At 36.0% G+C, this 427,482-nt stretch overlaps 3 protein-coding genes and 2 long non-coding RNA genes across 20 annotated transcripts; 1 reads left to right on the top strand and 4 right to left on the bottom strand.

Annotated features, from left to right (window-relative positions):
• Positions 1 to 7,093: 7,093 nt before the first annotated feature.
• On the bottom strand, positions 7,094 to 8,277 carry LOC137242076 (uncharacterized). 2 transcript variants are annotated; one of them, XR_010950075.1, is made up of 5 exons: positions 8,190 to 8,277; positions 7,781 to 8,120; positions 7,641 to 7,724; positions 7,490 to 7,579; positions 7,094 to 7,435 (listed from the first exon to the last, which is right to left on the bottom strand). XR_010950075.1 is itself a non-coding variant. In XM_067769447.1 (5 exons), the coding sequence occupies exons 2-5, from the start codon at positions 7,843 to 7,845 to the stop codon at positions 7,172 to 7,174; spliced, it is 492 nt and encodes a 163-aa protein (XP_067625548.1). In that variant the 5' UTR covers positions 7,846 to 8,120; positions 8,190 to 8,277; the 3' UTR covers positions 7,094 to 7,171. The 2 variants fall into 2 exon arrangements, 1 of the variants encoding a protein (XP_067625548.1); XM_067769447.1 differs by having other exon boundaries at positions 7,094 to 7,424.
• Positions 8,278 to 9,060: 783 nt separating this feature from the next.
• LOC137239605 (uncharacterized) lies at positions 9,061 to 10,169 on the top strand. The gene is made up of 2 exons (XR_010949431.1): positions 9,061 to 9,593; positions 9,664 to 10,169. It is a non-coding gene; the product is annotated as an uncharacterized lncRNA (long non-coding RNA).
• A 1,584-nt stretch (positions 10,170 to 11,753) lies between these two features.
• On the bottom strand, positions 11,754 to 12,240 carry LOC137242075 (uncharacterized). Its single transcript, XR_010950074.1, has 2 exons — positions 12,142 to 12,240; positions 11,754 to 12,060 (listed from the first exon to the last, which is right to left on the bottom strand). It is a non-coding gene; the product is annotated as an uncharacterized lncRNA (long non-coding RNA).
• A 6,174-nt stretch (positions 12,241 to 18,414) lies between these two features.
• Positions 18,415 to 403,101, bottom strand: LOC137239601 (early estrogen-induced gene 1 protein). Of its 15 annotated transcripts, XM_067765091.1 has the most exons (14): positions 402,548 to 403,101; positions 401,159 to 401,503; positions 159,425 to 159,470; positions 67,871 to 68,599; positions 65,078 to 65,389; positions 64,785 to 65,017; positions 64,275 to 64,702; positions 59,721 to 59,803; positions 50,168 to 51,410; positions 50,040 to 50,101; positions 38,480 to 38,781; positions 38,098 to 38,413; positions 29,426 to 29,631; positions 18,415 to 29,352 (listed from the first exon to the last, which is right to left on the bottom strand). In XM_067765091.1, the coding sequence occupies exons 4-14, from the start codon at positions 68,044 to 68,046 to the stop codon at positions 29,234 to 29,236; spliced, it is 3,480 nt and encodes a 1,159-aa protein (XP_067621192.1). In that variant the 5' UTR covers positions 68,047 to 68,599; positions 159,425 to 159,470; positions 401,159 to 401,503; positions 402,548 to 403,101; the 3' UTR covers positions 18,415 to 29,233. The 15 variants fall into 15 exon arrangements, with proteins under 15 accessions (XP_067621192.1, XP_067621183.1, XP_067621181.1 ...); XM_067765082.1 differs by lacking the exons at positions 38,098 to 38,413; positions 38,480 to 38,781 and having other exon boundaries at positions 50,031 to 51,410; positions 402,548 to 402,651; positions 402,778 to 403,101; XM_067765080.1 differs by lacking the exons at positions 38,098 to 38,413; positions 38,480 to 38,781 and having other exon boundaries at positions 50,031 to 51,410; positions 402,503 to 403,101.
• Positions 264,387 to 266,158, bottom strand: LOC137242074 (micronuclear linker histone polyprotein-like). Its single transcript, XM_067769446.1, has one exon. It carries the CDS (start codon positions 266,067 to 266,069, stop codon positions 264,435 to 264,437), a length of 1,635 nt encoding a protein of 544 aa, XP_067625547.1. The 5' UTR covers positions 266,070 to 266,158; the 3' UTR covers positions 264,387 to 264,434.
• Positions 403,102 to 427,482: the final 24,381 nt, after the last annotated feature.

Here is a 427,482-nt window from a genome sequence, read left to right as displayed (position 1 = left end):
TCCCCAGGGAAACGCGAGTCACTCTAGCTCAACTTCGTTCTGGATACTGTAACAGGTTAAACTCTTACATATCCAGAATCAACCCTGACATACAAAATGTATGCCCCGCTTGCAATGTGTCCCCACATGACACCAACCATCTCTTTAATTGTAATGTGGAACCAACGCCTCGTAACACCCCCTTCATTATGGTACACACCTGTTGAAACAGCAAGTTTCCTTGGACTCCGTTAGAGGATATAGATGACAATTTGTGATCGGTCGCACATGTTAGGTGGGGCGAAGCACTGCTACAACAACAACATTGGAATTGATATCGCACAGCTCGATCACAATGGAGCTAACTCGCGAATATGAATACCTCCAGGCATATCAATTCACTGTCTACCGAACTGCGTGAAATTGCGTTGCGTATAGGGGAGTGACAGTTTTTCGCGTTTTTTAAATAATGAGATCTTTTTAGTTGATCGCTGTTTTGATTTAGGTGTGCTATATAATATAATTTGATATGGTAAGATTTGATATTTGGTATATGAAATGAGATGATATGATACTATATGATTTAATGTGATATGATATTTTATGATAAGATAAGATATGATTTGAAATTCTATGATATGATACGATATAAATCAATATGAAATGATATGGTAAAACAAGATATGATATAACATATGATAAGATATGAAATCATACGATGTGATATAGCCGTCCACTTTCCTGAGGCCTGAAAGTGACAAAATCGCAGTTTAAACCATGTTGTCGGTGAGACAATCCTTCCTCAACGTCTACTGTTGTCGCGAGAGTGGGATGAAAGACAATGTACTTTCGAATTCCGATCTTTGGAATGAAAACTAGCTGTCTTCCATCTACCGCGCAAGATTCTTCCTATGAGTTATTTGTTGTGCATGTGCTACAAAACATCTGGGGGTATATTTGCAATGAGTCTACTTGACTAGGTCGGTATTCCATTAGGCCCTAGGAGCTTCCAAAGCTTCATGAAGCGGTTCCAAAATTTGGTATTTTTGAATTACATGGTCACCCTCTCTAAACAGTTGGGAGACAAACAGGGATGACGTGTGTTTCCAAAAATTAAAGCTCACACTCTTTCAATCTCAGCTGGTAAGATGTATCTCTCGGCATACTCGAAGTATCTTGTTGATTACTGTGTAAACAATTCTTGGCTCGCTGACAGGATTTCCATTGCTTTAGAATGTATACAGTGGTTTTGCATTATTCCTACCGAATGTCATGCTGAGGTGCCGAAGATAAGTTCTGCTTGCTAGATTAGACCCAAAAGGTATCTTCACTGATAGACAATAAATTTTCAATACCAATCTATTCTGGGTCCAGATAAGCTCGTGTACCAAATTTGGTGAAGATAACTCAATATTTACTGAAGTTATCGTGTTAACGGACAGACGGACGGACGGACATGGCTCAATCAAATTTTTTTTCGATACTGGTTATTTTGATATATGGAAGTCTATATCTATCTCGATTCCTTTATACCTGTACAACCAACCGTTTTCCAATCAAAGTTATAATACCCTGTGTACAAGTACAGCTGGGTATAAAAATGGAAAGAAAAACCGAGTCTACTATATGGTGTGATATGGCATGATATGGTATGATGTGATATACGATATGATATGAAAGAGATGACACGGGATGATGCTATAAGAAATGATATACATTATGATAAGATAAGATATGATATAATATGATGATATATTGGATTTGATATCGCACAGATAGATCAAAATGGAGCTAACTCGTGAATATGAGTACATCCAGGCTTATAAATTCTCTGTCTACCGAACTGTGTGAAATTGCGTTGCGCATATGGGAGTGACAGTTTTTCGCGTTTTCTAAATAATGTTTCGATCTAGGTGTGCGATATAATATAATTTGATATAACATGGTAAGATCTGATATTTTGTATATGAAATGAGATGATATGATACTATATGATTTAATGTGATATGATATTTTATGATAAGATAAGATATGATTTGAAATTCTATGATATGATACTATATAAATCAATATTATGGTAAAATAAAATATGATATAACATATGATATGATATGAAGTCACACGATACGATATAGTCGTCCACTTTCCAGAAACCTGAAAGCGACAAAATCGAAGTTTAAGCCATGTTGTCGGCGAGACAATCCTTCCCCAACGTCTACTGTTGTCGCGAGAGTGGGCTGAAAGACAATGTACTGTTGAAGTCTTTGAAATGAAAACTAGCCGTGCTGTCTATCATCTACCGCGCAAGATTTTTCATATGAGTCATTTGTTGTGCATGTGCTACAAAACATTTGGGCATATATTTGTAATGGGTCTACTTGAAGCGGTCTGTATTCCATTAGGCCCTGGGAGCTTCCTAAGCTTCATGTAAGCCTATTTTGACTTTCCCTTCATTGAAGTGGCTCCACAATTTGATATTTTCGAATTACGTGGTCACCCTCTCTAAACAGTTGGGTGACAAACAGGAATGCCGTGTGCTTCGAAAACTTATAGCTCACACTCCTATAAGCTCAGCTGGTAGGATGTATCTCTCGGCATACTCGAAGTATCATGTTGATTACTGTGTAAACAATTCTTGGCTTGCTGGCAGCGTTTCCATTGCTTTAGAATGCAGGCAGTGGTTTTGCATTATTCCTACCGAAAGTCATGCTGATGTGCCGAAGATAAGTTCTGCTTTCTAGATTACACCCAAAAGATATCTTCACTGATGAACAATAAAGTAAAACAAAGCGGTACCAGTCGACTAAACTGCCCGGTTGAAGCAGTGAGGAAGCGCTACCCATGATCTACATATCAGTTATAACCTGGGTAGTCTATGATAGGATGAGGCCTTGTGTGGTGGTAGAGTACCACGAATAGTAGAGGCTTGTCGATCGCGGTCAATAGAATTAGAAGGTTCAGCTTGCCTTAATGTTCTACTTCAATGGTAAAGAGGTAATGAGAGCACTAACTGAACTTGGCAGTCCCACTGTGTGGTTCAAGATCAACTCTGGGACCGATATCCTCGGCTGAATAGGTTCGAACAACAATACGAGTCCAATCAAACATACTCACCGAATGTAATCACCAGCCGGTGATTGTTATGTGATAATTCGCCAATGCTTTACAGCTTTGTAGAGGTTAAGGACTGGAATCGAGTTCTTAAGCTTCGATATGGACTTGGTGGGATTGTGCGAACTGGATCAGGCCTTTTGTTATTAACGCCTTTTTAAATCGTCTCCTATATCGACTACGTTGGGTCCTAGGTTGTTGGGCGTATAACAATGATATGGAGATTGCCATTTAAATGTAAGTTCTACGGTAAGCCCCCTCTTTTCAACAAACCTTTTTATGTCTCCACACTCCACTTAAAACTTTGCACAGTCATCTTTAAGTTTTTGAAAATTTCATACTTTATTTAAAAAAACTCAAAAAAAAAAAACATATTTCACATTCGTCTTTTTTGCTAAATATTTTCGCTTAACAACCCACTGTCCGATTTCAAAGTTTAAAAGGATATACTACAAATTGCAAATATTTCAATTCAGCAACACCGGCGGCGTCCATAGCCGTAACAACAGGAGTAACCACACGGTTGACACGAGCCATACGGTGCGCCGTAAGGTGTGCATGGACCTAGTGCACCGCATGGTCCAATATAGCCCCAAGAACCAAAGGGACCATACGGACCACACGGAGTAGGTCGATAGGACCAGCAAGGGCACTGCATTAGGCGTTTAATTTAGTAATCTGAAAATTCACCAAAAAAAAAAAAGAAATGCAAAGTGTAAGACAACGGGTAAGATTTAAAGAAAAGCACGCTTGCGAATTTTACTCACGTTTTCAAAAAGACGAAGAAATTTCGTTACGAAAAAGTCTGCTTATTGGTGGTAAACGTGTTTACGTTGGAAATTTTTGAACTCAAATAAGCATATTTGACATTTTATTACAGCAAATTTCAAAAATTACAACAAAGATGTACCTACTAGATCACTTCTTTTAGCCTTTTCGAAAATGGAAAGTGGCAGATTTTCGAAAAATTTTGCAAAACTTAATATTTAATTTTATTTTTATCAAATAATCTTCATACAAAATATCAAATGTACAGTTAGGAAACAAGAACAAGATACCATGAATAGAGCCGCTATAAAATATATAGGAAATCCGTTAACTCTCACTCACGCGTATGAGTCATTGAACTCGTCCATAGGTTTCCCGAAGTTGTGCATTTGAAATTCAGGTTTCGCCCCGAAATGTTTTTTTGTTGCTTTTTTCCGCTGCTCCACACAACCGATTCGTCGCAGACAATATTTATATTATTTTTCAAAACTTTTTCGATATCAATCTCACACCATCCATCCAAGAATTTTAATATTTCGGTTTCAGATAACGACACGGATTGGGGCACTTAGAGCATGGGCAACCAAATGGGCAGCAGCATGGATATGGTCGGCAGCAAGGTCCACAAGTGCCGCAGGGAGCGCAGGGTCCCTTCGAAATGCAAGGACCGCATGGTCCACATGGACAAGGTGATGGTCCGCAGGGACCACATGAGCCACAAGGTGGGCAAGATCCACAAGGAGCACAAGGTGATGGGCCGCATGGACCACAAGCTGATGAGCCGCATGGGCCACAAGGACCACACGGTCCAGGACCGCAAGGGCCGCAGGATTGACATGGTCCACCGGGTCGGCATGGGCCGCATGGACCACATGGCCCACAAGGACCAGTCGGACAACCGTAAGAGCCGCAGCAGCCGCAACAGGGATCACACATTTTGAGTTGCTTTGTTGAAATGCGCTGCAAAAGGGAGAGATAAAAGAGAGTAGTTTAGCACCTGGTGCTGGTGTAAAAATTTACAGTTAACGCTTACATACCTGTTAGTTTGAAGAAAATATTTGATATATTGCAATTTTGATGTTTATTGAAGGCCGAAAAGTTTTTGAATGATTTGTTTTGAAAAAGCGTTAAACAATAAATTAAATATTTCTCACTGAGCACTCGAGTGGATTAAAATTTAAAGCAAGTGGCTTTTTTGGCTTAAGAACTAAATGTTAGAACATTGACCATAAACCGATCCCGATTCCCTGTAGCTTATTCCGGATTCAGTTTTAAGTTTGTTGAAGATCGGCCTTTGGTAGTTGTCATAATGACCCCGAGTAAGTTACAGCCAGTTTTATCCCAAGACAATTTTTGTTTGGCTGGCTACTAAGCGCTCTTACCCAAGTTATGCTGAATCTAACCACATAAGTCGTACATCACACCATCGTTTCTATCCTTCAACCTGAGAAGTCCTATTTGCGTATTAAGGTTCTCTATTTCGGAACAGCCGTCCATCCCTAGCAGGCTTCCGAAGAGTTTTCCAAAGCAAGAAGTCAGCTGTAAAGTTAAAAATTTTATATAATTAGATCTCGCTTTTACCCTCTAACCAGAGGAGTCGCCATAGTACATCATACACGATCAAGAATAGGAATAGCGATAGGAATAGGACTCGGCATATTAAAAAGAATATGCATAGGAGTTGGAAAAGAAATATTAAGAGGAATAGGAATAGTAAGAGTAGTAGAAATCGGAATAGCAACAAGAAGACCAATAGGAATAAGAATAGTAAGAGGAATAGGAATAGGAACTAGAAGAGTAATAGAAACAGGGGAGGATTGAGAACAAAAAAAGTGATAGGAATAGGAAAAAGAATTATACTCGGAATATTAAAAAGATTATGCATAGGAATAGGAGTAGGAAAAGTAGTGAGAGGAATAGGAATAGTAAGACTAAAAGCAATTGGAATAGGAACAACAGGAGTTATAGGAATAGGAATAGTAAGAGAAATAGGAACTATAAGAGTAATAGAAATTGGAAAGGAATAGGAAACGGAATATGATTCGGTATAGGAAAAGGAACATACATATAGGAATAGCTACAGGAAAACAGAGTCAACGGAGTTGCTACGAAACCTTGAATTGGTGGAAATCCATTAACACAGATCTAGTCTTGCCTCAGAGAGGGGTGGAAAGGTTGATCAAGTCGCTACATCATCCACTATATTATGGTGGCCGTAAACCGTCTTCACCAGTTTTGATAGGCCTAGCGAAACTATTATTGGGCAGTATAGGCGAATGTTGTTACGGTTATTGAATATGAATGCGTGATACGCTTCGGTACAAGCATTTTCGACGTCCGTGGTCTCTAACAGGATAGGGAACTCGGTATCTCAAATGTATACGCCAAGAAATAATGAGATTTCGTGAGGATCAGAGTTGCGATTTTATTTGTATATAGCTCTGACTCGAGTAGTAGAAGCACATTTGATGATTAGGACTTGTATTCACTTAGTTGCCTGAGCCAAGAATACGCACTGACCCACAGAAGTTTAAAATGCAATATTTAAATTAATCACGGACCAACAGACAAACCTTGAAATCACCTAAGCCGACTTAACCTTTTAAAAAGAAGTGAGTTTCTATGTAAATGTTAAGCTCCATCGTCCAACATGACTTCCGAAGCGCTCAGGATCTTCATTGTATTCCAAGATTTAAGTTTAATGGTGTCCGTGGCTTAGTTTAGCTGCAGTACCGGTGAAGTTCTATATGTAGTTGTTCTCGTTCAACCTCTTCATTCGCTAAGGAACTTTGAGATCAAAGAGTCTGCAGAGTGTATGCAAAGACAGCTTGTGCTCTGAAATAATTTCAGCTTTCCTTGTTGGGAATCTTCTCCCATAATTTGTAAAGAAAACTCGTTTTTACTTGAGTTATTATGAGTCCGTGTAATTTCGACACGCTTGCAAAGTAGTCCATGAAAATAATATGGCTATAAACTCGAAGCTCGTTTACAGCGGACACCCACAGGCGTGGTGTAGTCAGGGAATTCCATAATCCATTATATGCTAACAGACGTCGATTCAGCCATTCGCGTTGCAACGTTGCGACCGTGCCCAGCATAGTGAAGTTACCGAGGCTCGAGTACTAATTTACTCCCTTTTCCTGCTCATAGTTGCGCCACAATACTTCCTAATAAACGCTTGACCCATTCTGTCTCCCTAAAGATCAAAATAACCAAGTTCTTAGCTATCTAAGTTACTCATTTTTATTCAATTTTTTCGTTTTCAGTAAGGTGTTCCGGGCAAATTTGATCATCGAAGGCAGGTCCATACTCTTCACAGGTGTTCAATGTGTAAGTGCTCACAACGGTGTACCTTTTGAGCCTTCCTTCGACAGTCAAGCGCTAGAATTGAAGTGAGATCTGAGCGCCGGGTATTGGTGTGTTGAACGCAGTCGGCAATGGCAAGCTCGCGCGGCACTAGAATTTGAACTTTAAGATGACGCATATCAGATGGAAATTTGCATGCCATTGATTTTCGATGCAACACAACCAACTCCGTATCCTGCAAGTCCTCCACCCTAAGAACCCTAAAAGTATGCTTCACTTGACTTGGAATTTTTATCAGAAAACTCGCATTTTAACAATTTCATACTTTAGTGATTCAGTTGGATCTAAAATTTTCGATGGAATAATCATAAGTTTGGTTGCTTTTTTCAAATCCTCTGTAGAATCCTCTCTGACGCTAACAAAAATATGAAAATGTTAAGTCTTTTGAAGTTTTGAGATATAACAAGCACACTTACGTCACTTTTTGATTTGAAGTAGATGGTATGACTATAACTTTTGGTGGTGTCGCAAACTCCAGCGAACTCGTTGCTTTCGTCACTCTAAAAGAACATTTACGGTAAGGACTTTTTCAATCAAACCATTAGTTCTCACTTACAAACACGGTGCTTTGCATTTAGAGGGTATGCAAACTAATGAGGTTGTTTCTTGCCGTGCTTTCATTTTATAAATTTGTTGACTCTTTCTTAGCTTGGCTGTTAGTCAGGCCCATCTTTTTTGTTGTTGCGCCCAATACGTTTGCGATTTGTTACCATACGATTGATGAGAGCGAGACCACTGAGCTGAGTGTGTGGATGAATTTTGTGGTTGGCATGGGCGACAGCAAGCACCGTTAGCGCAGCATGAAGCACCAGTGCCGTAACAACCAGGCGTGGCACTCGAGCCAGTTCTATTAGAGCAACGATCACACATAGTAATTTTGATTGAGAGGAAAGAGACTGTAAAAGAAGACGTTAGAAATTCGCAAAGGATTAGCATGTCTTCAATTTGAACAAAAATTAACATACGGATTTGAGTTTACGGAGTTCCGGAAAATTGTGATGTTTTTGTTGGCTGAAATTTTGATGAACGAATCGATTTTTTTTATTTTGTGACGTGTAAGGAAGAGCAATTTCAGACACGCAAAAACTTTCTAGCCCTTAAAAACACTTGTGATGTGTAGCAGTAGTTTGCTATTCGCCGATAGCTCGAATATCCGGCAGTTCTCAGCGAAGGTTTTAAGGGCACCATCTGCTTGAAAAGTGGAAAGCTTGGCCTGAAATCCATATACATAAGTGAGTCGAAGCTCATGACCGGTCCCAAGATTTTACGATGACAGACAGTCGATAGCATCTTACGGTCCACTCTAAGGGTGTCTCGTTCGATAATTCTCTCCACTATTAGAGCGTTCCGATCTTTTGAAATGCAAAGTTAGACCGAGAGAGGTTGAAGACGTTCATGAGATGACTTACTTCTCCGAGCTCAAAGTCATCAGATATACCGTCTTGGCTTATCGTTTTGCAGGCTTTGGTTGATGTTATTGCAATCGCAAAAACGTTCCCTGAAGGCTAAAGTTGATACTAGCTCAACTGCATCGGAAAGATCGTTTTTATCCCTTGAACCTTGGGTCTGTAGAGTTTGATCGCGGCCTACCGTAGGTATGTTTTAAGTTCCTTAGCCCGTAGACTTTAGTTTTGTTGATGACTTCTATGATTAATGTGATTTTTTCTCTATATCACAGCTGCCTGTCGGCTGACCTTTTGGCCTTGTCGACCACAGAATGAAACTAGCCAGCTTAAAATACTTACGCATCGTCTCGGGTCAAACAATACACCTTCGTGAGAGTTGCTAAATACTTTGTCGATATCTTTTTTCTTAGATCAGCACAGAAGCTGTGCGTTCTCTGGTACTCCTCACTCTCTCTCTCTCGATTGCGTATTTAAATGACGGAAGCTGATGAAGCTTGGATTCCGTTGAGAGTGTCTGCGTGAATCAAGAGTATAGCGACGGAAAACTATTAGATTGATCCTCCGTGAAATGCATCAAAAAATAACGTTAGACGACAGAGTCCTCTACAATGGTCAGCCCACCTTTACTGATTGAGGAACAGGCGTACGGAAGATTCATTCATGAACAAAACACTTTGGCGTCCTATGTGTGAACGCTGCAGAATCCATCGACGCGGCGTACGTAGCTGAGATCTTCAATGTGATCAAATCCTTCGGCTGTCGAAGCACACAACTACTTTGATCCAAATTTCACCTAACCATCAAGTATCATGGACCTGACCAAACAACTTATATTTTACAAAAAGTCACAAAAACTCTTTACCTTTGGCACGTTCTTCAAAAAACTTTACAAAAATATTTCATTACAAAAAGTTTTCGTTTCGAGAAGGAGCAAATTATTTAACAAAGTCGATAAGGAAAAAGGTAAGCTGCCAACCTGTGTGCAATTATACAGCTTGTAACACTTTTTCATAACTTTTTTCTCAATCTACAGCCCCTAAACAACGAAAGATGTGCGATCCTTGCGGGTTTTCGGTTGCTCCAGTTGGCCCATATGGACCCATCGGCCCTTATGGTCCCATAACTGCTTGTGGTGCGCACGGAATTTACGGACCACCATGTATACCGCCCGGTCCTCCATGCCCAAATTGTTGTCCGGCACCGTGCGAACCATGTTGTGATCCATGCTCCAACCGTTGTCCAAATCCATGCTGTATGCATTGATATTGGTGGAGGATCAGGATGAGTTTCAAAAAGTAGAGCAGAGCTGATAGTTGCATCTTAAGTTGTAGTGGGGCATTGAAAATTTCATAAGAACAGATTACGATTCAAGAAAAACGTATAACGTAAAACAGCAATTTTCATACCATTTTTGAGAAGATCGTGGATGGACTAACGAATCCAGCCTCATATTTTCTAAGCTGTGATACGATCTTATAAGAATGATTTTGACTTTTGTTGATTTGCAAAAATAAATTAAAAAGAAATAGCCATATTACATATCTTATAGACGTTTCCTTGGATCGCTTAGGGTAAGGATTTGATCAAGGAGGATCAATACTGCGGCTAATGTTAAGGAGATGGCCCCCTCCATAGGGTGAATCTTTTGCATCTGTCGCCATTTCAACTTGCATCCCTCGGCTGTTAGGTCCGATTAGTCTAGTTAGTGACACTCCCCTCGTAATGCACCACAGAGATTGTCGGTTGATATACTATGTACCGGAATTACTCGAGTCGAGGTTTACTCTACCGGAGGCTGTTATACCCATCACGACTGTGAAAGTAAGCAAGGCCGAATTTTGTTTCACCAACAACATCCACTGCACTTTGACTCCGTTATAGACTAAGCATAGCACTCGACTGTGCTGTCGTCGCCGAGTGCGATAAGGATACAATCCAGAGAAAAGTGTTCAGATGATACATGGTTCAGAGGATCGCCGCGCGGATGTGTCTATACGTTGCGGTAGTAAACGAACTCGGGCCAAGATTGGTCTTGAATATGCATACATACATACAGCTGGGGAATTTTGCGGTATAAAAGGCTGCGACCCTGTTAAAAAAGATGTAGCATTCCTACCAGCATTGACTTAACTGATTCGTGGATGAATCAAAATTTTAAGGGAAGGTTGAGGGTTCTAAGAGTTTGTAGCTAGAGCTCGATGTAATCTCCAAGTTGGGTGGATGGATAGGATACCATCGCAGTTTACAAAATTAAACGCTTTATTGCATAGGCAAGCGGTAATCAAGGACCTGACCATCTTTAGTCTGCTCGTGTACAGCTGGGCGTTGAGTCAGCTGAGCAAACGCTTATCTGGGTGGTTGTAGCTTTCGTTGAAAAAACAATCGTAAACGTTTAGGAGATTGTTAGGGATATGAACAGTCCTTTGCAGAAAATGAATCTGGTATGTACCGGTACTAACACCTGTTGGCGAACTCTACCCTGTACGCGATAGCCGGATCTTTCTGGCCGAAAGTGATTGTTAGCAAACTGCTGAACAAATCGGGTTCCTAATGTGATTTTCGCCTATAGAAACGGGTCATGATAGAACTCTGCCCTTTTGACGTTTATGCGTTACATCTCAATAAATCGGAAAACCTTTCCATGTAGGAGGATGCGAGGTCAAATCACCCAGCTTAAATGGCCTCAACAACGGTCTAAGTCATGGGCGGATTGTAGTCTTAATATCCCAAACCTTTCCTTCCTTTGGGGAGCCCACCCTGCGGTTAAAATCTGGGCAAAAGTCAAGAATAAAGGTCGACTGATAATACGCGCCCAAAAATATCGTGAAGGGTTTCAGAGCTTAATATCCACATATCCTTATTCGAAGGGTTAGTAATCGTTCCCTATGCAGTCTGGCTTGTACTTGAGCCTACCCTATTCACATCCGGTCAACGACTCGGGAAACTCTTCGAGGTGGTTTCGCCGACCGTACAGAAGAACTTCAAGTAAATATGTATCTAACATATCTCCCAAGAAGTTTGGAAACCATCTAATCATCCTCATCTTTAGCCACCTCTGTTTCATACTCCCTTATCTGATTTCCTCAATCGGATCCATATACATCCTTAATATTTTTACCAAAGTTTTACTTTATTTTTTTCTTATAACTTGAGAACTTTCTTAATTCAAAAGCATCGTTAATCTCAAACGAAATCACAGCAACGAACTCCAGTCCCAATATTTTCCGAAAGTTGTTGCTTAACAACAACACTTTGGCGGTGTATTATAGCAGTGCGCCTTGCACGGACAGGGCCAACGGCAAGGGAAGTCGGTGCGCTTCAAGTAACGGCAAGGGCAGACGCAAGGAGAGCAGCAGCAAGGACTACAGCAGCCGCCACACATTTTATTCGATTCTGTTATGTAGTTTGCTTAAACTATTTAGGTAGTTATCTAGAAGAGTAGAAGAGAAAGATGTTGCTTAGTTAACGGTAAGTATGACAAGCATATGCAAGTACCAGCGGTGCAACTTACTTTTTGTCTGCTTTTGAAGAAAGCTAAACTGTAAATTTAATTTCATGTGTTGAGCCAAAAAGTTTTGAAAGAATAAAAAAATAATAATTTTGAAAAGTGAAATAAGTCAATAAATGAAGGCTCTTACAGAGGAGACACGATTGTAGACGACATGGTAAGTGTGTTGTGACTCAAAGTGCTCTCTCCATACCGAAGACTCAGTTTGCGTAATCAGATCCAGAATCCAAAGTCGCTGATGCTTTTGAGATACACGATATTCCGAAGGAATCGAGCTTTGGAAGGCAAGTCAATGTTGACGGATATGAACTTGATATAGTAATCAGCTTCTTCTATCCGGGGACCGGGGACCGAAATTAACAGCAAAACCAATTCCAGCCTAGAAATCAAAGGAGGACTGACCCTTGCCCACAAGTCCTAATTTCGACACACTAGACAATTGACAAATAAAATGCACTCTCAGCGAAACAAAATCACACACTATACATACGTACATAAGTCTCTCATCATACCTGTCCTGATGTATGTATAACTTGAAATCATGGACTGTGTCGACAGAGGATGGGATTGCTTTGGAGTATTCGGGAGAAAAGCTCTCCGGTAAGCTTTAAGATGCATGAGTTGAACACAGTACAACGATTAAAAGCACAAAGGCCTTGCTGGCTAGGCCATGTTAAACGAATGAAATTAATAAAAATCGATTCGCGTATTCGGCAGCGGAGAATGGAATGACCAGTGAGGAGAGGTAGCTTATTCGTTTTCTCGATAACTGCTGTCGAATTGTGTACCTTGCACCAAGCCAAACGAAAAAGTTTTTGTTTTTGCAATATTATATATATATAGATTAATCCACAATTTGCTATAAAGTTACATAATTAACCCTTCAAGGTAAAAATTTGAATTTATCTGTGAACAAATGACTGAGCAGCTAAATTGCCCCATATTTCTTGAACCAACCCATATTTTCGTAACTCGTGTTTTGCATTATATAGCCACATATTTGTAGATTAACCCACAATTTAATGCACAATCTAAAGCATTGTTAACGGTTCAATTTCTACGTGCGATTTATCGGTTAATCGATCATTGCTGACTCTTACCAGCTTTTTGTGTATACCTTTTGAACAAAGCAAAATCCAAAGTTTTTTTTTGCACTCATATAGCTACCAACTTGTAGATTTATCTACAATTTGTTTCAAGGTTCTATCGTGAACGGTTTAGGCGCCAAGTAGATTTAAAGGTTTTCGATTCGTTTGTGTATATTTCTTGAGCCAAAGCAAATGGTAAAGTTTTAGTTTTTGAAATGTATAGGTACCCACTTTTGGATGTATCCACAATTTGACATTAGTTTCTATAATTAACCCTTAAGGGCAAAATTGGAATTTATCGGTACACAATTGTCCCAGCCCACAAATTGCTCTATATTTCTTGAATCAAAGTAGATTTTTTCAAGTTTTTTGTTGTATTATATAGCTACCCACTTGTAGATTTTTCCACAATTTGATATAAAGTTCCATCATTAACCCTTTAAGGCAAAAATGAGAATTCATTGCTACAGAAATGACCCAGAACCTAAACTACTCCGTATCTCCTAAACCAAACCAGATTTTCTTAACTCTTGTTCCGCATTATATAGCCACATATTTGTAGATTAACCCACAATTTGATCTATTGTTCTATCATTAACGGTTCAATTTCTACGGTTAATCGATCAGTGCCGACTCTTGACGGCTTTTTGTGTATATCTCTTCAACTAAGCAAAATTTCAAACTTTTTTGTTGCATAATGTAGCTCCTACTTGTAGCTTTATCCACGACATGTTTCAAGTTTCTATCATCAACGGTTATGGCGCTAAGTGCATTAATCGGTTTTTCGATTATTAGTGTCCCTATCTTGAACCAAGCCAAAGCCAAGCTTTTGTTTTTGCAGCATATATCTACTCACTAGTAGGTTAATCCACAATTTGACTCAAGGTTCCATCGATAACGGTTAATCCGCTACGTGGGTTAAGCGTTTTATCGATAACTACTGTCAATTCGTGTATCTCGCTTGAAGCAAGCCTAATACAGGTAGGTGTCTATGTATTGCAATAACAAAAGCTTTCTCAATTGGCTTGGTTCAAGAGATATACACAAATCGGCAGTAGTTATCGATAAACAGATTAACGTACGTAGTGACTTAGCCGTGTTCGAAAATTTAGATCAACTGCGAGCACGAAAGAAGATGAAGTTTTTCTCTTGCTGTTCTTCCCAACTCGATGGCGGTCTTCCTCTTTCTATACTGTCAAACAAGTTTTTCTCTGAGTGATTTTTGGTTCGCAGTGCCTTTAGCCATTCGCTTAGGAAGTTGAACTTTGTTTGCCTTAGCGTGAACTGCACTACATAGCTACCTACTTTTAGATTGAGGCACAACTTGATTGAAGGTTCTACCATTAACTGTTAAGGCGCTAAGTTGATTTATCAGTTTTTCGATAACGACTGTTCCTTTGTGTGTATCTCTTGAACCAAAGCATATATCGAAGTTTTGTTCTTGCAGTATAAAGCTACTCACCTGTATATTAACCCACAATTTGACATAAGTTTCTATCATTAACCCTTCAGGGCAAAACGAGAATTTATCGGTACACAAATGACCCAGCACTTAAATTGCCCTATAACTCTTGAACCAACCAAGATTTTCGAAACCCCTTTTCTGCATTATATAACCACCTAACTGTAGATTAATCTACATTTTTATATAAAGTTGCAAGGCGAAAAAGAGAGATGATTGGTATACAAATGGCCCAGCACTTAAATTTCCCTATAACTCTTGAACCAAGTAAGATTTTTTAAATTCTTTATTTGCATTATATAGCCACCTACATGTAGATGAATCCAGACTTTATTTCGAGGTTCTGCCATTAACGGTTCAATTTTTACGTGAGATTTATCGGTTGATCAAAAAGCCATGAGTACTTACTGATTTTTGTGTATATCTCCTGAACAAAGCAAAATGTCAATATTTTTTTTTTATACAATCATAAGCTACCTACTAGTAGATTAATCCACAATTTGATTCAAGGTTCCATCATTAACGGTTAAGGCGCAAAGTGAATTAATCGGTTTTTCGATTATTAGTGTCCATTTCTTGAACCAAGCCAAATAATAAAGCTTTTGTTTTTGCAATACATAGGCACCTACCTGTATTAGGCTTGCTTCAAGCGACTTACACGAATTGACAGTAGTTATCGATAAAACGCTTAACCCACGTATCGGCTTAACCGTTATCGGTGGGACCTTGGTTCAAATTGTGGGTGAACCTACTAGTGAGTAGATATATGCTGCAAAAACAAAAGCTTTGTTGTTTGGCTTGGTTCAAGAAACGGACACTAATAATCGAAAAATCGATTAATGCACTTAACGCCATAACCGTTGATGATAGAAACTTGAAACAGGTTGTGAATAAAGCTACAAGCAGGAGCTACTTTATGCAACAAAAAAGGTTTGAAATTTTGCTTAGTTCAAGAGATATACACAAAAAACAGTTAAGAGTCAGCACTGATCGATCAACCGATAAGTCGCACGTAGAAATTGAACCGTTAACGGTAGAACAATGGATCAAATTGTGGATTAATCTACAAATATGTGGCTATATAATGCAAAACAAGAGTTACGAAAATCTGGTTTGGTTCAAGAGATATGGAGCAATTTGTGGTGCTGGGACATTTCTGTACCGATTATTTAAATTTTTACCTTGAAAGGTTAGTGATGGAAATCTTTATCAAATTGTGGATTAATCTGCAAGTAGGCAGCTATAAATACAAAAAAAAAAGTTAAAAAAATCTTCCCTATTTCAAGAGATATAGAGCAATTTAGGTGCTGGGTCATTTGTGTACCGATAATTCTCATTTTCGCCTTGTAGGGTTAACAATGGAAGTTTATGCGAAACTGTGTATTAAACTACAAGTAGGTACGGACATATTGCAATAACAAAAGCTTTGTCGTTTGGCTTGGTTCAAGGGATATACACAAATCGGCAGTAGTTATCGATAAACAGGTTAACGCACGTAGCGCCTTAACCGTGTTCGAAAATTTAGATCAACTGAGAGCAGGAAAGAAGATGAAGTTTTTCTCTTGCTGTTCTTCCCAACTCGATGGCCGTCTTCCTCTTTCTATACTGTCAAACACGTTTTTCTCTGAGTGATTTTTGGTTCGCAGTGCCTTTAGCCATTCGCTTAGGAAGTTGAACTTTGTTTGCCTTAGCGTGAACTGCGCTACATAGCTACCTACTTTTAGATTGAGGCACAACTTGATTGAAGGTTCTACCATTAACTGTTAGGCGCTAAGTGGATTTATCAGTTTTTCGATAACGACTGTTCCTTTGTGTGAACCTTTGAACCAAAGCAAATATCGAAGTTTTTGTTCTTGCAATATAAAGCCACTCACCTGTATATTAACCCACAATTTGACATAAGTTTCTATCATTAACTCTTCAGGGCAAAATTGGAATTTATCGGTACACAAATGACCCAGCACTTAAATTGCCCTTTAACTCTTGAACCAATCAAGATTTTCGAAACCCCTTTTCTGCATTATATAACCACCTAATTGTAGATTGATCTACATTTTTATATAAAGTTGCATCATTAACCCTTCAAGGCGAAAAAGAGAATTGATTGGTACACAAATGACCCAGCACCTAAATTTCCCTATAAATCTTCAACCAAGCAAGATTTTTAAAATTATTTGTTTGCATTTTACAGCCGCCTACTTGTAGATGAATCCAGACTTTGTTTCAAGGTTCTGCCATTAACGATTCAATTGTTAAGTGAGATTTATCGGTTGATCAATAAGCCGTGAGTACTAACTGATTTTTGTGTATATCTCGTGAACAATGCAAAATGTCAATATTTTTTTTATACAATCCTAAGCTACCTACTAGTAGATTAATCCACAATTTGATTCAAGGTTCCATCATTAACGGTTAAGGCGCAAAATGCATTAATCGGTTTTTCGATTATTAGTGTCCATTTCTTGAACCAAGCCAAATAATAAAGCTTTTGTTTTTGCAATACATAGGCACCTACCTGTATTAGGCTTGCTTCAAGCGATATACACGAATTGACAGTAGTTATCGATAAAACGCTTAACCCACGTAGCGGCTTAACCGTTATCGATGGAACCTTGATTCAAATTGTGGATTAACCTACTAGTGAGTAGATATATGCTGCAAAAAGAAAAGCTTGACTTTGGCTTGGTTCAAGAAAGGGACACTAATAATCGAAAAACCGATTAATGCACTTAGCGCCATAACCGTTGATGATAGAAACTTGAAACATGTTGTGGATAAAGCTACAAGTAGGAGCTACATTATGCAACAAAAAAAGTTTGAAATTTTGCTTAGTTCAAGAGATATACACAAAAAACCGTTAAGAGTCAGCACTGATCGATCAACCGATAAATCGCACGTAGAAATTGAACCGTTAACGGTAGAACAATGCATTAATCTACAAATATGTGGCTATATAATGCAAAACAAGAGTTACGAAAATCTGGTTTGGTTCAAGAGATATGGAGCAATTTGTGGTGCTGGGTCATTTCTGTACCGATTAATTAAATTTTTACCTTGAAAGGTTAGTGATGGAAATCTTTATCAAATTGTAGATTAATCTGCAAGTAGGCAGCTATATAATACAAAAAAAAAAAAGTTAAAAAAATCTCCCCTATTTCAAGAGATATAGAGCAATTTAGGTGCTAGGTCATTTGTGTACCGATAATTCTCGTTTTCGCCTTGTAGGGTTAATGATGGAAGTCTATGCCAAACTGTGTATTAAACTACAAGTAGGTACCGACATATTGCAATAACAAAAGCTTTGTCGTTTGGCTTGGTTCAAGAGATATACACAAATCGGCAGTAGTTATCGTTAAACAGATTAACGCACGTAGTGCCTTAACCGTGGTCGAAAATTTAGATCAATTGAGAGCACTAAAGAAGTGGAAGTATTCCTCGTGCTGTTCTTCCCAACTCGATGGCGGATTTTCGGTTCGCAGTGCCTTTAGCCATTTGCTTAGCATGGTGCTCGATCATCAGAAACTTTCCGTCGATATACTTCAAAGACTCAGTCCAAAGTACCATCAAAGTATCCAAAGTATGCATCAATAGCGCGATTTTCAAAAATTGGCTGTGATAGTGCCCTTTCGAAACACTTCCGCGATAGGGAATCACTGCAAAATTTTTCGAACATCATTTTGGGTTAAGTTGCAGAAGATGACTCCATGGTTGAAAGAAAAAATGGCATTATTTTTAAAAGTTTTTTATTTTAATTTTTAATTATTGACTACAAATGACCACATATTCAGCAACAATTTAAAAATACTGAATTTGATTGATAAATTGATTTGAAATTAAGGTCAATTGAATTGTATATACTATGTACATTAACAAAAAAATCTTTTTTATAAGCCTTAACGCTGAAGGCTGGCGCCCCATTTCGTAGCTCAATTCGAAAGAGGAAAGTGAATGGCTTCAAAGCAGTTACAGATTTCAAGCTTGAAATTATAAAAAGGAAATGGGTTAAAACTTGGTTGTGCTTTAACTAGGCAAAGTAAAAATTTTAATTCAAATTTCGAACTTCGTTATAAACCAGTTAATATTTTTTTGCTATTCGAAAATACAAAGTTAAATGGACAACGTTAAGCCCAAGCGCAAGAAGGCAGAACAACGAAGAATTCAATTTCGAATCGAGCTAGCGTAAAAGGCACACGCATCTTCAAATAGTACACATTTTTTTAATAATAAAATGGTGGCTGTGTAATAGAATTAGAGTATGATGTGGCAAATTCCATAATAAAGTAAATTCAAATTTAAAAATCTAAATAATTTTAAAATACATTTTTTAGGCTTTTTCAACCATTTTGTTTTTAATTATTTTACAAAGCAGTTCCATTTGTATCCTAATTTGTTGTAGTTAATTGAATTGGTTTTAAACTAAATATTTATTTATAATTTTATTTAAATGTATTGTATAGTTTTTTTGTGTTTATTTTATTATTGACATTTTGTTATTTTTTATTATAATATAATTATTAATTTTTTTTAGATGCATATATTTTGTATGTAATTTAAAAGGCTAACTACAGCTAAAAACTAAATATTAATTAATATTGTTATATTAGGCTTGATGTTTTTTTCTTATTTAAATTTTTATTCAACTTAAGCTTGCACGTTCTTGCTTATTTGTTTTTGAAATTATTTATCAATTATGCATTATGTATGTACTACATCCGAGAGCACTAAAATAGCAGCAAAAATAATTAAGAAATTTTAGCGATTCCTTTCCTTTTTTTTTAATGTTCATACTCATAATGGCAAATTAACCCATCCCAAAAAATGTTTCCGAAAATTCTGAAATTCGAAATTTTTTTAAACAACAAAGTTGTAGTTCCTCTTAAAAAAAAGTAAATATTTTCTTCTATGCAAAGTGTGATTAATTTCACTCTTCTTATTAAAAATATCTTAGCCATCCTGTAATTTCGAAATACTCATGCAGATTTTAACAATTTTGAACTACAAAAAGTTTGTGCGAATGCTAAGTATAATTGTCGAAACGTTTATGGGAGTATTTTGCAATTTTTTGTAAGCGTTTAAGACGTAAAAGCTTCATATATTGTGTTAGAACGCTTAGTATAAATTTCGAAAATTTCATATAGATTTTGAACAATATCGATCTTTTGAAAACATTCTTGAACTGTAAAGCGCCATACTTCCTGAGAAAGTTGTATGAGAATTTATAAGTGCGAAATTCTTGAAGTTTTCGAAAATTTTTCGAAAATGTTTTTAGATTAAAAAACTACATAGATTGTTGCTGAGTACAAGTTTGTGAGAACGCGACGTATAAATTTCGAAACTTTCATGAAAATTTTTTTTAAATATCTTAGATTTTCGAACTTTTTTGAAAATGCTTTTGTTTCGCAGAATTCCTTCCTTTTGAGAAAACTTCACGTTTTTAGACTCAAAAACTACATAAATTGTTGTTGAGTACAAATTGGAGAGAACGCTAAGTATAAGTTTCGAACTTTCATAAAGATTTTTAAGAACTTCTCAAAGTGTTTTCAACTAAAAGCTCAAATAGATTGTTGAGTTCGAAGCTGTGAGAGCGCTTGGTATAAGTTTCGAAGCTTTCATTAGGATTTTAAAAAACTTTTTCAGTTTTCGAAATTGTTTTTAGACTAAAAATCTACATAGGATTTTGACTATAACTTTGTGAGAATGATAAGTATAAATTTCGAAACTCTCATGAATATTTTTTAAAATTTCTTTCGATCTTTTTGAAAAATGCTTTTAGATTACAAAATTCCATACTTTCTGAGAAAGCTGCATATTCAAAAACTTTCTGATAACGCCAAGTGTAAACTTGGAGATTTCCATAAGAAACGTTTCAGACGTTTTCTGATTTTTTTATTTTGTAAATTTTTGTTGGTAATAGGCTTTTTTAACAATCGTTTTTTAAATGCAAATGAAGATATTTATTTCATTTTTTCGACCTAACGTTTCGCTAGGCTTCCTAGCATCTTCAGAGGTGATCTAATTTATTAGCAACAACAAAAAATTTGATTGTTGTTGTGTACAAATTTGTCAAAACGCTTACTATTAATTTAGACACTTTTGAGGATTCTTAAAAATTTCACTAACTTTTTCGGAAACGTTCTTAGACTAAAAAACTCCATACCTTTTGATAACGCTTGAAAATTCCTGTGAGCTTTTATAAATTAATAAAATTTTCCGTGTGTTTTAACTAAAAATTTAAGAAGATTCTCAAAAACATGATAGATTTTCGTACTTTTTCGAAAAGGGTTTTACACTGCAGAGCTGTTAAGTACACATTTCGAAATTTTCATGATTTTTAAAAATGTCTAGAATTTTATATTTTTCAAAAAATTTTCAGGCAGAAAAAATGTGTAGACACTCAAAAGCTACTGAGAACTCTTTGTCTGAATTTTAAAATTTTTGTAGTTTTTAAAAAATTTCAAATTTTCGAATTTTTGCGAAAACCTTATAAGACTAAAACATGCTTAGGTAGTCAAAAAGTTTCTTCGAATTCTATAACCTTAGTAATTTTTATGAGAAATTTAAAAAAATTTCTCAGATTTTCGATTTTTTTTGAAAATGATTTAGAAACTAGTTTACGAAGTTTTCTTTATTTTTTAAGTAAATTATTAAAGTATAAACAAAACTTATACCTAATAAAAACAATTTTAACTGCTAGTTTCATGCTCACAGGTGTATGTAGTATTTATGTTTGTATATCGAAGAGCAGAATATGAACTAAACTATCAAAATTTACACAGTGAAACACACATAAATATTTGTTGTTTTTTTGTATCATAATGAATATAGTTTTTTTCTTCTTTTAGTATTTAAGAGCTAGGCATACATATATATATTTTTATAGATAGATACATAACTTTTGTTACCTTATGGGTCAACGTATGAAATACATTTAGCTAAATATTGTTTGTATATACTAGATTTGGACTATAGTAGTTGTTTAAATAAAACGAAAACAGGAAAACGTAATAAAAAAAATTACAAATTTTAAGTCAATAATGTTAAAAAGGAGTAAATATTGTGGAAAAACTGACTGTACGGATTCGAACAATGTACAAGTACTATAACCATATTTTGCGTTGAATTTGTGGAACTAAGTGAATACCCCTATTGTGTAGGTCGAAATTCCATGAGGAAGGTGTTTATAATTTTTAAAATTAGAAGTTCCATAAATTTGGTTTGTAACTCAGTAATCGCAGTTTCTGTATGCTGCCAAGCCGTTGTTTTTTAATAGATTGAGTCATAAGGATAAAAGTAGCTTTCGATTATTCGAAATTCGAGATTATTCTACATATGTAGAAGGGTAGGCGAAGATCGAAATCGGAATTTTATGAATACATATTTTTTCTGTATACATTCTTTCTTTTCAAGTTTTGAATTACAGCTCAGAAAGTTTTGATTAATATGGCGTTGAATTTTTCGAAGATCCGACTTCGACCCAGTATAAAACTTTTTATATAAATTTAATAAGAAAAATGTTTTACCATTCGAATGTGAACGTTTCTTTTTAATGGGTGTTGAACAGCCACTTCCTTTTATAAGGTTCAATTTCAGACAACGAAAGCCTGTGTTTTGAAGAACAACTTCGAAATATGCAGGCATGACATTTTTATCGATATCCTCTACGGAAGCCGAACGAAACTTGCAGTTTCAATTGGGTTGGGCCAAAGAGACATTGGTGCTAGAAGCGTTGGTTATACATTACAATAGAAAAGACGCCAGATGGGGGAACTATTACACTTCCCTCGACAGGCAGTTCTATGTACCGGAGTGACTCTGGTTCTATGGGATTCAATAGGTTGTGAAGCGCAAAGCTTTCAAGTGGTTGCCAGCAAAATTTATAGCTCATCCAATCAAATTATCAACCTCACCTAACCGTGAAGAATCTGCAAGTACAAACTTCGAAATTGTCATGTAAGTTTTTAAAAAGTTATCGTGTTTCCGAATATTCTAGAAAAAGTCTCATTCTCACGAATTGCCGAGGGACGCGAAACCCAACGTCATTAAGTAATTTTCTAACGGTTTCTAAGCGAATATTGGAAAATAACTTAAGCAGGATAGAATGACTTGAACTAGAATTTTAAAAAAGAAAAAACAAAAAAAAAAAAAACAAAATTAATGACGCATGCGCATTTTTCACTAATTGCTATGCCAATTGTTGCGCATTATATATTTTTTTTTTGTGATGAATTTTACATATTTGATGTATGTAAGCATGTTTTACTATTTAAGCAGTAACACAATAGTTTCGTTTATTTTATTGTTTATAAATCTAATTTACATATTTCCTTAAAATCGCTGTAGTTTTGTACATAACGCAAGCCTATGTATGCAATTATTAATGTTTTTATTTGTTTACATCAGCATCTACTACATACATAATGTAAATAATGATCCTAGCGATCATCATTAGCGGAATTAGAATATTTTTAAATTCAAGCAGGAATTGTACTTTTTCTTCAATAGTTTTTGTTGTTTGTTATTATTGCGTGCCTACTACATAAATATATTTTTTAATTTTAGACAAATTTTTTTACAAGTTTTAGCATTTTTGAATTTTGTTTTCAAATGGTTAGTAACATCTTAAGTTGTTGCATAGTTTTAATTGTTTTAAAAATTGTTTAATGTCTTAAACATAGCTTATCAAAAAGCATACTCAGTTCAGTTCAGACAACGTCAATGATTTACTAATTTTTATTTTTCTATAGAACTTTTAAATGCTCCAATCTTTCACTACACTTATGTGAAGTCGGTTCAGCAGTGTTGAAAGCATTTGAGGTACCTACAGTATCGTGTTGTACTCACTTAAATAGGTATGATCTACATGTATTTTATCATCTTGGCCACTCAAAAACTAAAAAAAGAGTTCTTACAAATTTCATTTTCCTTCTTGTAGCGAGAAGGAGTAGGCTTTGGGGGAGTTTTATCGTTACTGGTGATCGTTTGCCGGATATTTATCCAGTACGATCCGTTAAATAGCACCACTAAGAGGTACTAGTCCAATCAACCCGGCAACGATTTGATATGGCCATGTTGAACCTTCTGCGTCATCCAACCCCCTCCTTCCGTGAGGAAACTGGGATCGCCAGTCTGGCCGGCTAAATAAAAAGGATTTCCCACGGGTAGATGTGGTTGGCCTTTGGGTTAGAGAAGCTTTAAGTAGTGTTGCCAACTCCTTGAAATGGTTGCGGTACGCAACCCCTTTTGAGTCTCTTTGTTCTTTATTAAAGCCAAAAAAGTGAAACTATAGGTGCATCTAACAGATTATAAGCAACGACAAAAAGGCTGTAATATCTGTAATTATTTGGAGCTTTTCGGCCGATAAAATAAAGACAAAACACAAGGTTTCTCTTTCCCTCCTACGCGTTTCGATGAAATTTTTTCATCTTCATCAGGGAGACTGTATATTTATCATAAAATATGATATAAAACAAAACAAACATTAACCCATTAGTTAGAATTACACAATTTACATCACTCTGTTGTTAACATAATACTTACATTCAATTTATAACATTGAAACTTTCAACCTCTAACACATAAATAAACAAAACTTTACATTTAATTCACTGCCTCCATTCATGTTTCCTGCTTCGTCCATTGGCTGATAATGCCGTCATATCTACAATTTAAGTGAACAGAAGTTCATGACCACAAATTTTAAAAAAATTAAAAATATTTTATATAAGAATGGCTACCCTAATACATTAATAGACGCATGGATAACAACAACAATTAGTCAAACCAACTGCGCGCAAAGCATCACTGCACAAAATAATGAAAAAGAAAAGCAAATATATGCAGGGGTCAATTACATACCAGGATTAACGGACAACAAAACATTGTATAGCATCACACGCAACAACAATATAAAATTTGCGCATAAACCAAATCGAACTTTGAACACAATCTTTACATAAACAAAAGACAAAATCGACAAAGAACAACAACATAATGTGGTATACGAAATAAAATGTAATGGGATCGCAGGAGAAACTTGCAATCAAATATACATTGGAACGATGAAGCGATCGCTAAGTGTACGAATAAACGAACATAGACTAGACGACAAAAATAGAAAAACAACAACAGCACTATGCGAACATTTGACCAACAAAGGACTTCGAAAACGCGAAAATATTAGACGTTGAGGGGAAAGAACGAACACGAATGACGCTGGAAGCTCTACGAATACAACAAAAAATCAATACTGCAATGAATTTCAAAGAAGACATCAGCAATATAAACTGCGCTTATATGACGGCATTATCAGCCAATGGACGAAGCAGGAAACATGAATGGAGGCAGTGAATTAAATGTAAAGTTTTGTTTATTTATGTGTTAGATGTTGAAAGTTTCAATGTTATAAATTGAATATAAGTATTATGTTAACAACAGAGTGATGTAAATTGTGTAATTCTAACTAATGGGTTAATGTTTGTTTTGTTTTATATCATATTTTATGATAAATATACAGTCTCCCTGATGAAGATGAAAAAATTTCATCGAAACGCGTAGGAGGAAAAGAGAAACCTTGTGTTTTGTCTTTATTTTATCGGCCGAAAAGCTCCAAATAATTACAACTGTGGTATCTGTTGACTTCAACGCAGTCATTAGAAAAGAAGAGATCAAGACAAAAATAAGATATAAATTCTACGGAATCTCATTGTTCTATGCATAAGAATTTTCAATGAACTGGAAGCCACAAAAACAAGGCTTCGATAGGATGTGCTCTCTGGCATGAGAGATTTGAAAGCAGTGAAAAGTAGAATACCTTGCCAAATGATATGCTTTATCAACGTTTTATAGTCTATAGCCTTTCTGGGGGCTCACCAAAGCACATACATATGTATATGGTAAGGTATGAGGAAGTAGGAAACTAGAAAACTCAGGCAACATAGGATTGGTCGGCTAAGCCCAAAGAGAGGCCAAAAGGGTATCAGTCGAAATCATTAATTTATACAAGGAGATTCCATGAACTCTCACTGGGTACCGTATATTATACTGTACTCTGCAACGCCTCCTTAATAAGTTAATCTGATGGATACACATATTTATCCCTTTTATGAACTTGATGCAAAGATAAATAATGCAAAAAAGTAACCTACTTTTAGGGTAATATAAAAAGCTTTTCTGAGTAACGTCACATAGCCTATAGCATGCGAAGACAGTATACCGTCGATTTGAGGCATACTAGTATACGATTAGGAAAACTTTTGATATTTGGGAATTTCTGTGTTCTGAAAAAAGATTTGAGTCGTGGTTCTTTAGAAAATTGTGTCTTTCTACAGACCCAAAAAGTTGTTTGACAAATTTATTTTTCGTAAAATTTTACTTGTATCAATGTTTATCAGAAATGATAGGTTTTGAGTTATTTGCATCGAGTTTGGGTATAAGGAGACTCGACTTAGGCTAAAACTTAGTTGCAACTTAAGTTAGCCCAGATTTGAGGCTACGTTTTTTTTTCGGTTTCACCAACTTAGCTAATAAACTCATTTGACATATAAAAACCCTATCAGCTGTTTTATACATAGTAGTATTTTTGGCTACGTTTTTATTACACGCCACCCACTGAATTTGAAATGTTGTCAGTTACGGTTGTCAGTTGCTTATAATATGGGGGTTGCAATATTTGCATAATTAAATAAATATAAATACTGTCATTTAATTCGACTCAAAATTTGTACTACAGCAACACTGTTGAAAGTCGAGAATAAGCCAGCTGACAGGTAGGCTAGGTGGTGAAACAGAAAAATTTAAAAATATGACTTAACTAAGTTAAGTCGAGTTGCTGAAACCAGTCCTAAGATAAACTCTTATTGCCAGAAATTTTATAGAAACCTTTTTACTTTAGCGAATTAAAAATTCACTTTAATCAGACTTTCGCAAAATAAGTTTAACTCTTAGCATTCTCTAACTAAAATTTCATTGCAAAAGGTTGCAAAACTAAGCCTTCTTCGTTATCTTTAGGGGTCTTAATTCAGGGAAGGATTAAAAGACGTTGCCTTTCGCCTCATATCAAGAAAGCTCATGCTCATGAGTGTTTATGTGTTACTGAGAAGTATCGGGGTAGTAATGTGGGTAAATATCTTCAAATATGACTGTTTAAGTTATTGCAATTGGTAAACGAAGAGAGTGATGAACTTGTAAATTGCATCGAAATATGTGGCCAGAAATTACATGTGAAAAAAAAGATTGCACTATATCGGTTGCCGTTTCAAAAACGCATTATCTTACCATTTTTTCTTTAAACGCCTTATATCGCAAAATTTTTCAAGAGCGTTTCATCTAAACAATAGTTCCATATGTTTTTGTCTGAGCCATTACGATTTTAAAACATTTTTTAACATTTAAGCTATATAAGCTAGAACGTTTTCAAATAAATACTGTGAAAGGCATGTTTTTCAAAAGTATTATGACAGATCGATTTTGAACTTGCAGTCGATATAGCATGATTTTTCACTTAGCTAACGATATTTAAACCTCAACTACTGGCCTTTGTTTTTGTCTACATTGTAAGCAGCTTGTTTGTGACATTTCCTTTTCACGGAAAAAATTACAAAATATTTCGATTAAAGGAAGCACTATTAAATACATTGATAGGCTGTATGTCTTTTAATGAAGGTAATACATTATTTATATGAATAAATGGGCGCTTTCAGCACACACAAGTGTTTATCAATCGTTGAGTGATAATTTTCTGAACGCATCGTTGATTATTTTTGATCCACTCAATGGGTGGGAATTTATGTCAAATTACTGAGCATAATTTTTTTCCCCTACATTCGCTCAAGGTGTTTATTCGGCTATCTGACAGTACCTTGACATTTTAAAGTGTGGGTTATAAATACAATTTTTTTTTTTTAATATTATAGTGAAGTGTTAAATATAATTGAAGAAGTAATTTTCCTTTAAATATAAGGACAGTTATTTCATTTGGCAGTTGGCTCAACTCGCCGTTCAGAAAACAAATTTTCTATCACTCAACTGCTGGAAACATGTTTGCAACGCATCAACAAAAATAGTGTTCGCTGAAAGCGCCCAGTGTCTCTCGTTCATTTATAAGTTGGTAACTAGGTTTACATGTTTTTTAGTTGGTACATCAACGACTTTCCGTACTTTGTTTTGTTGTTCGTACATTTTTTTATATCCCTAAATTTACTCAGCTACACAAGCCGACAAAGTTAGTAGAAAGTGAAGACATACAAATAAAATAAAACTTTCCAAGGTGACATGGTAAACATGCTTAAAACTATGCCTTAGAATTGTAAACTTTTTTTTATAGAAAAAATAAAGCAAACCTAATAATGTTTTAGGCACAATATCGTATGTGCAAAAGATGTGAAACTGTATATCCGGCAAATGACCAACAACATCGATAGTACTCCCCAAAACCTTCGGGGATTGTCGTTAATTCGAAAAAGTTAAATGGCATTTTTAAAGAAAAAAGCTGTGATGCCCAATCGAGATCATACGTTTTTTAATGAAAAATGTTTTCTTGTGAAAACTGTGTAGTGCATTAATCAGAAAATCGTGCTCACTTAGACTTTTTAAACACGCTAATCTCAAAAACTAGCGCTAGTTTCGAAAAACTGGCGCGTGTTGCATGTTCAACATGCCTTGCCTCTTCATAGAAGTATACATTGAACAATAGATATACAAATTTTCGGCCTGCGTTGTATAGCTGACTTGTTTTCTGGCTTATACTTTGCACATATGTATGTGACCTGGAATCATGAAAGGGACCTATTGTGCGAAAACAAGGTTTTCAAGAAAAACGCGTTTAACGTTTTTGTTTAGCTGCACTCTGTGTAGCGGCTGGCCGTTGTGAACGAAGTTTGTAATTAAAATTGAAGCAACTTCCCGATAAGCTACAAGCTTGAAACTTGGAATATAGTTCAGAACCCGATGACAATGCAATAATAAGAAAAAAAAAAACTCCGATAGATGGCGCATGGATCGAAATATTTCAAAAATCGTATTTGTGGTCCGATTTGGCTTTAAATGTGATTTGTGACAAAACTAAGAAAGATGGAAAACTGCGGTTTATTTCATTGGAAAGAGTTTCCTACAAGAATCACTCAAAAAGTGAAGAACGGTATTTTCGCACATAATTTTCATGATTTCAGGTCACACATTATAATATTCTAAGCCTTAGTAGTTATGTATTTAATTTTAGTTTTTGTTTTTTCTATAAATGATTTTATATTAATAATTACTATTAAAATTATTGTATGTAGTTTTCCTTTTTATTTATAAACTATATATTTTCTGCTATTGCTGTAGTTAGCTGGTTTCATTGCTTGCTGTGTTGTTTTATTGGCTGCTTGCTGTGATAGCTTTTCAATATTTCTATGAACGTAACAGACATTTATGTAATTGCTGCGACTGCTGTGTTGAATGCATATATGCATATGAATGTTTGTAAAAGTTTATATAGTTTGTAGTCTTCTTCTTCTTCTTGATGTTTCTATGATTTGCGCTATTGATGTTTCTATGATTTACGCTACTATCTTGGATTTTTCATGACCACCTGCTTAAAAGCGCCTGTCGGAACGCGCGCTTTCACCTCTTGACTACCCAATGATGCGGTGCCATCACGTGCAATATATAATTGCAGACCAGATGCTGTAAAGTGAAAGAAGAAAAAAGTAGAATTTAGCACTATTTCAAACAATTAAGTAACATATTTAAAACTCACTCTCCGCCGACTCTGCCAATTGATCTAATCTCGTATCCTTCAAAATTTCATCAATTAGCGAATTTGGGTTGACGCGCGTCTCTTCTACGCGATCAGAAACGCGCGGACCATCCTCTAGTGGTCCTTTTTTGCGTTTATCAGCCGCATTTTTCATACGATCTAGAGATCCTGTTTCACTTATGACTAACGAACCGGAACTGGGGTTCCTAAAGCAAATTGTGCATACGTAGCGTGTTGAAAATAAAGTTGTACAGCGATGAGTGTTCAGATGATGTTGAATAAGTATAGCGTTGTAGTTGACATCACATTTTCATATACGGATTTTTTGTAGTATCGAAAAAGGTAAAAAAAGTAGTAAAGATTTAATTAGTATGAAATTATAAAAATATGATTTTTCTTTCTAAAAATATTAACTAACATCCATGTATGTTTTAAATGTAAAAACAAACAAAAAAGAGTGGAATACAAAACAAAAAATATAATGCACAATTAAAACAAATTTATTTTTACTGAGTAATTATGTATGCTACTATTTCTACTGCTATGAAAAAAATGTTTGACTACCAAAACCAGTGAAAAATTCCAGGACAAAAGACGTAATGTTTGCGTAAAGTAATATTAAAAATGTGCTAATATTTCGAAAATTGTGTTGATAAACAAATTTAAAATGAGCTAAAATTTAAGTAAGTGCGTAAATGGCAGTGTTGTTGAGTGGTGAATGGTGGTTAGTGACGCTTAAGGTGTTAAAAGGAAAAAAGTAAAAGAAGTTTCAAGATCGTACAACAAAAAGGAGTATACTTAACGTAACTGAAAAAAGTTGGTCATGTGCTCAAAATATAGCAGCGCCTAAAAGCATGCAACAAATCGATATCTGTGTGGCTTATCACCATATCTCGGCTGTCTGTTGTAAAACGATTTAGAGCAAAATTTAGCCTTAGCTCAAAATTTTCGAATTTTTGCTAAGACAGTGAGTTTTAGTAAACAACACAGAGATAGAGCGTTATTCAACCAAATTCTGAAATAAGGCGCTTTAAAAAAAAAATCTGACATAGAGCGTCATTAAAAACAGCTTTTCTTTAGTTTTCAAGGATATATTAATTTCGAAACAGCTACCAATATATGCCAAGATATAGTGATATTCCAGCAGTGTTAAGACACATGCTACTGAATTGTCTGCTTTTAGGGGCATAAGATATTTTCTGCTTGATTTTTTTTTTTTTTTTTTTTTTTTTGGGATTTGATTGCATGGAGGAGGACCTTCTTATATTTGAAAGTCCCAGTTCCAGGTTATTGTCCAATGCATAAAATGATTAATTTCTGGATTAACTTTCCATAGTATGTAAGTAATTTAGGCTCCACTAATACACAATGGTAATACCAACTGGCCAGAACCATGTGTAGTAGCTTGCTATTTGTATTTAATTATGTGCTTTGTTAACTGGTTTTTTCATGGCACCACGCCAGGTTATTTTCAAATTATAGTTATATGTATGTTTGATTATTTATAAAATTTGTGTTTATGTCCAATTTAATTTGGTAAAGGTCTTTAATTTGTTGATATTTTCCAAATCTTCATATCACAATAGTTTCAATTTTTGTTAATTTTCAGTTTGAGTTGGTATTTTTGTCCACTTTCTTTGTTTAAATATCACTTTTTGGTTGTATGATTCAAATCCAATTTGTCTAATCCGGTAAGTTTTATCTCGATTCCACCAGTCCATTCCATTGTTGTTTTTGTCCAATTTTGGTAATTATTTTTCGTTTATTTAATTTGTGTATTTTTTAAGTTTTAATTTAATATATACAGATTCCCCAGTCCATTCCATTGTTGTTTTTGTCCAATTTTGGTAATTTTCGTCTTTTCCGTTATTATATTTTATATTTATTCAGGTTATGTGTACATGACTGTACATTTTAGTTACTCCGTTAAATTGTCCCGTTTATTTCCGAGAATTTTATTTCCATTGTATGTATGTAAAAACATTAATTTTCAGTGGCTTGTTGCCAAGTGTCTTCAATGATTTTCCCGTTACGACAGATTTACGTAAATCGAGTTGGTATTATGTGGCCCACGCCAGGTTATCAATTTCATTTGTTATTTATATGCACAATTTGCATATTTTTACAATACAGCGCACAATTTGTAAGTATTTTTAATTAATATTGTCTTTTCGATTCCCGCACTATCCGCCATTTTATTCTCAAACCGCGTGAGTAAAGCCCCTTGATAGCACGCGGTTGAGTTGTGGGGAAAACCGAACTTGACGCGACGACGTCAGAAAACGAAGTCGCTGCTTGATTTTTAGTAAAAAAGTCTTAAACACTGTAGAAAAATTCAAAGGGCAGCATATTTCTAACTATTACACGCCTCTAAGTATGCAACAGTTTTTTATTGTCTATAATTACACAGCCCAACATACTTATTTTAGACCTAGAAATGAGCCTATCCTTTTTTCAATGCCTTCGGTACATTGAAGCTGAGTCCAGTGTAAACATTTTTTAATTGGTTCTGGCTATTTGTATCTGAAAGTGTTAAAAACCGCTTTTCGGCCATAATCAATACGCTTTTTCGTCACAAATTAACTATTGTTATTAGAAAACAACGTATACATTCGAAAGTACAACTATTTTGCTTGAAAATGTAGATTTATTTTTTGGAAGACTCCCTTTACAATTTATGTATTGTTCCTCAATTATTATGTTTGTTTTATTTTATCCATACTAAAATTGTTAACAAATTTGAAGTCTAATTTTAGGCAGGTTAGTGGCATATTTTCACGCATGTGTCTGAAGTTAATCGTACATATTTTAGATAATGTTATATTCAACTACTAAATGTGATTTTCGTAGCTTTGTGTATTAACGTTTCGAAAAGAAGAAGCAAAATAAAAAAATCTGATACGGTATTCAAATTCAACGAACTAAGTCATTTAGAAAAGTATTAGCTAATTTCGCGGTCTGGACTTTTTCTTTAATTTGGCGGCCTATGTTATGATTTCATGGGCTCGGTGCATTTTTAATAAATAATCTCAGGTTGAACTGGCCGGTGCGTAAGGTCCTCTCATGTCCTGAATGAGTGCAAAGTGGTAATATATATTTCTAAGAAAGAAAATTGCAATACAGAGATGAATCAAAATTATGTTGCATACTTCAAGGGGGCAAATTTCTCTTAAGAGAGTGAATCTTTGTGGCCTTCTGGGCTCTTCTCTACAAACATTTTAAAGGCCTATCATTCGACAAAATTCCATTTCTTTCAGACTAAAAAAAAGGCCAATATAACTCCTTCGTAAAACAACTAATGGCTTAAGTATTCAATATAATATTTCTTAGTGAATAATATGCACTTCGCAAGTTTTACTGTAAAAAGGTTTTAAAAAAAAGCCGGCCGGTAAGATTATATGTAGATGACGGGCTTAGCGTTCTTTGAATCGCTGTTTTATAATGAAGCTATATGAAAAAAAAAAATTGAAATACATACATAAGTACATCTGTTTACATCAAAGACATATCTCTCTTCAATATGAATTTTAGTAATTTTTCTTTCAAAAATGTTCATAGGAAATACATTTTTTATTTTTCCGCCAACTTTGAGTCTCTGAAATCTACGTGCCACAATTCTCTAAAATACAATAAGGTACGCCTAAAAGTATACCATCCTTATTTACATGCCTTTCATGTTGCCGGAACGCACCAGATCATTCTGGTTGCAAGACAGTCTAGTGACCGATGGGTTCTAAATTTAGGCTAAAACTGTGTCAGCTTTATTTAAATGCTTACAATACAGCGGCAAGTAATCAGATGTATTATATGGGCATGTTACCCTCAAGTTTCAAATACTGCATAGTTTTAGGCGCACCTGACAATTTTTCCGAATATTTCTGCAGATTATTTTTGTCGTTAGCTTAGCAAAGCATAATTAAGTGAATTGTGACCCCATTTTAGAATAAGTTACATGCGCATTTAAGTGGTTTATTTAGTTTTGTTAAGTTTACGCCAGGGTGTGGATAGATATGGCACAACGCCGAAACTGGATTGTCGCTAAATAAATTTTTGACAAGGGATGACGGAAAAACGTTCCAATATACATCACATTTCAGTTCTTATGCTTAAAAATTAAAGGTTCTTAAATAAAAAAAGGAATAAATGCAAGACGCGATAACAAACGAAGAGATTTTAGACTGAACTTCTTAAAAGCGTCTGAAACCCCAACAATTTTCAAAATATATTTATAAAATAAATAAAGTTTTCTACACAACATTTCCGAGGAAAATTAAATTACACAATGCAAAAACTTCAAAGATCATACTGAACTCATACAAAAATCAGAAAAGCATTCATAAGAAAGATTTATTAGCATTTAAAGATCAATTCAAAATCACAGATCAAAATTCAAAAAGCATTAGAATTGGGACTACATGCGACTATGCTTTTTATTCATATCAGCTTAAGCGGCCAAAGTGGCAGGGTTAAACTCTAGTCAATTTTAACTGGAGTTTGAACTCGTACTGAAGAATCGGGCATAGATTGGAAAAATACATGTGAAAAAAACCAACTTTATTATACAAAAACGTAAATATTAGCGAAAAAAGTTTCAACATAACATCAAGTTAAAACTACAGTAACCCAAAATGTGCCAGAAAAGTAAAAAAAGACAATACATGCCTACTTTTTATAAATAAAAACAAAAAAATCATAGGACCCCCTTAAGATGCTCTTCAAGGGTGGCTTAGAAACGATACTGAGCATAATACTAGCACATTAATAACAAGTAAGGAAGGCTAAGTTCGGGTGTAACCGAACATAACATACTCAGTTGAGAGCTATGGAGACAAAATAAGGAAAATCAATCTGGGGTAACCCTGGAATGTGGTTGTATAACATGTGTATCAAATGAAAGGTATTAAAGAGTATTTTAAGAGAGAGTAGGCCATAGTTCTATGGATGAACGCCATTTAGGGATATCGCCATAAAGGTGGACCAGGGCTGACTCTAGAATTTGTTTGTACGATATGGGTATCAAATGAAAGGTGTTACTGAGCATTTTAAGAGGGAGTGGGCCTTAGGTCTATCGGTGGACGCCTTTTCGAGATGTCCCCATTAAGGCGGACCAGGGGTGATTCTATAATGTGTTTGTACGATATGGGTATCAAATGAAAGGTGGTAATGAGTATTTTAAAAGGGAATGGGCTTTAGTTCTATAGGTGAACGCCTTTTCGAGAAATCTCCATAAAGGTGGACCAGGGGTGACTCTAGAATATGTTTGTACGATATGGGTATCAAATGAAAGCTGTTAATGAGTATTTTGAAAAGGAGTGATCCTTAGTTCCATAGGTTGACGCCGTTTCGAGATATCGCCATAAAGGTGGACCAGGGGTGTCTCTAGAATGTGTTTGTACGATATGGGAATCAAATGAAAGGTGTTACTGAGCATTTTAAGAGGGAGTGGGCATTAGGTCTATAGGTGGACGCCTTTTCGAGATATCGCCATTAGGGTGGGCCAGGGGTGACTCTAGAATGTTTGTACGGTATGGGTATCAAACGAAAGGTGTTACTGAGCATTTTAAGAGGGAGTGGGCATGATGTCTATAGGTGGACGCCTTTTCGAGATATCGTCATTAGGGTGGGCCAGGGGTGACTCTAGAATGTGTTTGTACGATATGTGCATCAAACGAAAGGTGTTACTGAGCATTTTAAGAGGGAGTGGGCATTAGGTCTATAGGTGGACGCCCTTTCGAGATATCGCCATTAGGGTGGACCAGGGTGACTCTAGAATGTGTTTGTACGATATGGGTATCAAATGAAAGGTGGTAATGAGTATTTTAAAAGGGAGTAATCCTTAGTTCTATAGGTGGACGCCTTTTCGAGATATCGCCATAAAGGTGGACCAAGGGTGACTCTAGAATGTTTGTACGGTATGGGTATAAAACGAAAGGTGTTACTTAGCATTTTAAGAGGGAGTGGGCATTAGGTCTATAGGTGGACGCCTTTTCGAGATATCGCCATTAGGGTGGGCCAGGGTGACTCTAGAATGTGTTTGTACGATATGGGTATCAAATGAAAGGTGGTAATGAGTATTTTATAGGTGGACGCCTTTTCGAGATATCGCCATTAGGGTGGGCCAGGTGTGACTCTAGAATGTTTGTACGATATGGGTATCAAACGAAAGGTGTTACTGAGCATTTTAAGAGGGAGTGGGCATTAGGTCTATAGGTGGACGCCTTTTTGAGTTATCGCCATTAGGGTGGGACAGGGGTGACTCTAGAATGTTTGTACGATATGGGTATCAAACGAAAGGTGTTACTGAGCATTTTAAGAGGGATTGGACATTAGGTCTATATGTGGACGCCTTTTCGAGATATCGCCATTAGGGTGGGCCAGGGGTGACTCTAGAATGTTTGTACGATATGGGTATCAAACGAAAGGTGTTACTGAGAATTTTAAGAGGGAGTGGACATTAGGTCTATAGGTGGACGCCTTTTCGAGATATCGCCATTAGGGTGGGCCAGGGTGACTCTAGAATGTGTTTGTACGATATGGGTATCAAATGAAAGGTGGTAATGAGTATTTTAAAAGGGAGTAATCCTTAGTTCTATAGGTGGACGCCTTTTCGAAATATCGCCATTAGGGTGGGCCAGGTGTGACTCTAGAATGTTTGTACGATATGGGTATCAAACGAAAGGTGTTACTGAGCATTTTAAGAGGGAGTGGGCATTAGGTCTATAGGTGGACGCCTTTTCGAGATATCGCCATTAGGGTGGGCCAGGGGTGACTCTAGAATGTTTGTACGGTATGGGTATCAAACGATAGGTGTTACTGAGCATTTTAAGAGGGAATGGACACTAGGTCTATAGGTGGACGCCTTTTCGAGATATCGCCATTAGGGTGGGCCAGGGGTGACTCTAGAATGTTTGTACGATATGGGTATCAAACGAAAGGTGTTACTGAGCATTTTAAGAGGGAGTGGGCATTAGGTCTATAGGTGGACGCCATTTCGAGATATCGCCATTATGGTGGGACAGGGGTGACTCTGGTATGTGTTTGTACGATATGGATATCAAATTAAAGGTATTAATGAGGGTTTTAAAATCGAGTGGCCCTTAGATGTATATGTGAAGGCGTTCTCGCGATATCGACCAAAATGTGGACCATGTGATCCAGAAAATCATCTGTCGGGTACTGCTAATTTATTTATATATGCAATACCACTAACAGTATTCCTGCCAAGATTCCAAGGGCTGTTGATTTCGCCTTGTAGAACTTTTTCATTTTCTTCTACTTAATATGGAAGGTGTCACACCCATTTTACAAAGTTTTTTCCAAAGTTATATTTTGCGTCAACAAACCAATCCAGTTACCATGTTTCATCCCTTTTTTCGTATTTGGTATAGAATTATGGCATTTTTTTCATTTTTCGTAATTTTCGATATCGATAAAGTGGGCGTGGTTATGGTCAGATTTCGCCCATTTTTTATACCAAGAAAAAGTGAGTTCAGGTAAGTACGTGGGCTAAGTTTAGTAAAGATATATCGGATTTTGCTCAAGTTATTGTGTTAACGGCCGAGCGGAAGGACAGACGGTGGACTGTGTGTAAAAACTGGGCGTGGCTTCCACCGATTTCGCCCATTTTCACAGTTACCGTCATAGAATCTATGCTCCTACCAAATTTGAGAAGGATTGGTAAATTTTTGTTCGACTTATGGCAATAAAAGTATTCTAGACAAACTAAATGAAAATGGGCGGAGCCACGCCCATTTTGAAATTTTCTTTTATTTTTGTATTTTGTTGCATCACATCATTACCGGAGTTGAATTTTGACTTAATTTACTCATATACAGTAAAGATATTAAATTTTTTGTTAAAATTTGAATTTAAAAATTTTTTTTTTTAAAAATTGGGCGTGTTCTTCATCCAATTTTGCTAATTTTTGTTTAGCACATATAGAGTAATAGTAGTAATGTTCCTGCCAAATTTCATCATGATATCTTCAACGACTGCCAAATTACAGCTTGCAAAACTTTTAAATTACCTTCTTGTAAAAGTAGGCGGTGCCACGCCCATTGTCCAAAATCTTACTAATTTTCTATTCTGCGTCATAACGTCAACCCATCTACCAAGTTTCGTCGCTTTATCTGTCTTTTGTAATGAATTATCGCACTTTTTCGGTTTTTCGAAATTTTCGATATCGAAAAAGTGGGCGTGGTTATAGTCCGATATCGTTCATTTTAAATAGCGATCTGAGATGAGTACTCAGGAACCTACATACCAAATTTCATCAAGATACCTCAAAATTTACTCAAGTTATCGTGTTAACGGACGGACGGACGGACGGACATGGCTCAATCAAATTTTTTTTCGATCCTGATTATTTTGATATATGGAAGTCTATATCTATCTCGATTCCTTTATATATGTACAACCAACCGTTATCCAATCAAACTTAATATACTCTGTGAGCTCTGCTCAACTGAGTATAAAAATCGAAAGGGGCACTCCAAACAAAGAGAACAATCAAACTAAATTTGAAAATAAAAGGGCCGTTGCAAAAATATTTCAATATACAGACAAGGTTTACAATAAGGAACTAAACAATTTGTAGCAATTCAAAAGGAAAAACTGAGATGTTTTGAAATAAAGCGGCCACTCATAATCATCATATCATACTGCGAACGCACATTGTAATGCTCGGCCGACGTATGATTTGTGTTGTTGCAAGTGGTGAAAGTGTTGCACCGGACGCGCCCAAATTCGGATTATTCGCTGCCACTTGTGCTGCTGCCGCCTCAGCTGCAGCCATCGTTGCGGTGGTTAACAAAAGTGATGCGGCCGATGGATTTGAACGTATACTACAAGCATCCGTAGGACTGGCCGCCAAAGAGCTCAGAGCATCGCCTGTGGAAGCAGAAGTGGTTGAGAGCGCGCTCGGCGCCAAGCGTGGACTACTTGCACCACTACCACCACCGCCACCAACGCCGGTGCCGTTATTGCAAGCTGAGCCCATAAGCTGATTAGGATTAGAAGCACTGCCGCCGACGCCGCCGCCATTACTTATACTACAAATGCCATCTACAGTGTCGCTGCTACTACCAATGCCGCCCGGTTGAGCGCTGCCGGCGCATTGAAAGGTAATAACGGCGCCACTGCTGCTACTACCGCTGGACGATGATGCTGAATGGGTGGAGTGTATGCTGCTAAGTGTGCCACTGGGTGAAGAGCTGGTGTAGTTGGCCGCCGCTATCGCCGCAGCTGCCACTGCCGTCGCTGAAGGTGATGTGTTGGCGCCCAGTGCTATAGATGAAATTTGTCGATTACTACCGTCGAGTAGGCGACGTGGTACACCGCTAAAACTGCGGCCAGTGCTGCTGTATGTGGTGAAGTACGTAGCCAGGATTTTTTGTGGTTTTTTTTTTAACAAAATCATGACGAAAGCATCCGATCGATACAAATTTTATGGAGCAAAGCGGAAAGCAAAATTGCGACGAAAAGAGAGTAGAAAAGACACACACATGTTTATATAATAATAAGTATGTAGTATAGTACATTAGTTAAATATTTGTTTTGGACATTGATAGGCATTTTTTACATACATACGTTTTTAAAATTAAAAGCTGACTAATTTTTTTGGTTATCGATTACCATTAAATAATAAAAAAAAAACTAAAAATCAATATACATCATCACAATTTTATACAGTATAAAATGCGTTACATGTGTGCTTACTGATTGATCTCAAATGTATGTGAAAGTGTTGATGTATGTAGGTTGTTGGTACTTTTTACTTGGAAAAATTCAATAAAAAAATTAGTTTTGAAATTTCAAAAAAAAAAAAAAAAATAAATAAAATAAAATAACAAAAATTAACCTACCAAATCACAGCGCAGAGAACATGAAGTACTGCATATGTAGAAAGTTCACAAAATCATTAAAAAATAAAATAAAATTTTATTAAAACCAAAAAGTCAACCACTTTAAACTTAGTAAACCGAATTTCAAGAATATTTTCCAGTTTTATATGGTAAAATATAGCTTTTTTCATATAAAAAAAAAAAAAAATATGGTAAACAAAGTTTCATCCTTTAAAGAAGTGTTATAAAAATTCTAAAATTAAAAAAAATTCTTAAAATTTTCAAGACGTTCATCCCAATACTACATAACATTTTCGCAATTGTATCAGGATTAGGAAAATTTGTTATGTATTTCTTTTAATTAATTATTTCTTTTTAGTTTTTCAAAAATAAACAAAAAAATATTTTCTTGAATAGTTAATTTTGTTTCTTAATTTTAAATTTTTATTTTTTTAACATTCAAAAATTCACAAAAAAAATTTAGACTAATGGTTGGAAATAAAAATTTCTTAGAATCAATGTACAATCGAAAGTCAAAATTGAAAGTCTATATAAATTAAAAAATAATGAAGCATTCCAATTCTGGTTTGTATTTCTCAGAATTATCTTTTTTTCAATAACTCTTTTTTAACTTTTCAAATATTTTTTAAAAATTCTAAAATACTAAATTTTAGAAAATTTCAATTACAAAAAATTCTCAAAATTTCCAAGACATTGAACACTTGAACTTGAACTTGTTTTGCATGTCTTTTGAGTAATTTTTATTTAATAATTTTCTTAATTTTGAAATTTTTTGTTTAATTTGTCAAAAAAAAAAAAAACTATTTAGATAAAGAGTTGGAGATAAAAATTCTTCAGAATGTTCATATAGTTGAAAGTCAAGAAGTCTATGAAGATTCGTAAATTAAAAGAAGAAAGCCCGAAGTTTTCGAATTTCTATTCTATTTCTATTCCCTATAATTATTTGTTTTTAAGATATAATTTCCTAATTCTTCAAGAAAGGAATAAAATAAATTGAAGGCTAGAAGTTGAAAATAAAAATTCTCTAGAATCAGGATCATTGCAAAAACTCTTCAAGTCGACGGAGCTTAAATAAATTATAAGAAATTAAAAAAAAAATGTCAAAATCTTTAACACATTCAGTCCTACATACATTAGTTTAAAAGAACCTCTTCTGGAAAAATTATTAAAAAAAAAATTGTGTTAGATTTGCAAAAAAAAAAAAAAAAAATTACGCTAGAAGATCAATAGTTTGGCACCAAAATTTTTCAAAATCATTGCACAGTCAAAAGTCAATTTGAAGAAATCTCGTAAAAACTCTCGCATTAGTTCTAGAAATTTTCAAAAAATAAAAAAAATTATTTAAAATGTCCAAATTTTTCCCAAGGGTGGTTTTCTGAAATGTTTTCTTCCTTAAAATTTATTTAGAACTTGGCTCAATAAATACACAAACAAATTTTAAATTTCAAAAAAAAAAAGGATCGCAATGAGCGATCTATTCATGAATTTGCTTGGCCATCAGAACGTGTGCTGATTGGGTAAGTAATAACATTTGCTATGCATTTATAGGTCGCTATATGAGCGGTAAACTCCACTCACACTTGGTGAGAATCCATATTGAGTACGAATTAGGTCTTTTGAAATGCATATATAGGTCATAAAGTCAGCTACGGGATCTTAACCGTTTTTTTACAACCCTAATGGAATTCATAAAAAAAAATTAAAAAATTTCGAACTTAGACTTACAAAAACTGCGATAAAATCTGTGATAGCAATTTTTTTAACAACAAAGTGATTAATCGGTTAATTTCTGGCTAGTTGCTTCAACTGAAGCATCTTATATACCAAACAGTGGTGTTTTCACGCCGATTTCAGCTCCAGATTTGAAAAAGACAAGCTATACAAAGTGCACAGATCGAATACATTAAAATGGACACTGCGCCTAAAACTAGACTACAGAAATGACATTTTGAAATATATATATTTCAGCGCCACCTAGTTGCACTTTAGAGCTTTTGCAACGATAAGTGAGTTAAAAATTAGGCAATTGAGATCGACATGTAAGATCAATGCCAACATTACGAACTCAACCACCGGGTTTCGATAGGTTTCTACAAGACCAGTAGAGTCTTAAAAATGTGTAAGAGACCGTTTTTCAGGAATTTGCAAATAGTCGCAATTTTACCATTTCCGTGTAAATCATCACCAGACTCAAAATCTTTCACAAAATCACTTTATAATGAACTTGTAACATATAAAAAATTGCAACATAATGGCTAATTGTTATTGAATCTTTGTGTACAATCAGTTTATGTGACACGACAGTAATATAAGATGCGATTATCTAAATATACGTATGTATTTATGACGTTCACTTTATCAAAATCAGAGCGCGTATCTAGAATTGGTTAAAATATTTTAGTATAAATTTACTTGGCTTACGACTCAACAAATCAATTTAACCAAAAATTTAAATTTACCATCGAGCGACGGCAAAAAGCAAGAACGACACATAAAGCAATAAATCAAGTATGATCTAAGATAACCATTACGGCCATAAATGCACGCGATTGCTTTGAGCTATTGTGGTTAGCCCGGAAATGGCGAAGAGACGCATAATACAAAAAATAACGAAAATTAGTGAAAAAGTGGAGAAGGGTATTTTTTTTTTTTTTTGGTATTTAAATATTTCACTCTCAAAACCCTTATGAAACTGTTACTCGCGTAAGTCAGCGATATGCACACGAAATGTCAACAACTTTGGAAAATCGCAAAATACTTGACCTCCTAGGCGAATAAGTTACTTTAGCCAATGTCTGGTGTGCAAATTATAGCATGCATTTAGCCTTAACGTTTTATATAGGGTGCACTGTATGATAGTTTTTCTTTTTTACAGCAAACGGAGTAACTTTAGAAATTTAAACACATTAACTCCCACAGATTCTGGGTTCCATTTCCGGGTAAAGCAACATCAAGAATTTGGAAACAAGTTTTTTCAATTAGAAGAAAAGTGTTTCTAAGTGGGGTCTCACACACTCGGAGTGTATTTCCGACACTCTGGGTTATACTACGTTTCCATCGAACTCAAACTCCGTGTTTGCCGACCTTTTTATGCTAAATATCTCTTGACAGAAATTGAATTTTTCATTTTCGCTTTAGAATTATTGATATCGAGGTTACAACGTGTATTTCGATACCTCTCTCTATATTTTTTGGCATGTTTTAACCGCCGTATGAATTAGGCAAACACGGAGTTTGGGTTTGGTGCAAACGTAATACTAAACTCCCGGGCAAAGTAACATCAAAAATTTAGAAAAAACCTTTCCTAATCAGGGTCGCCACTCGGCAGTGATTTGGCAAACACTCCGAGTGTACTACTGCCATGAAAAACTTCTTAGTGAAAATTCGTCTGCCTTGCCCATGCCGTTCGGAGTCGGCATTAAACATTTAGGAACGGTCCCGCCAATTTGTAGGGAAGATTAAAAGGAGCACTGTGCAAATTGGAAGAGAAGCTCGGCTTATACATCCTTGGAGGTAAACCGTGCCAAGTATTTATTTATTTATTTTACAGGGTGGTGACTGGACTGCATCGATAAATGCGCAGCTTATGTTGAGGGGGTTCAGAAACAATGGCTTTTTTTTTATCTTTTTATCCGATTTAATTCGTCATTGATGTAAAAAGGCTCTATATTTCCTTTCAATGTTCTTTTGAATGCTGACGATTTTTAATCGCATCCGAAGCTGACATTTTAAGGTGGTATTCCCGAAGTGTACCGGATCTATGTTTATACGGCAAAATACTATGTATTAGCATCAAAAACACAGTGTACATAGTATAAAAAAGAAAAGTTTTCTTAACCTAAGTTGATACCATGCGCTGATGGCATAAAAATCTAAAGGAAGTTTTGAAATCCTCTAAATACTATTACTTCGGACCTCAACCAGGAGTTATCCTATATAAACTAAGGCCCAAAGAGGATTTAATTCTCTAAAGAAACAAGAAAGGAGAGAATCTTCTATGCAAAAATATGCAAACCACTGCGAAAATATGTCATCCTAAAAGTATGCAACATTTATAAATTTTTAAACACATTTTTTATGTAATAGTTACATTAGAATGTGTTAGTAAAGCCTTGTGGCTATAAAATCAGTGACTTAATACAAAGCAACTTGCAAGTGTGCATACTTATACGAGCCTCAGTTGTATGCATGTATGCATGATTATGTTAGCCGTTATACTACCACGTCAACGTATTTGTTTGCAATGTAGCTGCCAATTTGCGCCTAATGCTAGACTACTAAAAGTGGCATGTCCTATAACTGTGTTCGACAGAAGCGTAAGTGCAAGTGCACCCAAATGTCGTGCAACAGCGAATAAGTGAGCAAAAGGAATACAAAAACAAAATATCAATTTATTTATGTATGCATTTATATAATATAAATTGCACAATGCATATGAATTTATAAAAATTGCCTTGTTCGAAAGCATATCCTTGCTCCACTTTATTATATTTTAAATGTAAGGTCGTGCCAGGTTTTGTTTTTTTCTTCTCCGCCATTTTAACTTTGACTGCATTTTTTTTTTGTTTTTGTACAACAGAGTTAATTTAGCAAACTTATTTCTATTGTTATTGAAGCTCTTTTTGTCTGACCTCTTGGTTTTGCCAGCGGAAACTGGTGGTGGGCATAAAGACCAAGTTCATTTGCAAACAATTGTTTTTTTTTTTTTTTTAATTCAATAATGTGGAAATGAGCCTCTTATGGCCCCTTATTTAGTTGTTGACACCTGCAGTATATGAGTTTTTGGTTTTCCATGTAATCAATGTTAAGTCAACTGCATGACAAAAACGTATTGTTACATTAGCAGAAGAATTAAAAAAAAAAAAAAAAAAAAAACACTGAAAGTCGAATGTCAAAACAAAAATGTCTAGCTGTCAGGGCAATGCAATTTAAGGATACCTATACGTACATACAAAAATATTTATGCATATTCGCACACACTTATTTATATTATAAAAATATGACCTACACAATTACTGTCACGGCTGCAACAGTCTGATCACTAGCTAAGGATATTTAAATGCGACATAAAATTCATAACCTTATGTACTATATACTGCACATCAGTGAGCTGCAATTTTTATATTTTAAGGTTATTAGTGGACTAATCAAAAAATTAGTATTAGTGCGTATGCAAACAAAGAATATCAAGCACTTATATCCACTAATACACATTTACATAGTTATGCTTCGTAAAATGAATAACCGCTCATAAGCCACGAAGCAGTTCAGTACTCAATTGTCTTATTGAGCAAGAAAGTCAACTGTGTTATACGAAAACAGTAATTGGAATAAGTAAGACTAACAGTGCAATAAAATGAATAAAGTCATATCAGTCTTCTGACGCTAGCAACACAACGATGTACACGAAACTAAACTGAATACAGTGCCAAAGTACAATCGATGATAAACGAAGTATACAGTGTTTTACAAAAGAAATCAACGTGCTACTGAGTTAAAGCGACTATGGCATCAGTTTATACTCAACAATGTCATATATGTATGAGACAGTTGTGTTACGGGGCACTCGTATGTATTTTCTATTTTATGTGCTAATCACTCATAGTATTTGTCTGTACTTGACTAAGTACACATTTAGACATAATTTTGGCTCATGACTAAGTGCACTAATTTTATTAGTACTCAAAGCAGATCTCTGCTACACATACATACAGACGTACAGCGGAAAACAGAAAACTAGCAGTGGCAGTTTTTATCAAACTTCGTCGATTAAATATTTCTTTTTTTAATTTCGACACATTAGCTAAAATCCAGTACGAATTTTGTAACAGAAACATTGTAAAGCAATCTCAAAAAGTGCAAAGAACTATACAAAAATATCGAACTTTTTATTTGGAGTTCTCTGCATCTATGAACCAGTTAGAGGTCTCTCAAAGATCGAATTGATTATTGAATAAATTTTTTTGCCGTAAAGGCAAACAGTTCAGTTTCAACATTTTTTTATTCGTAAGGAATAAATTGGTTATTGGCAATGCGAATTTTGAAAGACCTATAACTTGTATGACGTTAGAATAAAATTGATAGGGCTACAAAACTGCATACTCGAAAAAATATTGGGGGGACTTGAAATAAGAATGTCGAAGTTTTCATACAATTTTTTCGAAAACGATTTGAGATTGATTCGCATAGTTTCAGTTATAATATTGATGGAAGTTTTTTCTTAAAATATCGAAAATCAAAGGAAAAGGGATTTAATTAAAGAAAATAAAAATTGTCACTGCTGTTTTTCTGTTCGCAGCTGTATGTAAGCATATTTCAGCTTGACAAGCTTAGTGCTTCCACTAGTTTGCTCATATCATTTGTAATTGTATTTCGTTCGAAGTTTGCATGTAATTCATACACGTGTGGCTAACACATTCGCGCTATAAACAAATTGTGCAGCATAACTTGCGCGAAAAAAGTATAACGAGAGCAATTGGTAATTTAATTGATTTAGAAAACGAGGATATGAAATTTATCAGCGCAGTGCTTTGCAATAACGAAATGGAGACATATTTTTTTTAACAAAAATTTAAGAAAAAGAAAAAGAGAAAAAACAAATGACTTATATGCGTTCCTAGAGCATTAAAAGGTGTCTGTGTTACATTCGTATGAGGCGTCGCAAAGTACGGGGAGAATCAGAGAACTTTTTACAATAATAATTTAAAATTCCGTAAATAAAACTTTATTAATTGATAAAAGCGTATTTTTTTATTTTGTTTTCTCTGCTTTTTTTCGCGTTTTTTTGTAATTTGTTTCCCTTTTCTATTTATTTTTTTCTTTTTTATTTTTTTCTATTTTTATTTTTGTTTCTTTTTAATTTAAAATTTTTTTTTCTGTTTTTTTCTTTTTTATTTGCATCAATTAATGGCATATGCTGATGACATTGATATCATCGGCCTAAACACCCGTGCTGTTACTTCTGCTTACTCCAAACTGGAAAAAGAAGCGGTAAAGATGGGTTTGATGGTGAATGAGGACAAAACGAAGTACATACTGTCATCGAGCAAAGAGTCAGCGCATATGCGCCTTGGCAACCACGCTACTGTTGGCAGCCATAATTTCGAAATAGTAAAATACTTCGATTATTTGGGAACGAGTATCAACACTAGCAACAACATCAGCACTGAAATCCAGCGAAGAATCAATCTTGCCAATAAATGCTACTTTGGACTAGGGAGGCAATTGAAAAGTAAAGTCCTCTCTCGGCGAACGAAAATCATACTCTACAAGTCACTTATCGTACCCGTTCTGCTATATGGGGCAGAAGCATGGGCCATGACATCAGCAGATGAAGCGGCTTTGGGAGTGTTCGAGAGAAAAGTTCTTCGAAAGATTTATGGACCTCTACGCGTTGGCGATGGCGAGTACCGAAGAAGATTTAATGATGAGCTGTACGAACTATACGCAGACATCAACATAGTCCAGCGAATTAAAACGCAGCGGCTGCGCTATCTAGGCTATGTTATGCGAATTAAAGATGATGCTCCGGCCAAGAAAGTGTTTCTACCGCAACCCGCCTATGGAAGCAGAGGTAGAGGGCGGCCCCCACTCCGTTCGAAGGACCGGAAAACGATTTAAACTCCCTTGGTGTGACCAATTGGCGCCGGTTGGCGGAGCGAAGGAGCGACTGGCGCGCCTTGTTGGACGGCCATAACCATTTAGACGGTTAAGCGCCAATTAAGTAAGTAAGTAAGTATGTGCATGGCCTATTGATCCGAAAATTTTCATTGTATACATATTTGGGATACATAATTTTTTTGTTATTCATCCGAAAACTTTGTTTTAATATTTAACCTATTATTGCTTTTGTTGGTTTTGTTATGTAATTGTTTAAGCATTGCCACTGGATATGCTATTGTTGGGAATATTTTAACAAATCTTCGGAACAAAAAAGAAAAAAAAGACTTAAAAAAGAACAGTTACTTCCTTTAAATTTTTTTCTATTACATTTTAAGTTTTTTCGAATTTTTTGTACTTTTTTAATCTAATTTGTTTTATTTTTTTTTTATTTTTTTTTTTTTACTATACATTTTTTTGGTTTTTGTGTGTACAGAATCTATTTATATATAATTTTATAAAATTTTTTGTTTTAATATTCTATTTATTTTTTTTTTATTTTACATAAATTTTTACTTTTTTAATATTTCTATTTAAACCTTTTTCTTTTTATAGTTTTATTATATTTTTTTTCTTTATTATTTTAATTTATTACTCTCATTTTCGTCTTTTTTTCTTATGACTAATTTCTTTCCCTGTTTTAATTTATTTTTTCATTTAATAATTTTTGTTTTTTGTGTGTTTTTTCGATTTATATTTATATTCAATTTTTTCTTTATATATTTTATAATTGTTAAATTTTATATTATATAACTTCTATTTTTTCGTTTTATATTTTATTATATTTTTTTTTTTTGTTTTTATACTTTATTTATTTTTTCATTATTAATTTTATTTTGTTGTTGTTGTTGTTGTAGTGATAAGGTTACTCCCCGAAGGCTTTGGGGAGTGTTATAGATGTGATGGTCCTTTTCCGGATACAGATCCTGTACGCTCCGGTAACACAGCTCTATTAAGGTGCTAGCCCCACCATCTCGGGGAACGATTTATATGGCCACATTAAACCTTCAGGCCATCCCTCCCTCCCCACCCCCAAGTTCCATGAGGCGCTTGGGGTCGCCAGACCCTCGTCTGTTAGTGAAACTGGACTCGCTGCTCGAAGGTGAGGTTGACAATTGGGTTTGGAGAAGCTATATATTGCGCTGGCAACCTGAAAAGGTTGCGCTACACAACCCCTTGAATATGGTATTTTAGTCGCCTCTTACGACAGGCATACCTACCGCGGGTATATTCTAACCCCCTAACCCGCTGTGGTATTTTATTTTGTTTTTTCTTTCTTTAATTTTTTTATTTATATATATAGTTTTAAAATGTTTCTTTTTTTCTTAGATTGTTTCATTTTATTTTTTTGTTTTCTTGAATAACTGTTATTTGTCGGTCAGGCAATTTTGGGAGAGATTGCGGAATCGCGCAAAAGACTTTTAAAATAATATTTTTGTGATTATTATATTTGATGAATTTTTTCTTAATCGCAATTTTTTGTAATTAAAAGAGAAAGTAATCCGACAACTGCCATGGCTACACTTGCAAATCCATTTCGAGGGTTGCTAACCCCTAACTTATCAGAGTGAAAACTGACATGTTTGAACCATTTACAAAAAACATTTTAAATTCAAGAACTATCTCGTCGAGATATAATTTTAAGGCCGAAACAGCGTCGAAGAAAAGTTATATTCCACTCACCTTCATAAATACCAAGTATAACTAATCAAGCATCGTAACCGTATTAACATAAATAACAAAATATAAAATGTGCAAATGGGCAGGATGCTTAACCTTAAAAAAAAATCGTTAAACAGTTTTGTATAATAACCATAAAGTTAAGCCATAACCAATAACAGCGTTACAAAAGTTAAAAATAATGTAAAACTTAAAACAAGTAAACATAACAAAACGCATTAAGTCTTAAAACTAAACAAACGAATAAATATTAAAAAAGCGAAAAAATTCCAGATGAAAACACATTTAATATAAATATAAAAACCATATTAAAATAAACCGTAAAATAAATAAATAAATCCATACAATCAATAAACATATTTTAAAGTTAATGCGTTTGATGAAAAGAAAGCAAAGCGAATAAATTATACTAAAATAGTAACAAATTGCTTGTTTTCACAAATTTTCCATACTAGAATACAAAAAATGGGTTTTTAAGCGCGTAAACACAAATAAAGGAATTTTTTGGGTATTTGAGATTGTTTCTTTGACAAAGATTTCTATTGGGGTTTTCTGCAGTGTGATTTGAAATGTGTCATTGTCATTTATAATGTATGAAATTAGGTGATACTAGTTCGAACAATGTCTGAATATATATTTGATGGGCTGCAAGTTTACAGAATTGAAAAAATTTAAATTTAAAGAAACGGGATTTATGTATTCTGAGCGCAACTAAACAACGATTGATTAGTTCTTTTTAATCGAGACGTTTAATGTCCAATTATTTAAGTGCAGACTATTTGCCGCTTTAAAATTTTTAGATGACTTGTACAATAAAATAAAAAGCTATAGTTGAGACCATCATATACGATAATTAAAATAAAAAATGGTTAATGTTCTCCCATATTCAAAAATGTTCTCCCATATTAAAAAATGTTCTCCCATATTAAAAATATGACAAAGTATAAATAAGTCTCTTAAAATATCAAAAATAGAAAAAGAAATTCCATTGACTGCTATTTTTCTGTTGATCAGTACAATAACTATAAATCGAATGAAAAGTAAATCGAATTGGACTACAAAGTTACTAAAAAAGTCATCTGAGAAACACACATACCTACTGAAAATGGTACCACAAAAGATTTAATACAAATAAATTAAATGAAAGTGTTGAAAGGTATGGAAGATTTGAAAAAAACCATAAGTAAAATTATTTTTTGATTATTTTCCTCAGTCTAAGGCGTTAAGCAAGGGGGAAAGATGGTACAGCACAGCGTTTTAGGAAACAATTTACGAATGCACATAAAGTGATATCTATGATTTGATGACCGCGTACGAACTACGTACATTTTGTGAAGATACCGTGACGCTTTGCAAATAATGAGATTTTAGATATTTTTTTTTAAACTGTGCACACTACAAACCTTCTCAACTCGTAGGCGGCATTTGTTGAGTGTGGACGCACCATAATCGCATCCTGATGGCCAACCGCATACTGCTGCTGTTGCTGCTCCGGGCGTAAATGAATTCCTCGCTCTTCCAGCGTCGTAGTATACTGCACATAACCGAGTGTCTGACGCAGCGGCGTCGAACTCTTCAACATAGTGCGACGATAGGCGCGTTCGAAAGGTGTACGAGACATAAAAGACAATGCAGCAGCACTCTGATCATTCGCCAACAATGCGCTTACACGATCCTGCGTGTAGAGCTCGCTGAGAGAACCATGCGTGTGATGCGTCTGCTGATGCAATTGTTGCTTCGGCGTACCAGACGACAACGATGGCGAGTCTACGACATCATAATTAAGTAAGCGCGCTACAAATGAAGGTGGTGCAGGCTTTTCAGCCGACTGTGTAACCAGCGGGAAATTTGGCTTGCGTCCCGAAGTCGGTGTAAGAAAAGGATCCGGTTCAATGCGTTCTGTCACCAAATCCGGTATGGTGCCCATTGAGCGAATTTTCTGTATAGGATAGTGTGTAGTGCGCTGTATAAATGTAGGCGCTGTTTGTTGTATTTGTTGTTGTGCCAATGGGCTATCATCGTTGCCAATAAATTTGGCATTACCCACTTTGTTTTTAGTAAATATCTTGCCTGAGTTAATAGATGAAGTGGAATTTTTACGTTGTTGAAAATTGAAACGTAACTTCTCCTCCAACGAGCGCTCACGTATGCGCTCCAATTCATCACGCACTTGCTCCTCACTATAATCTTCGAAACATAAATTGCTAAGCGATTTTATTTTAGGTATTTTAGCGCATTCAGCCAGCTTTTTAAGACGACGCGGCGAATTACGATCCAATTCCAAAGATGCCTTATGAAATTCCATTTCGATTAAGGAAATATTTTCCATTGATTTAATTTTTGATACGCGTGGCGTATGAAAATTCTCATCCAAACCCGAATCATCAGCTGTGCCCTCCTCCGAACCTGATTCGCCGCTACCGCTGCCATTCCCACTGCCACCGCTAGCGCTATCGCTGCCACTTTCGTAAATTTGAGAAGCGCGAGAGCCGTTGTGGCTATTGCTGGCAACGCTGCGATATGTGGGTGAGGGCGCTTGCAACAAAAACTTTTCACTGCTTATGGAAAGAGAGCGCGCATTTGCAGGTGGCATTTCGTTGAGTGGCGTGCGGAATTCCTCATCACGCATAGTGGAATTTGGAGTTTGGAAAATCAATTCTTCGCTTTCATGTTCACTTATCGCATCCGTCGGTTGTTGGTGCACTAAAGATGGTATATTCAACTTCATGGCAGTGGCGGTTTTCTGATTAAGTCTATTAAGGAGAGAAACGGATTTGCTGAATCTGCTGTGCGTTTTTATGTCAAGTATTTGAGAGAGAGACAGAGAGAAAAAAACGTGGTACGGCGCGATCGTTTTTGGACGGGTCGTTAAAGTGGTGCGTATTGGCAAATTTACAGGGCGCAATTGGTTAATATATCGGAAAATTTTACATTACATTACAGCACAGTACAGTGCATTAAATTACATTACATTATATTATATAAAAATGTATCATTGTTGGTTTTATTGATTTTGTTTTCCATTGTCGTTGGTGATTTAGCCCATGATGTCAACAATATTTCGGTACAAAAGTATAATAAAAAAAAAACAATACAAAAGAAACAAAAAATATGTAAGTAGAGTACAATAAAAACTTAAAAAATTAAAAAACCTAGTTATACTTATAGCTATATATACAATGGTAGTAAAAAATTAAAAATACTTATTTTATTATTAAAAAAGGTTAATACTAAAAAAAATGCTAAAAAAATAAAAAGCATAAACTTAATAAATAAAAAAAAAATAATAATATAATAAATCTTTTTCTTTTATAATCAATTTTGCATGAACCCAAAGCCGTATTCAATTAAGTGAGAGTATAATATTTTTTAAGGGAATTCGTATTCTTCAACTACAGAAAATAAATTTTTTAGACAAAATAATTTTTTTCTTCTAACTACAGTTAATGATTTTTAAATTGTAAGCGTTTAAAGTAATAAGTGATTTAAAGCGTTATTCGTACGCGTGTGGTGGGAAGGTAATAAAAGTGAAAAGTAATGAAAATATTTCAGGAAAACACCAATTTTTTGTAAGGAACGCAACTACATGAGTAGCAGCAACAGCCCACAACCGAAACTACACTGAATATGTTAATATAGTATTCGTTTTGTAAGTAAGTACATATTTTTCCAGATATATCAAAACCCACCCGCTAAATCCAAAATAAACTAACAGAACCAAAAATCTTTTTTGTTTTTTTGTTGTAAACAAACACCAATTTCTTTATACTGAGTTGGAACTATACGGCCGGTAATTATAAGGCAAAAACTAAATTTTTCCTTTTCCCTCCTACGCGTTTCCATGCATCCACATGTACTTCAGGGAGTGCTTATATATATTTCTAAAATTACATTGAAATATGTTTTTGGTACGCATCAACCCACTGTATATAAATAAACATATTTGTAGTTGTTATAAAGTTATAAACAAGAATTTGTTTTGTAAATTATAGAGCAAGAACGTTTCGATTCGGTAGTAAAAAAATATTGTTTTTCCACTTCAAAAAAACAAAAAGAAAAAAAACAGTAGATATTGAATTTTTTTTTAATTCTCCACTTAGAAATAAATAGTTCTTGTGTTGTGTAATTAAAAAAAAAAAAAAAACAAAAAAAAATATATTCGCAAATTTGATGTAAATCCCAAATTACAAAAAAATTTAAATAAAAGATGTAAAATGTATGAAATTCTTTTGGGTTGTTTCTGAACCCAATAACTAAAGCCAAACTGATTAAATAGAACAAAAAATAACGTTTATTTTTCTGGTAAGCATCCACATATTTCCCGTATAACTTACAGAGAACTTTTTGTTTTGTTGGGAAAAATAATTTTTTTTTTTAGTTTTTCCGTTTTAAAAAAATTTATGTATATATTTTTGAAATAAAAATTCATTATTTTTGGGTAGTCTTTTGTTTGAATGTTTCTGACTTTGTTTATTTTGAACAAATTTATTGTAATCAATAATTTTTTGTCAAAAAAGTTTTAAATTTGGTTTTTAACTTCAAAACAAAAAAAAAAGAAAAAATAAACATGTGAAGGTTTTTTTTCAAGTAGGAATGGAATGCATAACTCTAGTGTAGTGTAATTTCAAAAAGCAAAAAAAAAATGTAATTTGTATGTCAACCCCAAATCACAAAATTAAATAAAAGTTGCCAAATGTATCAAATTTTTTTGGCTTGAATATGAACCTACCCACTAGTAATCAACTGATCACATCGATCAAAAAATTTTTTTTGGTAAGCATACACCACTTTCTGTTGTAAATTACAGAAAACGAATTTAATGTTTTGGTAGGAAGAATGATTTTACCACTTCAAATTTTTTCTTTTCAAGTTTTTCAAATACAAATTCATTCTTTTTGTGCAGTGTTTTGTTGGAATGTATTTATTATTTTTATTTTTATTATTTTAAATTTTGTAATTAAAAAAAAAAATTGATTTGTAATCAATAAAATTTGTGTCTACCCCAAATAACAATAGTGAGGCAATCCCATATGCGTAATAATAATTTAGTTCAGGTAAAATATTCACTTCACGAATGTCGATATGTTTAGAAATACATTGTCAGGGACTTAAGCAGTCATCTCCGCAAGCACTACGATGAAATACGGCACCCGAGAACTCAGCGGTATGTATAAGACTAGCACAGAGAGCTCCTCAGAGATATTTATAAAAAGACAGGAATGCCAGGAATTGCCCGGCGAACCAATTTTTTAAACTCAAATAACCCAAACTCGCAGTAGAGAAATCAACCTTCCCAGGAAGACGCGCGTCCCTCTAGCTCAAATTCGATCTGGATACTGTAATAGGTTAAACTTTCACCTATTCAGAATCAACCCCGTGTCGTGCTTCTAACGTGTACCCACCACATGATACCGACCATGTTTTCAATTGCAATCTGGAACCAACGCCTCTAACATCCCTATCTCTCTCGTCCAACCTCGTTGAAACTACGAGTTTCCTCGCAATCCCGTTAGAGGATATTGATACCAATTTGTGAGTAGTCGCACCTGTTGGAGAAGCACTGCTACAAAAACAACAAGAACTGTATGGAACTAGTTAGTATCCCATTGAAATTTCTTGTTTTTCAAGACTTCGTGATATTTCTTGGCTTCGTCCCACGTATGCCTTACTTTTTATTTACAAAAGCGAACAGAAAAATACACGTGGCAATTTTTGTAAAATTTTGTCAATGAAATTCTTTTTTTTATTTCAGATCAAGGCGAATTGAGTACCAGGTGTTGTTATCCCAACAGCTGATTGCTTCTTCTTGATTATTTCCCATACAACGCCTTGTACAACAATATGTCAATTAATCGAAATCAATGACTTTTGACTTGACATTGTTCTGCGCGGCAAATTGGTTGAATTCGCTTTGCCACCTCCTGGTATGGATTCGCCTTGTTTCAGATATTTTAAAAAAAGTTTTCGGAAAAATTCGACAACTTTTACAAAAAATTCTAAAATTTGATTTAAAGTATTTTGATTTTTTTTTGAAAAAGCAGTTTTGTAAACCAATCAATTTTAGTCTATAATTCTCCCGAAATACGCATTGATTTTTGCAATTTTTTTCCCAAATTATGAAATCTCTTTTTTATATGAGAACTCGTAACTAAAAAGTTTGAAATTTTTGAAATTTATTGTCGAATTTTTCCGAAAACGTTTAGTGTCAGTAACAAAATTCATAGAATATAAAACTAACCAACTCAACTGACGAAATTTTGTAAAAAAAAAAATTGCCAATGCTATTTTTCTGTTACCTGCTGTACCTTGGGAGCCAGATGCATATATCAAAGGATTTTACGCATAATACCGGCCCTGTGCAGGACGCTATAGCAGAAAGGGCCAGACACAATATTAATATCGAATATAAGTATGATTCCATTGAGTACCATGCGAAAGAGGAGAACCAAAGCGTCAAACTGATTCGACGTTATCAATGCGACATAAGACCTCCTATCAGCCAGATTTTCACGATTAGCAAAATCGTAGAAAGCATGCATCATCATCTTTGTAGACTTTCACGTTGAGTAACACCATTAGATCCGTGAAGATAAGCAAAGACATATCCGAGCTATTCGAAATCAAACAAGGCTTCAGACGACGCGAATCCACTTGATGATTTTTTTGTGGCCTTTTTTGGCTTCAATGAAGAGGCGGAAAATGGGATATGTGGCGAACGAAGGCAATACCAAATACTTGCTCGGAATAATGAACGGTGTCGAAAGAAAAAGGTGCTCCCAATAAGCGCCAGTTTTGGTATAAAACATATATTAAGACACAATATTAATAATGTAAGTATATGATAACACATAAAAACCGGTCTGAGGGCTAACTAAAACGCTATGGCGTTACTCTCAAATTTATTGCAATCCATTGTTTAAACAAACTTATTGGGTGAAAAGAAAAACACTAAAGTAAAAACGAATATTATTCATTAGATAAAAATAAATGTGTCTCCTTAGCGATGATCTCATTCGGGTTTACGCCCAAAAGCAAGAATAAAACAATTTCTGAGACAAAAAAATTCATATTTACTTGTTAGGCGGAACAAAATGTTGCATACGCCAGAAAAAAAGGAAATAAGTAAATGCAAAAGAGAAAAGAATTTATTGACATATAATGAAAACAAAATATTTGCATAAAATTATATTAAAGTAGAACGTGCATACAATGTATGCATGTAAGTACAAATACCACATTCGTTGGTATAATCCATACAACGAGATGAGTTACAAAATTTGACTATTGGCCAATTTTGTATGATTATACATTTCCAAGTAGCGAATAGTGCAAGCGAAATAATGAAGAAATATAAATTACCCAGTAAGCGCTGAAACAAATGTTTCCATCTTAGTACGCGAGCGGTGTTTCAGGGAGAGTACGGGCTAAGAATGAAACTACTCAGATTGACTTGAAGCCCAAAACATTCGAAGAGAGGGTTTGTTTGAAAAAGCTCCGTGGGTACTTTCACGTTTCCAATATTGGTATAACGTACATTTCATATGGTTCGTTGGATTATTTATGCATCTCATCACATTCGCATTTATTTTGTAAAAAAATATATAATGCGTTTAGACATGCCGTCACCTATATATGTGGGGACGAACGTCAAACTTAGATTGGCCTTAAACTTAGCATTGAATTTTGTTCATGTGGTTAAGCATTTATTTTCCAATTAAGTGTGTATATGTAAGAAATGCATTTGTTCTTATTATAAATCAAAATTTCAACAGCGCATATAAATGCAAATTTGTGGGCACTGCATAAAATTATTTTTTAGTCACATTTTTCATGGATGAAATAAGTTAACAAAAAACTCGAGTTTTTGAGGGATTTAATTTCCAGAAACTGATTTAAGTCAGTTAAAATAAGAGTCTCTTTGAAGAGGATATTTAAACTGACTTCGATTAACTGATTAAAATTATTTCAAATATTTGAAGAAAATTTATTTCAGCTTAATTTGATTTTATCTGAAGATTGGCAAGACAAATTGGAATAATTTTAAATGTTTAACAAGCTTAAACGGAATAAAATGTGAGTAATGTAAACTAGAGCGTACGAATTCTCGTGTTTGTTGGAGAAAAAATTTCTCGCGGGACTCGACTTCACGTGAGATTCTCGAATCCCGAAATACGAGTAAAGCTCGCGAGCTTCTCGACATTCAATTTAATCGCTACACTGGCAGCTCAAATTCAATTACAATCACTTAGTTGATCAGTCTATTTCAACCGGCGAGCGAAACTTTTCTAGGTCGACTAAATAAATTTAGTTTGACTTAGTCACACTAAATGAATAAGAAATTTCAGTTTTAAGTAAAGTCAATTTTGTGATAGTCACGATAATCTATTTAATATGCATTTTTTTTAATAAGGTTTAATTGAAATGAAAGAAAAATTGTTATAATGCAATAAAATAAAATTTTAGTTGAATCTTTTATAGTTGACTAAATTTAATCAGTATCATATAAATAAAATAAATGTAATGCGCGATAACCTCCGAAGAGATCTAAGGCCGAGCTTCTCTTCCAATTTGCGTCGTGATCCTTTAAATTTTTCTTACAAATTGGCCGGACGGGACCTACATGTTTTATGCCGACTCCGAACGGCATCTGCAAGGCACGCTGCCGAGGGGCGACGCCGCTTATACAAATTTTCTTCCAATTGAAAAACCTTATTTCTAAAATTTTGATGTTGCAATGCCCGGGGTGTGAACCGAGGGCATACGGGGTGGTAGGCGGAGCACGCTACCATCACACCACGGTGGCCGTCATTACGTCACATTAAAAAGCCTTAAGTTTGAACTTCAAACTCAGGTCAGCTCAATTTAGTTTCTGAGTCACAATGACTTACTTGATCGCTCAATTCTAAGATTGTGAACCGACTGAAATAATTAAAATCTTTCTGTGACGAGGGACAATTTTATATGCTGAGTAAAAAAATTTAGTTTGATTAAGTCACACTAAATGAATAAAAAATCTCACCTTAAAATAAACTAAATTTTGTGATAGTCACAATAATCTATTTAATATTAAATTAATTCAATAGAGTTTAATTGAAATAAAATGAAAAATTAATATAATCCAATTAAATAAAATTTGATTGAATATTTTATAGTTTACTGAAGTTTACTAAATTGAGTCTGTATCATTCAGACATAACATCTAATTTATAAGTCACAATCACTTAAATGATCACTTAATTTCAGGACTGAACATATTTTACAAAAATGAATTAAATTGAATATTTTAGTGATGAAGCAAACATCTCTTTGCTGACTAAATTAATTCAGTATGACTAAGTCACATTAAATAATGCGGAATTTTATTTTGAAGTCAATTTAATTTTGTGATAGTCACAATAATCATATTTAATGCAGCTTAATTGAAATAATTTCATTCCAATCAATTTTAGTCCACTGATGAGTTTTTGCGAGTTGATTGATTAATTGAAAACAGTTACATACGCGAATATCAGTAATTGTAATCAATTTTGTATTCAATTAAGCTTAACTTAACACAATTCAAATACGTACAAGACTGTGGTTTTATAACCTTATTAAGACAGTCAGAAGGTTATTTATTTTGATGCACATAGTTTCTCTGAATCTGTAGTGATGACTCAATTTTTTTATTTTATTAAACTTGAAATCTTCCCACTAGCTAAAAGCAGTATTGTTTCACTAACGATAAAAGTTTTTTTTTTATTAAACTCCACTTATTTGGCATGATGCGCAATTGCAACTACAGTAAAATAAAAAAATAATTTCTAGAGGGTCTACTAAAGAGTTCTTAAAAATACTAAAATTTAAGCTTATTGATTAGAGTGAAAGTAAAAATGGGAAGTAGGAAAATCAGAAGTAGCGCTTTGAACGTGCATGAAATTTAGTAAGCAATAGGAAAATGGAAGAATCAATCAGCATTCGAATTAGCGAAATAATTGGATAGTTTTGCTGTGAAATAAAAAAAAAATATGCAAGAAAAAAATTACAAAATCGTCCGCAAAAAATCAATTTTACAAAAATATATTTTTGAAAGATTGACGAAAAATTGTATTCGTAAAACTGTCTTTTTTTTCTAGAAAACAAACATTTTTTTATGTTTGTTTGTTTTAATGGTGTATTCAATTTATACTTATTATTAAGAATTCATGAGCTTATATTCAATTATTATGTTTTTCCAAGAGAAACTGAAAAGGAGGAAAGAAACACTTACTGGCATATTGCGATGATACCATTTCGAAAACCGCCACGAATTCATCGTCAGGCAATTTCGTAATGTTATCAAAGGTTTCACCGAGATTTGAACCGCGAGCCATACGGTGAAACTGCAGTTGCCTTACCCACTAGGCTATCCTGCTTGTATTTGTCTCCTTGCTTAATTTAGTTTATCTTATTTCTACACTAACAACACAACTGCGACATTTTGCCTCTATTAATTTTTTTAAACAAAAGAAGTTTAGATTTTAGAGCATAAAATAGTTAAGTTGTAACTACAAATTATAAAAACAAAAAGTGAATACGCAAAAAATTAAAAAATCCATTAAAAAACATTATTTTAATAAAAAAAAATTTTATTTTACTAAAAAAGTTGACAAAAATTAAACTGGACTAGTTTTATTTGAAAAAAAATATTTATATTTCCTTTTAAATTGAAATACTGATTGAAGAGTCGTTTTCTGTTAAATTAATTTTTGTTATTGTTATAGTCTTGCATGTATGAGGTTTAGTAGCTTAGCCGTATATCATGTAGTTGGGTTAGTGGTGGTCAACATTGTAGCTTTATTAGTATTGTTAAGAGATTTGTTAGTGTTGCTTGTTAATTATTTGTTGAGTTTAAACATAGTATACAAAAACAAAAATACATGTAGTATAGTTTATGAAACACATTTTTTTTGTTTTATACTTTCGACTTCGAATTAATTGGTTGGCAAATTAGTATAATAAATACTTACAAAATAAATCATTACAATAACGCATTACTTAAGAAGTAGTAAATAAATAAATAAATGCATATCATTTATGTCGTCGTGTGTTATGATGTAACAACAAACGCTTACCTTGCATGTCCTGAATCGCCTTCAGAACTTTGCCTCGAATGTTGACTGTGCGAAAAACTGCTATAACCCGAACCCTTTGACATCTACAGTGGAAGAAAGAGTAGGAACAGGAGAAAAAATTTAATATTAATATAATGTAAAAAAAAACAAAATTAATATAAATATAGTGTTGTGCATATTACAAAAAAAAAAAAAAACAATTACTGGATTAAAAAAAAATCTAAAATTATTCAAAATCATTTCTTTGTGAACATATGTATGTGGGGTATTCCATCCCATTTCGACCAATTTTGAACCCGGCCCCTTTAGAATTGGCTGAAAGTTTTTCTTCTTTTTCTAGCTTACGAAAGACGTTTTTCAGAAGTTTTTCAAATTTTCTCATCCAACTCAAAAAAAGTAATGAATTTTTAAAAAAACACCGTTTTTGTTTTCAAAATGCTATAACTTTTTCAAAAATTGACCGTTTGGGATCATTTTTTTTAATATGTTTTTAAATGTACTTTTCGGAAAAAATACAAAAAAAAAATTTAAAGTACATACATATGTGTAATACTCTTATATTGCTAATAGAAAATGCTCGCAATGTGTTTTGAATTCGAAATCAAAACAGGACAGCCTATAAAATTTTTTTGATTGCAGCAGCATAAGTGTGCCAAGGAAAAACTTAAATTTTTGTACATTCGATTATTGAATACAAAAACAAAAACGTTTAAACAGCAATATATCGGCACTCTGATGTTTGGGAATGTACCTAGCCTTTTGTAGCAATATAGGAGTATTACATATATAGCCAAATATAATTTTTAAATTAACAAACATTCAGAAAATATTTGAAAAATTTTTAAAATGTTGCAAAACATTACAACATTTTTAAAAATGTTTAGGTATTCTTAACCAACATTACAAAAATATTTACAAGTTGTTTTAGAAAAAACTAAACATTCTACTTGACCTTTTTTAATCTTTCGGTTTCTTATTTTCCACTTTACTTTTTAAGAATATAAATATTTTCGAACAATTTTTTTAAATTAAAATGATTTTCTAAAACTTTAATTTTATTACATTTTGTTATGAATTAAAAATGAACAATGTAATTAAGAGCAATTATAATTGAAAAACTTGAAAAAAATGGAATATTTTCCAAAAAAAACACTTTTTAATTTTTTTTTATATAATTTTTTTAATTGGTTGGTTTTTTATTTTCAAATTTACTTTTTCAGGAAGCAAAAAAAATTTTTCAGCAAGTAATTAAAAATTTGTTTCTAAAATTAAAATTTTATGACTTTTTAGTATGAAATTAAGAGAAAAAAATTTATTTACGGAAATTTGAAATTTTTTTTTTAAGTTTTTAAATGAGGCATTATTTTCGATAATGGCATACAATCCACATTTTAAATTGATCTTAACCCTCATTTTGATAGTTGGGATAAGTGAATAAACTTCTAGCGATGCATAACTTATTTATATAACTGAAATTCTTGTAAAGGTTTGAAATTTTAAAAAGAAAGATGAATAAAAAAAATTTCATATTTTTGAAAATTGAAAAAAAAATTACTGGATCATGTTTTTTTAGACTTTTTACTCAATATATAAATTATTCTAATTCACAAAAAAATTTTATTAAAAAAAATGTTATTTGAATTATTTTTATATTTTTTTCTTGATTTTTTTTTATCTTGCATTTTTTTTTTAATTTTTTCAATTTGTCTACTTGACTTTTTTTAATCTTTTGGTTTCTTATTTTCGAATTTACTTTTTAAGAATATAAATATTTTCGAACAGTTTTTTTCAAAATTAAAACGATTTTCTAAAACTTTAATTTTATTACATTTTGTTATGAATTAAAAGTAAAAAATGTAATTAAGAGCAATAATAATTGAAAAACTTGAAAAAAAAGAATGGAATGTTTTCCAAAAAAAAAAAACTTTTTACACAAAAGGGGTTTTGAAGAAAATTTAACATTCCATTTTTATTTTATTTTAATTGGTTAGTTTTTTATTTTCAAATTTACTTTTTCAGGAAGCAAAAAAAATTTTTGAGCAAGTATTTATCATAATTAAAAATTTCTTTCTAAAATCAAAATTTTATGACTTTTTAGTATGAAATTAAGAGAAAAAAATCGCGGGTTCGAATCGAGCTCAAGGCCTAACAATAATTTTTTATCATTATTATTGTTATGATAAATTTTTTCTTAATTGAAAAAATTTTTAAATTAGAATAGAAGAAAGAAAAAATTTAGACAACTGCCAAAGCTCGTTGTATAGATCCATTTCGGGAACTGCTAAATTCCTTCATCGGCAACGTTTAGGCGCCGCTGCTATAACCATTCCGCCATCACAGCGGTTTTTTGTTTTTGTCTTCATTAATCCTACTCCTATTCTGGTTCGTGCCAATTGATATTCACAACACTGCGACATCTGTTGCAGAATGGATGTGAAAATTGGACTTGTTTGATGGCAATGCTGCCATAGTGTCATATTTTATTGACACTTTTTCCCCGTGCTCTGGGATGTATTAACAATTTTTGTTGTTATATCGGCCTACTGATTTGTAAGATCGCGGGTTCGAATCGAGCTCAAGGCCTAACAATAATTTTTTATCATTATTATTGTTATGATAAATTTTTTCTTAATTGAAAAAATTTTTAAATTAGAATAGAAGAAAGAAAAAATTTAGACAACTGCCAAAGCTCGTTGTATAGATCCATTTCGGGAACTGCTAAATTCCTTCATCGGCAACGTTTAGGCGCCGCTGCTATAACCATTCAGCCATCACAGCGGTTTTTGGTGTGTCTTCATTAATCCTACTTCTATTCTGGTTCGTGCCAATTGATATTCACAACACTGCGACATCTGTTGCAGAATGGATGTGAAAATTGGACTTGTTTGATGGCAATACTGCCATAGTGTCATATTTTATTGACACTTTTTCCCCGTGCTGTGGGATGTATTAACAATTTTTGTTGTTATATCGGCCGACTGATTTGTAAGATCGCGGGTTCGAATCGAGCTCAAGGCCTAACAATAATTTTTTATCATTATTATTGTTATGATAAATTTTTTCTTAATTGAAAAAATTTTTAAATTAGAATAGAAGAAAGAAAAAATTTAGACAACTGCCAAAGCTCGTTGTATAGATCCATTTCGGGAACTGCTAAATTCCTTCATCGGCAACGTTTAGGCGCCGCTGCTCAATTGGCACGAACCAGAATAGAAGTAGGATTAATGAAGACAAACAAAAAACCGCTGTGATGGCTGAATGGTTATAGCAGCGGCGCCTAAACGTTGCCGATGAAGGAATTTAGCAGTTCCCGAAATGGATCTATACAACGAGCTTTGGCAGTTGTCTAAATTTTTTCTTTCTTCTATTCTAATTTAAAAATTTTTTCAATTAAGAAAAAATTTATCATAACAATAATAATGATAAAAAATTATTGTTAGGCCTTGAGCTCGATTCGAACCCGCGATCTTACAAATCAGTAGGCCGATATAACAACAAAAATTGTTAATACATCCCAGAGCACGGGGAAAAAGTGTCAATAAAATATGACACTATGGCAGCATTGCCATCAAACAAGTCCAATTTTCACATCCATTCTGCAACAGATGTCGCAGTGTTGTGAATATCAATTGGCACGAACCAGAATAGAAGTAGGATTAATGAAGACAAACAAAAAACCGCTGTGATGGCTGAATGGTTATAGCAGCGGCGCCTAATCGTTGCCGATGAAGGAATTTAGCAGTTCCCGAAATGGATCTATACAACGAGCTTTGGCAGTTGTCTAAATTTTTTCTTTCTTCTATTCTAATTTAAAAATTTTTTCAATTAAGAAAAAATTTATCATAACAATAATAATGATAAAAAATTATTGTTAGGCCTTGAGCTCGATTCGAACCCGCGATCTTACAAATCAGTAGGCCGATATAACAACAAAAATTGTTAAGAGAAAAAAATTTATTTGCGGAAAATTTCAATTGAGAAACTTTTTTTTTAAGTTTTATAAATGAGACATTATTTTCGATAATGGCATATAATCCACATTTTAAATTGATCTTAACCCTCATTTTGATAGTTGGGATAAGTGAATAAACTTCTAGCGATGCATAACTTATTTACATAACTGAAATTCTTGTAAAGGTTTGAAATTTTAAAAAGAAATATTAATAAAAAATATTAGAAATATTTTGAAAAAAATTTCATATTTTTGAAAATTGAAAAAAAAAATACTAGAGCATGATTTTTTTAGACTTTTTACTTAATATTTTCATATCGTTTTAAAAATTTTGAAATTATGCTAATTCACAAAAAATTTTATTAAAAAAAAAATGTTATTTGAATTATTTTTATGGTTTTCTTGAATTTTTTTGTTAGCATTTTTTTTTTTAATTTTTTAAATTTGCAGTTTTGATAAAAGATAGGTTTGAAAAAATTTTAACAAAAAAAAAAAAATTATCAAATCCTAAAGTTTGACTTATATTTTTTATGTGTATTGAAAAAATAAATAAATTTGTCTATCCAAATTTTTTCATTATGTATTAACACACTAACACTTACTTGACTAGTGTTGCTGGAATTGCGCGAGTGGCCAATTTCCATCATCGTCGATGTTCCAGTAGTACCTCCACCCAAACCGCCACCACCACCAGCGCTTCCTACCATCACATTTGCGCTGGTCGTACCACAATTACTGCTACCCACTATGCCCACGCCACCACTTCCAGTTGCAACACCACCACCACCACTACTACTTGTGCCACCGTATGGCATCATTTGTTGTGCATTTGTAAGCGTCACAATCGTTGTGGTTGTTGTTGTTGCACTCAACGATGCATTTTGCGGTGCATAAGCGACATGTTGTTGTTGTTGTTGTTGCTGCTGCTGCAGTAACAATGCCTCTGTGGTGAGTGTGGTAGCCGATTCGGATGATTCCGATAAGCCAGAATCCGTTACAATCGATGTAATCACTACTTGGGGATCCAAATCTGTGCCAACAGCGTATAAAAAGAGAAAGAAAAGAAAAATTACACCAATGCAGATTTTTATATTTTTTTCATTTTAGTTTACCATCATCGCGAACAGTGGAAACAGGACGCGTACTAGTCGCACTATTCAGGCCACCGCCGAGCGTAGCGCCACCGCCCACGGGCATGCCCTGGCTACCGCCGCTCGCACTCGACGCACCACTACCAATACTGGGCATAGCTGTTGCGGTGGGCGTTTGCAGTCCGACGCCTGTTGACGCTGTAGCCAAATCATCGGTTGAGGGTTTCTGTTTGCTCTTTAAATTTGGTGTAGGTCTAAAGAGTGCGAAAAAATTTAAATTTATTCACTTTTCGTAGAAATCGATCATCACTTACGCTTTGAAGAGTATATCACCGCTAAGCATGTGCATTTTAATGGAGACCAACAGCATGGAATTGTCCAGTCGATGACGTGAATCATAGCCTTCAAGCAGAAATCTTCGCGAGGTGAGACCCGCTCCAGCGAATTCGGCAAGATTTATATCGATAAAACCTAACTTAAAATAACTACGTCCACCTTTCATCTCTTTGCGTATGGAGATGCGCAGGTAGCAAGGATCCAATACGCCTGTGGACGCATTGGCGGACATTTTGCAGGGAAATTCGAAGCTGCGATTCCATACTACACGATGATCGCGTACCTCCTCTCTGTGAATGAGAAAAAATACGGAATAAGTTAATAAGAAAAATATAACTGGAACAAAAATAGAAATTCTTTGTTTCTTTATTAGTAAAATGCATCTACTTATATTGTTTAAAAATGTCCAAGTGGTCACCTTGGGTCCATTAATGTAGTGAGACTAGGCCCACATCTTCTTCCATATACTCCGACGGTCATTTCCGGTCTAAGAACACAATTATGTACCTTAACCACGTACCTCTACTACTTGTCAGGCTTTGGAGGAATACATACATCTTAAATCCAACACCTGTTAGAAGTCTTGTAATCCTGGCTTCAGACTTTGTATGAAAAGTGTCTGAACCTAAATTGTGTACCGGCATTGCGGAAAGAGACTTTTTAATCCCGAGTACCAACTGATTCCAAACCCATTTTCACAGAATCTATAGCTAAAAATCATGTTTGGTTTATGTGTCCACTGTAGTGTATTTTCAGCACAAAACGAAACGGATCAACACTTCAGCTTCGCTCTTATATTCGTAGGTGCCTGGATCTATAGTTATAAAAGATAACTGAATAACGAGTTCGTCAGACGAAAAATAACTGCGATTATTTCGTCCAGAACCATACCAGATAATGCAGGAACTATTTTGGCAGCATTTCACTACTACGTCGTATTATTGAGCTATAGTTTCAGCACTTTACGTGGAACTTCGGGATTGTTTTGGGATCAACTCTGGTTCATTTGTCATATTGTCTTCGGAATCACTTCGAGGTCTTTTCTGGGATAAACTCATGATTGTTGTTGGGAAAATTTAGGGATGATTTCGAGACTATTTCCCGGCCTTATTAGAGTCATATTTCTGGACCTGATCATTTCAATATTGCTTTCGGGATTCTTTTGTTTTTATTGTTGTGGAACAATACTAAGATGGTTTTCGAATAATTTTCGCATAGTTTACGGGTTGTTTTTGGGATTATTTCGGATTTCAGGACTAACTTCGTATCACTGCGGAACTATAACTCGGATTCCATGTCTTCTTTGTCAGTTCCGCACAACCTCAGTGCTCTTTTTGGGAATATGAGAGATGATTACGGGACCATTTGCGGATAACTTACGAGTTGTTTTAGGGATTATTACGGGATTAAGTGCAGATCATTTACGAACTAACACGGAACTATTTTGGAATTGTTTTCGAGATAACTCGTGTTCTTTTTAGCACGTTCACTTTTCGGTTAAATTGTCGAGTTGTTTTTAGGAGTATTGCTGTTTTTAGGAATTACTTCGGAGCATAACTGCGATGGTTTCGGGACTATTTTCGAAAAATTAACGGGTTTATTTGGGTTTATTTCGGATTTCGGGACTTATTACGGATAATTTCCGGACTATCTCCGAAATATATGGCAACGGTTTTTGAGATAAATCGGGTTCATTTTAATACGTTCCCTTTATCAGTTCGGCAGAATTGCTGAGTTGTTTTCGGAACTATTTTGGAAATCATGTCAGAGCTACTTTGGATTTATTTTGAGACTAAGTTCGGATTATTTCTGGCCTATATGCGGATTTTTCTAGGTTTATTTCGAGATTTCTTCGGAAATATCTCCGGACCACTACTTAATTGTTCTTGGCAGTACTAAGATGGTTACGGGACGATTTTCGGATAATATACGATTTTTTGGGGTTTTTTCGAGTTTCGTAATGAAGAGAGGACCGTTTTCAGGACTAGCGCCGAACTATTTGGGAATTGTTTTCGAGATTACATATTTGAGCTTACACGTTCGCACGTTTACCTTATCGGTTTGGGGCAATTTCCGGGTCGTTTTTCGGATTAATTCGGAACAAATTTTGAATTGATTTCGAAACTAAGTTTCGGTCATTCCCAAACTAATTTGAAATTATTTTCGAGATAATTCGAGCTCATTTCGGAACTACCCCCCATCAGCTCGGTACTATTTTAGAATAGCTTTCGGTATCACTTTTGAATTATTTTAGATATAATTTGGGGACTACGCCCACATCATTTTGGAATAATCTCCGGGACATTTCATGGTTGTTTTAGTTCATGTTTGATGGCTGTTTGTGAAACCTTTCAAGAAAATTTTGGATTTATATTTCCGAACATTTTCAATGCTGTTTTCGCGTTTATTGCGGAACACCTTCATGATCTTCTCCGGGATTATCCAAGATAATTTCATGATTATTTTAAGAATGTACAGATACATTGGAAACGGTTTCGAGATTGCTTTCGTGACCAGTGCTGCATAGTTTCAAAGACCCTTTGGCATTATTCCCCACCTTCTTCTTCCTAGAAACACAGTTTTTTTATCATTGCAACTTTGGGTCTATTCGACCCACCAATAATATTTGGTTTGTCAGACCGGTCAGATCGAGGTCCAAGCAGTATTGGAAAAGTGGCAAATCGCGGTACATATCGCTCTTAAGAAATAAAGTTCGAAGAATCTTTACAAATAATTTAAATCATATCAATCTTCTTTGTATGTCTACTCACCTACTACTGTATTCCTGAAATGAACCACCATCCAGCAGTCGTATCTTCGCGAATAGCACCTCATTTACGAGTGCCACCTCGGATAACTCTTGCAATTGTACCTCAACATTGAACTTATACTTTTTCTTTTTCATCATAAAGGCCATACCAGGGGCGCTAGGCCCTAATAATGTCATACAAGTTTAACCAATTTAGGAAAAAACTGATTTTTTACACGTTGGTCAATAATAAAATTTAAAATACTTCAATAGAGTGCAGCCTTTGATACGAAACGAAATTTCATCAGCGTTAGAAAAAACACTCAACTGATGATTATAAAAAATAAAACAGAAAACTAAATGGATTTGAAAAAAAAAAAAGTTTGAGGTGTTAGACGCAAATGCGCTACGGCAAAAAATAATGTTCTTTAGGAAGATGAGTAGAAAGATGTTGGAAAACTTTTATTGTGTTGATCCTTGTTTGTTTTTTTTTTTGGGCTGGTTATTTATTTTTATTTATTGTGAAGCAGTTTTTTTTTGTGGCCTGTTTGTGATGTGACTTTTTATTGCATTTTTTTTCTCCAACACTTTTTTTGCGTTCAAGTTGGCAGCCACATTTTGTTTTTGATTTTGTTATTTTTATAATTATTTTTTATAATTGCTGAGTGCCGTCACTGTTCCTGTTGCTGTACTTGAAGGTTTTCTGAAGTTTCTGCAATAGCTGACGTTGAAGACAATAAAAATTCCATTGCTGCAAATACAAAAATAGAACAGAAAAAGTTATTACTTCACATGAAACAAGAAATTCAATTATAAACTTATAATTACTGAATGAAACGATTAAAAAGGAAAAGGTTGACGATTTTTTGTGGTAGCCGCTGACTAGCTGGTTAACGAACTATGCACTGAGATTTAGTTTTAATTTTTGAAGTATTAAAATTTAATTCAAACCAAAGGCAAAGAAACCACAATTGAGGCGGAAGCTCAATTTAAACTTTCTTTTCTCACTTATTTTCAAAAAGAATGATAAAAGGACTTTTTGGTATTATACAAAATGTGGCTCACTCTAACGGTGACTTCTAATTTAGGTATAACAAGTAAAGGTGTCTAAGTTCGGGTGTAACCGCACATTATATACTCAGCGTGAGCTTCAATTGCACATTTCATTTCAGATAAATTACTTTTCTACATAACACGTGGCACCGCCCGTTTAAAAAAAAAATGTCTCCCCATTTCCTCTTACAATAAAACTTGATAAGTGAAATATCATTGAATGAAAACTTTTTTTTGCTAAGTTTTAGCTTATTATTCTAGTCTACGACCCTTTTAAACTTGTTTTATATCTAAGTTGCCGTGGTCTTTAACCGATCCCGTCTAGAGATATACGCCGGCGATAAACGCCGCCACCGCCGCCGCCGCCGATTAGGGTCGTTTTTCGCACGCCACCGCCGAATGTCAAAAATATCGGCGCGGCGGCGGCGGCGTCCGGCGCGTTACTATATTTTCTACTCGTTTAAGACTGTTTAGACCATTTATTGTTCATGTCGAAAATTGGTGGGATATGGTCGAAAGTGGTATCAACGGATGCGCATCACTGCCAGTTATAAGAAACTAATTGCAAAATTTAACTCTTTCTAACTGTTCAAAAGTTATTTAAAAAAAAACAGGCGTTTTCGTTGTCAGCTTAACACGGACTTTGCATCACCCAATTCACCAAGTTATTAAAACAAAACACTAAAAAAAAAGTTATATAATAAATTTATATGCTCACTTAGCATATTTTGTTCAAAAAATTAATAATGAACAATGAATTCAAATAAAATGACCCAAGGCGTTTCATATTCTTTTCCAATTGTCCTCAAGTTATTAAAAAAGCAAAAAAGGTGCCGATTTTTTAAAAAAAAATGTATATTGCGATTGGCTGAAATAATAAGCCAAATCAGTGATGCAAAATCCTTTAGTAGGTTCTAGGGGCAAAAACACTCCTTTCAAATGATTCTTACCTCATACTTAAGTTGAGGATATATGTACGTATAAGGCTTTCAAAAATCATTTGGGATTACATTCAAAAATATGTTGTTTATTTGCGAAACTATACAATAGCGTCGGCGGCCACCGTGGTGTGATGGTAGCGTGCTCCGCCTGCCACACCGCATGCCCTGGGTTCGCACCCCGGGCAAAGCAACATCAAAATTTTAGAAATAAGGTTTTTCAATTAGAAGGCAATTTTTCTAAGCGTGGTCCCCCCTCGGAAGTGTTTGGCAAGCGCTCCGAGTGTATTTCTGCCATAAAAAGATCTCAGTGAAAACTCATCTGCCTTGCAGATGCCGTTCGGAGTCGGCATAAAACATGTAGGTGCCATCCGGCCAATTTGTAGGGAAAATCAAGAGGAGCACGACGCAAATTGGAAGAGAAGCTCGGCCTTAGATCTCTTCGGAGGTTATCGCGCCTTACATTTTTTTTTTATACAATAGCGTCTGAAATGTTAATTTTGATTTTCACACTTCATCCTTCAATACCCAAGTCTCCCGGTTCGACATAAAGTTCGCGGCCCTATCAAAAACTAGTCCCTTGGAGTGAATGTCATTGATTATAGCCTATCAACCAAGTTTAAATATCACCTACACGTTACGGCTCCTTTTACAAATGTTAGTACGTAGGCACATATATGTATTTACCAGGTGAGGCTTTGCCCTTCGCAAGAACACTCAAAGTGGTAAAGCAAAAGCTTTCCCAAGACAGTCGAAATAATGACCGTGTGTGCTACTACCGTGTGTACAACCAACCGTTATCCAATCAAAGTTAACATAATCTGTTTGAAAAGCACGCTGAGTATAAAAATTTGGAAAATATAAATTTTTTTACATTTTACAGCTGGCAGCCATACCGATTTGTAATTCAATTCACAGCAGCGAACAAAAAAAATTGCATTGGCAATTTTTGCTGAATTTCGCCTGTTAATTTCTTTTTTTTCGATATTTTAAAATAAAATTTCTATGCATTTTGTAACTGCGGTATATATCATCTAATCTTATTTTCACAAAAAAAAAAAAAAAACAAAAAAAAAAAAAAACAATTAACTGAGCGACTACGCCATATAAAATCGGTTCTGAAAAGAAGACTGAAATACGTAATTTAACCACGTCAAGGATTAGCTGAGCTCTTAGAACAATTTAAGGCACAACTGTTGTTATAAGTTATGCCACAAACCGCAACTGTCACCCACCTTACTTTACCGCTTTGACATCGGGCGCGCAAGACACGAACACAACACGTGCTCAACCATTTAGTTCTGCAGATTGCATTACCAGTTCGGGCTGAACAAAGTTGGAACGGTGCATTAGGACAAAATATTTACCGAAATATTTTAATCAACAAGAGATCTGAAATGTAACACCCTGTTCTCTGACTTAACACCAAGAAACATCAACAGCATTGCGCACAGTTTGAAGAGTGCAACAAAATAACCCAAAATTAAAAAAAGCAAAGTAAAACTGCAGTTGTTGCAATTTTTTACGAGAGTGCATTGACCCAAATGTAAAAATTTATGTAAAAGAAAAATATAAATAAAAAAATAAGCACGTTAAAAATAACTAAAAATGCGTAGGAGAAAGAGCAGTTCCTACAGCAAATGCAAACAAAAAAAAAATTGAATCAGCATCTATAAAAAAGTTTATTGCACGTAAACAAAAATATTATGAAAAGCGAGCAAAATATAAAAAAAAAATGTATTTGTATATGTACAAAGAACTGAAAGAACATAAAACATATTGAGAAAACAATAAAGGTTTACAAAACAAAGAAAAATTAATAACATATACAATATTTGAAATAAATGAATAGTAAATTAGTGCGATATTTGGCCAAACGAGTAATACGATTACTTACTTTTCATAATTGAATTTATTACTTCTAAGTTTCAATAATGTGTGTACTGAAATTATTTAATATTAAAATATTTTCCCTTTTTTGTACCGCTCACATCGACTTAACTCTGCTGTACATACATTTTTTTATAGGGATTTTCGTAAAATAGGCGCCTGTAGATATGCAATACGCATTTTTCAATAGAAAACGTGGTCACATGAGCATATTTGCTGCCTATCCCTAGTGATTATGGCAGATTGACCGACTAACACATAAGCAGACAAATGTAAACACGCAATTGTAAAAAAATTATAAGAATAAGCTCCTAAGAAAAGATAGTGGATAACGTTCGACGCATATTTCAAAAGTATACTTCAAGAAATAACCCAGTAAGAGTTAAGGGGGCAATTTTATGAAATGATAACTGATATGAGGTAATACAGATGGTGTTATTTTTAACCACAGCAACACCATTTATCATACAATTATCAAAAGGCTATTACTACGTCTATAGCTCCAGTTTTTTGACTGCTAAAATATTCGAAGCTTTAATAATTTTTTATCTATGCACTCTACCATACTTGATAGACCACTTGTTACTTAGGTGCCCTGCCGCATCATTAATATCTTTAGTAAACTTTTAGGCGCACCAAATGTATTTCGTGCATAGACGCACAACAATGAACAACAACTGGCATACAAAACAAGGTTCAGAGGATTGAGCAAAATATTTTGCGCTGACTAAATGCTACCAAAATAGATATGAGAGCAACAAAAACAGAATGAGTAAATCGGTAAAATCGTTGTGTGCGTGGGCGCTTAATTTCGCCCATTTTGATACACAGCGCCTAAATGTACACTTAGCAAATGCTAATGACAGTTACGGCATGGCGTGTACAAACATTATGTGAAATAAGCACTAAGTGGGTAGAGTTAGTTGTGTAATTTTGAAGCATTTTCAGCGCAAGTCAAGAGTTTGTGATTAAAATTAATTGCAAAGGCAAAAGTTAATGAGCATTAACAGTGGGTACAAAAAGTTAAGTAAAGCTATCATAATGAAATTGTTATGCTGGTTTTCTTTAAAACAAAAATAAAGTTTAATGAATATTTCCAACAAATTTAGAAATAATTATTTATTTTTTATTGATAGTCTCAATGTTTTACTCGAAGATATACATTTTTTACATAAATGTTTTTTCAAATTTTTTATGAAACCTTATAAAATTTTAAAAACTTTTCAAAACTTTTCATGAAAACTTAGAGCAATTTAATGAAAACTTAATACTTTACTATAAAATTTAAATATTTGTGATTGAAATATATCTTGTTAGTACGAGTTTTTCAAACACTTTTTCTAAATCGAAAATTTTGATTAAAATGCTAAAAAAATTTAATGGCATGAAAAAAATCGAAAAAAGTCAAAAATACAGCAGCGAACAAAAAAAAAAACACTTTTTAACATTATTTTATGCAAAATTTATTGTTTTATATAAAAAATTACAAATTTTAATTCATTGAAAATTTTCAAAAATTTTGTTGAAATCCACAGTTTGGATTCAAATGCCAAATTCTTTTTTTGTTTTTTGGTTTTGCTGGTTTTCTTAAAAATAAAAAAGTCATGAATATTTCAGAAATAAAACAACTACCAAAAAACAGTTAAAAATGTTCTACGAAAAATGTATTGGTATCTTTAAAACCAATTCAATGGAAAATTTTGTCAAATCCAAAGTTTGGATTAAAATGCCAAATTCTTCATTTCTTTGGTTCTGTGGTCTTTAAAAAAAAATTATTAATATTTCAGAAAATATTTTAGAAATAACTATTCAAATCTCAAAATTTTACATGAAGAAAATTTTTGTATAAAAAGATTTTTTCAAAAAAGTTTCAAAGTTAGAGTGAAAACTTCATAAAATTTTACAAACACTTTCAAACTCTTAATGAAAATTCAAAACAATTTTATGAAAATTAAATTCATTTATATGAAAACTTAAAGTTTTAAAATTCTTTAATAAAAATTTTCAAACATTTGACTGAAATTCAAAACTTTTATTAAAATATAAAATGTTTAATTTTTTATGGCAAAAAAACAAATTCAAAAAACTCATACATGCATGGAACAAAAAAAAATTAAGACAATTCTATGAAAATTTTATTGTTACATATGTATAAAAAAAAATCGAAATTTTTAAAATGTAAATTTTAAATTTTTTATGGGACATTTTCAAAAATATTGTTGAATCCCAAATTTTTTTACTAAAATGTCAAAATTCTTTAATTTTTCGGCCAGGAAAACAATAATCAAAAAAATTCATACAGCAGTGAAAAGAAAAACAGCACCAGCAATCTTTATCAAACATGTATGACATGTATTCTTTTTTATTTTGGATATTTTGAGATAAAACTTCTGGTAAATTTGAATGCGAACCAATCTCAAACACGTTTTCGAGAAAATCTAAAAATTTGAGAAAAATTTATGAAACTTCAAAGTTTTTATTCGGGTTTCGGAAAATTTTTTTTCGAAAATTGAAAACTGCATACTCAAAAAAAATTCAGACAACTCCAAATAAGAAGTTCGAAATTTTCTAGTGTTTTCTATAAGCGTAACACTATGGACACAATCATTATATGTTGTTGTTGTTGTTGTAGCGATAAGGTTGCTCCCCGAAGGCTTTGGGGAGTGTTATCGATGTGATGGTCCTTTGCCGGATACAGATCCGGTACGCTCCGGTACCACAGCACCATTAAGGTGCTAGCCCGACCATCTCGGCAACGATTTATGTGGCCACATTAAACCTTCAGGCCATCCCCTCACTCCCCACCCTCAAGTTCCATGAGGAGCTTGTGGTCGCCAGAACCTCGTCTGTTAGTGAAACAGTATTCGCCGCGGATAGGTGAGGTAGACAATTGGGTTTGGAGAAGCTATATATTGCGCTGGCAACCTGAAGGGTTGCGCTACACAGCCCCTTGAACCCGGTATTTTAGTCGCCTCTTACGACAGGCATACCTACCGCGGGTATATTCTGACCCCCTAACCCGCTGGGAAACAAACATTCTATGTGAGGTCTTTATTGACCGGCCAGTTCAACCTAACCTAATGGAAGAAAACCTGAAACCCATCGGAAAAAAAATTTCGAAATTCAGTGCGACTTTTCAGAGACCTATAACATGTACTTTGTTGGACTAAAATTTATGGGGGTACAAAACTGAATACTCAAAAAAAATTCAGGGAACTGCAAATAAAATATTTCTGGAGTTCTTTATATCTTTCGAAAACGTTTTTGAGATTTGTTTGACTAGTTTCATATACAAAATTCATAGAAGTTTTTTCATAATATATTAAAAATTTAAAAAAAATTTTGAGACGAAATTTGAAGCGTATTGGCAGCACAAAAGCGATAGAATTATAAAAGGAAATCTGAAAAATTAAAAATTGTTTATAACTTTCAAAAAATTATAATAATTTAAGTTATTTGCATGAAAACGTAAAAAATTCTATGAACATTTTACACTCAATATTATAATTTTAAGTGATAATTTCGTTAATGATAATTAAATTTTCGTTAATTTTAATGCCTAAAAGTTTAAAAAAAATGTTATCATAAAATTCATTTGAGAGACTTATTAATTTTTTAGAATTAGAATTGTGACGGAAATTTCAAAGTTGTAAAGTCTCATTACCAAACATGAAAAGCAAAAATCCTTTAATTTCCTTATCAATCCGATGTATGTAGAAACCTAAATATTAACTCATGCACGGATTCTTGAGACCTTCATAAACCTTTTGATTTCCTTTCACAATATCATGTTTAGATTCGATACCTGTATGTATGTATGTCAACAGTTCATTCATACTTAGTTGCTTTATGTGTGTTGAGTGCAGTTGCACCTTTGTACATACCCGTTTACATAAGCTAAGTGAGTGCAAGAGTACTTAGGTTTTTATGCATTCTTGCTGAATTTGAGTACATATAAGAACTTACATACATGCAAGAGTATGTTATATATATACTACATACATATATATACTACATATACAAATTCTAATACGCTTGCAAAGGCATTTGAAAGCTCAATGTAACGAACTAATAACCGAAAAAGTCAATTGACCCAGTTATAACAGGATAAATGTACTTATGTAGTATGCAGTATATGTACAAATGCACATATGTATGTTTGTGTGTTTGCAAGCGTCATTGCAAAGCCTTGACTTTCCTCCAACGTAGAGCATTCCAGTCAGCTTCTACGTAGACGGGTTTACAAGTATGAGTGTTTGCTGTTTAAAAAATGAGCTGGAGGTACAACTTGACCTCTTTGCTCAAAAGACGTCGAAATTAAAATTGATATGTTTTTGCAATGATATAAATTCATTCTTTTGTACTGAAAAATTAAAAAAAAGAACACTTAATAAAATGAAATATACAAAAAAAAAAAATATGTAAAAAACATTCATTTTTAAAATCAAAATTCGAGTTTTGAAAATTAAAAACATTGTGAATTCATACAAGAGAAAAATCTTTCTATTCCTCCATTGCCATATCTACCTGTCAAGTAATTGCTGACAGGGAGAACGGCTGTCGCGAATGGCCAGAGAATGGGAGAAAGGTTTGTTTTTTGCTCGCTGTTACGAAATTGATGTGCTTATTTGTGTTTCAAACCAACTTTTGTGTCAAATGTATCCACAGAAAATGAGACTTAAAATTAATATTAATTTTTAAAATGATAGATAAAATATGAGCAGCCAGTTAAGCTAACATTTTAAAATTTGTCAAAAATGGAATATAGAAATCCCCTACAAAAATGTTTGAAAAACACTATTGAGCAAATGATTTAAGTAATCCAACAGCGATTTAATAGGTGATCCAGGCTGTTCACTATTGTGAACGTTTTTTTCAAACGTTCGCCACTTGTATGTGATTAAAAAGCAAAATAAAAAACATTAGAGAGGTTTTTTTTCATCGAAAAATCATATTAAAAATAAAAAGATATGAAAGTTTTGAAGAATTAAATATGCCACTTTAATAGCCCAGTCAGAATCATGGAATAAATTGCAAATTTAAAATTTCTAAGTAAAGTCGATGCTTTTTCAAAAACCCATATGAAGAAGCTCAGAACATTTTTCAAAAAAAAAAAACAAAAAAAAAAATTCTGGCATGCATTTTTATTTCCCCATCAAATCAATAAGCACACTCAAACACGAAATTGCATCGTTTCTCACACGAAACAATTTTTCATATAAATTTGCGAGGTTAACAAGACTTATGAGCTTTGCGAGGGGTTTGCCAGCTTTAATGAGTTGCGCTAATATTATTTATTTGAAGTTTAAAATATATAGAATTATATATTTTTTGATTGAACAGTAAAATACTGCATGACCACACGAAAAATTTTAAAAATATTTGAAACAATTTTGAAATATTTAGATGTCTTTAGAAATACAGTAAATTTTCGCTAATTTTCCGCACTTGTTTCTGTAATATATTCTGAGTATAAATTTTCCAGAATGTAAAATCGTTTTTTCGAACTAGTTTAACATTATTATTAAAAAATATTTGAAACAAGTTTTTGAATGTTTACAAACATTTGGAAATATTGTGTATTTTCAGAAACAAATTATTTAGAACCAATCTCTAGAAACGCGCATACTCCTACTTTTTAAAAAGTAAAGGAACGGATTTTCGAAAATTTATAGAAATATTAAAAAAAAAAAAATGTTCAATATCTATATGAGTCTTTTGAAATACTTTTTGGTCTTGTTTCTTATTCAGATGCATATTCCTAAAATTTATATATTACCTTAAACCCCATTTTCAAAAATATTGAAACAAATTTTCAAATACACAGGCCAAGCATCTCAAAATACACATGTACAAATGGGTTTCGGTAAATAAAAAAAAAAACATTGAAAAAAGATTTGAAATATTTACATGGGATTTGGCAAATATATCGAATTTTCCGAAACTTTGTACACAGTTTTCATACCAAAATCTGCATGCACATACACCTACACCTTCAGTTCAAAGATTTTCAAAACTGTTTCGAAACAATATTATAAACTATTAGAAATGATTTGTAATAAGCAAAAGTGCATACTCGAATATTTCCGAAAATATTTTCACAGTTTTAAAACCATACTTTGATAAATAGAAGTGCCCAAGTAATGTAAAATTTTCAAAAATATCCGAAAAATACTTCGGAATAATTATATGCATTTTTGGAAATACGTTTTGTTGCAAACTTTCGAAAATTTCTAAAATTATTGAAACTACAGTAATATATAATACATATATTTTTCAAAATATGAATATTTTTTAAACTTCGTAGAAAGTTTCACTGAGTTTAATTGAATTTGCTATGAATAATTTCTTATATAGGCCATTTTCAAAAAAAAAAAAAAAAACAAAACAAAAAAGCTTAAAAGCTTCTTCAACACACAAAAAATTTTGCTGTTAAAACCGCGCTTTGTGGGTTTGTTCTATATTAAAACCAAAACAGTGCGATTTCCATCCCCAAGAAGTGCCGAAAAAAACTATCCTAAAAATAATAACAATAATAATAATCACTTATTATTTTAATAATAATAATAATAATAATAATTTGGGATGTTGTTTTGGCCGCGAGTTGAGCCCAGGACGATCGGATCTAGGATCAAGCTACCACCACACCACTACGGCTTGCTATTCACATCTATCATTACTGAATACAACGAACAATAGCATTGACTCTAAAATTAGTTTTGTTATCACTCCAAGAGGAAAATACTGTACAATTACACCAAACTATTTCACATTCCACTATTTTGATGCTAAATTTGAAAGCACACCAAAATTAGTTTTGATATTACTACGAAAAGTGTTAAGACCGCACTATTTTTTGTGAACCAACTACTGAGATATGGCGTCTACGAACAGAAAGGTCATATAATAAAATTTGTGGCGAGAGGAATTGCAAACTTCTTTGAAAACCGTCTAATGAAACCAATCTTCTACTACATCAATTTAATTTAATCGCTTGCCTACTAAATTTATCATTACAGCAGATCCGCTGAGCGCTTTACGAGGGTGCATAAACATTTTATAAAGTGCTTTATAATGGGCGTTGACCAATTTCCGAATTGACAGCAAAGGATATTACAGTTCAACACGAGAATTTTAGACACAAAGTAAAGAGCGCACATAAAAATAAATTTGAAAACAAAAAGCTTTCACACTTCGCTTAAAACTTAGCAGGAGAAGCTTGACTCCTGCATTTTGCGGTAGCGAAAAGCAATCAAAGACATTGAAGAACACATAAAATTAAATAGAAAACAAGTAAGGAAGGTTAAGTTCGGGTGTACCCGAACATTACATACTCAGTTGAGAGCTATGGTGACAACATAAGGGAAAATAACCATGTAGGAAAATGAACCGAGGGAAACCCTGGAATGTGTTTGTATGACATGTGTATCAAACGAAAGGCATTAAAGAGTATTTTATGAGGGAGTGGGCCATAGTTCTATAGGTGGACGCCGTTTCGAGATATCTCCATAAAGGTGGACCAGGAGTGACCCTAGAATTTGTTTGTACAATATGGGTATCAAACGAAAGGTGTTAATGAGTATTTTAAAAGGGAGTGGGCTTTAGTTCTATAGGTGGACGCCGTCTCGAAATATCGCCATAAAGGTGGACCAGAGGGTGACTCTAGGCTTTGTTTGTACGATATGGGTATCAAATTTAAGGTATTAGTGAGGGGTTTAAAAGTGAGTGGTGGTAGTTGTATAGGTGGTCGTCTTCTCGAGATATCGCCATTAAGGTGGTCCAAGGGTGACTCTAGAATACGTTTGTATCATATGGGTATCAAACGAAAGGTGTTAATGAGTATTTTAAAAGGGAGTGGGCCTTAGTTCTATAGGTGGACGCCTTTTCGAGGTATCGCAATAAAGGTGGACCAGGGGTGACTCTAGACTTTGTTTGTACGATATGGGTATCAAATGAAAGGTGTTAATGAGTATTTTTAAAAGGGAGTGGGCCCTCGTTTTATAGGTGGTCGCCTTTTCGAGATATCGCCATAAAGGTGGACCAGGGGTGACTCTAGAATATGTTTGTACGATATGGGTATCAAATGAAAGGTGTTAATGAGTATTTTAAAAGGGTATGGGGCTTAGTTCTATAGGTGGACGCCTTTTCGAGATATCGCCATAAAGGTGGACCAGGGGTGACTCTAGAATGTGTTTGTACGATATTGGTATCAAATTAAAGGTATTAATGAGAGCTTTAAAAGGGAGTGGTGGTAGTTGTATATGTAAAGGCGTTTTCCAGATATCGACCAAAATGTGGACAAGGGTGACCCAGAACATCATCTGTTGGATACCGCTAATTTATTTATATATGTAATAACTGCCAAGATTTCAAGGGTTCTTTATTTCGCCCTGCAGAACTTTTTCATTTTCTTCTACTTAATATGGTAGGTGTCACAAACATTTTATAAAGTTTTTCTAAAGTTATATTTCGCGTCAATAAACCAATCCAATTACCACGTTTCATCCCTCTTTTCGTATTTGGTATAGAATTATGGCATTTTTTTCATTTTTCGTAATTTTCGATATCGAAAAAGTGGCCGTGGTCATAGTCGGATTTTGTTCATTTTTTATACCAAGATAAAGTGAGTTCAGATAAATACGTGAACTAAGTTCAGTAAAGATATGTCGATTTTTGCTCAAGTTATCATGTTAACGGCCATGCGGAAGGACAGACGGACGACTGTGTATAAAAACTGGGCGTGGCTTCAACCGATTTCGCCCATTCTCACAGAAAACAGTTAACGTCATAATATCTATGCCCCTACCAAATTTCAAAAGGATAGGTAAATTTTTGTTCGACTTATGGCATTAAAAGTATCCTAGACAAATTAAATGAAAAAGGGCGGAGCCACGCCCATTTTGAAATTTTCTTTTATTTTTGTATTTTGTTGCACCATATCATTACTGGAGTTGAATGTTGACATAATTTACTTATATACTGTAAAGATATTAAATATTTTGTTAAAATTTTACTTTAAAAACATTTTTTTTTTTAAAGTGGGCGTGGTCCTTCTCCGATATTTTTATTAAGCGTACATATAGTAATAGGAGTAACGTTCCTGCCAAATTTCATCATGATATCTTCAACAACTGCCAAATTACAGCTTGCAAAAGTTTTAAATTACCTTCTTTTAAAAGTGGGCGGTGCCACGCCCATTGTCCAAAATTGTACTAGTTTTCTATTCTGTGTCATAAGGTCAACGCATCTACCAAGTTTCATCGTTTTAGCTTTCTTTGGTAATGAATTATCGCACTTTTTCGGTTTTTCGAAATTTTCGATATCGAAAAAGTGGGCGTGGTTATGGTCCGATTTCGTTCATTTTAAATAGCGATCTGAGATGAGTGCTCAGGAACCTACATACCAAAATTCATCAATTTACCTCAAAATTTACTCAAGTTATCGTGTTAACGGACGGACGGACGGACATGGCTCAATCAAATTTTTTTTCGATCCTGATTATTTTGATATATGTAAGTCTATATCTATCTCGATTCCTTTATACCTGTACAACCAACCGTTATCCAATCAAACTTAATATACTCTGTGAGCTCTGCTCAACTGAGTATAATTATGTAACCGCACAAAGGATAAACACATAAGGATAAGTACAAATTAACACACCCACGTTTTAGTGACCCCATTTTTCTGACTAAAACTAACGTTTGGCTTTCATCAATAAAAATGTACAACAATTTTTTCACATGCGAGGCAATCAAGCAATTTTGTAAACAAACAAAAAACAAAATTATCACGTAGGAGAGCAAAGATAATTTTAGTAAATACATGAATATTGCTTAATAATTATTGGACTATTTAGCGGAGTGAAATTTCTTATCGTTGTAGACGAACGACGTCGGCTACCGACGTCAATTGAAAGTGGGCATTTAAAGTTGATTAAGTTAATGAAATTTTTTGTATGTAATTGTGTGAAGTAATTTAAAATGAAATTACCTAATCTTAATCTTAGCACGCACATAGCGTATGACTTGAGAATAGTTTCTAATCTACAGTTACATTTATATATACGAATTTGTTCTGCCCGTATGAGGTCTATGTAAAGTTTTATCAACAATTCAGTGAATGAATATAATTTTTAGATCCGGATATGGGGCTAAATTTTGAGGTTAAGTGAATGATCGTGATTACGATTTAATCTGTCAATCATTAGCAGGCTAATGACATTTAGACATCACAAACAAAAAAATTTTGATAGTTTTGTGTGTGCAATGATAGACGAAACTTTTAGTTTTGTGGAAGATTAGTATTTAATTAAAGTTACTTGAACTGGAGACACTGCAATGAGCAAAGATTCATGTGTTTTTGATCAAGACTAGTTTTGCAATAAAAATTAATAGAAACGGGAAGCAATATGATAATGAAAGATTTTTTTATTTATTTCATATTTCATTGGCAACGCATTAGTACAATGCAATCTTGTATAGTTCAACAAAAGTAATAATTACATAAAGTTCATTTAAAAATATACATATAATATATACAAAATTGCATACTTCTTTACTTTTGACTGAAATGAAAAAAAGCAAAAAATAACATAGTTATCGGTTATCAGTCAACAAACGGCCTTTTCCATCTACCAGTTTTTATGAAAAAAATTGAGTCGTTGTAAGCCCATGGGGGGTTTGAACTCCCAAACCACCCCGCCCCTCCCCCCTTGCGCACGACCCTGGATACATTTAAGTAACATACCTATAACTCGTCGATTAAATAACGTATCGATATTTTTTCACAACAAATCAAAAAAAAATGTATAACCGTTCGATACAAGACTCATAACTCGTCTATAAAAAACAGATAACTCATCGCTTGCGTTTGTTGTCGATAAGAAATATAAAACACTTATTCTCGCTTATTACGCCTTTGCTTACCCTACACTTACATTCTATATTCCACCATATACCATACCATTCCCAAACAGTACACTAACACTTATCTTACGCCTACATTCTGGTTTCCCCCACATTGTGAGAAAACATCATCAGAAGTGAAACACATCAAAAATTAGAGGTAGTAGAGCCAACTTATATATTTGAATGTACAGCAGCGAACAGAAAAACAGAAAAGGCAAATTTTTTCATTTTAATTTACTTCCTCAATGAAATTCTTCTTTTTTTTTGATATTTTAAGAAAAATTGTCTGTGAATTTTGTGACTGAAGCGATGCAAACCAATCGCAAGAACGTTTTCGAAAAAACTAGAAAATTCAAGAAAATTATTATTTGGATTTCTTTGAATTTTTTTTAATATGCGGTTTTGTAGCCCAATCAATTTTAGTCAAAAAAGTATAACCTATAGGTCTCTTAAAATTCGCATTGATTTGTGAAAATTGTTTATGCCGAAATTTTCTTCCATATAAAAAATTTGCACACTTTTTTCACTTCGGAAAAAAAAATGTTTCAAAAATCAGAACGAATTGTGAGCGACTTATTTCAATTCTTAATTCAGAGAACTCCAAATAATAATTACGAAATTTCCGTAAGGTTTTTCCTCGAGTTTCAGAATTTACTTCAAAATGGTTTTGAGATGGGCTTGCCAGTTTTTCTATAAAATATTGAAAATAAAAAAGAAAATAATAGTTGACGAAATTTGATGAAAATTGTCACTGCTATTTTTCTGTTCGTGGATGTACTTATGTGAAAATACACATAAGCAAAGAGATATAGCAAATTTTAACAGCAACTGCTACAAATTAAGTACAAATTGCTATCAAATTAATTACGAACAAGTAAGGAAGGCTAAGTTCGGGTGTAACCGAACATAACATACTCAGTTGAGAGCTATTGAGACAAAATAAGGAAAATCAATCTGGGGTAACCCTGGAATGTGGTTGTATAACATGTGTATCAAATGAAAGGTATTAAAGAGTATTTTAAGAGAGAGTAGGCCATAGTTCTATGGATGAACGCCATTTAGGGATATCGCCATAAAGGTAGACCAGGGCTGACTCTAGAATTTGTTTGTACGATATGGGTATCAAATGAAAGGTGTTACTGAGCATTTTAAGAGGGAGTGGGCCTTAGGTCTATCGGTGGACGCCTTTTCGAGATGTCCCCATTAAGGTGGACCAGGGGTGATTCTATAATGTGTTTGTACGATATGGGTATCAAATGAAAGCTGTTAATGATTATTTTGAAAACGAGTGATCCTTATTTCCATAGGTGGACGCCGTTTCGAGATATCGCCATAAAGGTGGACCAGGGGTGTCTCTAGAATGTGTTTGTACGATATGGGAATCAAATGTAAGGTGTTACTGAGCATTTTAAGAGGGAGTGGGCATTAGGTCTATAGGTGGACGCCTTTTCGAGATATCGCCATTAGGGTGGGCCAGGGGTGACTCTAGAATGTTTGTACGGTATGGGTATCAAACGAAAGGTGTTACTGAGCATTTTAAGAGGGAGTGGGCATGAGGTCTATAGGTGGACGCCTTTTCGAGATATCGTCATTAGGGTGGGCCAGGGGTGACTCTAGAATGTGTTTGTACGATATGTGCATCAAACGAAAGGTGTTACTGAGCATTTTAAGAGGGAGTGGGCATTAGGTCTATAGGTGGACGCCCTTTCGAGATATCGCCATTAGGGTGGGCCAGGGGTGACTCTAGAATGTTTGTACGATATGGGTATCAAACGAAAGGTGTTACTGAGCATTTTAAGAGGGAGTGGGCATTAGGTCTATAGGTGGACGCCTTTTCGAGATATCGCCATTAGGGTGGGCCAGGGGTGACTCTAGAATGTGTTTGTACGATATGGGTATCAAATGAAAGGTGGTAAGGAGTATTTTAAAAGGGAGTAATCCTTAGTTCTATAGGTGGACGCCTTTTCGAGATATCGCCATAAAGGTGGACCAAGGGTGACTCTAGAATGTTTGTACGATATGGGTATCAAACGAAAGGTGTTACTGAGCATTTTAAGAGGGAGTGGGCATTAGGTCTATAGGTGGACGCCTTTTCGAGATATCGCCATTAGGGTGGGCCAGGGTGACTCTAGAATGTGTTTGTACGATATGGGTATCAAATGAAAGGTGGTAAAGAGTATTTTAAAAGGGATAAATCCTTAGTTCTATAGGTGGACGCCTTTTCGAGATATCGCCATAAAGCTGGACCAAGGGTGACTCTAGAATGTTTGTACGGTATGGGTATCAAACGAAAGGTGTTACTGAGCATTTTAAGAGGGAGTGGGCATTAGGTCTATAGGTGGACGCCTTTTCGAGATATCGCCATTAGGGTGGGCCAGGGTGACTCTAGAATGTGTTTGTACGATATGGGTATCAAATGAAAGGTGGTAATGAGTATTTTAAAAGGGAGTAATCCTTAGTTCTATAGGTGGACGCCTTTTCGAGATATCGCCATTAGGGTGGGCCAGGTGTGACTCTAGAATGTTTGTACGATATGGGTATCAAACGAAAGGTGTTACTGAGCATTTTAAGAGGGAGTGGGCATTAGGCCCATAGGTGGACGCCTTTTCGAGATATCGCCATTAGGGTGGGACAGGGGTGACTCTAGAATGTTTGTACGATATGGGTATCAAACGAAAAGTGTTACTGAGCATTTTAAGAGGGAGTGGACATTAGTTCTATAGGTGGACGCCTTTTCGAGATATCGCCATTAGGGTGGGCCAGGGGTGACTCTAGAATGTTTGTACGATATGGGTATCAAACGAAAGGTGTTACTGAGCATTTTAAGAGGGAGTGGACATTAGGTCTATAGGTGGACGCCTTTTCGAGATATCGCCATTAGGGTGGGCCAGGGTGACTCTAGAATGTGTTTGTACGATATGGGTATCAAACGAAAGGTGTTACTGGGCATTTTAAGAGGGAGTGGACACTAGGTCTATAGGTGGACGCCTTTTCGAGATATCGCCATTAGGGTGGGCCAGGGGTGACTCTAGAATGTTTGTACGATATGGGTATCAAACGAAAGCTGTTACTGAGCATTTTAAGAGGGAGTGGGCATTAGGTCTATAGGTGGACGCCTTTTCGAGATATCGCCATTAGGGTGGGCCAGGGGTGACTCTAGAATGTTTGTACGATATGGGTATCAAACGAAAGGTGTTACTGAGCATTTTAAGAGGGAGTGGACACTAGGTCTATAGGTGGACGCCTTTTCGAGATATCGCCATTAGGGTGGGACAGGGGTGACTCTGGTATGTTTTTGTACGATATGGATATCAAATCAAAGGTATTAATGAGGGTTTTAAAAGCGAGTGGCCCTTAGATGTATATGTGAAGGCGTTCTCGCGATATCGACCAAAATGTGGACCAGGTGATCCAGAAAATCATCTGTCGGGTACTGCTAATTTATTTATACATGCAATACCACTAACAGTATTCCTGCCAAGATTCCAAGGGCTGTTGATTTCGCCGTGTAGAACTTTTTCATTTTCTTCTACTTAATATGGTAGGTGTCACACCCATTTTACAAAGTTTTTTCCAAAGTTATATTTTGCGTCAATAAACCAATCCAGTTACCATGTTTCATCACTTTTTTCGTATTTGGTATAGAATTATGGCATTTTTTTCATTTTTCGTAATTTTCGATATCGATAAAGTGGGCGTGGTTATGGTCAGATTTCGCCCATTTTTTATACCAAGAAAAAGTGAGCTCAGGTAAGTACGTGGGCTGAGTTTAGTGAAGATATATCGGATTTTGCTCAAGTTATTGTGTTAATGGCCGAGCGGAAGGACAGACGGTGGACTGTGTATAAAAACTGGGCGTGGCTTCCACCGATTTCGCCCATTTTCACAGATAACAGTTACCGTCATAGAATCTATGCTCCTACCAAATTTGAGAAGGATTGGTAAATTTTTGTTCGACTTATGGCAATAAAAGTATTCTAGACAAACTAAATGAAAATGGGCGGAGCCACGCCCATTTTGAAATTTTCTTTTATTTTTGTATTTTGTTGCATCATATCATTACTGGAGTTGAATTTTGACTTAATTTACTTATATACAGTAAAGATATTAGATTTTTTGTTAAAATTTGAATTTATAAAATTTTTTTTTTAAAAAGTGGGCGTGTTCTTCATCCAATTTTGCTAATTTTTATTTAGCACATATAGAGTAATAGTAGTAACGTTCCTGCCAAATTTCATCTTCAACGACTGCCAAATTACAGCTTGCAAAACTTTTAAATTACCTTCTTGTAAAAGTGGGCGGTGCCACGCCCATTGTCCAAAATCTTACTAATTTTCTATTCTGCGTCATAACGTCAACCCATCTACCAAGTTTCGTCGCTTTATCTGTCTTTTGTAATGAGTTATCGCACTTTTTCGGTTTTTCGAAATTTTCGATATCGAAAAAGTGGGCGTGGTTATAGTCCGATATCGTTCATTTTAAATAGCGATCTGAGATGAGTGCTCAGGAACCTACATACCAAATTTCATCAAGATACCTCAAAATTTACTCAAGTTATCGTGTTAACGGACGGACGGACGGACGGACGGACGGACGGACATAGCTCAATCAAATTTTTTTTCGATCCTGATTATATTGATATATGGAAGTCTATATCTATCTCGATTCCTTTATATATGTACAACCAACCGTTATCCAATCAAACTTAATATACTCTGTGAGCTCTGCTCAACTGAGTATAAAAACAGCAAAAAAAGGAATATTCAACATAGAATAACGTAAAGAACCAAAACAAAAAAAACACAAAAAAGGAACCAAAAAATCACAGCTATGACAAGCTTATTTTGGCGTTGGAAATCCGACATATAATTTACATGTACATATATATGCAAATAAAAAGCATACATATATGTATGTTAAAGCAAAACGAAAACTAGTTCCGTATACCAAATTCGTAGAAAAGTTGAGAGAGATCGCGCATACGCCGTGGACGCCTTCACACCTCAGGTGCTTGTGCACTTGAATGTCTATATAAATTTTGCTTTGGGCTGACGAACAGAATATAATTAATGCAGAAAAAAATAAGACAAAAAAAGAAGGTAAGTTGAAGGCGTGCAGAATAAATTAGCTAAATAAATGTTAGAAAGAATGGAGAAAGGAAATTAAATTACAAAATTCTAAGTAATCTGGGGAGTTGAGATGCACGTGGGCACATTTTTTTAATGGTTGTGCAATGAAATATTGAAATTAAAGAAGATACACAAGTAGTCAATTAAGCAACGAGGAGTGTGAAGAGATAAATTTAATAAACTATGAAATTTGAGCGTAAAAGAAATAAAAATCACTTAGGCCCACTTGCTGAATGGCAAGTTAACTTTTTAATTCAACAATTGTTTTTGTTTTTATCGGCCTATTGATAAATCAAATTTCAAATTTAGAAAAATTAAAAAAATAACAATAATTATCATTAGAAAAAATTATTGTTCTGGCCTTGAGCTCCATTCGAACCTTGAATGATTTATCAATAGGCCGATAAAAACAAAAACAATTGTTAATAAACCATGCGCACTTGGGAATGTCAAACAAAGTAATTGACAATAAACAAAAATCCAGCATTATCAGTGATTTGCACCAGATGGCGCAACACTGAATAAATATAGTTGGTAAAAAGGAATAGAAGTAGCAAATTTGCCAGTCAAACAAACCACCGCTGTATAGCTAAATGGTTAGCGCAGCATGCCTAAAGCGTACTGATGATGAAGGCTTAGCACCCTTCGAAATGGATCTATCTGCGCAGCTATGGCAGGTGGTCTGAAAAATTTTCTACTTACTATTCCAAAAACAAAATACAATTTTTCAAATTTAGAAAAATTAAAAAATAACAATAATTATCATTAGAAAAAAATTATTGTTCTGGCCTTGAGCTCGATTCGAACCTTGAATGACTTTTTAATTCAAGGTTAACGTGGCATACATTTTAAACACTATTTTGAAATTAACTCTGCGTAAAAATAAAACTTGCCGTCCTGCAAAGGAGCCTTAAAGAGATAACAAAAATATGTATTTAATTAGCGGGAAAGGCTCTTACTGCTTTATACAACTTTAATAGTGAACACTGTATGCATTGCTAATAACGCACTTTGAAAAAAATCCAATATTACTAACCAAGTTCTGTTGAAAGCGCCTGAAAATATTCCGAGCAATTTGGATTAAGACCACATAGTACACATACATATATACTTAATCTATATATATAAAAAAGAAGTGTACATTTTGATTGTCACTCCATAACTCGAGAACGGCTCGACAGATTGCCATGAAATTTTTAGGAAAGATACAGGAAGGAGAGATGATGGATAGTTGATTTTGAAATCCCAAATCGGTTTAGCCATATATATATATAAAATCAAATTCTGTGTGTGTGTGTTCGCTATGGAAACGTATTTCCCACACATCAATCATCACCAAAATTTGGTGGGAAGGTTTTAGGCTAAAAATAATTTCAATATATAAAAGGGTCGTGGCACCTCCAATACAAATGGAATCTTTGGTACTGCATACGTTTGAAGGTATACATGCCAGAACACTGAAATTCAATGAGGAGTTATATGAGGTCAATCCCTAACACCACCAAGAAAATGCGGAATTTGGAGAAAGGGGGTGTGGCACCTCCCATACAAATGGAATCTTTAGTAATGCATAACTTTGAAGGTATACATGCCAGAACATTGAAATTCAGTAAGGAGTTATTTGAGGTCAATCCTTAACACCACCAAGAAAATATGAAATTGGGAAAAAAGGGGGCGTGGCACCTCCCATACAAATGGAATATATTATACTGCATATATCTGGATGTCGTAATGGTAGGATAATTAAAATTGGTAAGGAGCTATGTGACGTTAAGTCCTAAAACCTCCAGTAAAATGTGGAATGGGGAAGAACTATGGCTGCCGTACAAACTTAAGTTATTTTAACACCTAAAGTTTGACTGCATTGTTGAGTTTAGCTGTTATGCCTTTTGGACGTTTAGTAATCTGCCGCTGTTAAAAAAAATTGTTTAGCTTCAGTCCATCTACATCTTCTATAAAAATCAAATTCTGTTTGTGTGTTCCCTATGAAACCGTGTTTGCTATACTTCGATCATCACCAAATTTTGGCTCGAGGTTCCTTCGATCAAGACGAAAGTTTTTCATGTTTCAGAATTAAGAATTTTTAATTTAAATGTTTTTGTTTTTTGGCTATGCGAAAGAACTATCTTAGCTCCCAAAAATGATCATGTTAACAAAATCAATGATCGTTTTCAAAATCTATTTCCTGGTGAAGTGACGAAATATAAATCGATCGACACAGTTAGAGATGAAGATAAAATTGTGAATTATCCAAATGAATTTCTATACTCCTTAGAACCAAAAGGAATGCCTGCGCATATATCAACTTTGAAAATTGGCTCACCAGTCATACTTCTTCGGAATGTAATCAAAGCAACAATCATCAGCGGTAAAAGCAATACACTAATATAAAATAAGATACAAGAATAAAATGTTTTAACAGAAAATTTCACCAAATATGCGTACAAAATTCAATTCAATTTACAGAACAATAAATTAAATTATCAACAAACAAAACAGAAAAAATAACGCAACATCCATTCGATCTCGGGCGTTACAACGTGCGCCTGGTAAAACTAGTTGTGTATAAAAGAAAAAACACCAAAAAGGTATAACGTGTCTGAATGGGTCTGTAACAATACAACCATCGTAAGAGTGCGGGTTGGAATTCCACTCCCGGGAGAAAAGGCTTTCAAGAGATTTAAAAGGTATAACCGAAACAGCTGTCGCATTGTCCATCCTGATGCTACGTGGTTTAAAATGTTTGCCAAATTATTAAATAAATTAAAAAAACAATACTTAGAGACAAATTATAAAGCGTGCAGAGAGGTTTTCATATGGCTGAGTGGATAGAAGCATCTGCCTTTACACCAGTACGAATACACACAATCTGTTCTTCAAAACGGATACAGGTAAGCCAAGAGCAGGCATTTTAAACAAAAAAGATATAAATGCTTTCTTATGTTCAAATTACAGCACAGCAGACCTAACAGTGGTGAAGCTAGAGGGCGTGTCCAACCAGGCCATCTACGTGGTCTCGGCCTACATGGCCCATGAGAGGATGGCTCCACCTCCAGAGCTGGCACACTTTATAAATAATAGCGGCGGGTGCAGCATAATTATAGGCTGCGACGCCAATGCAAGAGACACGATATGGGGCAGCTCCTCAACCAACGAGAGAGGTGAGTCCCTTCTACACTTTATTCTTAATTCTAACCTCAGTATTTGCAACAGCGGCCACAAGCCCACTTTTATATTCCCTGGTTCAGTCAGGTTTCAGGGCTGGGAGGAAGTCCTAGATCTAACTTTGACAACCGACGAGGACCCGGCGCTAGTGTAAAACTGGACAGTGTCAGACAAAGCCTCCCTCTCGGACCACCGCTGGATCTTCTTCGACATCAAATTTGGATCTGGCCAGACTCACCGCTACAGAAACCCAAGAAGAACAAAGTGGGATAAATTTGTAAGGCTATCTACGCCAGCTTTAGAAATAAGCGAACCTAACATAAACTGCCCGCAAAAGCTCGATGAGCTAGTCGGCAAAGTAGAGCTCGCGTTAACTACCTCTTACAACAAGTGCACCCCATTTAGTAGTCGTAAAAAGAAGTCCCCACCCTGGTGGAGCGGGGACCTTAGGAAACTTAGAACGACAGTACGGAAGGCATTTAATGAGTGCCTCATAACCAAGGAGTGGCAGCCATATAGGGAGGCGCTCAAGGTATACAAAAAAACTATAAGGGTAGCGAAGGCTGTGTCCTGGCCATCCTTCTGCTCCTCAATAGAGAACACTCGTGAGTCCTCCAGACTGAGTAAAATTCTGTCCAAAGAACACCACAACAATCACCTCATAAGAAGTGAGGCAGGCCTATGGACAAACTCAGCAGAGGACTCCCTGGGCACACTCATCAATACTCACTTCCCTGGATGCGATCTAGAACCAGTAAAAGAATCTCTCTGCAGGAACTCTCAGCCCTCAGAGGGCTTACTGGACAGGATAATAGACAGCGAAAAGATCAGGTTTGCCATAAATGGCTTCTCTCCATTCAAATCGCCCGGTCTTAATGGCATTATCCCGGTAATGCTACAAAAGCTAGGTGATCCAATGATTCTCTGGCTGGAAGTGGTATACAGAGCGAGTATCTCCCTGACCTATATCCCACAAAGCTGGAGAAAAACTGAAGTAATCTTTCTGCCAAAAGCGGGCAGACGCATATCCTTCATGCTCAAAGTCCTTGGGAGGCTTCTGGATATATATATTAGATCAATAATAACAGGACCAAACCTGTCAAAGGCACAGCACGCCTACATGAAGGGAAGATCTACGGAGACCGCCCTCCATGAGCTAACGGGCGTTGTGGAAAGATCACTACACTTCAAACAATTCACCCTAGCAGCTTTCCTAGATATAGATCGCGCCTTCAACAACATCGAAACCGGCACAATTGTGAAAGCCCTGCAAAGGGCTGGAGTTGACAACCACATTTGTGGATGGACTCAATCAATGCTGGAAAACAGAACCATACAAGCGGATATGGGCTCAGTGACAATGACCCGCAAAGTTGGTAGAGGTACACCGCAGGGCGGGGTCCTCTCGCCACTACTCTGGGTCATTGCACTGAACGAGATACTACTCGAACTCGACAAGAATTGTGTTAAGGCAGTAGCATACGCAGACGACGTGGTCATTGCAGTCTCGGGGGCTTTTCCCGCCACGCTAAGCGACATCCTTCGGGGTGCGCTAAGCAGGCGGCATCATGCGGCCTCAACATCAACTCTAGCAAAACAGAACTGATACTGTTCAGTTACAGAACGAAAATACCAACATTTCGACTGCCCTCACTAGATGGTACGAAACTCTCGCTCTCAACTAGAGTTAAGTACCTAGGCGTCGTAATAGACAACAAGTTAAATTGGTAAACCAATATCGAAAAAAGGGTAGAGAAGGCGTATATCGCATACTACCAGATATACAGCGATCAGCACAGCCATCAGGCTAAGGGAGTCTGGATGCTGGACAGAAAAGCGATATGGCCACAGTGACATCCTAAAAAGGCTCGCCGATGTGGATTCGACAACAGATTACCTCTCAAAAACACTGATCTTCGACAGAAATTACAAGGTGCAGATACCCTCTAGAACGGATTGGTCGGCCAACAAAGTTGGCAGGGAGGGGGTCACCTCACTCTACACTGACGGATCCAAAATGGACTGCGGCGTCGGAGCAGGTGTCTTCTCCAACCAACTAAATGTCGCAATCCCCATCCGCCTTCCAAACACAGCCAGCATCTTCCAACCAGAGCTGCAAGGAATAGAGGGCCTGCATCTTCCTGCTGCAGAACCGATTAGACGGTGAGGTAGTCATATACTCCTACAGTCAAGCGGCGCTAAAAACGCTAGAATCACCGTACACATCCTCAAAAGCCGTCGACAACTGTAAGATGGTGCTACGTGAAGCAGCTAAACAGGCAGCTATCACACTCAGCTGGGTACCCGGCCACAGGAACATTGACGGCAACGAAAAAGCGGATGAAATAGCAAAGGCGGGAGCATCGTTAGACATCACAGAAGCAGTCGCGGTGCATCGACCACTGACATCAATTAAAAGAGACATTCTCACCTATCTTAGGAAAATAGCAATCCGTGATTGGTACTCTACGGACACCTGTAGAACCACCAAACTAATCTGGCCAGAGTACAACCAGAAAAGAACCGATGATCTCCTAAATAGGTCTAGGCAGGAAATACACAGAATCACGGCCACTATTACAGGGCACTGGCCGTTTGGCCCGCACGCGAGTAGAATGGGTATCCCCCACAATGAGAGGTGTAGGAGCTGTAGACAGGAGGGTGCCGAGGAATCGGTTAACCCTCTGCGAGTGCCCAGCCCTCGCGAACTTTCGGTCCCGAACTCTAGGCAAATATGTGTTTCCCGACTTAAGGGCGGTGTTAAACTGCCGCATCAAGGACATCAGTAAGTTTATAGTTTTAACCAAGTGGTTTGAGTAAAGCAACACGCACGGTACATCAGCCAACATATAATTGGTTCCAGGAGAAAGTGCATCAAAATGGCGCCTAGAGCGCTACTTTGGCCCGGCTCCATAGCCGGGCAGCACAGCAACCAACCAACCAACAATGGCCTACGCGAGCCTCCGCTTGGGCAGTGGAGCCGCCCACTTTAACCTAACCTAGCCTAAGTTCTCAGTAAAATTTAAAACTGCATCAGACTCATTTCAACGTATTTTGTATAACGAGCATGTTTTCATTCCTCTATATAATACCATTCAGTAATTATGCACTAAGTGATCGTGTACTACAAAAAATTTTCATATTTTTCGTTTTTGGGCAGCCGTAGTATTCTCATAAAGCATTTAATATATGAAAATTTATGCATGCCAAATTGTAATGTGTGTATCGAAATTTGAGTTTAGCGGACTTGTCAGCTCAACCAGAAACCGACATACAAGCGAACTAACAAAATCAATGTCAAAAATAAAATTGAATAATTTCAATTTGCATCAACCATTACTTTGATGTAGAACATGCAGTTGCGATCAATGAAGCGGATAACTGAAAATGAAAGTATGTAAGGCAAGCTAGAAAAGGTTCAAATTGTGCAATATTAAAGAATAGAGGAAGAATAAAGCGCAACAAAATATTGGCAATGAAAATTTAACAAAAGGTCGTGTACGAATTAGATTTTCGTCATATCTGGGCAATACTGATTTGCAAAGAGCAAGCTTTAATGTTGCGACATCTTCAGGGTTATTCGGAAAATTACACTGAAGATGGCGCAACGTCCAAACAGTTTTGTGTATAGACCAATTTTAACGAGATGACGGAACATTTTTTCAATATACATCAACTCAAAATTTAATAACTTTAACCCACATACTTATCAGAAATATCTCGTCGTATATGTAATTGTATTCGTTCCCTCTATCACTTGACCTTTTTTATTTTGTATAAACAATGCGTAATTAATTGCAAAGCATGATGTCTCCCATTAAGATAGCCTCACGCGAAATAGTCGAATGTGGTTTAAATGCAATTAAATATTTACTTAGATTTCCATAACGCATTTGCATAAACGGAAATACTTATTTGCATATGAAATTTGTTAGCCAATGTTAAATGACGCGCCAAGGTAAGATAGTGAGTATCAATATCTCGCGAAAATAGAATTTCTGAGAATGTGCATATTTGCACTTAAATGTTTAGTACCTGGGCGATCGAGCTTTGCTCGGCAACGTTTCGTTGTGCTGGCAACGTTTCTTTTTTTAATTTCGAATAGGTGGCAACCTTAAATGGCAACCCTACTCAAAAATGTACCTATTGTAATGCGGAGTGAAATATCTTTCGTTTGATACCCATATCGGCATATCTCATGCAATTTTTTTTAATTTCGAATAGGTGGCAACCCTACTCAAAAATGCCCCTATTGTAATGCGGGGTGAAATACCTTTCGTTTGATATCCATATCGGCATATCTCATGCAATTTTTTTTTTTCATTTGGAATAGGTGGCAACCTATCCCTATTGTAATGCGGAGTGAAATACATTTCGCTTGCTACCCATATCGACATATCCCATGCAATTTTTTTTAATTTCGAATAGGTGGCAACCCTAAATGGCAACTCTACTCAAAAATGTCCCTATTGTAATTCGGAGTGAAATACCTTTCGTTTGATACCCATATCGGCATATCTCATACACTTTTTTTTTATTTCGAATAGGTGGCAACCCTAAATGGGAACCTTACTCAAAAATGTACCTATTGTAATGCGGAGTGAAATACCTTTCGTTTGATACCCATATCGGCATATCCCATGCAATTTTTTTTAAATTTCGAATAGGTGGCAACCCTACTCAAAAATTCCCCTATTGTAATGCGGAGTGAAATACCTTTCGTTTGATATCCATATCGGCATATCTCATGCAATTTTTTTTTCATTTGGAATAGGTGGCAACCCTAAATGGCAACCCTACTCAAAAATGTCCCTATTGTAATGCGGAGTGAAGTACCTTTCGTTTGATACCCATATCGGCATATCTCATGCAATTTTTTTTTAATTTCAAATAGGTGGCAACCTTGTGAAACATTCTGAGTGGCAACACCTAGGTAGAAAGTCTTAGAAGGTGATACATTATCTCTGTGCCAAATTTCATTTAAATCGGTTGAGCCGTTCCCGAGATCGTTCGGCTGTACAAACAAACAAGAATTGCTCGTTTAAAGTTATAAGATATGTACAACAAAAAGAGTCGTGTTACTGTTCAATAATCGATTATGAAAGTTTGGCAAAAGTTTGCGCTCAAAGATTTAGTTGCTTAGCCATTTGAAATCAATTACGTAAATAATTTGTACATGCGCAAAAAAAATGTGTTTATTTATATGCATGTACAGCAGCGAACAGAAAAATAACAGTAACAATTTTCATCGAATTTGGTCCAACTTTTCTTATTTTATTTTCATATATTTCAAGCAGGGGCTGAAACTGTTATTCCTTTTATAATATAATTCCTTGCAAAACTATTAATTTTGGACTTTAAATATATTTGGATCAATATAAAAATTATTTTCGGATTTTTATTTTTTGAGTCTGATAGAACTAGTTAAACTCGGACTTTTAAAAATAAAAGTCCCGAAATAAAAGTTAAATGAAGACTTTTATTTTTTAAGGCCGAAATAAAAGTCCCGCTTGATAACAATGAAACGGCTTATCCGAAATAAATTTTTTTTTTTTTAATTCGGATAAGCCGTTTCTTTGTTATTAAGCGGGACTTTTATTTCGGCCTTAAAAATAAAAGTCTTGATATAACTTTTATTTCCCGACTTTTATTTTTAAAAGTCCGAGTGTAACCTAGTTCTATCGGACTCAAAAAATAAAAATACAGATTTTACTTTTATATGTGGAGTTTTATGGAAAAAGTTCGAAAATAAAAAGGATGCATGATTCGACATGATATTGCTATAGGGATACCTGGAAACTCAAACATTTTCACCTAGGACAATTTTTTGACAAGGACTTTTTCGACTCCGAAAAAAAATCACTATTTTCCGTCCCAGATTTCAAGAAAAAACTTTTGTAAATTTTGTAACTAAAATTATGCGAACTTATCTCAAAAAACCCTTCGAAACAAATCCGAGAAAATTTTTTTTTTTTTTTTTGTTGGAGGTCCATGAATTTTTTGAACGTGCAGTAGCACAATAAATTGTAATCTAACAAGTTACAAGTTATAAGTCGCTCAAAATTCGCATTGATTTTTCACAGTCTTTTTTCCTAAGGCTGTTTTATATTTCCTTCCATCCAAAGTGTGAAAAGGTTTCTTATAAGGAGAGATGTCTGAAAAAACATTCGCGAAAAAATTTTCTAAAATTAATGCGGGTTATGAGAGGCTTGTAAATTGTTCTCTGTTAGACTAAAATTGATGGGGCTACAAAACTGTAATCTCAAAAAAATTTGGAAAACTCCAATAAAAAAGGCCCCAGATTTTCGAAACCTTTTCTCGAACTTTTCACTTCCACTTCTATTCTTCTATAAGCACAAAAAGAGCAGCAAATAATTGCTAAACATTTTTATTTATTTCGTTTAAGAATATATAAGTAGTTGTGTGTTGTATAATGTAAACTATGTAAATAAACTTCTAAAACATTTTAGAACAAATTCGAAAATTGTGAAGTTTCAAAAAAGAAATAATTAAAATTTCAAAATGTATGTTTCAAAATTTTTTGTATACTTTTGAGTATTCAATTCGACGAAAACAATACAAACCATTTCAAAACCATTTTCGAACTGTTTCGAAGTATTTCGAAATCTTTACGAAACCCTGTTTGAAATGCGGTTTTGTATTGTAAATAGTTTTTACCTTAAAAAATTATAAGTTTGGCATTTTCCAAAAGTATTGATTTCTGACTATTTTTTTCTAAGCATGTTGACATATCAAAAATTTAATTATACGTCTTATATAATTTGAAGATTTTTTAAAAACAGAAAAATATTTTGAACTCTTTCGAACACGTTTTCGAAAACGGTTTTCAAAGTTTTCTAAGTACGTTTTATTAAAGTCTTTACTTATTATTGGAACTTTCTAGTTAGCAAAATAAATATAATTAGTAAACACTGTTCTTGTGGACACAGCTGTAAGTATGTACTTCGTTGCATTGTACATGCATTTGCATGTACTTCGTTGCCTGTAATTTCCCCACCTTTTGCTGCGAAGTGCAAATTTTTGCGTAGCGTGGAGTTTTGTAGCTTTTATATTAGGCCATTCAATCTCGAAGCACTTTTAGCTATTCTGGTATTTCGAAATATTGAAAAACCTTAAACTGGAGATTTTTTCACATCTGAAATTCTTCGCAATAACATTTCTTTGATACCCCTTTTGGAGATCCCTATTTCGGATTTCGGTTAAAGAACGCCTTATATAAATATTTGTTTTATTAATGTTTTGATTTTTGCTAAAATAGGGTATTTTTGAATCTGATTCTCAGATAGGGCGTCCTGCAACTAAATTCTAATAGAGTCTACACACAGCGAGTCAGAGACAAGTGTCAGTTTTGATGTGGCAGTAAAAATATTTTAGTCGACAGACATGACTGGCTGACGCGCGAAAATCAAAGTGAGTTTGATTTTTACAGCGAGTCAACACGTACACAGCTGATACCCTATAAGACAACGCGATCAAGTTATGAATATGGCGTTTTTAAATAGTTCACTGACGTACATATATTTGAAACGGTGGCCAAGATAGAGCAATGTTCCGCGTATATATTATTAGAGAGATACCTCTTCGTGAAAGTGAAGCGAATATAAAGAGCCAGTGCACGGATAAGGATTGTGGAGCAAGCTTTTTGTTGCATGAAGGCCATAGAATTCCAGTTCCAAGCTACAAGGTTCCCATATTTGCAGGAATTTATTTACAAAGACCCGATCTAGTTTAATTCATGTACATATATTGGGACGATTTTTAGAAAAATGACACTGAAGATGACACTATTCCGGTACGAGTTTTTACCCAATAATTCCAATATACATCGACTATTCATTGCTTTAGGAAATTAACAAAAGTAGCTTAACCAATTTTTATTTGTGTTTCCATAAAACGTTTGAAAAGGTGAAGTAAAAGTTTCAGTGTTCCGAGGCTGTCATTCCGGTATTTCGACATGTAGCGCAATCCTTTCAAGGGGTTGCCAGCGCAGTTTAGAGCCTCTCCAACCAAATTGTCAACCTTACCCATCAGTGGCGAATCCTGTTCTTTTAACTGCCGAGGCTCTGGCGACCCCAAGTTCCTAATGAATCTAGGGAAGGCGGAATAGCATAGAAGGTTTCACGTGGTCAACTAAAACGTTCCCGATATAGTCGGAATAATACCTTAATGGTGCTTGTTACCGCCATGTGCCGGATCTGCATTCGGAAAAGCACCATCAACATCGATAACACTCCCCAAAACCTTCGGACAGTGTCATCGCTACAACAATAAACCCGATCGCACTCGTTGGTTGAATGCAGGTCGGTCATTTGGGCCCTTGAAAGGCTATTTTATAAGTTTAGACCAGTTTGCCTCTTTCAAATTTTAGCTTATCAATTTTACGTCACTGATTGTTTCTTATTATTTTACTTGCACTTAAACAATTCCGTTTTCACTTGACTGGTTGGCATTCAGCTCAACAAGCTCTATACGCGTTCAATTAACGTCGCATAGCAAATTTCATGCTGCCGCTGCTCATCTCATGCAAGTCGACACGCTACAGAGTACGAGTACCCTTAGCGATTGTTGTTAAGCACGATTGCTTAAGACTTTTTTGCACACTCAAACAATCAGCACGTATACGCCGCGTTGCACTCGCATGTTCCTCTCACTCTCTCTTCACCGCATGCAGCAGCGTGCTTGTGCTGCGTTTTGCCGCTTCATTTTACTTGCTAATATTTTAAATTTCATTTTATTAATTTTGATTGCTCATTGCTATCTTTTTGTTTGTTTGTTTATTGCATGCAATCGCTTATTTACGTTGTTATTGTTGCTGCTGCTGTGCCGTGTATGTATGCACGAAAGCTTGTTTTTGTTGTGCTTATTTGCCGGTACATTATTCATGTATCACGCTTCAAGGTAAAGGTCAAGTTGTTCAAATAAAATAATAATCAAGACAAAATTAACGCATTCATTTGCGAAATATTTTGAAATCAGTTGATCGGCCATTGTTGTAGTTGCACTGTAAAGTCTTATGGATGTGGGCAGCGTATATTCCTAAAATTTATTAAAGCTTTGAATCCTATGTTCGTCATTGATTTTAATCGATTAAATCTCAACTAAACGGATTTTAACTACACTGAACTAAAATAATCTTAACTAAATTCCAACGAACTGAATTTAATACTTAAACAGAAATAATCAATGCTTAAGTTTACTAAATTAAGCCAAGCTCGTCTTAATTAATTCAAATTATTCCGAAACTAAATTAGATTGAACTTAAATAAAATCAGTTAAGCGTAAATCAAACTAAAGTGTTTGAGGATTAATCTTGTACATGGCGCCTCCTCAGCTGGTGGATATGTAGGATACTGAGGAAATTGAGTACTTAGGGCGAGCCAAAACGAGCATATCTTATGCGAAAATGGGATTGTGTGGTTGAAAAAGCAACACATCTCAAGAGTTCCGGTAAAAGAGTGATAGGCTTTCGCCCAAAAATACCCTTCGCCCAGTGAGTTCCTGCTGAAAACATGATTTTCAAGAGTATGCTATGTGCTAGCGATGACTGTTGTCTGTTATCCTAGCAGACTAGGGTGACATTATGCCGAAGGTTAGTTTAGGTTGAATTGGCCGGCCAATAACATAGACTGAATGTGTCAATAGTGTCAAAGAATTTGGTCGATGACCAGATGGAAAACCACAAATCAGGTACCAGGACTTACATACGTTATTAAATAACTCCACCCTCTTGAAAATTACTAGAAGAGAATTACGGCTAGTGGGATAATATAGCCACCGTATACATCTCGTTAAAATTTTGGCAGGTCTTCGAGTGTGCTCGAAGCTCTTCACTATTAAGCTGGAAATGCAGGATCAGCGGATATAACTAAGACTAACGCTCTATGCATAGCTAACCACTGACCGATACTGATCCTAAATGATATCATACGACCAGCTTTGATCGCAGCTTAACTCAATTTATCAAAAGTGTTCACAGTTGATGTTAGAAAACCAAAAATTTATAGACTAAATCTCACCTGACCGGTATAAGCCGCTTTCCATATCAATCGACAAGGGACACAAATTTCTCACTTCCTACTCTAAACAGTACAAAATTTAAACTAAATTAAATTATCACTCCTTACCATTCATCACAGAAATGGGGTTGCATAGTTATGTAAATATGAATGCCATTTGCTAGTGTTACCATCGATAAGTTAACTATTGAACAATATTCGCATAACCACTTGAATAAGGACATAAATTAATAGCTCCAGCCGCCGTAACCACTTGCTGTAGTTACGTGCATAACAGATACCAAATAGTATCTCGCTTGTCAGCACATTAAAATCGCATCAATCAACCCAGTGACTCTGAAATGACATTGTAGCATATGCTGATGTAAAGCCCACAGTATTTGTATTTGCATAAAATCTATGTATGTATGTAGTAGTATCTATGGCTACCTTTAGGCGGAGTAACCCTCCGCCAACGTGTACTATGTAAATCAGTACATTTGCGTCAAAGAAAATTTAAGAAATATGCAAATTTACGCTTAACTATTGCTTGATTATGGCTGGGTCTATATTTTTGTTGTATTAAGAACTTTTTTTTTTTGTAATTCATATTTCTTTTCACAGAACAAATGTCAAGTGAATTTAATTGCTAGAAGATTGTTCATGTTGATGGCTCAATTGGCGAAGCGCTAGATGAATTGTGTGATTTATATCAATTTATTCTGACACGAAAAATAAATGTGATATGGGATGGACAAAAAGTGATGTAACTACCTGAGGTCCAGCAAATTTTATAATAATAAATAAATAATTAAATAAATTCAGAAAAATCGCGAAACCAAATAAAATAAAGGAAATGAAGATTTCCCAAAATAAACATTTATTTAACAAAAGCCAAGTGACCTTAAATGATTTTAAATTCGGAATTCAATTTGGCTGGCCTAAAAGACTGAACTTCTAAATTATCTAAAAACAGCTCAATCAATATGCACTGATATTAATTGGTTTGAAATATTCTGATCTGAAGTGACCTCACTTTATCTTATATCATCGCAAGTAGTCGTATGGTAGTCGATCGGTGAAGATCTGAATCTCTTTTCTGAGATAATTAATAAATAAATCAAAATTGATCTTCCCTATCATTCAAAATTAGTCAATTAAATTTACCTTTTTTATTTTCGATATGTTACAACAGAACTTCGATGAATTTTGCAACTTATTCTATGCAAACTAAGCTCAAAAACGCTTTTGAAAACTAACTAAACTAAAACTAAACACAAAAACGTTTTTGAAAAAATTCGATAAAGTTTTACTAAAACTTCGAACTTTTTATTTGTTTCTGTAGGTTTTGAGTATGCAGTTTTATAGTCCCATCAATTTTAGTCTAACAAAACACAAGTTATGGGTCTCTCCGAATTGCATTTAATTTTGAAAAGAAAAAATAAATTCCACACTTTGTGAAAATCCAAAAAAAAAAAATGGGAAAAAGTTATTAAAGTTCAGTGAAAGACCTATCATTGGGCTACAAAGAAGCATATTTAAAAAAATCAAAGAACCTCAAATAGAAATTTCGAAATTTTCCTAGAATTTTTTCGAATTTTTCGGAAAACGTTTTGAGATTGGTTTGCAGACAGCACGAATTTAAAACAAGAAAAAAAAATTTACCACCTTCTGCCTATTTCACCATCTCTAAATAATTTCGTTACGTTTCCATTAAAAATGGCAATAAACCTTTACATTTTTTAATACGAAAACAAATTTCGCTTCAATCAAGCGAATAGTTCAAAGGCCTATCACGAATTCAGTGATGTCGCAAAATTTTAGCTTAGCCGTTGAAGTTTTTTTGATGAAAATCCTACCGCACTCACTAGCAGACCATGAAACATACCGCAAAAATAAAACAAAAATTAAAACAAGAGGAACCGAAAAATTATGCAAAAAGCTTAAGCAACGCTCAAAAGAGGAAAAAATAACGCACAAGTGAAAGTTGTTAAAAATATAAAATTTAGGCAAAATAAATAAATTTGTGAAAACTTGACATGGAGACTAGCCACAAGAAAAATGAACGAAACAAGATAAATACATATTTATCAAACTTCAAATTAAATTTTTAAGATATTATTTTTAGTAAATATTTGTTTGTTTGAAGGTTTTTTGTTATGAGTAAAGATATTTTTTCGTCTAACTTTTGTACTTTTATAATTTTTATTTTTTTTGTAATTATATTTTAAACATTTTCATTCATTTTTTAAGCTTATTCTTTAACTTTTAATTTTTATTTTTTATTAGTAAAATTTTATAAATAATTTAGTATATTTTTTTCTATTAATTAAAATGAAAAATAATAATTTTTATTTGTTTTTAATTTACATACTGTTTTTTTTTTTCAACGTAATTTAGAAAATAAACAAAAAAGTATTAAGGTTTTTTTCGTGGTAATCCACTTTTGTCTATTATTTACGTTTTTTGATTTATTTCTAAATTTTGTTTTTTACATATTTTTTTTTTTTGTAATAACATCTTAAAACATTTTTATAAAATTTGTTGTTATTTTTTTTCATTCGTAGTTTTAAAAATTTTTTATTGTAAATTTGAAAAAATTTATTTTTAGTTCTTTTATTTTTTAACTTAGAAACTTTGTTTTTTTTATTTAAAAATTCAAATATTAAACAAAAAATAATATTTTTTTACTTTTTACTATAATTACCATTTCTGTATTTATTTCCCAGTATTTTAAAAAATGGTTGTTTAGGTTATACATTTTATTATACCTTTCATGAACATGAAATGGTATATTAACTTTGGTCCGATGTTTGTAACGTTGAGAAATATAGAAGATAGACTCACCATTAAGTATATCAAATTGATCAGGGCGACGAACTGAGTTGATATAGCCATGTCCGTCTGTCTGTTTGAACGCAAACTAGTCCCTCAAATTTTGGGATATCTCAATGAAATTTGGCACAAGGATGTATTTTTGTATTATAAGACATTTGTCGGATCCGGTAGGATCGGACCACTATACCACTATACAACCGATCGTTCAGATAAGACGATTTTGGTCATTCCTGCCGCAATTTGGAAAGCATAAACGTGAAACTCGGTGATATATATTATATATATCATAGAAGATATCCTGAAAAAATCACTTTCATTGGAGATATATATAGTTATATGCCATACAACCGATCGTTCAGATAGAAAGATTTTTGGCCATTTCTCCCTTAATTTCCAATATAAAAACGTGAAACTTGGTGATATATATTCTAATATATCATAGATTTCCTGTAAATATCATTTCGATCGAAGCTACATATATGTATATAATATATATCCCATACAACCCATCGTTCAGATAAGGGGGTTTTTTGACATTTTTTATCTTAAATTTATCTTAAAAAATCGTTTAGGTATGTACATCTGTTCACTATATATTTCTTATCTTATACATCCGATTATTTGGAGATTACGAACGGGATAAGATTATTGTTCAGCCCCATTCATGAAAGATATGAAGTCTTCGACACAGCCGAAGACAGTCCCGTCCTTACATGTTTTTCTATAAATTTAAAAATATATTTTTTTATTTTTTTTTAGCTAAGAATATAAGTTTTTTATATCATTGTTTTCCTTTTTCTATTTAAATCTTTGTTCATTTGCTGCCTTTGCTTTTGTTCAAATATCGAATTTTTTCTATTATCTTATGTCACGAAAATTTTAATTGTGTTTATTTTGTTTACACACGAGCTGCAATAACACAGCGTTCACCTGGTTTTCTTTGTTGCGGGTTTATTGCTAAGCGTGTGAGTAATATTTCCTTTCACATAAATTTTATATTTGTTTTATTTTTATTAAATTGGTTTCACTAAAACTGCGGGTTTTTCGATTGTTTACCGCAGTCTTTAAATGTGCACAAAAAAGTTATAACACATAAATAAACAAAAAATTATGAAGTAGAATTAAAAAAAAATTAAAACTTCAGAATTTAAGAATTTCGAAAACCAGTACCAAATCGGCGAAGTTAACCGATTTGGATATGTAATTGCTTTTAGGCAAAATATTATTGTTCCAATTTCAGATAAAAAATAAAAAATAATTAGTATTTACTTGCTCGACTAATTAGACCTATAAGATGCCGTTCGGATTCTAACGCATGTAGGTCCGTCAATTTGAAGGAAATATTAATATCGCACCACTATGTAACTAGTAAACTAGTGGCGGACACCATGGTGTGGTGGTAGCGTGCTCCCCTATCACACCAAAGATCCTAAGTTCAATCTCCGGGCAAAGCGACATCAAAAATTTATAAACAAGTTTTTTTAATTATAAAAAAAGTTTTTCTAAGTGGGGTCGCCCCTATTTCTGCCATGAAAAGCTTCTCAGTGAAAACTTATCTGCCTTGCAGATGCCGTTCATGGTCGGCGTAGGAAATATTAAAAGCAGCACGACGCAAATTGGAAGAGAAGCTCAGCCTAAAATCTCTTCGGAGGTTATTGCGTCTTGTTTTATTTATGTTTTATGACTAGCACAGACGAAGTGTGTGTAATACACACATATACGCAGCACCAAGGAGCGCAGACATTACTCACACTTGAAACACAACAGTAAAGAGCGCATTTGCACTGAGGTACAGAGATATGAGAAGTTAATAAACTAATCGAGAAGGCTGTTCGCGAAAAACTAGACCCTGGGAGAGGAGTAGGGACGAAACCAACTCCGTCCTATATAAGCAGCGCAGCATGCGAAATAATCAATCAGTAGTTGCGCTAATCCAAAACTTAATTCAAATAATGGGACTTTGAGCTCCCATAGTATGCGATTAATAGAGTATATTGATTAACTGAGGTATATTGCAACGATTTTCAGTCATCCCTTGTCAAATTTGGTTTGGAGACGAACCGGCTTCGGCGTTGGGCGATCATCATCATTTTTCGTTTTTTATTAATTATTTTTGTGAAATCAAATTAAAGGATAATGAAATTTATCTTACGTTAGTTTATAGTTTATGGATTAATAATCAAGCAAAATTAATTCGTTGACTAACTAGGAATATTGTACTGATTTAAAATATATACTGTGTTTAGGCTCCTAGAAGTTTAATAAAACTATCCAAATCTGTTTAAATATAAGTTTTAGTTATAATATTTCGCGTGACTATTAATAAATTTTATACAGTTACAATCTAATTAATTCGTTGACTAACTAGGAATATTGTACTGATTTATAATATATACTGTGTTTAGGCTCCTAGAAGTTTAATAAAACTATCCAAATCTGTTTAAATATAAGTTTTAGTTATAATATTTCGCGTGACTATTAATCAATTTTATACAGTTACAATCTAATAGTTGATCCACTAAAAAAATCTTAATATCAAATGAGCGCAAATAAAGAAACTAGTAGTGATTAATTTAGAATTAAGTTTATAAGTGTAAGTCAGTTTAAAGTAAGTCCTTGCAAATTTCCATTGACTTTGAACCGATACAAAAAACACATCCAAAAATAATAATCTAATCCAAGTTATTCCACATATTTTCTCACAAAATTCAACACATTAAAGTTCAAATAAGCGACATATCAAAAATCGAATAATTGAGAAATCAGATACCAGGACACTAACGACATTCAAGTAGTTGTTGCTGTGCTTTTATCGCTGTCATCTTTCAACACATTATAAACCCATATGTTCTCAATTATAAGTTACACTTCATTAATAATAATATGTTACAACAACAAGAATACAAGTATGAATGAACAAGAAGAATGAGAGATTTGTAGGTACAGATGCATATGACGGACAATAAAATGAACACAAAAAGTAATTCAAATATACCGATACAGATTGAAATCAAGCGGTAAGGAGATGAAAATGAGAGGGAGGACGAATACCTCTTGTACGATGGTACGCATAAATGTAGCTTTTTACGATTGAATGCATAACTTTTTCGTGGCTATTGGCATCTACTTTGAAGATGTTTTGGCAAAAGGCAATGACAGTCAAAAGATCGAATCAGTTCCATTAAATGCTACAACGAGCGTAAATATGTTTAAAAGAATTCATAAGAAGCGCTTAAGTGGAAGCATGTACACGATTTGCTAGATGGTTGTCAACATGTGTGGAACATATTGTGTGAATGCACTAATTTGGGGGACATTGGAAGCATGTGCGTTGAAATGAATAAAATTTGATAAGATTAAAACTGTGGCATGTGTATAGGCAGGAATAAGTATTTGGATATGGGTGAAGGAGCATCAACAGATTTAACATCATTATAAAAACTTGGAACAACCCCAAAGTTACTCGGAATAATATTTTACGATCCTGACCCGTGCGCATCTTGCGCAACCAATATAAAAGTCTCTTATCAAATATCAACAGAAACTTACGCTACTTATTTACAGATTGCGCTGCCATCTAGCGTATAATAGCAACTGCCGGTAATGCAGTGCAAATATTCACAATAGTGCCATATTACAAATTAGATTTCTTTGTGTGCTCACAATCGTTTATTTCTAACAATTTTTTTTAATAAAATGTAGCTAAACAAAAGCTCTACGACCAAAATTGCCCAAAGCTCGCTAATAGCCCGAATCTCCATCTTTACAACCAAAACTTAATTTATAGATTTGGATTCCATATAAGAGCGAAAAAGGGAACCGTACACAAAAACAGCAATTAGAAATAATATATATGATTAATTGGGTTCTGTCTTTAAATAGTATTCAACATTATATATATAATAACTGTATAGGCTGTGACTAGATTCCCACATTGTAAAATGTAGTAAATTATCTTTATATCAGATACTAGCGGGGCATGGCTCGCCGATCAGGCTGTGAGAATATTAGATAGCTGTTCTGCAGATATGACATCTTGCTGTTTTCACTAGTAATCTCCTGTTTTCCCTCTGACTCGCATGTCACTGTTAGGTTAGGTTAGGTTAAGGTGGCTATCCGAGGGCACACTTAGGCCAGTAGTATTAGGCCCGTTGTGATACCACGAAAATAAACCGGTACCTTCCTCTTCGAACAATTTTGAGGAGCTGATGAAAGCTACCAGGTCCTTGACGTCATGCTCCACAACCTGGCTCAGATTAACTAGAAATGGAGCACCCAGAAAGCGCTGCCGTGCTTCGCTTAGTGCCGGGCAGTTGCAGATGAGGTGAACCACCGTTTCCTCCTCCAAATGCTCTTTACAACTCCGGCAACATCGACTATAAGGCGCTCCTAACCTTTCTGCGTGCATACCTATAAGGCAATGGCCAATTATTTCCCCCACAAGTGTGGAAATTGTATCCCTACTTAGATTGTACACGTGACGGGATCTTTTAGGATCTCATTTAGGCCAGGTTTCTTTCTATGTTCGACACTCCGGTGTTTGTAGCCATCTTTCGTCGGCTTGAAGGTGGATGCACTCTTTTAGCATAAGCTTACCTAAGCGTTCTTGGTCGGGAAGAATCTGCCTGGTTGTACCCTTCCTAGCGAGTTCATCTGCAATGTAGTTTCCCTCGATGTCCCTATGTCCAGGGACCCATGTGTGTACACGGTTCTGTTGAGCCATCTCTTGAAGAGATCGGCGACAGTTTAGTGCTGGTTCAGAATTGAACGAGTAGGAGCCAAGAAATTTTATGGGAGCGTGGCTGTCGTCGATTTCTTTGCCGACGTTGTGTGTCCCTATCCTAGCTGCGGCTTCCATTAAGGCTGCAATTCTGCCTAGAATGCACTGCAGTGGTCGGGTAGTCTGAAGGAGAGCTGGAGATCAAGGTCCCTTGAGTATACTCTACCTCCAACTCTACCGTTTAGCTTGGAGCCGTCCGAGTAAATGGAAATGCCACTGTTAGCTCCCATATGTTTTGAAGAACAGATTAGAAAGGTGAGGCGACCCAAACTTTCAACAGATCAAACAAATCGTTCTCGCGACATTGAAGATATTACCAGAAGCTGTGAGTACCGGAGCCTGCGGAATTTATTTATGACAACCGACCGCCCTCAGCGGTAACACTCTCTTGGGATTTCGGAGAGTGTTTCTTCCGTTACAACGACCACAATCAAGCTTCTCTACTGTAGCAGATTAATGTTTACATAAGAGAAAATATCTCACAATATGTGCTGTTATTTCCATTTTCCATGAAGTCAGTTATACTGATTTTGATTTTCGCTCAATCGGGAGACCATTAACCATCAACATCGAAAGGTTTAACCGGTCAAAAGATTTGCTAAGTAAGTATGGCATTGCTTCATGGGAGTCTGAGGGGGAGGATCGTCAAATTGGAATGTGTTGATTTGTTTACTCAACAATTTATTTCACACTAAACAATGTAGAGGCGCAGTTATGTTTTTTTATGGCACTGTTGTCACATTCACTTGCTACCCTAATGAATTTCTAATACTGAAAATAAACATTGACAGCAATATCTAAGTGTCAAATATGTGCAAGTTTGGAGAGCAAATGTGTAAAACATATGGAGCATGTCCTTCCTAAAAAAACAAAACAAATAAAACTCAACAAATAAACTTTATGAAATGAATAAATAAATTACGACTATGGCACTTCGTTCAATTATATGACACAATCGTAAACTAAAGTGAGCTGAGACTAAACCAAAGTTGGCGGGAGTAATAGAAAGCACATGACAAGTAAATAGACAATGAAAAAAGAAAAACATAAATAAAAAATAAAAACAATATCGGACCTGTCAAAAGAGGCCGCAGTTGAAGCAAATGTGCACTGATATTAAAGCAATTGTCAGTCGGGCAGGCGCGTTCAATGTTTGACATGACAACAACGCATTGGAGATCGCACAAGTGGCAAGAAAATGTGGATGTATGATAGAATGCTTAACATATGCATACAGGCGCAAGTAATCAAAATTGAACTATTAATTTTTTCAAATTGCTTTTTAATTTCCATATTTTTATTATAATATTATTACTTTATTGAAATATCTGTTTACATTTTTTTAAATTAATTTCGCTTAAATCATTTTCCTTTGATACTTAAAACTGTTTACAAAAAAATTTATTTCTTCTCTCGGGTTCTAAATTATTTTTTAATACCAAAGATGTTTTAATGTGTAATTTTTTCACATTTTTAAAATATAATTAAGTTTATCTGCTTTTGAATGAAATTTTGTTTTTCACTTAAAAACTTTTGTTGAAAACTCAAGAAGGTATGGTGAATAAAAATATAAAAAACTTGCAACAAGTTTTTCAATTAAAAAGAAATATTTTAAGGCATGAAAAAGTCTTCATTAGGTAGCCCAATTGTTTGAACTGAAGAAACGGTTTAGAAACTCAGACACAAGTATGTGGAATTGATATTTTGGATTTTATTTGCTAATTCAATTTTTTTTTTATTTTATATTTTAATTATTCTCATATATTAGCGAGCTTTGCTCATATTGCTTTATGCAATGGTTTTTGTTATTGATATCAGAGAAAAATTTTAAAGTTTACAAACGGCGATGGTTACTAGGACGTGTTTCTGAATTTCACTTCTTCATCAGCTAGCTTTTCAGGAGCTGAGCATTTAACTCGAATCTCCATTTTTATTTGCCAATTTAATTTTTATTTTTTTAATTTTATATTTTAATTATTCTCATATGTATTTAATTAGCGAGCTTTGCTCATATTGCTTTATGCAATGGTTTTTGTTATTGATATCAGAGAAAAATTTTAAAGTTTACAAACGGCGATGGTTACTAGGACGTGTTTCTGAATTTCACTTCTTCATCAGCTAGCTTTTCGAGAGCTGAGCATTTAACTCGAATCTCCAACATTCATACCAGTGCAAAGGCAGATGCCTTTAGCTACTAAGCCATATGAATGTCCCGTTGCTCGCTTTACAATTGGTCGCTAAGAATTACCTTTTTGTTTCTATTCCTTTTATTCACTATTTGCACTCTGTATGTAGTTTATTCCTAATAGTGTGGATATGATTTTAGGCGCGCTTATGAAAGCTTAGTAACATTTGTTTTGGATTTTTACAGTATTTGTTTTTAATACTTCCTCTGTTAGTATTATATCAATATGATCATATGTATTTAATTAGCGAGCTTTGCTCATATTGCTTTATACAATGATTTTTGTTATTGATTTAATTATTTTTTCTAATTTAAATTTGGTTTTAAGAAAATATGAAATCAATTTTTTTTCAATTTAAAATTGTTTTCTTTTATTATATTTTTTTCTATTCTAAACTTTGTTTGTAAATTCGTTATCAATTCTTTTAAGTTAACCAGATTTTGTTTTGTTTTAAGTCAAAGTAAAAAACATAAATTGTTTCCATTCAAAAAATTCTGAAAATTTAAATAAAAATAATTGTGAGCTAGAAAATATAAAAAGTTCAAACAAAATTTCAGAGTTAAGGAAAACTTATAACATAGGAAGAGAGTTCAAAAACACCAACTAACTGTTCGAATAAAAAAAGGTTAACTTAAAATTGTAAGCAAATATTTCAAATTTGAAAAAAAAAAAATTTTTTAAGATTTGATTTTTTCTCGTCATTTAAACCATTTTCAATGAAATTTTTTATAACTATTTTGTTTCGTTCAACATATTCTTTTAAAAATTTTAAAATACTTTTTTTAAGCTAAACAATTTTTATACTCAGTTGAGCAGAGCTCACAGAGTATATTAAGTTTGATTGGATAACGGTTGGTTGTACATATATAAAGGAATCGAGATAGATATAGACTTCCATATATCAAAATAATCAGGATCGAAAAAAAATTTGATTGAGCCATGTCCGTCCGTCCGTCCGTCCGTCCGTCCGTCCGTTAACACGATAACTTGAGTAAATTTTGAGGTATCTTGATGAAATTTGGTATGTAGGTTCCTGAGCACTCATCTCAGATCGCTATTTAAAATGAACGATATCGGACTATAACCACGCCCACTTTTTCGATATCGAAAATTTCGAAAAACCGAAAAAGTGCGATAACTCATTACAAAAGACAGATAAAGCGACGAAACTTGGTAGATGGGTTAACGTTATGACGCAGAATAGAAAATTAGTAAGATTTTGGACAATGGGCGTGGCACCGCCCACTTTTACAAGAAGGTTATTTAAAAGTTTTGCAAGCTGTAATTTGGCAGTCGTTGAAGATATCATGATGAAATTTGGCAGGAACGTTACCACTATTACTCTATATGCGCTAAATAAAAATTAGCAAAATTGGATGAAGAACACGCCCACTTTTTAAAAAAAAAATTTTTTAAATTCAAATTTTAACAAAAAATTTAATATCTTTACTGTATATAAGTAAATTAAGTCAAAATTCAACTCCAGTAATGATATGATGCAACAAAATACAAAAATAAAAGAAAATTTCAAAATGGGCGTGGCTCCGCCCATTTTCATTTAGTTTGTCTAGAATACTTTTATTGCCATAAGTCGAACAAAAATTTACCAATCCTTCTCAAATTTGGTAGGAGCATAGATTCTATGACGGTAACTGTTCTCTGTGAAAATGGGCGAAATCGGTGGAAGCCACGTCCAGTTTTTATACACAGTCCACCGTCTGTCCTTCCGCTCGGCCATTAACACAATAACTTGAGCAAAATCCGATATATCTTCACTAAACTTAGCCCACGTACTTACCTGAGTTCACTTTTTCTTGGTATAAAAAATGGGCGAAATCTGACCATAACCACGCCCACTTTATCGATATCGAAAATTACGAAAAATGAAAAAAATGCCATAATTCTATACCAAATACGAAAAAAGTGATGAAACATGGTAACTGGATTGGTTTATTGACGCAAAATATAACTTTGGAAAAAACTTTGTAAAATGGGTGTGACACCTACCATATTAAGTAGAAGAAAATGAAAAAGTTCTACAAGGCGAAATCAACAGCCCTTGGAATCTTGGCAGGAATACTGTTAGTGGTATTGCATGTATAAATAAATTAGCAGTACCCGACAGATGATTTTCTGGATCACCTGGTCCACATTTTGGTCGATATCGCGAGAACGCCTTCACATATACATCTAAGGGCCACTCGCTTTTAAAACCCTCATTAATACCTTCAATTTGATATCCATATCGTACAAAAACATACCAGAGTCACCCCTGTCCCACCCTAATGGCGATATCTCGAAAAGGCGTCCACCTATAGACCTAGAGTCCACTCCCTCTTAAAATGCTCAGTAACACCTTTCGTTTGATACCCATATCGTACAAACATTCTAGAGTCACCCCTGGCCCACCCTAATGGCGATATCTCGAAAAGGCGTCCACCTACAGACCTAATGCCCACTCCCTCTTAAAATGCTCAGTAACAGCTTTCGTTTGATACCCATATCGTACAAACATTCTAGAGTCACCCCTGGCCCACCCTAATGGCGATATCTCGAAAAGGCGTCCACCTATAGACCTAGTGTCCACTCCCTCTTAAAATGCTCAGTAACACCTTTCGTTTGATACCCATATCGTACAAACACATTCTAGAGTCACCCTGGCCCACCCTAATGGCGATATCTCGAAAAGGCGTCCACCTATAGACATAATGTCCACTCCCTCTTAAAATGCTCAGTAACACCTTTCGTTTGATACCCATATCGTACAAACATTCTAGAGTCACCCCTGGCCCACCCTAATGGCGATATCTCGAAAAGGCGTCCACCTATAGACCTAGTGTCCACTCCCTCTTAAAATGCTCAGTAACACTTTTCGTTTGATACCCATATCGTACAAACATTCTAGAGTCACCCCTGTCCCACCCTAATGGCGATATCTCGAAAAGGCGTCCACCTATAGACCTAATGCCCACTCCCTCTTAAAATGCTCAGTAACACCTTTCGTTTGATACCCATATCGTACAAACATTCTAGAGTCACACCTGGCCCACCCTAATGGCGATATCTCGAAAAGGCGTCCACCTATAGAACTAAGGATTACTCCCTTTTAAAATACTCATTACCACCTTTCATTTGATACCCATATCGTACAAACACATTCTAGAGTCACCCTGGCCCACCCTAATGGCGATATCTCGAAAAGGCGTCCACCTATAGACCTAATGCCCACTCCCTCTTAAAATGCTCAGTAACACCTTTCGTTTGATACCCATACCGTACAAACATTCTAGAGTCACCCTTGGTCCAGCTTTATGGCGATATCTCGAAAAGGCGTCCACCTATAGAACTAAGGATTACTCCCTTTTAAAATACTCTTTACCACCTTTCATTTGATACCCATATCGTACAAACACATTCTAGAGTCACCCTGGCCCACCCTAATGGCGATATCTCGAAAAGGCGTCCACCTATAGACCTAATGCCCACTCCCTCTTAAAATGCTCAGTAACACCTTTCGTTTGATACTCATATCGTACAAACATTCTAGAGTCACCCTTGGTCCACCTTTATGGCGATATCTCGAAAAGGCGTCCACCTATAGAACTAAGGATTACTCCCTTTTAAAATACTCCTTACCACCTTTCATTTGATACCCATATCGTACAAACACATTCTAGAGTCACCCCTGGCCCACCCTAATGGCGATATCTCGAAAAGGCGTCCACCTATAGACCTAATGCCCACTCCCTCTTAAAATGCTCAGTAACACCTTTCGTTTGATACCCATATCGTACAAACATTCTAGAGTCACCCCTGGCCCACCCTAATGGCGATATCTCGAAAGGGCGTCCACCTATAGACCTAATGCCCACTCCCTCTTAAAATGCTCAGTAACACCTTTCGTTTGATGCACATATCGTACAAACACATTCTAGAGTCACCCCTGGCCCACCCTAATGACGATATCTCGAAAAGGCGTCCACCTATAGACCTCATGCCCACTCCCTCTTAAAATGCTCAGTAACACCTTTCGTTTGATACCCATACCGTACAAACATTCTAGAGTCACCCCTGGCCCACCCTAATGGCGATATCTCGAAAAGGCGTCCACCTATAGACCTAATGCCCACTCCCTCTTAAAATGCTCAGTAACACCTTTCATTTGATTCCCATATCGTACAAACACATTCTAGAGACACCCCTGGTCCACCTTTATGGCGATATCTCGAAACGGCGTCCACCTATGGAACTAAGGATCACTCCTTTTCAAAATACTCATTAACAGCTTTCATTTGATACCCATATCGTACAAACACATTATAGAATCACCCCTGGTCCACCTTAATGGGGACATCTCGAAAAGGCGTCCACCGATAGACCTAAGGCCCACTCCCTCTTAAAATGCTCAGTAACACCTTTCATTTGATACCCATATCGTACAAACAAATTCTAGAGTCAGCCCTGGTCTACCTTTATGGCGATATCCCTAAATGGCGTTCATCCATAGAACTATGGCCTACTCTCTCTTAAAATACTCTTTAATACCTTTCATTTGATACACATGTTATACAACCACATTCCAGGGTTACCCCAGATTGATTTTCCTTATTTTGTCTCCATAGCTCTCAACTGAGTATGTTATGTTCGGTTACACCCGAACTTAGCCTTCCTTACTTGTTTAGTTTAAGATATCAAACAACTTTAATGAATAAATAGAATTATTTAAACGAAAGAAAAAAGTACGATAAATTAAAAACAAATTCAAAATTAAAGCAAAATGTTTAGTATAAAAAATAGTAAAATAATATTGTATAAAAACGTTTAAATAATATTCAAGTTCTAGGCCAGATTAAATATATATACATTTAAACCACAAAATGATTATTTGTAACATATATTTGTCAAAAAAAAAAAAGGTTCACACCTTGTATATAGAAAAATCCAAAACTTACTTCCGAAAAAAAAATAGTCAAAAATCAATAAGAATTTTGAGAAACCTATAACTTTTACTCTGTTAGACTAAATTTCATTGGGCTATAAACCTGTAATCTCACAAACTTCATAGATCTCCAAATGAAAAGGTCGAAATATTCGAAAAACTTCCTAAATTTTCTTCTTCCTGTACCCTCATACGCGTTTCGATGCTGTCGCATCTTCTTCAGGGAGTATTCGACTATTTAGTATAAATAATAAACTTTCAAATTTTTTTTGAAAGCCTTTTTGAAACTGATTTGCATAGTTTCAATTATAAAAGACGTAGACATTTTTCTCAAAATATCGAAATTAAAAAAAGAATTTCATTCACGATTTGTCGCTGTTTTTCTGTTCGCTGCTGTACATGATATGAGGCAAATAGAGCGAGCAAAAGTTAAGCACGTATGAGAGCAAGGCAAGAACAATTTGAGTTTATTATTTCCCACAAACTCAGACAAATTTCCCAAAATTTGGCAATTAAATTTAAAAAGTTTTTAAGCCAAATGTATTTTCTCTTGATTGTCATAAATATGCTGGCCGGTAACATTTTGTAACTTTGCGCCTAGCGAATATGTATAAATTTATACGATGGCGCACTTAAGAACATGCATTAAAAATTTTCCATCTAAAGAAAATTTGGCAAACAAATATGACCCGAAGGACAGCGCTCAACAAATATTTTATGGATAATTTAAAATTAAAATGTTCAAAATAAAAATTCTTGAAGTAATGTGTTGTTTTGCAGTCAGAGTTTACTGAAAAAGCCATATTTGTAGTGTGTTGTACAGTGGTGCACAAGGCCAGCAGAGCTTCGAATACAAGCGCAAAATTTTTGTAGTTGCATGCGTGTACAAAGAAAATAGTAAACTAAATTTGAGCGAAGAATTACCACATGAGATATTAGCTTCTGGAAGTGCAAGCAAAAACTCTGCTTAATGCAGGCATTTTCTGATATTTCTCATCGATTAACAGCTTAATTTCTTTTTTTCTGTCTTAAATGAAAGTTAGCATACAGTTATCTGATAGTCTAGCAGGATATATGTCTTGTGGGGTTCTTCACCTTCTGGGATAGCTATATGTATATTTGAACTAGAAGATTGATGTTTGTACATGGGTGGTACATATCGAAGACTAAGCAATAAAGACCGAAGACCGGCTCAGAAAGTACTTTTATCGGATCCTGTCTATGGAAGCAGTGAAAGAGGGCGGATCCTACTCCGCTGGAAGGACCAGAGATAAAATGATTTCAATTTCTTTGTGCCCAATTGGCGCCAGTTAACCCAGAGAATAAGCGACTGGCGCGCCTTGTTGACTGCTTAACTAAGTAAGTAGTAAGGTAAGATTGCAGTGGCTCCCTCGGAGGAACACATAGGCCAGTGTCAAGAGATCACTTGTGATACCACAAAACTATGCTATTACCTCTCTTCTTCGAACCGTTTCGAGCACCTTATAAATGCTACCAAGTCCCTGATGTCGTACTCCACGACCTGGCGTAGATTACTCAGAAAGGGTGCTTGGGTTGTATATATCGATTGAAAAAGTGGGAGTTTTAAGGCCTATTTAATAATCGAAACACGGTTTCATTTTCAGCTAAACTACCACTGTCTTAGTTAAGATTTCGAGGTGTGGAATACACGATAGACTACAATCCGTCTGTACAAGGTCTAATCCTTTCGAAAGCCCGGAATCTGAACTATAAATGAAAGATGGTTGCGGTGTTTTGGCACACAACTCCACGTTATCAAAAAAAATGTACAGCAGCTTATGGCTATTGAAGTTCTGTAAGCGTAAAGTAAGTGTCAAAGATGGGCTCCACGGCATCAGGGACAGGAAGGTAATGAACAGGCAGATTACCTGGAAAAGCAGGGTGATATAGAAGCATTCTAGGGCACAGTCTTTCTATGGACTCATAGAGGCACACACTAGGGAAACCATGAGTAAGTGGGAAACAAAGCTCTTCACACAGCCCAGGATTCAATGCCCAGGAAAAACACTGGCCAACTTGCTTATACTACCAGCAACGAGAGTGGTAGCGAAATAGCCAGACGAGCAAAATGGTCCATCAGTAACGTCTACACATAGAGCGACCACAAAGCTATTAACCTAGAGCTGGTGGAAACTTCATCAAGGACAGCTTCCAACCAACTGCAAAGAAGAAGATGGCAACAACGCTTTTTTGAACCAGAAGCATTTGATGTTGTATGGAATGATGCCATAATACGAAGGACACATGCGGAAGATATGTCGGTTCAAATATCTATGCCATTAAGTATGGCGTGTAATGCTGCCATGCCCAGTAGTCGCGCAAAATCAAATCGGACTCCGGTATATTGGTGGAACGAAGAAATTGCGGAGGAGGGCACGGAGGTCATGCTCGTCGCCACGATATGATGAGCTACACAATACCTACATAGCCCAAAGAACGGTGCTTAAAAATGCTATAAAAAAGAGCAAGAGAGCATGCTTCATGGAACTGATGGATAGTGCCGATCTTGATCCTTGGGGATTGGCTTACAGAAAGGTGATGACAAAAATTAAAGGCCGGAAATCAGAGCAGCCTACATGCCCGATACTAATGAGCAGGATAGTAGAAACTCTTTCCGACACCAGATTACTGGACCTATCAAAGTGGGAACCTCGAATGTATGGCAATCCCAGAAATAACAGAGCAGGAGGTACTGGATGCAACTAAACAAAGAATTGGGGATAGTAAGTCTCGAGTACTGGATGGTATGCCAAATATAGCCCTTAAATCAGCGATAAGGTATAGAACATCGGTATTTACAGATCTCTTGAAGGCCTGTATCCAAGAAGGCGTCTTCCCCGCTCATGGAAACGTAAAAGACTTGTGCTTTTGTTGAAACCTGGTAAGATGGCCGACCAGTCATCTTCATATAGAAGTAATTACGGGCCCTAAGAACACAGCCGTATGAAACAAAAAATTTGTGATCGGTCATGATTATTGCATGGGGCAGCACTGCTACAACAACAATATGTGTAAGATGAACAGGCATTCAAACTTATAACAAATTAAGGCCTAATTAACACTTAGAACAAGATCTTGGTTACGTTAGTTAAGTTCGAGAAGTGTTATTGCTTTATTTACTCTGGTTTTGTGACAGTGTACGAAAGAACACGTTATCAGATTAGAGACAATAAAACTAAGTATGTGCATGCTTTGTGCACATGATAAAGGAAGTAAGGAAGCCTAAGTTCGGGTGAAACTGAATATTACATACCCAGCTGTACACTTGAGATGCAAGTGTTACAAGGCTGCGTAATAATACAAATACATATGGTTCTATTCTGAACTAATTTTTCTTCGAGTTATGGCTCCCGAAACATAGAAAATTGCTAAGTCATAAAAGGGGCGGTGTCGCGCCTATTTTTTATAATTTGAACATTTCCTATTTATTGTTATAAATCCACTTGGGAATGAAATACCATTGATATAAAGCTCTTTTTTTGCAAAGATATAACTTATTTTATTCTTCCACGACCCTTTTAAAAATGTTGTATATAAAGATGGGGGTGGTCCTTAACCGATTTCGTTAATTTTTCTTCAAAGCATTCCTTCTAGTAAAGGCAACCTCTCGGCCGAATTTTGTTACGACATGTTTAACGATTTTTGATTTATGATTAATAATATTTGTAAAAGTTATTTTATCATAGGTGGGCGGTGCCACGCTCATTTTAAAAATATTTTTCAAATTTTTATCAAGAGTCTCAATATCAGTCCACACGTAAAATTTCAACATTATAGGTGTATTATTTACTAAATAATCAGGTTTTTTGTGTTTTCCAAAATGTTATACATATAAAAAGTGGGCGTGTTTATCATCCGATTTCGCTCATTTTCAATATCAATCTATTCTGGGTCCAGATAAGCTCGTGTACCAAATTTGGTGAAGGTATCTCAATATTTACTCAAGTTATCGTGTTAACGGACAGACGGACGGACGGACATGGCTCAATCAAATTTTTTTTCAATACTGATGATTTTGATATATGGAAGTCTATATCTATCTCCATTCCTTTATACCTGTACAACCAACCGTTATCCAATCAAAGTTATAATACCCTGTGTACAAGTACAACTGGGTATAAATATAAAGCTTTAATACGAAATTTCTAAGAAAATGTTGTTTTTAGAAGTTTTGTTGCTCTTATTAATTAGGTGCTTAGAATTTTGGCACACATTTTCAACCGAAAACTTAAGCTAAAATGGGCCAAGTGTTGTATGACTCTAACTGGAATTGAGAAGTATTTTTATACTCAGCTGAGCACAGCTCACAAAGTATATTAATTTTGTTCGCATAACGGCACCCGTAACGGCATAAACAAATCGAGATAGATATAGACTTCTATATATCAAAATGATCTGGGCGAAAAAAGAATTCATTTAGCCATGTCCGTCCGTCCGTCGGTCTGTCCGTAAACACGATAACTTGAGTAAATTTTGGAGGTATCTTAATGAAATTTGGTATGTAAGTTCGTGGGCACTCATATCACTACGCTATTTAAAATGAACATAATCGGACTATACACGCCCACTTTTACGATATCGAAAATTTCGAAAAACCGGAAAAGTGCGATAATTCATTACTAAAGACGGATAAAGCGATGAAACTTGTTAGGTGGATTAACCTTATGACGCAGAATAGAAAATTATTAAAATTTTGGACAATGGGCGTGGCACCGCCAACTTTTAAAAGAAGGTAATTTAATAGTTTTGCAAACTCTAATTTGGCAGCTGGGTATGTTATGTTCGGTTACACCCGAACTTAGCCTTCCTTACTTGTTATTGTGTCTAGTTACTAAAATCTAGAGGGAAAAATTATTGTTTGTTTTTTATTCAGACGAACCAATTATGTATAAATAGCGGCCACAAAATTTAACTGCCTTCACTTTATACTTAAAACACGGTGGAAATAGTCTTAAACTATGATGAATGTACGTTATCAATTCGAGCTCCTGATTATCGTGGTTAGCTGCCTTTTCTTGAGTTATACGAATTCGGAATTTCGCATTATAAATGGCGTTAACTGGCATATAGCGTATAGCCCATATTTGGTAGCAGTAAATTATAGCGGCATAAATCATTGCGTTGGTTCATTAATCACTATGCAGAGGGTGGTTACAGCTGCACATTGCATGATTGATAAAGAAGAGAACCTCTTCAGTATTATAGCTGGTGTCACCGATATTCGTGATTTAGGTGTAACTGGACAAAGTCGTGATGTGGAGAGGGTAGATTATCCACGTGATTTTAGTTACGAAACAGGAAATATGGATATAGCTATAATCAAAGTGAGTGAAAACTTTAACCCGAGTAAAACAGTAAACAAAATATCACTTTGCGAACCTACATTACGCGAATGCGCAATAATGCGAGTTAGTGGATGGGGTTGGACAACAAATAATGGATATCCTTCGCCTACACTCAAAAGTACTACCTTACGTATAACGTCCTTCGAAAAATGTGCGGAACGTTATCGTGCGATAGGGAAAATTTTAACACAGGCAATGATTTGTGCTGCATTTCCTGGAACTGATATATGCTTGGGAGATTCTGGGACGCCGGGCGTTGTGCGCGGAAGACTTTGTGCGGTGGCAACATTCAATGTGGAAGGTGCCCACCCCTATTATCCGACTATATTTACATATATAAATGATCCAGATGTTCAAAATTTCATAAATTCAGTGATAAAAAATTAATTCCAAAGTGTTATTTTAAATCAACTGCTGAGTGGAAAATCACCCTAACTCGACTAAACGCCGCATTTCAGAAATTTTTTCATAAACGGCCCAGCTCACTTTAAAACATTTAAAATTTATGCTAAGATCGAGCGTTTTCGAAACAACAGCTGGGATATGGTGATATTTCAATCAGCAGTCGAAATGCCGATATTTGTTTTTATGTTATCTTCAAATAAATGTTTGTAATTACGATTTAATAAAATTTTTGGTTGTATGCAATTAAAGTGTGACGCAAACGAAAACTGGGTTGCCAAAAATGTTGTAATGTTTAAAAGCTTATTTGGCAATAATTGATAGCTATTTAAGCGACAGAGTCCTCCTTTTTGATACGGATGAGGGAACAAGAAAGCACAACAGCACGGGCAGTATCCCTCTGGGATCTGTTCTAGGTCCAACGCATTGGAATGCAATGTATGACGGTGTGTTACAAATAGACCTTCCCAGAGGCACGAAAATTGTCGGGTTTGCAGATGTGATTGTCATAGTAGCAGTGGCCAAGAAACTTGATCTGCTGCAAGCATTATGTAATGCCACCGTGCAAAGAATAAAGGAATGGCTGACGAACATGGGGCTGTAGATGGCTAGCAATAAGACAGAAGTGGTTTTGGTGAGCTCAAAGCGGACTGTGGATGACTTATTTCTAACCATAGGAGATTATCAAATAAATTCCAAGTCTTTCTTGAAATATCTAGGAGTAAACATTGACTCAAAACTAAACTTTAATGGAGCACTTCAGGGCGGTGGGGGAGAAAGTTTCTAGAGTTAGTGGAGCCCTAAAGCGAATAATGCTTAACATCGGCGGCCCAGGCGAAGCTACAAGTCAACTGTTATCTAACGTAACCAGCTCGATAATATATATTAGCAGCCTACCGTATAACTGCTATACGAATAAGATGTGCTTATCGGACGGTGTCCGAAGCCGCGATCCATGTTTTATACAGGAAAATCCACCACCTGAGAGTAGAGGTGAAATGGCCGATCTGTATGGAATTGGAATCAGCCGACCATCTGAACATGCTAAGAAAAGCGCAAGGTCACGAACAATAGTTAGGTGGCAGGAACGGTGGGAAGAATCGAGAAAATGGCGCTTAACATTCATGCTAGTTCGTAATATAGCGGAATAGTATGAGCGAAAACACGGCGAACTAAATTACCACCTCATACAGATATTGAGCGTGCACGGCGGCTTCAAAGAATATCTACATAAGCGTATGATAGAGGAGGATCCTTTCTGTCCATACTGTCCTTCCGAATTGGAAAGCGCAGAACACGTAATGTTTCACTGCCCTCGTTTTCACGGCTAAAGACTCGCTGTACACAGTGTATGGTAAGTGCGCATGTAATATGAGAGAGTGGTGGAAGTAAAGGAAAAATGAGTGTTATCGCCGTTTTATAGATTTGTTATCGACAAGTAATCGGATCGTAATCGGCATGTTTTCTGTTTGTTATGGCTGATTTATCGGTTTGCTATAGATAACATACTGTCAGAAACCTGTACTTTTCGTTACATTTCCTTTTCTGTTTCGCACATTGCAAATTTTGTACGGTTTCATATAATGTACTAACGAATATACAAACAGTACGGAAAAGTATTTTATTATTCTGATTCGTTTTGTTTGGATGTATGCCCTGTTGTTCCAGCAGTGGCAAGCTAGGTATCTTCGGTAAGCACTTTCTCATTGCCTCATACTATGTCCATTATCAAGCCTCTTCGGTGGATATATCTCAGGCAGTAAGTTTACAATGTTGGGCATGTTGAGAAAAAGTGTACCCTAAAGTCTGCAGTACATGGCGACACCCCCTTGCTGTAAGAACAAGGAAGTAATATTTCTCAAGGTATTATTTAAATGAATTCTCATGCCTAGCAGCTGTCCTACAGAAGTACAGGGTACTGATTGAGTGTGTATTTGTTTCTGGTCTCTATGTTCAAAAGTATTTTGTGAGAGAGTCGATGGCGTGTAGGAATTGTCACATATTACATTTTTTATTTTTAGGACTTCAGCAGTAAGTTTAAACTTTTTAGTTTTGTTTTAAGACCAGAAGTGTCTACAATTTTATGTGTTTAGGCAGGATGCCTAACTTTTCCGCAACTGATTGCGACCCCCCCAATGCAACTCTGCAAATCGATACTCGACTTAATTTACAACCACCCACACCATCACCCTCATGCATGTGCATGCATGTACATGCACGTGTATGTGTGCTTTTTGTCAGCACTCATGCATATGCATGTCGGGGTTGATGTGTGGGTGCCTTTCCCCTCCAAAACGGAGGATTTTGCGGGTCAACGGTTGTAGCTTGCTATACAACCGGCCTCTTTGATTTCAACAGCCAACGAGTTAACATCTGCCGCCAAGGATCTCCGCCGTGTTCCAACATATTCAGGTAATATTATACCAACGCTATTTTACTTGTACCTAATAAAGTTCACCCATTATAACGAGGAAAATCCTCCCGTGTTCTTCTCTATTTCCTTTTTGAGTGAATCATCCCTTGAGCGAGATCGACCCGTGTGCGCCTACCCACTGCCGGTTTACGACGCACTCAGGCCGAACATTATGTTTCTGAAAATATTTTAAACTTTTTGGTTTTGTTTTAAAACTATTTTGAGATTTTTAGCTTATTGCGCAGTTAACTTTAAAATTTTACTCAAATTAATTGCAATAGCAAATTATGAAATTTCCAAATTAAAACAAAAAAATTTTGAAAAATTGCTTAAACCGATGAATGGTTTAAGATTTAGTCAAAAATTTTGAAGCGTGCAGCTAATCTTTTAAACAACCAATTAACATCACCTTATTATGAAAAAGCACTTAAAATTTAATTGCAAACGATAAGCAATTTTGATGTTGTAAAACTCTGGCAAAATTCGCAAATACTTTTGGTTATCAATTGTTATATATTTTCAATATCAATAGCATACGGTGTTCATAATCAAGTCAAGTGTTAAACAAATTTTATATATCCATTTAAATTAAGATCTGTTTTGGGCCAATTTCAATTGAAATGGAAAATGTTTTGTTTTTTCACTTAACTTTTCCTGGCAAAGCAACATCAAAATTTTAGAAATAAGGTTTTTAAATTAGAAGAAAATTTTTCTAAACGGGGTCGCCCCTCGGCAGTGTTTGGCTAGCACTCCGGGTGTATTTCTGCCATGAAAAACTCTCAGTGAAAACTCATCTGCCTTGCAGATGCCGTTCGAAGTCGGCATAAAACATGTAGGTCCCGTCCGGCCAACTTGTAGGGAAAATCAAGAGGAGCACGACGCAAATTGGAAGAGAAGCTCGGCCTTAGATCTCTTCGGAGGTTATCGCACCTTAGATTTATTTTTTTTATAAATAAATAAATAAATAAACAAAAGCTCTACGACCAAAATTGCCCAAAGCTCGCTAATAGCCCGAATCTCCATCTTTACAATCAAAACTTTATTTATAGATTTGGATTCCATATAATAGCGAAAAAGGGACCCGTACATAAAAACAGCAATTAGAAATATATATGATTAATTGGGTTCTGCCTTTAAATAGTATTCAACATTATATATAATAACTGTATAGGCTGTGACTAGATTCCCACATTGTAGAATGTAGTAAATTATCTTTATATAAGGTACTAGCGGGGCATTGCTCGCCGATCAGGCTCTGAGAATATTAGATAGCTGTTCTACAGATATGACATCTTGCTGTTTTCACTAAAAATCTCCTGTTTTCCCTCTGACTCGCATGTCACTGTTAGGTTAGGTTAGGTTAAGGTGGCTATCCGAGGGCACACTTAGGCCAGTAGTATTAGGCCCGTTGTGATACCACGAAAATAAACCGTTACCTTTCCTCTTCGAACCATTTGGAGGACCTGATGAAAGCTACCAGGTTCTTGACGTCATGCTCCACAACCTGGCTCAGATTATCTAGAAATGGAGCACCCAGAGAGCGCTGCCGTGCCGGGCAGTTGCAGATGAGGTGAACCACCGTTTCCTATTCCTAATCCTCTTTACAACTCCGGCAGCATCGACGATAAGGCACTCCTAACCTTTCTGCGTGCCTACTTATAAGGCAATGACCAGTTAGTGCCCCCACAAGTGTGGAAATTGTATCTCTACTTAGATTGTACACGTGACGGGATCTTTTAGAATCTAATTTAGGCCAGGTTTCTTTCGATGTTCGACAACACAGTGTTTGTAGCCATCTTTTGTCGGCTTGACGGTGGATGTGCTCTTTTAGCATAAGCTTGCATGTGGATAGGGGCATACCTAAGCGTTCTTGGTCGGGAAGAATCTGCCTGGTTGTACCCTTACTAGCGAGTTCATCTGCAATGTAGTTTTCCTCGATGTCCCTATGTCCAGGGACCCATGTGAGGTGTACACGGTTCTGTTGAGCCATCTCTTGAAGAGATCGGCGACAGTTTAGTGCTAGTTCAGAATTGAACGAGTAGGAGCCAAGAGATTTTATAGCAGCTTGGCTGTCGCTGAAAATAAAGATTTCTTTGCCGACGGTGTATGTCCAGGCTGGGCTTGCATTAAGGCTGCAACTTCTGCTTGGAGTGGTCGGGTAGTCTGGAGGAGAGCTGCAGATCAAGATCCCTTGCGTATACTCCACCTCCAACTCTATCGTTTAGCTAGCCGTCCGTGTATATGGTAATGTCACTGTTAACTCCCATATGTTATGAAGAACAGGGGGTCAATTCCGTAACTGTGAAAAACTGAAAAATGTACACTCATTGAAAACTCATTTGCACACACAATTTACACTTTAAATTTTCATCCGATTCTGTAAATTATTATGTACATTGTTTTGCTGAATGAGCGCTGAATGTAAGTCTTATGTCAGTGAGAACATATTCATCAAACGCCATGAAAACAAAAAAGTCATTCTGCAACAGTGCGTATGAGTTTTGAGTGTCAGAATAGTGTACACTGGCTGCCAAAAAAAACTCACGAAGTTTTTATCAGTGAGTTTTTTTGTTCACAGTTTTGCTTTACAGAATCAGAATTTCAAAGTTTACACAATTGCTTGTGTACACTTTAAAACTCACAGTTAGCGAATAGGGCCCCAGATAAGAAAAGTGAGGCGACTAAAACTTTCAAGATATGAAACAAATCGTTCTCGCGACAGTGCAGATAATACCAGAAGGTGGGAGTACCGGAGCGTGCAGAATTTATTTATGGCAACCGACTACCCTCATTGGTAACACTCTCTTGAGATTTTGGAGAGCGCTCGTTCCATTACAACGACCACAATCGAGCTTCTCTACTGTAGCAGATTAATGTTTACATAAGAGAAAATATACCACAGGATGTGCTGTTATTTCCGTTTTCTATGAAGTCCGTTATACTGATTTTGATTTTCGCTCAATCGGGAGACCAATAACCATCAACATCGAAAGGTTTAGCCGGTCAAAAGATTTGCTAAGTAAGTACGGCATTGGTCCATGAGAGCCTGAGGGGAGGATCGTCAAATTGGAATGTGTTGATTTGTTTACTCTAGGTGGAAGTTATCAATGATATGCTTCACGAGATCGAAGGCCTGCTTAGCCATGGGCTGCTGAGTGGCAATCTAGCCATGTAAGACTAATCTCTTCCTTTACACAATCTCCCCAAGGTTTGTCTTCACACAGTATTCCCAACGTTGGGTGTTACTTATACATATCGAAGCCTCTGACAGTGGCACATTCCTACGCATGGGATTCAGTGAGCTTGTCGGGGGAAGACAGGCGTACTGTTCTTTTTAACAACATGATGGGTGTAGTCGGCTGACTTCTTTCTTAAACAAAAATTTTTCTTATTTCCCCCGTTAATTGTAAGTCCTTTTTTGGAAAGAAAAATTAATGCATACCAAATTTTATTGAGTACCCTAATTATTCTGGTACACCAAAAACCTCAAATTATTCAGCATTTATTTATAAAACCCAAACATAATTTGTAGTTAAGAAAATTACTCAACAATATCTTTCACACTAAACAATGTAGAGGCGCAGTTATGTTTTTTATGGCACTGTTGTCACATTCACTTGCTATCCTAATGAATTTCTAATACCGAAAATAAACATTGACAGCAATATCTAAGTGTCAAATATGTGCAAGATTGTAGAGCAAATGTGTAAAACATATGGAGCATGTCCTTCCTAAAAAAACAAAACAAATAAAACTCAACAAATAAACTTTATGAAATGAATAAATAAATTACGACTATGGCACTTCGTTCAATTATATGACACAATCGTAAACTAAAGTGAGCTGAGACTAAGCCAAAGTTGGCGGGAGTAATAGAAAGCACATGACAAGTAAATAGAAAATGAAAAAAGAAAAACAAACAAAACAAGTAAGGAAGGTTAAGTTCGGGTGTAACCGAACATTACATACTCAGTTGAGAGCTATGGTGACAACATGAGGGAAAATAACCATGTAGGAAAATGAACCGAGGGTAGCCCTGGAATGTGTTTGTATGACATGTGTATCAAATGAAAGGCACTAAAGAGTATTTTATGAGGGAGTGGGCCATAGTTCTATAGGTGGACGCCATTTAGGGATATCGCCATAAAGGTGGATGGGGGTTGACTCTAGAATTTGTTTGTACGATATGAGTATCAAATGAAAGGTGTTAATGAGTATTTTAAAAGAGAGTGGGCCTTAGTTCTATAGGTGGACGCCTTTTTGAGATATCGCCATAAAGGTGGACCAGGGGTGACTCTAGAATGCGTTTGTACAATATGGGTATGAAACGAAAGGTGTTAATGAGTATTTCAAAAGGTTGTGGGGCTTAGTTCTATGGGTGGACGCCTTTTCGAGATATCGCCATAAAGGTGGACCAGGGGTGACTCTAGAATGTGTTTGTACGATATGGGTATCAAACTAAAGGTATTAATCAGGCTTTTAGGGAGTGGTGGTAGTTGTATATGTGAAGGCGTTTTCCAGATATCGACCAAAATGTGGTCCAGGGTGACCCAGAACATCATCTGTTGGATACCGCTAATTTATTTATCTATATAATACCACGAACAGTATTCCTGCCAAGATTTCAAGGGTTTTTTATTTCGCCCTGCAGAACTTTTTCATTTTATTCTACTTAATATGGTAGGTGTCACACCTTACAAAGTTTTTTTCTAAAGCTATATTTTGCGTCAATAAACCAATCCAATTACCATGTTTCATCCCTTTTCTCGTATTTGGTATAGAATTATGGCATTTTTTTCATTTTTCGTATATTTCGATATCGAAAAAGTGGGCGTGGTCATAGTCGGCTTTCGGCCATTTTGTATACCAATACAAAGTGAGTTCCGATAAGTACGTGAACTGAGTTTAATAAAGATATATCGATTTTTGCTCAAGTTATCGTGTTAACGGCCGAGCGGAAGGACAGACGGTCGACTGTGTATAAAAACAGGGCGTGGCTTCAACCGATTTCGCCCTTTTTCACAGAAATAAGTTATCGTCCCGTCGTCGTAGCGACCACCGTGGTGTGATGGTAGCGTGCTCCGCCTACCACACCGTATGCCCTGGGTTCAAACCCCGGGCAAAGCAACATCAAAATTTTAGAAATAAGATTTTTCAATTAGAAGAAAATTTTTCTAAGCGGAGTCGCCCCTCGGCAGTGTTTGGCAAGCGCTCCGGGTGTATTTCTGCCATGAAAAGCTCTCAGTGAAAACTCATCTGCTTTGCAGATGCCGTTCGGAGTCGGCATAAAACATGTAGGTCCCGTCCGGCCAATTTGTAGGGAAAATCAAGAGGAGCACGACGCAAATTGGAAGAGACGCTCGGCCTTAGATCGCTTCGGAGGTTATCGCGCCTTACATTTATTTATTTTTTTTAAGTTATCGTCCCATAATCTAAGCCCCTACCAAATTTCACAAGGATTGGTAAATGTTTGTTCGACTTATGGCATTAAAAGTATCCTAGACAAATTAAATGAAAAAGAGCGGAGCCACGCCCATTTTGAAATTTTCTTTTATTTTTGCATTTTGTTGCAGCATATCATTACTGGAGTTGAATGTTGACATAATTTACTTATATACTGTAAAGATATTAAATTTTTTGTTAAAATTTGTCTTTAAAAAAATTTTTTTTAAAAGTGGGCGTGGTCGTTCTCCGATTTTGCTAATTTTTATTAAGTATACATATAATAATAGGAGTAACGTTCCTGACCAATTTCATCATGATATCTTCAACGACTGCCAAATTACAGCTTGCAAAACTTTTAAATTACCTTCTTTTAAAAGTGGGCGGTGCCACGCCCATTGTCCAAAATTTTACTAATTTTCTATTCTGCGTCATAAGTTCAACTCACCTACCAAGTTTCATCGCTTTATCCGTCTTTGGTAATGAATTATCGCACTTTTTCTGTTTTTCGAAATTTTCGATATCGAAAAAGTGGGCGTGGTTATAGTCCGATATTGTTCATTTTAAATAGCGATCTGAGATGAGTGCTCAGGAACCCACATAACAAATTTCATCAAGATACCTCAAAAGTTACTCAAGTTATCGTGTTAACGGACGGACGGACATGGCTCAATCAAATTTTTTTTCGATCCTGATGATTTTGATATATAGAAGTCTATATCTATCTCGATTCCTTTATACCTGTACGACCAATCGTTATCCAATCAAAGTTAATATACTCTGTGAGCTCTGCTCAACTGAGTATAAAAACAGAAAAAAAATACCGGACCTGTCAAAAGAGGCCGCAGTTGAAGCAAATGTGCACTGATATTAAAGCAATTGTCAGTCGGGCAGGCGCGTTCAATGTTTGACATGACAACAACGCATTGGAGGTCGCACAAGTGGGAAGAAAATGTGGATGTATGATAGAATGCTTAACATATGCATACAGGCGCAAGCAATCAAAATCGAACTATCAATTTCTTCAAATTGCTTTTTAATTTCCATATTTTTATTATAATATTATTACTTTATTGAAATATCTGTTTAAACTTTTTTTTAAATTAATTTTGTTTAAATCATTTTTTTTTTTTTGCTAATTAAAATTGTTTATACATTTTTTTTTTCATTTCTGGGGTTCTAAATTATTTATTAATACTTAAGATTTTACTAATGTGAAATTTTTGTTTTTAAATTAAAAATAAATATTTTAAAGCATGAAAAAAGTCTTCATCAGTTAGCCTAATTGTTTGAACTGAAAAAACGGTTTAGAAACTCAAAAACAAGGAATTGATATTTTGACTTCTATTTGCTAATTAAATTTTTTTTAAATTTAATATATTAGCGCTTTTTTCTAATTTAAATTTGGTTTCATAAATTTTCGTATGGAAAAATTAGAAATCAATTTTTTTTCGATTCAAATTTTTTTACTATACTTTTTTCTATTCTAAAAATTGTTCGTAAATTCGTTATCATTTTTTTTTTTTAATTTAACATACAATTTTATGTTTTTAAATAATTTGTTTAAGTTAACCAGATTTTATTTTATTTTAAATACTGAAAACTCAAATAAAAACAAGTAACTAAGTCTAAGTTCGGGTCAAACCGAACATTACATACCCAGCTGTACACTTGAAATGCTGTGCAATAATACATATACATATGGTTCTATTCTGAACTAATTTTTCTTCGAGTTATGGCTCCCGAAACATAGAAAATTGCTCAGTCATACAAAGGGGTGGTGCCACCGCCATTTTTTTAAATTTGAAGTTTGTCCTATTTATTGTTATAAATCCACTTGGGAAATGAAATACCATTGATATAAAGCCCTTTTTTGCAAAGATATAGCTTATTTTATTCGTCCACGACCCTTTTAAAAATCTTTTATATAAAAGTGGGCGTGGTCCTTAACTGATTTCGTTAATTTTTCTTCGAAGCATTCCTCTCTGGCGAATTTTGTTACGATAGGTTTAACTATTTTTGATTTATGATTAATAATATTTGTAAAATTGATTTTATCACAAGTGGGCGGTCCCACGCCAAAATGTTTTTCAAATTTATATCAAGAGTCTCAATATCAATACACACGTCAAATTTCAACATTCTAGGTGTATTATTTACTAAATAACCAGGTTTTTTTTGTTTTCCAAAATGTTATATATATATAAAGTGTGCGTGGTTATCATCCGATTTCGCTCATTTTCAATACCAATGTCTTCTGGGTCCAGATAAGCTCGTGTACGAAATTTGGTGAAGATATCTCAATATTTACTCAAGTTATCGTGTTAACGGACATACGGACGGACCGACGGACATGGCTCAATCAAATTTTTTTTCGATACTGATGATTTTGATATATGGAAGTCTATATATACCTCGATTCCTTTATACCTGTACAACCAACCGTTATCCAATCAAAGTTATAATACCCTGGGTATAATAATTGTGAGCTAGAAACAATAAAAAGTTCAAACAAAATTTTAGAGTTAAGAAAAAATTTGAACATAGAAAAAGAGTTCAAAAACACCAACTATTTGCATAAAAAAAATAAAATAAAAAAACCTAAAAATGTAAGAGTTCAAAAACACCAACTATTTGCATAAAAAAAATAAAATAAAAAAAACCTAAAAATGTAACCAAAAATATGGTTATTTTAAATTTGAAAAGAATTTTTTTAAGATTTGAATTTTTTCTCCTAATTTAAACCATTTCGCAATAAAAATTTTTTTTTAACTATTTTGTTTAGTTCAACATATTTTTATTGTTTTTTTTATTTTAAAATACTTTTTTTTTAAGCTAAACAATTTTTTTTATTTTTATTGATAAATTAAAAACAAATTTAAAAGTAAAGCAAAATTTTTAGTATAAAAAATGTTAAAATAATTTTGTATAAAACAATAAAAATTTTAATATGTAAAAACTGCAACTCAAAAAATGCTTCATAAATATAAACATAACCATGTTTAAATATTGCAAATTAAAACAGCTATCAAAAAATTTTTTTAAATAAAAAAAAAAAATTATTTTAGAGTACGTATACATATTTTAAATAACAAAAAAATCAATCAAAATTTGATATACGAACAAATTCAATTTTTTATCAAATAAAAAAAGAAATATTCGAATTTTAAAATTAATTAATTTCTAAGAAAAAATATACATCTATTTGTATCTACAACGCCTTTGTTAGACAATTAAAAACTCCTAACCGCTTCGTTTAAAATTTTGTCAATACCGAAGGAGTTTGTTTTTTCCAATAAACATGCTTTAAGTATTAAATTGCTACAAAAGCTTTTGCTTAATTTATACCAAATTTTAAGAGAAAACTGTTTGTAAAAAATTTTAAAGTTTTACAAAGATTTTTTTTTTTTAATTCAAACTTCAAAAAAGTTCGCTCACACAAATAATTTTTTTTAGTTTTGGATAAGATTTTTATAAAATTTGTTTGGAATGAAATTTTTATTAGCGAACACATTTCTAAAAAAATTTAACAAAAATTTACTTAGAAATTAATTCGCAGTGTTATCAATATTTAACAAAGTGTAAAGACTGTATAATTTTTCGTACGATTGACTGTGTATTTTGAAATATATTTGTATATATTAAGTTACGTATAAGTATGTTATATGATGAGTGCGACACATGTTGTCACTCATTTATACTGACAACACAAGTAGCGTTGTTGTAAAACTTTTTGCGCCACTTGAAAAAAAACATCCATAAGTATAACCATATATAATGATACATAATTGTGAAGATGATGTTAATGTGGCAGAAACACATTGCCGATTATGGAGTATACGTGGACAATACAGATTATATACGAGGATGTGGGGAGGGAGCTTTGTTTTATAAAACTTTGTAGCATGCATACAGCAGCGAACAGAAAAATTGGAGTGGCAACTTTTTTTTAAATTTCTTCAATTAATTTTACATTTCTTTATTCTTGATATTTCAAGAAAAAATTGCCATGATTTTTGTAACCGAAACCATGCAATCCAATCTCAAAAAGGTTCTTGAAAAAAATGTTCCGAATGTTTAGAACTTTTTATTTGGAGTTCCCTAAAAATTTTTGAGTATACAGTTTTATAGCCCTATAAATTTTAGTCTCACAAAGTACACGTCTGGATATCTCAAAGTTTACATTGATTTTTAACATTTTTTTTCCGATGGACGTTTCAGATTTTCTTCCATATAAAGAAAATTTTCACACCTTGTATGTAGAAAAATCCAAAACATACTTCCGAAAAAAAATTGTCAAAAATCAATCCGAATATTGAGAAACCTATAACTTTTACTCTGCTAGGCTAAAATTCATTGGGCTATAAACCAGTAATCTCAAAAAACTTCATAGAACTCCAAATGAAAAGTTCGAAATATTCGCAAAACTTCCTAAATTTTCTTCTTCCTGTTCCCTCTTACGCGTTTCGATGCTGTCGCATCTTCTTCAGGGAGTATTCAACTATTTAGTATAAATAATAAATTTTCAAATTATTTTTGAAAACCTTTATGAAATTGATTTGCATAGTTTCAATTATAAAAGACGTAGACATTTTGCTCAAAATATCGAAATTAAAAAAAGAATTCCATTCACGATTTGTCGCTGTTTTTCTGTTCGCTGCTGTACATGATGTGAGGAAAATAGAGCGAGCAAAAGTAAAGCACGTATGAGAGCAAGGCAAGAATGTATATAATAAAAAAGCACTTAAATTTATTTAAATGGGAAAAATACTAAGAAATAATTTTTTGATCAAATAATTGCGCGAATCTGGAAAGTGCGTAAACTGAACAAGCGTAACATCTTTTGAAAGCAAAGAATTTTTCAAATTAAAAACGATATAAATTGCACATACAAATTTTTAAAATTTAACCTAAATCTGAATAAACAAAAAATAACAAAATAAATGAAACAAAGTTGGAGCGAAAAATACGGCGAAATTTTTCAAATAAACAATGCTGCTAACAATTTGAGTTTATTATTTCCCACAAACTCAGACAAATTTCCCAAAATTTGGCAATTAAATTTAAAAGGTTTTTAAGCCAAATGTATTTTCTCTTGATTGTCATAAATATGCTGGCCGGAAACATTTTGTAACTTTACGCCCAGCGAATATGTATAGATTTATACGATGGCGCACTTAAGAACATGCATTAAAAATTTTCCATCTAAAGAAAATTTGGCAAACAAATATGACCCGAAGGACAGCGCTCAACAAATATTTTATGGATAAGTTTGGAAGAAATTTAAAATTAAAATGTTCAAAATAAAAATTCTTGAAGTAATGTGTTGTTTTGTAGTCAGAGTTTACTGAAAAAGCCATATTTGTAGTGTGTTGATCAGTGGTGCACAAGGCCAGCAGAGCTTCGAATACAAACGCAAAATTTTTGTAGTTGTATGTATATGTGTACAAGGAACATAGTAAACTAAGTTTAAGCAAAGAATTACCACATGAGATATTCAACTTCTGGAAGTGCAAGCAAAAACTCTGCTTAATGCAGGCATTTTCTGATATTTCTCATCGAGTAACAGCTTAATTTCTTTTTTTCTGTCGCTATCTAGACTTAAATGAAACTTAGCATACAGTTATCTGATAGTCTAGCAGGATATATGTCTTGTGGGGTTCTTCACCTTCTGCAATAGCTATATGTATATTTGAACTAGAAGATTGATGTTTGTACATGGGTGGTACATATCGAAGACTAAGCAATAAAGACCGAAGACCGGCTAAGAAAGTACTTTTATCGGAACCTGGCTATGGAAGCAGTGAAAGAGTGCGGATCCTACTCCGCTAGAAGGACCAGAGATAAAACGATTTCAATTTCTTTGTGCCCAATTGGCGCCAGTTAACCCAGAGAATAAGCGACTGGCGCGCCTTGTTGACTGCTTAACTAAGTAAGTAGTAAGGTAAGATTGCAGTGGCTCCCTCGGAGGCACACATAGGCAAGTGTCAAGAGATCCCTTGTGATACCACAAAACTATACTATTACCACTCTTCTTCGAACCGTTTCGAGCACCTTATAAATGCTACCAAGTCTCTGATGTCGTACTCCACGACCTGGCGTAGATTATTACTCAGAAAGGGTACTTGGGTGGTATATATCGATTGAAAAAGTGGGAGTTTTAAGGCCTATTAAATAATCGAAACACGGTTTCTTTTTCAGCTAAGCTACCACTGTCTTAGTTAAGATTTCGAGGTGTGGAATACACGATAGACTACCATTCATCTGTGCAAGGTCTAATCCTTTCGAAAGCCCGGAATCTGAACTATAAATGAAAGATGGTTGCGGTGTTTTGGCACACAACTCCACGTTATCAAAAAAATGTACAGCAGCTTATGGCTATTGAAGTTCTGTAAGCGTAAAATAAGTGTCAAAGATGGGCTCCAGGGCATCAGTGACAGGAAGGTAATGAACAGGCAGACTACCTGGAAAAACAGGGTGCTATAGAAGCATTCTATGGACTCATAGAGGCACATACTAGGGAAACCATGAGTAAGTGGGAAACAAAGCACTTCAGACAGCACTGGATTCAATGACCAGGTAAAACACTGGCCAACTTGCTTATACTACCAGCAACGAGAGTATCAGCGAAAATCATTAATCTAAACAGAGATGACTTAGGAAATTTCACTCACTACTAGGTGTAAGTGTAACCGTAGGCATAATATGTGGTAGCGAAATAGCGAGATAAGAAAAATGGTCGTCAGTAACGTCTATACACACAGCGAACACAGAGCTATTAACCTAGAGCTAGTGGAAACTTCACCAAGGACAGCTTCCAACCAAGTGCAAAGAAGAAGATGGCAACAACCCCTTTTTGAACCAGAAGCATTTGATGTTGTATGGAATGATGCCATAATACGAAGGACACATGCGGAAGATATGTCGGTTCAAATATCTAAGATATTAAGTATGGCGTGTGATGCTGCCATGCCCAGACGTCGCGCAAAATTAAATCGGACTCCGGTATATTGGTGGAACGAAGAAATTGCGGAGGAGGGCACGGAGGTCATGCTCGTCGCCACGATATGATGAGCTACACAATACCTACATAGCCCAAAGAACGGTGCTTAAAAATGCTATAAAAAAGAGCAAGAGAGCATGCTTCATGGAACTGATGGATAGTGCCGATCTTGATCCTTGGGGATTGGCTTACAGAACGGTGATGGCAAAAATTAAAGGGCGGAAATCAGAGCAGCCTACATGCCCGATACTAATGAGCAGGATAGTAGAAACTCTTTCCGACACCAGATTACTGGACCTATCAAAGTGGGAACCTCGAATGTATGGCAATCCCAGAAATAACAGAGCAGGAGGTACTGGATGCAACTAAACAAAGAGTTGGGGATAGTAAGTCTCGAGTACCGGATGGTATGCCAAATATAGCCCTTAAATCAGCGATAAGGTATAGAACATCGGTATTTACGGATCTCTTCAAGGCCTGTATCCAAGAAGGCGTCTTCCCCGCTCATGGAAACGTAAAAGACTTGTGATTTTGTTGAAACCTGGTAAGATGGCCGACCAGTCATCTTCATATAGAAGTAATTACGGGCCCTAAGAACACAGCCGTATGAAACAAAAAATTTGTGATCGGTCATGATTATTGCATGGGGCAGCACTGCTACAACAACAATATGTGTAAGATGAACAGGCATTCAAACTTATAACAAATTAAGGCCTAATTAACACTTAGAACAAGATCTTGGTTACGTCAGTTAAGTTCGAGAAGTGTTATTGCTTTATTTACTCTGGTTTTGTGACAGTGTACGAAAGAACACGTTATCAGATTAGAGACAATAAAACTAAGTATGTGCATGCTTTGTGCACATGATAAAGGAAGTAAGGAAGCCTAAGTTCGGGTGAAACTGAATATTACATACCCAGCTGTACACTTGAGATGCAAGTGTTACAAGGCTGCGTAATAATACAAATACATATGGTTCTATTCTGAACTAATTTTTCATCGAGTTATGGCTCCCGAAACATAGAAAATTGCTGAGTCATAAAAGGGGCGGTGTCGCGCCTATTTTTTAAAATTTGAAGTTTTCCTATTTATTGTTATAAATCCACTTGGGAATGAAATACCATTGATATAAAGCTCTTTTTTTGCAAAGATAAAACTTATTTTATTCTTCCACGACCCTTTTAAAAATGTTGTATATAAAGATGGGGTGGTCCTTAACCGATTTCGTTAATTTTTCTTCAAAGCATTCCTTCTAGTAAAGGCAACCTCTCTGCCGAATTTTGTTACGACAGGTTTAACGATTTTTCATTTATGATTAATAATATTTGTAAAATTTATTTTATCACAAGTGGGCGGTGCCACGCTCATAAATTTTTTTTTTTTTTTCAAATTTTTATCAAGAGTCTCAATATCAGTCCACACGTAAAATTTCAACATTCTAGGTGTATTATTTACTAAATAATCAGGTTTTTTGTGTTTTCCAAAATGTTATATATATAAAAAGTGGGCGTGGTTACCATCCCATTTCGCTCATTTTCAATATCAATCTATTCTGGGTCCAGATAGGCTCGTGTACCAAATAGTGAAGATATCTCAATATTTACTCAAGTTATCGTGTTAACGGACAGACGGACGGACATGGCTCAATCAATTTTTTTGCGATACTGATGATTTTGATATATGGAAGTCTATATCTATCTCGATTCCTTTATACCTGTACAACCAACCGTTATCCAATCAAAGTTATTATACCCTGTGTACAAGTACAACTGGGTATAAATATAAAGCTCCAATAAGAAATTTACACGAAAATGTTGTTTTTAGTTTTGTTAATTTAAAATGGCCCGAGTGTTGTATGACTCGTAACTGGAATTGAGAAGTATTTTTATACTCAGCTGAGCAGAGCTCACAAAGTATATTAATTTTATTTGCATCACGGTACCCGTAACGGCATAAACTAATCGAGATAGATGTACACTTATCAAATGATCTGGGCGAAAAAGGAAATTCATTTAGTTTGCCATGTCCGTCCGTCCGTCGGGCTGTCCGTAAACACGATAACTTGAGTAAATTTTGAGGTAATGAAATTTGGTATGTAAGTTCGTGGGCACTCATCTCAGATCGATATTTAAAATGAACGAAATCAGACTGTAACCACGCACACTTTTTCGATATCGAAAATTTCGAAAAACCGAAAAAGTGCGATAATTCATTACCAAAGACGAATAAAGCGATGAAGCTTGTTAGGTGGGTTGACCTTATGACGCAGAATAGAAAATTAGTAAAATTTTGGACAATGGGCGTGGCACCGCCAACTTTTAAAAGAAGGTAATTTATTAGTTTTGCAAACTCTAATTTGGCAGCTGAGTATGTTATGTTCGGTTACACCCGAACTAAGCCTTCCTTACTTGTTATTGTGTCTAATTCCTAAAATCTAGAGGGAAGAGTTATTGTTTGTTTTTTATTCAGACGAACCAATTATGTATAAATAGCGGCCACAAAATTTAACTGCCTTCGCCTTATACCTAAAACGCGGTGAAAATAGTCTTAAACTAAAATGAATGTACGTTATCAATTCGAGCTCCTGATTATCGTGGTTAGCTGCCTTTTCTTGAGTTATACGAATTCGGAATTTCGCATTATGAATGGCGTTAACTGGCATATAGCGTATAGCCCATATTTGGTAGCAGTAAATTATAGCGGCATAAATCATTGCGTTGGTTCATTAATCACTATGCAGAGGGTGGTTACAGCTGCGCATTGCATGATTGATAAAGAAGAGAACCTCTTCACTATTATTGCTGGTGTCACCGATATTCGTGATTTAGGTGTAACTGGACAAGGTCGTGATGTGGAGAGGGTAGATTATCCACGTGATTTTTGTTACGAAACAGGAAATATGGATATAGCTATAATCAAAGTGAGTGAAAACTTTAACCCGAGTAATACAGTAAACAAAATATCACTTTGCGAACCTACATTAGGCGAATGCGCAATAATGAGAGTTAGTGGATGGGGTTGGACAACAAATAATGGATATCCTTCGCCTACACTCAAAAATACTACCTTACGTGTAACGTCCTTCGAACAATGTGCGGAACGTTATCGTGCGATAGGGAAAATTTTAACACAAGCAATGATTTGTGCTGCATTTCCTGGAACTGATATATGCTTGGGAGATTCTGGGACACCGGGCGTTGTGCGTGGAAGACTTTGTGCGGTGGCATCATTCAATGTGGAAGGTGCCCACCCCTATTATCCGACTATATTTACATATATAAATGATCCAGATGTTCAAAACTTCATAAATTCAGTGATAAACAATTAATTCCAAAGTGTTATTTTAAATCAACTGCTGAGTGGAAAATCACCCTAACTCGACTAAACGCCGCATTTCAGAACTGTTTTCATAAACGGCCCAGCTCACTTTAAAACATGTAAAATGTATGCTAAGATCGAGCGTTTTTGAAACAACAGCTGGGATATGGTGATATTTCAATCAGCAGTCGAAATGCCGATATTTCTTTTTATGTTATCTCTACATATAATAAAATTGTAACAGGTTGATGTCTGTACATTGAAGATATTCAAGAAAAACTGAGAGGAGAGGTCGTTATTGGACCAACGGAACCCAAATCTACAATTTTTAGAATTTTTGTCTGTCTGTCTGTCTGTCTGTCTGTCTGTCTGTCTATCTGTCTGTCTGTCTGTCTGTCTGTATGATTGTCCGGGCATCACGTAAAAACTACTGGTTAGAATTGCATGAAACTTCACCATTCTATCACATGACGTCTAACTTAAAACTTAGGATAACCTTCATTTGGCTATCTCACCCAGTTCCCGAGTTATTGGCCAAAATGTGGACCCAGGGTGACCAAAAATGTTGTTTTTTTACCATTATGCCCACCACACACAAAAACTACTCCAATGAATTGAAAGAAACCTTCACTATTATATTACCAGACGTCTATCCTAAAATTTAAGACATCTTTCATCAGGATATCTTATCCGGTTCCAGTTATTGACCCAAATGTGACCCAAAATTAGTTTTTCCAACATGGGTGCAAACGAAAGGTAGAAATGAGTACTACATTGTGATGTGAGATCTATTTCAATATCTCAAATTATTTCGGAGATTTCACACAAAATGTCAAGAGGGGCAATCGTAAAATTCTGCTGATCGCTTGCAACACGAAATAGCGCGGTCTCTTCAAACCAACGAGGAACGAGGCACACGTTTGGCAGCAGATCGCATTCGCCACGAAATTTCACGTTTTCAACAAAGCGATGAGGAACGACAGTCACGTTTGTCTGCTGATCGCTTGCAGCACGAAATAGCGCGTTCTCTTCAAACCAACGAGGAACGAGGCACACGTTTGGCAGCAGATCGCATTCGCCACGAAATTTCACGCTCTCAAGAAGGCAATGACGAACGAGAGTCACGTTTATCTGCTGATCGCTTGCAACACCAAATCGCGCGCTCTCTACAAACAAAGGAGAAAAGAAACTTGAGTTTGACTGCTGACCGTAACCGACATCAAATATCGCGGATGTTGGAGTCTGATGAGCAGTGTGACTTGCGTTTATTGGCTGCTCGCAGTCGGTACAATGACAGGCAAGAAATTGTCGCTCATCACCTTGACGAAGAAAGGCGTCGTGTTCAAGAATTGCGACAAACACAATCGCCCACCATGCACTCTATGCGTTTAGAAGAAGACCGACTGCGGCATGTTGTTCTAAGACTACCTGTTAGTGGAGATGATATGTCGATTGCCGTTGAACATGAAGAGGTACCGTGGGTAGATAAAGAGAAGAGTGGATTTCGTTACGAGCCACGTATAAAGTATGATGATTATACTAATCTTGACTCAATGAATAAAATATGTGCCCATTTCCGTGCTCGGAAGTGGAATGGAGAACCAAAAGGAATGTGTTGCTCATCTGGAAAAGTATATATAGAAGGAATGCAAGACCCAACAGAACCATTAAAAGGACTGTTAAATGGAGAACATCCGAAATGAAAACAATTTTTGAACAATATACGGGCCTATAACAGCGCATACCAGATGACTTCGTTTGGGGCAAATCAAATCAGTGAAGGAGGTTCTATGCCTACTTTCAAAATACAAGGTCAAGTATATCATCTAATTGGCTTTTTGTTACCTACAGAGGTTCCGAGATTTCTTCAAATATACTTCATAGAAAATTATCAAGAGCAGGCAAATCTTAGGCAAAAACATATCCCTAATTTAGACTCGGACTTGGTAGGCAGCCTGCAAAATATGCTTCATACTGTGAACCCGTATGTAAATAGTTTTAAAGCTGCTCTTGCATCCCTCGCAGATGACGATCACACTTCTTATAAGTTTGTAATACCTGCAGATAGAAGGCCAACAGGATCACATCCAGGTTGATACAATGCACAAACGGCAAATGTAGTTGCTGTTCTCTTAGTAGACTGTGATCGGATGGACATCGTCCTACGAACTCATGATCATCAACTTCAGAGAATTAGTGAAAATCGTCGCGCTTACGATTCGTTGCAGTACCATTTAATGTTTTGTCGAGGTGAAGATGGATACAATTTTGCCGTATATAACGTACACCCGATAACAAGAGCTCTAAATATAAATAAAAAGACTTCAGCTATGCAGTTCTATAGTTCCTTAATCCAGTTACGAGTGAACGAGCACATCTACTTACATCGCTTTCGGGCTCTTTTTAATCAATTTTGAGTGGATGTATATGCAAAGATCGAAACTGAACGATTGGTATTCATCCGAACTAATCAGAGGCAGCTACGTGCGGAAAATTACATCGACCTGAGAGATGCCCTGCAACAAGATGGAAACTTCACCAAGGACAGCTTCCAACCAAGTGCAAAGAAGAAGATGGCAACAACCCCTTTTTGAACCAGAAGCATTTGATGTTGTATGGAATGATGCCATAATACGAAGGACACATGCGGAAGATATGTCTGTTCAAATATCTAAGATCTTAAGTATGGCGTGTGATGCTGCCATGCCCAGACGTCGCGCAAAATTAAATCGGACTCCGGTATATTGGTGGAACGAAGAAATTGCGGAGGAGGGCACGGAGGTCATGCTCGTCGCCACGATATGATGAGCTACACAATACCTACATAGCCCAAAGAACGGTGCTTAAAAATGCTATAAAAAAGAGCAAGAGAGCATGCTTCATGGAACTGATGGATAGTGCCGATCTTGATCCTTGGGGATTGGCTTACAGAACGGTGATGGCAAAAATTAAAGGGCGGAAATCAGAGCAGCCTACATGCCCGATACTAATGAGCAGGATAGTAGAAACTCTTTCCGACACCAGATTACTGGACCTATCAAAGTGGGAACCTCGAATGTATGGCAATCCCAGAAATAACAGAGCAGGAGGTACTGGATGCAACTAAACAAAGAGTTGGGGATAGTAAGTCTCGAGTACCGGATGGTATGCCAAATATAGCCCTTAAATCAGCGATAAGGTATAGAACATCGGTATTTACGGATCTCTTCAAGGCCTGTATCCAAGAAGGCGTCTTCCCCGCTCATGGAAACGTAAAAGACTTGTGCTTTTGTTGAAACCTGGTAAGATGGCCGACCAGTCATCTTCATATAGAAGTAATTACGGGCCCTAAGAACACAGCCGTATGAAACAAAAAATTTGTGATCGGTCATGATTATTGCATGGGGCAGCACTGCTACAACAACAATATGTGTAAGATGAACAGGCATTCAAACTTATAACAAATTAAGGCCTAATTAACACTTAGAACAAGATCTTGGTTACGTCAGTTAAGTTCGAGAAGTGTTATTGCTTTATTTACTCTGGTTTTGTGACAGTGTACGAAAGAACACGTTATCAGATTAGAGACAATAAAACTAAGTATGTGCATGCTTTGTGCACATGATAAAGGAAGTAAGGAAGCCTAAGTTCGGGTGAAACTGAATATTACATACCCAGCTGTACACTTGAGATGCAAGTGTTACAAGGCTGCGTAATAATACAAATACATATGGTTCTATTCTGAACTAATTTTTCATCGAGTTATGGCTCCCGAAACATAGAAAATTGCTGAGTCATAAAAGGGGCGGTGTCGCGCCTATTTTTTAAAATTTGAAGTTTTCCTATTTATTGTTATAAATCCACTTGGGAATGAAATACCATTGATATAAAGCTCTTTTTTTGCAAAGATATAACTTATTTTATTCTTCCACGACCCTTTTAAAAATGTTGTATATAAAGATGGGGTGGTCCTTAACCGATTTCGTTAATTTTTCTTCAAAGCATTCCTTCTAGTAAAGGCAACCTCTCTGCCGAATTTTGTTACGACAGGTTTAACGATTTTTCATTTATGATTAATAATATTTGTAAAATTTATTTTATCACAAGTGGGCGGTGCCACGCTCATAAAATTTTTTTTTTTTTTCAAATTTTTATCAAGAGTCTCAATATCAGTCCACACGTAAAATTTCAACATTCTAGGTGTATTATTTACTAAATAATCAGGTTTTTTGTGTTTTCCAAAATGTTATATATATAAAAAGTGGGCGTGGTTACCATCCCATTTCGCTCATTTTCAATATCAATCTATTCTGGGTCCAGATAGGCTCGTGTACCAAATAGTGAAGATATCTCAATATTTACTCAAGTTATCGTGTTAACGGACAGACGGACGGACATGGCTCAATCAATTTTTTTGCGATACTGATGATTTTGATATATGGAAGTCTATATCTATCTCGATTCCTTTATACCTGTACAACCAACCGTTATCCAATCAAAGTTATTATACCCTGTGTACAAGTACAACTGGGTATAAATATAAAGCTTCAATAAGAAATTTACACGAAAATGTTGTTTTTAGTTTTGTTAATTTAAAATGGCCCGAGTGTTGTATGACTCGTAACTGGAATTGAGAAGTATTTTTATACTCAGCTGAGCAGAGCTCACAAAGTATATTAATTTTATTTGCATCACGGTACCCGTAACGGCATAAACTAATCGAGATAGATGTACACTTATCAAATGATCTGGGCGAAAAAGGAAATTCATTTAGTTTGCCATGTCCGTCCGTCCGTCGGGCTGTCCGTAAACACGATAACTTGAGTAAATTTTGAGGTAATGAAATTTGGTATGTAAGTTCGTGGGCACTCATCTCAGATCGATATTTAAAATGAACGAAATCAGACTGTAACCACGCACACTTTTTCGATATCGAAAATTTCGAAAAACCGAAAAAGTGCGATAATTCATTACCAAAGACGAATAAAGCGATGAAGCTTGTTAGGTGGGTTGACCTTATGACGCAGAATAGAAAATTAGTAAAATTTTGGACAATGGGCGTGGCACCGCCAACTTTTAAAAGAAGGTAATTTATTAGTTTTGCAAACTCTAATTTGGCAGCTGAGTATGTTATGTTCGGTTACACCCGAACTAAGCCTTCCTTACTTGTTATTGTGTCTAATTCCTAAAATCTAGAGGGAAGAGTTATTGTTTGTTTTTTATTCAGACGAACCAATTATGTATAAATAGCGGCCACAAAATTTAACTGCCTTCGCCTTATACCTAAAACGCGGTGAAAATAGTCTTAAACTAAAATGAATGTACGTTATCAATTCGAGCTCCTGATTATCGTGGTTAGCTGCCTTTTCTTGAGTTATACGAATTCGGAATTTCGCATTATGAATGGCGTTAACTGGCATATAGCGTATAGCCCATATTTGGTAGCAGTAAATTATAGCGGCATAAATCATTGCGTTGGTTCATTAATCACTATGCAGAGGGTGGTTACAGCTGCGCATTGCATGATTGATAAAGAAGAGAACCTCTTCACTATTATTGCTGGTGTCACCGATATTCGTGATTTAGGTGTAACTGGACAAGGTCGTGATGTGGAGAGGGTAGATTATCCACGTGATTTTTGTTACGAAACAGGAAATATGGATATAGCTATAATCAAAGTGAGTGAAAACTTTAACCCGAGTAATACAGTAAACAAAATATCACTTTGCGAACCTACATTAGGCGAATGCGCAATAATGAGAGTTAGTGGATGGGGTTGGACAACAAATAATGGATATCCTTCGCCTACACTCAAAAATACTACCTTACGTGTAACGTCCTTCGAACAATGTGCGGAACGTTATCGTGCGATAGGGAAAATTTTAACACAAGCAATGATTTGTGCTGCATTTCCTGGAACTGATATATGCTTGGGAGATTCTGGGACACCGGGCGTTGTGCGTGGAAGACTTTGTGCGGTGGCATCATTCAATGTGGAAGGTGCCCACCCCTATTATCCGACTATATTTACATATATAAATGATCCAGATGTTCAAAACTTCATAAATTCAGTGATAAACAATTAATTCCAAAGTGTTATTTTTAATCAACTGCTGAGTGGAAAATCACCCTAACTCGACTAAACGCCGCATTTCAGAACTTTTTTCATAAACGCCCCAGCTCACTTTAAAACATGTAAAATGTATGCTAAGATCGAGCGTTTTCGAAACAACAGCTGGGATATGGTGATATTTCAATCAGCAGTCGAAATGCCGATATTTCTTTTTATGTTATCTCTACATATAATAAAATTGTAACAGGTTGATGTCTGTACATTGAAGATATTCAAGAAAAACTGAGAGGAGAGGTCGTTATTGGACCAACGGAACCCAAATCTACAATTTTTAGAATTTTTGTCTGTCTGTCTGTCTGTCTGTCTATCTGTCTGTCTGTCTGTATGATTGTCCGGGCATCACGTAAAAACTACTGGTTAGAATTGCATGAAACTTCACCATTCTATCACATGACGTCTAACTTAAAACTTAGGATAACCTTCATTTGGATATCTCACCCAGTTCCCGAGTTATTGGCCAAAATGTGGACCCAGGGTGACCAAAAATGTTGTTTTTTTACCATTATGCCCACCACACACAAAAACTACTCCAATGAATTGAAAGAAACCTTCACTATTATATTACCAGACGTCTATCCTAAAATTTAAGACATCTTTCATCAGGATATCTTATCCGGTTCCAGTTATTGACCCAAATGTGACCCAAAATTAGTTTTTCCAACATGGGTGCAAACGAAAGGTAGAAATGAGTACTACATTGTGATGTGAGATCTATTTCAATATCTCAAATTATTTCGGAGATTTCACACAAAATGTCAAGAGGGGCAATCGTAAAATTCTGCTGATCGCTTGCAACACGAAATAGCGCGGTCTCTTCAAACCAACGAGGAACGAGGCACACGTTTCGCAGCAGATCGCATTCGCCACGAAATTTCACATTTTCAACAAAGCGATGAGGAACGACAGTCACGTTTGTCTGCTGATCGCTTGCAGCACGAAATAGCGCGTTCTCTTCAAACCAACGAGGAACGAGGCACACGTTTGGCAGCAGATCGCATTCGCCACGAAATTTCACGCTCTCAAGAAGGCAATGACGAACGAGAGTCACGTTTATCTGCTGATCGCTTGCAACACCAAATCGCGCGCTCTCTACAAACAAAGGAGAAAAGAAACTTGAGTTTGACTGCTGACCGTAACCGACATCAAATATCGCGGATGTTGGAGACTGATGAGCAGTGTGACTTGCGTTTATTGGCTGCTCGCAGTCGGTACAATGACAGGCAAGAAATTGTCGCTCATCACCTTGACGAAGAAAGGCGTCGTGTTCAAGAATTGCGACAAACACAATCGCCCACCATGCACTCTATGCGTTTAGAAGAAGACCGACTGCGGCATGTTGTTCTAAGACTACCTGTTAGTGGAGATGATATGTCGATTGCCTTTGAACATGAAGAGGTACCGTGGGTAGATAAAGAGAAGAGTGGATTTCGTTACGAGCCACGTATAAAGTATGATGATTATACTAATCTTGACTCAATGAATAAAATATGTGCCCATTTCCGTGCTCGGAAGTGGAATGGAGAACCAAAAGGAATGTGTTGTTCATCTGGAAAAGTATATATAGAAGGAATGCAAGAACCACCAGAACCATTAAAAGGACTGTTAAATGGAGAACATCCGAAATGAAAACAATTTTTGAACAATATACGGGCCTATAACAGCGCATACCAGATGACTTCGTTTGGGGCAAATCAAATCAGTGAAGGAGGTTCTATGCCTACTTTCAAAATACAAGGTCAAGTATATCATCTAAATGGCTTTTTGTTACCTACAGAGGTTCCGAGATTTCTTCAAATATACTTCATAGAAAATTATCAAGAGCAGGCAAATCTTAGGCAAAAACATATCCCTAATTTAGACTCGGACTTGGTAGGCAGCCTGCAAAATATGCTCCATACTGTGAACCCGTATGTAAATAGTTTTAAAGCTGCTCTTGCATCCCTCGCAGATGACGTTCACACTTCTTATAAGTTTTTAATACCTGCAGATAGAAGGCCAACAGGATCACATCCAGGTTGATACAATGCACAAACGGCAAATGTAGTTGCTGTTCTCTTAGTAGACTGTGATCGGAGGGACATCGTCCTACGAACTCATGATCATCAACTTCAGAGAATTAGTGAAAATCGTCGCGCTTACGATTCGTTGCAGTACCATTTAATGTTTTGTCGAGGTGAAGATGGATACAACTTTGCCGTATATAACGTACACCCCATAACAAGAGCTCTAAATATAAATAAAAAGACTTCAGCTATGCAGTTCTATAGTTCCTTAATCCAGTTACGAGTGAACGAGCACATCTACTTACATCGCTTTCGGGCTCTTTTTAATCAATTTTGAGTGGATGTATATGCAAAGATCGAAACTGAACGATTGGTATTCATCCGAACTAATCAGAGGCAGCTACGTGCGGAAAATTACATCGACCTGAGAGATGCCCTGCAACAAGATACTGATGCGGAAAATATAGGTAGGATGGTAATTCTTCCTTCGACATTCACTGGAGGTCCAAGATACATGACCGAGCGTACTCAAGATGCCTTTTGTTATGTTGGGAAATATGGTGGTGCAGATTTGTTCATAAGTATGACAACCAACCCAAAATGGTCCAAAATAGAGAACAACTTGCTTCCTGGGCAGGAATCTCAGGACAGACATGATTTAATTTCCCGAGTGTTTCCTTTAAAACAAAAGCGCTTAATTGATCTTTTAAAAAAAGAAAAACTTTTCGGAGCAGTCCGCTGCTATATTTCTTCAGTTGAATGGCAAAGAGGGGCTTGCCTCATTCGCACAACCTTTTCTGGCTTGAGGAAAAGATCAGACCGAACGATATTGATAAAATTATTAGTGCTGAAATCCCTAATATGGAAACTGATCCCACACTACACAAAATTGTCACAACGAACATGATTCATGGCCCATGTGGTCCATTCAATAGTAGTTCCACATGCATGAAATAAGGTCATTGCATAAAGGGGTTCCCAAATAGTTTCGCGAATGAAACTACTACTGGTGAAAATGGGTACCCATCGTACCGCGGCTTCACTGCTAAGTTAAATGTTCGCGGACAACGTATTTCAGTTGACAATCGATGGGTAGTGCCATATTCACCGGTACTTTCACGTGCATTTGAAACTCATTTGAATGTAGAGTATTGCGCAAGCGTGGAATCAATCAAATATATCTGCAAATATGTTAATAAGGGAAGCGATCAAGCGACATTTGGTTTGCAGAGTAGCGATCGTGACGAGGTAACAAAATACCAATCAGGTCGGTATATTAGTACCTCGGAAGCAGTGTGACATATTCTTGGCTTTTCCCTACATGAAAGAAAACCTCCAGTAATGCAATTAGATGTTCATTTGGAAAACGGTCAACGGGTGTATTTCAACTCTGAAAACGTAATGGAACGCCTAGAAAATCCCCGCTGCACAACTTTCCTCCTTTCCCATCCTATGCAGTTATGGGAGAAATATCAACGGTATCTACTGATCTACTGGAAGATTTTCTTTTCGAAGCTAGGCGTATAGAAGGAAATAGTGTGGCAGGTTGTGACCACCGAATTATTAATCGTTGTCTTTGCTCGCTTCAAGACATTGTTATTTCAATTGGTGGTAATCCTTTGTGTCATTAGACACAGTTTTGAATAGTGTCAATCAACAGGACGGCGAAGTATTTTTTTTGGATGCCCCTGGTGGTACAGGTAACACATTCTTGACTACACTATTACTAGCTGAGGTAAGAAGACAAGACAAGATAGCACTAGCTGTCGCTTCTTCGGGTATTGCTGCCACTCTACTCCCTGGAGGTAAAACTGCGCACACCGTGTTTAAGATACCCTTAAACCTTGACGCAAATGAAACCCCAGTTTGTGCCGTATCGCGAAATAGTGACAAGGCGAAGGTTTTTGCAGAATGCAGCCTAATTGTTTGGGACGAGTGTACGATGACAAACAAGAAAGCTGTGGAAGCTGTCAGTCGCACTATGCAAGATATCCGGCGAAATGATTCCATCATGGGAAAGGTAACAGTTTTATTTTGTGGAGATTTCCGTCAGACACTTCCCGTTATAACTAGGGGAACAAGGGCTGATGAAGTCAGCGCATGCCTCAAACGCTCGGTGCTCTGGCCAATGGTATATAAATTAAATCTCACGCGCAACATGAGAGCGCACATAGGTGGCAACCTCTATGCGCAAGAATTTTCGGATATCCTGCTAAAAATCGGCCAGGGTTTAGTTCCCGAATCGAGTGGATTAGTAACTCTGCCAGAAAATCTTTGCAATATTGTTCCTTCCGTGGAAGAACTTATTTCTTCCGTTTATGGAGACGTTTCTCAAGTAACGCGCCAGAACAATGCTTGGCTTTGTGAACGAGCAATACTTACGCCCAAAAATGATCAAGCAGCTGAAATAAATTTCAGTATTTTAAAAAAAAGTTGATGGAGAAGAGGTGGTATATACCGATCAATAAACACGGTTTTAGACAGAGCCGATACTACGAGTTATCCTGTTGAGTTTCTCAACTCTCTTTCTGCGCCTGGACTTCCCACTCATAGCATCGTTTTGAAAAAAGGGATTCCGAATATGTTGCTTCGAAACTTATCCCCTCCAAAGTTATGTAATGGAACTCGCCTTAAAGTTACTTCGCTTCGAAATAATATTATAGAAGCAGAAATTCTTACAGGTTGTGGAGCAGGCGAAATAGTTTTCATACCACGCATACCCATAATACCAAACAATTTTCCATTTCACTTCAAACGCGTGCAGTTGCCTGTGAGCGTGTGTTTCGCTATGACAATTAATAAGTCACAAGGCCAGACACTTCGAGCAGCCGGTATCGGTCTTAGGACGAACTGTTTCTCACACGGACAATTGTATGTTGCTTGCTCAAGGATTACTAGCCCAGAAAATTTGTTCATAATTTGTGATATGGGAAGAACATCAAATGTTGTATATAAAGAAATTCTTTAGACTTTGTTAATGAATATGGAAAAAATAATTTTTATTTATTTAACGAAATACAACTGTGAGTAATTGCATTACATTTCGAGGCCCTAGCTACACGGATAATATGCCTATTAAAATAAATAAATAAAATGAAGTCAGTCCCAGTGGTGTTTTATTCCGACGCTCTCAAAAAAATAATTATACTGATGCTTCATTCTAACTTTTACGCATACGAATGTGATGTATGACGGTGTGCTACAAATCGACCTTCCCGGAGGCACGAAAATTGTCGGCTATGCAGATGAGATTGTCATAGTAGCAGTGGCCAAGAAACTTTATCTGCTCCAAGCATTATGTAATGCCACCGTGCAAAAAATAAAGGTATGGCTGACGAACATGGGGCTGAAGATGGCTAGCAATAAGACATAAGTGGTTCTAGTGAGCTCAAATCGGACTGTGGATGAGTTAGTCCTAACTATAGGAGATTACCAAATAAATTCATAGACTTTCTTGAAATTGACTCAAAACTAACTTTAGAGGAGCACTTCAGTGCGGTGGGGGGAACAAGTTTCTAGAGTGAGTGGAGCCCTAAAACGAATAATACCCAACATCGGCGGCCCAGGCGAAGCTACCCGTCAACTGTTATCTAACGTAACCGGTTCGATAATATTATATGCAGCACCAGTATGGTACGGATCTAAAATGGTCCACCAAAAACATATACTAGCAGCCTACCGCATAACTGCTATACAAAGAGCATGTGCTTATCGGACGGTGTCCGAAGACGCGTTCCATGTTTTATCCAGGAAAATCCCAGTAGATCTGCTCTCAGGTGAAACGGCCGATCAGTATGGCATTGGAATCAGTCGACCATCTGAAGATGCTAAGAAAAGCGCAAGGTTACGAACAATAGTTAGGTGGCAAGAATCGAGAAAATGGCGCTGAACCTTCATGCTAGTTCGGAATATAGCGGAATAGTATGAGCGAAAACACGGCGAACTAAATTACCACCTCATACAGATATTGAGCGGGCACGGCGGCTTCAAAGAATATCTACATAAGCGTATGATAGAGGAGGATCCTTTCTGTCCATACTGTCCTTCCGAATTGGAAAGCGCAGAAAACGTAATGTTTCACTGCCCTCGTTTTCACGGCTAAAGACTCGCTGTACACAGTGTATGGTAAGTGCGCATGTAATATGAGGGAGTGGTGGAAGTAAAGGAAAGAGGAAAACCAAAATCAAAGTTGCAACGTTCGGTTTGTTCTCGGAGTGTTATCGCCGTTTTATAGATTTGTTATCGACAAGTAATCGGATCGTAATCGGCAGGTTTTCGGTTTGTTATGACTGATTTATTGGTTCGCTATCGATAACATACTGTCAGAAACCTGTACTTTTCGTTACATTTCCTTTTCTGTTTCGCACATTGCAAATTTTGTACGGTTTCATATAATGTACTAACGAATATACAAACAGTACGGAAAATTATTTTATTATTCTGATTCGTTTTGTTTGGATGCATGCCCTGTTGTTCCAGCAGTGGCAAGCTAGGTATCTTCGGTAAGTACTTTCCCATTGCCTCATACTATGTCCATTATCAAGCCTCTTCGGTGGATATATCTCAGGCAGTAAGTTTACAATGTTGGGCATGTTGAGAAAAAGTGTACCCTAAAGTCTGCAGTACATGGCGACACCCCCTTGCTGTAAGAACAAGGAAGTAATATTTCTCAAGGTATTATTTAAATGAATTCTCATGCCTAGCAACTGTTCTACAGAAGTACAGGGTACTGATTGAGTGTGTATTTGTTTCTGGTCTCTATGTTCAAAAGTATTTTGTGAGAGAGTCGATGGCGTGTAGGAATTGCCACATATTACATTTTTTATTTTTAGGACTTCAGCAGTAAGTTTAAACTTTTTAGTTTTGTTTTAAGACCAGAAGTGTCTACAATTTTATGTTTCTGAAAATATTTTAAACTTTTTGGTTTTTTTTTTAAATGAGATTTTTAGCTTATTGCGCAGTTAACTTTAAAATTTTACTCAAATTAAATTTAAAAATGCAATAGCAAATTATGAAATTTCCAAATTAAAACAAAAAAATTTTTGAAAAATTGCTTAAACCGATGAATGGTTTAAGATTTAGTCTAAAATTTTGAAGCGTGCAGCTAATCTTTTAAACAACCAATTAACATCACCTTATTATGAAAAAGCACTTAAAATTTTATTGCAAACGATAAGCAATTTTGATGTTGTAAAACTCTTGCAAAATTCGCAAATACTTTTTGTTATCAATTGTTATATATTTTCAATATCAATAGCATACGGTGTTCATAATCAAGTCAAGTGTTAAACAAATTTTATATATCAGTATGGTATGCTGATAAGAGAAGAGTTCCATTAAAATCAAGCTTTGGAAAGTTGCCATTTAAATTAAGATCTGTTTTGGGCCAATTTCAATTGAAATGGAAAATGTTTTGTTTTTTCACTTAACTTTAGATTTTTTACTTCCTTTATATTAGGTCGGTTGAATGTTTGTCCGCTATTCATACAAATCTTGCAATCGATTTTTAAGTAACTTCTCATTGAGCTACAACCGTGAAACTTTACACATAGGTTAGAACACCGTGACAATGCAACGAAAGGAAAGGAATCCGTTAGGTGGCGCACGGATTGAAATAATTAGATAAGAACTTGAAAATATTCAAAACAGCTTTTAAGTAACTTCTCGATGAGCTAGAGACTTGAAATTCCAAACTTAATTCAGAGGTCGATGACAGCCGATGACACAATACAAATAGCTTCGCTAGGGGGCGCACGGACTGAGATATTTAGAAAAATCAAACGGAACAGAGGGAATTTGGGATTGATTTTTATGTAAGTTCTCATTGAGCTACAAGCGTAAAACTTAACAGATGGGTTAAGACACCGAGAAAATGTAAGAAAAGGGGAAAATAAAAATAAAATAAAAACATTTTAAGCACTTCCTTTATATAAATGGACAAAAATCAGCGAAAACTGCCTCCTTATATAAAGACATATTCTTGCTAAATTTTGATTTTTAAATTGTGACATAGAAATTGCAAAAATATTTATGAGAAGTAACAAGTAAAGGTGTCTAAGTTCGGGTGTAACCGAACATTATATACTCAGCGTGAGCTTCAAATGTACATTTCATTTCAGATAAATTACTTTTCTACATAACACGTGGCACCGCCCGTTTAAAAGAAAAATGTCTCCCCATTTCCTATTACAGTCAAATTTGATAAGTGAAATATTATTGATTCAAAACTATTTTTTGCTAAGTTATTACTTATTATTCTAGTCTACGACCCTTTTAAACTTGTTTTATATCTAAGTTGTCCATGGTCTTCAACCGATCCCGTCCATTTTTACTAGAAATATTTTCTGCTATAAGGAAAATATGTGTACACAATTTTATTACGATCCGTTAACTGTTCTTCGAGTTATTGCTCCCGAAACATACAAAATTGCCTAGTCATAAAAGGGGCGGAGCCACACCCATTTTCAGAAATTGTAGTGTGTTCCAATTTAATGTTATAATTCAATTTAGAAAGTAAAATTATATTGATACAAAGCTCTTATTCGCTAAGATATAGCTTATTATTTTCTCCTACGACCCTTTTAAAAATCTTTTATATAAAAGCGGGCGTGGTCTTTAACCGATCCCGTCCATTTTTACTAGAAATATTTTCTGCTATAAGGAAAATATGTGTACACAATTGTTTTACGATCCGTTAATAGTTCTTCGAGTTATGGCTCCGGAAACATTGATACGCCCATTTTAAAAAATTTTTCAAATTTTTATCAAGAGTCTCAATATCAGTTCACACGTCAAATTTCAACATTCTAGGTGTATTATTTACTAAATAATCAAGTTTTTTGGGTTTTCCAAAATGTTATATATGTATATAAAAAGTGGGCGCGGTTATCATCCGATTTCGCTCATTTTCAATACCAATCTATTCTGGCTCCAGATAAGCTCGCGTACCAAATTTGGTGAAGATATCTCAATATTTACTCAAGTTATCGTGTTAACGAACAGACGGACGGAAGGACATGGCTCAATCAAATTTTTTTTTCGATACTAATGATTTTGCTATATGGAAGTCTATATCTATCTCTATTCCTTTATACCTGTACAACGAACCGTATAAAAATATAAAGGAGGAGCGCAATTGATTGACTAATAATATCTCCTTTCCTACCAACATTCCAATCCAAGGAATGTGCGCTCCACTTTTATATTTTTATTTCTCAGAAATATTTTTGCAATTTCTATGTCAAAAGTTAAAAATCAAAGTGTAAATATGACCTTATATAAGCAGAAATTTTTCGCTGATTTTTGTCCATTTATTTAAAGAAAGTGCTTAAAATTTTTTTATTTTATTTTTACTATTTTTTATAGAAAGAAGAAATATTTCAGCGATTTCAACCATTCGTCATTGACATTGAATAATCCATCTTCATTTAGAATTTCAATTACATTAAAATACTTCAGCTTATTACACACGTGCGGATTATAAGCCCATCCATATTTGACTTTGCTACTGACGCAATTTAATTAAATTCCTTTACATTTCATTCCTGCTACTAAATTCAGCAACGCACACATCAGAACCAACATTTTTCAAACAAAAAAATAATGAACATCATAAGAGCAAATATATTTACTGCATTAGAGTGATTGAGTGGTGATTTAGTTGGAAAGCGTTTTTGTATAAACAAATGCTGGTATTTTTTCTAGAAATTAATTTCACTCACAAACTTGACACAGTGAAAAAGGTTACTCTCTATTATAACTTTTCTAATTCAAATATTTGAGTGATGAGTTTAATTATGTTTTACTTTAAATCTCCTGTCTGTAAGAGAGAAGGAAGAGAGCAGGAAAAATCAGGCCCTTCAGACAGAAAAGCTATGACGCCTTTCCTGTAATAAACCTTTACACCAACTACTCTCCTCCTAATAGAGGATTGGCTATCGAAAAATATCTGGGGAAATTATTTCAAAAAGGGCGATTTCGAGCAAATGGCTGATAACTTTCAATCCACAAAACAAACTCGCACAGGTGTTGAAGTTAAAGCACAACAGTTAAAGCACTACGGTACCTACAAAAAAAAAATATACGGGCTTATTGTGAAGGGCCCCGTCGGGTTACTATCGGTAACAACCGATACCGACAAGTTGTTGATTTAGTATTATCGCCTTATTACAGCTAGCAAATTATTGCCACCGAGGTATCGGTTTGTTATCGATGATGTGCCACCGACTCTTTATTGAAGTTTTATCGGCATTTGTTTAAAACCAAACGGATGAGTGCTCGATAACCAATCGATAACACGCCCATCACAAATTGGTAGCACACTGATAAATAACTGCAGATTTGATAACTTTGCGATAACAAATAGATAACTTTTTGATAACAAATCGGCGATTACAAATGGGTAGCACTCCAAGAGCAAATCGATAGCTTTTCGATTGTAAATCGATAACTCTTCAATAACAAACTAGAAACTATCTGATAACAAATCGATCACTTTTTGGTAACATATCGATAGCTTATCGATAATAGATTACTACAATTTTGAAAATTTATCGCTAACCTTTTGATAAAAATCGAATATTTTTCGAAAACTTTTTGATACAACTCTAATGAATTTTCCATAAATAATCGAAACATTTCAATAATAGGTTCATAACTTTCGCAATAAAAATATGTAGCCTATGGCATTTGTTATAGACAGCAAATTTATAGCACTTCGGTAACAAATCGATATTTCTTCTATACCTCGTCGATAGAACAATAACACACTATAAAAACCCGATATCTCGTCGACAACAAATTTACAAAACGCGCATAACCCGTCGATAATAAACCGAGAACTCATCGATAACATACTGACCAGTTTCGGCTTCGGTTGTGACTCCTACTATTTCCTTTGCTGTCCCCTTCTTATTTTTTCCTTTCTTTCCTTGCCTTTGCTGGGCTTGCCTTGCCTTGTGTTACCTAGCCTTGCCTTAGGTCAGGTTAGGTTAAACTGACCGGTCAATGAGGACCACATTGAATTATTAGTCCGTAGTGTTACCGTGTATGTAAATTAGAGAGCATCACAAATTTCAAAATATTCCCCTCAGACTTGAACGTATTTCAAAGATAAGAAAATTATATTTCTGGCACACTGTAAAAAATCGAACTTTGTTTTCTATTCGATATAGGGCAGTTATTATTTCATGTTCGATTTTTTCGATTTATGCTTGTGAAGGTATTAATCTAAAGCATATTCCGTCTATGGGAACTTATGATGTCAACCCAAGCTTTTATGCATATTTATACTCCGTTGAGCAGAGCTCACAGAGTATATTAACTTTGATTGGATAACGGTTGGTTGTACAGGTATAAAGGAATCGAGATAGATATAGACTTCCATATATCAAAATCATCAGGATCGAAAAAAAATTTGATTGAGCCATGTCCGTCCGTCCGTTAACAGAATAACTTGAGTAAATTTTGAGGTATCTTGATGAAATTTGGTATGTACGTTCCTGAGCACTCATCTCAGATCGCTATTTAAAATGAAAAATAAATTATTATAACCACGCCCACTTTTTCGATATCGAAAATTTCGAAAAACCGAAAAAGTGCGATAATTCATTACCAAAGACGGATAAAGCGATGAAACTTGGTAGGTGAGTTGAACTTATGACGCAGAATAGAAAATTAGTAAAATTTTGGACAATGGGCGTGGCACCGCCCACTTTTAAAAGAAGGTAATTTAAAAGTTTTGCAAGCTGTAATTTGGTAGTCGTTGAAGATATCATGATGAAATTTTGCAGGAACGTTACTCCTATTACTATATGTATGCTTAATAAAAATTTGCAAAATGGGAGAACGACCACGCCCACTTCAAAAAAAATTTTTTTTTAAGTCAAATTTTAACAAAAAATGTAATATCTTTACAGTATATAAATAAATTATGTCAACATTCAACACCAGTAATGATATGGTGCAACAAAATACAAAACTAAAAGATAATTTCAAAATGGGCGTGGCTTCGCCCTTTTTCATATAGTTTGTCTAGAATACTTTTAATGCCATATGTCGAACAAAAATTTACCAATCCTTCTGAAATTTGGTAGGGGCATAGATTCTATGACGGTAACTGTTTTTTGTGAAAATGGGCGAAATGGGTTGAGGTCACGCCCAGTTTTTATACAAAGTCGACCGTCTGTCCTTCCGATCGGCCGTTAAAACGATAACTTGAAAAAGATGAAAAAGAGATGAAACATGGTAATTGGATTGGTTTATTACGCAAAATATAACTTTAGAAAAAACTTTGTAAAATGGGTGTGACATATTAAGTAGAAGAAAATAAAAAAGTTCTGCAGGGCGAGATCAAAAGCCCTTGGAATCATGGCAGGAATACTGTTCGTGGTATTACATATATAAATAAATTAGCGGTACCGATAGATGATGTTCTGGGTCACCCTGTTCCACATTGTGGTCGATATCTCGAAAACGCCTTCACATATACAACTAAGGGCCACTCCCTTTTAAAGCCCTAATTAGTGCCTTGATACCCATATCACACAAACACATTATAGAGTCACCCCTGGTCCACCTTTATGGCTTTATCTCGAAAAGGCGTCCACCTATAGAACTAAGGCCCTCTCCCTTTTAACACCTTTCATTTGATACCAATATCGTACACACATTCTAGAGTCACCCCTGGTACACCTTTATGGCGATATCCCGAAATGGCGTCCACCTATAGAACTATGGCCTACTCCCTTTTAAAATAGGCTTTATTACCTTCCCTTTGATATACATGCCATACAAACATATTTCAGGGTTACCCTAGGTTTATTTTCCTACATGGTGATTTTCCATTATTTTGCCTCCAAATCTCTCAGCTGAGTATGTAATGTTCAGTTACACCCAAACTTAGCCTTCCTTACTTGTTCCACTAGAAAATCGGTTCAGAACTTTTTTTCTGCGTAAAAGGGGTGCTGGACCCTAACATTTTTTTTTTTAACCTATTAGGGTTGCAGAACTATATTCGCACCCCTAGGGAACTCTAGATCACTTCTTTTCTACTAGAAAATCGGTTCGGAACTTTTTTTTTTGCGTAAAACGGGTGCTGGACCTCAAATTTTTTATTTTTTTTTTTACCTATTAGGGTTGCAGAACTCTTTTCGCACCCCCTAGGGAACTCTAGAACTCTTCAAAATAAACCCAGAACTCCGAAAAAAATTGGTGTGCTGCACTTTGGGGTGCTAACTTCACGGGGGCTAGCGACCTTATAGGGATTGAGTCTATTTCGCTGTTTTTAACAGGGTGTCAAAAATTATTTCCTTCACTTTTGAAATTTTGTGGAGATAAGTTTAACCTTTTTCCAACCGTAGTGTTTCATTTTAATTTACAGTGCAAACACGGAATGCCGGGTAAACAATTATTATTTTTTTTAACTCCGGTACACCCTGTGCCATTTTGACTCATGCGTTTATTGGTGCATTAGGGTACCTAAAAGTAACACGCTTCACCCTTGGCCCTTGTAATGAAACAAATAATCCAACTTTTTTTTAGATTTGTGCCAGATTTTGAACTTTGGCTCCTCCTAAAGCAAGAACAAACTAAACTTAGGCTGATGTCAAACTCCAAATAGTGTAGAGAAAATAAAATATTAAACGATTTTTTAAATTTTTGATATCAACTTACCATTTTTACAATATTATAGAGATCTATTAGAAGCACAAATGATTATCTGAAAATAGAAAAAAGTGAAAAAATGGGTTAAGTATAAAAACATAAAAGAAGAATTGTGAAATCAAGCAAAATTTAGGTCATGACCTTTACTCATACACATACATATAAAATATTATATATATGCGCCATTTTTATACAACATACACCTGAGGCCTATAAAATTAGTTTTACGAAGATTAAATGCAAACAATATCACTGCACATACATCATTCAGGAATGTCTATTGAAGCAGCAAAACCACTAGCGCGCCATCATCAAGAGTTTGGAGTGCGAAAATATATGAGCTAACACTAAGCAAAGGTAAAACCAAGGTTAGCAAGCGCAGTCCCATTGTGGCCACTTTGAATAAGAAAACAAATTGCCAAAGTAAGTTAGGCGCGCAAAACTGTTATAACAATAAATCAGCAGGTGGAGTGGTTAAAAAAGGCGACGCATAGAGAGTTGGTTAGGGAGAGTGTGGGAAAATTTAACAATGATATCATTTAAATATTAAACCAACTTTGGAGGCAGAAAGTGAAAGGATAATAAAAACGATTTAATAATGAATTAAATTAGTTGGTGGTCGGAAAAATTAATGAAGGATATTTATCAAAAGAAAGAGAGCTTAATTTGTTTTGTTGCTTGACCGGCAGAGGGTAAAGTTGACGTGTATTAGAGTGATTTTGAATCATGTAAAATTTTGGGTGAATACGAAAAATGACACTGAAGATGGCACAACGCTGAAAATGGTTTGTGCCCAAACTAAATTTGACACTGGACGACGATAAACCAGCTATAATGTCCGCAGAATGTAAACTTGTCACTCAAAGCAAAAAGGTACCATTCAAACTGTCATATGGTTCTTAATATTGGTGGGGGGGGGGGTTATTTCCCTCATTACCTTAAATGCATTAAACACTTTTTTAAAACTATTTTTTTAATTCGGTTTATTTAACAATTTGGCAAAATGTAAACAACGTGACACCACGACGTTCAAGGCGACAGCTATTTCGATTATATGTACCTTACCTTGTAAATCTCTTCAAAGCCTTTCTCCCGGAAGTGGGGTTCGAAGGCGCACTTCTGCGATGATTGAACTGTTGTTAAACACATTCAGCCAACGCCCACGCCTATGATAATTTTTTATTTTTCTATAAATAGAACAAAACAAACCAGTCCTTGAAATCAATCGCAATATATAATGTATTACTATCCAATACTATCCAAGGAGGCAATATGGCGAAAATACACAACAAGAAAGACATGGCTTTGGCTGAATTTGGTTGTCAACAGTTCAAGCAGAAGTGCGGGGTCGAAACCCACTCCCGCGAGAAAAGCATAATAACATAATAATTGAAATTCAATTATTATAAGCCGGTGTTAAGCTCATCAATTCTTAAATATAAGTATAATCTGAACACACCATTAAACAAACAAACATAAATATGTAAAACTGAGGCCGAGTTTACAAAGCTTCTCATTCGCAACGAAGAAGAACTTTACAAAACAAATCTACATGGCACACAAATTAATATAGAGACAAAATGTCTCAATTGTGTTGTTAGTGTAGAAATGAGAAAAACTGAAATAAGCATGAAAGCAAATACCAGCAGGATGGCCTAGTTGTTAAGGCAACTGCAGTTGCATCGTGTGATTCGCGGTTCGAATCTCGGTGAAACCTTTGATAACTTTACAAAATTGCCTGATGATGATTACGTTGGCGGTTTTCGAAATGGTTCCATCGCAATATGCCAGTAAATGTTTCCTTCTTTTCAGTTTCTCTTAGAAAACATAATAATTGAAATTCAATTATTATAAGCCGGTGTTAAGCTCCTGAATTCTTAAATATAAAAACATTCTTTTTTATTTTCGATATTTGACTTTTGTAACTGACAAATCAATCTCAAAAACGTTTTTGAAATTGAAAAACTTCGTAAACTCGACAAAATACGAACATTTTATTTGGAGTTCTCAAATATTTTTGAGCATGCAGTTTTGTAGCTCTATCAGTTTCCGTCTAACAAGGAACAAATTATAGGTCTCCCATCGATTGATTTTTGACCATTTTTATCCAAAGGCTGTTTTAAACTTTCCTCCAAAAAAAAAATTTAGTTTTAATTTAGATGTTGTTGAGAGCCAGCCGAGGCCAAAGTGAATGGATGTAGATCGATTTTTTTGTCGTTCGTTTGAATTTGTGACATGAAAACGCCAACGCAATTCAACGCGAAGTTCATTGGAACATCAAAGCATGTTGTGATTATTTTCTGCGTTGTTGTACCGAAACCGATTTGGTTTTTGTTGGGAGCCAGCCGGTGCCAAAACGATGTTTTGAACCGTACGGAGCCAAAAGAGCCATTAAGGCTAACTTTGTATCCGCCCAGCCAACCAGAGGAGTCTGAATGAAGCTCTGTTACAACCCGATCGGAACTGAGCTCACTCTCGAAGTAAAGCTCTGAAATGGCTCACCGCGGGGGGGTTCTGAACGCAACTCCTAGTTGATTCCTCCGGTTAACTGGGAAGCTAATTCAAATCGCTCCGGTCCACTATTACCACCGGAGTATTGTGTTCCGCTTCAACCCAACTCATCTTGAAATCCAGTGCGGAACACAAAAAGCACTTAATGATAAGCGCTTAACGATGCTGCTCATTAAGATGCTTCGCTACAAATTCGTAATCGCTTTATCAAATTTTGTCCTGCAGCACATTTCAAAGAATATTTATGTGTATACTTGTTAAGCTGTTCCACTGAATTATAGCAAAACTTTACCAGTAAAGAATAACTGTATAATGTGTTAAAAACACGAGCGCGGATGTATTTTAGGACCTATATACATATCTACAAATGGTCCTAATCGACGCCAACAAATAACATTTAAATAACGATTCTCACAGCAATAATTTAACGCCGTTACACAACGAGGTGCTCAGAACAATACACACACATTAAAATTTATGTATGCACAATACATATTTACAGAATACAATTGCCGCAAAAGGCCATTAGAATCCTACGCAAGGAAATTGAATTAATCTCGGGAAAAATGGGAAAATGATGCGAAAGTCAAGGCACACAGACGTAACAACTGTTTGCGTACTATGTGCTCGTACAACAACAATATTTAGTAACAACTAAAGAGCAGAAATTTGTGTGGGCTGATATTGTTACTAAATGTGCTAACAACATTGTGACCTCAAGGCACATTCATTTGTGCTAACATTTTTATGAATTAAAATGTCAGGAGTTGAGCAACGTCATATTTGTAATTGACCTTTGAAATGTGACAAATCTACCTACAGGACAATGCGACAATATATGAGTATCGTATGTCATTGACGTAAGCAGTAAAAGGAGATTGAATAGGCTGATAAAAAAACGCCCACAATTCCAAAAAAGTGTTTTTAAAATGTATTTTTATTTTTTTTTTTGAAAATTTGACATTAGTTTTTTAATTAAAATAAATTTCTCATTCGATTTTACGAATGTCCAGATTATTATAAAAAAGAAAAGAAAAAAATGTTGTGTGAAATGAATACATTTAAAAATCGCTGCATTCAATTGGTAAAAAAAAACTAAAAATAGGATTTAAAAAAATTTCAAAAAAATCTAAGTGTTTACATAAAAATCATTCCCACAAGGAGCGATTTAAAAAGGGAAACTACGAAAAAATTATACTTATTATCCAAAACATTTTATTTAGAAAATAAAATTAGTGCTTCCCACAGCACAAACACAAAAAATAATGATTTAAAAACGAAGAGCTTCAAAGTTTAGAAAACCTCAAAATATTCCAACTTTTTATTAAAAAAATTATCTTGCGGGTTATTTTTAGTGTAAAATTGTTTGCTTGAAAATAAAAAACAAATCGAAGAACGTAAGTATTTTTAAAAATAGGTTCATTGCATAAAATTTACTTGAACAAAAAGTTTATAATTTTTTTCTAGAAAACTAAGGCATCCGCCTTATCACCAGTATGAAAACTAACAGATTTGCAGATGAACTTTTCGAACAGTTTTCTACAAAAAAATGTTTTTTTTAAAGATGTTGTTAAAATGTTAAAAAAGTCTATGAATCATCCAAATTTCAAAACAAAAAACATAGAAAAAAAATGAAAACTTCCGGAAATTAAAAAAAAAATATTAATTAGCTGAAAAGAATTTGGAAAAAAAAGAAAAATTAATCAAAATATAAATCTCGAAAAACCGTTTTCATACTAGTTTTTTTTTAACATTAAAAAATTGTATTTTAAATGAATATAAAAATTATTTTGCTTCAAGTTAATACGTTTTCATGAGATAATTGAGCATTCATTGGACACCCAAAAAGCTTCAAATTCCATTAAAAAAATATTTTAAATCATAACTTTTAAATTTCAAGATACATTTAATTTGAGTAGCTCCAAAAACCACCCATTTATAAATAAGATAAGTTTTATACACATTTCCCGTAAATAAAAAATTTCGGTCCAATTTTAAATTTCATGAAGCAAACAACATTGCACCAGTTTGGTTTCAAAATAATGCATGTCCGAACCACAATCCGTGTTGCCATTTTGGTGCTTTTGGAGCCAGATCTTGCCCTTTTTTTGCGTCTACCTCCAAAAAATCCAGTTTAGCTCCTAGCTCTTTTTTTTGCCCTCGTAATAGCTGGACGGGCTTAGCAGATTTAAAGCGTTTAAAAGTTTGAATTAATAACTAAAAGGCAAAATCGGTTTAAAAACGAAACTGTACTGCGCCGAACCGTCACGGAAACAGGACCGAAAAAGTCGAGGCCTGTGTATATGAACGGCCTGACGTTTGGCGTCAATCTGTCTATGGGAAGTGGTCCGATCAGCGGGTTGATCGGGGTAGCTTTTCGGAGACGGCACACTTGGCAATTGGCTATAACGCTTCGTAGAAGGGTTCTAAATCGTGGTACCCAATAGACACGGCGTACGGAACATATGGTAGCTTCAATGTTTTGATGGTCCATAAGCATGTGGTGATTCAGCACTACCAGTTTCGTAAATGTGTGTGTAGGCGGCAATATTATGGGGTGCATAACGTCCATTGGTAACCAACTGGCAGCATCAATACGCCCTTGTACTCGCAGGATTCCTTTTTCGTCTAGATATGGTGACAGTTGTACCAGAGAGCTTTGGTGTGATATACTCTGCCAATCACGAATTTGTTGAATTTCGGTATTGAATGCCTCGTTTTGGACGATACGATATATAAGGTGTTTCGCTGCTTCCAGATTACTGGCAGTCAATACGTAAGCAGTTACTCAAAATTGGAACTTGGCGTCGACATCTTTTAGAAAATAGGATTACCCAGGCTGTGGTTCTTATCAACCTGTTGAGAGACAAAAACGATCAAAACTTATGAAGTCACAACTTATGATGCTTAAAGTGTATTGCGACCGCATCTCCTCATCTGGTTCATCGAGTTTAATAGCAGAAATGTCTTCGGATGGCCAGGTATTCTCAGGCTGGCGCAGGAAAATCGGACCATTAACCCAACGACTTGCCGTGGAAAACTCAATTTTGTTGTTGGTACGTGTAGCTTCGTCGGCCACATTATCGGCAGTAGGGATCCATTGCCAATTGGATACTTTAGTGGAGGCAAGAATCTCTGAAATCCTATGTTGCACGAATGATTTGTATCTTCGGTGTTTGCTTCGTGTCCAATTTATGACGGTTTTGGAGTCACTCCAGAGGACGCACTTGTCGATGGTTACGCTGTGCTCCTCGATCACTGTTTGCATAAGTCGTGTTCCCAATATAGCAGCTTGCAATTCTAGTCGCGACACCGTGAGGCTTTAGTGGTGCGCATTGCGAATTAGCGCTGATGAAACTGACTCCAACTTCTTCCCGGGCGTTTGTATACCTCCAATAGGCAACAGCAGCAAGTGCGTTTTCGCTTGCATCCACAAAAATATGCAATTGTAATTTTTCAGGCTTACCTCCATGAAAATAATAGTGAGGAATGGCATATTGGTTAACTGATGAAAGTTGCTTGCGCCATCTTTCCCACAACTCGGCAACGTAGTCGGGCAACGGCTCGTCCCAACAGGCTTCTTGACGCCACGCCTTACGCATGAGAAACTTTGCGCCAATTACGAAATGCGCGATAAATCCCAGTGGGTCAAAAACTGACATGACCACACTTAGTAGTTCCCTCTTGGCAGGTCGTCTCTTACCTTCAAGTACGATCTCACTGACATTGTGGAACTTCAAGTTAAATTTGAAAAAGTCTAAATTTGGCTGCCAGTACAGACCCAGCACCTTTTCTAATGCTAGACCTTCCTTCTTTACGAGAATTTTTGTGACATCAACGCCATCCAAAGCAGCGAGACCTTCCGATGAGCTAGACGTGAAGTTATGGAGCTCGAAACCGGCATCCATGTGTATGGACTTCACTTGGTTTGAAACTGCGATAGCTGTCGTCTCAAAACTGTCGACGAAATCATCAACGTAATGGTACTCCAAAATGGCTTCAACTGCACGGGCTGTGCATGGATTTGCATTGCGATGTTCCAAGGCGTTTCGAATTTTGAAGTAATGCGCGACACATGGCGAGCACGCCGCTCCAAACGTCATCACGCACATTTCATACGTGTCTGGTTGTCTATCGAGGTCACTATATCTCCACAGGAACTTCTGGGATTGTCTGTCTTCTGGACGTACCAACACCTGGTGAAACATTTCCTTAATATCACCGCAAACGCCCACCGCTCCTTCACGGAAATGGAAAAGAATTGATGGCAATGGTCTGTATTCTAGAGGACCTTTCAGCAAACAATGATTTAACGAAACACCTTTAACTTCAGCGGCAGCGTCAAAAACAATTCTTAATTTGTTTGGTTTGTTAGGGTTCGTCACTGGAAAGTGTGGTAGATACAAGGTGTGCGGTGTTGTGAAATTTTCTTCAGGATGTTCAAGCTTACGTGCATAACCTTTTTCGACGTAAGATTCAATCATGAGTTTGTATGCTGCGGCCAAGCTAGGTTCGCGGTTCATTCGTTTCTCCACGCTTACTAGTCTCCTTAATGCCATATCATAACTGTCTGGCAGATGCATGTTGTCGTCTTTCCGCAGTAGTGCCGTTTCGAACCTTGCACCAACACGGCGGGTCGTCGACTGCAAAATGCTCCTTGCGCGGATATCTTCGTCACTTTCACAGCTCTCACACCGAAACTTTCAGTGTCGAAGAAGTCGGTTACCATCTTGTGGAGATCTTCATCAGTCTTGCTATTCATCAAAAGACATGTAGATGGCTTAGGTGTAGTGTTGTTTGATGGCCCAAACACTACCCAACCCAATTCTGTATTGGCGGCATACGGACCATTCTTACGCATCGCAAAGGTTTGGGATGCAATACCCAAGTGACAATTGTCAATTCCTATAAGTAGTCTCGGCACTATACTGGATTGTGGCTGCAGTGATAACTGACGCACTTCTTCTTCATCGCACATTAAGTCGGAACGACTAAGACTTTGTGATGGCAATTGAAGATTCTTGACAACGTGCACATTCTTCAATTTGTGTTCCTTTGACATACCTGCACCACTGACACTAATGTTAACCAAAAAGTTGGTTCCTGCGCCGCATGACCACCGAACTACTGGACGTTGAGGTGGTGGGGTTATCCACGCAAATTCAGTTCTTCAGCTGGGGTGTTGTCAAGCATGGTTATGGATGAACCTTCGTCCAGCAGAGCGTACGTGTTTACGTTTTGTTGCTTTCCGTATACTGTCACTGGGAGAATACGGAACAACAGCTTACCTTCTCTCGAATCGGCGGCGCAGCTAAGCACTGAAGCTCCTGGATCATTACCTTGTGTTGGCGGCGATGGCTGAGATGATTTGGAGTGAACGAAGTTCTTTGGGGACGACGATGATTGAACTGGCGCATTTACTGACTGAGTTTCGTGAAGCAATTTGTTGTGCATGCGTTTACATCCATCGATGCCACAAACCTTCCGTTGTCTGCATTCTCGAGAGGAATGCCCTACATTAAGGCATGCGAAACATAGGTGATGCGATTTTACTTCAGCCCACCTGTTAGCAACTGTCGCGTCGAGAAGGCGTTTGCACTCGTATGGTTTGTGCTGACCCTGGCAAACTGAACATGGTTGTTGCTTTTTGTCCACTTGTAGAAGCACTCGACGTTTCGGGTCGCGTCCGGCAAACTGGCTTTCATCCTGTATAGAGCAGATGATATCGGCAAGTGATGTTAACCAATCACTGAAATGTGCTGTTGTAGCTCGTGGCTGTACGGTGGGTGCATACCAGCCCCATTCGATGCGCTTACTCATCGGGAGTTTCGAAATTAAGTCATCGAGCAACATCGGGTTGGCTAAGTGGTGGTCGGCGTTTGCGGATTGTAAAAAAGCGCAAATATTTTTGACCTTGGTTGCGAAAGGCACGAGCTTACCCAATGCTGTCTCCGAGATCGGCGCGATCTCCTTCACTTGTTGCGGTTGGCTTCGAATGAACTGCTCCGGGCGTCCAAATCGACTCTTGAGTTGATTTATAATGCAGTCAACGTTGTTGGGGTAAATAAGTAGAGATTCAACCATCTCGCGTGCGTCACCCTTGAGGCACTTTTGTAGCCGTTGGTTGTTATCGAAATTGGAGTAACCATACCTTAACGTTGACTCGACAAAAGCTGTATAAAAAACCGGCCACTCTTCTGGATGGCCACTAAACTCTGGCAAATCTAATAACCTCCGCAGCATGTATGCGGATGATGATGCGGTTAGCGCCGTATAAAATTGTGTATTGGCATTAGGCGGCGGCATAGATACATTGGGCAAAAATGGTGTGGTCATATTGTTGGCTGACGATACTAAACGAAAGGCAGTAGGTTGCGAGTAAAGGTCATAACGAGGTTCGGTGTATAGTTGGCCTTGAGTTGGCATTGAACTTATGCCATGAAAGGAATCAGCATATAGTCGGCTTTGAGTTATTGGCTGTGAGTTGACATCGTAACGAATTCCAGGATATAGTTGACTTGTAAAAGTATGTGCACTTGTCAACGGAGCTGGCGTTGACTGCGGTATCGCTGGCTGCGACACGGCTACTGCGCTGCTTACGTGTGTGCCTGTAAACCTGGCGCTACGTAATAATTCTGTCCTGAGGGTTTCGTTTTGGATATCACGCTCCCTTAATTGCACTTGAGTGGCTCTCAAATTGCTATCTAACAAAGCTAAACGTTGCTTCATGGCGTTGAAATCAAAAACTGAATGGGCCGGTGGGTCCATTGTGTTGTTTCTGGATGCTTCTGCGGCATTAGCACCCATGGCTGAATTTGTAGTGATACCACCGTCGGCTCGACCTGGGCGGGGTTATGGTGGTAGCGTTACTCACATCTGGCTGGGTGATATTGGCTGCATTCGTTGATTCTTTCGGGATTGACTCCAAAGCTGGCGAATTATTGTCGGCCATACCCTGACTGGTGATTGACACTATATTGTTTAGGCGAGGGCTTCTTCGTGGTGGAGTATGTACTAGCAAATAGATGTGTACGGGCGGCAACAAGATTCACTCCAATAAATGTGATACGGCGGGCTGTAACTAAACTGTATGAAATCTCGAAAGAATTTTCCCTTGCTATACTTAACTAATTAATTTGCTGACGATAAATCCAGCAAATAAGTAGACGGCGAAAGGGCAGCGAAAGCGTTGATAGTTTTCTCCTTATCCGCAAATATAATGTTGGCGAAATTATATTGGGAAGAATTCATCAACTGCTTCCGCAAACAACACTAAATTGTCGAAATGCAAATAAATTTGTTGAAGCAAATTGTCACACGACGAACAAGCAGAATAAAAATTGTAATCGCTGGACGGGTTTAGCAGATTTAATGCGTTTAAAAGTTCGAATTAATAACTAAAAGGCAAAATCGGTTTAAAAACGAAATAGTTCCGAACGGTTTATGCTGCTGTAGTTTGTCCGGCTGACGACCAACGATTCATTCCAAATTAAATTCGTACAAACTATCAGCAGTAGAAAAAAGTATGACAGTACATTGACACGAAATTCAAATAAAGTAAATTATATGCTAAGTTCTTATGATCTATAAAATATTTCAAAGTATAATAAGTACATTTGACAAAGTATCTCATCAACAACAGCGCTCTTTAAATTGTTTGCCCTTTTTTGGCTCCAAATCTATTTTGGCAATACGTATTGTGAAATTTATAATGTATTTCCTGTGTGTCGAAGTTTTATTTTATTTGTTTCGTTATGTATGATGTGGCAACTTGATACTCCACTGATAACAAAAACTTTAATCGATAAACTGTGTCATGAGGTTGTACATTTGCTTTCCAGCTTGTGCAACAGCATAGTGTCACCTTCCAAGAATTTCGACCCCTTACCCTTTAATACATTTTTTGTCTCCCGTACCTTATTTTCATTATACCTTTGAAGAATATATACTAATTAAAAAGGAACATAAATGTATAGAAGTATTCAATGAAAGAAAGATACGTAATATATGTCGCGACTTCATAATTAAATTAATAGAGCAATTAAGCAAAGATTTATTTTCGGTTGAAAACACATTGAGAATTGTAAAACCTCAATGGCTTTCATATTTCAGAAATGAAAAAAAAGCAAGCATAGCACTGATGAAATACCGAGATTACAAATACAGTGGAAAATATCTATCTCCAAAATTGGAAAAATGTGACTTCAACATTAAGTTTTTGGTTTGATGTTAAAGATTATAACAGTATAATTCCAAAAGCTTGTCAATTTTGTGCTTACATTTCTTGTGCCGCCACTAAGTAATGCTGAAGTTGAAAGAACATTTTCAAACATGAGTTTGAGTAAAAGCAAACACAAACACAAAATGAATTTAGTTATGTTGAATTCACTTCTAGGAATAAGAAGCGATCTTAAACGACTGAATAAATGCTGGCATGACTTTGAAATAAACAACGATCTCTTAAAATTAAAGAACATAAAATTATTTATGAGTGTAGCAATAATAATAATTCATCTTCTGAGATCATAGATTTTGAAGTCTAAGGACCTTCATACACATCTCGTCCCAACATCATAAACTTGAACATCGCACACGTGTATTTTAATGGTGATTCGTACACCCGCAGGACGTTAAAAATTGAATAAAAAATTGGAAAAAATTCAATTTCATTTTAATCGGCCAACATTTGGGCAAGTCGTATTTTTGGCGAACCTATAGCCGTGCCGTCATCGTAGCAGTGTGAAAAATACTGTTCACTTTTTAACGATACCTTACCACCAAATGGCAAAACCAAAGTTAAAAATAAAACGTATTTTTGTTATTCAAACAAAAACAGTATTATTTATGTACCTCTCTTGTACCTTATTTTTTTTGTTAGTTTAATGTACGTTTTTTATAACTTTGTTTAAGTTTGATTTGAAATAAATGTGAAAACTTACATTGAAGAATATACCTATACTTTTAGCTCTTTTTCGTACACCCGCAGGACGTTAAAAATTGAATAAAAAATTGGAAAAAATTCAATTTCATTTTAATCGGCCAACATTTTGGCAAGTCGTATTTTTGGCGAACCTATAGCCGTGCCGTCATCGTAGCAGTGTGAAAAATACTGTTCACTTTTTAACGATACCTTACCACCAAATGGCAAAACCAAAGTTAAAAATAAAACGTATTTTTGTTATTCAAACAAAAACAGTATTATTTATGTACCTCTCTTGTACCTTATTTTTTTTTTTGTTAGTTTAATGTACGTTTTTAATAACTTTGTTTAAGTTTGATTTGAAATAAATGTGAAAACTTACATTGAAGAATATACCTATACTTTTAGCTCTTTTTTGGATTTCTTGGAGAAATTTAGCTCTTTCTAGCCCTTTTTTCTAGATTCTGGTCCCAAAGAATTTTTTTTCTGGCAACACTGACCACAATAATGCAGCTGTTAAGTGCTGTGCAATTTACTCAGTCTATTTTTAGGCACTAACACTTATTTCGTTTGCTTGAGCGCCTAAAAGTGATCTACGATTTATACCCACTCAAATATTGTAAGCACGATTTGCTTCTGATGTTCTTCCCTCAAAACAAGCTTATAATACAAATTTCAATATTAATAGTACATGCGAAGGTAGGTGTATTTCCAATGATTTATGTACGCGCCTTTTGTTATGTCCCCCAAAACAGATGTCCGGCAAGTGCCTTTCAGACGTTTTGTTTGCATATATATGCGTACATCTACAATTTTTTTTCTATTTTTAGAATATAAATTACGAATTGGTAGAGTTTAGTCTCCCTACGGTATTGAAAACTTATTTTACGAAACATACTGACGATAGTGTTAAATTACAATAAATTGTTTCATTTGATTGAAGCAGCACCACTTTTATATATTTTTGATTAATGTCACACTGTAATGTGAAGACATATGTATGCAAATTTAATTTGTGTAAACCGTTATTATTATCATTAAAGACTACATCATCTTACTTATATTATTACTATTATTATGAAATGATGTACCATCATAATGATTTGCAATGCAATTACCATCCAACACATTAGTTTGTTTATTATCGCATCGTTTACGTGCAACTATTATCGTACATATGTATTAATGTAAATATGTATGTACGATAATAGTTGCATGTAAACGATTCGATAATAAACAAACTAATGTGTTGCATGGTAGCTCTTAAAAAGTGGCAGATAAATGAGAAACGATTTTAAAGGTACTCATACAAAATAAAATAAATAACTAAAACTGATAATATTCTAAAGCGTATAAAAAAGTAGTCAGTAATAGATGTTTGCTCATATTTATCGATCGATTCAACAACGTCATGTAATTTCATAGGTGACTGTGACATATGAGGTGTTGGCGATGTGACAACAAAATGCCGTTGCCATTGTAAATATTTGTTGCTTTTAGTTTGTTGGCAGCTTTTCCTATTTTTTGGCACTTAATATATATTTGCAGATAAATTATGTATTTTTGTAGTGTAAGAATTTTCAGGTACATATTTGTTGACAGCGGTAAATGTGCTCATCGCTTACAGCTGATGACGTTATATTTTAGCCACGTAAAACGATTGTCAGCCCTTAATCCCTCAGCGGATCTCCACAAGCTGTTGGATGTTTTCGCAAATGTTTTTGCATGACAACCAGAAAATTTACGGTAACTGGAAACTTAAAGTAAAATATATATATATATATATGACCGAGCTGATGAAAATATTACGAAAAATTGTAGTTTGACTAAATAAACGATTCTAGAAAAAATATTGAGTTAAGAAAATTAAAAACGAATGCTTAAGTAAAAAAATGCCCCAAAATAAGCTTAACTTGTTTATTTATTCATCAAGATATATAAATGATTTTTACTGTTTAAAAAAAATTGTATCTTTTGAATATTCTTTTAAATTTTTTAAATTTTGCATTCAGCCTGGTGTTATGGCAGCTGCCTCTATACACTAAGCCATTTGAATGCCCCTTTGTAATTTGTCTCTGTACGCTTTGTAATTTGTCTCTAAGTATTGCTTCTCTATTGCCGTTCCTTTTATCACAATTCGGTACATATACCTTGGGGAATATGTTTAGGCTCACTCAAGAGAGCTTGATCAGTTACGCTGGGTTTATAGCAATGCATAATTAGCAATGTTTCCGCTGTTCATCATTATATCAATATGAGCCTGTTCGCGCCATGTATTTATTTATTTTTCTTAAACTTTTTAAGTTCTTTATTTTAACTTGAAACTTTAGTTTCTTAATTTTTGTTTTAACTTGTTTTTTTTTGTAGAATATTTTTGGTATTTTTTTTATAGCTCTTTAAAACTTTTTATTTTTTGGTTTAGCTCATTTCCGACTATTTCTTTTGTTTTGTTGGACATAATTTGTATTACTTGTAAAGTAAAATAGCCATTTTAATTTTTGCCTTTATAAATACCTTTATTTCGAAAATTGCTTTTCATAATTTGGTGGTTTTTGTTATATTGTTTTTTTTTCAGTTTGTTTTGAGTCCAAATTTGTTAACATTTTATTTTGATTAAAATTTTTAAAATAAAATTTTGGTTTTATTTACTTCTAACACCTTTTCGTTGGATTCTTTCCATTTTCCTCTTTTACGTAGTCTTTCTTTTCAAATTCTCAAAAAAATGTTTCGGCTTCCTCCATTTATTAATTTGTTTATTCTAATCATAAATTTGCCTTTCTTTTTAATTTTTGTTTTTTTATGATTTTTTTTTTTAGATATTTTGTTGACATTTTTAACTTGTCAAGTTTCTAACTTTTGTTGATATTTTCGGTTCTTAAAGCATTTTCTTTGTCAACTACAATGACCCTCGCGAAGGGCAGACATCTTGCCGCGATGCGAGGGCTTAGTCGCTGACCACGGGACTATGCCACCCAGTAGGATGCAGGTTCACATGGATCTCCATGGCTGCGGTGGCCTAGTCCTGGGGTGAGCGATGACCAAGATCTGTCCCCTCCCAATCCAGGGTGTTATGCGGCACCGTGCCCATTGGATGGTTTGCAGCCGGGAGGTTAATCTGGCTGTATTTGTACGGAGCCTCTCTGACACCGGGCCGCCTCAGAGAGTAAAAATGGTCTTACCGCGGTAAGGGGCTCTGCCGCGGCGGACGACACTTTTCCCCCTTTCAATAAGGTGACCCTAAGCTGGCCTCGTCTAGCAAGGGGTCGTACGAACAAGATGAACAACAAAAATAAAAAAAAACAAGAAAATGATAATCCTTTCTCCTCCACAGGGAGAAGGACAACAGCATTGGCATCCATACGCCCTAGTGAACGAGGGAGGGCTACCAATGCTACCAAGGCTAAAGTGAAGAGCGACTTGGTGGGGGGCGGCAATAGTATGGCGGCGAAGGGAGTTGCGCTGGTAACGGCGAACCCTGACGCGCCTGCTGTTGTCGGACACCGACCAAGCGCCGGAACGGCAACCTTTTTTCCCACGGCTGTGGCAGGGGTCTCTGGACCTGGCCACTCCGAGCCAAGGGAAAACGGGGCCGCAACAGCTACTCTAACCGGGGGAGCGACTGCGTTGGAAACGACGGGTCGGCTCCCCAGGGACGACAAGAGGGCAACCTCAGTCAACACCGTCTTAGGTGATCGGACGGGGGCAAGCACCAGTATGGCGGCGAAGGTAGTTGCGCTGGCAACGGCGAACACTGACGCGCCTGCTGATGCTGGGCGCCCGTCTGACGCCGGTATGGCGACTGTTCTCCCCACGGCTGTGACAGGGGTCCCACGATCTGGTCACACTGAGCCAAAGGAGAAAGGAGCCATAATGAAGACATCATCCGGGGGTACGACCGCGAGGGCAACTACGGGTCGGACCCCTTCTCAAGAAGATTCCCACAAGGGATCGTTCCACAGGAACAAAAGAAGGGCTGCAAAAGTCCTGTCAAGGTATGAGGGTGTTCCGCTGGAAACGCTGTCAGAGAACGCCAGGAATTCGGTGGAAAGGGCGCGAGCTCTACTGCCGAATTTTCGGGGTTCTCTGCCAACAAGCGCAACCCCATATAAACGTCAAAGGTCCGATGAGGATATCAAACCACCGCCGAAAAGGCACCAGAATCACCCCGCGGTAGCCAAACCCAGCTTTGCCGAGGTAGCCAAGGGCCGGATCCTTATAGGAATCCTGGACCGAGGGAATGACCGTGGTGCAATCCCTAAAGACCAGTGGCCGTACGTCCGGAATGAAATCGGCAACGCCGTTCTCGACGTGCTGATGGAGTCTCCGGGTAGTCCGCCGCGAGGTTCTGATGCAGGATGGTACCAGGGCCAAATCAAGGTACTCGCTTGCGAGGACGCAAGGTCTGTTGCGCTGTACAAGGCAGCAGCCGCAAAGCTGGGACAAGTCTATCCCGGGGCGATTATCGAGGTCGTTGACTGGAAGGACATTCCGGCTCGGCCAAGGGCCAGGGCATGGGTTCCAGCGGTTCCAGCAGAACCTGAGAGAATTCTCAGGATGCTGCAACTGATGAACCCGGCTCTCCCAACGCAGGACTGGAGTGTCATCCAAGTCGAGGACGCTGAAGGACCTAGGAGACAGGTCGTGTTAGCCCTGAATAAGGAAGCTCTCGAGCCCCTTAGACGGAGCAAAGGAAGAGTGTTTTACGGCCTCGGGGAGGTCGTAATTCACGTATACCGTGGGGACGCACAGCGCGCATCCCTTTCGAGTGCCTCTTTGGACACGGACATTGAGGCACCCGAAGTGGAAGCGGAAATCTCCGACGCCGAAAGCCTGGTTTCCGCCACGTCAAATTGCGCAGGGGCTCTGGGCAATTTGTCGATGGAGGATGCTCTGCTGGATAGCGACGGAGAGGATCCCAACATCACGGTGATGGAGGCAGGGGAGTCTGAGCAAGCTCATGCTGAGGTTGCTCCAGATAAACCTGCACAAAAGTAAGGCAGCCTCGGCTGCTCTCATCAGTCGCCTTTCTAAAGGCGACGTCGAAGTGGTCCTTATCCAAGAACCCTGGGTGAACAACTCAAGGATTTGCGGATTGGGGGCCACTGGGTTTAAGCTCATCCGAGCTGCAGATGAAGGTAAAGTGAGAACATGCATTTTAGTAAAGTCAGAGCTAAATATCTTTCTCTTGCCTAATTATAGCAATGGTGACGTCACAGCGGCCAGTTTGTCAAGCGGAGGCACCCAATTAACGCTAGCCTCCGTTTATATGCCGTACGACGCAGAGGAACCTCCTCCACAAAAGACGGTAAAGGATCTGGTGGCCGACTCAAGCCATCTGTTAATTGGGACAGACGCAAACGCCCACCACGTGCAGTGGGGTAGTTCCGACATAAACACTCGGGGTGAGTCACTTTTTGAGTACCTTTTAACAACTAACCTTGTAGTTTGCAATGTAGGTAATGAACCAACTTTTATTACTAAAAACCGTAGAGAGGTTATTGACCTCACTATTTGTAGCGAAAGCGTTTATGGGTGGGTTAAAAAATGGCGTGTTCTTGATGAACATTCCTTTTCAGACCACCGCTATATTGAAGTAATGTTAGAGTTCTTCGTCGATCAGCCCATTGCGAGACGTAACCCACGTAATACAAACTGGGAACTACATAATGAGCTGTTAGCAAGAGAACTACCAGAACTGCCCCCACAAAGCCTCTCATCAACGATGGAGCTAGAGGGTCTGGTAGAAACCTTCACATCGGCTTTCTCAAAAGCCTTAGAACAGGCCTGTCCATTGCCAAAACCGCGCGGTAAGCGTAAACCTCACTGGTGGTCCCATGATCTGGACCTACTTCGTAAATCCTGTAGAGAACAGTTTAACAAAGCCAAATTCCTTGATAACGGGTCACAATGGCTAGAATACAAGGACAAACTAAGAACCTACAAAAAAGTCCTGAGACAAGCGAAGAGAACTTCATGGAGAAACTTCTGCACTGGAGTCGAGAGTGTCGTGGACACATCCAGGCTACGGTGCGTGCTTTCTAAGACGCAAACAGCTATTAGCTTTCTGCGGAGACCGAATGGTACCTGGACCAGCACAGAAGGGGAAACTCTAGAGCTGCTCCTGGACACACATTTCCCGGGAAATATGACAAACGCACCGGATGTACCTGCAGCAAACCAAGCTGTGAATATACCCATCACTGAGGAGAGAGTGAGGAGGGCAGTCAAAAGTTTTAAACCTTTTAAGGCTGCTGGACCAGACGGGATTGTACCCGCTCAACTTATCTACTCCTTGGAGGTATCAGCCAACTGGCTGCGGCACATATATACCGCTTGTTTGGCTATGAACTATATTCCGTGTGCATGGAGGAGCGCCACGGTCATATTCATTCCTAAGGCAGGCAAAGCCTCTCATTACGAGCCGAAGGACTATAGACCTATCAGTCTTTCATCCTTCGTACTCAAGACCCTAGAGAGAATAGTTAGCGATTTTCTCACTACAAGCATTGATAGGAATCTCATTTCGGACTATCAACACGCGTACACCAAAGGTAAATCTACGGAGACTGCGCTACACAGCCTAGTCTCTACTATAGAAACATCCTTGTTCGAAAAGGATTATTGTCTTGTGGCCTTCCTAGACATTGAAGGAGCATTCAACAACATAAGTCCAGACGCCGTTAACATTGCTTTAACTGATCTGGACGTAAATAGACCCCTAGTGGGACTAATTGATCAACTGCTCAGGGGAAGGAAAGTGCTCTCCTCACTGGGGAAGGTTGAGGTAACACGATTTGTCGCAAGGGGCACGCCCCAGGGTGGTGTCCTTTCCCCCTTACTATGGAACCTAACGGTAAACTCGCTATTAAGAGATACTAGTTGGGGGAGCGGGAAGGTCGTGGCATATGCTGATGACCTAGCGATTATCTACAGAGGCAAGTTTCCTCAAACTTTGTGCGACTTGATGCAGGTAGCATTGCGAGAGGTTTCCTTGTGGGCTTCCCGATGTGGACTCAGCGTCAACTCCGATAAAGTAGAGCTTGTCTTATATACCAAACGATACAAAATACCATCGTTGAACCTACCTGAACTAAACGGGGTGCGCCTAAGCCTGGCAGATAAAGCCAAATTTTTAGGCGTAGTTTTAGACAAAAAGCTGAACTGGAAGGACAACGTTATCCAGCGACAAAAGAAAGCGTACATTGCATTATATACGTGTAAAAGAGCCATTGGCAAAAAATGGGGACTCACCCCCAACATATGCAGATGGATTTATACCGCGATTATCAGACCCATACTGCTGTATGGAGTAGTCGTATGGTGGCCAGCCTTGAGCAAGGCGTCAAACCTAAACTTGTTGGGTAAAGTCCACAGATCCAGCATGATAAGCATAAGCGGGGCTCTAAGAACAACGCCTAGCGAAGCTCTTCAGGTCATTCTTGACATCTTTCCACTGGATCTGGCTGGTCATCGAGCAGCGGCAACGTCAGCCCTGCGTCTAAGGGAGTTGTCGTGCTGGAACAACAGTACCACAGGACACTCAAGTATACTAAACAAATACAGTTTTCTCCCTCCTAGCACGGATCGCTGTGCGACCACAACAGTTGCGGAAACCAACTTTAAGATAAACATACCCAGCAGGGATGACTGGACGGAGTCGGACAAGTGCCTTGCTATGGGCAACAGCATTTCCATATACACGGACGGCTCCAAGCTAAACGGGAGAGTTGGGGGTGGAGTATACTCAAGGGACCTTGACCTCCAGCTCTCATTCAGACTACCCGACCACTGCAGTGTATTCCAGGCAGAAGTTGCAGCCATAATGGAAGCCGCAGCTAGGATAGGGACATACATTGTCGGCAAAGAAATTTTTATCTTCAGCGACAGCCAAGCTGCCATAAAATCCCTGGGCTCCCACTCGTTCAATTCTGAACTAGCACTAAACTGTCGCCGATCTCTTCAAGAGATGGCTCAACAGAACCGTGTACACCTCACATGGGTCCCTGGACATAGGGATATCGAGGGAAACTGTATTGCAGATGAACTCGCTAGGCAGGGTACAACCAAGCAGGTTCTTCCTGGACAAGAACGCTTAGGTATGCCCCTGTCCACATGCAAGCTAATGCTAAAAGAGCACATCTACCGTCAAGCCGACGAAAGATGGCTACAAACACCGGGATGTCGAACGTCGAAAGAAACCTGGCCTAAATGGGATCCTAAAAGGTCCCGTCACGTTTACAACCTAAGAAGGGATACAATTTCCACACTTGTAGGGGCACTAACGGGTCATTGCCTCATAGGTAGGCATGCAGAAAGGCTAGGAGCGCCTTATCGTCGGTGCTGTAGGAGTTGTAAAGAAGATGAGGAGGAGGAAACGGTGGTTCACCTCATTTGCAACTGCCCAGCGCTAAGCGGAGCACGGCAGCGCTTTCTGGGAGCTCCATTTCTTGATACTATGAGTCAGGTTGTGGAGCATGACGTCAAGGACCTGGTAGATTTCATCAGGTCCTCAAAATGGTTCGAAGAGGAGAGGTAACGGTGTTTTTCGTGGTATCACAACGGGCCTAGTACTACTGGCCTAAGTGTGCCCTCGGGCAGCCACCCCAACCTAACCTAACCTAACTACAATGATGTAGTTTACAGGATTCCGTGCAATGGTGACAGGTCCCACTTATGCGATAAGGTATACAACAAAAATGAAACTCAAGATAAGGATTTCCGCTCACAGGTCAAATGTGAAATTAAGACGGCATTGTCATCACATTGCAAAGATACCGGGCATTATCCCGATTTCGATAATGTATCCATTTTACACGAGGAGAAAAATTACGGCAAAAGATATACTTTAGAGATGCTGCACATTACGAACACCCCTAATGACAAGAAAATGAATTATAAAATAGACACTGATCAGCTGGCGCGTGTTTACCGCGACTTAGTTTTAAGACAACAACACTGTTCTAGTTAGAATTGCAGCTCAACACAACAAATGCAGTGGGATGACCAATATATGTACATATGTACATTTGTATGTTAATGCAAATGATTATGTCTTTTTGTTCGTCATTCTATGTATTGTTGTTTTCGCAGATTTTTGTTTATACTTACGGTGTTTTAAATTGTTTATATTTTCATATTTATTTGTCTTCTACGCTTTCTTTTTTCGTACATCTTGTTAGTCGGTAAAACATATTCAATTGTGTGAGTGGTATTATGTTTAGGGTTTGAAAATTGTTTACATGTTAACTAATTATTGTTTTTGTCCACAGTTCCGGAGGATGATCTCAGAATGAGATCGAAATATCGACCAAATAAAATTGAAATATAAACATTTAAATTGTGTTTCAATTTTTGAAACTGCCCCGAGCTCATCAAAATTTAATAAGTTATAAATTTTAATTATTAAAAAACGAAAATTTATGTTTTGATTTGTCGATTACTTATACCTAGACCTTGACCCTGAGACTGGAGAAATTACTAATTTGATATATAAGGACCACCCTAATTTAGTTTTTTAAATTTTTTATTTTTAAAATTTTTTATTCTTTTTTAATTTTTAAAATTCTTTTTTTTTCAAATATTACCTTTTTATTTTTTCTTTAATTTATCAAAAAAACATATTGCAATATTTTTATGTTTTAACTACGTTTTCTTTTAAAATGTTTTTTTTTTATTATTATTTGTTTTTTTTTTTTATGCAAATAGTTTATATCGAATAATTTGTTAATTTCCTTTTTATTTAAATTTTTTTTTAATTTCTAAATTTTTTCTCAATTTCTTAATTATATTTGGGAACTCTAAAATTTTGTATTCACAATTGAATTTATTTATTTTATGGAATTTGTTATTTAAATTTATTAAATGAAAGAAATTTTTCTTTACTTATGAAAATTGTTTAATAAATATCTTATTTTTTCAATTTCTTTAGCTTATATACATTTATAAAAAAATATTACATTATTCATTTAATTTGGTTTTTATATTTTTAATGATGTTTTTTTTTTGCAAGTGTAAAAAAATATTATAAGCTCCAACCCCAACAATATTTGTATGTAATGTACCTATTGATTCTTGGAAATTTCGCGCTGTCTATGTTTCAACAAAAAGATAATAAAGAGGAATTTGTTTTTGGGTGTAAATTTTTTAAATGGTGCTTGTTAATATTTTACATTTTTGAGTGATTTTGGATTGAAGCACCAAACTAAATATACATATTTCATATATATCAAAAAATTTTGATGGAATAAATTTTATTATAGAAATTAAAATTTATTAGGGCAATTCTCTAAGTCTAGTATCCGTAGAAAGAGTGTAATATTTTCCACCTTTTCTAGGCTAAATTTAACACACACAGAGAACGCAGCATTTACAAGAGCACCTTCCTTTCGATTTAAAAATGTAATTAGAAGCGAAGATGATATATAAAATGGATATTTTCTGCAAAGAAAAATTTTTAGAGGCTGCCGCGCACAAAAAATCTTATTTTTTTATTTTTTATTTCAATAAAATAAAAGAATTTTAAGCACTTCCTTTATATAAATGGACAAAAATCAGCGAAACATTTCTCCTTATATAAAGACATATTCTTGCTAGACTAGAAAATTTTGACATGGACATTGCAAAAATATTTTTGAGAAGTAAAAATATAAAGACGGAGCGCAATTGATTGACTAATAACATCTCCTTTCCTACCAACTTTCCAATCCAAGTAATGTGCGCTCCACTTTTATATTTTTACATCTCATAAATATTTTTGCAATTTCTATGTCAAGATTTAAGAATCACAGTTTAACAAAAATATGTCTTTATATAAGGAGAAATTTTTCGCTGATTTTTGTCCATTTATATAAAGGAAGTACTTAAATTTTTTTTATTTATTTTTTATTTTCATTTTTTGTACCAAAATACACAAAAAATTGTGTATACTCCTTTCCACAAATAAAAATAAATAAACATAAAACTTGTTTAGCTGAAGCGCTAATTGGCCATACTTTCAATGCTCCAACGGATTGAGAACAAACGATTTGGCATTTGGCCAGGTGACACAAAGTCTGCAAAACTGTTGAGAAAAAAAAAAAACGAATGAAGAAAGATAACAAAAAACAAACAATAGAACAAAGCAAAAAGACGAAAACAAAAAACAAAGAAATATGTGTAACCAGTGGCAGTTACAGCAGACAATAAGCAAAAGCTTTGAAAAAAATGTGAAAAACTAAAGAAGTATCTTGTAAGAGTAGAAAATTATATATACTCGTGTGGTTCACATTTCGTAAAGTAATTTCTTTGCCAAGGATGTTGAATGTAAAAGTGTGCCGTTGAAGCGAAGCAACTTACAATATTTTATACTTAAATATGTACATACCTACTTAGTTACTAAAAATATAAAAATTCAGCGTGCAGGAAAAAAACATTGACAAAGTTTAAAGGTTACTGTGCAAGTCAGTCACTAAGATCAGCGAAAATAGAAACACAAAAAGAATTTTGTTACACGTTCGTAGCTAAATGCCTTTGCATAAATTTATTTAAACTATTTGCACAATTTTTACGCTATTTTGGCTGCTGGCTCTTAGCAACTTAGTTCAGGGAATTTTTGTTTTCTTTTCCTCTTTATGTTTTAATGGCATAAGTAGCGAGTTTATCCTTACACTTCCTTAAAGTTCACTTGTGCATACTTTGCACTTTAAAAAGTTCAACGACAAGGCAGGCAGCTCATTTAAGTTAACAAATTTTACAAAAGCAAAGCTTTAAAGCTGAGAATTATGATAATGTTTTTCGATGTTGAGTTAATTAAATATTCTCTTTTCCACAGTTTCAGCATGAAAATGAATACGCAAGGGAATTAACTTTTCGTAAAGCAGAATTTATGAAAGGTACTTCACATTTCAAAGTAATTTAAAAGAGAGCAGACGCCAAAGGAAGCTGTGGAAAGAAAATGTGAGGACAGAATTTTTGTTAATACATCGGCAGCGAACAAGAAAATATCAAATTTTTTAGCTATTGGTAGAAAAACTTTTGAAGCTATGCGAAACAATCACAAAAACGTTTTCGAAAATATTCGAAAGTTTCGACAATATTTTACGAAAACTTCGAGTTTTCTATGTGTTCTTTGATATTTTTTGTTTTTTTTTTTTCTTTTTTTGATTACGCAGTTTTGTAGCCCAATCAATTTTAGTCTTACAAAGTGCAAGTTCTAGGTCTCTCAAAACAAGCATTGGTTTTGGATTTTTTTTTTTCAAGTAGGAAAATCTTTTTATATGGAGGAAAGTGTGAAACAGTTTTCGGGAAAAAAATGTTTAAAAATCAATGCGGACGCACCCGTGGAATACACCGAGAGGGTAAAAATCCAGAGTTTTATAAACGGGACGTGGAAACGAAGCGAGCTACATACGCAAACCCAAAACTGACATTTGCTGAAACGGTATCCCATGCACTGACTCACGAAACAGCCTCTCTTTTAAGCAAGCCAGCGTACAAAGCCCATCGTGTGGAAGTGGAAAGGCCAGATCGGGTAGACACAATTTTGGAAGCACTGAAGGGATCACAACAGAAAAATGCGGGAGTTATGAAATGTTTCAAGTGCGGCAACCCAGGTCACATTGCACGTCATTGCAACACCGGTCCTAATACTTCCAACAATGTGGGTGGCCGTAAACGTAGAGCTGACGGAGATGAGCAAATCTCCAAGTCCATTCAATCGTTAAACTAAAGAGAGTTGCGCAAGGGGGAACTGCATGTTTAAAAATATTCCAAGAACTCAAAAGTTAGAGATTTTCGTAAAATGAAAAAAAAAAAATGGCTTGCTAGTGTCAATAGCAATTATTATTATTACGACCTAATATATTTAAGTAACACTTCAGACTTTTTATTTTATATCACGAGGGGATTAAGAGTAACGATGGCTAGATGGGAGAGTCTCTGCCATGCCAGTGCCAAGCATTCGCAGAGAATGTGAACCGGCGTTTTACCCACCGGCTCACAAAAGCGGCAGAATATCGAATAAATTTAACTTTCTTAGACTAAAACGTAGACTACAGTGTACCATATAGCACCCAGAGAGAGATCGTCCTCCCAGTTTAGCTTAATGAGTTTGGCTGATACTCTCGTTGCTGTGAGTATAAACAATTTGACCTGTCTTTGCCCAGTATTTTTTGAACTGCTTTACTTAACAGTTACTTATGGTTTTGTATTTTTGTCCTTTCCATTCACATTAATCCAGCGATTTCGAAAACAACGCATTTTAAATTCGTTATTACAAGTTGAGCAGCAGAATGGAGCGTTTATAAGGAAAATAAAATAATTTACATTGTCAGCAACAACCAGATGAGCAAATATTTAATATCAGTCGATGGTCATGAAAGAACCGTTCAACCCCCTAAATGCCAATAAAAGCAACAATTTCAATCTGCTGAAAGCTGAAAGCAGGCTGATTTTTTAACACAAAGCGGCTTTTTAATTTAATTATTTGCTTTCCCCTTAATTTCAAATGACATTGAACTCATAGACATGTGCCAAAAAATGGTAAAGCTTTTTAGCATTTTTTAAAAGAAAAGTTGTTGTCCTCAGCAAATGTATGAAAAAAATTCGAGTATGAATGACGCTGACTAATTTTTAATACTAATTATCTTTTTTTTTCCTTATTTAATAATAGCTTCTTCAATTGACTGGACATTTTTTCTGCTTTCATCGAAAAAGTTCCAATTTATGATATTAAATGGTTTTTTGCAATTTTTAAATTTTAGTAAAATTTTTCGAACTTGAAATTATTTAACATTTTTAATGCCACCGCTAAGCTTTGAGTCAAAGAAATTGCAAATTTAAACGAAGGTTTGTATTTTAAGTCCATGTTTTCATATTTATGTCAATTTTCGAATTACTAGAGAAATAATCTAAATTTAAGCAATTTTTTTGTAAATATAACAATTTGTCGAATTCAAGTAAATTATTCCAAAAATGATGAAGAATTTTACATTGAATTTCGAATTGTATACCAATTTCAAAATTTCGAAATAATGGTCAAGTAAACGGAAAAATTCAAAATTTTGAAATTTAAGCCGATTTTCTGTATGTTCTTTTGGAAGTTTTAATTCGAATTTCGAACTTAGAATATTCGAAATTTAAAAAATTTTCTAACTATCAAACTTACACATTTCGAACAAATTTTCGAATTTCAAATCAGTTATGGAATCTAAAATGAATTGTTGGATGTCAATTGTCAATTATCGAATTTTCAATAGATTATAATAATAGATAATAGACCTTTAAATCAATCAATTATCGAATTTTAAATACAAATATAGAATTTTGAAGCAATTGTAGATACTTTTACAGGATTTTGAATTCATTATCAAATTTTCAAGCAATTGTAGAAATCGTCGAGTTTCACTTTCATTGGCAAATTGAAGAGCTAAGAAATTTTGAAATTTGAAAATAAAAAAATTTATTTAAAGCAAATTTTTTATTTCAAAGTCACATTTTTATTCAAAATTCGAAATTATAACTATTGAAAGCATTTTTCAAACATAGCATTTATTTTCGAATTTCAAAAAAAAAAAAAAACTACCCGCTTTGAAATTAATTAAAAATTTTAAACATTTTCCCATTATAACACTTTGTCGAATTTCAAAAAAAAATCGAGTTATAGATCAGTTATCGAATCTGAAATTAATTGGTGAATTTTAAATAAACTATCGAATCTTAAACAGATCGAATCTTTTAAATCAATCATCGAATTTTTAGCCAATTAACGCAACCATTTCGAAATTCAAATGGATTTTAGAATTTTAAATCGGTTGCAAATTTTAATTTCGATCAACGAATTTTAAAGCGATTATCGAATTCAAATCAACTTTGAACTTTTGTATACATTATCAAATTGCTTAACACTTACGGACCATGTAAATCATAAATAGCACAATTATTAACATATTGTCGAATTTTAAATCAATAATCGAATTTCACTTTCTCTTTACACTGGAAAAATTAACAGTTATTATTTATTTAGCTTTCGAAAAACACATTTTTTATTTCAAACGCTCTCTTTAAAAACAATAAATTAGTTATCGGTGTTGAAACCATTTTTTGAAGATGAGGTACATTTTCGAATTCAAAAAATATAATCCGCTTTAAAATGAATTTTTGAAAGCATGAAGTAGTTTTCAAAATTGATAATATTTAATTTAAAAACCTTAATTGAATGCTTGAATGCTATATAGATTTTCGAGTTTTTAAACAACCGCCAAGGTATCTATGAACATCAAAATAAATTGAATACTTAATTTTCGAAAATTAATTTTCGAATAATTAAATAATTTTTGAATTGAAAACCAATTTCTTTTTTTTCGAACTTACATACAATCTTCGAACTTCAAAAAATATTTGAGTAATAAACTATTTTTTCCATTCAAAGGTTTTTTTCAAGGACTCCCTTGCTTAGTTGGCAAATGCTACAACCTTTTCTAGTAGCGCAGAGTTAAGGGCAGGACTTTCTCCTTTATCTAAAGGGGTTCAAACCCATTTTTTTTAAATGATGCTCTACGAACATATTACTAATTCAGAAGTCGCTAAGATGCTTTTATTTTTGGGATTAGTGCATTGTGGTCAGCAAATTTTGATATAAAAATATTTTTTTTATATCTGTAGTTGGGCCAATTTGTAATTTTTTGGTTGAGCATTTGTTGGCAAAACCAACAACAAACGTTGTTATGATTAATAGAAGTGCTCAACCCAGCAAAACAAAATAATTTTTTATTGATATTAAATAAAGTCAGAGTTGTTAAAAGAGCTGGCGGATATCATTTAATTACATGGAATCGAGCCCCAATACTCGAAAACCATCGCTGTGTTTAAGTGTGTGACTTAATCTAATATCAATGTACTCTTAGTAATCGAAATTCTCATTTAAACTCAGTTCAGGCGCACCGTGGGTGTTCACTTACATTCTTTGACCTGCTTTATTCTCTCCGTTTCATTTGAATTTCACTTGTTTTTTTTATTTTGGAATAATTTTTTCTTCACTAATGCTTATTTTGTTTTTTAATTATTTAATATTTGAGTTTTCATTCTCGAGTTAAAATATATATTTTTTATTATCGAGTTAAAATATGAGTTTCGAAAATGAAAATAAAAGTCACACTAACTTTCAGTCGTTATCAATACTAACTTATTGCTCGCGGAATATGTATAATTAGAGGACCAATACATTATATGCACGTACTCGTACAATCAGATAAAGTTTATTCTAGAATTTCACAATCATGTGTATGTATGAACCTTTGAACAATTTAAAATATACATTTAAAATTCAATCACTTCATGCGTTCGGTGTTCACACCAAACTCTTGGAAAAAACTACACAACATACTTTCGCGACGTGCAAAAAGCAAGTCAATTTATTGCTAAATTGTTTATTGTTTTTCTTTCATCTTTAGCGCACAAAAGATAGAACCAAAGAAGTACGAAACTCATTTAGAATAAAATAATAAAGCAGCTGATCGAACGCGAAATGGCACAAACCGATCCTCCGCCAACCGATAGAATTAGCGAAATGAGCTAACATTGGTGAAATCAGCAGGCAAAGGCGGTGCCGGCAAAATCGACTGTATTGATAATAATAACAACAATGAAAACGAAAAGAAAAACATGGCTAATAAAAACATTAAATGCAAAATCGCACATACGAGGTGTGTTCTTCAAAATTTATTTATTTATCCATGAATATCCATAATCCCCATGAGATATTATACACTTGTGCCAACGGTTTTTCCAATTTTCGAAGCACTTCAAAAAATCATTTTTTTTATCTTGTTCAGTTCCTCCTTTGATATCGTCTTTATTTCGTCAATCGTAGCGTCGTCCTTTCATGGGCCTCTTCAGTTTAGGGAACAAGAAAAAGTCACAGGGAGTCAGATCTGGGGAATACGGTGGCTGCGGCATCATTAGTGTGTTGCTTTTGGCCAAAAAGTCGCGTCGAAATTGAGCAATCGAATTTCGCGGCGACCCGCCTCATGCCCAAATCATTGATAAAAATCGCATGGCACGATTCAATCGATATATCTAGGTCTTCAGCAACTTCTCTAACGGTGATTCGACGATTGGTCAATACCATTTTCTTCACTTCATCAATTTTTTCGTCTGTTGTTGAAGTGCTCGGGCGTCCGGCACGCTCTTCGTCGTTCACATCTTCTCGGCCTTATTAGAACATTTTGTACAATCAATAACCATTGTTTCGTTCCAAGGTAGCTTCTCCGTATGCCACAGTCAACATTCGGAATGCATCCGCGCACTTAATTTCGTTTTTCACACAAAATTTGATAGAGGTTCTTGGATCCATTTTTTTTGAATAGGTAAAAATCGAAGATGAGCCAAAACACGTGCAAGCAAAGCAGCTGTCAACAATTAAGTGAATATTCAAAATGCCAGCTTGCCGGCATAAGTGAGAGTCATGAGTATCAACATAAAGCCACAAAAAAATCAAAATTCGAATATACGTAACCCGCGAAAATTCAAAATTCGCGATACTTTTTGAACACACCTCGTATACTATTTATATGTGCATGTGCATACCAAATGAATTGAAAACAAAAAAATAGAAACAGGAAATGCCAAAAATCCGCAATAAGTTGAAGGAATTTAAATTTAGTAATTTACTTTAAAAAAATATAATTACCTACATCAATATTGAAAATATTTCAAAGAAATGAAAGCTTCAGCTGCTCAAAATTAAAGAGAAGATGGTGACTCAAACTATCGGCTAAGATGCACATACAAAAGTTTATATAGAAAGCAGGAATCTTGAGTAATAGAAAATTATCGGCAAATGTATGCGCATGCATAAATATTATTATCTAAAATAGCATTACGGAATCTTTCTTAAAATAATGTAGTTATAAATATTAATTAAGTTTCAGCATAACAAGAAAATGTCCAAAAAAGTAGAATCTCAATTAATCTTACACTACAAAAAGCTAGCAGCTATAAAATTATCAAGACAGCAGCGAACAGAAAAATAGCAGCAGCAGTTGCTATGAAACTTCATCGATAAAATTCTTCTTTTTTCATTTTCGATATTTTAAGCAAAAACTTCTATGAACTTTGTAACTGAAACTATACAAACCAGTTTTCAACACGTTTTCGAAAAAATTCGCAAATTTGATAAAATGTTACGAAAGTCTCGAACTTTTTATTTGATATTTTCTGAATTTTTCTCGTCGTTGCAGATTTGTAGCCCAAACAATTTTAATCTAAAAAAGTATTATAAGTTTTATGTCTCTCAAAACACACATTGATTTTTGAAAATTTTTTTTCGAAGGATGCTTTAGTTTTTCTTCGATATAAAAAATTAAGCACTTTTCGTATGGAAGAAAATCTAAAACACCTTTCGAAAAAAAATTGTCAAAAACCAATACCAATTTTTAGAATCCTTATAAAATGTATTTGGCTAGCCTCTATTGATTTGGGTACAAAACTGTATCGTCAAACAAATTTAGAGAAAAAATAAAAATAAACGTTTTTGAGATTTGTTTTCAAAGCTTCAGTTGCAATATTTATAGTAGCTATTTCTTTAAATATCGAAAGTAAAAAAAGAAGAATTTAGGTGAAGAAATAAGAAAAAAGTGCGACTGCTATTTTTCTGCTCGCTACTGTAGATATATCCGCCGCACCTTAATCAATATAAGGTATTGACGTGGTATAGAGATTATTATATTGTGGCGAATATTAGCAGTTCGATACGTCACTATGCCGCTAAACAAAATGCACAACGACAGCAAAGCAAGCAGCCACACATAAGTTGCTTTTTTTTCCAAGCGAGCTTGAAAAAAACGCTTCAACTAGCTGAACAGTTTCATTATGGCAAAACCATACAGATTGTGGAAGGTTATCAGCTAATTGTTACTTTTTTTTAGCTGCTACGACGTTTCTAGCTAAATGTCAAACTATGAGATACATAACGAGAAATATACAAGCAATTATTCGAGAGGGATGTTTGTGAATGTTGTAGACCCTAGGGGGAAAAGCAAACGAGGTAAATGAGAGTATAAAAGCAGCTCAAACTGAGGAATAATCAGTCAGTTTGATTTTAGCACGCTACAAGTGAAGTACGCGAGTATTGTAATTGTACAGTAGAGTTGTAAATAAAGAACATTTTGCTATACTGAATATTTGAGTTTTTTATTCTACAGTTCAGCGATTCGAACTTTAACAGATGGTGGAGAGTAATTAAGAGCTCCTAAAATTCGCTAGAATATTTATGAATATATTTCGTTATTTTTGTGTGATGGAATAAACGGGATAACATATTACTAGCATTGGTTAGTCCATGTCAAATAGTTTCAGCTTATTTTTGGTCTGGGCAAGTTGATATCAAAGTTCAAGTTAAATCAAACGAAAATTTACATTGTTTCGCATACTGTCATCTCACAGTACCAGATTTTAATAAAAAAAATCGCAAGAAAAAGCATGACAGCTGATGACATACCATCACTTTGTATCGTAATCGCGTTCGTTCTTATAGGGTCGACCTACGAAAAATTCGGTTGCGTTTTTTTCCTAAAACTTTGTCTGGGAAATTTGTTTAAAATTTGCTGAAATTTCACTACGCATTCGCCAAAGTACGCACATAATTTATTTGAAAATCCCCTTTGGGTTGAAAGCTCACACTTCCTTTCGCGTTTGTGAGCGTTTTTGTTTTCGGATTTACCTTGAAATTAGCTTAGAATTTTGTTTTGGTCTCACTTCTCTTCTTAGTTAATGACCTCAATTCATCACTGTCACCAACGTCATCTCCGTCATACTTATCCTCCCTACCTTTTCCTATTCTTGTCCCAAATACATTTATTTTTCATTTCCCCCTTTTGTTCCCTGTTTCTTTGTTTCTCTGTTTCCGTTCTTTAACAATATTTGACTCTATGTTTTTCTTGTCAAACCCAATATGATGAAGAAAGTAATAACAGTAAGAAAATAAGAACTGCTTATATGTAGATTAGAAGGGACTAAATAGAAGGATACAACACTCAAGAGCAGTATTATGTTCAGATGGGCTGAGCTTCTTAATCCAGTTTTTGCTAGTTTGTCGACCGACTTTATTCTATGATCCATCTAACTGTATGTTTCCCCAAAAGAGCGTTAGAAGGCCCGACAGCCGACGTCTTTATGTTCAAGAGCTTTAAATCTATAATAGTTCAAAGAGTTTTTTACCCAAAAACAAAACATTGCACTAAGTAGCTTTAGAGCTTTATTTTCACTTATTATATCAGCCAACCAAAAGTCTATCACTTTCGAAGAGTTTAACTAAAATCTATGGCTTTTAGATTTTAGTGACAACATGAAATAATTATAAAAGGGAACTCTTATCAGTTGGAGCTTTACCAATCAAAGAACCAAATGGCTTTGGAAATCTGACGATAAAGCCCATAAACAATAAATACAAGCGAAACAAAAAAAGGGTTAATGGGTTGCATAAAAACCGTTCAAATATTGCAGTGCATTACAAAAAAACGGCAAACACTTTATCAAGCTTCGGTTGTCAATGATAAAAATTAAGTGCATACAAACAACGAGATAAGGGAAATTCTTTTTTACTTAGCTTTACATACAGCTCTGAAAAAGGAAATAGCAGCAACAATTATAAGCCGATCTTGGCAGTTATTATATTCTCTTATTTATTTTTGTAGGCTTTATAAAAAACTTTAATAAATTTTATATTGAAAATTATGCAATCAAATTCCATAAACGCTTTCTAAAAAATTCGAAATTTCAAGATTTGTTTGAAAATCTTGATGTAAGTTTCGAAAATTCTGCTTAGAAATTTTACACCGTTTTCACACAGAAACTTAATCGAATCAGAATTCTATTTAATGAAATTTTGCTTCATTAAGCGAACATCTGTCAGCAGAACCAAAAAAATATTTCGTTTTTACAAAAAATAGTCAAAATGGAAAGCAGCCGTTTCCTTCTTAACTATACATACAATCAAATTAAAATGCATGCGCAACTACCCAAAGATGCTGCACCTAACCGAATATGTACCTATTTTTGAAAAAGCAATATTATATTTTGCAGCAAAAGCAGCGAAAATTTAATTTTGAATTTTTTCGTGTTTTTCTATTTTTCGTAAGTTACACAAGTTTACAAATTCAGGTCAACTTTTGGATCTGAACAGATAAGAACGATTCTTAACTATATTAGATATGCTGAATTCGAATTTGCATTCAGTTTTTAAAGATTGATTCTAGTTTCCGAGTTCTCGCATGATAGCACCATTGTGCTGTTATAGCAGCTTTTAAATAGTGGCACTGCTTGATAAGCCATTTCAACTGTAACTGTAAAATAATATAAGTGATTAGAGCAAATAAAAATGCAGAGACAGTATTGCAAAGTTGATTCAAAGTGTTTTTGTTACGTTTGTGGTTGTTATATGATTAAAAAAGTGGCAAAATAATAAGAAATGCGCTCAAAGATGCGTATCTGCACTACTTTGGTTTCAGAGTAGCAGACACTCATAAGTCATGGATACCGAAATTTATTTCAACAGGTAAATGGTATCTTAACTGGGATGCAATCTGGATTCACAAAATTTTGATGTTTTTTATGCTCGTGGGATAGCCGCGCAACTGAACATCATTATGTGAGAAAAGAATGGCAAAGTCGTACTCAATATGACCCTGGACAGCAAAACGTCTCCGCTGAACCACTTCTAAATCCAAAAGACATTTTCCTGCCACCTCTTCACATTAAACTAGGCCTTATAAAGAACTTCGTCAAAGCATTAAACCGCGAAGGACCGGCTTTTCAGCACTAAGTCATGTTGTTTCCTAAATTGTCATATGAAAAATCAAAGAAGGAATATTTGTCGGACCTGATATTAGAAAATGAATGGCTGATAAAAAATTTACAAAATGTTTAACGCCCGATGAAGCAGCCGCATGGGCATCTTTTCTAAATATCGTTCACCACTTTCTTGGTAATCAAATCCCCTCATTTTAAGGAAATTATTGGCGATATGTTGGAAAATTTTCGAAAGATTGGAGCTAGAATGTCTCTAAAGATGTATTTTCTGCATTCCTATCTCGAGTTTTTTCACGAAAACTTGGGCGATACGAGCGACGAACAAGGAGAGCGGCTGCACCAAGATCTAGCCAACATTGAAAGACGATACCAAGGATTTTGGGATGAAGGCATGAAGAGCGACTACTGTTGGACCCTAATACGCGAAACAGATACTAAATAATACAAAAGGCAAAGTTCCACCAATCTTCATTTCTGATTTGTTACTTTTAAGTTAATAAAATAAATATTATTTGACAAACATCTTTAAAAATGAACTCATTGACTGTATTAAAAACTAGAATCAATCTTAAAAAACGGAATGAAGAATCGGATTCAATGTCATAAATTGTCTTAAAAACCACTTTTAGTTGCCTAGATCCAAAACCGTGTATACTTGTGTTATTGGAAATAATTTATTTTTGATTGTCATTTGTTAGATTGACAATAAAATTGGAAGCACCAAGCAAAACCGACAGGATTTTTCACTCGATTCAATAAAGCAATATTGAGATTAAGAATTTGTATTTTGTATGGAAGATTGAGTTCAATTAGGGCTTTAATGTAGAAAACTTGACTAATTATTTCATTTCATGTAATAATGTTTTGTACTATAAAAGACCGGGAGATGCGGGCCCCCAAAATTCGCATTGTTTTTTAAATATTTATTCTCCGAGAAGTGTTATTGATTTTCTTCCATACAAAGTGTGTATAATTTTATTTTTTTCATGAACGAAAATCGAAAAAAAACCTAAAAACCAAAGCGTATTTTGAGTTTTCTAACTTGACTATGCTAATGAAAAATATTCTCAAAAATTCTAAGTAAGAATTACGAAAAATTTATGAAACTTTTATTAAACTATTGCGATTTGCGAATTTTTTCGAAACCACTTTCGAAATTCATTTACATTTTTTTCGGTAGAAAATTTATTTAAGTGCTTTCCAAATTAACGAAAAGAAATAAAATCGAAAGAAACTGATAAAGTTATAAAAAAATGTCCTGCTATTTTCCTACTCACAGCTGTCTGTATGTATATTGTTATTTAATTGAAGTGACAATTGTAAAAAAACACATACCAACATTGCTTTGTGCTGTTTTATTGATACATTTAAAGCATTTTTATTTTATTTATTGAACTTCGTTACCAAGAACAAAGGCCAGTGCCAGTGGGCGTCAGATAGCGCTCATATTACAAAGACAACAATTGCGGGAATAGAAAAATTTTTACAGATAAAAATACATGCATATGCGTTGTTTTTAGTTTTTTTCGTTTTTATGCCACACGCCACAGAAATCGAGTAAGAGATACGTATGTATGAACAGAATAGATTGTGAGAACTAAAGTTTATTGTACTGATAATTACCTAAGGCGTATTAATATACATAATATGTACACCTGTGTGCGCAATAATAGAAGCAAGAAATTTTTAAGAAATATTATCATTTATTTTATCGATTATTTATTTTCGTTAATTGTAAAAAAAAATGTCAATTAATTGTATATCGAAAATAACGTTAGCTCAATGTTAGCTCATGGCCATGCAGGCGGCCGCCGTGGTGTGATGGTAGCGTGCTCCGCCTACCACACCGAATATCCTGGATTATCGCCCCGGAAAAAGCAACATCAAAAACTTTAGACAAATTTTTCTAAGCGGGGTCGTCCCTCGGCAGTGTTTGGCAAGCGCTCCGAGTGTATTTCTGCCATGAAAACCTCTCAGTGAAAACTCATCTGCCTGCAGATGCCGTTCGGAGTCGGCATTAAACAAGTAGGTGCCATCTCGCCAATTTGTAGGAAATAGGATCACGACGCAAATTTGAAGAGAAGCTCGACCTTAGATCTTTTCGGAGGTATCGCGCCTTACATTTATTATTATTTTTTTCATGGTCATGCATACCAATTTCAAAAATGTTTTGGAAAAACTACTTTAAAAATAATTATGACATATTGGATATTTTTATTTAGACACGCCGAAACTTTTTAAATATGCAAATTTTGTAATCCAATAAAACTTACTATCACAAAGTACTAAATTCTATCAACATTCGCACTTATTTTTGAGTATTTTTTTAGATTTTTCTTCCATACAAAATGGGGTATAATTTAAGTTTTTTAAGTTTAATGGACTACACAATCGCATACTCGAAACCTTGCTGAAAATTCGGAGTAAATTTTTTGATTTTTTTAGGATTTTCGAAAAAATTTCGAAGTTTACATTTTTTTGAAAACTTTTAAAATTTTGTTCGCAATCGTTTCAGAAATTTTTGTATAGCTGGTTATACAATTCGATAAAACAAATATTTTGCCAAGCAATACTTTAAAGCCGCTTAAATATTCCGCTGGTTTTTGTGAATTTTTGCTGAAGTTGAAAGTAGAATGGAATGCAAAACTGCGTCCTAAAAAAACTTGCTGAAAATTCACAGTAGAGTTTGTGAGTTTAAGATCTTCGAAACATTTTCGAAGTTAAACATTTTTCGAAAATTTTCCGAATTTGTTCGAAAATACATATCTATTTTTATTTTTTTAGTTTTTTTTTCATACAAAGTGAGCAAAATTTTATTTTTTTAAAGATTAATGGAATACAAAACTGCGTACCAAAAATGTTGCTGAAAATTGCCAGAACAGTTTTTTAATTTTTAAGATCTTCGAAATTTTTTCGAAGTTTCCAATTTTTTCGAAAACTTTCGAACTTTGCGAAGTTGCTTTTTTAAGCTAACGAAAATAAATTAATTAGAAAATAAGTGAAAGAATTTGTTAAAAATTGTTGCTGCTCTTTTCGCGCACTGTTCTGTATCCATGTATGTATATTCGTAAATAGAACTGCGTATACAGTTACACCTGCAATGCGTTAATCTACCTACGTATGTTTTGTTAATAATAAGCAGCATTGGCAAACAATTTTGTTTCTCTAATTTCAGGTACTCAACAATTTATTTTTCATCACTTCATTTACACGAAATTCCGCTTATCGCTGCGCCACGTAGGTGGCTAATAAAATAAATATTTACTTAATGTAATACACACGTACTAAATAAACTTTGACCATAAACTTGGCAGCCACTGTTAGGTTCAAGTTCGCTAGTTTTCACTTGAATTTACCGGGCTACTTATCAGTTAATTTTTTGGGATATAAGTATGTTTGTGCTATATTTGTATGTATGTTTATTTATTTATTGTTTACTAACGCTGAGCATACAAATACAAGTAGTTACTTTGTTGTTTGTACGTCTAAAAAAATAAATTTTTTTACAATTTATTTGTGCCGAGTACATTGACGTATGTATGTAGTTGAAGGTCGACGGTGCTGTGAATTTATCTAATCAGTAAGCTTTTACAGTGTTTAGGTTGAACAAATATTTGTTGATATACATATTAGACTGGGTCGATTTATTAACCGATATCGCGCCATCGATTTTTCGATAGGATTTGGGCTCAGGAAAAGTTCCACTACGCATACCCAAAAAAATAATTTTCGAGCCTGCGAAATTTCATTTTTTTTTACTTCTTTTCGAATTTGATTTTTAAGGTTTTTTTCATGACCTACTAAAAAATTTTCATTGGATTGTAAAATTTTCATGTATACCCTGCCCGACCCAAAAATGTCAGCTAATAACAGTTTTTTGGAAAAAAAAAATATACGTTTTTAGCGGACATTTTTGGATCGGACAGGGTATACATGTGAAAATTTTTTTAGTAGATCATGAAAAAAACTTTAAAAATCAAAGTCGAAAAAAGTCCAAAATAATTTTTTTGGGTTATGCATAGTGGAACTTTTTTTCCTGAGCCCAAATCCTATCGAATAATCGATGGCGCGATATCGGTTAACTTTCGTCCATACAAATCGACCCACCCTAATAGCTATATAGAACGTTGGCGTTCAATAAGCAATTTTTTGATAAATGATATGACGGTAAAGATTATTATGGATTATAAACTAAGACGATTTTAATAATGATTGATATATAAATGGAAATATGAAGAAAAAAACGAAAATTTTCGGAATTACTATATAATAGGCGAAAAGTCGACGACCTAACGATGCAAGTATCAAAAAAACAAAGCCGTAACAAAATCCTCAAGTCTCTTGCCGGTATCACTTAAGGAAAAGATAAATAAATGTGAGGTGTAGCATAACCTTATTAAGGTTCAGTTGGTGTTATATATAACTATCAATAGAAATTTGACGCGTCCAACGTTTTTATTTAATTGTCTGATCAACGCCCTAGATTGATGAGGAGTATGATGACTAGTACCTAGGACATACCTAATTATTTTCTAGCTTTTAGTATTATTATTACTTATGTATGTATTGTTATCAACAAAACTGTTTAACTTAACGTTTTTTTTTAATTATTTGATTTTCAGGTTTTTAGTCTTTATTTAATTGCCTATTATTTGTCATTCTATTAAGTTCATTTAGTGACTCATTATTACAAGGATTCTTTCCTGACAATTTGTTACAATCTAAGTCCTCAATACATAATCCTTCCAAAGACTTTACTTGACTCTGCGCCACGTATGCTTGTCCCTCCTCCAACTCCAAAATATTTTGATGTCACTTATACCGGACTGTATGTAATATTTGTTCCAAATATGAGCCAAATCGTACATCATTGGTCGCTTTCTATTCACGTATGTATTATGTGTTCCAAATATGGACCAAATTCGACCACAAATACGATTTTTTAAATATATCGATCCTTGCGCCACCTAGCGGCGTTTTTCTTCATCGGTCTCTTTCTATTCTTGTATGTATTATGTGTTCCAAATAAGGACCAAATCGGACCACAAATACGATTTGTTTGTATATCTCGATACTTGCGCCATCTAGCGGCGATAAACCCGTTTAAAAAGCACACACACACTCTTAAAGGCAGCAGGCCTTGCTACAATCAGAACTACCATGGGATGACTCTTTATGACCCCTTAACATAATCTGCATAGTGAGGCAAAAGAGCATAACGAAATGTTGAACAGAGAGTTTTTGCTAAATTGTCGCAAAACCAGGACACCCTAGCACACAACTGCTTGATCTAGCCCCGCCTACAAGAGGGATAAGGAAATATCTTATGTAAGCACTATGTAGAGATCCGGCACCTACCTATGCAGCCGTTTGATCCTGAGAAGCATAACGAGGTCCTAAGCCTAATCCACACAGAATCGGTAAACACCTTTGTTAGGTCGCGCTCGGTGAACCCCGTTATCAATATAAGCTATCAAATCATTACAGAAGAAGAAATCAGACTACTAAGATAAACACAACAGTTTAAACACTTACTTGTCCAGAACAAACCCTGACATATGTAATATATGTCCTACATGCAATATATCCGCACTTGACATTAACCATCTTTTCAATTGTATTGTGAAACCTACGCCTCTAACAGCAGCTCATGGGCCACCCCTCTTGAAACTGCTAGAGTCATTGGAATCCCGTTAGAGAACTTAGATGACAATTTTTGAGTGATCGCATCTATTGAATGGGCTGAATAACTGTTAACACAACAACATGGGGGGACATTTTTTTTAAATTTATATAATAATAACGTAAAAAAGCAAGAAAAATTTAAAATTAGTAAAAATACGTTGTGTGATAAGAAACTACTATGTAGATTAGTATTATATACTTCATTACAGTCAATACAAAAACAAGTTCCCCCTCTTCCCCCCCTGGAACCGCGCATGCAGTTGACTGTAGTCCTTTTCAAGCGGAAGTAGTAGCCGTAACCAAAGCGGTAGAAACACTGGAATAAAATAGCTTAAACTGCAGCCGCGTCGTTTTTTATATGGACAGCCAGGCAGCAGTTAAGGCAACAATCTCGCATAGCACAGCATCTACAATTGTGATAAAGTGTAAGCCATCTCTGGAAAAAAGCCCGATAGGGCATATGGTAATAGATGGAAATGAAAAAGCGGAAGCTGTCAGTGGCATAGGTCCTAGAGAGCTTCTGGTATTTGCCAAGAGTTTTTTATAACAGAACCTGGTTTTTGATAGGGGTTTTCAGTTTGTTCGTTAAACAAACTTCTGCTAACACAATGGACTCACTCAGTCTATGTGAGATCTTGACGGAACGGCCAGTTCAACCTTACCTATCTCTACATGGCCTTTGGCATTGAAAGGATATCCAACTGTGCGCATTCATGACTAACATCACTGAGAATATTTGTGAGACAAGAGGACGCCAATGAATGAATTTACTTACAAGCATTGATAGTTTTTTATGATTTCCGCCATTAAAAGATTGCATTCAACGTTGAAACTTCGAGTGATTGGCTAGTTGTTTCAACAGGAGAAGAGTAAAAGTTAAAAGGAAAGCAAATATATAAATGAAATAAATTAAAATATGGTGGAATTACAGGTATGAATAAAACAAAAATAACACAAAAAGGGAGGGCGAGACAGACTGAGAGAAGTGAATGAAAAGTAGCACTTAACTGTTTTTGAATGATTAAAGTGCAATAATTAAATAACATTTCAATGCACAATACACAATGGTCTACGTCGGGCGGAAGTTCAAAGAGATGAAACTAAGAAACTAAGAGAAACGCAGCAGAGTAACTATACAGAAGAGGTGCTTTGGTATTCTTATTTAGTTCAAAAGCATACCAATGACTCAGTTGATTCAACCCCATTACAGCACCTAAACAAGTTAATATGAATTTAGTTAATTAAGCTTACTTTAGTTAGAAAATTGCTTGACAAGGACATTAGATGGCGCGAGGGTTAGTAATTACGTGTTCTAAGCACCGTTGGCGCCAATGAGCTGTTTGCTTTTCAATAAATTATTTTGTGCTACCTTAGAATGGCAACAATCAATTTGTTTTAATGAGGATGCACATTTTGTTAAGCGGTTATGTTAGTCATTGATAAAATATGAAACGAAAACAGCTGTGAGAGCCTACCTACTCCCTCCTACATATATACCCTTTTTATGCAGGAACGCGTTCAATATACTTTATTTCAGTGTCGCATACATTTTCTAAAATTTTCGGTATTTGAGTCAATAATCGTGTTCTTCCAATACCAATCTAATACAGCAGTGAACAGAAACAAGCATTGGGAATTTTTTATAAAATTTCATTAATTAATAAATTTTGTTAGTATCTTCGATATTTTAAGTGAAAACTTCTTGGATTTTTGTAACTGAAACTATAAAAACCAATTTAAAAAAGAATTTCGAAAAAAAAATTTTAAATTAGAGAAAAGGTGAAATTTTTTTTATCTATAAGGAAAAAGATCTGAAACACCTTCGGAAAAAATGTTAAAAATGCGATGCGAGTTTTAAGAGACGTATAAGAAAAAAAAACTACCAACTGAAAACAAATTCAAAGAAATCCATATTAGAAGTTTGAAATTTTCGTAAAATTTTTTCGAAATGAACTTTTTTTTTCATAAAATATAGAAAATAAAAAAGGAATTTAAGTAACGTATTTTCGAAAAAATTCGAGAAAAAATGAAATTTGGTTTATTTATAAGAAGAAAATTAACACCCTTCGGGAAAAAAAGCTAAAAAATCGATGTCAGAGACCTATAACAACAAAAATTGATTCGGGTAAAAAACTTCAAACAATTTCAAAGAAATCCATATTAGAAGTTTGAAATTTTCGTAAAATTTTTTCGAAATGAACTTTTTTTTTTTCATAAAATATAGAAAATAAAAAAGGAATTTAAGTAACATATTTTCGAAAAAATTCGAGAAAAAATGAAATTTGGTTTATTTATAAGAAGAAAATTAACACACTTCGGGAAAAAAGCTAAAAAATCGATGTCAGAGACCTATAACAACAAAAATTGATTCGGGTAAAAAACTTCAAACAATTTCAAAGAAATCCATATTAAAAATTTGAAATTTTCGTAAAATTTTTTCGAACACGTTTTTGAGATTGATTTGAAATGTATAACCTACAAAATTCATAGAGCTTTTTTCATAAAATATGGAAAATAAAAAAAGAATTTAACTGATGTGTTTTCGATAAAAATCGAGAAAAAATGAAATTGCACTATTTTTCCCTTGAAAGGTTAAATAAATTGGTTAATTTTATGTTTAAATAAAATGTACGATTTTAATTAAAAGATATTGAATTTAAATGAAAAATTTAATGAATTGAAATATTGAAAAGTAAAAATGAAATTCACAGCGCACGTCTTCTCGGTTTTAATACTCGTCGTTTACTTCCCCTCTTCGTTTTTACTTCGCTCGCTCCAGGCCATAAAACGACATTTGACATTTGAGAAAGGGTTGCCATCAATCTATTTTAAGCAAACCCAGTCCCACATATATAAGAGAAAATTTTAAACACCCTTCGGAAAAAAATGTCAAAAAGCGATGCGAATTTTAAGAGACCTATAACAAATTGATTCGAATAAAAAAGTACCAACTAAAAAAAATTCCACGAAATCCATATTAAAAGTTTGAGATATTTGTAAAATTTTCTTTTTTTAAAATAGAAGAACTCAATTACGGAATCTGATGAAAAATTGCCACTGCTATACAAGAGAATAACGTGAATAAAAATTTAAAAAATGTTTGCTTGTTTATCTATCGTCGTTCATATGAGCATTTTGTTCAAATGATAGTTATACGGCAAAGTTACATAAATAAAATAAATGAACAAAAATATAAAAAAAATTTTAAATTAATAAAAATGTATTTTTTTTTTTTTTGAGAAATTGAAGTTTTTGTGCAGAAATTAATGTTTTTGAGAAAAAATTCTGTAATTAATTAAAATTTTTTTTTACAAACCACACTTTTTGTAAAAACTGGAATTAAATTTTTTTGAGAAAATTTAAATTTGTATGAGAAATTTCAAGTTTTTGTGAGAAAATTCAAAGTATTTTATTTAATTTATTTAATTTTATTTAATTTTTAATTTTTGTGGAAAGTAAAAAATATTGCAACAAACTTAAAAGTTTGAGAAAATGAGTTTTTGTGAAAAATTATATACTTATGTAAATAAAATTTAAATTTGTGCAGGAAAAAAAGAATTTTGTGACAAATAAAAAATATTGTGTAAAAATATTGAAATTTTCTCAGAAATCGAAAACTTTGAAAAAAATTAAAGGTTATGTGAGTTTTCTCTAAAGATTATGTGGAAAAAAATTGTGTGAGATTATTGAAAGCTTTTGCAGATTATTAAGAAAAAAAAACAATTATTATGAGAAAATGTCAATTTACATGAAAAAATGTAATTCTTAAAAGAAAATTCAGTGTTTTATTAGTCTTAAAAAAATTTTTTTTTCGAGACCTTTCAAACTTTTTTGAGAAAATTTAAAGTTTGTTTTTAAATTAACTTTTTGTGACAAACTTAAAATTTCTGAGAATTTAAGTTTTTTGTTTAAAATTGCAAGTTAATGTAAAAAAGTTAAACTTTGTGAAATAAAATAAATATATTATTGGGAAAAAAATTTGTAAAAAAACTAAATTTTTTCTCAGAATTCTAAAAACTTGGACGAAATTAAGTTTTGTGAGAAAATCAAGAATTTAAAAAAAACGTGATTTTGATTTTTTTTTTTTTTGAGTAAATTAAAATATGCTAAGAAAAATCATACGAAATTTAAATTAACTGAAAATTGGTTTTCTGTGACAAAATTAAAAGTTTTGTGAGAAAGTTATAGTTTTTCCTTAAAGATTTATTGTAGAAAACTTGTTAGAATGATTTTTTTTTTATTTGAAATAATTTAAAATTTAAATTCTTCTAAGAAAATTTAAAGTTTTGGGATATATTTGCAATTTTTGTACGGAAATTTGTTCAAGAAAATTTTAACTTAAAAAAAAAATCATAGAAAATTACAAGCATGCTTAACCAACGAACCGATATCATTTCGTTACGATAATTAACGTTAATAAACGAAACAAAGTCATTTCGTTTCGTTTATTAACGTTAAAAACGTCAAATTAACGAAATGATTTTGTTTCGTTTCGATTATTAATTTCAAACTATGCTGGCAAATCTGATTGATGGCGGAGTCATTAAAGATGAAAGCATTAGCCAAGCTGATTTCAACTTTTCTCGTGAATTTTGACAGTACGAACATTTCACAGAGTATTTTTGACATTACCACCAACGAATTACAGAAACAAATTACATGGAGTTTGTGAGTGTATGTCCGCTCGCTGTTACCACCTTACGGCTTCACCATGGATATAGCATTGCCAGCACAATTCAAACATAAAGTATCACGTTTTTGTTAACGTTTTTAACGTTAACGAAAGTTTTTCGTTTCGGTTAAAAACGAGATACAATTTATCTTGTTAATTTCTTTATCGATAATATTTCGAAGTGTTTCAACGGAAACGGTGGAAATTTTTTGATAAACGATTAGCTTAATGTTAAGGTGCATCCCTGGAAAATTACACTTTATTCTTGCAAAAACTTCTTGATTTTTTATTAAAAATTAAAAGTTTTTTAACAAAATTTAAATTTTTGTGAGAAAAAAAGAAAACCCAGAATGCCGACGCCCAAGCAATTGAGTGGAATCACAGTAAAACTTATGCAAAAAAAAAGTTAAATAGAATAATAATTGTCATTAAGAAATAAAAGGACTGGAGGAAATCAATCAAGTCTACTGATTGTTTCTAGAAAAAAAGCCTAACAAAATAAAAACAAGGAAACTCAAAAAAAGTTAGGAAAGAATAAATAAAACTTAAAATAAATTTAAAAAAATAAAAACAAAATTAACAAAATCAAAAGCCAATAAACACTTGTCAAGGCCCAGCGACGCCAACGGTGTATGTTGGGCGGCTGCGAAATGAAACAATCACTCATTCAATGCGCAAGAAACGACGAAAGTGTGTGCGAAATCGCGGAAGAGAAGTGGAAAACTAGGCAAACAGAAAAAAAATTTCCGCATTCTTTTTCAACCTAAAAGGCAAGCGCACAAAATGAGTTGTTAAAATAAATGATGCCAGCGGCGACGTGGGTGAAACTGTAATATAAAAAAAAATCTAAATAAGCCACACGTCAATACGTGGTTTGGGGATCTAAGTGCGAGGCGTATGGGGGCAATGACGAAAAATGCACGAAATAATTACGAGCGTTTACAGCGATTACGAAAAATTTGAAAATCGATGCAAACAAAATTACGCTGAAAAGTTTAAAAAGCGTAGGGGGAAATAATGGTGGAGGAGCAAATGTGTTGAAAGCATCCTGAAGCACACCAGTGCGAATGAGTTACATTTGCTTGAGAGTGAAAAACTTGGAATAGCTTGGCTTCTCTGTAGACAATGTAATATAAATTGTTTATTTTATTGCTAAAACGAAAATAAATAAACATTTAATTTACAGGAATGCAAAAAAAAAAAAACAATAGCAATAAAAATGCAAGGAAATGATGTCAGCAATGCGGTGGTTGCGAAAATTCGAAGATATTTGATGATGGGCTATTTGAGGGAGGTAGTGAGGGACTTTGAAGCACATTTAAGATGACTTTTAAATAAATTATTCAATTGTGTTTAATTGTGGGGTATTTTGAATGAATGAATGCCCCAGTCTTGAAAAGCTAACTTAAAAAAAGACTGGCGCTACGCGCTTAATTGACAACTAAAAATATTTGATTACCGCATACTTCAACTTTAGTTAAGTCGATCGAATAATTTCATTAAGTCGGCTTTTTGACTTTTTGATAAAGCATACGTTTGAATAAAGAAATAAATCACATTTGTTTCGCTTTCGATGAATTACCTATTCAACTATTACATGAAAACTGGTTTGAAGTGCATTATTCAGAAAATTTCGATTAAGTAGTAAATTAATCTACTAATTGAGCAAATAACTATCCAATTTACCAGTTAATGTATTAATTTACTCAGTATATTAATATAATAAAAAATTGTGATTATGGCAGGGATTTTTCAAGGAAAAGCACAAAAGGCAATCAAAAACTCAACATCGGGGACTTAGCTCTACAAAGACACCTTTAATTTTTGACATCATGGGATTAAGCAAAAGAGGGGCATGCTCTTCTCTGTAAAGGCATTCCGAATTCCTACAATAACTAAAGGCAGTCAGTTATACCCTTGGATATCGCTTTAAGTACGTGACAGTTCTGACCAATTAATGTTTCTGGCATACGGCAATATGTAATTTGAAAAAAATAAAAAATAACACGAGAACAGAAAATTCTACGAAAAAGTTTGCCTGTTTATCTTCATCTCACGTCATTCAATTCAGCTGACATCTTGACAGCAAACAAATATTAGCAAGAATATTTTATGTAGGCGAAAACAGGATGATAAAGTTCTATGATATAAAGCAAGAGAATAAATAAATACAGAAAATAGGATGACAAAATTAAATTTTTTTTTTTAATTTTTTGGAATTATCGCGAAATTTAAATTTTTCTAAAATATAGAAAATTCTGAAAAAAAACAAAATTTTTAAAATTTTAAGTTTGTCATTATTTTTGTAAGACATTTTTTTCTATATTTTATTATCGAGACATGCTCATATTGCTTTATACAATTGTTTTTGTTATTGATATTAAGGAAAATTTGCAAAGTTTACAAACGGCGATGGTTACTAGGACATATTTTTGAAATCTCCAACATTCACATTTTTTACTAGTGTAAAGGCAGATGCCTTTAATCACTCAGCCATATGAATGCGCCGCTGAACGCATTAAGTATTTCGTTTTTGGTGCTATTCCTTTTGTAGACAATTGGGTACATACTATATGCTTTCAGTCCAAATTGTGTGGAATATTTACAGGCGCGTTCAGCAGAACTTAGTAACATTGGTTATTTAGCAGTGCATTGATGAAGAAGTGAAATTCAGAAACACGTCCAATAATATCTATAGATTTTTTTTTTGCAAATATTAATATTTAAAAGAATTTCGAAAGCAGTTTTGAAATTAAGGAGATATGTAGATAAATTTATTTTTCGAATAATCACTATTTAAGAGATTTTCGGATTCATATACCCTATACAATTGCAGCCAGATTTTTATTTTTTTTATGCCAATCATTTCCCTAATTGCTAATTGGCAATTGGTAGTTAAGCACCTTCATTCATAAAATATTTTTTTTATATTACTTGCCGGCTAGGGTTTAATAATTTAACGGTTAATTGTTATTTGTGCAATACTGTTGTTCATACTTATACTCAAAATATTACCATTCACCTAAAGTCTGTTGAGTCATCGATTGCAAACATACATATTTGTCATTAGCAAGTTATTATTTTCATTACGGCGCGCCGCTTAATATCAAACTTTTTGCTTTATTTTCAATATGCTTTATTGGGGATTTGTTGTCATTATGTTTAAAACCTTTGTACGTATGTATACATTAAATTCGTACTTATTAACGGAAGTTTTAAACAGTAATTCGTTAGCTCATAATCATCAATAAACTCTGTAGGAGAATTTACTATTTTTCTTTTTCATTCAAAGCTTTAATTTTATTTCCGCTTACTTTACTTCTTTTTCGAATTAAAGTTAAATTTTGTTTTCAGGTATGTGTTTAATTTGATATTTACACATTTTTACTTAATGCTTATACTTTGTTAGTTGCCCTGCAAAACGGGTAAAGAAAATAGTAAACTACTTACCATTGGGTTAAGAGGATTAGCAGCAAGAGCGTGGTAATTTTGGGGTATTACCGAATATCCAACAATTTTATTTTATATTTATTATATTTAGATATTATGTAAAAGGTTAAAACATTTGGTCCCTACAATTCGAATTGTTCGATAGCTGAGAAGAGACAGGCAAGATAAGGGGATTAAGTTTCAATCTGATTTCATGGCACTGTTTTGTCAAATGGTTATTGGGATTAAATGTGTCACATACTAATAAATTATCTTTTTCAAATGGTGATGATTGTAAAGACAACTTTCTCAAAAACGTTTATACTATCTTGCTTTAGTTACTTAATTTAACAATTGTTCTGGTAAGAACTTCTTCCGTCGGAGGTGATTGAAAGACAAAGGCCCGGACGTTCGAGGAGACAAAAATACCATATGTCTGGAGCAGTCGAGCTACTACCGGAGCGTATCAGATCTATATTCGACATTTATATTGTTAACACCACTCTAAACCTTCCGACACAACAACAATATGCTACCGGAGCGTATCGCATCTATATTCGACATTTATATTATTAACACCACTCTAAACCTTCCGACACAACAATATGATCTATGAATCTAACTATCGCAAATACTTCAAACTCGATACGTAGTGCTTTTTTCTAACCTTGATAATTTTACATATAGGAAATCTTTTTTTCTGGGAAGTGAGCTATATAAGAAAATATAGATTTGCTTTAAATTTCGGTATTGGCTTTCTTTAGATTAGTACCATATAGTTAATTTTATTCCGCAAAGTGCACCAGGAATCGAATTTGGTTAAGATTTATAATACGTCCTTATATATAGAAGCATAGGATAGATATATGCTTAAAGGAAATATCCAATATTTGGTGCATTATATAAAGAAGGCGCCGAGGGAGTGAGATTGAAAGAATTCGTGAGTGTTGAAAGAGTTGGAGTGGCAGCGAACATGCTTCATCCTCAATTATACCAGACAGATCTTAAATATTACGTATATTGATGAGCTGTATGAGCTTTACGCAGACTTGATGATAGCACAGCGAATAAAAACCCAAAGCCTTCGCTGGCAAAAATGCTTCAGCCAAGAAAGTATTTTAGTCGACACCGCAGTTTGGAAGCAGAAGGGGTAAATCTCGACTGAGTTGGGAGAGGTAGTTGGGGAAAGACTTGGCCTCCCTTGGTGCTTCCAATTGGCGGCAGTTATCGGGAAACAGGGATAGCTGGAGTGAATTATTACGAAACGGCCAAAATCACTTAGACGGTCAAGCGACAGAATCCTGATTGATGAGGCCACACCTCCCAGGGGCTTAAGAGGTCTTCTGCGTAGGCATTATGATCAAATACGGCACTTGAGAACACAACCGTATGAAACAAAAAAGCACTAGCAGGTCCTCAGTGATATCCACCAACAGGGGTCGGACCTCTATGCCAGGAATTGCCCGGCGAATCCAGTTCTTGGGGAAAAATACCCAGAACTCGCAGAAGAGGAATGCACTCTCCCTAGGGAAATGCGCGTCACTCTAGCTCAACTTCGATCTGGGTACTGCAACTGGTTAAACTCTTAACTATCCAGAATCAGCCCCGCCATACAAAATGTATGTCCTGCTTGCAATGTGTCCCCACATGATACCAACCATCTCTTCAATTGCAATGGGGAACCAACGCCTCTATCACCCCTCTCACTATGGTACACCCCTGTTGAAACTGCAAGTTTCCTTGGACTCTTGTTAGAGGATATTAATGACAGTTTGTGATCGGTCGCGCCTATTGAATGGGGCGAAGCACTGCTACAACAACAACAACAACAACATGAGATCTACCATGCAGCGTTTGGTGAAGTAGTAAGATTGATAGTTAAAATGAGAGTGGAAATGGAAATTGATATGAGACCGAGTGGGAGTGAGATTGAGTGGAATAGGCCTTGCAAACAGACCAGAGCTTTTTAACGAATGGTTGAAAAAATGTTTTGTGAGAGACAGCTCTCAAATTTATTGACGCTTCAAAACAACACTGACATTAAAACCGGAAATATGAACCTGTGCTTTAGAAGAATAAGACCGGTTAAATATTAAAAACAAGTTTTTGCGATAAAAACTGGAGTTCGAGTTGATGAGATTTATCATTTAAAAGAGTTAGTAAATATGTTACAGTTCAGCAACCGACGAGTTGCCGCCGATTGGCTATTTCTTCATTTACAATGAGATTCAGATTGTGAAGAACCTTATCGAGTTGTACCTCACATGAGAACGCAATTAAGCCCCAACCACTAAAGACGCAAACAGAGATAATATTGGTGCAGGGCAATGTATGCACAAGAAAGAAAGAGATAACAAGAGGTGTTGAGGCTTCTAGGTAGCACTGCCATACAATAAAAGGTGGATCGCCAACAAGACAGCAAAAATATGTTGTGAATCATTCAAGGTTACGTTGAACTTGCTAGTTTCGAATAAACTGAAATTTTAAATAAAAAAAAAAATACAAAGTTTATAACTAATACTTAAAGCTAACAAAGAAATAGCATTATTCCATCTCGTTTACATCGATCGCTATATCTAAATTATTGGCTGCCGCCGTGGTGTGGCGATAGCGAGCTCCGCCTATCACATCAAAGGTCCCGGACAAAGTGACGTCAAAAATTTAGATACACGTGTGTTCAATAAGCAAAAAAAAAAACTTGTTTCTAAGCGTGGTCGTCCTTTAGCAGTGATTTTGCAAACATGCATTGCTGCCATAAAAAGCTGCTCAGTGAAAATTTATCTGCAGATGCCGTTTGGAGTCTGCATAAACATGGAACCTACACCGCCGATTTGTAGAGAAAACTAAGAAGGGGCACGACGCGAGTTGTAAGAGAAGCTCAGTCTAAATCTCCTTGAAGGTGCATCGCGCCAAGTATTTTTTTATATCTATATTTGCCCTACTTCAAATCTTTTATATTCGACCGTATCGAAAAAAGAGGCAAGTGCTCCCAGAATACTAGACATACAGCAGCGAAGAGAAAAATAGCACTTCAAACTTAATCGATTAAATTTTATTTTACTAATTTTTTAGATATTTTAAGACAAAATATCGAGCAGTTTTAGCTGAAACTTTCCAATCCAATCTCCAACAAAAATTCGTAAAAATTAGTAAATTATAGAAAGTTTTACGAACATTTCCAATTTTTACTTCCTTTATATTAGGTCGCTTGAATGTTTGTCCGCTTTTCATACAAATCTTGCAATCGATTTTTAAATAACTTCTCATTGAGCTACAAACGTGAAACTTTACACATAGGTTAGAACACCGCGACAATGCAACAAAAGGCAAAAAAACCGTTAGGTGGCCCACGGATCGAAATAATTAGATAAGAATTTGAAAATTTTCAAACCAGCTTTTAAGTAACCTCTCGATGAGCTAGAGACTTGAAATTTCAAACTTAATTCAGAGGTCGATGACAGCCGATGGCACGATACAAAAAGATTCGCTAGTAAACCGTACGAAACGGAGGGAATTTTGGGATTGATTTTTGTGTAAGTTCTCATTGAGCTACAACTGTAAAACTTCACACATAGGATAAGACGCCGAGAAAATTTAAGAAAAGGAGAAAAAAATCCTTTAGGTGACGCACGGATCGAAATATTTAGGTAAGAATTTGGTAATTTGGTGTTTTGCGATCGATTTTAAAGTAACTTCTCATTGAGCTACAAACATGAAACCTCAGACAGGTTAAGACAAAGGAACAAAAGGAGAAAAAAATCCGTTAGGTGGCGCACGGATCGAAAAAATTAGATAATAATTTGGAAATTTGAAACCGGGTTTTAAGTAACTTCTCGACGAGCTAGAGGCTAAAAATTTAGACCTTAACTCAGAGGTCGATGACAGCCCGTGACACAATACAAAAAGAAAAATCTCCTTTCCTACCAACTTTCCAATCCAAGTAATGTGCGCTCCACTTTTATATTTTTATTTCTCATAAATATTTTTGCGACATTTTTCGCTGATTTTTGTCCATTTATATAAAGGAAGTGCTTAATATTTTTTTATTTTATTTTTATTTATGTTTAGGACTCTGATTTTTTTTTTTTTGAGTACGCAACCTTTGAGCTCAATCAATTTTAGTCTCACAAACCATAAGTTTAAGGTCGCTTAAAAACCGCACCAATTTTACCACTTTTTTCCCGCACAGCATCAGCTTCAAAGAAAGAGGGTAAAAATCAAACTTGGTATGGAAGAATATCTAAAACACCCCTCGGAAAAAATGGTAAAAAATCAACGCGAATTTTGTGAAACCTACAACTTATACCTTGGCGGCCACCGTGGTGTGATGATAGCGTGTTCCGCCTACCACGCCGCATGCCCTGGGTTCAAACCGGGCAAAGCAATATCAAAATTTTAGAAATAAGGTTTTTCAATTAGAAGAAAATTTTTCTAAGCGGGGTCGCCCCACGACAGTGTTTGGCAAGCGCTCCGGGTGTATTTCTGCCATGAAAAGCTCTCAGTGAAAACTTATCTGCCTTGCAGATGCCGTTCGGAGTCGGCATGAAACATGTCCGACCAATTTGTAGGGAAAATCAAGAGGAGCACGACGCAAATCGGAAGAGAAGCTCGGCCTTAGATCTCTTCGGAGGTTATCGCGCCCTACATTTATTTTTTTTTTTTTACAACTTATACTTTGTGAGTCTAATATTGATTGGGCTACAAGACTGCAAACTCAACAAAATTAAGAGAACTCCAAATAAATAAATAGTTCGAAGTTTTCGTAAAATTTTTTCGAAACATTTTTCATAGGTTTGCATAATTTCAATTACACAACTCATAGAAAATCTCAAATAAAAATTTCCACTGCCATTTTTTTGTGCGATGCTTTACATCAAAAAACGGGACTTGACAAATTTACAATTTAAATTTTGTGAATGCATTACACATTCTATTCTTTTTTTTATACTCAGTTGAGCAGAGCTCACAGAGTATATTAACTTTGATTGGATAACGGTTGGTTGTACAGTTATAAAGGAATCGAGATAGATATAGACTTCCATATATCAAAATCATCAGTATCGAAAAAAAATTCTATTGAGCCATGTCCGTCCGTCCGTCTGTCCGTTAACACGATAACTTGAGTAAATTTTGAGGTATCTTGATGAAATTTGGTATGTAGGTTCCTGGGCACTCATCTCAGATCGCTATTTAAAATGAACGATATCGGCCAACAACCACGCCCATTTTTTCGATATCGAAAATTTCGAAAAATCGAAAAAGTGCGATAATTCATTACCAAATACGGATTAAGTGATGAAACTTGGTAGGTAAGTTGAACTTATGACGCAGAATAGAAAACTAGTAAAATTTTGGACAATGGGCGTGGCACCGCCCACTTTTAAAAGAAGGTAATTTAGAAGTTTTGCAAGCTGTAATTTGGCAGTCGTCGAAGATATCATGATGAAATTTGGCAGGAACGGTACTCTTATTACTATATGTCTGCTTAATAAAAATTAGCAAAAAAGGAGAACGACCACGCTCACATTTAAAAAAAAAAATTGTATTAATTCAGATTTTAAAAGAAAAGTTAATATCTTTACAGTATATAAGTAAATTATGTCAACATTCAACTCCAGTAATTATATGTTGCAACAAAATACAAAAATAAAATAAAATTTCAAAATGGGCGTGGCTCCGCCCTTTTTCATTTAATTTGTCTAGGATATTTTTAATGCCATAAGTCGAACAAAAATTTACCAATCCTTGTGAAATTTGGTAGAGGCTTAGATTCTAGGACGATAACTGTTTTCTGTGAAAAAGGGCGAAATCGGTTGAAGCCACGCCCAGTTTTTATACACAGTCGACCGTCTGTCCTTCCGATCGGCCGTTAACACGATAACTTGAGCAAAAATCGATATATCTTTACTAAACTCAGTTCACGTACTTATCTGAACTCACTTTGTATTGGTGTAAAAAATGGCCGAAATCCGACTATGACCACGCCCACTTTTTCGATATCAAAAATTACGAAAAATGAAAAAAATGCCATAATTATATACCAAATACGAAAAAAGGGATGAAACATGGTAATTGTATTGGTCTATTGACGCAAAATATAACTTTAGAAAAAAACTTGGTAAAATGGGTGTGACACCTACCATATTAAGTAGAAGAAAATGAAAAACTTTTGCAGGGCGAAATCAAAAGCCCTTGGAATCTTGGAAGGAATACTGTTCGTGGTATTACATATATAAATAAATCAGCGGTACCCGACAGATGATGTTCTGGATCACCCTGGTCCACATTTTGGTCGATATCTCGAAAACGCCTTCGCATATACAACTAAGGGCCGCTCCCTTTTAAAACCCTCATTAATACCTTTAATTTGATACCCATATCGTACAAACAAATTCTAGAGTCACCCCTGGTCCACCTTTATGGCGATATCTTGAAAAGGCGTCCACCTATAGAACTAAGGCCCACGCCCTTTTAAAATACTCACTAACATCTTTCATTTGATACCCATATCGTACAAACAAATTCTAGAGTCACCCCTGGTCCACGTTTATGGCGATATCTCGAAGAGGCATCCACATATAGAACTAAGGCCCACTCCTTTTAAAAATACTCATTAATACCTTTCATTTGATACCCATATCGTACAAAAAAATTCTAGAGTCACACCTGGTCCACCTTTATGGCGATATCTTAAAAAGGCGTCCACCTATAGAACTAAGGCCCACGCCCTTTTAAAATACTCATTAACATCTTTCATTTGATACCCATATCGTACAAACAAATTCTAGAGTCACCCCTGGTCCACGTTTATGGCGATATCTCGAAAAGGCATCCACATATAGAACTAAGGCCCACTCCTTTTAAAATACTCATTAATACCTTTCATTTCATACCCATATCGTACAAAAAAAATTCTAGAGTCACCCCTGGCCCACCTTTATGGCGATATCTCGAAGAAGGCATCCACCTATAGAACTAAGGCCCACTCCCTTTTAAAATACTCATTAACACCTTTCATTTGATACCCATATCGTAGAAACAAATTCTAGAGTCACCCCTGGTCCACCTTTATGGCGATATCTGAAAAGGCGTCCACCTATAGAACTAAGGCCCACTCCCTTTTAAAATACTCATTAACACCTTTCATTTGATACCCATATCGTACAAACAAATTCTAGAGTCACCCCTGGTCCACCTTTATGGCGATATCTTGAAAAGGCGTCCACCTATAGAACTAAGGCCCACGCCCTTTTAATAAAATACACATTAACATCTTTCATTTGATACCCATATCGTACAAACAAATTCTAGAGTCACCCCTGGTCCACGTTTATGGCGATATCCCGAAAAGGCGTCCACACATACAACTAAGGCCCACTCCCTTTTAAAACACTTATTAACACCTTTCGTTTGATACCCATATTGTACAAACGCATTCTAGAGTCAACCCTGGTCCACTTTTATAACGATATTCCGAAAAGGCGTCCACCTATAGAATTAAGGCCCACTCCCTTTTAAAATACTCATTAACACCTTTCATTTGATACCCATATAGTACAAACAAATTCTGGAGTCACCCCTGGTCCACCTTTATGGCGATATCTCGAAAAGGCGTCCACATATAGAACTAAGGCCCACGCCCTCTTAAAATACTTATTAACACCTTTCATTTGATACTCATATCGTACAAACTAATTCTAGAGTCACCCCTGGTCCATCTTAATGGCGATATCTCCAAAAGGCGTCCATCTATAGAACTTAAGCCCACGCCCTTTTAAAATACTCATTAATACCTTTCATTTGATACCCATATCGTACAAAATAAATTCTAGAGTCACCCCTGGTCCACCTTTATGGCGATATCTCGAAAAGGCGTCCACCTATAGGACTTAGGCCCACTCCCTTTTAAAATTATCATTAACACATTTCATATGATACCCATATCGTACAAACAAATTCTAGAGTCAGGCCTGGTCCACCTTTATGGCGATATCCCTAAATGGCGTCCATCTATAGAACTATGACCCACTTTCTCTTAAAATACTCTTTAATACCTTCCATTTGATACACATGTCATACAAACACATTCCAGGGTTACCCTAGGTTCTTTTTACAACATGGTGATTTTCCCTTACTTTGTCTCCACAGCTCTCAACTGAGTATGTAATGTTCGGTTACACCCGAACTTAGCCTTCCTTACTTGTTATATTTATTTTCAATGGTGCGCCCGTTATTATTCTTTCATAATGTTAAAAATAAATTTACAATTCAACGCCTTTGCAGTGGGTGCAATCACTGTGCCTGTTTGTTTGTCTGTTTACGACAACTAGACAGACAAAGCCCACATGTTGAGATATTTTTTAATGAGTTTTTTCATTTACATTTTCCGTTAAAGATTTTTTATGGAAATGTTTGTTTTACTTCCAGCTTTTTTTCCGCTTAAAAAAATCGTGCTTCCTCACATATAAAGACATACAGACACAGATATGCATGTTCTCGTTCGTGCTCATAAACTAGGAAATAGCATTAGGTATCAAGTTTCGAGGTCTCTGTTTTTCGATTACTGCTTTGTATTATTTTTCGTTTTTATACTCAGCGTGCTTTGCACACAGAATATATTAACATTGATTGGATAACGGTTGGTTGTACAGGTATAAAGGAATCGAGATAGATATATACTTCCATATATCAAAATCATCAGTATCGAAAAAAATTTGATTGAGACATGTCCGTCCGTCAGTCCATCCGTCTGTCCGCTAACACGAAAACTTGAGTAAATATTGAGATATCTTCTGGACACAGAATATATTGGCATTGAAAATGAACGAAATAGGATGCTAACCACGCCCATTTTTTACATATATAACATTTTGGAAAACACAAAAACCTTGATTATTTAGTAAATAACACACCTAGAATGTTCAAATTTGACATGTGGACTGATATTGAGACTCTTGATAAAAATTAAAAAAAAATGTTTAAAATGGGCGTGGCACCGCCCACTTGTGATAAAATCAATTTTACAAATATTATTAATCATAAATAAAAATCGTTAAACCTATCGTAACAAAATTCGACCGAGAGGTTGCCTTTACTATAGAGAATGCTTTGAAGAAGAATTGACGAAATCGGTTAAGGACCACGCCCACTTTTATATAAAAGATCTTTAAAAGGGTCGTGGACGAATAAAATAAGCTATATCGTTGCAAAAAGAGCTTTATAACAATGGTATTTCATTTCCCAAGTGGATTTATAACAATAAATAGGAAAAACTTCAAATTTTAAAAAATGGGCGTGGCACCGCCCTTTTTATGATTAAGCAATTTTCTATGTTTCGGGAGCCATAACTCGAAGAAAAATTAACATATCGTAATGAAATTATGTACACATATTTTCCTTATAGCAGAAAATATTTCTATTAAAAATGGACGGGATCGGTTGAAGACCACGGACAACTTAGATATAAAACACGTTTAAAAGGGTCATAGACTAGAATAATAAGCTATGCTATCACTTAGCAAAAAATAGTTTTGAATCAATGAAATTTCACTTATCAAATTTTATCGTAAGAGGAAATGAGGAGACATTTTTTTTTAAAAGGTCGGTGCCACGTGTTATGTAGAAAAGTAATTTATCTGAAATGAAATGTGCAATTGAAGCTAACGCTGAGTATATAATGTTCGGTTACACCCGAACTTAGACACCTTTACTTGTTTTTTTTAATTTTTATTTTTGGTTGTGAAAATGAAAGTAAATTTAGTTGGAACGTTTATTTTCTTTGATTATCAAATAAGCTTAGATATTTTTCGTGAATTTTTTCTACGTCAATTATATTGTGTAAAAGCCGCAATATTTGGCGAACGCAGTAATAGGGGCAACGCAATTTTGTTATTTTGTTAGAAAAGCGCAGGAAACAAAAAAAAATTTAAAAATTCGCAATCATGATAAGTTGAGGCGGGAATTTGCGGATTCGTTTCCTTTTTTTATAATTTTAAACTAGATAAAGTTTGAATTCAAACAAACTTAGACTTAAACTTTAAAACAAGTTTAATTAAACTGCTCGCAAATATTCATGTTATTGAAAAGGCTCTTGAGAAATGTTTATTTATGTATTTATTATTTTTTTTTGTTACTTTTTTTTTAAGTTTTGTTTCTTTAAAATTTTTTCACCTTTTTCCTCTAGCTCTCCTTATGCTTAGAAACTGTTTCTTTTATTCAATGCTGCAGCTTCTTAGATTTTTATTTTTTAATTGCAAATTGCAGTACTGTTTTAGACGAATGAAAATTTTAAATTTCGAAGAAAAATACAAGTTACAAACAAAAAGATGTTTAAGGATCAAAACAATTTTTTTTATAAATTCTCGATCAAAATATAACACCACAGTTTAGTTTGGTTAAGTTAAGTTTAGTGTAGATTAGTTTAAATTAGTTTAGTTTAGTTTCACTCAGTTTGGTTTAGTTTAGATTAGCTTAGTTTAGATCAGCTTAGTATAGATTAATTTAGTTTAATTTCGTTTAGTTTGGTTTAGTTTACTTTAGTTTCGTTCAGGTTTGTTTAGTTTAGTTTAATTTATTTTACTTTATAGTACTTCATGTTATTTTATTTTACTAAAAAAAATTTAACAGATGTATTTAAAAAAATAAAATTTGGAAAAAACATAAATGAAAAAATAAATATTAAAAAAAACTTCACAAAAAATTGTCTGAATAGAATTCCGCACAACCTAAAATTAACTTAGCAAAAGACAAAAAAAAAAAAAATATTTAATAAATAAAACATCAATCTAGTTTAGGTTAGGTTGAACTGGACGATCCATGAGGACCTTATGTAGACTGAATGAGTCCTTAGTGTTACAAAAAGTTTGTTTAACGACCAAACAGAAAAGCCCTATCAAAAACCAGGACCTATGTTATAACTGATCTCCGCCCTCTGAGCAAATACTAGAAGCTTGCCAGGCCCTATGCCACTTGCTGCTTCTAGATCCCTCCTAACAGCTGGAGTCTTAGCCTAGAAAGCGTAGGGCACGAGTGCCCGATCGTTTCTTCCTCCAACCCTCACATCCTAGTGTAAGTAAATGACCAGTCAGAATACAGTCCTCTCTTTTTAATGACAGAAATAACTTTGTTAGTCGAAAGTTCTTAATCTTCGACACTTTACAGCTCCGCGCTTGGCTTGCCATAGAGCCATCCAACTAAATTAGAAGTAATAAATTTACATATTAAAGGTCTTTCTTTTCAACGAAAAAGTACTTAAGGCTGTAAAAACCGAAAACAATGTGAAAAAAATGCAATTGCTTACATGATTAAATGTTGTTAAATGTAACAATTAAACAAAAAAAATTTCAAAATAATAAACTATTTTAAAAATTTCACAAAAAAAATCCGGTAAATATTAAATAAAACTCTAAATTAATAAAACAAGTAGAAGAAAAAAAGAATAAACTAAACAAATTCAAACGTTAAAAAAAATATTGAAGAAAAAGCAATCAATAAAAACATTTCATTAGATTTAAGAAAAGCGAGGAAGCAAAACAAACGCTTGTAAAAAACCAAAAAAAAATTTAAATTATATTGAAAACTCATCAGACTCAGACATCTTCCACCTTTTACTTATTTAAAAGTGCTAGTTTTCGAGAGCAAATATATGTTTTTTTATTTATTTATTTTTTTGTCAACAAACTTAAGATAACCTAACAAAACAATGTTAACAAACATGAAATGAAGCCAGATTAAAATAAACATTTCAAGTGTTTTATATGTACATAAGTCCTTTATGATAACTAACCGATTTGCTGTTAAGTAAACTGGCAAAGTGACTCACATTGTTGTTTTTGGCTCGTACACAATTGTACAATATTTACTCTATACCTTTGCTTATATTACCGCGCTGAAGCGCATTTAAATCTGTAATTGGTTTCGTTAAATATAAATTTTTTGCAGGTATTTAAGCTAAAATTGGATTTGGTGCGGAATTGTATTGAACTTTTAAATGATCGTATTATATGATACAAAGAAATTAATGTAATACAGAAAACTCTCTTCTAAGGGACACCTCTATTAGGCGGACACCTTCCTTGGTCGGACGATTTTTCATGCACCAAGTTTTAGGTACAATTTTTAGAGCAAGTTGCTCACATTGTTGGACGCGGACAGTTTTATGCTGTTGAATTGTACAAAAAACCTCTACTGAGCGGACACAAACCTCTTATCACCGGACATTAGGACCTGTTTTGATAACAAATCAATCAAAACCTCTTTTGGATGGACACGAACTCCACTTAAGCGGACAAGATATGAGAACATATATAAATTTATAACAAGCAAACGAATGTTCGTTAGATACATACTGACGTTTGAAAAACGTCTTGTTGGTTACGTTGGGTATTTCCCAAATAAAACCAAATTTTCGTTAACAAAGCTCACTACTTAGTATCACTTTTATGTAAATGGAGAGTATGGCTTCCGGATTGATTGTGTTTATTGTACTTCCAGAATTTTATCTAACGACTAAACTGAAAAACCCCCTGAAAAACCAGGACCTACATATGTCATAAAATATCGTAAAATGCTACAAAATGCTGCAAGTTTGATTTGAAGTGATTTTTGACATTTTCCCTAGTTCATTCGCCTTTTTGGCATCAATTATGCCCAGAAGCTCTGCTATCGCGCGGCAGTCTATATAAACGTTATGGCAACTGCAGTTTGCGTTATTCTTCCAGCTTGTACGCTCTATTTAAGGCCGTCGGTACAGTATAACATAGACATCTTCCGACATTACCCTTACACAACTGGGGCCTTAGATCTCGTTCGGAGCATAGGTTTACACACTGTGTTTTTAAAATCAAAAGCTGTGAGTACTTAATCTATAAAATAACTAAAAAAAAGTCGTAATTAGGAACCCCCTTTCATAAGCGGACACAACGGGCAACGGACTTGCTATGGACCAATAGGGTTGACAGCGACGTCTCAAGGTCCTTATGGCCATGCTTCGATAGGAAAGGCACCAGCTTCCTTCTCAAACTGAACAAATCTGCGGTGAGGGTACTAACGGGTGTCATCACAGGTCACTGTGCTATCGCATCAATCCTCCGACGGTGGCGAATACCAACAAGCTCCCTCTGCAGAAGCTGTCAGGATGACGAGGAAGAGGAGTCTATCTATCACTTTCTCTGCCGATGTCCGGCGCCTCAAAGAAGAAGGCTCAGATTTCTGGGCTCACGCTTCTTCGACAGCCTGGCAGAGGTTGGGAAGGTGGACGCCTCGCTTCTTCTTTGGTTCATCAGGGAAAGCAAGTGGTTCGTTGAGGACCACTAGGAAGTAATGGGGCTAAACGAATTTGCCGCCACCCTGTACTTACTGAGGGCACTCACAATGGACAAAAATGGCTCCGAGTGGAAGTGTGGGTAACACTCACGCACGGCCTCTTAACCTAACCTAACCTAAGCGGACACGTCTTTTTGGTGAGTAAAAGTTGCCTGACAGTGAGTGTTCGCCCAAGGAAGTTTTCACTGTACTAAGTTAAACTAAAAATCCAAAATTATAAACAAGTAAAATACATTACAAATAATTGAATTGAATTTTGAAATGTCGGTTGATATTGTATAACATACAGAAATGAAAAATAGTAGCTATAAATAGAGAAAAAAAATTAAATTATAAATCATTATTTATATTAAAAAAAATAAAATAAAGCACTAAAACGTGAAAACATTTGAAACAAAATCCAAAAAAAAAAAAACACTCAGCTAAAACGATTTTAAAATGAAATTTAAAAAAAAAATTCAGATGAAAAAATACAAAATAAAATTTATATAAAAAATACAAAATATTTTTAAATATAAAAACTAAAAAAGAGAAAATTTTATCTGTATTTAAAGTTGAGTTTAAAAAAAAGAACAATAATTATTTATTTAAGTTTGAAAGACATTTTGAAAATATCAGACCAAATGAGAGAACAAAAATCTATTTAGGCTGGGTGCGAGTTCGCCTAAATTTTAGGCACCTAAACTAATATTCCGTTGGAACTTTCCGGAAAAAGCTGTTAAAACTGTGCGAGTTCATTTAATAACCTAATTTGTTTATTTCTGCTTAGAAAATATTAATAAAATAGTAAATGTAATAATTTTGTTGCTTTTTTAATACCCATGGGTAAAGGAGGGTCACCGGTAAGCCACTATCCCAAGATACCATTACAAGAAAATGCAGCGGCTCCGTTTTATAAGGCTTTTTTGTTTGGCATAATGGAGCACAGGCACATGGTCATTTGCCACAATCTCGAATTGAAAACTGTGATATTGGCAAGCCTTCATAACTTATTTTAGGCCAATATTTGCGTAGGAGAAACCAATACTTGTGCCGCCAACATCAACGTGAATAATTTTGAGCCCACCACTACGTACATTCCGTCGCGCCTTCGCCATGGGTCATCGCCCTCTGATCTATATGTTACTTGAATTGAATGGAATAGAGCCGTTTATTTGCATACACAAAATTAAAAACATTTTTTTGTTTTTGAAATTTGTCATTTGAATTTAGGTTGAAAAGTGTGCTTCCAAAAACTAATAAGGCTGTGTGCGAGTTGACCTAAATTTCTACCTAACTAGAGAAAAAACCCAAATCACTGGACACTGTTGGCAAGGCAGTGCAAAATGAAAAATTTGAATTTTTATGAGCATACTTTTCAACCTTAATTCAAATGTCAAATATCAAAAACAAAAATATTGATTTTTCAATATTGTATATGTAAATAAATGGCTCTTTTCCATTCAATTTAAGTAAATCATAGATCATAGAGCGATGATCCCTGCTGCGATTAAGGTCCGATCAATTGTACGTGATGGTGAGCCCAATTTTGTTCAAGCTGATGTTGGCGACACAAGAATTGGATCCTTCTCAAATATGGGCGTCATGTGAATTGAATATGGATTGCGGTGGGCTCATTGGGCAAAAATAAGTTATTGACGCCATGCGCAGTGGCAGTTACAGGGGTATTCATGCCTTGATATGGTGGCAAACGTCTGTTTGCATGTGCTCCACGACGTCTGGCATAAAATACTGTATAGTATGGAGCTGCTGTACGTTCTTTCACTGCTATATATGCATACTTACTTCTCCCTTGACCCCTGTCCTGCACAAACACTGCAAACACCATACAAGTCTCAAATTTCTATTTTTGGGTATAATTTCCCGCATAAACACACAATTTAGTATGTCAAATCAACTCGCACAGTTTTAACAGTTTTTTCCTAAATTGTTGCAGTGCTGGAAAGTTCCAGTGGAATATTAGTTTAGGTACCTAAAATTTAGGCGACCTCGCACCCAGCCTAAATTTCGGCAAACTCACACCCAGTCTTAGAAAACTACATGACTAATAACATAAATTAGAAAGATAAAATATTATAAGTTAAATTTTAAAACAATACGATTTGAAATGTTTAATGGATTGCACAATTAGACTGTTCTTAATCGCCTTAGAATTATTTTTGTTGTGAATTTTCGCATTTTATCGATTTCTATGCTGTCATTATTTCTTTTTTTCCGGAGGCAACTCAATCAAATCTACTCAAATATTCTAGAAGAGATTTTCAAGAACTCTTAGGCTGTGTGCGAGTTGACCTAAATTTCTACTAAATAGAGAAAAAACCTAAAATCACTGGAAACTGACGGTAAGGCAGTGCAAAATAAAAATTTTGAATTTTTATAAGCATACTTTTCAACCTAAATTCAAATTTCAAAAACAAAAATATTGATTTTTCAATATTGTATATGCAAATAAATGGCTCTTATCCATTCAATTTAAGGAAATCATAGATCATAGAGCGATGATCCCTGCTGCGATTAAGGTCCCATCGATTGTACGTGATGGTGAGCTCAATTTTGTTCAAGCTGATGTTGGCGACACAAGAATTGGATCCTTCTCAAATATTGAGCGCAAGCTGCACATATTTGGCAGCCAAGTGCACTAATGGGCCTAAAGAAGTTATTGGAGGCGTACCAACATCACATTATTGAATTCGATATTGTGAAAAGGTCATTGTGCACGTGCTCCACTATGTCCAAAAAAAAAGCCTTATAAAACGGAGCCGCTCCATTTTCTTGAACTGGTGTTAATGAAAATTTAGAAATTTTGAAATTTCTGCTCACCGTGTAGCTAAAGACTGATTTTAAGTGTTTGAATTATAGCTTTAAGATTTCTGCTCATGCGAATCTGATTCATCTCACACAAATGGCGATGATAAAGGTAAGTAAGCAAATATCGTTCAAAAAAAAAACTACCTTCCATTGAATAAGTTAATAAGAATATTACATTCACAAAGAAGCAAATTAGCAGCAGAAGTATCATAAAAGCAAAAGATAAGATTAAAATAATAAAAGCTATAATTAAAACAGAAGAAACGCATCAGACGTAGAATTAAAAGTAAAATTAATTTAATATGGTTGGCATGAAAATAGGCACAATTAAAGTAGATAGCCGATAAGCTGTTAAACTTTTGCTGTTTTTTTTTTTTTAATTAGCATTAAAAATACGCAAATATCCTAATGAAACAATTTTTATTTCAATTTTCCTCTGTTTTTTTTTATTAGTTGTTTTATTGCGCATACTGTTTTTTTTTTTTTTTTGGGGTAAACAAATTATGGATTGACGTAGCAGAAGTCATGGGAGATTATTAGATGTTAACGTGAGTATGCTGGTGCTAAACATACAAGCTAGATATCATAGATACGAAGACTTGTTTACCTATTAAACCTCACTACTTTAATATATTACTACACCCAGTAGCGCAAATAGATAAAAAGAGAGAAATACTCAGGGAGTGAACGTAAAACAAACCAAAAACTAAAAATTGGAATATTAAGAAAGTAAAAAATATAACTGGGAAGAAAGAGAATAAGAAGGGAAAAGGTCGGCATTGAATTAATTTTAATTGCAATGAAGTTAGTTAATAAGGGAGAAAACCCAATCTGGAGGTAAGAAATTACTGCCTGATTATAAATCGACTCAATTGTAAATGGCATTCACTGCCACTTGAAATTAGTATACAATTTTATTTAAATTTTCCACCCTTTTTTTCAAGAGCGATAAAATCACATCTGCATCTGCAGCTAATTAGTGATAGGCGTAAATAAATTAACGTTTGTGTTAATAAAAATGCACATAAATACCTTTTAAATGCGTAAGCAAAGAATATGTAAATGCTAATATGGGCTGCTGTAAATTTTTTTCCTTTAAATTTGCAGTGGACATACCTGAAAGAAAAAATAATTATATTTTTTATTAAATATTGGCATTGAATATATAGTGGAAAATTTTTCAGAGATTATATAAAAGTATTTTGCAAACAAATATTTCATGGAAGAAATTAATGTATAATTTTTATATACACACCAAAGAATTTACGAGCTAGATCTTTTTAATTATTTAAGGATTAAGCTAAATTTAAAATTCTAAAAATGGTATGATATTTGTTTTACAACCACATGAAAGAAAGAAATACTCTCATAGGCGATTTGCACCAGTTCATCCACATTTCATACTCGTCCTATATGGAGTATCCATAATTTATCTGGAATATTCTTAAAAGTTCAACCGAATTATCTGAACAAGAAAAATGTTTAACGTTCTCTTAAGATACCAAGGCAATTTCTTTTTGTACCAAAGTAATTAAATTATCCATCAAAATTTTCTAAGTTAGTCGGATCTGATAGTGTATGTACTAATTACTGCGTTGCATTCCCACTTCACCGTACTATCAAAGATTTATCTAGCTTTTCGCTAATATTTTTATTTTATCCGATTTTTATCCGTGCTGTATAAACTTCATCCCGGATTTCTTCAAATTGTTAATTTGTTTCTTAATTCTGCATCGTCTCTGTATACATATTTCACGGTTGCGGTTAAGATTGTAGCGTTAAAGGACTTCCCATTTTATGGAACAACCCAAATGCTTTAAGTATTAATCGACTTTTATACGAAATTTGTTCGTTTTATTCCTCCCATACAGATTATTCATTTTAACTCTTTACTCTATCAAGATTTTTTTATAAAATCCAACCTGAATTGATACTATCCTACTTTATCCGTGTTTTCTGACATTTTCCGTACTATCCGATCTTATCCGTAATATCCAGATATTATCCGTGTTATCCGTCACTATGCAAAATTATCTATCTAATTATCCGCATACCACATCGAAGCTCATGAGTTCCATTCTCCGGCAAAGCAACATCGAATTTTATTAGCAAGTTTTTTTTCAATTAGAAAAGTTTTTCTAAGCGGGATCGGCACTCGGCAACGATTTGGCAAACACTCCATGAATATTTTTGCCATGAGAAGCTTCTCAGTGAAAACTCATACTTCGGACTTCGGCGTAAATCATGCAGGTCCCTTCCCGCCAATTTGTAGCGAATATATAAGGAGCACGACGCAAATTGGAAGAGAAGCTCGGCCTAAATATCTCTGGAAGTACATATGTATGTATATCGCGACTTGTATTTTTTTATTTTATTTATTTATGACTTTATAATTATTATCCAGATATTATCCGTGTTATCTGAGACTATCCGGCCCTATACGTATTCTCCAAAAATTATGTTTTCGGCATTATCCGTATTATCCAGACAATATCCGCTTATCCGGTATTATCCGACCTCGTCCGTGTTATCTACACATTATCTTTGTGATCTAAACTTATCCTTTCCGTATTATCCAAATGTATCCGTATTATCCGCCTTAAGCCGTATCTTCAAACCGTAGCCGTATTGTCCAAACTTTATTCGCATGCAACTCTAATCAAAAATGAGAATATAACATTGCAACAACCTGATAAACACAATAATAACTTCAGAACGTCATGACTGCTTAGAAATTATTTTTTCGATCTTTACAGGATGCAGCTATCACAACACTGACGTGCAGTAAAGTAGATGGCAAGAGATTCATGTAAGATTATATTGGCTATATTGGGTCTAATTGAAAGCAGCTGGTTTTAGTCTGTCAAAAAATGAGTTTGAAATCTGATTAAACTCATGACACAGAGTCACAAAAGTTTTAAGTTATGGTGAGGTTCATATATTACTCCAACTCCCACATACATAACTCATGTAAAGACGGAGAGCTTCTTTGAAATATCAATTTGGTCTCTGACATAGGATCTTCTCAGGGCAGATATGCACACCTATAGTTTCCAAAACACTGTTTTGGAATATTTTAAAGCCGTGGGAAAATCGTATAGGAAGAAAATCAATAACTTGGAATTTGAATTAGGTGTCAAAGGGTAAACATGATTGTCCGTCAGTCCATCGCTCACAAGAAGTGTCACTTTGCAATCTTCCTGCTATTAATACAGCGTAGAACGGGTAAATAAAGCGGCACCACAACCCAAAATAACAATCAAACGCAAAAAATAAGCAGATGTTTCACTGTACCGAGTTCTTAAGTAAATGTTCGCGCCAAATATCTCAAATCTTTACATTTTATTTTATTTATAATTTGTTTCCTTAACTCAACACGGAGCTTTCTTAATCAAATCTATGAAATCTAAGAATAATGGAAAGAGTACACGCTCTACCAGCTCTCGCTTCACTTCTGAACGTCCTCCATTCAAACGGCCTCCATTTAAACGAAAATCATTAAACGACACAGAAAGTGAAGGTCCCTCCTCAGCTTTAGCTAACTCCTCAATTCTTGATGTTCTCGCTTTGGCATAATCTGTACTAGTGCCTAAGTCCTCATCCTTTTGTAGGATACCCAAAAAGCGTTTTTCAAGCCTTAACAATTCGGTTGGTCTTATTTTTGTCCGCACTTCAGTTTGAGATGTTTCTTCTAAAAACGACAATGTATCAGACATATTTCTTATAAAATATCCCAGTTCTCGTAAACGTTCTTCCATTTCGTCGAAAACTTGTTTCTTCCAAACCATTGTTAAACTTCTTAGCGGATGATATAGTACGGTATGAGGTATATTTAGCAATTTATGTCGCTTTTCGCTAAGCGCGTTCAATAAACCGTAAATATTATCTTTAGTAGTCATGGTAAGACGGTATTTCGGACGATCATGATTGGAAACTAGTAATTCCTTCAACTTGATATTAGACAGTGATTTAAAGGCATCATTTGAGCTGAGGCACGACCTCTTAGTTTGTTCCAAGCCTACTGCATTTGTTATTTGCTCAACGGTAGTTTCTGCACTAGAGCTACGATGTATTCTACGTCCTGGTGAAGATCTTCTACGACGTCTTGATCGCGTGAAGGTTTTCAATTTTGTGCTCCGTTTATTTCTGGAACTGACTCTAGTAAGTTTGCGTTTCAGTTTTTCATCGAAATCATCAAGATCGGTTGGATAATGATCTTCACGTTTTTCACCAAGGTAGGCTCTATCCTTGGTAAGTTTAGGACGTTTTTTACTTTGATTATCGCCTTTCTTTGTAAGTTTTTCTTTCTTGCTCAGGCTGTTATGTTTCTTGCTATTTCTCGTAACTGTATCATTTCCTGTTTCAGTATTATTTCGTGGTATCGTATTTGTTGCGCCTTCAGGATCAGTTCCTGCTTCCGTATCAATTGCTCCGATGTCATTTGCAGTGCCACTTATGTCTTTTCTTGATTCGATATCAATTCCAGTTCCTGGTCCTCTTTCTGGTACGATATCACTTACCGCACTTGCGCCTCTTCCTTTCCCGATATCACTTGCCGCGCCTATGCCTGTTTCTAATCCGATAACACTTGCCGCTCCTGTATCGGTTCTTAATCCGATACCATTTTCTGCTCTTGTGCCACCTCCTGTATTCGCTTCACTTGCCCAACGTGCGTTTAGCGCTGCTCCGGTATCTTTATACCCTCTTATATAATAACCACTTATTCCATCCTCTAGCTGACTTTTAGTTGCATCACCTTCACCATCCGAGTCATCTCCATTTCCACCTTTTCTCTTACCGTATCCATGATCGTGCGACTCTACGTTACTTCCACACCCGCCAAATCCTGTCAAGCATACTTGCTTATAAAAATCACTGAATTTTTTCAGCCATTCTTCATCATTTAGTAGCGCACTTGCAGACCATCGTTTCGCATTTTCCTCAAATAGAGTGTGAAAATCTGTGCTGTTATCTGTGTCTAGCCATTTATATGGAATATCAGTAAAAGGTATGGGTGGTACATTCCATGCACTCCAGTCCTCACCACATTGGCATACACTGAAGTTAGGATCTAATTTCGTGAGTATATCATACATGGTGCGTCCTGTAATGCCTGGCACCACACACAACTTATGCAATAGGTTACGATTCTTGCATCTAATGCGTCCACAACAATGGCACCGTGGTCCACCTTCAGGCCAAAACTGTTTTATCATGAAACATTTCCATTCACGCAAATCCCTTGCGTCACAATAAAATGGCACGGCATTTGCGCAGCAATTGTAATCGGCTGTGTGGGGGCAGCACATCTTTTTATAGCGTTATAAAGAGGTAGTAGTGAACTTTATGAGGTTCGCAGATTGAACGTTTAAAGATTTCGAATGTTTTGATGAATATTTTAAGATAAATGTTTGTTATATAATTTTGAGAAAAAAGGAAATTTTTATTTATTTTGGTTAAGATATTTTTAATATAAAATTTTTTAATGTCTGGAAAGCCAAAAGAATGAAGAAATATATTTCAGTTTTTACTCAATTGAACTCAGAGTTGTATTTATTTGCGATTCCATGATCGGTTTTGAAATTGCTTCAGGAAGCTGATTAGTTTTAATATGTATCTAATTTTTCTTTTTTGAAGCCCTATAACTTAACATTGGGTGGTATATTCTGCGGTGTGTTTTGGATGGCTGAAGTTAGGCTACATCTAGATTGAAGTCCGAAGCGTCGAGCAGTTCTCACTATGCTAGTCTTTGGAGCAATAAACACAAGAACACCATCTAACGCCCACTTAGCTCAGGAGACTATCCGCCCTCTTTAATATACAAAACTATGAAACTGTCGCGAAGTGTAGTGCTTGCTTCGTAACATATTCAAATCGATAAAATTCGTCGCTTGCATTGGTTGGTTTGCATTACTTCGTTGTACCGCTCTATTGTAGTCTGCTTTTAAGCGTAACTTCACAAGTGTTGCAATAGGGCCTATACTATTGCAATGTTACGTAAAATGATTTGCTAATTATTGTATAAGTGATGTTTGTTGATTATTGCATCAGCAAACTATTTTTAAAATTGCGTGAGATACGTTACTGTGCATATAAGCTCTCTACAGATTACTCGGGATGCACACACAGCGAATCATGTAGCTGATAACAGTTTTGATATCTTTATATAGAAAGAGTGTTTTCTTTTGATCAGATAAAGCTTATCAATGGGACGGTATGTTTCCGCCATGGATCTTCAGAAGTTGAAAGCGATTGCCCCTTCGTATACGCAATGAGAGCACAAGCAGATAACAAAATAACTTCAAAAAATTCTCAAAGAAATCGGCTCGTCTGAAGACAACTTAAATGAAGCTTGACCTTCTCTATATTTGCAATTTGATATATAACCTTGTGTAGGGCCTTCCTATTTTAGTTGCAATAAAGACACTTCCCGAGGGTTTGTGGAGTAATATTGATGCTGATGGGACTTTGCCGTTTATAGACCGCGTACGTTTTGCTAACAACCACCATCAAGGTGCCACCCCGACCATCTCGTGAACAATTTTATATATCCCCGTTGCATCTTTTAGGTTATTATGCTTTCAATCAATTTATCTATGCGACTCCCTGTTGAAGGTCGGAAATAGCAGAGAAGCGCATAGCACGAATAATTAGAATATCGTTATCTTCCCATCACTTATCGGCACATATACATAGATGCAGAAGTTTATTATGAGTATTGGTTCAAGCCCAATCAATGGAAGGCAATAACTTCAATTATAGCAACTGACGTATGAAGTGGTAAGCAAAATTCTGAGTAAAACATCCAATTATTGATTACTATTTTTTTTATTTTAATCTTTTTTATTCAAATTCTACCAAAAGAGGTCTGGACAGTTCCCATCTGCTGCAGAAGACGGTGAAAGATTGACAACTGTTAGTGCTTTGGGCAAGTTTTTCTATGTCTAGTTCAGACTTTGAGCGCAACTTAATTAACAGAACTATGTGCCATACGTAAAGTACCACTCAAGGCGAATTCAGTACCAAGTGCTGTTATCCCAACAGCTGAAAGCCTGATTCGCCTTGGTAACACTTTAAAAACAATTATGTGATAGCCAAGGCGAATCCATACAAGGTTATGGCAAAACGAATCAACCAATTTGCCGTGCAGAATCAATGTCAAGTCAAAAGAAAATTTTCAAGCAAGCAATCCAGTACCAGGTGTTGTTATCCCAACAGCTGATTGCTTGTTCTTGATTATTTTCCATACAACGCCTTGTACTACAATATGTCAGTTAATCGAAATCAATTAAAATTTTCTTTTGACTTGGCATTCTTCTGCACGGCGAATTGGTTGAAAGAAAACTTTCATTGATTTCGATTAACTGACATGTTGTTGTAAAAAGGCATTCTATGAAAAATATTCAAGAAGATGCCATCAGCTGTTGGGATAACAACACCTGGTACTGAATTCGCCTTCGTGAATTCCGTTATAAAACATTTTGAAAGTATTACTTTTCGTATAGCACGTCGAGAGAACTAAGCGCAGAAACTCAACCATTACACTGGCAAAGATAAACCAATGATCGTATCAGAAATTTTACTGTCATTTTCACCTTGATCTAAAATTTCCAAGGATTATTCGTACATATTCCATTATCGTTGTTTTTTATGTCTACCCAAAATATCCTAAGCCGGGTAGTATACGTATCGAATTCCACTTCATTTCCCTTTTCATGTGATTCAGTCGCGCTGTACGACGCATCAGTTCTTCCTTGAGCAGCGGACACCAATCATAATTAGTCCAATCGTATTCGACCAACGTGTGCTCTAAATTTCGACTTTTCTTCTTTTGACAATCACTACAGCGACAATTTCTGTTGGGATAACCACCACCATTTTGACGCTTTACGTTCAAACTAAAATTATCGCTTTTTCCAGTGATATATATCATTTGTGATGGCGAAGCTTTACATTCGTTACATGTTTTGCTTCCGGACCGAGAAGTGTTGCAAGTTCTGCCTGCTGCCCGATACGTATTGCTTCCTACACAAGTGCTACCGCAAGTATTGCGCATCTTGTCGTGATAATGTGATGATTCTGTGCAGTAGCAGCTCTCAGCTTTACTGTTGCTCTTTAGCCAATTATCAATATTTTCAAAAAAGTTATTAATGCTATCTTCTTCCATCTTCTCTTGCCAAAACATGTAATCATCATCCTTGTACAAAAGTTTACGAAATTTATCCATGCATTGTGTTAGACTTTCGGAGCCTTCTAGGATGATTGCGTTAGCACTGCCGGAAAACAATCCCTTCAATTTTTGTCGCGTATACTGAAATTTTTGTTTCTTATTGTTTACAGATCTTTTTTTGTTATGCGCATTCTTGATTTGGGTATTATTCAAATTGCGTGTTTGTTCGGTGTGTTTTGTTGTTGTAAATTTGCATGGTCTTTCTTGAGTTTGAACGGAAACTAATGAGCGCAGGTTATTATTCGCCTTTCCCAAACTTTTCGAGCACCAATTTCTGATATGTTCCGTTAGCATGGCCACACCACGCAGACTTTCCATAATTGTAAAAGTTGAATACATTCTGGATATGTGAAGCCTTCCTGGGTAGTGTAGATTATATATATCTGGTAGGGTTACTTATTCCTTGCCGAAAAATGGAATTCAATTTTGTTTTATATAAAAAGTTTTGTAATTTTACATTCAATGTCAAAGAGGTTTTGAGTGTTTTTCTCATTGTGAATTCATACAACTACATACTATTCCTCCATTGCCATACCTACCTGTTAAATAATAGCTGACAGGGAGAATGGCTGTCGCGAATGGCCGGAGAATGGAGAAAAGGTTTGTTTTTTGCTCGACGTTATTAAACTGAAGTGCCATAAATCGACCATTTGTGTTTCAAATCAGCTTTTCTTTTAATTGTGCATGCAGAAAATCAGACTTTAATTTCTAAAATCCAGTTACTACATAAAACATGAGCAGCCAGTTTAGCAAGAATTTTAAAATATGTAAATAATGTAATATACCAGTCGTTTACAAAAATGTTTGAAAAACACTTTTGGTAAATGATTTAAGTAATCGAACAGCGATTGATCGAGGCTGTTTACTATTGTGAACGTTTTTTTCAAACATTCGCCACTTGTATGAATTTGCAATGGGTTTTCTCGTCTTTTTATTTTCTTGCGTGCTGGAGATTTTAATGGGATGGTGATTTTCGGGATTGTAGAATATTTCAAAGGTTAATGTATCTAGTTTTCCAAATTGGTATCTAGTTTTCCAAATTGACCGTCAGTTAACTTACTTATCACTGAGTTACTACTGTTCTTGTATTTGGGACAGCTTTGTTCGACTACTGTAGTCAAGCCGAATTTAGTACCAGGTGTTGTTATCTCAACAGCTGATTGCTTCTTCTTGATTATTTTCCAAACAATGCCATGTAGAATAATAAGTCAGTTAATCGAAATCTATGAACATTTTCTTTCATCTTGACATTCTTCTGCACGGTGAATCGGCTGAATTCGCTTTGCCATCGCTTGTAAAAATTCGCTTTGGAAAAAGGTGTCGCTATCCCATCAACTGATTTTTTCTTTATAATTTCCTAGCTTTGGTATAACAATATACAGTTAATCGAAATCAAAGCTAACTTTCTTTTGGCCTGACATTTTTCTGCACTGCGAATCGGGTTGAATTCGCTTTGCCATCACTGCTATCCCAGCAGGTGATGGCTCGTTCTTGCAATTTTCCTGGTATGCTAGTAAAACTAAATCAACGGTTTTTTTAAATTTCTTGTGAACAGCAGATTGGGTTAAATTCGCTCCCTATCACCGTTTATAGATTCGTTTTGATCTTCAACAAAAATTAATTTCAGTACAAGGTGATTGAAATGCTTCAGCTGATTGAGTTTTCTTGCGATTTGCTAGGCAAAACTTTTGTACAGCAGAATGTCAGTAAAACGAAATCGACATTAATTTCCTTTTGACATTCTGCCGTACTTTAAATATTATACTCAATCTTTTTCTTCATGTTAGCTCCTGTCCTATCATTTCCGAAACTTTACGCCATTATCAGACGACAAACGGACTTAAAAAGTATGCAAATTTCGAACTTCAGCACAACATAACTTTCTTTAGGGTTGACAAATATGCAAGTACTTGGGATTTTTTTACGCCGGCTGGAAGGTCACAATAAATCGCAGCAACAGCTTTTATAAAATAGCTGTGACAGACTGACTGCGTTAGCATTTGTCTCTCCTTAGCAATCACAGACCCAATTATAGCTGCGATAATATGAACCTACGCTATTGTGACTTATGTTTCGACTAACTATCTCTAGATGTCGCAGTTAACGTCTAGATAGGCGGCTCTGCAGACGCTGTCGCAGCGACAGTACTTATACACCGACAAACCCGTGATTTGTGTTGCTATATATTACTGTCGTAGAAAGTAGTTCAAATAACGCATATGTTGATTCATATTGTCGCAGTGCTGCTATGAGAGCTGTTATTGCGAACTTTTATTTACACCATATAGATTACATATATCACTGTGCAGTCCCAATCACGGATAAAATTGGCTGCGACTAAGAGGAAATAATCGCATATCACATTGCTCCTCAATATCTCTCAATAAATTAAATGGCCTAAAATCTGACAATGGCCTGTGAATAAATTTTAATCAGAGCGTTATTGTTTCGTAGTCCTTACTGTACTGAGTGTAGAAGCAGAGTAGAGTAGATGAAAATAGTTCTGCGGATAGTGAAGAAATGCCATCTTAAGATTAAGATCGTTTCTTTAATACTCTTTGGAATCTCAGAATCCACCAGAAGTTACTATTCATTTAAATTTATTTAGATCAAATAATGTTGTGTGTAGTATTGTGTAAATATAGCTTTCTCTAAACAGCGACCTTTTCTGTTTCCATACTTATCGGAGATACGAAGTATATGTATTCCTTCATATATTACTTTGTTATCTTTACTTTCTAAAAAATTCTCTTCATGCTGAAATTCTGATGCGTTTTCCATTTCCATTTTGTGAATTTGGTAGACATTTTTCCATTTTTGCTGAATACCATTCATTCATGTGTTTTAACCAATTATTCATTTCGAGCTTCCTAGGATCATATAGACGTTTTGGGCAATTTCATTTCGTTTTCGAGATATTCGCAAAAAGGTGTGGGTCTGCTAGGTTAACGTCAAGCTAGCAGACCCAAAATTTAAATTTAATTTTTTTTAAATAAAAAGTATATCAAAATTAGGAGCTATTTAGGTGCTTTTTAGGGCCACAAAAGATAATTTAGGTTTTCATTTCGTTTTCGAGATATTCGCAAAAAGGTGTGGGTCTGCTAGGTTAACGTCAAGCTAGCAGACCCAAAATTTAAATTTCATTTTATTTTAAATAAAAAATATATCAAAATTAGGAGCTATTTAGGTGCTTTTTAGGGCCACAAAAGATAATTTAGGTTTTCATTTCGTTTTCGAGATATTCGCAAAAAGGTGTGGGTCTGGTAGGTTAACGTCAAGCTAGCAGACCCAAAATTTAAATTTCATTTTATTTTAAATAAAAAACATATCAAAATTAGGAGATATTTAGGTGCTTTTTAGGGCCACAAAAGATAATTTAGGTTTTCATTTCGTTTTCGAGATATTCGCAAAAAGGTGTGGGTCTGCTAGGTTAACGTCAAGCTAGCAGACCCAAAATTTAAATTTCACTTTTTTTAAATAAAAAGTATATCAAATTTAGGAGCTATTTAGGTGCTTTTTAGGGCCACAAAAGATAATTTAGGTTTTCATTTCGTTTTCGAGATATTCGCAAAAAGGTGTGGGTCTGCTAGGTTAACGTCAAGCTAGCAGACCCAAAATTTAAATTTCATTTTTTTTAAATAAAAAGGATATCAAAATTAGGAGCTATTTAGGTGCTTTTTAGGGCCACAAAAGATAATTTAGGTTTTCATTTCGTTTTCGAGATATTCGCAAAAAGGTGTGGGTCTGCTAGGTTAACGTCAAGCTAGCAGACCCAAAATTTAAATTTCATTTTTTTTTAAATAAAAAGTATATCAAAATTAGGAGCTATTTAGGTGCTTTTTAGGGCCACAAAAGATAATTTAGGTTTTCATTTCGTTTTCGAGATATTCGCAAAAAGGTGTGGGTCTGCTAGGTTAACGTCAAGCTAGCAGACCCACAACTTAAATTTCATTTTATTTTAAATAAAAAACATATCAAAATTAGGAGCTATTTAGGTGCTTTTTAGGGCCACAAAAGATAATTTAGGTTTTCATTTCGTTTTCGAGATATTCGCAAAATGTGTGGGTCTGCTAGGTTAACGTCAAGCTAGCAGACCCACAACTTAATTTTTATTTTATTTTAAATAAAAAGTATATCAAAATTAGGAGCTATTTAGGTGCTTTTTAGGGCCACAAAAGATAATTTAGGTTTTCATTTCGTTTTCGAGATATTCGCAAAAAGGTGTGGGTCTGCTAGGTTAACGTCAAGCTAGCAGACCCACAACTTAATTTTGATTTTATTTTAAATAAAAAGTATATCAAAATTAGGAGCTATTTAGGTGCTTTTTAGGGCCACAAAATATAATTTAGGTTTCCATTTCGTTTTCGAGATATTCGCAAAAAGGTGTGGGTCTGCTAGGTTAACGTCAAGCTAGCAGACCCAAAATTTAAATTTCATTTTTTTTAATTTCACTTTTTTTAAATAAAAAGTATATCAAAATTAGGAGCTATTTAGGTTCTTTTTAGGGCCACAAAAGATAATTTACGTTTTCATTTCGTTTTCGAGATATTCGCAAAAAGGTGTGGGTCTGCTAGGTTAACATCAAGCTAGCAGACCCACAACTTAAATTTCATTTTATTTTAAATAAAAAACATATCAATATTAGGAGCTATTTAGGTGCTTTTTAGGGCCACAAAAGATAATTTAGGTTTTCATTTCGTTTTCGAGATATTCGCAAAAACGTGTGGGTCTGCTAGGTTAACGTCAAGCTAGCAGACCCACAACTTAATTTTCATTTTATTTTAAATAAACAGTATATCAAAATTAGGAGCTATTTAGGTGCTTTTTAGGGCCACAAAAGATAATTTAGGTTTTCATTTCGTTTTCGAGATATTCGCAAAAAGGTGTGGGTCTGCTAGGTTAACGTCAAGCTAGCAGACCCAAAATTTAAATTTCATTTTTTTTAAATAAAAAGTATATTAAAATTAGGAGCTATTTAGGTGCTTTTTAGGGCCACAAAAGATAATTTAGGTTTTCATTTCGTTTTCGAGATATTCGGAAAAAGGTGTGGGTCTGCTAGGTTAACGTCAAGCTAGCAGACCCAAAATTTAAATTTCACTTTTTTTAAATAAAAAGTATATCAAAATTAGGAGCTATTTAGGTGCTTTTTAGGGCCACAAAAGATAATTTAGGTTTTCATTTCGTTTTCGAGATATTCGCAAAAAGGTGTGGGTCTGCTAGGTTAACGTCAAGCTAGCAGACCCAAAATTTAAATTTCATTTTTTTTAAATAAAAAGTATATCAAAATTAGGAGCTATTTAGGTGCTTTTTAGGGCCACAAAAGATAATTTAGGTTTTCATTTCGTTTTCGAGATATTCGCAAAAAGGTGTGGGTCTGCTAGGTTAACGTCAAGCTAGCAGACCCAAAATTTAAATTTCACTTTTTTTAAATAAAAAGTATATCAAAATTAGGAGCTATTTAGGTGCTTTTTAGGGCCACAAAAGATAATTTAGGTTTTCATTTCGTTTTCGAGATATTCGCAAAAAGGTGTGGGTCTGCTAGGTTAACGTCAAGCTAGCAGACCCAAAATTTAAATTTCATTTTTTTTTAAATAAAAAGTATATCAAAATTAGGAGCTATTTAGGTGCTTTTTAGGGCCACAAAAGATAATTTAGGTTTTCATTTCGTTTTCGAGATATTCGCAAAAAGGTGTGGGTCTGCTAGGTTAACGTCAAGCTAGCAGACCCAAAATTTAAATTTCATTTTATTTTAAATAAAAAATATATCAAAATTAGGAGCTATTTAGGTGCTTTTTAGGGCCACAAAAGATAATTTAGGTTTTCATTTCGTTTTCGAGATATTCGCAAAAAGGTGTGGGTCTGCTAGGTTAACGTCAAGCTAGCAGACCCAAAATTTAAATTTCATTTTTTTTTAAATAAAAAATATATCAAAATTAGGAGCTATTTAGGTGCTTTTTAGGGCCACAAAAGATAATTTAGGTTTTCATTTCGTTTTCGAGATATTCGCAAAAAGGTGTGGGTATGCTAGGTTAACGTCAAGCTAGCAGACCCAAAATTTAAATTTCATTTTATTTTAAATAAAAAACATATCAAAATTAGGAGCTATTTAGGTGCTTTTTAGGGCCACAAAAGATAATTTAGGTTTTCATTTCATTTTCGAGATATTCGCAAAAAGGTGTGGGTCTGCTAGGTTAACGTCAAGCTAGCAGACCCAAAATTTAAATTTCACTTTTTTTAAATAAAAAGTATATCAAAATTAGGAGCTATTTAGGTGCTTTTTAGGGCCACAAAAGATAATTTAGGTTTTCATTTCGTTTTCGAGATATTCGCAAAAAGGTGTGGGTCTGCTAGGTTAACGTCAAGCTAGCAGACCCAAAATTTAAATTTCATTTTTTTTTAAATAAAAAGTATATCAAAATTAGGAGCTATTTAGGTGCTTTTTAGGGCCACAAAAGATAATTTAGGTTTTCATTTCGTTTTCGAGATATTCGCAAAAAGGTGTGGGTCTGCTAGGTTAACGTCAAGCTAGCAGACCCACAACTTAAATTTCATTTTATTTTAAATAAAAAACATATCAAAATTAGGAGCTATTTAGGTGCTTTTTAGGGCCACAAAAGATAATTTAGGTTTTCATTTCGTTTTCGAGATATTCGCAAAAAGGTGTGGGTCTGCTAGGTTAACGTCAAGCTAGCAGACCCACAACTTAATTTTCATTTTATTTTAAATAAAAAGTATATCAAAATTAGGAGCTATTTAGGTGCTTTTTAGGGCCACAAAAGATAATTTAGGTTTTCATTTCGTTTTCGAGATATTAGCAAAAAGGTGTGGGTCTGCTAGGTTAACGTCAAGCTAGCAGACCCAAAATTTAAATTTCATTTTTTTTAAATAAAAAGTATATCAAAATTAGGAGCTATTTAGTGCTTTTTAGGGCCACAAAAGATAATTTAGGTTTTCATTTCGTTTTCGAGATATTCGCAAAAAGGTGTGGGTCTGCTAGGTTAACGCCAAGCTAGCAGACCCAAAATTTAAATTTCATTTTTTTTAAATAAAAGGTATATCAAAATAAGGAGCTATTTAGGTGCCTTTTAGGGCCACAAAAGATAATTTAAGTGCTCATTTAGTTTTCGAGATATTCGCAAAAAATAAAATGTTTGGTTTTTTTATTATAAGTATACCGTGCAGCAGCGCACACTTGAGGGACATAAATACATATGTATGTACATATAATTTTAAATGGAAGGAATGTTGCAACTCAACATGAGAATAGATTTTCTTGTGCTTATTAGGTAGATAAGTAAAAACACTTGATGCAGTAGCGATCATAACGGAACAGTTTTTTGTGCAACAGTTAGGGATATCAACACAAGCGGCGGCGCCGGCGCCTTGTTTTGTACAAATGGCTCTGTGTGCTTACATACAATCAAATTTCAATGTGTACCCAACAAGCATTTCTGTAAATCTTTAAAAAAAAACTTACAAGTAAGATTACTATGACAAAAGATATGCTTATAAGCGCTTTAAGTATTAAATGTTTTTTAAGTATACTTTTATAAGCGTTAAGAGCAAATCTTAATTGATCAGTCATCCTTAAAATTAATACGCGCAAATGTTTACAAAAAAGCCAGAAAAAACTATTCGTCAATGATTTCCAACTCGAACAAACTATGTATTTTCATAAACGATTGTACGTGAGAGAGAATGTGTGCATGTAAACCGCTTCTTCGATTTGCTATTTTGTTATTTTTAAAAACATTAATAAGAATGCTTGTTGGGCTATTATTTTATATTTATTTTTCTTTGAAATAATTTTTTTCCAACACATATGTAGCCGGCAAGATTTTTTGTCAAACTGGTTAGTCCTATCGCTTGAATTGTCGCAATTCAATTTTTGCCGCTGACAGAAGCGAAAAAAATGAGAAAAGCCAGGTAAAAAACACATTTTTGGGAAAGCCCAAAAATGTTAAAGGACATACATACATGCAGCGTTGCCATAAGTGAAGATTTATCCATGAACTGAAGATTTGTTTAGCCGTTTATGGTAAGAAATCTTCAAATTAAGATTTTTTTTAGATTTCCAGAAATAGCACTGAAAAAAATTGTCACAATAAATATTTTTATATTCGCCAAAAGATTTTTCTTTTCGACTAATTATAGGCTAACTTCCTTCTGGCCTCTACTTTTCTTGAAAACGCTTTCCATTTTTATCTAAACACTAGCAGACCCGGCAGACGTTGTTCTGCCCTAAATTTGGCCTATCTGCATACATTTTAATAAGCTCTTTCCGTCTAACTCTGCCCTACCCCTCTAGGGGTACCCGGTTCCACGTTTTGGGCTATATCTCGAGACCCTAGCCTCCCAGTTGTATGAAAATTATCCTGTACTATAGCACTCAACAACAGTTTTCATTTGATATCCATATTGTATAATCACATTCTAGGGGTACCCGGGTCCACGTTTTGGGCTATATCTCGAGACCCTAGCCTCCCAGTTGTATGAAAATTATCCTGTACTATAGCACTCATCAACAGTTTTCATTTGATATCCATATTGTATAATTACATTCTAGGAGTACCCGGGTCCACGTTTTGGGATATATCTCGAGACCCTAGCCTCCCAGTTGTATGAAAATTCCTGTACTATAGCACTCATCAGCAGTTTTCATTTGATATCCATATTGTATAATCACATTCTAGGGGTACCCGGGTCCACGTTTTAGGCTATATCTGGAGACCCTAGCCTCCCAGTTGTATGAAAATGATCCTGTACTATAGCACTCATCAACAGCTTTCATTTGATATCCATATTGTATAAACACATTTTAGGGGTACCCGGGTATACGTTTTGATCTCAAGACCCTAGGCACGTAGCGAAAAAAAGGTAGACGTTGGCCGATTCTCAGACCTACCCAATATGCTCACAAAATTTCATGAGAATCGGTTCAGCGGTTTCGGAGGAGTTTAGCCTCTAAAACCGTGACAGAAGAATTTTATATATTAGATTTAATGTAAATTTGGTCGCAATAAAAAAAACTGAAGATTTATAGTGAACTTCATCTGGCAACGCTGCATATATGACAGACCAGTAAGTGACCAATTTGTTACTCTGATTATAATACTTAAGTGTGAAGAGTATAGAGATTGCTACATTGCATCTTGTACGTAATTTACACAGTTTATTGCACAAGTGCGGCATAATTTTTTTTGGAAGGGTTGAAATTGTTAAGATGCATTGCAAACAATAGCCTAGTGTTTACAACAAGTACCGATATGAACCCCAAATATATGTCCCTCAAGTGTGCGCTGCTGTACGGTATACTTTAGAAATTCGCTACAAATTTGTTGTAGGTACATATGTCGTGAAAATGGTCAGTGAAATTCAAATGGTCCACCATACAAAGAAAATCGAAATTGCGTTACTTAATTTACTATCGTATCATCCTTTGATCTAGACGGTTCAGTTAAAAAGTGCATGCAAATTTTATTCTATTTGATATATTAAAAATACATATGGACTCTGAGTTTTATTCTTTATTTAAATCCTAATATCTATTTGAACAATGGCTTCACGTTCCCGCGGTAAGCTGTGAACACGAAAATAGCAATGGAAATTACTAACGTTATTTTTATTTTTTTTTTTTTTTTGCTAATTTTAGAAAAAAAAAACTTTAATGAATTGTATAACCAAAAACATGTAAACTAATTTCGAAAACATTCAAAAATTCGAAGGGTATTAAAAAATCTTCAAGAAAATTTCGTACTTTTTATTTAATAATTCTTTTTATTCCCTCTTTGTATGGAAGATTTCAATAATCAATGCGAATTTTGAGAGACTTCAAGTTTGCACTTTATCGGACTAAAATTGATTGGACTACAAAACTGCATATTTAAAAATATTCTGAAATTCTAAATAAAAAATTCGCGATTTCCATGAAGATTTCTTAACACCTTTCGAATTTTTGCAATTCTCCGAAAATGTTTGCGAAATTACTTTACATGTGTTTGGTTATACAATTCATTAAAGTGTATTCCAAAATTAACGAAAATAAAAAAATTTTAAAAATTAAACCTTAGTAATTTCCACTCCTATTTTCGTGTTAACAGTTGTATTACACTGGCACATAAAAAAAGTGGTTTGTAAATTTGACTAAACCCTTGTATATATGTATAAGTATTTCGGGCGCTGATTCCGAATTTTAGTCAAATTTATCAATACACCACCAAAATCTTGAGATAATTATAAAAAGTGATAAGTGCATAAAATCCGGTTATGAAAAAAATTCGATTAAAGTAAACAATCGTGTTTAAATGAATCCTCTAGGAAGGCCCCTTGTGACAGATCTCGCAGTGTTACACGAAATACTGATCGAAAATAAAAAAAAGATAGTGAAAGATAATGGAACAATTGTCGGTCGATTTCATGAAGCGTGGATGGAGATCGCTGAACTTTATCGCGACTTCCTCACAAAACAAAATTCTAGTAAACAAGCAAAGACTCCAACAGCGATCTACACATACGTTTCGTGCAATAAAAATAATATTAAAGACTGCTTAGGCGTCAATCAACGAATCGATGGTGACGATGACGTGAATGACATGAGTGAAATTGTTGAAAGGACTACGGGCGATTCAACATTTAACTCGATCGAATGTCAAAGTGATGCTTTTCAATTTTTAATACATGTCCCTGGAACTGAATTTGATAAAGTTACCGAAGTCCGAAAAATTAAAGACCGATTACGAAAAAACACCATCAGGAATCGCATTAAATTGAAAAAAGGTAAGTTCGTCAATCATAACTACAGTAAATAACTTTAATATTTGGTTTTTTCATTCACATGCCTTTGATACCTATTGTGTATTTTTCTGAATTATTTCGAAAGTGTGCTCTTTTTTCGCATCCTACTTTAAAGTGTGCATTAATATGATATTGCGAAGATACAGCTGAACGCGGACACGGAAGGAAAAACTAAAAAAATTAAAAATTTCACTTAACTTTAATAATTTAATTTTTTGTATACTCCAGCCAAACATTGGGAAAAAATCTCACCGAATCTGAAAGATTAATAGGAACTCCAAAGATGTGGTTTTTAATAGGCCATCTAAATCTTTGGGTACATAATTTTACAGTATTTATATTACCCAGTTCCCGTTCATTATCCCTACAATTTTTCTTTTTTTCTCTTCTGGGTAAATTGGTCTTTAATGGGAAACTTCTTCAATATGTTTCACAAATAATAGTAAAGCGTCGAAACAGCAGCGCTTTATATCGACAATAATGCATAAACTCTGGTATGCAATGGTTTGGGGTGTATTTTATCAAAGAAACAACAAATTTAACTTTTTATGAAAATGCTAAGAATGAGGACGGTCATTTTGTACTGTACTGTAATAAGATAACTATTGAATGAAAAAAGTTGATATATTGGGAAAGTATATCGTTGGCTTCCTGAGCAAAAGTGCTAAGTCCACTTTTTATGAAAATTTAGATTTTAAAGCAGTAAGATAGCAAAGCTTAAAATACATCATTTACAAAAAAGAAGTTAGCGAAATGTTTTTCTTACTTGCTGTATAAATATGCTAAGGCCAAAAAAAAATGTTTTTAATAAGAAAACGTGATAAGTCCGGGCGAAAACTACGTTATTCAGTTTATTTAATAGAATTTAATAATATTTTTACTATACCGCATTTATTACCTTGACTTATATCTGTAACATTATAAACCTATCTTGCCGACCAGATATGTCGGCAAAATATGTATGTATATATGTTGTTGTTGCTGTTACAACAGTACTTCGCCCCGTTTGATAGACACTAGCAGTCATCGGAATCGTCTTACGGCAGCTCAAAGAATCTAGCAACTTCAACAGGGTTGGACCACAAAGAAACTGCTGTTATATGCGCTAGAGTCACATCGCAGTAGATAAAATGGATTATGTCATGTGGGGACACATCGTATGCAGGACATATATTGCGTATGTCAGGGTTGAGTCCGGATAAGTAAGAGTTTAACCTGTTACATTACTCGGATGGAAGTTGAGCCGGAGTGAGAAGCATGTCACTGGGAGTCTGCTTTGCTCTTCTACAAATATTTGGTTCTTTTCTCGGATAACGGGGTTAACCGGGCGTGACTAGTTAAAGGAATTTACCTACTCTGTACTCACTTTCCTTCACAGGCTCATTCCATTTCAAGACACCCGGTCCCCACAGGACATGATTTTTGGTTTCGATGAAATTTTAATATGTAGTACTTTGGTCAAAATAATGAAACACGTGTTTTTTTTTTTGCCTCAAAAATTTTTTTTTTCGGATTTATCGGCAATTGATTTCCATAAAATGCAATCGGTATTTTATTTACCTATTTCTTCAACTGTCAAAAACTTTGTCAAAAATTAAAGATTTTTTCTTTGAAATGTTCGTTATTATATTTACTTTTATATAACTTTATAAACAATAGCATATAATTAAAAAAATTTTTTTTTTAGTATTTAGTAAAAATTTATGACTTTTTCCAAAAATTTATTTCTCAAAAAATGTTATTTTTTTTTTGTTTAAACTTTTCTATATTGAGCGAACAGTGCATATTTCAACTTGGCTGGATGCCTATTAGCCGAAACTCGTTTAAACAAAAAAGAAATAACCGTTTTTTTGAAATATTAATTTTTAAAAAAAAGTCATACATTTTTACTAAATACAAAAAAAATAATAAAATTAAAAGTAATAGCGAACATTTCAAATAAAAAATCATGAGAATCGGTTAATTTTTGACAAAGTTATTGACAGTTGAAAAAATAGGTAAATAAAATACCGATTGCATTTAATGGAATTCAATTGCCGATAAATCCGAAAAAAAAAATTTTTGAGGCAAAAAAAACACGTGTTTCATTATTTTGACCAAAGAACAACATATTAAAATTTCATCGAAATCAAAAATCATGTCCTGTTGTTGTTGTTGTAGCGATAAGGTTGCTCCCCGAAGGCTTTGGGGAGTGTTATCGATGTGATGGTCCTTTGCCGGATAAAGATCCGGTACGCTCCGGTACCACAGCACCATTAAGGTGCTAGCCCGACCATCTTGGGAACGATTTATGTGGCTACATTAAACCTTCAGGCCATTCCCCCCTTCCCACCCCCAAGTTCCATGAGGAGCTTGTGGTCGCCAGAGCCTCGTCTGTTAGTGAAACAGGATTCGCCGCGGATGGGTGAGGTTGACAATTGGGTTCGGAGAAGCTATATATTGCGCTGGCAACCTGAAGGGTTGCGTTACACAACCCCTTGAATCTGGTATTTTAGTCGCCTCTTACGACAGGCATACCTACCGCGGGTATATTCTGATCCCCTAACCCGCTGGGGCAAAATCATGTCCTGCCCGGACCGGGTGTCTTGAAACGGAATGAGCCCACACAAAACAGCCAAAGTATGAGCTACGGAGAAGTCTCCCTATTCTCCTAGGAGGCGGAGCCGCATCAAACAGTTGTCGGTTCAGCAGGAACCGCTTGTGCAGCATTTCTTATGATTTTTAATCTGGAGGCAGTTGCTAATGCATATGTGTTGAAGCAGATACTACTATCGAACGTCGCACATTGGACTTTTAGCTGGTTGACAGTCAGTAGCGTAATGTCATCGACGTGGATGTCCAATTGTTGTATCATTTGCTTAGATGTATGTGTAAAAGATACAGAAGAGATTACAAATTAAAAAAGTGGACTTAGCACGTTTCCTAACGAAGCCAACGATACGATACATATTTCAGAAAAATATAAAATATCTAAGGCGTGTCAATGAAAAAATCGTATATTAAAGTTATTCCTTGTAGTAAAATCTGTCTATTATGTTTAATAATCTTTTAATAATGACGCTGAATCTGCGCGCGGGGAAATATTTTATCATATCTCATACCTATTTAAATGAATAAATAAGCGATTGTCTTTGCATGTGTGGGTAATCAGGACATAGCAAATTAAGTGTAGAAGAAACTTTCAAAGGACATATCAATACAATTCCCTGCAAAAAACGTGAGTACTCTATAAACCGTGTAAAGAATATTCCTCAAGGAGTATAAGAGTACTCCACAACTTATCCTCATTCATGTAAAAAATGTGGTCCAATTTACATTGCGATGTCCTAGGCCAGGATCACCAACTCTCGGAGTAGTAGTAATATATATTGTAATCCCATATGACAAAAATGGAGCACGTGATCCAACGTTTTTTGCAGGGTTATAGCTGTCATAATAGAAACTACGGCGCTCTAGCGGAGGGCCCGATTTTTTTGACGGCACGGAAGCTGCGAAATGTTTTTCGTTTGACTAGAGTTCTAACGTTCTAAAACCGCCCACGGCTTGTGTGTTCTATTTTTTCCCTTAAAAATTTACATGGTTATTTACATGTTTTGTATAAAAAGATGGAGATGCAAGCGATGGGTTTTTTTTATTGAAATTTCGTTTATAATGTCAGCCCATTTAAATCTAAGTGATATGTTTTATTATTACTTTTACATAGATGAATGGCCAAGATGGATTAATGAGCGTATTTTTAATCACACACGGAGGCGGTGTGCGTATTATTTTAAATACCAATATTTGAATGCTGAAGGTGATAAAGGCCATTTACAAGGCAGTTGCGACTGCGGAACAAGCATTGATGTTTTTCTTCGCCGCAATACTGAAAATGTGATGACTTTGCAATGCTGCATTGTTGGTGGATCGGGAGAAGGATGTGGTAAGGTATATTTGAGAGGCGAAGAGAGGAAACGAATTGCCAAAGAGTTAAATCATAAGTCCGCGAAAATTTATCGAACAGAACAAGCGGAGAAACTGATGAACGAAAGAGAGATAGAGCCAGCTACAATTCCGAAGGGTCCAGTTTTGCGGACTGCAAGGTCCAAATATATTGCCACAACACATCTCAATCCCGATCCACTAACGTCGCTGTATTTATTAAAATCAAGAGAGCTCAAGGACAGCATATATAATATCTCCTATTCACCGTTTTACATACATTACTCGACAAAACACCAGGACACTGTTTATCGCAATCTGTGTCGGAAAGAAGAGTTCTCCATAGCAATCGATGCGACAGGATCGTTGGTCCATCCAATTAGCTTTCCGGACAAACAAAAATCTGCCCCAATTTTTTTATATCTTATTGTAGGCCGAACGCCTGAAGGCTCCACACCTATTGCTCAAATGTTGAGTGAGCGTCACGATACCAACATGATTCATCACTGGTTGCGGGAGTGGATTACGAACAGTGGTTTAGACTATCCTCCCGAGGTAATTTGCGATGGAGCGAGAGCACTTTTAGGAGCAGCAGTACAAACATTCACTCGTTCATTTACTTTAAACGAGTACGCTGAGTCCATGATCGATGCCAACAATATGCCGCAGTGCTATATTCGCTATGACGTAGCTCATTTTATCAAAAAATATGCCAACTTTTGTGCCGAAAAGAGGAAAGAAATCAAGCAATTTTATCTTGCATGTATAGGGAAATTAATTCTATCTCGAACTCTACAAGAAGCAAAGAGAATATTTTATGCAATTTTAACGGTGGCATCTAGTGATTATGGCGGCAATGAAAAGTGTGCTATTGAAAAACCGAAGCCGTCAGCATGCAAAGAGCAATTTGATTATTTAGCAGCAATTTTGAGTAAATCAACTAAAGATGATTGTTTATCTAAAATTCTCGAGAATGAAAATATTATAAAAAGCACACATGGCGAGCCAGAGATTGAGGAAACTGGAACGAATTGGTGGCATTCTTGGGCTTTTGCAATACAAAACGACGTAGAGTCGGCTATCTTTAAGTCTCCAGGAAGCGAACTCAACGCGTATACATATCCAGACTTCGTGAAGTATCTAATGAAAGATATGCCAACATTTCCAATGTGGTCTTGCATCGTACGTGATGATTTTGGATACGGGCGAGTGCCTGCATCAAGCGCCCACGTCGAATCAGAAATAAAGAACGTGAAAACGCTCCTTTTTCAGCAAGAGAGATTGCCAGTTAGAGTTGACACGTTTGTCCAAAAACATATTAAATATGTCAGTGGCACGACAAAGCTGTATGATAGTCAAATGCAGACACATCATCAAGAAAAATCCCACTCTAATAGTTCGGAAGTGGACAGTATCGACAGCGAGAGTTTAAGAGGGCAAACGGTAAATGATGATGTGGAAATGAATGAGATAAACAGCAATGAGTGTGTGGTAATGATTTCAATAATTAATTTTCATATACATATCTGCGTGCGATTACCTAACTAATGAAATCCTATATTCAGGTATGCCACGAGATGTTGGAATGTGGTAGTCGGGAGAAAATCATGTGTATAGGATGCTCTGGCTTGATAAATAAATATATTGACGGCAAGAACAATTTCGACTCCTGTGAAAAATCAGTCAGTTCTATTTCTAAAAAGCCTTTGGGCGACCTGATAATTGATTGCAATACACAACTTAATGCAATTGATTGCCCTGCCTGCAAGAACGGCCATTTTCCTAGTGGCGCTCATCGATGTATCGTAAGTTTTTAGTTTCATCATTGATGTTATGAGAAATATTGGTTTGAACTGTCACTAAAACCACTTTTCTTGGGAATTTTGAGTCCCAGAAATTGGCTGCACATTGTTTTAACAAAATGTTAGTCCATCTGTCCGCCTATGAAATATGAAAAAAGCGCTCATAAATAATTCTTTAACTATGAGGGTAAAGAAAAAGTATTATAAAAGTTCTTCGAAGAAAATTTAATTCTCTAAAAAAATCTTGCATGTAATTTTTCATATCTTGCTTAGTTTTTAATATATAGGGAAAATGAAAAAGCGGAAAGACATTTTGCTTAACCCATCTAATCGTAAAAACGGAACATAATTTAAAAATTATATTACCAATATTTTGCAGATTTGTAAAACAGCAGTTCATGCACTCACTGAATGTTCTCAACCATATGGTGATGAAGAAGGTCACGGTGAAGCACGAATTTGTAGGAATTGTGTACAAAGTAAAAATAATGAGCACATCCTACAGTCGAGACTTGTAGAAAATTGGGGAGGTCAAATTTTAAAAGACAAAAATTCAAGGTCAAAAAAACCTGACGAAAAACAAAGACGCAACTTATATTTACAAAGCACATTTCCTTTACAAAGATTGCAAGAAAAGGCAATTATTGCGAAACTGCCAATTATCAGGAACGGAAATGATAAACGCTTGCGTGCGATCAAGTCTAACAAAGAAAACATAGATGTTATTAATACATGTGCTTTTGATGCTTTGTTTCAATTATTTATCTCCGCATCGTTCGACTCGGATATGTTTTACGAAGAGATTGTGGAGAAATATGCAGAGACCAATTTATTTTTTAAACTAGTCCAAGAAACAAGGCTACGAAAAATTACTCCTGCCACATACAAACTACGCCAGCAAATTCTGACTGAATTGTTTCACAAAGAAACTAACAAAGTCTCACAGTGTTCCGTCGTTGATTGTAACACCACAACGACTGCACTGTGTAGAAGAATGTTAAACTTTGTTCCGTGCTTTGCTGAGACCAAAATATGTTCCGCTGAATGCAAACAACAAAAATCAACAAACACAATATTAATGGTATCGGATAAGTGTCTGCTTGCACACAATTCCAATAACTCCATTGAAGAATACATCAGCTTACAACCAACGGTATGTCCAAAATGCGGAAAACAACAAATAAGCAATATGGAGATTACAGGTAACTTATTTAATACATTTTATTTTATAATTAAGTAGAGCTACATTTTGTTTCTTTTTTTCAGCGGGCATGGTGTTTTTTGAGGTCATCAAAGAATACGACTCGGACTCGACAGATCTTGAACCCCTGATCATTTTAAAAAACATACCGAAAACCTTGAAATTATCGTATATGAAAAAGGCAATGGAATTGCGTGGAGTAGTGCATTGGATTCCACCAGTCCTAAATACGAGAAAGTCGAACGATTTGTCAGCGATTGGACATTACATTGCTTATTGTTACCGGAACGGCTCATGGACAGAGTGCGACAAAAAAGAAATAAAGAAATCCGATCAGAAAAAAGTTACGCCACAATTATTAATGTATTCTCTATAATAAGTTGAGAGACACAAAATTTTGTTAATTAAGATATTAACATATATTTTATATATCATCCCTATATACTGGTATATATATGGGGTATTCCATCCCATTTCGACCAATTTTGAACCAGACCTCTTTAGAATTGGCTGAAAGTTTTTCTTCTTTTTCTAGCTTACGAAAGACGTTTTTCAGAAGTTTTTCAAATTTTTTCATCCAACTCAAAAAAAGTTATGAATTAAAAAAAAAACACCGTTTTTGTTTTCAAAATGCTATAACTTTTTCAAAAACTGACCGTTTGGGATCTTTTTTTTTTAAATTTGTTTTTAAATGTACTTTTCGGAAAAAATTCAAAAACATTTTTAAAGTTTTTTTTTTGTAATTTTTCAGTTTTTCGAGATTTTTCGAATTTCGCCCTTTTTTCTCATAAAAAACTTCAATCAATTCTGCAATCATCCCCACTAATTGAAAAAAAAACTTTAAATTTTTTTTGTATTTTTTCCGAAAAGTACATTTAAAACAAATTTGTAAAAAAAAGATCCCAAACGGTCAATTTTTGAAAAAGTTATAGCATTTTGAAAACAAAAACGGTGTTTTTTTTTTTTAATTCATAACTTTTTTTGAGTTGGATGAAAAAATTTGAAAAAATTCTGAAAAACGTCTTTCGTAAGCTAGAAAAAGAAGAAAAACTGTCAGCCAATTCTAAAGGGGTCGGGTTCAAAATTGGTCGAAATGGGATGGAATACCCCATATATATATATTAAGGTGATTCAAAACAAATTTTCATTGCTCTTTTTTAACTCTTACTCTGTAAAATGTTTCTATTTCATGCAAAAAATCCTCACGAAACATGAACCCTAGGGCTCAACTCTTCGGGGTCGATACCTTTATTTTAGTTTCCGATATAATTAACATGGAAAAAAAATATTTTTTGGTTTAAATTGAACTTACACATAATTTACGCAATTTTTTTACAAAAGACTATTTATTTCCCCAAAACTGGTTCTTTAAGGTTTACAAAATTTTAAGACAAAATATGATTATCTTTTCAAAAATACTAGTTGCAGCAATTTAAAAATTAGTTATTACTTAAAATTTGGTTATTTTTAAATGACTATAACTAGTATTTTTGTAAAGATAATCATACTTTGTCTTAGAGATTGGTAAAGCTCAAAGACTCAACAAAACTGCGTAAAGTATGTGTAAATTCTATTTTAAACAAAAAAGAATTTTGCCCATGTAAATTATATGGGAAACTAAAATAAAAGTAGCGACCCATAAGAGATGAGCTATAGGATTCATGTTTGATGAGGATTTTTTTACATCACATAGAAAAAATTTAGAGAGTAAGAGTTAGAAAACAGAACTCAACGACTTTTTTTAAGCACCCTAATGTATACTTTATTTCGCGTTTTATAGAAAATAATTATCTACGTTTAAAACTCTCAAGTTTATTTATAAAATAAACAATTACAGCCTTCAAAAGGTGAAAACATCAAAAAAATTTTGAACTGTATCTTTCTTATTTCAAAAATAAATTATGGCGGGCGCATTTTCTTTTGCAGTGGTATAAATATTACAAGGAAAACCGATGAGAGCCGAAATGACGTCAAAAAAAAAAATTTTAAATTCTCACTGCTCTCACATTTTTATTTTTTTATACTCAATTGAGCAGAGCTCACAGAGTATATTAACTTTGATTGGATAACGGTTGGTTGTACAGGTATAAAGGAATCGAGATAGATATAGACTTCCATATATCAAAATCATCAGGATTTAAAAAATTTAAAATGAACGATATCGGACTATAACCACGCCCACTTTTTCGATATCGAAAATTTCCAAAAACCGAAAAAGTGCAATAATTCATTACCAAAGACGGATACAGCGATGAAACTTGGTAGGTGAGTTGAACTTATGACGCAGAATAGAAAATTAGTAAAATTTTGGACAATGGGCGTGGCATCGCCCACTTTTAAAAGAAGGTAATTTAAAAGTTTTGCAAGCTGTAATTTGGCAGTCGTTGAAGATATCATGATGAAATTTGGCAGACACGTTACTCCTATGTATGCTTAATAAAAATTAGCAAAATCGGAGAACTTGACGTTAAGCTAGCAGACCCACACTTTTTGCGGATATCTCGAAAACTAAACGAAAACCTAAATTATCTTTTGTGGCCCTAAAAAGCACCTAAATAACTTCTAATTTTGATATACTTTTATTTAAAAAAAAATGAAATTTAAATTGTGGGCCTGCTAGCTTGACGTTAACCTAGCAGACCCGCACCTTTTTGCGAATATCTCGAAAACGAAATGAAAACCTAAATTATCTTTTGTGGCCCTAAAAAGCTCCTAATTTTGATATACTTTTTATTTAAAAAAAAAATGAAATTTAAATTGTGGGTCTGCTAGCTTGACGCTAACCTAGCAGACCCACACCTTTTTGCGAATATCTCGAAAACGAAATGAAAACCTAAATTATCTTCTGTGGCCCTAAAAAGTACCTAAAAAGCTCCTAATTTTGATATATTTTTTATTTAAAATAAAATGAAATTTAAGTTGTGGGTCTGCTAGCTTGACGTTAACCTAGCAGACCCACACCTTTTTGCGAATATCTCGAAAACGAAATGAAAACCTAAATTATCTTTTGTGGCCCTAAAAAGCACCTAAATAGCTCCTAATTTTGATATGTTTTTTATTTAAAATAAAATGAAATTTAAGTTGTGGGTCTGCTAGCTTGACGTTAACCTAGCAGACCCACACCTTTTTGCGAATATCTCGAAAACGAAATGAAAACCTAAATTATCTTTTAAGGCCCTAAAAAGCACCTAAATAGCGCCTAATTTTGATATACTTTTTATTTAAAAAAAATGAAATTTAAATTGTGGGTCTGCTAGCTTGGCGTTAACCTAGCAGACCCACACCTTTTTGCGAATATCTCAAAAACGAAGTGAAAACCTAAATTATCTTTTGTGGCCCTAAAAAGCACCTAAATGGCCCCTAATTTTGATATATTTTTTATTTAAAATAAAATCAAAATTAAGTTGTGGGTCTGCTAGCTTGACGTTAACCTAGCAGACCCACACCTTTTTGCGAATATCTCGAAAACGAAATGAAAACCTAAATTATCTTTTGTGGCCCTAAAAAGCACCTAAATAGCTCCGAATTTTGATATACTTTTTATTTAAAAAAAATGAAATTTAAATTTTGGGTCTGCTAGCTTGACGTTAACCTAGCAGACCCACACCTTTTTGCGAATATCTCGAAAACGAAATGAAAACCTAAATTATCTTTTGTGGCCCTAAAAAGCACCTAAATAGCTCCTAATTTTGATATACTTTTTATTTAAAAAAAATGAAATTTAAATTTTGGGTCTGCTAGCTTGACGTTAACCTAGCAGACCCACACCTTTTTGCGAATATCTCGAAAACGAAATGAAAACCTAAATTATCTTTTAAGGCCCTAAAAAGCACCTAAATAGCTCCTAATTTTGATTTACTTTTTATTTAAAAAAAATGAAATTTAAATTTTGGGTCTGCTAGCTTGACGTTAACCTAGCAGACCCACACCTTTTTGCGAATATCTCGAAAACGAAATGAAAACCTAAATTATCTTTTGAGGCCCAAAAAAGCACCTAAATAGCTCCTAATTTTGATATACTTTTTATTTAAAAAAAGTGAAATTTAAATTTTGGGTCTGCTAGCTTGACGTTAACCTAGCAGACCCACACCTTTTTGCGAATATCTCGAAAACGAAATGAAAACCTAAATTATCTTTTGTGGCCCTAAAAAGCACCTAAATAGCTCCTAATATTGATATACTTTTTATTTAAAAAAAATGAAATTTAAATTTTGGGTCTGCTAGCTTGACGTTAACCTAGCAGACCCACACCTTTTTGCGAATATCTCGAAAACGAAATGAAAACCTAAATTATCTTTTGTGGCCCTAAAAAGCACCTAAATAGCTCCTAATTTTGATATACTTTTTATTTAAAATAAAATGAAAATTAAGTTGTGGGTCTGCTAGCTTGACGTTAACCTAGCAGACCCACACCTTTTTGCGAATATCTCGAAAACGAAATGAAAACCTAAATTATCTTTTGTGGCCCTAAAAAGCACCTAAATAGCTCCTTATTTTGATATACCTTTTATTTAAAAAAAATGAAATTTAAATTTTGGGTCTGCTAGCTTGGCGTTAACCTAGCAGACCCACACCTTTTTGCGAATATCTCGAAAACGAAATGAAAACCTAAATTATCTTTTGTGGCCCTAAAAAGCACCAAAATAGCTCCTAATTTTGATATATTTTTTATTTAAAATAAAATGAAATTTAAGTTGTGGGTCTGCTAGCTTGACGTTAACCTAGCAGACCCACACCTTTTTGCGAATATCTCGAAAACGAAATGAAAACCTAAATTATCTTTTGTGGCCCTAAAAAGCACCTAAATAGCTCCTAATTTTGATATACTTTTTATTTAAAAAAAATGAAATTTAAATTGTGGGTCTGCTAGCTTGACGTTAACCTAGCAGACCCACACCTTTTTGCGAATATCTCAAAAACGAAATGAAAACCTAAATTATCTTTTGTGGCCTAAAAAGCACCTAAATGGCCCCTAATTTTGATATATTTTTTATTTAAAATAAAATCAAAATTAAGTTGTGGGTCTGCTAGCTTGACGTTAACCTAGCAGACCCACACCTTTTTGCGAATATCTCGAAAACGAAATGAAAACCTAAATTATCTTTTGTGGCCCTAAAAAGCACCTAAATAGCTCCTAATTTTGATATACTTTTTATTTAAAAAAAGTGAAATTTAAATTTTGGGTCTGCTAGCTTGACGTTAACCTAGCAGACCCACACCTTTTTGCGAATATCTCGAAAACGAAATGAAAACCTAAATTATCTTTTGTGGCCCTAAAAAGCACCTAAATAGCTCCTAATTTTGATATACTTTTTATTTAAAAAAAATGAAATTTAAATTTTGGGTCTGCTAGCTTGACGTTAACCTAGCAGACCCACACCTTTTTGCGAATATCTCGAAAACGAAATGAAAACCTAAATTATCTTTTGTGGCCCTAAAAAGCACCTAAATAGCTCCTAATTTTGATATACTTTTTATTTAAAATAAAATGAAAATTAAGTTGTGGGTCTGCTAGCTTGACGTTAACCTAGCAGACCCACACCTTTTTGCGAATATCTCGAAAACGAAATGAAAACCTAAATTATCTTTTGTGGCCCTAAAAAGCACCTAAATAGCTCCTTATTTTGATATACCTTTTATTTAAAAAAAATGAAATTTAAATTTTGGGTCTGCTAGCTTGGCGTTAACCTAGCAGACCCACACCTTTTTGCGAATATCTCGAAAACGAAATGAAAACCTAAATTATCTTTTGTGGCCCTAAAAAGCACCAAAATAGCTCCTAATTTTGATATATTTTTTATTTAAAATAAAATGAAATTTAAGTTGTGGGTCTGCTAGCTTGACGTTAACCTAGCAGACCCACACCTTTTTGCGAATATCTCGAAAACGAAATGAAAACCTAAATTATCTTTTGTGGCCCTAAAAAGCACCTAAATAGCTCCTAATTTTGATATACTTTTTATTTAAAAAAAATGAAATTTAAATTGTGGGTCTGCTAGCTTGACGTTAACCTAGCAGACCCACACCTTTTTGCGAATATCTCAAAAACGAAATGAAAACCTAAATTATCTTTTGTGGCCTAAAAAGCACCTAAATGGCCCCTAATTTTGATATATTTTTTATTTAAAATAAAATCAAAATTAAGTTGTGGGTCTGCTAGCTTGACGTTAACCTAGCAGACCCACACCTTTTTGCGAATATCTCGAAAACGAAATGAAAACCTAAATTATCTTTTGTGGCCCTAAAAAGCACCTAAATAGCTCCTAATTTTGATATACTTTTTATTTAAAAAAAATGAAATTTAAATTGTGGGTCTGCTAGCTTGACGTTAACCTAGCAGACCCACACCTTTTTGCGAATATCTCAAAAACGAAATGAAAACCTAAATTATCTTTTGTGGCCTAAAAAGCACCTAAATGGCCCCTAATTTTGATATATTTTTTATTTAAAATAAAATCAAAATTAAGTTGTGGGTCTGCTAGCTTGACGTTAACCTAGCAGACCCACACCTTTTTGCGAATATCTCGAAAACGAAATGGAAACCTAAATTATCTTTTGTGGCCCTAAAAAGCACCTAAATAGCTCCTAATTTTGATATACTTTTTATTTAAAATAAAATCAAAATTAAGTTGTGGGTCTGCTAGCTTGACGTTAACCTAGCAGACCCACACCTTTTTGCGAATATCTCGAAAACGAAATGAAAACCTAAATTATCTTTTGTGGCCCTAAAAAGCACCTAAATAGCTCCTAATTTTGATATACTTTTTATTTAAAATAAAATAAAAATTAAGTTGTGGGTCTGCTAGCTTGACGTTAACCTAGCAGACCCACACCTTTTTGCGAATATCTCGAAAACGAAATGAAAACCTAAATTATCTTTTGTGGCCCTAAAAAGCACCTAAATAGCTCCTAATCTTGATATGTTTTTTATTTAAAATAAAATGAAATTTAAGTTGTGGGTCTGCTAGCTTGACGTTAACCTAGCAGACCCACACCTTTTTGCGAATATCTCGAAAACGAAATGAAAACCTAAATTATCTTTTGTGGCCCTAAAAAGCACCTAAATAGCTCCTAATTTTGATATAATTTTTATTAAAAAAAAAAATGAAATTTAAATTTTGGGTCTGCTAGCTTGACGTTAACCTAGCAGACCCACACCTTTTTGCGAATATCTCGAAAACGAAATGAAAACCTAAATCATCTTTTGTAGCCCTAAAATGCACCTAAATAGCTCCTAATTTTGATATCCTTTTTATTTAAAAAAAATGAAATTTAAATTTTGGGTCTGCTAGCTTGACGTTAACCTAGCAGACCCACACCTTTTTGCGAATATCTCGAAAACGAAATGAAAACCTAAATTATCTTTTGTGGCCCTAAAAAGCACCTAAATAGCTCCTAAATTTGATATACTTTTTATTTAAAAAAAGTGAAATTTAAATTTTGGGTCTGCTAGCTTGACGTTAACCTAGCAGACCCACACCTTTTTGCGAATATCTCGAAAACGAAATGAAAACCTAAATTATCTTTTGTGGCCCTAAAAAGCACCTAAATAGCTCCTAATTTTGATATGTTTTTTATTTAAAATAAAATGAAATTTAAATTTTGGGTCTGCTAGCTTGACGTTAACCTAGCAGACCCACACCTTTTTGCGAATATCTCGAAAACGAAATGAAAACCTAAATTATCTTTTGTGGCCCTAAAAAGCACCTAAATAGCTCCTAATTTTGATATATTTTTTATTTAAAATAAAATGAAATTTAAATTTTGGGTCTGCTAGCTTGACGTTAACCTAGCAGACCCACACCTTTTTGCGAATATCTCGAAAACGAAATGAAAACCTAAATTATCTTTTGTGGCCCTAAAAAGCACCTAAATAGCTCCTAATTTTGATATACTTTTTATTTAAAAAAAATGAAATTTAAATTTTGGGTCTGCTAGCTTGACGTTAACCTAGCAGACCCACACCTTTTTGCGAATATCTCGAAAACGAAATGAAAACCTAAATTATCTTTTGTGGCCCTAAAAAGCACCTAAATAGCTCCTAATTTTGATATATTTTTTATTTAAAATAAAATGAAATTTAAGTTGTGGGTCTGCTAGCTTGACGTTAACCTAGCAGACCCACACTTTTTTGCGAATATCTCGAAAACCAAATGAGCACCTAAATTATCTTTTGTGGCCCTAAATTGCACCTAAAATGCACTTAATTCTCAAACAACTTAAACTTATTTTTGAGCACTTGGGTCTGCCAGCTTTACGCACGTAAGTAAAGCCTTCAACTAGCGAACATTTTGAAATCTATGAATGAATTTCACTGTACAATTATGGATTGCTTAAAAAATAGCAACCTTATCTAATGGTAGTTTTAGTAAATATGATGTTTCATATAGATTTGGCAGTTCCACCGATTTTTTAGGAACAACGTGATCTGTGACTATATCTTCTTAGTCGCAGTGATGTTTACCTATCAGGGACTGTAACTAAAATGTGCAGGGAAATACGATCTTAATCACATTGACAAATAAGCAATAATTGCAATCACACCTCAAGTCGCACAAATCGCAGTAAAAGTTCTTTTCATGGCTGAACAATCAGCAGGAACAGTTTTAATCGTGGAATCGTGATCTAAGACCACGGTTACAAATGTCATAATCTAAAATAAGTCATCAATAGATAATCTACGCGTTTACATATGTTCCCTCCCTAGGAACTAGATTATTTTCTGTAAAATTTTCACGTTTCTCTTTTATTTTGTGCTTCCAGTTAGAGATTATGCTCTAGAGGTGGAACTTTTACTTTAAAAAAAAGTCCGCATCTCTAAAATTTGATCATAATTACCGAAAATGGAGATAATCTCGTTGTACGTAAACTAGGTCTAAGTTGACATCTAAACTGAATATAGGCGGTTATTCAAATTACGGATTTATTGCTACATATTGTCGCAGCTAAGCTAACGGCACAGCCGATAAGGTGATCCAGTCACGAGATATGTATATTATTGCGATTAGTGATAATGTGATAGCGAACGACACGTAGATGATGTGTGTCGCTGACAATCACAGACATTTCTTCGAATCTGTTGCTGAGGTTTACTATGGTCGTTGCGACATAATCACAGGCACATAAATATTTGTCAGCTGTAATTTAACATTACCACCCTAATCTTGTTTTTTCAACCTGTGCTATCACACAGTTTTTATATTCGGCGGTCGCCTGAGGTTGAGCAAACGAACGCAAGAATGTAGCCTAACAACTGAGTCTGGAATGTCGGTCATCTCCCAACAGTTGGGCAAATGAACGCGGTATTAATAATGAAAACCTCAAACAGCTGCAGGTCAAGGTTACTTTTATTCCAAAGGCCGGTAAGAGCTCTCATGTATCAACTAAGTACCTCAGACCAATCAGTCTCTCGTCGATTTCCCTAAAAACGTTGGAGCGACTTATTGATCTGTACATACGGGACCGCATTCCTCGGAAACGGAGACGGCTCCTGGTGTCTTTCTTGACTTTGGTCAAGTTGACTTAGGAGTCGAGCAGGCTCTGGCTGAGTCATTAACATTCTGTGCAACATAGTTTTCGCAGCGTTTTTAGGAAGAGCCACAATCGAGAAAATGGTATGCAGTGGCAGGACACAGCATTTATAAGGGCTGAGGACCGTCATCAAGGGGGGTAGACTGGTTTTGTGAAATGGTAGTCAAGCAGATCTAGCTCTACGAGGTAGTCATCTGGTGGGACGCACTATTGCCAAACTGGTAGTTTCACTACAGCGTACAACGCCATTTGCTATATAAGCTGCGCTCTTAGAACAACAACAACAATGGCATTGAATGCAATGCTGAACATATGTACATCCGTTGGAAATTTCGGGCAAAGCGGTTGTGCCCGGTCACTGATAAGACTTTGTGACATGAGCTATGGGCTTTCCCAACTAGAGCATTTCAGGAGTCTTACCAGCCTTGACTCATCCCAGACAAGGCCGACTATTGGATGCCAACAACTGTCCCCTGTGCAAGCTTCAGAACAGTCACCCGCTCCCTCGAAATAGGAGTGGGGAACGAAATAATTATGTGGTAGTGGACTGGTTTACGGATGGGCGGAAGTTGGACGGGAATGTTGGAGAAGAGGGGTTTCCGTCAGGAGCTCGATATAAGCCGCAGGCTTAAGTTGCCTGATCACTACAGCGTCTTCGCAACGGAGATTGGAATTAAAGATGGGATGCGGAATTCAACATCGACTCGCATCGAAGTATTTTAATATTATTATCATCTGAATCCCGGGAAATAGCAATTAATTGTGCCACTGTCACCCGACCCACTAGCACGCATGAATACAACTGAACCGATTGCTTTTGGCTGTAGGGAATACGAGGTACTCCTGACCAGCTGTTATCTGCTCCATGTAGATGAGCCTCGAGTCAGCTTAGGAAACGCTGGGCGGACACTACCTCTTGCAGGGTAGCAAGATCATTTTGGCCTGAAGTGGATAGCAAGCTGTCTGCTGTGGTTGGGGTTTTGACGGGTCGCTGTTCAACGGGATTCCATTCTGTACGTCTCAAGATGCTGGAAAACACCTCTTGTTGCAATTCGGGTTACTTCATGCTTGACTGTCCAGTTTTACTAGGATCTCCCAAAGACTTATCCATGGTTGAGATCGGGTTTTATTCAAAACTACATAATTGCAACGCAACGGTTCTTCAAGTGCTAGATTTGAAAATGGCATTGATTCAGCCGTAACAGATACGTGGGCAAGGGATCCTTGTGCTCACAAAGCTTAGCTATTTCCCCCTATTTCAGTTGTACGTATAGTTTTGTCTCCTACGTAAGCAACTTACTACCTTTGAATTATAACGATTTCTTATTCACTTCAAACTTAAAATCATATAAAAAGTGCCAAATATTCCATGCTCAATACAACCTGATTTATTTACCAATATATAACAGTACATAGCAGTAAATGCAATCAAATCTAATTAAGTTGGAGAAAAAAAGATTTACAATTCTTATTACAATCATCTGCACTTTCAAAAGCAATCATAACGCACAAAAAATCACTCAATCCAAGCTGTCTAGCAAATTCGGTAGAGACCACTTTATAAAAACCGCACAATCTCTCACTCTCAATGCTGTGACGTATCTTACGTAATCATGCTGAGGGTTCCCATGTCTCGACGTCTTATTTCATGCCGCTCTTACGAGATTTTTTATTTGTTTTCAACTTTGTATTTGTTACGGGTTTATTATGCAACATATTCTTTATAATATCCATGGACCATTGGGAAAAGTTAGGTGTTAGCGGCTTATCTTTTTCATCTTTAGGGGCAACGTTATAACTTTTTGCATTTTTCCGAGCTACGACGCTATTCTCTTTGGCATTTTTATAACTAAGTAGTGGTGAATTAAAGTCTTTCCAAGACCAAATATTATCACGTGCGAATGGTGGATAATAATGTATTGGAAGAGATGGATTATTTTGAGCTTCCTTGAGAAGTGCAAGCATTTCAGCCATTGCAGCAACATGATCATCAACTTCAGCTTGTTTGTCATTTGTCTGCACAGCTGGTACATCCTCAGCGGGTGGGGGCGCTGGTGTATAATTAAGTTGAAAATCTTGAGGTGTCATGATAAAAGATTTTGTATATGTTATATTTATTAAACTGAAATTACTGTTATCAAGTGCTTTGTGGTGCCTTTTTTTGGATTTGGTAGCCGCTGAGGCAATTGGTATATATTTTTCAATGTTACGTTTTTGTGCCTCTTTCATCTCTTTGGTGTACCAGCTATTCATTTGTTTAACTAATTTATGGAATTGACTTCGTTGTTTAACTTTCAGAACTTTTTCTTCTAAACTAGTGTATACTCGAAGCTGATCACTTAAGCCTTTGGGAAACCCGTCATTGCCATCAGCATAAGCTTTATTTCGCGCATTAAACGCTTTAAGTGCGCCAACTTCGCTGTGGGCGTGTAGTAACGGTATTGCTGCTGAATGGCATCGCACGTTGCTACATGGACGAGCTTGTGTTGTAATTTTGAGTACTTTCTTTACAGTTTCTCCGCGCATACCCGGCACTGGACATAAATCATGCAGCAGACCTTTTCTGGAGCAACCGATTTCCTGGCAGCACTTACATTTATCAAAACGCCCCACCTCACGATGACATAATGGTGGTTGATATTTACAACAACGCGTTGTAACTGCTGGATAGTTCAGCTTTGCTGGTGAAGTACAACAATAATTTTGATAATTGTAACACGAATTGCACATATTTTGTTTCGTTTGTTTCCTCAAAGCACAAACATAAATTTTGAAATATTTTTTTCTAATAACGAAATTTTCACAATTGACTTTTGTTTAAAGCCAATGCCAGACTAAAAACCAGACAGTCCGAGTTACCAATTAGTACTTAAAAAAATAAATAAAAATAAAGATAAAAACTACCAACGTTCTGCATTAGAATAATCTGTTTCCAGACCGCTATCCATGCGTCGTTTTATGCTGAAGCGACTTGCTGCGTTACGCGCATGCCATGCGCAAGTGCACTTTGCAGCTCTTTGCTGCGCGCTCTCCTTCAACTCTGCTTTATCATTAAACACGTGCTCCGATTTCGTTGCCCGCTCATTACTCTTGTGCAGCTTCGCATTCAATTCGAACGTTTTCTTGCGTTGCAATGCTCTCGCAATTTCTAAACCAGAAATTCGCTTGCGTGCTGGAGGTATTACATCTGCTGAACTTTGCGCCATCTGTATTTGGAAGTTGTGTAAGCGATTGCGAGCGCGTGCGCTATCACTATCATATGTACTTGATTCCGCACTTGATGAACTATCACTCTCAGCATCACTAGTATTTGTTTGATCGCTGCACTTGCATTCTTTGGTGCGCTTACGACGCCTACTTCGCGTGCTGGTGTTGGGTGCGCAATATTGTATCGATTCCAACGGTTCACGTACGAGCACTGTGAGCGAACGCTTTTTCTTACGTTTACCGGTTGATTCGCCTGGACGATAACCAGCGGGATGCTCTTTTAACAAACCTTTCAACAATTTGCACTCTTCTTGTGGTGATTTTGTACCATTCGAGTTGAAACATTGTGCACATGGAGGTGGCACATTCGCGTCCATATTTAGTGCGCACAAGCATGTGAGAAAATTTTCGCAAAATGGCACTGGATGAGCGGCAGGAATATTATTTTGCTTTGGAAATGGTGCTACTCCATATCTACGTGGAGAATGTCGGCATGGCTGTGGCACAGTTGTGGAGTATAGACACGGTTGCTGTACATTGTGAGCATATTCACCCGGTTGCTGCATACTGGGAAAATATCCACACGGTTGCTTCACACTGCGAAAGTATCCACACGGTTGATGCACACAAGTGAAATACCAACAAGGCTGAGACATACAGGTAGGTAGTATATGTTGTTTTTGAACTCGTTTAAAACGTCTAACGTAAAAATCTTCTCTCGGCGTTGTATCAGCACCTCCATAGATGCGTTCAAGTGTGCGTAATGTTGAAACATTTCGATATGCAGGCGGCACAGTCATACGCATAAGTTTCTGCTCCCATAATTTCACTTCACGTTCCCATTTGTTGAGATCAGGTACACGAGCGCAATGATATGAGGGCTGGTATGGGCACATATCTTACATGAACTTGACAAGTTTCGATTAAATCCTGTACATTTACTTTAACTTTTTCACGGAAAAACGAAAACTGTTAAACCAAATTTCTATTATACATCCGAAACTAAATATGGTCGTGTTTGACAAAAATAAATACATTCTGTTTAGAATAACATTCGTACTATATAAAACATAAAAAAAAATAATCGGTGATCTTAAACGCAAGTATATATTTTATGGAATGAAATTTGAATATGTTTCATGAATTTGATACTAACAAAAACAGGTAATAATTATAGAGCTACTAAGGCAGTTTCCCGGATAAGGCAACCGGTCAAGCTCAGTTCTATTTAGAAATACCCGGGTAGGGGTTCTATCTGTTGCGAAACTCAATGGCTGCCTTCAACACGTTTCTCGTATACTTAATAATAAACCATTAATAATCCAAATTTGTTTTAACTACACGTACATTGTTGAAAACTTATCATAGAACACCGCTAAGACTTAAGTAAAGTTGTTCCAGAACAATACGAAGTGTCTAGAACAATAATTACAAACCTCTGAGGTTTACTCGCTGCGCTTGAACTTCGACAGAGTTCTGATGATGAATGTTTTGAACGTTTCCAGTAATGTTCGCGCACATTTTTATTATTCTTGTATTATCTCTTTGTTATTTGTACCTCGGATTATCTTGGCAAGTTACCCCATATTGGTTTGTTTCTTGGGAAAGTTACTTGGGACAGCCTCAAACTATAAACGCCAGACCGGAAGCATAACAACTATGGCTAGAAGACATCAGCGTGCATTGGAGCGAGGATCTTCTGCCCCAGAACTAGGATATCGATACCCCTCGGACATTATACGAAAATTTTTGAGGCCGAGGTTTTCGCTATAAACCCGTATGCTGAGATCAACCTGTAACGAGGCCACAAAAATGAAAGAATGGTTATGCTCAGCGGAAGTCAGCCAGCGCCCAAGGTAATATCGTCAGTTGAGATAAGATCATCAGCAGCCCTTGAGTGCGTGGAGCCCATCATGACGATAGAGTCATTAAGGCAGGAGGCACCTGCCTCAGTGTAGACTATATAGCCAAATGCACAACCTAGGCATATGGTCTAATAATCTGTCGGTTCTGCGACAGCAAGAGAGACTGCAGAATACATTCTTCTAGAATGTGATGCCCGTCGCGAGAAGACGCAGGATCCTTGAATCGTTAAAACTAGAAAGTAACGATTAGATTTGACCGTGTCGAACCTTCTAGGCCTGTGTATTTTAGTTGATTATAAAGACAGACTTAGCTACGACGTGAATAATCTAAGCCCCTTCATCCGCTTTTTTTTACTACGGTGTTTTTCTTCAGACCATTTTTTCTTTTCTTCGTCTTGTTTCGCTATTTTGTACCTACATAGAGGGCATGATATCAGTATCTCTTTTCTCACAAGTCATTTTTCCCGATTCCGATTAGTATTTCTATCTCAACCAACTCGCCTTTTGCAATATTGCCCGCTACTTTCCTTGTAACTATGCGTATTCCTATCTATATCCCTATTCCTACCCCTACCCCTACTCCTATCCGTATTCATATCCCTATATCTATGCCTATCCCTACCCCTATCACTATCCCAATCCCTATCATAATCACTATCCCTATTCCTATCCCTAACCCTAACCCTATCCGGGTCAGTTTTCGAAAGAAAAACACCTTTGCTTATACAACGAAACGAGCCGGACCCGTGCGCATCTTGCGCAACCATCATCAAATATCAACAAAAATCAGCTTTTCTATCAATCAATTAAAACGTACAGCTCGCGTTGCCATCTAGCGTATGGTAGTAACTGCCGGTAATGCAGTTCAAATATTCACAATAGTGCCATAGTACAAATAGATTTCTTTGTGTGCTCACAATCGTTTATCTTTAACAAATTATTTTAATAAAATATAGCTAAACAAAAACACTACGACCAAAGCTCGCTAACAGCCCGAATCTCCATCTTTACATCCAAATATTTATTTATAGATTTTGATTGCAAATAAGAGCGAGAAAGGGACCCGTACATAAAAACAGCAATTAGAAATAATATATATGATATATACGCGCTTATTTTATTTTCAATTTAAATTTTGAAACTGCACATAACTAATTTAACAAAAACTTGTAATTTAATAATGCAAACAAAACAAGCAACTCACAAATTTTAAATTCTCTGCGTTCATGCAACAAATGCAAGATCGCACAGAATTTTATAGAAGTGAGGGACCAATATTTAAGAAAAAGGATACATGAAAATTAGCTACAAATTTAACAATTGAAAATTTTGTTAGCTTATCTGCGACGTTTCAAACGATCTTTGATAGCCGCAACACTATTCGACTTCTTTCCTCGCAGCGCTATGCTCGATTTGGACAGAGAAATTTTGGAGAGCGTCGCCACTTTTTCCCTTAAAAGATCTTGCGTTGTTTTCTTTTTCTTTCGCTTGACATTACAATTACAAACTACTTTAAGATCGTTAGGACTTTCGCTAGAGCTTTTACCACCGCTGATAACCATGCCACCACTACCATGACTACCAATGATCCTACTCTTGTTTGTTAATTTCGTGTTACCCACTGTACGATCGTTGGTAGTCTTAGCAGTTAATTCAGCTTTGCGATCTTTGGTTGTCTTGGCAGTCATTTCAGCTTTGTAATCGTTAGTCGTCGCGACAGTTCTTTCAGCCTTGCGCTCGCTATTAACATTGGCATGGGTTTCAGCTCTTTTCGTGCCATCAGCTGATCTCTTATTTAAGATCACGGTACAATGACTGTCAGGGCTTTTATTCCTTCTTTGTTTACTTAGACCACCAAAATGTTTAATTGGTACCTTCGTAATTGCACTTGAAATTATGGCTTGTGTATGTGGATTTCCCTGACGTTCGCTACCGATCGATTGTTTCTTAGGTTTGGTTGAGCGAGTAGTTGCTGTTGAATTTTTGTCTGGTTTGCTACGGCTCGGGTCAGCGGATGTTTTAGTGTTCCTGCTTTTCTTACTACTACCACCACTAGTATTGCTGGCATCACTATTTTTTCTAGATTTGCAAGATTTACCACTCATTGCGGACGATTTACTTTGCTTCGACGTTTTACTTGACTTACTTTGCTTACTGTGTTTGCTTTCTAAATTTGGAGACTCGCTTGAAGTATTTTGTAGTTTTCCAAGTGTGCTTTTATTGAGAATATTTAGAGCATTGTAGTAACTTTTAGGTTTTTTAGCTTCCAACTTCGTCTTAGATATCCTCTTTTTGGCATAAGCCAACCGACAAAGACTGACACTCATGTGCTTCAGACGCGATTGGCTGACGCTTAGATTACGTAATTGCTTTTCTATGGTATCATACAGTTCAGAGGAGCTGGAATCTAGTGTGGCTTTTGATGTTGACGTCTGCTTCGTCGCATTTACGGCACATTTACTTTGGATTTTAGCTCCCAACGGATTAATAGACGAATTTGTACCATTACACCGGTATTTTGGAAAGTTTTTGCCAGGTGCTTTGTTAACATCATACACGGGAAGTTTGTATCTGATCTTCAATGGCCCCAAAGGTTTTATATCCAATGTAGCCTTATTCGCGCCAGTCGAACATCTGGTATTATACCACTTGTTGAGATTATTCAATAATCCCTTTATGCGTGGCTGTTCAGCCTGCTGATGCGATATAATACCAGGTAGCTTTTCCTCAGCACTGACGCCTTCCTTCTTGTAAAGCCCGAAAAGGGCACATCGTGTTGTACAATTCGGTTTTGTACAATAGCAGCATGTGCGATGTGGTAAAGGTGCATCTGCTTTTTTCTTCCCAAGCCGCTGTCGTTTTACGCGCACTTCACGCGGCCATCGATTAAAGATCTTCCATGCGGCATCGTAGGATAACGGGATGCCAAGATCTTGTTCAATACTAACATCGTCGAATATACGATTGTGCATAGTTGCAGTTTAGTGCACAATTAAATAGTTTACAACAAAAAAATGTCTTTTTTAATAAAATACAAACAATAGTGAATATATAAAGCAAATTTCACGCTAAAATTTTGTTTTTCTTTGTTTAATATTTTTTCTACATTTTAGAATGAAACTGTTTTTTGACATAAAAACTATGTATATGACACTAGAAAATGTCGGATAAAATGTGATGTGAATTTGGATGTAACTTTTTATCGATAATTCAAGAATTTTTACTATTTTGCATTGGATATAATATCCAAGGTTTGAAAGCATTAGTCAAAACTCGTCTAACATTTTTAGCTACAGTTCGTCGTTGAAATCCAACTACTACGGATGGCACTATATCTTTTCCTTTCCTTTTCTTTCCAATTATTTCCTTCCCTTTCCTTTCATTTCCTTTCCTCTTCTTCTCTTCCCTTTATTTTATTTCATTTCATTTTATTTTATTTATTTTTATTCTATTTATTTGTTTTATCTAATTTTAATTTATTAACTAAAAAATTAGAATAAAAAATAGTTGCAACCATCAAAACTGATAAATACTACAACTAGTAGAATGTTCTCGTTTCTTTTTGTAAACACATTCAATGTCAGCAAAGAAAACTACACATTTCCTCATATTTGGTGACTCTCACGCTATACTTCCAAAAAACAATTATATATAAAGTCTTCAATCATTTGCTCAAGAGATCGAATCTGAGAATACTTGTAGTTATTTATGCCTTAGAAATAAAGTTTGACCGTAAAAGAGAATCTAATTTTTTAATCTGCCTGTATAAATATGTATATATAAGACATGTAATGCTAAGTTGACTTCTGTTAAGTTAAGGTGCATTAATGTTGCTTACGTCGTTGAGCGAAGCTACGCTGAATAAAGTCACGGTAAAGATAAATTAAAATTTAAATTAAATCAAATTTAACTAAAATAAGAAAAATGAATGAAATAAAAAAAATTTAATAAACTAAAATAAAATAAAAAAGAGCCAAAGGAAATACAAAAAAAGAAAAAAATTAAAAAATTAAATAAAATCAAATAAAACAAAAAAAAAAGTGTAAGAAAATAAAAAAAGCAAAGAAAAAATAATAGAAAACTATTTAAAGTTAAACTACCCAAATGAAATAAAATTAAAACAAATATAATAAAAAAATTAAATTTCTAACTTGAAATATAGGATAGGTTATATCTCAGTTTATAGTCGCCATATTGTTTTATTGCAAATTTTTTATTTGTTTATACGTAATAATAAAATATTACGTATACGCAGTGGTGCACCTGTTGTTGTTGTTGTTGTTGTTGTAGCGATAAGGTTTCTCCCCGAAGGCTTTGGGGAGTGTTATCGATGTGATGGTCCTTTGCCGGATACAGATCCGGTACGCTCCGGTACCACAGCACAATTAAGGTGCTGGCCCGACCATCTTGGGAACGATTTATGTGGCCACATTAAACCTTCAGGCCATCCCCTCCCTCCCCAACCCCAAGTTCCATAAGGAGCTTAGGGTCGCCAGAGTCTCGTCTGTTAGTGAAGCAGGATTCGCCGCGGATAGGTGAGGTTGACAATTGGGTTTGGAGAAGCTATATGTTGCGCTGGCAACCTGCAGGGTTGCGCTACACAGCCCCTTGAATCTGCAGTGGTGCACCTCTTTTCAGTTGGTATGGATATATTTGTGCACGTGCTTATTTAACTTTACATACATATAATATATATATATATATATATATAGCACATCACCAGAGCCGGCGAGAGGGGCCGGGGTTTCTGAGGGGGCCCGCGATTTGAGGTACTAAGACATTATTTTTTAATTCAGGAGAGTCTTTAGTTGTTCTATGTGCAATTATTAAGCCGAATTTCAAAAGCAACGAATATCTGCATTTCGTTTTATTATTATAGTGAAGTGTGAAAAATAAAAATCTATATATATTAAACTGACTCGGAGTGGGACTGGGACTGGGACTGGAATAAAATACATACCACCCTCTGAACCAGGCAATAAGGGATGCCGAAGAATGAGAAGGAATTGAGAGAAGAGAAAAGAGAGAAGGAGATTGAGAAAGAGATAGAATGAGACGAAGATGGAGATAGATGAAGCGAAAAAGACGGAGGGAGGAGTGAATAAAAGGATTAGGAAAAAGTGAAGAGGGGGGCAGGGCAGAGTCAGACGGAAAAAGCTTATTAAAATGTATGCAGATAGGCCAAATTTAGGGCAGGACGTCTGCCGGGTCTTCTAGTAAATAATAAATAAATCGTAGGAGTGCGGATTGAAATTCCACTCCCGGGAGAAAAGGCTTTGAAGATATTTACAAGGTATAATCGAAACAGCTGTCGCCTTGTCCGTCCTGATGTCACGTTGTTTAAATTTTTCACAAATTATTAAATAAATTAAATAAAGTCAAACAAAATGAAAAAATATCTGAATAGATCATTGGCAGGGCCGAAATAGCTATAATTTATGCCAGTATATTTAATTCTTTCAGTTTTTCCATCATAATAAAAAGACAATAATTTAATAAATGAAATTATTGTGCAATACGTCTTAAACTCAATAAAATTATACGTAAATAAAAATTACAATAAAAAATTTAACAAAGAATTAAAAAAAAATAATAGTAAAAGAATAAACAAAAAAGGTGATGGAAAAATTAATAAAAAATATAAAATTTAAAGAAATTTAAAAAATTTTAACAATAATGGATAATAATTTATAACAAAAACCAAAAAGAATAAAGAAAAAAAATTATTTTTTTTATAAAATAATAGGTGATCAAAAAACAATAACAATTAAAATTAAGATAAAAATTAAAGCAAGAATAAAAACACAACACAAGATAAAAAACAAAAACAAAAAAGCAGGCAAAAAATAAAACCAAAAAAGGAAACAAACCAAATAAAAAACTAGAAGAACAAAAAAGAAAAACAAAATAAAAAGGTTTAAAGAGAACAAAATAAAAAGAAAAATAAAAGCAAAACAATATGAAAAAGTTAAATGAGAAAAAAATTGAAAAATAAATAGGAAACAAAAAATAAAAAAGGTTAAAAAAACCAAAAACCGTTCAAACATTCGATAATTAATAGGAAGAAAGCTGCAACAAAAAATAAAAACAAAAAAATAAACCGAATTTTGTTACGATAGGTTTAACGATTTTTGATTTATGATTAATAATATTTTTAAAATTGATTTTATCACAAGTGGGCGGTGCCACGCCCATTTTTTTATTTTTTTCCAGTCCACATGTCAAAATTCAGCATTCTAGGTGTATTATTTACTAAATAATCAGTTTTTTTGTGTTTTCCAAGATGTTATATATATAAAAAGTGGGCGTGGTTATCATCCGATTTCGCCTATTTCAATACCAATCTATTCTGAGTCCAGATAAGCTCGTGTTCCAAATTTGATGAAGATATCTCAAAAATTTCTCAAGTTATCGTGTTAACGGACAGACGGACGGACGGACATGGCTCAATCAAATTTTTTTTCGATACTAATGATTTTGATATATGGAAGTCTATATCTATCTCGATTACTTTATACCTGTACAACCAACCGTTGTCCAATCAAAGTTAATATACTCTGAATCAAAAAAGGAAAACTTAAAAAAATTTATGTTCCTTAACATTTACGAAGTAGGTACTATGCAAAGAATAAAATATGCGAAAAATTCAATGGGGATAAGTTTACAACAACTAAGGCATGACGTGGCTGAATACATTTGTAACACTTCAATCATCGTAAGAGTGCGTGTTCAAATCCCACTCCCGGGAGAAAAGGCTTTGAAGAGATTAAAAAGGTATAATCGAAACAGCTGTCGCCTTGTCCGCCCTGCTGCTAGGTTGTTTAAAACGTTTTCCAAATTATTAAATAAATAAAAAATAAGTGTCATACAAATAAAACATATAAAATAAAAAAATATGATTGGATAAAATAAAGTAAATAAAATGAAATAAATAAAAATAAAACAAAATAAAAAATATAAACTAAATAAAAATAAAACAAAATAAAAAAATATAAACTAAATAGTTTACATTAAATAAATTAATATAGAACTAAACCAAAAAATTTCTAAATAATATAAATAAGGAATATGAACAAATTTACTTTTTAATTTCCAGTTTCAATTTTTTTGCAAATAAATTGTATTTCGCATAATGGAAACAATTAAGGTTATTTATTTTATTTTATTTATTAATTCCCAGCCATATCAAAATTCCGTCTATTGTTGCATTTAAAAGCAATAATAATCTGCCTCAATTCAATGAAATTCACACCAATAAAAATATTACCAAGTCGCGCAAAAAATTACGCAAGTACCGCTTTCTGACTCCTCTATAATATCTCGCTTCTTTTTTACACTCCAAACAAATTTATGCAATCAAATTCTCTGCTAACCGCCAAAAACAATAATCAAATCCAAAGCCCCAACAGTTGCTAAGCGCATTTGAAATATTAATTTAGTTAGGCAAACAAAAAAAACTATAGGAGATAAAAACAAAAACACGCCCCACAATTTGCGAATGTGAATAGCAATAAAAAATACTTTATAATTCTCAATTTCCTTTTGCGAATCAACATTGGCGAACATACCAAAAATTTGCTCCCCTTTTGTGATGAACGACGAATGTGTGCACTTTGTGTTGTGCTGCAATGCGGTCGCCGCAAAGGCCACTTGGTGAGGTCTGCTCCCTCCCCAACCATACAACATACAAACCGAGTGAGTGTCGCATTTTCTGTAGCAATACCATCAACAGTAGCAATAACAACAAGTAACAAATGATTTTCGACGCTTCAATGAATTCTAGGCCTCAAAATGGCATAGCAGGGGTGACCGAATATGGGCAAGCAATGCGGGCAGTTACCGGCTTGAGCTGAACGAGACGGTTGTTGTTTGTAATCTGAGATGCTTTAATAGAAAACTTGTATTTTTTCATTACCGCTGCATAGTATACGGATACGGTGCAGTACTATGTGGAAACATATGCTAGCTGCATTTTTATAGCGCGCAGCAATGGATGCTTCATATCACTCAACATTAGAAATTGAGATTGAGCAGTTATTGACATGGCGTTTGGTGACGACAAGTGAACAGAGATAAAAGGAAAAGTATATAGAATCCGCCTTTCCTACAACTGAATGAAGTCGTTATAATTTGTGTGGGATAGTAAAAATATTATAAATGAAATTGATAAGATAATAGAAAACTTTTGTTTTCTTAAGTTTTGTAGGTTAGGTTAATTTTTAGTACTTCATTGGGAATTATTATTCCTTTGATTGCAGATCCAAGGGTTTGCAATACTTTTATACCTCTTCGTTATTCCAGAATAATTAATAACAAAAGTTTAAGCATTATAATATTTTATTTTTTTTTTTTAATTATTTTTTTTATTTTTTTTTTTTATTTTATTTTAATTTAATTTTTATTTTGTATGTATTTAGTAATTTGGGAAAAAATTTTAACAACGTGACATCAGGGCGGACAAGGCGACAGCTGTTTCGATTATACCTTGAAAATCTATTCAAAGTTTTCTCTCGGGAGTTTTTTTATAGTTTTCTATTTTTTTCATTCTTTATTTTTTTGGCTAACTTTCTTCTTTTTATTTTTATATTTTTTTACTCTTTTTTATTTAAAGTTTTTTACTTAATATTTAAGAATTCAATGGCTTAACACTGGCTTATAATAATTATATATTCAACTATTATAAATGTCACGATGACTGATTTTATTGAATATCAAACAAGAACTAACTTCAAGTACAAAAGAGTACAATTCTGGTGTGTAATACAATATGCGAGAGTATGTGTGTGTATGTGTATATAAATGAGAAATGAGAGAAACTAAATAGAGTAAGAATATGAAAAGTAAGTACTATATGATTTATTTAAGGGTGACAGCTCGGCCTGTCCTGCTGCTTAACTCGTCCCGAGTTTTGAATTAGTTTCGTATCATCTTCCATGCCATCCAAATCATCGTCAATTTCTGGGAATAAGGCACACCATGGCTCCATGCTATCAGTTGTGGCAATTGTTGAATATTTACGCTGCGAACACTGGTGGCCTTCGATGTCCTCGACGACGTATCGATCAAATCGCAGGACCTTAGTGATGACGTATGGTCCTTTATACGGTGGTTGGAGCTTTCGAGACTCGCCAGTGGCAGGCGTGGGAGCAGTCAACAGAACCAAGTCGCCCACCTCGTACTGTTCGGGTTTAATATGCTTAGCATCGAATTTAGCTTTCCATTTAACTCGAGCGGCTTCGATGTTACGGATTGCATCATTGCGCCTACCATTCATCACAAATTGAACCTCGTCATCATGAACCGCTGCCAATACTTTATTTCCGCTTATGTCACGAAGAGGAAAGTCGTAAACAAGATCTAAAGCAGCGAACTTTGTGGTGGCATTCTTCTTTGTGTTAAGTGTCCACTGCAATGAGCGTAAGTGGACATCCCAATCTTTCGGATTATTAGTTGATGGCTTCAAATATGCCAAGATCGCCTGGTTAACTCGCTCGGCCAACCCATTTTATCGCGGTGTACGCACTGCTACCTTGATGTGTTGGACACTGTTTGTTTCACAGAACGTAGTAAAAGCTGTCGACGTAAAGGCTGTACCACGATCTGTTACCATTTTCTGAGGAAAGCCGAAAAATAACGTGAGTTGATTCAGAGCGTCAACCACCGGCTTTGTTTTCGTCGATCTCGTTGGGACCACAACCACATACCTGGTGAGAGCATCGACGATCACCAACACGTATTCGTATCCGTGCTTGCTCTTCACAAATGGTCCCAGGTGATCCAAGTGCAGGACTTGAAACGGTAATTTCGGAATATCCATTCCATACAGCTCGCATTGTTTTCGAGTCGGGTGACGGTGGTAGCAACACTCGATGCACGATTTAATGTATCCTTTCACAAAATTTCGGAAACGGGGAAACCAGAAGTTTTTTAACAATTTATTTATTGTTCCATCTACCCCTGGATGACCACAATCGTCGTAGCATAGTTTCACCATGCGCCACCTCATACCTTTTGGCACTACCAGTTGAGTTTCATTAGTGCCATTTAACTTGTACAGCCGATGATTTGTTAACTTATACTATGATTTCATTTTAACCTTATGTTCGGATTGCTCTGCTCCCCTCAAAATGTCTATAATCGTTTTAAGCTTTTCATCTTGTTGCTGCATGACTGACACCCAATCCTCAACTGACAACGTTTGTATATCACCCCCGGCTTCTCGTGCTGGCTCTGGTGGGGCACGACTCATAGCGTAGACATGCGCCATTGATGTCCCAGCACGATGCACAATGTCACAATCATATTCGAGGAGCTTGATTAGCCAGCGCGCAACTCGCGGTAACATAGGTTTTGTTGATTTAGCGCTCGATATCGCCTGACAGTCGGTTACGATGGTAAAATGCTTACCTAACAAAAACATTCGAAATCGTTGGCAGGCCTGCCAAGACTTCCAGCTCGTATGCATGATAATTTCGTTCAGCCCCTACGCAGGCCCTGTATTATAATAAGCTACTGGTCTCATGCTTCCATTATCATCACTCTGCATTAGAATCGCAGCGAGTCCTACACTTGAAGCATCTGTATGCAATTCATGCTCTTTGCCACCATCATAAATAGTAAGTATCGGCGAACTAGCAATAAGTCTATTCAATTTTCGAAATGCATCATCGCATAGGGGACTCCATTTAAAATCGATATTTGTCTTTGTTAGTTCCGTAAGCGGCTTCGCAATGATTGCATACCCGCTGACAAACTTGCGGAAGAAACCTTTTAGTCCCAGGAATCTTCGGACCTCCAATTGGTTGCGAGGTTTGGGAAAATTCATGATGGCCTCTGTTTTCTTTGCAACTGGTTTAACGCCATTTTCATCTATTTCATGGCCCAGAAACGACACAGCACTTCTCATGAATGAGCACTTTGATAATCGAAGGGTCAACCCTTCTCGTTCGACAATCTCTAGAAATTCTTTTAAATATAACAAATTCTCTTCTTCGGTTCGACTGGCGATAATCACTTCGTCGACGTAGCTGATAACCTTTTCGCCAAGAGGGGCTACTAAATTCGACATCATACGTTGGAATGAACAGGGTGCGTTGCGCAACGCAAATGGCATCCGTGTAAACTCATACTGACCGTTGTGAGTTACGAATGCTGTATAGTGTCTTGACGTTTCTTCCAGCTCTATCTGGTAATAACCCGACATTAGGTCAAGCGTGGTGAAAAACTTTTTATCAGCTAGTGTCGCCAGTACCCCATCTATAGTTGGCATCAACCATGGCTGTTTTTCTGTAACAGCGTTCAATTCGCGGAAATCGACGCACAGCCTATCTTCACCGTTTGACTTTCGCACCAAGACAATCGGGGATGCATACAGCGATTTCGACTCACGAATTATCCCTAGACTTAATAATTCCTGCATTATCTTTTCTACCACTTTCTGTTTGGGAATGGAAATACTATATGGCTTCTTTGAAATTGGCTTAGAAGCTGTTAGCCTAATGCCCATCTTAAAACTTCGGGACCTCCCTAACTCACACAATCTTTCGCCAAAACAATAACCAAAATTATTAAGTAACTCCATTAATTGCTGCTCAATTCCAGCTTTCAACCCATTACCTACATCGACTACACTCCTATCAATCGCCATTATACTGCACATTCCATCCTCTATAATAACTTTCCCTTTTGATAAAACATCGATTCCTATGAGTGCATCGTACTTCATACTTGTGTCATCGATTATCAGCAATTCGACTTCATAAACCACTTCATCGAATTTAATTTTCGTAAACATCTTCTCTTTGCAGATTAATACACCTCCGGTGAAACCGATTAATTTTTCTTCGCACGGTATAAAGCACTCGCTGCACTTCATTGCAATCGATCTCTTAACAAGTGATTTTGCACTCCCTGAATCGATTAACACATTGCAACAGACTTCTTCTTTACCCAAAATATTAACTCTCTTTCGCAACTCTTTTATCGGCTCTGCAATTTGAATTTTATTTACTGTCGCTTCTTCTTCTACACTTGGATCACTATCTCCGCTCTCTTCAACTTCTAGATTGTTCACACGCTTAGTTTCTGCTTTTTCACCACTTTTCTGCTTTTTTACACAATTCTTTGCTATGTGTCCCTTTGATCTACACTTAAAGCAAGTGACGCCTACCTCACCATTACTACTAGCAGCTGACGATTCGTTTGTTCGTGTGAAGCGCTGTGGCACAACTTTTTGTTCTACACCACTTGTTCTCTTTTTATTATACATTTGATTTTCCATCACGCTCTTTAACGATTGCAATAGGTCTGCGCATCGTGTAAAATTCATTGCGCTTAACGTTCGTTTCAAATTCTCATCAAAGAGACCATTAACTATGTATTTATTAATTGACGCGTCGTCGACGACCTATTGCAAGCATTCTATAATAGAATTCTACCATTGATTCGCTCTTACCAATTATCGAATTCATCATACGAATGTGTGCATCAGCGGCATTTGCCACACATGGAAAATCACTTAACAACATACTCGAAAACTCACCCCATTTCCTAAAAACTGGCTGCGCATCTGCCCAACGCTTGGCAACACCTTTAAGCTTGCCCAAAACAGCAAAGATAAGCAGCCCGTCGTCCCAATTATATACTTCTCTCAACTGCTCAATTCGTTGTATAAATTGTATTGATGTGTATTCATCATCACACGGGTCAAACATGGGTAGAATTGATGCGATTTCTTGTAGTGTGTGTGGCTTCACCTCTCTTATCTGTGGTGTCGAAAACTGATTCGGTATATAAATACTTGAATGTGTATGTGCCCTTTGCTCCGCTGTTGACATGAATGTTGGTAAGCTGGCATAGTGCGACGGCATATACATTGATTCCGCCGGCATATAAATTGCTTGCGCCGGTCCCATTACCTCGACTGCGACTGATGTGTTGCGCTGCATACTTTGTGACGTTGACGTTGCTGCTACGTGGACTGCTGAAAGCGCTGCTTGCGATGTAGCGGAATACGATTGTGCGTTGCTGTACAGATGAACGTTGCTATTCAAATTTGCGTTGCTGTGCGCATATGAAGCATGCAAAACATATCGTTTTGCGGATTAGTTGATGCACGTGGATTACTTAGAGCTTTCAGCTGCGCTGTAAGGGCCTCCACTACCCCCTGTAGCTCCCTTACCAGCGCTTCCAGCTGTCTTTCACTCCCAGCATCGTTCGATTCCTCCCCTGCATCCACATTTTCCGTTTCTTCTAGAATTTTCTCACCACTGGTCGCACCGTATCCTCGTTGGCCTCCTGCAATCGCCGTATTAATTCAGTCTTGTTCCCGGCCAATTTTAGGTCTATACGGCGCAGTGTTTCCCGTAGTTGTAGCACACTTAGTTTTGAAAAGTCCATATTTAATTATTTACCTTCTTATTATATTTTTTTCTTTGTACGGTTCAGCTCACTTCTGATTCTGGCACGATGACTGATTTTATTGAATATCAAATAAGAACTAACTTCAAATACAAAAGAGTACAATTCTGGTGTGTAATACAATATGAGAGAGTATGTGTGTGTATGTGTATATAAATGAGAAATGAGAGAAACTAAATAGAGTAGGAATATGAAAAGTAAGTATATGAGTTATTTAAGGGTGACATAAACCTTTTTTGTAAATTTCTCTTATATTTTTTTTGTGATTTTTTTTTTATTTCTTATTGTTTTAACTGTTTTTGGTTTTCTTTAACTTTTTTATTTTGTTTTGTTTTTTTTTCTTATATTTTTATTTGGTTTTCGAACACTTTATATTTTATATGTAGTTGAAATTTTTCTTTTTTAAACTTTTTATATTTCAAATTTTTTTCTTTTTTTAGTTGGTTGGTTTTTTAATTTTTTTTTTTTCTCAGTATGTTAGCTTTTTATATTTTTTCTTATTTTGTTTTGCTTTTTTACCTTTTTTGTTTTTATTTTTTTGGTAGTATTTTTTATTTTGCTTATATCTAATTTATCTTCTATTTTTTAAATTTCATTTCCTTAAAATGTTATATTTTTTAATTTTTAATTTTAATTCTTGTTTTTTTTTTTTATTTGTTAAAATTTTTATTTTAATTTTTTTTTTGTTAAATTTTTTTTATTTTTTTGTTTTTTTTTTGTTTTTTGTTTAAGGTTTTAATGAGTTTTAAACGTATTGCACAATAATTTCTATATTAAATTATTGTATTTTTATTATGGTGGAAAACTGAAAGGAATTGAACTGGTTGATATACATATTTACTTTTTTATTTTTATATAGTCCTTTTTTATACTATTTTCTAACTTCCTCAAGTTTTTTTAAATCTTTTTTCTTAATTATTTTTTTAAGTTTTTTCCTCACGATTTTTACTTATTTGTTAATTAATTAATATTTTTTTCCTTTATATTGAATTCTCATTTTTCCATTTAACTTAACCAGTTATTTTTCTTTTAGTATATGTACTTGTTTCCTCCTTTTGTGTTCTTAATTTTTATTTTTTATCTTTGATTAATATTATATTTTTTTATTTTTATTTGTTTTATTTATTTTTATTTTTTTTATTTCTTGTTTCTTATTCAGCTGGGTAGAGCTCACAGAGTATATTAATTTTGCTCGCATAACGGTAATCCGTAACGGCATAAACTAATCGAGATAGATATAGACTTCTATATATCAAAATGATCTGGGTGAAAAAGAAATTTTTTTAGCCATGTCCGTCCGTAAACACGATAACTTGAGTAAATTTTGAGGCATCTTGATGAAATTTGGTGTGTAGGTTCCTGGGCACTCATCTCAGATCGCTATTTAAAATGAACGAAATCGGAATATAACCACGCCCACTTTTTCGATATCGAAAATTTTGAAAAACCAAAAAGTGTGATAATTCATTACCAAAGACGGATAAAGCGATGAAACTTAGGTAGGAGGGTTGACCTTATGACGCAGAATAGAAAATTACTAAAATTTTGGACAATGGGCGTGGCACCTCCCACTTTTAAAAGAAGGTAATTTATAAGTTTTGAGATTTTCATGATGAAATATGGCAGGAACGTTACTCCTATTCCTAAATGTGTGCTAAATAAAAATTTACAAAATCGGATGATGAACACGCCCACTTTAAAAAAAATTAAAAGTCAAATTTTAACAAAAAATTTAACATCTTTACAGTATATGAGTAAATTATGTCAACGTTCAACTACAGAAATGATATGGTGCAACAAAATACAAAAATAAAAGGAAATTTCAAAATGGGCCCGGCTCCGCCCTTTTTTATTTAATTTGTCTAGAATACTTTTAATGCCATAAGTCGAACACAAATTTACCAATCCTTGTGAAATTTGGTAGGGGCGTAGATTCTATGACGATAACTGTTTTCTGTGAAAATGGGCGAAATCGGTTTAAGTCACGCCCAGTTTTTATACACAATCGACCGTCTGCCCTTCCGCTCAGCCGTTAACACGATAACTTGAGCAAAAAAACTTAGTTCACGTACTTATCTGAACTCACTTTATCTTGGTATAAAAAATGGCCGAAATTCGACTATGACCACGCCCACTTTTTCGATATCGAAAATTACGAAAAATAAAAAAATGCCATAATTCTATACCAAATATGAAAAAAGGGATGAAACATGGTAATTGGATTGGTTTATTGACGCAAAATATAGCTTTAGAAAAAAATTTGTAAAATGGGTGTGACACCTACCATATTAAGCAGAAGAAAATTAAAAAGTTCTGTAGGGCGAAATCAAAATCCCTTGGAATCTTGGCAGGAATACCGTTCGTAGTATTACATATATAAATAAATTAGGGGTACCCGACAGATGATGTTCTGGGTCACCCTAGTCCACATTTTGGTCGATATCTCGAAATCGCCTTCACATATACAACTAAGGGCCATTCCCTTTTAAACCCCTCATTAATACCTTTAATTTGATACCCATATCGTACAAACGCATTCTAGAGTCACCCCTGGTCCACGTCCATATCTGGAAAAGGCGTCCACCTATAGAACTAAAACCCACTCCCCTTTAAAATACTCCTAAATACCTTCCATTTGTCACTCATGTCATACAAACACATTCCAGGGTTACCCTAGGTTCATTTTCCTAGATGGTGATTTTCCCTTATTTTGTCTCCAAAGCTCTCAGCTGAGTATGTAATGTTCGGTTACACCCGAACTTAGCTTTCCTTATTTGTTTTGTTTTAATTTTTGTTTCTGTATGTTTAATATTATATTTTTTTATTTTCTTATTTGTATATTTGTTTTCTTATTTTGTAGCTATTTAAATTTTTTTTTAGTATTTCTTCATTTTTCTTATAAATTATTTTCTTTTATTTCGATATTTTAAATTTGGGTTTCTTTCACTTTTTTAAACATGTTTTTTTTTCTTTTATAAACTTTGTTGTTTTTTTTTTAATACATTTTTGCTTATTTTGTTTTAATTTTTGTTTTTATTTTTGAATTGTTATTGAACTTTTTTTATTTTTTTACTCAGTTTTTTTTTTTTAGTTTTTCTCCACGATTTTTCATTTACGCTTTATTTAATAAATATTTTTTTAGTTTTTCTTATATTTTGAAAATTTTCTTTATTTTTTTTGTTTTTTTGAATTCTGTCTAACCCTGTTTTTTATATATTATTTTTTATTCCTCTATTCTTAATTTTTTGCTTCTGTATTCCTTATTTCTCTCTTTAATCTCTTAATTTTTCTTCACAGCTGAAATGGTATACGAGTACATCGTTTTGAATCGAATACTCTTCAGAGCCCACATGAGTACCACTAACATCAAAAAAAAAAATTGCATATTTGTTATTGATAAAAAATTTATTATTTTTTTATTTACATTCGTTAATTTTAATTTTAAATTTTCAACACAGCCAAACAATATATTGATTTTAAACAATATTCAGACTTTTTCTTTTATTTGAGCTTCTTCGCCGTTTCTTTGCAGGTATTTCAAAACCATAGAAATCATATTTTGGCTCACGTTTTCTTTCCATTAACTTAGTCAGAGTATTTTGTAAATCTTTTATGCTATTGTAGTCATAAAGTTCAGCTGGCACTATCTCGCCTTTGAATATATAATTTAAGGCACGTGTAGTCCAATCGTTAAAATCCAGAAAATAACCAAGCGAGCTCAACTTATTCTTCAAACCTTCAGCGCCCAAACGGGGATTGAAACTTTTCCACAAGCCATCATTATCTTTCTCAAGAGGCTGATAGAAAAGCATTGTTTTTAATTGTTTTGGTTTTTTTGTGAAACTTCTATGTAAACGCCGTTTCATAAGTCTCAAATCGTCACATACATCTTTTGGCAAATTAATAGGCTTTTTTATTGTGCGCTCTCTGCTCTTATCTGTACTTTCCTCATATTCATGTTCATCGGGTGCATATTTGAATAACGAGTAATCGAGATAGTTCAAGCTACCCTCTATACGTCGTTTTCCTTGTTTTCTTTTACATGCAGCATTGCCATTCTGTAGATTATAATTTCTGTTTAAATCTTTCAACCAACGCTGAAACATGCGTTTTTCAGCTTTTGTGATATCCTCATCGTTGTCGTGAAAACCAAGACGTTTCATTAATTGTTTTAGTAGAAGACTTTCCCGCATGTCTTTCCATGCCTCCGAGGCATCTGTACTAAATGGTATGGAGAACAAGTTGTCTTTATTCCAAGCATCACATTTGCATTTCTTGCGTGGAATCTCTGACAATAGTAGTGATTTTATTGTGTTTTCCGTGGTGCCAGGAATCCGTAGCAGATCTTGGAAAACACTTTTTTTAATACGTTTTTTACACTTGTCGAATGGTTCAAACCATGGCTTTTGTTTGCCATACCAGCGCCATTCGTCAGGCGTGAAACAACAGCAACAAAGGTATTTAATTATATCCATCAAAATATTTTTTTTTGGAAATGGTTGCAAGTAATATTGATTAATTTTTGTTAAAGCGCGCAATTTACAATGCAGATAAATCAAAACTTAGGCATATTTTGGGATATCTTGTTTGTTACCAAAATAAACTGGAATTTTGAAAGTTATACTTAAAATTTATGGAATTTTAAAATTTTGATATAATTTGATATTATTTACTTCAATTTGTTTTGATAGTTGATTTACAAAAAAAAAGTCAGTTACATTATTTGGAGATGCCAGTTGAGTCGAAATTAGTTGCTCGAAATTTCAGTTTACTTTGAAAATATTTTTTTCCTAAGCTGTCTTTACATGAGTCAACTTTGCGGTCTATATTTTGACCTTCTCTCTGTTTCTACAGGCAGATTTTTGGTTTTACGTGAAGTTTGTGATTTTCTTGCTTCTATATAAGAAGTCTAATCAAAATTCAATAAAACGAGGACCTTCGGAAAAGGCCAGCTTAACCAAGTTTCTGCAAAAAATTGGTTTGAGTGCTTACCAGATATAGAAAAGTAGCACACAAAAAATAAAACCAATACTTTTATGGAAACTTGGGCTGAATATCTTCATTCGAGGCCCACGGTAAAAAGTGATTTTATATTCTTCAGTTCAGAAAAATATTGACGTAGAGAAACAGCGCGAGAAATGTATCCAATATTTTTATGAGAAATGGTTCTTCATTTCTGAAAAAAAAAATCTAAACGAGCAAATATGTTTATGAGTCTGAATGGCGTTCTTTCTACATGATGATGACTCGTATCTTGATTTCATTTCACGATGATATAGATCATGGGTTTCTCCAGTCCAGCTTATATTGAGGAGCGGTTCTTGATCAAGAATTATTCCGATCGGTTTCTGGTATAATGATTTTCCACATGGAAGAGTTCACAAATATATATCGGAAAAATATATCGGGCTATCAACAAGAAAATAGCTCAAATATTGTGTGATATATACTTTTTCCAATGAAACAATACGACAAAACACAACGTCAATGTGCAAAAAAAAAAATTTGAGCTTTCTTCGAAAGTCAGATTAGCAGGGTCCAATCATAACATAGGACAAGCAATCGGATATGATACGATAACAACCAAAACTCCATTTATTTTGAATAGACTAAAAAAGTCATAATAGACGTAAAAACGACGAAAAGTTGTAAAAAAAAAAAACAATTCTATTACGTTCAATTACTGGTTCGCGTATATCATCATGTCGTATACGAATCAAGTAACTAGTACGATCACGTGTGTTACAATACAAAAACCATGTGAAGTAGCATACGATTTGACCCTAGGCTTTAAAAAGGGTGTAGTGTATCTCTGTCACACTAAAAGATTTACTTCTATATCAAATAAACAAATACAATAACAAAACTTTGACACCGTAAATTAAACACTCAAACTTTCGCTGAAAAACAGACTCATTGAAAATCAGCTCAAGATGTAAAAATCTTAATTGAAATATGAGACAATAAACTGAAAAGTACAAGTGCGGTAAATAATACATTAACCAGCAAAATGAGTAACAAAAACCAAGAGCATATAAAAAATTATGGCAAGTAATAATTATCATTCACGCGTACAAAGTGAAGGAATGTGAAAGGAAATTTTAATCTTTAAACTTGCCAAATGAACTTCAGCCCTAGTAGCATGACAATTTATAAATAATTAAAAACAAACTGATATTAAAGGCATGTGTCAATATAAGCGACAATAGAAATACAAACAATTCAACTATTAAGGTAAAACAATTAAACAATTAAGAGTCATTAATTGACAAAGCGGCACGTGATGACAAAGCAATTATAGAACTAAAGTGTTAAAGTTAATTGTTTGAGATAAGTTAAGACATTGGAAAATATTAGTTATTTCTTAATTGGTTTCCAAATAGAGCTCTTGATAATCAACTATTTATAAGGAAAAGTTGTCTAGTAAACCAATCGATTATCACTAATCGACCAGTTGCTTGTACTCTACTGGTAATGAATTCGACTATTCGATAATTGATGAGACTTTAATGAGATCTGCAATTCGTTGTAGTGTTATTGTAAGCCATTTGCAACTCACATACTTAGCGCTTTGCTTCTTTCGCATCCTCAAGAACTTTATCAGCTTTATAGTTTGAAATCTTTACCAACCAGACAATACTCTTCCGTGTGTGGGGCTTCCTTGTTTAGTGTGTTGAACGCCGTGTCCTCTATTTGCTCCGAACGGGTTGTTCACATCCCCTAATACTTGTTTTAAAATTGTGGAATTGTATCATGTGCCCTAGCATTAGAACATGTTACAAGCGAAATATTTGTGCTTGGAATATAATAGTAATGGAATTCAAGGTGGAGTTGCCTAGCAACCGGATGCGATTATCCTTATAATGGTGGGCGATTAGGTATACTTCATATCATACTAAGATATCACCATGTGATTGGAACGCCCGATTACAAGCTAATTTGGTACCAATGATTCGGATACGAAGTGTTGAGGGTGGCAGCATGGATCCGATAGTTAGGCGGATAGTTAGATCATGCAATTAGATCAGTGTTTGACACCGTGGGGCTGAGTCTTTCCTTGACAGGTACTCATTTTAAAGCACATTGAATAATCCCACCTCTACTGTCTGTATACAATCAGTGGATTATCACCAGTGAAAAGGCCACTTATATCAGCGCAGTATTCACTGTGGCAGCGAGTGACAGGAAGGATGTAGATATTGATAATTTATAGATTTGCATCGTCTGAGCGAACATATACACTTTAGCATTCCAGTACATTGTCCCTGTAATAGATGTCGGGATCAAATAGATTATACTGCACAGAGTGGTGTGTGATAAAAGCGAGTCCGCCTCCATTACCTTTTGGATTATTTTCTCTGACTTGCCCCTAGGTTGTATAAGACTGGGTCGCTTGTGCTGTTCAGGAGCCAGAGTATCAGGTTTTGTTGGGTGTGCGGCTTGGCAGCACGGTGCGACAAAAGCACCCGTTGGGGGATTTCTTTCGCTGAGATCTGAACATCTAAGAAAATGGCACCGTCGAAGTCAAGAAGTGCGCTAAGAGGCGTGAATAGTAGGGAACCAGAAAAGTTGTGAAGATATAATGGGGTCGACGAATGTTGGTACCTATCACAGAACACCCCATTCGATGCAACCATCCTATGCACGATACACGCTAACATGAGTGTGACCGTCCTAAAATGATTTGTTTCCGGCACACGCAGCATAACCATTATTCTAGACCGAGGTTAAGCTCAACACTTTCCCAGAGCAAGAGAGCATGACGCAGTCGGGATGATAATTTGTGGAAGGGGCATTACAATTTAAATGGACTTACACTGTAATGACAGCAGACTCCCGGGTCTCTCCAAAACCGGCTGCCGTGGGAAGCTTTATGGAATATGTTGTTATTTCTTTGATGTTTAGTTGGCACTATGGAACGTCTCTGTTTTATTTGGATGGTACATAAATTTGGGCTATATCTTGCCGGGATATTTAAAGTCCTGATTATAAAGTGTTCCTCGTAGGAGCGATTGGTCTTGGAAAATAGTGAAAAAAGATCATCAGACTCGGAAACAAAGAGTTGGACCATATGAGCATATAATAAGATAATTTGTTTAGCGACAAAATATTGCTGTGACGAGACCATCTTATTTGGAATTCCTGTATTGTGTATAGAGAAAAAAGCCCCGAAATTTTCTAAATGAAATATCGGCATTCTTTTTGATATTGTGTTACTTCTTTTTTGTTCTCATATTTCGTGTACTTAAGTATCTCAATGATATTTTACGAGTTCATTGTCCCGTTAATACAAAGCACTGGCTATAAAGCATTTTTTTTTTTGAAAACAGCTGTTTGCTTGAAGAGCAACAAAAAGACTCTTTTCACTGCAGTCTATAGATGCCCTATACAAAGGTCATACACTGTCAAATGTATCAAAAGTTTGGCTGCTTTTCGTTTAAGTTATTAAGATAATTAAATTATAGTAAAAAAAGAAAATATTAAAAAGAAAAAATAACAAAACGAAAAATTAATTACTCGTGTTTTTTATTACCAGAACGTGACTGATGTAAACTTAACGTGTCTGATTCTCTGTCTCTAAAGTGTCATTGCATTTGGAAAGAAGATAATTAGCATTAAAATTTGAAAGTAAATGAAATACAGAATGGTCTCATATAAATTAAGCTGGTGATATCATTAATGACAACATCCAGCGCATAAAGTAAAAGTAACACGCCTTACGGATTAATTGTCTGACAATTTTGCGTGTAGTACTTGCGGCACGCATTACTTCACTTTCGCTTTTATAAATTTGGCGAAAATTAGAAAAGTAATTAAATTCATAATTGCATTTTGTAAGACAGCATATAAAACCAGATTGTGCTGTTTAAGGGCATTAAATGGTATAAACACTTTACATTATGAAAATCAAGAAAGTGTAATTAACTTGACTACAGCGCCACCTATCGGAACTATATCTAAAACACGATATAGAGCAAAGTTTTTTAACGATTTTTTTTAGATGCTTCCAAAGTTTGAGTCTTACTAAGTACACTGGCGTGCTAAGATCGGTCTAAAATTGTTTACTGAGGTATTTACGACTCACAATGCAAAAATGTATATCTACGGAAACATGGAAAAAGCAGCTGTTAGTGTTAATTGCAAGAGCAAAGGGGACCTGAATTCACCATCAGCATAACGGCCGTTATTTACGCTTGATCCAACCGGAAAACTTCTTGAAAGGCTTCTAACACCAAATATCGTAGACGCTATAAAACAATGGTTCTCAACCGGTGGCCAAAATATGGTCCGCGAATGATTTGAAATTAAACGGTTGGTAAACAAAAACTATCCACATATGGCATGGCAAAATAACGGCTGCTCCACATACATATATTTATTTTGCATGTATTTTGTTTCTGTAATTTGAGCCTAATGCCAAATCGTATTACCACAAAAGTTATTACGCCAAATTTCGCTGCTGTAGGACCCCCCTCTATAAAATAAGAATACATAAGTGAAATCGGAATAGCGATTGTGATTTTCTTAAAAAGTAACAGCTATTGAAGGTAGCAGTCACTCTCTTCACCGATACTGAAAAAACAGAGCGTCGCTCATAACTAACCCAGTCATTTGTTATATTTGAGTTTCTGTAATAGCATTTAGTATTACTTTACTGTGTGCGGAAGGGAATTGATCATTACTGATCGTTGTTCTTAACTTTATTTTTTTAATTTGTCCGTTAATGGTACAGGTAAGTAGACATTTTAATTAAATTGTTTTCGTTGGTCTAAAAAACTTCGATTTCTGGAATACCATGTACATTTTAAAAGCGTATATTTCTGTTTAAATGAGCTCACGATTATGTGTAAATGGTGTTGAATCAGTGCATATCAAATTGCTGTTGTGATTTGTATATGATTTGATATGATATCGTAATTTTAATGAAACATCGATATAGGTATATGCATATGCACATGTGAAGTAACATGGTTCAATTACAAGGTTACCTATTCCATGCAAGGAAGAACAGCTGATGTTCCTTGTAAGAACACTATCGGTTAGATAACTAGAGGTCACGATTTAAATGTTTATGAACTTCTAAAAGTCGAATTGATAATTCTAGTTCGAAGATTTGTTATTCGTGGGTTCGTAGTACATTTTTTTTTTGTTTTTTGTGTTATATAAAAAATAAGTACCTCCCGTGACAAAACCAAAACAAGTAAGTATCGATTAGTTTCCCACCTGCTTACTTGGTTATGCATTTGTCACGAGAGAGCTACTTACTTGGTTTTGTTGTGTCACGGGAGAAGCTAGCTTAGGCTACGCGCACACTGCAACCGATTTTTGTAGTCCGGCACGGCTGGCAAATTCGAGCGCGGTCTATTTGCACGGACGAGCAAAAGTTTGTTTACATAGGGGTGAAATCGAATGAAACTTGCGAGCACATTTAAAACACATTACATAAAGTTTGGATTTACCTCGATAGAAAATAAGGGAGAAATAAAACCACAGTGTGTTATATGCTCAACTGTCCTCGCAAATGAAGCTTTAAAACCGGCGAAGTTAAAACGCCACTTAGACATAATAAAATGTTTGGCTATCAACAAATTCATTGCCAACCCGTCGACACTTATAAATGTAGTCAATGCCCTTCTCATGTCGAAGATAGATTACGTCCTATTTTTAAGCTCTGTGAAGTTGGCACCTACTTGGTCGAATAATTAAAAAACCCATATCTCATTCGTTTGTCCACCGTTTGTCCATGTTTGTCCAGGAAAAATTTTCGTTTGTCCACCTTTTGTTAAAAAGTTATTTCAAAAAAAAAAAAAAAATCGCGTGTGAAGTTGGCACCTCCATTTGCGAGTATTTAAAAAAACTAAATGCCATTCGTTTGTCCATCGTTTGTCCACGTTTGTCCAGGAAAAATTTTCGTTTGTCCACCTTTTGTTAAAAAGTTATTTCAAAAAAAAAAAATCCCGTGTGAAGTTGGCACCTCCATTTACGAGTAATTAAAAAAACCAAATGCCATTCGTTTGTCCATCGTTTGTCCACGTTTGCCCAGGAAAAATTTTCGTTTGTCCACCTTTTGTTAAAAAGTTATAACAAAAACATTTTTTTTCGAAAAAACCCAAACAATTTTTCGTTTCGCTTTATTATGCTAAATCGTATGTCCGTCGTTTGCCCATCGTTTGCCCATCGTTTGTCCATGTTTGTCCAGGAGAAATTTTCGTTTGTCCACCTTTTGTTAAAAAGTTATTTCAAAAAAACAAAAATCGTGTGTGAAGTTGGCACCTCCATTTACGAGTAATTAAAAAAAACCAAAAGCCATTCGTTTGTCCATCGTTTTTCCACGATTGTCCAGGAAAAATTTTCGTTTGTCCACCTTTTGTTAAAAAGTTATTTCAAAAAAACAAATATCGTGTGTGAAGTTGGCACCTCCATTTACGAGTAATTAAAAAAACCAAATGCCATTCGTTTGTCCATCGTTTGTCCACGTTTGTCCAGGAAAAATTTTCGTTTGTCCACCTTTTGTTAAAAAGTTATAACAAAAACATTTTTTTTCGAAAAAACCCAAAAAAATTTTTGTTTCGCTTTATTGTGCTAAATCGTATGCCCGTCGTTTATATCGTTTTTGTTATAACTTTTTAACAAAAGGTGGACAAACGAAAATTTTTCCTGGACAAACATGGACAAACGATGGACAAACGAATGGCATATGGTTTTTTTAATTACTCGTAAATGGAGGTGCCAACTTCACACACGATTTTTGTTTTTTTGAAATAACTTTTTAACAAAAGGTGGACAAGCGAAAATGTTTCCTGGACAATCGTGGACAAACGATGGACAAACGAATGGCATTTGGTTTTTTTAATTACTCGTAAATGGAGGTGCCAACTTCACACGGGATTTTTTTTTTTGAAATAACTTCTTAACAAAAGGTGCACAAACGAAAATTTTTCCTGGACAAACGTGGACAAACGATGGACAAACGAATGGCATATGGTTTTTTTAATTACTCGTAAATGGAGGTGCCAACTTCACACACGATTTTTGTTTTTTTGAAATAACTTTTTAACAAAAGGTGGACAAACGAAAATTTCTCCTGGACAAACATGGACAAACGATGGGCAAACGACGGACATACGATTTAGGACAATAAAGCGAAACAAAAATGTTTTGGGTTTTTTCGAAAAAAAAATGTTTTTGAAATAACTTTTTAACAAAAGGTGGACAAACGAAAATTTTTCCTGGACAATCGTGGACAAACGATGGACAAACGAATGGCATTTGGTTTTTTTAATTACTTGTAAATGGAGGTGCCAACTTCACACACGATTTTTGTTTTTTTGAAATAACTTTTTAACAAAAGATGGACAAACGAAAATGTTTCCTGGACAAACATGGACAAACGATGGCCAAACGACGGACATACAATTTAGCACAATAAAGCGAAACAAAAAATTTTTTGGGTTTTTTCGAAAAAAAAATGTTTTTGTTATAACTTTTTAACAAAAGGTGGACAAACGAAAATTTTTCCTGGACAAACGATGGACAAACGAATGGCATTTGGTTTTTTTAATTACTCGTAAATGGAGGTGCCAACTTCACACGGGATTTTTTTTTTTGAAATAACTTTTTAACAAAAGGTGGATAAACGAAAATTTTTCCTGGACAAACGTGGACAAACGAATGGCATTTAGTTTTTTTAAATACTCGCAAATGGAGGTGCCAACTTCACACACGATTTTTTTTTTTTTTGAAATAACTTTTTAACAAAAGGTGGACAAACGAAAATTTTTCCTGACAAACATGGACAAACGGTGGACAAACGAATGAGATATGGGTTTTTTTAATTATTCGACCAAGTAGGTGCCAACTTCACAGAGCTCTATTTTTATATGGACACAGCGCAAAATCTCAAACAAACAAAATTAAATCTATATACCATTCGGCGATACGAACCTCGTTAGGTGCCTTTCGAACTACTCCAGTGACTAGTCTACTACACGAAGAAAACATCAAACCACTAGAAATTCGCCGAGATTTAACAATTGCAAAATTAAGTAAGCAAATACTAAATAACAGAAATAGTCCCATTTCTGCTATTACCAAACGTCTCAATAAAGCCAAACGAGCTCCTAAAATATAATCAGCACTATATAAAACTGTTAATATAGCCCAATCTTTAGGAATCCCATTTCAACCGATAAACACTGCTGCAGAAAGACGCCCGCCATGGTTCTTAAATCCCACATCCATAAATGCCAGTCTTCGCATATTCAACAAATCAACCACCGCCCCCGAAGTATACCGATGTAGTTTCCTTGACATACAAAGCAAACTCGGTAACAACAAATTTTTGTATACCGACGGATCTAAAACTCGCAGTGGCGTATCCTACAGCATAACAACCTCTTCTGAAATCTTAAAAACGTCTCTCCTTCCGGACTACACCTCAGTTTTCACAGCTGAAATAATCGCTATAGCAGAAGCCCTTAACATAGCAAAACAAAGACGAGGACACTTCGCCGTCTGTAGGGACTCACTCTCAGCACTCGACGCTATCTCAAACACAAATAACCATAATCACTATGCTTCCATGATCAGAAGTACTCTTATAGACTTTCATCTTAGACTGAAACTTATCTGGATACCAGGACACGTTAAAATTCCTGGCAATGAATTTGCCGATCAAACAGCGAGAGAAGCTACCTCCTCACCTTTAACTGTGACCGCAAACTACAATCACAACGACATCAAGAACTTTATAAAAACGCACTTCACTAAAATACACAGATCACAAATGCACAACACAACTGCCTGGTATAAAAACATGACCGTTAAACAACCATGCATCCAAACATACCTTAACTTCGCCCACAATGATAACCCGCACAGACTAGATCTAACTAAAATCATTCGTCTCAGATTAGGTCACACCAAACTAACACACCAGCACAGATTCGACAACAACTTATCTCAAACATGTCCCTACTGCAATAGCACCACACTAATTAATGTCGAGCACATCCTAAGCGACTGCAGGATGTTCCATGCCCAACGCACAACTATACTAACCCAAAATCCAAATTCCCTGCTATCAAATCCCAGCCCTCAAAGCATATCCACAATCTTGAGATTTTTTAAATCATCACACCTGTACTTCGAAATCTAAAGAGTTAAGTTAACATGCAACGTAATTACTTATTTTAAAAACATTATAACTATATATAAGAAATTAAGCACATACACATACAAACTTTTAAACCCAGCAGTCAGCTGATGGCCTGCGTTGCTATAGCTGTTTTTTCCGTTAGCCTATAATTTTAATTATGAGTTAGCGATAATAAATAAATAAAAATAATAATCTCCACGGTCTTTCTAGTTTCTTCACCTCGAGTCACCTGCCACTAGCACCAAAAAATCCACGGCCACTCTATTTACGACGTGGAAGGAACAGATGACGCAAATATTGGACATTCACGTCATTTAGAAACAGAGATCACTACGCCAGATATGATTGAGAGTGATACTAGTAATGAGTAAAATAAAGCGAGATGATCTCGATCGTTTTATATGTATATGTTTTATGTTGCTGCTCCGACGGAGACGCCAATGTAATATTCAACTTGGCGTGCTATCGCTGTCTGCTTGCGTTATTCTAACTTACTGAGCACAGCTGATAGAGAGGCTCCGATAAATAAGATGCAATCACCAAAAAAAGCGACACTAAAAGCACCACAATAATAAATAAACACATAAACAGCTATGGAAGGTAGTCTAACGTAAAGATGCTTTTAACAAACACGCACTTTCTGCATGCGTTATATTCATACATTAAATCAATCAAGCACTTATAAATAACGAGCATAATAGATTAATAAACATTAAGAGAAGAGTAGAGAGGCAAATAGATATCAGTTAGGGAAAATGTGCGATTCAAGTATCATTGTTTTGCGGGGTAGTGGACCCGGGGAAATCGGGCGTGTGCGTTGCAAATAATAAGAAATAAAACACCGAATTAGTATCAAAACAATAACAATTTATTCACTATGTAAAGAAGATGTGGTTATTAATTATCAAAGGTTCGCTAAGGTGAAAGTTCAAAACATCAAAGGTGTGCAAGCGTACACTCGCGGTATGTAATGAAGGGGCCTAATTAATTCCAACTCAAAGTATTGGGTAAAGAAAGAATTAATTAAACGCACGCTTCACTATGCACAAATAATTCCTTGCAATATTAATTCCCGGAATTTAAAGATGGGAATTAATTTAAGGCACAAGGATGAAAATAATTATTTGCACACACTTCAAAATACAACTTATTACCGCGTACAATATGCACTTGGCGCATTCAAATTCATGCGAGTGAATTGCAAAAAAAGACAAATTGAAAATTAAAAGTTATGTGACAATGGCTAGGAGCTAAAATTATACAAAATAAATTCACTAGGCAATTCAGATGTATAACATTAATTATTTGCAAATCTTAACTCACTGACACTCGCACTGTATAAAATGGTTGGTTTTTTATCTTACTCACCTGGGGCTAGCTGCTGGCTCTTGGATGTTCCAAATAGAAAGGAAGATTTAAAAACGAAAAAGGTCCGCACCACCTGCCGATAGCTAACTTTCGTCGAGTTTTTCCCCTTTGAAGTTAGCGTTCGGCAGGGGTGGGTCGTTACCGGTAAATAATAATATTGCCAAAAAATGTGCATTAGGGTGGTAGCGAATATTTAGGCTGGTGGCCTAAACAATCATAAAATACTTTTTCGGTTCGCATCCATCGAAATAGACGAACATTGTTGCAAAAGAGGAAGGCAGAAAAAAGTTAACAACTTTGATGGAAAATAAATCTATTAAATTGTATTAAAAAAGTTATTGACCGTGCGCTGTGGCGCGTAACTTAAACAAACACGCATATATCTACATAAACCTACAAAAAAAAGTTGGTATGTTCATTGAAAAAAAAAAACGATTTTGTTTGTTATTTACAGAAGCAGCTACTGGGAAATATTTTTGAAGTTTTTTCGAACATATTACTGCCAGCAAAGTGCTGTCAGGTAGTCAATCAATTAACGATTTGTGCTCATGCATAAAAAAAACAAACAAATTTTTACAACAAGTACTGCTTTTGTTTGTTGCATTGAAAGTATATACATTTCGATATTATACCCCTCGACAGATTCAATGTTTTATATTATACAATATCGATAGTATATACACTATAGCGTAATGTGGGAACAATGTACGTGGCGAAGTTAATATGAGAGAAAGTGGTTTGTTATCGATCAGTTATCGGCTTGTTATCGACTGTTTAAAGGGGTGTTATTCATTTCTTATCGATGAGGTATGGGTTGGTAAAGGTGCATTATCGGCGGAGTTTAACGGTTTGTTAACCAAAAGATATCCATTTGTCATCAGAGCGTTACCGAAACTATCGATTTATTATCTATATGATATCAAATATGTATCATTTTGTTGTCAGTTGTTGTTATCGATTTGCTATCGGCGTGTTACGTATTCTGCGTATTGCCGATTTGCTAACGAAAAGTTAGCGTATATATTAGACTGGGTCGATTTATTAACCGATATCGCGCCATTGATTTTTCAATAGGATTTGGGCTCAGGAAAAAAAGTTCCAAAAGTACCCAAAAAAATAATTTTCGAGCCTACAAAAAAAATTACGAAAGGGTAAGTTTTTCGACCAAAACACTCCCCAAAGCCCAAAAAATATTTTTTTTCAAAAAACTGTTATCGCCAACGTTTTTACAACAGTTTTTTGAAGAAAGAAAAAATATTTTTTTGGGTTTTCGGGAGTGTTTTGGTCGAAAAATTTACCCTTTCGTCATTTTTTTTTGCAGGCTCGAAAATTATTTTTTTGGGTATGCGTAGTGGAACTTTTTTTTCCTGAGCTCAAATCCTATCGAAAAATCAATGGCGCGATATCGGTTAACTTTCGTCCATACAAATCGACCCAGGTTAGTTATATGTATCTATATGTTATCAAAATTTTGGTGCTTTAATATCTAAGGTTATCAATTTTTTATGATAACGTTACCATTGGTTATGGCTTAACGGCATGTCTTCAATTTATTATCGGAAAGCTATCGAAATATTATCCTATGTTATATGATATACTATCAAAAATGTATCGGTTTGCTGTCGAAAAGCTACCGATTTCTTAACGAAGTGTTACGAATTTGTTTTCAGCGTACTATCGATTTGTTATCGAATATATGTATGTATCGAAAATGTATCGATATGTTATCAAAATATTATTGGCTTCTTATCGAAAGTTATCGAATTGTTATAAGAGCCCAAAAAATATTTTTTTTCAAAAAACTGTTATCGCCAACGTTTTTACAACAGTTTTTTGAAGAAAGAAAAAATATTTTTTTGGGTTTTGGGGAGTGTTTTGGTCGAAAAATTTAACCTTTCGTCATTTTTTTTTGCAGGCTCGAAAATTATTTTTTTGGGTATGCGTAGTGGAACTTTTTTTTCCTGAGCTCAAATCCTATCGAAAAATCAATGGCGCGATATCGGTTAACTTTCGTCCATACAAATCGACCCAGGTTAGTTATATGTATCTATATGTTATCAAAATTTTGGTGCTTTAATATCTAAGGTTATCAATTTTTTATGATAACGTTACCATTGGTTATGGCTTAACGGCATGTCTTCAATTTATTATCGGAAAGCTATCGAAATATTATCCTATGTTATATGATATACTATCAAAAATGTATCGGTTTGCTGTCGAAAAGCTACCGATTTCTTAACGAAGTGTTACGAATTTGTTTTCAGCGTACTATCGATTTGTTATCGAATATATGTATGTATCGAAAATGTATCGATATGTTATCAAAATATTATTGGCTTCTTATCGAAAGTTATCGAATTGTTATAAGAGCGTTACCATTTGTTATCGGTCAATGTCGTGTTTTCAATTTGTTATCGAAATGTTGACTTATTATCGCTATGTTATCAAAAATGCATCGGTTTGTTGTCGAAAAGTTATCAATTTGTTATATGTCACAAATTTGTTTTCAGCCTATTATCGATTTCTTATCGAAAAGTTTTAAATTTTTTAATAAAAGGTTTTCGATTTTATATCGAAAATTTATGCATTTCATCACGTAGTGCTACCAATTTTTTAACGACGTATTATCGACAGCTTTTCCGTATTTTATAAAACAAACACCAATAAATCCCCATTATTAAACCTCATCATAAACCTCAAATTATGACATTCTATAACCCGTCGATAACAAGCCATTAAGAAACCAACAAGAAGACGATGACTCGATTATAAGGCGATAACTCGGCGATTATATTACACTCTCGATCGGCTATTACCGATACGAGGCCGAAAACCAATTTTACGAAAATTTCTCAGAAGTGAAGTAATCAGAGTTAAGAAGCTTTTAAGGCCCATTTTTTTAAATGAATATATTGGGACTGGATTACCTCACGCCAAAACGGCGATATAGATTTAAAATTGTGGCCACAAAAGGGTTATAGCCTGGAAGAACTAAAGGGCTATATATTTTGAAAAAAGGTAGGTCCCAAGCCCCCTTGTATCAGCTACTTTTTAATTATCAACCGCGCCAAAATTCGGTCACGCACATGAAGAATTGTCTCCAAGTATCTAGGAACTGGCATTTTCTTAAAAAAAGAAAAGAGAGGGAATTTCAGAATGACTTCAGACAAATCTACGCCTTTTTTTGGGGAGTGATTTCGAGATGGTCTATGGATCATTTCCGGTTAATTTCATTTCATTTATTTGAGTTTTTTGTACAAGTAATACATAGTCATTTAGATAGTACATCAATCGGATTACATTATCAATAATAAAAGTAGAGTAATATAATCTAATATAATATAATGTAAATACAAGAGTTAAAAAGATAATAAATTAATTAATATTTGTGTAATCCTTCTGAAACAATATGGTAAACGTTTCGGATTTATTTGGGATTGCTTGAAATAATCTATAAACAGTCTATAAGTTTCGAAATTCGTTCACTCTGCAATATGGCACTGAAGATGGCATAACGCCGACCCACTTTTGATTTAAGCACGCTATTGGTTGTGAAGTTAAGTGTTATTGTGAAGTACTTCCAAAGTATTCTAATAAAGACCATTTTTGCATTATTGAATATTGGAGTTATTTATTCAACAGTTTAGCGATTCCAACGTTAGCAGAAGATTTGGAATGAGCGAAATTTCGCTAAATTCGTTACAGTATGTATACATATTGTAACGAATTTGCTGCAAATCCTCTTATTTGCCCTTTTGCTAGGTTCGTATCGCTAAACTGTTGAATAAATAACTCCAATATTGAATACTGGAAAAATGGCCTTTATTAAAATACTTCACAATAACACTCAAACTGTGCAACGAATAGCTTAATAACCAAACTGATAGCTTAAATGAAATTGACTTTCAAAATAATACTGCTATTGCTCGCTAGATATCGTCTTAGTCGTAACTGCTTGACAACTCAAATCAAACTGAATTACAGCGCCTCTATATATGTCGCCTTTTATACTCTTTGGTTTCCTCGTTCGCATTTTTCTAGAATCTACTAGCATTGTCCATGAGCTCTCAAACTTCTCAGCTATAACTAAAGTTGCACAATTTTATACATCTTTTAGGCGCTTCCAGAATCTACTAGTCCAGTAGCTCTCAAACTTCTCAGATATATGCATGTGTTAGTGTATTGACTCTCCGCTGCTCGTATACGTACATGGTACATATATGTAGACGCAGTTATTGTTTCGTTTATGTAGATACATAATGATTGAATTATTGATGTGAATGTTTGTAGTTTACAGTCTCTCGCGCACACATAGGCGTATAAGTAAATGCATCTGTGTGTGACATCTCTCGCCTCCTTATATATGTGTATACATGATTTGATTATTGACGTAAATATCGCTTAGCATGGCCTTAGTGATGGTATAGCTTAGTGATGCTAATATCCGTGACAATATAAATTTCCTGTTGTATTTGCTAGCAGCCCTAGATAATCTGTTCATGAAATAAATTTTCGGTTTAATCTCGTACTTGTGCGCTGTTTTTTTTAGTTTTGTTATGTATCAGCGTGTCGAGATTTTTCTTAACTTCTCGTTGAGCTTTGAGACTTGAAATCTAGAACATTCTGATGCCAATGCTATATGTGACCCGGCCTATGAAAATGTGGCTTATGACTCAAAAAAAATGTTTCCACTTTTTTCTGGTTTCGATAGTTTTTGAGACGCTCTTTCACGTGGTGAAAACTAGAAAGTCCTAACATGCTTAGAAGTGTACTAAAAATGTAGAGAAAGAAGAGCACAAATGAACGAAAAAACCAAATTTTATTGAAAATCCAGAATCAAGATAATAAATAAAATCTGTTTGAAAAACCTCGCTAAATTCTTCTTCGACAGACATTATTCACAAGCGACATACGTCCTACTCGTTCAGCATTGCTTTTAAATCTGTGCACTCACACGATTTTTTTTCGGTCAGAAACTGGTTTGTGCTTTGCCTTTTGGGCATGACTGTTCATAATGCAAAAGAAAAACTACTAAGAAACTGAAGAAATGCATTGTTTATCTTTAACAGCTGTTTCTCATAATTTCTTTTTTGAGTCATAAGCCACATTTTCATAGGCCGGGTCACATATACAGAAAAAAATGCGCTAAAGGACGCATGATGCCCATTTTGGGATGGATTTTTATTTTACCTTGCGGTGAGGTATACACTTGAAAATTGGACGGTAATAAACTATATGGATTCTAACCGTAATAACTTCAAAGTGAGATTTAGTTTTGAAAATTTTCAGCACGACGTGAAAATTTGCAAATCGCTCTGCAACATGGCACTGAAGATGGCATAACGCCGACCCACTTTGTCTCCAAAATAACTTAAGTGACTAAAAGATCAATCACGAATACCACTATTTGTGATAAAATTTAAGAGCTCATATTACGCAGAAACGCATTCCTAAATTAATTACTTATGCATGGATTTATGTATTGTGGCGAATATTACCATCTCTAAGCTGTTACTAAGTAAATGCACAACAACAAAAAAAAACATTAAAGCAAGTTACATAAACACATTAATCATAATTTACCCACATAAATACAAGGCAACGAAGAGATAACTCACACACAGATGTAGTCATCAGTCGAAGTAGTACTCACATATACACACGCATATGGCTATGCGAGAGGCTATAAACTACAAATACACACGCATATAGCTGGCACCAAGTTGAAAATGCTACAAGAAGAAACGTCTAGACATTTGGGCAGAGAGTATAAAAGCAGCACAAGCTGAGTAGTCAGTAATCAGTTTGATCTAAGCACGCTATTGGTTGTGAAGTTAAGTGTTATTGTGAAGTACTTCCAAAGTATTCTAATAAAGACCATTTTTGCATTATTGAATATTGGAGTTATTTATTCAACAGTTTAGCGATTCGAACGTTAGCAGAAGATTTGGAATGAGCGAAATTTCACTAAATTCGTTACAGTATGTATAGATATAAATTTCCTGTTGTATTTGCTAGCAGTCCTAGATAATCTGTTCATGAAATAAATTGTCGGTTTAATCTCGTACTTGTGCGCTGTTTTTTTTAGTTTTGTTATGTATCAGCGTTACACTAACAAAATCATGTAATGAACTTCAAGAAAAGTTTATTTTTAAACCTTTTCAGTTTTTGCTGCTGCATTTAAAACGGAAATACGAAGGTTGGTATTTTTTCTATTTTTATCAAATTTTTGGTTTACTTCATGAAATTTCGTATGTTCAGACCTCGCCTGCTTCCTTTACGATGCTGCTGATAGAATGGATGTTGTGATGATGTTTAAAAATTAATTTTTATACAAATTTAATTGGAGTTAAGTGTTGAATGTTTTAGGTATTTTTAGGGGGAAAGATATTGCAATATACTTAACAATTTAAATGAAAAAAAAGCTTTTATCATCAATCTTTTTAAGTACACTAACCAAGCACCTAAATTATCACATTTTGTAAACTTGTAACTATTAAATTTCAACACCAATTTTAATTGATAAATATCCATAGAAGTAAAATTGCACAGCAGACTTTATTTTGAAGCCATAAAACTCGTAATAAATTCGATCAGCAAGTTTGATAATTTGTGAGACAAGTGAAGAAATATATGGCCAACAGGGAAAAATAAAAATAATGCTGACTTGAGAAAATTGCAAAAACGCGCTTATTGCACACAAAACCGCCATACAAAGTTTTGATAGTGTGAAGTTTTGATAATGTACTCAAAAATGGAGCACAATGTAGTAATGCAGCAAAGGGGCTCATAGTGATTTATAACTAAAATTTTTCTAGAATCGCACGAAATTAAAAAAAAAAAAACGAGTAAATAAGTTAAGAAATACGCGCCCATTAATGCAATTACAGCAAATTTAGTAGTGTGACAACTAAACATGTAAAACCATTAAAAAAGTAATCAATTTTGAAATAAAAAAAACATAGAGGCTTCGTTGCGCGACATCTAGATTACTTACAGAGAGAAATAAAAGATACTAATAAACATTTGCAAAAAACAAATGAAAACTTCCAAATTTAAAGCGAAATTACAACTCGGTCCGAAAAGTCCAAAGATAATTCCACTTAACGCTCTGAGAATTGATCATTTTGGCAAAGACGTGTTAGGAAGGCTAAAAAAATTACGTCGCCTAAAAGTATGCCCCAGCCAGTTTTGAATATAGTAGCATATAACTGCCAAAATATCAGCCGACAAGAATTGTAAAAAGCAAGCTACATAAAAGGAACGTTTAAAAGGTAGTGAGAATATTTCATTCAATCGATTGTGTAGGTAATACAAATGAGAGTCCAGGCAGCCAAGCAATTGGTTGGCCGCCACTACCTCTTGTAGGGTAGGGGAGATTCTTCTGGCCCGAAGTGGATAGCAAGCGGCCAGCTGAAATTATTGAGTTCATCAATGCTCATCTATCAATGGTGATAGCGGTTTTGACCTATCACTGTTTAATGGGAGTACATGCGGTACGTTTCAACCTACTGGAAAACCTCTCTTAGTGTATCTCTCTTACTATGACGAGTCGTATTCATCGAGACATTTCATGCTTGACTGTACAGCTTTTGCCAGTACTAGGCTAGGCAAAACCATTTCGGTCTCAGCTCACTGGGATATCCGAAAGACTTTTCAGAGTCGAGATCGATCTTATTCGAAACTACATCGTTGCCACACAAGGGTTTTCTAAATACGTTTAGCTTATGTAACCGTTATCTTATGTGATATTACAAGGAACCTTCGTGTTATACTCGTACAAGTGAGTTTCTCCTGCCGGTGAGGTTACCACTCAATCTAACCTAACCTACACACAATCAACTATCGAATCATACTAATATAGTCCCTTTCTTCGAAACCCTATTGTGATTAAGGTGATGGTGGAACTCTCAATGCTACCCGTTCTTCGGAAATGCTGCAAGTCAGTGAACGGAAACACCCTCTTTTACTTTCCATCTAGCCTAAATGTTTTTCCAATTAATTTTCCATAATAAGGTAGTCTTGACACGACAAATTCAAGTCTTGTCATCAAAGTCATGTAACTAAAGTCCTAGAAAACTTTAATCTTTCAAGAGGGTTGGATCGGAGTAATGTTGTTGTTAAAGGTGTTTCACGCAGCACTTGAAGAGATGGTTGGTATCGCGCTCGGATAAGGTGGGTGACGAGTAGCATAAATTTATGAATAAATGAGATAAATAGTTTTCAGATCAAATGCAGACCGTATCCTTTCTTGGAACCCTCTAAGACTAAGCAGTACAATCCGTGCTGAAAAGTGCACCCGAGTTGGTTTAGTAGGACTTCTGGTAGTATTGGAGAGATAAGTCATGAAAGTATTAGCAACGGAAAATTTGCTGTAGTTTTTGTGACATGTATGAAATCCGGATGCTTCAGATCAAAATAAAGTCGGACTTAGGTAAGTTCCATCGATTCACAGTCTGGCAAAATACTTTTGCCAAATTTCGAGGCATCCCACGCATTACTTTAAACGAGTCGTTGAGTGCATTTATTACATACGGAAAGAAGTCACACCACAACTACTTTTATGCAGCAGAAATGAATAAAGTATGAAGCTTAAAGCTGTGCGAAAAAATCTAGAAATAAACGGAAACTAACAAGGCAATTATTACTGCCGACAAACTACTGCATATGAATCATTAATAAGCAAAATGTAGCAAATGTATATTTTACGAAAATTTGGAAACGAGGATGAAGATAATATACAAACAAAAAATGTGGCATACATTTAGGCGCTGTAGCATTGAAAGTTTGTAGAGAACAGCAAATAGCTTTTAGTTAGAAAAAACGCGCAAAATCGGGAGTGGATATTTTTTTCTGCGATTATTTTTTGCTATCTTCTGCGCTTTTTGTACATATTCAGTGAGCCGTGTTTTTTCTAGCTTGTTTTTTTTTTTGTTTGTTTGTTTTAAAACCGCCTACAGCAAAGAAACGAAATTAAATGGAATAAAATGAATAAAAGCAAAAAAGTTTGGAAACAAATACGTTGAGAATAAAATACTATAAAGAGGCTATGAATCTAGATTACTACACTACTTACAATTTCACTTAATATTAGTTGATTAATGAAACCAATTTTCTGAAAAATCTCAACTAGCGTTAAATAATCTCCAAATTTTCAATTAGCTTTCTTAAAACTAGCTATAAAATGGTTACTTATAAACTAATCTTGATTTGTATGCCTTCCAATTGATATCCTTCAATAATATAGCCATAAATAATTTCCAAATTTTCAATTAGCTAAAAAAAAATTTCTAACTAACTTCAAAATGCTTACTCATCAACTAATTTGTAGTTAGTTGAAATTTACATTATTTTGAGCCACTTGATTTTTGGGTTTTTCAATTGATATCCCTTAATAATCGAGCTATATATACTTTCCAAATTTCAATTAGCTAAACAAATTTTCAAACTATAACAATAAACTGGTTAAGTACAAACGAATCTGTAGTTAGTTGAAATTTACATGTTTTTGAGCCAATTGTCTTTTATCAAACTAAATATAAACTGATTATTTATAAACTAACATAGCCACACAGAAAAAAAGTGGGATGTTCAACGGAGGAGACAGGTCAATTCTTATGGATTTTTGGTCGCTGGGCACGAATCCGTTGTCAGAATTCAAAAGTTAGCTCTTGTTTTTCTGTCCAAGTTTTAAGCCTGGACCACTTAAGAACAAAATTCCACGGTATTTTTGATCGAATTTGACCGTTTTTAGGTCCAAGGTCATTATTGTATTAAGTTACGAAATTGAACTCGTGAATTGTTCCTATGGCTCAAACCCTCGAAAAACGGGAGTTTTTTGAGGTTAGAAAAAAAGCAAGACCTAACTTTTGAATTCTGACAACGGATTCGTGATCACCGACCAAAAATCAATAAGAATTGACCTGTCTCCTCCGTTGAACATCCCACTTTTTTTCTCTGGGGCTGTGTAATCTGTAGTAAGTTGAAATTAAGAAAACGTTTTTTGGCCACTTGATTGTTATCTTTTTCAATGAATATCCTTAAATAAACTAGCCGCACATAATTCCCAAATTTTCAATTACCTAAACATTTTTCGAACCAACTATACATTATTTACTTATAAACTAGTTTGTAGTTAGTTAAAATTCACATGTTTTTGAGCCACTTCAGTTTTATGTTTTTCAATTGATATCCTTAAAAAATCTAGCCATAAGTTTCCAAATTTTCCAATAGTTAAAAAAATTTTCAAACTAGCTACAAACTGGTTGATTATAAATTAATTTGTAGTTAGTCGCATGATTTTTGAATTTTCAATGAATATCCCAAAGTAATCTAGCAATACCGCTGATACTGAAATGGTTTTCGAATGAACGCTCCATGACATATTGAAATCCATTCATTCAGTTTCACTAATCGGCTCATACAAAATTTCCGCTAGGGAATAATTTCAGCAAAGCTGTGCTGCCACACCCTAGTTAGAAAAATAACAAAAAGATAAAACAAAACAAAACCGAAATAAAAAAATAAATACTTATATTTGTGCTAAACTTTTTTGCAATGTTCTTGATTCAGTTAGCATTTCATTGAGCTCGAACTTTGCCCCTTTCGTGCTTTTTCAGCAACTGTATTTTTTTCTTCCAACTACCCAATACACTTTCTGCTTAGCTGCGCCTTTTTCTTTACCTTTTTCTCAAAAGTTTTTTATATCGTTTTTTGGCAATAACATTTGAAAACTGACGCATCCTAGTTCAGTAGTTCAGTAGTGGCATAAAGCGTCCTACCCAAAATGTTGGCTAACATACAAAATAAAGACAGCTGTCAGTACGTCGAGAAAGAAAAATGGTTGAAACCATACCAACTTTACGTAGTTCACTGAACTTTGAAACAACTAGGAAAGTTAATGTTTTATTAATTTAACAGTGTGCCGCACTTACCCAGTGGCACCAGCCAGTCTAGAGCTTTAGATCTAAACAAGGAAGTGAGATGGCATTGCCCTTACCTGCAAAAGAAAAAAAGAGAAACAATTTTAAACTATGAATGATTGTTAACGAGAGTAAACATAGTTTAAATTTCAAAAGCAAACTTTATCAGCAATAGTTTTAATGGTGGTGGATTGAAAAAAACTTATAAAATTGTCTTCAAAACCCAAGGTCAGCTAGGCGAAGATCATGAATGCTGCTTTCTTCAAATCTGAGACCAGCTCCAACCAGCGTCTTGTTTTGTTAGTATGCGTGAAAGTGGGTATGGGAATGCGAGTGGAAGTGGTAGTGAGAATGGGAGTGGAAATGTTTTGGTAGCGGCGCTTGTCAGATACTTGAGACCCGAGCACACGGGGCGCTATTTTAATGCACTTTCTCCTGGATCCAATTGCTACTGTTCCTGCCTTTACAAATACATGTACCCTCAATGTTCATGTGACCAGAAAGCTATATAAGCGCTATTTTGCGAAATTAGCTACGGGTTGACGGCCTTAGACGATGTGATGGGGGAATTAAGCGACATGGGCGCTGCTTGGTTATCTGAGTAAATGCATACCTCGCGCTTTGAGTACTCTGAAGGAAAGGTACAGGCCCCCGCTATACGGACAGACAGCGACACCTTTAATTGTTTTGAGAACACAAAAGCTTCCACGTCGCACTCCATTTTGTACACGTCGGTGTAAATTGAAATCGCGTTTTCCCTTGGCATCTAGCCCAACTCCAGTACCCCTTGAAGAGAACTGCATCTTATGACACAGGTCAAAACTGGCGTGTGATAATCTGATGTGCGAGACACAACGGAAAGTCTTCTATGGATACCAATGGTACCGCAACGCTTAGAGTTACATCGCTCAAACTTACGAAATCTTGCTGCCGAACAAGTTAGAGTTTCACATGCATGAAGGTCCAGAGGTAGCTGATTTAGGAGCACTTTGTTTGCGTCAGTTGGACACAACCTACTCTAATCTATTTATCTTTTTGATATTGTTTTATTTGTCCCTGGCAGGATACCATACTATAACACTATATGTTGGTATGGGTCTGACGATGGCCGTATATAAAAACATAACGAGTTAGGGGTTTCGACTCCAGCCTTCTGCTGTCCATTCTTTCACCCGAGTAAAAAGCAATGTAAGCCTTTTCGACTCTGTATTCCAAATTTGTTCTCAGCTAAGCTTGCTGTCTATTTCGCAGCCAATATATTTGACTCTAGTAGAGTGTGAGGAGAGTACCATTTGAAAAGGGCCGTCGAAAATGTGGTATTTGCGTCTTGTTAGTAAACAGTACTAGCTCTATATAACTAGGGCTTACGTTAAGCCCGCTTTTGGCTACCCAGACGTGAAGCCTTCGATTCGCCTACTCTAATATTTAATTTAAATTCGAGGGGAAAGGACCTGATACGGCGATTACGTTAGGACGATTGTGTTCAATGCCACGACCCACAGAAGCGTTGAGGTAACCCCAGTGGAGTTCCTCTGCTTACGAGGCGGGTAGTTGTAGCCGAACCCATTTTAACATGCTTTACTTCATTTTCCAGCATTGTTTTCGTACATTGACAAATGTTTATGCCAACTCTGCCTAGGACGTTGGTAACGGCGCTGATTTCTAAAATTCTAAAGCTCTTTGTATACCTAAAAAGGCTGCCAGAGTATATTCTATATAGTGTAGGGGATTCACTATGGTAAATATAAGGTCATTAAGGACAGTTTCAGTAGACCTGCACTTCATGTATGCATGTTAAGGCATAGAAAGCGTGTGCCTGTTTAAGACCGACTTAATGTGAATGTCTAGGAGCCTTTCCAGAACCTTCAACATGAAAAAGGTGAGACTTATGGGTCTGTATTTTTTCAAATTCATATATTTGTCTGCCTGATTTGAGTAAGAAGTTGACTTTCACCCTATGAGCTATGAGCTATAATGTGTACATATATGCTACAGTGATGCTAGTACTATAAACCCAGCTAAAGAGTTATAGGGTCTCGAAGTTTCTGCAGCATCACCGGAATGATGCTGTGATGGAAGAAGCTGTTGTTAGTGGGACTGGGAGTGGGTGTATAGTAGAGATATACGCCGCCGCCGCCGCCGCCGATTTTAGTCGTTTTTCGCACTCCGCCGCCGAATGTCAAAAATACCGGCGCGGCGGCGGCGGCGTCCGGCGCGTTTATATTTTCTACTCGTTTAAGACTATTTAGGTGCCGATTTTTTAAAAAAATGTATATTGCGATTGGCTGAAAGAATAAGCGAAGTCAGTTCTAGGGGCATAAACACTCCTTTGAAATGGTTCTTACCTCATACTTAGTTGTGGATATGTGTTGGTATGTGAAGGGTTCGAAAAATCACTTTTGTTTGTTTGTAGTTTTAAGTTGCTTCCATTCATTTAAATGAAATAATACCTTGGCCCGGCTTACTTAGAAGCTATAACGCCATAACTAATTCTTATTTTGTGACATCTTTCAGAAGTTTGATGTCTTTAGATTGCTGTACAGTTGCTCCACCAAGACACAGGTAATACACTAAGGCCAGAACCATGTGCGTAGGTTTCTGCGTAATTGAGGCTACTATATATCTAGATGCATTCCGATTTAATGGTTTACTCCAAGTACGATACATTTTTCAGTTTTTCAAATGTTGCTTTCATGGTTTTGAATACTTTATGCGGGATTGCTACTATTCTCACATCGGGAATTGTAGCTCTTAAAAACACCCGAAAAACTGTGCTACGAGAGTCATGAGTATTAATAAACCATTAATAGTAACCGCAAGTCACCTTTGTGCGTGACAGCCAAGGAGAAGAAATTGTGTTCGCAACGATTATTAGGAGTTATCCCTAGGTGAAACTACGCTTTGCACGAGATATACAGACAAAAGTCAGACTATTTTATGTATCCCTATTTCTTTTCAACAGACGCAGCAGTACCAATTCCAAGGACCGGGGTTAGGTTCGAAGCCTCTCTGGAGTAAGCGAACGAGGGACAATCCCTCCGCAAGGAGCTACTCCTGAAAATTTTTGAACGGCCTTCGATATCTTGAGGCAAAAACCACGGATCTTTCCGAAATGGCCAACACGTTCCTTAAATACATACAAACAACCCCTTTCCTAAATATTATTTTTTTAAATAGAAAAATCAAACTTTTTAAAGTAAGAACACCGGCGTACGCCGGCGCGCCGCCGTCACCGATAAAATGTTCGGCGTAAACCTCTAGTGTATAGTACTTTACCCCTCTCTAGGACCATAAGTTCTACTTAGTTTAAATAAAATTTTTCTACTTTAAGATTCTGTGATTCAAGGTTCGATTGGAGCTCAAGGCCAATCGGACCTTGAATCATTTATCAATAGGCCGATAAAAACAAAAACAATTGTTAAGATTCTGTAGTTAGATTTACCTTCCTATTTTCTACCATATCATTATAGTTATGCTACTTTCCACCAACAATAAGCCTGGATAGACAAATGTACTCATAAGTACCTCAATCAACTAACCAAACGTGCACATTGTTTGCGAAACCCTCAACCAAATGAACCACATTGCACCAGAAACCCAAGAATTCAGCTTTAGAAACAAAAAGTTTAATTAAAACTAGGCAATAGCCATACAGGCGCATGGCCAGACCCGACTACAACTAGCAATTTGGTATGGTAAATCTTCAATATAAATAAATAAATAAATGTAAGGCTCGATAACCTCCAAAGAGATTTTAAGCCGCGCTTCTCTTCCAATTTGCGTCGTGTTTCTTTTAATTTTTCCTACAAATTGGCAGGACGGAACGTATTTGTTTTATGCCGGCTCCGAAAGGCAGATTATTTTTTACTGAGATCTTTTCATGGCAGAAATACACTCGGGAGTGCTTGCCAGACACTCTTCAGTGCTTGCCAGACACTCTTCAAAGGAGAACTTTGCTTTAAGTATGATTCCTAAAAATCGAACGAAATTGCAGTACGCGCAGTAAATAAAATGGAATAAAATTGAGTAGACATGAAAGCTATGCGGCAACGTAGTTGAACAGGAAGTATAACGCCGCCGGTTTGTATGTCAGCCACACTTAAGGAAAATCAAAATGACATGGAAGGCAAAACTAGCCCACCGCTGGCGTTTAGGACGAAGAAAAACTTTAGGCGTGGTTCCGCCACTGGTATTCGCTCCAAAATTTAACGTAACGCATTAGCGCAGGGATGAGTTGATGTGAACAGCAGCTGAAATGTGGCCTTGTTTTTTGCTTTGCCAATGTCACATTGTTTTCGTTCGAGCTCTGCCAGGAAAAGTAGGCATGCGGATTTTGTGCGTAGTGAAAGGAGAATGGTGTAAAAGACTACTGAAGCGTGGAAGTGAGTGAAAGTGCGGTCGTTGTGGATATACACACACCTGTTATACATTGAACCTGCTGCCATTCGTGGTGACAGCTCGCAAGTTGATTTGTTTGATATCAGTTGATGGATAGGAAGCGTTGTGAAAATGTATTAAAACTGAATTGAAGTAAATGCAGTGGTATTGACAAAGTATTAACTCATTTATAGGCAAGCGCCAAACCCAGATTTGTGTAAGAGTTTTTGGTTGGTCGGGTATTGGGATTGCATTACATTCGCAGTCATAATGAATAACCACAATCGGTTGATGAATGATGAAAAGCTATACTCTTACATATTACTAGATTAGTGATAGTTGTAAGAATAGGCACACCAACACATTCACTTCAGTAGTTAAGCTACCCTGTAGGGATCGCAAGTTCTTAGATGTAAGTAACAAAAAGGCATTGGACCGAAGTCGCGATCACAAATATTCTTAGCTGGCATACAGAGCACATGATGTGGGGGACTAGGAGTGTGTGTTGGAAAAGGAGAGTTGTGACGGAGATAAAAGCTGGTGGTCGGCATTGCTACTCTGCATGCGTCGCGGATTGTAGTGATGAGTTGAAGCGGCTGAGTTAGCTGGAGGCACGGTGTGGCGCGAGCAAAAGCGGACAGTTTATGTGGCCTGCTGGGCAGCGTTGCTAATAAAAGGTGGCGGAGGTAAGCTTGGGAATGAACCGCGAGACGTCCTTGGACGCGAACAGCAGGAAGCCACAAAGGTTTTGTAGACATTTCGAGGGCGACGAACGTTGGGTTCTAACCCAGAACAACCAGAACGGTGTAAACATCTTTTACCTGTGACACACTGGCAAGAGTATAACCGTCTGAGGTAAATCTTTTTATATATATTATATGTAGCAGAACCACAACCTGGTACCGGGGTTAGGTTTAATACCTTCCCGGAGCAGTCCAGCTGCAAGGAGCTGCTCACCGAGGATGACGATTTCTTGGAGGGACGCAAAAAATTAAATGGGGTTATACTGAAATGACAGCCCTTGGCCGGGAGAAAAATCCAGGCTGGCTCCGGTACATAGAACCGGCTGCCGTGGGGAGATTATTGAAATTTGAGCGATTACAAATCGATAATTTTCGTTAACGAATCGATAACATTTTTATAAGATTTTATAACATTATCGATAAATAATCGATAGTAAAACGATAATGAAATGATAGAAAATGTATAGCACTTCGATTTAAAGTCGATAACTCGCATATGCCTCGTGGCCTTCCGCACTGGTCGCAGTTCTGTCAGCCATTCCGACAGGTCCTCATGTGACCATCATTCCAGCCTGCATATCCAGCCTTACTCGTTAGTCAACTGTTTTATTCCATTTATAACTTCGATGAAGTATTCCCAATTCTAAAGATCCGCATGACTGTCAGTGAAAGCGACAGAGATATCAAACAGGTAGTCGCCAGGCGAGCAGTCTCCATTGTGACTATTAGCCTTATACTTTAAGAGAACAGTAGAACTACCGAGTATATGCATTACACAGCCACTGGGGGCTAAAGCTTATGTACGCACAGTTCTTCCATTGAAGCATCTATAGGAGTCTTTCGAGAAAGTCGGAATAGTGTAGTTCAACTGACGAAAATTTTTACACAGGGTTTTCGGAATGCTAGCGTGCTTAAATTTGATGTCGCTCCCGGTCAGGAACACATTCAATCTAACTCCAATACAACCTGCTTGAGAAATACCACCGAGTTCGAGATGGTTGAGCTCTAACTCCAAAGCCTTTGAGTGTTATAAGAGTTGCAGTTAGCCGTTGCACTCTGCCCATTCTGTGATGCCTTAGCATAGAATGGGTCACACGACATTATGAATGGGCCACAGGTATCTGCATTCCTATAGACAATGAAATATCGGTACATGTTCTATATGAAGAGGCTTGGGTCAAGTAACGGAGACCGCTCCATTTAAGATGTACTGAACCAGAATTTGTTTAGATTGTAATAAATAGGCTATGAATTTTTCTAAAAACTGCACTTACTATTCTAGGCGTAGAGATCGTGAACAATAGATCTCGTGACAATAAGCTGTGAGTTCGTGGTTTTTGTTGTTGTTGTAGCGATAAAGACACCCCCGAAGATTTTGGGGAGCGCCATCAATGTTGATGGTGCTTTGCCGGATTACAAGCACCATTAAGGTACAAGCCCGACCATCTTGGGAACGATTTGATATGAGCACATTGAAACTTCAAGGCCATTCCGCCCCCAACCTCCTAGTTCCATGAGGAACTTCGGTTCGTCAGATCCTCCAATGATAAATAGGATTCGCCAATGAAGGTTGCGCTACACAACCTCTTGAATCAATTTGGTATTTTAGTCGCCTCTTACGACAGATATACCTGCCGAGGGTGTAAACCGTATCGAAACGATTAGTATTACCGACTTTGCTCTTTTAGTTTATATCGGGCACACAGTTGGTGGAACTATTGATGATTTCACGTCTTTGCAACAACATTTGCGGTTGTACACAGACTTTGACGTTAACGAAAACATCGGCGATGTTACAAGGTGGGAATCAACTTGCGCCTGTCAGGTGTAGTGGTCCACTCATTGGACATAATACAAAGCCAAAAAGACAAGCTAGAGGATTTTTAACTCCCTTCCGAGCAATACTGCGACAAGTTAGTTGTTACGAGTGTAAGGACTTCTACCGATTACTTTAGGAGGTACTGCAGTCTAAGCCATTGAACCACATTCTCACGCATTAAAATTGTGATCAGTATTACACAAACTGTGCAGCGAACATGATCCTAGTTCATTTGTGTGCATTGATTTAGGTATTTTCATACAAATGGGCACAAGCGATAGTTATTCTGTTTTGCTTCTTGTTTTATACAACTCAATATTTTCTAGTCCTCCTGCGAAAAGCTAAAACCCAGTTATTACGAAAATGCCAAAAACTTAACAAAATTTTGCAAAAATGAAAAAACTTCAAATAAGAAAACACATTAAAGTACGAAACACCAAAAGTGAGTAGCAACAAAAAAATATTTCCCTTACACGCAGTAGCGCAAATTTTTGTTAATGCCTAGCACGTCCGTCACCACCCTGACTGGTTGCAACATACAAACTGAATATACCAAAATTGGTAATTTCACAGTCGCTTAGAAATGTTTCGTATTTTAGCATAATAAGAAGGACATGGCAATGAAACGAGGACTGCATAATTTTTAAATAAGTATTTAAAATTAGTTCAAATTGAGACATGGACATGCATGAAATCGAGTAACGTTTTTTACGAATTATTTAAATATTGCCAGGGTTTCCTAAAAATAATACTTTAAAATTTTTTTTCATTTTAAATGCAAAAGCATACCCTTTAATTAGTATGATGAAACATGATTTACTAGAGGAGGTCATAATCTTTTTAAATGAAATGCAAAAAACACAAAACAGGAATGAGTTAAAGCCCCAATTCAATCCACAACACAAAAGCTGTAACTTATTGTTTTCTTCGTCACGCGCAGCGTTCATCAAGCAACAAGACAAGGTTGGAAGCGACAAACCAGTTTAGGACTCACTGGCGCTACCTTTCGCATATTTCATGCTTCTCATTTACATTCATCGCTTTTATTTTGCTTTCTTGATTATTTTTTTGCACGTTTCTTAATTTGTGATTTTTTACGAGCATCCAATTTGTTTGTGCCTTACTATGATTTTGTTATTTATTACTTTGCTGAAATATTCGTACTTCGATTTGTAGTTGCCTGTCAACGAATTTATTACTTGTGTCTTGAAAAATAAGTCTTACGTGATCTTTCAGGGTCACGTACTATTTTTTTACTAATCTATGGATGAAAATTGAGGCACAGGCTCGGGAGAAAAACAGAGTTGTGGAAATGAATGTGAATGTGATGCGAAAACTTTTAGATATTTAGAGAACATTTTTGTTGCGGTTATTCCATGTCCGAGATAAGAAAGTCGGAATTCCTTTACTTTGATATCCCATATGTGTAAATTCTGGTATATGATATACCAAATTCCTGGTATATGATATACCAAATCAAAAAAAAGCAATGATATAACTTATATCACCTCCAATCTAACGTTAACAGATTATCCAAACCAAGCATTACAAACAAAATCATCAAATCATATTTAGGCCTGATGTTATAATTTGAATTGTCAACTTACACTTGCATTCATTTCGTTTGCTATGGCACAAATCATATGTACATCTATATGATGATATCTCATACTTTGTCACATCATATGCATATAATCCATTAACATCACCAGATCATAACGTTTGATAAATCTTTAAAAATTTTACCAATAATGAATCATACCGCTTTATCTCGACTTGTTATTCTCAAGGCATACACTACAGCATGATATTAGTTACATCATCTGATATCGCTTGTTGAAATTAATATCTGCATATCTCGGCTGCCAATTTAAAAACGCCTATTTCAGAATTTTTCCAAAAAAGTCCTATATGCATTGAATTTATGATCAGATGTGTCGTTTTTGAAAGGAATTCTAAGATAGGGCGTTCTTGAATAAAATTCTGAAGCTGGGTGGTCCTTAAACAAATTCTGAAATAGGGTTTCAAATGTTCTGAGATAGGGCGTTTTCGAATCGGTAACCGAAATTGGGTGATATTCCGCTCAGCAGTCGATATAACGTGTCGGCCGCCATGGTGTGGTGGTAGCGTGCTCCGCCCACCACGCGGAAGATCCTGGGTTTAATTCCCGTGAAAAGCAACGTCAAAAATTAAGAAACAAGTTTTTTTAATTAAAAGAACGTTTTTTCTTAGCGGCGTCGCTCATGGCAGTGATTTGGCCACCACTCCGGGTTTTATTTGTGCCATGCAAAGCTTCTCAGTGAAAACTCATCTGCCTTCGGATGTTGTGATGTGTGACTAAAAGGAACACGAAGCGCCTTTTATTTAGTTTTACTTTAGTCGACATAACAAACCCTTACATTATAGCGTATCAAATTTCATAACATCTCATACCCTATGCATCATAAATAGAACCTATAATAAACTTTTATTGGAACGATTTTCCGTCATTGCTAGCGACATTTGGTTTGGAGACAACTTCAGTGTCATTTTTCGTAACGATCAATTTTTATCGTACAGGGAGATAACTACGCAAACTGTTCTCAGTTGTTGTGTGAATGTAATGGTAACTCTTTTCTTAGAGATCAGCCCGTCGTAAGAGGCGGCATATATTCACAGCCCTGAAGGCTCGAGGGATAAAAAAAAAACGTTCCCGAGGCAGTTGGGCTAGTACCAGGAAGTGGTAGTGCCGGAGCGTACTGGAGTCATTCTAGGCAAAGAACTACCCACATCTGTTACATTCCCCTTATCTTCGGGGAGTGTTTTTGCGACTACAATAACAACAATCAACAGAGCAGCAAATCACAAAAGAGTCGGATAAAAGATTAGCTTCCTTTGTAGTAGGTATTTGTTCCGGAGAAAAAGCGTAGACTTCGTCTGGCATTGAGGCTTACGAGCCAGGTTGAGCTTAAATTTCTATTTTAATAAATTTATTAATTTTTTCGCAGTTATCTTGAATTCTACTGCTTTGCTTTGTTGTATCATCTCTGCAACGAAAATGGGAAGCAGTTTTGTTCGAATTATTTGTTTTTCGGGAATGAAGTTGTTGTACTTTTTATTGACGTTGTTGTCGTTTGGCTCAGTAAGTGAAATCCCTTTAGCACCTTCGTATATATTGTGGCGAATTTCATTAGCTGTTTCAATGCGTCACAATGTCGCTTGTAATAAATTCTGGAGCAGCCACACACATATGCAGAGAAGCAGCAGAGAATATGAGATGCAGATATGTAAAGAGCAATAAAGAGCGCATATTACTTAGAAGACAGAAACGAGAAATATATAAGTAGCTGTGAGATACTGAGACGAGAAATAAATAAGCAAATGTTCGAGATGGCTGTTCGCGAAACTTCTGGACGCTGGGAGAAATAGTTGAACTAGGCGAATTGAGAGTATATAATCAGAGCAGTCCAAGTGATGATGAAGCAGTATGTAAAGTACGCGATTAGTTTAATTGTGAAGCACTTATAACATAGTAGCATTGTAATTAAAGTACATATTTTGTACTGAATATTTGTGTTATTTATTCGACAATTCAGCGAATAGAAGAACAATTGACAATCCTTAAAATTCGTTACAATTGTTACAATATTAGAATGTGTATTGTCTCTTTCTAACTTCAACAATGTGGCGTGGAAATAACTTTAGGAAAATTTACTTTCGTTAAAGCAACACGATTATGATTTTGTTATCAAAGAGAAAGAAAGCATAATATCTTTTAATTAAAAGAGATTAGACTGTCATTGCAAAAGAGTTGGTTTTATTACTCAACTAAGCTCTTTTTATTCTGCCGAATCTTATGTAAGGATTATTAACTCTCAAGTCTTTGTAGGATTTGTGACGCAAAAGGCAAGAATCCACACAAAACTAGAGCCATTAAGCGCAAGCAACTAATTCACGTAAGTATTTATTTCGATATTTTTGAGTGAAATTATGTTAAATGAACGGTAAGAAAATGCTGATACCAAAAGGACACGTATTCATCTCTGAATTTGTTCATATCACAACATACACATAGGAGCCTTTAACATTACGCAACAAAGATTTTCCTTCCACTATTCTTGTGTCACTCATTATAAAGCTTTCACTTTGGCGTAGATAAAATTTGTAACTCAGTTAGTGACAATACAGTTCCACGCACTATACAAAGCCATAACGTCAACCCCAATTTGGTCGACGGTTCGTTTTGTGGCAGGAAATGCAAAGACATGACACACCCACCAATGGCTATGTATGTCATAACCAGGCACATATCTAACATAAATTTGTATACTTAATGTTGAGGAGATAACGAAGATATTTTATAGTGTACTAGAAGACCCGGCAGACGTTGTCCTGCCCTAAATTTTGCCTATCTGCATACATTTTAATAAGCTTTTTCCGTCTGACTGTGCCCTCCCCCTCTTCACTTTTTCCTAATCCTTTTATTCACTCCTCCCTCCGTCTTTCTCGCTTCATCTATCTCCATCTTCGTCTCATTCTATCTATTTCTCAATCTCCTTTTCTCTTTTCTCTTCTCTCAATTTCTTCTCATTTTTCTGCATCCCTTATTGCCTGTCCCAGAGGGTAGTATGTGTTTTATTCCAGTCCCAGTCCCAGTCCCACTCCGAGTCTCAGTCCCAGTCCTAGTCCTAACCCCAGTCCCAGTCCGTCTCTAGATAATATATTACTCTGAACTAAAGCACTCATCAACAGCTTTCATTTGATATCCATATTGTATAAACACTGTCTAGGCATTCACTAGCCCACGTTTTGGCCTATATCTCGAGACCCTAGTCACCCAGGGGTATGAATATTACCCTCTACACAACTAAAGACTCTCCTGAATTAAAAAATTCATAGTACCTCTAAATCGCGGGCCCCCTCAGAAACCCCCCCCCCCCCCCACCCTCTCGGCGGCCCTGGTGATGTGCTATACTTGATATCATTCGCTATAATATTGTTTATTGATAAGCAGGTTGTTTAATTAAACACCAAGCAATTACACGGAAGTATATCCGCACCACCTGAAAATATGAGTGCCACTGCGTATACGTAACATTTTATTATTACGTATAAACAGATAAAAAAATTTGCAATAAAATAATATTGCGACTATAAACTGAGATATAACCTATCCTATCTCTCAAGTTACATCAAACTACACACGGGGTGCAAAACAAATTAAAAATCGGTTCAGTAGTTTAGGAGTCCATCGAAGCCAAAAATGTTGTGACACGTGTTTTTTATATATTAAGATTAAATGCTTTGCAAAACGTATCACTAGCCAGTTCATATGTTAACTATCTATGCGCATCAGTTGTGCAAGTAAGAGCACATCAGAGCTTATAGACTATATTGCTTATGTGGAACCACGCGGGGACATTAGACAATTGTGAAAATAATAAAAAGGCACAAATAATAATCAACAAAGATGGCGACTTTGACACTTTGAACCCCCAGCCCTCTTCAGGGTATTAAGGACAGAGTGCTTGCTATAAGCGATGCTGGGCTTGAAGCGATATTTGTTTTCATATCTTTTACAAGCTTGAAACGTTGCTGGCACTCTGAACAAAAGAAAAAAATAAGCTTTCTATCTTTATATTATAGCAACACTTCCAGCTTCCACGTTGTCTTCAGCCTCAATGTCTTAGCCGTGCGTGTCATACATTGGGACATTAATGTTGAACTTGTATTGCAAGCTCCGCCAATTGCGTGCTTTACTGATTCATGTACATGAATGAGTGTTAGTTAGTCAGCAAAAATTATGTCACTTTTTGATAACAGTCATGAAATGATGTCGAAACAAAAGCTTAACGGTAGAAAAGGAGTCTCACCAAACTAAATAGGGTAAATGCCATTTGAGCTAATGTTCTGTTTGATTCATGATAATGGGAAAACTGCAGAATATTAACTGCGCTAAATTTATAGGAAAATGATAAGATTGTTATATTTTTATTAGCCTACTAATAATTTAATAATAATCTGCGTAAATTAATGGATTTCAAATAGTTGGCGGCTCGTTAACCGTATCGAAGAACATCGTCAGAATTATAGTGAGAGGATACTAGCTCATATCCATCGTAATCTCGAGTTTGACTTAGAAGGTGCTACGTGGTCACATCCAATCCTTCCGGAGATGGACGGGCTAGTGACTGAATGGTTCTGGCTATCGAAACGAACCTGGATCTATATCCGACAAAGGACTATCAACAACGATAACTGTCTCCAAAACCTTCGGGTAGTATATTTATAAATAAAACCACACCAAAATATTATCACAACTCAACAAAAGCCAGTACGGCCGACCGCAACAAAGGTAACAACATTGCCTAAATTTCGCTAGTGTATTAAGGCACTCAAACTAGAGTAGGTCATTAGTGATCAGTAGAGTATTAGGTATAAACTGAGGCGATCGTGTTGTCTGAAATGCATTGTAGTCAGGTGTAGAAACGAATGGAACATACTTTCCTTCAGGCTGAACCAATCCTCTCTAAGGATACTAACAGAAGGTTAGATTAGCTTGGGTTCCCGCTACCGTACTAAGGGACGGCTCTTTTGGGCATTTTTCGCCGTTGCGCTACCAATTTAACTAATGGCGAAACTGGCTTACAGCGGCCACCGTGGTGAGATGGCAGCGCGCTCCGCCTTCCATACCGAAGATCCTTGATTCATGTCCCGGGAAAAACAACATAAAAAATTTAGAAAAAAGTTTTTTCAATTACAAAAAAGTGTTTCAAAGCGAGTGTATTTCGCTCATGAAAAGCTTCTCAGTGGAATCGGATTGGGCATAGGTCCCGCCCCGTCAATTTAAAAAGGACCGCGACGCAAATGGGATGAGAAGCTCAGCCTGAATCACCTCGGAGGTAAATCGTGCATTGTATTTAAATTTATTTTTTACACTGGGTTGCAGTTTTTTTGCGAATCTCTGCATGACAGAGAGGAAAGTCTGAATAGTCGAATACTTCCCGACCGAAGTACTGCCGCTTCTTCTTCGCATAGAGTGCACAATTGAATATAAAGGGTTTGGATAATACTAAGTTGTCATCATACAGCTAACTCACCCCTCAGTGGTCCCTTATAGTTTTGTCGAGCGCTTTAAGTCCCGGAGGAGGCTCACATATCCAGAAGCAAATAGCAAGTGTCACACGGAATACAAATTCGATACTGGCACGCCATTTCATTATTCAATTACTTCGATGTCCCTGCGAGTGAAGTCGAGCAATCACTAACAGCTCTTTATCTCACGCAGGCAGAGCTTAGCGCTTTTCCAACAGCGGATTGCATCCCATTTGCCATATCCTTAATTTCGACGACCTCCGGAATCTAAACTTCCGACTGACCATGGGTCTAATGGCAAATACTTCTTCACACCCCAAAACCTTTCGCCCAAACGGGCTCCACGCGTAAACAGTTTCACCAGACTCCCGCCCCATATTAATTCCCACCCCATTCATTACTTGATAGAATGTGAGTTGTTAATCTAGCAACAAGGGCGAAATCTAGCGCACAGTAGTCTTTCTTGCTAGAAATGAAGTCGAAGCAGGTCAGAATGATAAAGTAACCGCGATTCTTAATCTTATATCCAGCGTATTGAACGCTTACTTACGTTTGATCACTATATCATATAGCCAATGTATTATCCTTGGTGAAAACTAGAAGCGTTTCCTAATTGTTCTTTGACTCTTTTCTAGCCATGTTTACCACATTAAGCCTTCAAAACATCTTGTTAGGAAGAATAAACCTAAGGTAGCTAACCCTGTCAGGCAGCACTAGCGGCAAATACCAAGCTGAAGATGGTATAACCATGGGTGGACATATGTTTCGACATGTTATGGGAACATACCTAGGGCCTGCAATTTAGCCTTACCTAGCTAGTTCTGTAAACTCTTCGGATGATCTCCTTTCTATTCAACCATTTTAAAAATTCAGCTTTTCATCCTCTTGGATGCAATTACATAAGTATTTTACAAGCAGCTTAGTCGCATTTGCAAATCGTTAAAACCCATTTCATAATATGATGGTGATTACGATATGAAATGAAGAATTTCATAAATCTATGCTTGACCAGTCAAAGACTTTGGTTATTGAAAGGAAATAGCAATAGCAAGTTCATAAGTATTACTGCGGGCATTAGAGGCTAACAATGATGCGGTCGATAAACGTAATTTGAAGAAAATGGTACAAAAAAGAAAAGTAACGAAAGCAAATAGGAAGAAGTAGCAATGCTACTTTGTATGTATTTTTTAAGTGGAGGAAGTAGTGGTGCTGTTGGTGGTGTAGGAAGTGATTTTGTTGGGTGGTTGCTTAAACATTGTAGACACACTAGACACTAGCCGCCGGGCAGATGCAACCAATTGTGGGTAATTATCATCAAGCATGATGAAACGCAATTTTATTGCTGTACGCGTAGTCGGTAGGTCGCATTAAGGTGGCAGACACACTATAGCAAATAACAATATTATATTTTCAATAATTTATAACTCGTTTATTAGCAATTTATTACTGCAAAAAAATGTATTGCTGCGTCCGGTTCCGAGTAAAGTGGGGGCGTGCTGGCTTTAGTCCCATGCCAGAGGACACCTCGTGAAAACACGACGTAAATCTCCCGAACGACTAGAATAATTTAAATCTCATTTATTGGCAATTTATTACCGCAAAAAAATGTATAGCTGCGTCTGGTTCCGAGAAAAGTGAGTGTCTGCTGGCTTGAGACTCAAGCCCGAAAAACGTCCTGAAATTACCCCGACAGGGTCCCAAAAAGGTCTCCAAATAGTCCCGAAATGGCTCCGACGGGATCCCTGATAGATCCCGAAACCCATCCAGAAATGATGTCGGCAGGGTCCCCAAATGATCGCGAAATAGTCCCGAAAAAGTTCCGAAATGATCCTGACAGAAACCCGGTCCTAAAATGATCCCAAAATAGTCTCGAAATAACCCCTACGGGATCCGAAAACTATCCAGAAATGAGCCCGATACGATTCCGAAACATGTAGTTCTGAAGTGACGCTGACGGGATCCCGAAAACCATCCAGAAATGGTGCTGCAAGGGCCCCCAAATGATCCCGAAATAATCCCGAGATGACCCTGGCGAGATCCCGGAAACTATCCAGGAATGATCCCGGAACGGTCCAAAAATTATCCCGAAAAAGTCCCGAAATGACCCTGACGGGATCCCGAAAACTTTCCAGGAATGGTGCCGGAAGGATCCCAAAATGATCCAGAAATAGTCCCGAAAAAGTCCCCAAATGATCCCGGAAGCGTCCCAAAAAGATCTCAAAATAGTCCTGAAATGACCCCGACGGGATATCGGACGGATCCCGAAAACTACCCAAATAATCCCGAAATAGTCCCTAAAAAGTCCAGAAATTACCCTGACGGGATGCCGAATACCATCTAGAAATTATCCCGGAGGAGTCCCAAAATGATCCCGAAAAAGGCCTGAAATGACCACGACGGGATCCCGGACGGATACCGAAAACTATCCAGAAAAAATCCCGGAAGGGTCCCAAATAATCCAGAAAAACTCACAAATTTACCCCGACGGCTGGGACTTAACCCAGCAGGCACTAACTTTTCTCGGAACCGGACGAAGTTATACATTTTTTTTGTGTGGTAGTAAATTGCCTATAAATGTGGTATAAATTATTCTAGTCGTTTGGGAGCTGTGCGTCGTGTTTTCACTAAGTGTCTGCTGGCTTAAGACTTAAGCTTTAGTGTGTCTGCCACGTTAATACGACCCTTTAAAGGCCCTTAAAACTTGCCATATTCATAACATATATGTACATAGTATGATAACAATTTTTGGTTTGTGATGCTACCGAACCTCATCCACTAATTTGCAGTGGTGTTACCTCCATTAATTGACGTTCACAAAGAGATATTGATTTTACTTGATCGGTCTCGGTAAAGCATCCACAAGGCCGGCTCTACCATAACGCGAACTACGCGACCCGCCTAGGGCACCAAGTTCTAGGGGGCACCAAATTCGATAAACACTTTTGTACTAAAAATCTTTTTTGCAAAAAAAAAAAGCCCTATATTTAGTTTCATAAAAAAATTAAATTTTCACCATAACGCTATTGAACGTAATTTAAAATCTTCGCGCGCAACCAGAATGTGCAGCAGCGCGCCTTCACAAAGACTTGGAAGTCAACTGACAACACTGCGCAACTGGCAATCGTGTGTGATTCTCCAGCTCTCGCGTGTTTCGACTTGGTCAGACGTGCACATTTTTGTTGTTTCGTGAGCTGTTACAATTCATGAAAAACTACAAAAATTTTATCATGATCGCATTGTGAAAGCCATATATTTTGTTCGTGTTCGGGAGGCAGTGGCGTAGGCTGCTAGTATAGTTTTTTGTTGGACCATTTTAGATCCGTGGAATACTGGTGCTGCATATAATATTATCGAGGTGGTTACGTTGGGCAATTGCTGACGGGTAGCATCGCCTGGGCCGCCGATGTTGGGCATTATTCGCGTTAGGGCTCCACTTACTCTAGAAACTTTTTCCCCCACCGCCCTGAAGTGGTCCTTAAAAATTTGTTTTGAGTCAATGTTTAATTTACTCGATGGAGGACCCGTAAAACTTACGGCTTACGCAGATGACGTTGCAATTGTCATAAGTGGAAAGTGCCTTCCAGCGATTACTCAACGTTGAGGAGAGGGTGAAGAAGGCCTCAACGACAATTCATGCATGTAAAAGAATGCTGGGGTGTGCGTGGGGCTTATCGCCCTCTCTTTCTCATTGGGTTTTTACAGCGATTGTAAGCCCTATTCTATACTATGGAGTTCTTGTTTAGTGGAAAGCCACACAAAAAACAACATACTTCAAAAAATTAGAGGGGGTATACAGACTATCGATGCTTAGCATTACGGGAGCCCTGAAAACAACCCCGACGGCTGCACTGTATGACATTTTGCACATCCCACCTGTAGACCTGGTAGCAAAGAACAAAGCGTTAACAACTGCAACCAGGCTCGGTGCTTCGGGGCAGCTTGAGCGCCGACCATATGGCCATAGTAGTATAGCGTCATCAATCACAAGACGAACAGACTACATGATTCCCTATCTGCGCTTCGAAGGAGATCTTAAGGCCACAATAGAGGTGGACGGTTGGCGCAAGGGTGCGAAAATGGCGAACGAGGCGATACATGTGTACACAGATGGTTCCTAAGTAGTGGAAGGAGTAGGGTCTGCGGTATACTGTGGTGATCCGGAAATAAGCAGATCCTACAGGCTGCCGGATTACTGTAGCGTTTTCCTAGCGGAAATATTAGCCGTAACCAAAGCAGTAGAAACCCTGGAAGAGAATAGCTTAAGCTGCAATCGTGTTAACTTTTATGTTGACAGTCAAGCAGCAATTAAGGCAATAATCTCGCATAGCACAGCATCTAAATGCGTGTTAGAGTGTAAGCAGTATCTGGAGAGAATCGGGACAGGGAGAAGAATACATCTATATTGGGTCCCAGGGCACATTGGAATAGATGGGAATGAAAAAGCGGACGAACTAGCTAAAAAGGGCGCATCCCTTGAAGCTTGCTCCGTAGACGTCCCAATTAGACTGGACGAGATTAAGCGAAGGCGAGAGGTGCACATGATCGACCGAAGCGGGAAAGGCGTGGGTTCAAGCGCGGGGCTGTAAAGTGTCGAAGATTATGTGTAGGTCTTACAACCTTAGACTAACAAAGTTGCTTCTATCATTTAAAAGAGATGGCTGTAGACTCATGACGGGTATTCTGACTGGACACTGCCTTCTGGCGTCACATGCTTTTAAATAAGGCTTGGTCAGTGATAGCAGATGTAGGAAGTGCGGGTTGGAGGAGGAAACGATCGAGCACGTTCTGTGCTCGTGCCATGCACTTGCCAGGCTAAGACTCCAGCTATTAGGAGTGATACAGCTGTTAGATCTAGAAGCAGCAAGTGGCTTAAGTCCTAGGAAGTTTCTAGTATTTGCCAAGAGGACGAAGTTATTTTTTTAACATAGGTCCTGGTTTTTCAGTTTGGTCGTTAAAACAAACTTCTGGTAACACTACGGACTCAATCAGTTTATGTGAGGTCCTCATGGACCGGACAGTTCAACCTAACCTAACCTAACCAATGTTTACTCCTAGATTTTTCAAGAAAGACATTTTTTCAAGAACTTTTTTTAAGATTAAAACTGTAATCCCCTTTTCTTTAAAGTAGGCGTGCTCCTTATTCGCATTCGACCGGTTCTATATATAATACCAAGGACCATATTTCCGCGATATTGAAAGTGATATCAATGGCTTTTGATTAACGGTTTCCAAACTTTTAAGTTTTCTTCTGCTTAATTGGGCGCCGCCACGCTAATTTTACAAAATTGAAATAAATTTATATTGTACATCGCAACTTTTTGTATCCACTCGTCAAGCTTCACCGCTTTATCAAATTTGTTATGTTCCTTTTCCCATTTTTTAAAGTAGACTTGGATATAATCTGATTTCGACCATTTTCAATACCAATATATCGTCGACGATGCTGTAAATGCCATGCTCCATCCACCAAAATTTCACAGTAGAACAAAAAAGCTCTATTGCATTACAAATTAAAAGTTATTGAAATTTTATGAAGCTAGCAGCTTTTTATAATTTTGTTGTTAAGTTAAACAGGGAGCTTTTAACGCATCGTCGACGATCTCAATATATGCTCAAGTTTTGCTGTTAATGGACTGAACTTTGTTAACCTTAAACATGTAGACCATCGGCGCTTGTGAAGTACCGGGGAAAAGTATCGAGGTACAGCATCGAAACTTTACTCAGTACTTGGAAAAAAGCATCTAGGACGAAATACTCGAGTATTTTTGGAAAAGTATTGATACTACTCATTCAGTACTCGTATCTTTATATCACTAGTCGTGAACAACGTTTCGTCTCACTATTAAAGGCATTTACATGCGTCACACTTTTATTGCAAACAATCAAAAACAATTTATTGACTCGTAATCATAAAAAAAAGTTTATTTGTAGATGATACAAGAAAAAAAAATTTCGCTATTTGGACTGCTGAGTGGAATATCACCATATCTAAAAAAAAAAGGGTTTGCTCTGTTTATCTAAAAAATTCTAGGAATTTATACATATTCCAGAGAAATTAAATGAGCTCAGCTTTAAGAAAACACTTGCTATAGTTTTTCAAAAGAAAATTTCCAGTAGTTAATTGTTTTTTTTTTTGTCGGATATGTATTCGCAGAGTTGAATTGTGTTATTAATTTGAAATGTTTATATTAACTTTATTTTTAATGAATAAATACAAAAACAAAAAACAATGGTACACTTAATTAGTTCTATCTGTTTGCAAACTGCTTATGTTCTATTGTATACTGCCACACAAAACTTTTGACTCACAACACTGCTCGAATTTAGGTATGAAAGAAGCTCTATGAGGTTGGCACCTACATGTGCGAGTAATTAAAAAAAACAAATATCATTCGTTTGTCCAGGAAAATTTTTCATTTTTCCACCTTTCATTTAAAAGTTATTTTTTTGTTTTTGAAATAACTTTTTAACAAAAGGTGGACAAACGAAAATTTTTGCTGGACAAACATGGACAAACTTTGGACAAACGAATGAGATATGGTTTTTTTGGTGCCCCCCATAAATTCAGAAAGCAAAAATTCAGAAACACATTTTTTCAGAAAACATTAGTCAAAACCCTTTTTTCAGAAAGACAAAATTAACAGGTCAAAACTCAGAAGACAAATTTCAGAAGTCAAATTGCAGAAGGTAAAATTCAGAAGTCAAATTTCAGAAGGTAAAATTCAGAAGTCAAAATTCAGAAAGTAATCAGGCGACAGAAAAAACATTAAATTTTTCTCAAAATTCAAAAACGTTTATTTATTTGGAAGGACTTATGTACATATAAAGAAAAAGTAGTACAATCTAAAATTTTGAATTGTGTACAATAGCAAGCATGTAATTAATCAAATCTATTCGCGTTTATCTTTTTCAAATGAATTTACAATTTTTGTTGTTATGTCGGCCTACGGATTTGTAAGATCTCGGGTTCGAATCGAGCTCAAGGCCTAAGAATAATTATTTTATCATTATTATTATTACGATACATTTTTTTTTTATTGAAAATATTTTAAATTTGAATAGAAGAAAGAAAAAAATTTAGACAACTGCCAAAGCTTGTTGTATAGATCCATTTCGGGAACTGCAAAATTCCTTCATCGGCAACGTTTAGGCGCCGCACAGTGTTTCGTGTAGAACAAGCTAGCTGGACAAAAACAAAGTTCTTATTCCAAGAAAAGTGTAATGAGAAATGAAAGAAAACAAACAAAATAACGGGATTTTTGCTTTTTTTTGATATTTTTGCTCATATATATTGAGTAATTGAAGTAAGAAGGCAGGAGTGGCCGTAAAATGCATTGATTAATTTGCAAAATTCTTGTTGAATATTAAGATTCATATTTCTTTTAGGTGAACACTTTTACATAATTTTTTTGATGGATTCTAAGCTCGTAGGTAAGTAAAATTTTTTAATAGTAATTCTTTCGCAATTAAAGTATTTTCAATCAGCCCAATTCTAAACGAAAATTCCGTGCGAGTTTTCTCCCTTCTCCCATTCCTCGTATTCTAAATGAAAATTCCTTGTGAGTTTTTTCACTTCTCCCTTTCCTCCTATTCTGAACAATGTTCGAAAAAGCGGAAACCGGTTATGGGAGAAAAGTAGGTATTATGAATGTGAGGGAGAGGGAGATTTCTCTGCCATTTCATAGGAGTCTTTTCACTTGTTAAATTAAAAGGAATGCATCAAAATAGTTAAAGGAAATTGGTTATTTTAGGAAAGAACACTTATTTGTACAAATTTGTGCTAAAAGATGTATTTATATTCTACACTTCTAATACAACAACAACTACAACCACAATATTCTTTATTTTAAGTTGAAAAGTATATCATAAGCAACGGTAGAGCTCTTGGTATACAAATTTGATGCAGCCATCCAGAAATTGCGCAAGGATTTTTTAATAAGGCTTAAATAGATTTTGGCATATGATGAAGGACGAATTCAACTCAACTTGGCCGCCAGAAAATTGCTTTGCTGAATGAAAGCAGGCAACTCCGGCAGATTTGTGTGCGGCCGTCTTCTTCTTATGTTCCGTTGTTGATGTTGCTGTGGCACCAATTCATTACTCATTTCAGTGAATACCGCATGAAATGCAATAAATACTGTGCAATGTTTATATTTTATTTCTTAATTTCCAACAAATTTGCAACAATAATTAAACTTTTCAATTTTTTAAACAAAATAAGAAATGTGCAACGAAATTTCAATTGACAAAACAGCTGACTTCGAAAATTCGAAACTCATATTCCCCAATTATTGTTCTCCCTAGGAGAACAGAATTGGAGGAATTTTTCCGCGGGAATAAAAAAATCCGCGAGAACAAAATTCCGCGAGAATATTTAGAATTGGTCTGTATATATTTAACATTCCGTTATTAAGAAGAAAAGGTATTTTTTCTCTACATTTTTAACTTTAGGAACAAAAAAGTTACATACATCTGCCGACATCCGGGCTAAATTTTACATATGTTATAGTCGGAAGTATTATCAATAGTCGAAAGAAAAAACCATAGCAAATTCTTTGCACATCTATTTTTAATTTTTTTTTTTTTTTTTGTAGATTTAGTTATCTCTACATATCAAATAGGATGTATGTACGTACCAGCTCCGACGAGGTATTTGAACCTTTAAAGCTGATCTACAAACGGCAAAACCAATTCCCTGGTTCAGGGAACAAACACGTAGCCATAAAACATACAGAAATAAACGCGCAAGGTCAACAAGATCACACCAAAAGCAAAAAGGCGAAGATCATTGACTTCAACCTGCCACAACCTACCGCACCAGTCACCAAGGCATAAAAACAGGTACATACAATGGATTGATGAAGATAAACCAAAACCAGGTTTCGGCAATACCAATGACGGCAACACTGCTCGTAGGTTTTTCGAAAATTCTGAGGCTAGTGCTGAGATTACGGGATTGGATGTAACGCTCATCAAACGATTCGACACTCTCCTTCGCGCAATAGCATCTGGGTACAATATAAATATCCAAAAATTTGAAAAATTTGCGGTCGAGACTAAAAAACTATACATAGATCTCTATCCATGGTTTAATATGCCTGTTACAGTTCATAAATTCTTAGTGCATAGTACTGATATTATAAAATCAGCAATTTTACCTATTGGTCAACTTTCTGAGGAAGCACAGGAAGCCCGTAACAAAGATTTGAGACGATTTAGGGCTGATAACACACAAAAGCAGTCGCGTGAAGCCACGAATAGAGATCTTATGAATATGTTGCTTATAACATCGGATCCTTTAGTTAACAGTTTTAGGGAGATACACCTAAGAAAAAATTTAAAAGTCTGACTTCAGAAGTCTTAAATTTACTGTCCCCCGATAATGTTGAGGAGTCAATAAATACCCCAGTTGTTTCAAGCTTTCACAGTAGTGTTGCTGATGCTCATGACTATTCCACAAGTGACTCATCGAACGAAAGTGATGATAGCGTATAATAAAATAATTATAAAAGGTAACCTACCCTATAACTTTTTGTTGGATCAGGTTTTATTTAATTTAAATCTATTGGCTTTTCTACTTTGTATGAAACTTTACTATTAAGTTTTTGTAATAAGTAATTTTCACATAATTAATTTAATTATTTACATTGTTGTTATTATTATTGTAATTCACTTTTACATTCCTGACTGGTACTGTAAAATAATTCTGTAAAAATTGTAGTGCCAGGATAAATACTCAAATAAATACAAAATATGTATGTACATATGTACAGTCACTCACATAAATAAGTAGACACCTCTTTTTGGATAATTCTTACAATTTTCGCTTTCGCAAATTTATTTTAACTAATTTCCCATAAGAAAATTTGTCACGATCTATAACAAAAACTAAATTATATTTTAAAAAATTCGACGAATTTTCATAAAAAATTTTAATTTTTTTTCCGAATTTTTAGAATTTTTTAGAGTATTGAGATTTGTATTCCATTCAATTTAAGTACAATAAAGTAATATTCTTAAGTCCTTTAAATTTTTTTGGATCTATGTCACTTATTCACATGAATTACTGTATATGAAATAAGCAAATGTATGCTTATGAAGTAAAATTTTGGAAAAAAATAAAAAAAAGAACATATGGCTGAAAAAAATGACGTAGTTGTAATAAATGACTGCATATGAAACGGAAAATCTCATAAAATAATTTTGTCCAGCTAGCTTGTTCTACACGAAACACTGTGCGCCGCTGCTATAAGCATTCAGCTATCACAGCGGTTGTTTGTTTGTCTTCATTATTTCTACTTCTTTTCTGGTTCTTGCCAATTGATAATCACAGCACTGCGACATCTGTTGCATAATGGATGTGAAAATTGGACTTGTTTCATGGCAATGATGCCATAGTGTCATATTTTATTGACACTTTTCACCGTGCTCTGGGATGTATTAACAATTTTTGTTGTTTCAATTAAGAAAAAATGTATCATAACAATAATAATGATAAAATAACTATTTTTAGGCCTTGAGCTCGATCCGAACCCGCGATCTTTTCAATTTACAGTATTAAAAAACGAAGTCTTTATATGTTTTCTGGCGTTTCCAACATGGCTGGCCTCCAGCTGAAAATTGCTGCAGTTTTGTTTTTATTATTGTCTGTTCGTTTTTTATTTTATTTATGCAATTAAATATGTTAGGGTGTGTCCCAAACGTACTTCGAATGACGTTGTGCCACCTTTCGATGAATTATTTGTACGGACTTCACCAAATTTGGTGATATTATACATATTTCATAATTCGATTCCATATAACGCATTTTTTCGACGTTGCTGTGTTCCAGGCTGAAAAAAAATTCAAAAGTAAAATTTCAGAAGTCAAAATTCAGAAAGAAATTTTGCGCAAAATTAAACGCTTTTTTGCTGTATGATTACTTTCTGAATTTTGACTTCTGAAATTTTACTTCTGAAATTTGACTTCCGAATTTTCACTTCTGAAATTTGATTTCTGAATTTTGGCTTTCTGAAAAAAGGGTTCTGACTAATGTTTTCTGAAAAAATTTTCTGAATATATGGGGGGAACCGGTTTTTTTAATTACTCGCACATGTACATACATAGGTGCCAACTTCACAGAGCTATTGTCTTCTAATTTATTTTCCTTTTTTTTTTATTTTTTTCCACCCCTTATTTTATTTATCTTCCGACCCACTAACACTCCTCTCGCACTGCTACTACGAATCCTTTTCCTACTCCCACACCCACTCCTATCCCGACTTATATTCAAATTTCCACCCCCACTTCCACTCTATACACTATACTATCCCCACTCCCTCTTCCACTACCACTCTTACGGCATCTCTCACCAAATACAGAATAACTGCCTCACCTGACCGGCCGATTTCAATATCACCACCTATATGAAACTTAAGCTGGCATAATTTAAAAAAACGCATCCAACTTTATATCTAAGATATACATAGATAATTAGGCGTTCTTTTGCCTGTTAATATTGCTCTCTGCGCTTTATTTACTTTCTCAGTGCTGGCTTCAGACTTAAGCTTTAGTGTGTCTGCCACGTTAAAACGACCCTGTAAATGTCCTAAAATCTTGCCATTTTCATAACATATACATACATATGTATATTGGCATCTGTTATTGGTGCTTCCACCTAAAAAATGTGATAACTTCATAAAATAGGAAATGTCGAAAATTTTAAAAACAAAAAATTAAATCTACAAAATGTGAATAAATTCGTCAAACCAAAAATTTATTATGAATATGGCAGAAACCCAAAAACTTATTGGTTGGCTATGGTATCGTTATGACTAAGGCGTTATTCTATGGCTTCAATAACCTATTACATAAATTTCCATAAGGTTGGTAGCTATTTCGCAACTTTCTTTCTATCTCATGATCTATTCATACATGATTGAACTTTACGTTCAAGAACAAAGTTTGGTCTCACAAATAAAGGCATTTACATGCGTCACACTTTTATTGCAAACAATCAAAAATATTTATTGACTCGTAATCATAAAAATTTATTTGTAGATAATACACGAAAAGAAAATTCCGCTATTTGGACTGCTGAGTGGAATATCACCATATCTCAACTGCTGTTTGGAAAATGCCCTATCTCAAAATAATTCGGCGTTCAGTCGAGCCAGGGTGATATCCCACTCAACAGTAAATTTATAACAACGCCCTTCTATTACTTCATATCACAGATCTTAAAAAGTCACTAACTATTGGATTTGTTACATCTGTAAATAAACTCGGAATTATTAAGCTCGGACCACCACCCTGCACCACCGCACAAAGTTTTCCTTCCACAACGGCCGCTGCTCCAGAGTCTCCATAGCACGGATTTTTTCCAGAACCCCCAGCACAAATGTGTGTTTCTCGTAAATGTCGCGGTCGTTTTTTATTCTTATGCATATGTTTGCATTCTTCAAAGTCTACTATATACAATTCAACAGTTTGGAGAAGATGATGACCAGTTTTGCTATCTTCTGTTACCGAACCCCATCCACTAACTTGCAGTCGTGTGCCCGCTATTAACTGACTTTCACAAAGAGATATTGCTTTTACTTGATCGGTCTCCGTAAAGAATCCTTCCACTTTAGCCACAGCTATATCTACATATCCTGTTGCTTTACGATAATCACAATGATAATATATATCCAGCACATTGTGTTGTTGCCCTTTTCCTGTGTTTATTACTTTTTTTACATCGGTTACACCAGCTATAAGGACGAAATTCCTTGGATCTCGATCTTTTGCGCAATGCGCAGCTGTTATCACCGAATACATATTGACCAAGGCACCAACACATTTATATTTGTCTTCATAGAAAATTGCTACCGTATGTGGGCTCTGCTCTATTGTTATATCTTCGCCATTTAAAATGCGCAATTGCGCATTCGTATGGGTAAAATGCCAGGTAAGTACGAAAGACAGGATCGCGAAATAAAAGCTTGAATTCATTTTACTTTAAGACCGTTTGCACTACTTTTTAAATATAAAGTACTACGTGATAAATTTTGTGGGCACTATTTATAACTAATTGAGTCGTGCGAATAAAAAATAAACAAAACCGTTGTCTTATAAATTTCAGGAATAATTCGAAATTTTAATTAAAGCTAGTTATACAAAACAATCCTTCTTTTTTTTTTGTTAATTAGTTGAACAAAAAGGTTTTGCTCTGTTTATAGAAAAAGTTCTAGGAATTTATGCCTATTCCAGAGAAATGAAGTGAGCTCAGCTTTAACAAAAAGCAAATGGCTTTAGTTTTTCAAAAGAAAATTTCCTAGTAATTGTTTTTTTTTACATATCGTTAGCTTAATGTGAAAATGTGCTAAGTCGCTTTTTTTGACAAATTGTATTTTAATGCAGTTTTAAAACTGAATTAAAAATACATCGATCACAAAAAAAAATATTTAAATTTTTCATTTTTACGTGCTGTGGCCAATGATGTGCAAATGTGCTAAGTCAACCTGTCAATAATATCAATCTGAATTACTAGCCATTTCTTTGTGCGCGCATTTTATTTATTTATTTAATTCATTCAGTCTAAAAGTACATGCTTTGTTGTTGTTGTATTAACGATAAAGACACTCCCCGAAGGCTTTGGGGAGAGTTACCGATGTTGATGGCCCTTTGCGGGATATAGATCCGGTACGTTCCGGTAACAAAGCACTATTAAGGTACTACTAGCTCGACCATCTCGGGAACGATTTATATGATCACATTAAACCTTCTAGGACATCTCGCCCTCTCCCCCCCCCCCCCCCCCCCCCTTGCCCATGGCGGCACTTGTGGTCGCCAGAGCCTCGGCTGCCAATGAAACAGGATTCGCCACGGTTAGGTGAGTTGAAAATTGGCTATATATTGTGCTGGAAACCCCTTGAGAGGGTTGCGAACACAACCCCTTGAAATTGGATTTACCCAATTGAGACATGTCTTTGGTGTATGATAAAACTTTGCGCTGACTATAATCTACTTCAATTCTTACATGTCGATAATTACATGCTTTCTTACAGACTAGTTAAATTTAGAAAACAATTCAAGCTTAAACTTATATAAGCTGTTATTAAAATTAATAATACTACTGAATCGATTTGCTAGATGTATAGTCCTAGTTATAGGTTCATTCATAGCATAATTCGTTTTATGAGTTATTTCGATAAATAATCTATTATGCCGAAGATCACGCAATTGAATATATGGAATGAACAAAGTAGATAAAACAGAGCAATTCGTCCTAAAGTTTATTACATTATAGGCAAGCATGAGTGAGATAAAAGTTCTTCTGTCATGCAAAGCCTGAAGACCAAGCAATTTGTGACTGCTGGTATATGATGGGAGGCCGTCTCGCCAGTGCAGTATACGTAAAGCAATTTTGTAACAATTTTTGGAACTTTCTCAATTTTATAAGAGTTAGATTCATAGAAAGGATTCCATATTATTGAGCAATATTCAACACCACTTCTGACCAAGGATATATAAAGTGCCTTCAACGTCATAGGGTCCTTAAAGTCACTGGTGTTCCGTCTACTGAACGACGACGACAACGAAATAAATGTGACTAGAAAAAGAGAGTTTGGAGTCAAAAATTACACCCAAGTTTTTACTCTCTTGACAACGATTAAGAGATTTAGCATTTAGTTTGTAGATAAAGTATATGGCAGTTGTCTTTATGGAATGAGACACAACACAGCATTTGTTTGAATTTAAAAATAAGTTATTGTATGCGCACCCTCCGGCAAAAGATTCCAGATTAGAACCGTTAGAAATAAAGAAAAATTGTTTCTAATTGAAAAACCGTATTTCTAAAATTTTGATGTTACTTTGCCCGGGGTGTGAACCCAGTGCATTCGGTGTGGTAGGCGGCGCACGCTACCATCACACCACGGTGGCCGGCAATAGTTAGAAATAGTTTGACAAATAAATAGTATTTTTTGTGAAACATATAGTTTTAGTGTTATATTTCAATCATTAAATGGGAGGAGTGATGGGTAAAACATATTGAGTAAAAATTGAGTGAGGAAATTGTGCTAAGTCATAAAATAGCTGCTGGGTTAGCATACATGATTTTTAGTTATCTTTTTCAAAGCTTCTGCACTCAAAGGTATTGCAACTAAGGTATCCTCACAGTTCCATTCACAGTTTTGAAAAAAAAGGTTATTTCAAAAATTATTCAGTTTTTTTCGTCTCCTATAAAATTCGTAAAAAGTGACTTAGCACATTTTCACATTAAGCTAACGATATGTATTCGCAGAGTTGAAATGTTTATATTAACTTTATTTTTAATGAATAAATACAAAAAACAATGGTACACTTAATTAGTTGTATCTGTTTGCAAACTGCTTATGTTCTATTGTATACCGCCACACCACCTTTGACTCACAACACTGCTGGAATTTAGGTCTGATTTGTTTCTATAGTTTGCCTAGTGCTTTTGAGGAAGGGGACCCACTTGTGAGGCTTAAAGAAAACATTTCTAGCTGGTTGTAGCTGCGTTCGTGTCCAAGAAAGGTTAGTTTCTGCTGGCTTAAGTCTCAAACATTACAACAACCACATGAACACTTTCAAATTCAACAACAAACATCTTCTAACAGCTTACACTTTTTCTGTTCCTGTCGTTTGATACCTCTCCCGATATTTTTGAACAAAAGATAAAATGTGTTACCAACATGCCAGCATAACAAGAGTTACCAATGCGTTTCATATTGTAACGAATTCTGGGGAATTCCTGACTATTTTGCAGCTTCGCACGTTCGAATCTCTAAACTGTCGAATAAATAACTCAAATATTTAGTATAGCAACATTTTCTTTCTTTAGACTACTTTTTAGAAATCTTAATATTCGCCACAATATTATATATCGTCGCTGCGCTAACGAAAACAGTTATGTGTTTTTCTTCAAATTTTTTTTTATTGCATATTTTATTATCACTATATAGAGCCCACATTTCTGCATATGCCGTTTTTTTATATCTCTTTTGGTTTAGAAGTGATCGAAAACAGCTATGTGCTCACAGTACTAGAAGTACTCTGAAAAACGGTTATCTACTTACTCACTAGCTTATAATTTTTTTAATCGCTGGCGAAAGTGCTTTGATTTCAATGTAAAAAATAACTACAAACCATCTCGCTTCCCAAGGCAGCCGGTTCTATGAACCGGAGCAACTCGGGATTTTTCCCGACCAAGGGGTGTCATTTCAGTGTAACCCCATTTAATTTCTTGCGTCCCTCCCACAAATTGTCATCCTTTCAGAAGATCCTTGCAACTCAATACAGGACCTGACCCTGACCCCAGTCCAGAGAAATGGTTTTGCTGCGCTTGCCGGAAAAGAATCTTTTTAGGACGGCCACACTCTTGTCAGTGTGTCACGTGCAAGGGATGGTTGCATCGGACAGGATGTTCTGGGCTAGACCCCAAAACCCGAAGTCCTGGTAACTTTTGTAAATTTTTTGTGGCTCCTTGCTGTTTCCGCCCAAGGGCGACCTGTAGTCTGCGCCTTAGATTCTTGGTCCCTACCACCTTTTGCACCGTTTTCCAGCACAGAATATATATGTTTGGAACATCTACCCAATGCAGCTCCTGCCTTGGACGATGCCACTTTCCTAGATGTTCTGGTCTCAGCGACGGCAACCCCCGACGGGTTTCATCGCGCCATACTGCCAGGCCGCAAACCCAACTACACCGTGTACCCAAATGCTTACCCAGGGACGTCCAGTACTGGCTTCCCTCAACTCAGACGTAGTCACCTATCAATTACCCCCAGAGTGACGACGTCTCCCCCGGGCACTTCAGAATACTGCAGTTAAACTGTTATGGGTTAACTGGGAAGATCACGGAGATAGTTGATTTCATGAAGCGGCATGACATCCGCATTGCAGCGATCCAAGATACCAAACACACAGCAAGATCTGCTCTGCAGACCAGCTCTGGACATAACATCCACAGAAAAGATCGCGAGAGCGGAAATACAGGCGGTCTCGCGTTTATCACCCACCACACAGTGCAATATAATCTATTTGATCCCGACATCGGCATTACGCTACCGACTGTCTTACACCCTAAAATCTTGGGTGTGACGTTCGATCAGGATCTACATTTCGGATTGTTCCGAAAATCCAGAGCCGTAATAAAATCCTCAAATCTCTTTCTTGCACTTGGGGTAAAGACAAAGAAACGCTCATTACTACCTATGAAGCAATTGGCGGGCTGATTGCATGCTACGCGCCCCCGATACGGTCGCCAAGCCTAAAGGTTACTCACTGGAAGAAAATACAGGCCTGCCAAAATACTCCCCTCAGAACTGCTACGGGCGGGCTGTCTTCTTATGTCCCCAGAACACCACGTACATAAAGAGGCGAGAGTACTCCCCATTAGAGAGAGAAATGAAATGCTAAACAGTTTCTGTTGAATACCCAGAAACCTGGGCATCCCAACAGACACCTGATTGATGAAGCTACACTTCCCAAGGGCTTAAGGGGTAATCTCCATAAGCATTATGAGGAATAACGGCAAAAATTGCATGCATTTTCCTACCGCCAAAACAAATTTGAATCATGTTTGAAAGCAGCTATGTGCTATAGAACGGCGCAAATATTTATCACGTCGTAATGGGTTAAGTAACATGATTTTTTCCTTCAGACATCAATAACGTACTTTTCATAAAATATTTCAAAAATACGACATTTGCAAAATTTTGCAAATGGACACCAGAAATAAGTTTTTTTGATCTCCTGAAAAGTAACTCAAAAACACATAACTGTTTTTGTGAGCGCAGCGACGATATACACTTTTAATTACTCTATACTACGGCACTTAACCGCTACAAACAATAGTTCGATAGCCATAAAACAATGATAGTATCGTCGATAGGTACAAACTATCGACATATGGATATTATAATCGATAGTTTTCGACCTATATTTGTAGCATTTATGCCCGCATATGTGTACATATGTAAGCCAGTAGACACACTTTTCTCGGAAGCGGACGTAGCTATACATTTTTTTTGCGGTAATAAATTGCCAATAAATATTTAAAATATAATATAGTTGTTTGCTATTGTGTGTAAACTGCGAATCACGTATGAGTGAAGAATATAAATAAAGGTACGCATTAGGGTGGCCGATAAAACAGAGAAAGTAAGTGAGTTGGTTGAGTATTAGCTTTTTTAACGGCAATACATACCATGAAAGAAACCTCTCTGAAGTTGGCAAGACAACTTTTACGTGGAAAAAAATTACCTATTGGAAAAATTGCCGTGAATTTGCCGTAATTTATCCGTGAAACAAAAAAATTTGCCGTGGCCATATTTTAGAAAATACAGGGTGGCACGCCAACTTCACGTGAAGTTAGCGTGCCACCCTCGGAAAACCACCTAAGAGACCAGCTAGGAAAATAATTCTTGCACACGAATTTGCCGTAAATTTGCCGTAGGTAAGTGGCATATTATATAATTTCGAAAAAATAAAATTTAACTTTTTTGTATGGTGCACCGCCAACTTCACGTGAAGTTAGCGTGCCACTTTTCGAAAACCACCTCAGACACCAGTTAGGAAAATAATTCTTGCACGTGAATTTGCCGTAAATTTGCCGTGAATTATCCGTGAAACAAAAAAATTTCCCGCGGCCACGTTTTAGAAAATACAGGGTGGCACGCTAACTTCACGTGAAGTTGGCGGTGCACCATAAAAAAAAGTTAAATTTTATTTTTTCGAAATTATATAATATGCCACTTACCTACGGCAAATTTACGGCAAATTCGTGTGCAAGAATTATTTTCCTAGCTGGTCTCTAAGGTGGTTTTCCGAGGGTGGCACGCCAACTTCACGTGAAGTTAGCGTGCCACCCTGTATTTTCTAAAATATGGCCACGGCAAATTTTTTTGTTTCACGGATAAATTACGGCAAATTCACGGCAATTTTCCCAATAGGTAGTTTTTTTTCACGTAAAAGTTGTCTTGCCAACTTCAGAGAGGTATGAAAGAAGGGCCACTGGCGCCATTGCGCTACGGTATCGTGAATGTATCGGCGCCACTTTTGGTATCAATCCTATAAATCAACATCATGCAGAGTTACACAGCTTTCCTTTAACTTACCGAGGCTAAACAGTACAACGATAAATTCTCCCCAAGGCAGATATCTTGGCATGATTCTCGACACCAGATTAAGCTGGAAAATGAAAGTTGAGGTGAAAACAAACAAAGGTCTGGCAGCATAAAACTCTTGCAAAAAGGCTTTTGAGGAGCTCGGGACTGCCACTGCACATCATCCATGGTACTATGTACAACACAGTCATTCGATCGAAAAGAAGCAATCAACATAGAGTTTTAGGGGTGCAAAGGCTAGAATGGGAATGTCAGGTGCAGTGAGCAGCGACGGAGAGTATCGAAGGAAGTATAATGATGAGATGTAACTAAGCTTTACGCAGATATGGCGATCGTACAGCAAATAAAACCTAAAGTCTTCGCTGACTAGGTCATGTTATGCGAATGGACGAAGACGGTCCAGCCAAGAAAGTATTTCAGTCAACACCGCAGTTTGGAATCAGAGGAAGAGGGAGACCTCCAATGAGTTGGGAGAGGCAGGTGGAGAAAGAATTGACTTCCCTTGGTGCTCCCAGTTGGCGTCAGTTATTGCGAAACAGAGATAGCTGGCGTGACTTGTTACGAAACGTCCAAAATCGCTTAGGCGCCAGCATGTGGCAATATAGCAGCCAAATACGAACATACGACGATATCAGATGATATGGCAGGGCGAGGAATGGACGGAGTCATAACTAACCTAACACCTACCATATCACGGTGGTTGTTGACTTCCAGGTGAAGAACATAAGATATCTCTCAATGGAGGGATAGGAGGAGGCCTATAACGTTGTAGAGGAATGACAGTATAAACGGGCAGCTTGAAATAAAAAGAAAACTGGGGCTGAAATTGTTGAAAAGCATCTGCAGGTAAATCAATCGGACCGACTTTCTGACTCATACAATGTCTTCCAGGCGGAGGTCTATGCCATAGAGAGAGAGTAGCCAGACTGCTACAGTACAAAACGGTCCCTGACACCAAAGTAACGATCTTGATAAAGTCAAATATCGTGCGGAGGTGTCGAGCATCGGTGGCGTCAAGGCATCTCAATAAGATGGCCAGCAAAGGTTCCGCAATGAACATAAATGAGGCGGACAGCTCCGCACGACCACCGCTGGGTTATCTTTTGACGGACTTAATGATTACTAGATCTCAAGGTCTCTATAGCCATAGCTTCATTCTCAAGGTATTTTACAGATACTCGAGTTGTCTATCCATCACTTTCTCTACCGATGTGCAGGGGCTGTATTGAATAAGTGCGAGTTCTGAAATGAGTTGTATGAAGAAAAAATATACATTTTTAAACCTCACAGTTACTGAATCTTCCCCTGGACTGCAAACAATACGAGTGAGATTTCTAGGCGCGCGGTTTTTTGACAGTCTGGTAGAGGTTACCAGGATGGCTCTTTCGCTGCTACTGAAGTTAATTTAAGAATGCAAGTTGTTCGTTTAGGACTTATAGGAAGTCATCTGGTTTGACGAATGTGCTGCCACCAGGAAAACGATTAACGGTGAGACAAATGATTAACAGCCTTGCCCTCTTGATGGTTTGTTTGCTATAAATCTGTGAATGAAAGAGGGATGTCCGATTTTACCAGCAACACTAAGATGGCATGTAAAAAGCAGAACAGTATCAGTCAAATCAGGGAGAGAGCTTGGCCGTTGCGCATTGACTGGCTTCAAACTACATCTTGGGGCCACAAATAACCTGGAAGGCTCAAGGGTAAGGATATATACGTGTATACCGATGGTTTACAATTAACAGGAGAGGGCCGAGGAGTTCACAAAGGAGGGCGTAACTCTCGATGAATCGACGGTAGGCGTCCCAATCTGCTTCGGCGAGTTGCCAGATCTCGAGGCAGAAATTAAGCTAGGTGATAGAAAACTTCTAGTGTTTGCCAAAAAGAAGGAGTTATTCCTGGTACCTATTATTATTATTTGTATGCCTGGAAGCACTGCGACCTTTGTGTATATCTTTTGTGCATGACCTTCCAGCACAATTTTGTACGTGGAGGCTTTTAATGTATCTAAGTACCCCTTCAGGCTTTTTACACCACCTAGATGGCAGAGTCTTTGCCTTGCCAGAGCGACGCATTCGCAGAGAATGTGAACCGGCGTTTCATCCTCCAGCACACAGAAACGACAAATTTGAGTATCGGATATATTTAAATTGCTTGGATCATATCGTAGACCACAGTGTCCCGTATAGTACCCAGTGAGAGTTCGTAGGTACTCCCTGCTTAGACTAATAGGTTTGGCTGATACTTTCATTGCCGGAAGTATAAAAAATTTGGCCTGTCTTTGCCCTGGGCTGTCAATCCAGTGACGTCTGAATTGTTTTGTTTCCCAGTTAGTTATGGTTTCTCTGGTGTGTGCTTTTATGGGTCCACAGAAGGGCTATGGATCATATAATGCTGCTGTAACACCCTGCTTTGCTAGGTAATCTGCACGTTCATTATCTTCATGTCCCTGGTGTCCAAGAACACATCCTAACAAAACCTTGTTTTTGGTTTGCAGGTCATTAAGGATTTCAATGCACTCATTCACTAGCTTAGACCAACGACCATACCTGCCGAATACATCGGTTCTCGTAGTGGTACCTAACTGGGGGTTTTCCAGTATTTGGTTGTCAAACAAATTCTGGTAACACTATGGACTTGTTAACACCCCCCCCCCCCCACCCCCTCCAACGGGTTAGGGGACTTATAATATATCCGCGGTAGGTATGCCTCTGCAAAAGGCGACTAAAATACCAAATTAATTCAAGAGGCACCCTTTCGGCACAACCCTTTCGCCAGCGCCTTATATAGCTTCTCCAAACCAATTGTCAACCTCACCTACCCGTGCGAATACTGTTTCTTTAAAAGCCGAGGCTCCAGCGGTCACAAGTTCCTCATGGATGTAGGGGGTGTGATAGCGGGATGGCCTTGAAGGTTTCATCTGGTAATACTAAATCGTTCCCGATATGGTCGGGATAGTACCTTAATAGTGCATGTTACCGGAACGTACCAGATCTGCATCCGACAACAACCATCAACATCGATAACATTCCCCAAGACTTTCGGGGAGTGTCCTTATCGCTACAACAGCAACAACTTTGGACGTATTTTGCTATCTACCAATTCATACTTGCAATACTCGACTAATATCATCTGCAGTATTTTGCTTCTCCTATATTTATGTTTATTATCATCATTCATTTTATCATGTTTAATGTTAACATTTTGCCGCAGTTTGGTAACAGCAGGTAACAACGACACCACCAAGCCCAAACAACAAAAATAAGCAAATAAGACCAGCAAAAGAAAACCCGACCGCATGTCTGTCACCGCTGTTGTGCAGCCAAGCGCTATGTTCCGCCTCTCCTTCACCGCTCAAGGACGTTCACTCACATAAACGGACACATAAGATACAATGCATAAAATAAATAGTTGGTAGATGCAATTGCTGCTCATTTGATTGCTTTATAAGCTACTGCAGTTGTAATTTAAGCTTTTCGTGTAAACAAACAAAAAAAAATCGTCTGGTTGTTGAAAAGTAAAACAAGACCTGTTGCGAAGAATTGGTTACTGTTTTGTTATGGCTACAACGCTTGACAAATTTTTATACTCAGCTGAGCAGATCTCACAGATTATATTAATTTTGTTCGCATAGCGGTACCCCGTAACGCCATAAACTAATCGAGATAGGTATAGACTTCTATATATCAAAATGATCTGGGCGAAAAAAAAAATTCATTTAGACATGTCCGCCCGTCCGTACGTCCATCCGTAAGCACGATAACTTGAGTAAATTTTGAGGTATTTTAATGAAATTTGGTATGTAAATTCCTGGGCACTCATTTCAGATCGCTATTTAAAATGAACGAAATCGGACTATAACCACGCGCACTTTTTCGATATCGAAAATTTCGAAAAACCGGAAAAGTGCGATAATTCATTACCAAAGATGAAACTTGGTAGGTGGGTTGACCTTATGACGCAGAATAAAAAATTAGTAAAATTTTGGACAATGGGCGTGGCAAGGTAATTTAAAAGTTTTGCAAGCAGTGTTCTAAATAAAAATTTGCAAAATCGGATGACGAACACGCCAAATTAAAAAAAAATTTAAGTCAAATTTTAACAAAATATTTAATATATTTACAGTATATAAGTAAATTATGCCAACACTCAACTCCAGTAATGATATGGTGCAACAAAATACAAAAATGAAAGAAAATTTCAAAATGGGCGTGGCTCCGCCCTTTTTCATTTAATTTGTCTAGAATACTTTTAATGCCATAAGTCGAATAAAAATTTATACATCCTTTTAAAATTAGTTAGGGGCACAGATTCTATGACGATAACTGTTTTCTGTGAAAATGGCCGAAATCGGTTGAACCCACACCCAGTTTTTATACACAGTCGACCGTCTGTCCTTCCGCTCGGCCCTTAACGATAATTTGAGCAAAAATCGATATATCTTTATTAAACTTAGTTCACGTACTTATCTGAACTCATTTTACCTTGCTATTAAAGCACTTTTTCGATATCGAAAATTAGAAAATTAGAAGAAAATGAAAAAGTTCTGGAAGGCGATATCATAAGCACTTGGAATCATGCCAGGAATACTGTTAGCGTTACCCAACAGATGATGTTGTGGGTCACCCTGGTCCACATTTTGGTTGATATCTCGAAAACGCATTCACATATACAACTAAGGGCCACTCCCTTTTAAACCCCTCATTAATACCTTTAATTGGATAGCCATATCATACAAACATATTATAGAGTCACCCCTGGTCCACCTTTATGGCGATATCTCGAAAAGGCGTCCACCTATAGAACTAAGGTCCACTCCCTTTTAAAATACTCTTTAATACCTTTCATTTGATTCCCATATCGTACAAACAAGTTCTAGAGTCATCCCTGGTCCACCTTTATGGCGATATCTCGAAAAGGCGTCCACCTATAGAACCACGGCTCACTCCCTTTCAAAATACTCATTAACACCTTTCATTTGATACACACATCGTACAAACACATTCTAGAGTCACCCTGGTCCACCTTTATGGCGATATATCGAAAAGACGTCCACCTATGGAACTAAGGTCCACTGCCTTTTAAAATACTCTCCAGGGTTACCCTAGGTTCATTTTCCTACATGGTGATTTTCCCTTATTTGACAAAGGATGAAGGAAAATCGTTACAAAAAACGTCACGATTGGTCTACAATTTCGGACTCTTATCGGACTCATAATTAAGAGCTTTTCGAAAATATTTCAGGAGTGATTTACGCAAAAATGATAAAGAAATGCGTTCACATTTCACCAAATTTTCATATTTAAAAAAAAGTATTCAAATAAAACGAATTGATAGCTGAAAAAAGATAGCAAAGGCAAGTTGTTCCACCTTTTAGTATTACCATTTGTATGTATCCATGAAAAAGACAATTTTTTCTCTAAAGCTCTCAGTTGAGTATGTAATGTTCGGTTACACCCGAACTTAGCCTTCCTTACTTGTTTGTTTTTACTTTTCGGTATGAGTACAGTGTATGGAGCTGATTTGGTCACCGCCGTCGCTTATGTTTTGCTTGGTTTGTAATTTAATACAGAAATGCATTGCGTGTTTGCGGTGTGTAACATGCAATTTTTGCTGCCACTTAAGTTTTTTTGTTGTTTTTTTTTTTTTGTGTGACGAATTACATGCAAAGGCAACCAATTAAGTTTTGTTGGACAAAATTTTACCTTGACTTATAATAATATTTTTTTTTAACAATTGTGGTGCATTTCACAAGCTATTGACTGAACGTATGCGAAAAATGTCGAGCAATTTATTTGAGAAATAAGTAATCGATAAATGGCATTTGGAAAACGATGAAACCCTTCTTGTAAACATACGCAAGCAATTCTCAACCGGCTTCTAAGCTATTCTAAAGACGCTGCTCACGCATGCAAGTCGGCGTTATCACTCAACACGGGAAGTGTGGTCATACTTAAATCCCGCCATTGCTTAGGTTAGGTCAGGAGGACGCGCATGAGATCATCCAACGATAGCAAGGACACAAACAATAGCTAAGTGGCAAGAACGGTGGGAGGCCTCGAGTAAAGAGCGTTAGACGTTCACGTTAGTTTGGGACGTAGCTCAATGGAATGAGCGGAAGCACGACGAACTGAACTACCATCTCACGCAGATAATGAGTGGACATGGCGGTTTCAAGGAGTATTTATGGAAGCGTAGGATAGAGGAAGATCCTCTTTGCCCAATGTGTACCACGGAGTTAGAAAACGTAGAACACGTTATGCTCCAATGCCCCTGTTTTCATGAGGAAAGACTCACCTTGCATAGTTTTTGGAGAGGAGCCTACCACGAGAAATTTGGCATCACAAATGTGCAACAGGAAGGAATGCAGGACTGCAGTGAGCAAAATGGCATTTATAGTCATGACACGCCTGATGGATGCTGAGAGGGAGCGCAGAGAAATGCGCAGGCGAAGCAGTGGCGATTAAAGCGACCCTCAGAACAAATAGCGGGAACCTGGACGCAGGGACAACAGTAGGCTCTTAAAAAATGAGAAATATGGAACGCCACCCTGAAGTAATGCGAAAGTGGTACCGGGATGGGCGACGCACAGTGTTTCGTGTAGAACAAGCTAGCTGGACAAAATTATTTTATGAGATTTTCCGTTTCATAAGCAGTCATTTATTACAACTACGTCATTTTTTCCAGACATATGTTCTTTGTTTTCCAAAATTTTACTTCATATGCATACATTTGCTTATTTCATATACAGTAACTCATGTGAATAAGTGACATAGATCCAAAAAAAATGTAAAGGACTTAAGAATATCACTTTATTGTACTTTAATTGAATGGATTACAAATCTCAATACTCTAGAAAATTCTAAAAATTCGGAAAAAAAAATTAAAATTTTTATGAAAATTCGTCGAATTTTTCAAACATTTTTTAAATATAATTTAGTTTTTGTTATAGATCGTGACAAATTTTCTTATGGGAAATTAGTTAAAATAAATTTTCGAAAGCGAAAATTGTAAGAATTGTCCAAAAAGGGGTGTCTACTTATTTATGTGAATGGCTGTACATATGTACATACATATTTTGTATTTATTTGAGTATTTATCCTGGCACTACAATTTTTACAGAATTATTTTATAGTACCAGTCAGGAATGTAAAAGTGAATTACAATAATAATAATAACAATGTAAATAATTAAATTAATTATGTGAAAATTACTTATTACAAAAACTTAAAAGTAAAGTTTCATACAAAGTAGAAAAGACAATAGATTTAAATTAAATAAAACCTGATCCAACAAAAAGTTATAGGGTAGGTTACCTTTTATAATTATTTTATTATACGCTATCATCACTTTCGTTCGATGAGTCACTTGTGGAATAGTCATGAGCATCAGCAACACTACTGTGAAAGCTTGAAACAACTGGGGTATTTATTGACTCCTCAACATTATCGGGGGACAGTAAATTTAAGACTTCTGAAGTCAGACTTTTAAATTTTTTCTTAGGTATCTCCCTAAAACTGTTAACTAAAGGATCCGATGTTATAAGCAACATATTCATAAGATCTCTATTCGTGGCTTCACGCGACTGCTTTTGTGTGTTATCATCCCTGAATCGTCTCAAATCTTTATTTCGGGCTTCCTGCGCTTCCTCAGAAAGTTGACCAATAGGTAAAATTGCTGATTTTATAATACCAGTACTATGCACTAAGATTTTGTGAACTGTAACAGGCATATTAAACCATGGATAGAGATATATGTATAGTTTTTTAGTCTCGACCGCAAATTTTTAAAATTTTTGGATATTTATATTGTACCCAGATGCTAATGCGCGAAGGAGAGTGTCGAATCTTTTGATGAGCATAACATCCAATCCCGTAATCTCAGCACTAGCCGCAGAATTTTCGAAAAACCTACGAGCAGTGTTGCCGTCATTGGTATTGCCGAAACCTGGTTTTGGTTTATCTACTATCAATCCAAGTTGTGCAGTATTTATATTACATTCAGGTTTTGGCGTAGATGCTACCAAATGGGGTTGTTTTGTGTAGCGATCCTGTGTGGTTATACCTGCATTAGGATTGCTTTGTATGTATCTGTTTTTATGCCTTGGTGACTGGTGCGGTAGGTTGTGGCAGGTTGAAGTCAGTGATCTTCGCCTTTTTGCTTTTGGTGTTCCCTTGTTGACCTTGCGCGTTTATTTTTGTATGTTTTATGGCTACGTGTTTGTTCCCTGTACCTGGGAATTGGTTTTGCCGTTTGTAGATCAGCTTTAAAGGTTCAAATATCTTGTCGGAGCTGGTACGTACATACATCCTATTTTATATGTAGAGATAACTAAATCTCAAAAAAAAAAAAATAAAAAAAAAAAATAGATGTGCAAAGAATTCGCAATGGTTTTTTCTTTCGACTATTAGAGAATACTTGCGACTACAACATATGTAAAATTTAGCCCGGATGTCGGCAGATGTATGTAACTTTTTTGTTCCTAAAGTTAAAAATGTAGAGAAAAAATACCTTATATACCTTAATAACGGAATGTTAAATATATTGAAAATACTCTTATTGCGAAAGAATTACTATTACAAAATTTTACTTACCTTCGAGCTTAGAATCCATCAAAAAATTATATAAAAGTGTTCACTTAAAAGAAATATGAAGCTGCTTAATATTCAACAAGAATTTTGCAGATTAATCAATGCATTTTACGGCCACTCCTGCCTTCTTACTTCAATTACTCGATATATATGAGCAAAAATATCAAAAAAAAAAAGCAAAAATCCTGTTATTTTGTTTGGTTTCTTTCATTTCTCATTACACTTTTCTTGGAATAAGAACTTTGTTTTTGTCCAGCTAGCTTGTTCTAACACTGTGCGACGGTTCCAAAACGGGGCTGTTTTTTGTCTACGGACATACGATTGTTTTTTAGTCTATGGACATACGGTTGCTGCCATGGCAGCAATTATGGTGCATTAAACAAACAAAGATCATCCCACACTTCCACTCCGACACATTTGTATCCATGTGAAATGTGAATGCCCTCAGCGAGTGTCGGCGTTCGGCACATTCACTCAAACAGATTACTTCTTGGTAGTCCTCAACAAACCACACATATTCTCATTCGTTCAACCAGATTACTTCCTGGTAGTTCTCAAAAAACCCCTTTTTTTGTCTAAAGAATTTAAGTAGGATGCACCTTCCCAACCTTTGCAGTCCTGGAAGTTGGCAGACAAAGTAATGAATCGATTATCCTTGCTCCTCATTTTGAGAGCTTCTGCAGAGTGAACTTATTGGTATGCGCCACCGTCGGAGCATCGGTGCAATAACGCCTGCGATGACACCTTTAAATACTTTCACTGGAGATTTGTTTAGCTTGATAAGGAACCTTGACCAAACATGGGCATAGGTACCTTGACACCTCATCCTGATTGGCCCACAGCAAGTCCGTTGCCCTAATCACATATTCTCGATTTTTCTCATGAAATCACCCATTGGTGCCGCCTCCCAAGGCTTTATGAACGCTAGCGAAACTTGACACCTCCGCATGATATCCGAATTTATCACGTTGGATTATAATTTTTTAAGGGCGGACTTTCTGTTGAAAAGACTTACTGTGACCTCAATACTCAAGTCGAGACGATATGTCTGCCTGAAATAAGCGCTCTAAATGTAAGCTCAAGAAAGACGCGGCTGGCAAAAGTGTCAAAATAACGCATCAAATGCGATCATTTACTAGTTTCCTCAGCATCTTCACTTAGCATGTCTGACTGTTTCAACTCAAGATAAGATCGTCACAGTGGCGCAGACTTTCCGGTGTTACTCTGACATCAGATTATCACACATCCTCGCTGAGTTCTAACACGAGTTGTAAGATGAGATTTCACCCGAGAAAAGGTTGAAGAGCAATTTCGCTCTACACGGACTGCGGCGTGGGAGCTGGTGTTTGCTCTCGCTTTCAGTTCATCTGTGCTCAGTTTACAACTGGTACTTCTCGCATGCCTCCAGGACAACGAAACAAACATGGCCGGTTTACGAATTGATAAGAACACGCTAATAGAATAAGGCTACAATTGAAGAGCATAGGAATTGCGGCGAGTTGAACGGGAAAGAAAAAGTCACACACTACATGTGCGAATGCCCGGGTCTAGCACGTAATACTTACTTAATTGGCGCTAAACCGTTTAAACGGTTATGGCCGTCCAACAAGGCGCCCCAGTCGCTTCTTCTCTCTCTGCCAACTGGCGCAAATTGGTCACACCAAGGGAGTTTAAATCGTTTTCCACCTGGTCCTTCCAGCGGAGTGGGGGCCGCCCTCTTCCTCTGCTTCCATAGGCGGGTTTCGATAAAAACACTTTCTTAGCCGGAGCGTCATCTTACATTCGCATAATATGGCCTAGCCAGCGTAGCCGCTGCGTTTTAATTCGCTGGACTATGTTGAGATCTGGCACGTAATATTACGTTTAAAAATCCGGACAGCTTAGTATATACTGTCGGAGTTGCAAGAAGCCAGGTAAAGCAAATCAGCGGCAGAACCGAGTAACAATTGGTTTCGGAAAAAAATACGCCAAAATGGCGCAAAAGCGATACAGGTACTAAGTACTAAATGTCTATAGTTTAGTTCTTGGAAAGTAGCCAGTATCGTTATGGGAGATTTCGAATGAACTGCGAGCAGCTTATCATGAGCATAGTACGAGAAATACCTTCATGTACCAAATGCCTACGGTTTTGTTTTTAGAGAGTACTCAGTATCGGTCTGGGGGTGAGTGAACTGAAATCGGATAAACGTGAGAATCAACTGCTATTCTTTAGATCAACAAGACAGTATCTATTTAAGTCAAGCAGTATCACATTGAGGTACTCTACGTTATTCAGTATTAAAGATTGTCTTGAGACAAATGTTTCTTCTGGAGCTCTTCTAGCAATATAGTAAGATGCGGACAGTTCAACTTAAATATGACCAAATTATTGATACTTATCTTTTTAACATTTTAAGCGCACTCGGCAGACGAAAGAAAAAAATAGTCAAGTATACAGTGTACACTTATAAGCTGAGCTAGAAGTTCAAAAACGAGACGCTTGAGAAAGATAGAACGTTTCTCCTCTTAAGGCTCTTTTGTCGAATAACTTCGGACAGGATTCTATCATTTCAAATGCAACACTTGCTTGAAACCCACACAAAACCTACATGATATGGATATTTCCGGTGCTGTATAAGCAGGTTCGGTTGGGTTGAACTGGTCGCACAATAAATACTTCTCAAGTTTTATCCTTCCGTGGTTTTAGCAAATACTACATATTTTGTGGAACCCAGATTAATTTCTACATCGACATCTAAAAACCTACCTATCAGTTGGAGTTTTGTCCTCCCAATGACAGGGCACGAGCACTGAACACGCTAAGCTGTTTCCCGCTGTTCTAAACTAAATCTTTAAGACGTAAAGCAGTTTAAATGGTTTCCAGTGCTAGTGAACTATGAAAATTGTACACAGCGTTTTAAAGTTTAGACTCTTGGGGGCTGATCTTGGATATCAACTGTCAAAGTTTATTCCCGCCAATTTGTAGGAAAAATTAAAAGAAGCACGACGAAGATTGGAAGAAAAGCTCGGCCTAAAGTCTCTTCATAGGTTATCGCGCCTTAATTTATTTAATTTATTTATTCCAGCTTGTCGGGAGTTTCAACACTTTCACATCAAGTATTCGCTATTGGGCCGTGCAAAGTCAAAAACCGCTCATAAGAATGGAATTGTAGTGCTCAAATTTCAAGGGCAAAAAAGTAATGCCCTACCGTCACCATCAAGAGAGAGTCCCCCAGAAAACAATGGTTTCTCAGATGTGGGTAGGAAAATAAATTTAGTCATCATTTGCAGTGTGACGCATCGCTTTCATATGTCAATCATAGGTACGTACATAGCACATACATTAGTAAGACTTGCCTACAACAAAAGTGCTAGGCATGCCATAATATACTGACACCACCTACATACAACGCTGCTGTATACTACAAAAATATATGGGGTATTCCATCCCATTTCGACCAATTTTGAACCCGACCCCTTTAGAATTGACTGAAAGTTTTTCTTCTTTTTCTAGCTTACGAAAGACGTTTTTCAGAAGTTTTTCAAATTTTTTCATCCAACTCAAAAAAAGTTATGAATTTTTAAAAAAACACCGTTTTTGTTTTCAAAATGCTATAACTTTTTCAAAAATTGACCATTTGGGACCTTTTTTTTTAAATTTGTTTTTAAATGTACTTTTCGGAAAAATTCAAAAAAATTTTTAAAGTTTTTTTTGTAATTTTTCAGTTTTTCGAGATTTTTCGAGTTTCGCCCTTTTTTGCTCATAAAAAACTTCAATCAATTCTGCAATCATCCCCACTAATCCCGGAGTGGGCCGAGAATTTTTTTTTTATTTAATTGAATTTTTTTTGTATTTTTTCCGAAAAGTACATTTAAAAACATATTTAAAAAAAATGATCCCGAACGGTCAATTTTTGAAAAAGTTATAGCATTTTGCAAAAAACACCGTTTTCCAACTCAAAATAAGTTTTAAATATTTTGAAAAAAACTGAAAAATTACAAAAAAAAACTTTAACAATTTTTTTGAATTTTTCCGAAAAGTACATTTAAAAACAAATTAAAAAAAAAAAGATCCCAAACGGTCAATTTTTGAAAAAGTTATAGCATTTTGAAAACAAAAACGGTGTTTTTTTTAAATTAATAACTTTTTTTGAGTTGGATGAAAAACTTCTGAAAAACATCTTTCGTAATCTAGAAAAAGAAGAAAAACTTTCAGCCAATTCTAAAGGGGTCGGGTTCAAAATTGGTCGAAATGGGATGGAATACCCCATATACATATTACGCAATCATATATGCATATAGTAAAGGCTGTTTTACAACAATCATGTCTGATATTAAAAACATGGTTAGAGACGTGTACTGGTGATTTGTTTGGCGCATTTACTTAGCGCATGCGCAAACTTTTCATTCATGCTCAGAGACACATAAAGAGTTCCAAGTTATGACGTGCTATTACGTTTAACAGCAAAGACGGTGGCGACAATCAATTCAAACAAACCCCACCCAAAATGCCGCTTTATTTCATATATCTCCAATGTACTTATAATTGTTGTTTGCTTGTCAAAAACAGTATTGAAGCGAACAAGAGTTGAGTGAGCTGGCTTTGTCAGTGTAGCAAAAGTGTGCGGCGAATGTGTACTTACTTGCAGAAAATCAATAAATTGTTATTAAGAGGATATGCTGTTGAGAGACACGAGCTTGAAAGTGAGTTGTAGGGTGCCAAAGATTGTGAAGGAAATGGTTTATGTGTTGTGTATATTTCAATAGCATTGAGGGTGCCGTTTTCTTTTCTTTGATGTCAGGTCTATGAAGCTTTTGTGTTGTCGAAAATGTGTTCTTGGTTTGTTCAAGGGAATGATTGTTCATATATGAGGCAATCATGGTATTGTATGAAAGTAATCAACTCGAACGACAAAAGATCCAGGATTTTTTCATAAAAGGCTGCCACACAAATTAAGATACCTTATATAACCTTCAAACTATGTTTGGTAGTTGATAATCATGAACCAATAAAAAGATCCCGCATTAAAAAATGAGAGAGCAAAGAAATCATAGTTGGCTGGGAAATAAATTTTCTCGGCGTGACGTCGCGCTTTTGACAGCATGTTGCATTGCTTGCGCAGTGTTCAGACTTTATTTCAATCGGAGTATTTTGCTCCGCTTTTACCTCCTACAACATTTTTTTTATCTCAAAGGTTTATTTGGGTCGAGTAAAAAACTAAATAGTATTACTACCTAATATCTTTGGTTGTCATTGCATACGTATGAAAAGCTGATGCGAATTCATTGTTCGTGTCTTAAGACATGTTTGTTCACATTTTACTCACAGTTTTTGTACTTTTTCAGTACGGAATGAGAATAGGAGTAATATGTAAGTAAAAAATGTGTCCGGACGCGATCTGTAAATCCTGCCAAAATTCAACATACAGCACTTCTTGAAATTTTATATAGACATGAAGCACGTTGAGTCAGTGAGGTCAGCTAACCCTGTTTTGCGATAACAGTCGCTTGGTGCTCCCAAGCGAGGTCAAAGCTTCCTCCAACTGTCTAACCCAACTCAGTGAAGGTCTTATCTTTCCTCTGTTTAAAAACTGCCGGAGCATATTCGTTCATCCGCATAACATGACCTAGCTAGCGAAGCTTTCTGTTTTTATGCGCTGCACTATCGTCATATCTGCGAAAAGCTCATATAGTTCATCCTTATACTTCCTTCGATACTCGCCGTCAACATCACGGATAGTACTATAAATATTCCGGAGAACTTTTCTCTCGAATACACCAAGAGCCATTTCATCTTCTCTCGACACCTTCCATGATTCCGAGCCATAAATCAGGAAAGGTATGATGAGTGAATTGTAGAGCGAGAATTTTGTTCTTCGAGAGAGAACTTTACTTTTCAATTGCTGAAAGAAGCATTTGTTGGCAAGAGTTATTCTCCGTTTGATTTCTAGGCCGAAATTGTTTTTGTTTTTAATGCTGCTTCCCAAATAGACGAAATCCTTCACAGTCCCGAATTTATATCCGTCAACAGTGACGTGGCTACAATCGCCACGATGACAGCAAGTACATCGTCTTGTACACATTTACTGCAAGGCCCACTTTCTTTGCTTCTTTATCTTATACTAACTCTTCGCATGCATGTTTGTACAGACCGGCGGGTATCCCGTCATTACTTGGCACCTTGCGATTTTTAGCCGCCATTCTCGCTTCCCCATAGTTGGATGCCGGAGCGTGCTTGTCATCATCGGCAATAGGGGTATCTGGTCCGTCTTCCCCCGCACTCTGTACGTCAGTTACCAGGTTGCCATTATCGTTCTTATAGGAATCTGCCCCGGTCTTGAAATCTTCTGTCATATAAAGAGCATGAAATATGTATGCTAAACTGAAAATAATAATAATAATATTTTTCGCGATAAATATCCGGGGAGATAGAGCCCACTTTTCTTCCAGAATGTGGTATGCTTATGGGAGCATTAATTAGTCATCCTACACGTTTTAGGCCGACTCCATGTGCATCTGATAAGGCAGTTAACTTTTTTGCTGAGAAAAATTGCATGGCAAAAACACAATCGAAGGGATTGCCAAGCCACCAAATCAATTTGATGTTATTTGTTCGCCCGCTTTCAAAAAGTAAGAAAAAATATACTCCGAAAATTTAATTTTTACTTCGGCGTAGTCGTTTACTAAGGTAAGTTTTAAATACTCCGAAATATGAGAGAAATGTAATAAATCGAAAAACTTCAAAAGCGCTACGTCATCAAACTTTTTTTTTTAATTCGATTACAAATACAACAATTCCGGAATGCCAGATCTTGGCTCATTCGTTTATGGTAGATAATGTTCCGATTTGTCACTAACCTCTTGGTCAGAGGAGCGAATAAAACATTGACCCAATATGATGGCCGTGGTATTGAGTTGGTTTAAAAAAACCCGGTTTCTGCGCTGTGCCATATTCAGTCTAATTTTCCTTCTGATCTATTGTGATCGTTTGTTTTGTAATTATAGTTCGTAAGTACACATGTCGTGTGTTCATTCAGAAACGAGTGTGGTTTAGCTGAGGCAGGTAAAAGTCAGTAGTTTTAGTCGTTTGAATTAAGCGCTACCAGAAGCCTATTCAACCAATTGCTGTTTCGGAGTCAGCCAACTCTGCCGCCCATAGTTGCCACGGCCTATACCTCGTGAGCGTAAGGCACGAACACAAAATTCATTAGTTTTATTCTGCACCCTGCACTTCCGAAATTTGCTGCCACTGACCATACTTAACTTATGTGTATGTAATTCCAGAAGGTGGCGTCCTGGAAGAACGCCCTTTATGAGTCGACAATATTTCCTCTTTAGTATAAGATTAACTTAGTTAGTTTATGTCATAAGACTTGAAAATGCAACTCTTATCTTTGTCTCACACATACTTAGCCCTAATCAAAGCCTGGCTGTCAATGGAAAAGTAAACGCGGCTATGGTTTTTGTTCAGTATCTGTGCAACTTTCAGTACGGCTACCTCTTCCACCTCAAAGACATTACATAAATTGCCAGCCTATGCTTACAAGATGAGTTTGGTATAACTCTTCTATTTATTAGTTTGGAACGTGAATCTTTAAAGCCCTGCGCAACGCTTCCATTAATTTTTGGTTGTAAGATCCCCTGAATGCACCAGATAGGATAGACGACATTACACACACTTGTACACAGCAACAAAGAGCGCCGAGGACATTACTCACACATATACATAAAAGACAACAGCGAATGTGAGATACAGAGATAATCGAAAGCTACTAAGTACAATTATTTTCAAATATGATAAGAAATAAATAGCTCCTACAGGCTGCCAAATTACGGCAGCGGCTTTCTGACGGAAATTATTGCCGTAACGAAAGCAGCAGATATTCCAGAGGAATGTGCTTAAGCTGTCAATATTTATATTGAGAGTCTGAGGCAATTAAAAAAACTTCGCTCAGGCCAGACCATATATCTGTTCTGGCCGGTAAATAAAGGGATAGAACGTAACCAAAACGACGATGGGCATACTAACTGGGCACTGTCTTCTGGCGTCACATGCTTGTAAGTATGGCCTCATCAGTAGCAGAAGATGTAGGAAGTGCGAGCTGCAGGAAGAACCGGTTGAGCACGTTCTGTGTTCGTGTCCTGCACTCGCCAGGTTAAGGCTCCAGCTATTATAAAGCGGCAGAGTTGCCAGGTCTCTATTCGATTATTGATAAAAGTTTCTATAGTTACTAGCAAAAGAGAAATAACTCAGAATTTGAGTCAAAGTCGCGTCAAAAAGGCCCACCCGTCACTATGGAATGTCCCTTTAGTTATTTCAAGCCTTAAAAGAGGGTCAATTACTATAACACCCTTTAAGCTATCTTATCTAAAGTAAGCTGAAACTGATTGATACAAGGAAATGGATAAGCAAACCGGGATTACAAAAACATAACTGAACAACCAGCCACTCACAAGAACCAGCCTAATTTTTAAGATCGGCTAACAGAGCTTAAATAACATAAAGGGATATTCACTAAATCCCTAAGCATAAAATATATCCAAGGAAAAGCGTACACCTATATTACATTCTACAACAACTAGATAGAACTACTATGCTATTCCCCTTTCATCTTGAGTGGGCAAAAATTGTCATAGTGCAAAATATTTGCAACAAGTAGACAACGAAATATAACAAACGACCTTGAGCAAGGCCGTCTTTCAATCAAACCCAAAAAATAAACTAAAATAATTTAACTAGAAAACTGATGGCAAATATATTAGCAAGTCACATACAACAACGACATTAACATGACGACAAGTGAACATTTCAAAACTTTGCAAAAACAATTTTAACATTTATGACATTCGTGAAAGGGAAATAATGTGGCAACGTTTGTACATAGCCAGAGAAGTAAAATGAAAATATGAATTATATGCAATAATAAGCGTTCGAATGCCGATACCACCAGCTGGTTGCATATTTGACTGTCCGCCTGTTGTCAGTAGTCGCTCAAACCTCAGTTTGTAGGAAAAAAGACAAAAAAAAAGTGCATAGAAAATGTTTCTAACGAATTTTAACAATTTGCGGGAACTCTGTTTTGTATTATTTATTTCTTTTCTCTGAGTTGTAAAGCAGATGGAATATGAGCAAAAGTATTTGTTTGATATGAAAAACATACTTCCAGTTGCTATGTACATTTCACTCGCTATTCGTATTCGTCTTTGTAGTTTTTTTATAACAATATTTCGGTGCTTCATTCAAAATTGCGCTGACAAAACTTCTGAGTGTAAACATTTTTTATTTGTTCTGCAGTTTTTGTTTTTGTGTTCTTAGTATTCGTGGTTCCAGTGCTTTGGTTGTGGCTACGTATGTGATACAAGGACGAAGAACGGAAGCGAAGGTGTTCCCTGCCATAAGAAGCTCAAAAGTTTGTTTTGCAATATTTTTTGTTTTATAAGAAAGCAATACATTGTAAAGTTTCGAAGACAAGCACAGTTTTTGGTTCAAGCACTGACAAATGGCGTTTTATTTTTTCTAAAGGTAGAAAGCTCTATTTTTGATGATATGAACGTAAACAGAACCTGTGGAGAATCGAATCTATGCCTTTGAAGCATTACTGTATGAACTTTAAACTTAAAACTAATTTCTTGTTCTGTTACTTTTTTATTGGACGACATTTATCAAAAAACCTGTAAGTTGAAAATGCAGTACCATTCGAACCGACTTCGGTAGTGCAAAACGGTGAGTTTCACTATAGTCTGTAAAGATCACCTGTAGGACTTTTCTCAAATCTAAGCAAACCAAACATTGAAATTAGATAAATATTAGAAGAAGATTAGACAACAACCCCAGTTTTCAAATCTCTCGTGTTAGAGGACGCCTAGAGAAACACTGGAAAAAACATAGAACTTTCAAACAAAATTGTACCTAATTATCAAATAGAGCAAAATTAAAACTCCCTAATCGAACTCTAATGGGATAAATATTAGAGGAAGATTAGACAACCCCAGTTCTCAAATCTCTTGTGTTAGAGGACGACTCGAGATACACTGGAAAAAACATAGAGCTTTCAAAAAAATTTTACCGAATTATCAAATCGTGCAAAATTAAAGCTCCCTAATCGAACTCTAATGGGTTCCTAATGTAAATTGGACTTGCAATAGTTCTCTAAGGACTGGTACATAAAGTTCTCCAACTTAAGAAAATACCCATAAAGTGCTAACAGTTACTTTGTTTGTCCTTTTTTTATTAGTATGGAAATTTTGCTGATTTATTCGTTGGTATGCGAACTGTTCTGGTATACCCAACATCAAGTTTTGTACAACGGTTTTGTTCACTTTTAGCGATACTGTACGCCACTATCTTTTTATTTCTGTAATGTTTTTTGTAGCTTACCCTATTTTCAAAAGTTTTGCTTTCATCAGAGCCCAGTATAGATCAATTGGCCGCAACTGAGGCCTTTTGGGTAAATTCAAATTTTTTGCGAACATAATGTACATTGTTATCTTCGTTTTGGGTGACAAAAGCGTAATGTTGTAGAGCCAAGTCTTGCAAAAATATAGTTGGACCATTCTGACAAAGTAGAAATGAAATTCGAGATATTCGTTCACGTAAATTTTTTGGGTTGATGGTTCTCATCGTAAATAACTGCGTGGGTTATGCCCACGTTCACAAATAACTTTCCAATTTTGAACCTTTCTGCCAAAGTTTTCTATCTAGATAGTTTTCTCGAATTGGGAAGGTCCTCTGAAGACTGTGAGGGGTAGAACTGTATACCTGGCAACGTTCTTATGTAAATTTTGAAATACTTTTCGTCGTCTAAAATTACAAAAAAAATATTTTGTTGCCAATTTGGTCTCATAGAGCTTGCGTGCATGGGAAATGATTTTTGATGTTGTGTTTTCATTTCGTTTTGAAACTTTTTTTTTGTTCGTTTTAATACCATTTCTCTGTTCGATTCGTGTAAATTGCACATGTGTGGTTTTGGCGATTTTGGCAACATTTCTTGTTGACATGGATCGGTTTTTCCTAATTATGGAAAGAACATTTTTCTGCAACTAGGCGTCTGTTGATCCGTTTGGGCGGTAGCTTCTTGGCTTGCCCTCACTAAATCACCTTTGTTAAAACACAAAACCGTTCTTGGGCCAGTGTCAAAGGATGATTCTGTGACTTTCGCCCACTTTTTGTAACTAACATTGGGATTATTCGTTCAAATGTACAACATTTTTTACGTATCTGTTCGTTAGTTTTAATTTTTCTCATTGTTGAAGACTTGACTTCAGATGCTAATATACATATTTTTAGAAATTTCTTGAAAAAATAAAAATAAATAAATGTAAGGCGCGATAACCTCCGAAGAGATTCTAGGCCAAGCATCTCTTCCAATTTGCATCTTGCTCCTTTTTAATTTTTCCTACAAATTGGCGGGACGGGACATACTTGTTTTATGCCGACTCCGAACGGCATCTGCGAGGCAGATGAGTTTTCGCTGAGAGCTTTTCCATGGCAGAAATACACTCGGAGTGCTTGCCAAACACTGCCGAGGGGCGACCCCGCTTAGAAAATTTTTCTTCTAATTGAAAAACCTTATTTCTAAAATTTTGATGTTGGTTTGCAGGGGTGTGAGCCCAGGGCATTCGGTGTGGTAGGCGGAGCACGCTACCATCACACCACGGTGGCCGCCACCAATTAAAAAATTATTTATTCAAAGCGTACTTTGTCATTACTAAACCACTTATAGAGAGTTCTAAATTTGCAGAACTTTCTGTACCAGTCCTTAATCATTCGCGACTCGGCTGCTAGTGTAGTTTTCTAACAATTCTCTTTAGTCGAGATTATACTTGTTATTTAAAGTACCTACATACAAATTCTCTAACGTTAGAGACTGTGTTTGTTGTTGTTGTGTTGGCGATAGAACATGAGAAATGCTGTGGGTTTAATTTTTCCGTCTAGGTGCCCAGAAAAATAACTGGCACGATGAGGAATGTTGCGCTATCTCGGGAAAAAAAACGACGCATCTCATCAAAGCGCTTCATTCTTCCATCGAAGCGTTTGATCAGTCAATGTATAGGGGTGGTCAAAAAAAGCAATGGTCCATACCGGTTTCCAAGGTCCAAAGTGCTTTATGTTCAAATGAAGACAATTAAACATATAATTAATAAGCATACATTTCGAAGGAAATCGTTTTTTTTTTCGTTCAAATTAAACGTTATTCTTAATGATACTCTTAGAACATTTCGAAGCAGTTGACGCAATATTTCTTTTTTTTTTTTCAAATCTAGCAAAGCCATTTCATTTTCTCTTCCTATATACTCGACCAACAAATCTTAATCTGTGAGTACCAAAACGTATACGATCTTCATGTGCTGCACAAAGAACGAAGTTTCTGGATGAACTGATTTATGTATGAATACAAAATGTTTCGTTATATATAGAAAGCTGACCTCGAACAAGTAATCAAACTTAAAGAAATTCAAATAACGATTTACAAACTCGTTTTTAAATAAGTATTTGCTCTATCTGTTAAAGACAGCAGATAGACCTAGAAACATAGGAACGCAAAATTTATAAACATATGACAAAAATACCAAACAAGTACCACGAGACGACCTTGACAAGACATGATAATGATACGAAAAAATGTATATACAAAACGGACAAAGGGGTATATAAACAAGAAAAAATTTAAACGAAAACATTGTAGCTTGAAGTAGTGCTAGTCGCCGTTGGCCACTTTAAAAGCAGAACGTTTATAATCAACGAACATTTAAGAGACGAACAAATTAATTAACAGACATACTTAGGTTGAAAGTGTCTGCGATTGGCGAATATGCAAATTAGAAATATTGCTTAGGAATATAAAATTCTAGCTAGTTGTAGCAGTGATATATAATCAACACAATAAGAGCACCAAAACCAAAAATTACAAGTTTACTTATGAGCGGTACAAACTGGAAAGTGGCGGCAAAAAGGTAACACGAAAAACTTAAATTTGTAGCGGTTAATAAACTACGACAACAGCTTCGAAGAGGCATAAACTGGTTTTCGCTTTTTTTTATTCAGCGAGTGCTTAAGTATTGACTGAACAAACTTATGGCGGTGGAGAAGCTGATGAACTTTCTGTTAGCACTTCGTTTAACTGACAACCAATATAAGTGAGCGTTACAATTGGTCTTCTTAATTCGAGCACCAGCGAGTTAGGGGCTGAGAATATACCCGCGGCGACTAAAATACCGGAATGATTCAAAGGGTGTGCAGTATGACCTAGAAGGTTTAACGTGGTCATATCAAATCGTTCCCGAGATTGTCGGGCCTTAATACTGCTTGTTACCGGAACGTAGCAGATCTATATCTGGCAAAAGGCCATAAACATCAACAACAACACTTCCCTTAACCTTCGGGGAAGCGTCTTTAACGCTACAAAAAAAATAACAGCACCAACGCGTTAGGGGCTTAGAATTTACCAGCGGCAGGTATGCCTGTCGTAAGAGGCAACTTAAGCTCCCAAATAATACAAGAGATTGTGTAGCGTAGCCCTTTCAAGACGTTGCCAGTGCAATTTATAGCTTCTCGACCTCCCTCACCCATGGCGAATCCTGTTTATTTAGCAGGTGAGGCTCTGGCGACTCCATCCTCGTGGAACCGTGATGACCGGGCTTGAACCGTTATGGTGCTTATGACCGTAAAGTACCGGATCTGTATCCGGCAAAGGACAACATCAACATCGATTGCATTCCCTAAAGCCTTCTGGTGTGCCTTTATTGCTACAACAACAACAACAGCACTTGCTTCTCATATCTTCAAAAAATAAAAGAAGTGTAATTCCTTAGAGATAAGTCTACAACAACTTGTTATTCAGTCGATTAGGACTTACATAACAGTTGTGAAACGTGTCGAATAGTTATATGACCTCAATAGTTAAGGATATTTTGAGATATAAGGGCAGTTAAGAACTGTCACTCTGCTATTTGACATGAACTGCATAATCTAAGTTCCACAGTATATTCCACATCTGAAAAACTTAAGTAAGCTACGATAGCCGATGTGTTTTCCAGTAACATATCCACCGTGTGAGAACCAACAGCCCAGTTACTATCAAATTTAAAAAAGTTTTCTTACCTTAAGGAAAATTTAAAAAGAGAGCAAGTTAGTATAAATTTAAAAATATATATAAACAAGTTCAGGTAGTAGCCAAGGTAAATACATACATACATCAAAGAAATAGAAAAACAAGTTTTGCTCAAATTTCATAGGAATGCAGCAACCGAGAAAAAACATTACAACAACACATACATTCAAAACGATGAATACCAAAAAAGAAAAAGCTTCAATAACTACGAAGTAAACGGAAAACTATTAAAACGGAAAAGGTAACCACAACAGTATACGCTCTGATCGCCCCTGGCACTTTAACGGAAATATGGCTCCACCTTCTTGCCCCATTAAGAACTCTACAAAGCAAACTCCATAAAAGCGAGGCTTTCTTTTTTAAACTTCCGTCAAGTTTCTAAGTTTAGTCGTATTGTACTCTTTGCCATTCATGGTTTTGTAATTAATAATGTTGTATGTCGTTACAAATCAGTTTTGGAATAACCCTAGCCCTAAGGTCAAAATAGTGCCACAACTTGCAACAAGAAATTTAGTTCATAAACAATAAAAATAACGAAATGCGAAGTTTACAATTTCTTACGGACTTCAGTCTCACACTCTTATGCTTTCATTTTGATCATAGTACTTGAGGCAAGTTTTTCCACTTTTTCACGTGCGTAAAGCTGGCAGACCCAAGTGCTGAAAAATAAGTTTAAGTTGTTTGGGAATTAAGTGCATTTTAGGTGCTATTTTGGGCCACAAAAGATAATTTAGGTGCTCATTTGGATTTCGAGATATTCGCAAAAAAGTGTGGGTCTGCTAGGTTAACGTCAAGCTAGCAGACCCACAACTTAAATTTCATTTTATTTTAAATAAAAAATATATCAAAATTAGGAGCTATTTAGGTGCTTTTTAGGGCCACAAAATATAATTTAGGTTTTCATTTCGTTTTCGAGATATTCGCAAAAAAGTGTGGTTCTGCTAGGTTAACGTCAAGCTAGCAGACCCACAACTTAAATTTAATTTTATTTTAAATAAAAAATATATCAAAATTAGGAGCTATTTAGGCGCTTTTTAGGGCCACAAAATATAATTTAGGTTTTCATTTCGTTTTCGAGATATTCGTAAAAAAGTGTGGGTCTGCTAGGTTAACGTCAAGCTAGCAGACCCACAACTTAAATTTCATTTTATTTTAAATAAAAAATATATCAAAATTAGGAGCTATTTAGGTGCTTTTTAGGGCCACAAAAGATAATTTAGGTTTTCATTTAGTTTTCGGATATTCGTAAAAAAGTGTGGGTTTGTTAGGTTAACGTCAAGCTAGCAGACCCACAACTTAAATTTCATTTTATTTTAAATAAAAAATATATCAAAATTAGGAGCTAATTAGGCGCTTTTTAGGGCCACAAAATATAATTTAGGTTTTCATTTCGTTTTCGAGATATTCGTAAAAAAGTGTGGGTCTGCTAGGTTAACGTCAAGCTAGCAGACCCACAACTTAAATTTCATTTTATTTTAAATAAAAAATATATCAAAATTAGGAGCTATTTAGGTGCTTTTTAGGGCCACAAAATATAATTTTGGTTTTCATTTCGTTTTCGAGATATTCGCAAAAAAGTGTGGGTCTGCTAGGTTAACGTCAAGCTAGCAGACCCACAACTTAAATTTCATTTTGTTTTAAATAAAAAATATATCGAAATTGGTAGCTATTTAGGTGCTTTTTAGGGCCACAAAAGATAATTTAGGTTTTCATTTAGTTTTCGGATATTCGTAAAAAAGTGTGGGTTTGTTAGGTTAACGTCAAGCTAGCAGACCCACAACTTAAATTTCATTTTATTTTAAATAAAAAATATATCAAAATTAGGAGCTAATTAGGCGCTTTTTAGGGCCACAAAATATAATTTAGGTTTTCATTTCGTTTTCGAGATATTCGTAAAAAAGTGTGGGTCTGCTAGGTTAACTTCAAGCTAGCAGACCCACAACTTAAATTTCATTTTATTTTAAATAAAAAATATATCAAAATTAGGAGCTATTTAGGTGCTTTTTAGGGCCACAAAATATAATTTAGGTTTTCATTTCGTTTTCGAGATATTCGTAAAAAAGTGTGGGTCTGCTAGGTTAACGTCAAGCTAGCAGACCCACAACTTAAATTTCATTTTATTTTAAATAAAAAATATATCAAAATTAGGAGCTATTTAGGTGCTTTTTAGGGCCACAAAATATAATTTAGGTTTTCATTTCGTTTTCGAGATATTCGCAAAAAAGTGTGGGTCTGCTAGGTTAACGTCAAGCTAGCAGACCCACAACTTAAATTTCATTTTGTTTTAAATAAAAAATATATCGAAATTGGTAGCTATTTAGGTGCTTTTTAGGGCCACAAAAGTTAATTTAGGTTTTCATTTAGTAGGTTAACGTCAAGCTAGCAGACCCACACCTTTTTGCGAATATCTCGAAAACTAAATGAAAACCTAAATTATCTTTTGTGGCCCTAAAAAGCACCTAAATAGCCCCTAATTTTGATATATTTTTTATTTAAAATAAAATGAAATTTAAGTTGTGGGTCTGCTAGCTTGACGTTAACCTAGCAGACCCACACTTTTTTGCGAATATTTCGAAAACGAAATGAAAACTTAAATTATCTTTTGTGGCCCTAAAAAGCACCTAAATAGCTCCTAATCTTGATACATTTTTTATTTAAAATAAAATCAAATTTAAGTTGTGGGTCTGCTAGCTTGACGTTAACCTAGCAGACCCACACTCTTTTGCGAATATCTCGAAAACTAAATGAAAACCTAAATTATCTTTTGTGGCCCTAAAAAACACCTAAATAGCTCCTAATTTTGATATATTTTTTATTTAAAAAAAAATGAAATTTATGTTGTGGGTCTGCTAGCTTGACGTTAACCTAGCAGACCCACACTTTTTTGCGAATATCTCGAAAACCAAATGAGCACCTAAATTATCTTTTGTGGCCCTAAATAGCACTTAAAATGCACTTAACTCTCAAATAACTTAAACTTATTTTTGAGCACTTGGGTCTGCCAGCTTTACGCACGTCACTTTTTCCTTTGGTCTACCGCGATGTATTTGTACTCTCTCTGTACTGCTCTTCTTAGGTTATACGTTGTTGTTGTCATCACAGCTAACATCTAACGGTATATGCCTCGTCTTGCTTAATCATTAACTGTACACATAGTATACAATATTTGTAAGTATTATATAAAACACAAAGTTAATGGTGGATGTGAGTTGGGCTTTTGTTGGGGTTTCACTTGACACCAAGCGTATAAGCTTATCAGCGTAAACGTTTTTTTTTACAAGTTTTACGTTGTACACTGGAATTATAGCTGTTATAGGTAGCCGGCTTTTTATTGCGGTTTTTCTTCTTCTAGCAAACCACATTATAGACTATGAAATTGGTACGTGGAAACTTGGGCGTAAAACTCAAGTGAAAAAAAAATACATTGCAGTTGAATGTGAAAAAGTTCAGTGGAACAAACAGTTATTACTTTGCATATGGGGCAAATAATGTGAGGAAACTTGTTGTGCTGATTGGCGGCCCTTTAAATGTTAAGGAAAAGAACTCGTTCCAAATGCTGCTTAGCATTGGGCGGATCTGCGTTTTTATGAGAAACTTAGAGCCAAGGAGGAAATATCTCAAAATACGTTAAACGTATACACCGATGGTTCCAAACTAATGGAGTAGGGTTTCCGGTATACTTTGTGGTGGTAAGCAGATTGCACGAGTTGTCAGATCACTGCACTTAAGCCGGAAGAGGTAGCCGAGATCAAATCAGCGGCGATAATGACTGGAGAAAAACTGCGTTAACTGCAGTCCCGTCAGCTTTTACATTGAAAGCACTGATAAATAGAAATTGAGCTTTCCTCGTGCTCTCCGAACGCGAAAAGTTTCATTTTTCATAATATTGAGTATTGATGTCATCGTCGTCAAAATAATATTTAGGCATTTTAAAACTACTTTGGGATTCATACCGAAAGTAATCGAATGAGGCAGCTAAAGACGCGTACTAATGCCAGTACTAGGAATGCGAAGGAGAAAACCAAAATTTTCTTTCCCGTTCAAAAATTATCCGCTAAATTCTTGTTATCGGGAGACCATCAAGCAGAAATATTTTCTGTACCGAAATTGCTTGGCGTGTGTAGTTGGATTGTTCTTTAAAATATACCTTACAATAATATTTCAGTCCAAATTTCGGTGAATGCCACAAACAGCAAATTTTCTTTGCTATAAGTTAAAACTTTACACGAGTTGCCGTCTGCTAAACGATGATAAGTAATGGGGGAAATGTATCCAAAGACGCGTCTTGATCCGGTATCAATAATCCGAAATCGGAAAGAGATATTTACATAAAAACGAATAAACAGACTGATGCAAGATCGAATAGATCCCATATTTCTATGCATAACTTTAAGGTTGGTGCCAACACCAACTACGCGAAAAACGTTCTGCTTAGGTGTCTGTGTGAAACTGGTTCTTCCAAAATATCTATAGACTGAAATACTTAAAATTGTTAAGCCATTTCGGATAGTTAATTGATACCGTGGTCGAAACGGGTGTTTCGATACGTCTCTAAACTTTTGGAAGTTGGGTCGTCATATACATTTTTAACCAACCGAACGCTCAAATAAAAAGTACCGATTTCTTACAACTTTTTTGACGGATTTTACGAGCCTCAACGGCAACAATAAACAGCTATAGTTCAGGGACATTCCCTATAAACGAATGAACAGAGAATAAATAGCCAGTGGACATTCATTTCATTGGAAAGGAATGGAAAGAGAATGAATATTTCATACCTAGTTATCTATCTGTGATTCACAGCCAGACGGCCAGCATCTAGAGGTTCGATACAGTGCAGAGTAGCACTAGAGCAGTGATACCCAACGCCAGCAGAGCTTTGAACACAAACGCAAAATTTTTTTATAGTAGTATGTGTTAACATAGTGAATGTTTGAACATAGTTTAAGGCCCTATTACTGATACTTAGCATAGACTTGACTTGACTTGGCGTAAACTTGGCAACTTAGCCACGATTATACTCCACTTAGCGCATACAATCATACAATCTGGCATCATAATCAATAAATGTCAATTTGTATGACAAAATGTGAAAATGAAATGGAAACAAACAAATGGCATCTCAGAATGTAAACGTCACTTAGAACTTACATAGAAAATCAAAATTCAACAGACTTCTAAGTCAAGTTAACTGTTGCTAAGTTTTGAGTAATCAGTAACATGCAATGTTCATTTAACAGAACTGTAAGTGACACTTCTCAAGTCAAGTCAAGCCTATGCTAAGTATCAGTAATGGGCCCTTTAATGCTTGAAGTACAAGCCATAGATGAATGGATTTGCGACTCTTTGTTTCGAGGGAGCGCTGTCAAAATGCACATCAATGATGCCACTCCAAACAAAAATGAATAGATCTGAATATGGGGATTTTTGGCATACATTTCGGCGATTTTATAGTTTCAATCATTTAATAAAATGATAGTCGAAGTATTTAAACTTATTTTACAATAATACTACTAGTTAGAGTTAAATATAAGCAAATCTAAGTAAAATTTACATTTTGATTAACTTCAAACCTGAAAACCAAATATTCTTTTGAAATTTGAGTAAATCGGACCTAGGATATAATAGTTAACATCATTTAGTGGACAGGTTGTATATTACATGTCTGACGTTCCAGGTTCCGTGATCAAAATGGACTGGTTGCATCGGGACTTCATATCTACAAAACCTGTTTTTAGTGATAACTTTTGAGTGGGAAATAATATTTACCCTCCGCCTTCGAACTAATAATATTTACACTAACGGGCCGATTCTGAGCGTTACCGGTAAAATAGTACCCAGAACATTATGTAACCGAAAATCGTTACCAGTTCTTTTATTCGCGATTCTGGCCAAAGTGGAAACGCTGTCATCACCGAAGAACTCACCAATGTCTGTGGTGAAATTTAAAAGTTGGGTTTCTTCGCTTTATCCATGGCGGAACGATACAAAGTGGCAGCATGTGACAGCTGAATATAAACTTTTTTATTTGATTTGATACATCAACTTCCGGCGCAGTACGATTTTGACATCCGTCCATCGAATTTACAAAAACATAGTACATGCAATTTTTATTTATGTTTGTAGGTATGTCAACATGCTGCCACCTTGTATGGTTCCGCCATGGCTTTACCGAATTGTGTCACTCGTAGATACGAGGTTAACGAATAAACGAGACGATGTGTATATATGTACATACATGCATAAGATTTTACATAGTTATATTGTAATTTATTCTGTAAAAGAACATAATGTAAACAAATATATAATATATAGCAAGAGGCAACACTTTTTTACTATTAACTTTACTTATTTCCGCTTACAATTTGTTATTTTTCAGTTTTGCCTTTTTCTAAACAACAGCTGTTGTGTGGTTATTTCGATGTAACCACCTACTTTTGTGGGTAAAAAATTATCCGGCTACTTTCGAGGATAGAATACCAAAAGGGTGTAAAAGTTTCCACATGATTTCGTTACCGTGGCGAAGAATGTTGTTACCACACTAGAATCGGGGCGTAAAACAAGTATTTTTATCTTTTTTCCCATAATTTTTGAACGTATTTCTACAGTTGTAGGTCAAACTAAAGTTTACCGAAATTTATGGCCCGTTTTTCGTTTTAGCTAGCACATTTTTTGTTCTGGAACCCGCTTCAGCTGGCGCGAGGGATTTATCTGTGATTGTTGCCAGCACAAATTTGAGATAAATTCCGCGTGAGAGCTAAAAAAATGAGAGCGTAAACAAATATTTCGTATCAAGTCATCTTTGGTACAAGTCATGGTTCAACTATATACAGGTTGGCTCATCTGTAAAGCAACAAAATATGCTTGTTCAAATTGTCAAAATCTGTGTATTGGTGTTGGTGCGAATGGTATGGAATGGAAACATAAAACTTAGTGGTTTTTGTATGTGTAAGTAAAATGTTACCAATGTGTTGGTTTCATTTTGAGTTTGCCATCTTCTTTTGACAATCCCTTCGACCATGCAATGACATAAATAAAATCAGCTGATGAGATGAGCCAACCTGTACATAATTGAACCATGGTACAAGCTAAAACTGATTGACTGCTTGCTTTACTGAATCTCTGTCGCTGTGCTCATACGACATGCAGGTGAATGCCGATTAGTTTTCCGAAGCTCTACAAAGCTCTCGAGTGCACCATTCCTCTAGACTAGGAAGATAGGTCAGTTTTCATTTTTCTATTTGATTGCTTGACAACTTGCTCATTTTCTACTTTAGCCAACCATCCTTTGAATTTTTCCAAAAAGTCTAACTTCTTTTCTTCATATAATACCTGACTAGCTTTATTGTCTAAAATGTTTATGTTTTTGTGGAAGAAATCGGAATGCGTTTTAATATTACATCTATAGCCTCCTTTGAACAACTTGTAACATAAAAGTCATTGCAAGTCGCCAAAGGCATTTTCTAGCATAAAAAATTTATCACAGGGCATTGATTGCATACACAATTGCATACACTAAGCGTCGCGGCCAAGCTTGGTGTTTATTCGTTGCTGGTTCGCTAACGATGGAACGATGGAGAGTAATAATACGTGTGATCAACTGATATATGGGATGGACAGCAATGCTCTAGAGAGAAACTTGAATCTAAAATGAGTTGCCGATCAAATAGACATACGTTAGATGGTTTCAGACTAATATCTGCATTCCATTGCTTGTTTGATCACTTGGTGCCCCCACATATACAGAAAGCAAAAATTCAGAAACACATTTTTTCAGAAAACATTAGTCAGAACCCTTTTTTCAGAAAGACAAAATTCAGAGGTCAAAACGCAGAAGTGAAATCTCAGAAGGCAAACTTCAAAAGTCAAACTTTAGAAGTAAAATTTCAGAAATCAAATTTCAGTAGTCAAAATTTAGAAGTCAAAATTCAGAAAGTAATCAGACGACAGAAAAAATATTAAATTTCTCTCGTTTATTTATTTGGAAGGTATTTTGTACATATAAAGAAAAAGTAGCACAATCTAAAATTTTAAATTGTGTGCAATGGCAAGCATGTAATTAATTAAATCGTTTTTGCGTTTATCTTTTTCAAATGAATTTACAGGGATTCAAGCGGTTGATAAGAGCAATACACAGATTTATAGCTCCAAAGCTTCCGCAACCCAATTGTCAACCTTACCTACGCGAAGGGAATCCTGTTACAAATAGGGCTAGTACCTTAATGGTGATTTGTTACCCAAACGTACATATCTATATCCGGCAAAGGACCATCAATATTGATAACACTCCCCAAAGCCTTCGGGACTTCTGAAATTTGACTTCTGAATTTAGACTTCTGAAATGTGATTTCTGAATTTTTATTTCTGAGTTGACTTCTGAATTTTGGCTTTCTGAAAAAAGAGATCTGACTAATGTTTTCTGAAAAAATATGTTTCTGAATTTTTGTTTTCTGAATTTATTGGGGGGACCGGATCACTTACAGCACTAAAAAGGTGGTTTTATGAAAACAGTAACTTAAAGAGGCCCTATATAATAATATAATATTTTCAAAATTAATCGTCCTTGTGTTGCTTATTTAACCATTCTAGAGCAACAAAAGTTTGTGGGCTTTTTTCATGATTTCGGTTGATTGACTTACCTGAGAGCAAATTTGAGAACATATTGTAACGAATTTACTTACAAATCCTCTTATTTGCAATCCTCTGCTAAGTTCGAATCACTAAACTGTTGAATAAATAACCCCAATTTGTAATAATGCAAAATGGCCTTTATTAAAGTACTTCACAATAACACTCAAACTGTGCAACGTATAGCTTGCTTAATAACCAAACTGATTGATAGCTCAAATGAAACTCTACTATTCAAAATAATATTGCTCTTGCTCGCTAGATAGCGTCTTAGTCGAAACTGCTTGACAACTCAAATCAAACTGAATTCCAGCGCCTCTACAATTGCCGCCTTTTATACTCTTTGATTTCTACCTTCGCATCTTCTAGGCGCTTCCAGAATCTACTAGTCCAGCAGCTCTCAAACTTCTCAGCTGTAACTACAATTGCACAATTTTATAGTTTTTCTCATTGCATACTTATAGGAGTATCTCAGATATATGCATGTGTTTCTGCATTGACTCTCCGCTGCTCGTATACGTACATGGTACATATGTGTAGACGCAATTATTGTTTCGTTTATGTAGATACATAATTATTGATCTATGCATGTGAATTCACGTCACTGCTTAGCATCGGCTTAGAGATGGCAGCACTCCTTAGTTTTGCTAATATTCGTAACACTGCCCTCCACCTAAGTCTGATCGTCCCGATTAGACAAATCTCCCGATCTAAACGTTGCCAGCCTTTCCAAATGGACCACTTTCATTTTGGTTCGTGGTTTGCCAATGGTTTGTATGCGGTACACTACATCGTTGATCCGTTTTACAACTTTGTATGGGCCTTCCCAGTTACACTGCAATTTCGGGGACAAACCTTTTTTCGTTGTGGGTTGTATAGCAGCACCAAATCTCCTTCCTGAAACCCTTCCGAATGAATTGCTTTATCGTACCTCGCTTTCATCTTGTCACTCATAATCTTTGCTCGTTGCCTTACAAGATCGTGTATCTCTCTCAGCTCTTCTTCCAAAACACCAGTGGATTTCTTGACATTCCTCTCCGCATCGGCACCTATCCCATACTTCAAATCAGCTGGCAGTCGAAGGTCATTGCCAAAAATTACTTTTGCAGGGGTTTGGCCCGTTGTCTCTTGCACTGCTGATCGGTAAGCCATCAAGAATAATGGTATGCGGGTATCCCACTCCTTATAGTACTTGTCTACTACTTTCCTTAAATGCTCCTCCAAGGTTCTATTGAAACGTTCCACCATTCCATCGGACTGAGGATGCAATGCAGTTGTCCGTGTTTTTCGAATGCCCAATGATTTACACATTTCTTGGAACACAGCTGATTCAAAATTGCTGCCTTGGTCAGAATGTAACTCCATTGGTACACCATACCTTGCAACCCATTCGTTTTTAACCACTTCTGCTACTGTTTCTGCTTCTTGGTTTGGGATTGGGTATACCTCTGGCCATTTACTGAAATAATCCATAACCACCAGTACGTATTTGTTTTCGCGGTTGCTAGTAGGAAATGGACCTGCGACATCCATAGCGATCCTTTCAAATGGTGCACATGAAATATACTGCTTCATCTGGCCATGAATTCGTGTTTTGGGCCCTTTCGCTCTGTTGCATACCTCGCAGTTGGCAATCCACTCGGTGACCGACTGACGGCAACCAACCCAATAGAATCTCTGCTTAATTTTCTCGAGCGTCTTTGTGATTCCAAGATGACCTCCACTTGGACCATTATGCAGCTCGCTGAGCACGTCAGGAATCCTCTTTCTGGGAACAACTATCAGTTTCTTCTTGCATTGACCATCCTCACTCTCCCATACTCGATGAAGGCAACCGGATATCAATTCTAAACTATTCCACTGTGCCCAATATGACTTCGCAACGGGACTCTCTGCTAACATCTCTTCTCTGCTTGGTTTTTCGTTTGGTTCGAGCCCTTGCATAACATGTGACAGATCTGTATCTTCTAGCTGACACTTTCTTAGTTGTTCCTTGTCCCATTCATCCGTACACGTTATAGTCATTAGCCGGACATCTATAATGTCTTCTTTAGCCTCGGCCCTTGAACAGTGCTTGCATTCCAAACTACATGGTCTTCGTGACATTGCATCGGCATTTCCATGGGTACTACCTTTCCGATGCTCAATGGAAAAGTCGTAGCTTTGTAGTCGCTCGATCCACCGTGCCAATTGTCCTTCCGGATTACGGAACTGCAGAAGCCATTTTAACGCTGCGTGATCTGTCCTGACGCGGAATCGCTGGCCGTAGAGGTATTTATGAAAATGTTTAATGTACTCTACCAATGCCAACAGCTCTCTCCGTGTAACGCAATAGTTCCTCTCTGGTTTTCCAATCGAACGGCTGTAATATGCAACTACCTTCTCCTGACCATCGACCAGTTGTGATAAAACGCCTCCTATAGCATATCCACTCGCATCTCTATCTAGAATAAATATTGCTCCTGGAATCGGATATGCTAACATTGGGGCAGTGCACAAACGCTCCTTCAATGTTTGGAAAGCCACTTCTTGCTCCTTCTTCCATTCAAAAGCTTTATTTTTTCTTTTAAGCTCATGGAGGCTATGGGCTACGCTGGAAAAATTTGGTACAAATCGGCGGTAATATGTGCACAGCCCAAGGAAACTTCTTAATTCATGTAGGTTCTGTGGTTTTGGCCAATCTTTTATAGCCTCTATCTTTTCGTTCGCAGTGCAGATGCCCTCCGTCGTTACCTTGTGACCCAAATAATTTACTTCCTTTTTAAACAGCGCACACTTTTTGGGACTTAACTTCAGACCAGCGCCAGCTATTCATTGGAAAACTTCCTCCAAGTTCCTAAGATGTTTATCAAAATTCTTGCCCAATACGATGATCTCGTCCAGGCACACCAAGCATGTTTTCCAATGTAGTCCTTTCAGTACCTGGTCCATGAGTCTCTCAAAAGTAGCTGGTGCATTACAAAGTCCAAAATACATCACTGTAATTTGCCAAAGACCATCACCGACATTGAAGGCTGTTTTCTCTTTATCTTCCTCCTTCACCTCCACTTGCCAGTAGCCGCTTTTCAAGTCCAGCGTGGAAAACCATTTCGTACCAGATAGCGAGTCCAGAGTGTTGTCAATTCTTGGAAATGGGTAGCTATCCTTTTTCGTTACGTCATTCAACTTCCGGTAGTCCACGCAAAACCTCATTTTTCCATCCTTCTTCTTTACAAGTACTACCGGTGAGCTCCATGGACTAGCTGATGGTTCGATGACGCCGCTGCCGCTCATTTCTTGTATGATTTGACTCACAACTTCCCGCTTCGCTAGTGGAACACTACGTGGAGTTTGACGGATCGGCCTCGCATCTCCAGTGTCAATTTGATGTTTCACAACGTTGGTGCGGCCTGGCTTAGAACCATCCAGGTCAAATATGTTCGCGTACTTTAGCAGCAGTTGTTTTGCCTTACTCTGATATGCTTCCTCTAGCCCCTGCGTCCATGCCGTGATGTCATTTGAAAGATCAGTATTACTAGCTGAAACGTGTTCCTGGAGCTGTTCACAGTTAATAACTACTGCAGCCTCTTGGCATCTTCCCAAAATAGCTCCTTTAGTCAGTTTGAGTGGTGACTTGAACTCATTGAGTACTCTTACCGGAATACGTCCATCTTCTTTTGTCATAGCCAGGGTTTTTCCTACAAGTATGTTCAGTGCTGATTTGTTTGCTGCTTTGACAACCCACAATTTGTTTGTCCCACAATCTCCATCAACCTTTACCCAGATGACTGCTTCGGATTTTGGTGGTATTCGCTGACTCTCTTCCACCAGCACTCGTTTACTTCTGTAACGTCTCTCTTAGCCGAAATTAAGTTTTGCATCCATGTTCTTATATTTATTCAACAATCCCACTTCTGACACCAGTTGTAACGAATTTACTTGCAAATCCTCTTATTTGCAATCCTCTGCAAGTTCGAATCACTAAACTGTTGAATAAATAACTCCAATTTGTAATAATGCAAAATGGCCTTTATTAAAGTACTTCACAATAACACTCAAACTGTGCAACGTATAGCTCTTAATAACCAAACTGATTTATAGCTCAAATGAAACTCTACTATTCAAAATAATACTGCTCTTGCTCGCTAGATAGCGTCTTAGTCGAAACTGCTTGGCAACTCAAATCAAACTGAATTCCAGCGCCTCTACAATTGCCGCCTTTTATACTCTTTGATTTCAACCTTCGCATCTTCTAGGCGCTTCCAGAATCTACTAGTCCAGCAGCTCTCAAACTTCTCAGCTGTAACTACAATTGCACAATTTTATAGTTTTTCTCATTGCATACTTATAGGAGTATCTAAGATATATGCATGTGTTTGTGCATTGACTCTCCGCTGCTCGTATACGTACATGGTACATATGTGTAGACGCAATTATTGTTTCGTTTATGTAGATACATAATTATTGATCTATGCATGTGAATTCACGTCACTGCTTAGCATCGGCTTAGAGATGGCAGCACTCCTTAGTTTTGCTAATATTCGTAACAATATAAAATATACAAGCTTTACTAAAAGAAAATTTAAATAAAATGTTTAAATCATAGCTTAGCAGCTCAGTGACACGTGCAGCAACTTATGTCGTAAAAAGGATAGAAAAACCACAAAGTAAGTAATACGCTCAATACACGAATGAAAAAGACAAAACAAAAAGGGTAAACGATTAAAAAATAACACAAATAACACAAATAACAAAGGTTCTTTTATTGTAACGAACAATTTCGTAAGTGTCCCAAAAGTATGCACCCAGCCAGGGGTGACTAAAAACCAAAACAAAAACACAGAAAAATAGGAAAAACAAAACACCATGGCAACGTTTACTTAATTTTGCTAGCAACAAAAGGGGAAAAAGAAATTGTGGAGTGAAAAGTGGACCTAAAATTTCCCGGATTCTACATTTCGGTTGATTATGATTGACTCAATTGGATGTTGAACAATTTTATGGGGTTGAAAATTATAGTAAACTGGGGGGAGAGTAATTAAGCTTAGCAATTATTTCTAGGGTGGAAAATTTTGTTGGGTGTTAATGGAATATGCAGCTGGCATATATGTACATAAGAGCCTCTGCATTTATAGTTTCAGCATTTCATTATCGTTTTTAATGGCAATCAAGTTTGAAAAATTAGAACGGCTATGGAAAGAAGCAATGGAAGAGCTTAAAGCCCAGTGGGAATCAAATGCATTAAATTCACCAACTATCAAACTAACCTCTTAGTATTATATCGGTTCTCGGTTTGAAAATAACTTCATCGTAGCTGCTGGAACCTTGCTTGTTAGGTTATCGTACCCTCATCTCTTTTACTTTAAGAAACAACTTATATTATTTTACTGCTGTTCATATATGGTGACAGCCGACAGGCTTTGTTGTCCCCAAAAAATTGGTTTGACTACATTTCAAAAGTGACCCTCGCTTCCTCTTTTCTCTCTCTATACCTTTCTCTTCTAATTTATTTTCCTTTTTTTTTATTTTTTTCCACCCCTTATTTCATTTATCTTCCGACCCACTAACACTGACCTCGCACTGCTACTACGAATCCTATTCCTACTCCCACACCTACTCCTATTCCTACTTACATTAAAATTTCCACCCACACTTCCACTCCTAGCACTATACTACTCCCACTCCCAGTTACATCCCCACACCTTCTTCCACTACCACTCTTACGGCATCTCTCACCAAATACAGAATAACTGCCTCACCTGACTGGCCGATTTCAATATCTACAACTATATGAAACTTAAGCTGGCATAATTTAAAAAAACGCATCCAACTTTGCATCCAAGATATAGATAGATAATTGAGGCGTTCTCCTGCCTGTTAATATTGCTCTCTGCGCTGTATTTACTTTCTCAGTAAACAAAGGAATTCGTCATGCTGTAGCTTCTAGAAAAAAAATGTTGTATCTTCTTGCCTCTCTCTCGTCCACCCTATTTTTTTCCGGTAATAAATTGCCAATACATGGTGAATAAATTATTCGAATCGTTTGGGAGCTGTGCGTCCTGTTTTCACGAAGTGTGTGCTGGCTTGATAATTAAGTTTTAGTGTGCCTGCCACGTTAAAAAGACCCTGTAAATGCCCTAAAATCTTGCCATATTCATAACATATACATACATATGTATATTGGCATCTGTTATTGGTGCTTCCACCTAAAAAATGTGATAACTTCATAAAATAGGAAATGTCGAAAATTTTAAAAACAAAAAATTAAATCTACGAAATGTGAATAAATTCGTCAAACCAAAAATTTATTATGAATATGGCAGAAACCCAAAAACTTATTGGTTGGCTATGGTATCGTTATGACTAAGGCGTTATTCTATGGCTTCAATAACCTATTACATAAATTTCCATATTTCGCAACTTTCTTTCTATCTCATGATCTATTCATACATGATTGAACTTTACGTTCAAGAACAAAGTTTGGTCTCACAAATAAAGGCATTTACATGCGTCACACTTTTATTGCAAACAATCAAAAACAATGTATAGACTCGTAATCATAAAACTTTATTATTTATACATGATACAAGAAAAAAAATATCGCTATTTCGACTGCTGAATGGAATATCACCATATCTCAACTGGTGTTTGGAAAATGACCCTTCTCAAAATAATTCGGAATTCGACGTTCAGTCGAGCTAGAGAGATATTCGACTCAACAGTCAATTTATAACAACACCATTCAATTAGGAATCACGGATCTTAAAAAGTTGTTAATTATTGGATTTGTTACATCTGTATATAAACTCGGAATTGTTAAGCTCGAACAACCACCCTGTACCACCGCACAAAGTTTTCCTTCCACAAGGGCTCCTGCTCCAGAGTCTCCATTAAACGTATTTTTTTCAGAACCAAAACCTCCAGCACAAATGAGTGCTTCCGGTAGTGATTCCGGATGTCGCATATTTTCATAAGTATACTTGCATTCTTCTAAGTTTACTATTTCCAATTCAACAGTTCGGAGAAGATGGTAATAACTTTTTTTACGGGTTGTTATCGAACCCCATCCACTAATTTGCAGTGGTGTTCCCACCATTAATTGACTTTCACAAAGAGATATTGATTTTACTTGATCGGTATCTGTAAAGCATCCATCCACTTCAACCACAGCTATATCTGCAAATCTGTTTTTTTTATCATTTTTATCATAGTCACAATGATGATGTATATCCAGCACATTATGTTGTTGCCCTTTTCCTGTGTTTATTGCTCTTCTTATATCGGCTACACCAGCTAGAAGGACGAACTTGCTTGGATCTCGCTGTATTGTGCAATGCGCAGCTGTTACCACATAATTCATTTTGATTAAGGAACCAACGCATTTATATCTTTCTTCATAAAAAACTGCTACCGAATGAGGGCTCTCCTCTATTCTTATAGCTTTGCCATTTAAAACGCGAAATTGCGCATTGGTATGGGTAAACTTCCAGGTAAGTACGAGAGACAGGATCGCGAAATAATAGCTTGAATTCATTTTACTTTAAGACCGTATGCACTTGTTTTTAAATATAAAGTACTACGTGATACATTTTCTGGGCGCTATTTATACTTAATTTAGTCGTGTGAATAAAAAATAAACAAAAACGTTTTCTTATAAATTTCACGAATACTTCGAAATTTGAATTAAAGCTATACAAAAAATCTTTTTTTTTTTGTTAATTAGTTGAACAAAGAGATTTTTTTCTATTTATCTAAAAAATTCAAGGAATTTATGCATATTCCAGAGAAATGAAATGAGCTCAGCTTTAGCAAAATACACGCTTTAGTTTTTGAAAAGAAAATTTCCTAATAATTGTTTGTTTACATATTATTCGGAGAGTTGAAATGTTTATGTTTACTTCATTTTTAATGAATAAATACAAAAAAAAACAATGGTACACTTAATTAGTTTTATCTGTTTGCAAACTGCTTATGCCACAAAACTCTTGACTCACAACAGTGATCGAATTTAGGTATGAAGAGCTCTGTGAGGTTGGCACCTACATGTGCGAGTAATTAAAAAAAAACAAATATCATTCGTATAGCAAAACGTTCTTTATTTAGACTACTTGTTAGAAATGCTAATATTCGCCACAATATTATATATAAACTTATAATTCCTCTTTACTACAGCACTTAATCGCTACAAAAGATAGTTTCGATAGTCATAAAATAATGATAGTATCCTCGACAGGTACAAACTATCGACATATCAATGCTATAATCGATAGTTTTCCACCTGTATTTGTAGCATTTATGCGTGCTAACGTGTAAATATGTAAGCCAGCAGACACTCACTTTTCTTGGAACCGGACGCAGTTATAATTTTTTTTTCGGTAATAAAATGCCAATAAATGAGGTATAAATTATTTAATATATAATATTGTTGTTTGCTATAGCGTGTCTGCCACCTTAATACGACCCTATTATATATTATTATTATTATTATTTCAAACAAATCGCACCATTCTGGTCCACTTTACGAAAGAAAGGAAATATTAAGATTGTCGAAGAGGAACCCCTGATCTAAATTTAAATATTCTCAAATAATAAGCCAATCAAAAAGGTACCACAGCGCTGAACTGCATGCAAATCGCACCATTAGTAAACAAATTTAGAAAAGGTAGGCCCCTCAAATATTAACTTGTCCGAAGTGTTGCCCCTGTACTGAATACCGAAAACCGCACCATAAATAAACTTTTTTTGGAAGAGGTCGGGCCATGGGACAATTTTCGGAAAGAAAAGTTTCTCAAACAATAAGCCAGTCAAGGAGGTGACCGTGTACGAAAATTCAAGGAAATCGCACCGTAAATAGTTTTTTTCTTTTTGTGATGGAACACGTCAGCCTCTAGTAGTTCACATTCCGAAAAGATAAGAAAGAAAGTGGACCAAATGTAGCCACAAACACACGTGCAAAAGAAAAACTAATGTAATTAAGTTTTAAAGAAATCTCAACGTCATTTCATGGCGCGATACATTTTATGACATGTTCTGACACCATGTTTGTACGTTAGTTGTGTTTCAGTGCTTCGTTCGGTTTCAGTATGCCATGTTACATTGTAGTATGTTATACATATTTATTAGATAATCTTTTCGTGTATTCAGCTGTTCTTAATCTATATGCGTTTAGGTTATATTTCTTTATTTTGTATATATATTGGAGCGTTTTGCTGTCAAATTTGGCAAGGCAGGGCTCAAAATCGTTTCAATATACAACATACCCCTTTCTTTGCATTAAGAACACCATGAATAAGTTTTATTTTGAAACAAACCAACACTTGGCGTCCTCTCCCTACACATTATTTAACTCCACCTACCAAACAGCTTAAAAACAATATTACTTATACAACAATTTAAGGCAATCAAATCCGCTCCATTGCATAGATTAGACGAGACACAGTCAAACAAACAAACTAGAAAATCTGACAGGCAGCTATCATATGTATGCGGGCGCATGTTCAAAAGCGCCATGTGAATAGGGATAACTCTCCTTTGTTGAAGGTGCTTGCTCCAGGTTATCAATATTCTCCATAGTTGAGCGTAATGAACTACGTTTCAACGTCTTTTTCTTTAATGATCCCAATATAATTTTATATTTTCTTAACTGACTTGCAACGTGACAGGAGCACACTCGGTAAAACGATCAGATTTCACCTCGCTACCTATAACCCAAACATGACAACCTCATCAACTCACAGTTCACTTTGATACAGTGAGAAAAATATTTTCACAACATACTTGGATTGAAAATAAATTCATTTAATACACAAAGTTATTTCTAACGCAACATAGAAAGGTTTACAATTCATATAAATACGCCGACATATACATATGTTGACTTCCAAAAAAATTCAAATAAGCATCGCATGAATGATCAAAGCATGTCGCTGAAATCTCTAGAACGTATCGCACACATATAAATAGAAAAATGCAGACATAGAAAAATGCTCAACTAAACGCCTGATAAAATCATTAGGCAATGCAACTGCACCCACACACGTCATGTGATAGTTCAACTATCATGTGAACACCACAACTGAGAAATCAATTGATTATTTTAAATTTTTTTGGTTGATCACTTCACTGCTACATCTTCGAACCTCCCACATCAAACTAACATAGGTATTTGTAAGTGCTGGAAAACATGCACAGATCTACAAACCACTAGTTTCATGCCCACCCAACCCAATGCAACTGTTCATAAAGTGAAAAATATGAATTTAATTGAATGCATCCTCATTAAATTTGTGCGCTCAATATTTGACGATTGCCGCTATTCTTTTATAGCTAATGTCGTCGGAGCAAGCAGCAACGTAGTTCCAATGCAAGCAAGCACAGAAATCGTCGTAGAGCATAACCTGTTATTGTTGTTGTTGTTTTAGCGATAAGGACACTCCCTTAAGGCCTTGGGGAGTATTATCGATATTGATGGTCCTTTGCCGGATGCAGATCCGGTACGTTCCGGTACCAATCCATCTCGGGAACGATTTGTTATGACCACATGCGTCCTTCTTGGCCATTCCGCCCTCACATCTCTAGATCAATGAGGAGTTCGGGATCGCCAGAGCCTCGCTGTTAATGAAACAGGATCCGCCACGGATAGGTGAGGTTGACAATTGGGTTTGGATAAGCTATATATTGCGCTGGCAGCCTGAAAGGGTTGCGCTACACAACCCCTTGAATCTGGTATTTTAGTCACCTCTTACGACAGGCATACCTACCGCGGGTATATTCTGACCCCCTAACCCGCTGGGGGATAGAGCATAACCTCCCAGCTATCTACGTAGCGCAGCGCAGTTCCAGTGCAGCGATGCACGTTAGAGCTTTCAGAGCTACGCATACCGACTAGGGTTTCATATGCAAGTTCTCTATGTGAATTTTGTGCGCTTCTGGCACACATCATTGTTTTAGTTGGCGTTTTTACTTTGACATCTGCCTGTACTAAAATACAAAAGGGTTTTCTTTTTTTAGTAGCTCCACAAGCGCTGTGCATTACTGTACCATTCGCAGGCGTCTAATTTTACAGCACAAATGAATACGCTGTTGGGTATTTGCTTGGTTCATTGGTTAACTTTTGGCTGGGTTCACTATAAATCGCATTAAATATGATTTGGTGGTGATATTTTTTTCTTATTTGTAACTTTGTGCCTTAATTGAATTTGAAAATTTTCCAACAAATTGAATTGAATCACAATACCTTCTACACACATGGCGTAGCGTTTTTAGTTTCATGAATTTTTCGCAGTGCTTGATATATGTATACTTGAATGCGGGAACTCAAAGCTAGCGACAGAGCAAGTAAAGCAGCGCAGGAAGGGTTTTTTTGTTAGAGTCTGGACTGGCGTATTATAATGCTACTTTCTTCTTGACTTGAACCTATTACGTTAGATGTGGTAGGCGAGCACACTACCCTCGTAATGCGCAGCCCCTCATTTTAGTAAGTATTTATTGTTAGTGTTTGGGTTTTTTAGACCTACTTTCTTTCAGACACAAAATCCATGGTATTCTTTTTTCTGGAATTTATTCTACTGAATAGTCTTGATGACTGGTGTAATGTAAACGCCATGTCACTAAACCTACCTAAATGTAAGTTCATGTGTTTTACAAGGAAGTCCTTCCAATCCCATGATTATGTTATTGGCGACTATGTAATCAAGCAAGTCACTAAGTTTATTGATTTAGGCGTTACTATGGACCCAAAACTTGATTTTAAACTTCATATTGAAACTTGCGTAAATAGCGCTAAAGGTACTTTGGCTTTTGTCAAACGTTGGTCTAAAGAATTGAATGACCCATACGTTACAAAAACTCTTTTTACATCATTGGTCAGACCTACTTTGGAATATGCTCCAATAATTTGGAATCCGCGTTATCAGGTTCAAGCTGGAATCGGTCCAGAAACAATTTTTGCTTTTCGCTTTAATCTCCCCCCCTATTGCAACCGGTTAAAACTAATACAGCTGCTCACATTGCAGAGCCGCAGGGAGATGCTTGGAGTCTTATTTATTGTTAAATTAATAAGAGGGTCAATAAATAGTCCATTTTTGCTTGGCGAAATTAAGTTTAACGTTCCTATTAGGCCATGTAGACATTTTCATCCATTTTTTGTAGCTACATGCAGGTCGAATTATGAAATGCACGAACCACTTCACTGTTTATGTCGTGATTTTAATAAACACTGTAAAAATTTAGACGTCTGCGACTCGTTTCTTGGTATTAAAAACACCTTTTAACTACATTAAATTTGTAATTCGAAATGAAGCAAAGAGCCCTCTATTTCAAATTTGAAGTACCAGTTACTTGAAACTTGTTTGCAAAATTGCGTTGTGATCATTATTTTTATACGTATGTAATGAAATTCTGTATAAATTCTATTCTGTATATATTTTATCTACTATTAATTTGCTTTATTGTCAATTTCATAAATTATTATTTACTAGCTCCTTCATGAGTACATTTTAACACATTTACAACATTTTATCTTTTGCTTACTTCTAAGTCTTTAATGGAAATTGTCAAGCGTTTGGTCAATACTGTTTAAATATTACTTTAAAATTGATGACTGCTTATGTTGTTTATATCATGTATTACATCTGAGACTTAAGTGTCGGTATATTTGGTCTGTATAATTGTTTAATTTGTAGACTGATAAATAAATAAGTAAATAGCTTAGCAGCTCAGTGACACGTGCAGCAACTTATGTCGTAAAAAGGATACATTGAAAGAAAAATAGAAAAACCACAAGGTAAGTAACACGCCCAATACACGAATGAAAAAGACAAAACAAAAAGGGTAAACCAGGCATGCTTAACCAACGAACCGATATCATTTCGTTACGATAATTAACGTTAATAAACGAAACAAAGTCATTTCGTTTCGTTTATTAACGTTAAGAATGTCAAATTTACGAAATGATTTCGTTTCGTTTTCTGCCATATCAAAACGAAATCAAATCGTTTATGTTGATTATTAATTTCAAACTATGCTGGCAAAGCTGATTGATGGCGGAGTCATTAAAGTTGAAAGCATTAGCCAAGCTGATTGCAACTTTTCTCATGAATTCTGACAGTACGAACATTTCTCAGAGTATTTTTGACATTACCACCAACGAATTACACAAACAAATTACATGGAGTTTGTGTGTGTATGTGCGCTCGTTGTTACCACTTTACGGCTTCACCATGGCTATAGCATTGCCAGCACAATTCAAACATAAAGTATCACGTTTTTGTTAACGTTTTTAACGTCAACGAAAGCTTTTCGTTTCGGTTAAAAACGAGATACAATTTATCTTGATAATTTCTTTATCGATAATATTTCGAAGTGTTTCAACGGAAACGGTGGAAATTTTTTGATAAACGATTAGCTTAGCGTTAAGGTGCATCCCTGGGGTAAACGATTAAAAAATAACACAAACAACAAAGCTTCTTTTATTGAAGCGAGCAATTTCGTAAGGGTGTCCCAAAAGTATGCAATCAGCCACCTGCCCAGACAATTGATTATGCGTGATATGAGTGTCCAACAATAAACAAAGTAAAGAAGTGAAATCAAAGGAGTATTTCCAGGGGTGACTAAAACCAAAACAAAAACACAGAAAAATAGGAAAAACAAAACACCATGGCAACGTTTACTTAATTTTGCTAGCAACAAAAAGGGAAAAAGAAATTGTGGAGTGAAAAGTGAACCTAAAAGTTACCGAAAAAATGTAGAAGCTTGATTATGATTGACTCAATTGGATGTTGAACAATTTTATGGGGTTGAAAATTATAGTAAACTGGGGGGAGAATAATTAAGCTTAGCAATTATTTCTAGGGTGGAAAATTATGTTGGGTGTTAATGGAATATGCAGGTGGCATATATGTACATAAGAGCCTCTGCATGTATAGTTTCAGCATTTCATTATCGTTTTTAATGGCAATCAAGTTTGAAAAATTAGAACGGCTATGGAAAGAAGCAATGGAAGAGCTTAAAGCCCAGTGGGAATCAAATGCATTAAATTCACCAACTATCAAACTAACCTCTTAGTATTATATCGGTTCTCGGTTTGAAAATAAGTTCATCGTAGCTGCTGGAACCTTGCTTGCTAGTTTATCGTACCCTCATCTCTTTTACTTTAAGAAACAACTTATATTATTTTACTGCTGTTCATATATGGTGACAGCCGACAGGCTTTGTTGTCCCCAAAAAATTTCAAAAGTGACCCTCGCTTCCTCTTTTCTCTCTCTATACCTTTCTCTTCTAATATATTTTCCATTTTTTTTTCTTAATTTTTCCACCCCTTATTTCATTTATCTTTCGACCCACTAATACTGCCCTCGCACTGCTACTACGAATCCTATTCCTACTCCCACACCCACTCCTATTCCCACTTACATTAAAATTTCCGCCCACTCCCACTCCCAGTTACATCCCCACCCCCTCTTCCACTACCACTCTTACGGCATCTTTCACCAAATACAGAATAACTGCCTCACCTGACTGACCGATTTCAATATCTACAACTATATGAAACTTAAGCTGGCATAATTTAAAAAAACGAATCCAACTTTGCATCTAAGATATAGATACATAATTGAGGCGTTCTCCTGCCTGTTAATATTGCTCTCTGCGCTGTATTTACTTTCTCAGTAAACAAAGGAATTCGTCATACTGTAGCTTCTAGAAAAAAATTTTGTATCTTCTTGCCTCTCTCTCGTCCACCCCATTTTTGTTTCCGGTAATAAATTGCCAATACATGTTGAATAAATTATTCAAATCGTTTGGGAGCTGTGCGTCCTGTTTTCACGAAGTGTGCGCTGGCTTGATAATTAAGCTTTAGTGTGTCTGCCACGTTAAAACGATTGGGGCCTAAATCTAAAAAACGTGATAACTGCATAAAATGGGAAACGTCAAAAAATTTAAAAACAAAAAATAAATAACTAAAATGTGAATAAATTCGTCAAGCCAAAAATTTATAATGAATATGGCGGAAACCCAAAAACTTATTGGTTGGCTATGGTATCGTTATGACTAAGGCGTTATTCTATGGCTTCAATAAGCTATTACATAAATTTCCATAAGATTGGTAGTTATTTCGCAACTTTCTTTCTATCTCATGAATGTATGAACATGATTGAACTTTACATTCGTGAACAAAGTTTGGTCTCACAAATAAAGGCATTTACATGCTTCACACTTTTATTGCATAGAATCAAAAATATTTATTGACTCGTAATCATAACATGATACAAGAAAAAATATCGCTATTTCGACTCCTGGGTGGAATATCACCATATCTCAACTGCTGTTTGGAAAATGTCCCATCTCAAAATCATTCGGAATTCTGCGTTCAGTTGAGGTAGGGAGATATTCGACTCAACAGTCAATTTATAACAACACCATTCAATTAGGAATCACAGATCGTAAAAAGTTGTTAATTATTGGATTTGTTACATCTGTATATAAACTAGGAATTCTTAAGCTCGGACAACCACCCTGTACCACCGCACAAAGTTTTCCTTCCACAAGGGCTCCTGCTCCAGAGTCTCCTTTAAACGTATTTTTTTCAGAACCAAAACCTCCAGCACAAATGAGTGTTTCCGGTAAAGATTCCGGACATCGCATATTCTCATAAGTATGCTTGCATTCTTCTAAGTTTACTATTTCCAATTCAACAGTTCGGAGAAGATGGTAATAAGTTTTTTTACTGGTTGTTATCGAACCCCATCTACTAATTTGCAGTGGTGTTCCCACCATTAATTGACTTTCACAAAGAGATATTGATTTCACTTGATCGGTCTCCGTAAAGCATCCATCCACTTTAACCACAGCTATATCTGCATATCTGTTTTTTTTTTTTACCATCTTTATCATAGCCCCAATGCTGATATTGTGCTAAACGGTAAAATGGTACGGTTGTGTTTATTTCTGCTCCTTGAATTTTACATTTTAAAATGGTAAAACTATATTCAAATACTTTTTAAGAATAAATAATGTGTGAGACAGAGACTCAAAAAGCGGAAGCAGAAGTTGGTTTCAAGAATATTATACCAAATAAAGTTAGATTTTTTAAATTTAATATATTTGCGAGAAAGTGACTCTAAATAAAGAAAGCAAAACGCATACACTTACAAAGTTTGATACATATATATACATATATTCATTCTGTATAAAAAATGGAGAGTAAATGCGACAAGTGCAAAAGTACAATACGTGGAGAAGTGTCAAAAATTCGTTGCGAAGGGGTATGTGGGAGATATTATCATTTAGCACCAAAATGCTCTGGCATAGACCAATACAGTGTTAATAAATTAGACGAATGTGAAATGCTTAGATTTATGTGTAATGATTGTGTGCAGTATGTGTATAACGTAGATGACATTCTAAAAGACATGCAGATGGTAGTGAGCAAAAATGGCACACAACTATCTGAGTACAGGAATGAATTTGATAATGCTCTCAAGAAACATGAAAAAGAAATAAAGCAAGTTTTAAAAGCAGTGGAAGTTGCATTTAGCGACAGAATTAAGGCAATGCAAAAAGCGCAAGAATCATGCGAAAAGAGTGTTGTAGAAGTAAACAAAATACGGGAAATTGCTGAAGGCTTCAAGCGAAGCAGCGAGCAGGTCTGTGATGAGTTGAAAACAAACAAGGATGACAATAAGAAAATGATTGAAGAAATAAGTAAAGAGAATAAAAAAATGTGCAATGAAATAAAGAAAAATGTTAATAGTGTTGAAGCCAAAGTGTCATACGCAGCGATAACAAAAAATGATGGACAAAAAAAAGAAGTGTTACCAGACATTAGAAAGAATCATCCCCTAATTGTCAAGCCGAATAAAAAGCAAAATATAGAAATAACCAAAACTGACCTAAACTCGAAAGTTGATCCTAAAGGGCTGCAAATAACTAATATAGTAGCAAGGCAAAGCGGAGTTGTTATTGTTGAAAGCGAAAATGACCATGAGCGTGACAAAATAAAAAATGCCATTGAGAACAATCTGGGAAATAACTATGAGGTTAAGATTCCCAAAAAAGTGAAACCAGCAGTCATGGTGACTGGTATAAATTTTAAATATAGCGACGAGGAACTGGTGCAAAGAATTAAACGACAAAACATTTGTTTAAGTGAAACGGACATCAAAATTGTTAAGCAATATGAAGTGAAAAAGAACGCGAAAAACTATTATAATGCTGTGATAGAAATGAATGTTGAAGCGTTCACAAATGTACTAGCTGGAGAGAGGCTTAATGTAGGTTGGGAACGTTGCCGAGTATATGATGCAGTGCAGGTATTGTGTTGTTTTAAATGCAAAGGCTTCAATCACAAAGCGGCTGACTGCAAGGAAAAGGAAGTATGCACAAAATGCTTGGGTGAGCATAAACATACACAATGCATAAAGGATGCAGTAAACAAGTGCATTAACTGCATACGAGCAAACAAGGAGCTGAATCTAGGACTTGACGAAAACCATGATACTCTGGATAGAACTTGTCCCGTATACCAACAAAAACTAGATGCAAGGAAAAGGAAAGTTGTTTATTAGCAACCAAAGAAAATCCTTACAGCAGCGCAAAAGTCAAAATATTATTTAAATCGAGATAGCAATATATACAACTTGGAATGCATTTATCTTAATATTAGTAGTATCATAGCGAATAAAATCGAGCTGGAACGTCTTATTGAAATAAGAAGACCAAGTATTGTGTTATGTACGGAAACGTGTACAACAGAACATATCTTGGATTCTGAACTTAGTATTCCGACATACAAATGCATTCGTTGCGACTCTCAAAGTAGGCACACTGGCGGTGTTGTCATGTATGTGAATGAAAATATACAATTTAGCATAGTTTGTAATAAAGCTATCAACATGAACGTGTGGTGCATTATTGTAAAAATAAACAAATGCGCGTTAAAATGGAAAATCGGTGTACTATATCACTCACCAAGTAGCAGTGACTCCACCTTTATTACTTATCTAAATGAAATCATCACTGAACATCTCAAGGAGGCGGATAATAATTTAATAATTGGAGATTTTAATATCAATGTAAATGTATCGTCAACATACTCAAACCAGCTAACAAGTTTATTTGCACAAATGGCAATGATACAAAGGATAAACTTCGACACAAGGATAACAGAGTACTCGTCTACAAGAATTGATTTGCTATTCAGTAACAATGATAAAGTTAAAGCAGTAAATATAGGTGAACATCGCATTTCTGACCATGAGACAATCCACTTCGAAGTGCCAACAACAAAGCTTTGTAAAATGAGAAGGTATGCTACTGTTACATGTTGGGAGTACTATAGTGCTGAAAATCTTTTAACTTTGCTACGAACATGCGATTTCAGCTTTATGTCAATTTCCGGAGTAGAAACTAAAACTAAAGCCCTAAACGAAGTTGTAACTGTGGCTATGCAAGCACTGACTTATATAAAGAGGACCCAAATACAGATAAGAAATAAGTGGTACGACCGAGAATTAACAAACCTGCATAAAAGAAAAATAGAATCTTATAAAACTGCTCGAAATACTGGATTTTGGGACGAATATAACGTCATTAAGAAAATATATAAAAGAACCATAATTTATAAAAAAAAGAAATACATGGAAGATAGAGTAAATCATAACAATGGCGATATGAAACGTATGTGGAAGTGTCTAAAAGACCTCGTCGAGCTTAATGATGTTAAAAAACATATCACTAAAATTGTAATTAACGGTGAATGCCTGGAAAATGAATATGATATAGCTAATGCCCTAAATAACTTTTTTATACAAAGTATTGTTGAAATTAATGATAGCATCGAAGAAATTGTAAATGGGGATGAAATAAGCGCAAATCATAGTAATCCATTTGAAACATTTAAATTTACTGACATTGTAGTGGACGATATTATTATTATCACAAAATCACTTAAAAACAAATATGGCGGCGACAAGCTTTTATCGGAGGGTGTCGTTAAAGATGCCATGACATATACTGCTAATTTCTACAAAGACATAATTAACGAATCCTTAAACAGCGGTATTGTACCTAGTTACTGGAAAATTTCAACAATAATACCTGTTGAAAAAGTAAAAAATACAATGAAACCTGAGGAACTACGTCCAATTAACACGTTACCTACAGATGAAAAAATTATGGAGACAGTGGTGAAGGATCAACTTGTGGCATACTTAGAGAAGCACAATGTGATTATCCCAGAACAATCGGGATTCAGGAAGAGCCATTCTTGTGAAACAGCGTTGAATATGGTAATTGCAGATTGGAAAGAAGACATGGCGGACAAAAAATTTACGGTGTCTGTCTTCTTGGATTTAAAACGGGCTTTTGAAACTGTCGATAGATCTGAGCTATTGGACGTTATGTTTAAAATTGGTATAAGAGGAAAGGCTTTGGAATGGTTCCGGAGTTATTTGGGTGACAGAAAACAGAGAACGATAATTGGAAAGGAGGTTTCATCAGTGGTGGATGTTAACATTGGTTTACCACAAGGCTCGGTCTTGGCGCCAATATTGTTTACATTGTATATCAATGATATCAAAAGATGCTTAAAATATTGTAAAATACGTCTATTTGCGGATGATGCATTGCTTATCATAAGTGAAAAATATGCAGAATGTGCCATGCTGAAAGTACAAGAAGACCTGGACTCGCTATACAAATGGTTATGCCTCAGAAAACTGAAATTAAATGTCGAAAAAACTAAGTTCATGATATTTTGTAAAAACACCAATATCATAAGTAACAATAGTTTAAATAATATTACGCTGAAGGTAAAAAACATGGAAATCCAAAGAGTAGACAAAATTAAGTATTTAGGAGTTTTGATTGATGATAATCTAAATTTTGGAGAGCATGTAACTTATCTGGAAAGGAAAATTGCACAGAAAATAGGCTTCATGTATAGAACATGTAAACATATCAGTCAAAGTCATAAAATATTGGTATATCGTTCAATTATTGAACCACACTTTATTTATTGTCCTACTATTCTGCTATTAAGTAATGATATATATATTAAGAAACTTCAAATACAGCAAAACAAGGCAATGCGATTTATTTTAAAATGTCCTCCAAGAACGCCAAAAATTGTAATGCTCAATAGATTAAACTGGCTTAGTATTAAACAGTCAGTTAGTTATTTCACATTGAAATTTATACACCAACTTAGGTTAGGAATGTTACCGAATTACCTGAGTAGTAAAATACATTATAATCATGAAATCCACAATTATGGAACAAGAAATTGCAATAATATAAGACTGCCTAGAATAAGAACTGAGTTCGCCAAAAGGTCTCTTGAATATTTAGGGTATAAAATGTATAATGAGTTACCTTCTGATTTGAAAGACTGTGAAAATATTAGTAAGTTCAAAGAAAAATTGTTTTTATATTGTACGTCACTAAATGTGACATGAGTAGTTATGTTTAATTTCTTATTTTAACCTAAACTAGGTCTTAAAGACCGTAATAATAAATAAATAAATAAATAAATAAATAAAATATATATCGAGCACATTGTGTTGTTGCCCTTTTCCTGTGTTTATTCCTCTTCTTATATCGGCTACACCAGCTAGAAGGACGAACTTGCTTGGATCTCGATGTTTTGCGCAATGCGCAGCTGTTACCACATAATTCATTTTCACTAAGGAACCAACACATTTATATTTGTCTTCATAAAAAACTGCTACCGAATGAGGGCTTTGCTCTATTCTTATAGATTTGCCATTTAAAACGCGGAATTGCGCATTGGTATGGGTAAAATGCCAGGTAAGTACGAGAGACAGGATCGCGAAATAAAAGCTTGAATTCATTTTACTTTAACACCGTTTGCACTACTTTTTAAATATAAAGTACTACGTAATAAATTTTGTGGGCACTATTTATAACTAATTGAGTCGTGCGAATAAAAACTAAACAAAAACGTTTTCTTATAAATTTCAGGAATAAATCGAAATTTTAATTAAAGCTAGTTATACAAAACAAGCCTTCTTTTTTTTTGTTAATTAGTTGAACAAAAAGGTTTTGCTCTGTTTATAAAAAAAATTCTAGGAATTTATGCCTATTCCAGAGAAATGAAGTGAGCTCAGCTTTAACAAAACACTTTCTTTAGTTTTTCAAAAGAAAATTTCCTAGTAGTTAATTGTTTTTTTTTCGCATATGTAGTTAGTTATTCGCAGAGTTGAATTGTGTTATCAATTTGAAATGATTATATTAACTTTATTTTTAATGAATAAAAACAAAAAAAAACAATGACAATGGTACACTTAATTAATTTTATCTGTTTGCAAACTGCCTATGCCACAAAACTTTTGACTCACAACAGTGATCGAATTTAGGTATAAAGCTCTGTGAAGTTGACACCTATGTGCATAGCGGAATGATACAAGGTGGCAGCATGGTGACATACCTACAAACATAAATAAAAATTCCATGTACTTTGTTTTTGTAAATTCGATGGACAAATAAAATCGTACTGCACCGGAAGTTGATGTATCAAATCAAATAAAAAAAAGTTTATAATCAGCTGTTCCATGCTGCCCCTTGTATCGTTGCGCCATGTACATGTGCGAGTAATTAAAAAAACCAAATGTCATTCGTTTGTCCAGGAAAAATATTATATTATATAAAATATATATTAAAAGAACAACATGAAAACTTTAAAATTCAACTACAAACATTTTTTTGTTCTCGGAATCAAGGCACGTCGTTTGATACTTCTCCCGATATTTTGGAACAAAAGATAACAAGTGTTACCAACATGCCAGCATAACAACAGTCAACAATGCGTTTCATATTGTAACGAATTCTGAGGAATTCCTGACTATTATGCAGCTTCGCACGTTCGAATCTCTGAACTGTCGAATAAATAACTCAAATGTTTAGTATAGCAAAACGTCCTTATTTAGACGACTTGTTAGAAATACTAATATTCGTCACAATATTATATATAAACATATAATTCCTCCTTACTACAGCACTTAATTGCTACAAACGATGGTTTCGATAGCCATAAAACAATGATAGTATCGTCGATAGGTATAAACTATCGACATATCGATACTATAATCTATAGGTTTCCACCTCTATTTGTAGCATTTATGCGTGCTAACGTGTAAATATGTAAGCCAGCAGACACTCACTTTTCTTGGAACCGGAAGCAGTTATAATTTTTTTTTTTGCGGTAATAAATAAATGAGGTATAAATTATTTAATATATAATATTGTTGTTTGCTATTGTGTGTCTGCCACCTTAATACGACACTATTATATATACGATTAGCATACTCGAAAGGCTACCTAAATCATAAATTTGAAACAAATCGCACCATTCTGGTGCAGTTTACGAAAGAGAGGAAATGTTAAGAATGTCGAATAGGAACCCCTGTATTAAATTTAAATATTCTAAAATAATAACCCAAACAAAAAGGTACCACAGCGCTGAATGAGATATAAATCGCACCATTAGTAAAAAAATTTTAGAAAAGTTCGGCCGCGGGTCCACTTCCCGGAATGAAAAGTTTCTCAAATATTAACTTGTCCGAAGTGGTACCCCTGTACCGAATATCGAAAATCACACCATAAATAAAATTTTTTGGAAGAGGTCGGCCCCTGGTACAATTTTCGGGCAGAAAAGTTTCTCAAACAATAAGCCAGTCAAGGTGACCCTGTACAAAAATTCAAGGAAATCGCACCGTAAATAGTTTTTTTTTTGTGATGGAACATGTCAGCCTCTGGTAGTTCATATTCCGAAAAGATAAGAAAGTGGACCAAATGGTGAATCTAAAGCATCCTTAAATGTTTTTGAACACACACATACAATTTCTTCAAAATCCGGCCAGTCGTTTAGGAGGAGTTCAGCCACAAACACACGTGCAAAATAAATACTAATGTAATTAAGTTTTAAAGAAATCTCATTCCATACGTTATTTCATGGCGCGATACATTTTATGATATGTTCTGACACCATGTTTGTACGTTAGTTGTGTTTCATTGCTTCGTTCGGTTTCAGTATGCCATGTTACTTTGTGTTATGTTATACATATTTATTAGATAATCTTTTCGTGTATACAGTTGTTCTTAATCTATATGCGTTTAGGTTATATTTCTTTCATGGCGCAACGATACAAGGTGGCAGCATGGAACAGCTGATTATAAACTTTTTATTTGATTTGATACATCAACTTCCGGCGCAGTACGATTTTGATATTTGTCCATCAAATTTACAAAAACAAAGTACATGGAATTTTTATTTATGTTTGTGGGTATGTCACCATGCTGCCACCTTGTATCATTCCGCTATGATTTCTTTATTGTGTTTTGTTGATTTTTCATCAAGCGGATTTTTATGTATATTGGAGCGTTTTGCTATCAAATTTGGCAAGGCTGGGCTCAAAATCGTTTCAATATACAACATACCCCTTTCTTTGCTTTAAGAAAACCATGAATAAACTTTATTTTGAAACAAAACAACACTTGGCGTCCTCTCCCTACACATAATTTAACTCCCCCTACCAAACAGCTTAAAAAAAATATTACTTATACAACAATTTAAGGCAATCAAACCCGCTCCATTGCAGTCATAGATTAGACGAGACACAGTCAAACAAATAAACTAGACAATCTGACAGGCAGCTATCATCATATAAACATATGTTGGATTCAAAAAAAAAATTTCAAATAAGCATCGAATGAATGATCAAAGCAAGACGCTGAAGTCTCTAGAACGTATCGCACACATATAAATAGAACAATGCAGACATAGAAAAATGCTCAACTAAACGCCTGATAAAATCATTAGGCAATGCACTGCATCCACACACGTCATGTGATAGTTCAACCATCATGTGAACACCACAACTGAGAAAGCAATTGATTATTTTTAATTTTTTTGGTTGATCACTTCACTGCTACATCTTCGAAACTCCAACATCACACTAACATAGGTATTTGTAAATTCGGGAAAACACGCACAGATCTACAAACCCCTAGTTTCATGCCCACCCAACCCAATTCAAATGTTCATAAAGTGAAAAATATGAATTTAATTGAATGCATCCTCATTAAATTTGTGCGCTCCATATTTGACAATTCCCGCTGTTCGTTTATAGCTAATGTCGTCGGAGCAAGCTGAAACGTAGTTCCAATGCAAGCAAGCACAGAAATCGTCGTAGAGCATAACCTGTTGTTGTCGTTCTTGTTGTAGCGATAAGGACACTCCCTGAAGGCCTTTGGGAGTGTTATCGATTTTGATGGTCCTTTGCCACCCCAGCGGGTTAAGGGATCAGAATATACCCGCGGTAGGTATGCCTGTCGTAAGAGGCGACTAAAATACCAGATTCAAGGGCTGTGTAGCGCAACCTTTCAGGTTGCCAGAGCAATATATAGCTTCTCCAAACCCAATTGTCAACCTCACCTATCCGCGGCGAATCCTGTTTCACTAACAGCCGAGGCTCTGGCCATGAGGAACTTGGGGGTAGGGAGGGGTGGAATGGCCTGAAGGTTTAATGTGGCCACATAAATCGTTCCCGAGATGGTCGGGCTAGCACCTTAATGGTGCTATGGTACCAGAGCGTACCGGATTTGTTTCCGGCAAAGGACCATCACATCGATAACACTCCCCAAAGCCTTCGGGGAGCAACCTTATCGCTACAACAACAACAACATGGTCCTTTGCCGGATGCAGATCTGGTACGTTCCGGCACCAAACCATCTCGGAAACGATTTGTTATGACCGGATGAGACCTTCTTGGCCATCCCGCCCTCATACCCCCTTGATACATGAGAGTTAGGGGTCGCCAGAGCTTCGGTTGTTAATGAAACAGGATTAGCCACGGATAGGTGAGGTTGACAATGGGGTTTGGAGAAGCTATGTATTGCGCTGGCAACCTGAAAGGGCTGCGCTACACAAACCCCTAGAATCCGGTATTTTAGTCGCATCTTACGACAGGCATACCTACCGCGGGTATATTCTAACCCCCTAACCTGCTGGAGCGTAACCTCCCAGCTATCTATGTAGCGCAGCGCAGTTCCAGTGCAGCAATGCACGTTAGAGCTTTCAGAGCTACGCATACCGACTAGCGTTTCATATGCAAGTTCTCTATGTGAATTTTGTGCGCTTCTGTCACACATCATTGTTTTAGTCGGCGTTTTTACTTTGCCTGTACTAAAATAAAAATGGTTCTCTTTTTTTAGTAGCTCCAGAAGCGCTGTGCATTACTGTACCATTCGCAGGCGTCTAATTTTACACTGTTGGGTATTTGCTTGGTTCATTGGTTAACTTTTGGCTGGGTTCACTATAAATCGCATTAAATATGATTTCGTGGTGATATTTTTTTCTTATTTGTAACTTTGTGCCTTAATTGAATTTGAAAATTTTCCAACAAATTGAATTGAATCATAATACCTTTTACACTCACGGCGTAGCGTTTTTAGTTTCATGAATTTTTCGCAGTGCTTGATATATGTATACTTGAATGCGGGAACTCAAAGCTAGCGACAGAGCCAGTAAAGCAGCGCAGGAAGGGTTTTTTTGTTCGCGTCTGGACTGGCGTATTATGATGCTGCTTTTTTCTTGACTTGAACCTATTACCTTAGATGTGGTAGGCGAGCACACTACCCTCGTAATGCGACAGCCCCTCATTTCAGTAAGTATTTATTGTTAGTGTTTGCGTTTTTAAGACCTACTTTCTTTCAGGCTCACAAAATCCATGGTATTCTTTTTTCTGGAATTTATTCTACTAAACATTTTCTATTCCGCTTGCACATACTTCCTTGCCTTCGAAATTTTCATAGTTGGTATACCAATTCAAGCTATAGCAATTCAAGCAAAGATGCTTTCTACTGGATTTTTTTGTACTACTTATCATATTTTTTTATTTGTTGCTGTTATTTGTAGGGTGCTTTCATTATGTTGTTGTTATTTTAACTTTAACACAACTTAACTCATGTTTCACTTTGAACGGTTCTAATATTTGTCAAGTTGTTTAAATATTTAATTTTCAAAGTATTCTTTCAAAAATTTTCATTCGGTTGTAAAATTCGAAATAAAAATAATTACATAATTTTAGGAGTGAACAAAAAAATATCTTTTCATTTAAATTAATAGTGGTAAATTTATACCACTACATATTATTGTATTTAGTATTCTGTGTTGAAAGCGAGTTCTTATTCTTTATGATTTCATGCCTAACTTGAAATAGTGTAGCCGCTGCTGCGTACACCCAATTGTAAGACAAGACCCAAACAACTGGCCAAACTTGTTTTTACATAAATGGAAAGAAGAGGGGGAAGTAAATATACTCGCACAAAGGCAAAAAAGTTACAATAACAAACGACTAAAGCAGGGAAGAACATTGAAAAAGATCGAAATATGCAAAAGTTTCGGCAGCTGCAAATTGGTTGTGTTCGTTAATGGTGGAAAAAAATAAAAAGTAGCATAATAATAGCCGTGTTTTTTTACACGTAAACGTCTTATGAGGTGGGTTTTGTCTAAGGCTGGGGTAACGCTCAGTCAATCCAGAGTCAAGTAAAGGTCCCACAAACCCCTACTGAATAAATACACGATATTTATGTGTTACGAACACACGCACACACGGCTGGAGATATTAGGCGGGCAGCAGCTTTCCGTCGCAAGATGGCGAGGGGGCGGAGCGGCGGCTAACGGTTGTTGGAGTAGAGGAGGTTCGGTAGGGCGGTTGAACGGTCGGGTAACGGACGGACTGGTACGGCGGTACGGAAGCAGCGGCGGGATAGATGCAGCGGCTTGATGACGGTAGGATGGCAGGCGGCCAACGGTCGTCGTAGCAGTGGCGGAACGGATGCAGCGGCTTAACGGCGGTAGGATGGCGAACGGCCAACGGTCGTCGTAGCAGCGGCGGGACGGATGCCGCGGCTTAACGGCGGTAGGGTGGCGAACGGCCAACCGTCGTCGCAGCAGCGGCGGGACGGATGCAGCGGCTTAACGTCGGTAGGATGGCAGGCGGCCAACGGTCGTCGTAGCAGCGGCGGGACGGATACAGCGGCTTAACGGCGGTAGGGTGGTGAACGGCCAACGGTCCTCGTAGCAGCGGCGGGACGGATGCAGCGGCTTAACGGCGGTAGGAGGGCAAGCGGCCAACGGGCGTCGCAGCAGCGGCGTGACGGATGCAGCAGCTTAAAGGCGGTAGGATCGCGAACGGCCAACGGTCGTCGTAGCAGCGGCGGGACGGATGCAGCGGTTTAACGGCGGTAGGGTGGCGAACGGCCAACGGTCGTCGTAGCAGCGGCAGGACGGATGCAGCGGCTTGACGGCGGTAGGATGGCAGGCGGCCAACGGTCGTCGTAGCAGCGGCGGGACGGATGCAGCGGCTTAACGGCAGTAGGGCGGCGAACGGCCAACGGTCGTCGTAGCAGCGGCGGGACGGATGCAGCGGCTTAACGGCGGTAGGATGGAAAGCGGCCAACGGTCGTCGCAGCGGCGGCGTGACGGATGCAGCAGCTTAACGGCAGTAGGATGGTGAACGGCCAACGGTCGTCGTAGCAGCGGCTTAACGGCGGTAGGGTGGCGAACGGCCAACGGTCGTCGTAGCAGCGGCGGGACGGATGCAGCGGCTTAACGGCGGTAGAATGGCAGACGGCCAACGGTCGTCGTAGCAGCGGCGTGACGGATGCAACGGCGGTGGGCTACGGAGCGCGTACCAGGGCCGGGGTGAGAGGGGAGATAGGCTGGCGACGGGGTTTACCTGGACAGTGGCGGCTCGGTTGACGGTATCGGCGGAATGGGATTGAACGGTAGCCTTCGGCAGGATCGGTAGTCCGCGGGGTCGGTCACCTGGGGAAGAGACTGTGAGGACTCGTTAGTGCTGGTTTCACCGCTGGACACCCCCGCCTCCCTACCTGCACACTACTAGAAGGTGCGTAAGGGGGGCGGAGTTGTACCAGCCGAGGCACCGTGGGTCGACCCGTGGGAGGAGGGGAAGTGCACTTTAACGGCACAGCGGTAGCCCCTGTGCGCACGCATCGGCTCACGGCTGAAACCAGAGCTATGGAGAGGGGTCATGCGGTCGTTCGGGCAGCGGGTCATTCCTTACCAGGCCAGGGCGACGGAGGGAAAAGTAGCCCGAAGACACCACTCTCGTCGTCCTGGTTAAGCAAGGGGTCTCGCGCCACGGCCGCACCCTCTTCTCCCTAGCTAACTAGGGGGAGTGGTCCCACCGCTCCGGCCAGCCTATTAGGCGGCGGGCCGCTCAAGCACCAAGGTGGGCGACGGAGGGAAAAGTAGTCCGAAGACACCACTCGCGTCGTCCAGCCCTGGTGGAGGGTGACCCGCGCCATGATGGCGCCCCTGCCACGCAGCCCGAGCTGAGGAGGGAAGGGGGTATTTGGTCATTGAGGCAGCGGGCCGCTCAAGCACCAAGGTGGGCGACGGAGGGAAAAGTAGTCCGAAGACACCACTCGCGTCGTCCAGCCCTGGTGGAGGGTGACCCGCGTCATGACAGCGCCTCTTCCACTCAGCTAGCTAGCCGAAGTGGTTATTTTGTCTTTAAAAAGACAACCACTCCCGCTGGCTCACCTGTGAGGACTGAATTGCAAAAATGCAAATTTGATGTTTATATGGGTGGTGCCGCAAACTGGTTGAGAAGTCAACACACCATTATTGTGATTTTCATTTGTTTGCCATCAGTGGTTGTTGAATATGCTATAAAAGAATAAGTACAAGTGGTTGTTGGTTATGCTATAGAAAAATAAGTACAGGGAGGTTCAGGTTTAAGTGAATAAGGAAATACAGGGGGTTACGTTATTGTAACGCTACTACGTTACAGTCTATACGCTTAAACTATATATGGACTGCTAAGCGTCAAACTTTAAATACACCTCTAAAATTGCTGCGCATAAAATGTCTACTACTAAATTTCAATACGCATTATACTCAGATGTAACTGAAATATGTGTATATGTTTCACCCCCTATACTAATTCTATGTATTCTATGTGTGTCCACAATTCATCCCAACTGATTCAGCTATATGTTATACCCTATGGCCATCAGAGGGTTGTGTCTCCGCTTTTCGGTACACCCTGTGGCTGTAGCTAGTTATTTAACCACTGCCGCTAGATGGGTCTCCTAAGCATTATCTAAGCGAGGATAGGCGTTTTTTTTTACGCGCAAACATAAACGTATACGCGTGTATAAAAAAACACGGCTAATGTTGCTGTTGTATTTAGTACACACGTTTTTCTTTATTGCTGCTTTTTTATTAATAAAATAATATTAAGAACACAATAATCTAGCAATTGTAACTACTTAAGCTAGTGCGACATAATGAAGAGATTAATTAATGAGGGATGCAAGTTGTTCTGTGGTAAATGGAAAAAGACCCAGGCGAAAAGAATTAATGTGAATTTTTCAAAAGCAAAAATTCTGGCAAACTGCCCTTTGGTTTGGTGAGTGTTAACGATGCTTATCGTTTTTGTCAGATATATATAGGGAACGTTTCGGTAACTAACATCAAGAACTTTCTACGTCATCCTACCGACACAACCTAGTAGTTCTATGAAGATATGGAGCTGATGCGCTTAACAAGGGATTCAAGGGGTAGTGTAGCGCAATATATAGCTTCTCCTACCCAAACTCACCTTCGAGCGGCGAATCCCGTTTCACTAACATACGAGGTTCCGTCGACCCCAAGCTCCTTATGGAACTTGGGGGTGGGGTAGGGAGGGATGACCCGAAGGTTTAATGTGGCCTCGTTCCCGAGATAGTCGGGCTAGCACCTTAATGGTGCTGTGTTACCGGAGCGTACCGGAAATGTACCCGGCAAAGGACCATCACATCGATAACACTCCCCAAAGCCTTCGGGGAGTAACCTTATCGCTACAACAACAACAACAAAGAGACCATCCCTTGATAAATTCAGGTATTTAGACTATCAAATGCGTTTAAAATAGAATGAGCGGACTAGGCCTAAAAATAGTATCCAGATCAAAACTTAGGCCACACCGGGCCAATGTGATACCCGACATAGTCTCCGCAAAAACATTGAAAAACGGTTGTCCGACAGTACCTACCTTTCAGTCTACGGATAACAGCATTTTCGGCTTTGAGCCAGTGACGTTTGTTGCTCTGTAAAGTCTGCAATAATTATAAGTTTAATTATTGATATGTTTATCTTTCATGGTACGTTGGACTGAGTACACATTTAATATTTGTGTTGTTCATCTACACCAACTTTCAGTCCAACAGGACTTCAGCCTGTTGCCGATGTTTTTGTAACAGTTTCGCACTGCTGAAACATTTCGGTACACAGACATGCAGCGTTGTTGTGTTATAACCTTTTCACCCTATGTAGTAGGTCGCGAACACTGACAAATTGTCATCAAAATCCTCTAACAAGATGACGCGGTTCACCGTGCGCGATCTGACAAAGCTGTTTACCGGCTCTGTACGCATTAGCGTTAGGGTATTAACCCTCTAACCAGTAAGAGTGCCTCAGGGCATGCATCACAAATATCAAGATTTCCGTGTGAAAAAAAAATTTTTTCTTAAGAAAATGAATTTAGCTTTCTCGTCCATATTTCTAGTGAACTTTCTTTCTCAAATTAAAATAAAATCGGGTGGACGGTTTGTCTTCTATACTCAGTTTTGTGCGAAAAGGTGGAGAAAACGGTCGTTTTTTTGGATAAAGAAATTTATTATTTTCAATATACAAACTTTTTATTTTTGAGAAGTGCGCGGAGCTTGATAATTTTTTTTTCGTTAAGCTGTGCTCATTAACTTGCTGATTTAATATCTAAAGTTTTAAAATAAGTGGAATTTTCTGCCCGGCAGTGCAAAAACTAAAGGGTGCCTCAGGGCACTGTTGTCGTTCAACGCGAACTTTTCTACACATTGAATTTATTAAAAAGTGCTCTATATAGTCGGTTTTACTTTTATTTCATAACTTGTTTTCATAAAGTGAATACAAATATACTGTTTTTATACCGCTGTACGATGTCGCGTGTGAAATTTTCGAAGTTATCGAACGAAGAAATCCATGAAATCATGGAATCGGTAGTGACAAGTGATGAAGAAGATTCAAACAGTGGAATAGACTCTGGTTCTCTGAACCACGAGCCAGAGGAAATAAGTCCAGAGGACGAACACTTGATATCCAATGCCTTCGAGGTAAGGATACGAGTGAAAAATTTTTCAACGAGGCAGCCAATTACTCACAACATCTACAGTCAGAGATACTGCTACTGCCGATGAAGGTGACATTCCATCAACAGATGTGATTACAGCAACCTACACGGCATTGACGTCAACTCCAATTCAAAGAAAGAGAGCCGTTACCAAGACCCGAAGGCACCGGTCCAGCCGTAGTGCCAACCAATGGTGGTTTTGTTGGAAGTAAGTATATCTCCCCCATCTTTGCTCATGGCGATCTTGCTTTATATTTATTTTATCAGACATTAAATCAATTTCCAAAGATTCCGCTGAGTTTAGCAAGTTGATGTGGCGCAATACATCTCTTAAACTTCATGTAAATGAGGTCGCATTCCGTGGATGCACACGTTTACCTGACAACATAAAAGAGCTTTCAACTCCCTGCCAATTATTTCTCTATTTTTTTCTAAAGAAATAATTGATATGATTGGTCAGGGGACTAACCGGTGTGCTCTTAGTGGGGACATGAACTCAAAATTCAATGTGAATGCCGATGAAATATGTCAATACATAGGAATTCATTTATATATGTCAATATATCGATACCCGAATTTAGAAAGCTATTAGGGAAAGAACCCTTTCGAACTCAGTCGCAAAAAAATGCCATTGAAATGATTTGAAGCTATAAAAAGATTCTTATCCTTCCGAGATGAGGAAGAAAGGGTAAAAAAAGGCAACCAAGTTATGACCCGTTATTTCGGATACGTAATTTCTCGGATCTTCTCAACGAACGCTTCGACTCAATCCCAAAACATGGTCGACTTTGGTAAGCTTCTGCTATTTTCAACTCGCAGAAATTATCAGGTTTTATTTCTTTTCTTGATTAATGTCGATGAGCAAATGTGCTCAACGAAAATGAAACACCATCTAAGACAATATATTCCAAACAAGCCCCACAAGTGGGGTGTCAAATTGTTCGTATTATGCGATTCGTATGGTTACGCATATAGGTGTGAAATCTACAATAGCGCAGGAGACAATATTATTCTACCAAATTGTCCCGATCTAGGCAGCTCAGCAAATGTTGTAGTTCGGTTACGCCAAACTGTGAATGACTTCATGTACCATATAATTTACTTCGAAAATTTCTATAAGTCGTTACCTCTGTTGGTTTATTTGCGAGCTCGTGGCATATTTGGTCTTGGCACAATTCGAGTGAATCGCATCCCAAATTGCAAATTGCCACCGGACAGTGCTATAGCAAAGAAAGAGCGTGGGTTTTCAACAGAGTACGTGGGCTCTGCATATGGAATCGATATTAGTACTGTTCTGTGGAAGGACAATAAAGCGGTCAGGCTGGCTTCGACTTATGTAGGAGTTGAGCCATTCGATCGAAGTAATCCGAATGAGCAAACGATATGATAGGAAGAAGAAGCAAAACATTGAAGTCGATTGCCCTCAAATAATTAGGGAATACAACAGCCATATGGGAGGCGTCGACTTAATGGATGGTTTGACGGGACGATATCACGTGAGACCCAAGACACGTGATGTAATGACGCGCCATTTTTATCATTTTATTGATATGGTTGCAACGAACGCTTTCCTTCTTTATAAGCGAATAAATATAGAGAAGATAAATGACTCCAGTAATATTTCTGACGAAGGAGAAAAGATTTTACAGCTGCCTGAATTCAGAGAACAAATCGCTGCTGCTCTTGTGAGCTACAATCAAAAACGTTCGGCGGGTCGTCCATCTTCAACAAGCCAAACAAGACAAACCAACTACTTTACCTGATTCTCTGAGTGTAGGCAGAAAAGCTGCATATCCTGTTGGTGATGTTCGCTTCAACGGTAATACCCATCTTCCGAAATGGCTTGAGAAAAAAGGTGGTAAAAAATGGTGTAAACTTTGTAAAAACTCCCAAACTCAATGTGTCTGCGAAGTATATAATTTACATTTATGCTGCTCCGTCACGAAAAATTGTTTCGGGGAATATCATACAAAGAAATAATCTATTTGTGTTCTTATTCATTGTTTATTAAAACTTATTTCAATAAAAACATTGTTCCTTACTAAAAATTGTAAGAGTTCATTTGTTTGCTCTAACCGACAAGAGTGCCTGGAGGCACTGTTTCTTATTTCTCACCTGGCAGACAAACGAAACGACATATTGACTTTTTGTTGACGGAATTAAGTTTGTTATGTCCTAATTAAGCTAGAAAAAAATTCCCAACCGTTTCCGATCATTATCTAAAGTTTGCTGGTTTGAGGGTTAAGGTGCTTTTCTAGATTGAACGGTTGGAATGGTATTTCCGTATCGTAGTGCTTACAGAGATGCCTCTTTGACCATTCTTCAAAATATAACAAAGTTCAGGCACTTCAAATGGCTGGTGAACCGAATACTGTTTCCTACCATTAACCCATCAGCATCCTGGAAGTGTTTCTCAATTATTTACATACTTATAATCATTACAGCGTCGATGTGTCACTGAATTCTTTGAAATGTCTTTATATATGTCATAAAAAAAAAAACAAATACATCCTGAATGTATACTCCGTGAGAGAAGGAATAAACTGAAGTTTACAAATCTCTATAGTTAAAGCGAAACTTACCTTTTTTGTGCTACTGGAGTACCCAAGTGGATAATGAAATGCTGTTGCTTTGTCTACCAAGTGGTAGCTAACGAAACGCAGTCTATATTTTCTTTTATTCTGATAAGGTGGTGAGGACAAGAAGAGCCGCACCTTTATATGTAATTCACACACAGCAACGGACTGCGCGAAGGTTGTTTATTTGGTGCTTGTTGGGGTTTTTTTTTTTTTATTACGAACCGGCGATTATTGAATTGGTTATATGCACTTTTATAGGAATTTTTTTTGCTTTGTTGTATTTTTATTTTATTCTACTTTTCTATTATTATGATTGTTGTATATTTGCGCACGATAACAAGTAGAATCCTTGTAGATAAAGGGATTAGTTAATCATCAGAAATGAAAACTGCATAAATGGTGATAAACAAATTTAAAGGACGCAGTTTTCTTAATCTTTAGAGGCCGATATTAAAGGCGTCCTCATCATAATTCAAATAAGTTACTCATTTAATATTTTGCTTTATCTTTTCCACATATATTCCGGAAGTTATGAAATTCTAAAATCTTAATATACTATTTCCCCTCCAGCGCTGACCAAGAACAAATACCCAGCAGCCAATTTCAATAGCATTGAAAAATCCAATTGGCGAATGCCAAGGAGATACAAAGTTTGCCTACAAAAACAACTAAGAAGCTATGGAATAGGTGTACAAGCAAAAATTATGAATGAATACGTTAGAGAAGGCGCAGCACAAAGCAAGCTGCGCAAAAATTTGCAAAAAATTATGAAAAGGTGGAAAACAAAGCATAATTTGATTTTGTTCTAGGCATACAATTTACAAATTATCAAGTTTTGCTAAATAAAAAAGGTAATAGTCTAGTTGCGGGGTCGACTGCTAATACGCTACCAAAAATATCGAGAGGTGTCAAACGACGCGTCTTGACATCAGTATTAATAATAAAAATTTTAACGCGTTCAAAGATATTAACGAAAAACCGAAAAAAGACCCGCGGGTACCTCCGAAACCGGTGGTCGGACCCTTAGTATTTTTGCGCAGAACACATTTCTGCGGTGGCGGCCTACGGCCGCGATTATAAAAAATTACCCTGGGCTACGCCATGCCAAGTCCGGGTGTGTGGTATAACCGTGGCTACCGCCACGGTGATGCACAATTTTTTTTTGGGGGTACACACAACAACAACCACATGGAAATCGCCAACTTCAAATGCAAATAACTCCGGACAGAGATACAATTTTTCTTTTCCGCCATCGGATTATTGTTCTCGAGATTAATACGCGTCGTTTGACACCTCTCTCGATTTTTGGTAGCGTATTAGCAGTCGACCCTTCAACAAGACTATTACCGATATTTTTGGTAGCGTATTAGCAGTCGACCCCTCATCTATTACCATAAAAAATATGTAAGACTTTCCAATTCCACAATATTCTTGAAACTCCAGTGCAAGCGCACGCAGCCAAATTTGCTTGCTACCTAGCAAACGTGTCCCCAGCACTTTAAAACAAATTATATTAAAGAAGAAGTAGCTAAATTGTTTTACAATTCATATCCACAAATATTTTCTAATCCCTGCAACCAATTTCGTTTGGTTCTTTTATTTGAAAATATTGCCTCATCTACCTCTACACTTTTTCTTCATCAATATGTATGCGATTCATGTATTCTGCGTTGGAAATTTTTTTCACAGCTACGTTTTTGTTGCATCTATTTGTGCTCAAATCACTGCAATTACATCAACTCACTTATTATTTATGCGATTATGTTATAGTGCTTAATAACTTTTTCACAATTTGCTACTAGAAATGTATGAGTTTTGCACTACACGCAATATTATTTAAAAAAAATTTACACAAATTTACAATCCGAGATTTTTTTTCACAATCGATCCGCCATTTATTCCTCAACTGACGTTTTGTTTTATAACAGCAGCAAATTCTCCTTCAATTTTTGGCGTGTCCATTTTTTGCATATATTCGTCGCGCACAAAGTTGATTTTTGTTTGACGTATTGAGCATAAAAAGAAACGCCAAATTTTGACACTAGTTTGTGGACTTGGCAGCACTAAAACGACAGTTTCAAAGCAACTGTATTAGTAATATAAAACATCAAAACTAGTGATAAAACGAACATGACATTTTGATATTACAAATCAAATACGGCCAACTTCGATTCCCGTACACTTATCGTAGTATATCCAAGAAATAGCTTCGTTCAATAATAAGCCCAAGTATTAAGGGTAAAAATCTAGAACAGCTATCACCTGCTAATGCCGCAACTGCCAGATATTTTCTCCTTTGACCACTGAATATCACCTACTTTTTTTTGAAGCCAAAGAGCTCAACATTAAAGATCATAACGAAATGCTGAACAGGTAGTTATTGCTAAATTGTCACAAACTGGGATCACTCAACAAATAACTGCTTAATCTATCGCCGCCTCCAAGAGGGTTAACGGATCACTTCCATAAGCAATTTGATGAGATTCGGCACCTGCCAATGGTTGCCAAAAGACGCGTTTTGACCTCGGTAACAATAATCCGAAGGCAGAAAAGGAGCATTTTACCTTCATCTAGGAATATCTGCAAGCAAAGTTGCAGATTTTCATTAGATTGTTGTAATTTTTTTAACTTGCTGTACACAAAAAAAAAACAAGATATTCCATGCAAAAATACTTTGAGGCCCTACCTCCATTTTGGAGCAATTCAGGGTGATTTTTTTTTCGAATTATCTTTTGATCGAAATTTTATTTTACCCTTTCGTATCCCCTGTCATCGGTTTAAAGCGCGTCTTTCGACATCACCTCTCCCGATGCTTTGGGACTTGTTTAAATAAAGAATTGCTTAAATAAAGAATTACTCTAAATGCTACACCCCGTTTCGGTGCGGACCGGAGTCATTATTCGGCGCACCAGTCAAACACATTTATGCAAAAAGTGTCTTAATCGGTGTTGCATACACCCCATGGTTCATTTTTCTAATCGCAGCCGAAGACTGGCATTGCGAAAAAATAAACTGAATCCAGTTCCCGGTTTTGAACCGGTCGGGTCTTTCCGGGGTTTACGGAATACCTTTCATTCCGTGCCAAATTCTTACCAACATCTACCCTTGTGTACGGCGATTAAGAGTTGCTTGTATGTTGATTTGTATGAATTTAACGGCATTATTCTGTATTGCGAACGATAGCTCAAGCGAACGAATCGTCTCTTGGCGGCTTCTTCTAGCAAACAGACTATCTCAATAGAGAATGATAGCCTTCGTCCTGAGAAACTGATAAAGCTTTGACACACCCGGACTTGGCATGGCGTAGCCCAGGGTTATTTTTTATAAATTTTGCAACATCACCAGCTCCTTAACATACGAAAGGACATCTCCGAGTTATTGCCTTTCGTGCGATTTCTCTAACCTATTGCTTTGAGTTTAGCCTTCCCTAATTTGTATAAAGTACTCCTTGCGGTAAATAGGGGCCAGAACTGGTGCAAATGCAACTCTCATTAGAATCCCTCCTACAGGGTATAGCGTAAGTTCGATAATAAGGGCCCATTATGTTTTAGAACGATTTATTTTTCCCACGTTTCCTAGTCGTCCTTCAAAATAAGAGAACGGGTGTGATTAATTAATCTTGCGCTAATCTGTATCTAAGTTCATTTGTTGGGTAAGTCCTTTTTAGATTTAGATGTTGTATTTTCGACTATGGACGGACATATATCGTGCTACACAGAGTTTGTGCAATGCGAAGCGATGGAAAATATGGAGATATTGGATATTGTTAACTCATTGCGCTATCAAAGCGTCAAAGCAAAGCAATCGGGCCTATTAACTTTGTTCACACAAAATTGTTTCATGGCGGAAAGCTTGATAAGTTTCATAGCGTTTGGTCTAATTCCAATCCGTTTTTCTCGGGTTCCAACACAAAGTAAGTTAAACTAATCGGTTTGATGAATTTTGCTTAAACACCTTCTTTTTTATACTGTGTAATCGGGCTATCTTTACTCTTCTAAACACTTTCACACTAATGCTAGCCATATGTTTGGCCTTGGGTGCGTAACAAAGTTTTCCCTTCCTTATGGAAAGTAATGTAATCGAATATTGTTTGATGCCAAACTCCATAGTCATAAATTGAATTTTGGTTCTCATAATCTGCTATTTTTGATTTCGCAAATTTATGTATATTTTAAAGCTTGTAACTACCCCTTTCCTTGGTATACAATAATTTATTACATCTTATACTATGTCTCCACGGCACCAAAATCAAGTTGGTTTCGGAAGATTCTTAATTTCAGCCGAAATTACCTCGAAATTAGCTAATTTCGTTATGTGAAAACTGTCAAACGAAATTAGAAATTCTTCTTAATTTCATCGAAATTGGACGCAAATTATGTGCAATTTACTGAGCTACTCTGTGGTCGATTACAATTCACACAAAATAATTGATGGCTTGCGCGCACTAGCTGTAAAATTTCAAAAACATATGTTTATCTTGAACATTTTAATTCGGCTGTGGAAAAAAAGCGAAAACAAATGTCATTTGAAATTATGCAAAAGAAAAACTGGTCGAAATGCAACTCTCATTAAAATCCCTCCTGCAGCGAATAGCTCACGTTCCGAGTTTTTGTTGATAATAAGGGCCCATTTTGTTAGAGAACGAATTATTATACTCAGCTGAGCAGAGCTCACAGAGTATATTAATTTTGTTCGTATAACGGTACACCGTAACGGCATAAAATAATCGAGATAGATATAGACTTTCTATATATCAAAATGATTTGGGCGAAAAAAGAAATTCATTTAGCCATGTCCGTCCGTCCGTCTGTCCGATAACACGATAACTTGAGTAAATTTTGAGGTATATTAACGAAATTTGGTATGTAAGTTCCTGGGCACTCATCTCAGGTCGCTATTTAAAATAAACGAAATAGGACAACACCACGCCCCTTTTTCGATATCGAAAATTTCGAAAAACCGAAAAAGGGCAATAATTCATTACCACAGACGGATAAAGCGACGAAACTTGGTATGTGCGTTGACCTTATGACACAGAATACAAAACTAGTATAATTTTGGACAATGGGCGTGGCACCGCCCACTTTTAAAAGAAGGTAATTTGAAAGCTTTGCAAGCTGTAATTTGGCAGTCGTTGAAGATATCATGATGAAATTTGGCCGGAACGTAACGCCTATTACTATATGTGTTCTTATTAAAAATTAGCAAAATCGGATGACGAACACGCCCACTTAAAAAAAAATTGTTTAAGTTTAATTTTAACAATAAATTGAATATCTTTACAGTACGTAAGTAAATTATGTCAAAATTCAACTCCAGTAATGATATGGTGCAACAAAATACAAAAATAAAAAAAATTTCAAAATGAGCGTGGCTCCGAACTTTTTGATTTAATTTGTCTAGAATACTTTTAATGCCTTAAGTCGAACAAAAATTTACCAATCCTTGTGAAATTTTGTAAGGGCATGCTTCTATGACGATAACATTAAAGAGGCGAGATGACGATAACTGTTTTCTGTGAAAATGGGCGAAATCGGTTAAAGCCATGCCCAGTTTTTATACACAGTAGACCGTCTGTCCTTCCGCTCGGCCGTTAGCACGATAACTTGAGCAATAATCGATACTTCTTTACTAAACTTAGTTCTCGTGCTTATCTGAAATCACTTTATCTTGGTATAAAATATGGCCGAAATCCGACTATGAACACGCCCACTTTTTCGATATCGAAAATTACGAAAAATGAAAAAAATTTCATAATTATATACCAAATACGAAAAAAGGGATGAAACATGGTGATTGAATTTGTTTTTTGACGCAACATACAACTTTCGAAAAAACTTTTAAAATAGGTGTGATACCTATAATATTCAGTAGACGAAAATGAAAAAGTTCTGCAGTTCGAAATCAAAGTCGGTAGCCGGCAGATGATGTTCTGGTCAACCTGGTCCACATTTTGGTCGATATCTCGAAAACGTCTTCACATATACAACAAGGGCCACTCCCTTTTAAATCCCTCTTTAATACCTTTAATTTGACACCCATATCGTAAAAACACATTCTAGAGTCACCTCTGGTTCACCTTTATGGCGATATCTCGAAAAGGCGTCCACGTATATAACTAAGGCCCACTCGCTTTTAAAATACTCATTAACACCTTTCATTTGATAGCCATATCGTACAAACCCTAGGTTCATTTTCCTACATGGTGATTTTCCCTTATTTGACAAAGGATGAAGAAATATCGTTCTAAAAAACGTCACCCCTTTTACAATTTGGTCGATATTTCCCAAACGTATGTGATATGGAATTAAAAACCACTTATAAACCATCTACGAAACCAACGCAACTAAGCTCTCAGGTGAGTATGTAATGTTCGGTTATTCCCGAATTCAGCTTTCCTTACTTGTTTTTCCTATGTCGACTATGGACGCACATATGTATATCTTGCTACATAAACATTGCTTTTCAAACGGTACGCATGGTTTTACTGCAACTGTAGCACAACGGTTCTGAACACGATTATTGTTTTGAGAGCTATTGTGTTGGAGCTTTCGTGGCTTTTCAGTCAATACAAGCTTTTAGCTTTTCACCTCGAGTGTTGAGCTTTACCCGAACAATATGAACAGTGGGCTAAAGTAACTGAAATGCACGTATAATTCACCTTTTCAGTTTTTAGGGTTTCAGAATTATGTCTAGCGTTGCCAAATGTCCCGTATTGGCCGGGACATCCCAATATCAAAATTAATAAAATACAATCTGCTACGTAACATGCCATATTTGCCGGTTCGATTGTATTCAGGTCATTAGCATGTTGCACGCAACTCTATAAAGAAGAAAAATTCATCCCTACTGTGGTTCTGAATATTGTCAATGTTTGACATTTCGCATACCTAAATATTCATTTTGCATAGCAATTGTTGTGTTTTAAAATAACGTTTGCAAAACAAATCCATAGAATATTGAATTATTAAACATTAAACACAGTAAACGTATTGTAACGAATTTGCTTGCAAATCCTCTTATTTGCAATCCTCTGCTAAGTTCGAATCACTAAACTGTTGAATAAATAACTCCAATTTGTAATAATGCAAAATGGCCTTTATTAAAGTACTTCACAATAACAAACTGTGCAACGAATAGCTTGCTTAATAACCACACTGATTGATAGCTCAATGAAACTCTACTATTCAAAATAACACTGCTATTGCTCGCTAGATATCGTCTTAATCAAACTGCTTGACAACTCAAATCAAACTGAATTACTTCTTACTCGCTTGCCCCGCTTTTATAGTTTACGCTGCATACTTCTAGGCTCTTCGATTTCCAGAACTTACTAGTTGTTTCGGCTACAAAATCGCCAGCCACAACTACGTGCACAAATTATTGCTCTCTCTTGTGACAATTCAGATAAGATATATGCATGTGTTTGTGCATTGCCGCTCCGCTGCTCGTATACGTACATATGTGTAGACGCAAGTATTTATTCGTTTATGTAGATACATAAAGATTGAATTATTGATGTGAATGTTTGTAGTTTACAGTCTCTCGCGCGCACATAGGCATATAAGTAAATGCATCTGTGTGTGACATCTCTCTGGGCTGCCTTATATATGTGTATACTTGATTTAATTATTAACGTAAATACTGCTTGGCATGGCCTTAGCATCGCCTTAGTGATGGGATAATTTAGTGATGCTAATATCCGTGACAGTATTAATTGTTAGCCTGTTTCATAAAAATATTTGTTATAAATAAACAAGTAAAGAAGGCTAAGTTCGGGTGTAACCGAAATATTACATACTCAGCTGAGAGCTATGGAGACAAAATGAGGGAAAATCGACATGTAGGAAAATGAACCTAGGGTAACCCTGGAATGTGTTTGTATGACATGTGTATCAAATGGAATGTATTAAAGAGTATTTTAAGAGGGAGTGGGCCATAGTTCTATGGGTGGACGCCATTTAAGGATATCGCCATAAAGGTGGACCAGGGGTGACTCTAGAATTTGTTTGTACGATATGGGTATCAAATGAAAAGTGTTAATGAGTATTTTAAAAGGGAGTGGGCCTTAGTTCTATAGGTGGACGCCTTTTCGATATATCGCCATAAAGGTGGACCAGGGGTGATTCTAGAATGCGCTTGTACAATATTGGTATCAAACGAACGGTGTTAATGAGTATTTTAAAAGGGAGTGGGCTTTAGTTCTATGGGTGGATGCCTTTTCGAGATATCGCCATAAAGGTGGACCAGGGGTGACTGTAGAATATGTTTGTACGATATGGGTATCAAATTAAAGGTATTAATGAGGGTTTTAAAAGGGAGTTGTGGTAGTTGTATATGTGAAGGCGTTTTCGAGATATTGACCAAAGTGTGGACCAGGGTGACCCAGAACATCATCTGTCGGGTACCGCTAATTTATTTATGTATTCCTGCCAAGATTCTAAGGGATTTTGATTTCGCCCTGCAGAACTTTTTAATTTTCTTCTACTTAATATGGTAGGTGTCATACCCATTTTGCAAAGTTTTTTTCTAAAGTTATATTTTGCGTCAATAAACCAATCCAATTACCATGTTTCGTATTTGGTATAGAATTATGGCATTTTTTTCATTTTTCGTAACTTTCGATATCGAAAAAGTGGACGTGGTCATAGTCGGATTTCGGCCATTTTTTACACCAACACGGAGTTCAGATAAGTACGTGAACTGAGTTTAGTAAAGATATATTGATTTTTGCTCAAGTTATCGTGTTAACGGCCGAGCGGAAGGACATACGGTCGACTGTGTATAAAAACTGGGCGTGGCTTCAACCGATTTCGCCCTTTTTCACAGCAAACAGTTATCGTACTAGAATCTAAGCCCCTACCAAATTTCACATGGATTGGTAAATTTTTGTTCGACTTATGGCATTAAAAGTATCCTAGACAAATTAAATGAAAAAGGGCGCAGCCACGCCCATTTTGAAATTTTATTTTGTTTTTGTATTTTGTTGCACCATATCATTACTGGAGTCGAATGTTGACATAATTTACTTATATACTGTAAAGATGTTAAATTTTTTTTAATTAAAAAATTTTTTTTTTAAGTGAGCGTGTTCCTCATACGATTTTGCTAATTTTTATTTGCACATATATAGGCATAGTAGTAACGTTCCTGCCAAATTTAATCATGATATCTTCAACGACTGCCAAATTACAGCTTGCAAAACTTTTAAATTACTTTCTTTTAAAAGTGGGCGGTGCCACGCCCATTGTCCAAAATTTTACTAATTTTCCATTCTGCGTCATAAGTTCAACTCACCTACCAAGTTTCATCACTTTCTCCGTCTTTGGTAATGAATTATCGCACTTTTTTGGTTTTTCGAAATTTTCGATATCGAAGAAGTGGGCGTGGTTATAGTCCGATATCGTTCATTTTAAATAGCGATCTGAGATGAGTGCCCAGGAACCCATATACCAAATTTCATCAGGACACCTCAAAATTTACTCAAGTTATCGTGTTAACGGACAGACGGACGGACGGACGGACATGGCTCAATCAAATTTTTTTCGATACTGATGATTTTGATATATGGAAGTCTATATCTATCTCGATTCCTTTATACCTGTACAACCAACCGTTATCCTATCAAAGTTAATATACTCTGTGAGCTCTGCTCAACTGAGTATAATGAGTTTATAAAATTTAATTCCATCTAAAAATTATTTCCCCGAAATGAGCAACCCATACAAATATATAAGTGGTTCTTCTTTTTCAAATGTCCCGGGAAATTTTTAAAAATTGCGGGAAGTTGGCTAAAATTTGAGGTTTGTCCCGGGAACCCGAAATAAAAATCTGGCAACCCTACTTATGTCCGGTTTTTCAGTGCGAGTTTAAACTATAGTTAAAGTTGCCTAGAATTTAACCCTGAGATGAACTGGTTATTCAACCTAATTTAAAAAAAATCCTGAAATTTTTATGCGTTTATTTTATTCAATTTTCAAGTGCGGTATCCAGATCATAGGAAAATATGTACTCAAGAAATTATTTGTTTTCCCCTTGTAAGCCAAATTTGAAGTTTTAATATTGTATCTCTTGGGGTTAATAATAATCCGGACGGTAATCTTTGTATTTTTGGTGATTTTAACTTAAGTAGTGTCCGTTGGACTTCCAGTTTTTGTAATTTAGATCTTACTCCATCTAATGTCACGACTTCTTACGAGTCCTACTTTATTGATTCTATTCTCAGTCTAGACTTGAAACAAATAAACAAATTTGTTAATTCTTTGAACAAAATCTTAGATCTCGTATTTGTAAGCAATAATTTTAATTACAGTATATCTAACTGTTTATCTCCTATAACTCCGTGTGACAAACATCATGTTACCTTAGTTGTAAGCATTGATTACTATAATTATTTGCCTATTTGTGAAGCCAATAATGATAAAATCGTATTTAATTTCTCAAAATGTGACTTTCAAAGTTTAAATAGCTCGTTGCTTGAGATTAATTGGGATTCCCTCTTATCTGACATGTCAACATCCAACTCTTTTCTGAAATTCAAGAAGGCTGCAAATGAGCTTTGTTTGAAGTATGTACCTTTAAAAAAAAATGCCATACAGAGTGCCTTGGTACACGAAAGGTTTAAAAAAGCTAAAAAATCTTAGAAATAAATATCATAAAAAATTTCTGAAATCTAAATGCCAGAATTTTTTTGTTATGTATCAGCGGTACTCAAAAGAATTCACAAGGGTAGATAAACATCTTCGAAAAAATTACACTCGATCTGCTGAGTCCAGCATTAAATATAATCCTAAATTCTTTGGACTTATATCAAATCCAAGAGATCGTGTTCAAACATCCCTAAATCGGTTTTCTTAGATGATAATTTCGCGGAGGTTCCTAAAGATGTGGTTGACCTCTTCGCTGATTTTTTTATGTCCAACTTCGTATCGGATGATTCCGATGCTTTACCAAGCTTTTCTTCTGACGAAAACACGTGCCTCAACTTCGGTTCCCTCACACTTTCTTCTGAAGATATCTCCAGCGGGCTATCGTTGCTTAAGCCTTCTTCGGAAACTGATGTCGATGGTCTGTCTGCGGTCCTCTTTAAATGTTGTCCAGCTTTTGTTGAGCCTTTGAAAATCTTGTTTAACAAGTCGCTGGCGTCTGGTAGCTTCATTGATGACTGGAAAGTCACTTACATAACTCCCATTCTAAAAAGTGGTAAGAAAAATAATGTTAGAAATTATCGGCCCATATCAAAACTTTCAACTATATCTAAACTTTTTGAGTGCGTAGTGAAAGAGAAGATTTATTTTGCTACAAAGTCCATTATATCTCATAACCAACATGGCTTTGTTCCCGGAAGGTCTACAGTTTCGAACTTAGCGGCTCTTAGTGACTACTGCATAACAGAGTTTTCTGATGGTCATCAAGTAGATTGTATATACACAGACTTTTCAAAAGCTTTCGATAAAGTCTCGCATAAAATTCTAGTTAAAAAACTGGCTTGTTTAGGTTTTCATTCCTACTTCTTGGAATGGATCAAATCCTATTTATCGAATAGACGCTGTGTTGTTACTATTGACGGCATGTGTTCCGAATCTTTCGTGGCCACTTCAGGCGTACCCCAAGGAAGCGTTCTTGGACCTCTACTGTTTGTCTTATTTATTAATGACATTGGAAGTTGTTTTTCATTCGCCAAGTGTTTGCTTTATGCAGACGATCTTAAGTTATTTGCTGTAGTCAAAGACTCTCTCGATGAAGCAAGGCTACAGCAGGATGTTAATGCTCTTTATCTATGGTGTAGTAAATCACATTTATCTTTAAATATAAAGAAGTGTTTCAAAATGACTTTTGCGAAAATTTTTAATGTACGTAGTACGTCTTACAGCATTTCAAATGTTACTCTGCTAAATGTTAATGAAGTTAAAGACTTAGGAGTTATATTTGACACAAAACTCTCTTTCAACAGCCACATTAATTTCATTATCGCGAAAGCATACTCAGTTCTGGGGTTTGTACGTCGTAACAGCACTGATTTCTCAGACCCATATACCTTGAAACTTTTATTTACAAGCTTTGTGCGCTCGCATCTTGAGTATGCTGTCTTCGTCTGGAGGCCCTATAATCAACTTCCGATTCAAAGGATTGAGCGTGTACAAAAGGTTTTCCTTAAATTTGCCCTACGGTTTCTGAATTTCGAAAACCCGGTTCCGGCCTACACAGCTCGTCTTCAACTGATAAACTTGCAATCTCTGGAAAGCCGTAGATCTATCTTGTCTTTAACGTTTACGTTTAACATGATTCAAGGCATCGTTGATTGCCCATATCTCTTGCATAAAATATGTTTCAATGTCCCTAGACGTAATCTTCGTGTATCTTATCCATTTTATCTACCCAAAGTAAAAACGACATTTGCTGGAAATGCACCTTTGGTGCGCTCTTTAAGAGAATTTAATACTTTGTCAGAAACTACTGTCATTGATTTTACAATGACAAAACAGGCTTTCTTAAATCTTCTGTACACTATTCTGTAATGTAAATTTATCTAATTCGTTATGTAGTCTATAAGAAACATTGTATTTCAAAGATTACTATATTAAATAAATAGTAATAATAATAATAATAATAATATTTGAAAATACGTATGTTTCCATTCCATTATTACTTCTTTACAAAATTTCGTTCAAGAAACGTGAAAAGAATTCCTGATAATTTCTTGAGTCTTTCTTCAAGGACCCATTAAATGAAAAAATATTGAACCTGCAAACCGTTCTCAGGCGACTGAGCCTGGAACTAGGAAGTTGTTTGTAGTCCCTCCTAAAAAATCGATATTCGTGTCAAGATTCGAGAGGGATACTACTGAGGAGGATCTGAAATCGTATATCTTCTCAAAAAGGAAAGCCCATGACGTAACAATTCGGAAATTTAATTTTAGTTATGAAAGAAACGTATCTTCCTTTAGATTAGATGTACCTATTGACCATTTTGACACTATCTTGAGTAACGATTTTTGGCCATCTGGGGCACTTGTGCGGGAATTTGAATATAGGCGGAATAAGAGTGTTCCAAACTTAGCAAAGATCCCTGTTAATAACACTGAGTCAAAAAACTGAACGAAAAATCTGCTTTAGATATACTTTACCAAAATGTTAGAGGCTTAAACACCAAGTTAACAGAACTGTTTTTAAAGTCATTTAACTCAAGCTACGATATAATTGCTTTAACCGAAACCTGGCTGAAACCTCATGTTTTTAACTCAGAGATCCTCTGTAATGACTACCAGATATAGCGAAATGACCGCCTGAACAGGGTTGGAGGTGGAGTTCTGCTTGCTGTACACTCTTCAATACCATCTGAAGAGATTTGCGTAACCGCCACCGATACAACTGAGTTCTTGTGCATACGCACACAACTAGCAAATTTCCACATTTATTTGGCCATCTGTTATATCCCGCCATCTTCTGAACTGTCCGTTTATATGCATCACATTTCCTTGCTAAGAACTGTTAATTCGATGCTAAAGCCTTCCGATTCCATTATTGTCTTGGGTGACTTCAATATGCCACACATATCATGGTGCATCTCTGACTTTAAAATCGTACCAGTTTCGTCAAAGTCTTCCAACAATGAATTTCTAGACGGAATGTCTGAGCTGTGCCTTCAGCAAATCAACATCCAATCGAATAAATTCGGAAGAGTGTTAGATTTAGCCTTTGTGGATGATGAATCTAAATATTCCATTAGTCGATGCGAACCCATTATTGAACCTGAAGATGCTTACCACCCTTCCCTCAAAATAGTTTACGAAGTTGTAAATTATGCTTGTAACAGCGGAAATAAACGATACAACTCCAGTTATTGCTTCGACTTTGCGAAGGCCAATTTTAAAAAATTAAATCGTGATCTATCTCGAATAGTGTGGCCAATATTTAATGCTGATGTGGAGCAAAGCGTTTCTCACTTTTACAATACCATTTACTGTCTTTTTGAAAAATACGTACCTAAGCGAATTTGTGTACATTCCGATACAAGCCAAGTATGGTTCACTAAAGAGCTGAAAATTTTAAAGAATAAAAAGTCTCGATCTTTCAAGTTGTTCAAAAAGACGGGTTTACATAACCATTATTTACAGTACTCGATTCTACGCTGCAAGTATTTTCAATTGAACAAAAAGTGTTACAAAGCTTATCTTTGTAAAATGAAAAGAAATATAACTTGCAACCCGAAGGCATTTTACGGATTCGTAAACTCTAAACGCAGGGTGAAAGGGTTTCCATCATCCATGAAATTCCAAGATAATATTTCCAGCGATGATCAAGAGATCGCCGACTTCTTTGCGGAATTTTTCAAATCAAATTACTCTATTGAGACCAACGTTTCACCTAATGAATACCCATACCATATTGATTCATGTTATTCAATCAGAGCTCCATTTATATCTTCAGAAGATGTATTATCTTATTTAAAAACTTTAAAAGTATTCTATTCATACGGCCCCGACAGGATCCCGACACACTTTCTTAAAAAATGTGCTGCAAACATCTATCAGCCGCTAACAGATTTATTTAATTTATCTTTAATTTATGGCGTTTTCCCAACAATATGGAAGGAATCTTTTCTTATTCCGCTTCATAAAAATGGAAGCAGATCTTCAATAGAAAACTACCGGGGCATAGCAAAGTTATCCGCTATCCCAAAGTTATTTGAGGCTATTGTTACCCACCACCTAACATTCTCTATTTCCCCCATAATTGCAAGCTCGCAGCATGGGTTCTGTAAGGGCAAATCACCTATCACCAATTTACTAGAATTTACCACCCACGTTTCTAATGGATTTAGAAAAGGCCTTCACACTGATGTAATTTACACCGATTTCAGTAAAGCTTTCGACAAAGTATCACACCCATTACTTATTCATAAGCTCAGTCAACTCGGTTTTCAACCCCGTCTTATATGTTGGATTTCTTCGTATCTTGGTTATCGTACGCAAAAAGTAATCTTTAAAAATACACTTTCTGGGGTCATCAATGTTTCTTCTGGTGTTCCTCAGGGCAGCCATCTTGGTCCGATTCTGTTCTTGTTGTTCATAAACGATATATCTGGTACAATTAAATACTCAAAAATCTTGATGTACGCAGACGATGTAAAACTTTTCAAATCATGTGCCTCGGTTGAGGAACATTCCTTGCTTCAAATGGATTTAAATCACTTGGTTACCTGGTGCAATGTAAATTATATGCCGCTCAATCTCAAAAAATGTAAATTCATGTGTTTTTCTCGGAGAGTTTCGCCACCAGCTTCATATACAATTAACAACTATAGTCTAGAAACTGTAAATAATTTTATTGACTTGGGAGTCATGATGGATTCCAAACTTAGTTTCAATCTTCATATTAATGCTACAGTGAATAAAGGCAAAGGTGTTTTTGCATTTGTTAAACGGTGGTCAAAAGAATTTAACGACCCTTACATAACTAAAACACTTTTTACAACATTAGTTAGGCCAATATTAGAATACGGCTCGATAATTTGGAATCCGCGTTATCAAGTCCATGCAGACAGTCTCGAATCAATACAAAAACAATTTTTACTATTTGCCTTAAGAAATTTCCAATGGGACTCTTTAACTAATCTTCCACCTTATACTAATCGATTAAAGCTTATCAATCTTCCAACTCTTGCTAGTCGAAGGGAAATGCTTGGTGTAATATTTATGACAAAACTTTTAAATGGATCAATTTCGAGCCCATTCCTTCTGAATGAAGTGAACTTTTGCGTTCCCTCTCGGACATCGAGACACTTCAAACCTCTTCTGCTGAAACAATGTAGAACGAATTTCGAACAAAATGAACCTTTTCGGCGTTTATGCCAAGATTATAACACTCACTCAAACACATTTGATATCTCGGACTCCCTTTTTTCTATAAAAAAGATTGTTCTCACCTCTCTAAATTAATGTATAATACGTTTGCTTCTGTTCTCTTTAAGTATTACGCTTGGCTGATGAAATTTCTTCTGTAGCTGAGCAGTCTCAGATCGTGACGCTTGACAAACCGCTGCCCATCAAAGACTCGGCAAAATAAAAACAAAAAAAAAAAAAAAGTTATTATATATATATATATAAATCGATCGCGTGAACAGGATTAGCCTGGTTTCATTGGGCCACTTCAGGGCAGCGCGCTGCCACAACGTCCATTTAAAAAAAAAAGCACCATGCATATGGGAAGCGATTTTATAAGGAAAATTCAAAATAAAAATAAATACATATTTTTACATGAAAAAATTTCATATTTGGATTTATGTGATCTTGATATCGTGCTTCAGGACGCCTAGATTTTATTAAAATTTCATTATTTAATTCGTAACAAATTGAAGTATAAATCGTTAGTCTTTTATATTATTGGAAGAAATTATTCAGGTTTCATAGGATGTGATGAACGTGAACTTATGAAAATACAATAATACAGTTATAATGTTATCGTTTTGCCTATCATATTGCTAATCGAGCTACAACCAGATGAACAATGATCGTTTTGGACACGATAGCGCCAAAGGTAATGAGGCAGTAAGTCTGATCATTATGAAATTAATCAAAAAGAGAAAAAGAGGCTAAGTCGCTGCAATACATCCGATTTTTTAAAATAGGTCGGTCTGTTTCACTTTCCGTTAGGAACAGTATATCGAACATTAATCTGTTCGAAAGGAATAATTAATTTCAAACAAATCGTACTGTAAATATGAATTTTTAAAATAGGATGGTACCTGTTTTCCTTTACGGAAATAAAACATTCCGAATATTTAGCTAGGTTCCATAAATAATTGTTTTCAAACAAATCGCACCATATATACAATTTATTAAAAAGGGCGGATATTGGACAACTTTCCGGAAAGAACAGTCTCTATAATAAAAATATAGTCAAGAAAGTCCCATATACCAAATTTCATTCAAATCGCACTATTTTTTGCATGGCCCACTTGCCGGAATGAAAAGATCCATAATACTGAGTTAGTCGAAGAGGAGTCCCTGTACCAAATATTAAGCAAATCGCACCATGAATTAGTCTTTTTAGAATAAATCGGCTCCTGGTTCACTCGCCGTACAGAAAGGGGTCTCAAAAATATTAAGCTAGTCGGCGAACAACCCCTCCCACACAGCATTTAGATGATAAATTTGACTACTCCTTGCGAATAAATACTGAGTTTTCATACAGTTGAACAAAATAAATAATAAAATAAGATTACTTTTAATGATCAAAAACTGAAAATCATTTTTCGATCACTTTTTGAAATAATTTTCGAATAACTTTGATGAATAAATTTTAAGATTTTATAAAAATGAACATAGAGAATAATAAAACTTGTTTGCTTTTGATGATCAATAACTGAGAACTATTTTTCAACCACAATTTGGAATCATTTTTGAATTTAATTTCTTTAACTTCGGTGATCAAGAATTTAAAATCATTTTTCAATCAACTTTCTTAATATTTGCAGACTACCTTTCTTGAATAAATGATGAATTTTTTACTTGTTAAAACTATACTTCTCATTGAAATTTTGATTTTTCTTCATTAGCTCACAATTTTTCAATCATAAAATCAAAAAATTTACAAATATACAACACATATTTAAGACTAAAAGTAATATAAGTGCTGCTGCTAACCTAAGATGTCTTCTAGCATTTCTCTAGATGCGGCTTCCCAGAAAAGACATACTGGATGGAATCGATGTACGGAAGTTGTAAGCTGTTTAACCGCTGGTAAGTTAAGCTTGATCGACACGCCTGGACCCGGCTTCAACATCCTCCATGAGCTATGATTGTCGAAAACATCTAGTTATATTTAAAGAATGATATGAGATATAGTAAAATCGTGATTTTTAAAGTGACATCGTTACCATGATCTAAGATGATGATCATAGATGATGTTGGATGTTGTAGTCGTGTGTGTGTATAACGGTCAAGTTAATTACTACCTGCGGTTCAAAAAGCTTACTTCCGAGCTTCCAGATGCTTTCACCCCCTGATGAAATATGATCTTTATATAGTATTTAGTTATGTATTAAATATGAAGGAAAAATGAATCACAATCTTATTCACAAATGATTCCAAACCATCATATAATATGATTGAAAATTGTTCTTAAATGTGATCAAAAAATGACTGTGAAAAGTAGTCAAATGTTATTCCAAAAGAAGTAAAGTGCAATCTTCCAGTAATGTCAAGTACGATAAAAAGATGAATAAAAAGTGTTTCGAAATATGAATCTTAAATGATTATTCAAGAATAATCACATTTATGGTACATTTTTCTCCAGACGATACGTTAATTTTCGAACAGAAAATGCTTTTAAATTTGAACGTTTTTAATCATCTTGGGGTATGATATTTGAATATTTTTTTATCAAAATTTTCAAAAAATGCTGGCTTGGCTGTGTCAAGTTCCAAGCAAAACGCACCTTAAATAAAATTTTTCGAATAGGTCGGCCACTGATCCAATTCTCTGAAAGAACGGTTTCTCAAATATTAGGCCAGGAAAGGGGATACTTTTGTACCAAATTTTAAACAAATCACCATTACACCGATTTTTTTTGAATAGGTCAGCCCCTGTCCCACTTAGCGGAATGAAAAGTTTCTCAAATATTAATTTGGTACCTTTAGTATACAACAACAACTTTATTCAATATTAATTATTGAATCTATGCTTACAACGTTATTCTTTGCTGCTCATTGCGCGACTGACTATTTTTTGTACAGCTCAATTCTACCTTCCATACCATATTGTAACGAATTTGCTTGCAAATCCTCTTATTTGCCTTTTTGCCAAGTTCGTATCACTAAACTGTTGAATAAATAACTGCAATATTGAATAATGGAAAAATGGCCTTTATTAAAGTACTTCACAATAACACTTATACTTTGCAACTAGCTGGCTTAATGACTAAACTGATAGCTTAAATCAAACTGACTTTCAAAATAATACTGCTATTGCTCGCTAGATATCGTCTTAATCGAAACTGCTTGACAACTGAAATCAAACTGAATTCCAGCGCCTCTACATCTGCGGCCTTTTATACTCTCTGGTTTCTTCGTTCGCATCTTCTAGAATTTACTAGCATTGTCCATGAGCTCTCAAACTTCTCAGCTATAACTAAAATTGCACGATTTTATAGTTTCTCTCATACCCCATGCCCCATGCTTGTATGTGTGAGCGACACTTCCACAATTATAATTGCCTAAATTTAGGAGCATCTCAAATAAGATGTCTGCATATGGTTGTGTCTTGCTTCTCAGCTGCGTGTACAGTCTCTCGCGCACACATAGGCGTATAAGTAATGCATCTGTGTGTGACATCTCTCGGCACATGATTTGATTATTGACGTAAATATGGCTTAGCATGGCCTTAGCATCGCCTTAGTGATGGTATAGCTTAGTGATGCTAATATCCGTGACACCTAAGTCTGATCGTCCCGATCAGACAAATCTCCCGATCTAAATGTCGCTTGCATCTCCAAATGTACCATTCTTCTACTCCGTGGTTTCTCAATGCTTTGTATGCGGTAGGTGGTATCACTGATCTTCTTCACAACCTTGTACGGGCCTTCCCAACTGCACCGAAATTTGGATTGAACACATTTCCGCCGGTGAGGGTTGTATAACAGTACCAAATCTCCCGCCAAGAAACCTTTCGAATTATTGTTCTCATGGTACCTGTGTTTCATCGTACTACTCAATACCCTGGTTCGTTCCTTCACACTCTGTTGTTTGACCGATGAACTACTTCGTGGAGCTTGCGCTGGACGGATTTGCTTTGCATAATCAGTATCGTTTCCACGTTTCCCCACGTTTCGTTGCTTCGTTTTCCTGCGTATTTTAGGTTTTGTCAATGCCATTGTTTCTCTCGCAGGTACTTTTGATTTTGATTTATTTGACCCATTCGATCTATCAACCTTTGCCTTTGACTTTCGTAGTCTTTGTCGAGTCTTTTTCACCAGTACCCGATTACTGCTGAACCCTTTTTCCAAACTAAAGTTAAGTGGTATGTCCTGGTTCTTATAGCGCATAATTTTTCTCCGCATATCGATCTTGACGTCATGGTCAAACAAGAAGTCCACTCCCAATATGACTTCATCAACGATCTCCGCCACAACGAATTTGTGTAGAACCATGACTTTTCCAATTAATACCTCACATACCACTTCGCCTTGGACTTGATTATACTCGCCTGTAACCGTACGCAACCTTGCTCCAGGTAATGACTTTACTCTCCTGTAGACCAAATCAGATCGAATCAAGGAATGAGATGCCCCCGTATCCACAGTGAGTACACGCTCTTTACCATCCACATTCCCACTGATGGTAAGACTGCTTGATTTCCTTCCAATCTGCGACACAGATATCACAGGACGTTCAATAGCCGGGGCAAGTTTTCGTTCTTTACATCCGACATGCTCTTGCTCATTTCCGCCAGCTTTGCGTTTACGGCCACCCACATTGTTGGAACTATTAGGACCAAGATCGCAATGACGTGCAATGTGACCTGGGTTGCCGCACTTGAAACATTTAATAACTCCGGCATTTTTCTGTTGTGATCCCTTCAGTGCTTCCAAAATTGTGTCTACCCACTCTGGCCTTTCTACTTCCACACGGCGTGCTTTGAAAACTGGCTTACACAGAAGCGACGCTGTTTCCTGAATCAGAGCATGCGATACCGTCTCAGCAAATGTTAGTTTTGGATTCGCATATGTAGCCCGCTTCGTTTCCACATCTCGTATGCCATTTATGAAACTCTGGATTTTTACCCTCTCAGTGTATTCCACGGGTGCGTCCGCATTTGCAAGATGAGCCAACCTTTCAACATCCGAGGCAAATACCTGCAAAGTCTCATTTGCTTTTTGGTAGCGGTTTTGCAATTCAATTTGGAATATCTGTTTTCTATGCTCGCTTCCATAACGTCGTTCTACAGCACCCATCAATGCTTCATAACTGTTCCGTTCGTACTCTGGAATCGTCTGTAAGATTTCCGCTGCAGGCCCTTTCAATGCCACGAACAGTGCAGCAACTTTATCTTCCGCGTTCCAGTTGTTCACTGCTGCGGTCTTTTCAAACTGTAGCTTGAATACCTGGAAAGGAACAGAACCGTCAAATGATGGTGTTTTTACCTTTGGATTGCTTGCTGAAACAGCTAGGCGGTTTAGTTGTAACTGCTCCATACGTCCTTTTAACGCTTCTATTTCGGCATCAATTTTGTCCTCGAGTTGTAAAATTTATGCATCCTGCTCTCCCAGTTTCACAAAGAGCTGATGATACTGATACCTGTTCCGAAATTTGTGCCGACATTTCAGATATACGTGCCTCTTGCGCTTCCAGTTGAGATCCCAAATATGTCTTCTGTTCTTCCAATTGTGATGTTATACGGGTTTCCTGCGATTCCAGTTGAGATGCAAGCCAAGATCTTGTTCAGGTCTGTGTTCGCCATTGTCTGCGGTGTTTCATTTTTCTCTTTAATTTTTGCTGTTGTCTCGTCCCCATCAGGATAAAAGACATACTCGCCCACATCAATTCCTTCTGCTTCCATTGCCTCTCGTAGCCGTGCCTGAAGTTCGAGTTTAACGCCGCTTGTATTCAATCCACGGCTCTCCAACTCCTTCTTTAGTTGCTGGATCTTCAATTCACTGCACTTTGCCATGTCCTTGTTGTTCTCTGGAATTTATTCAACAATATGTTTTACATACTGAACAGTTCAATAGCAATACCTAAATAATGTAAGCAGTCAGAGAATGAGTCAAATTTATCGTTTGAGTGCATGAGTTCTACTCGAACATAACACCCCTTAACGCCCAGGAACAGTATAATACTCCGGCGGTCTTCGAGCTCTTTTGGATCGTCGTGGAGTAGAAACATCAGATGTGTCATCTGAATCCCGATGGTCCGCTTGATGAGCTAAGGTAGAGGGAGAGGAACTTTGTTGCGGGGAACTCTCCGAAACGAATGGCGATGGTGGTGTGACAGACGGATTGTTTGCCTCTGAAGTAATAGACTCTGATGAAGTGTCAGCGTATAGGTCTTTGTTAGGCAAACCTAAATCTTCCGAAGCTTCGGCAATCTGTCGGGGCCGTATTTGATCAATGTGCCGTTTTATGATACGCGAGTCGTTGAGCATCACATTATACGATATGGGTCCATTTCTGGAAGTTATTTTCGCTGGAGTCCACTTAGGACCTGACGAATAGTTCCGCACCCAAACTAGGTCTCCATCCTTGAAAGACTTCTCGCTTACTGGTTTTTCGTTTGCATTATTTGACAGCTCATGCGGATGTATTTTATCGAAATATGTTTTGACTTGTCTTTTGAACATAAGCTCGGCAGGTGAATGACCAGTAGACGTATGTGGTGTAATATGTTGGTTGAACAAAAATCTTGCCAATTTCAAATCGATGTCCTGCCATTCTGGTGTTTTCTTCAGAAAGTCTTTAGTTGTCTGGACCATTCTTTCCGCTTGTCCATTTGAAGATGGGTGGAACGGAGCACAACGAATGTGCCGTATTAAATTGTCTTGCATGAATTTTTTAAATTCTTCAGATGTGAAATCTGTCCGGTTGTCTGATACTACTTGATCGGGTAGGCCGTGAGTTGCGAATAGTGATCTGAGTGGTTTCATAGCCGATTGCGATGAGGTTGACTTGACCAGGAAAACTTCAAGCCACTATGAGGAACAACTTGCCACGGAAAGGTCCAGCAAAATCAATGTGAAGGCGTGACCACGAATTTTTCGTTGTTTCCCACCAATGTATGTGGGTTTTAATTAAAACACAACCAATTTCTTAGTTATTTTACCTGTTTAATTGAATTCATTTTCTTTTTAAAAAAACGGTACATTGTAATTTATTGCAAACTTATTATTACGCGGCCATATTAGCGTACGGTCGATTCGGTGGTTACATTAAAACTCACTTAACTTAATCGCCGTTATTGTTTGAACCTGCCAACCGACGCTTCGATATTTCTTCGACCAGTAACAAGGTTACCGCTTGTCTTCATTTTCGGCACCTTTTAAGAAGGTTGCCGCCTTTGAGTATTTTACTCTCTTCTGTTAATCCTATTCTTATTACTATTCCTACAATCGGCCATCCTGATCTATGATTCAACCTCGAATCCCGCCTTATGCCCATCTTTTCATATTTTCCGCTACGGTCGTTGTTCTACGCGGTCCCTCTTGATCTCCTATCTTTTCGACCTCGTATCTGTCATGGCTAAGTTTGGCGACTATTTTATATGGCCCCAGATACTTCGGCCTTAGCCTCATTGCTACCCCGAATTGTGTTCTTTTAATAGCTACGAGATCATTTATCTCGTATTTATTCCCTTCTGTTCTCCCTTTATCAAAGGTTTTCTTGTTCTCCTCCTGTATTTTTTCTATGTTTTCCCGAGCACTCTGCCTGACTGTGTCACGCTCAATGTTCAACTCTTCCACTTCTATTTCATCTAAAATTTTCGGTAAATCTGGGTAATCCGAAGTTCGCATATCCAATCCCGTTAGGATTTTCAAGGGTGTCACCTTCGTGCTACGAGGTGCGGTATTATTTAAAATTTGTTGCACTTTTGCGACTTGATTGTACCACTGGGTTGGGTTACTTTGACATTTCTTAGCTAACATTGGAACAACCGTCCTGTGAACGCGCTCTACCTGGCCATTTCCCCGAGGTATACCAGTAGCGATCAACAAGTGTTGAACATCTTCTTTCGCGCAGTAGTCCCTAAACGCATTTGCCGTAAACGCCGCCCCTCTATCCGTAATAATCCGTTTTGGGTTCCCAAAAATTGCTGAGTGCTTTTCCAGCCTGTCTACGACTTCTTCTACCCCAGTTGATTTCGTTGGGTACAACCATACGAATTTTGAAAAGCCATCTATAATGACTAAGATATAGTTGTATTTTTTACGAGTTTCAGTTAGTGGACCAACATGGTCTATGTGGTAAGTCCCTAACGGTTCAGAAGCTTTGTCGATTGTCGTCAACAAACCCTCCTTTTTGCCTCTCTTAGCCTCAACTATAATGCACTCTATACACGACTTTACTACATTGTGTACCTTTTTGCTCAAATTTGGTATGTAATAACTCCTCTCAACCATCTCCTGTGTTCTTTTAGCACCAAAATGACCTTGAGTGTGTGCTAATTTTATAATTTCATCTTCCATGCTAGAAGGCACGACTAATTGTTCTTTGATTGAGTCGTTGTACAAAAGGTCATTGCTTATAAAAAAGTCCTCGTACGATCCCGCTTCTAACGCTTTTCTAACTGCCCTTACCCAGTCATCCTGCATTTGCGATTCCCTTATTCTAAACTTTAACGAGTCTTCGACTAAGAGGCAATAAACCCGACTAAGAGCGTCAACGTGCTTCATGCGCGTTCCCGACCTATGTTCCACCGTATAGTTGTACTCCTGTAAGTACATCGCCCACCTCATGATCCTATCTGGTACGTCTTGTTTCTTAACCGTCATATCAAAAGCATTACAATCGCTTACGATTTTAAATTGAATGTCTTTTAAGTATATGCGCCACTTCTTCAATGCGTTAATAACTGCTAAGACTTCGAGCTCAAACGCACTGTACCTTTCTTCTGCTGGTGTTGTTTTGCGGCTCATGTACTTCACCGGATGCAAAAAGCAGCACCGCCCCATACCTAAACTTAGACGTATCCGCGTGTAGTTCTGTTTCCGCCGAAGGGTTAAACAATTTCAATGCCGGCGCACTTACCAACGCGCGCTTAAGTCCCTGGATTGCCAACAAGTGTTCGCTCTCCAGCTTGAACTTCTCATCCTTCTGTGAGTGGTTTAGCGACCACCGCATAATCTTGAATGAACCGCCTGAAAAAAGAAGTTAGCCCTAAGAATCGCTGTAACTCCTTCTTCCCCACGGGTACTGGAAAATTCCTAACCGTCTTAGTTTTCTCCTCTGAAGGAAGAATCCTTCCATTTTCTACTAAAAATCCCAGGAAGCTTATTTGTTTTCCTTCTGCCAACATCTGCTGGAATATTGCGCGTATGTAACGACAAAACACCGCCGGAGAGTTAGTTATCCCGAATGGGACATAACAAAACTCATACTGTCCGTTTTGGGTCACGAACGACGTGTACTTCCTCGAGTTGGGTTCTACTGGAACATGATAAAAGCCATTTTTTAAATCCAGCGTGGTGAAAATTTTCGCCCCCTCTAACCTATCCAAAGCCTCGTCTACCAACGTCATCGGAAAATTGTCTCCCGTTATCTTTTCATTCACCCTGCGGAAATCACAACAAAACCGCTTTGTCCCATTTTTTTTCGTTGTCAGTACCACTGGCGATGCGTATTCCGATACGCTGTGTTGAATGATTCCATCCTTCAACATATTTTCGACCTGTTCATCAATATATTTTTGATCCGCATAAGACACCCGACGTGGTCGTTGAAACACCGGTTTATCGTCCGATAAAGTCAACTTCATCTGTACAGGTGTGCTACTGGGGTTTTCAGGATTATAGCTCTTTATCAAGCCTCCGACCGATTTAGCTAAGTTATCACTCAAGTGCGATAGATCCACCTTATCCTCTTCTCCGCAGGCCTCGGTTTCACGCACATAGTATTTGAAACTGCTTTTTAAATTTTGTCATGTCCTGCTCGACCATTCCCGTATGACCACACGCACCAGTAGTACCTATCGCAGATACTATTTCCAGACTGTCTCTGTTCTCGTGGACTGACACAACCGCTCCAGTACCGCCAGATGCACCAGCCATATCCATTTCAGATAGTGCGTGCTGACTTTCACTATACTCATCGTGGATTGGCACAACCACTCCAATACCACCATACGCACCAGCAATATTAGATACTACGCGCTGACTATTCTTGTCGACAGACTCATCTTGGACTGGCACAACCACTCCAGTACCACCATCCGCACCGGCAGAAGCTCTCTCAGCTACTGCGTGCTCAGTATTCATTTCCACTTCTCTTTTAGGTTTTCTAAACTCCACGCTACCTTTTCTAAAGACTAGCTCCACGTCTTGCAGCACCTCATTTCCAATGATTGCTGCATATGGTATGTCACGCTCCTTAACCGCACATAGTATTTGAAACTGCTTTTTAAATTTTGTCATGTCCTGCTCGACCATTCCCGTATGACCACACGCACCAGTAGTACCTATCGCAGATACTATTTCCAGACTGTCTCTGTTCTCGTGGACTGACACAACCGCTTCAGTACCGCCAGATGCACCAGCCATATCCATTTCAGATAGTGCGTGCTGACTTTCACTATACTCATCGTGGATTGGCACAACCACTCCAATACCACCATACGCA

This window comes from Eurosta solidaginis, chromosome 2 (assembly GCF_040869045.1).
Source record: "Eurosta solidaginis isolate ZX-2024a chromosome 2, ASM4086904v1, whole genome shotgun sequence".
In the NCBI taxonomy this organism is placed as follows: domain Eukaryota; kingdom Metazoa; phylum Arthropoda; class Insecta; order Diptera; family Tephritidae; genus Eurosta; species Eurosta solidaginis.
The sequence above is the reverse complement of the archived record's forward strand: the minus strand, read 5'-3'. Positions and strand labels throughout refer to the sequence as shown.

Bases quoted from the DNA above. Each gene is read 5' to 3' on its own strand.
- LOC137242076 (XM_067769447.1), bottom strand. From the start codon at position 7,845: ATGAAAGCACGGCAAGAAACAACCTCATTAGTTTGCATACCCTCTAAA. The intron at 7,725-7,780 runs GTAAGTGAGAAC...ATGTTCTTTTAG, and splicing joins AAATGCAAAGCACCGTGTTT to AGTGACGAAAGCAACGAGTT. The intron at 7,580-7,640 runs GTAAGTGTGCTT...TATTTTTGTTAG, and splicing joins ACTTCAAATCAAAAAGTGAC to CGTCAGAGAGGATTCTACAG.
- LOC137239601 (XM_067765091.1), bottom strand. From the start codon at position 68,046: ATGACATTATTAGGGCCTAGCGCCCCTGGTATGGCCTTTATGATGAAA. The intron at 51,411-59,720 runs GTAAGCGTTTGT...AACGCACAGCAG, and splicing joins GGCGATTCAGGACATGCAAG to ATTCAGCAAATCCGTTTCTC. The intron at 50,102-50,167 runs GTGCAGTATACT...CAACAGCAGCAG, and splicing joins TGCGTCAGACACTCGGTTAT to TATGCGGTTGGCCATCAGGA.
- LOC137242074 (XM_067769446.1), bottom strand. From the start codon at position 266,069: ATGCACAATCGTATATTCGACGATGTTAGTATTGAACAAGATCTTGGC.